This window comes from Phyllostomus discolor, chromosome 3 (genome assembly GCF_004126475.2).
Source record: "Phyllostomus discolor isolate MPI-MPIP mPhyDis1 chromosome 3, mPhyDis1.pri.v3, whole genome shotgun sequence".
Lineage (NCBI taxonomy): Eukaryota > Metazoa > Chordata > Mammalia > Chiroptera > Phyllostomidae > Phyllostomus > Phyllostomus discolor.
Window position 1 is genome coordinate 181,920,424 of NC_040905.2, and position 563,762 is coordinate 182,484,185.

Here is a 563,762-nt window from a genome sequence, read left to right on the forward strand (position 1 = left end):
GAAGAGTAGAAAGAGATAGAAAGCAAAAACAAATGCAAATACAAACAACAAGAAAACAAGTGTTATAGTATTAATATCAGACATGCCCGAATTTATAGAAAATCAGAAAACTAAACACAGGAGAAAACATTGTAATGATAAAGGCTGAGAGCCACATGAAGATCTGTCATAAATAATTATGCACAAAATGCTTAGCATCAGGATACACAAAGCAAAAACAATAAGAAATAAATGGAAAAATTGACAAATACAGAATAGTAGAAAATTTTGCTTTACCTCTCTGAGCCCATGACTGATCAGTAAACCATACAATAAATAAGAATATAGAGGACCTGATTTGTTAAATTAGTAAGTTAGATCAAATTAAAAGATATCAAGCTTCATACCTTGAAAACCTAGAATATACTCTTTGTAAGTAGCCATGGATTATTAGCAAATGACTACATACATATAAGGCCACACACACACACACACACACACACATAAAAATCTCAATCCAGTCCAAAAACAGATTGAGTACAGATAGCATTCTATAATCACAATGTACTAAAACTAGGAAGTAATAACAAAACCAGAAAATGAAAAGCAATAGGAAGGTTGAAAATTAAACAAAGAAAAACAAACAAAAAAATCCTTACAACTAAGTGGAATATTATTCAGCCTCAAAAAGGCAAGGAATTCTGAGGCAAGGAATGCTACAAGTGAATGAACTTTAATGAAGACACCATACTGAGTGAAATAAGCCAGTTACAAAAAGACAAGTACAAATACAATAGGATTCCATTTACACGAGATATCTAGGGCAGGCAAATTAATAGAGACAGAGAGTGGAATCATCATTTCCAGGGGCTGGGAAAAGTGGGAAACAGGGAGTTGTTGTTTGACAGGTGTAGAGTTTAGATTTGAGAGAAAACAATGTTCATCTTGTACACTGCACAGCAATGTGAATACGTGTCTACTAAACACTACCTAAGTGCATGTGTGCAGGTGGTTGAGATGAACCATTTGTGTGTTATTATTGTGATGAACCTCTGTGTTGTGTGTATTTTCATGCATGTCATATGTATTTTGAGAGGGTTTCTCTCAGTTGTCTCAAAGTGTAAAATATAATTTTTCTAAATGATTATTTCCAAGGAAATAATTTCCAAGCGTAAAAGACAAGTGGACAGGCACTGGCCTGGAACGGGTCTGCCCCAGGCCGGCCTGTAGTGTGTGGGTCCTCGGCTTTGTGTAGGAAAGACTTCACAACACGAGTCCAGGTGATTTGGGGAGTACATTTATTAAGGTTGGGGACAGTGAAACAAGGAAGAGACTCAGGGTAAAAGAAGTAATAGGAGAGAGCCTAGGCGGTGTTCCGCTTTGGCTCGCTAGAATATTTATGGGAAAGGAGTGAGCCAAGGTGGGGCTGCCTTCAGCTCACCAGGAAGTCAGAGAAAAGGGGGGTCCTGCAGACAGGATCAGAGGGTAAGCCTGGGTCTAACAGCCACTGGCCACTGCTCCCCTGGCAGCAAGTCTCCTTGGGACCCTTAGAGTTTAGGCGCAAATGAAAAGTTCACGCCCGAGAAGGGGCATGGGCATGCTCCAGAGGGAGCCCGCCCTGAGTCTTTGTCCTGAGGGCTTTTTATCCTTTTCTGTGGGTGAGAATCTCAAAGGAGGGTTTCAGCAGAATATTCATCAGTTTTCCAGGTGCATTTTTAACATGCTGATGCGTCAAAATGAGTGCATGGTGTGGCGGGGGTGGGGGCGGTGGTGGATTGGAAATATTCTTTGGTCTGCTAAACTGTTTTACTTTCATCTTGAGTCTATCTGGCTTTCATAGGGGTTCTGTTATCTGTTCCTGATTTCATCTCTCCTTGGGTTTAGTTGGCACAAATGACGTTAATTGGGTCTCTTCTCTATCTCCCAGACCAAGGAGATCTAAGCTATGTATTCTTTGGTTAGGGGGGAGAGGTATAAACCATTCATTCTCAAGTCTCCTCGGTTAGGGAAGACAAGTTCTTCTGAGTCACCATCTGACTGTCAGTTGCTCAAACTGTTTGACCTTGTTTAATTTTCTTGTCTCAGTTTCCCTGTTCCACTTGCCCAATAATTTTCATAGCTTCTTACTATCCTGCCTCTAGATGGGTGTGAGATTCAGTGGAATGATCACTTAGTAAGTTATGTCGTGTCTAAACAATGGGGTATACACCTGAAAGGAAATCAAAAGGAGTTTTTACTAGGTAATCTCTAAGGGTCTCAGTGCCAACTTACAGGAATCAACGCCCAATTTTGTCACTTCAAAGTGTCATAAATGCTTTAAAGCCGGGCTTCATTTGTGGAGCACAACATTTGGCACAGCTGCAATGCATCAGCTGCTCTAAGACCTAATGGATAAGATATGGACTTTGGGTTCAGCCCTCATAAATTTTATTCCTGATCCTGTTGCTTATCACCTGTGACCTGAAGCAAATTGCTTAAACTGAGTCTCACTTTCTTATCTATAAAATTCAAATAATACTAAAAACTATTTCACAACCTGTAATAATTCAGAGAGAAAGTCTAAACTAATAATAAGTGATCTATAAATTGTAGCTCTTTTTATAAAAAAAAAACAAAAAACCATGTGTAAGTAGGCGCATGCAGTTCAAATTCTTGATGTTCAGGTCAACTGTAATGGCATGTTTCCCAGAGCTGAAGAAAGGTGTAAGCTTTCAAACTGAGATGGCCCACTGAGAACCAAGAAGAATAAATGACAAGAAAGAAATACCTACACCTAGATTAATTATGATGAACTTCCAGAACACAGAATGTAAAGGAAATAGCATGCAATATTTTTCATCTCCTTACATTTATAAGTGCATTTTTCTAGGAAGAAGTTCGAAAACAAGTATTCAGTTCTTAAAAGAATGACCAAAAAGGAAGTCTAAGAACCCCTCTATGAAGACAACTTCTACAAACAGGGGGCCTGGTGGGAGGCGCCTCAAACCCATGTAAAGACAGAAGGACACAGGGAGAAGGCCATGTGAAGACATGCAGAGACTGGAGCAATGCATCCACAAGCCAAGGAATGCCACAGTTGCCAACTATCATGGGAAAATAGGAGAGAGGCAGGGGAGAGATTCTCCCTCAGAGTCCTCAGAGGGAACCCACCCCACCGACACTTGATCTCAGACTTCTGGCCTCCAGAACTTGAGAGAATAAGTCTCTGTCGTTTCAATCCACCTAGTTTGTGATACGCTGTTATGGCAAAATGAAGATATGAATACACTCCCCTAAGTGGAACTTTATTTTACATCAAGTATGAGTTTCTGGTTTTTAGCATGAGTCAGTGGGGCTCCCTGCTTAAGTGCTGCAGAGCCAGGATGAGGGCCAGGCATGGAAGCTGCCCCAAGTTGCAGGAGGCAGTCACACTGAGGTCCCTGTGAGTGCTGACCCTGGGAGTGGGCGCCTCCTCTAAGAACCAAGCCTGGGTGGCTCTGCTGCTATGTGTGGCAGCCGTCCTTCCTGAGCACTTCACCTAAATTCTTTGAGTGGTGCTTTGAAGCTGATTATAAGGTGTAGTTTCCAGCCACTTGAGCCCAGGACAAAGAAAACCTAGTGGACATCATCTCAGAACACTTTCACTTTACTTAAGGTGGAGTCTGAGGGGTAGCAGAATATGTCAGCCCAAAATATGACTGCAGGGGTTTAAGACAGGCCACCCCAAAATATGCAACTTCAGTATATTGATTATTTTGAGCTGAAGGCACTAGAAAAACAGCAAATGTAGGGAGAGGCTTTTCCTGAATTCTTTTTATTTGCCTAAAGACAGACCCTCCAGAAGGAACTCACTTGTCATAGATTCTCTTCCAGGGAGTTTTATTAGCTGGGGAAGATCGACTCATCACAGGAGAGACTGGAGATCACACTCAGACAAACTTTGCCACAGTCTCCTAACTATTCTTCTAAGGGCCCATTTATCTTTCCTAAAAATCATTTTTTCTCCCCTAAGTAACCTGTATCGCCCTCCCTTTTCCCTATTAAGATGGTATATAATCTTGAATTCTAAGCCACCTTCTCTGGGTATCTCCCATCTATACATGAGGTGCTAATAAACTTGTTTATTTTTCTCTTGTTAATTGTGTTTTAGAACAGAGATCTCAGTCAATAAATCAGAAGGATAGAGGGGAAATTCTCTTTTGTCCCCTAGAAGGCTTACAAACCTAAGTTCTCTCCTTCCCATTTGCCTCATTTCACTCCTATCTATCAATTAATCACTGCTCTATCTGAGGTGCTGGGGATTAAGGGTTGAATAAAACGCCAAAGTTGATGGTGGGAGACAGATTTGTTAAAAATAAAAAGAAAGCTTTGCTCAACTCCCACCCTCTTGGTAAGGCCGACCCTGAACACTCGGACCCCGATACAAGCACAGACCCAGGCTGTCTTGATGTTCCTTACGCTTCTCTGCATTGTTCCTCTGTAGCATTATTGTCTTCCAGCATTCTGTATCTCACTTAGGTCTTTTGTTTAATGTCTCCCTACTCACTGTGACCTTTTCATTTTTATGAAAACAGGGATCCTGTATCCCTAAGACCTTGTGCCTAATATGAGTTGATAATGAAGTGAATGAATTTATCAATTAATATATCTTTAGAAAGGCCTACTCACAAAGTTGGCCCTTGGCCAACATCTGGGAACTTGAATTTCAGGTGTGTTCCCTTGTGCCTGAACCTCACCAGCAGTGGTGATCGATGTGTTTAGATTGTGCAAACAGTGTGGTCTATGCTATCGGCTTGCTTTGCTGCCGGGAGTCTGAAATTTTGGTACAGGCTAAGCACAGGACACCTACAATCAATCCCCAATAAAAAATCTTGGGCTGTAGTCTCTAATGAGCTTTCCTGACGGACAACATTGTACATGGGTTGTCACAATCTGATGCTGGAAGAATCAAGTATGTTTTGTGTGACTCCACGGGGACAGGACTCGGAAGTTTTCTCCACACTTTGTCCCATGTGCCTTTTCCCTTTGCTAATTTTGCTTTGTATCCTTTTGCTGTAATAAATCTTAGCCATGAGTACAACTATTAAAAACTTAAACATTAAAATAAACAAAAAGAACCCTGGCTGATGTGGCTCAGTGGATTGAGCACTGGCCTACGAACCAAAAGGTCACTGGTTTGATTCCCAGTATAGGGCACATGCCAGGGTTGTGGGGCCCGGTCCCCAGTAGGAGGCACATGAGAGGCAACCACACATTGATGTTTCTCTCCCTCTCTTCCTCCCTCCCTTCCCCTCTCTTTAAAAATAAATAAATAAAGAGAAAGAAAAGAAAAAAATAATTACCATGAAGTATGACAAGTGCTGCAAGAGAGAGAATTTCAAGGGCCTATGAGAGCTCAGTAGATGGTACATCATCTGTACCAAAGAGATGGTGAATGAAGATTGTACCTATGCTGTCTCTTTAAGAATAAATAAGTGTTAGTTAGATGAGAAGAAGAAAAGAGGAGGGTGGAGGGGTAACAGACTAGATGAAAGGAAAAGAAAGAGTAAAGAATGATACCCAGGTAGCTTGGAAATGCGCAGTGTGGCCCCAGTGACTCAGAGGTCAAACCAGAAAAAGAACAGATATGAAGAAGAGATTGATCCAGTTGGACATACTGAATCTCATGTGCCTGTTCAATACAGGAAAAGATGACTGATACAGCACCTCCAAATTTCTAGGAACCCAAGTTCCAAGAGACATTAATATTCCAGGAAAAAAGGGAAAGGGAATCTGTTGAAAGTTGTACTAGCCCAGGTTCCCTAGAACACAGAGCCTAAGGCAAGGATTATGTGCTGATTCTTTTTATAGAGATGCAAACCCAAAGCTTCAAGGATGATATAGAAAGCAAGGAGGGATGGGAAACAATGGAAGATGCAGGGAGGGGCAGGTGGTTGGCCACTGAGCAAACAGTGGGGAATTTGAGAAACATTAGGTAGTGATTAAAGCCTAAAGAATGGAGGAGATTCTTTAAGAAGAGTCTATAGAATGATCCTAAGCCCTGGAATAAACCAATATTAAAGGACAAACATAAGAAAAAGATCCCTTAGGAGAGAAAAGGAAGAAACAGTCACAGAATTAGGACACTCAGAAACCATTTTTAGGTAGTTAAAGAAGAAAGGAATGTAGGTGAACAGAAGATACCATAGGACCGAGCTGTCAAAAATCCACCCTAGTCGTGGCTGGTGTGGGTCAGTGGATTGAGTGCCACCCTATGGATCAAAGGATTGCCAGTTCAATTCCCAGTTGGCGTACATGCCTGGGTTGCAGGCCAGGTCCCCAGTATGAGGCACGTGAGAGGCAACCACACATTGATGTTTCTCTACCTCTCCTTCTCCCTCCCTTACCTTCTCTTTAAAAATAAATAAATAAAATCTTTTTTAAAAAATCCACCCTAACCATCAGATATTACCCCGGAGCTTGTTAGGAATGAAGAATGTGGGGTCACACTCCATATTTACTGAATCAGAATCTACCCTTTAGCCTGATCTTCAGGCCCTCCATCTAAACATTAAAAGTCTGAGAAACTCAGGTATGCATACAACATTGCTGGAAGGGCTGGCAGAGTAGACCTAAAATGGAGCTTCCAGAGATCACTGTAAGCCCTCAGAATCGTCATGCCTTGTCCATCATGATCAGGAAAAAATCCACCACCACTACTGCTGCTGAATCAGGAAGCTGGTGACCATGAAAGTAGCCTGCCACGATCCACACCACAAAAACTGATGCCTCACTTATTGCCTCTCACCACTTAGTTCCACGTTCATGTCTCATGGAAGTTCATTGAATTGACAATTCCTAAATAACACTTGGAACGCCAGCTGCAAGGGAGTCTAGAAAGTGTGGCTTCCCAGTTGTAATGTACTAGAAGGAAGTGAAAAAGGATATTGTATGAACCAGTCTACATACCCACCTTTGGTGGTTTCATGGAAACTCTGAAGGTCTTGATAACTGTCTGCCAATATCTATTCTCTCCTTCATCCATGGTAATAGAAGTTTCAGCTGGGCATATGACTGCCCAGAATAGAGATGTTTAGCAACCTCTCTTTAGATGGATATGTCCATGTGACTAAGTTTGGACCATTAGTATAAAAGTGGAAATGTCACATAGCAGCTCCCAGGAATCTTTGAGAGATGGCAGGAGCATGACCTTTATATCCTTCTCTGTCTCTCCCTCCAACATGCTGCTTGGAGCATGAGATGCCACCACCTTGGACTACAAAGTTGAGGACTACACCCTGGGGATGGCAGGCAGAGCTAGAAGAAGCTGAGCCCTTGGGTACTACATAGGTCAGAGCCACCATTCTTGCTCTGATGACCTACTAGTGTGTACACAAAAGACGAGCCAACCATTGTTATCTTAGATCTTTCCCAGTAGATTCTAATCCTAGCCAATAGAGATTTCAAGGGTACTGGTTCCTAACATTTTCACAGATTGTTTGAAGAATCCAATGAATTTCCTAGAAAAATGCACATTTGTACAACATCTTGTGGAACAATTTCAGAGACTGCATGAAGACAGTCTGAGGACTCATGAATTCCTTCTAAAGAAGCCCTAGAGTTGATATTTATGAGAAGGATTCAAATCACCAGGTAAATGGCTCAGGGGAAAGGAAAAAACTGACAAGTGGCCCCTGGATTTGGCTCCAGACTTGATGCTGTTGGTAGGAGCAGTTTCAGTGGGTGAGGTCAGGCAGAAGCAAGACTGTAGAGTGCTGGGAGAATGGGAATGAAGAAAGTGGAGGCAGCAAGAGTTGTCACCAATTTGGAGCAGCATGGCACAGAAGACAGTGGTGGCCAGGAAACAGTGAAGGCCATGGTCTCCAGGGAAGGTTTTCCTGGCTTTCCTCTGCTTCTAGGACCAAACCAGCCAGAGTGGGAGTGATCTGGGATATCCAACGCCATTCAGTATTGCAGCCCATCTGGTGGGCTTGGCCTTCCCTGGCCCTGGGAGTGCTGGTGCTGTCTCAGAAATGAGGGGAGTGGGAGCCCGGGAATAGGAAGTGTCTCAGAAGAAATGAAGGTTGGAGGACGGTTTTGGCTCAGCCAGGTTAGATACTGCTAAGTCTTTTCTCCTTCAGACACTCCACACTAGGTTGCCTCTGGACACTGCCCTAACCCTCCCCACCTCTGAGATGGCTGCTTTAGCTGGGTCCCAGACCCAAAACCAGTGTGTCCTATAGCCTCAGCACATCTGTGAGGCTAACGTCACAACAGACTGCAGTTTGTCCTCTGGACAGGAAAGGGAACACTCTACATGTGTTGGACTTATCTTCTCATCAAGAAGCTTTCATGCTTTTCTGCAATCAGGCTTCCTAAAGGGCCTCCATGATTCTCTCCACCTGCACCTCCTCTACCCTGCTCTGCTACCCCAGGCTTATCCCTCCCTGGTCATCCTGAGTGCCTCCTTCTTATCGTCCCCTGAACACATTAGTCACTTACATCTTCTCTTTATTTAATGTTGATCATCCTTTTGAATGATAAACCACCTTCCCAATCAAAGATCTGTTGGGCAGGAAACCCTCCCCAGGTCCTGTGGTGCTGAAATTAGATTAAAGCTAGTCATAGGTAGGAAACTGGAGAAGGAAATGGCTCAGATTTCTGCCAAAGCCCAGGGGAACAGCTCAGTGGTGGGAGCCTATCCCAGAGGCACTGCCCTGAGGGGCTGACCCTTTGTGGGAACACAAAGTACCCATTTATCTCCTGTCTTGGAGGAAGTGAGGGTCCTCACTGAGGCCTGGCATTTGCCCATCTGCTGATCTGGGCCAAACTACTGTGTTAGTTTTCAGTGGTCTCTTAAAGCTCTCAGGTCTTCAGGGAAAAGTGAGGGTCCCACGTCAGAGCCAGAGTAGGGTTTGCTCTCACCTCTGTGGCTCCTACCTCCCAGGGCATGCTCCTGCTGCTGGATTATGGCAACCTTCAGAAAGGAGACGGGGCTTGCAGAGTGGAAATTGTCCAACAAAACTTGTAAACATCCCACCGGGACCCCTCCCACTTCCCATTCTCACTCCCCAGTGTTTGCAAACAAGGCTTAGCAGCCATAGAAAGCCTTTAGTATAGATAAGAACTGAGCCCAACAGACTCAAATACTGGTGGGCCTGGTTCCCTAGGGTGGTCTTATCCTCCTTCCTGACCAGCATTTCCTGGGTGAGGTAGAACAATTCAGCAAAAAGAGTAAGATTTACCTAGAATTTTAGCAGGGTGCCTAGAAAATAAAGGGGTTCTGGCCTCTGAAAAACCTGGGTCTCAATCCTATCCCTGCCACTGATCTACTATATGACTTTGGGTATATCCCTTAACTTCTCTGAGCTTCCACTTACTTTCTCAGCTGTAAAATACAGATTATAATTCTTTATATAAGGTTGTAAGAATCCAGTGAAATAATGTATGCATAGTTCCTGGCTTTTATTAATTACTAACCTGTTTGGAAATACAGTCTCTAAGTAATGTCTTATTTTCCATTTTCAGAAATTCTTTCCTCTCGGCTCTCAGCTTACCTTTCTCCTCTCTCATCCTTTCTTTCCCCAACACCTGGAAAGATTTCACAGGATCCTGCCAGTCAAATGTCCAAGATAAGTAGCATCACCTAAGAGCTTGTTAGAGAATGTCAGGCCCCACCCGAGACCCTCTGAGTCTGAATGTGTATTTTAATAACATCTCCCACAATTTTTCTCTGTGCATATAAAAGTTTGAGAAGCACTCGCATTAGGTCACCCCTTGTTTCTTTTACTTACAACATCAAATACCATTGGGTTTTAATAATTCACACCACTGCGAAAGTTGACATAATTGGGGCCATTTTAAAATTGAGCCAAGCTGCCCTTCCAGAACAACTGCCTTACATGTTCTGCTCCTTGAACCTTTGTTTGAACTGTTTGAACTGAGCCAGACCTTTGGGCTGGGCCAAACCAACATTGTCTTTCAAACAACTTTGTGAAGCTAACAGGAAAGCAGACATCCTGACAACAAAGACTGAAGATTATGGACTCTCTTTCTGAAGATAGAATCTGTAACCAGCTATGTATAGCTCAAGAGTAACGCAGCTTGTTAGCATCAATAGGAATTTCTTTCATCTATTTATGTAATTATTCCCTTCCTTTTCTCATAAAAACCCCTTGCCCTTACCTTGTAATCAAGATACTATTTGGGTGTCTGCCTGAATCGATGCTTCCAGAAATGCAATTCTTTGATACCCAAATAAATGCTTGTTGCCTCTCATTTTGGCTTTTTATTTCTAGGTGAGCACCACTTAACAGGAGTTTCCCTCCCGAGAACTGCATACTACATACTAAAAGCTACTTAACAGTGACACTTATGTAACAACAAGCCACAATATTAGTAAAATTAACAATAACACAATCTAATACATGTTCGGTATTTACAACATCCTTTTATACACAGTTTCGTCTGATTCTAGAATGCAGTCGTACACTGCATAATGACATTTCAGTCAACAGTGGATCACACACACAAAGGTGGTCCCATAAGATTATTGTGGAACTGAAACATGCCTGTGGCCTGACGATGTTGCAGCCACCATCACGTCATAGAGCAATGCATTGCTCGCATATTTGTGGTGGTCCTGGGGTAAATAAACCTATTGCACTGCCAGTCATATAAAAGCACAGCATATACAATTATGTACAGTACATAATACTTGATAACGATAATACATGACTGTTACTCATTTATGTATTTACTATTACATATTGTTATATAATTGCATACTTTATATCTGTATTTAAGAAAGATTGCTGTACAAATATGCTATGTTAAGCAGACAGCTGCCTCATGCTTTTCATATTTACTGTGTCTTTTGATTGCATCATTTTCTCCTGTGCTTGATTTAATCCCATGTTGTACAGTAACAGATTGGGTAGGCTTGGAGCCTAGGAGCAATAGGCTAGGTGTACAGTAGGCTACACCATCTGGATTTGTGTAAGTGTACTTTCTGATATTCTCACAATGATAAAAATGGCTAATAATGCATTACTCATAACACATGTTGCCTCACTGTCTTTGGAATTTTCATGCTTATGTGAATTCCTTGTGCACATATATTAAAACTTGCTTTTCTCCTGTTAATCTGTCTCTGTTAACTTGATTACTAACCCAGCCAGAACTTAGAAGGTGAGAAGAAAAGTGTTATTATTTTTAGCCCTCACAACAGCTTTCTCAAAACCCCACCCGCTCACTTCCACTGCCTTCTCATTAGCCATCCCCTTCTGCAAGGAAGGCAAGGAATGTGGTTTTATTAGCCAGGCACATTGCTGCCCCTCCACCCCCTCGTAGGAGTAAAGAAGGTGGGGATAACAGCTATTAGGATGAAAGCTAGCATTCTCTGCAGAAAGGGGCCTGAATGAAAGGGAAGAATCCACTACAACCACCTTCAGAGCAGCAGTAGGGAGCAGTATTTCTCCCTAGGTTGAGGAATATGGCCAGGGAGGGAGGCAGAAATTAAAAACCCCAAACTTCCTTACCTCCCTCACTCCATTTCCTGCCAGGGCTCTCATTAGCCAAACATAATAGGAAACCAGAGGGCAGGGGTATGGTTAGTCGGTCATGCTCCCAGGGCCAAAAGCAGGGTGGAGAAGGGAGGTAGACTGGAACTTGAGGGGCAAAAAAAAAGAGGGTGGGTGAGAGAGCAGCGCACCCTGTCAATCAAGGGAAGACTGGACTGTTGTTTTATTTTGAACTTAAGCAGGAGAGCTCACCACTGCAGAAAATCATAACTGAATGGCAATAGTATTGGTGGTATGTGAGCCAATTATGCAACACATCTGTATCAGTCTGTATTCCTAGTTGCATATTCACAGACAATCGAAGGCACAAGCATGTGATTGCTTCGTCATGTCTTCTAGTGGGAGTCTGTCCATTCATTTCCATATTGAAATGTATATAATATATAATAAGTATTATATATAATATATGTCTTATATAATACATATAATATACAATATATGTATATATGGATATAATATATAATGTAATAAATATAATAGATAAGTCTGTCCATAAAGTATCCAGCCATCTGCTGAACAATAGAGACATTTATTGAAGAAGATACAAGAAACAATGTACATAGGACAATGAAGCCTCAGTTCCCTTCAAAGTAGACATCTTGGCACCTCACACAGTTCTCCCAGTGTCTCTTCCACTGGTCAAAATGCTTTCCAAAATCCTTTATTAGAATCACCATCAGCTGCTCCGTCATATTTTCCTGAATCTCATTGATGGTCTAAAATCTCTTCCCTTTCAAAGGTGATTTTAGTTTTGGGAAAAGCCAAAAGTTGTGGAGCACCACATCTGGGCTGTAGAGGGGCTGAGTCACCTGGGTGATTTAATGTTTTGCCAAAAATCTCTGAATGAGACATGATGCATGAGTGGGCATGTTGTTGTGATGAGGCTGCCAATCACCAGTTGCCCACAGCTGCAGCCTTCTGAATCACCCAAATAATTTCTGCAGAAGAATGTTCAAACTTAATGCAGAATATGCTGCAGGTTCATTGCTGTATTCCCTCTGTCATTTTGAATGCAACTACCATACAGTACACATGCTCACTCAGTGGCATCTGCCACCCCCACTGACTAGTACAGTGAAGTCAGCAGTGTTCACACATGTGCATTCCAAGCCACTCTCCCTGGCTGCCAGGTTACATCCATGTTGTCAAACCATTCTCATTATATTAATGATGGCTGGGCTTTTTCAGGACAGAATATGTATTTATATATTTAAATGGAGAATGATTTATGAATTTACATGTTATCCTTGTGCAGGGGCCATGCTAGTCTCTCTGTATCATTCCAGTTTTAGTATACGTGCTGCCCAAGAGGGCGCAAAATATGTATTTTTGTACTATAAATTTATTTTATTTGCCCCTTCACATTATGGCATTTTATGGTCTAATATTATGGAACGGTGATGTAGTTTGGTTATATTGTCTATGAATGCTAAAGGTGGTGTTGAAAAGTATTTATTATAAGGGGCACTGGGTTACATAAATTTGAGAACTATAAAGTGGTTCCTAATGTCAGTACACTAAGTGCTCAATGAATGGTACCTATTGTTATTAAGGCTGCTATCACCCTTCATCACCTCTAGGCACAATTTAGTTGAAGACTCTGGAAACAGTGAGTGAACCATGAGATGGGAGGGGGCGTAGCCTAGGGCCGGTTGCCCGGGGGAGGTGGTGCTGAGTGCCCCGAGCCAGGCTTCGGAGAACCCAGGGCTCTGACACCGAAGTTCCTCCCCCGGAACGGGATGTCCTCAGAGGAAGAAACTTTCTCTGGAGCCCTGGAAGCCCCCCGCCCAGGCCCCGTAACCCCCTTGCTAGGTACACTCGCGTGGATTCCAGACAGCACACCAACAGCCAGGGATTTCCCCCAAAGAGGGGAGGGCTGGGCCAGACATGGCTCCAGGCTGCAAGCCAGACACGCCCCGCGGAGCCCACGTCAGCGGGTAGGCCGGAAGGGAGGGGTGGGGTTGATCTAAAAGCTTGGGCGGTTCTCTCTCAGGGGAAGGGAGGAGTTGAGATGAGGGAGGGGAAGGAGGGAGGAGGAAGGCCAGCGGGAATTGAACTCTCAGAAGTCTGACTCAGGGCAGTCAGGAAATGTAGGGAGGGGGAACCGAATACTGAGTTACCTCCCTGCGGGAAACTTGGCATTCAAACAAGGAACAGACTGATAAAGAGGGGAAGAGGGTGCGTGGCACTGCTTGAAAGAAGGTGGAGATTAAACAAAGAAGATATATGCATGATCCACGGATATGAACAATAGTGTGGGCATTGACAGTGGAAAGGGGGAAAATTGGGACAACTGTAATAGCATAAACAATTTTTTAAAAAGAACGAAAGACATTCGGCATTCAAGACCCTTGCCTACACCTTCATTCTCGCTTCAGGCCATTCCCTGCTATGCACGGGATCCTCCCACTTACATCCCTTCATAAATCGGGCTAATGCGGGCCTGTGTGTTTTGGGGTAGACGATTAATTCTCTGCCTGAATTGACTTTCCCTGGCTCATCTGGCTGCAGGCTTCCATGAAAACATCGCTTTCTTTTGAGGCATTCTCCAATTGAGACGTAATTTCTCTGGTCTATATGCTAAAAATCTATAGGTGTTTCAGGTAGACTAAAATGGTCATTTAACAATTTAGTACCATATTGTCAAATGTTAGTGTGCATCAGAACCCCCCGGAAAGCTTGTTAAAACGTGAATTGCCCTAGTCAGTGTGGCTCAGTTGGTTGGAGTGTTGACCTGTACACCAAAAAGTCACAGGTTTGATTCCTGGTCAGGGCACATACCCAGGTTATGGGTTCAGTCCCTGGTTGCGGCACATACGGGAGGCAACTAGTCAATGTTTCTCTGTCACATCGATGTTTCTCTCTCTCTCTTTGCCCCTCTCTAAAAGCAATGAAGAAATGTCCTTGGGTGAGGATAAAAAAATTTCTTTTAAACCCTTCAATTGCTGGGCTCCATTCTAATTCTGATTCTAATTCTGGTCAGGAGTATGGTCAAGAACATTCACTCCCGCCCTGGCTGGTGTGGCTCAGTGGACTGAGCACTGGTCTATGAACAGAAAGGTTGCAGGTTTGATGTCCAGTTGGAGCACATGTCTGGGTTGTGGGGCAGGTTCCCCAGTTGGGGGTTGGTGAGAGGCAACCAATCAATGTATCTCTTGCACATTGCTGTTTCTCTCCTTCTCTTCCCCATTCTCTAAAAATAAATAAATGAAGTGTTTTTTTTTAAAGAATTTTCACTGTCAACAAGTTGCCAGGTGTTCTTGATGCTACTGGTCCAAGTATCACACTTTGAGTGCCACTGGTTTAGTGCAAAAAACTACCATTCCTAGGTGTTCAGTGCTTATTTGTTAATTCATTCAATGAGTGTCCGCTGCATACCAGACATGGGTAAGTGTTGAGTTTGCAATATAAGCAAAGCAGGCATAGTGTGGTAGGCAGTAAGACAGGTATGAGGAGAACAAGAATGATGGGCCAGGTACAGAAGGTCACCAGGGCAGAAAGCCCAGGGTACCTAGCAACAGGCAGAACTGGGAAAGCAAGGACCTGGGCCCCAGGGTGACCTTTCCTCCCCTAGCATAAGCTGGTCATGTGGCTTAAACCCCTGACCTTTCACATTGCTGGTCATGTGGCTTGGACCCTCCCCTGAACTTGTCTTCTCTGTCAAATCGCTAGTCATGTGGTTTTAGACCCCCTTAGAGGAGGAAAAGGGGCTGGAGAATAGCCTCATGTAACTCCCACATAAGCCCTTGCATGACCACTCTCAAGCAGTCGGCCCTCAGAACAATGAAGTTCTGACCTGCATCAGATGATTTTAAGAACAAAGCCTCTGGTCTACTGACCACAGAGGCAGAGTTTTTGTCAAACGAGATGACATTTAGACCTCAGTTGTATTTCAGCTCCAAGCCCAGAAAAGCAGCAAAATCAGAGTGAGCAAACCATGGCTGGCTTCAGGAACAGATGCAAAAACTAATGACCCTCTCCCCTAGCACCAACCAATCAGTAGAAACAACCCTGAAAGGACACACTTGGAAAGCTGATGAATATTCTATTGAGATCCTTCCCCCTCCCCCCAGACCTTCTGGAGCATTTCTTCCCCCTTTCTCAGGTGTATATCTCTGCTCTCTTTCGCCTAAGCTCCATGGGTCCGACCAAGACTTGCAACCACGGAAGCCGTGGGCGGCTCTTGGGCTAACCCCCTGAATCTGTCTCCAAGGCCCCCTTTTTTCTGACTTTTCAGCAAGCTAATGCAGCACTGCCTTGGCTCACTTCTGTCACTATGACTTACTTCTCAGTGAGTCCACATCCCTGCATGGCTTGCTTCTTTCCTGTACCATTTCTAGACAGCCAAAGCAGAGGACTGCCTAAGCTCTCTCCTGTTGCTTCTTCTGCCCTAAGCCCTTGGTTTGTTTCACTGTCCCCAGCTTTACTGAATCTACTCTCAAAATCACCCGGACTCATGTTATGAAATCTTTCCTTCGCAAAGTCAAGAACCCGCCCACTGCAGGCCAGCTCGAGGCAGATCCATTCCGGCCCAGTCCCTTTTCAATGACAATAGGACCTGCCCTCATGGAGCTTCCAGTCAACCGGGATAGACAAATACTAAGCAAAGAAACATACTATTAAGTATAAAATAACAAATTGTGACAAATACTCTAAAGGAAAAGAAAAACAATGATAACAACCTATTTCAGATTGGGCAGTCAGGTGAAGCCTTTGGATAGAAGGGGCCATTTATACAGAAATATTTTATTTTATTTTATTTTTTAGGGTTTTTAAAATTTATTTATTTTTAGAGAAGGGGGAAGGGAGGCAAAAAGAGAGGGAGAGAAACATCAATGTGTGAGCTACATCGATCTGTTGCCTCTCTCATGCCCCTAACTGGGGACCTGGCCCACAACCCAGGCATGTGCCCTGACTGGGAATTAAACCAGTGACCCTTCAGTTCACAGACTGGCACACAATCTGCTGAGCCAGGGCTTTAGAAAAAATTAAGTATATTTTATTGATTATGCTATTACAATTGTCCCATTCTTCTTTCCTTACCTTTATCTCCCTCCACCCGGTACTCCTATTCCCTCCAGCATTCCCCCACCCTTGGTTCATGTCCATGGGTTGTACCTATAAGTTCTTTGGCTTCTCCATTTCCTGTACTATTTTTAACCTCCTCCTGTCTATTTTGTACTTACCAATTATGCTTCTTATTCCCTGTACCTTTCCCCCCATTCTCCCACCTCTCCTTCCCAGCTGATAACCCTCCATGAGATCTCCATTTCTGTGATTCTATTCTTGTTCTAGTGTTCTAGTTGTTTACTTAGTTTGTTTTTGGTTTTGGTTTTGTTTTTGGGGGGTTCGGTTGTTGATACTTGTGAACTTGTTGTCATTTTACTGTTCATAGTTTTTTTTTTAAGATTTTATGTATTTCTTTTTAGACACAGGGGAAGGGAAGGAGAAAAAGAGGGAGAGAAACGTCAATGTGTGGTTGCCTCTAGCATACCACCCACGGGGGACCTAGCCCACAACCCAGGCATGTGCCCTGACTGGGAAGCAAACCAGCTAGACTTTGGTTCACAGGCCCATGTTACCGTCCACCATTCATTTGATCCTCTTCTTTTTCTCGGATAAGTTCCTTTAACATTTTATATAATAAGGGTTTGGTGATAATGAACTAACTCTTTTAACTTGACCTTATCTGGGAAGCACTTTATCTGCCCTTCCATTGTAAATGATAGCTTTGCTGGATAGAGTAATCTTGGATGTAGGTCCTTGCCTTTCATGACTTTGAATACTTTCCAGCCCTTTCTTGCCTTCAAGATTTCTTTTGAGAAATCGGCTGACAGTGTTATGGGAAATCCTTTGTAGGTAACTCTCTCCTTTCTTCTTACTACTTTCAAGATTCTCTTATTTTTAAACTTGGATAACTTAATGATGATGTGTCTTGTGTGTTCCTCATTGGGTCCAACTTCTTTGGAACTCTTTGAGTTTCCTGGACTTCCTGGAAGCCTATTTCCTTTGCCGGATTGGGGAAGTTCTCCTTCATTATTTGTTCAAATAAGTTTTCAATTTCTTGCTCTTCCTCTTCTCCTTCTGGTACCCCTATGATTGGGATCTTGGAACATTTAAAGATGTCCTGGAGGTTCCTAAGCCTCTCCTCATTTTTTTGAATTCTTGTTTCTTCATTCTGTTCTGGCTGAATGTTCATTTCTTCCTTCGGGTCCACACCATTGATTTGAGTCCCGGTTTCCTTCCTGTCACTGCTGGTTCCCTGTACATTTTCCTTTATTTCACTTAGCATAGCCTTCATTTTTTCATCTAATTTGTGATCATATTCAACCAATTTTGTGAGCATCCTGATTACCAGTGTTTTGAACTGTGCATCTGATAGGCTGGCTATCTCTTCACTGCTTAGTTGTATTTTTTCTGGAGCTTTGATCTGTTCTCTCATTTGGGCCAATTTTTTTTGTCTTGACACACCTGTTACTTACTTAGTAAGGGGTGGAGCCTTAGGTGTTCACCAGGGCAGGGCAACCCACGTAGCTGTGTTGTGACACTATATGTGGGGGAGGGGTCCAAGAGGGAACAACGCCACTTGCTCTGCTCTCTGCCGGCTTTTAGTCACTTCCCCCATTTCCCCCAATCAAACTGGGCCCTTCTGGTGCTGATTCCCATGTGGGTTGGCTTGGGGAAGAATGTACATTCTAGGACCCTGTGGGTCTGTCCAGCGAACTCTCCCATGAGGCTGGGAGTTTCTCCTGCTGCTGCCTCAACCCCCACAGGTGTTTTTTAATCAGTGGTTTGAGGCTTCATTTCCCTGCTCTGGAGCTCTGGGTTGTGGGGTCTATCTCACTCCCCAATTGTTCCTCCCAGTTTATCTGCATGCGAATGTGGGACTGCCTGCTCGACCAGCCGCTGCCACCACCATGGCCTTGTCAGACAGCTGCAGCCTTGTGCGCCCTGCTCCACAATCCAGCACTGGGTCCCCCAGCCTCTGCCTTGCTGCGAGTCCTCCCCACGCCCCCATCTCCGCCCTTCTTACCAGTCTGAATGAATGTTTCTTCTTTAACTCCTTGGTTGTTGGACTTCCATACAGTTCAGCTTTCTGTCAGTTCTGGTGGTTTTTTGGTTTTTAAATTGTTGTTGTCCTTCTTTTGGTTGTGTGAGGAGGCACAGTGTGTCTATTGACACCTCCACCTTGGCTGGAAGTCCTCATTTTTTTTTTGGAAATAAGTTTTCCATTTCTTGCTCTTCCTCTTCTCCTTCTGGCACCCTTATAATTCAGATGCTAGTACATTTAAAGTCATCCCAGAGGTTCCTCAGCATCTCATTTTTTTTGAATTCTTGTTTCTTCTTTCTGTTCCAGTTGAATGCTTATTTCTTTCTTCTGCTCCAAATTGTTGATTTGAGTCCCAGTTTCCTTCCCTTACTGATGGTTCCCTGTATATTTTTCTTTATTTCACTTTACATAGCCTTCACTTCTTCCTCTATTTTGCATACATGCTCAGTCATTTCTCTGGGCATCCTGGTTACCAGTGTTTTGAACTCTGCATCTGATAGGTTATTTACCTCCTGGTCTCCTAATTCTTTTTCTGGAATTTTGATCTTTTTTTTCATTTGGGTCATATTTCTTTGTGTTGGCGCAGTTGTTATGTTGTAAGGGGCGGAGCCTGAGGTATTCAGCAGGGTGGGGTAACCCACTGTTACTGTGCTGAGGCACTGTATGTGGGGGGGGGCAGTGTCAGAGAGGGAACAATGTTGCTTGCTCAGCTCTCACCCCACTTTCAGTCATTTCTCCCACTTCCCACAAGCTAATTGCACCCTTCCAGGTGCTGCCCTGGTGCTGATTCCTGGGTGGGTGTGTACATCTAGGACCCTGTGGTTTCCTCCTACAGACTCTCCTGTGAGACTGTCAGTTTCTCCCACCACTGCAACCCCCACAGGTTTTTTTACAGCCAGAGGTTTTGAGACTTTATTACCCAGCACTGGAACCCTGGATTGTGTGGTCTGTCTTGTTCCCCAGTTGTTCCTCCTGGTTCATCTGCACTCAAATATGGGACCACCTGGTCTGCCAGCTGTTACCTTGCCACGTGTCCTCTTTGCCCCAGTTACCTGTCTCTACCTGCCCCTCCTACCAGTCTAGATGAATGTGTCTTCTTTAACTTGTTGGTTGTTCGACTTACATACAGTATGATTTTCTGGCAGTTCTGGTTGTCTTCTTTTTTTTTAATTGGTTGTTAACCTTCTTTTGGTTGTGTGAGGAAGTGAAGCATATCTACCTACACCTTCATCTTGGCTGGAAGTCTATACAAGCATATTTTAAACAAACTTCTATAAGGTGCACCTATTGTACTGTATTATTATGTGTTTTTTAAATTGTCCAGCTAACTACTAGTCCATGTGCTCCTTAAACACTAGAATCTTGTCTTCTCAATATGAAGCATGCCTTCAGCATGCTTCACAGAGTAGGGCCTTGGCAGGTAGTATAAGAATAGATGGGAAAAAAAAAGAATGCATGGAAAGATGGGAGAATCATTGCAAGAATGAACAAATAAATGAATGAAATGTCAGATGAATGTATGCATGTGTACATTGGTAGATGGAAGGATGATGTGGATGCATGGGTGACTGTCTCTGGCAGCAACACAGAGAACCAGGATTCATGGTGAGGCAAGAGTGGGAACTCATAGAAACTTAGCTGACTCCTTTATTATATTGCCAAGTCCTGCCCATCATTTAAGGTGATCATCCATGGCCCCTCCTCCCCAAAGCTCTCTTCATTACCATTGCTAAGCTCTACTTCCCACATGAATGAATTACTGTCACCTGCACTCCTACACATGCCATACTTAATTCAACACACACACTGCCTTATGCTTGCCAGCTACTAACCACATGTGTGCAAGTTCTACAGGGTAAGCCATGCTCTCTGTGCCAGTCTTAGAAAGGAAGTGTTGTGGGGGAAGGAAGAAGAGAAAGTTTTTCTCTACCCCTGAGCTAAAAAAGGCACAGAGCTCAGCCGGGGGGGGGGGGGGTGGTGGTGAGAAGATACCATGTGACTTCAAAATAGCACTTTAAATGACACATTTCCTCTAAATGTGTGTCTTAGGCTCCTAAGAGGAGCATAGTTTATTTAGAGACTCAATTCAAATAAAATAATAATAAGAAAAACACCCGGGGTCCCTCTAGGGTGTTTAAAAGTGGAGAATGATAAGAAAACTACATACAGACTAGTTCCTTCCTCTTGAAGACTCTCTACCCCAGGATGGAAGATCAACCAGCTTTGCATGCTTCAGACTGCCAGACCCTTGTTTCTGTCACCCTGAAGCTCTTACCCACCCAAGCCCAGTCCTCCTATGCCAAAGGAACTTGAATTCAAAAAGGAATTTCCAAAGGATTTGGAGGCAGGAAAAGAGTCCCTTTCTTCCAAAAAAGAGGGCAGAATGAAGAATCTAGGACACAAAATTCCCCAGAGATTGAAATAAAATACTTGTCAATAGTGAAGGACCTCAATAGATGACTCCTAAAAGAGGGTAAGAGATTACCAACTGTGGGCATTGTCTCAATCACCTACCAGCAGTGACCGTGGAACACTGTGGATGGCTCGTCAACACGCAAGAAAAAACATACACAGAGACAACCAGGTCCTGTGAGGGAATAGGAACAGAATGGCCACTCCTCATGTGGGGAGCACCTTGACCACCCTCTCTCCTGGAGGGCACCGCTTGGCCACCCTCTCTCTGGTGGAGAGAGCACCCTGTTCCCCCTCCGGAGAGGCTTTTTATTGGTTTTGTTTGCATAAGAATTCAGGTAAAGCACATTACTCATTGCTAGGAAGTAAGGATCAAACAATAGGTAACAAGGAAGTCTGAGGGCCTATTTTGAGTCAGGGTCAAAGAGCTGTAAAAAACTTTAAGGAACAAATTTACTTCTTCCTTGGACCCTTATTATTCAATTGAGAGCATTCTAAACAAAGCAGGTTTCACAGGACTTTATATATTCTTTCTTAGGCCTGATTACCCAGGGAACCCGCCCTTTTCAGCGCAGAGCTGCACCACCCTGTCATTGTTACAGGCTTAGGTGGAGCAAGGGAACTAAGGCAACCAAGAGATAAGGAGATTTTTCTCCCAGATGATGAGGACTTAGGCTATGTCAACCTAAGCTGAGGAGTGAGGGTCCATCACCCTCTTTTGCTGTAGCCCCCAAAGTCTTTTCTTGGGGGCCTCCCATGTGATCATGCCTGTCTTAGATTGTTCCCCCCTTTGGGGAATCTTACCCGTCATTGGCTAACTGACCAGGCATTGGGGTTCAGTTATGAATGAAGCAGCAGAAGCAGCGCTCCTGCCAGGGAAATAAGCATTTGTCTCCTTGCTGGCTTTCGGTCCAAGGCCACTCCCTCAGCCTTAACCTTGGTGGGGGTTACAGCTTCTGATACCAGGCAGGGCAGTTCCCAACAGGGCATGAATATCTATCCCCAGTAGTAGCTAAAGAAAGCAAGATTTCATATGTATGCACACACAGAGATTTTAAACTAATATGTATTTTAAAATATAATACTCCATATAAGTCAAGATGTCCTGAAATGGTCTCGAGTGGGACTATAATTAGTACAACATTTCTGAAATCATTACACAGTAGTCTCAAGTATCTTTAAGATGTTCATGCTCTTCCTGCCTCCAAAAGAGGAGGATATGATTTTGGCATCAATTTATTCCCATTTTTGATCATCTATCCTGAGGGAATCACTTGAAATACAAAAACAAAGCAACAACAGCAAAAGAACACTAATCACAAAGATGTTCATCCCTGTGTTATATGTCATAGTGACAGACTGGATATAGCCTAAAAATCCAGCAACTAGAGAATGATTATTCATTAGATATTTATAGAATACTATTTAACCATGCCTAATTATATGTTCTACAGAGTTCTTCCTTGGGGAATGTTCTGGCAGTGATGTTGTCAAGGGTACAGTCTACAGCTCCTTCAGGAGAGGACCCTGACTGAGTCCCTTGAGTCCAAAACCTGGTTCTCAGCTTCTCAGGAAATCTGGCTTTTCTTAGTGCACCTGGGAAGTCTTGGTGGCAGACTTCTCTCACAAGTTCCACCCAAGCCTAATGTAGCCATCAAAGACAATTTATTAGAACATGGTGGGTGGTATTCCTTTTCAAAGAGCAGACTGTGTACCCACTGCCCCAGGTCTTTTCCCCAGCTGGTTTTAGGGTAGATGGGAAGACAAATCAGAAAGCTGCTTGGTGAGCTGATTGTTTAAATAAAAGCAAATGGTAGTCTTGAGGAATACTTTTTCAAACCATGGTGAGGCTTGATGTGTCTGATCTATAGGAGACACAATTTTCTCTAGTGAGTAAAATGCTTGTTTCTCTCCTCTGAAGAGCAAAGGCTGCTTGGTGACCAGTTTGCTTTCTTGCACTTGCTTTTCCATGCTCACTGCTTCCCTTTGTATTAATGCAGTTCCATTCTTAGTACAGGTGACTGACCAATCCAGGAGTGGCACTAGACCAACCATCATCCCTTCTCTGGGCATATGGACTTAACACCATGCTAATATCAATCTATCGCCTCTGAGCTCCAAGGTGAACCTTCATTGTCTGCTCTGCAAAAATGTAGTGGACCATCTAAAAATTTTTCCTTTGCCAACTGTTAAACTTTTTCAGTGGAGGACACTGGAGAGACAATGTAGGAGGGGTTTTCCTTCCTAATTCTGGTGTACTCTGCTCAGCAGTCTCCTGTAGTGTGTGGAACCCAGCTGGGACTTTTCCAGTATTCATCTCCTGCAATGCAAGCAACTTTAGTTCCAGCTCCTGCAATGTATGGTGGCCAGCAGCTTCCCGTGGCATTCTTGCTATGGGGGGTGGCGGGGGAGGGTGGCAGTTATAGAAGAGTGACTCCAGTGAACACATCCCAAGCACCCTAGAGGGTGGATTTCCAGCAGATTCCACCAGTGCAGCACAATAAGGACTTCTCTACCTTCCAGTGAGCCACAGCCATACCCTCCTGACAAAGTCTGGTTTTCAGTCACAGGAGTAGGTGTCGTGAATGTTCTACCTAAGCCCTAGTGGGAGCAGCTGCTGCTTATAGTTGCTATCCCTCTATTCTTTAAAGTTGTTTTTACTTCTTATTAGCTGGCCAACTACCTCTGTCAAACAAACTCTAAGCTTTGACTGAAAATAAATGATAAAGATTTACTCAAGGATCTTTGGTTTGCAAACCAGAAACAAAACTAGGCAATACCCAGAGTGTTCCAAAGAAGATAAAAAACTGAGTTCTTGTAGTAAAAAGTTGTAGTAGGACTTCTGTCCAAGATGGAGGCGTAGGTAGACACACTGCGCCTCCTCGCACAACCAAAGGAAGGACAACACAAATTTAAAAACAAAAAACAACCAGAACTGACAGAAAATTGAACTGTATGGAAAATTGAACTGTATGGAAGTCTGACAACCAAAGAGTTAAAGAAGAAACATTCATCCAGACAGGTAGGAGGGGCAGAGACAGGCAGCTTGGTAGAGAGGACTCACAGCAAGGCAGTGGCTGGCAGACCCAGCGAGGCAGTGGATTAGGGACTGGACAGTCCCACATTCGCAGGCAGATAAACTGGGAGGAATATCTGGGGAGCAAGATAGACCTCACAAGCCAGGGTTCCAGTGCAGGGAAATAAAGCCTCAAACCTCTGACTGAAAACACCTGTGGGGGTTGGAACAGCAGTGGGAGAAACTCCCAGCCTCACAGGAGAGTTCATCGGAGAGACCCACAGGGTCTCAGAATGTACACAAACCCACACACCTGGGAGTCAGTACCAGGAAGACCCAATTTGATTGTGGGTAGCAGGGGAAGTGACTGAAAACCAGCAGAGAGTAGAGCAAGTGACATCGTTCCCTCTCAGACCCCTCCTCCCCACATACAGCATCACAACTTAGAGACGTGGGTTGCCTTGCCCTGGTGAACACCTAAGACTCCACCCCTTACTAAGTAACAGGCACACCCAGAGCCGCCCCCCCTCCAAAAAAAATGGTCCAAATAAAAGAACAGATCAAAGCTCCAGAAAAAATACAAATAAGCAATGAAGAGATAGCCAACCTATCAGATGCACAGTTCAAAACACTGGTAATCAGGATGTTCATAAAATTGGTTGAATATGATCACAAATTAGATGAAAAAATGAAGGCTATGCTAAGTGAAATAAAGGAAAATGTACAGGGAACCAGCAGTGACAGGAAGGAAACCGGGACTCAAATCAATGGTATGGACCCGAAGGAAGAACTGAACATTCAGCCAGAACAGAATGAAGAAACAAGAATTCAGAAAAATGAGGAGAGGCTTAGGAACCTCCAGGACATCTTTAAATGTTCCAAGATCCCAATCATAGGGGTACCAGAAGGAGAAGAGGAAGAGCAAGAAATTGAAAACTTATTTGAACAAATAATGAAGGAGAACTCTTCCAACCTGGCAAAGGAAATAGACTTCCAGGAAGTCCAGGAAACTCAAAGAGTTCCAAAGAAGTTGGACCCAATGAGGAACACACAAGACACATCATCATTAAGTTATCCAAGTTTAAAAATAAGAGAATCTTGAAAGTGGCAAGAGGAAAGGAGAGAGTTACCTACAAAGGAGTTCCCATAACACTGTCAGCCGATTTCTCAAAAGTAATCTTGCAGACAAGAAGGGGCTGGAAAGAAATATTGCAAGTCATGAAAGGCAAGGACCTACATCCAAGATTACTCTATCCAGCAAAGCTATCATTTAGAATGGAAGGGCAGAAAAAGTGCTTCCCAGACAAGGTCAAGTTAAAGGAGTTCATCATCACCAAGCTCTTATTACATGAAATGTTAAAGGGACTTATCTAAGAAAAAGAAGATAAAAAACAAGAACAGTAAAATGACAACAAACTCACAGTTATTAACAACCACACCTAAAACAAAAATAAAAACAAACTAAGCAAACAACTAGAACAGGAACAGAGTCAGAGAAATGGAGATCACAGGGAGGGTTATGAGCAGGGGAGTGGGAGAAGGAGAGAGGGGGAAAAGGTACAGAGAATAAATAGTATAAACGGTAGGTAGAAAATAGACAGGGGGAGGTTAGGAATAGTATAGGAAATGTAGAAGCCAAAGAACTTATATGTATGACCCATGGACATGTACTGAAGGCGGGGTGGGGGGGTGATGTGGGTGAGAGGGAGTGTGCAGGGTGGAGGGGAATAAAGGGGGGAAAATGGGACAACTGTAGTAGCATAATATGTTTTATTATTTCAATAATTATATATCAATATGTCATAATATATAATCATATATCAATATATAATATACATCAATAAAATATATATTTTTTTAAAGTTGTAGTAAAAAGGACATTCTTGAGGAGAATCAGTCCTGCATTCTTAGCTGCTGGATTAGCCCGAGATGGTAATGCTCTAGATAACAGCAGATGGTCTAGATAATGAATGTTGGGCTGTCTGGATACATGAACATTCTTTTCCCAGTTCTTCAGAGGTTATCAGACGGTTATCTGGTTTTTATATGCAGATATTAACATAAGATTGGAAAGTTCAGAAGTTTTAGCTCTTAGGCTAGTTCCAACAAGGAAAGAATCATTTCCTCATGCCTCAACCTGATTTTAGTAATTTAGCAGCTTGATAACAGAGACTTTCTTTTATTTCTTCACTCTGTTCCTCAGCTGCCAAGTACAAAAAGTAAGGCATGAACTTATCATTATTTTAATCTCAGTTATGTTGAATACGTACATATATATGAACAGAAAAGAAAGAGAACTTGTGAGGAATTCACCAAAATGTACAAAGACATTGTCTTCAGGTGGTCAGATTAGGGTGGTATTTATTTTTCACATATATTTTTTTCCAAATGAGTTTGAATTATTTTTGTAGCCAGAATTTTGGGGTTTTGTTTGTTTGTTTGTTTGTTTATGTAAAGAGAACACATACCCTGTGGTCTGACCACGTTACCAGGAGCAAACCAGACTGACCCTAGCAAGTCACAGCCAGGAATGCACCTCCAGATATGCCCGGTCTCAGTCAGTGTCAGGAACCTGTGCGAACAACTCTTCAAGTTAACTCGTTCTCCAGAAAAGGGTAGGAGGAGGTGAGGCAAGGACGCTTTTCATGGGGGCTTCCTGTAGAAGTGGTGTTGCGACAGGGATTCCCATTCTCTTGAGCACCTAATGTGGAGATACAGGGAGTGCTTAGTCTTTCGGTTAGAGGTAGGCTGGGCCACCTGTAGTGGGGTGCTGGGAAATGAGTTGAGTCAGCACTATTCCTGCCCTTGGGGAACAAATATGGGACTCTGGCACCAGTGACATGCACTGAGTGGTGCCCTTGGAGAGTGGAAAACACAGTAGGGCCAGCTTAACCACGACTGGATGGAGACATGTAGGTTGATGTCCCTCTTCCCACCCACGTGAGAGTGGTCCTGCCTTTTGGCCTTTGCTTGGGCCTTTACTGCCACTTAAAATGCTATCTCTCTTTCCCACCTCTGTCTACCTGATTCCTGCCAGAAGTACTACTTTTGGAGTATTTAGGTGGAATAGCAGGAAGTCTTCCCCTTGGTGAATGCAGGCACTGGGTGGTCACAGGTCTGGCCTCATCTCCCCTGGCCCTCTGGAGGGCACAGGCAGGCACCCACTGCTGGGGGGTGCATCGCACCCATTCTGGGGTCGGAGGCAAAAAAAGATAAGCTGAAAGGCAGTGTTGTTGTTTCCATATTTTGTTTTGTTTTGCTGTTGAAATTTTCTTTCTACTCTTTAGAGTTCTTTAGCTGAGACCCCTATAATGAAAGACAGATTACCTGGAAAAAAACAAGCAGAAGTTTTTTTTTGCTTGTATACTGCTTGTATACATGGGAAATACCCAGGGGAAAACAAGTAACTCCCTGAGGTGGCTTAGAATTCAGGAGTAAATACCATTTTAACAAGGACAGGGGAGGACGATGCAGGCCTCTTAGGGGATAGGACACGATTTTTAGGAGAGGATCAACGGGCCCTTAGAAGAGTAGATGGGATCTTCTGTGTGTGATGTCGACTTCTAGTCTTCTCTCCTGTGGTCAGAATTCATCTTCCCTGCTTGACAATACCTCTGGGGAGGGGGCCTATGACAAATGAGTTCCTTTTGGAGGATCTATCTTTAGACAAATGAGGACAGTTCAGAGAAAGCCTCTCCCTGCATTTGCTGTTTTCAGGTGCCTTCAGTTCAACATAGTCAATACATTAGACCCCCTTATCTGTGGGGGCACATTCCAAGGATGACTGAAACGGCGAATAGTACCAAACCCTGTATAGATACACTATGTTTTTTCCCTATACATAAATACTATGATAGAGTTCAATTTATAAATTAGGCACACTGAAAAAGTAACAATAACTAATAATAAAGCAGAACAATTAAAATGATATACTGTAACAAAACTTATGTGAATGTGGTTTCTCTCTCTCCCTCAAAATATCTCTTTGTACCGTACTCACTTTTTCACTTATTAAAGGAAGCACTTTACAGATTCTCTTCGACCTTTGACATCATGAACTACCAGCATCACTATCTTGTGCTTTGGGGCTATTATTAAGTAAAATAAAGGCTATTGAACACAAACACTGGTACCTTGACCGTTGATCTGATAGGCAGATCAAGAGGGCTACAAAGTAGCTAATAGGTGGGGAGCATATAGACTGGGGTTATGCTGGACACAGGGATGTCACACCCTGGTGGGGCAGAGTGGGACAGTGTGAGATTGCACATGTGATTCAAAATGGCACACAATTTAAAATTTATGAATTGTTTATTTCTGGAATTCTTCATTTAATATTTTCAGATGGTCATTGACCGTGAGTAACTGAAACCATGGAAGGCAAAACCGCAGAAAAGAGGGGACTACTGTATAAAAGCAGCATATCTGGGGGCAGCATGTTCTGCTACTCTTCATTGTGGCGATTGGTGTTGTGGCTTCCTCCCCCTAGTTCCCCACACCTGACCACACCCGTGGGAAGAGCCTTTCCCTGGGTCCTCATCAAGGCCCTCCCCCATGCCCGGCCTGCCTGCAGTCTCACTGTAGCCTGCAAAATTCACCTCACCAGTGCCCAGGGCATGCATGACCTGTTGGAACGGGAAGAGACTGCAAAGCTAGACCACCTGTTCAGCCTCTAGGTGCACTCACCCCAAATGTCTTTGCTTCCTGGTGGGTGTGGTTACAGTGAACCTTCCCTGTATACTCTTGCTTGACCATTGTTGAAGATCAAGAGAAAGGAGCTAATAGTTCTCCATACAGAGCCCGGGCTCCATGCCCTGTGGCTGGCCTGCTTGCCCGGTCAAAGCAGAAATGGAGTATCCTCCTTGCCTGATCCAGAGCGGAATATCCCTTTCCTCTCTAAACCCTGCAAATTCCCTTTTCCCCAGTCATACCCTACCCAGTTGTGCCAGACATCTAGCTGGGAAGGATCACAGGTCTGGCCTCATTACCTGTCCTTAACTCCTGATGACATACCTGCAGGCTTACCTGGTGAATCAGTCATTGCTAGGTGAGGACTCAGAGAGGAAAGAAGGCATTTGTTGACTCTGCATCTTCCCTTCCCACCTTTTCTGCCTGCTTTAGCCTGGAGGACACTAGGTCAGCCTTTGGCCAAGACACCACACAGAAATGCGTTTTGCTTCTGTTTACATTCTTGTCAGAATATATGCTCATTTTAAGACTGTGCTCAAATAGTAATGCACATAGACATCACCTTGGGGTCTTGTTAAAGCACAGGTTCCTACTTGGTAGTTCTAAGGTGGAGCCTGAGATTTTTCCTTTCTAACATGCTCCTGATATTGCAATGATGTCCAGGGCCCCAGTCTCATATTCTAGGCTTAGTGAAGTACTGCCTAATCTGTGAAGATGATCAGAACTCCAGGGTCCGAATTAATCACTGGGTTCCATGTTTCCTTAACACCTGACTGAGACCATGCCGTATCTGCTGATTCATTCATCCACCTGCTAGCTTAGGGGCTGCTGGGACAAATAATTTTTTAGCCCTAATTAATACCTAGCCTGATAGATGCTCCACATTTTTTTAAAAAGTCATGAATAAACATTTTAATGGTTTTTGAAGGCAATTTACAAAAGCTGCAGGTTGTCAATGGCTAAGACAACATTTCCCAAGCTGTGTCCCTTGGGATACTGGTCCTGGGGGGTGTTAACAGATATTTAGTAAATAATGCAGGGAGGGGTGGGAAGATTCTGTAATCACTTAATCTGGGAAATATTGGATTAAAAATAGACATCCAAAGAGTTTCTCGAAGGCTTTAATAAACGAATGGTCATTGCCAACGTCCAAGAGAGGAATCCAATAGGCAGCATGGCTCTCACTGATCTGATTACAGAGAACCTTCCTGAGAAGCATCCTACAGTGCTAGTACGCCAAGGAATATAAGGACAGCCATCACTCTGGGTGTTTATCCAAGGACTATAAATAAAAAATGAAGTCACAAAGGAGACCTAGAGGGAAAACAACTATCTGCTGAGGAGAGAATGTGAGAACTGAAAAGAGAGATCCCCTTTTCTGTTCCCCCTTCAGACCAAATCATCAGACTTTTAATATTTTATTAGCCACTGTGGGGCTAATAGATGTCCGGATTTCTCAGGGAGGAAACACAAGGTGAATTCTGACTCCCTCTCCTTCCTCTGCTGCACTCTAGTGCCTGAGAGAGGGAGGCCAGGGAACCTAGCTCCCTAGGGAGCTAGGGAACCCGGAGAATCACTTGGTGCTCAGTCTACTACCAGGAGGCTAAGATCTTGCAGCAAGATCTAAGATCAGGAAGGAAGAGCTTTATTCCAGCTAGAAAGCAAGGGGGTTGGGGTGTAGAGGGTATGAAAAAGACCACGAAATGCAAGTGCAAGTCTAGCTGAGATTAGTTGAAATAAACTGACAAAAAGAAAGGAAGAGTCTAAAGAAAGGCCCCAAGCAAATCTCAGAGTTCATTTACCTTAAAACAGTAGCTCTCATTCAGAAGCAATTTCCCCTCACTTATCTGCCAGCGATGCTTTTTTTTTTTAAGATTTTATTTATTTTTAGAGAGGGGGAAGTGAGGGGGAAGAGAGGGAGAGAAACATTGATGTGCAAAGGATACATCAATTGGTTGCCTCTTGCATGCCCTGGACTAGGGGGACCTGGCCCACAACCCAGGTATGTGCCCAGATAGGGAATCGAACCAGGGATCTTTCATTTCACAGGCCAGCGCTCAAGCCATTAAGCCACACCAGCCAGGGCTATTTCTTCTCATTTAAAACTTTCAGATATTGCTTTGATTCAGCTGTTTTAGCACAAAGAATTTGGGAGAAATTTATTAAGTAAAAGCATTTTTTAAAGTACAAATAAATAAATATGAGTAGAGGTGGGAAGGATCCCAATCCTGGCTATACAATTAGAGAAATTTTGCGCAGATCCACAGAGAGACATATGGAAAGGTGTTTTAGCCCTGGATGGTGTGGCTCAGTGGGTTGACTGCCAGCCTGCGAACCATGGGGTCACCAGTTCAATTACTAGTCAGGACATGTGCCTGGGTTGTGGGCCAGGCCCCCAGTAAGGGGTATGTAAGAGGCAACCACACATTGATGTTTCTCTCCCTCTTTTTCTCCCTCCCTTCCCCGTCTCTAAAAATAAATAAATAAATAAAACCTTTAGGGAAAAAAGGAGGTATTTTATCAACAGTTATTTGTGATGGTTGGAGAGCTAGACCCAATGAGGCATTTTCACTGGAATATTCCATGACAGTAATGAGCAATGAATGAGATATACACATAACAGTGTAAATAGATCTTTAAAACACAACACTGAACTGGGGGTAGAAGGAGAATAAGGAACAGAAAGGGACCTCCAGCATAATGCAATTGATTGAAATTAAAAATACATGCACACAAAACAAGGCCTCAAGCATTCAAGAACACTTAAGAATCTTAGTCATTGCAAACTCTACGGTCTCTTGGGCATTAGGCACTACTGCCACCTAGTGGTAGTAACTTAAAATTGAGGTGTTACTCAGTTTTTTAAAGGACATATAATCTGTTGTACATTTAGTTTCTCTTCAAGTCTCAGGTGCTTCGAGAGCCGAGGGCTTGGGTGCAGAGATGGCTAAGTCCGAGAACCACACCACACACAGCCAGTTCCGAAAATGGCACAGAAATGGCATAAAAACCCCAATCGCAAAGATATGAATTTCTTGAGTCAGTAGACCCCAAGTTCCTGAGGAACATGCACTTTGCCAAGAAGCACCACAAGAAGGGCCTGAAGAAAATGTAGGCCAACAATGCCAAGCCCATGAGTGCACGTGCTGAGGTTATCAAGGCCCTGGTCAAGTCCAAGGTTGTCAAGCCCAAGATCCCAAAGGGCAGCAGCCACAAGCTCAGTTGACTTGCTTACATTGCTCACCCAAAGCTCGGGAAGCCTGGTCAAGCCTGCATCACCAAGGGTCTCCAGATCTGCCACCCAAGGGCCAAGGCCAAGGCCAAACCAAGCCCCAGGCCGCAGATGCAATGCAGCTCAGGCCACAGCTCAGTGTCAGTCTCAGGCTCCCAGAAGTACCCAGGCCCCTGGGAAGGCTCTACAGTAGAGGCCTCTGTCTGCCAATGTGAGGACAGAAGGACTGGTGTGCCCCTGGGGCTGACGTCCTCCTGTGGTGTTTGTGCTGTGCAAATAAACCTGAGGCTGGGTCTGTCCATCAGAAAGAAAGAAAGACAGAGAGAGAGAGAGGGAGAGGGAGAAGGAGAGGGAGAGGGAGAGGGAGAGGGAGAGGGAGAGAAAGAAAGAAAGAAAGAAAGAAAGAAAGAAAGAAAGAAAGAAAGAAAGAAAGAAAGAAAGAAAGAAAGAAAGAAAGAAAGAAAGAGAAAGAAAGAAAGACGGAAGGAGAAAAGAAAGAAAAGAAAGAAAGAAGGCATTTAAAAGTTTAATGTAATGAATTTTGACAATTGTATGCATCAGTGTAATCATCACTCTGAACTATATGTAGAACATTTCCATCACCCCTGAAAGTTCCTTCCTTCCCTTTCTGGGAAAACCTCCCCAGTACCTAGAAGCAACCACTGATTTGCTTATATCACTAAAAATAAGCTTTGCCTGCTACAGAACTTCACATACACAGAATTGTACAGTGTGTACTCTTTGCGCTTGCCTTTTTTTGAAAATAACAATGTTTCTGAGATTCATCATGTGGCACATATCAATAATTAATGAGTTTTTATTGCTGAATGGCGTTCCATTCTGCAGACGTTTCACAGTTCATCTATCTGTTCACCAGGTGGTGGACATTTGGGTTACTTCCATTTTTGACTATTACAAATAAAGCATCTATGAATATTTATATTTAAGCTTTTGTATGGGCACATGTTTTTATTTATCTTGGGTGGGATTGCTGGGTAGATAAATAAGTAATTTTTTAAGAAACTGCCAAAACAACTTTCCAAAGCAATTGTATTATGCTACACATTTGCCAGCAGTGCATTTATATCAACCATGAAAGGTGAACAAATTCATTTTAAATATGCAAAAAGACTAGAACAGAATCTTGAAGGTACACAAATAACCAAAATGCACATGAAAAAAAAATGTCTAGCATCATTAGTTTTTAGGAAATTACAAACTTAAATCAAAATGAGGTATCACTTTACACTCGCTGAAACGTGAAGCAAAATGCTGAGTGAGGATGTGGAGGAACCAGAGGCTGTTGGCGGTCACACAGACGCATGTGCATGGTGATGAATGACAACAGCTCTCTCGGGCCACAGGTTCCGTTCCTGGACTAAACGAGGATTCAGCATATGATTTGCACAGTTCCACAGACCATTGTTGTTCAGATCTGGAAAACTAAGAAGTCAGAAGACAAACTGATGCTCTCCGTCAGTTGGGTGGGACCACTGATGGTGCCAAAAATGCACACTGGGGCAGGCCCTTGTAACTCTTCTTTACCTCATGCTATAAACTGAATTTGTGTCCCCGCCCCCCCTCCAAATTCATAGGTTGAAACCTAATCCCCCACATGATGGTATATGGAGGTGGGGCCTTTGATTATGTCTCGAGAATGGATTCCTCATGAATGGAATTAGTACCCTTATAAAAGAGACCCCAGAGAGCTCCCTTGGGCCTGTGAGGTCACAGCAAAGAGATGGACCATCTATGAACTAGGAAGTAGGCTTTCACCAGATACTGAATCTTGGACTTTCCAGCCTCCAGAACTATGAGAAATAAATGTTTTATTTTGTTTTGTTTTTAAAGATTTTATTTATTTTTAGAGAGGGGAAGGGAAGGAGAAAGAGTGGGAGAAAAACATCAATGTGTGGTTGCCTCTCAAGCTCCCCCTATTGAGGACCTGGCCCACAACGCAGGCATGAGCCCTGGTGGGGAATGGAACCAGCGACCCTTTGGTTTGCAGGCCAGTACTCAATCCACTGAGCCACACCAGCCAGGGCTGAGAAATAAATGTTTGTTGTTTATAATCCCTCCAGCCTATGGTATTTTTGTTATAGAAGCCTGAATGGACTAAGACACCTCAGTTTTGCATTCAGGAAGCAAAGCTTTCAGAAGGACATGTTAGCAGACTGCCACTTGACCCTTCTAAGGTGGACAAGAGTATCCTGAAGTCAAAACAAATTAAAGCTGGATGGTGGGTCCAGGAGGAATGTGGGCAGGTTTTTGTGGGCCCATGTGCTGCCAGGAGCCCCACAGAATGTAGGTCTCCTGTGGCCTTTGCCATCCAGCCCCCCTCCTCTTCTTGCTTCTCTTCTCTCTCTTCCTCCTTTCATAACAGCATTTATTAAGTTTTATCATGAACCAGACTTTTATTAGGTACTTTTTCTAGTACAACAACACTGCAAGGTAGACTGTATCAGTCCATTTCCCAGACGAGGAAATGGAGAATTCCAGGGTTGAGGAACTTGCTCAAGATTGTAGAGCTAGTAGATTAGTTTCCTATGGCTTCTGTAACAAATGACCACAAACTCAGAGGCTTAAAACAATGCAGATTTATTATCTTACAGTTCTGGAGGTCTGAAGGCTAAAAGCGGGCAGCAGGGCTGTGTTCCTTCTGGAGGCTCTGGGGGAGAATCTGTCCCTTGTACTTTTGCAGCGTCTAGAGGCTTCCTGCATTCCCTGCTTCACTCTGACCTTTGCTTCCGGTGGCACATCTCTCTCTCTGATTCTGGCTCTCCTGCCTCCCCTTACAATGACACTTGTGATTCCATTCAGCCCACCCTGATAATACACGATGATATAATATCCCCATCTCAAGACTCTAACTTAATCGTATCTGCAAAGTCCTTTTTGTCATGCCAGGTAACATATTCACAGGGTCTGAGGATTGAAAGGTGAATGTCTTTGGAGAGTGGCATTACCCTGCCTACCATAGCCAGTGAGTGGCCACGCCAGGATTCAAACGCAGTTCTGCCTTAGTTCTAAGTCAGTGCTCTTTCTCTAAACCACACTGACCCTTCCTTCAGTTTTACTTCTCTGTGGAGCAGCCCTGGATCCTTCACAGACAAAGCATCCCAGAGAGAAAGGGATAGCAGAAGACCCTAGAGCTGGACACACGAGGAGGAGGAGCTCCTGGTGAGTATCCAAGGACCCCTCTTCAAAGCTGGGAAGGAAGAGTGGGACAGGAGACTCCATGGTCAGGTCACGCTCACTCAGAGGAAGGGCAGCAAGGGGAGGGGTGGCCTGCAGGTCCAGGCAGGAAAAATTCACTGGAAACGGGGCAGCACAACCCCTGAGGCCTCAGCTGTCAATACACCAAAGCACAAAGCACTAGAAGCAGCTCATTTCTCTCTGCCTGTGCTTGGGCAAATCCCCAAAGGCTGCTGCGGCTCCGAGCCCTCTGGAGACAGGCCACCTGCCTCCAGTCTCAGCTGTGTAACCAGGATCCAGGTACTCACCACTCAGTACCTCAATTACCTCATCTATAAAACTTATTTCATAAAAATTAAATGACTTAGTATATGGAAAAGGCTTAGAACAGCGCCTGACACAGCACAAGTCTTATGTAAATATCGGGGAGCCAGTGCAGGTTGCAAGGGGGAGGGGCAGTCTTGTGGGTTCTCAGTATCTAAATTTAGCCTGGTGTGGCAGGTGGTTATTTCTGGGGAAATACCAACTGGGGTTACCGGGGCCCCGAATGCTGAACCCGGACATGCTGCAGAACATTTGGGGCGGTGCCTGCCACCCTCTGTCTGGACCCCTGGATTGATCAGCTTCTGAAACAGCCCTGTTTGCAGGGACCTCTGGACCTCAGTAAGGCTCAGCTGCAAGAAGGTTCCCTGTGCCTGTGCTCCACACCTGGCAATCTTGAGGACTTTCTTCCAGAAGACTCACTTGAAATTGTGTGTTCTTTCTGCCCATTCTGTTTCAATTTACTGGGCCAAGGATGAGCTGCTGGATGTATACATTGGAAACTGTAATCTCAGGTGGGCAGAAAAACCTGGTAAAATTATGAGATTTGAAGTCAGACAGATTGAAGGCCAGCTCTGCCACTTATAAGCCTTCAGACTTTGGACATGCCACTGAATCTTCCTGAACCTTAGTTTCTCATCTGTGAAATGGACATAATGATAGGGCCCACCTCATAGGGCTTTGGGAGTATTATTTAATACATGTAAAGTTTTTAGCATATGCTTGGAGTAGATAGTAGCAAACTCCCAACATATAACGACCATTGCTTCTGGCCTGCCTAAGTAGGCAAACTGCACAATTTTCCCATACCAGCCCCCAGTGACAGGGACTGACAAGTTTTCAGTCATATGCTGAGCTCTTCAGGGGAAGGAAAGGCCCTGTGGGAGGCTGGTGGTGTCTGCTCCATGATGGGCCTGGTCTGAGGAGGCCAGGAGTAGGGCAGGGTTAAAACGATATCTCAGCTCCTAGATCTGGGAGACTCCACAGGCAGCAAGAGAGTCAGAACAGGATACAAAGCCCCAGTGGACCTTTGAGTGTATCTGATGGCCCAAGAGTTTGGCCCTTGAGGATGGCGGAAATCTCTGGCATGGCAAAAGCAAAAATGAGTAGCTCCCTGCCACGTAGGGATGTTTCTCAGGCTTTGCAGGAGGTGTCACAGCTGGGGAGGGGGTGGAGATCAACTACTCTAAAGGATCCCTCCTCCACCAAACCAGTCCACAAGACCGTGACGACACCATAGCTGAAACTGAAAAAGTCGGTGTTCATTCTGCCTGACTCTACCAGAACCAAGTAACAGAGACAAAGATTGAATCTTTAGGGGCGCTATTTTCTGATGGCTGGAGATGTGAGAAGATGGCTGGTTATGTACCCTCAAAAACCACCTTAATATCTCATCTCATCTCAAGCAGACCTTTTTATAAGGAGAAGAAAGGGTAGGTAAGGGGTTTGGGGAACAGGTTAGTTGGATGAGAGCTGCAGTCCAGGGGAGATTTTCCTAGCACTTCTTTGTTGATCACCAATTCTTTATCTGCATCACAGGCATTCCTTTCTTGGAACACAACGGCTCAGAGGACATCTCCATGGCTTGCAGATGCCCTGGAGCACAAAGATTGAATTGCTTGCCCATCTCCTGGAGTCCTGCATCCCAGTTCTTGGAATAATAGCTTTCCACATTCATTAATCACTTAAGCCTATCAACTAAGGTTAAAATCTTTAACTCTTGAGTTCCCCTATCAGAGCCACCCGTGAGGAAGTGCTCTCTGTGTGCCAGAAGTTTGGTTACAGCACTTACGAAAAATTATCCCCTTAATTCTGTCAAGTAGTTATTGTTTGTTATCCTGCTTTATAAAAGAGGCAACTAGCCCTCAAAGAGATTTAGGATTGCCCAAGGTCACACAGCTGGTAAGTGGCAGAGCCTGGATAAAAACAGGGGCAGGCCTGCTCCAGAGCCCTGCTTTTTCTATCTTGCCAGAGTCTCTCTTTAGCCTTGCCCTTCCTCAGAGGGACCCCAAATCCCTGTAGGGCCTTGGAATTGTAGAGAGGAAGGGATAGAGAGGAAGGGCTGGACAGCATCATGAGGATGCTGCTGTGACCTTCCCAGTGAGGGTCCATCCAAGGACCCCTTCTTGGCTGGGAAGGAAGAGGCGGGCAGGATGGGCCCAGGCCACACCCCTCACAGAGGGAGGGCAGCAGGGGTCTGTGGGTAGTTTGCAGAGCTGGGCAAGAGGCAATCACCAGGGAGGGACAGATAGAGTCTGAGGCCTCACCTATCAACACTGAAGCATAGCAAATATTTATCAAGTGTCTTTGAGCCTAAGAACTGGACCCTCCCTCACTTATCTGGACCAACGCCCATGGGCTGCTGACAGCTCCTGTCTGGGAGTGAGCACAACTGTCTCCAGAAGGTGTGAACACCATGAAGGGCACACTGGACACAGAGAGGAGGGAATAATTTTGAGGACTCCCATGACCTTCATGGAAGCGTTTAGCCTTTGGGGTTCTTAGGTCCTACCTTTTGCCAGGCCACACAGTCACTAACTGCGTTATCCTGCTGCTTTCGCAAGAACAGGTGCATGTGACCCCAGCCTGGCCAGTCGTTGAAGATCAAGCCTCTGGCCCTATTGATGGGTCCAAGAGATGAGCACGTGACTTATCAGTCCAATCAGAATCTCCCCTTGGGTCTTCTGTACATTGAAGAGGGCTGTAGAGAAGCTCTCTCAGGTTTTTCTGTCCACAAAGTTGGGGTGATGCAAGCTTGCTGCAATCTGACTAAGCGTAGTAAGCCTGGCTGTAGCAGGAGATGATAGGAATACATCTGGGACTGACTACGACCTCAGGAGAGGGTGACAGCAGCCCCCAAAGAGACACACAGGGGTGGGAGTTTGGGAACAAAGCTCTGGATCCTGTGAGCATGTTGCATGCCCCGTGGAGGTTGCCGCTAAGGATGCTGGATACCTTACCTGCCACCACTCCAATTCAGTGGACACTACAGCATCAATTATGTATGACATGGACTGCATCCCCTGGAGATGAGCACACTGCACACAATCACCTGTGGTAGCCCTGCCACCGACGAGGAACTGAGAGGCTCAGAAGTGAAATGATGACCTGACCAAGTGTCACCAGAAAGGAACTGGGCCGGGAGTGGTTCAATGCCTTTGGCCCACCAGTAGTGTGTGGGTTCTTGACTGTGCAGGGAAGATTTCACAACATGAGTCCAGGTGATTCTGAGAGTATGTTTATAAAAGCTCTGGACAGTGAAGCAAAGGAAGGGTGTTAGGGTAGAAGAAGCAACAGGGGAAAGCCTAGGCAGAGTTGTTTTGGCTCCTTAGAAACATTGTAAGAACTGAGCCCAGGCAGGGCTGCTGTTAGCTCCCTGAAAAGTCAGAAAAAAAGGGGGCCTTGAAAATTAAACAAACAAAACAAAAACAAAAAAGGGGGGGCCTTGGAGACAGGTTCAGGGGGTTAGCCCAGGACGAGCCACTGCTGCCCACTGCTCTCCTGGTTGCAAGCCTCACGGGGACCCTTAAAGTTTAACATAGAGAAGAGCAAATCCAAGCCTGAGAGGGGAAAAGGTTGTAGGGATGCTCCAGAGAAAGCCAGCCCTAGGTCTTTTTCTTGAGCGTCCTTATCTGTTTTCTAAAGATGGGAATTTTAGGGAAGGTCTTAGGGGAGGATCTTAATAAAATATTCATCCGCTTTATGCTGATGTGCCAAATTGAGATTTATTCCCCTGATGTCATTTGTCCTTGGGTGTGGTTTGCACAAATGGCACAAACTGGATTTCTGTTACCTATCTCCCTGAGTAGGGTGATATTTACTCTCTGGGGGGGAGGAAAAGTGTAAATCATTTACTCTCAAGTGTCCTTGGTTAGGGAAGATAGGATTTTGAGGTTAACTAGGTGGCTGTAAACAGCTTGGCCGTTTAATGATCTGTCTTAGTTTCCTTAGTCCACTTGTTCCAGCTTGCTAATCTGTCTCCCGAGGTCCCACAGGCAGGGTCTCCAGGCTCCAGAGCCCAGAATCTGATGGCACCACGTTCTCCCCACTGACCCCTAAGGCACTGCCCAGGCCAGAGGGCGGCCAGCATTCTGCGCGCCAACTGGCCCACACGAGCCTGGGCACTGTTACTCTGAGCAGCACTCCCATACCCAGGCAACTTCATGGGTGGCTAATTGTCCCAGCCTAGGAAGCCCTGGGCTCCTGTGAGTGAATCCATCCTACAAGTGAGGGATTAGCATACAGGGAAGATTTTGTGCTTGCTATGCTTTGGGGGCCCAATTCTTTCTTGGGCCTAGTTCTTCAGATCTTCATTTAACTTTTTGTGCAGCTCTGGCAGCAGGACCTGTTAGTGCCCCACCCACGTCTCCCTGACATTCACCTTGCCTGTGCATACCTGCACTTCCAACCACAACCCTTGAAGTCCTTTGGCTGGCAGTTTTCTCTGGATACCCAGGGACACCAGAGAGGTGGGCCAGTAGTGCCAGGAGCTGAGGACCTCCCTCCAGCAGTTCTACGAGGGACTGATGGGAGTCGGTGGATGTATACCCTAGCTCCCTCACCCCTCAGTGGGGACAGCTGAGATGTGTCCCACACAGTTTCCCAGCCATCCCTGGTAGGACTGCAGACAGGCCTCCCATGATGGTAACCTCAGAAATGCACAGTATTGGTTCCTTCCCTTCCCTGACTTACTTATTCTCACTTCCCTACACTGCTTCCTGGGAGCACCTCCCAGAAAATTACTTGGAATCTAATGTATCAAAGACTGCTCCTGAATGAGTTCAACCTAAGGCAACCACAGACTCTTCTGGAAAATTCCTATTCTACTTAAATTGGCGAGACTCTGTTTCTGTTGCTGACAACCCATGAACTCTATCAGAGTTGGTAGTAGTCTGGCTGGTATCACACTGCACCTGGCCATAATGACCTATGGTCATTTTTCTAGACCATCAGAGCTCTGGGAAGGGAGAAAGAGTATCTCATGAGCCTTTGTTCTAAGTGCTTTCATATGTAAGCCCAGAGGACTTGAGCTCTGAGCTATGCCTATGAATGGAACTGCTTGGATGACACATGGCCCCAGAATACCAGATCTCTGGTGATCCCAGGTCACTCCTAGGGTGAAGAGTGGCCTAAGTATTCTTTCTAGGTAATGATGATCGAGCCAGGATTCCCTGCACCGGGATAGAAGTTAGGTTCTAAAGCTGATGTCTTTGAGCCCTACAGATAGACTTGGGATGGCTTTTGGACTGAAGCATCACATCTAGATCTTGAAGAAGATGCTGGATTCTTGGGGTTCCAATCAGATGGGCCAAAAACTAGAAAAACGTGGTCCTTGGAACAGAGTGCAGCCTGTGTTCTCATATGGACACAGCATACATAGACTAAGCAGTGACTGGACCTACCGGGCAGGCTGAAGCCCAGCCTGGTCCTCAAATCCAGCTGACTGAGAATCTGGAGTTGGGTGTCTTCCTGTCCTACAGTTGTATTCAGCACAAGATGTATTCACATAGTCAACACATGCGGGCCGGCTCCTTTGCAGAGTACTGGGGATATGTGGTGAATCAGATGTCCTCTCACTCTCTCCCTCTAAGGAAGTGTGGGAGATATTCACATAAGCAAGAAAAAGTCACAGAGCATTACAGGTGCAGATAGGATAGATGTCTGTACAGATGTGGGGCCCCAAATGGGGAGGGCTCAGGTCTTGGGAAAAGAACCCAAAGGAGGTGATAGAGGGGCATGCCAGGCAGAGGGTGCAGCACAAGCAAAGGCTGGGAGGCACAAAGGCCTGGTGGGTGGTTCTTTCTAATACAGTGAAGGGTTACATGGCCAGAGATGAAGTTAGAGAGGCCAGCAAAGGCAGAGTCATAGAGGAATGTGTCGCCATGCCAAGGAGTTTGGTTTTCATCCTTGAGTCAACAGAGATTGAATAGTTTTAATGGAATTGACCAATAATATAACAATTGAATAATATTAAGCAGAGGGATCATCAGTTATTTTTGCATTTCAGAGAGATTGTTCTGGAAGTGGAATGGAGGATGAATTTGAGGTGGTGAGACCTTAGACAGGGAGACAATAGGGGTAAGGGAGGAGAGAGCAATGTAGGAGGTGATGGACATGAAAGACGGGGAAGAGGTGAAATCAGTACGTCCTGAGTCCCTGAATGAAGAAGTATGGGAGAAGTTCAGGGTGATGCCCAGGGCATCTGGGTGATAGTGGTGCTGTCCACCCAGATCTGGGAACTGGGAGGTAGGGCATCTTTGGGTGGGTAAGTTGACTTTTGGACATATTGAGTAAGCATCTGTGAGTGTCCATAAACATCTCTATCACAATTCCTATCACTGCTCTAACCACAGCATTTTATAAATACCTGTTCAAGTGTCCATGTGTCCATGCCTCCTCCCCACCACTGTGAACTGCAAGCTCCTTGAGCACAGGGATCTGTCTCTTACTCGTCTCTATGGCCCCCAAGACCTGGCACACTGACTGGTACCCAACAGTAGGAGCTCAATAGTGTCCATTGAATAACAGAGTGGGTATCCCCGTGGAGGAATGACTTCAGTCTTTTCCATCCCTGAGTCCTCCTTGTAGTCAGATCCCAAACAAACAGATGCTATCAGATTAGAGGAGTACCCCTTCCTCTCATTGCCATCATGGGGCCCTGTAGCCTTGGACCAGGCAGAATAGGAAGTGTCCAGAACTGGGGCATGGAGTGGGGTGGCTGAGGAGCCCAGGACACCGCAGGCTGTGGAACTGGCTGTGCCTAGACCAGGCTTCCCCAGAGTGGGTGCCCACACCCAGGCTGCTCATAGCAGGCATATGGGCAGGTGGGGACACTTATGGCTAGACGAAGGGTGGAGCAGAATGTGGGTTGAGGGGCCAGGCATAGTCCAGGGGCAATCTGACCATGTCGTCTCTGCCATCTGGGAGACCCAGGCCTGCTTGAGCCAAAAAAGGCCACTGTTCCCTCCTCCTATCAGCAGGGCTTGTGACTCAGACCTAATGGATTCTGCATCATCCTTATCGAGGAGAAGCTGTATTTCTCAGAGGAGGTGGGCGCCAGTCCAAGTCTTAGCAGGCAGCATGAGGGCTACTGCGTGAGGCTGGGGAGTGTTGGCTTTGCCAGCTCATATGTCCCATCCTTCACTCTGACGTGGAGCCAGAGATGGAGGAATCACCTGCTCTCCTGCTCCAGCCCAGCTTTAGGGCGTCTCCATTCTTACTATATTGATCCTAGCACTCTGCCTACTTCTAGGAAGGACTGGGGAATCAAGGTACTTCCTCGGCATCACAATAGCTGTGCACGTCTCACGTCACACCCTCTTCCCCAAGACCTCACAGCTGCCCCGGGACTCGGGCTGGTGTTGGTGTGTAGCAGTGTGCCCACTTCTCAGGTGGGAGCACATGGGCAGGCCCAGAGAGGGAAATGATGCGCCCAGACCACCCAAGTTGGTGGCTGGGCTGGGACCTGAGCCTGAGCGGGCCCTCACCTCCTGCTACTCAATTCCTTGTTCACTCTAGTCTAGACATAATAGACTCTTTGATATTTGCTTCCTGAGCATGCCAGGCTTGTTCCTATCCCAGGGCCTTTGCACTTGCAGTTCTTCGGCTACGCAGACTCTTCCCCCAGGTTTCTATAGGACTTGCTCCTTCCTGCTCATGCGTCACTATCTAAAAGAGCCGCCTCCTCCCCTTTTGCCACATTCTCCACTTCTACCACTTAATTTCTCTTCTACACAATATATATGTGTTTATCTTATTTTTTCCTAAATATTTTTAAAGATTTTACTTGTTCATTTTTAGAGAGAGGAAGGGAGGGAGAAAGGAAGAGAATCATCGATGTGTGAGAGAGACACACCCCCAACAGGGGACCTGGCCTGCAACCCAGGCATGTGCCCTGACTGGGAATGGGACTGGTAACCTTTCAGTTCACAGGCTGACACTCAGTCCACTGAGCCACACTGGCCAGGGCTCATGTGTTTACTTTATATTTATTTGTCGTCTGTCACTAGAATGTAAGCTCCTTAAAGGCAGGGACCTATTCACAGCTGAATCCCTGGTGGCTAGAACAGTTCACAGAATAGAATAGACACAATAATATTTGTTGAAGCAATGAACGACCCCCTAGATCACCTCACTTGCTGTCAAGAACCCTCTCCCTGTATTTCTCCCCACCCCAGAGAAGCCAGAGCAGGGGGAAAATAGGGAGGGCCTGGCTCAGGCTAGAAGGAGGCAGCCTTGCCCCTTTGCCAGAGACACACCAGGCACTCTGACCCAGGCCTGCCAACTGGGGTCTGGCATGTATCAGGGGCCTCTCTTGGGCTCTCACAGCATCCCAGAAGCACGGAGTCTCAGGGAAGCCAACCTCTTGTATGAGGAAGGACTCTGTTCAGAGCCATCTAACAATGCAACTGGCAGGTAGGGAGCTCCTCATGGCTGGAGGATGAGTGACTTCCTGGTGGGGCTGAGAGAGGAAGACCTGAGTAAAAGACAGGAGACAGGACCTTGATGACCTTTAAAGTTCCCTTCTCTTTATCAGATAATGTTCTTGCTCTAGGACAGGAAATTATCATTAAATATTTGCTATGCCTGGCTACTAACGGGAAGACAGCTGCCACCTGCCTGCCTCTGAGGCATCTGATGGCCATGTAGGCTCCTGAGGGGCAGGAGGATCTCGAAGCTGAGTCATGAACCTCCGGCTGGGCTGGGCTGGGCTGGGATGGGCTGCAGACCTGGGGCCTCTATTGGTGTGCAGGGGTGACTGCCTGGCTGGCGGGGGTGGGGTACGCACTCCCAAAGGGGGTATTCTTGAATAAGAATCCTTTCCATTGACTCATTTAACTATTCTCACAACTTATTTGTAAGCTTGAGATCTTTCTAAATAAAAAGGTTTTATTTTATTGTTTTAATTATTGACTTTAGAAAGAGAGAAGTGGGGAGAGACAGAGGAAAAGGGAGAGAGAAACAAGAGAGACATCAATTTGTTGTTCTACTTATTCACGAATTCACTGGTTGATTCTTGGATGTGTCCTGATGACGATGACGGATTTAGCTCCCAACCTTGACACATTGGGATGATGCTCTAACCAAGTGAGCTACCCAACCACAGCTAATAAAAAGATTTAAAAAAAACACTGACATTTTTATTCAAATATTTTTGAGAGAAACACTGCTACTGTAGTTCTAAATTCTTCCCTGGGAAGCGTAATCTGCAAATGGAGCTGATAATCACTGATCTAAACGAATTAGAGAAATATACATGTAAATCTAATTTTGTTACTCTTTTTTTTAAAAGATTTTATTTATTTATTTTTAGAGAGGGAAGGGAGGGAGAAAGAGAAAGAGAGAGAGACACATCAATATGCGGTTGCTGGGGGTCATGGCCTGCAACCCAGGCATGTGCCCTGACTGGGAATTGAACCTGCAACACTTTGGTTCGCAGCCTGAGCTCAATCCACTGAGCTATGCCAGCCAGGGCTCTAATTTTGTTACTCTTTTAATAAATCAGAAATTCTTTGAAAGCAGACAACCAAATAGCTCATTCATATATATTACATAAATATGGTATAGTTTTAGATATTGATTTTTCTTCAAAAGAAAAATCTTCTTTTGCATTTAATCCATTAAAATGCAAATGGACAGTGTGTGCAAATCATGAGGGCATCTTCCTTATATTTTTTATGTTGCCCTGTCCCCCTCTATCAGTTGTGCCTTCCTCGTGATGAAAAAAGGGAGAAAAGCAAAAAGAAATAAAAGAAAACATTTGTTTACCTCTATACCTCATTTCATACTCTGCAAAATATTTTCGCATCTACAGTCACCACTCATCCTCCCAGCAGCACTACAAGGCAGACAGGGCCAGAATTTTCACCCCCATTTTCTACCTGGATACCCTGAGGCCCAGTTTAAAAAGTAGCTTTCCTGAGGTCACAAAATGGGTTGGGAGAGGCACAAGGAAAGGACTTCATCACTGCAGCCCCTTTCCTCTGTCTCCTGCCACCTTTCAGTTGCTGCTTTTTTTTTTTTCCTGTCTTTCTGATCTTCCTTTTCTCTCTTTCTCTCTGTCTTCTGACTTGGTTTCTGTTTTTCTGTTTCTACTTCAATTTCCCTCTCCCTCTTGCTCCAGCCCTCAGACTGGCATTAGCTTTGCCAATTGTTCAAACACCTCCTCACTTTGAAAATCTGCCAGCCCCGTAGTCCCACCCCATCACAGCACAGCATCTCTGCCCAGAGAAAGCTCTCTCCAGATGCAGGGTGCAGAGATTACCTCTGGGCGATGCTCCTGGCCTCGCCATCTGGTCCCAGATAAGATAAGGGTAGGGATCAGCACTATAAATAGGCCCCCATTCTCCCTCTGGCCCAGGCTGCAGCTAGCTGAGCCCAGGACAGCTCAGGAGCAGCATGGCCGTCCGTCTGTGTGTGGTTGCCCTGGCCTTGGCTGCCCTCCTCATTGTGGACAGGGGTGAGTTGGCAGAGCTAGCCTAGCATTCTGTGGCTTGGCATTGGTAGGTGAGCTGGGAGTAGGGGCAGAGGCTGGGCTTAGGGTACCCTGAGTCCTCAGTTTTCTGCATATGACTTCTTTCTTTACCCCTCCACCACGGGTGGGGAAAGCCCTGAACTAGGAGAAAGGAAATCTAGGTTCAATTCCTGACTCTGGCCAAGAATTGCAAAAATCCTTTCCCCTCTTGGGCCTACATTTCTCCAGCTGTAAAGTAGGAGGTTGTTCTAGTTCAAGGCTGCACTGAGCAAATACTGGGCTAGAGATCAAGGAGGCAGAAAGGAGCAGGCCTATCATCTCCAAGATGATAGGAGAGTCTGCTGGCTGCAGGGTGGTGGGTCCTGAAAGAAGCCTGGCCTAGGTCCTCTGAGCTTTCAACTACTCTGGCAGGCTAGTGCTGCGGGACTGACAGCACCCATGTGAGTGCATGGGAACCCTCTTCCTGGGGGCATTTGCCCTGGATTGAACACATGCAGCTGGCGTGGGGCCTCCTCAGGGCCTGGGTCACCTCAGCAGCCCCACACCTACTGAGTATAAGGCATTGCTCTGGGCCTTTAAGACAGATCGGTGAGCAAAACAAAGAATGGACTTCCATGATGGAGCTTAAATCCAGTGGGGTGATGGTGGGGGGAATAGACAATAAATAAGATAGGTGTAATATAGATTAAACAGTATGTTAGAAGGTGATACAAGCTAAGGGAAAAAACATGGAGCAGGGTGATGGAGACTGGGAGGGGGTTGTAATGGTAAATCAGCAGAGTTTTCCCTCAGAGGCTAATGTTTGAACCAAGTTTGAAGGAGGTGAGGGAGTGAGCCATGTGAATATTGGGAAGAAGAAGGTTCCAGGCAGAAGAAACAGGCAGTGCAAAGGCCATGAGGTAGCATGCCTGGAGTGCTTGAGGTCCAGCAAGGAAGCCAGTTGCTAGGGAGTGAGAGGCAGGGTTCAGCGTGATGGGAGGGGAGATAATAGAGGCAACCAGCAATTGCAGTGGGTACGGCCTTGAAGGCCAAAGTGAATTGGCTTTTCCTCTGAGTGAAATGGAGGCACTGAAGGGTTTTGAGTGAAGTTATATGGTAAAAGGATCGCTCTGGTTACTGCTAAGAACAGACTAAAGGGGGAAACAGAGAGACTACTTAAGACCCACCTGGACAAAGCTATGATGTTACAGGACAAGGCCTGGCAGGACATGAAGGCCATTGGCCTCATGGCTAGTCCCAATCCCATTTCCCAGCTGGGGACACAGACTCAGAGGCTGGGGCCTCAGAGAATGGGTCTGGGCCTCTGGCCCGGCACAGCCTGCTTACTCCCAGCCTGGCTTCCTTTCCCTGAGGACTTCTGCAGGGAACACTGAGGAGGCCTGCCCTGAAGACCCTTTCAGATTCCTGCCATGGCTGAGTGAGGAGGGGATACCTTGGGCAGAGGTCAAGGGCAGCCTGGGGGTAAATACAACTCCTTCCCACATCCTCCAGGAAGAAACTCTTAATCCCACAGGGTTCTGACGTCTTCCCCACAATGTACTCGGCATTGCCATGTGGGGGCATTGCCACAGGGAGGCGAAGACAAGGGAGCCCCAAGGAGCTCAGGCCCATAGGGTGGCAGGAGTGGCCCACTGGGACAGCACATGGTGGCATGGAAGAAGCTGATTTGGTCTGAATGTTTGTGCCCCCCACCCCAAATTCATATGCTGAAGTGCTAACCCCCAAGGTGATGGTATTAGAAGGTAGGTCCTGTGGTCGGAGCCCTCCTGAATAAGATTAGTACCCTTATAAAATAAGAGACTCCTGAGGGGTCCCTAGACTATTCCACCACTGAGAACGCAGTCAAAAGGCACGGGCTATAAACCAGGGAGAGGGCCCTTACCAGGCACCAAATCTGCTGGTGTCATGATCTTGAACTTCCTGCCTCCAGCACCGTGAGAAATGTTTGCTTTTTTATCGTTAATTAAAAAAAATTGTTAATGAGTGTATTTGAGCCAAACTGACAACATAGGCTGGGGAGCAAGGTCTCAAATACTCCCCAGTGTTTGTTTTTTACAAGCCACCTAGTGTGTGGTGTTTTTGCCAGAGCAACCCAAACAAAGTAAACAGACGCCTAAATTCAGGCCTGCTCAGGAAACCCTGGGGCACATGAGGGAAGGCTTCTTTGGAACGTGCATCTGAGCCTTGAAAAAAGGCTATGTCTGAGTCAATAGGAGGAGAAGGGGAATAAGGACATTTCGGGCAGAGGGAACAGCAGGAGCCAAAGTAGAGCCTGTCCCAGGACTGAGCAGGCTGAGAGGCATAGCTGGGGTGCAGGGACAGGGAGAGGGGGACTTCGAAGTGAGCCCGGGATGAAGCGTGGCAGCAGCTCCTGCAGTGCCCTAAGCATGAAACAAAGGAGCTTAGTGACCATGACAGGCAGCCATGGAAGGGCTTCATAGTTCTTAATGCATTTTTTGTCCCCTAACAGTTACCATGAAATGCACAATTTTTACTTCTCAATGAATTTTATTTAATGATTTGATTTCTTTCTTTTTTTTTTTCCTGAGTCCAACCACAAGAAGCTTGCTTTTCTGATAGTGGCTCTGAGGAAGGTCTGTGAGGTAGTGCCAGGCTTGTTCAAGAAGCAGAATCAAGAAAGACAGGTGCCTTTGAAGGGCATGTCTTCCTGTGAGATATGACTCCGTTCCTCACCCATCTCTGTCAGACTCACTCCCTCTGAGCTCCAGCGTGGGGACAGCAGCTTGAAAGGCACCAATGACGTAATGGGAGAAACTGAAGTGTCTGGCATCAAGGCAAGCAGAGGCCATTGTCCCTTCTCTGAACCCTCCCCCCACAGAACCACGGAGCTGGCAGGGGTAGGCTGGTACCACATCTGAGACTCTCAAGCCAGCTAACACAGCCTGTCCTGCCCTGGAGATTATTATTCAATGATTTTTGACACTGCATGTAACTGTGTAACCCAGACCCCTATCAATATACAGAAAATTTCTATCTGTCAAAAAAAAAAAGAGAGAAATTTCCACATCAGTCAATCCCCAACCCCACCCTATCCCCAGAGGCAACAACCACTGCTCTTTATTCTACCATAGATTATTCTAGAATGTCACAAAGTTTCCTTTACCCCTAGGCTGCTGTTGACCTTGGCCCAAGGTGCCCCATCCACACAGTATGTAGTCTTTTGTATCTGGCTTCTTTGGCTCAGCATAGTTTTGGGATTCAGCCATGTTGTTGCATTATCAGTTGTTTGCTCATTTTTATTGCTAAGTTGTATCCCACTGTATGTGTGTATCAGAGTTTATCTGTTCTCCTCTCGAAGGACATTTGATCATTTCTAGTTTTGGCAATTATAATCTGGAAGGGTCTTGGGGCAGTGCGGAGACAAGGCTAGATTTGCGTTTAGATGTCCCAAAGCAGGCTTGAAGAGCACACCACAGGTCACTTAGACTCAGCTCCCTCTCCCCTCTCCACCTTGGAAATCTCTTGTAAGAGCATTCCCAAGAGAAGGTGAAACCACAGTGCTCTGTACACCTCTAGTGATGGAGAACTCCCCACTTCGAGATGGCCCCCTTCACTGAGGCATACCTGTCATTGACAGAACATTCTGGAACCCAACCTGCCTCCCTGAAGCCTCCTGGTACGGATGGGCTCTGCCCTAGGAGGTTGAGAAGAGCTCATCTCTCCCTTGGCCTCAAGACAGTCCCTAGAAATTTGAGGAAGCATCCTGCCCTTCTCCAATTTACATAGACACCTTTCCTTCCACCTGTGGGGTTACGACATGGCTCCTTTCCCCTCATCCATCCATCATACTGGCCAGTCACAGCAACATTTGCTCAGGTCCTGTAAGCAATTCATCCAGAACTTGAGGGGCCATGGGGCACACCTGTGTGTGTGTGTATGAAAGAGCCAGGTTGGGGAGTGACAGACCCATGTGCAAATCCCAGCTCTGCACCTTAACAAAACTGTGTTACTTCACTCTGAACCTCCCTTATAGGTTAGTTGAGCTCCCCAGGAAACAGACTCAGATCTGCATGCAGTTTATGGGGGAGTATCCATGGGGGTAACACCCATGAGGGAAGAGGGAAGGTGACTGCAATGCAGTGCAACAGAGGCCTCCAGTGATCCTGCGGGGAACTTTGGAGCTGGGGAGGCCCTTCAGCATGGTCCTGAACAGAGATGAGGAGTACCTGGGTAGGGGATGTGATCTTGAGTGAGGAAGCTCCATTCCCTGAGGGCAATTCCTAGGGGGGGACTTCCTGTGAGTGACCAGTGCTCTTGGCAGCTGAGGAAATGGTTGCCTCAGCCCTGCGGGTGGGATCCTGGTGGCCGACCACAGCATCCACCGCCGGCCCCCTTCCTCCCCGTTGCATACTAGTGAGAGAGGTGTGAAGAGCAGTAAGATCATGTATTCTCCATGCTTGACACATGCAAACGAACTGTTATTTTTATTATTACATGGGGCACAATTCCACTGGAATTTGACTAAGGAACAGCTGGACTGTTCCTAATTCTGGACTTGCCATCTCTGTTCATGTAACCCAAGGTCACATCAGCTTTCTGGGAGCCCCATTGCCTGGTTACTTACTACCTTTCCTTGAAGAATTTGAGATTGGATAGTGGCTGGAACAGGTCCCCAAAAGAAGTGCATCTGAACAGGTCCTCTGATGCTTAGACCTGGGGCCTAGAGTCAATATCCCCTAATTCTTATTGTTTTGCCTTTCAGAAGTGCCAGTATCCGCAGAAGAGTTTGTCTTCTCCAGAATGGTAAGGCAGCTGCTTGCAGTTCTGGCCCTTCCTCTGCAGAGGGGCACCCTCCCATCCACACTGGAAAACTAGCGTTTTTTCTTTTACACCCCTGCTCAGATAACCCCCATGGCTCCTTGGTGACCAGGGTGGTCTCCTGAGCCTGTATGTTCCCCAGGTCAGCCCTTCCAGGCTGAGCAAGTCCAGCCCCTTTGACAAAGCCCCAAACCAGGCATCAAAGCCCTCGAGAGATCTGCCCCGATCTGATCTCCAAGGCCCCTGCCAGCAGTGAGATCCCTCTGCCCAGGCGCAGCAGGATCAGGTACACTCTCTGCTTTGTATGGTGCAGAACGACAGGCCGCAGGGTTCAGGCCAAAGAGGTGACCCTGGCACACTGAATGGCCCTGTGGGGATGCCAGCCTCCCCCAACCACACCCCATCATCCATCCCTTTGCTCTGATGCATAGACACCAAGTTGTCCTTGAACCCTGATCCCACCTTGGTCATGGGCCTGATGTTTCCAGTGATCCCAAGGCAGTGGTGTTGGCCTCCTTGAGACCCTCAACCCTCCCTTCACATAGATAATGAGAGGCTTCCCACCCAGCAGCCTTGGCATCTTCACTGTCACCCATAAGAATCCAGCCCCACTTGCTTAATGCCTGAAACCCTTTCAGACTGAGCCTCAGTGAAGTCCCAAGCCCTGTCTTTTTCTCCTGCCTTCTCACACCAGGGACCAGATAGGTCTTGCAGGCTAAGGTGAGCTCAGGAGCCCCAGGGGAGGAGGGGCCTCCTGGGAATGATGGGTGATTCTATCTCTTGGGGTCCACAAAGGAGCCAGCAGCAGAGGTTCCAGTGAGATCCCCTGAGAAGTATATGAACACATCCCCAGGATCTGGAGGGCACATCCTCACTCCACACACATAAATACAGGCACAGGTACACACTGATGTACACATAGCCACAGCCACACACGACTAAAGATGCACACACAAGCAATCATGCCAAGGGGCCCTGAGTGGTTGACTTCATGCTCACTGGATCCCCACTGGCGCCTTCTTGAATCTGGCTCCTCCTAGAGGCCCCTCCGGCTCCAAACAGAGCCCCTGGGTTCCTGCTCACTGCCTCTGAATCCCTGTGCCCTCCCTCCCGTCTGCTCTTTCACAGCCCATCTGTGATCATATGAAGGAATCTCCAAAATGTCCCCAGACACTCAACCTGGTCTGCGGCACTGACGGGATCACGTATGACAATGAATGCCAGCTTTGCTTAGTCCGGATGTAAGTTCACTCCCCACTTTCCCTGTGCTTGCTTGTGTGGGTCCCATCTCTGCGACCTACACATCTGAAAGGAACAAGACTTGACCCGCTTCCTCCTTCACACACACTTGACCTGAGTAGAATCCTCAGTATTTGCCCCTAAGAGAATGGGCACAAGTGTAGTTCACGCACATGGTTTTAAGCAGAAGGCTTAGCTTGTGGGGGGTTGGAAGTGAAGGCGGGAACCCTGGGTTCTTTTCCTTGTTCTGACCCAACTGACTAGGTGACCTCATTTGTTCATTTATTCATCCAGCCAACAATTATTTATTGAGCGCCTACTATGTGCTAGACACTAGGGATACATAATAAGCTCGACAGCATGACTGGCCTCCTGGGGTGTACAGTTGGTCTAAGGTGGGAGCCAAGGTGATGGGTAGCCACCTGCAGCCTAGCATGCTGCAGTATCAGATGGGCGTGCACAGGGTTTTATGGGTACAGGGCAAGGGCAGGGAACACTTCCCAGCTCTGAAGGAGGAGAATCAGCTAGGAAAATGAAGAAATAAGGGAAGGTAATTCCAAGTGGAAAAATGAGCTTGAAAAGTTCTAGAAGAGAAAGTTTGTATATGAGGAAATACAAGTCGCATATGCTGGAGTATAAAGTTTAAAGGATAATAGGGGGGAAGCAAGAAATGAGTGTGGAGAGGTAGGCAGGACAAAAACATGACCTTGATATGTCCGATCATCCTTTTGCTCTCATGTCTTCAGTAAAAAGACCCTTGAGCAGGCCAAAGCTAAGTGAGACCACGGAAGAGAAGAAAGCCTTTGGAAGCTACAATGCTCTAGACAGACATGCAGGAGAGCAGCAGGACAGGCCTAACTTAGAAAATGCTGGTTTTTGACTTGTGGGCTGGGGCAGTTGGTGGTGCCATATGTCAGGATGAGGGGGCGTAGCAGGTTGGTGGGATGGTGATGTCTGTGGACAGCTGAGCCTCTGGGACGTCCCAGTGGAGATGTGGCTGCAGTTTAGGACCGAAGTCTGGGCCAGTAATAGATTTGCAGCCATCAAATGCTGCAAACCCTAACAAGCTGAAATCTCCCAGGGGAGGGTGTGCAAGAGGGAAAAGCTGTAAAAAGATGTGCCCAGGTACCCCTGGGGTCTGCCTTGCACTGTACACTGAGTGGGTGGGGAGGGCTCAGCAGGGTGTTTGGATGGACTGTGCCAAGGTCCCTGAAGGGTACATTACAGTTCCTGAGGAGGTGGCCTCATTCCTGTCTCCTGTGATTCTAGAAAAACCAAACAGGACATCCAGATCATGAAGGATGGCAAATGCTGATCCCACAGGAACCTAAGCCATGAAGCTTCAGGCTGGAGAACAGTGGTGGGAGTGGAAAGGATGTGACATGAAATAAAAGATCCAGCCCAACCTGGTCAAGTGGGCCAGTATCTTTGGGGACTCTGGGGAGGTGGTTGTGGAGGCGGTATGATGGAACTGGCCCCATCCTCCTTACTCTGAATTAACATCCTCTCCATCGCTCCAGTGCTCAACTCTGTCACACATCCCCCTAGAGATCCCAGGTATGTTTTTCCTTTCTGAGGTCAGGGTTCTAAGAGGCCAGCCCCTGGCCTTAGGACTCTCTCTGCCCAGTGCTCTTGTGTGACTGAGGTCAAGAACCTAGGTGAGATCTGTACCTTCTGCCACTGCCAGGGTGCTTGGCCCAGCATCAGAAGCCTTTGTGAGGGTCCCACAACCCCTCATGGCTTTCTCTCTGGCTAACCCAGCACCGCAAATTCTCTCTCTCTCTCTCTCACACACACACACACACACACACAACCAAGGCTGATATCCAAGTAATGCACACAGTACAACAGAACTGCTCGTTAAAATACTGAAATAGGTGTGTAACAGTTGAAACAGGTGTTGTCCCAAGCCCTTGATGGCCCCCTCCTGCACCCTGCCCACCCACAGCAGGATGACTCCAGGCTCGGCTTTCTTTTGGTCAGTGTCCACTCCTACTGGCCGTTAAATATGCTGACATTAGACGCAGTCCCAGGCACACACAGCACACACGCACTCACACAACAGTCCATAGGAACACACAGCGTGCAGAAATCTGCCCACAGAGCCCTGGCCTACGGTATATGTCAAGTGCCCACTCTTTAGGTCAAAGCCTACAGAAGGAAACGCTTGATAATGGTGGTGGGGGAAGAGTGTGGAGGGACCTGGCCAGATGGGAGCATTTTCACACAGGAAAACGAATGCCAAGGTTTAAAAGGAAAAGTGGGGACAAGGAAGGCAGGAACCGACATTCCCTGAACCACAGAAATGGGAACCTAAGCAGGAACTGCTGCTGATAGATTCACAACTATTATAGGGACTGGGAGGTCATCTACAGGCCCTTCCATTGCTACTGACAACAGAATCTCATTTCCCACCTGCATATGAATAATGTAAGATTAATTTTGGCTGCCAGAGACTGAAAAGCTGAGATAACTGCAGCTTAAACAGAAGTTCACTTCTTTCACATAGACCTGTCTAGTAAGCCAATCCCATGCTCCTTCTATATTTACTCTGCCTTCCTCATCAGTTTCTACCTCAAGGTCCAAGGCAGCTGCTCCAAATCCAGCCATCATGTCTACATTCCAGCCCTCAGAAAGGAAGAAGGGCAAACTACTGCCTCTGGAAATGCTTCCCATAAGATGTACATATTAGTCCTGGCAGGGTGGCTCAGTTGGTTAGAGCATCATCTCATACACCAAAGGTCACAGGTTCAACCTCCAGTATGGGCGCATGTGGGAGGTAACCAATCAATGTTTCTCTCTCACATCGATGTCTCTCTTTCTCTCTCTCCTTTCTTCTCTAAAATCAATAAACATATCCTCGGGCGAGGATAAAAAAAAATGTAGTCTTCTCTTATCCATGCTAGTGCAAGGAGACTGGGAAATAGAGTTTTTAGCTGGTTGGCCATGTGCTAAGCTGAAAATCGGGTGTTCACTTATTGTAGGAAGAGTGGATATTTGTGACACCTAAGAGTCTCTGCTCCACATGGGACACCTGTCTTATGCTCAAGCAGCATAGCTCAGCCACGCTTCTCAGTGGCCATTCTCTCCAGGCTTCCACTCACACAATGAGGAATCACAGATTCTGCTTGAGCAATGTGGCACAGTGGAAAAAACACCTAATTCCCTACTTTACAAATGGGGAAACTGTGGCCCTGCCTCTAGGAAGCACCCTGAAATCTAAGTGTGGGCCCCTCAAGTCCCTATCTGTAACATGTAACTTAGCTGCTCCAGGCATAGCTGATTTGGCCAAAAGATTCTTCAGGATTTTTCAAACTGGGAACAAGAAAACAGAGCCAGTTCCTCCCTCGCAGTGAAGCTGTAAGATGTACAAAGTAGCGACTGCTGGCAGCTATGTTTCCTACTTCATAGAAGAAGCAGGACGGAGAGAATGATGCTGACATACAAAGAAAGATACAGAGTGATTCCAGGCAGTGTCTGAATTCCTGGAGCCCACTTGTCCTTGAACTTCCCAAAGTTACATGGGATAACTTGACATCTGGACAATAAATTTTCCATTTTGACAATGTCCTTGAAATTAAGTTTCTGGCTCTTTCAACAAAAAGAGGCGTAACTACTAGATGAAGAAGAGTTTCTCAGAGGAGGTAATCTTAAGTTATGCCTGAGGATAATCAGAAATTGTTGACTAAATAGTCCATGTGTGGAAGAAATCTTCCGGTTCTATGAGGCTGAAGAAAGTTTTGGGGATCACAGAGCTCCATGTACTCCCCTGCATTAGGGCTTATCCTGTCCCAGGAAAGTAGGCAACTGAGAAGGGACGTTCTCTTGCTGTTCAGAGGCAAAGCCACCCTGTGGATGGGTGAGCTGTGTGGCCAGGCCCCAGTTACCATCCTGCACATCTGCCAGGTACCCCACACCTTAGGGCCTCTTTTCTCAACCCTTAAAGAAAACAATGGTTGTTGCTGCTGTAACTTTCAGTGCTGACAGAGCTTCAGTGGCTGAGTGCAGCTGTGGGAATTTCACCGTTGGTGTGTGTGTTCAACGTTCATTCATTCATTCTCCAAATATTTATTGGGCATCTACTATAAAACCAGACAACGTGTTTGAAATACACTGTTAACAAGTCAGAGTAGCACCTTAACCCAAGGAACTTACAGTCAAGTATAAAAGGCAAATATTAAATCAAACAATCCCATAAATAAATCATCACAGACTATGATACATGCTGTGAAAGAAAAGTTACAGCAAGCTATGACAGGGGCCTTGATATGTTCTCAGTCCATGGAAAAGGCATTGAGTTCAGTTTTGAAAGATAAATAGGAGTTACCTAGTGGAAGGGTGGCGTGGAGATGTCCCAGCAGGGGAAGAGTGTACGTAAACACCCCAGGGCAGCAGAGGGTACAGAGCATATGAGGACCTGGGCAAAGACCAGAGTGGCCAACCCCAGGCAGCAAATAGGAGGGTGGCCCGAGATGAAATGGGAGAGGGCAGAGAATAAGGACTTTGGCTTTTATTTTCAGAGAAATGGGAAGCCATTGGAGGTTTTTAAGCAGGGGACCAACACGATAGGATTTGTACTTTAGAATCATTCACAATGCTCTGTGGGGAATGAACTGGAGAGGACCAGAGAGGAAGTGGAAAGACCAACGTGGGAGATAAGGAGGGCGAGGAAGAGAAAATGAGACAGAACATGCAACCCTGACGATGCGGAGGTGGCACAGGAGAGATGAAGATCATGGGCTCTGAATCAAACTGCCCGGCTTGGTGTCCTGGTTTTGCTAGTTGCTCTATGACTTCAGCCAATTACCTCAGCTCTCTCAGCTTGCTCACCTCTAACACCGGTTACTATCTGTCTACCTCCTGGAGGATTAAACAACTAATGCATCTAAAGTACTTAAAATAGTATCTGGCACACAGTAACTTTTCATTCAATGTTGTGACCCAAGGCGACACAGCTACTACATAAAAACAGCTAAGTACTGAATTGCTCTGATTGCAGCTGGTGCTGGGCTGGGCCAGGCCCTGAGCCTCATCCACTTGTCCACTGAGTCATCACCTTTTCCTAGTCCCACCCACACAGTCTTAAATTCCTGGGATTTCACTGATGCCCTCTCTGCCAAATACGGTTGGCTTCAGAGTTGTCTGTCAAGAGCCCATCTGTTTCCTGGGCACTGTATGAAAAAATGGGGTGATAGCAGCTGACCAGTTTAAGGGTTCTAGGATGCATGGCTACTCTCAATTTTATTAAAGTTATGACTAGAACCACAGGGGCTCTTGCCTCTCACACTTCATTAAAAAAAAAAATTTAAACACTCTTCTGCTTGCTGATGTGTATACAAACTGTTTTTTAAAAACAATGGGTGGAGGGGTGGAAAGGGCCACAAAATGGACAGGAACAGCCTTGAAGGAAATACAGATCTCAGGATGGTACAGGTAAGAGAAATGCCTTGGAAGGAACTCCTGAGAAGTTTATGGTTGTCTTCACCATCTGCCTGCTTTACTCATTCTGCTCCCCTCTCTGCCCTTCCTAAGCCATGATTCTGACCTGGTTTCACGCAGAGACTCCATCAGCACTGGGTTCTAACCTTCTACAGATTTGTTTGGGGACATCAAACACAAGGCTCTGACCCCAGGAATGGCCCCCTGAGACCTACTGGCTGTGGCTTTGCAGGGACACTGGGAGGTGAGGACAGGGTATGTGAACCAACGACCAAGCCAGCTCTTCTAGAATCAGGTCACGAGAGATACTTGGACTACTTTGTGCCAAACACCTGTTCCAAGCCATTCCTAACATTCCCAATGAGATACAACCCTCCCCCTCCCCGTGACTCTGATTCACATCTATGGGACTACAGGATCACAAGGGCAAAAAGGCCTCATGTATTTGAAGACCAAGGTAGCCTATAAAAACCCAAACTACCCCAGGACAAATGAGAGCACCCAAAGGTCAAAAAGACCTGGGAAGACTTGGGCCCTACCCAGACAAGGTGGGCTGGTGGCCAGCACAGCCACACAGAGACAGAATGGGAAAACAGACAAGAGCTCCACTTAGTACTGTAAAGACAATACTTGTTCTTTGAGAACAGGTGTAGGAGAAGGAAAACTGGCAACTGGCCAATTGTCCCCAGCAACCCTGGAGAAATCAGTTAACTTCTGTTCCAAACGGGGCAGAGCTGGTGGAACTGTCTTCAGGGTCAAACAGCCTCTCTCCGTCTCACCTCACTTGGCCAGGGCCAAGTTTGTGGACTGCAGCCGCTCCGTCTCCTGACAGATGTTCTGCTCCACTGTGTCACACTCAGCTAGGAACGCCTGAAAAATCCATGCATGACAGTGAGGTTCCACCCAGAGCCAGCCAACCCCAAGGCTCTGCTCAGCCATTCTGGGAAACCCACGGGTGACTGACTCATGCTGAAACAGGCTGTGCAGGGATGACCTAGGCTCCAAAGTAAGGATAGGGAGGAGGAGGGACGCATAGGACCAGGGTTTCTGACCATGCTCTAGGCCCATAACCCCCCAAAGGGCGGTGATAACAGGAAGCCTTGATGCTGCAACTGTACATTTCAGGGGGCTCTGTACATATGAATGTGTCCACCCCGTCTGCTCTTAGTGATCTCCCTTCCCAATTAGTTTAAATGTAAATATTCTGGGTTCATGCTGAATGCTGAGTAACAACTAAAAAAAAAAAACCGCACACACTTCTATACCCTTCTTTGAAGAAATAAACACAGACACCAACATTCTACCCTTTCTAATGCTCTACCACACAACTCACCTGAACCCTTTTCACCAAACCCTTCCTTTTCAGTCTACTGTCTTTGAAATTTTCTGGCAGAATCTATGGGAAAATAAGTTGACACATAAATAATTATCATTAAAAATGACATAAGAACACACCAGAAATACCCAGGGAACACCAAATACAATAGGTCATGGGTCACCAATGTGAATGAGACATGCATTCTCAGGAATCATTTCTCTGAGTCTATATCCTCCACCACCCACCCTTCCATGGCTCATGACCTTATAAAAGCTCCCTTTGTTCTGTGTCTGGGCCGCAGAAACTGATCTTTAACACAGACTTTGTTCTTCCACTCTTTCCTATGTGTGGATACTATATGTTGTGGCCATACCATGAGCTCATTGTGGCAGGAAAAGCACCTTCTGCATCTTCTTTACAACCTTCCTCACCCCCCCACCACCAAATCCCAAGCAGAGTAGCTCACCCTCAAGAATGAGGCATCAGCCCTGGCTGGTGTGGCTCAGTCGATTGAGCGCCGGCCTGCAAACCAAAGGGTCACCAGTTCGATGCCCAGTCAGGGCATATGCCTGGGTTGTGGGCCAGGTCCCCAGTAGGGGGCACATGAGAGGCAACCACACACTGATGTTTCTCTCCCTCTCTTTCCCTCTGTCTTTAAAAAAAAAAAAAAAGAATGAGGCATCAAGCTAGAAATATCATTATCGTCATCTGTAAAAGGGAACATGGCATCAATGATTCCCAACAGCCTCACAAGAACTGAGTCTGATTGAATTCTGTACAGGTAATGAGTTAAGTGGAATATCAGTAATGTGAGTATCAGAAAGTGAAGTGTATGTTTCTCCGACCAAGAGATCATGGACCATTTGGATCCCAGCTTCATAAGGATTAGGTGCGACTAGCATACATTAATAAAAATGACAAAAGTCCTGTGTTGGTGGGATGTGGGTGCCTAGAAATCAGCAACTGTCTTATCTTTCCGTGCATTCACCCCGGACCTACCCGTGTCTGGCACACACAGCAAGAGCTCGATATCCTCGGACAGTAAGGCTGGGTTACTGAAGGAGTGAAACTGACTAAAACATAGTCAAAGGGAACTAGTTTTTCTCAGGTGAATATTTACTTACTAGTGTGTCAATCTCCTCCAAGATCTTCATAAACTGCTCAATTGTGGCTTTTACTCTCTTATTGAGTTTGCAGAGAGCTTCAGCTTGCAAATCTGTGGCCAGAAAGCCCTGTGGAGAAATAACACACTCTTGCAAGGGTTCTTTGAGGCTAATGGAAAACTCCAAGCTGAGGCACTGATGGAGCAGCCACACTCCGAATCCACATTCCCCCCAACAGGCTGGGCTAGACCTCAGACCTACAACTTCATCTCTTGGAAAAACCAGGAAAACTGGCCCTAGGCCCCCCAAGCACTGTAATAGGCCTCTCTGTAATAACCTGCAAATGCCTCCTGAGCCCCGGCTCTGGTAAAGCCAGAGGAGTATACCTACATACAGGAGGCAGACACGGTAAGAGCACAGGGTTTAGAGTTTAATAGCCCTGGACTTGAATTCTGTTGCCATTTACTGGGTTGTGATCTTGAGTAAGTTACTTAACCTATCTGTGCCTCAGTGTTTTCATTTTGAAAATGAAGATTACGATACTCACACCCCATAGGGTTACTGTGAGGACCAAGGGGAATATATGCAGACCCTTAATATAATTCCTGACACAGACACGTGCTAATGAACGGCAGCACTTGCATTATTTTTATTAAATGGACTGGCTGTGTATTCACATTGCTTGGCCAAATGACCAGTTAGCTGGTGACAGCAGGGATCTCTGGGGGTGTTTATCAAAGCCGACAGTTACGGATGCAAATCTAACAACATGCAGTACACATTAGCCAGAAATTCCAACTCAAAGAATTTATTCTACCAAAAAAAATCAGAAATAGTCAAAAAAGATCTACGTCTAAGGATTTCAAAGCAGCATTACCCCAAATGGTAAAAGAACATTAAGTGATAAACAATAGAGGACTGGTTAGATAATAAACCGTGCTGCATTCACATGGGATGAAATGTTATGCAAGTTTTGAAAAGTTTGATTGTTTTTAATGAACAATTTACAAAGTGTGTATAACAGCACACCAATTTGTTTTAAAGACAGAAAAATAGATTCCAGGCTTTAGTAATGGCTGTCTTTGAGCTGGGGCACTACAGGTAATTTTTATTTTCCATATTAATGCCCATATATTTACTTAAACATTACATATAATCACTATGTATTACTTTTGTAATTAAAACACAAGCATACATCCATTAAAGTTATAAAATGAGGTAAAAAAACAAATGGTTTGGGACTGTTTCTAATCCTTATTGGTTTCAGTACTCCATCTCTAATATAAGAAACTGGCCCTGGCTGGTGTGGTTCAGTGGATTGAGCGCAGGCCTGGGAACCCAAGTCTTGCCACTTCAATTCCCTGTCAGGGCACATGCCTGGGTTGTGGGCCAGGTCCCCAGTAGAGGGCGCATGAGAGGCAACCACACATTGATGTTTCTCTCCCTCTCTCCTTCCCTTCCCCTCTCTAAAAATAAATAAATAAAAATTTTTTTAAAAGAAATTGAATTGGATGACCACCCCTCTAAGATCCAGTCAAGCTGGACCTTCTATGAATCAACAAAATGTTCTTTTCTTTGCTAAACATATTTATCAACCTAGACCAGCAATTTTCAACCTTTTTTAACCTCATGGCACACATAAATGAATCACTAAAATTCTGGCCCTGACTGGTATGGCTCAGTTGGTTGGGCATTGTCCCACAAAGCACAGAGCCACCAGTTCAATCCCTGGTCAGGACACATGCCTAGGTTTTGGGTTTGGTCCCTGGTCAGGCATGTGAGAGAAGCAACCAATCAACATTTCTCTCCCTCTTTCTTCCTCCCTTCCCTTCTGTTAAATTAATAAATTAAAAAAAATGAAAAATAAAATGAAATTTTGTAGTATACACCAAGAAATTTATTGCTAATCTGACCAAAAAAATAGGTGTAATTGTGATTCATTCACACCCGACAGCTATTGTTGTGTTGGCTATTGCCATTTTTTATTTGACAAGCTAAGGGAAAAGAGGTCAGTGCCCCTGACTAAATAGTCAGACATTGCATGTTTTAAAAATTCTTGTGGCACAATGGTTGAAAATTGCTGGACTAGACTGAGAGAAGTTATCTATTCTATTTCAGACAATACGTGACCCTAGCACAGCAGGTGCTCTCCCAGACGCACAAATGGATGCTGGCTGGGGTTTGAAAATAACAGTGATAACACTTACAAAGCACTTAGCATGTCTCAGGCTCAAACTACATTACTTAATCATCACAAAAGCCTAAAAGGGAGGAATCATCATTTTTCCTTTTTACAGAGGAGGAACTTGAGACAAAGGTAGAGTTGCCCACAGTGACAGAAAGGGTAGAGCCAGGATCTGAATCCAAGGAGTCTGACTATAGAGCCTACCCTTGTAACATACGTTTGTAACTCCACAAATTTCTTAGAGAAGCTAAACAGTCAAAGTCCACCAAGAGTTACCTGCTGGATTCCACTAAGCTCTTTATTCAACTCTTCCAGCTGGTTAGCTATCTTCTCCACAGACTTCTCCAAATCTTTCAACTTCTTTAGTTCAATTTCTTCCTCTGGACTATTCTAAAATGTTTAAGAATAAAACAAATAAACAAATAAAACAGAGCCCTGACCAGTGTGGCTCATTTGTTGGGCATCGTCCCACAAGGTGAAAGATTTCTGGTTGGATTCCTGGTCAGGGAATACATGCCTGGGTTGCGGGTTCAGTCCCCAGTTAGGGGCATGCAAGAGGCAATTGTTTAATGTTCCTCTCACATATCAATGTTTCTTTCCCCTCTCTTTCCTCTCCCCCTCCCCCTCTCTCTAAAAATAAATTTTAAAAATCTTTTTAAAAAACAGAATGTTTAAGAATAAAATGAAGCCACTAATCACCAAGAAGAGTATCCCCTGTCAGGAAAAAAAAAGTCTGGCCACAAAAGGGCTAAATCACTCACCAAAACAAAAGTCTTAACTCTGTTGCTTCTTGGAAAACAAGCGACAGGGTACATGTTAGGCATTCTATCTATGAAGACTAGACTAGAGAGAGGGTATCTACAAAGACTCCAGACTAGGGAGAAGGTATTAGGTAAGTATTCAGGTAAGGCCCTGACAACTTGGATTCAGAGAATGGAGCCAGGCTCAGCCTCAGCCTGGGGCTGATCATCAACAGCCAGTCTGATCCCTGGAGGGTGAGCAAATTACAGTGAACACCTGTGAAGAGTCCAGAATGGCTAGGTAGATGGAATTCTACTATTCCTTCATATAGAATTCCAAAATGTCATCCACCAACATGACAATGATGAATACTTTTAACAAGTGTTTCCTCTATGCCAAGCACTATCCTGAGCACTTTACCAGTGTTATTGTTTTAAGCCTTACCGAAACCCAATGAGGTGGATAGGTACTGTTTTGATAGTGAAATTGAGTTTATTATAACCTAAGGGCACATAGCCAAAAAGAAACAGAGTGGAGACTGGAGTCAGATTTGGCTCTACACACTCCAGGACAGCTCCAATCAGGGGTCCTACAGCTTCTTCAACCTCAGCCTTTGGGTTCTGCCATTGCCTATCACTCTTCTCCCTGACCCTTGAGCGAGAAATCTAGACTATTTTCCCTTCTCTCACCTAAATAATTGAGAGCCAGAGACAGCAACTTCCTGCTTTTATACTATCCCAAATTATTCACATTCTTTTTTGTGGCTAAATTCAGAGTGCCAGTCTCCTAGCAGTTCCAAGTCTGGACTAGATTTTCTTTGTCTCTACTTTGCTAATCTCACCCTCTTTCCACTCGGAGTCAGCCACCTCACTCCAAGTAAGGAAACTTCATGTGACCAACAATTCCATTGGGTCACAATGCAGGACTATCCAGGGCCCTCCCTCATCACCCACGAGGCTATTGTCCTCACCTGTCACCAACTGGCTCTTTTTTTCCTCTTAATTCTTTAGCCTACACCTTTCTTTCCAGCTAGAGGAAAGAACCTTTAGTCTGATCCTTTCTTTTCCTTGTGGGAGACTTTAGAAAAAAGGGTGGTTAAAGGGAGAGAGCCTAAAACTTGTATTTACTTTTTAAATCTACAGGTTTATTTTAACAAAATGTTCTCTTGCAAATCCCCTCCAAATGAGTAAGGCCTGTCTTAGGCACCTTTTAACCAGACTGAGCCTCTACCACCCACACAAAAGCTGTGTTACTGAGGCAACACAACTGTGCCTAATTTCACAGCAAGAGCCCATACCAACAGAAGCCAGAGGGCATAAGAACAACAAAACTGGTGACCCCATTGAACAAATGGAGGCTACATTTGTTTAGAGTGCTTCACCAATGCAGAATCTGGGTCCCCAATTTTGCCTTCTACTCAGAAATATGCATAAAAGACCTTGGTCATTTGATTTGGTTGTATTCTGGTGGAAAAAGCAATTTACCTTTTTCCCAATTAACATGATCCGGCAACCATTTTGTAGTCCAAGTGCAGACAAAGGTTTCTCCATTTCCTTCAGAGATTTTCCTGAAGAGAAGAAAGTTATGCCAAGTTGCAACAATTGTACAACACTGAAAACAGATTTCAGTAAGGAGACAGACAAGTGTTTTCACTAATGAGAAGACGATAATTTGGTATAACTTTAGAAGGGTCTTGACTCAGTAATTTCACTTCAGCTATTATCCTAAACAAGTAACAAAACATGTGCCTGCAAAATAACTGTTCTATAATAATTTTCTTTCCTTAAAAAAGATTTTTTTAACTTATTTTCAGAAAGGGAGGAAGGGAAGGGGAAAGAGAGAGAGAGAAACATCGATGTGTGAGAAAAACAAGAGAAATATCAATCTGTTGCTCCCTGTAGGCCACTAACTGGGCACCTGGCCTGCAATCCAGGCACATGGCCAGATAGGGAATTGAACTGGTGACCTTCTGGTTTGCAGACCAGTACTCAATCTACTGAGCCATACCAGCCGGTACAAACCCATAATTTTCAGTGTGACCTTATTCATAACCATAAGAAACTGGAAAGAGCCAAAAATTCAGGAGTAGAGAGCTGATAAACTATACTTCAGAACAACAGAAGACTTTGTAGGCATTAACATTCATTTTTTCAGCAAATTTCAAGGCCACAATAAATATTGATGACCCAGTGTTTCCTGGGAAAAAAGTTATAAAAACTGTATAATCAATATGATCCTATGTTTGTTATCTAAAAACAAATTAAAAAAAAAAAAAAAAACAGAAACCATTGTCCTGGCTGGTGTGGCTTAGTCAGTTCTAGCGTTGTCCTGTAACCAAAAGGTTACAGGTTTGATTCCCAGTCAGGGCACATACCTAGGTTGCAGGTTCAATCCCCAGTTGGGGTGCCAATCCCCAGTTCGGGCGAATATAGGAGACAACCAACTGATGCTTCTCTCTTGCATCGTTGTTTCTCTCTCAACCTCTCTCCCTTCCTCTCTCTAAAAGCACTGGAAAAAAAAAGTCCTCACATGAGGATAAAAAATAACAACAAAAGCCCACAAACCAGAACCTGTACTTCCACACGCCAGAATAAACAAACCAAAAAGCTGAATAGAAATACGCTGAAATGTTATGAGGGGCTTTATCCAGAACATTTTCTTTATGCTTTCTCTATTTTGAAATGTGCCCTTATAATTTTTAAATGAAATGTTTTTAAAATGAAAAACAAACAAAAAAAAACCCAAAACAAGGAGTTACACTGTGAAGTGTACATAAAAATGCTTTCCATCACTAAATACTTTATGATCAGCACTAAATGAGACAAATCTGGTCCCACCAGATACCAAAATAACGGGTTCCCATGGAATGGAAAGACAGAGCATGGGGGTATGGAGGGGACAGGTTCTGGCAGAAACTGGCATCACCCAGTGGGCCTGTCATATCCAGGCTCCTGGTAAGTTTGTTTATCCAGCACCCTCTATGTCAGCACTATGCAGAGCATTGGACACATAGCAGTATCTCTACCCATATAGAATTTGTTATTCTAACAAAAAAATCAGATATTGAGCAACTCTGAAAACAATTATTTTAATAGCAATTTCAGCACAGGTTATGCCAAAGTGGTAGGGAGTGCTATGTGAACATACAATGGGAAGAGGATATAACTCAGCCAGGGTAGACTGTCCAGGTGCTTCATCACAAATGGTAAGTTTCTGCCCTATGAAGTCTTCTATTGTTCTAATGTATAGTTTATCCACCCCCTATTCCTTAATTTTTGGCTCTTCCCAGTTTCTTACTATTGTGAATAAGATTGCACTGAAAATTACTGTGTTTGCCCTGACCAAGTTGGCTCAGTGGATTGAGCACTTGCCTGCAAACCGAAAAGTCACCAGTTTGATTCCCTTTCAAGGCACATGCCTGGTCTCAAGTTGGGGGTGGGTGAGAGACAATTGATTGATTGTGATTGATTGTCTCTCTCACACATTGATATTTCTCACCCTCTCTTTCTCCCTCCCTTCCCCTTTCTAAAAATAAATAAAATCTTAAGAAAAGACTGAATACCTTTTCCCTAAAATTAAGAACAAGACAAGGGTATCTGCTTTAACAACAACAACAAAAAAAAGGTTAAGATTCTGCCACCCTCATGTGGCTTCAATTCTAATACATGCCCAAATGTTTGGAAGTATCCAGTACACAGTAGGTCCTCAATAAATATTTGCTAAAGAAATAAATAAATAAACAGCAAACAAGAATTACTCCATTTTGAGAACTGAGAGTTACCATTCCTTTAGTCATAAGGGCTTAAAGCTTGAAGAGAAATGCCTACCCTTAAATATGAGTTTCTGAAAAAGTAGTGGGACCCCAGTGGCCTCTTCAACAACCAGGGCCAGGTCTTGGACAGTTGGTTCACTACAGCCTTGCTGCGGGGTAACATGTAGGTCATGCTTCTCATTGCCTGGGGAGAGAGAAAAGCATTTAATTAAGAAAACTCTTCCACATAAACCAATGTAGGCTGATACTTTATTATATTTAAGTACAGAGCCTCCAGCCCTCAAGGCCCAGTTCTTATGCAACCTACTCCAAACAGCCCCCCACCCCATCTGCCCAGCTTTCGTCTGCTGACCTGGTCAAGGATTTTTATTTCCTTTATTATAATTAACAATATTAGTGATATCAGCTAATTTTTAAGCACTTAACATGCACAAGAGGTTAACTAGGCTCATTTTATGCATTATCTTATTTAATCCTCAGAACCACCCTATGAAGTAGGTACTACCTATTATTGCCCATTTCACAGACAAGCAAACTGAGTTCAGTCAAGACCTGTCTGTGGAGACCCAACTGTGGAGTCATAACTTGACCTCAGATCTGATTCTAAAGTCCATACTTTTTATCACAAGCCACAGAGGCCTGAATGCCCTCTTTTCTGTACTGTACTGACCTTTGTATCCTTTGCCATAACAGGCAAAGGACTGTTTTTTCCCTCCAGGTCTCTCCCACTGGGCACATCTGGGTACATAGTTGGTGCTCAGTAAATAGGCAAATGAGTGAATAAACTCAAAACAGCAAAAAATTTCTTTTTGGAGCAGAGGTGCCAATTCTTTTCCAGGTATGTGGGCAGTAAGGAGGTAGCCTGTTTACCACGCATTAGGCAAAGCCGTGAGCCTGTTCAATGGGACAGGTGTTAACAACTGTAATTCACAGAGAACAAAACAGATGCCTACCAAGGAGACATCCCAAGGTCACTTAAAATTGCAGGATCCAAAATCTCCAGGTTCTGAGGTCCTGGGATTTCCCACGATTGGTCCTGAGGAAACCTAATGGGTTCAGCCCTCCGTTGAATTCATCATTTTGGTCTGTGTGAACTCCAACAGCAGGCAGAGCCAAAGGGTGCCCACGGTGCATGCTTGGACCCACGGCTCACTCAAACAGTGTACATACATGGGTGTATGACTCGATACCCACATAGGTGTCCGGACACACAGCAGTCATACGCATGGGCCAATACAAGCCTGACACAAAGACCCACAATAACTGTGCAGGCACAGGCTTACATACACAACCACGACTACGACGTGAAGTACGACATCGAAAAGCAAACAAATGACCTGAAACAAAATACTACGGCCACAGAGAAAGGTGTGCTGACAGAGACACACACAAAAACCCGTTCCACGGACACAAACAAGAACCCACACTTCCGGACGCCAGGACAAACACTTGGACGAGCGCTTCCACAGAACACGTGTCAAACCCCTAGACCCTGCCAGACTTTCGTGGCTCGGCACGAAACCAACCCGGACACCCGTGCTCACTGTGGGTGACGGTCACGCTGAGTCCATCTGCCGCCATTTCCTCACTCTGGGCCACCTCTTCGCTTAGGGCCACCTCTTTGCTCTCGGTCACCTCTTCGCTCCCGACCACCTCTTCGCCTGGGGCCACCTCTTCGCTTGGATCCACCTCTTCGCTTGGGGCCACCTCTTCGCTTGGGGCCACCTCTTCGCTTGGGGCCACCTCTTCGCTCTGGACCACCTCTTCGCTCCCGACTACCTCTTTGCTTCCAGCCACCTCTTCGCTCTGGGCCGAGTGAAGCCGCACTTTTTTCTTCACCCGCGGCCTGCGAGCGCCGGCGGCGGCGCCTCTGGTGGATCTGACATGCCCCCTGGCCGCGCTCCGGGCGGAGGGCCGCTGAAAGGGAGGCGGACCGCACTCGGCCGGGGGCACCGACTGACGCGACTCTCGGCCCTGCCGAGGGGCGCGCCGCCGGGGGCCCAGCCGCTCCCGGTCGCCTCTCGGTCTCCGCGCGCCACCGCGCTCCGCCAGACCCGCACTTGTTGCTCACCCAGCGGTGGGAGCTGAACACCGTTGCCTGCAAACCCAACGGGTGACTTCCCTGTCTCTCTCTGCTCCGGCCTACCGGCCACGCCCCTCGGAGCAAGGCTTCTACCCCGCCCAATACCGGGGAAGCCGCCCCTGGGTCCCACCCACTCAGATGAGGCCCCGCCTTGCTGGTTTGAAGCCACGCCCCCATATCGCCAAGCGTGGCCACACCCCACGCTGACTCTCTATCCACCACCTCCAACCTCCTGGAGCTCTCCTTCCCCGGAAGATCGAGCTGAAAACCCGGAGAAAGGATCGGGAAACTCCGATAGGCTCATTGCGTATGCGCACTGGGAGCCGGAAGTCAAGGCAGAGGCGGAGGTTCTCTACTTCCGTTTCTGGTTTTTGCTCCGGTGTTTGGGTTTTCTTCGCGGCCGGTCAAGATGAACCGAATCTTCGGAAAAGCGAAACCCAAGGCTCCGCCGCCCAGCCTGACTGACTGCATTGGCACGGTGCGCGCTTGACCACATATAACTAGGCTAGGAGCCTCTGAAACTCCTCACCCCACCTACCACCCCAGCTCCCGGCTCCTACTCCTCCACCCCATTTCTAGTTCTGGGCCCATTACACCTCGGCCCTTTTCACTCCACCTTCGTTCTACTACTCAGGTCATTCCTGACGCCACAAACCAGGGACCCCTCACCCATCACTGTCTTCCCTAACTGTCCCCCGACCCCTTCTGATGCCCACTGCCGCGCCCACTCGCTCTTTCTTTATCCCTTTAAACCAGCTAGCCATAGGCCCATATATTGTTTCCACCTTGTCCAGACAGACCCCTTACCCCTCTTTCATCCCTCTTCCTTCTCTCACTTTAGGACCCATAGCTTGATATCCTAGGCGAACAAATCTGTGTCCGGATCCTGAATCTCAGTAACAAAATTCACAACCCTGGTCCTCCACATAGCCAGGGTCCACTGGACACTAACTCGTTTCACATACCTCTTGGTTGTGTCCCCAGCCTGACTGGTTTCTGATTCTAGAAAAATTTCAGCTTAACCTAGTGAGTCTCAAATTATTTTTCTGCCCAAACGTACTTAAAGGAGATCCTGGAATATCAGAATCTGAGGGGTGGAGTAGAGTTTATAAAAGTCCCCCAGTGTTTCTGTGGGAATCCCACCTCACTTTGGGAACCACAGTTTTCCACCCTTCACGATGTGATCCTCTTCATTTTTCTTTCTCCATATTTTTTCCTTTCCTGCCCCTTATGTAAGTATATAGCTACAACTGCCTTTGATTTTTTTGCCCTCCAGGTGGACAGCAGAGCAGAATCCATTGACAAGAAGATTTCTCGACTAGATGCTGAACTAGTGAAGTACAAGGATCAGATCAAGAAGATGAGAGAAGGTCCTGCAAAGGTAAGTAGTCAGCAGCTGCTGTGACAGCCTGACTTCAGTAGCTGTGGAGTAGGGGCTGGTACAGAAGGCAGCATTAGCTGGTAAGGAGAAAACCTACATGAGGGTGTATCCTTCAGGGAAGGGAGTTTGCAGCCAGATATGAGAGGGAGACTGATTTTGACCTTTTGGAGAGAAGACACTGATCAAATGTTCAAAAGCATGTATATGGGAATTAGCATATTCTATTGAGAAAGTAGCAATCTGGAGAGAAGGGCTGGGCCATCTTCAGGAGTAATGAGTTGCCAGGCTGGTCATGTAGTGGATAGGTATAATAGACTGATCAAGGAGTGGCATACTGGGGGAAAAAAGTGCTGAGTTAGGCATCTGGAGACTAGTGTTCTATTTATTTATTTATAATTAATTAAAAACATTTTCTTAGAGAAAGGGGGAGAAAGAAAGAGACATCGATTTGTTGTTCCACTTATTTATACATTCATTAGTTGATATTTGTATGTACCCTGACCAGGGATTGAACCCACAACCTTGGCATTTGGGGGTGACACTCTAACCAACTGAACTACCCAGCTAGGGCCTAGAGACCAGGCCCTTAACACCTTCACTATCTACTAGCTATGCCTTGATAAAGTCACTTAATTTCTTATTTTCCTTTTCTGGTTGGGTAGAAACATAGAGTACTATATTAAAATGCATGGAGTGTGGATATGAAACTACCTTCTTTGCTTCCATCTTTATAACTTATTAACCATTTGAGCTAGGGAAGTTACTTAGCATCACTGAACCTCAGTTTTCCCATCTAAATGGGGATAATATCTGTATTATAGTGTGAGGATTAAATGAGGTAATTCATGAGACCTTTATAAAACTGTGTCTAGTACATAGTAACATTCAGTAAATATTTGGTATTATTTATTTACTTATTTATTTATTTCTTTATTTATTTAGAGAGGGAAGGGAGGGAGAAAGAGAGAGAGAAACATCAATGTGCGGTTGCTGGGGGCTGTGGCCTGCAACCCAGGCATGTGCCCTGACTGGGAATCGAACCTGCGATGCTTTGGTTTGCAGCCCGTGCTCAATCCACTGAGCTACACCAGCCAGGGCTGTTTGGTATTATTATTGTCTGTGAAGTAATATCTGCTTTTACTTCTTCAATGAAGGAGACAATAATTTATGGAGCAGTATAGAAAGGAAGGTGACAAGGCCACTCAGCCATCTTAGTTGATGACATGGAATGAAGAGTGACCAGAGGCAGGAAAGGTCCTCTAGACTTGAGATGAAAGCCTAAACCATGGGGGTTAGTCGTAAGAATGACATTAATCAATACGAAAGTGAGTTCTGAAAATCAGTAACAAGATGAGTGGTCACAAAGAGACAACAGAGAGAGGAAAGGTAAGAATGATACAAAGGTTCTCGACCTAGAAAAGTGAGAGATTGATGGGACTGTTGTTAGTAATTTCTAAGGAGAGGGAAGGTTGAGGAGTTTGTGCATATTGAGTTTGAGTGGATAGTAGGATGTCCAAGTTGGGAATCTCCTAAGGCAAATGGATATCAAAAATCAGCACTGTTGGAGCTGGGAGTGGAACTAATATGCTCCAGGAAAAAGGCAGGCAGTTCATACACTGAGATGTGGGATGCAAAGGCAGAGATGAGCTGAGGCTTAAAGACTGTGCTGGGGAGGTAAGGAACAATCCAGAAGCTACTATATCTGCTGCTTTGAAGAAGAGAGTATGTAGATACATACATTTTGGGATATGGGAGATTTCTTTCACCATATGTATGTTTTCTAATTCTTTTCATTGAAATCTGTTTTTCTCCTCAGAATATGGTCAAGCAGAAAGCCTTGCGGGTATTAAAGCAAAAACGGATGTAAGTTATAGGTATAATCTTTCTTTCACAGATTTGACCAAAAGAGAAATGATCTCCCATTTCTTCAGGTTTTATATCATTTCATAAACATTCTTCATTTAATTACAAATTTTGTTTACATACATAGTGAGATGGGTGTCCCCCCTCAACCCAACCCAACCCGTGTATTCAGCAACATTTGTTTAAACAGAACTTTTGCTATGTTAGTGATGTTTTGTACTTACGCTGTCCAGTTCAGTATCTCTTATCCATGGATGGCTATTGAGCACTTGAATTGTTCCTAGTATGACTAGAAATTGGAGCTTTACTTTTATTTAGTTTTAACAATTCAAGTTTAACCATATGGGCTGGTGGTTTCTGTATTGGACTGCCCAGATCTATAGGGTTTCGTTTTCCCATTATTTATTTTAATCAGAGTGTACCTTTTAAATTTGTCTGTAAAATTGGGAATCTTGAATATTTGTTCCCTCCCACCAGGAGATTTAAGGGTCCTTCATTTGTTTTAGGTGACCATATCCCAGTGTTTGAGCAGAAGCCAAATATTACGTTTGTTGCTTACCCTTGTGAGCTTCCAGCTGAAGGGACTTCTGCAGGCTGTAGAGGTCAGATGTAATCAACTACTAAGGAACCAGAAAGATTGTTAATACTATCTTTTTCCCTATTTATAAAGTGACTTTTAAAAGACCTCAGATGCCATCTTACTCCTAAATTAGACAAAATTGGAAAAAGAAATGGTAATGCCTCCTGTGGTGATAGTATGGTCAAACTTTTTTTTAATTTATTTTTATTTTTAGAGAGGGAAGGGAGGGAGAAAGAGAGAGAGAGAAACATCAATGTGCGGTTGCTGGGGGCCGTGGCCTGCAACCCAGGCATGTGCCCTGACTGGGAATCGAACCTTCGATGCTTTGGTTCGAAGCCCGAGTTCAATCCACTGAGCTACACCAGCCAGGCCATAGTGTAGTCAAACTCTTGCCTTCTTAATCGGTAGCATTGCAAGTTTTAAGTGTTTTTTTTGTTTTGTTTTGTTTTTTAATAAAAGAATACAGCCCTGACCAGCATGGCTCAGTTGGTTGAGCAAAGTAAAAGATCACCAGTTTGTTTCCTAGTCAGGGACATGCCTGGGTTGAGAGCCAGTCCCCAGTTGGGGCGTGTGCCAGAGGCAACCGATTGATGTTTCTTTCACACATTGATGTTTTTCTCCCTTTCTCCCTCCCTTCCCTTCTCTCAAAAATAAATAAAATCTTTAAAATAAATAAGTAAATACATGTTCATTGTGGAAACTTGGAAAATACATAAATATGAGTAGAAGGGAAAAATTATCTAGATTCTTACTATCAGGAATAACCACCTTTAAAATGATGATTTCTTACAGTGTCTTTTCTGTGCTTGAGCATCCATGATATATACGCACATGATTTTTAAGAGGAAAACAAATGGTGTGTGTACAGGTATCCTTTTGCACTTAACGTCATATCATGAGCATTTCTTTGCTCTTTTAAATATTCTTTGGAAACTATACTTTTTAATACTCCACCACCATTTGCCTGCACCATAATTGACCATTTTTCTCCTGGTTGGATAGTTAGATGGTTTTCAAATATTATGTAAAGAATATAATGACATTCCTGGCCTGGGTGGCTAAGATAGTTGGGGTGTCATCTCTGTTAACCAAAAGGTTGCCATCAGGGCAGGTACCTAGGTTGTGGGTTCAATCCTGGGTCTGGGCATGTGGAGGAGCAGTTGATACTGCTCTCACATTGATGCTTCTCTCTCTCCCTTCCTTTCTCTAAAAAGCAATGAAAAAATGTCCTTGGGTGAGGATAGAAAAAATAAAAGAATATTAATGATCTAAGTCTTTGAGGTAGTGTTATACTTTGATATAAAACTTTATTTTATTTTAAAAAACATTTTGAGTTCTAGACATTATATTAGGTCAGATTGATTACCCAATTATGGATACCTGATTAATAAAATATCTGTTCTCAAGGAGTTCAGTCTACTGGAAAATAGTTTCACTTCATATATGAAGAACCTTTGCCTCAGAATTTAGTATAGGAAATAATGTAAAACATTATAAAGACACAAACATTGAGACTTTGTAGCAATAAGTGTTATAATTTCAAATGGAAAATAGTGCTGTAACTGAAATACATACAAAAGAAAAAAAACTGAAGGGATACATCAAATGGTATTTGGTTAGAGCAGTGATTTTCTGCCAGTGTGCCACAGAATTTCTTTTATCCTCACCCAAGGACTTGCTTATTGATTTTAGCGAAAGGGGAAAGAAGGAAAGAAACATCAGTGTGAGAGAGAAACATCTATTGGTTGCCTCTCTTGCATGTCCTGACCAAGGACTGAACTTGCAGCCCAGGCATGTGCTCCGACCAGGAATGGAACCCCCGACCTTTTGGTTTACAGGATAATATTCCAGCCAGCCAAGGCAAGAATTTTTTAAAACATGCAATACCTGACTATTCAGTCAGGGGCACTGACCTCTTTTCCCTTAGATTGTCAAATTTAAAAAAATTACAACAGCCAACACAACAACAGCTGTCTGATAAGAATAAAATAAAATTGTACCTTTTTTTTTTGTCAGATCAGCAAAAATTGTATTTTTTGGTGTGCCGCAGAATTTTAGTCATTAGTTTATATGTGCCATGAGGCGAAAAAGTTGAAAATCATTGGCTTAGTGATTGTTTTGGCCAATTTTCCTGTATTTACTTTTAAACTTTTTTTTAAAAGAAAATTCTCTTATTTAGTATTAGAGATACTTTCTTCTTGAGTATCTCGGTCTGGCTCACATTTGCCATTCTCGATTCACTCTAAAAAGGTACGAGCAGCAGCGGGACAATCTCGCCCAACAGTCATTTAACATGGAGCAAGCCAATTACACCATCCAGTCACTGAAGGACACCAAGACCACGGTACTTGCATAGCACCTCTTCGCATGATTTTATTTTATTTTTGTACTCTTGTGCTCTTTCCCATGGTTTTTAAAAAGACAGTTTAACCAGCATGGCATCTTCAGACATTGTGTTTTCTCTTAACCTTTTTTTAGGTTGATGCTATGAAACTGGGAGTAAAGGAGATGAAGAAAGCATACAAGCAAGTGAAAATTGACCAGATCGAGGTGAGATGAATAAGGGTTTCTGCAAGAGTTCACTGGTTTCTCAAAGAATCCAAATGAATGTGTATGTGAGGGGAAGGGCAGAGAAGAGGAATGGAATCTTGGGCCCGCCATTTACTAATAAGTAACTTTGGGACAGGGTACCAGAGGTATTGCTTTCCATGTTGCAGGGTTCCTAATATCACATATGGTTGTTATGAAGATGGAATAAATGAGTTGGTGCATCTACACGCTCAATGCGTGGCACATAATTAGCACTGATAAATAAGCACCTGGTTTCCTGTTACTCCTAACTCATTGACTTTGGAGTCTGTTTAGAGTCAATTGTAAGTAGTGATGTTGCTGCCCATCTCCTAGGATTGTCGTGAGTGTTAAGTGAGCATATATATGTGGAGCACTTAAAACAGTTCCTGGTGTGAGGTTGGTTTCCTCTTCTAGTAATTCTCTAGATTTGTGATAATGTCATTAGGTCCTCGAAATTAGCATTTCTTTTGAGATTGCGTTTTGTCTGGGAGGTGAGCCCCAAGAGCCTGGCTCCTCTCACCTCTCATGTTACTGCCCAGGTGGCCAGCAGAGGTAGCAGGGGAGGGAGTGGTGACTGGCCAGAGTTGAAGAGACTTTCCTGAAAATACAGTGGTGCCCTTTATGTCTACCACTTGAGTAGAATGTCTCTGTATGAGTGTAGGGACTTGATTTTGTTCACTGTCGAATCCCCAGTGCCTTGAACGATGCCTGGCCACAGAAAGAATTTGATGGTTCATGAACAAATGAACGAGAGGCTAGTAAAGGACATAAAGTAGTTCCGTCCAATTCAAGAAGTGTTGGTTGAGTACTTACTACATACCCAACATTTCACTGTCTCTGCAGAGGTATTCTCTGGCAGTGCCGGTCTTTCAGTCTTTTGTAAGTGTGAGGAGTGACATTGTGAGAGTGAGGAGTGACGGCATTCTTCCCTCTTGCTGCTTTTGAGCATTCCTTCTTAGACTGCCTGTGGCCATCCAGCTAATTCTTCACCAGTCTCTGCTTCCAAGGAATTAAGCTTAGTGATATCTTCCAGAAGATTTACTGAGAAAAATGTTATATGTTTGTTTATCTTATTTGTATACTACTACTTGATAATCAAATATAATGAAATTGAATTTTATTTTTTGCTTTTAGGGTTCCTCATCTTTTAATTAGAGCTATGTAATAAAATAGAAAGTTTGGTTTTTCTGGGGGGTGGGTTTGTGTATGTCTCTCCATCTTTCATCTGTGGTTGTCTGTTTCCCTGCCTAATTATCCTTTACTTGTCCCGTAATAGGTTATGCCCACATGACAGGTGGAGAGCTTCTTTCTCTAACTCGTGTGTGTGTGTGTGTCTGTCTTTGGTTGGGTTATAGCCAGGGTTCGGCTGAAGTAACACCTGCCTCAGTGTGGTTGGTGTGGTAATAATATGTGTGCAATAATTTATAGTTTTAATTTGAACATTTCACCTAAAATGCCATATTGTGTGCTTGAGTGTGATATTGTTATGTTACAGAATTACAAGCTTATGATTTTGTAATAAAACAGGGGCATTATTTATGCCAGACCCTATACTTTGAATTTCATTTGTTTTCTTAAAATACTGTGAAATATTTTTATTGTTTTATAGCCCTAATTAAAAAAAAATTAGTTATTGACTTTTTGAGAGGGAGAGAGTAACATCGATTTGTTGTTTCACTTGTTTATGCATTCATTGGTTGATTCTTGTATGTGCCCTGACCAGGGATCAAATTCGCAACGTTGGCATATCAGCACCACTCTCTGATGAACCGAGCTGCCCAGCCAGGGCCTATATCTCTCATTTTTAAATTTTGCCTCTCTGTGTGGGTATGTGTATAGCTCTGTTTCTGTCTTTTTTATTTTTCAGTTTCTGCACATCAAATCTAATGCTTGCACTTATTTATATTTATTTTGTTTATCCAATACTGAGTCTATCAGTTCTTTGTGTGATGGCTTTTTCTGTGTCCATCCTAGAGTCTGTTGCTAGGAAGCCTATTCCTACATGATTTGGGGAGAATATCTTATCTTGGTGTGTAATAGCATAGTATTAACTTGACTTGATTAGTTTACATTATTTTCACTCTTAATTATTGTTTCAGCCAGTGCTTCTCTTCATAGCAAAATGTTACATATGTTCAATGTGGTAGTTTGACACTTGGAAATGCAGGAAAATGAGGTGTGTTGTTTTCTTAATGTTTTTTTTCTATTTTACTTTCCACCCTTTATTTGGAAAAATAAACCTCTGATTTGGGGCCAGCAAGGAGTTTTCAGATGTTTTGTATTGCTCTAGAAATTCTGAAGGGTAAATGATGCTGGTTTGGGCCTTCTACAATGTCAGCACTACCCCATTATATGGAATTTTCAGTGTGTGAGGAGTATATTGTTGTTCTGCACATCCTTAGCATAGTAGAAGGTATGTAGTATTAAGTGCTTAATGCTTGACATATATTATTGCAATAAATCTTTATGTAACCCTATGAGATGTGGCTGTTAATAATCCCATTTTACAGATGAAGAAACTAAGGCTTAGAGACATTACTTTTCATGGAGTAATGACAAAATTTTAGCTTAGATATGTTTGACTACTAACTGCCCTTTATTATGCTATACCAGTTCTCAGATTCTTCTCAGATATCAGGCCTATCCTGAATCCACTTTGTGTTTCCCCGACCATGGCAGGCCCAGTATAACTTTCTATACAACCCAGTTGTTTCTGCTACTGCCTCCTTTCTTACAAATGTAGGCAGTCCTTGGCTAACTCAAGAAGAGTCATTTGCTTATCTCAATTACCTCTTTTTCTCCATCAATTAGAAAAATGTTGATAATGTAACTGTTGTTTGATATAATGTTTCAGGTAAACTTTCTGTAATGACAGGGAGATAATGGACATCTATTCTTGCAGTGAGACTTTGGATTTCCATGAGGCACCTTAAATTCAAATACAAGATCACCAGTTTTGTCTTTCTTTAAGTTTATATTTTTACCACCAAAAACAGGAGGAGAATTACATAGGTCGGTGACATTTACAGTTCCTGTTAGGGAAATTCTTCAAACATGTGATTTTTAAATAATTCTTGAAGCTCACTTTCTTGTGCTTTTAATTAGAAGGGACATTTAGGAGTTTCTTGAACTTGTCCATTAGAGGATCCCCTGCTCAGCTATTGACTAAAAATAGTCAGTAGCTAAGGACTGGGGTAAAAGAGGGAACTAACAGTTGTTGAGAATTTACTATGTGTTCTGTATTTTTAAAAAGATTTTATTTATTTATTTTCAGAGAGAGAGGAAGGGAGGGAGGAAGAGAGGGAGAGAAACATCAATGTGAAAGAGAAACATCAGTTGGCTGCCTCTTGCACACCCCCAGCCAGGGACCCTGTCCTCAACCCAGGCATGTGCCCTGACTGGGCATTGAACAGGTGACCTTAGTTCACAGGCCGATACTCAATCCACTAAGCCACACCAGCCAAGGCTGCATTTTTTTTGTACATCATCTTTTTAAGAATTATTCCTTTCTGAGAATCGGAGGAGAGTAGGGGCAAAGGTAGAGAATGGTGGTAAGAAATGAATAAAAATTCTGTCATGTATTTTTATAGGATTTACAAGACCAGCTAGAGGATATGATGGAAGATGCGAATGAAATCCAAGAAGCACTGAGTCGTAGTTACGGCACCCCAGAGTTAGATGAAGATGACCTGGAAGCAGGTAAGTTACGGGAAAAGCAGTGCATATCTAGCTTTAGAGTCTGAAAGGAGCAGCTGCCTAGGACCCTTTCCCAAATAGTAGAGAAAATGCCTGTGGGGCTTCCTTGAGAGATAGTTCATGGTACAGTCTTTGGGAAGAAAGCGTGTGAGGCAGCCAAACTGAACTTACATATTCCACCAGCAATTCTGGGAGGGACAAGTTCTAAAGGAAGGTCCTCGCAGAGGCCTCTGCTGACCCAGTGCTTGGTGTCTAAACGCTGCCTTTCCCTGCTGTTTTCCTTTTGATTTTGTTCCCCATTTTGCCACTTGGAGTCCTCTCCTTCAGAACAGCAGTGCAGATCAAGAAACAGTAGTTGGCAAATACTTTCTGTGCATCTGCTATATGCCAGACACTGTTAGGTGCTGGGGATTCAGCATTGGAAAAAACAGATATAACCCCTTCATTCCTGAAGCTTCTTGAGCAGGGTAAAACTGCTTCTTTCAAGTAGTTAATTATAAGAGCACAAATGGCTGGAGAAGTATGGAGTACTATGAAGCACGTAGCTGGGGAATCTTAACATACAAGGTCTGTCTGGAAAAAGTCTAGCCATTGTTACTATAACAAGAATGGTTTGCGTGATATTTATGTAATCTGGCAGCCAAGGAGAGTGGACTGGAATGCACATGCGTGAACAATGGTGACTTCACTGTATTAGTCAGTGGGGGTGGTAGATGCCATTGAGTGAGTGTGTGTACTGTGTGGCTGTCACATTCAAAATGAGTGAGTAGAGCAATGAATCTACATCAGACTTTTGCATTAAGCTTGAACATTCCTCTGCGGAAACTATTCAGGTGATTCAGAAGGCTGCAGCTATGGGCAACAGGTGATTGGGCAACTTTTTACGACAACATACCCATTTATGCATCACGTCTCATGCAGAGTTTTTTGGCAAAACATCAAATCACACAAGTAACTTGGTCCCCCCTACAGCCCAGATTTGGCGTCCTGTGACTTCTAATTAAAATCACCTTTGAAAGGAAAGAGATTTCAGACCATCAATGAGATTTAGGAAAATATGATGGGGCAGCTGATGGCAACTGGGAGAACTGTGTGAGGTCCCAAGGTGCCTACTTTGAAGGCTACTGAGGCACCATTGTCCTATATAAAGTGTTTTTGTATCTTGTATCTTCTTCAATACATTTTTATTTTTCATTTTACATGACTGGATACATTCTGGACAGAATGTCAAATGTCCCAAATGTCATATTTGGGAGTGGGGGACAGGCATGGGACTTGAAGGATGAGTAGGAGTGAGTAAGAAAAAATGAGAAGGGTTGTTGGGTGGCCTCAGTGAGAGTTGTTTAGAAAATATTCATACAATCTGTTTAAGAGATGATGGTGTCTGAGACTAAAGCAGACACTAAAGGTTGTGAAAGCAGAAACAGAGATAAGTGAACAGATTGAAGACATTTGCCCTGGCCAGTGTAGCTCAGTTGGTTGATTGTCACCCTGTAAACTGAAAGATCACAGGTTCAATTCCAGGTCAGGGCACATGTCTGGGTTGTGGGTTTGTTCCCCAGTTGGGGTGTACAAGAGGCAACCAATCAGTGTTCCTCTCCCCGTCTCTCACCCTCCCTTTCCCTCTCTCTAAAATCAATAAGCATGTCCTAGGGTGAGGATTAAAAAAAAGATGAAGACATTTTAGGAGGTTGAGTGGACAGACTTAGTAATTGATTAGATATGGAGGGACAGGGAGGTATCAAGTATGTCTTGTCAGTTTCTGGCATGAGTAACTGGGTAGATGGCAGAACCACTACACTGGATTTTCTGTCACATGATAACCCTGTAACATTACTGTTGCTCCATTTCTCTATTTTCTGTTTTTGTCTAGAACCTCCCTCCCACTAATTTCTTAATTTTTTATTTCCCATCTGGAATTTCTCCTAATGAGCCTCTGCCTGCTATTGTCTTTCCTCCTGATCACGTTCTACTCATTTTACCATAGAATTTTTTTTTTAAAGCCTGACTTCGTGTAATGATCATCCTGTGTACCACAATTCCTACCTACTTTCATTGTCGTCTTTCAAGTTCATCAATAAATGAGAGAGAATTTTTTACATTCATTGTCAGGATTTTCTAATTTGAATTGGCCAACTGATAACTCCAGAGTCTTCTCATGAAGACTGGAGCCTTATAAATCCATAGGGAATGATCGTTTTGTTTGTTTGTTTTGATTTTGATTTTCCATAGATTTTTACCACATTAGTTCCCTTGAAAATTTCTTATAATGCTAATCTTTTATTTTGTTTTTTTTGTTTTATTTTGTTTTTTAACCTTTTATTTTGAAAATAGAAATTAATAATCCCTTGCCCTTTGTTTTTAAATGTTCATCTTATAAATAATTGGGCTTTCTTAACATGAGCTGCTAGTTTTTTTGTTTACATATTTTTGAAATGTTGACTATTTTGATTTCAGAGTTGGATGCACTGGGTGATGAGCTTCTGGCTGATGAAGACAGTTCTTACTTGGATGAAGCAGCATCTGCACCTGCAATTCCAGAAGGTGTTCCCACTGACACAAAGAATAAGGTGAAAGTTTTTTCTATTTATATTTTCTATGCAGATTATAAAGGTTTATGCTTGATCACCAGTCTAGGAACCCAAAAGGTGCTCTTAAGGTAGAACAAGGAAAGATTGTCTTAGTCATTATTTTGGGTACCCTTGAAAGCCCAGTTTTCCTACATCAGATTATGGACAGGCAGTATAAATAGCATCATGGATATGCAGGAATGTTTTTATACAATGATAGTTTGTATAATATTGCAAATTAACCTTATTGTGAACTTGTACTGCGTGCCAATTACAGGTTTTAGACATTTCCTGGGAAACCATTAGTAACACACGCAGGAACCGTGCTAGGCAGCAATATAAAAGGTTCTACTCTCCGGGCACACTGGTTAATTGTAGGGTGGATGTTATAAACTAAGGATTAACAATTTTAAGTATAAAACTTAATGTAGAAAGATTCTAATTCAATACAGTAAAAGAAGCAGGGTTTAAGTCTCTTCAGTTGACTGTAAGACCTTGGCAAACCACTTAGCTGCTTTGTACTTTTCTGTTTCTTGCATCTGTAAAATACAGGTATGATCTCATGTAATTGTTGTGTAGATCAGATTAGATCTTATATGTAAAAAGGGCTTTGGGAACTTAAAGCCTTGTTCAAAGCAACATGATTATTATTATTATAAGTAGATAAAGTTTTGCTGCATATGAAATTGTTTTCATTCCATCTTAGTTCCTGGTATAGTGTGTCATTTTTTTGTTGCTACTGGACATTTACAGTCTTGGTGTTTGCCTTATCTCCCAACATTCATTCACACTGAGTATGCATAATATAGTTGACAGAGTCCTTGAATGGGAGCCAGTCTCAGCTCTGCCTTTATTCACTATGTGACTTTGAGCAAATTAGCAATTCATGTCTTCTCTCTGAATCTCATCAGTGTTTTTTCACCTATAAAATGGGGGCTGCAAAAAGCGATAAGTGGGTAATTTCTCAGGTCCTTTATAGCTGATTTTTAAAAGATTTTATTTATTTATTTTTAGAGATGGGAAGGGGTGAGAGAAAGAGAGGGAGAGATCCATCAATGTGTGGTTGCTTCTCACTCACCCCATACTGGAGACCTGGTCCACAACTCAGGCATGTGCCCTAGACTGGGAATCGAACCACCAACCCTTTGGTTCATAGGCTGGCACTCAGTCCACTGAGCCACACCTGCCAGGGCTATAGCTGATTTCTATGAATGTTTATCCTCCCCTACTATACCCTTCCTGTCTACCCCACACCTCTGGCCATTTCAGGGTTCCAGGTGCAAAGACTGCATTTGCTCAGCACATGTGAAATAATTTTTATTAATAGTGGCATAGCCCACACTTTTAATTCCCTGGAGCATGTATGTTATGTCCACTTCTAGAAGGTCATAGGTTCCTGAGTTAAAGTGCTGTTGGGATACGATTTCTTAATTGATAGTGGTATGACTGCCTATAAGTTTGGGCACTGCTCCTTCAAGGATTTGGGAGGCTATAAAAGTTAGTTGTTCACTTTAGAGAGCAGAGTGAAAATGGAAATCTGTAGGCAAGGACTACCACTCCCAGCCTCATTTTCCCTTTCTAGATTTACACTAAAATTTCTCTTTCTCTCTTACTCTTCATTTACCCTGCAACGATCACCCCCTTTTGACCTCTTCTAGTTCTTTTCCAGGTTCATCACTTCCATCCTTATCTTTCATAAAAAATTTCATTCTCATCTTCTGAGTGGGATTTTGATTTTCATTGATTAAACACTTGGAGATGAGTTTTAACTGCTAAGTATGTGTAATCATTTTTTTTATCAGTTGAAAAATATTGGCACTAAACATTGCTCCCTTTTTACAGGATGGAGTCCTGGTGGATGAATTTGGATTGCCACAGATCCCTGCTTCATAGACTTGCATCATTCAAGTACATGGTGTAAAATAAATACTTATTCTGGGACTAGGAAATATTTATCTTTCCAAATTTGCCATAACAGGTTAAGGTGTCTTTCCTTTCTTTAAAGGAAAAGTTAATTACGTTGCTCTTTTTTTTTTTCTCATTAAGAGACTCAGTGTTTGGGGGATGCTTTCTTTGTACTAAATTTTTATTCCTTTTCTCTTATGAAAGACTAACTTACGTAAAAGTATTAGTAGGTATATATGATTTCATTACTTACTAATATTTTGAAATGGAATCAAGGAAATGGGACTTTTTAGATTTGGTGATAGTATAACTCCACAATCTCAATTTGACCTGATAAATTGACAAGGCAGATGAACTTACTAGAACTGTTTATATTATGATTCAAAATCATTTTCTATTGTGATACTATAGGTTGGCAAAGTGATGGTCTTTTTTGATGAGTTTTGTTGTGTCTAGTGAGTAATCATTACTGTGTCCAGTATGGGAATGGAATTATCACTATGTCATGAGTGGGTGTTTTAAGTCTGTGGTTCCCTCAGTATTACAGCCTGACTTGTAATCAGTACTGAATATTTCTTGATATTTAATGTATAAGACATTTATTTATATTCAATAAATATTTTTCAAAAGGATATATTTTAATAATATCACTTCAACCTAAAACCTCCACATCAAAAACCAAATTTAGTATAATGTTGATTCAGTCTAAAAACTCCACTAAAGAAAGAAATTTACCTGGTGGCATTGTGGCATAGGAGAAAGAAGGAGGAACAATCCAGGCTTCGGCCCTGAGTCTGTCATTTAATAACCACTAAGTAGTCTCCTTGCTTCTCTAAATTTCTGTTTCCTTATTGGTAAAATTGTGCAGGGGCTTCAGTCTTTTCTTGGGAGTACTACAACAAGTCCAAATTCCTGCCTGATTTTCAGGGTCTTTACATCCTCCTTTCCTCACTCAGCCTCACTGGTGCCTCACAATGGCACATACACCAGCCTTTCATGAGTCAGGTCAATCCAATAAACATTTATTGAACACCAGCTCTATAGAGCCTCTATATTAACCCAGGGGATATCAACGGCCAGCAGTTCCTCTCTTCAAAACTTCACTGTTTAGTTATAGGTGGGAGTGAAACACATGTAACCTTCTCCCACCCCTACTAACCTCACTCTCTCAAGAAGCCTTCCAGTGTGGAAGCGAACATTGTTATTCAACATTACCTTCTTGAAACCTTCCTTGACTTTCCTACAAGTTCTTACTCAGCCCTTTAAATATTTCTTCTATCGTAGTTCCAGTCTTGGGACTTTTTACCCTTCATGCTCTCCTTGAGATACCTCACACCCATGATTTTAACTACTACCAATGCAACAATGACTCAAAATAACTCAACAGCCTAGACCTCTTATTATTTTCAATTCTGGGCATTCCCAAGTAAATGCCCCACTATTACCTAAAATATAACATCTGTCAGCAAACGCTCCTTTATTTCTATCTTGCCAATGTTATCAGTGACCCATATATTGCCAGTTTTAATGGGTGATGTCCTCCAGCTAGACATCTTGAATGGATTGGACACTGTTAACCAGCAGTGGGGTTCTTGGGTTCCCCAAGATGGGAATCAAGAGGAAATCCCAGAGAAATTTCCATGTGGACTTGGTTAAGCTTATGTTCCAGCTCAGGGGAGGCACGCAGAGGAAAGGAAGTTCCTCTGAACTGGTTTGGGGGCTGGCTGTGCTTTCATAAGCTGAGGATAAAGCTGGTGGGCTTTTTGTAAAAGGCCTGACTTGAAGAATTTTCCATTTCAGGGTCAGGTGACTTATTTTCCCAGCCTTAGTGCCTGAACTCTGTTCATGCCTACACTGCAGGGGCAATGTGGTAAACTGCTCATTACCACCATTCTAGAAAGATCATAGAGCAGTCAAACCTTGGTCAAATGTTTGTGTGGGTCAGTAGTTTAAGCAGGCAGTTAGAGGGAAGATAAAATCAGCTACGCCGCTGTTTTTTGAGTAGGAGTGGTGACATTTTTGCAGTTAATTTACCTTGTGTTCCTTATGACCACCTGCTCTGGACTTGGCTTCCCAGCCACCCAGTATTTTCTATTCTTGGGTCCAGGTCCCTACGCTGTCTCAATCACTGTACTACAATATCCATTCTTCTGGCTCCCATGGTTCTCCTGTTCTCTGACTATTCCCTTTAAGACTCCTCTCTGAAATCTGCATCTCTCCAACCCTGTAATGTTATTCTTCCTCAGTTTTGTAACCATTATCCACTATGCTTCTCTCTGCTCACTTTTATTTAGTGATGTCAGCTATTTTCATGTCTTTTACCTATTGTCCTCTAAGTCGATACTTCTATCCCCGATCTTGTCCCAGAGTTTCAGAATCATAGTTACACCCAGCTGTTTGCCTAACACATATATGGATGTTCCAGAAGCCCACAACTATTCCACATTCAAATGGCCAAGACAACCATTACCTTTCCTTCAGACCTGAGTCTTCTGTTTTCCCTGTCTCAGCTAATGGAACCATTGTCCTCCACCATTCCAAACAGAAAGTGTGTGAGTTGTCTGATCCTACATTTAGCCTCACCCTACACATTCAATTAATCCTTAAGCCCTGCTTTTAATTCCTTAACGTTTCTCAACTCCAACCCCTCCTTTCCTCTTCTCATCTCTCCTTGACCTAGACCTCATTTACATAATCTTTTGGAATAAATTATTTGCTTTCTTTTCTTGCATGGTTTTACTTCCTTGTGTTTATTCATCACATGCAGCCATACTCACCTTTCTAAAATATCAGTCTGACCACGTTATTCAGCGGGACATAAAAAGCTCCCTATGACTTGGTCCCTGCCTATCAGTAATGGTTTATTGCTTAGTCTTTTCAGAACAATTCTCTTTTAAGAGAACTGGTGACCTCCCCCATTTTCACTGTGATTGTTGGAAAAATACCAATTAGAGTAGCCCTGCCCTTATTCTGAGCTGTGGGAGTGGGCTTGTGACTAGGCTGTGCCCATTGAAGTTTAACTCCCAAATTTTCTAACTGGAAACTAAGGGAAATGCTTCTTTCTTTAAAAAAAAAAAAAAAAAAAAAAAAAACCTGCCAGTACAGAACCTTAAGATATTGAGACTGGAGAGGAGCCAAGATAAGAGGCAGAATGAAAGAATCCTCATGGCACTTAGCACTGACTGCTAATCCTTGATATTCCCCAAGTGCTCCAAGTCTCTACATCTTTTCTTTTAATTCTGTGAGCTATTGGAGAATTCTGCCAGTAAATCCCCTTTTTTGCTTAAACTAGTTGGAGTTAGGTCCCTGTCGTTAGAGTCCTGAAAAATTTCTCTACAGCCTCTCTCCATGGCATGTCCCATTTCTCAATTTTATGCTCTAATAAAACATTGCCTCTAGTTCCCTCGCATCCATCATACAGTCACGATTCCTGGCCTGTGCTCATGTAGTTTCCCCTCCCTGGAACTTAACACCTTTGACATTCTGCTAATTCTTGCTATACTGAGAAAAGACCAAAAGCCAAGCTCTGGGCTGTCAATCCCAATGATATCAAGGAAAATAGGGAGGATGACTCCTGTGGTAGAGCGCCCCAAGCACCACATAACCTCTGATGATCACTCCTGTAGCTTCCACCAGACAGCATCTCCAGTCAGTGTCTCACCTGTAACCATTAGAGAGAAGCAGAATTGAGTGCAGGTAGGATCATTAGGTTGTCATGTATCAGCCCTGGGGGTTTAGCAAGGATAGAGGGGACTGGAATGATGCAATTAAAACAAGTTTGACATTTCTACCTCTATTATCCATATCCCTCAGCTTTCCTTTCATATTTTCTTACAGTTATATCACCTAGAAAACTGTGTATGTATGGGATCTACCCCCACACAGTGTGACTCTTGAATTTTTAAAAGCTCCCCAGGTAGTTCTTACATGTAGCCAAAGTTACATTCTGACAGGTGTGAGGTGATATCTCACTGTGGTTTTAATTTGCATTTCTTTTAATGATGATTAGTGGCATTGAGCATCTTTTTCTATGTCTATTGGCCATCTGTATGCTTTGGAGAAGTGCCTATTCAGGTCCTTTGCCCATTTTCTAGTGGGGGGTTTTTTGGTGTTGAGTTTTATAAGTTCTTTATAAATTTTGGATATTAACCCCTTATCAGATGTATTGGTGAATATATTCTCCCATTCCGTGGGTTGTCTTTTAATTTTGCTGACAGTCTCCTTTGCTGTGCAAAAACTCTTTAGTTTGATGTAGTCCCATTTGTTTATTTTTTCTTTTGTTTCCTGGATTGGCTTCTTTCACTTAGAAATGTGTGTCTAAGTTTCCTCCATGTGTGTTTCATGGTTTGATAGCTCATTTCTTTTTAGCACTGAATAATGCTTCATTGTCTGAGCTTCTTTTTAATGTAATTATTTACAGCTATAAATACCTATCTGAGCACTACTTTCATTGCTTGTCACAAAGTTTGGTATGTTGTGTGAAGTACTATTTGTATTAGGAAGGCAGGATAAATGCTTGGTTACTTCCACTTATTTTTCAAGTTTTGAAAATAATGAGTAGGTTCCCTAGTGTACCGGTAATAAATTATTGCCCTTCAGTTTCAAATTTACCCTTTTAGCCTACTCTTCAAAATGGATTTGGTCAGTTTATTTCTCCTTTGCCAGCTCGCAGGTATTAAGCTTTGTCAGTAGAGGGCACCAGAGAGATATCAAAGGAAAAAAGGGTTTTGCCTTCTGTTTCTAGTGTTCAGGTTAGGCCAGCTTCCGTGCCCTGAGCAGCTTCTCCAGTTTCTGGATCCTACAACACACATGGTTTCATCAGCAGCTGGCTTTTTCAGTGTGTGGTGGCCAGCAGCCAGAGACTTCTGACATTCCTCCTCAGGTGGTTTGTAGTAGAATGCCTCTTGTGAGACACCTGTAAATGACTTTCCCCAGCAACCTTCAAGGTAGATTTTTGGCAGTTTCTGCCATTGCAACACTACAGTGGCTTCCCTGACATCTAGTGAGCCACAGGCACATCCTCTCTAACAAGATCTTTATTGGACACTTTTCAGCCTTACAGGTAGTGGCTATTGCTAATCCTATATTCTTTTAGAATTATATTTTGATTCTTTACTAGCCAATCTTTATTACTCCAATCCCCTGTTATAATTAATAAGGCTTTTTTAAGTATATTTTATTGATTGTGCTATTACAGTTGTCCCATTTTTTTTCTCCACTTTATTCCCCTCCACCCTGCACTGCCCCTCCCACCAGCATCCTTCCCCCACTCCCTTAGTTCACGTCCATGGGTCTTATAAGGTCTTTGTCTTCTCCATTTCCTATATTATTCTTAACCTCCCCTTGTCTATTTTGTACCTACCATTTATGCTTCTTATTCCCTGTACTTTTTACCCCATTCTCCCCCTCCCCTTCCCCACTGATGACCATCCATGTAATCTCCATTTCTGTGATTCTGTTCCTGTTCTAGTTGATTGCTTAGTTTGTTTTCGTTTTTGGATTTTTTAGGTTCAGTTGTTGATAGTTGAGAGTTTGTTGTCATTTTACTGTTCACATTTTTGATCATCTTCTTTTTCTTAGATAAGCCCCTTTAGCATTTCATATAATAAGGGCTTGGATGATGAACTCCTTTAACTTGACTTTATCTGGAAAGTACTTTATCTGCCCTTCCATTCTAAATTATAGTTTTGCTGGAGAAAGTAATCTTGGATGTAGGTCCTTGCCCTTCATGACTTGGAATACTCTCCAGCCCCTTCTTCCCTGCAGTTTCTTTTTTGAAATCAGCTGACAGTCTTATGGGCAATCCTTTGTAGGTAACCTCTCCTTTTTTCTTGCTGCTTTTAGGATTCTCTCCTTATCTTAATCTTGGGTAATGTAATTATGATGTGCCTTGGTGTGTGCTTCCTTAGATCCAACTTCTGTGGGACTCTTTGAGCTTCCTGGACTTCCTGGAAGTCTCTTTCCTATGGCAGATTGGGAAAGTTCTCCTTCGTTATTTTTTTTAATAAGTTTTCAGTTTTGTACTCTTCCTCTTCTCCTTTTGGCACCCCCGTGATTCAGATGTTGGAATGTTTAAAGTTGTCCCAGAGATTCCTAAGCCTCTCCTCATTTTTTTGAATTTTTGTTTCTTCATTCTGTTCTGGTTGAATGTTCATTTCTTCCTTCTGCTCCAAATCATTGATTTGAGTCCCGATTTCCTTCCTTTCACTGTTGGCTCCCTGTATATTTTTCCTTATTTCACTTTGCATAGCCTTCACTTTTTCCTCTATTTTACAGCCATACTCAACCATTTCTGTGAGCATCCTGACTACCAGTGTTTTGTACTCTGCATCAGATAGGTTGTTTGTCTCATCGTTACTTAGTTCTATTTTTGGAGCTTTGAGCTGTTCTTTCATTTGGGCTATATTTCTTTCTCTCAGCACACTTTTGACATTGTAAGAGGCGGAGCCTTAGGTATTGGCCAGGGTGGGGTAACCCACATCACTATGTTGTGGTGTATGTGGGAGAGGGGTCAGAGGGAACAATGCTGCTTGCTCAGCTCTCTGCCAGCTTTCCATCACTTCCCCCACTACCCACAAGCAAATTGGGCCCTTCTGGTGATTGCCAGGTTAGTGGGTATGTGTACATTCTAGGATCCTGTGGGTCTCCAATGCACTCTCCTGTGAGTCTGGGAGTTTCTCCTGCCACAACAAACCTCCCCAGGTTTTTTTACAGCCAGACGTTTTGAGGCTTTTTTTTCTTGTGCTGGAACCCTGGGTTGTGTGGTCTGTCTTGCTCCCCAGTTGTTCCTCCCAGTTTATCCACACACAGATGTGGGACTGCCAGCCATGGCCTTGCTACACATCCTCTCCACCCCAGCTGCCCATCTCCACCCCTCCTACCAGTCTGGATAAATGTTTCTTCTTTAACTCCTTGGTTGTTGGACTTCCATACAGTTCAATTTTCTGGCAGTTCTGGTTGTTTTTTGTGTTTAAATTTGTTGTCCTTCTTTTGGTTGTGCAAGGAGGCAGAGTATATGTACCTATGCCTCCATCTTGGCCGGAAGTCTGTTTTCTCCATTAAGTATTTAAATAAATAAAACCTTCCCTGTTCATATTACTGTGTGGTTCCTCACTCCTGAATGGACCCGGACTTATATATCTGGTAATTTCTGAAGATGACAAGGTTAGTTTGATGAACTGGTCTGTTAAAATTAAGGATTTATGTTTTTTTAAAAAGGACAAAATAAATAAGACTTAATGGAAGATGAAAACTAAAATGTCTAAAACTGACAAGGTATTGCTATCTATAATATATAGAACAAACAAACCATCAGCAAGAAAAATTGTGCAAGCCCAATAAGCAAATGGGCAATGTATATGAACAAGCGATATAAAAACAGGAAACTCAAAAGGTCACTAAGAAATGTCAGACTCATTGGTAATCAGAAATACAAAATAACAATGACAGCACATCACAGCTGTTGTTTTGGGGAAAGTTTGGAAGCTGTATAGTGGTTATATCTTAAATATACCTTAGATCTTTCCTTTTCTCCCCACATTTACCACAAGGTCACCATCATATTCTGCATTAACATAACAAAAAATGTAACTGCTCTGCCCACTTCTAGTCTTGCTCCCCCACAATTCACTTTTCCCCTAGAAGCAAGAGAAATCCTTAAATGTAAGTGACATTCCACTTATTTGCTTAGAACCTTTCAATAACTTCCTGTTGGTCTTGGAATAAAATACATTATCACAATCTTCAGGTGACCTGTGTGATCTCCTTACCCACTTCTTCAATTTCATACTGTGTCACTCACCTTGCTCAGTTCTCCAGCAAATATTTTAATACCTTGAATATTTCAAGCTCTTAATTCTTTCATAACACCAGCATAATTTAAAATTATTAACTTGTAAATATAAATTACTTAGGTTTTTTCTTTAAAGACTTCATTTTTAAAGAGAGGTCCCCTACCAGAGACCTGGCCCACAACCCAGGCATGTACCCTTGACCAGGAATCAAACCAGCAAACTTAGTTCACAGAGGGTATGCTCAATCCACTGAGCCACTCCAGCCAGGGCTAAATTACTTCGTTTTTATCTCCCCTACTAGCTAATGCACTTTATGAGGGCAGGGCCCAGTTTTTTGTGTTTTTTTTTCACTATTTTCTTCCAGCACTTAAATACCTGAGACAGAGAATGCATGAAAATGTGTGTGAATAAATCTATTTTGCATTCTTGCGGAAGCCTGGACCAGTGAATTACTTTACAAATGTAGACGCCTCACACTTAAATGTGTTCTGTTTAGTAATGCAATAACAAAACAAACACTCCACCCATTTAGAATTTTATACTTTAAAAATTATCAGTGCCTCCAAACTTTCCCTCATGTTGTATCTGTTTTCTCATCTGTCCGTTCAAGTTCTTTAACATTTTTAATATGTGGTTTATCTTTTTTCTGGTTTGTAAGAGCTCTTTGGGTATTACCCTTTGTTTTGCAGCTAGTTTTTGCCGAGATTGCCTTTTGACTTTTTTTTAAACCCCAAGCCGGAACTGCTCTAGGCAAGTGTTCTCTCAGTTGACTGCAGAAGACCAAGTGAAACTGGTTAGGTGGCAGGCCAAAAGGAACGAGGAGTTTGTAAGCACAGTGAATCTTAAAAAACGAAAAAAATTATTACACAAGCTCCTGCCCGCCCCCTCAACGCTCGCGTTCCCAGCAACCTAGGGCTACTTGGGTCCTCCTTCTGCGCGGCTCCTGGCGCAACTCTCTGACGTCACGGGAGCGCAGTGTACTTGACTCAGGCGGCGCAAGCGCTGTGGCCGTCTACTTCGCGCGCTGATGAGAATATTCCTGCGGTGCCGGAAGCACAGGGCACGTGACCGGGTGACAGCGCTGGCGGGGCTGCAGGGCTTGCTTTAGGTGTTGCTGCGCTCACGGGATGGCGGAGGCGCCTCCTGTCTCAGGTACTGTTCTGGCCCGCGTGGGAGTGGGCTCCTTTCGAGTTGCGGAAGCTTGGTCAGTGACGCGTTCTAGGGCTTCGGCCATTCATATCGCGAGAGTGGCGCGTACTAGGGTTGGGATAGTGGCTCGGAAGGGCCAAGCCACGCGCGTGTCCTGACGGAGACATAGACTGTCTTTGGCTAGGTCGTGAAGCCCGGTAGTTGGGTTTATTCTGGCGCCCAGCGAGTCGATGTGGGTGTCCCGGCCCTCCCCGGGTCAGCTGCCTCAACTGATCTCCCACAAGCGGGCGTCGATGACTGTCAGGGTCTCGACGCGTAGTGGCCTTGCGCGCTGTGCTTAAGGTGTATTCTTGCGTCCTGGTGCAGCGACGCGAGCGCGAGTCGAACACCTGTGGTTTCCAATCCCTGCCTACCACGAACTCGCAGTGTGACCGAATCATTTTCTTCATCTGTCAATTGGGGACGATTAATTCCTTTGAAGGCTCCCGCCCTCTACTCTACCTATTCCATAATTGTTAGCTCACTAACTCTCCCGGCGTTGCCTTCCGTGTATAGAGACAGCCTTATTTTTGGTTGTTAATACAACATCCATTTCCCTTTCCTTCAGAGTGTATCTTAGATCTTCATTTTGCATACTTTTGGATAGCCACCGAAAAGGAACGTTTTACTTGCAGGCTTCAGTGCACACATACGTAAATATAAATATTGAAACGTTTCAGGAAGCAATGGTTTTCCTTACTATCTCAATACACTGTTTCTTTGGAAAAAATACTTTTTGCAATCCACCACACTGATTTGATTGAGGACCCACTTTATTTGAAAAAAGGCAGCAGTTTGCAGCATGAGAATTGCAAACAGTCATTGATTTGAGTGATCTGTTGCCTACCTGCTGTTTTGGTACTAAGAGTACCTATGTATTTATGTACTGGGTGACAGGCAAAATGTGTTTATTACTGTGGATCTCTGTCAGAAAGTTGGAAAACACACAGCATTGGGTACCCCAGTCCTGATTTAAGTATTAAGTCATTTGGCAGGTGGGAACCTTTTTAGGCTGGTGTTTTGTTATTTTCCACCCATTCTTTTTCCATATCTCTTAAATTGGATTCCTGGAGGGATAGCTCAGTTGGTTAGAGCACCGTCCCAGCACACAAAGGTTGTAGGTTCGATCCTCAGTCAGGGCACATAAGAGAAACAACCAGTGAATGCATAAATGGAACAAACTGATGTTTCTCTCTCCTTCCACTCTCTAACATCAATAAATAAAAAATGTAAAAAAATAAAGTGGATCCATTTATTGTCCTATCCTCAGGCTCACTTCTGGCCTATTTCTACACCTCTCTGTGTTGGAAGAAGAATTGGGTGGGACTAGTTGTGCGTCATAGTTTTGGCCAACAGTGTTGTGTCCCAGGTTACAACCTCCACCTCCCCATCTACTGAGACAAAGTCCACTAATCCAAAGATCACCCCACTCCTCTCATTTGTCTGAGTTTGCTTTTTGCCTTAGTTTCTATTCCATGTCCTTATTGCATCATGAACTCTAACCCACACCTATATCCACTCAAGGTTTAGTTTTCTTGCCTGCCTCTGTCCTCAAACAGCTGCTCAGCCCCAGGGACTATCTTTGTGTCCATGGGCAGACTCCAGTGCTAGCTTTGTTTCTGGACTTTATAATCTACAGTTTACTCTGCTCCACACACCTGTTGGACACCTGCCAGGCTTCCATGTAATCTTGGATGTAGGCTACCACTTGGTATGAGACATCCCATTTACTGAGTAACCTCCAGCCATTTAAAAAGGGGGGTGGGCTTCAGATCTTTGTGTCTCAGGTCTAGTTTCTTGATTTGTGTGCCCTTTTCCCCTTCCTCTTGTCTCTTAAGGGTCTTTCTGAGGGCTTTGCCTACTACCTCAGCTAGTGGAACATATACTGTGTATGAATAGGTGCTGCCCTGTGTAGAGTCTCTAGTTCTATCAATTCCTTACTGCCTAACATGAAATACCCTTTCCCCATCCTTAACCAGGCTATTTACTGACTTTTTTCTTGCCCCTCTCTCCAACTTTGCTTCTTAAGCAGGAAAGAACTGCACAATACCCACTTGGTCTAATCCATCCATTCCCACCTTTAATTTATCTGTTAGGTTTCCCGAACACCTTCTCTGCTACTTTCTGAATTTGTCTAATCTTACTATTTTGTAAGGCCCTTTACCCCATTCCCAGGGTTCCGCCTGTGTGAAAGCTTTCAGGACAAATCCTGGATTGAGGGAGAGGTTACCTTATGACCTTTATGATCTTGTTCACTTCTTTTATTTTTTTAATATTAGAAAGTCAGTTATTTTTTTAATCCTCACTGGAGGATATATTTATTGATTCCAGAGAGAGAGAAACAGAAAGAGAAACATCAGTGTGAGAAAAACATTGATTTGTTGCCTCCCATACGTGCCCCAACTGGGCACTGAACCTGCAGCCTAGGAATGTGCCATGACCAGGAATTAAACACATGACCTTTCAGTTTACCAGACAATGCTCCAGCCAACCGAGCCACACATCCAGAGCCTATTCAGTTCTTTAGTGTATGTTTCTGTGGTACCAGCTACCCAACCTCTGACAGTGGAGCGTAGTGGTAGTGTAAGAGTGTGGTCCCTAGAACCACATAGCCTGGGGTGAAATTCTGAATCTGCTTTAGAATGCCCCTGTGGCCTTGAGCACATTACTTACTCTTTCTGTGTCTTGTTTTCTGAACAGAAATGTAAGAATTAAATGAGTTAACACATGAAAAGTGCTTAAAATATTGCCTAGCACATGTTAAGTACCTAATAAAGTACCTAACAGGCTTATTATTAAACTTGAAACCCCCAGGCTCTGAACTGCACCCATCCATCAGTGGTTGGGTCTGTGTGTTGCACTTAGTCTGTAATCCTAACAACAATAATAAAGCATCATTTTAACCACCTTATCCATGTTACTAACTTGCTTTACTCTTCATAGCAACTCTTTGATGCAGGAATTATTACTATCTCCATTACATATAAGAAAACTGGAGTTAAATAACTGCATAAGGACACAATAAGTAATAGGCAGAGGCTTAAACATATGTCTTTTCGTGCCTATATCAATTCATAGTATATTCTATATACTACTTATGAGGATAGTTCTGACTTTGTCATTAACTAGTTTTGTATTTTTAGGCAAATCATTTAGTTCAGGAACTGAATTGCTTATATAAAGAAGCATCTTGCTAATTGGAATAAATGATTGGGTTGAAGGGGCATATGCTTAATTTTTGAAGCTCTGGGATTCTGGATTGTATTATAGAGGTTATGTATGGAAAACCTAAAATATTGGGTTGGCCAAAAAGTTAGTTTGGTTTTTTTTCCACAAGGTGGCTCTAATAGTGCTTAGTTGTCTTTAACTTCATTCAAAACAATTTTATTAGATTGTATTGTGACAGCTGTTATATCCACATGCGTTTAAAAAAAAAAACAACCAAATTGGTGAATTTTTGTGTAGCCATTATTATATTTAGGATGGAAGATAATATGCAACATTTTTGGCATATTATGCTTAATTATTTCAAGAAAGGTAAAAACACAACTGAAACACAAAAAAAGATTTGTGCAGTGTATGGAGAAGGTGCTGTGACTGATCAAATGTGTGAAAAGTGGTTTGTGAAGTTTCATGCTGGACTTGCTGGATGATGCTTCACAGTCAGATAGATTAGTTGAAGTTGATAGCGATCAAATTGAGACATTAATTGAAAACAATCAATGTTATATTACACTGGAGATAGCCAACATACTCAAAATATCCAAATCAGTAAAGTTACTGGGGAAAATGAAAAATGTGTCTTTTGGCCCTGGCTGGTGTGACTCAGTGGATTGTGTACCGGCCTGCAAACCAAAGGGTCACAGGTTCGATTCCCAGTCAGGGCATATGCCTGGATTGTGAGCCAAGTCCCCAGTAGGAGGCGTGCGAGAGACAGCCACACATTGATGTTTCTCTCCCTCTCTCTTTCCCTTCCCCTCTCTCTAAAAAAAATAAGTGAATAAAATCTTTATTTTAAAAAATATGTCTTTTATTTTATTGAAAAAACTAAATGAACTTTTTGGCCAACCTAATATATAGCTGGGGGAAAGAGATGGGAACTAATGTACTCATCATTTTAAGTATTACCTATAGGATTATCATCTTTTGTCTTGGATAAAGACACTAGGCTGAAAGCAATCAAGTGGTATTCCTAACTCATAAGTTGGAGGGCCAGACTTTAAAATGATTTTGGCTGCTTCCTAAGCTTGTTCACTTGATAATACACAATGCTACATTAGAATTCTGAAAGACCACATAGAACCTGCTGACTGATTTCTCAACTCTGAACTATTTGCTGACCTTAAATTTTCTGATAAAATTAATGTATGTATGAATAATGCCTGACAGCCCAGGTGAGCAGTTTTATTTGGCAACTTTCAGCGGTGGCTATTGGTGAGGCAGCTGTACATGGGATGATCAGTGTTCCGCAAGCACCTTAAACCCATCATCTTCATAGGAAACATAGGTCTTACTGAGAGCCTGTTTCATACAAAGTCCTTAGGAAAATAACTTTTAGATACGGCTTATAGTCATGGGCTTCATGGTTGACCAGTTAATTTCTTTATTGACATGTCTTTTTTGTTGTTGTTGTTCTAGGTACTTTTAAATTCAATACAGATGCTTCTGAGTTCATTCCTCAGGAGAGAAAAAATTCTGGTCTAAATTGTGGGAGTCAGAGAAGACTAGATTCTAATAGGATTGGTAGAAGAAATTACAGTTCACCACCTCCATGTCACCTTTCCAGGCAAGTCCCTTATGATGACATTTCTTCTATTCATCAGCACAGTTATTCTTCAGGAAGCAAGCCTAAGAGTCAACAGACTTCTTTCCAATGCTCTGCTTCTAATAAATCACTCAAGAGCCTTCAGAATCAACCTGGACAGAAATTGAGGAGTGAAAAGCAGCATATCAGAGTCAAGAGAGTACAAAGTCTAACTGACCAGACCCCAGATGCAGCTGGCTTAGAAAACGTGGCCAAATCAGAGAGTGGGACAAAGCCCAGAGAGTACAGCCCTGCTGACAGTGAGAAGGAAATTGTTGGTGCAGATCCGAGGGGAGCAAAACCCAAAAAAGCAACCCAATTTGTATACAACTATGGTAGAGGACCAAAAGTCAAGGGGAAACTCAAATGTGAGTGGGGTAACAGAATGACTCCCAAACCGGAGGATGCTGGACCTGAAAATTCTAAGCCTGTGGGCGTTATCCAACCTGACTCTTCGGATACATCCTTTAGAAAAGGAGCACTGGATGTGTCTGGGGCCAGGCGCAATGAGCAGAGAAGACATCCACAGAAAAGGCCTCCCTGGGAAGTGGAAGGGGCGAGGCCACGCCCAGGCAGGAATCCACCAAAACAGGAGGGCCAACGACATGCAAATGTAGGACCCAGAAACAACATGGCCCCTATTCCAAAGGATAATCTGAGTGAAAGACCAGCAAAATCTGCCTGTGACGATGGGAACTCGGCAGTCGTCAACAAGTCTTCCAGAAGGGTTAACCCAGAGAAAATTGCTGTAAGGAGGCAGGATTCTCAAGTAGCATCTTTCCACCGAGGCAAACAGAACCCCGTGCTAAAGAATGTGGAAACACACACAGGTAACTTACCTAGATGGATGAAAATGTTTTGTTTTTCTGATTTTAAGTTTTTGAATTGGTACTGTATTCACACAACTCAGAAGCCAGCAAGTATAAAAAGATACACAGTGAAAAGTTTCTGTCCTTGTTCATCATCTGCGTGGGTTCTGCCACCACCTTCTCCCCTCCCAGTAAATATGCATTTACTTAGTTTTCAGATCATAAGCAAATATAAATAAGGGATTTTTTTCCCTCAACAAATAAGGCATTTTGTAAGGTCTTTTAAAAATGCACATATGGGTGGTATAGATGTTTGGTAGCAAGATTTTTTTTGAATCGTGAAAGCACAAATAGGGGATGGTAACATCTCCCCTGCCTCTCCTGGTTCCAGCCTGCATCATCCTTTGCCTGCTCATCTCCAAGGGTTCCTGACTAATCTCACCACTTCCAGTTTCTCTCAGTTCATCTCTTACACCAGTACCAGAGAGCAACCTTTCTAAAAAACATTGAACTGTGTCACCCCACACTGCCACCCCTGCTTAATTTTGTTCGCTTTTTCTCATCACTTACAGATTCTGGTTTCTGCCCTACCAAAAGCCCCGTCTTCTCCTGCATCGGTCTCCATCACATTTTATTCCCTGGACTCTGTACCGTTTTGTCTTTCCATGCTGTTACATCTGTGGCTCCCTCTGTCTGGAATGTGTACCACTCAGCTCCCTGGTGAATTCCTACTCGTTTTTCAAAAGCTAGTTTAGTCACATTGCCAGGAAACCTTTTCTCACCTCTACAGGTGAGAATTAGTCTTTTCCCACCCTGTAATGTGTCTTTTCCTTACACATACTCTGACATGCTTCTATGACAGCAGTTACTGTGGAAACCATCATTTGTTTATGTGTCAGTGCCCTCCACTAATCTATAAGCTCCTTGAAAGCAGAGACTGTATCTTGGTTCTCATTTTTATATCCCTATTGCCTAACACAGCTCTTAGAATATAGTAGGTACTGAGTTCTGACTGTTAAAAGTTCTTCCCTACATTGAACTGAAAACTTCCTTCCTGACAATACTTTCTGGTTCAAGTCATGACCTCTGGAGCTACACTAGTCTCTCTCCTCATAGTTTCCCTCCCCCTTGTTGCAAATCAGCTTCTTATAATATTTGAAGATACTTCTCATTTTTGCTCTGAGGATATATTTCATCTAGGCTAAATAACTTCATTCTGTTAGCTCTTCCTCATAGACCTTCATATTCTGGTCTCCGTCCAGTTCAATGTGACATATAAGCTGATACATGAAGCTACCACCTGCCCACACCTGTTTTTACAGTGCCCTATAGTTCTTCTCATTCTTATTACTTACTTCACCAGGCAGTACTTCTTGGAAGCTCAACTTGAGTGTGAACCCAGGCAGTGTTATCCCAGAGTTGTTTCTGAAATCTTAAGGCTGGGTAACGGTTTCCTATTGCTCCATAATGAATTATCACACATGTAGTGGCTTAAAGTAACACAAATTTATCACGTCACAGTTACTGTGGATTAGGAGTCTGGATACAGGTTAGCTGAGTTCTCCACTCAGGGTCTCACAGGACTGAAAGTTGGTCAGGGATGCAATCTCATCTGAGGTGTAGGACCCTCATTCATGCTCACTGGTTGTTGGTAGAATGTAGATCCTTGTATGTGTAGGACTGAGGACCTCATTTTCTTGCTGGCTATTGCTTGGCGGTCGCTCTCAGCTCCTAGAGGCCACCTGCAATTCCCTGCCACACAGGCCCTCTTCCCAATTTAGTAGTTTGCTTCTTTATGGCCTATAGCACAGGTGGCAAACACAAGGCCCGCAGGTTGAATCTGGCCCTCCACCTTGTTTTATCTGGCCCGGCACCTTGCTTCTACCTGGCGGCAGCGCCAAACTCTCACTTAACTGTTAAGGAGTAGTTATATTTATACAGTCCTAAAAGTACATTCGGCCCTTTGAAGGCAACCATGGGACTGATGTGGCCCCCAGTGCAAATGAGTTTGACACCCCTGGCCTATAGGAAAGCACCTGCCATAGATTCAAACCTCTCTGATTTCTGTCTCTGAACTCTAGACTCCTTTAAAAGGGCTCACCCGATCGGACCAACCCAGTGTACTCAAGGGGAGGAGATTATACAGGACGGGTATACCCTGCGGTGGGAATCTTGGAGGCCATCTTAGAGTTCAAATCTCTCTTGGTCTCACGTCCCCACATATTCTTGAGAACACTTTATTCATATTTATTGAGTAAATTGAAGAGAGACCAGAAGGAAGTGCAGGAGTGTACCCTGTGGCTCTCTGGAGAAGAGCATTCTAGGCAGAGGGAGAAACAGGTTTAGGCTGGGGTGGGAGGGCGGCACTGTGAGCAGTGAATAGGAGGGTAGGAGAGGAGGGTAGGAGGGTAGCCTCTGTGAGGGTAGGAGAGGAGGTCAGACAAGTCACATGGGCTGGGTTATGTGAGGCTTTTAGATTTGGATCTGAGTAAGAAGATGAGAAACAGTTGGAAGGTTTTGGGGGAAAGGGGTGGCATGATCTTACTAACATTCTAAAATGAGCACTCAGCCTGCTGTGTGGAGAATAGGCTGTAAGGAAGCAAGGGGTCAAGTTAGGAGCTGTTGCAATAATTCAGGTAGTTGATAATGAAGACCTGGACTAGGGTAGTAGTGGTGGAAGAGGTAAGAAACCTTTTCTAAATCATTCTATCTTTGTTTCAGAATCCTTCCTTCATTTAACCTAATGCCACATCACCTTTTAGCTACATCACCTGCCATATCTTCTTATCATGTATTAGCCTCCAAATCCCCCAGCCCTCCTTAATGCATATAGCCTATAACCTTTCTCTTCCACAGTCGTTCTCACAGTGAATTCCAGACAAACAGGCATCAGCAACACCTGGCAACTTGTTAGAAAAGCGTATTCTTGGGCCTCACCTCAGATTTATTAAACAAATTCTGGGAGTAGGGTCCAGTTGTCTTATCTTTTGGCAAGCCTCCAGGTGACCCTAAGCCATGCTCATTTGATAACTGATTTACCATAAATCCTGCTGTTACTCTGGGTGACTTTAGTGATCAGATGCATTGTGCCATCTTCAAGTTGTTTGATCTTATTAACCACAGGACTTTCACCTTCATTCCATCTCCATACCCACTACCAGGGAAATAACCCTGGGGAATGTCCCTTCTCTGAAATCTTAAAGTCTTCTTTCCAACCATAAATTCCTATCTTTTTGGCTCCCTCAGTTTCTTCCACCCACTACTAATTTTGCCAGCCTCCTACCCATCTTCATTTCCTGTCTTGGCAGGCCTTACTGTAGGTCACTTGAAGTATTATCGTACTGCCAAACCATTTGGCAGAATCCCACCCCTGGTGCAATCTACCTTTCCTCCTCCAGATCTGGGCAGTGGAATGCTGTTCCAGGTAATCACGTAATAGTACAGATTTGGTGCTGCTGCTGCAATTCATTTGCCTTCTCATGGAAGCCTTCCTGATCACCTTGTGTAAAACATATTCCCTCACTATTAGCATTCCCTATCCTCCTTTCCTGGTTTATTTTTCTCCGTAGCACTTATCACTATTTGATGATGCTACATATATTCAATAATTTATTTGTTTATTGTTTACCTTCCCGTACTATATACTAAGCTTCATAGGGCAGAAAATTTTTGTCTGTTTGCTGTGTATCTTTAGTGTCTAAAGAGTGCCTGACACATAGTAAGTTTTTAGTAAGTATTTTTGAATAGTGGTCTCCACCCTCATTTGGCTTTCAGCACTGCCCATTTTCTCTTGCATGACCTTGGTCAGCTGTCCTTCCATTTTCATCTAAGACTACTCCAAACTTTCTTCTCTCTTAAACCTTTCTTTCTTTCTTTCTTTCTTTCTTTTTTTAAGATTTTACTTATTTACTTTTAGAGAAGGGGGAAGGAAGGGAGAAAGAGAGAGAAACATCAATGTGCAAAAGATACTTTGATCAGTTGTCTCTCACACATCCCCAGCTGGGCACCTGGCCCGCAACCCAGGCATGTGCCCTGACTGGGAATCAAACCGGTGACCTTTTGGTTCACAGGCCGGCACTCACTCAATCCACTGAGCCACACCAGCCAGGGCCACTCTTAAACCTTTTTAACATTCACCTTCCTTGGTCTCAGCAGACTTCTTGCCTCCCACCTCACTGAGAAAGGGGGGATCATCAGATACAATATTCTCAACTTTCTGTTCCCTTTATTCAAACTCAGAGACTACCTGTGCCCATTCTTCCTTTTCTTTCATTCTGAAATCTGTTTTTCTTTCCATTAGTCTTTTCACATTTATTCCAAGTTCTCAGGATGAACATCTTTCCAGGACTATCCTACGCTCTGCAAGAAAAACTTACTCTGTTACCTGATCTCCCAGTAGTGTTTCCTTTCTTTTCATTCCAGTCAAATCAAGAGTTGTTCGCTTTTTTCCCTTGTTCCTATTTTTATTCACTTCTCAGTCCTCTGCCATCATTACCATCTGACTCAGAGAGCTGCTGGTAAGGCCATGAGTGGCTTCCTGTTTGCCACATCCAGTGGGAAGATGTGTTTCAGTCCTTATTATCCTGGCCTTCCCTCTGAGTTTGAGGCAGAGCTGGAGTATTTTTTTTTTAAATGTAACTTCCTTGACTCATTTATTCCTTTATCCACTCATTCGACAAAAATTTATTGAGCACCTGGTATATGTTGGGAATGGGAAATACTCCAGTGAGCATGGCAGAGAAGACCCTGCTTCACAGAGCACACAGCCTTGGGGTGTTCGTAATTTTTTTGTCATTAAATTGGACAAAGTAACCTTAGGAAGCTAATATGACCAAAGGGTTAAAATGTGAGCTTTGAGTCATATTGCAGTGAGTTTTAATTTTGACTTTTTAATTTCTGGTAGCTTTGTGACCTTGGATAAGTGAGTTTTGGTGTCTTCATATATAAAAAGGGTACCCATATTACAGCCTTGTTAAAAGAATTACGTAGTATGTGTAAAGTGCTTTAACACAGCACTGGGCTGGGTGTATTTAAGGTTAGTTATTTTATTCTTATCTATTTGGACCTGAAAAGAAGTAAAATAACATTGTAAAATAAATGCTAAAAGGATGGACTCAAAAAATAAAATATAGTAGCCCTGGCTGGCGTAGCTCAGTGGATTGAGCACGGGCTGCAGACCAAAGCGTCGCAGGTTCAATTCCCAGTCAGGGTACATGCCTGGGTTGCAGGCCTTGACCCCCAGCAACCGCACATTGATGTTTCTCTCTCTCTTTTTCCTTCCCTTCCCTCTCAAAAAAATAAAATAAAGAAATAAAATCTTTTTTTAAAGATTTTAGATTCTAAATTATTTTTAGAGAGGGAAAGGGAGGGAAAAAGGGGGAGAGAAGCATTGATATAAGAGAGAAGCATTGATTGGTTGCCTCTCGCATGCCTCCTGATGGGGACCTGGCCTGCAGCCTAGGTCGGGGATGGAACCCAGCAGCCTTTTGGTTCATGGGCTGATGCTCATTCAACTGAGTCATACCAGCCAGGGCTAAATCTGGGAGGATTCTTAAGATGCTGTACACTGTTCTCTCTTACCAAGTGGTGAGCTTATGAAGCCAGGGACTACTTCTTCAGTCTAGTCTTACTGTGGAGCTTGTTGTGGTAGGCACTAAGCATATTTTTTTTTTAAGATTTGATTTATTTATTTTTAGAGAGATGGGAAGGAAGAGAGAGAGAAAAGGAGAGACACATTAATGCGTGGCTGCCTCTCAAGCGCCCCCCACTGGGGACCCGTCCCACAACCCAGGCACATGCCCTGACTGGGAATAGAACTGGTGACCCCCTGGTTCCCAGGCTGGTGCTCAATCCACTGAGCCATACCAGCCAGGGCTGAGCATATCTTTATTGAGTGAATCAACTAAAGACTTTCAGGGAAACTACTAGAACCATCTCACCACCTGGGTTGTTAGAACCTGTCCTGGCTTCAGTTTCTTGCAGCTGACCAATTCACAAGCCCCTCTCTACCCTGAATCCATGGATCTGGTAGATCCAGCCCTTCCCAGCTTAAGGAGGGCAAGGCAAGTCCCTACAGTGCTCTGCTCCTGTGGATGCTCAAGCTGTATGATGAGAAGCATTTGACTATTTTGGTCTGTTCCTGGGTAGCTTCTTAGGAATGTTTCCTCAGTTGTGGTAATTTCCACCTGAATGTCTCCTTCCTAAGTCCTCTACCTCAGCATACTCCTGCCTCTTCTCGGCCTCTGTGTCTGAACAAACACCTTACTCAGAATCAGACATCCTTTAAAACCTCTGTTTGGGTTCTTTCAAATGTCTTGCTTGTCCTTGGTTGACTACAGTATGGATTGGTTTTCTGTGTTTGAGTTTATCCGCTTTGTTTTTAAAACAGGTTCTCTAGTTGAACAACTAACTACAGAAAAATATGAGTGCATGGTGTGCTGTGAATTGGTTCGCGTCACAGCCCCGGTCTGGAGTTGTCAGAGCTGTTACCACGTGTTTCATTTGAACTGCATAAAGAAGTGGGCAAGGTCTCCGGCATCTCAAGCAGGTCAGTCATTTCTCTCTTCTGAGTAGTTATTCTCACCCATTTGATATGTTCAGCTTTTTAAATGCTATTTAATTCTTGAATATTCTATCTGCAGGGAAGATATGTTTTCTCAATCACATGTTTCAGATGGCCAGTATTAAGCTATAGATCTCAAACCAGCTAAACATAACAATATTAAAATATATTTAAGGTAAAATAAAATCAGTCATGTCTACTGAAAACAGTAGCTTTTATCTAAGTAGCAACTACAGAAAACATTTCTTGTATAGTTTGCTTTTGAAAATTTTTAGAAAGTTACTTGGGATGTTAAAAGTTATTTTGCCCTTAACAAATCTTCTCTGTAGTATTTTGTGGTCTTTTCTCAAAGGATACTAGTATTTACAGGTAATGCAAGCATTAATAATATACTTTCTGAACTATGTCTCTTCCAATTTAAGATATCTGGGTTTTCCTGCATATACTCAAATATTTTATCCTTTTTTTTTTCCCCAAGCCAAAATCCAGATAATGTTTACCTTGACATTAGAAGTACTGTATAGGCCCTGGCCAGATAGGGCAGTTGGTTGGAGTGTCATCCCAGTACACCAAGGTTGCAGGGTCGATCTCCAGTCACATACAAGAGGCAACTGGTGAATGCATAGATGAGTGGAGTAACAAATCAGTGTTTCTCTCAAAAATCGATTTTAAAAAATTAAAAATACTGTAATAGAACATTACCACTACAAAGTGAAATGATAATTATGGGGTGGGATGGAAGTGTTAGCTAACACTATTGTGATCATATTGCATTATGTAAGTGTCGTAACATGTCGTACACCTTAAACTCACATGATGTTATATGTTATTTATATCTCAGTTTTGAGAAGAACAAAATAGATACCCACTTGATTCATTGTATGTAAAGTCCTTATCAGTGTAAACCTAAATGTAGTATTTAAGCAAAGTGTTCGGTATTGCAAACTTTTTGTAAAGATTTTATTTATTTATTTTTAGAGAGGGGGAAGGGAGGGAGAAAGAGAGGGAGAGAAACATCACTGTGTGGTTGCCTCTCACATGCCTCCTACTGAGGACCTGGCCTGCAACACAGGCATGTGCCCTGACTGAGAATCGAACTAGCAACTCTTTGGTTCGCAGGCCTGCATTCAATCCACTGAGCTACACCAGCTAGGGCCTGTATTGTGAATTTGTTTCTTTAATATCTATATTCTTAATATGGAAATTACTACCACTGTGTGAATGTTATAGCTTTCTATAGGATTGATTTTTTTTTTTTAATTACATGTGTTTTTCAAAGGGAATTATTTTGGTTTTCTTTTCTTTTTTTTTTTTTTGGCAGATGGTCAGAGTGGTTGGAGGTGCCCTGCCTGTCAGAATGTTTCTGCTCATGTTCCTAATACCTACACTTGTTTCTGTGGTAAGTTTTTTTGCATACATTGGAGTTTTTCTACTTCATACGTTATACTTCAGTTCCCAGTTCAGGAGGAGTGGTCTGTCGGGCATGTTTTAGAAGTTACTAATAAGACTTCAAAGCTACAAGGGTCTGTAGGACATCATATGCATGTGGTCCATCACACAAGTAGAGTCACAGGCCTTTGTGCTCTTGGAAGGCTGTTCTGGAGAAGAGCCTTTACATCATGCCTTCCAGGCCTGTGCTACTTCCCAGCTGTGGTTCTGGTCTCCTTGGTCTTCGATTTTTGACTAGAGCTGATGAGATGGCAAAGGCAGGTATAGACTTGGGCTTCTTCTCACTTCTAGCTGTAACAGCTTAGATATCCCAGATTTCAGCAGCATAAGGAAAGAGTAGTATTAAAATATATTTTATTTTAACTGAAGAAATCAATCATTGATGTTTATAAGAGATTTTCTGTAGACCAGTGTTTCTAACTCTGTTCTTGTACCTTCCCTCTTTATGGAATACTGCTTCCTCTTTTTAAATATCTCAGTTCCCCTGTGTGTTAGGAAAAAACTTTCTGTGATCCAGATGCTCATTCCTGCTGCTAGCCTATTTTTTACATATCCTCCACCCACCACTTCCTTGCCTATCTTTTTTTTTTAAGATTTTATTTATTTATCTTTAGAGAGGGAAGGGAGGGAGGGAGAGAGAGAGAGGGAGAGAGAGAAACATCAATGTGCAGTTGCTGGGGGTTATGGCCTACAACCCAGGAATGTACCCTGGCTGGGAATCGAACCTGGGACACTTTGGTTCCCAGCCCCCGCTCAGTCCACTGAGCTACGCCAGCCAGGCCTTGCCTATCTTTTAACTGCTAACCTTTACCTTGTGGTTATTGATATTTCAAATTTTGTTTCTTAAGCATATCTCCCTTCTTGAACTATTGCATTTTTGCTTCTGTCCTTGTTACCTCACTGAAACTGTATCCTTTCATTGCTCTAAGTCATCAATGACCCCTGGGCTGATTTATAAGTTCTTTCTGGCAGCACAACAGCCCTTGACACTTTTGACTATGCCTTCTTGAAATGACTAGCTCTTCCTTTTTCTCTCTTCAAACTCTCCTTATTTTTCTAACTAATTGGTTCATATTTTTTCTTTCCTATTACCTAACTAGCAGCTTTTACTAAGGCAGTCATTAGCCATCTACTCTTTAACTTCTAGAGTCAGTCTGTTGGTGAATTTATTAACTATCTAGAGTGCTTTTCCCCTTCTATTCTTTAAATCTTCATCTACTGTATGATTCAAGATCTGACCCCAAATGTTCTCTTCCAGAGGAAGCTCCCTTTAAAATTTTTTTTTATTTATTGATTTTTAGAGACAGAGAGGGTGCGGGGGAGGGTAGGGAGAGAAAGAAACATCCATTTGTTCCACTTATTTTTACACTCATTGCTTGATTCTTGTATGTGCCCTGACCAGGCATCACATCCACAGCCTTGGCATGTTGGGCAATGCTCTAACCAACTGAGCTACCTGGCCAAGGTGAAAGCTTCCTTATTCTGTCCCACTCTGGTTACTCTTTTATTCAGAATCTGCTGGTCTTACATGTTTATTGCCAAAATCTGAGCTCTGTTAGATACTAAACTAGTATTGATTAAAGGAATGAATATTCTAGAATGTACTGCTAGAAAGGCAGCATTAAACTGGAAACAAAAGAGCAATGAAAAATTGGACAAATAGGACCAGTACCAAGGCTTGATTACCTTATTTTAAAGCCTTTTTTTTTAATCCTCACCCGAGGACATCCTTTCATTGCTCTAAGGAGAGAAATATCGATGTGAGAGAGGAGCATCAATTAGCTGCCTCCCACACGAACCTATACTAGGGATTATACACCCCCAGACTGGGGATCGAACGCACAGCCCAGTCATGTGCCCTCACCAGGAACCGGACCCACAACCCTTTGGTTACAGGATGACACTCCAACCAACTGAGCCACACCAGCCAGGGCTTAAAGGACTTTTAAATGTAAAGTACCACAATGGAATTAAAGTTCTTGTTAAAGCCTTCACTGATAAAATTAGACATGAGACCTATGAAGGTAGAAGAAAGTGGGGTGAAGGTCAAGATGATCTGAATAAGGTAAAATGCTATGGAAATGCACATAATGCCCTTATTTTACCTGATGACTTTACCCCACTCTTCTTCCAGAAGGCCATTAATGTAATGTACTTTACTGAGAACTTATGAATGTACCAGGCACTATGAAGAAACAAAGGAATTAAGGCTATTGACTTATTCAAGCTTACAATCTAAGAGTTAAGTCATAATTAATTTGATATTCTACTAGTAGTACAAAGTTACGGGGAATCTTTGGGGTGAGTTATGACTTCTAAACTAGGTAAAATCTTGGTGAGAGGGAAGATTTGTTGAAGAGAATAGCACAAGTAGAAGCTAAAAACCAAGAAGGCTCTGAATCTATTGGGAGAAGTGGTAGTCATCCCATTATGGAGCCCAGGATCTGTGAAGGTGGAGGAGTAGGAGATGGCTGGAAAGCTGGGGCTGACTTCTTGATGCCAGGCTTAGGTGTTGGGACCTTATTTGGCTGGCCGTGGGAAGCCACCGGGGGCGTCTGTGTGATTCTTTGGTAAGCTTAATCTCGTGGCAGTGGGTGGAGTATTTTTGGGACCTAAACAGTTTGGGGTCTTGCAGTAACCCAGGTGAAGAATAATAAAAGTCTACAATGGGTGTTAGAGTGGGACAGAAAGGGGGAAGTACAAGATCTCAAAGGTAAGCAGGAATTAATAGCAGTGACAGAGGGAGGAACCCAATGTGGTTCCAAAGTTTCATACTTTTGGAAATGGTGATACCAAGAACAAAAAAGGGCAGATCAGGAGAACCAGCTTTGGTGGGGATGGTGAGTTCGGTTTAGAGATGTTGAGTTGGAGTGTAAGACTCTCAGAGATGTTCGACAAGCAGTTGAGAGTATTGGGAGAGCAATCAGGACTTAGTGTTGATAGTCGTCACAGTTGAGAGTAGTGGGAAGCAGTGAAAAAAGGGTCTACTGCAGAACCCTGGGAGGAAAAAAAAACCAAAACATTATTTAGAGTCCGGTAAAAAAGGTGATGCCAAAAGGTGATGCCATTGAAAGATGGCTGGGTAAAATCAAGTCACTGTATTGGAGCAAGAAAGCAGAGACAAGGAAGCTTTCCCAGTAGTCTGGAGATGAGGTTCCAGCCAGGAGAGAAGCTAGAGCAGGAGCAGAGGAGGAGGTGAGGAGCGATACCATAGGTAGGACAAGGAACAAGATTTGGGGAGGAAGTAGAATATGGAAAGGAAAAGGGAGGGTGACTAGTTGTTGTGTGACTCTGAGAGTGGTGGTGTTGCTGGCAGAAATGGGGAACACTGAGGAGTGGGGGATATGAGGGAAGATGCTGACTTTGGCCATCGATGTAGGCAGTTTGAGGCGACTGAAACCCCAAGCACAGATGTTCAGCAGACAGTTGAACAAGGAGGACTGAAACAGGATTCAGGGCAATACAGAAAATTGGCCTTTAGGTGTATTAAATCTCAAAGCGTGAAAAAAATGGGGTTTTTAAAAAGATTTTATTTACTTATTTTTAGAGAAAGTGGAAGGGAGGGAGAAAGAGAGAGAGAAATATGACGTGAGAGAAACATCAATCAGATGCCTCTCGCACACCCTGAGCCAGGGACCTGGCCCTCAACCCAGACATGCACCCTGACCAGGACAACGTTTCGCTTTGCAGGATGACTCCCAGCCCACTGAGCCTCCCCAGTCATGGCATGAATAAGAGTTTTGAAAGAGACAGGCTAGAGGGAAAAGCAGAGCCCCAGGACTGGGGACAGACTGTCATTTAGGGTATAAATTGTCCAAGTAAAAATGAATTCCGCTAGGGCAAGGAAGAGTCCTGTGCTTCAGTTTTACTCTTCCTGCCTCTATGCTAAGTTGATGGAAGATGTGTACTAAAGATTTGCAGAGTGGCATTGATTATAAAAACAGAGCCCTTTCATGCCTGCTTTATAGCTTTAGAAGAGGTGATTCTTATATACAGGGGACTTATGTCCTTTCCACCTCTTACTGCTTCTTCCCCATTCCTCTCTTCCCTTATTCCCTCTTTCTGATCCTTACAGATGATACTCCCATATCAAATCATGGGCCTGTTTACAGGCTTATTTTGTATGATTTTTTGTTGGATTAAATGTGTCCATTAGTCAAACTGGCATTTTTATAAGTAAAAATGACTTTTTATATATATCTTTTCCAAGTAATTCATAATTCAAGGTTTATCATACTCAGTGAAGCTTTTATGAGTAGCATTACATTCAACTTGTTATTTTAGGATGTGGGATAATGTGTTTGTTGAACTGATGAAAACCACACTGATGTCTCATGCTGTCTAGCTATATTGTATTATTTCATTAAAGTCTGGGATGCATTTGAAGTTTGTACCATTGACTGTTTGATCTGTTACATTTTAGGCAAGGTAAAGAATCCTGAATGGAGCAGAAATGAAATTCCACATAGTTGCGGTGAAGTTTGTAGAAAGAAACAGCCTGGACAGGACTGCCCACATTCCTGTAACCTGTAAGTTGGAATGCTAGATCCCTGCGGGATTCCTGATAGATACACTTTGCTCATGGCTTTGAGTCCACATATCTGATTAGCATGTAACAGGACAGGATAAAAGGCAATGTGGTATCATTTACTGAGCCCTTACTCTGTAGGAGTTAACTCACCGAATCCTTAAAACAGCCCAGTGATGTATAGATATTTGTCATCTCCATTTTACATATGAGGCTCAGAAAGGCCAAATGTCTTGCCTGAGGTCACGGTGCTAGGACATGGTGGAGCTGGGCATTTCAAAGTCAGTGCTCCTCTCACTATATTACACTGTTGGCTTCTAAAACACAGTATCTCCCACTGATACCCAGATCCAACAGAGTATATAGGACTTCTGTCTGGGGAAAGGCAATTGTGTAGGGTCCTGTTGGGCAGTGTTTTTAGGATGTGAGTCCCTTCCCTGCAATAAGTAGTGAGTTTTAGAATGTATCCAGTCAGCTTCTACATAAGATAAATGCACACTAATAAACAGTCGACCAGTTACAAATAAATTTCTACAAACTTTGACCTCAGACCAAGGTTTACTTCCTGGGTTTGAGTCACATAACAGTTATGTGATTTTGGACAAGTTACTTAATTTCTCTGAGCCTGTAATATAATTATGATATGAGTGACTTACGGAGTTTTGATTATTAAATGAATTGGTATTCCTAAGAGGCTTGGTACAGAGCCTGGCATGTGGTAAGTGGTCAAAAAGATGGTAATTTTTGCTTTTATTACCCAAATCTAAGAGTAAAACACATGAGAGTGTTATCTTGCATTAAAAATACTTCTGCATGGAGCAGGAGTAAATGTTGGCCCAAAGCTCTTATGATCCAGATGTGGGGTGGTGCTGGGGAGTTGTCAGTGGGCTATCCACTGGATCCGACAGCATGGTTTGCCACCTGGGCAGTCGGCCCCTCCTCTTCCTTTGACTGCTTCCATGGGTCCTTCCTCCGAACGCAGGGACTCATCTATTTAAACTGTTCCTTCCCTCAGTTGTCATTTTAAGTACACTCAGTAATAAGAAAATAATCCTTTGCATGAACTGTTTCTCCAAAGCCTTCAGTAGAAATGAGCCCAGTTGGACCATCAGAGAACATCAGATGTGATGTAGATCAGGTGATCAGCACCATATCTGAAGGGAAAGGAGGCCTTAAAATTTGTGGGGGTTTTTTGTGCTCTGGAAATTCTACTCTTGATTTTGGGAAGTGAACTTTACTCCTTTGAGGACCCTAGAGATTGCCATACCCCAACCGCACCTTCCTTTTGAAAGAAAGCTTTGCATTTCTCTAATTTATACTTATCAGGACTGAAGCCATACTTGGCCCATTCATCTCTCTATTTTGGGTTGTTCTCATAGATTACACAATTCTCTAGAGCACTTGTTCTCGACCCTGGCTAGCCATTAGAATCTTTTAGGGAGCATTTTTAAACACCTGTGTCCAGTCCAGTCTCTACCTCAGAGCATTTGAATCAGAATTTCTGGGGGTGGGTCTGAGCATCTGCAGTTTTTAAAGCTGTCCAGGTGATTCTAAACTGTAGCCAGCATTGTGAACCACTGTGCTAAAGATTATAAAAACTTGAATTGAGTGCGTGCTTCATGGATATTTGAAATAACCTAGAGTCATCCACTCCTGACCAACAGTTTATCAGTCTAAAATTATTGAAATATGCAGCCATGAAAACGGTTTCACCTGAAAGGGTTGAGGCATATCATGTGAAATACAATTATTGAATAATGATACTTATCTGTACACACGCACACATGCTTAAACCTGTGTTTTCTGTGGGTTCTGTCAAAATGGGCCAGTCACATTGGAGGACTAGGCACTTGTTTCTTGGTTGTTTTCAGTATTTAAAGCTCATTTAAGAATTATCAAAACTAATTGAGAAGTCACATGGATTAAAAAATCCAAGCAGACTTTATATGCACACCTGGTTTTATATTTTTAAGTCCTCACCCAAGGATATGTTTATTGATTTGAGAGAGAGAGAGAAACATCTATGTGAGAAGCATCAGTTGGTTGCCTCCCATATGCACCCCAACCAGGGATTGAACCCACAACCTTTTGGTGTGCGGGACAATGCTCAAACTGAGCCATCCAGCCAGGACAGGCACACCTGGTTTTATACCAAATTCATTTCACCTACTTGATCAGTTAGACTTGGCTTGACTGACTTTTAATTCCCAAAGGACTGTGATTTACCATTATTCAGAAAGCTCCCAATCTCAAAAAATAAAAATAAAAAGCTACCATAGAAGTTCCCACAGTGTTTTAAGTAGTGGTATTTCTGAACAGGTATGTAATTTACCAGGGTGTCTGCTTTGAAGAGGGCAGTGTTTATTTGCATGTGTAATTTCCATTTTGTAATTTCCTTCTTTCTGTTCAGAGACCTAATTCTGACTGTAGCATGTTGCTAAGCCCAATCTTTCCATGAGTCCCTTTCACCTTTGTTCTCTCCCTGTTTTACCAGTGTGCCTCCCCTCATGTCAGCCTTCTTTTCCCTGTTCCCATCATGAGCCCATCGTTGGGTTATTATTTCACTAACTAATGAGAAAATGCCTTTACTTCTCATGGACACAGTAGATTGGAGCTCTGTTATTTTGCTCAGGTTCTAAAGGACTCCATTGGCCATCCTACCAGTCACCTGAGTGGCAAGCGGTTTTTATGCCTGCACACTGCACTAAGTGGGCCAAGGCCATATTTGGAGATGTCATCTCTGACTATCAGACCCAAATAAAACCAGTATTTTGACTTGGGCTTTACTTTTCTGGCTAAATATTCTAATATGATCATGCTGCCAATTCTTTCTATATAAAAACATTGTTATCTTTGTTTAAATAGTTTAATCAACTTTAGACAAACACTAAAGCATTCCAGTGTCAGTTCATTTGTTGCCATATTACAGTGGGAGTCAGTTGGGATAGGTTTGTTCATGTTTCATTTACAGATATGATTTATTCATCCAAGTTTTTCTTTTTTAGTCTCTGCCATCCCGGACCTTGTCCACCCTGTCCTGCTTTTATGACTAAAACATGTGAATGTGGACGGACCAGGTGAAGTTAAAATTGTACTCTAAAAAATTGTACTCTCTTATCCACATTGATGATTTATGTGTGAATTTCTAAAATAAAAGATTAGTAGGTAAATGTAAATAGTACTTTTCTGTAAATAGTAGTTTCTTACACTGTCTCAGTCCAGTTTTACAATCTTATAAGTGATTAAGAAGTTATATGCACAGTGAGATTACGTATTGAAAAACCAAGGTGACAGGGATTTTTTTTCTTAACCCTCTCCTGGGTGAAAGAACCAGGAATTGAACCAGGCCTTTATAGGTCCGGAAGACAGGAACCATTTACTTGTGGCTAGCACAGTATCTGGCATCTAGGAGGTTCTCAGTGAATGTTGTTGAATGGAATAATAAGTGACCCCAGAGTCTGCCCTCTTTTCATTATAATACAAGTTCTCCGGCATCATCAGTGCAAGGATCAGTGATAACTGTGAAGTGTCTCTGAGGCCCAATGAGACCATAGGATGACATGGGATCATGCAGATTTTCAGTAATATGCATTTGTTTAATGTTTACTGAACTTATGAGGGTGACAGTGTGGCCTGAGAGTCACATGCAATGGCTCTGGGTCAGAAAAGCCAGATCTCATCTGGGCCCTGCCACTAACTAGTTGTTGACCTCGGCACATTGTTTGGTCTCAATGAGCCTTGTTCTCTTATCATAAAGTAGAAGTGATAGTGTTTTCCTCAAGCGGTTGATGTTAGCCATGATGCTGAGCACTGGAGACTGAGCGTTGACCATCTTAAGTACATAACAGTGACTTTTTTTTCAATTGATTTTTTTCTTTTTTTAGAGAGGGAGAGAAACATTGATGTGTTATTTCACTTATTTATACATTTATTGTTTTTTTTTCCTATATGTGTCCTGACCAAGGATTGAACCTGCAACCTGGTTGGTGTATGGTGATGATGCTCTAACCAACTGAGCTATCTGGCCAGGGCACATAACAGTGGCTTTTTAAAACAAAATATGTAGTTGATGTAGGAGTAGGGGATAGAATAAAACTCTTCATGCAGGAGAGTAGACTCCAAGCTCGAAACCATTAACCTGGAAAGAGACCTGAAGACAATGTCAGAAAGCCCTGGCCTCTTTTCCTTCTCTAGCTGATAACTCAGCAGAATCAGGATGTTTATTAGAACAAAGCCAGAATGATTTCCCCATCCTGAATCAAAGTCATATACAGTATGTTCTTAAGTATTATAGCTGCGTAAATGCCAGAATGCCCGGTCCCTGGAGAATGCCATTGTGTTCATTCTAAGAATCTGCATTATAACTATACCTCCCCAACTTTCCTGTTGACATCTATAAGCTACTCTGGGAGCTCCAAGCCCTGTCCTCTCCTACATGCTGCTTCATAGGAACTCAGAGAAGAAATTGCATGTAACAGAAACTTAGGAATAGCCTTTAGTTCCTCACTGGCTGGAAGGTAGGGGATAGAGAAAGACAGAATGGGAAATAATAAAAGAAAAGGAGGAAAAAGAAGAAAATGGAGAAGGGGAGAGTAATTGAGGAAATAAGGATTAGAGAGGAAAACAAAGAAAAAGTGGGGGAAATGGGGCCAAGAGAAAAGTTTAATAGGTTTTGGAGGAGGGCTTGGGTTCTAGTACTAGTTTAGCTGTCAAATAGGAACTTAATGTCCAACATTAAACTAATGCTGTCTTTACATCTACTGTCTTCACAGGCACACAGTTCGCTGTGGTCAGGCTGTCTCAGTCCACTGTTCTAACCCATGTGAGAACGTTTTAAACTGTGGTCAGCACCACTGTGCTGAGCTGTGCCATGGGGGTCCGTGCCAGCCTTGCCGGATCATATTGAACCAAGGTAAGTGGTGAACACACCATCCAGTAAAATTAGTGTAATTTTCTGGAACCTTGTTCATAGTTGTCTTGATGACATCTCAAACCTGTGGTCATAAAGACTATTAGCTTTTGTACCTTGGGTAGAGAGAACTGGAGGTATATTAATGTTTAGATGGTTTTCATTATTTTATGTGCATAATACCAGTGTAGGTGATTGTTTTATATAATTTGGACAATATATTTTATTTATTTATTTGAAAGAGAAAGTGTGGGGGCGGGGGAAGAGCGAGGAAGGGAGAGAAAAACATTAATTGGTTGTTCCACTTATGCATTCATTGTTTGATGGTTGTATGTGTATATGCCCTGACCAGGGATTGAACCTGCAACCTTGGCATATTGGGACAAGGCTCTAAACAACTGTGCTACTTGGCCAGGGCTGGACAATAGATTTTAAAATGTCATTTAAAAGGAATTTCTTGGACAACTTTTAAAAAGTAACTACTTGAAAAGGATCCAGAAAGTTCAAAATAATCTTGAAAAAAAGTGCAAAATTAACAGTTAAACTACCTGATTTCACCCTGGCTGGTGTTGCTCAGTGGTTGAGTGCCAGCCTGTGAATCAAAGGGTTGCTGGTTTGATTCCCAGTCAGGGCACATGCCTGGGTTGCAGGCCAGGTCCCTGGTGGAGAGCGTGTGAGAGGCAACCACACATTGATGTTTCTCTCCCTCTCTGTCTCTCTCCCTTCCTCTCTCTAAAAAATAAATAAATAAAATATATTTTTAAATAAACTACCTGATTTCAAGACTTACAAAGATACAGTAATTATGACTGCAGTTTTTGATGTAAAGATAGACTACTAGGTCAATGGAGGAAAATAGAGTGCAGAAATAGACCCATATATGTACATTCTGTTGATTTTCAACCAGGGTGTTAAGATGATTCAATGGAAAAGGAAAATCTTTTTTACAGATGTTGCTAGAACAATGAACCTGAACCCCTATCTCACTCTGTACACAAAAATTAATTCTGTCGTTATATGGATCAGGGACTTAAATGTAAAATCCAGAATCATAAAACTTCCAGAAGAAACTATAAGAATATTTTCATGACTTTGGGTTTAGACAAAAATATTTTGGATGAAGCAACAAAAATACTAATCATAAAAGAAAAAAATAAATTGCTTTTATCAAACCTAAACATCTCTACTCATCAAAAGGCACCATTAAGGAAATACATAAATCACAGGTTGTATTTAAAGTATTCCTACAAATCAAAAAAAGATCAACAAGTTAAACAGTGAGCAAAAAACTTGAACAGATGCTTTACAAAAGAAATATATATAAATGGCCTTGGCTGGGTAGCTTGGTTGGAGCATCATCCTGATACACTAAGGTTGCAGGTTCAATCCCCAGTCAGGGTACATACAAGAAACAACCAATGGATGCATAAATAAGTGGAACAATAAATCAGTGTTTCTCCCTCTCTCTCACTCTATTTTTTTAAAATCAATTTATATATATATATATATATGCACATGGTTTATAAACACATGAAAGGTGCTTAACACTTTTCAACACTAGGGAAAGGTAATTTAAAACCACAATGAGTATAATAGTATAACCATTTTAGAAAACAGTCTTTGATTCCTTAAAAGGTTAAACATAGAATTACTGTGGAACCCAGCAATTTCATTCCTAAGCATATATACAAAAGCAATGAGATTATGTTTATGTCCACACAAACTGTGAATGGGTGTTTATAGCAGCATTATTCATAATAGTGAAAATGTGGAAATGATCCAATTGTCTATCAACTGTTGAATGGACAAACAAAGTACAGTGTGTCCATAAAATGGAACACAGATGCACCTCAACTTATGATGAAGTTACATCCCAATGACATCTTAGCCTAGCCTACCTTAAACGTGCACAAAACACTTACATTAGCCTACAGTTGGGCAGAATCTAACACAAAGCCTATTTTATAACAGCATTGAATATCTCATGTAGTTTACCGTGTATATTGATTTAACACCATAAAGTCAAAATTTGTAAGTTGAGTCATCGTAAGTCAGGACTGTTTGTATTCTTCAGCCAAGAAAAGCAATAAAATATTAATACCTGCTATGAAACATGTATTAATATGAAATGGATGAACCTCCAAAACATTATGCTAAGAGAGAAGGGAATCACAAAGGACCGCTTACGTGATTCCTTTGTTTTTATGACCACCTCTGATCTGCAGGGATCCTGGGCTACAATGTATAGATGCCCTATAGTGCTTTGTTTATTTTTTTAAGATGTTATTTATTTACTTTTTGAGAGAGGGCAAGGGAGGGAGAGAAACATTGATGTGAGAGAGAAACATCAATCAGTTACCTCTTATACTCACCCTGACAAGGGACCAAACCTGCAGTCCAGGCCCGTGCCCTGACTGGGGATCAAACTGGTGACCTTTCACTTGGCAGAACAACACCCAACCCACTTAGCCATACCAGTCAGGGCTATAGTGTTTTATTGTATTAAGTTTTACCTTAGTGTAATGCTGTTGATTTTTTTTTTAATTTTACTTCTTTTTAGAGAGAAGGCAACAGAGGGAGACAGAAAGGGAGAGAAACATCTATTGGTTGCCTCTGACACGCTCCCAACCAAGGACCTGGCCTAAAACCCAGTCATGTGCCCTGACTGGGTATCGAACCAGTGACCTTTTGGTTCACAGGCAGGTGCTCAGCCCATTAAGTCACACCAGCCAGGGCAAGATTTATGATGGCATTTATAATAAGAAATAGCCCTATGAACTGTTTTGTGGTGTGTTCTATAAGGGCTATAAGGATTTTATGTAAGGAATCATGCCTTCCTTATATTACTCAATGTTCTTTTTATGGGTTCTCATGGGAAAAACTCCTATCTGGTATTAATTCTAAGAATATTTTTCCTTAGAGGCTATAATCACTTTTTATCTCAAGAACCCTATATAACTGACCTAATGTTTGTCTTTATAGTATATTTTTTAAATTTTTATTTATTCATTCATTTTTAGAAAGGGAAAGGGAGGAAGAAAGGGGGAGAAACATCAGTGTGTGGTTGTCTCTCACATGACCCCTACTGGGGACCTGGCCAGCAACCCAGGCATGTGCCCTGACTGGGAATTGAACCTGGGAATCGAATGAATTTATTAGTTAATAAAATTGTATAGGTTCCAGGTGTGCAATTCTATAATACATGATCTATATATTGTATTGTGTTCACCACCCCAAGTCAAGTCTCCTTCCATCACCATTTACCCCCCCATAAAATGCCTTTTATTATGAATTATATAAAATCAAAACATCAAACATGTACTGCTTATAAGATCCACTAACATTATATTTTAAAATAACACTATATAACTAGTTTTTTAAAAATCTGAGTTAATATATCATTATCTTTACTAAGACCAAAAAATCCATATTGATACTTGATAGATTTTGATGTCTGAAAATCCCTGCATATCAGACAGCACCCAGTTAAAATATTAAAGAATATCATTCATCAAAGAAGATATTTTTTTCAATTCCCAAAACAAGTTTGAGGAGTTATGTTGGGTTTGAATGGAAGAAAAAGGCCCAGTCAAAATACAGAAGCAAAGTTTTCATTTGGTGGAAGCTGAAATCAGAGATCTGTGGCATATGGCTTTTCTCAACTTTTAAAAAGTTTGTCAAGCCAAACCCTCAGCACCTTCACTACTTTTGCTTTGATTTCCCCCTTCCCTTGCTTTTGCTTTGCCTTCAGCCCTTTTCTTCGCCTCTGGCTCATTCATATAGGGTACTGTCCGTGCTGGTCTAGAAGACTGCTCCTCTTAAAATCAGTCTCCTTTTTCATCTTTTAGCACATACTGGGTTTTCTCATCAGAATGTTTGTGAGCACCACGGTTGCTGTCTCTTGAACATCTTTCATTGAAACATCAGTATCTACTTTAAGAATACTTTTAAGTCTGCTAAGGTCCTTTGGGGCATTCTTCTCTCTCTTTTCAGCACCTATCTTTCTTTTTCACTTACTACGGAAGCGTTTAGCCATGTTTTCTCTGGGAAGGTTAAGAAACTCACAGTCCACACACTCCCAACAACCAGAAGTCCCCTTATATATTTTTATTTAATTGACATAATATTGGTTAACAGAACAACTATAAGTTCAGGCGTATACCATTATAATTTGATATCTGTATACGCTATAGTGTGTTTACCACCCGGAGTCTAGTTCCGTCCATCATCATACATTTTGACCCCCTTGACCCATTTTGTCCTCTCCCTACTTCCTCCCCCTCTGATAAACACCAGTCTGTTGTCTGTATCTGTTTGTTTTTGTTTTGTTTTTTGTCTTATTAAATTTCACATGAGTGAAATCAGATGTTTCAGCCTTTTCAATGTGACTTACTTCACTTAGCTTAATGTCCCCAAAGTCTATCCATGTTGTTGCAAATGGGAGAGATTTCATTTTTTTTAAGATTTTATTTATTTATTCTTAGAAGAGATGGGAGGGAGAGAAACATCAATGTGTGGGAGAAATATCAATTGGTTGCCCCTCACATGCACCCTGACTGGGGACCAAACCCACAACCCAGGCATGTGCCCGGATGGGTGATAGAACCAGTGACTCCAACCAACTGAGCCACACCAGTCGGGGCTCTTTTTTTTTTTTTTTTTTTTTTTTTTATGGCTGAGTAATATTCCATTGTATATATACACCATATCTTCTTGATCCATTTACCTGTCTATTGTTTCCGTGTCCTTGCTGTTGTCAATAATGCTGTAATGAACATAGAGGGTGCATTTATTTTTTTTAATTAGTGGGTTTTTTTTTTTAAATATTTTATTTATTTATTTTTAGGGAGGGAAGGGAGGGAGGGGGGGAGAGAGAGAGAGAGAGAGAGAGGGAGGGAGAGGGAGAGGGAGGGAGAGGGGGAGAGAGAGACATCAATGTGTGGTTGCTGGAGGTTGTGGCCTGCAACCCAGGAATGTACCCTGGCTGGGAATCGAACCTGGGACACTTTAGTTCCCAGCCTGCGCTCAATCCACTGAGCTACGCCAGCCAGGGGCTACGCCAGCCAGGGCTTTTAATTAGTGTTTTTATATTCAGATAAATAACCAGCAGTGGATAGATGGGTCATATGGTTGTTCTATTCTTAAGTTTTTGAGGCACCTCTATACTATTTTCTCTGGTGGCTGCACCAATTTATAATCCCACCAGCAGTGTATGTGGGTTCCCTTTTTGCCAATCCTCTTCAACATTTGTTATCTTTTTGAAAATAGCTATGGAATGTATTTTTTAAAACTCAAAGTTGTAGTATGTCTTTATTGATTTGAAGCTTTCCTCTTTCCATGTCTCAGTAGAAGTTTTTGGTCTGTTCAGTACAATATTTTATACCAGTGTCACACCAATAAATTCAATTTAAAATATACAATATTTATAAGCAGTGTTTCTAATGTTTTGTTAGAAACATTCTATTTTATTTTTTATTAAGTATGTGATTTTAAGATTTGGCATGATTATGTAATGTTATATTTATTCCAGTGTTGGTTTTCTGTGCAAGTAGATATCTGAGTATACTGAGGAAGAAGGAAAGTGCCATTAGATTTTCAGAATTTCAATTTAGTTTCTACTCTTCTGGTCTGCATTTATGTAGGGCTTGGTACATTTGCATTATCTGATTTTAATGAGATAAATTTTCATTATAAATTGAAAAGTAGTAAAGTGACAGAAGAATTAAGTTGGTGAAAATTCATATCAGACTTTGTTACATAATAATACATCAGAAACATAGCTCCTTAAACATAGCACATTTATTGCTGGCCCCAAGAAATAAAGGAATACGTTGTTTCTTGAACCCACAGGAAAATCTGTGTTAGACTTGGCTCTCAACCTAGCAAATAAAAGTCTCAAATTAAGCCCTGGCTGGTGTAGCTCAATGGATTGAACGCGGGCTGTGAACCAAAGTGTCGCAGGTTCGATTCCCAGTCAGGGCACATGCCTGGGTTGCAGGCCACGGCCTCCAGCAACTGCACATTGATGTTTCTCTCTCTCTCTCTTTCTCCCACCCTTCCCTCTCTAAAAAAATAAATAAATAATATCTTTTATAAAAAACTCTCAAATCATTTGAAACCTTTTACTCAGTGTGAATATTTGAATGCGATTACTTCAAATTGAACTCACAATCTTGGTTTTCAATCATGATCTTATAGACCAGATATTAGTCTCTTAATGTAGAGGGTTGCTTCACTTTAATGCTGTTTTCAGGGTATGCTTCAGAGGCACCGTGAGTTACTGACAGAGTTTAACAAGGACTTTTTTTTTCCTATGATGAAGCTCGTAAGTGGGACTTAGAGCTGCTATGTAAGCCATATTCATTTCTGCCTGAGGTCTGATCAGCACTAATGAATAGTATTTTGTGTTTTCCTGTAGATTGGAGTATTTAAGGACCTGAATAGGTTACTAATCTCTTGTTTTTGAAATTGTCCTTCAGTGTGCTACTGTGGCCGCACCTCCCGAGATGTGTTATGTGGAACAGACATAGGAAAGTCTGATGGATTTGGGGATTTTGGCTGTTTGAAGCTATGTGGCAAGTAAGGTTTATGTTCTTCTCAGTTAGAATAAAGCTGTATTTTATGCAACAATTGCTTAATAGTCTGTTGTTCTTTTTTTTAAACAGGGTTTTGAAATGTGGGAACCATGTATGTTCTCAAGTGTGCCACCCTCAGCCCTGCCAGCCATGCCCACGGCTCCCCCATCTGGTGCGCTATTGCCCTTGTGGGCAGACTCCTCTCAGCCAACTGCTAGACCTCGGAAGTAGTGGTCGGAAAACGTGCATGGATCCTGTCCCTGCATGTGGAAAAGTGTGCGGCAAGCCTCTGCCTTGTGGTTCCTTAGGTAACTAGTAGGCGTGTGAATGTAAATGCTTGGCAGCAATGATTACTTAAGCAAAATAGTTTTAAATTCTATTACACTACCAGAGGTTTTTCTAACTATTAGGATCAAATTTATATGGGCATATTTTCTTTCCTCCTGAGAATAATTTATGAAAACTCACATTTGCCCAAGTAATTTCTAGTTTGGGTGTTTTATTGCTAACTCAGGTCAGTTTGTGGTAAGATACTGCTCCATGGCGGATGGTGGGGGGAGTTTTTGTTTCTCTTAGTAGCCTACGCTAATATGAGTGCCATATACCCTTTTTACTGATCCAGGGTCCAGTTAAGTGCTTAAAAGCATTTTCATACAATAGGAACATCTTAACTAAAAGTCTAAGTACACTAAAACTTTAGCCATTTGGACCACTCAAGAAATGTCATTGTTTTATACCTACATTTCCCATCTAGCTGAGGATAATACCTCCTGAGCATAATTTTACGTAGACATTTTTCTAAAAATCTTTTTTTTTTAAGTTTTTTTTTAAAGATTTTATTTATTTGTTTTTAGAGAGGGAAGGGAGGGAGAAAGGGAGAGAGAGAGAAACATCAATGTGTGGTTGCTAGGCCTGCAACCCAGGCATGTACCCTGACTGGGAATCGAACCTGCAACACTTTGATTCTTAGCCCACGCTCAATCCACTGAGCTACGCCAGCCAGGGCTTAAAAACCTTTTTAAAAACAGAAGTGACTGAAGATAATTTCTTTCCCATTACCAACCCAGAGTCATCATTTTTCTGAACCTCAGTTATTGTATTATGCTGAATAGAGCAGACATACAGTGATGGCCTTGGGGACTGCTGAGGTTTCTCAGGTGGTTTCCCCATACTGGTGTGTAGTTTGAATTGTTTTATCTACTTGTTAAAGCTTCTGTTGTTTATTTTCTTGTCAATGCTTGTCCTACCTTTAGTGTCTCTCCCTTTCTTCTGACTTGTGGCTTCTGATTACTTGGATGTAGAAACCAGAAAATGCTTGTTGGAATCAGCTATAAAGCAGTAGTCTGAGTTTCTGACTGAGACTTTCTGAGGCCGTCCTTGGGAAATATATGCATACAGTTTTGTAATGACCTGGCAACTTCTCTCCTAAGTGAGTGATCCAAGGCTGTGTGCTTAGAAAAATGAAAGTGGGCAACGCAGTCTGAATAAAAGAGGAGTTCCTGTAACTAACTGTGGTAAAGCTAACGTCTAAGTTGGGATTGCACTTTTATCGAAAATAGAGAGTTCACATTTCTTCCAAGTACTAGCAGGAACCAATAGGAGCACCCTACCTAATTCTGTTTTTCAGTCTGACTTTAAAACCATGTACAAAAGAGAATTGCTCTCTTATATTTTAATACATGTTCCACACACATTAGGAAAATCAGTCATCTATTGGTTCTCCTTTTCTGCTGTGAAAATGTATGTTCAGATAAGCCCTGTGAAATGCAGATCAAATGACTTCTAAATCAAGAAGGATGATAAAAATCTTCCCTTTTCAGAAAGCACATGAATCAGTTTTGTAAGAATTTCATATATAATCACCAGAAATCCAACCCTGAGGCTAAGATATCTTGTTGGCAATGAAAGAAAGAGGAAATGTGAAATGGGCAATGCAAAGGGACTTGAGCAAAAGCAGGACAGTAATGATGAGTATGAACTGTGGTGGGGGTGAGATAAGATAAGGTCATGGGTTTTAATTGTGGAAGACTTTTAAGGAACTAGGCTGAGTTGGATTGAGAGGCTCAAAGGCAAGCCTATGGCTAGTGGTAACAGTGACTCAAGTTTATTTGGACCTGGCATATTTACATAAAGTTTTTTTAGGTCTTTTAATATCACTCCTAATAGGAAATTTGCATTCTAGACATACTGCTTTACTACAACAAACTAGGTGGAGTTCTGCTTTCAGGATGATAGCATGAGCACCTACTTGGACCCACTCCCCAGCAAAATAAGCAAAGCTGGTGAAACTGTTTTGTTTTTTTTTTTAAAGCAGCCATTTAAAGTCTCTGAAAATTGTCCTACAGACATACATAATTAAGAAACATTTACTGAAGAAAATCTACTAAAACTCAGGAGAGTCTATGTCATTGAGTTATGACCCACTTCTTCCTTTCCCTCCAACCCCAGCTCAGCTTAACAAAATCTCCATTAAGGATGTGTGTGCCCAAGAAGACAGGGCTTCCTCTGCCCTCAGCTCCTAGTCAAGGGTTTTTCACTAGGTGGAGCAGACTACCAGCATTTCTCATCCCCTCTAACTCTAAGTCAAAGAGGCTAAATTTCCGGTAAGCACAGCTGAGAGGTCCAAGGCTCTCTTCCTTTATGAGTCAGAGGCTCTACCCCAATCACAAGAGGTGAGAATACTGGCACCCCTGTCACCCTCACCCTGGCTCACTTGTAGGGCAGAGGTTTTACACTAGGAAAATTAAGCCAAGGAAATCGGAGGCTACTATCCAATCCAGAACCCAGAATAACAGCTGAGACCTCCCAGAGGGAGAGGCAGTCCATAAGAAAACAAGCTCCAGAGTATTCCCCAAAGGAACTGACTTTAATTTAAAATGGAGTGTGGGGGAAAGTTCAGGGTTAAGGCCCTTAAGAAAACAATAACATCTCTAAATGAAGAACAATAAGCTAAACTATAGGCCAACTAGTTCACCAGAAAGAACCAGGGGAAGAGATGGCTAAAAGGATCCTTCTTGGGGTCAGAACAAACCTCGCAGACTTACCTCAAAGACTACCCCTGCCCATATTTCCTTCGATCAAACTGAGCAATTTATGCTTCAAGGCATTGTTGAAAATAGGAAAGCAACCAGTCAGCAATTACTGTAGAGCTTCAGAATTGAGAGTAACACCAAATGAGGCAGACGGCTTAACAGAGAGATGGGGAAAGAGATAGCTCGAGAGAGCTCTGCTGAAACCATTGTCATGCCCAGGTGACTGCATACCTCAAGCTCTGCCATCCAAAGGGTGACACCAAAGGCTTCATACCACAGGGGAAATGGACTTCACTAAAGTAACCTAGATAAGTCACAAAACAAATAAGTAGACAACAACAAAAATGCTGTGGGGAGAGAGAGAGAAAGCAGTATCCAGAGTTGCTACAAACAATGCGTTACCAAAAATGCCTGGTTTCCAGCAAAAAAATTATGAAGTATGCAAAGAAACGGGGGTAAACACAGGCAACAGAAATTTTCTGTTTTCTGTGAGAGTGACCTATGTCAGATTTAACAAAAACTTCAAGGTAGCACGCTTAAAGAACTAAAGTAAACCATGCTTAAAGAGGTAAAGGAAGGTATAAAGACCTTGTCTCATCAAATCAAGTGTATCAATAGAGATAGAAATTATAAAAAAGAACCAAATGGAAAATCTGGAGTTGAAAAGTTCAATAATTAAGATGAAAAATTCATTGAAGGGGCTCAACAGTAGATTTGAGCTGGCAGAAAGAAGGATGAATAAATGTGAAGACACATTGGTAGAGATTATGTAATCCAGAGAACAGAGAGAGAATAGAATGAAGAAAAGTGAACGGTGCCTCAAAGAAATGGGGGACACCTTTAAGCACATAAACATATGTGTGATGAGAATACCAGGAGAGGAGAAAAGAGTAGAAAAATATTTAAAGGAATAGTGACTTGAAAACTTTCAAATTTATTAAAACAAAACAAAATATTAACCTGTCTATCCAAGAAGCCCAGCAAACTCAAAAAGGGTAAATTCAAAAAGCTCCGCACCTAGACAAATAGTAAACATGTTGAAAGCCCAAGATTAGGAGAAAATCTTTAAAGTAGCAAGAGAAAAATGACTCAAGGGAACCTGTATGAGATTAACAGCAGACTTCTCATCAGAAACGGTGGCTAATACTGCGTCACAGCCAGAAAGTGGTGGCATGACCTGTTCAAAGCGCTGAAAGAAAAAAACCTGCCAACCAAAAATCTTATATCCAGCAGAACTGTCTTTCAAAAATGAAAATAAGATTGGAAAATTTGGTGCTACTTTACAATGAATGATACTAAAGGAAGTTCTTTAGGCTGAAAGCAAGTAAACTCACATGTAAATTCAAATCCACATGAGAAAAGCAAAGAGTAAAGGTATTACATAATTATAAAGGATAGTATAAATGCATATTCTTTTCTCAACTGATTTTAAAATGCACTTGTATAAAATAATATGTTTATAATTAGATTGGCCCATAATATACAGAAATATATCTATAAGAACTGCAGAAGGGAGGTGAGTGGGATCGGTGTGGTATTGGAAGTGACACCAGAGGGTAACTCAGGTTCACAGAAACAACTAAACAAAACCAAAAATGGTAAATAAGAAGATGTAACAAACTATAAGTATATAATGTTCTCTTTTCTCAGCTTCATTAGTAGACCATAACATTATGTAAATTAGTAACTATTATAATATGTTATTGGGTTTGTAACATAGACATATATATGTCATGGATAACAATAATAGCACAGAAGAGAAAAGGGAATGTAGCTATTTGGAGTAAGGCTTTTGTATCTCAGTGGAATTAGGTTAGTTAATTTAATCTGAAGTCAATTCTGAAAAGGTGCGTACGATAAGCCCCTAGAGTAACCATTGAGAAAATAACTTTTAAAATGTAGTAAAAAATACCATTAAAGGAAAAAAAAGTTACACTTAATATTCACTTAATACAAAAGAAAGCACTAAAGGAAGATTAGATTTAATAAAGGCAAGAGACATGTAAAAAACTAAGTGAAATGGCACACAAATCCATTTATGAATTATAACAATGTGAATAGATTAAATAAAAAACAGATTGTCAAACCAAATTTAGAAAATAAAAAGCAAGATAGATCCAACTCTACGTTATCTTCAGGAAATAGATTTTAGAGTCAAAGATCCAATTAGGCTGGAGAGACTCTGGGTGATCCCGGAGGGGGCCTTGAAGCAGGACGTGTCCTAAACCTCGTTTATCAGAAAGAATGGCGGGCCACCTGTCAGTAGACGATCACAGAGCTTTAGTCAGAGAGATTATAGATCATGGCCTCTGATGATTTTTGATCCCCAGGTGGTTTTCAGTCAGGAGCATATCAGTAAAGGCATTTATGGCTACAATTTTAAGGACATCTAAGTCTAACCTGGAGACTTGCGGCCTAAGTGAGGAAAGGGGCAGACCTGTTCTTTTACTTAGGCAAAGCACCCTGCAGTCCAAGGCATATTCCAGTGACTGATGCTGGGTCCCATCCTTGCTGGGAAAGGCCCAGCCTGCTGGAAGAAGGGAAGATGTGGGGAAAGGCACTGATGATATCCTCCCCTCAAACTCTGATTCTGGGGTTGCAGGGAACAGAGGTAGAAGACCAATGTGGCTAGTGAATTTGGGAGTCTGAAATGAGCAGTTGCAGTTTTCATTCCTAGATCTTTTTATTTTTATTAAAGATTTCATTCATACCTGTGAAAAGCTCTGCCATGAAGGAGACTGTGGACCATGCTCTCGTACATCAGTTATTTCCTGCAGATGCTCTTTCAGAACAAAGGTAAATCCTCAAAAATGCTACAATTGTTGCCACCGATGCCTTTTAAATTGGTGATTAAAGAAGGGGAGGAATCAAAATAACCTCAGTTTTCTTACTGTCTGTCAGTCCTTGCCGATGTATAGTGACACCTGCTATGGTCCAGTTATAGGATAGGTATCTGGGGAGGAGAAGGGATCTGGCACTCAAGGCTCAGAGTCTAGTCATGGGTGTAAGGCAAGTATGCAGATAGCTCTAACAGATGCAAGTGTGATAATGCTAGATGCTAGAAGAGAAGAACAATAGCACTGTTGCAAAGAGTTAACTTTGCAGCAGTTAGAGGGAACTTCCCTCTAAAAAGTTAGAGGGGACATAGTCCTCAAGATTGCCCTCACTTCTGACACCCATTGCAAGAGTTTGGACAACTGCTGGATTAGATAGAATAGTCTACGTGACCTCCCTCACTTCCAGTACCAACTACAAGTTCAGTGGTGCCCAAGACAACACAACCCTCAAGGTTTGATAATTCACTAGAAGGACTCAGAATCCAGTGAAATCTGTTACACCCACACTTACAGTATATTACAGGGAAAGGATACAGATTAAAATCAGCCAAAGGAAAAAGCATGTAAGGCAGAGTTCAAGAAAGTACCAAATTGGGAAGCTTACAGTTGTCCTCTTCCCATGGAGTTGGAACAGCGTTACTTTTTCAGCATCAGTGTGTGACAGTACAATGGAGTATTGCCAACCAGGGATGTTCACCCAGTTTTTATTGGGGCTCCATTGTGTAGACATGATTGACTGCTGTCGTAGCTGATCTCAGTCTCTAGTCCTTCCTGAAGTCTGTTGATACTGTGTGACCCAAAGCCCCTACCCCAAATCACATCATTAGTCCTTCTGATATGGGCAGCCCCACCCTAAGACTGCCCAGTGTGGCCAGGCTATACCTTACATCATATTATTAGACTATATGACCCAAGTCCCTTGTGACCCAAGGCCCCAGACATACAACAACACTCCAGTCAGGCATGATACTCCAAGGGCTTAGATACTACCTCTCAAAAGCCAAAGACAAAAGATCTCTCTTTGTATAACATTGATTATTCACTATATGACTTATAAGTTGATAAATATAGTCAGGTTGTCTACTTTCTGCCCTGAGCAGTTTTGATTGCACTTTGTGTTTATAAAATGGATGTTTTATCATTTTGGAATTAGGTCATAGTGCCGGTTCCTATGTAGGTAACCAGGAGAGGCAGGAAGCCTTCCTGTGGAAGTATTTGGGTAATCAACTTGAACAATGTCAGTCTGTCTTGCTCTCTGACCTACTGCTAGTCATTTCCATGCATATCAGCACCTGTCCCAGCAGAGCAAAGGCCAACGGAGAAAGAATTCTGAGCAGTTGGTTTATTTCTTATATACAATGCAAGGTCTTGGTATCTGCTGACTTGCAAATGATTCTGAGGATATAATCCATAAATTGGGAGCTACACTAATAGTTAAGCTTCAGAATAAAAGAAAAAATGTAAAAGCACAGTTTACATGCAAAATTTGTATGAGCATTTTGGGGGTTTTTTGTTTTGTGTTTTCTGAAAGAAACCACAATACATGGGGCAGAAAGGTGTGTGAATGTCAGGTGCAGGGCCACTTTGTCCTTTGTACATACGAGCTTGAAGACTGATATGCTGAGATTTAGTAATCACAAATTAAATGATGTCCAGAGGTGCTCTTTGTGACGAAGAATCACGAGCAACGCTGGGACGTGTGAACTCGAAAGGGCTACTGTCACTTCGCTTTTCTCCCTAGCAGTCCCTTTCTTGCTCAGCTTTTTTGCTTCTCATTCACTCTCTGTCCTCACTCCCTCTAATAGTGGACCCCATGGCAGTGAGTGTATTCTTAAAAACCTATGAGTAAATGGAACTTTGGCAAATAAAAGTCTTATTATAAAATTGCTGTACAAGTTCACTGTCAACATGAATTCTATTAAACCCTTGAACAAAGTGAAAAACCTCTTTGAAATGCTGATAATCATCACGTCATTGTTTAGCCAGATTTTCATGAGTATAGATTTTTCATGAAATATCTTTTGTAATGAAATAGCTTTTCCATGGAAACAGGTTTTCTAGATAAATAAAACTTATGTCTTAAAGCTTCAAGGGCTGTTTTCTTTTAATCACTTTGGTGGGAGTCTTTGAGCAATGTATGGTACATCTTACTGCTTCTTTGTAAAGAATACTGTATTTAAGGTTTTATTGGTAATTCATATTTATTATAGAAATTAAGAGGAACTCTGTCTTTCCCTACAGTTGTAGGCACCACTCCAGCATGTCATTTCCTCTGTACAACCCAGCGTTTGCTTTAACTGGAAAACTCACTCAGGCAATTTCATGAGTCACCTTTGCTTTATATCTCGAGAGAGCACATGGGGAACTTTTGTATATCGTCAAACCCAGTCAACACATTAATTTATCTAAAACATCTCTTAGCCAAAAAGCTTCAATTTCTTAGACTTCATTTGTTATCAACTCTAGAAGCTGCCTCCTTTTTCTCAGGGTCATTTTCACAAAGAAAAAAGTTTCTATTCACTTTGCTGATTTCTGAGTACAATGCAATCTGTAAATGTCATCAAAGCCAAATACAAATGTAGTAGCTGGACAGCCAGCCAGGCTCACTCTGCCTGAAGGGACTGACTTGCTCCCCATGGACCAGCCTTACCACGTGTATTGTTCAGGATCAGGCCTCAGCAAAATTCCATGTGATAGACCTTTGGGGCTATTCACACATAATGGAAACCAAAGTAACAAAACTTTGAATGCCAGCGGTGGCACACTGTAATTCCACTTTGCTGTATAGTCCAGCTGGGTTGTCAGGGGTGCTCTTGAGTGTGTAGAGCTGTTTGCCCCTACATTAAATAGCACCAGATTGTTACATATTTTCAGTTTTTATATCTGCCCTTTTTTTTTTCTTTTTCTGTATGTAACCCTACCAGGCAGTTATTTCTCTTTGCTTTGCCTACCTTTAGCAGCCTTTCTTTCCATTCAGGTTTTATAATAGTCTATCATGCATTTGGAGGCCAGGCCACAAAGACTGTTACATTTGTATTTACATGAACAGTAAACCTGGAGCCCTGCTGTGAGTGAAGCATAACAATATAGAGACTGGGCTAACTTTGCTCCAGACAGATGAACTTGGTGAATAAATTGACTGCCAGAGAAGTAGAGCATGTTTGGGATATGCATGCTGCATTTAGCATTATACTATAGTTGTTCTGTTTCATTTATTCTTAAAGTGCTTACTGTTTCTTTTTCTTTTTCCATAGGAGCTTCCATGTACCAATCTCAAAAGTGAAGGTATGACTGGGAAGGGGCATGAGGCAACTTTCTGAGGTAAAGGTAGTGTTCTATGGGATTATGCACTTGTCAAAATCCAGCAAAGGAACACAACATTTGTGCATTTCATTGTATATAACTTTTATCTCATAAGAAAAGGAAGAATAATCGTGAATTGAATTCTAATTAATAAAGTACTGAAAAGTTCAGGGGAAGCATACTCATGCCTGCAGCTTACTTTAAAAAGCATAAAAAATGATAAATTGATATGTGGATAGAAAATAGATATGTGAAAAAATAACTGTGGTAGAATCTAGGTAGTGGACATATGAGTGTTCACTGTAAAATTGTTCTATTTTGTTTTTATGTTTGAAAATTTTCACAATAAAGTATTGGTGGGGGGGAAGTGAGGTAAATAGTATCTGAGGAAGCAGACTTTTTACACACAGACTCCAATGCTTGTTTCCTGTAAGCCTCGATAGGATGTTGGACCTGGAACAGGGGCTCAGCCAGCAGCCTTCGTCACCTTTCATATTGTTTCTTCCTTTGTCCTTGATCCTGATGTCCCATTCTGTTACGGCTCTGTTTCTGCTTTGCTGACCATCACATAGTCTTTTGTTTAGGCCGTCTTGAAACCTTTTTTGAAAAGTGATAGAAGATAAATGTATACCAAATAAAAGTTCTTACTCTGCTCAGGAAGAAAGCTAATTGTTTAAGATCTTTCTTAGGCTGCAGGCATTGGAAAACCCAAGGAAAAGTGACTTTAGCAATAAGGGACCTTACTGTCTCCCGTAACACACAGTATGGAGGTGGAACAAGTCCAAGGTTGGTTAGTTCTAAGCTTAGTAATTCCAAGATCCAGTTCAGCCTCTCTGTGACTTTTTTTGTTTTTCCCTCATGGGTATAAAGTTAGCTGCAACTCCGCACATTGAGTTCTCACCCAACAACATAGAAAAGAAAAGGAGATTCTTAAACTTCTCTTCCTTCTTAAGAGCAAGAAAGAATCCTAAAAGGCTCCCAATATACTGTGTAACACATGCTTCTGCCTAAACCCTTCACTAACAAGGGGAATGGTACTACTACGACAGGTAATCCCATACATCTTTTGAACTGAGCCCACACCCGGGTGCCCAGTTGCTGAACAAAATTAAGGATTTGCTAGCCTGAAGAAGGTGGTTAGTGGCTGTTTGGAAGCTAATGAGAAATACCTGCCTCAAAACCTCAGTCAAAATTTTGGTTATTAAAAACATAATTTGAAAAAATTATAACTTTAATGCACTGTTATTTATTTTTTAAAAGATTGTATTTATTTTTAGACAGAGGGGAAGGGAGGGAGAGAGGGGGAGAAACATAGACGTGCAAGAGAAATGTCAGTTGGCTCCCTCATACACGCCTGCAACTGGGGACCTGGCCTGCAATCCAGGCATGTGCCCAGCAACCCCTCCGTTTGTGGGACAACACCCGACCCACTGGGCCACACCAGTCAGAGCTGTTTTCTATTTGACAATCCGACAAGAGAAAAGTGGTATGTTATTTTAACATGTATTTTCACCATAACATTTTTACCACTTATTTACATTATTACATCTGTATTTAAGCCTGTAGTCAATCAGATATTTGTTGAATGAATGTTAATATCCTTTGCTTTGTTTTCCTTTTTAATTGCCCACAACAGATGCTACATTTATGTGTGACAAGCGGTGTAACAAGAAACGGTTGTGTGGACGGCATAAATGTAATGAGATATGCTGTGTGGTAAGTGGGCCTGTCATTAGGCACAATCAGATTGCCTCAGCTATCTGGAGCACAGCCCAGATTTAGAAGTTACTGGAAGGAGCCCCTTGAGCAGGAGTCAGAGAGCTGCCCAGATCAAGCTGATCTCGGTCTGGTTAAAAAGTCAGCGAGTGGCAACATGGAAGAAGAGAAAGAAGAAAGGCAGAGGCCTCAGGCCTCAGAGCCAAGACCACTAGATGAACATACAGTCCTCTGCAGGAGACCATGCACTGCCCCGACCTTAGCAGCTGGGGCTTTAGGTTTCATATATGCCTTCTTGTCAAGTTAGTTGGCAAATGAGTGTGGAATTTTTGAAAGGAGCAAGTTTTAGTTATCTGAAATATTCCCTTCTGTGGAACTGGAGGAAGCTCTTCCTGGCAGTCAGTACTGCAGTATCTCATTGTGCGTGTGTGTACAAATAACATAGCGCCAATAGTGAGATAGTGCGTATGTATACACATGCACATGTGTATATAAAAAATACATAATTGTTACTTTATTTCTTTTTTAATATATTTTATTGATTATGCTATTACAGTTGTCCCATTTCCCCCTTCACTCCCCTCCACCCTATACACCCTCTCCCACCCACATCCCCCACTTTAGTCATGTCCATGTGTCGTACTTATAAGTTCTTTAGCTTCTACATTTCCCATACTATTCTTACCCTCCCCCTGTCTATTTTCAACCTACAATCTATGCTACTTATTCTCTGTACCTTTTCCCCCTCTCTCCTCCTCCTACCCTCCTGCTGCTAACCTTCCATGTGATCTCCATTTCTGTGGTTCTGTTCCTGTTCTAGTTGTTTGCTTAGTTTCTTTTGGTTTTGCTTTAGGCGTGGTTGTTAATAATTGTGAGTTTGCTGTCCTTTTACTATACATGTTTTTTTTATCTTTTTTTCTTAGATAAGTCCCTTTAACATTTCATAAAATACGGGCTTGGTGATGATGAACTTTAACTTGACCTTATCTGAGAAGCACTTTATCTGTCTTTCCATTCTAAATGAAAGCTTTGCTGGATAGAGTAATCTGGGATATAGGTCCTTATCTTTAATGACTTGGAATACTTCTTTCCAGCCCCTTCTTGCCTGTAAGGTCTCTTTTGAGAAATCAGCTGACAGTCTGATGGGAACTCCTTTGTAGGTTACTGTCCCCTTATCTCCTGCTGCTTCTAGGATTCTCTTCTTCATTTTTACCTTGGCTAATGTAATTATGATGAGCCTTGGTGTGATTCTTCTTGGGTCCAACTTCTTTGGGGCTCTCTGAGCTTCCTGGATTTCCTGGAAATCTTTTTCCTTTGCCAGAATGGGGAAGTTCTCCTTTATTATTTGTTCAAATATGTGTTCAATCAGTTGCTTTTCCCCTTCCCATTCTGGTACCCCTATAATTCGGATGTTGGATCTTTTAAAGATGTCCTGGAGGTTCCTAAGTTTCTCCTCGTTTTTTGTGGGGTTTTTTTTTTTAAATCTTATTTCTCCATTCTTTCCTGCTTGGTTGTTGTTTTCTTCTTCCTTCTGGTTCACTGTATTGTTTTGAGTCCCAGTTTCCTTCTCATCACTATTGGTTCTCTGTGCATTTTCCTTCATCTCTTTTATGGTAACCTGCATTTGTTCATCTAATTTGCACCCAAAATCAACCAATTCTATGAGCTTCCTGATCACCAGTGTTTTGAACTGTGCATCTGATAGATTGGCTATCTCTCGGTCGCTTAAAATGATGAGTCCTGGGGCATTGATCTGTTCTTCTGTTTGAGACATGTCTCTCTCTCTCTCTCTTTTTTTTTTTTTTCAGTCTGGTCACTCCTGTTACGGTGAGGGGCAGAGCCTTAGGTGTTCACCAGGGCTGGGCACCCCAGTCGCTAGATTGTGACGTTGTGTGTGGGGGCAGGGGCGGGAGGGAACCACGGTGGTAGCTCCATTCTCCTGGGACCTCAGTCCCTTCTCTGGGATCCTGGGTTGCGCGCTCTGCCCTGGTCCATAATCGCCGCCTCACTGGGTCTGCCGGCTGCTGCTTGCGTACTCAGGGTCCACCCAGTGCAATCTTGCACGCCCCAGATGCCTTGCGTGCTCCCGGTTGCCTTATGCGCCCAGTTCTCCCTGTTCTCCACGCACCACGACCTGCACCCGGCTGCTCCTCTCCGCCCCTCCTACCAGTCTGGATGAACGGGTCTACTTCAACTTCTTGACTGCCCGACTTCCATTCAGATAAATTTTCTGACAGTTCTGGGTGTTATTCTGCCTCTAAATTGTTGTTGTTCTAATCTTGGTTGTGCGTGGAGGTACAGTGTGTCCACCTATGCCTCCATCTTGGCCGGAAGTCATAATTGTTACTTTTAAAATTTATTGACATGGTGAAGAGTGATGAAATTGCACAATATATCAAACTTATTTATAAACCAGTGTTCGAAGGCTTAAAGACTTCCTGTTGTTACTGAAAATTTCTAACAGCATAGCAGGTGAGACTGCTATAAGTCCCTGATGCCCAGTGTCCAACTTCAGTAGTGATTGACTCATGACCAACCTGTTTCATCCACCTCTCCACTGACTCTGCCTCCCATGATTGTTTTGAAGCTAATCTCAGACATCATTTCATCCATAAATGTGGAGAGCTTTTTGTTATTATTAATCTTGTTTATGGATAACAAAATAGAAATGATTCTGTAAACAAATATGAATCTCTTCCTAGGATAAGGAGCACAAGTGTCCTTTGATTTGTGGGAGGAAACTCCGCTGTGGCCTTCATAGATGTGAAGAACCTTGTCATCGTGGAAACTGCCAGACATGCTGGCAAGCCAGTGAGTGTCTTTACACTTTATTGTAAGAATATTCTAGAAATTTAGGCATGATGTTTTGAAAGGATGATATGCTTAGATTGGTATGAATTACTCTACTAACAAGCCTTAGTATTTCAGATATGTTGAGTTTTTCAAAAAAGTCATGCCTAGTGCTGTATTGTTCCTGAATGTGGGAAACTTGGGATATAGGCAATGATCCTAAGATGGAGCCTGGTTCATTAATAAATACCTCTTTTATCTGCCACTTAATTATTACCTCTTTTACCTGCCTCTTAAATATTATAGACCCAAGTTCTGTCCTCAGCAATTCTTCTTTCTCTGCATCAACTATGTTCAACCTTTTTCATCTCATGGCACACATAAACTAGTAAAATTCTGTAGCACATCAGAAAATATATTTTTTGCCAATATGACAAAAAAATAGGTATAATTTTGATTTACAAAAAATAATAATAGGAATTACCTACCCTTTTTGCTCCAAAGTGGCTTTTTAAAAATCAGGTGCTTATACTTGTATATAAGGATTTCTGGTACCAAAAGTAAACCAATCAGAAGCAAATTTATTTTGCAACATGACCAATAAAATGCAACTCTATTATATGACCTATATATTTATGGTTCAAGACATGTCATTCATACTGGATGGCTATTGTTATGTTGGCTGTTACTATTTTTTTATTTGACAGTCTCAGGGAAAAAAACAGTGAGCGCCCCTGAGTAAATAGTTAGGTGTTGCATGTTTTAAAAATTCAAGATTTTTTTCACTGCTTCATCAAGGACTTTCTTAAGTGAAACTGGCATTTTTTACTTACTGTGAGTGCTTGGCACTGAAAAATACAATGATTACAGTTTGATGCTGCTGCCTTGATTTGCATTATGGCCTGGGCAGTTGATTTACTTTTGTATCAGTAGTGCAAGTGTGAACATAGTGGAAAAAGTAAATAATATCAATATGATTATGAAAACAATTTAACCTTGTGGACTTCCTAAAAGGCTCCAGGGACCCCTAGGATCAACAGAGTGCACTTTCAGGACTGCTATGTTAAAAGATTGTCCTAAATCAGGGTTTTTACCAAAATGTCTTCTCTAGAATATTAAGCTTGCCTCCTTTCAAAAAGGAAGCTAAGTCAGTGCTTTGGAGTTCTGTAGAAAAAATATACATGGCACCCTGGCTGGGTGGCACAGATGGTTGAAGCACCACCTCATATACCAAAAGGTTGTGGGTTCAGTTCCCAGCAGGGCACATACCTAGGCTGTAGGTTCAATCCCTGGTCAGGGCATATACGAGAGACAACTATCGATGTTGCTCTGTCACATTGATATTTCTCTCCCTGCTCCCCCTGCCCTTCTTCCTCTCTCTCTAAAAATCAGTGACCATTTCCACAAGTAAGGATTAAAAAAAAATACATGGTCCCTTACCGTTGACCTAGCTATTTCACATATATTAGTTCATCCTCACGATAAGCTTGTTGAGTGGATAGATCAAAGTTCGGTACCCCCATTTGATGAAAAGAAAGCTCAGACTTGCCCACAGTCCCTGAACAAGTAAGTGGTAGGTCTAAGACTAGAAGCCTAAGTCTCCTAAGTCTCCTGACTGTTTGCAGGGCTCTTTCTACCACACTGTAGCCTTTGAAGTGTTTGCTGGAAAGTGGTGACTGAAAAAGAGCAGTGGGTTGCGGTGGTGGGAGGCAGTCCTGGAGGGCCCTGGGTTTCCTAACTCTGGTGCCGTAGTTGAGAACCATGGCTAAGGGCCTGGCCTCTACCGTGGCCCTCTGGAGAGCTGGCTCCCTTTAGGGTCTGAGGGTTAGGAGAGCTCTTGACAAAATGGGCTGCCTGTTAGAGCTGACCCAAGTGAGCTCTCATTTTGGTTTGGCTTATGAACGGTGCCTAATGAACTCAGGTATAGTTCTGGGCTTCATTTCAACATATTTCAAGTGCCATAGTTTTGAATGGCTTCAGTGGATCTCTGGGGTTTATATTCAAATATATATTTTTGTGTGTTTGTTAATTACCTGTAGCTCTCACAATCTCTCTGTCCATTTGCCTAACCAAAAGAGTTGAAAAAGAGCTGCACCTTTAGTGGAAGTCTCCTTGTTCTCTCAAAAAGAGATGGCCTGTAGGTCTTTTGTTTATAAAATACATATAAAATTATCTTGGGTTCATGGTCTTAGAGTTTGTTGTAGGTAAAAATGAAACACTTCATAACTATCTGCTCCTTTGTCATCAGCTCAAGTTCCACACAATACAAACTTAAAAAAAAAACAGTAGCCAATTCTCTAGAAATATAAGCCAAAAAAAAAGAAAATGTAAATGTGTAAAATATATGTCCTTATCCCAAACTCATGAAGGGTTATTTTGTTTTACCCGCTTCTCTGCCAGGTTTTGATGAATTAACCTGCCACTGTGGCGCATCAGTGATCTATCCTCCAGTTCCCTGTGGTACCAGGCCCCCTGAGTGTACCCAAACCTGCGCCAGAGTCCATGAATGTGACCATCCAGGTGGGTCCCATCCCCTTGCCTCCACACCTTACACTTGCTCACACCACGTCATTTAGAATGTTGCGCGATGGTCTTCACTGCTCTGAGGTCATCCTGGATGGCACCCCTTGCTCCCAGAGTTGCTCAGGGACTGCTTCTGTGATCGGGGCAACAGCTGGGAATCGCAGTGCCCTCCATCGCCTCATTCTGTGGATGTCAAACACACCTGAAAGGCCAGCCAGGAGAAGCCCTCTCTGGTGTTGTCTTTTAGGCATGTTCTTTCTTTTTTTGTGGCCTCCACTTTTGGTGCATATTTCAGAGTTGAGCATCTTTTTACAAAAATTGAAATAACTTGGGTTTTGTTGTTGTTGAAGCAATATGGCTTTTTTTTCTTTCTTTCTTTTTTTAAAGTATATTTTATTGATTATACTGTTACAGTTTTCCCAGTCTTTTTTCTCTCCTTTATCCCCCTTTACCTAATACCCCCATTCCCTCCAGCATTCCTCCCCCTTAGTTCATGTCCATGAGTTACACATATAAGTTCTTTGGCTTTTTCATTTCCTATACTTTTCTTAACCTCCCTCTGTCTATTTTCTACCTACTGATTTTGCTTCTTATTCCCTGTACCTTTTCCCCCATTCTCCCCACATCCTCGCTTCCCACTCCCTGCTGATAACCCTCCATGTGATCTCCATTTCTGTGATTCCGTTCCTTTTCTAGTTGTTTGCTTAGTTTGTTTTTGTTCTTTTTTAAGTTCAGTTGTTGATAGTTGTGAGTTGTCATTTTACTGTTCAGTTTTTATCTTTTTCTTAGATAAGTACCTTTAACATTTCTTATAATAAAGGCTTGGCGATGGTCAGCTCCTTTAACTTGACCTTATCTGGGAAACACTTTATCTGCCCTTCCATTCTAAATGAGAGCTTTGCTAGATAGAGTCATCTTGGATGTAGGTCCTTGCCTTTCATTACTTGGAATACTTCTTTCTATCCCCTTCTTGCCTGCAAAGTTTCTTTTGAGAAATCAGCTGACAGTCTTATGGGACCTCCTTTGTAGGTAAATTTCTCCTTTTCTCTTGCTGCTTTTAAGATTCTCTCCTTGTCTTTAATCTTTGTCATTTTAATTATGATACGTTTTGGTGTGTTCCTCTTTGGGTCCAACTTGTTTGGGATTCTTTGAGCTTCCTGGACTTCCTAGAAGTCTGTTTCCTTTGCCAGATTGGAGAAGTTTTCTTTCATTATTTTTTCAAGTAGGTTTTCCATTTCTTGCTCTTCCTCTTCTCCATCTGGCAGCCTTATGGTTTGGATGTCGGAACGTTTAAAGTTGTCCCAGAGATTCCTAAGCCTTTCCTCATTTTTTGAATTTTTGTTTCTTCTTTTTCCAGTTGGATGTTTATTTCTTCCTTTTGTTCCACATCATTGATTTGGGTCCCTGTTTCCTTCTCTTCACTGTTTCCCTGTATATTTTTGTTTATCTCACTTTGTATAGCCTTTACTTATTCCTTTATTTTGTGTTTGTACTCAGTCATTTCTCTGAGCATCCTGATTACCAGTGTTTCAAACTCTGCATCTAGTAGGTTGGCTATCTCCTTATTGCTTAGTTCTTTTTTTTTTTTTTTTTTTTTTTTTTGAGTTTTGACCTGTTCTTTCATTTGGGCTATATTTCTATGTCTCCGCACACCTGTTATGTTGTAAGAAGCAGAGCCTTAAGTATGTTCCAGGGCAGAGCAACCCACTTTGCTGCATTGTGGCTCTGTCTGTGGGGGAAGGGTCAAAGAGGGAACAATGCCACTTGCCCGGCTCAAGCCCTGCTTTCAAGATACTGGCACTTTCTTCTGCCACCACAACCCCCACAGGTTTTTACAGCCAGAAGATCTGAGGCTTTATTTCGCTTACGCTGGAGCCTTGGGTTGCGTGGTCTATCTCACTCCCCAGTTGTTCCTCCCAGTTTATTCACACACAAATACGGGACCACCCAGTTACCAGCCTGGCAGCTGCCCTCTCCACCCCTCCTACCAGTCTGGATGAATGTTTCTTCTTTAACTCCTTGGTTGTCAAACTTCCATACAGTTCGATTTTCTGTTAGTTCTGGTTGTTTTTCTGTTTTTTAATTGGTTGCTTCCTTCCTTTGGTTGTGTGAGGAGGCAAAGTATATCTAGCTACACCTCCATTTTGGCCAGAACTCCTATGTGTTTATTTTATAAAAAGAAATAAAAAAATAAAAGATAAAAGTCAAAGGATTGAAATATCATTTATATCATCTTTTAGTGATTTAACTTAGTTTGTATTTTGGGGGACCTTTTTTCATGGGCAAAATATATCTGCTTTTTTTTTCTTTCTAAAATAAAAGTGGGATTCTACTGAATTTACTCATTTTAACTCACATTTTTCTTTCTTCCTATAATTTAAGCCTCTCTCTTTATCAATGAATATTTATTATAAATAGCTTTTTCAATGGCAGTGGAGTGTTCTGGTTCATAGGTGGACCGTAACTTATTCAGTCGGTCTTACGTTACTGGACATTTAAGTTGTTTCCAGTTTTTCTCCAAGGGTCTGCTGCAGACACCAGGCCTATGCTACTTATTATCACCCATTTTTTCATATCTGTCCAGTCTAGTCACTGGCTTTACGAGGGTGTCCAGCCTGCAGGCCACATGCAGCCCAGGATGGCTGTGCATGCCACCCAACACAAAATTGTAAATTTACTTAAAACATTGAGATTTTTTGTGTGTGATTATGTGTCATAATGTATTTAATGTGTGGCCCAAAACAGTTCTTCTTCCACTGTGGCGCAGAGATGCCAAAAGGTTGGACACCCCTGCCCAGAACCATATCCGGCCCATCATTTCATTTACCAGGTCCCAGAGGCAAACCTGAAATTACTCGAGTCACCAGATTTGATACTTACAGAAGTGTGGCCATCTGATTCAGACTGACAAGTAGGCCACTAGCTCTCAATTTTTAAGTTAATAGAGTAAAACAGAGTGAAGTAAATTCTTTATGAAGTGAAAAGTTCCTTCCCTGGGGACCTTAGGATGGCCCTCCCAGCTTAGCCTGCAAGCCCCTGCCGTGGTGTTCACACTGGCATAAATTAAATTCCCAAACCAATATTCACCCACTCCCTCCTTTGCACCCTTTTGCAGATGTTACAGATGAAGTCCAAATCCTGCTGGTTAATGTCCATAGTATGGACTTAAAACCATTTGTGAGTTTTATTTTTTTAGCCTGTTTTGTTCAGCATTCATTTAACTTTTCTTGAGTATTTGTTGTATATCCAGCATGGTGTCAAGCCGTGAAGGGAGGTTTAGAGAAGGTGAATAAAGAGCCCATTATCTTGGGGTTTTTATGTTCTCCTTGAGAGGAAAAGGATGGCAATTAAGTACACCTGACACAACCAACCATTACATGAAGATGGACCGGATAACATGGCAGCAAGCCATCTGCGTAAGAACTGAGACATCGGGGAGTGTGAGAGAGCTCAGGGCAGGGTGTGGTCAGCTAAAGAAGGCTTTGTTGTAGGACATGAGTTGGGATGAACTACCTCATACTGGCAGCAAGGGAACTGAAAGGAGTCAGCGGAAGCATGTTAGATGGATGAGTAACAACGGTGTCTGAGCAGAAGTGAGCAGTTGCTGTATAAGGTAGGGCCAAAAGATGACTGAGTGGAGTGGACAGGCCATGGGGCTGTGCCGCAGGGAATGGGGCAGGGAAGCTGCCTCCTTCTCTGCTTCTGGGCACGGCATGTCTGTCTGCCTCAGCTGGGTTTCTTTTTCTCACTCATGCTTACCCTCAACACTTTGACATAAAGCCAGCCACTTTCTACTTTCCTAAGACCATTTTTAAAGTACTCTTAAGTTTAAAGTTCCCTGTCATATGCCATTATGACATGTATACTAGTTAATGTGGCTTTATTTGAACACTATTCCTAATTTTACCTTTCTCTTTCTACAGTATATCATTCTTGTCATAGCGAAGAGAAGTGTCCCCCTTGTACTTTCCTAACTCAGAAATGGTGCATGGGCAAACATGAGGTGAGTTTTCTCTCTTGTGTTCATTATTCCAGCCATGGATTTATTTTTATTGAATTATTTTGAGTTGTTAGTCTTACTGTTTCTCAAAGCTAGTACTCCCAAGAAGCACAGGTTTGCTGTTAACACTTTTTTTCTTTTTTTTAATTAAGGTATAGTTTACATAAAATAAAATTTACCTTTTTAGTGTACAGGTTTGAGTTTTGACAGTACCATTCATCCATTCATGTAACCACCATCACAATCAAAATGTAGAACAGTTCATTCACACCCCAAAAAACATTCATGTCCCTCTGAAGTTATTCTTCCCCACACTCTGGGCCCTGACAACCAGTGATCTGTTGTCTGCCCTATTAGTTTTGCCTTTTCCACAGTGTTACACAAATGAAATCATGCAATCAGTAGCATTTTGATTGCAAAAAGTAAAATTTAGCCAGTTGGCCTTGAGAACATGTATTGTTTTCTGAGACAACTTCTAGGTTAACCACCAAGGGGAGAGGTTACCATCCTGGGAAAAGTGTTACAGTGAGAGCATCCCAGGAGTGGGGGTGGGCTCTCCACCAGCAGCCGCTGTTTCTTCTCTGTACTTCCTGTCCTGACTGCTGGGCCCAAACACCTTCCTCCAGCCTCACCTGCACCTCCACATTGCCACTGTCATGAAGGACAGGCATCCTTGTTCTTAGTCTCTAAGCTGTATTTGAAACTGTTGACTATAGACTGTTTGAACACTTTAAAAGTTTATTTAAACTTGAATATTCATGGTAGAGTTTTGCTACCCAGAAGGAAATAGTCTTAACATTCTGGTGTGTGGATTACCAGTCATGTGTGATACATACTTTCCCCAACTCTGAAGATTTTACTGTTTTGTAACCTGCTCTTTTTATTTCATAACACCTTGGCCAGCATTTCTTGAAACACTTGACATTTATGACAACATACTTTCAGTATTCTTATCTTGATAGACATATTTTTTTTCACTTACTTCCTGTGAGTAGTTGTCAAGTCATGGTCCTTAGTATTTATTCTTTTATAAATGTTTTTTTAAGATTTCACTTATTTATTTTCAGAGGGGGCGGGGGAGAGAGAGAAGAGGGGGGGAGAAACATCAATGCACAAAAGAAACATCAGTTGGTTGCCTCTTGCACACCCCCAGCCAGGGACCTGGCCCCCAACCCAGGCATGTGCCCTGACTGGGAATCCAACCAGTGATCCTCCAGTCCACAGGCTGGCACTCAATCCACTGAGTCACACCAGCCAGGGTTTCTTTTATAAATCTTACTTCCTCTGAGAGTAACCACTCTTAAGACATTCATGTCTTATCTTTGTGTTGATGGCTTATTCAGACTTCATTCAACAAATATTTATTGCATGCCTACTATTGGCTAGGTAAAGGCTAGATTCAGGTGATTCAGAAATAACAAGATGATTGTATTCCCTGCCCTTGTGGAGTGTAAGTACAAAGTACTGATGGGGATACAAGGAGCCTCTTCCCAGGGAAGATATTTCTAGAGAAAGTAACATCCTAAAGGACAGTGAGAATATAGCCAACTCATGCGAGGAGGGGACAACAGAGAGTGCAGCATGTGCAAAAATTATCCCCAGCACTCTGGTAGTACAGTAGGTGTTCAGTGGTTGGGGACTACGCTCTACTAAAACACTGGTTTCAAAGCATTACAAGTGTGTAGCATCCTAGACATCCTGACTTCTTTTCAAAAGTAGAAGTTATGTGTCACTAGAGTCAAAATATATTCCTCATTTTGAGAGTTCTTGAAAGAATTTGAGTGATTATATAAAAGTAACCTTTGGTTCCACAGGAATAAAATTCCAGCATCTTTTTCCTGGAGTGAGGAACTCTGGAAGGAGGCAATTTCTTTTTTTTTTTTCTTTAATTCTTTTTGTTTTTTTTAAAGATTTTATTTATTTTTAGACAGGGGAACAGAAGTAGAAAGAGAGAGAGAGAAACATCAGTGTGTGGTTGCCTCTCATGTGGCCCCTATTGGGGACCTGGCCTGCAACCCAAACATGTGCCCTGACTGGGAATCGAACCTGCGACCCTTTGGTTCACAGCCTGTGCTTAATCCACTGAGCTACACCAGTCAGGCAGGAGGCAATTTCTAAGAAAAAATGAGTTTGGAGTTACATGGCCTATTGACTCTTAGTTTTTTATATAACAGAGCCATCTAAAGCTGTGGAGACCACGAGCTAGGAGATATGAGGGAAGTTGAGTATTTAATTACATAAAAGAGTGCTGCAAGCAGTTTCAAAACCATGGGCCCTCGGTGCCCCCACTCTAGGGGTCTGTCGACTCTGCCCTAGCTGTTTGCAAAGGATGGAAAACATTGTCTGAGGATTTAAGATTATCTTTATTTTTAGAGAGGGAAAGGGAGGGATAAAGAAAGGGAGAGAAACATTCATTGGTTGCCTCTTGCAGTGCCCCAGCTGGAGACTTGGTCCACAACCCAGGCACATGCCCTGACCCGGATTCTAACCAACAACCTTTTGGTTCTCAGGCTGGTGCTCAATCTACTGAGCCGCACCAGCCAGGGTGGTCATGGCATTTTTAAATACTGTGTTTTTTGGACCATAAGACTCACCTAGGTTTTAGAGGAGGAAGATGCGCAAAAAATTTTTTGAAGCAAAAAGTGTGGTAAAATACTTAATAACATAAATAACATAATATTTCACCAATGTAAATGTAAACAGAACTCAACAGCAGCATTAACAACCATTATTCCTCCCGAATTGGGGGACAGGTGCGTCTTATAGTCCAAAATACAGTGCTCATTAGTTGTGTGGTTTCAGCCGCTCATTACTCACCTTGGGAAGTTTATGTCCCAAGTCACACTTGGCTGTTACTATAAATTATTTGGGTCCTAACAAGCATTAAATAAGTTTCAGATTTGATTTATTTTCAAACTAATCTTTCAGACTTTGAAAGTCAACTTAATTTTTTTCAGATAAAAATAACTTTTAAAAAATGTTCTTTTTGGAAGTTTAGACGTGTTTAGATAGGAAGTTAACACTCACCCCAGATCCCACATGGAGATGAGAATCTGATTACTTCTGTCTCTCCTAGTTGCGCAGCAACATCCCGTGTCACCTGGTTGATATCTCCTGCGGATTGCCCTGCAATGCTGCACTACCGTGTGGAATGCACAAGTGTCAGAGACTCTGTCACAAAGGAGAGTGTCTTGATGAGGCCTGCAAGCAGCCCTGCACCACTCCCAGAGCTGACTGTGGCCACCCGTGTATGGCACCCTGCCACCTCAGCTCACCCTGCCCTGTGACTGCTTGCAAAGCCAACGTGCGTATTCCTGGCTCTAGGTGGGAGGTTGACTGTGGTTCTGGAGCTGCTGCTGAGTTCAGAACTGCCTGCAGCAACGCCTGGGCATGCATCCTAATCAGGGGTCTTTGGTTGCAGGGAACTGCAAGTTGACAAGAGCAAGGTAGAATAAATTAAATAGGTTCTGTCAGCCCAGCTTGAGATGGCCTTTTAAATGTATGAGCGTCTGTTTTGTGCAAGATGTTGTGCTGGGTGCTGGGGCTACACAATTTACAGACTTCAATTAGATGGGACAGATACTCATTAATTACTCAGATCATTATGGCTGTGGTGTCATGAAGGAGTATTTTACCCTTGTAGAGGGACCTACAAGAGCATGTGAGGAAGGGACTAACCTGGCTCCCTGAGGGCTTAAGTAAGGCCCCCTGAGGAGATGAAAGCAGCAGAATGAGGTAGAGTTGGTTAGGCCTTGGCTGGTCCTGGGTCAGAAGTGTACCTCTGGTTCAGTGGCAAAAACTCCACTCTAGGCCTGTCCTCTCGGGTGGGATTAAGGACTGGAGTAGTTCCCAGAAAGGGGCATGTCAGCTACTACGTAGTCAGTGTGCATATGTGGTTAACTTCATCCTGGAGGGCAGCCACTCTGTCTGTTCTCTGCCAAGGTTTGATTTGAGAGACGCTTTTAAAGTGAACGCTGCCTATTCATATGGTTTCCACGTGCTGAAAGTCGCTCCATGTCAATCTTATTTCAGATTGAGCTGCAGTGTGAATGTGGACGAAGAAAAGAACTCATGATTTGCTCTGAGGCATCCAGTACTTATCAAAGGTTAGTGCTACCTAACTGTTAACAATGGGTGGATCTAGGCAAAGGGTATACATGTATTTATTGTAGGATTCTTGCAACTTTTACAAAAGCTAGAAAGTTTTTAAAGATTTTTATTTATTTATTTTTAGAGAGGGGGAGGGAAAGAGAAAGCAAGGGAAAGAAACATCAATGTATGGTTGCCTCTCGTACGCCCCCTACTGGGGACCTGGCCTGCAACCCAGGCATGTGCCCTGACTGGGAATTGAACTGGTAACCTTTTGGTTCGCAGATTGGCACTCAATGCACTGAGCCATATCAACCAGGGTGAAAAGTTTTTAAAATAAATTTTCCTGAATTTAGTTTTTAAATGCAATGGTTAAAAACAATGGTACTGCTGGTTAAAAGCAGTGGTACTGCTTTATGTACCTTTCTTTTCTAAACTTTAATTCGTAAAGTAACCTCTTTTTTTTTTTAAGATTTTATTTATTTATCTTTAGAGAGGGAAGGGAGGGAGATAGAGAGAGAGAGAGAGAGAGAGAAACATCAATGTGCGGTTGCTGGGGGTTATGGCCTGCAACCCAGGCACGTACCCTGGCTGGGAATCGAACCTGGGACACTTTGGTTCCCAGCCCGCGCTCAATCCACTGAGCTACGCCAGCCAGGGCATAAAGTAACCTCTTTACTTCTCCTACTCCTTCTCTCTTCCCCTTTTGGTCTTGTTATACCATGAGATCACACAGAAGGTGTCCTGAAGTTGCATGAATTGCTTTGATGCCTTACCACTTGTGGTGGTGGCACAGCTAGGACCAAGTCCTGTGCTCCTCCCCTGGGGTGGGGTTTCTGACTGTCTTTGCAGCCTCCTAAAATTTTAGGACCTGTGTATTCGCACAAGAATCTGAGTACAGAGGTGGAGGTGTTAGGGATGGATGGTTGTATATATCTGATTGGATGCGAGATGTGCTATGGAGATACAACTTCAGGAGTATGCAGACATCAGAGTGTCTGTGTTTGAATACCCCAGAGTGGATGTTCAAGGAGATACTGAGGAGTGGATTACCTCTTCTGCCTAGAAGTGGAGCTGGCTGCCTAGAATGTAAATGAGGATATGTGACATAAACTTGTGAATGGTAATAGATGGGCTTCCAAAGCCACACAAATTGTTGAATGGTAGATCTACCTTGAGAGGAGTCTTCTGTGTGCCTAGTATGAAGAAGTTCTTGTGAAATTGCAATACCTTTTCTTCCTTTTTTTAAAAAAACACTTTAGGAGAGCTGCTATTTCCATGGCCTCTAAAATAACAGACATGCATCTTGGAGATTCAGTGGAGATCAGCAAGTTAATTACCAAAAAGGAAATTCACCAAGCCAGGTAACTTTTTAAATGTGTGATTATGCTTTCTTTCTCCTGTTAGGCTTAATTTCCAAAGGGGGGGAACATTTCATTTATTCCAATCTCCCACTGTAAATCCTTGTACACAGAGTAGGTATTTAACAGATATTTGATATTGAGTCACACCCAGTCCAATCCAATGAATCCTACTCAGGCTATAGCTGAAACTAGAGGAGACTTTTCTAGGCCTCATTCCAGCCAGTAGCCAGAGGAAGCGAGTTGTGGATGTGTCCAGCCCGACCCACTGGAAAACAAAGAAGCAGGGTGGTAGCTATGTCAACATGGGAAAGTGGGGCTGTTAGAAGGACACTGTGAGCATTTGAGGGGCTGAGCAGGCAGGGGACACTCTGAGGCCCTTCTGAGGATTCCTAGGTTTTGACAGCCCAGAGGCCTGTGCACCTTGGGAGGGACCTCATCCAGCCATCCTCTGGCCTACAGGCTGCTCTGTTTTCAGGTTGACTATCCAAGAACTTATTGCTGGATAGAAACTGTGAGACCCGTGCCCTGACTTTATTTTCATTTGCTTCTCAAGGCTGGAGTGTGATGAGGAGTGTTCAGCCTTGGAAAGGAAAAAGTAAGTAGTGTCAGCTGCTGTTTATCTAACTGTCCTTGAGCTCTGTGAAGCCAGTGGAAGGGAGCCACCCTTTACACAGTCACTTGGCATCTGCTTTGGTCTTTTGTTGCTATTGGAGAGCACGAGAAATTTGATCACCAAGAACTGAAGTGCCTGAGGATAAACCACTTAACATGATTCAACATATTTCTGAAACATGAGCTTATGTGGTTTGGGCATGGCGTAAACATCACCTGCCACAGCATACTTATTCATGACTAAGACTTCCTGATTCCACTGGAGATAAGAGGCTTAAAGTTTTTTAATGAACTTTTATGTTGAAGTGTGACATACACATACATCAGAAGTAAACCGATCAGTGAGTCATCACAAAGTAAATACAGTGTTGTTATAAGCAGCACCAGGTCAAGGAATGGAAAATTACCAGAACCCTCTCTTGTACTCCACAAAGGTGTAACCTCTATCCTGACTTCTCACACTTTAGATTAGTATTGCCTGTTTTTGAACTTTCTATAAGTGATGAAACATAGTTTGTATTAGTTTTGCCTGGCTGCTTTCCTTACCTTTGTGACGCTCATTCCTGCTGTGGCATGTAGCAGCACTTTGTTTGTCTTCATTCCCACGTATTTTAGTGTATTAATGTATCATAATCTGTTTCTCTTTTCTATGATTAATAGACATTAATTAATCTGGGCTATTACAAATAATGCTCTGTAAGAACATTCTTATACTTGCTTTGCTGTATTCATATATATGTATTCATTTCCATTGGATATAAACTTAGGAGTAGAATTGCTTATTAATAGGATATGCATGTGTTCAGCTTTAGTCAGTTCTACAAACCGTGTCACCATGGACAAAATGGTTTACCAGATTCCACTCTCACCAGAAGGGCCATCATTCTCACTGCTCTGCATTTTTGTTAGCACTTGGAATCATCAGTCTTTTTTGTTTTAATCCATTCTCACAGATGTTATTGAGCTTTTGACTTATATTTACCTGATGACCAGTGAAGTTGAGCACCTTTTTGTATGTTTAATGGCCATTTGGGTATCATCTTTTGTGAAGTGCCTGTTTAATCTTTTGCATATTTTTAAATTGTGTTGTCTGTTTTTTTATATTGATTAGTAGGAGTTCTTTATATATTTTGGATGTGAGTCCTTTGTTGGTTTTAAATACTGTATTTTCTCATACTTGGTGCCTTTAACCTTTCACTCTCTTCATCATGTCTTGATAAACAGAAGTTTCTGATTTTAAAGTAGTCTAGGTTATCAGTCTTTTCCTTAGTGAGTAGAGCCTTTCATGTCCTGTTTAAGAGATATTTGTCTGTCTGAGGTCATGATGTCATTCTACATTATTGTCTAGAAGCTAAATTATTTTGCCTTTCACATTTAGATCTACAGTTGACCTGGACTGATTTTTTTTTTTTTTTTTGAGTATAGGATAAGGCGGTTTGTGATTCAGTGTTTTTCCATATAAATAAATACTCATCTGACCAGTACCATTTATCAAGATGTCCTTTGTTCAGTACTTTGTAGTGCCACCTATGTGTGAGTCTGTTTCTGAGCTCATTCTGTTCCATTGTGCTAATTTCACACCATAATAATTCTGGTGCAATTATAACAAGTCTGTTTTTTTAGAGAGAGGGGAAGGGAGGGAGAAAGAGAGGGAGGGAAACATTGATGTGTGAGAGCTACATCCATCAATTGCCTCTCACACACACCCAACTGGGTACCTAGCCTGCAACTCAGGCATGTGTCCTCACTAGGAGTCAAACTGGCAACCTTTCAGTTTGCAGACCGGCACTCCATCCACTGAGCCACACCAGCCAGGGCCAATTATAACAAGTCTGAATATCTACTAAGTACATCTCTTCAAACATGGCTCTTCAAGACTGTCTTAGCTATTCTTGGCCTTTTGCACTTCCACTTAAATTTTAGAATTAGCTCATCGATATCTACCCCCAAAAAAACCTGCTGGGATTCTTATTGAGATGATATTTAATTTATAGATCACTTTGAAGTATAGTTAATGTTTGTTGCTCTGGATTTACAACCTTACTAAATTACTTCTTCCTTTTTTTCTTTTTTTTGAACTTTGGGGTTTATTATGATTGAGGGACAGCCTTTATTCATTGATTTGGCTCACATATCACCTGTGAGGTGAATAGCTTACATTAGATACTAAGGCTGATATCATCAGTTGTGAGCCCAGTCTTCTTGGGGACTCTGTGCATGCCACCGTGGTGGTTGGGTCCCCAGAGCTCTGCTTTTGCTTTGTCTTTGTAAGTCACTGAGGTATAAGTGTATGGGCCCAGGGACAACAGAAAATCAGCTCCCAGCCAGGCTCCCGCATGCACCTCAGCATCAGGTATGGTACTCACATCCAGAGCTTCTTGACATGGGGGGCCACATCGTGCCTGTGACATTGTGGAAGGACAGCTCGCTGACAGGGCCCAAGTCCAGTGGACCCAGGGGCTGCTGGGTCACTGGAGGAGGGTTAGGGTGGTACAGCAGGAGCTCTGGGGAGTCTCCACGGCTGGGGGTGTGCAGTCCAGGTGATCCATAGATTTACTTATTTCTAATAGTTTATAACTTTTAGATTTTGCATGTATACAATCATGTCCTCTTCTAGTAATACTAGTTTTATTACAATGATTATACTTTTATTTCTTTCCAATTTTTAACTTTTTTTCTTACCTTATTGCACTGGCTAGGGCCTCCAGTAAAATGTTGGATGGAAAGCGGTGATGATAGATATTCCTGACTTATCCCCAATTTCATAGGAAAAATTTTAAATATTTTACCAGTAAATATGTTTGCTTTATACTTCTTACCAGGTTAAGCAGCATTTATTCAATGACTAGCAGTCTTTCTGGTTCCAACAAAGATTGATTAAAAAGGATAGCCCTGTAAAAATGCTAATAATTGGAGCATTTAGGTGAAGGGTATATAGGAATTTATTATAATATTCTTACAATTTGCCTTTGAAAATTTTTCAAGATGAAAAGTTAAACAGAAACAAATGCAGGCAGAGTATAGTCCTATTTTATGTTGAAGTTGAACTTTCAACAGTTAACAGTATCTCTTTAAATGGCTGTGTGTGTAGAAGGTAATTTGATGGTTCATAGCATTGCCCAGATTTCCCTTGGTTTTTCCCCTGTAGTAACTTTGTAATAACTCTTGTTCAAAACACTTGCCCTTTAAGAACCATCAGTCACAGTGTTCTCAGCTGCAAAATGTGAACTAAGAGTCCTGAGTATTCAGAAATGCTGTAGTAAAAACAGAGAAGGGCTCCGAAAACATGGAAACGACCTTTATGTAGTTTGAAAGACAATATCATATAGTAGGTAGAGCCTCAGAGCTCTGGAGTCAGATTGCCTGGATTTGAAGTCTTGCTTCACAAATCACATAGCTGTGTGAGCTTAGTCAAGTCACATATCCTCTCTAAGCTTGGGTTTTCTTTAAAAATTGTGAGGCCTGGCCAAGCAACTCAGTTTACAGCATTGTCCCAATGTGCCAAGGTTGCGGGTTCAACTCAGTCAGGGCACATACACGAAGCAACCAATAAATGCATGAATAAGTGGAACAACAAATCAATGTTTCTCATTCCCTCCCACCCTCCTTCCCATCTTATCGCCTCTCCCCGCCTCTCCCCTCGATATTAAAAAAAAAAAGCTATAGAAATGGTGACAATAATAGTACCTACCTCCCAGAGTTGTGAGAATTAAAATATTAAAACTAAGGATGAAACAGAAAGCTCTTGGCACAAGCCTGGCACACAGTAGGTGCTCAGTACCTGTCACTTATTGATTAAAACTGGCTCTCTCTTTCTGAAAGCCTTTTGAATTTCTCCTCAGTCTTTGAGCAATGACATAATGACTCTCACTGTATACTCTTTCTTAAATACCCACTGACCTAAGAGGAAAGAAAGTGCAAGTTTAAAAGAAAAATGGCATCTGAAGTTGCAAATACATATTTCATTGTAGATGAAAAACTGGCAGGCCAGATTTTCCCACAGATGTGTTTTATTGATGTTTAAATTTGAATTAATCACTGACTAATGGAAAAATCTCCCCCTAGGAATTCTCTTGACAATTTGAAAATTAAGCTCTTCTTGAAAAATTGGAAAGTCTAGCAGTAGTAACCAGATTGTTATGTGCATTAAACTTGCAAGAGACCCCTGTCCCAGTGCAAATGAAAATTGTACCAAGTGCCAAGCCAAATTTTATCTATCTTTAAAAAAAGAAACTTCAGACATTAACTGGGTTTGGGCGCAGTGCTGTGAAACTCATACCCTGTCGGTCTGAACGCAGACGGGCAGCGGTGGCAGCCATTCGGACTGTGACCAAGGGTCTGGGGCACATGCCATTTAACTAGCTAATCCCACACCCGGAAACATTTTCTGGAGAAATAATCTTAAAAGCTTTTTGCTCAAAGGTATTAATTGTGTCACATATAAAACTAGAAACTAGAGAATTGTTAAAGAAACTTAAATGAGGAATGTTTAAGTAAATTGTGATATATACATAATTAGAGGATTATGCAGCCATTAAAACAGTATGTGTGAAAATCAAATAGTGATATGAGAAGTGCTAATCATATAATGACAGGGGAGGAGAGGATGCAAAGTTTTATGTGCACTGATTACAGTGTATTTATAGGGGAAAAAATCAGAAAGGAAATGTCCTAAAATGTACTGCTTAATGTTGTTAATGAAACTCTTTATTTTCCAGACTTTCTATAATATGATATAATTGTTATTTATTTATATTTTTAATTCTTACTTGGGGATATGTTTATTGATTTGAGAGAGTCATCGATGTGAGAGAGAAACACTGATCTGTCGCCTCCCACACACACCACCACCAGGGATCAGACCCAAAACCTAGGTGTACACCCCGACTGAAAAACGAACCCACAACCCTTTTCGTGTCCAGGACAACACTCCAACCAGCTGAGGAACCCAGCCAAGGCATGATACTAATTTTAATATTTATAGGTCTACTTTATGTATCTGATGTTCAGGTGAAGCCTCAGAGAATGTCATTCCTCATTGACCATTTCCAGTGCTCTCAGTCCCCCAGCCTGCTCTACACCAAAAAATCCAAGTCCTCAGTGTCAGCCTGTGGCTTGCTCGGACTCATATAGACCTGTCTTGTTTATTTTCTTGTATAAAGACAATACCGTATCTTGTCCCAAGTTGTTATTCTTTCCTTAATAATCGGAGTACTGAATCAGGTTTACTAAAATGAGATCATTAACTATAAATAACTTAGGACATGCCCTGGCTCGGTGGTTCAGTTGGTTGGAGTGTCATCCCATACACCAAAAGGTTATCAGTTCAATTCCCGGTCAGGGCACATACCTCAGTTGTAGTTTCAGGCCCCAGTTGGGGTGCATATGGAAAGCAACCGATCTATGTTTTTCTCTCTCTCTCTAATCAATAAACATATCCTTGAGTGAAGATTAAAAAAAAAAGGAGAACTTAGGACATGATGAGCTGTCTGTTATTATAAGATAGTTTCCCCCCTGACTTTTCCTTTTATTTACATGCCTCTCTCTTACTTTTAGGCGGTTAGCAGAGGCCTTTCATATCAGTGATGACTCTGATCCTTTCAATGTACGCTCTTCAGCGTCAAAATTCAGTGACAGTTTGAAAGAAGATGCCAGGTGTGTAACTTATTAGCTACTTTCCTAATTGTAGCTTACACGCATGTTTAGTCTTTTAAGATGTAACTGATATGTACTCTATGAGTGACCCAGTTGAAGTGTTTACATCTATTACAAGAAATTACATGATGTTTAATAAAAAATCCTTCTCTCAGTTTCGCAGAACTGTTCCCCTGAAGAAGTGAACTTGGGGGAGGGGAGGAAAGGGCCCCTATGGCAGGAGTGGGGGCCTCCCTGGGGCTGGACTAGCCTAAATTCTCTGGCCGAATCCCACCTCTGTCCACCCAGGTCTCAGTCACATGGGTCCTCACTTGGGCAGTAACAGCCCTTATTGTCCACCTGTCTCCTGGCCCTCCAGTGGCTACTTCTTCCATCCTGTCCTTTCTCATTTTTGTTTTCTCTTTCTTTGTTCAGGTGTAGTCAGTATTCTGTTACCTGACAGTTCCTGACCTCTGCAGCTTTCCTGCCCACGTTGTCCACTGTCTGTACTTCACAGGCAGGGAGGGTGGACAGAAGGGATTTTCAAAGAGCAGGAACACATGAAGTTAACTGTAGTGATTTCTCATTTCAGGAAGGACTTAAAGTTTGTCAGTGACGTTGAGAAGGAAATGGAAGCCCTTGTGGAAGCCGTGAACAAGGTTGAAGTCAAAACATCCAATTGGACATGTCTCTAAGGCCAGCTTAATAAAACATCAATTCCCAGAACACTGTTGGTATAGAGTAGTTGTAGGAAAAAGTCCTTTTTGAGGATCCTTGCATTTCCCAAAGCCTAGCCTAAATAACATCCACAGAAGCCCTATCCTGGTTTAGGAAAGATATGTGTAGTCAAATTACATGTAAATAAACATCCTAGCTCAGTGCCTGAGAATGAGTGAAGAAACTCAGAGGAGGGGTTTCAGTAGTGATAGCGGAATGGATGTGTGAAATAAATAATTAGGAGACTTGCCAGGACCTCAGGTCTCTGAAGGGCTGTTGTATAACAGGACACGCTGCCCTTGGGTAGAGTTTAAAAGGTCGATGACTAGACCTGAAGAGCAATGGCAGAGACAAGAGAGTGGGGCCCCTGCCTCAGGGGCAGCTGGCACAGTTGAGGAGTAGCTTTAAGCAGAAAACGCCTCATAGTCAGAAGCAGCCAGCCGCGCAGTGGCTCCCTCTTCATTCAGCGGGGCCTCTGAGTGAGGGTGAGATGCTGCTTCAGCGTCATGCATAATGAAGGCTTTCCTTCCCGCCATCTGTCTTGCCCCCTTCCCTTCCTCCCTTTGTTCCCACTTCCCAGCAGGACACTAACACAAAGGAACAAACGGAATCATTGTTTCTCTCCTCATTAGGAAACCTGAGCAAATGTGTTTTTCTGCCTGTGCGTCTGTATCTGCAGATTCATGTTTAGTGCAGAACCTGCTTTTATAGGAAGTGAGGTTTTCTTGTTTCATAAGTCTTAAATTTAGTCATTTTTTGGGACTCTCACTCACCCCCCACTTGCAGGCCCCTCAGGAGGAACCACTCACTGTCCGTGTCAGTCTTAGGTCATTTACCCTTTGTCCCTAACCCCAGCCAGCTGCTTCTGCATGGCTCACAGGCAGGTGAAGTGCTGTTCACTGTAGGCCTCTAATATCAGTCACCTCTTACTGACCCAGGCTGTTGTGGTTGGGGGAAGGACCTTTGTAAGCATATGCTCTTTTCAAGGTGATTTTATCATTCTCTTTTCCCTTAATACAGGGAAAGAATAGTAAGAAGAGCCACTTCTTCCCTCCCATGAACAGAGACCACCGCCGGATCATCCACGACCTGGCCCAAGTGTACGGCCTGGAGAGCGTGAGCTATGACAGTGAACCAAAGCGCAACGTCGTGGTCACTGCAGTCAGGTGGGTTGATCTCGCCATCGTAGGAGGGACTGCGCAGTGGTGCAGACTGGACCCGGGAAGCAGCATCTGTCAATATTCACTTTCCCTACTTCCTCTGCTGGAAGAATAGTTGGAAAATCGGCTTCCGGGACAGCCACTCTGAGATGAGTGAAAGGTCCACACCAGGTTGCACAGCCTCTCATCTGCCCAGATTCACCTCAGGCACAGGAGGCAGCATTCCTGGGCTGAGGGAACAGACCCTGAGGGCCTGGGTTGGGTGCCTGCCCATTGCGCCTGTCCCTTTTGCCCTTCTGTCCTGGCATGATGGAAACAGAAAGAATGCTGGACTGTGACTCAAGGCATCCCCCGTAAACAGCGTTTGCCTTCAGAGGAAACTGGGACAGTAACTTGAGAGACAGGAGGGGCAGGGAGGACCTAGGATCACCATCAGAACCTGAGAGAATAGCAAGAACTTCTGAACGAAGAAAACACGTGTGTGAGAGAAAGCAGGTAACAGGCCCAGCAGAGGTGGGTGAAAGGGGCGGGGGCTAAAGGAAGGTGACCGTGCCCGAGCAGAGGCAGGTCATGTCAAGAGAGTGAGTGCTCAGTAGCAGCTTAGCGCTGAAGTCACAGACGGATTTCCAGCTGTCTGCCTGTGTCCACAACAATTCTCTCTTTTCCGTGTTTCGTGTTCTGACTTTTATCAGGGGGAAGTCCGTTTGTCCTCCTACCACGCTGACAGGGGTACTTGAAAAGGAAATGCAGTCACGGCCTCCACCACCTATTCCTCATCACAGACAACAGTCAGACAAGTAAGGATTCTTCAGCTGCTTTCCAAAGGGCCCTGTCTGTTCAGCGCAGCCGGCAGGGCTGAACTGTTGGGCTGCACCAGCCATTGGTGGCCTTCTCCGGCCAGCCTTGGGGTATCGTGCTCAAATATATAAGGTTTGACTGGGTGTCAGACATATTTGTCATGATAGTGGGGTCCCAGTTTGATGCTTGTTGTACCCACTCACTTCCCCTCGGGGGAGAGCAGTCCCTGGACATAGTTTCCGTGGTGTCGATGGAGTCCCTGGGGGTGGGTTCAGCCGGTCACACCAGCTGATTTAGGAGCCTCGTGTGGTTCACAACAGTTACTCTGGATGAAAGTGGGATTGGAGGGGGAGTTGGCAGTAAAGAGGGGGACCTTCATGTTTTGCTGTACCTCCATACGATTTGAGTCATTCTCACAACAAACACATGTATTCATGATTTAAAGAGAAGAGAAAACCACATTGGCAAGCAGCAGCACGTCTGCCAGGTGTTCTCTCAGGCAGGGGCAGGGAAGGAGCATCGTCCCTCCTCCCCCACCTCTCCCTTGCCAGGAGGGAAGCTGGCTGCCCTACTGTGGGGAAGCAGCACTGCTGAAATTCACTCTGAAACCGCAGGGCCCCTGCTCCTGTTGTGGCCCTCCATGCGGAAGGCCTGACAGTTCCTCCTACACAAAACCTCTGGGAGGACAGGTAGGGCAGTTTACAGGGTCACCATGAAGGTCATGGCAATTGGTGTTCCCCTGGGACTAGATAGAGAAACTCAGTGTTGCCCATGGGACACAGCTCCAGCAGGAGCATCGAGGGCCATTTAGCTCCACAGTGTCAGCCCTGATCATCCCTGGGAAGCAGGCAGCCTGGACTCCAATCAGCTCAGGTTGCCTGTCTACATGGACCAGTGGTCTGGGAAACGGGTGGAGTGTCAGTACCGCCTGGACATAACCATGTGTAGTCTGTTTATGCCATGCTGTCTTTTTTCCCCTTTGCTTGCTTTATTTTTGTATGAAGCTGTATTGTGGAAAATTTTTGGAGTAAAGAAAATAGTATTAATATAGTGAACCCCTGTGTGCCCATCATCAAATTTCAACAGTTCTGAGCTTATGCAGACCCCACTACCTTATCAAAGCTTCATAAATGATGAGTCAGCCGATCCTGAACTTTCTGAAGACCTGAATCTGTTTACCACAGAAAGAAAAGATGGATCGTTCTTTCTTTGCTTTTCAGGAATCCTGGGAGCAATAACTTACAGAAAATAACCAAGGAGCCGGTAATTGACTACTTCGATGTCCAGGACTGAGAAGCTCACGACGCACTTAGATGAAAGAATGATTAGGTGGGGTGGAGACTCGTTTGCCAGCAGATAAATCATGCTTGATCCCAACTTCCTGGTGGACTCACAGCCTCACATGCTGTCTCATGTCCATATGTCCAAAGCATGAGCGTGTCAGAAGTCCCGTCCTCTAGCCCCTCTCTGTACGGAGCATCTCTGTGCGGCCAGGTGTTGACTGCACGGTCTCTGGTAACTCAGTCGTGTGTTTGCATAGGCTCCTCACGCTTTCCCTGCGATCGCTCGGAGGCTCAGGGGAACATTGGACTTGGTCTAGACAAAACCAGAATTTTAGCCTGAAACTGGCTTTATGGCACTTGGTCATGGCCTCAGCTATCCCCGCTATCCATCCTCCTCCTGAAAATGCCTGCCACATCAGATGCACCTCCCTCTCTTAATGCAGACTGATCATAGTCTTTGGAAAGGCACAAACTTCTCAGCCTGAAATACCAAACGTTGAATTGGTACATCATATCTGGAATCACACGTGTTGTGTTGAACCTACTGTCTTACCTGAGTCTTTTGCCAAAAACTTTCATAGACCTGTCTAGCTGAACTTACTTTAGTGGTTCTCAGTACCATTAGTTCTAGACTTAGCAGAGGGGTTGGGTGGCTTTACAGAATTCCATTTTCTGGAGTCCATGGAGCACCTCATGCCACATCACTGAGCCTGTCGGATGACGTCGCTTCAGCCACCCGCCATGGTGGGAGAGGACATAGCGTGAGCTCCACATGCCAGGTTTACACTGTGGCCTCTAGGTATGACCAGTGTAGCCCCAACACCTTCTCTCTGGTTGAGAAAGTCTCAGGTAAACTCACCTTCCCTGTGTTGCTTTCTCCCAGGCCTGCAGCAGCCATGCAGGCTCTCCCTATCTCTGAGCGCTGGGCTTATTTCAGCAACCCACTGGAGGCTTCAGGTTTCTTTGAGGCAGGTGCATCACCAGTTAAATTAGTTTGGCCCTCTGCATTGGCACCCCTCCAGCACGAGGGCCAAACTTCTAGCAACTTCCTTCTGCTCCACAACAAGCCACAAGCCCCAGAGTAACAGGAGATTCGAGAAATGACTTCACAAAACCCACACTTAATTTTCATAGAGCAGGGCCACCCTTTGGTCCTGGCCAAGACAATCTGCCTTGAAAGGCATCAGGTGCGGCAGTGGACTAGACACTGGAGGGAACAGATGAACTACAAAGCCTCCTTATCTGGGCCCATTCAGCACAGGGGCAGTGGCTGAGAAGCCCACACGCATCTGTTACATCTTTCAGTCGGTGGTTGAGTGGGTGAACTGTGCACTGAGAGCACCTCGGAGTCAGGAAACCTGACTTCAGGTTCCAGCTCTGCCACATAACAACTTGCCACTTGGTGGAATGGAGGTTATCACACTGCCTCGCCAGGGTGGTGGTAAGGGTTAAATGAGATAACACGTAGGGGTGCCTGATCTATCATAGGTGTTGAAGTTTATAAAAATTATACTTGATATCTGGAAAATACGCGAGCAGCTTCTTTATCCATAATACTAGCCAAGTAAAAGGTTAGAATGCTGAGCAGTCTTCAGGTGAATGCTTGTGTGCTTCCTTAGCACCAGCCTTGCACTAGGGCTGAGCAGTGGGGAGCAGATGTGGCCTGCTTTGTAGTTACTGACCCAGTAGGGGCCACATCCCTGAATATATATAATGGAATTGGTTGGTCTGGCACAAAGAGGTGATTAGTCCTGTTAAAAGCTGAAGAGGCGTACAAGGACTGGGTTAGCTGGTGCTTGGGAAAGGGCAACAGAAGGGAGCATTTGAGCTGAGTCTGGAGACGGCAGGCTGCTATAGGGAGGCGAGAGGCATGACACGGGGAGGTACAGGGCGTGAGATAGGCCCGGGGTGTGGTTTGTGGTAGGCATGAGGAAGGAAGGGATCTTCAGAGGGGACAGACAGCTGGAAGGACAAGTGATAAAGCTGGAGAGGTAGGTCAGTTTGAGAGCCACGGGGAGCCGCCAAAGGATCCTAAGCCGAGCGTGGCTGGCCTGGATTTATGATGTAGAGCAGGAGCCAGCAAACTTCATTGCAAAGAGCCAGGTAGTGTTTCAGGCTTTGCGAATCTCTTGCAGCAACCAACTGCCAATGTGTTGTGGAAGCAGCCGCAGACAATACACCCAATTGAGTGAGCACGACTCTGTTCTAATAACAATTTTATAGACACTGAATTCAGAGTTTCATGTAATTTTTACGTCACAAAATACCATTTTTGCTTTGCCAAACCTTTTAAAAATGTGAAAACTGTTCTTAGCTTGTGGGTTGTACAAAACAGCAGCAGGCTGTGTGTAGCCGTGGAGAGGTTTCCCAGGGACTGGGGGACTACCAGGTAGGAGGCCCAGCCAAGAGCTGGGAGTGACCCAAGGGAGAAGATGAGGGTAGTGGGAGTTGGTGCTGCAAAGAGGGAAGAGGTTTCCCTCTTTTCAGGAAATCAGGAGGCTAGGATGCCAGGGACCAGCAGAGAGCTAGCCACCCCCTCATCACCAAAGGGACTTCAAATAGTCCTCAGCAAAAGGAAGCTGCTTCTCATCCTCCAGAGAGCAGTGGCCTTGGACAAGGCTCTGTGTGAATATGGACTAAAGGGGAGATACCCTTACCCCTCCACCCCATACATGGAGGGAGCCGGTGGGCACCAGGACTCCAGTTTGTTGCTCCCCGAGTATCAGGCAGCATCTTCACTCCACACCGCAGCCCCACGCTTTTCAGCAGGAGTTTGTGGGGCCAGAGCTTTCCAGGGACCCAATTATCTCTGGAATTACCTCTGGCAGGGCTGGCTCAACAGTGGTTCCAGCCCGGCGTGTGGAGGAGGGCTGTGTGCAGGACTGGAAATGAAAGCAGCCCTCCAGATTGCCAGTCAGTGTGAAGCGGCTCTGGATGGTGTCCTGGACAGGCCTGGGACAGGTGTGTGTGGGGCGGGGGACGCACTCAAACGGAAGGTGTTGAGATTTAGGTGTGAGGAGGCCTTCCCACATACTGCCTGAAAGCCTGGAGACCTGTTCTTGAAGGAGGACCTACCGCCCTGCCACCTTCCAAAACAGGAGTACGCAGGCTGGAGCTTCACCTCAGACCTGCCCTCAGCACAAATATCTTTCATGGCTGTTCAAGCTCACAATTCCCAGGGGCGTTGCCTAAGCCAGTCCAACTCCAGTCTACTGAGGCCCAGACAAGGAACAAGGGTCCATGCAGTCACACTCGTGTGCCATGCAGAGACTGGCAGCCAGGCCTTGGGTTCCCAACCTAGAGCTGCCCTAGGTCCAGAGAGGCCTGCATCCTTGGGATAAGGTGCACTGTCTTCCCCAAACAGAACTGCTTGAGTGTCCTGATCGCTGGCTTCATGCTGCACACACAGCCTCCTGGGACCTGGGCACAGAGAGCCCAGCTGACCTAGGATGCCCAGTGCTGCCTCAGCTCTTTCTGTGGCTGTGCAGTTTGCCTCCAGTGTCTGGGCATTGCTCTCCCATCTGTTAATGGGTAATAGTGTCTGCTCGTGTGCTGCCCTGAGCCGCTGTGGGGTAGCACAGTCAGGCCTCTGGAGCCTGTCCCAGAACTCGTGGGGAGGTTGTTCACTTAGGGGGAAGGGACAGCTTCCTCAGAGTTGCTCTGATAGGGGCTGGGGCTCTCAGTCACCACCCCCATACTCCACCCTCACCCACCCTGAGCTTGCCACGTGAGTAGAGGAGTCAGAAGTCCCCATGTTTCCCAAGTATCTCTTCTGAGCTCTTAGAGCCTGCCACGCACTGTGCTCATCTTTCACTCCTCAAAGCCCCATGAAGCAGTTGTTATTACCCCCAGCTTCACTAATCCCCACACTTTTCAGCAGGAGTGTGTGGGGCCAGAGCTTTCCAGAGACCCAAGTTCTCTGTTGGTTGGTGGTTGGAGGCTAGGTCCCTAACCAAGATCACTCAGCAACTGGGGATCTGATACTCCTACTTGGTCTCACTCAAACCCTGTGTTCTATCCACTACACAGAGCAGCAGCAGCTCACAGAGCTCACACTGGAGTCCCTGGGATGCATGGCCCACAACAAGGTCAGGATAAGTAGGAAAGTTCATACTCAACCAATGCGGAGAACACCAGCAGCCCCCAAAGATGAGTGGCCACGAGGGGGCAGTATGTATCCTCAAACAGGAAGCCTAGGGGTGGGGCTGGGGAGTGTATACTTGGCGTCAGGAAAGCTCTTTAAAACTTTTTGGAAGTGTTTTTGACCATTATCTTTTAAATATATCTATCACCTTTTCATTTTTTTAAACACTTTCTCTGCTAGTTGACACAGTGTAAGCAAGGGGGCAGGAGGGGCAGGAAGGAGCAAAAACCATTCAGGTATCTGAAGGAAGAACAGCCAGGCGGAGGGAACAGCCATGGCAAAGGCTCAAGGGAGGAAACCTTCCACACACCTTGAAGGAGAAGCAGAGCCATCAGGCTGCAGGAGAAAGGGGAAGGGAGAGAGTAGCAGGCTGCTGGAAGGCTTAAGGCAGAGGAGTGCATGTGAAGTGGTAGCTCATTTTTTGAAAGGATCACTCGCAGCTGTAGAGCTGATTCAGAGCAAGGGGAGAGGCTGGGAGACCAGCCAGAAAACCATTGCTAGAATCCAAGAGAGGCGGCAGTGACTCAAACCCGGGGTGGTGAGAAGCGGTTGGATTCCAGATACGGTTTGCAGGTAACACCTATAGGATTTGCTGATAGCTGCAATGTGGGGCATGAGAGAGAGAGGAGTCAGGGATGACTTCAGAGTTTGGGGTCTGAGCAATGGGAAGATGAATTGCATTCACTGAGACAGGAAAGAGTGTGGGAAGAGCAGGCTTGGTGGGGGGGAGGGGGGAAATCTGTCCAGGTGGTTTTTACACGGGAGTCTAAAGTCTGGAAACAGAATTGGGATAGAAATCTAGTCTGGGGAGCTGTTGGAATAGAGTGGTGTTTGGTGGCTGGCGAGATCGTGTTGGGCTGCGGGTGCTGGAAGAGAAAAGGTCCAAGGACGGTGTCCTGGGCCCTCCATCATCTGGAGGGCAGGGAGCTGAGGACAGGCCAGGAGTCCGAGCTTCCCCAGCCAGCGCCTCCGCAGCCCCGGGGCTGAAGCTGCAGGGAGTCTTGTGGGGCGGGGTCTCTGGGTTTTTCCTCCAGGTGTCCTAGGAGAGTGTGAGCGTCTCTGACCCGCCCTGAGCCACCTGAACATCCTGAAGCCCCAGAATATTCAGACTCCAGGGCCAGGGCAGATGATGGAACTTGGCTGCCTCCTCCCCTTTAACTCTCTCTCAAACATGGGTGCTCCATAGGGCTCCGTCATCTCTCCCTGAGCCACTTCATCCATCTGCAAGACTTCAGATGCCACCCTGGGCTTAAAAGCTCTCTCTAGCCCAGGCCCATGTCTCCCTGAGTATCCCATAAGTACCTACGATTCAGCATGTCCAACCTCCAAACTGTTCCCTGGTGGGTCCACACCTGTCCAGTCTCCCCAATCCTAGCACTGGGGCCCCCTCAGCTCATCTTCCCTCTAATGCCCTTTAACCTGGGGCCAGAAGCCAGGACACAGATAGGGGAATGTGGGGCCAGGGGAGGGCAGAAACATATTCTTGCTGGCCTTGGCGGGGCTGTCCTAGGGACCTGTCGTGACTCCCATCTGAGGAATCCTCCTTATCGGTCAGCAGGGTGTGGTTGGGTCCCTGGAGGACTCAAACGTGCAACCCTAGGTTTATTGGCGTCATCTGTGTGCCAGCGTGGACCTGGCTGTGAGCTGTGAGTCTCCTCTCTCAGCCTCTGACCCCACCTCTGAGCCTCCAGCCCCTTCCTTCCTTCCTCCCTTCCTTCCTTTTTGTCTTCCTGCCTCCCTTCCTTCCTGCAGTGAGACCTGCCTCTCCCCCACAGAGACCTCCCTCACCCTCTGCCCCAAGCCTTGCTCTCACCTCTCCCCATGCCTGGTCTCAGTTCACCCTACCCTTCTGCTGTCCGACCTCACCTTCTCCCACTCTCCTCTCCCTTCCATTCCAGCACCGCCCCACCCCGTGTTCCCACGGCCTGGCTGCTTTCCCCCCAGGCACCCACATGGCTCACTCCCTCACCCTCTTCAGGTCTTTACTCAAAGTCACCTTCTCAGTGAGGCCTCTGTCTTCACACCCCACACACTTACTATCCCTCTTACTATCCCTGCTTTTCCTCCTTAGCATACATCACTGACATACCACATGTTTTGCCCAGAATGTCGGCTCCATGAGAACAAGGCCTTTCGTGTATCTTCTTTGTGCCTGTATCCTCGGCACTAGAATGGTGTCTGGCGTGTTGTCGGCTTTCGACCAGCGTCTGCGAAGGGAATGGAAGGGGTCTGCGCTCTGCGCTCTGCGTGCAGACATGCTCTGTGACCAGGGTCAATGCTGGTGTAGCCTGCTGGATGTTATGGGCAGTGGGCCTAGTGCAGGTCTGTGGCAGCGCAGTGGCCTGCAGGCAGGGTTCTGGAGGGACCCGCTGGCTGCCTGGGCACCAAGGCCACCTCCCAGACACATGAGGATGGCAGAGGATGAAGCAGTCAGTGAGGACAGAGGGGCACAGCCCTGGAGCCCATACCTGCCTCTCCCACCTGTGACTGACACCTGTGGCCACGCTGTTCTGAAACACCAGGAATTAGAAAGGACGTCCTCGCCCTTTTCGTGTTCACAGAGCCACTGGGGTTGAGAAAGACGACGAGACGGGCTTGTCCAGGGTGACAGAAGAAAGCAGCTGGCCGGGACCTCCAGCTGTGGGCCCTTCCCTGGTCACTCCCAGGCCTGGTTCCCTGGCCAAGCTCCCCCCACCACGGGATCCAGGCGTGCTCAAACCTCTCCCCTTTTTCCCCGGACCCCTGTGATCTCAGCAGGCTTCGACCCTCCATCTTCCCACCCCCTATGCTCATGCCACATCTATTTCTTCTTCATCTTTTTAAATATATGATACCTGCAAGTATATATCACAGTTATATGTTATAAAGCACAATCATATAGCAAGCCCATAAATTTTTCCCCAACTCCAAAACCAGAAAATTATGAACAGTTTGCACCAGCCCTGTGCCCCTCCCCCTGTCACCTCCCGTTTCTGTAACCCTACGTCCCTGGAAGAGTCCTCTTTTTTTAAACAGGTGATCGTGTTCGTATGATCACTTCTACAGATACTAATAAGGTTTATAAATCATAAATACAGTGGTAGCAGTTCACACATTTGATACGCTCTCACACAAGGATTCAGTAAACAACAATAAATACGATTTACCCTTTTCAAAACAAAAGAAAAAAGGACTTTTTCGAGAGTACATTTATTAAAGCCGGGGACGGGAGCAGCAACAGCAGGGACGCTGGGCAGGGCCGCTTTGGCTCTTTGGAAACATTAGGAAACAGGAGTGGGCGGAGGCGGCGCTGCTGCCCGCTCCCTGGGAGTCAGAGAACAGGGGGCCTTGGGCACAGGCTCAGGGGTGAGCCCGGGGCGAGCTGCTGCCGCCTGCTGCTCCCCTGGCTGCAAGTCTCAAGTCTCCTGGGATCACTGTGGAGGATGAGGGGAAGAGAAAGGGTTCCTGGGAGGGAGAGTATACTCTTACTTATTTATTTTTACATAGTTTTATCACATCTGTTTGCCCAAAGAATATATTACCTTTTTGCTTGTTTGTCAACAGCGTACCTGGTGTCATACTGTATACAGTCTCCTGCGTTGCTTTTTATGCCTCCAGCCTTTCTCTGTGTTGTGGCAGGTAGCTGCGGTGCCTCACTGAACTGCGATGTAAGCCTTTATTCCCATGTTGCTAGACACTTGGGTCATTTCCAGTGCCCCCTGACCATCCACTCTGTGCCCCTTCCTCCTCCAAATCTCTTGGGGTGCCTACTGCACACCTCAGAGCCACCTCCCAGCTGTGCTCCCAGGGCCCTGCTCGCTGACCCCCCCTTACACTGTCCCACGGCCCCCACTCGAGCCACAGAGCCACAGCTTTTCCGTCTCTGCCTCCAGCTCTTCCCGGAACTGCAGACTCTACGGACAGCGTGATTGTTTCTTGAGCACTTATCTGCACCGAGCACTGTTCTCAGCAACATACGTGTTTTATTGCATTGAATAGTCACAGCAACACAAATGGTGGGAAACTTTACAAATGAGAAAAATGAAGCCCAGAGAGGTTGAGGAACTTGCCCAGGACCACACACCTGTTGCCCTCCACGTCCGACAGACAAGTCAAGCTCAATATGCCCGCAGTACAACTTATCATCTCCCTTTCCAAACCAATTCCTCTCCCAAGCCCTGCTCTCGGTGGGCAGGGACACCTCCAACGTCCCAGGCCCAAGCCAGAAACTGGAGGTCAGGCCTGACTCCTGCCATGTTGCCACCTACTCCTTCATTCAATCCCGCCCAGGGCCTGCAGGGTTTGCCCGCCAGGGCTGACCTATTCAGTGCCCTGCTGCTCCTGCAGGATTATTGCCTCCCACCACACTGCCTCGCAGGCTCCAGTCCCCTCCTCTCCCACCAGCCTGCACGCAGAAGCTCAGGCGGGCTCTCTAAATCTCCTCTCACCGTGTGCCCACCTCCAGAAGAACGCCCGCCTCTGCCTCCTGTCCCCTCAAACTGCTCTAACTGTAAAGTGCAGCGCCCGGCCCCAGGAAGTATACCCCGTGGCCCCAACTCTTCTCTGTCTCCTCTTGGCCTTGGCTCCAAGGTGTGAGCCCCACAGCCTCCATGCGGCCCCTCTCCACCGCTTCGGTTCTCCTCCTGTCTCTTTAAACTGCGCTCCTCCAAGGCTCATCCACTGCAGCAACTCCTCTGCCCAGACAAGGCCGGCACACAGGAGGTGCTCAATAATTGCTAAAAGGATAAATGCAAAAGCAGTGACAGCTACCCTCTGAGGTAGCTGCCTTCTGAGGTGATGCTGCCTTCTGAGTCCCAGAAAGCAGGATGATTCCTGCCTGGCCCCAGAGCCAGGGGATCCTGGCTGCCCGCCCTCCACCTGGCCTCTGAGCTCTGTGAGGCCATTTCCTGGCTGTACGCCTTTTAGAAGGATTTCCCTCTGCATCTTCCTTTCTAACTCTGGAATTTCTCAGTGTGGAAGAGCTCCAGCACCAGGAAGGAGGAGGAGAGTCTAACCCCTTACATACTTTCAGTCTGTCTACATCTAACGTGGTCAAGGGTGGGGGCGATTTTTGCTCCCAAGTGAGACAAAATTGACTCTTGGAAGGGGAAATGAAAAAGATCTTACTATTTTTGTATAAGGCACAAATACACATAAAATACATATACAGATATACAGTATATCTGTGGTATTAAAATATTACGTGATTAAGAAAAAAACATCTAAAAGTCTTCCAGGGTGGTGCAATAATGAGGAGGAAAAAAACCCAAACACTTTTACCTACACGCTTGGACCTGGGACCTGGTCTAGCCTAGTGCAAAGACTGGCCAGAACTGAGGGAGAGTCTCAAGTCCTATCTCAGGGCAGCTGAGGGTATGCCCAGAGCTGACCCGCCACCAGCTAGCTGTTGTCCTTTCCCCAAACCATCCCTTTCCTACCCTGTGCCTAGAAGTCCACTGTTCTGTGCCTGGCATCTTTTTAATCTCCTGTTCCTCCTGTTGGCCCTTCTCCATGCTCCCTAAGGGGGCACCCCAGCTCCCAGGACGGGAGGGAGTTGGAGGCCTCTTGGCTTCATGCTCCAGCTTTGGGCTGTAGCACTCCTGGAAGAATCCAGGAGGGAAGCCCACCCATAGGAGGCACCCAGGAAGCAAGGGTGCCACTGTGAGAGAAGGCTTTTTTTATTGGGGTGGAGATGGAGTCACAAAAAAACCTTACTTAGAATTGTTGTATTCGGATGGAGTCACTTAAGGGTGGGATGGACCGGACTGAAGGTCTGTTGGGGGGAGACACAGAGACAGAGGTGAGGGGAGACACAGAGCCAGAGTTGTGGGACGCGATCTCTGTTTGGCGAGGCACGGCCTTGGGCAACACAGGTATTCTGTGGTCTTCACTCCCCATGTGGTTCTCCAATATCTGGGGCTCCCGTGGAACGTTGCAGCCAATCAAGACCAAGTAGATGATGCCACCTAGGTAAGCACCCAGGATCGGTGCCACCAGTGGCACCCACCACCAGTTCCTGGCTCTGCAGACAAAAGGCAGAAACCTGGTAAGGGGGCTGGTGTCCAGGATGGAACCTGCATCCACCTTGTGCCCGGACAAGGAGTAAGACCTGAGACTAGTAAGTGAGCTGCACCCTGGCCCTGGAGTGCCCCCTGAGGCTGGGGCCCTGTCAGCTTCATCCTGATTCAGGGGCAGGGGCAGATCTGGGGCAGGGTTTACCTTCAGTCCAGGAGCAGGATCCGTGCTGGTCACAGGGAAGGTTGGGACCCACTCCTGCCTCCCCAGGCCACCTAGCAGCTCCAAAGGACTCTCCGGTGAGGCTCCTCCCATCACCCCTCCCTCTGCATGCAGGGAACTCACAGAAAATCTAACGGAATGGGCTGGGCAGGACAGGGCAGTACCTAAAGACCTGTGTGCCCCAGCCGGCAAGAAAGGTGAAGAAACGGGGAGGCAGGTCCCGGGATGGGTTGATGGCATATCCTGAGTTCATGCCCAGGGATATTCCAATGACGACAATAAGGATGCCGATCACCAGGGCCTCTGTCCCTTGCAGTGCTGGGTTGTTCCCATTGTCCGTGATGGCAAAGAGACACAGCTGGAGCATCCCCGTAACTACCACCTGGGGAACAGACACCATGGCAGCCACCCAGGGCCCCTAGCAATGCCACAGGGTCTTGGCAGTGCCCCCAGTCCAAACCCACCGGCAGAGATGTGTCCTGGTACAGTTCCCACCAGAGTTCTTTTCCTCTCTATGGGGAGGGGCTACCTGCTGGTCCCTTCCTGAGATGGGGAGGGCAAAAGGAGGGTCATCCACCCTGAACCACTGACCTCATCCAGGAAGCCACCCCATAATGTCATGTAGTCAGGAAGATACGTGGCAAAGATGTTAGCAGTGGCAATCGGGCCAGTCACTGTCAGATGTCCACCTGAGTAGTCGATGATGGCGCCTGGGGAGGCACAGGGTGAGTGTCAGCCTGCCCCTCGCTCAGCCTCACTGAAGCCCCAGAAATACAGTTGTAAGGTGGAAGGATGGGGAACAGCTCCAGGGCTCTGCTGTCCCAGGCACTTCCACGGGCCAGGACACTGAGATCGGGTCCTCCTCTGAGGAGGAGGCTGAGGCCAGAAGCGGACAGCCCAGGGAGGACACTCACTGTAGAAGAGGCAGTAGATGGTGGCAGCAGCCAGGAAGGAGCCTATGAACTGACCCAGGACATACACAGGAAACTTCTTCCAGGCCATGCGGCCTAGTGCACAGCTGGCGAAGGTCACAGCCGCATTCATGTGGGCCCCTGCGGGGAGGGCGAGCATGTCACGAGAGTGAGAGCAGAAACCAACAGTGACAAATAATATTGACAGCAGCAACAATAATAATGAAGCAAGCATTTATGCCCTGCATTCTCCTTTATTCCTCACAAGGACCCACTGAGGCAGGCAGGGACCGCCGTCCCCAGCATCCCATTAAGGAAAGTGAGGAGTAGAGAAGTCAAACAGCTCAAGTTGACCCAATTAGTAAAAATGGTGGATGAAGGAGGCTCATGAAGAGTCTGGGCAAGACAGAGGAAAGGGGTCTAGGGTGCTCTCCCTCCGGGCGGCCAGGGAGGGTGAGGTGCTGGCCGAGCGGGAGAAGGGGCTGGCTGGAGGCGGGTGGGAGGAACCTGCAGGGGGTTCCCGGCCTTGCCGGTCAGGCAGGGTGCAGGCTCACTCACCAGAGACTTTCCCTGCCACGTGCACTCCCATGGTGACTCCGAAGCCAAAACCCAAGTTGACACCGAGGTAGCTCCCAAGTTTTTCTCCTAGAACCATATGGGCCACGGAGCCAAGGCCAAACACCTGCGAGGGAGGGCCTCTGAGGGACTGCCTGCCCAGAGCCCCAGCCTCAGCGGAGGGCTCAGAGCTCAGTTCGAGCTCCTCACCCTCACGCCCTGGGCCTCCCCAAATTGCCCTCGGAGACCCTCTGCCATCCCTCTTCCCCCGCAGACTTTCTTCCTCGTGACCCTCCCCCTTGCCCCTGTCAAGGCCTCTAAGACCTGACCGGTGAGAGCTGGGTGGGGGTTGCAAAAGGAGCCAGGGTGGGGCAGTGGAGTCCGGGGCTCTTACAAACACATCCAGGCCCCTGGACCCCGAGTCCACCTGAAGTGCAGGGGAGGGGTCAGGGCTTCAAGGAGGGTATGGCTGGGGTGGATGGGACCCCTCAGAGCACAGAACCCCTCACACTGAAGCCTAATCTGAAGGAAGTTTCCTCAGGGGATCTCCAGACTCTATGCCACGGCCCCCATCCACAGCCCCCACCCCCACACTCATCAGCCCTGGAAGCCAGAGGGGTTCTAAGGCTCTCGCCCTCAGCAACATTCTCATGGCCCTCAGGTGTCATTCTAGCCCCTGTCCATCCCTAACTGCTGGGTCTCCTCAGGTGACACCCTTCACAGGGAGATTAGAGGCCTGAAGCTGGGCCCTCACCCAACCCCCTGCAGCCACCCACCTGAATCCATAGCAGCCTATCCCTTCCGCTCTGGTGCCTGCACCCAGCCTCTCCCTCCCTCTGCAGGGGCCTCCCTCTTGCCTGTATCTTCCATGTTCCCCTGGGTCCCACAGACTCAGATCTCTTCCTTCTTGAAAGTAAAGCTTGCCACCTCAGCCCAGCCTCCCTGTCCACCTGCGGAGTCTGGGACGCCCCTCCACGTCAGCCAGGCTCCAGGAAAAAACTCACTTATCGGTTCCTTGATCCCTTCCCTTGCTCTCCTTCGTCAGCCTGGCTTCTGCTTCCACGTCTCACCAACAAAGCTCTCTCCGAGGGCTCACTCTTCTGGTTTCCCAAAGGTCCCTTCACACATCGTCTTACTTGACTTTGCTGACTCTGACCCTCTTAACCACTCTGTGCTCCTGGGAAGTCCCTCCTCTGGGCCTCCACGGCATCTCCCTCTCCTGGTTTTCCTCTTAACTCCTAGCCTCTCCCTCTCTACAGTGCCTTCCCACATCTTTTCCCTCATCTGCCTCATAAACGTGGATGATCCCAGGGCTCCATCCCTGGCCCCGTTCACATCTCACCCCAGCCACTCTTCTTGGGTCTTCTCACCAGGTCTACGGCTTCAGACAAGTCTACTGCACTGAAATTCCCCAAACCTCCACCTGGGAGCCAGGACCCTATTTCCAGAACCCACTGGAAGTCTGGGTGTTCCACAGGCATCTCAGGCTCGATACTGAAAGCTCACCATCTCAGAAAATGTGATCCTCATCCTATGTTCCCATCCCCATCGGCCAAAGCAGAAACTGGGATGTCTCAAATGAGAGCTCTCTCTCTCTCCCTCGGCCCCACACCCAATCAGTTCTGCTTACATTCTGCCCAGATCTTACTCTGTCTCCTCCTTGCAGCAAGAGTCACCTTTCTGACACAGAGATCTGATCGTGTCTACCCCTATTCCAGCCTTTGTTGGCTCCCCTTCATTTCTAGGATCAAGTCCAAATTCAGAAGGCTACCATTCAAGACCCGGGGTAATTTCTGCCTCTCAGTTTCATATCTGCTCCAGTGTTCTCTATATTCAGCAGTAATATTACTTCTGAATAATAACAACAATTTATGGAGAACTTACTGTGTGGTGGGCACTGGTAAAAGTTATATCTGTCACTTCCTTTAACCCCCCCCACCAACATATGCATCAGGTATTCGTAATCTCCCCACTGGACAGATGCGCAATCCAAGGCTTAAAGCAGTGGAGTGGCTGGTTCAAAGTACACGGCACATGGTAAGCCGGGATTGGAGTCCAGGCAGTCAGCTGTGCCAGGCAGCCTCAGACCAAACAGCCACACTGCCTGCTGCATGCCTTGTTTTCTCACGCATCTGTGTTTTCCCTGGCTGGAATACCTGATCCTAGATCCTGAAAATGTGACACTCTACTTTAAGGCCACGCTCAGAGGGCACCTCCTTTGAAAAGTCCATGTGTTTTGGACATGTCGCCTCTGAGGGGCCTCTAGGTCTCCAGACTGCTGGAAATCAGAGTCTAGATTTGTATCATCCAATATGATGGCCACTAGTCACATGTGGCTACTATGTACTTGGAATGTGGCTAGTTCTAATTAAGATCTGCGCTTTTTTTTTTTTTTACCCTCACCTGAGGACATGCCCACTGATTTTTTAGAGAAAGGAGAAGGGAGGGAAAGAAACGTCTATTGGCTACCTCTTGAATGCACCCTGACAGGAGACCTAACCTGCAACCTAGGCATGTGTCCTGACCAGGAACCAAACCCACAACCTTTCAGTTTACAGGACAATGCTCTAACCAACTGAGCCACACCAGGCAGGACAAAGTCTGCTCTAAGAGTAAGGACAAACCGGATTTCAAAAACTTAGTAGGGCTGGGTAGCTCAGTGGGTTAGAGTGTCATCCCAGTCTGCCAAGGGTATGGGTTCAATCCCCAATCAGAGCACATAAAAGAATCAACCAATGAATCATTACTAAGTGGAACAACTAATTGATATTTCTCTCTCTCTTTCTAAAGTAAATCAATTCAAAAAGACTTAGTAGGAAAAGGAAAATGTAGAATCTTATTAATAATTAAATATTTATTGCATGTTGAACTGGTAATATTTGGGCAATGTGGGTTAAATATGACAATTATTAAAATTAACTTCATTTATCACTTTTTACCTTTTTAATGTGGCTACTAGAACATTTTAAATTATGTACGTAGCTCATAGTGTTTTTCCCTTGGACAGTTCTTATCTGGAGGTTTTGAAAAAGAAACCCTGGAGAATTGTGACATGAGGGCCACCTCTCAAGCCGTCATGGAGGGGGAAAGCAGGTGAGAGGCCGCAGGGGAAACGGCGCTGAGGACTGAACCCAGAGCCGCAACTCAGCCCTCAAGGGCAGGTGTCAGAAACCCCAGCTGGAGCGGGTGTCGAAACGAGAGAAGAACAAAGAGAGAATGTGTCCTGGACACCAGGGGGAAGCGGAGTTTCCCAAGGAGGATGAAATCAGTCGTGTGCAGCCTTTGGGTTTAAGGCATGAAGGCCTAGAAAGCATCCCTTAGGATGCGACCATCCAGCGGTCACTGGTAATGTGGCGAGCACTGTGTCATCAGGTCATGGGGGCAGGATCGGGTCCTAGAGACTGAGCGGTGAGGAGGCAGTGAGGAAGAGTCGAAGGGTTCCCCTGTAGACCTCCCTTTGTGAGCCCGCCTGAGAAGGGAGGGAGTGAGATTGTGAAAAATGAAGGGGCTCATGGGATGAAGGAAGGGATGTTTTGTTCTGCGTTATGCGGTTTTAAGTAGAGAGACTTTGGTAAGCTAAGAGTGAGAGAATGTCCTCGCCAGGTGGCTCAGGTGGCTGGAGCATTGTCCCGTGCACCAAAGGGTTGCATGATCCTCAGGCAGGGCACATACCTAGATGGTGGGTTCAATCCCCGGTCTGGATGCACTGGGGAGGCAACCAATTAATGTTTTTTCTTTCTTTCTTTCTTTCTTTCTTTCTTTCTTTCTTTCTTTCTTTCTTTCTCTTTCTTTCTCTGTCTCTTTCTCTTTCTCTATTTCTCTTTCTCTTTCCCTCCCTCCCCACCTCCTTCCCTTCCTCTCTCTTTAAAATTAATAAACAGCACTGACTGGCACTGGGTTGAGCATCATCCTGCAAAGCAAGAAGTCACTGGTTCAATTCCCAGTCAGAGCACATGCCTGGGTTATGGGCCAGGTCACTGGTTGGGGGCATGCATCTCTCACATCAATGTTTCCCTCCCTCTCTTTCTCCCTCCCTTCCCCTCTCTCTAAAAATAAATAAATAAAATATTTGAAATAAATAAATTAAATAAATAAATAAATAAATAAATAAAACATATCCCTAGGTGAGGATTAGAAAAAAAAACGATTGGGAGAGGGAGAAGCTGGAGAGAGAGAAAAGGATAGAGCAAAGTACCCCAGTAGAGTGAGGGGTGGGACGGGCACAGGGGTGCAGGGCCCTCCAGGACAGAGGGAGGGGCCCTGCCCTGATTTGTGCACGCACAGGTAAGTGTGTTCTGGTGGTGAAAGGGCCCGGTGGGTAAGGAGCCAGACAGCCAGACACAGGAAGCCCACCTGCTGGTTTTCTCTGTCCAGCTGGCAAGGAAGCCATCTGCTAATTAAAGGACAGGCAGAGTACAGCGCAGCTCTGGGGAAGTCTGAGGAAAGTGAAACAGCCCAGGAGAGTAGGGCAGAGGGAGTGAGCAGGGCCCACTGGGTTCCTCAAGAGCCCCAGGACGGGTTCAGAGAGTCCCAGAGGCGGGCCAGCTTAGGGTCAAGGGTAGGATGAGGCAAGAGAGGACAGAAACAGATGGGGTGTGGGAGTGGGGAGAGAGGCCAGGATAGGCTGACAGGTTTGGGGGGTGTACGGGGGTACAGGGAGTGGAGCCACCATGGAGGATCTGAAGAACAAGGGTCCTTATTTCCAAGTAGGAGCTCAGAACCACTTGCTAAAAATAATGAATGAGTGAATAAATCCCACATGATCTCCTGTGGCGTGGTTGCCAACTGGCAGCTCAGAGGCCTAATGCATCCAGCACACATGTTTTGTTTGGATAACTTAGGTGTGTTTATTTATTTTGTTTTTAGAGAGAGGGGGAGGGAAGGATAAAGTGAGGAAGAGAAACATCAATGTGCAAGAGACACATCGATCAGTTGCTCTCACATGCCCTGGCCCAGAATCCAGGGATGTGCCCTGACTGGGAATTGAACTGATAACCTTTCGGTTTACAGGCTGGTGCTCAGTCCACTGAGCCACAACAACCAGAGCTGGATAACTCAGTTTTGACGATCAGTTTCACCTTCCTTTGAGAAATCAGAAGCCCAGGTAATGCTGGCCTGAATCCCGGCCTGCATGGCAACAGTGGGAATAGTGGCAGCTGCGTCCTTGCCCAGGCTGGCAGTGTCAACCACGGGCCTCACCACTCTGCACTGCTCTCTCTGGCCTCTGGAGCGTGCGAGTTTACAGCCCCTGCCCTATCGTTTGGTTCATGTCTACAGCTGATTTTTCAGAGTCCTGATGGCCCAGCCCCTCCCCTTCCTGGTCAGTAAATGTGGCCCAGCCTGTCTGAGTCCCTCCAACAGCCACAAGGCCAGCCCCAGGGACAATACCCCAGAGCTGCAGAGTGGAATTGAGTAGAATAGTCCATTTCCCTCATCCTGGCTGCAGTAAAAGGAGCCCAAGGTCACACTTGCTTTTCTACATAAACCTTCACCCCGATGACTCACTGAGTGTCCTTCCTAATCAACTTGGCACAGGCCCAGCAACTAAAAATACCAATACAATGTCCTATATGAGCTTAAACCTACCAAAGTTCTTTTACATGTGTACATGTGTTACTTTTTTTTTAAGAGAGAAAGGAAAGAGGAGAGAGAAAAATGCTGATTTGTTGTTCCACCTGTCCATGCACTCATTGGTTGCTTCTTGTATGTGCCCTGACCAGGGATCAAACCCACAAACCTTGTGTATCAGGACAATACTCTAACCAGCTGAGCTGTCTGGCCAGTACCATGTGTTACTTCTTTTTAATTCTCACAGCAAATCTGAATGGCAAATGTTTGTGCTTCCACTCTACAGGTGGGAAAACCACATCCAGAGTGAGGTCTTAGATGACCTATGGCCTGAAAGTGAGGGCATTGCCTCAGCTGGGGGACAGTTAACAAGCCAGGGAGCTAGAAGTCCTGCCTGAGCTAAGCTAAGGGACAAAGCATAGAAATTATGGGTCAAGACTGTGATGTTAGACTGCACTGGATTTAATCTTAACTTAAAATGTGACCTTGGGCAACTAACAGTCTCATAGAGACTCAGTTTCCCCATCTGAGAAATGGGAATAATAATGGACACTCATGGGACTGTTGTGAGGGTTTGGGAAGATGCTGCATGTCATGGGCTTGGTTTAGCATCGGCGCCTGGTATGCAGTAGGTGCTCAATAATAATCTTGATAAAATGAAGAGAAACGCAGACACAGGCAGGCATCAATGTATGTGGGTGGTACCTGTTTTCCCTAAGAGCTGTCGAAGGAGGCACCCTCCTGCCTCCTCGGTTCCAAGGTTTAACAGCCCTCACAGGGCAGGAATGTAATAAATGAATTACTTTGCCCTGGATTAAGACACGGCAGAATCGAGTGCTGTCTTCGTAGCTCAGGAGCAAAGCAGGAGGGTGAGTAGTGGGGGTGGGGGAAAGGGTGGGAGGCAGGGAGGGGAGGGCAGCTGAGAGCCCTTGTCCTAATGACCAGAGACCAACACATGTGTCCTGCTTGTGAACTGGGTGTCGGCCTCTTGGCCTTCTTCACACAAGCCTGCCAGCTTGATGCTAGTTCACTAATGAGGAAGCTAAACTTCCAGCTGAGATACTTATGGAAGATCACACAGGTAGGTGACAGCAGAGCCAGCATTCAAAGCCAGGTTCAAAGCCCATGCAGGCCCCATTTAACACGCTTTATAACTGAGAAGATAGGCTCTGAGCCACGGAGAGATCTGCCCTGCACCAGCTGGGGACTCAGAGGCAGGATCAGGATAAGAACCCACATATCCAGAGTCCCTTGGGCTCTGTATGTCTCATCATCTCCTATCCTGTGGTTCAACACACACACAACCAGCCACACTCATACTCACACTCTCACACAACCACACACACTGCCTCTCTCCCCCACTTCCTCTGGCATGCTCCTGACTGCCTTTACTTCTTTTCCCAGAGGCTGCTCTTTTCCTTCAGGGACCTGGATCCTCCATAAGGAGCAAACAAGCATGGTACAGCTTAGGGCCCAAGGCCGGCTGGGGAAGGTGGCTGGGCTGAAGCTGTTGAAGAGAGGGAGTTCCTAAGAAACCACCTCCTGCTTGCAATCTTCTCTCCCATCGTCCACTAAAGAGCCCTTGCCAAGTCCCCAGTGGCTTTCATTTTGTCAATCCCTACGGACCCTTGTCACTTCTCACCTTTTCTGGCTGGCTGCAGCCTCCCAGGTCATTGCTAACCACTCCCTCCTGTGAATCCCCCCCTCCCACTTCTGTAACCTGGTGTCCGCCCACCTCCCTGGCCAACACTTCTCAGGCCACTTTGTGTGCCTCTCTTTGCCCTCCAAGGCTCTGTTCTCAACTGATTCTTTCCCTATACACTCTCACTGAACAGCTTTGAGACCCACCATCCATATTCTGGTGAACTCTATACTTCCAGCCCAAGCCACTCTCATGAGCTTGAGACCTGCGTATCAAACCACCTCCTGGATTTCTTCCCTGGCGCCACACCCGATCACATCCAAACTGACATTACCTCTCGCCCTGCTCTGGACCCTGGGCTCAGAATGGCCCCCTTGGCACTTACCCCACATCTGTGGCTTATAAAATCTTTATTCCATCTTCTACACTTGCCTCAGACATGTGGTTTCTTCTCCATCTCTGGACCATTTGCCACCCTCTATCCTAGGTTTTTGCGAGTCTCTTAACTTGTTCCCCTCCCCCTGGCCTTGCCCATTCTGCTGAGACTCCACACAACAGCCAGAATTTCCTTCTAAAATCCAAGTCTGACCACATCATTCCCCTGCGTGTAAACTTTCAGCGTCTCAGGACTGGTTCTCAAAACCTAACACTAAACCTTCCCTCCGACCTCTTGCCTCTTGGTTTCCCATCTCTCTTGGTTTCCAGCCACGCCTCCTGACACCCGCTCCCAACCCATAATTTTGTTCTTCCCCCATATTGTAAGCCCTTTATGTCCCAGAAAGACTTGGTGAGACAGAGCTCTCTCCTTACTTTCCTATGCTTTACCCTCAGCCTCCCAGCTCAGAGACTGGGGCATGAACAACGGGACCCAGGGAGCCAGCATGGGGAGGGGGTCATGGGTTGACCTTACTGAGCCTCACCCTTTTGAAGTCCTGGCACTCACACCCCTTCCTCAGAGCCCCCCCCACCCTGTGCCACCCACTCACCATCATGACGTACGTGCTCATGAGCTCAGCCAGGAACTCTCGCACCATCTCCCTCTGCAGTACTTTCTGCACCTTCATCACCATGGGCGGCGGCATCATCTTGGAGCTGCGGGAGTACCTGAAGCAGCAGCCGCAGCCCACGGGCAGCCGTGAGACTCAAGTGCACTCGCTACCCATCAGGCCCTTCAACTCATGGCTGAGTTAATGTATAACCCAGCAGCCTCTCTACACACACCTTCTGTTGCCCAGGGCTACTGGGACAGCTGAGACCAGAGACAACTGAGTGTCACAGGGATGTGGAGAGGGACTGGGGCCAGATAGCCAGGTCGTGCCCCTTCTTCCTTCTGGTGGGGACTAGGCAGCTGGGAAGGGCACATCAACAAGACCACTTTGCAGAGCGGGCATCTGGGGATCTGATGAATGCCATCTGGGGTGCCAGTGAGCCTTGGGGGAGAAGCAAACGGGCCAGAGCAGGCAGGGAGGGGGAGCCCAGCTGTCTATCTGTCTATCTATCCGTCTGTCTGTCTGCCTGCCTACCTGCGGGAACCAGATCTCTGAGGACACAGACAAGACATCAGGCAGGCCCTGACAACCCGCGAGGCGCTCTGGAAACAGCACAGGGTGGGGCAAAGTCTGCTCCCAGGCTCTGGAAACAGCACTGAGGCCTGAAATGTGCACCAAGTTCTGCCAGAGATAAAGAGGTCTGTCTGCCAAGTGCACCAGGCTCTGTAACCAGGTCGACACAAACAGATGTTTATGACTGAGCGAGTGAGTGAATAAATAAATGAGTGAATGAACAAATGAGAGAGAAGGAGAGAGGAGAGGAGGGACTGGATCTTACTCCCTGGTGTATTCCCGGTGCGTGGCGCAGTGCCAGACACAGAGTGGGCGTTCAATACATATTCTAGGATGAATGAACACTGGGGAGTTCATCTGTCTTACTTTCCACTAGATCCCCAGCACCTTCTACACATTAGGTAGATGCTTGATAAATATTTATTTAACAAACTCATGATTGGATGGAGAGAGGAAAAGGTGTTATAGGTTCCATCATCTGCTGAGGGGTGAGGTGGGATAGAGCTTGAGTTTGGAGGAGTCGGGGTGTGGAGGCTAAAGAGGAGGAGTGGGAGAGATGCCGGTAACTCTAAGTGTGGCCTTTAGTGCTTCTGAAGACGGGTGATCCTCCCTGTTGACAGCCTGAGGCCGACACCAGGCACCCACTACCCCCTCCCGCTTGGGATAAAACCCCACCCCCCACCCTGCCCCAGGTTTCCTAATTTCCCCAGCCTCACAGCAGCAGAAAGTAAACAGAAGGAGTGAGAAATGTAAACCAGCCCTGGTTAAAACGCCTTTCACTTTTCGGGCTGAGCCTCCGTGTTCTGGCTCACCCACCCCAGTCCTTGCTGTGTCCTTACCCCGGGAAACGAGCCCAGGGCTGCGCATGCGCAGGATGTAGAGTTGCCTGCGCGATCCCTTCGCCCCCATTCAACTCCAGCTCCCATGCGTCACCATGTAGGGTCCCCTCGCCCTCGTGGCTGACCTCCTCAGCCCCAGAGAAGAGCCTCTGAGCAGCCTGAGGCAGGCGGGAACCCAACAAGAGTCCTGGGAAGGTGCCACAGAGGCAGAGGAGAGGTGCACAGAGCAGGAAGTCAAGGACACGAGGAGAGTCTGGAATCCTGGCCCCCTCCTCCTCACCACGCAGCAGGCAGGACACAGTAACCTCAAATAACCACAAACCAGCCACTGAACCAAGATCTGTTCAATTCCTACTACGCCTCCTATGTGTGGCATGATCCCTGCTCTCAGTAAGAAAAATAATTAAGCCACTACTATAAAGTGTGAGGAGTGTTGCCGCAGTGAGATGTGAGCACTGTGAGATTGCAGGGAGGAAGCCAATGACCTAGAGGAGAGGGTAGGAGGCTTTCCCAGAAGATGGAAAATTTAGGTCAAGAATAGAAGGCTGGCCGGTGAAGGAGCATCAGGGGAGGCGGGGCACGTTCTGGGCACTGGAGTGGCATGGGCAAAGGCTGGCAGCTGAGACAGTGGGCGATGTGTCAAGGAGTTCTGCAAGGAGGGGCTGGCTGGGGAGAGGAGTGAAAGTAGCGTGAGGATGGCAGAGAGGAACACAGGGCCAGATGGCAAAAGGCCTCATGGCCCATGCTAGGGAATTTGAACTTGACCCATAGAGCCATGGGGCCAGGCAGAGGATTTAAGCAGGAGGACTGCCTTCTCTACGGAGGCTGGGGTGAGGGAGCAGGTGGGGGGCCATGGTGAGCCATCGGGACGCTGCTGCCACAGACAGGCTGAGAGGCGATGGCAGCCTGCGCCAAGGTGCTGTGAAGATGGCTAGGAGACAGCCACGGTGACAGGCCTTGGTATTGGTTAGAGAGGAGAATGGAGAGGGACGAGGCAGTGGCAGCCCCGGCCTCTGTCCAGAGCAGCGGAATGGCAGGTGAGGCCCAGGAGAGAAGCGGCAGGCCTAGGCAGGGGAATGAGGAGTCCTCTTCTGGGTGCATAGAGTTTGGGGAGCCCACTAAGCATGTAGGTGGAAATAACCTGTAAAGAGGAAGCAGGTCACATGGTCTCATTTAGAGCTACACACTTGGAGGTCACCAGGTCACAGATGGTCACTTGACCCATGGGCATATATGAGATAGCTCAAGGAGAGGGCAGAGAATGAGAAAACGACATCTAAGAAAACTGACCTACAAAGAAATGAAAAATCAACCAAATAATTACCTAAGTAGTAGGTAATTATTTGCTCACCAAAGCACTAAATAGCTGACAACTCACCTACCCATCCTTCGGCTAATTAATCAGTCTGGCAACTTAACCAGCCAACTGACTCTCCTATTAACTCATTCATTTAATTATGTAATCAGCCAACCAACAGTGAACTATCCAACTCACCCCAAGCCAACCACTGAACCTGCTAACCAACAATTATTCATTCAACAGATATTTATTGAGCATCTACTAATGAGTCAGGCCCCAGAGATACAAAGTAAAATCTCAGGCTCCACCCTTGGAATGCTCTGCCTAGTGGGTGAGGTGGGCAATGGCGGCCCCATCGGGGGTGAGGAGCCCCAGCCAGGAGGTGCGGCCTGAAGAGCCTTCGGAAGAATGGGCATGATCGGAGGAAGAAGAGGTGGTTCATACACACAAGGGAGCACTTACTCAGCCACAAGAAAAGATGAAATATTGCCATTTGTGACAACGCGGATGAATCTTAAGACTATCATGGTAAGTGAAATAAGTCAGACAGAAAAAGAACCGTACGATTTCACTCATACGTGGGAAATAAAACTAAAGGCAACAGAGGAGCAAACACGGAAAACTAACAAAAACTCAGAGGCACAGACAACAGTGTGGTGGTTACCGGGGGGGGGGGGGGGGGGGGGAGTAGAGGGAGTGAAGGGTAAAGAGGGTCAGATATGTGGTGATGGAAGATCTGACTTTGGGCGGTGGGCACACAGGGCACGAGACAGGTCATGTATCACTGAAATGTACACTTGACACCTAAATAATCTTATTCACCAGGGTCACCTCAATACATTTAATGTTTAAAAAAATAGGCAGAGAATGGCCTAACGTGGCTGTGGGGGAATAGGATGGTGGTAGGAAGAAGGGTGAGAGTGAGCAGGTTTTACATACTTGAGGGAACTGGAGACTAGACGTGCGGCATGGAGGAGACGCAAGTGTCAAAGACAAAGTCTTGGTGTCTGGCTTGAGCAACAGAGGAGAAGGGGGCCTTAGGCTGAGCTAGGACCACAGAAGAGGAGCGGGCTCGCGGGGAGTGGAGGAGGCTGTTTTCAACTGGGACTGAGTTGCTGGTGGGACACCAGTGGGTCTTTGGAAACAGGGTCTGAGAGCCCCGGAGGGTCCTGGGCTGCAGACAGCAGTGTCATCAGCACAGAGGGGGAACCGCCCGTTCTCTCCACCCAGGAGCAGGCACACACACACACATCCCTGCTCATGGGCAGCTGACAGGCAGCGGTGAAATGTAATGAGCAAGTACATTTGCGTGTTAGACAGTAGTGTGTCCTACAGGGAAAGACAGAGCAAGGAAAAGGAATGGGGTGTGGACTTTACATAGGGTGGCCTCATGGAGAATGTGGCGCTTGAGCAAAGAGATGAAGGAGGTGAGGGAGTGAGCCCTGTGATTAACTGCGGGAAGAGTGTTTCAGGGAGAAGGAACAGTCCCTGAAGGACTCTGAGCATGTTTGGAGGTAAGGAAGGGGGTCAGTATGATGGGTGGGGAGAGTGGGGAGAGTGGGGGTTGGGGTAGGGGGAGGTCAGAGAGGGAACTAGGTAGGTAGGGGCTCAGCCATAGCAAGGATGTTGGCTTTTGTTTCACCCCAAAGAAACCTGAGCCTGAGAGGACGAGAGGGAGTGAGTTCAGTTCGGTTGAGCGCCACCTCCACAGGGGGAGTTGGAACCCACTGACCAGCCGCTTGACCCTTAACCTGATCTTTCTGGGCCTCCCCTCACCCCAGGGCCCAGCCTGTGCTTGACTATGGGTGCCGGTGGGAGAGGCCCTTCTGGGCCCCTTGAGCTACTGAGGGCACCAACTGACATGAGGGAGAGGCTGAGGTGGGGCAGGGAGGGCACTGGGGGGGCTGGGTGGGAGATGGGAGGCTGGCGTAGGGGAAGGAGTGGGTGCTTACCGCTTCTTTCTGTCTGCTTGAGTCATATTCTGTCCGAGATATTTAGATGCTGTGGAACCAGAGAGAGGTCACTAGGGCTGGGGAGCACAGAATCCGGCCCCACATTCTCATCAGACCTCAGGTTGCAGGCGCAGAAGCCACAGGGCCAGCTGCTGCCAGTTCCAACCCCTCGACCCAGCCAACCTGGCAGGGAGTAGAGGTGGGCTGGATGTGCTTCAGCCAATGGGATGGGGCCCTAGAGTCCCACCCCCTCTACCCATACTGGCTTTAGGACCCCTGACCTCTGGACCAGGCCCTTCAGAGCTCCTTCTGACCTTCCCATATCTGCAACCCCACTTTGGACAGTGGAGATGCCCACGGACTCCCCTCAGTGGCTCCTCCCTCAGATATGCCACTATTACTGCCTTTAGTCTAACCTCAAGCTCTCTTGCTGCTGACTTAAACTGTGACTTTCTAGGACCTCTTCCTTGCACACACATGCGTGCATACACACACACACACACACACACACACACACACAAGGATGAGGTCTTAAAAATTCATTTAGTCCATACCTCCACTTCAGAGCAAAGTTTCTTTCTCACTGTTCCTGGAAATTCCCTGTATTCCCACTTTCCTTGCAAGTGGTTTCCCCATCCTGTCTGTCCCCGTTGTTCTCCTGTGCTACACCAGAACAATTTCCTTCAGTTGCAGCACAGGTCACAACCCGAGCCCTGACTGCAGAAACCGTTGCGCCCCAGCCCCAGCCTCTCAAGGGAGGACTCCGGGGGGAGGGACCACTCCTCAAAGCCAGCAATCAAATCATCTTTCTGATCTGCATCCCTTCTGCTTCAGCCCAGCTGGTCTCCACTCTCCCCTGGTCCACACCCCGCCCCACCTGCTGACAGCCCAGTGCGACATATCCTCCCAATCTTGGCTCCACCGCTGATCCTCCGACATTCAATTTACAGGTAAGGAAACCGAAGCCCAGAGAGTGTCATGCAGCAGCTCAGGACTAAACCAGAATAGACACTCAGGCTTTCACCTCCCAGCTGGGGGTCCTTCCCCAGACAGTCCCATGGTCACGTCCCCAAACAGCCCCCAGGGAGTGGCATCCCAAGGCCGTTGGCCCACCCATGCCTAGAGCCAGACTCACTCTGCTGAAGTGTCTTATGCTTCTCAGTGTCCACCGTGGGAGCTTCTCAGTTACAGCCAGTCTCTGTCTCGTTTCTCCATGACTGTCCCAGGCTCTGGCTGCTCCCTGAGCTGGGGCTGTGCTGTCCTTGTGTCCCCGGTCTAGGACCCGCCTCTCAGGCCTCCTTGGGGTGGCTCCGAGTGCTGCTTTGCTCTGCTCTGCTCCTCCAGGGGAGAGGTCAGTGGAGCAGGGGTTTGGCCCGCGTCACTTGAGCCAAGTCCAGATGAACTGCCCAAAATAGCATCCTTTCTCCTGCCAGCGGCGCCACGGAAACCAGGTTCTGAGACAACGCTTGTGTGGTCAGAGGTGGTGTTCCGGGTGGGCACTCGGCCTCATGGTCCCAGAGGAAGGGCCTATCCTCCAAGCCAAGGGTCCAGCCCAGAGCCAGAGGAAGCCCTCCCAGGCCGCAGACCCATGGGAGGCTCCAAAGGCTCCCGAGTGTCTGGCTGTGGGGAGAACGGCCCAGAATGTGGACTAGAAAGTTCTAGAGATCAACAGCCAGGTGGAAGAGTTGGGGAGGAGAACCTGGGTCGGTTCTCAGGGAGCCCCCGTGCTGAAAGAGCAAGGGGAGATTCAGGCCCTGGACTTCCCCCGTCTGAGGGAAAGGAGGACACAGAGCCATGTTTGCAAGGAAACCCCAGTCTGAGAGGGGAGGTGGAAAGCCAAGCCTGGACCTCCGGGGGTCCCTAGTCTGGGTTATGGGAGGAGAAGCCTGGGTCTCATTCTCTGGGAGCCCCCATCTGAGCAGGGGAGGGGCAAATGTAGGCTCTGTCCTTGAAACCCCTTCCTTTGGGAACGGCAAGTGAGGCCCCTGGGGCAGAACCAAAGCCCACCAGAATTTGGGGCTCCGCCCCAGGGCTGCAGGAGCTCCGTGACTGCGGTGGGGTCAGGAGCAAGCCCAGGGTCCCGCTGCCTTCTGAGAGGACTCCTGGAGCTGGGGCATGGCAGGGCCCCAAGCAGGAGGAATGTGGGATTTCAGTGGGTGACCCGGTAGTGAAACAGAACAATGGTTGTTGGTCTGCAGGCTGTGAGGAGACACACCACAGGGAGTGGACGATGGTGGCAGTAAGTCCAGGGAGTTTCTGAGGCCAGGCAGCCCCCTCCTGTGGGAAGGCTGTGTAAGAGTTGTTTGCCCGAAGCCAGCTCTGGTAATAGAACTGTCCTCTAGAGGGTGCCAGTAGACCAGGCCAGGTCTGGAACACGGCTTGCCCAGGTCCCCACCCCAACTTGCCCTGCAGGTCACTCTTCAGGGAGAGGCAGGGGTCAGTGCAATCGGAGGGCTTCCAAGTCAGAAGTCGTCCCTAAGGAATGAACTCTCCCACTGCCCTCCATGCTGAGGCTACACCCCTCACCTCTGCGGCCTCAAGTGGCTTCAGGATGGGAAGTCCTTCCTTCAGGACAGGAGGATGTACCCCAGGCATGGGGGCACATGTCTTATTCCTTTCTTGTGTGTGCTGTTGAGATGAGGGTGGGGTAAGGGTCACAAGTGCAGCTGAGGCCTCGGCTGGTGTGGTTCAGTGGTTCAATTCCCAGTCAGGACACATGCCTGGGGTGCAGGCTGGGTCCCAATTTGCAGGCATGCGAGAGGCAACCAATCAATGCTTCTCTCACACGATGATGTTTCTTTCCCTCTCTTTCTCCTCCCTTTCCCTCTGTCTCTGAAAATAAATAAATAAAATCTTTGAACAAATAAAAGTGGATCTGGGTCTAGAATGAAGTCAGAGTCAAGCAAAGCTGGATAGGGCTGGGGTCAGGTTGGTGAGGGAGGGGACCGAGACCCATGCTGGAGTCAGAGGTTAAGCTCATTTACTAGGCTGGGCGCTGGGGACCAGAGGTGGAGAAGACACTGTCCTATTTGTCTCTTGGGGGAGAGAGAGAGATAAATGGCAAATGACTTAGGATACATCGTGATAAGGTGAAGGGAATATAGGCAGTAGCTTAGCCAGCCAACCTGAAGGGGGGCAAGAATCTTCCAGAAGAGATGACATGGGAGCTGAGTCCACCCCGGTGACAGGGAGGGTGAGATGGGGGGGTGACGATCTGCAGCCCAGTGGGATTCTGAGAAAACTGAATGTCTTCTGGAAAAGGTGAGTGGCTTGCAGAGGGAGGGATGGAGAAGTGGGCAGGGGCAGACCATGAGGGACATGAGATCAGACTTTATCCCAGGGGCCTGAGGAGCCACTGAAGAGTTCTAAGCAAAGAGAAGGACAAAGGAGCCAACCTGAGGTCCTCGAGGCCCTTGAACACCCAGCATACAGAGGCACAGTTGGGCCCGAGCTTGCGAGAGGGACCCGGCTGGAGAAAGAGAAGAGAACAGAACATATCATCACCACCTAGGCATTCACCGGGGGAGATGATGGGACTGCCAGAAGGCATGAGGTAGTGGAGCAAGGGACAGGGGCGGGATTCTGGGGACGAGAGGGTGACTGAGAAGGAGCAGGCAAGGAGGAGATGGAAACCCACGCCCTGGGCTGCCAGCAGGCTAACAGGAGCTCAGGGGGTCGGAGGCCCCAGAGTCGGGTGCGACCGGGGGCCAGCCTGATGAGCTGGTGGGATAGAGAGGGTGGCCACAGCATTGCAGAAGTGGTGGCTGAGGAGGCAGGAAGTTCAATTGTGGAGAGAAGAGAGGCAGCTAAAGGGGCCATGAGTTTGGGCATTTGGGTCATGGTTGGGTCTACACAGAGCCTGGGGTGACCTCTGGGGCCAATGGGTATTGTGGAGGGCTGAGAGGGGACACTTGGGGTCCTACCTTCACAGGGAAGATTCTGAGTAGGGCCGCCAGATAAAATGCAAGACACTTTTCCTGGCTGGTGGGGCTCAGTGGATTGAGTGCCAGTCTATAAACTGAAAGGTCACCGGTTCAAAACCCAGTCAGGTCACACGCCTGGATTGTGGGCCAGGTCCCCAATTGAGGATGTGTATCTCTTGCACATAGATGTTTCCCTCCCTCTCTTTCTCCTTCCCTTTCCCTTGCTCTATATATAAATAAATGAATAAATATCTTTAGAAAAAAATGCAAGATGCTCAGCGAAAATTGAATTTTAGAGAAACTGTATTTGCAATATTTGGGACATACTTATGCTAAAACATTATACATTGTTTCTCTGAAACTCAAATTTAACTGGGTGTCCTAGCTGTGAGCTACAGTGAAGTCCCTTCTACATGCTTTGCACACTGACCTGGGTTTAAGTCCTAGCTGAGCATCAAATTCACGGCACAACTTTGGCTCCATCCCTGCCTCTGGGTCTCTGTTTCCTCATCTGTGTAATGGGGTTGGCAGATACGTGGTTCTCCCACCTAGCCACTTTGGCATCCAGACAGGCCCCAAGAAAATGTTTATGAAGACAGCAACAGACCATTAAGTCAAAACTAATTTGGTTGACCCTGGCTGGTGTGGCTCAGTGGATTGAGCACCGGCCTGCGAACCAAAGGGTTGCTGGTTCAATTCCCAGTCAGGGCACAAGGCTGGGATGCAGGCCAAGCCCCCCCATAGGGGACACCTGAGAAGCAACCACACGGTGACATTTCTCTCCCTCTCTCCTTCCCTTCCCCTTTCTCTAAAAGATGGAAGGAGACTTCACTTGGGGTGGTGAGCACACAATACAATGAAGAGATGATGTGTTGTAGAACTGTACACCTGAAAACGATATAATTTTATTAACCAGTGTCACCCCAATGAATTCAATTGAAAAACTAAATTGGTTGAAAATGAACTGGTAATAGTAGTATGCTACAGGGCACTTTTTACAAACTCTGATATTTCTTTAGGCATTTAGTCCCTCTTTCAGAAATTTTTCAATTTTCTTATTCTAATTTTGCCTGCAATTCACTGCTTTTACTAGCAAAAGGTTGGAAATAACCCCGTGCTCATCAATCTCCCATTTCTTACTCATGACACTAAAAATCTTACAACACAAACTGGCAAACAGTGACCTCAAGTGCTCAACCTAACTGAAAATTTGAATATTTATGAACACACAGTCAAGCAAGTCAAGCAGATATAATTGTCTATCATTGGAGTGGAAAATTTTTAAAAACAAAACAAAATTTAAAATCTCAGATCCTTTTATTACCTATAATACAAACAAACCGAAAGAACCTTAAAACACGTGACAACTCCTGCTAACGGTTTGGCAAGTGTCCTTCTAACCCTTTTTCAGGAGCACACGTATAAACATCCCCGCCCCACCACTTCGTCGACAATACGTAGAATGAAACTTACATCAGGGTTTTGTGCTGCACTTTCTTCATTCAAACATTTATTCCAAAGAACTTTGCATGCCCAAAGGCCCACGTGCACATCACACCTGTGACTGTACACACAGAACTTTAAATGTATCCAGCTCTTCCCTATTATAAACAGCATGGGGCAGACACAGCTTGCTGAAGCCCGGTAAGGAGTTAGCACACAAATAGAGATTTTCAAAAAAATAGGTAAAAATATTAGGTAAAAAAATGAGGTGAAAATACCCAAAGATGCTAAAAATTTTCTGAACTTCCCCAAAATGCCCCTCAAAGGGCTGATGTGTAAAAAGCTAATCATTTTAGTTAATTATTTGTTTCCACCAACATGCCACTTGATGAACTTCCTCATCATGTCAACTGCTTTCAATCAACTTACCCCAGACTCGGGGTTTTCCAGAGCCTCTTGAGCCCCGGAACCCTTGTGTAACTGAGGAATCCACAGTCTCAATCGGCAGGAAAGGAGCCCTGGTCTCCGAAATCGCCTGAAGTTCATGAGATTCTCATTCTGCTCAAAACAAAGAAGACACTTAAGCCTCACCCAGGTAAGTGTCCCCTTTCAAACTCATTTTTCAGGGAGGAAATTGAGATTCAGAACGAGATAGCAACTTTGCCCAAGATCACCCAGAACCAGAACACCCAGTCAGGGCCCTGCCCTGCCCTAGCAGGCCGGGGTCCTCCCAGGCAGAACTGGGGGTTCAGGGGCTGGTCTGGGGCAGGACTGAGGGGAAACAGCACAGACAGGACCCAGGGTGACCTTTAACCCTGACCCTCTGCAATAACCAGCCCCCAGCCCCGGTTCTTACCCTCCCTTCTCAGAGACATGCCTGGGCCTCCAGGACAGAGTGAACAGAGACTAGAGCAGACAGGGTCAGAAGGCAGAGTCACTTGCCAAGGGCAAGCACCCTGTAAGTAAAAGAACCAGAATTCAAACCCAGTCCTGCTCCACTCAGAAGCTCCTGTCAGATTGCCTAATTTGGCATCAGAAACCAGGCAGAGAGCTCAGCCCTGTTACTTTCTAGGATGAGCTGGAGATTTCAGGGAAGGCTTTCTGGAGGAGGGGGTCTCATCAACAAAGTTGGGAGATGACACTGAAGGAATTTGCATGTATAAAAAGAATTTGCTTCTTTGTGTATGTGTGAACAAGCGTGTGAATGGGCAGGTGTATGTGTGCATGTGCATATCTCTGGTCTTACATGTGAAAATTGCTCTATATTTGCTTTCTCTCTCTGTGTGTGTCTCTGTGTCTCTGTCTCTGTCTCTCTCTCTCTCTCTCTCTCTCTCTCACACACACACACACACACACACACAGAGTCCTGCACACATGACTATGAGCCCATTCCACTGGGTTAATATTTTCCTGCCTGCGTCAGCACAGTCCCAGTCAGTGGGCAGCTCACTGCAGGAACGTGCCCTATCTGATCTGGCCAGGTGCTATGGGCCTGGAACAGGGGGCTTGAGGTGGGCACAAAGCCCATCTCAGCCACCCCAGGGCAAGCTACTCTTTCTACCCTCTCCTGCTCAGCCTGAGAAAGTGGGCAGGCCCAGTGGCTTAGCATCCCAGTGTGATGTGACTGCCCTATCTCCCCACTTACACTGAGGTCTCCCCAAGTCAGGCAGTCTCCCTTCTTCCCTACCAATGGGCCAGGCCAGTGACTCTCTGCCTTACCTCCTTACTCCCCTATTCTTGTCCAAAACCCAAGGCCTGTCCAAACACAGGCGTTCCACTGAGGACAAACAGGGAGTAGAGACCTAGAGGAAACAATCATAGGTTATCTCCCTTCGGCAGAAAAGCATGCCATCCTGTGAGATTTTATTTACAGCTTTTCAAGAACACAGTGATTACACCAAGGGCTTGAGCAGAGAGCTCTGTGTGGGCAGGGAGCAGGGCACCTACGGGCATTGCATCTCAGCCAGGAAGGCTCGGTGGAACACTGGAACCCTGAGCAGGGTGTAGTCTTGCAGGTTCCTGGGCCCCTCCCAGCGTCAGTGGAGGGTCCTCCCACGCTCTCACCGGTCCCCGGGGTGCAGGCTGGGCCAGACTGGGCTAGGCAGGCAGGCACAGTCTCTTCTGCTCTGGGCACAGTCCAGGATCCAGGGTGAGTCAAACCCAGATGTCCTGGCTCCTAGCCCAGGGAGAGGATGCCCTAATGCATCTGTGTAGAGGAGGTGAGGATGCAGACTGGAGGGAGAACTGTGCCCCGCAGTGGGGTTGTTCCCCACAGTGAAGGCTCAGTGGCTTCCTGCCCGCTCAGGCTCCATCTCTGAGCAGGCCCCTCTCCACCACCCCAGGGCCTCTTCTGACTTTCATAGCCCTCGCCTCTTTTGCCTTGGGGGCGCCCTCCTCCTTAAAAAGATGAAATAAAGAGCATATTTTATACCCTGGCCAGGTAGCGCAGCTAGTGAGAGTGTCACCCCAACAGGCCAGGGTTGCAGGTGGGTGCTATCCTGGTTAGAGCACATACAAGTACCGACCAGTGAATGCATGAGTGGGGCAACTCACTGGTGACTCTCTCTCTTTCAAATCAATAAATGAACATTGTTTTAAATGATATTTTACAACTGTGCTAAGATAAAGATGAATATGTTAATGTTGTCTATTAAAACATTTTTTCGACCTACAAGTTCATTTTTTTTCTTAATGTAAAACAAAGCATTTTTGTGGGCCTTTGAAAAGAACATCTGCACAGGCGCTGTGCCCGGAGAAGTTGGCCCCTCACATCTCTGCCCTTTCCGGCCACACGAGAGCTGCCGTCTCCCCAGTGCTGTTGCCAGCCCAGACCTCGGCCCACTGCTCCGGGACAAATGGCCCGACATCCCTCTCCCGCCCTCCCTCCCGTCTGTCTGACTTAGGACTGTCTGCCCGCACCTGCTCCAGTCCAGCTGTATTAAACTGCTCCCAAACTGTCCACTCTAGTTTTTTTCTTTTTTATGAATAATTTTAAAACAAATCCCAGCCATTATGTCATTTCACTTCTACGTTCTACGATATTCATCTCTAAACTGAACCTTTTCTTACATGATCGCAATGCCACACCTGACAAAATGAACAATTCCATGGAATTATCAAGTACCCACAATGGTTTTGAAATGTCTTTTTTCATTAGTTTGTTAGTTTGAGCCAGGATCCAAACAAAATCACACATTACTAGGGTTAAGTGCTCTTTTTATTTCTTCACCCGATGACACACTTGTTGGTTTTAAAGAGAAGAGAAAGGAGGGAGAGAACGAGGGAGAGAAACATCAAGAAAACATGCCTCTTCTATGCACCCTGACCGGGACCAAACCCAAAAACCTAGGCATGTGTCCTGACCAGGAATCGAACCCATGACCTTTCGGTTTATAGGACAACACTTCAACCAACTGAGCCACACCAGCCAGGGCTGGTTAAGTGCTCTCTCAAACATGAGCAGTTCCCCTTTCACCCTGTTATTTGTTCATGTCACTGACTTGTGGAACAAATATGGTTCTATAGAAAGGCCATTTTCTAGATTGGCCTGTTTGCTTCCTTGTGGTGTCATTTAACTTTTTCTCTATCTCCTGTATTTCTCAGAATGTACAGGAAGTTAGCTCTAATGGTGTGATTTTATTTAGGTTCAGTTTGCAGGGCAGAGGGAGTCCTTCATGAATGATGCTGTGTGCCTGCTCTGGCACCCCACTCAGAGGCACAGAATGGCTGGTCGCTCCCTGCTCAGCGGTGCAGGCCGGTCAGTGGCTGCGGAGTGCGGCAGCCTGACCCTTCCACTGTCAAGTTTCCCTGTCAGCCATTCACCTTCCAGTTTCATCCTTTGATTTTTGCCGTAATCGATTCCAAAATCCTTCCACACTAAAGCATTTTAAAGAAGCTCTGGACAGCAAGTTCTTCACCCACAGAAAAGAAAGGTCTAATAATAATGGAGTCTCTGGCACCCGATTAATCAGAGCAGAGAGGGGAGTCAGGATCAGAGAGACTTCGCAAGAACATTGGAAGGGTGAAATGGTGGCAGAAGGAGCAATGGGAAACCCAGGGACCTGCTGGCCAGGCACCTGAGTCTGGGTCTGGTTCGCAGTTTGGCTGTTAAGAGTGGGGAGGTGGGGCTCCCCCACCCAGGTGGTGAGCTGTGGTTCATAGCTCACGCTTTATAGCCAGGCAATCTGAGCTTGAATCCAGTTCAGCCTCTTAATTGGCTTGGATAACTTTGAGCAAGGTATTTAACTGGGTGTCTTCATCTGTATGACAGAGATACTAATCCTCACCTCTCAGGGTTGTTGGGAGAATAGATCGAGTTGGTGAGAGGTGTGGCAAGTGCCTGCTGGAGAGTCAACACTCTGTGGTAGAGAGGATGCCTGTTTGAGGAAGGGGGCCCTGCGCCTAACCCCTCCGGCCCTGCCTGACCCCGGGGCCAGGCAGAAGGGCTGCAGGTGGAGTATTACTGTGCTCATTCCACAGGCAGCAAGACCACAGCCCACGGACTTCCACCCAGATCTCAAGCTGCTCCAGGTGGGTGCATCTGGTTTCCCAGGCTCCAGACTGGCCACTCAGCTCACTGACCTTGACTCCCTGGCGCCTGCTGGGTCTGGGGGTGAGCACAGACCTACAATCACCAGCTCAGTCAACAACCTCACCCAGGGGCTAGGAGACTCAGTCAGGGCAAGGCCTTTGGCAGGCAGCCTCCCAGTGATGACCTGGCCTGTGGAGCATATTGTGCACAGCAGATATACAATAGGTGTGTGCTGAGAGAACCGAGCTTCCCCTGCCCTGAGTGGGAGAGAGCTACATTGTCAGGTCGGGTGACCATGCCTGTGGGTGTGACGGAGTAGGGGGTTTGGCATTTGTGGCTCAGAGACCCCGTAGACCAGACACTCTGAGCCCCAGAGCGAACAGCCTGGGCAGGGCAGAGAGCCAGGAGCTCCTCACTCCTGCTCTTGTTCCAGCCTATTCGCTCGCACCCTGACTGCTCCCACCCACAGTCCCGGCCCTCAGTTAGCCTCTCACTTGCGTCCTGCAGCAGCTAAGGCAACCTAGACTAGGGCTTCAGTGGGGTGGGGGGTCAAAATGCTCCCCCTCTCAACCACATGCTTTTTAACAGCACCGGTAAGACTCGGCACTAGCGCCCCCTGTTGTTGGCCTAACTTGACTGCTTTGGCCATGGGTCCCATCCTTCTCCTCGCCAGAGATGGCAGGATCATCCTTAGCCCCAGGGTCCTGCTCAGAGGGGAGACACCAGCCCAGCCCACACACCTTCACTGCGGCTTCCAAGTTTTCTTTTTCACATCACTTACGCTGCCTCCTTTCTTGTTTTGTTGACTTTGGTGCTGTCTGTTTGCTTTGGCTAAGCCTACAGCCCCAGGATGAAACCTTGGAACTGGGGGAAGTGTGAGCCTGAGAGACAGCAAGCTGGGGGTGTGGGTGCGGAGTGGGGACCTGGTGGGTGGGGAGGCGTGAGAGGCTGAGAGAGCTGTAAGGTGGTTCCCACCCTCAGTCTGGGGGATGCTGCTGCTCACCCCCAGCAGGCCAGCAATGTTAGAAGGCGGTGGGGGTGGGTGGACAGACTTTCCCAGCCTCACCTCGGGCTTGTCTTGGCCTGTAACTTTAATTTGTTTTGAAGCTTAGCCCCAGAATTCTAATGCCTCACTTCTCTAGGAGATTTGGATACTCTTTGGAGTCCAGAAGGCAAGTTCTTGGAGATTCTTATCTGCTTTCCACCCCTAATCTTTCCACTGAACAACCCAGGGAATGCCTCCATTCCACACGTGAGGCCCCCAAGACCAAGTCTTCGTGGCTTTCCAAAAACCTCCGTGAAAATCTGTCACCAACAGCCTTGTGAGGGGGCCCCATGGGGATTATTGCCCCTCCACATTTCACAGTGGGAAAACTGAGCCCCAGAAAGAGTAAAGGAACATCTCCGAAGTCACTAAGTGAGATGTTGGAGTAGAACCCAGGTTTTCTGGCTCCTCGCCCAGGTTCTTTGCCCCACTTCAAGCATCTCTCAGATCCTGGAGCATGATGGGAAGGCGGCAGCAGGGCGCCGGAGCTGTGGTAGGGGCCAGAACACCCAGGTGTGGGTATGTACGCACACGGCCTGCCAGTGCACAGAATGCACACAGAGCAGGGGTGCAGGCAACCTGGGGCTGGTATGCTTCTCTTGTATAGACCAGACACCACCTGGACCCTATGTCCTTCCACCCTGAGAGAGAATAAGAGACAGCTCTGGCTCCATGCCTGTCTGCCACACTCCTGACCCACTTGTGTGGCCTGTGGAGTGTGCATGCCCTCTCAGGGTTAGGATGAGGGAGCTGCCCTGGCCTGCAGCCAGGGGCTTAAAGGATAAGCCTGGAGAAACCGCTCCTGTCACCATGGACTTAGAGCACCCGGCTCTGCTAGCTGGTCCAGCCAAGCCCTCCTTGAAGAGGATGAGCTGTCATCAGGAGCCTTCTCACCTGCCTGCCACCTAGGCCTCCTTCTCTAATGGCTCAGCAGGCTCCAAAGCTGCATCCTTCTTTCAGGGAGACACCAGCACCCACACACAAGTGCTCTGGGAAGGGCTGTGTGTCCACCCGTACCCCTCCACCTCACACCACGTGCACCCTCCATACCTGTGGCCCACATCTTTGCACGGCCCACATGGCCTATGCGCATGGGGACTTCCTGTCCTGTATGCACAGTCTGACATGGGCACACACACAGACTCAGGAATGTAACACAGCGCGTGACCCGTATAGACGAACACATAGGAGCTCCATTCCGTACACCTGCCTGCTCCTTCCTGAACCAGGGCCATGTAAGGGTGAAGGGTGAGTCACCTGCTAAACCGTGGGATCTGCTGAGCCAGCTGGATGGGAAGCCCCAGGCTGACAAATACGGCCTCAGGGGACCAACACCCCGAGTGGAGCCCGCCCTGCCACCAGCCTCCAGCACCCCCAACCCTCTACTTTCACCGTGTTACCTCCTGCCCACACCCTCAGCCAGGACTCATGACAGAAAGGCACCTCTGTTCCTTTCAAATTCATATGCGTGATTATATTCATATCCAGGTATCTGCAGCAGAGCTGTCATCTGTCACTGTACCTTGAGGGCCACCATCAAACTTTTGCTATAAATACAGATGCCCTAGGGGAAAACTAGGATGGTAGCAGAATCCATCCTCTCCTCATCCCTGTCCAAACCCCAGGCCTCCCAGCTATGCCTTCTCTAGGCAAGCCCTTCTTGTCAATGACAACTGACTCCTCTAAGCCCTCTGAGCTTACATACACTGAAGTCAAGAGCCCCATTCTGGGCCCAAACAGGTTTTGTCCCCTCTTGCCCTCTCCCACCTGCATATTCCTGCTCAGGATTTTGTCCTCAAGACTGGGACCTCCCTGAAGACAGAAAGACAGTCTTCAAACATAGACAGAGAAATGGGAGACCAAAGTGCTCAGGTGACAGTGTTATCCAGCAGGTGAGGGAAGCTGGTAAAACCCACCTACCCTGGCTTCTCCTGCCCTTTTATCACCAAGTCAAGTCCCGCTGGGTCTGAAGAATGCCCTCAAACTTCTGCTATATTTGAGTCATATCTGTCTGTACATGCATTATAGTTAAGAAACTTCACACCAAATCTCATTATCTTTCTAGTCTGAAATTATAACATATATTTTTAAGAGTGTGGCTTCTGATGCCAGACTCTTGGGTTCAAATCCCAGCTCCACTGCTTACATATTATTTAATTTCTTTGTACCTCAGTTTACTCATCTGTAAGAAGGAGATAAGAGTATCTATCTACTGCATGAAGTTGCTGTGAATAAAATGAGCTAATAAGACACGTGGAGGGCTTAGGAGTGGGCTCGGCCTATAGTAAGTGCTCTTAAGAGTTTGCTATTGCTCTCCTTCCCTCCACCAATTCAGTATCTTATAATCTGTTGCTAACAATCTAGTCTCTACACAACTGTCAGCGTGATCTTCCAAACGTAAATCTGACTGGGTCTCTCCAGTACTCAGAATCCTTCTGTGGCTCCGAACGGCCCTCAGGATGTCGTCTGGCTTCCTGACCCTGCTCACAATGCTGTCACGTCTGTCCCAGTGCTCCAGCCTCAACACCTCCCCTCTCGTTTTGCCTTCAACACCTGGACTCCCCTCAACCCTCTCTGCCTAGAACTGTCTGTGCCATGGTGTGCTGGTAAATGCTTAACAACTAGGTCTCTGGGAAAAAATGTATGCCTCTATATGCATACATACGTTGTAAATTTTACTGATATAGCCCTAGCAAAGTAGCTCAGCTTGTTAGAGCATCATCCTGATATACCAAGGTTGCAGGTCTGATCCCCGGTCAGGGCACATACAGGAATCAACTAATGAATGTATAAATAAGTAGAACAACAAGTCAATATTTCTCTATGTTTCTCTCTCTCCCTCTCTCTCTCTCTCTCTCTCTGTCTCTCTCCTTCCCTTCCTCTTTCTCCCTAAAATAAATAAATACATACATATATAAACAAACAAACAGTTCTCATTCACAGGCTGAATTTGGCCCACAGGCTATATAGTTTGTCAACATCTGTTCCAATGCAATCAATTAAAATAATAAACTAAGCCCTGACTTGTAGTGTTAGTCCATTTCAATGATGTAAATACTGCCACATGGCCAATTTCAAACTATCAATGTGATGTCGCTGAACAAGGAGTTGGGAAACAATGAGTAACAGCACACCATTACATAGTTTCTCCACCTTAGAGATTCAATAGGTGTAAGTAATTTCAAAAGCATAGGTAACAATAAAATGTAATAACAATTAGGAAGCGATGAGTTTGATTATGCATTCCCTTTTTAAACAATAATTTATGTAATTATACATTTCTATAATTTAATTTTCAATAGTGGCTGTGTTTAACAAGCAGTTTACAAAATTTTCAAAAACTTAACCATTAATTCTTGTGAGCCTGTGGGGTGGCTCCAAAACCTTTGCCACCTCCCACGGCCTCCCTGGCCAAGGCCAGCTGGCCCTTACAGACTCGGAGTAGGCACTACCTCCGCCCTGTCCTTCCCTTCTCTGGGTTTCCACAGCTGTTTGGGCTTGTCTCTTTCACAGCCAGTACGGATTAGGCTGTCACACTTGTTTTCTTGCCTATTGTCCCTCAGGGAGAAAATACAAGGACCAACAATCTTGTTTACGTCTGCATCCTCCCTAATCCACCTTCACCTGCTCCTCCCACATCCCTTAGAATATGCCTGGCAGATGGAAGCCACTCCAGAAATATTTGAGGGAGGAAATAGGGAAGATTTATGGGGGGTCCTTGGGGCAAAGAGACAGGATTAAGGAAATGAGACTCTGATAAGAGGTGCTTAAACCAGGGGCTCAAAATGTCCGGGAAGGCAGGGTCAGAATGTTTCCCAGTTGTCATGGGGGCCTTTGGGTAGGGATGTCTGATCAGCTTACTTGCATCCTAAAGCACCACTCTGCCCCCAACAGCTAGGTCCAGGCTCCCCATTCTTCACCCCACTCAGCCCAATTTCAGCTGTGTTTTCTCTTAGCTCCCCAGGACTTCAACAGGAACTTACAAGGGAGACTTCCTGGTCTTCAGTGACCAGGTCAGGGAACACTTTGTCTTTGGTAGACAAGGACCAAAGAGATTCTCCCCATTTCACAGAGGAACAACTGAGGTCCCAGGGTGGGAATTGACTGACCCAGCCTTCATATCCCAGAGCTGTCTCCTTAGTTACAAACTCCCCAAAACTCTGATGATGGGGTGCTGTAGGCTACCTTGTTCTCAGGTCTCACTATTTCCCCTTCCTTCTAATAGTACTGTTTTCGGGGGGTGGGGGTGGGCTGGGTGGCATGGATTTTTCTTTCCCTCCGGGGAAGCAGCCCAAATGAAGAGACACCTCATTCTCCCTGTCCTTCATCACCTGCCCCTTCAGGTAGTCTAACCTGAATCCCTCCTGCTTTCATGACACTGCCTTTCCTCCCCAGAAAGGGACCTTGGCTCTCACCCAAAAACTGACCTCATCAAGGGGCTGTTCTCCACCCTCCAGTGCCTCCTCAGCTCCACAGGAGAGACAGGACCCAGCCCAACCCAGCATCTGTCACCAAGCAAGGATAGCCGGCTTGCTGGAGCCACCTCTCCCATCACTGACCTTTGCCTGGGATCCGCCTTCGTCTACCCAGTCTCCAAAACACATACACGCCCCATCCTGGGGCCCAGACTCCACTGTCCACCTGTCCAGACTTGCCTTCTGACACACCCAACCCTACCAGTCCCCTGTGGTAGAATGTCACATTCGGGTCAGAGAAAAGAGCAGGAAGAGGAAGCCTGAGGGGGCAACTTTCCGTCATGCCTGAAACTGATAGCCTTTCCCCAGCTTGGGAAATTCCATGAAGAACCCCAGGTTCTAAGTCAGCAAACACCCCAGTTTAAGGAGTGGCCAAGGTGAGATCCCTAGAGGGACTTGAGGGTATGGGCCCTGAGAGCTGGCCCAGTGGCTCAGGGTAAGTTAGAGCCAGGTCTGGCTCCTATGCATAGGCTCCCATCCTGAGTAGGGTGGCTTCCTTGCTGCAGACAGCCACCAGCAAGAAGAGTCAGAGGTTCCCCAGGGAAGCTGGAGGTGCCAGAGGGGTCACAGGTAGGTCCTGTCTCTGGCAGAGGATACCCTTACCTGGAAGGACAAAGCCAGCCCCATTCCATATTGTGGCACCACATGCCTAGCAGGCCTATGACCTTGTTAAACTTGACTGCCATTTCACTCTTCTGAGCTTATATCCCCGGGACCGGAAATTACTGGAAGCAAGAACAGAACTAACTGCTCCCTACAGCCACAGGCAGAAGATAGCACTGGAACAAACTGCAGCCTCACATTAGGATGCCCCAGCTGCCCAGAGGCCACACAACAGCAATGCCCCCTTTCTTAATCCAGTTATCATCCAATACAAGCTCAAAGCTCCCACCTCTCAGTGCAGGCACGTCTCTCCACACTAAGCCCCTCTCCTTTCTTGGAGAGTAAATAAAAACCTTACTCTGGATACTTTCTTCTCTTTGTATATTCTTTCACAGCCCATGTCACCAACCACCCTAACGTGTTGGTGACCCATGCCGGGACATTCTCTATTTCTCCCTCTCCTCCAACCTCCTGAGACTTGCTACCAGGGGAGCAGTGGGCAGCGGAAGCTCTACCTGAGCTGACCGCAGCCCCACCCCACCCCCAACCCTGTCTCTGTGAGGTCTGTAGAGAGGATAGATCTAATCCTACTCCATCTCCGGACTCCTCAGGCAGCCTCCTCCCCACCCACCTCCAAGGACAGCGATCTTGGTAAGTCTCTCTGAATCTCGGGATGAAAAACTTCCCATCAAAAGTGATAGTTTATCTCCTTCTCTCGTCATAAACCCCGGTACTGGGTCTATCACTTTTCGCAGGGGTTTTGGTGGGGAGGGATGCCTCCAAATGTCTCCCTGCTGGTTCAGTCTGCTCTCAGGGCCCAGGGAGCCTGGCTGGTTCAATCTGCCCTTGGACTCGAGCACGCTCAGCTCTGGCCACAGACTTCTAGTCCGTTTGAGTTGGGGATGCCCTCCTCAAACCTTCCCCCACCCCTCGGTTGTTCTCATCCCTGAGATAGCCTTCCCTTTTCTCTTTTTCATAGTTCTCACCATGGGCAATACTCAATCAACTCCACCCAAGACTGCCCATTGGGTTGTCTACTTAAGAACTTCAAGGCTCTGGGACTTACCACGACCTCAAGCCCAAGCTTTTGATTTTCTTTTGCAACACAGCCTGGCCTCAGTACAAAGAGCGTGACCAGGAAGTCTGGCCCAGGAACAGATCTCTTAACTATAATATTATCCTCCAACTCGACCTTTACTGTCTCCGTCTCAATCCCTTCCTTAGGTTTAGTTCTCGAGAGGAGGAGACAAAATTTTAACCTTCAGCGAGGATTCCAGGCTTCCTTCTCCAAACTAGGCCTCTTCGATGAAATTTGCCTCACTCTACCACCCCCATATTTGTCTTCAGCTGAGCGGCACTCCAGTCCCTTAAAGCCACGCTCTTTAATCAGTATTACCCAGCAGGGGCGACGTTCTTCCTCACCTGCCCAGCCCCAGTCCTGCGTTCGACTCCTGTTTGCAATTAAGTTTGGCCCCACTGTGCCCACCTTAAGTAAAAACAAGGATACAAAGAGGGAAAAAAATCTTACCTCGCCTCCCCCCCAACATCACTCCACTCCCCCCACCCCCCCTACCCCAGACTGTAAAACACTCTGTATTCTCTTCCTGGAGACCTGGGAGCTGCTAAATCCTGGGGGAAATTAGGCCTGCATCTCAACACAAAGGGGAAAAGTGGCATTTTAAACTCAAGCCCTGCCCTGGCTGGTGTGGCTCAGTGGACTGGGTGCCAGCCTGTGAACCAAAAGGTAGGTGGTTCCACTCCTGGTCAGGGCACAGGTCCCTGGCTGGGGGGACTGTGAAAGGCAGCTGATCGGTGTTTCTCTCCTTCTCTTTCTCCCTCTCTGCCCTTCTCTCTAAAAATATATCAAATCTTTAAATTCAAGCCCCTTTCCCTGATAAAACTGAAGTCCTTCTAGGAAAAGCTTGCTTTTCTTTCCCTACATTTGTGAAGTGCAAACTCCTGGTCTTCTTCAAGGACTCTTGTCTAGGGCATCTTTTAAAATACAAATTTTGGCCCTAGCTGGCGTAGCTCAATGGATTGAGTGCGGCCTGCGAACCAAAGTGTAGCAGGTTCGATTCCCAGTCAGGGTACATGCCTGGGTTGCAGGCCATGACCCCCAGCAACCACACATTGATGTTTCTCTCTCTCTCTCTCCTTCCCTTCCCTCTCTAAAAATAAATAAATAAAATCTCTAAAAAATATATTAAAAAATACAAATTTTGGAGAGAAAATTTTTATCAAACAGAGGAAAACCTTAGCTGTCTCTGAGAAGATATTCCTTTGTGAATCAGCAAATTCTGATAAAAGTTATTGAATGTCTAGGTATTTTGATATAAAACATGAAATATTGAAACATAGACCGCTAGACCTGCTTTTGGCTTTTTACTACAAAGAGGCTGGGGAGTGGATCTGGAGCTGTAGATAAATGCCTTGTGCGTTGTTGGGGGCGTGTTTCTTGAAAGTGAGAGTGAGCTTTTATAATAGAGCGCACAGGCATGGAGATGCAGTTTTAAAGGACAGGGATTGAAAGCAAATTATTCTAAAGATGGTTCTTTCTAAAGGGATAAGAAAGTCTGTGAAAGTTGCAGAAAGGTTTGTGAAGGTTGTCAAAGTTTGTAACTTGTGAAGAAAGAAACCTCGGCTTCAGCGCCCCTTCCTCCACCCAGTCTCTCTCCAGTGACGGTGACGTTCTTTGATGACCTTGGTGGCACCCGAGTTGTCTTCATTACACTTTCTGTTGCCCTCCTCAGTGCGGGGAAGCAATCCTGTCAGCTGTGGAATACATCCTACGTCCGTATGCATTTTGTCCATGCTGAGATAGAAGGTAAGGCTGCCTCTGGACTGGGAGTCACCCCACACGACCATCCCCAGGTGACACGTGGAACAAGGGCAGTGAATCAGGAACTGATCACCCCTGATGTTCCAGGGGACCTATTCCTTCCCTTTGTTTGGTGTTCTGGTCATTGGTAAGGCCACCCTCAGGGCACAGGGTAAACACATCTATCTCTTTGTATTTCTCTGCTGGTGTGGAGCATATGCCTTCTGTTGCCAGGTTTCTGACCTTGGGGGGCGGGGCCGACGCAGCTCCGCCCAGGCTCTTCCCCCGCTGCTGGACGCCTTGAAGCCCAGCTAGTTTCTGCCGCTCATTAACAGTCCTTACAGCTTTCGTGAGGGTCTCAAGGGGTCTTCTTGCTCGGTATTTAGGACCTTCCATCCCCCTCCCAGTCTTAAAAGTTGTCAAAAGCACATAAGAAAAATCTTATACTTTCTCTATAAAAATCAGTAATTCCAATTATGCGTATGGTCTTTACGTGTTCAGTCTTCATGTGTGTGATCTTTACGTGATATGTGTTTGTGTGTTACATGTGGTGCGTTTTCTGCCTCCAGTTGGCATGACTAGGGTGTAATATTCTATTGGCCTAAAGATATTAAGTACTTATATAAATTAAGCAGGCTCCTATGTTCTAGACAAAATATTTGATATTAAAACTGGCTTTAAGTTTGATTAATGTCTTTTAGAGTTATTATCCAAAATATGTTATTTTACAAAAAGTTTATGTCATAATCTTTTGGTTGAATATGACAACCTTTCCAAAGCTCAAATTGTAAAAACTGAGAAATGACTTTGAGTTATTCCAATGGGCCCCTGGAATACCTCAAGTATTTGTTCTCGTCTCACAACAAAAGTTTTTGAACTAAATATGCCAATTTAATATACTCGAAATTACATTGGAAGCTTTGCCGAACAGAGTAATAACAACTCTTTTATTTGTATACATGTATTTTTATCAAAATGGATTTTCTAGAAATTTCCGCCTGCCCTAGGGAAGAACTTGCAAAGATTTGAAATCAAGTTCAAACAGGAAGCTCTAAGATGTAGCAGGTGTCCTGTCAGTGATGCAGGACAAGCCAACGGTGACGGTTGCCTGTGGGGACATGGAGCAGTGGTGCCCTGGGTGTTCGTAACCCGCACACGGGGACTCGTGAGTTGTTTCCAGACCTCAGTGCACACTTCTGGTAAGTCCTGTACAGCGTTTTAAAACCTTGCATACTGTTAGGTCTTTATTGTCCTTTTTATGTCATTCCATGGTAATTATTACTTATCAATAAATTATTATCTTGAAATATTATGTTTTACAAAGAAGCAAAGTTCTTTCTCAATTACAGTTTAATCGAATCTACAACCATGTCATTTTAAATTTGGTCCCTTATAGACAGTCACTGTTTTACTCTGATGCATTTGCATGAAAAAGACTCTGACTTTACTTTTTATATTTTTAAATATATTTTATTGATTATGCTATTACAGTTGTCCCATTTTCCCCCCAAGACCCTGACTGTAAATTACAGGTGTGCAAGTAGGTCATATCTTTAAAGAAAGTGAACATTTATAGAACCCTTAGAATAACTGAATTCATAGAAATACTGGCATATAATTATGACAAACAATATTGTTTATATGTGATTAAGTAAACTAAAGAGAATTGTTATGACTTTGTTCAAAATATTGCTTATTTTAAATCATTTTTGCCCTGGCTGGCATGGCTCAGGGGATTGAGCACGGGCTGTGAACCAAAGCATCGCAGGTTCGATTCCTAGTCGGGGCGCATGCCTGGGTTGCAGGCCACGGCCCCCAGCAACCGCACATTGATGTTTCTCTCTCTCTCTCTTTCTTCTTCCCTTCCCTCTCTAAAAATAAATGAATAAAATCTTTCAAAAAAGTCATTAAAAATCATTTTTTCCAGATATAAGGAAATGTTTTTCCCTAGAACAATTTGTAAATTATACCCTCATAAGCAATGTTGAAATATTTATATTTCTCTCCCTGCTTAATCCCTCCAAAATTCAGCAACTCTTAATGAGTAAGTATTATTTTCATGGCAATATGTCTGTTTGCACAAACACAGTAAGAATCTGCTCTCTTCATAATAGCACCAGTATCCAAAATGGTTTCATTAACCAAGCCTTTGTCTGGAAAGTCATGATGAAAGAGTCATGCCTGGACCCTGGATGTCCCCAGAAAGCCTTGAGGAATTAAGATTGACTTTCAAAGCCAATAGGAGCCCCTTGGAGAAATGGCCAGGTACCTTGCTTGGTCATGTGGTTCGTGGCAGTCTTTCCAGGTAAGGAGCGAAGATTGCTTTCCTAAAAGATGGCTAGAAGAACCTATGGCACTTTGGAAGCCTTGAGGACTTGAGTGAAACAAATGGTACAGGGTGAAGCCAGATGGTAACTGTGTGGTTTGGCTTCTTTGCCCTGAGGGGCTGACTAAAGCTCAGTCTGCAGGTTCCTTACACAATTCCAGCAAATCGGATTTAAAAGAGCCTATATGGTCAATTACTACTCTTGTTGTGTTCATGCAAATAATCAGGCCAAATTGAATGAGGGTAATCTTAGGGAGAGAAATTGTGTTTCAGTGGAAATCACAATGTCCAATTGTCACCCACAAACTGATTGAATCCTCATTTTTCTAAGTTTCCTTCCAAGCTAATGTTTCATTTTTTTCTTTCGTCCTTTGACTTGGAATTATTAAGAGCTACTGATGCAGTGCCAGCCATACAGAATTCACCTACTACTCTGCCTCTCCCTCTTTGGGATTTTAAGTTCAATATCTATCTTGGTTTTCCTGGCTAATTCCCTTCATAGGACCTATAGCAGCCTTTTTAAAAATTCTCGTTTTTAGGCCATGTCTCCTCAAATATCTGATATCCTTCAACAGAGCATCCAGGCTTGGGAGATTAAATGGCTTCCAGGCTCAGCTCTTTCTTCTCAAGCTGTCCAATTCCATCCTCTTCTCCTTAAGGACCCACACCCAGACCCACAGGCAGGGACAGCTCTACATCCCTAGCCCACCTGAAGTAGTTACAGAAGAAGAGAACTTTGTCCCTACCCCTCCAAACCAGAACTTGGCCAGGTCATTAAGAATAAATCCATTTTAAAACCAGAGATGGAAACGAAAGGACAAAACCAGCCCCATTTGCTATTGTGGCACCACTTGCCTAGCAGGCCTGTGACCTTGTTAAACATGACTGCCATTTCACTCTTCTGAGCTTGTCCCCAGGACCGGAAATTACTGGAAGCAAGAACAGAACTAAGGCTCCCCACAGGCAGAAGATAACATTGGAACAAAGTGTAGCCTCCTGGTACCATGCCCCAACTTCTCAGGGGCCACACAACAGCACCCCCCACACTCTTTCTTAATCCAATTATAATCCAATAAAAGCTCAAAGCCCCCACCCCTCAATGCTAGTGTATCTCTCCACACTAAGCCCCTCTCCTCTCTTGGAGAGTGAATAAAAACTTTATTCTCTACACTTTCTTCTCTTTGTGAATTCTTTCACAGCCTGTCACTGACCACCCTATCATTACCCTGCAGAATTCTGAGAGGCTGGACATCTTTGAAATCACTCCCAGCTCAATGCCAAAGAGAGGAAAACAGACAAGCTCACAGAGTAACTGGGGTTCCTCACCAGTGGCATACTAAATGGGGGTGGGGGTGGGAACAGTCCTCCCTTGGGACAAGCAGTAGGGCGTACATTACTGACAGAGAACTTAAAAACAAAACTAAAAGTCAGACTGCTTCTCGTTGTCACCATCAGCCGCAATTCTAAACAATGTCAATAATAAAATAGTCCCAGATGAACCACACCCTCTGCCCTCCCACAGAGCTGTTCCTAACTACACACATTCACCCTCAAATTGTGATGATCAAATCCACATTATTTCTTAGATCATAAGACAGTTTCAGAGACAGAAAATAACTGTGCAGGATGGTCTAAAATTAAAAGTTTCTAACTAAAAGCTAGTAGTGGTGGGTGGGTAGGCTTGTCTGAGGCCATATCTTCCCTGACAAAGATCAACCTTTAACTGAGCCTGTCTATTGGCTTTTTGCATCTGTGAAAAGGATGTCAGGATAATTTCTTTTTTCCAGACCCTTCAGGGCACAATCACTACACCAGAGCACAGACAACAAAAACCCTCTTGGTTATTATTATCATGTTAATGTTAACTGCTAACTCTCCTATACCCGGTAATGTAAAGGAATTATTTGTCTATCCAGTTTACTTCTTATCCAATCCAGGATTTCCCTACTTTGCTTTCCCCCACCTCCCTAATCTATCACCACTGGATTTCATGTAACCTCCTGTGTCTTCCCCTTTGATTAAAATGTATAAGATAAGTGGTTGCCCTCGCTGGTATGGCTCAGGGGATTGAGCATTGACCTGTGAACCGAATGGCCACTGGTTCGATTCCTGGTCAGGGCACATGCTGGGTTGCAGGCCAGGTCCCCAGTTTGGGACATGCAGGAGGCAACCAGTCAGTTTCTCTCACACATCAATGTTTCCCTCTCTTTATCTCTCTCTCAAATAAGTGTTATGTATCTTATGAGAGTTATGAGAGTTTATTGGGGAGAATGCCAGGGAATTCTAAAAAAGGAAATAATAGTTTATTGAATAAACAGAGACTTAAGGTGTAGGCTGGCCTGAGTAAAGCCAGCACAGGGGTGACGTGAAACACCCCTGGCTGAAGCAGAGAGCAAAGTTGGGGAGCATGGCAATTCCAGGTCGGGGAGCCCAGAGGATGCCAGAGGCTGGAGGGGCAGGGGCGAAGGCTCAGAGGTGGGCACAGGCTGTGGGTGTCTACACCGGAGGGGAACTCCCATTTCAAGACCTAGGTGAGGCACTGAAGATGAGGAAGATGTCGATGACAGGGCCAGGGAGGAGGCCGAGGTGGGCAGTGCTGGTGAACTAACAGGGGCTGTGGGAAGATGGTGACAGCTCAGAGGACCTAAAGGTGATGGAAACTAGGACAGGTGGTGACAGTCAAGGTGACAGGAGGGTGGAACTAGGAACTAGGCAGTGACAGGGTTGGGGTATAGGCAGTTGAAAGCAGGATTGGTTCAGACAGCAACAGCTTTGGGCTTGGGGCTGAGATGGCAGCAGAAGTGATGGGAACTGGGTTAGGAGACATATGGTTAAGAAAGGGGCAGTGGTCGTGATGCAGGGATGACGGTGAGGGTGACAAATGGGTCGGAGATGAGTGATGACCATGGAAGTGATTTAGGGTGACAGGAGGTGTGGGTGGTGATGATGCGCTGGTGGCAAACTAGAAACACCCACCCTGCCCCCTCTCTGTGTTTCAACATCAGAATGGTTTCCTAGGCCGCAGGTCCCATGACTCACGTCCAGGCATCTGTCGGGCCCCAGATAAGATCTCCAGGCGCAGCCATAGCCAGGAGGGCTGGCCGGGTGCCCTTCCTGGCTGTGCCCAGGACCATCAAGGGACCTAGACATGGAGCCTTATTGTCATCTCTGCCTTCTCCTCCTGGGTCCACATCTACTCCAACATCTGCTCAGTCCACCGAGAACCACTAACCTCTCCTTGGAGAATACAGCTTTTGCCACAACTGTCCCAACCAGGGCTCTGTCTATTCCAACATCCTCTTCCACAACTGGCACCATTAGACATTTCTGAGCCTTCTAATGCTCCACCATAACCCCTTCCTGGGAGGAGAGAAAAAGGACAGTGAGCTTCAAGGCAGGTGGGGGATGGGGTGGGGTCCTGAATACTGTCATCCAGTCATCCCACAAACATTTGCGACACATGAGGGGCTGGCTTGTACAACCTGACCTATGTTTCCCTGCCTCCCTGAAGCTCAGACTGGGAGACAGACGTGTAAATGGCCGTCACCATTGGTAGAGAGTTCTATTCCCTTGTAACCTTGTGATGGGGTGGGGGTTGGGGGCAGCAAACTGCTGTTTAAAACCTGAAGAGAGCGGGTCCCGTTGAAGGAAATCTCAGGATTAGTGCTAGTGATTTTTTGCCATTTGCTCAGCTGAATACTTTACACAGTAATTTATAGTGAGCAATCAAGAGGGAGAAAGGGAGGTGAGGCAATGAGAAGGGAAAGAAACGCAGTGAGGTGGCAGAAGCGAGGGTGCCGTGGATGAAAAAGGGGTTTTATGGAAAGTCACCTCACGGGGCAATCTGATCATCAGTTCCTGACTGGGTTGGTCATGGTGGGTAGTCACACCCCCGGAGGCCTATAACTTTTTTTTAATAATTAAGAATTTATCAGTTAAAACAATGTTTATAATTTCTTTGGTGAGAGGTTTACCTTCACCTTAAACAAGCCCTGTCCATTGTTTCTGTGCATCTGTGTTAACACGTCTTTGCAACATCCCCTTTCAGGTCCTCACCCTCAAGAGAGCATACCATTTTTTTTTTTAATTTTTATTTATTGATTTTAGAGAAAGATGGGAAAGGATACAGAGAGAAAGATTGATTTTGTTGTTCCGCTTATATATGCATTCACCGATTGATTCTTGTATGTGTCCTGACCAGGATTGAACCCACAACTGTGGTGTATCCAGACGATGCTCTACCCAACTGAGCTACCCCGCCAGGGAAAGACAATCTTAACTAGCCTGTAATCTGATCTCTCCTTGCTTTTTCCCACCTTCTGTACTATTCTTCTTAATCAAAAATGTATAATAGAAATTGGGAACTCTTCTGGGAAGCATTTATCTCAGTCTGTTGAGATCTTGCTTCCAGGCACATTCACTGTTTGACTCAAATACATTTTTAGAAAAACTCTCTACAGGTTTGGGCACTCTTATGACAGTGCTAAATAAGATAAAGGCACTGCCCTAGCTGGGTAGCTCAGCTGGTTAGAGCATCATCCCATTATGCCATGGTTGCCGGTTCAATCCTGGTCAGGGCACAGGAATCAACCAATGACAAATAACTTCGTCTCTCTCTTAAATCAATTTTTAAAAAGATAAAAATAGCCTTGGCTGGTGTGGCTCAGTGGATTGAGCATCAGCCTAGAAACCAAAAGGTCACTGGTTCCATTCCTGGTAAGGGCGCATGCCTGTGTTTCAGGCTAGGTCCCCAATTGGGGGAATGTGAGAGGCAACCAATGGATGTTCCTCTCCCCCTCTTTCTCTTTCCCTTCCCCTCTCTCTAAAAATAAATAAAATATTTAAAAAATAAAAATAAAAAAATAAAGATGCCAGTGAGAAATTGCCACTGTGGAGAAGCCAAAATGATTTCCAAAAACAGGGACATCTAATATTCAACTTGAGTGTGTTGGTTGGTCTTGTGCAAACAAACTTTCTACATCTCCCCAAGTCTTCAGCACAGAGTTCGTTACTAACATGAAGACCTGCTATAAGGAGCCTGTGGGCTCTTGCTTCCCAGCATATGTTGTCAGTTTGGCTTAAATAAACACTATTAAACATTAAAGGAAAAAGAAAGACCTGCTATGAAAAAGGGATTTCTTTCCCTTTTCCTTCCTTCCTTCCTTTCTTCCTTCCTTCCTTCCTTCCTTCCTTCCATCCATTATCTGAATTTAAGACTGTTAGGAATCCCAGAATAAAATCACAGAGTGCTGGAGCTGGAGGGAAGTTAGGAGTCAGACCATCTCACACAACACCCCTGTGGTCCTGAGGGAGAAACTGAGGCAGAGCAGTGTTGGAACCTGCTCTGGGTCTGAGCAACCTCGAGCTCTTGACATCCAGGCTTCTCGCACTTCTCCGACCTGTTCACTGTGCATCTGGTCCCCGCCCAAGGTGGGGCCTGGCCCCCAGCCGGCTCCTCTGCGCCTCCCTCACTTGGTGATGAATGGGCTCACAGGGGCCACCAAGCAAGAGCCCTGGGAGGCCTTGGTTTCCTAGGTCCTTCCTGACCAAGGTCCTGCCTGACCTGGCCCCACCCACCTTTCCGGTCTCATCTGGAACCCTGAGCTCCAGCTTTTCCAGGGCACCTAGCTCCCGCCAACAGGCCTTTGCACAAACTGTTACCTCGACCTGGAGCAGCCCACCTGGCTAGCTCCTTCTTATCCTTCAGGTGTCAATAACGAGGAGGGGCCCTGCCTTTTCATTTTCCCCAGTCCCGTAGAGGTGTTCTGTTCTGGTAAAATGTCCCAGTTCCCACTTTCCTTTGGCTCTTTGTATTTGTAGTTTACCCCACTAATTAGGCTTCAAGTTCCATGAAAACTGGAACCATTCGGTAGGCTCTGGTTTCCCCTTTCCTAACAGCCCCCAGCTTCCATTTGAGAATCCATTTTGTTCAGATGGAGCTGACATCTTTCTTGGGGCCCAAGATGGAACATGTGACTCAGGCTAATCCAATCAGGTCAGACTATTCTAGTGACTCAGAGCTGGGCATGTGATCAAGCTGGTCCAATCACAGTGCACCTCTGTGTTTTTGCTGAACAAAAATGCTCCCACTTCTCTGCCAGACATGAACAAGAAGCATGTAGCCTAGAGCTACTGCCAGGTTTCTTAGAAACACAAGAGGATCCAGGCTTAAGATGCAGCTGACACCATGGAAGAAAGGAGAAACCAAAAGGACATCAATGCTGGATCAAGCCTCACCTGAAGTTTTCCTCTGATTTTTTAGTTATGTGAGCCAATGAATCACCATCATTGCCCAAGCCTCTATGAGTCAGATTTCCTTTCTTTTTTTTTTTTTTTTTTGCATCCAGATGCTCCCTACTTAATATTGTATATATTTTGCTTATTATAGTATTTCCAGTACCTACCACAACCTGGCATTAAATAAATCCTCAGTAAATATTTATGAAATAATAAACAAACAAACGAATGAATTAAATGCAAGCCCTCTGGCAGAAAGACCAGAGGAACTATCTTGTACATAAGACCCTTCCAGGAGCCCTTCTGCAAAGTTTCGGCTGCTCTCATTGATCCTGCATTCCTCAGGGATCCCTGCAGGTCCCTCTCTTTCCTAGCTAGGGCCCACATCCTTGCTCGAACGGCCCAGAGCTGAGTTATTTTCTGTTCCTCCCCTGGCAGCTGGGGCCTCTGTGGCTCTGACTGGATATCTCTGGGCTTAGAAGCTACTGCCTTGTCCAGTAGCTTCACACAAGTCACCAGCATTTGAGACTCAGCTTCCTGCTCCATAGAATGTCAGAGAGGATGTGGACCCCTCGACTTCAGAGGGTGTGGTGGCCCTGAACTTCTAGTTGCCCAGGATTCTCACCTTGTGTGAGACAGACGGCATACCGGTTGGAAATGGGGAGTATTATTCAATTCTGCTGTCCTCTCATTCAGCAGGAATTGGACAGCACCTACCATGTGCCCTGCCAGATACTGGACTCTCCGTCACACACTTTAAACCTCCTGCTTCCTGACCTCTTACTCTAAAATCGGGGTCATGACCTCAAAACCTAAGGCTTCTCAGCCCCACAACCTGACTCCTGTGGCCTCCATTTCTTTATCCCCTATCTCTGCTTCTTCTCTCCCACACACTTCCAGGCTCTCAGGGTTATTGCACAGATGTGTGGCTTCTAGCAACCAGTGAGTAAGAGTATAGTAAGAATGTATTCAAGTGTGAGTGCTGAATAAGTATGTATTCAGTGTGAGTGCACTGAGAGTGTTGATGTGTGCTTAAGTGTGCATAACTGCAAGAGTGCACATCAGGGTAAGGACATGGAGTGCAGCTGTGTGTGTCAGAGTGGGAATGTGGAAGTGCGGGAGTGCACATGAGTGTATCTGTGCTTGAGTGTCGAGTGTGTGGAGGAGTGTGAGATGCTGTCAGAGTATAAGTGTGCCTGTATGAGTGTGGAGCAAGTGAGTGTGTATGGGTGTGTCACTGAGTGTGGGTGCACATGTACACATGTCCTTCTGCCACAGCAGACACACTCTTATGTGTATGTGGGCACACACACACCTCCAAGGGTTGAAGGTGACCAAACTGTACACCATGAATCTGATAAAAGGAAGACTCTGTCCACAGGTTACAGTTAGTCTCCACTCTCCACCCCTGACAGGGAACTGGGTGTGATCTCCCAGCTAAAGGTTACCTCTAATAGGAAAGAGCTCCCTTGGACGTGAGGGCGATCTGGCTGCGACATCTGTCACCCCACTGATGATGACACTGATGATCGGCTGATCTGGCTGGCTGGGCAGGTGTCCCTTTCCTCCCTCACCGATCCACATGCGTCCCTCCCGAAGCTGTGTGCTCGGTCACAGAGCTTAAGAAAGGATGACCTTCCCAACTAGAGGAGAGGACCGGTCTTCGTTCAAGCGTATATGAGTAGCTGCGCTCCCCTGCTAGACCCTCCAAACCAGCTCTCAAGGAAAGAGCTCCCTCAGACTGAGCCTGAAGTCTGCCTTTCTCCTGAGGCCAGGCCACCTTCTCCCCACCTTCAACATATTTCCGGCCAGGCCCTGTCAGTGACCCTGAGCGGACAGGCAAAGAATGAGGGTGGTGGGCAGGACATTCCAGGTGCCTCCTCAGCTATGGGGGGCGTCTCCATGGAGATGGGTGGTGGACCATGTCCAGATGATTATCAGGGCTCCCAGAGTCCGCCCTCCCCTGGCCCAGCCTCCCCCAGCCAGGCCTCCTTGGCTCTGAGTGCAGGAAGGGAGCCTGGCAAAAGCTCATCACTCTCCACAGGGGCTTTGGAGGAGCTGGTCAAGGGGCCTGAATCTGGTGTAAGGCTTCATTCCCAGAGAGCTCTGGAGATGGGAAGAGGAAACACCCACCCCTTCCCCATACTGCATCCCATCTCTCTCTAACCTGAAGGTATGACCAAGACAGTCTGAGGAGGGGACCCCGAGTCAGGTTAGTTTTCAGCCTGCTCATAACCTCACCTCACTGGCAACCTTGCTGTTCCATAAGACCTCCATTAGTTCTTCCCTCACCCAAGCCTCCTAGGTTTGGGCCAATACGCAGGGATGAAACAGAGGAACATAGACCCTCTTCCTACTCCCAAAGGTGCTGGATCTCCCTGTGGGTTGGTGAGAGCAGGAAAAGGCCTCCACAGTCATCATCATGATCTTGATTATTGCCCCATTCTTGAGCTGAAGGGGAATGGCAGTGAGACCTGAGGATGTTTCCTGAAAAGACAGGGAAGCAGAATGAGCACAGATTCAAATGGTGCTTTGGCTTGCACCCTCCCTGGGAATGACTCTCCCCTGATTCCATGTATACATATACAGCCCTCTAAACCTCTAGTTTGTTACCGTGACCACTCTCAACCTACCCTGGGAGCTCAAAAGGAATATTATCTAATGGTAATATTATTTTCTGTATTCAATAGCACTTACTATTACACCTGGCATTGTTCTGTACATATGTCCTCATTTAATCCTCACTTATGCAACCTAATGAGGCGAGTACTAGCACTCTCCCCATGTTACAGATGAAGACACTACGGCAGAGAAGTAAACTCTGTAAAGTCCAGCAGGACCAGTATGTCCTGGGAGGGCTTCACTGAAAAGAGCTTGTGAAGGGACTATTTACAGGGGTGGTGGCAGGGTCATGGGAGCCAACAAGGGACAGTCTGGTGACTAACAGCAGGCAGCCACTTCCCCCTCAGCCGGAGGAGACCAGAGGAGAGAGCAGTGTTATTGGAACACAGTGGAAGCCCCGGAACAGGCTAAATACCCTGACTTTCCTGCCCCCCAACCACTCCCACTCTCCCTGCCCTCTGATTTCTTAGCTGTGCCTCCCACTTGCCAAACCCAACCAGAAGCCAGAGACCCGGGTGATCCAGCCCATAGATATTAGGCTCCTGGGGTGCAGAGCAGGCTGGAGATCGGATCTGGGGGAGAGGGAGGCTCTGCATGCCTAGGGTCCCGTGGCTGGGAAGGGCTGGTTTGGGACGAAGGTGATCTAGACCCAAAGACCTGCTTCCTGAGACGTTGCAAAGTGCTGTCTGGGAAAGGGGTGGAGGGGAGCCAGGTTGAAGACAGGAAACTGGATTCTAGCACAAGCTCTGCGGCACTGCTCTTTGACCCTGAAGGAGACTCTGGGCCTCAGTTTCCCCCTTACACAAAGAGGAGGTAGGTGCTACTCTGGGACAGACAAGGTACCCAGACTAGACACAGCCTGTGTTACCACTGCCACCTTCCCCCTTACCTCAAACGAGCCTGGCACCAAAGACCAAAGCACCAGCGTGGATACTCAGAGGCCTTGAGTTGGCCAGCCCAGGTACTGGGCAGAGACACCCACTCCTCTGTCCCCTTAGGACTCAGAGGTGTTCTAGGTGAACCCCTTCCGTCTCCCTGGGGGCCCCAGCGCCTCAGTGTCTTTTCCCTTTGTGCTGCCACATTCCCTGGCCCAAAACTCAGAACTCCACCCTAGGAGAGGCTCCCTCCTGCCAGTGAGGAAGTGCGGGGCCCTACCTAGGCCAGCACCTTCACAGACCCTTCCTTGGGGGATCAACGGCATCTCTGACAGCTGCCATCTCTGTTCTGGTGGAGTGTTCTCTCCTCTCCCCTTCCCACCCCACCCAGTTCTACTCCACCCATGCTTCCCTCCCTAAACCTGGGGGGCCCCACCCAGGTTTTCAGACAAACAAAATCAAGGAGAGAGAGTTAGCAAGAAGGAGGGAGCTCATTACGGGAACTAAGAAAGAGGCATGCCCTGGAGTAAGACGAGCGGGACTGGGCTGGCTGGAGAGTCACTCCTAGGTACGCACAAGATGGGCTCCACGGTGCACAGGAAGTTCTCTTGTAAGTACACAGAGAAAGACCCAGCCCGGCACAGAGAGTGAGGCAGCGACAGACAGAGACGTGGTGGGCCAGACGAACAGACCCACAGAGACATAACCAAACATCCTGAGAGAAAGACAGGCACACTCAGGAACACTGGAGATTACACACTTGTACGTGTGCATACACAGAGGCAGGCGCACAAGGAAACAGGAACCAAGCTCAGGTTTCAGGGAGATTCGTTTCAATCCAAACAGGTCAGAACTTTAAGAAAACATGGGCTCCACCAAAGCCGGCTCAGCTCAGGAAGAAGGGGCAACAACAAGGCAGGGGACCTGCCTACCCTTCCCCAGGGTGATTCTCCCTCCAAGTCCACCCTGGGAAATGGTGGACTAAAGGAGATAAAGAGATTTCTTTCTAGAACTTGCTATCAGCCAGAACAGCTAATAAACGGCATAGCCTGGACGTGCATGAGGAGGTGGGGAGTTTTCCTCCTCCCCCAGCACATGCTGCAGTTGGCCCGGGTCCCTAGCAGCCCCTGCCCGGCCGTACTGCTCCTCGCCAGGCCTCCCCCTTTCTCACGCCAGCTGACCCTCCATTCAGCATGTGCCCTAGGCTGTGTGCTCCTCTGCCCTCCACACCTGTGTGTGTGGCCCCCTCTTCTGTCTCCCTTCAATCTTACCCCAAAGGCCTCCTCTAGTCAGGGCACAGCAAGCCATCACCCCCACTCTTCTCCACCCCCTGCCCCACCCCCTCAGGAAATTCAGAACCCGTGAAAGGAATCTGACAAGGAAGAGGATGTTGAATTCAATGACCTTTAAAAAAAACAACTTTCAGCATCTCTCCACCGCCACCTCCCTTCCCCAGCTCTGCAGGAAAAACCATGAGGTGAGGTGACATTTATTGACTATTTACCATCCTCTGTGGAAAGGACTCAGCTTGGGTCTTTGTGCTAAGTCCTTTTCATGAATTCTCTTCCATTACTTCTTCCTCTCAATATCTCCCAACACACAGATGAGGAAACTGAGGCTCAGGGAAAGAAAACGACCATCCCCAGATCACACAGCTAGAGAGAGGCCACGCTGGGCCTGGAATTCAGGTTTGAATACTTTCCTTAATCACTGCACCAGAGGACCCCCCCCACCACCCCCTGAGCTGACTGGTCAAAGTCAATGGCAGGATTTAAGAGGAAACGATGACAGAAGGACAGGGGGTATGCTGGGGAGGACAGCGGGACGGGACACTAAATGTGAGACCACTGTGGCTAGAATGAAACTCTGAAGACACATGCATTCCCCTCCCAAGGTTTGCCCTTCCTCCCCCAGGGCCTGGGAAAGAGGCACTCCCTCTGGCATGCTTCCCTCCCACATGCCATACACTCCCTCCAGTGTATGGAGCTGGGGGCAAAGAGGGGGTGGAGACCAGAGATGGAACTTCCTTCTCCCACCCCCACCCCCCAGAGTCTTAACTGGGTGACCTTGCATTTGCCACCCACCCGCTCTGGGCTATGGTCTCCTCATCTGTGAGATGGCTGGGGAGCAAGAGCTGCTTTAGCCTCTAAAACCCGCAGTTCTCCTGACAGACCCAGGGTTCCTCTGGCTCCGTGGGGTTAACTTTGCAGGAGGGCTAGGGTTGGCCTTCTCATCTTCCCTTTTTATTTTCACCTTCCCTTTTATTCATAGTGAAACTTGAGGAGGATTGGGTAAGGAAGCGAAGGTGAGAAAGGGCATGTGAACACCTGACAGAGCTTCCAGGGCTCAGACGCGCTGGGCCTTTGCCTCCCTGGGCAGTCAGGGTGCCAGAGAGAGTCAGCCCAACCCCAGCCTTATGGGCTCAGATGTAAGACGTGGCACAGAGCTGGAGACAGAGACGAACGCAGCTGCGGTCTCTGGGCTCAGGCAACTGACTACAGAAGATGGTGGAAGAGTGAGGAAGAGCAGGGACGGCTTCCTGGGAGAGGAGGAGGAGAGCAGATCAGGAGACTTGTAGTGACTGGACTCGTTGGAGCAACGGTCCGAGGGCAGGAAGGCACAGGAGCACACAGAGTAGACTGGGGCGGGTGCAGCACTGTGAGGGGATGAGTAGATAAGGGACAGGAGCCAGGTCCTGGAGGCCTGAATGCAGCATGGGAGATATGGGATTGTCTCCAGACCCTGAAAAAAGCAGTGGAAAGAGCCCACTTTCAGCAGGGGTTTCCAGAAAGATCCCTCTGGTTGCTGAATAGACACTGAGACAGGCCTGGAGGCAGGGAAGCTGCTAAAGGGCTGTGCCGGCCAAGCTTTGGGTGGAGTCTGATGGAGCCTGAACAGCTCCAAGCTGCAGGAGACAACACAGGTTCCCAGTCTGGCTGGAATCCACCGGCAAAAGGGGCCTCACTATTTCTTGGGTGGTAGTCCTCCCGGTAGGGCAGCTCTGCCAGGAGAAAGTTCTTCCCTGGGCCAGGCTCAGGCCTGTCTCCCGGCATGGTGGGAGAGGGCAAGGATCGGGAAGACGATGCCGTTCCCTGTGCCCGGGCCCCCAGGAGGATGGAAGCTTGAGGGAGAGTGTGGGACCACTGAGTTCAAGCTGAGAGGGGGAGGCCTCCTGCCCCCAGGGTGCCCTGATCAAGTTGAACCCCCATCGGGGCACCCTGGGTGTGGCCAGACACCCCGAAGCTCCTTGACTGGCCCCAGGAAAACAGCAGAACAAGCAGAGAAATATTGACACCATTGGCAGTTTTACTCACACATTTTATTGGGTTTTTTTATAAAAGGTAAAAGTACATGTGTTTAGTGGAGGATTCAAAGAGTGAAGACCCTATTTAGAGTAGTCTCCAACTCCAGTCCCCAAAACTGTAACATCCGCTACATTTTTGTACAACAATAGCAAACATGAAAACTAAGACCTGGACTTCACTCCCCTCCCCCCCTCTTCATGCCTACATTATGACAGAAACATGTTATTCGGCTCCTATTTATACATGGCCAGAGTCCACACCTGGGCTCTGGCCCCCTCCCCCCAGCCGTACCCATATTCCCGTGGTATCTTCCCCAAAGCCTCCCCTAACCCCCTGCTTAGAAAACAGGGTAGACACACACGTCGTCAGAAACACAGGTATCTGGACCCTTCCCCACCGGGAGCCCCTGAAACTTGAAGGCCCCTGGCACTTGCCTCACTCACAGATGAACGCCTCGCCATCCCCCTTCCTTTAGACACCACCCCCCTGCCCATGACTAAAATCCTTTCCACATGGTCCCTTGTCCTGAACGTCTGGGAAAACACACATGCACACACTCTCACAAACACACACACTCGCACACCCACTGCCCATTTCCTCCCGTTTGGGAGACAAAGGGTTATATTGGCCCTACTCCCCGTCCCATCACATTTTAAGGGCAGTGGCCCAAAGTCCTGTTTGGACAGAGTCCGGTGGGAAATCCTAGAGGGGCTGTCCAGTGGGGTGGTGGCAGCCAAGGAGCTGCTGAGCCTGGCAAGGGATCATGAAGGGGCCTTTTAGGGAGCAGCCCCCTGCACAGTCAGTAGATGCTCCAGGAGGAGGGGCGGGGGGGGGGGGGCTCCTGCCCACTCACACCTGCTCCTTGTGCTTCATGTGGGCCAGCTTCACATTCTCCTCCTCAGTGGAAGGTGGACGCTGCTCCAGGTGGCAGCCGATCATGATCTGGTACACGACGACTCCCGCGATGGAGCCCAGGAGTGGGGAGACGATGGGCACCCACCACCAGTGGCGGCCCGTCCTGGGGGACAGAATATGTAGTTAGGGGTGGTTGGAACAAGCAGAAAGAAGGCAAGCAGGGCTGGCTAGGTGTCGGTGGCACTCACGTGAACACTTCTGAGCCCCAGCCAGCAATGGCGGTGAAGAGGCGGGGGCCGAAGTCCCGGGCAGGGTTGACAGCGTAGCCGGAGTTGAAGCCCATGGAGGTGCCGATGACCAGAACCACCAGGCCCACGGTGAAGGCCTCCAGGCCACGGGGCACGGGGTTGTTGTAGGGGTCCACGATGGCCAGCACACACACGATGAGGGAGGCCGTGCCGATGAACTGGCAAGCAGGGAGAACAGGGTGAGGGGTAGCCCGTGCCCCACCCTCTGGTCCCTCCTTTGGGACTCTTGTTGCCCTCCAGCATTCTGCTCTCCAGGACAGTGGTGCTAGAATTCGTTCAGGGATAAGGATCTCCTGGGGGACTGGTTAAATATAAAAGTTGTGGCCATTCTGACTCTGAAATAGGTGTCCCACATATCAAGAAACTCCGTTTTAGATAAGGAGTCCTGTCCCCCAGCCTGCCCATCAGCACCCACGACAGCCTGCTTCCCTCCCTGCGTTCCCCTCACATGTCCACAGCCCATACCTGGTCGAAGAAGCCATTGATCATGTCCAAGTGTCCAGAGGGATAGGTGGCAAAGATGCCAGCTGTGCCATTGGGGCCGGAGACTTCAAGCTCGTTGCCAGCAAAGGCCCAGATTGCATCTGGTGACAAATTAAACCCCAAGTGGGTGAGGACAAAGGCCTGGGCCCAGTTTCCTCTCTCGGGTTGGCCCACCCGCCCAGGATTATATGGGTAAGTAGAATTACTGCTGTTCTACTTAGGAGTCTGAGGTGGTGGAGTGGGTGGGGTAAGGGCCTGAGACGCTAATGTTGCCCGACTCGTTTATTTCCCCTCATGCCCTGCGCCTGGGGCCTGCCAGTGCATGAGTCATGAGCCCAGGGCTTGGGCAGGCCCCAGCAGTCTGTCATTGAAGGGCCTGGTGCAGGTCTCAAGTAGAAGGAGGGGCTAGTGGAGGAGGGTTATGCTTACCATAGTACAGTCCAAAAACAATCCCAGCACCCAGGAAGGCTCCCAGGGTCTGAGCCAGGGAGTAGATGGGCAGCTTGATCCAGGGCTCTCTCGCCAGGAAACACATGGCAAAGGTCACAGCAGGGTTCAAGTGGGCCCCTATGCGGACGGGAGATGGGACCTGTTAGCCAAAGCCTGCCATGGTGGGTCGGCCAGGATTCCATACCACCTTCATATTCCCCACCTCTGGCCGGGGGAGCAGGGGTGCAGGGAAGGGTTTCATGTACCAGGCGGCAGTTAGACGGCATAACAGGACAACTCTGCTAATCTCTGATTCCAAGGTGAGAGTGAAAGGTTCCAGGTATCAGGTTCCTTCTCCACTCTCCTCTTCCAGGAGCTCAGAGCTCAGGCCATGGCTATATGCCCTGTCCTTGGGAATGTCCCCCACCCCATCCCCCAGGGGAACCCCTTGTGAGAATGCTGTTGAGGGGTGATGATTAAGGGTGGGATGAGGCCTTACCAGAGACCTGGCCAGCAATGAGGATGCCCAGGGTGACGGCAAAGCCAAACGCCAGGTTGATGGTAAGGAAACCACCATGGGTGCCCCGGCTGAGCACAACCTGGGCCACGGAGCCACAGCCAAACATCTGTGTCAGGAAACAGAACAAGGCAGGGAGGGTGAGGCCCAGCCAAGACCCAGCAACTCTCACTCCAGAGGGAAAGGTGAGGCCAGCAACCTCTGCCTGCCTCCATCAGGAGGACAAAGTGCATCCTGGAACTCAGCTGAAACCTTCCTGTTGCAATTGCACCCTGAGAAGCAGATGTGCCCTCCCAGCCCCAATATCCCAACCCTAACGTAACAGGTCCCCATGTCTGCAGCTGGGACCCCAATAGATATCTGAACCAACGTCACTGATTTTCCTTGAATCTCAACAGGAGTCAGGGAGAGGGGAACAGCGTTCACCTTAGCAGTTTCTCCCCCAGCCCTTCAGGTCCAGCCCACAGAGGTAAGAAGGCTCTCACTCATTCCCCCCTTGTAGTTGCCTCCTTTTTTGCCCCAAAGAAAAACTAGATGGTTGTGGCAGTGATGAGGGACGGGGCGCAAAGAAATGGGGAGGAGACCAGAAGTTAGGTTGAATCTACTTCTCCTGAATCTGGAATGTCAAAGCCCATGGCCCTGTCCCTGCTCTTCTCAGAGCCCCTGTCAGAGCCCTCGCCCTCCTTGACCTGTCCCCGTCCCAGAGCCTCCTCTCTCTCCACTGACCCCGACCTCTCTGTCCTTAGGGGTCCAGGGTCCGGGGTTTGTACTCAGAATTGGAGATCCTAAAGGCATTGGTGAGTGGCTCTTCTCACTGGCCCTGGTCTGGGCCCCAGGGCAGTGGAAGATGGGAGATTAGTTCTAAGCTTTCTGCCAGGGATGGGGGGCACTTGACAGGATTAAGATCCCTGATGTCCTGCAAGGACAGATTGCACTGTGTGTCTATTCCCCTTGTTCAAATGTAAAAATGCTTCCTATCAGCTGTAAAGAGCTGTTGTCCTGAGCCCTGGAGTGTCCCCCAAAGTTGCTCCAGCCCTTACTCCAGTCTCCTCTTCCACCTTCCCACAATTAAAAGTTTTATATCTACCCAGCAGGCAATTTCCAAGAACCACGCTAGGGCCCCCGTCCATTCTGACAGGTCAGTGTCCTGTTGTCTTGCTATTAGGCATTTTCATTATCCTTTCTCAGAAAGACCAAGATAATGGGAAAGCCAGCAGCAGTGATGGAGGACAAAGGCGTACAGGAAACGTGAGAGGGAAGATCAGAGATTGTAACTATATAGGGGGTGGGGGAGGGGCACGCACGTGTGGGACCTGGGAACCCTGCCGGGTTTGGCAAGTCCTGGTCTCAGTTCCTTGCCTCTCTGAGCCCCAAACCTGGCTCCATCCCAGGAGGTCTTGGAGTGAGAAGCTGTCAGAGCCAGTTCCACCACCTTGGGGCTAATCTTCCTCTTCCTTACCCTTCCGTCTCCCCCATGCCCCTCCCTTACTAGGTACCCTGGAGAAAGGGGCTCCTCTTACCCACAAGCCAGCCCCACTGCTACCACTGCAGGGTCTAGGTCTCCAACCCACAGAAATCTGCAGGCAAGTCCTCACCCATCACTTGGGTCTCCCAGCCTGGCCCTTCCTCTTCAGGCTGCCCTTGAGATTCTGCTTCTCACTGACACCCAATGCCTCATACTCATCTGAGTCTGAAACTTTCCTTACTGGAGCAGCTCCCTGCTAGGCCTGCCTGCTCCTTTGTGGGGGAGGTGAACTGAGGCTTGGGAGGGGGCAGGGAGGGCCTTCTGTGAATGTGTTTCCCCTGTGCTGGCTGCTCTCCAATGGGGGACTGGATTGTAAATCAGATAAGAGAGTGGGGGATACTAGGCTATGGGGCAGGAGGATGATAAGCACCTGCCCCACTCCCTTTGGCACAGGGGAAAGAAGGGATGGGGGTCACTGGTAGGGCCATCCATCTTGTGAGGGGCCACGGATAAAGTGCCCCCTGGTTTCCTTCTCCCCTTCCTATTTCCAGGCGAATCTCAGCCCTTCTCTTACCGCAGTGCCTGCTCCACCACCACCACTCATTGGAGGTGGGCCACCCCAGCCCTGTTTGCCTCCAGTTAAGCTTCCGAGTCCACAGGGGGCTGGCAGGTCTGCATTATCTAGGGTCAGGGCTGGGGCGGGAATGGAATAATGCAACCCACCCACTAGAATGCAGCAACCAAACCCAGAAGTAACCAAGAAGAAAACAAGTGTGACCACAAAGTGGCTGAAAATCAGAGTAACTAAGACAGGAAATGGGGAGCCTGTAACTGGGGTGTGTGTCTGCCACATCCAAGAAGAGCAAACAGAGTCACGCAGGAGCGAAACTGATGTGACCAGGGAGTAACCAGGACTGGGGAGTGACCCAGGCAGAAGTGTTCCGCTCAGAGAAGCCTAGAGTCACTCAGAGTGCTTCTGCGCAGAAGCCCACAGCATCTGCCTGGGTAACTGACGAGGTCTGGGAGCCGCTCAGCAGGAGGGGCGCCACTTTAGTAGACCACTTCCTCTGTGTCTGGAGCCCAGCAGCCTTCCTGGCCTCCTATCTTCATGATCCTCCTTTCCTCTCGCGCTGCTCTTTGCACCCTCTGCCCCAACCCACGGCAAACTGTCCTCCTGTCACGGGAACTTTTGGACTTTCTGAGCCTTAATTATTCATTAGGGGCCAGAAATCAGAAGCCAAATAATCTAAAAGGGTTCCATTTGCTTCTGCCTCCCCCCAACCCCCGCTGCTTCCTGGGCTGGGACTCTGAGAACTTGGGGAGCAATGGGAGCCTTGAGAAGGGGATGGGGGTCCCACACTGCACGGGTGACCTCAGCTCCAGCCTGTGGGCTGCGTCACTAGTGGGGGGAGGTTTCAGGATCAAAGCTGTCACTGGGGAGTAACAGCCGTCACAGATGGGGTAAAAGCTGGGGGGAAGAGCACTCTGCAAGGGGTCAGGGTGGGGATCAGAGTTGGGAGAGTGGTAGGGCTGTCTTGAAAAGCAACAGCTCTCCAGCGAACGGAAGGATTGGGGAGTGTGGGGGGCGGAGACATAGGGGCTTCTCTGGGTCCCCCGACTCACCACGAGGATGAGAGTTCCCAGGCACTCCGCCAGAGCCTGGCGAAGCAGCCGGTAGCGGATGTGGACCAGCTCCCCGCAGCGGGACACCAGCGCCTTCTGTCGATCCATGTCGGGGGCAGGTAGCGGTCGGGTCCGGCGGGGCAAGACAGCGGAGCGCGGAGGGGGGTGGCGGGCGCAGCTGCAGAGTCCGGGAGCGCGGCCCGCGCCCTTTATGGGAGAGGTAGGCACTGGGCCCGCCCGCTGCCCCGCCCACTCAGCCCTGGGCCGCGCCCACGGGAGTGGGTCGCCACACCACACCTTGCCTGAGGATGTTGGTGGGGACTCTGGGTTGAGGGGAGCTAACGAGGAAGGTGGGGAAACAAGGGATATGAGGTGCCTTAGGAGTAGGATTGACCCTGGGGAGCACATAAGGGAGGATGTGTCTTGGAGGCTGAGAGCCAGTGGTGGGGCACAGCCAGGTGCAGGACACGGCTGGGGAGAATGCAGCTACCAGAAAGACCTCCTTGGCCCATGACCGTGAGCCTTCCTATCGTCCCCATTACGTTAAGGGTGAGAGGAGACATGTCAGAAAAGAAAAAGAACCTGGCCCTAGGTCTGCAGGGTGACTGGACCCAGCTTGTCCTCAGCAGGAGGCTCCAGGGCAGAGGCTGTGGGTCCCTAAGAAGAAGAGACCCTCTCAAAGACCAGGCTCAGCTGGGCACACAGAGCACATGCTGAGTTCCAGCCAGAGTTCATGGGCCGATGCTCCTTGTGCTGTGAGTACGTCATGTGTTGCCTGTTTGGACGAGCTCTGTCCACAGTTGTGTCCACACAGGACATTTGTCTTTTGTGCCTGATCACACTTGCTGGGCATTTCTCATGGCTGTGCACATCCTGTCAGATGTGGCTGGGTTAACTGAGACTGTCACACGTGTACCTGAATGCATTTTGCACATGGCTCCAGAGGCTGAACTGAAGTTGTTCTGACATGCCACGTGCCACATGCCACATGCTTGCCAGCAGAGTAAGTCCCAGCTGTTTTTAACCCTCTCCTCTCCCACTCTGGCTGAATCCCCAGCCAAGGGAGAGTCTGTCCCTTTAAGAGATTAAACTGGCTAAACTGGTGGAGTGTCAGCCCCATCTGAGGGGAGTCTTGGGGCAACCCTGCTCCCTATGCTGCATTCAATAATAGGGAATCTGATGTTTGGTAGCCTGGGCCCAACTCCCACAGGACTAGGAGCAAATACGCCCTTTCCTCTATCCCTGCTGTGGCATTACCAGGGAGACCAAGGAAACCACATTTTCCAGATGGACTTGATCCAGGTGGGCTACAGGCTCTGGGGACTTGTCCCTTGAGGAATGGTTTCAGAAATAAAGGCTCCAAAGGTGACTCAAGCTTAAAGAGATGTGGCTTAGAGATACATATCAGGTAGATTCATACCCATGCACCCATGTGTACAAACACACACATACCCTGAGACTGACGGTCACACTGCCTGTGGACACTGAGCTCTGCTCACGTGCTCACAGGGTCCCATTCACATGGGAGCCTGGCCACAGCGTCACACACATATGGAGCCCACATACATCTATCATGGCCCTTGGCCCATAACGATGCACCCCACCCTCCAGGAGCACCCGCTGTGAATCAGGGAGCCATCACTGAGCACCTGCCTACAGCCCCACTGCCAGCGAGTGACTCACTCACTCAGAACAGAACCCTAGACTCCTGATGCCAGAGCCCATAGGGGAATGGGGGATCATGCTGCCCTCTCTTGTCCCTGCCCCATGGGGTATTTCTCAGCCTCTTACTGCCTCCGGTGGGACTGCAAAGGCAGTATGGGGCAGGAACAAACAAGAGACTCCTCAGCACTGAAAGAAAGTGGGGAACCTCAGCTTACAGCACCCCATTTTGGGCCTGTTGGCCTGGCCTGGGACACAGAGCAAAGGAGAAAAACAGGAGTGGCTCTGCCACTGGTAGGCGCATGCACGGCCCCTGCAGAGTTGGTGCTCAGCTGGCATAGGTGTTCATGTGTGCCTCACAGGGTGGGGGAGGCAGGTCACTTACACAACCGTGGGCTTGTATATCTTGTTCACATTAAGCAGCATTAATACACATGTGCGCCTACATGTACTCACACATGTGTGCATACACACGTGTGTGTTTGCCTACCTATAACCTGGGGCTATAGCCCACCACAGAGAATCTTTGCGGCCCCCTCTAATGAATGCAGCTCCATGCCAAGGCACACGGTTTGACAAGTGGAACAAGAGCTGGTTCTCAGTGCTCTACGGCCCCAAATCAGCACTCAGCCTTCAGGACTGTGACCCGTATGATCTCGCCAAACCCATTTCTATTTGTAACTAGTGGTTACACACATGTTCATGTATGTGCACATGTGTGCACATTGGGGTGTGTCAGGATTGGAGCTGAGAAGGTACAGGTACATCCTTCGTCTTTTTCTTTACCCTCATTCTAGGAGGACATGCTATTTTAGAGCAAAGGGAAGAAGGGGAGAGAGAGAGAAATATCAGTCAGCTGCCTCCCATACGTGCCCTAACTGGAATTGAACCCACAACCCACTCTTGTGCCCTGATGGAAAATCAGTTTGTGGGACAGTGCCCAACCAACTGAGCCACACTGGCCAGGGCATGATTCATTTTTTGTAATGGGCCAAAGAGGACCCTGCCTGGATGGTGCAATGCCTTGCAAGGAAGGGTTCCTTATTCCTGTCAGTTCTGTTTCAGTCATTTGGGATTGAGAGGGGTCAGGGCCTGAGGATACCTGTCTAGAAATGCCAGGCTAGCAGGAGTTCAGGGGAGCGGAAGCAGGACTTCATTGCAGGACTGGACGCTGGAGGCATCATTCTCAAGGCAGTCGGTGGGAATAGCGCCCCCTGGCAGAAGAGGCAGAAGGAAGCATGGCTTCACAGAGAGCAGAATGAGTTTGGTGAGGTCCTGACTCTGAGTCATGCAGTTTATACCTAGAGCCTTCTGGGCTGTCTCTTGTGCTTTGGGAAGGAAAGACCGGGCCCAGTGCAGGCTGGAACCCCGCTCTGGGAGGAGGCTCCATCTTCTCCCAGGGCATCTTGAGCAAGGTCTGTGTCTCACTTGGGCGGGAGGGCTGGGCTTAGAAAGGGGCCTTGACGGCCCATCCACCCGTGGGAGGCTGTGACTCCTTGAGATCAGAGCTGGGGGAGTGGGTTTCCAGTGAAGGGAAGGGCTGAAGACACAAGCCCCAGCCTGCTGAACCAGAGGGGTTGGCTGCGGCCCTGTAGGGGGTGAGGGGATGACACACCCTTCATGTCCTTCCCCCAAACTCTTTTCCCCTGAATGGGAGCAGCCTGAAGAGCAGCAGAGGAGATTTGGGCTTTACTGTCAGCAAGTGGGGTGAAGAGGAGTGCAGACATAGAAAATGAGTGATGCTACAATTCCCCCGGTCTTCCCGAATCCCCTTATCTCTCCAGAACATTGGGGCAGGGTGGGGGAGAAGCAAACCAAAACAGACATAAATGTTTTCAATTTTAGAAAAGTATTTCCTGCCCTGGCAGGGTAACTCAGTTGGCTAGAGCATCGTCCAGATCCACCAAGGTTGTAGATTCAGTGAATAAATAAATGGAACAACAAATCAATGTTTCTCTAAAAATAAATAAATAAATAAATAAGTGCCCTAGCAGGGGTGACTCAGTGGGTTGAACGCCACCCTGCAAACCAAAATGTCACTGGCTTGATTCCTGGTCAAGGCATATGCCCGGGTTGTGGGCCAGGTCCCCAGTTGGGGACGTTTGAGAAGCTACCGATCCATGTTTTCCTCACACATCAACGTTTCTCTCCCTCTCTTTCTCCCTCCCTCCCCTTCTCTCTAAAAATAAATAAACAAAACCTTTAAAAAAATGTACTTCCTCCCATATGCAAAGCAATCCCCAGAAGTGGGTATATTTTTCCCCTTTCACAAATGACAAAACTGAAATTCAGAGAGCGGTGACTTGCCACCGTCTCACTGGGCCGGTGAATGCTGAGCTGGTATTCAAACCCCGTGGAAATGGGGAGAAGAGGGGAAGCAGGCAGAGAGGCCAGGGAGCCACAGGCCTGGCCAGAGGCACAGGAGAGCAGGGAGCCGGGGCACGAGAACCCTCAGAGTCCCCCCATGCTCCATCTCCCTCTCTAGAGTGGGCCCCGCTCTCAGGCACTGCTGGACACCATCTCTGCCTCTGGGCCTTGAGAGTTGGTGGGGGGTAGGGGGTGGGGTTGGCTCTAGACTGGCAAGGGGAGTGGAGTACAGAGATGAATCACCCTATTATGAGCGTCCCCAGACTGGGGGGTGGGTGAGCATCTCCTCCTACTGTGCCAACAGACACCCCCTGTCTCCAGACAGACGGGCAAGATGGCAGGGAACCTGTGAACATACACTACCCCTCAGGCACCTCCAGCCAGATGAGCAGCTGGACCTTGAGAAAATCTACCCTTTGACCCATATCCTGGGGACTCTGGGTCCACCTTCCAGTGCCCCTGCTGCTCCTGGCACCCTCTGAGGACAGCAGAGGGTCACAGAGAAGAAGCAGAGGGGTGGGACAGAGGCCTAGACCTCTTGCTGAGGAAGGGCCCAAAGTCACAGTGGCAGACTGATGGGGCAGAGCCCTCTGGCAGAACCACACTCTCAGTTCCAAGTCTGTCTTGGCCACCGACCAGCAGGTGAACTGGACAGCTCTCTTCCCCTACCCCTGAGAGTCTCAGTATCTTCATCAGCCATCTGGAGGTTTCAGTTGGAGTCCTCCCCCAGCCCCAGTCCTGGGGCCTCTGTAACAATCAAACTAGATTGTGGATGTTTCAGGCTTTGAAAACTGTGTTACACAGTCAACACAGACGGAAAGGTTCATTCCAAAAGCCGTCTCCTTAATCAGAGCCACATTTCCTCACGTGGGAATAGCTGTGTGCATTCTTGACTGCATATTTGTATGTATCCAGGAAGGTCGGTGTGTACCTGTGGGCAGCCATGGGGTCCGCACATGTATGTGTGTATCCCTGAGGGCCTGTGTGTGCATGTGTGTGTCCTTATCTGGGACTGGCTGTGGATCTGTGTCCAGTGTCTATAAAAGCCATAGATAAAAGATGGGGATCTGTTAAGGAGTCTGGAGGCACACTGGGAGGAGGGGAGTTAGTGACGTGAGGCTGACATAGACCAGGCTATCTCTGCAAACAGGCCTAGGGTGCCTGGAGGGCTCTGGCTCACACCTCAGGATCAGATTCCTGGAACCCTTGGAGCCTCTGGTCTTTCTGATTTCCCATCTTCCTCCTCACTATCAGGAAAGCTCCTGGAACCAGGATGGGGTTGCTTCAGAGGATGAGGAGTCAGGACCAGAGGTTAGAAGAAAGAAGGAAAGCTCACAGTGTTCACATGGGGCCTGAACCAAGGCCCATCATTTGCCTAGTCTCTGAAATCAGGAAGGGCATGGAGCATCCTTTGGGCTGAGGCACTCAGAGGGCTTTCTGGAGGAGGAAACATTTGGGGATTTTGTGGAGAGTCTTGCAGGTGAGAGACTGCTGGGCCAGGCCCTGGATAGAATGGGTGCTGGCCTGATACTTGATGAGGGCAGCCATAGTGAGGCCAGGGAGAGACACAGGTGGCACAGGAAGGACCTTAGGTTCTATACTAAGGGCCTGGACCTTACTGGGGGTGGGGGGCATTTGGGCAGAGATATTTAAGCTGTGCTTCTTTAAGCCCCAAGGGCTCTGAGGAAGCTCTCACAGGGACTTCTGCAGTTGGGGATGGCGAGAGGGAAGCCAAGGAGGCTGAGCCCTGTCTGCCTCTCTCCTTCAACCATAGCATCTTAGCCACTTTATACCAAGGTTCCGAACAAGATAACAATTGATAAATGTTTCACTGCTAAGAACAGTGGCTTATGGGAGACCTGAGGGCTTTAAGCAGGGGGCTGACATGGTCTCCATTTGCATTTAGAAGGATTCCTCCAGATGCTGAGTGAAGGATGGGTTAGAAGGGGAGACACTGAGGCCAGAAAGCCCAGAAGGAGGCCACAGTGGAAAGAGGCCAGATGCAGGGCCATGGCTGCAGGGAGGGACGAAGGTTAGGATTTGGGATTTCGTAGGCAGAGTGGGCAGGGCAGGTAGGCAAGAAGCTGAAATTGGAGGTGGGCAGAATTGACAGGAACCTGAAGCTGAAGTGAGGCCCAGAAAAACTGCTCCCAGAGAAGCCTGTGGTGTGGAGGCCTTGGGGGTGGGGAGACAGGTGGGGGAAGGACTCTGCGTCTGGCATTCCAGGAAGGTGTTGGGTGTGCATGAGCCCCAGCATACTCTCCCCACATCTCAGCCCAGCCTAGGTGCTAATTACAGGGCAGCCACTAGCTGCCTGCCCTAGGGGAGAAGACTCACAGAGAAGGATCTAGAGGAGAGGACAGGCTGCAGTAGGAGATCCCTCAGCCAAACTTCCGGAATGACTTCCCGAGAGCCTCTAGATCTGGGGTCAGTGGGAAGTGGGCTCCAGCGAAACCCCATTGATCGGGAGATAAAGATGAGGGTGTTGTGGAGGGAGATTGGGAAAAGCCAGGACGTCATGTCTGACTATCGTTTTCATCCAAACCGTTGGTCATCAAGTGGAACAGGGGTTGGATCTCCATGTTGTTTTACTACCTCAAATAAGGGCCCAACCTTGGCATCATCCATCGTTAGGAGATCTCATCCCTGTGCTGTGGAGGTTTCCAGTCCAGGAGAATAGAGAAGAACTGGGTTCTTCTTTTGAGAAGCTCCCAACCCCAGGCAAACAGAGGAGATTTGGGCTTGAACTGAGGTGGAACAGAGTGCTCACACTCCCATCCCCTACCCTTACACTTGACCCTACTTCTCTGGGTCTTGCTGATAACAGCTTCATTCAACTGCCTTGGGCAGAGGGAGTGGGGCAAAGCTGGCAGGCAGCCCAGAACAGGGGAGAGGGCCAGGCTTTTCACTCCTCCCCGCCCCATTGTTCAGGCCTCTCTAGTCCTTTATTCTTCCCCACCCCAGTCCTTGGCTCCTTGAAAGCCCAAGTTCAGCAGCAAGGCCTGGAGCCAGGACACTTAGATTCTCTGTTGCTCCACTCCCTACTCCCTGTGTGATTCTGGACAAGTTCATACACCTCTCTGGGCCCCAAGCAAACCAGAAAATTATCCTCCCCTTTCACCTTCCCGTAACTGAAGTGGGAGAGGGAAGTGTCTCCCTCTGGGTTTTGAACATGCTGGTCCCCCTTAGTTCCCTGGGGCAATCTAAGGTGCTCCTTCTCTTCCTCCACAGTAGGGGGAGGGGCAGGCTGGCCTCGTCTGAGAAGGGTAGGGGTGATTCACGTGCCTCTCCCCGTTATGGCTCACCTGGATTAATCTCTGACTCACAGAACAACTGGTTGTTGGAGGGGTTACGTATATATTTATGGGGGGGGGGAGGTGGAACAAGCCCAAATCTGACAGTAGGTCAGGGACCAAGCAGCCCTCAGGACTTTGTTGAATGTCACCTACTGCAAGGACCCCCAAGGTTTGGGGTCTTGCTCTTTTTCTCCAAAGGAGCTGGGCAGAGAAAGAAAAGGTCTTTAGCTAAAAGGATTCTGGTTTAGAGAAGGGTATTGGATACCATGGATGGAAGGGAGAACGCTTTGAGAATTCACTAAATGCAACTACATACTGAGGCTTAGTTCTGACAGAACTGGGAAAACGGAAAGCCCAAGAATGGGAAGGCTTTATTTAAAGCTGCAGAAAGGAAACCAGAGCCCTCCTACCTGAGAGTTTTTCCTCCTGACTTGCTCTTCAGTAACAGATTTCTCCCTTTACGGCAACCAAGAACTGGAGACAAAAACTGTGCACACAGCCTAGTGCACACAGATGTGTGCATGCCCTCCCTACATGCACACAGCAGACGAATCATGCCCCTAGTCCACGCACATCTACCTGCCAATGTAAATGCAGGGACTCAGAGGCAGACACATCCACAGGGATGCGTAGTCTACATCACCCTGCACAACCTTGCTCATACTGGAGCTCCTTCTGGGCTTCTCGCCTTCCCTTCTCCTGAAATTCTAGCTCCTCACGCCCCCATCTCCTTCCTGAAAGCCACCTTAGACCACACCAGCCTCTTCACCTACTTCCCAGAGAAAATATGAGGAAAACAGGTTAAGAGCACAATGTGAGGGACTGAAATTGGAGCCTGGGCTTCCCGCTCTCCCCCACCCCACCCCACCCCACTCCCTAAGCTGAAGCGGGGAGTAGAAAAAGGAATAGTGCAGCTCCTGGGGCTTCTGAGTTCCCCGCTCTCTTCCACTGCCAGCGAGGGCCCCTGACAAAGCCATCCTCATACGTATTTTAAAGGTGGGGAGGCTGCACCCAGCAAAGGAAAGTGACTTGCCCAGGACCACATGGGGAGGTAGCAGGGCCAGGGCTTATTTCCGGAGTGGGATTAGTGTCTGTACTTCTTGAAGCCACCTGTTACACAGCCTTGCCTTGGGACGGATTCCGTCCCCTGCTGTCACTGGGATATCCAAAGCTGGGTTCATGAAAGGGCCAGAAGGTACAGGCCTGAAGCTTTTGCAGAAAATAAAGGTGGGCTGCTGATTTCTGGAGTTCATAAATGAACAGCACAGGGGGAGATGTAGACCCCCATTTACAAAGCTAATCAATGGGCTCACCATGTTAATTGCAGCCATAGGCCCAGCTGTCCCATGACAGGGACAGGCAGGGACTGGCACAGGTTCACAAAGGCTAACAGACTTGGGATGAGATTGGAGGCCAGAGTTCCCGTAAGTGGCTTATTGAGGAGGAAGCCTCATAGCCAGGCATCAAAGCCCCTCCGAAGATGGACCCCTGCCCGCCACTGGACCTGTTCCCCCATTCAGAAAATTAGTGTAATTAGAAGTATGTCCTTCATAGGACTGGTATGACTGTATGATCAAATTCCCATAAATAAGATCTGTAAAATAATAGGACTCAGCAGTTTTTGGGCACTCAATGTCAACTTTTCGTTCTCTCTCAGGCTGTCTTTTATCATTACCACCCCATGCACCCTCGGCAGAGATCACAAACTGATTCTCTTTTCCTTGAAGTCCTTTGGTGGCCTTCTGGCCTTCCACCTGCCTGGATGCGGTGCCCCTTCTGCACACACATTCCCTCCCTGAGCGCAGCACGCTGTGCTGGATGCCACGGATCTTATGTTCAAACGTGTTCCCTGCCCCCAAAGAGCTGACATACAGGAGACAAGTTAAAACCCTGTGAAAAAGGCAGACAAGCCAAGAAATGGGGAAATTAAGTGATTTAATTTTAAACCAGAATTTAAGACAACAGCAAAGTTCATGATGTGGTTCAGGACTGCAAAGTGAACTGAACAGAGAGTATCTGCTCTAGTTTTTCTGAGGGAAAGAGCCTCTCAGACTGGGGGAGTGAGACGGGTTTAAAGAGAAGGCACTTAAAAAAATTATTTTTAAAAGAGTGGGAAGGGAGGAAGAAAGAAAAGAAACATCAATGTGGCATTGCCTACTGCATGCCCCCAACTGGGGGACCTGTGCCCTGACTGGGAATTGAACAGGTGACCCTTTGGTTCACAGGCAGGCACTCAATCCACTGAGTCACAGTAATCAGGGCAGGGGAAGGCACTTTTGATCTGAGTCAAGAAAAACGGGAGGACTAGGGGCGAGTGAAGGGAGACAGGGAGGGGGTGTGGATCAGGCTGACAGGAAGTGGCATCCTCCTCCCCCAGGGCACTGGAGCTCCTGGAGCAGGACTTGTCTAGCTCACTCCTGCACCTCCCCTGCAGCACATTGAGGGTGGTGAGTGACGTGAATGGGCAGACGCACAGAAGTGGAGGGAGCCAGACACTGAGAGGCCAGGGCAGCCCTCTGTGCTTTGACATCTCTCCTGGACTGGGGAGCCACCCCCGCCCATCCCTTCATCCACTTAGCCTCTTCCTGTCCTCTGTGCTTTTCCATGTCCCCACCCTGGAAAGCAGCAGAACCAACACAGGAGGGCATTATACACCTTCAATGCAATCTACCAGCTCCCCTCCACTGCTCAGTGCTCGTACTCTGTGACCCTCAGGAAGTGCCACATCTTTTCTGGGACCCATTTAAAGACGGACAACACACAGAAGAACATGCTGAGGTGCAGACACATATCCCGACAATGAAAAGGGGACAAAGCCCCAGCCATGGGCACATGCCCTCCTCTCCAGACTTCTGGGAACAGCCTAGAAAGGAAAAAAAAAGAAGGAACCCAGGCCAGAGCGGACATGTAGATCGATCTCCTAGGTTTGTTCAGTTCCCTCTCTGAGCTGGCTCCCACACATCTTCTGGGAGTTCAGCCAGGTCCAGGGGACTCCACAAGACATCATGGCCCCTGCCCCGATGCTGGGGCATTAGACAGAAAACTGGGGCAGGACTTCTGCTGCGGACGATTCAGTGTTCAGGCCAGCAAGCTCTCCACTGGAGGGTCCATATGCAATGAGGGTGGAGGTCCCACTGCTGACACCCCTCTGCTGACAGAGATGCAAGTCCTATTGTCCATCTACAGCTTGCTCCCGAGACCGGATATCATACATTCCACTTCTCAGTTCGGGCCTCCACCGCCCGTACCAGGCCTTCGCCCAGGATGGCAAAGTCCTCTAGGATTGCTTCTACATTGGGTACCATCGCCAGCTCCCCACCTTGAGACACCACCATGCGCCCCTTTGTGTTGGAGGCCTAGGGGAATCAGAGAAACGAAGTGTCACAAAGGTACACCCAGAGACACCAAGACACACACACTTCACACCCAACACAAGGTCACTCATGGAGCAGGCAACACACAGACGTGCATGCCCACATGGAGCCACATGTACACACTCAGCAACGGAGGGCTGTCACCAGCCAGCACACCTTGAAGGGGTGGGGCTGGAAGCTGGTGGGCTTCCAGAGGACCCCAATCACCTCTCCACCATGCTGGTCATAGAAGAAAAGGGCCAGGTCCCCGAAGGCCTCCTGGGAAAGGGTAGGATAGAGATAAGATTACAGGACAGAGTCACTTCCATGGCCCCAGCTCCACTTGGAAATACCCTCCCCAGGGTCAGTTAGTCCTTCAGGACCTACCCTGAGCTGCGCCAGATAGAGCTGAGGAGGATCAAAGCCCAGCACGGGCATCAGGGACGAGGGCCCTGGCTCACTGAGCAGGCCACGGCAGAAGGAGGCAGCCGGCGAGTCCACAGCCTGGCGGTGCCGGGGGATGTGACGGGGAGACAGGTGGATCAGCACGTCGTACATGTCCAAGGGTGGCCGGAACACTGTCTGAGGAAGGACAAGGAGGGTCAACAGTGCCCGCATGGACTAGGGAGCTAACCACAAACCCCTCTACAGGCCCATCTTGATTCCTCCCTTTCCCTTTGTGTGACCACCCATTATGGGCCTGAATGCTCATTTGAAGGCAGAAACACCAAGACCCAGCTGGTGCTAGACTGGGTCCAGCACTGGGTCTAGCTCCTCGTGCTGGGTCCAGCACGAGGAGCTAGAAGCAGGGGGCCTGGATGGAGCAGCGGCCCGGGTTCTCTTCCAGACTCTGCCACCACTGCCAGTTACCCTGGACAGCCTCAATGCCTTCTCTGGGCTGTTTCACCATGTAAGGGAACTGGGCATCCTCTGAGGGCTCCTAGAGCTCAGGACTCCCATGGTTCAAAGGCAGAATCCCCAGAGCCCTGGGAGTCAGTCTTGGTCTGTAGCTTACCCTGATATCTCCAGGCCCCCGGGGATCCAGTAGTTGCTTCTCTAGGACAGGTAGGGCCTTGGCTGCCAGGACCACAAGCTGCTGTAGGATCTGGGGGTACATATTTATCAAATAAGTCTGACCTGACCACAGGTATCTCTTAGCTCAGGCCGGGCCTGCTTTTTCTTGAGGGAGAAAACCACACATTTGGGAGCAGAGATGGAACTGAACCTGGGGTGAGGGTCCATCCTGTGTCCATATAGAGCTTTTGCGATCCTGAGGGGTAACAATGACCATGACGGGGAGCTGTGTCCGAGCTGCCAGGAAGCCACTGCGGATCTCTACCTGCTCCTCCGCTGTGGACAAGAAGGAAGCAGGAACCCTGCCTCAGCTTGCCCCTCTCCCCAAGATACCTTCTGCCGCCCCAGGTCCTCCGACTGTGCACCCAGCAGCTGTCCATTGCAAGGATTTTTCCAATGCCCCTCCCCCAGGTGACAAAAGCAATGAAAGGGACACCAACTTTGCCTCAACTCATAAGGGCGTTGCAACTCCCAGCCTCAGTCCTGAGGCACAATTTTCCACTGCCTGGCAACCATCTGGTTTTGGCCCTGTACAAGCTGACGCCTGCCCCTGGCCCCCTCCCACCCTGTGCTCCCACACACCTGGGGAATTAGAAAGCTGACACCTTCCTCTCTGCTGAGACCAGGAGCTCCTCATATGACAACCAGAAAACATCAATCCTACCCCACCCTCAAAAGGTCTGGGTACCTATTCTCATCTAGACCCTTCTGTGCTCCTCACTATGAGACTTCTCACCTGGGGTTCAGAGTGCCCCTTCCCTTCTCCTCTCCCCTCACAGCCTTCCAGGTAGCCTGCTTACCACCCCCCAGTCCATTCTGTTTCTGGTCAGCATGTGGGCAAACCACATCTCTACAGTCTCAGAGTTCCTTAAAGGCTGGATCTGGGCCTCTCCCTTCTACTAATTCTCCACTCCAAGGAAGTCAGGGTCAGGTGCAGCTATCTGGGATGGGGAAGGCACAGAGAAAACCTAACAGATTCACAGGGAAAACCCCTGCCTGCCATACTCTGCAATCCACCAAGTCCTGCTACTTACCAGTGAGCTCATTGTTGAGGTTGACAATAAGGGGATTGTTCTTCCAATCAAAAGTTGATACCAGGAAAAGGAACCGAAGGAAGCCCACCTGGGGGGAGCTGAGGGAAGGAGTGAGCAAGGTGGAGTCCAGCCACATATCCCTAGGCTTCCTGAACAATCTAGAAAGTCTAGACCCCTTGGCCTGGATTGGGGGTGTATCTTAGAACCCTTTCTGTCACTTGCTGCAGCCACCCTCTCCCATTTTGGACTGCAGGTACAGCAAGAGGGACGAAAGCTGGCCCCAGGGGGAACTTCCTGGATAGGAAAAAGGTGGAGGGAATCACCTGGGAGGAGTGAAGGGCTCAGGGTGCAGGAAAAGGGCAGCGGCCACCAGGTCCAGGCTCTCATTGGTGAACTCCTCACCCAGAAGCTGGGCACGTACCCACCGCTTGGCTAGCCGAGCCACACCTGAGAAGGCTGGGTGCTGCTGTTGGAGTCTGAGGGGAAAAGAGGGCGTAGCAATGAGACTCGGGCACTCAGGACTCAAGAACAGCATTTCAGCTTAGTGCCACTATTTTATTCAAACTTTATCTAACCCTGGGCTCTGTGCTAACACATTACACGTATCAACTCACGTTTTCCTAACTAATGACCCAAGAGATTGGTCCTAGCATTATTCTCACTTTACAGATAAGAAAAATAGGTCCAGTGGAGAATCCTGCCCAAAGGGACTTAGCCAGTGAAATGGCAAGGCCAAGTTTCTAAAACTTGCCTCACACCAGAACTCATACCCCTATTATACCATCTAGCCTCCCAGAGAGACAGGGGACCAGGAGAACCACATGGGAGCAGAAAAGGGTCTGCAGACAGAAGAGCCTTCGGAGGAAGCCATACCCATGCAGGGCACTGGTGAGCAGGGGCAACTGTTTTGTGTCCTTCTCAAGGCGGAGGGATGCGGGTGTGTCCCTCAATGAGATCATCCCCTCAGGACTCCGAATCTCCTTCAGGATCTGGGGCTCCCGTTGGTAGGCCACACAAATACGGAACACAAACCCATCCTGTTGGAAAAGGGTGTGGGATAGGACGTACATGCCAGTGTGGGGCACCCTGACACTCCCCTCGCCCCACCCGGGGGTATCCCTACCCTGCACCAGCCTAACCTTGAGGACATCAGTGTGTGTGGCTGTGGCCCGGCACTGCAGCCCATGCTGTTGTGTCAGCAGCTCTGACAGGCGCAGCTGGAAGGCAGCTCGAACCCGCTGTATGGCCTCAGCATCCTGTGGCCACTGACCGCTGCCCTCCAGGTGACATACCACTGGGAAGAAGAGTGAAAGGTCTCAGACTGCGGCTTGGGGTGGGAACAGTCCCTCTCGTTCCCTCTCAAGAGCCCCCTCACCGGTCATGGGCTCCACATAGGCCGGACAGGGCTTGTCGGGCCGGGGTAACAGTGAGGCCCGCTCTCGAAGGCGCTCATGAAAGGAGTAGGCTGGCCAGACTGGCGTTGGCGGGAACACCTACAGAATAAAGAGGGCTGAAGAAGAAGCCTGGCATTGGGAGGGGGTGCAGGACTTGGAAGGGAGAATAGCTTAGTGGGACGTGAAGCAGAGGTGGGGATCACCAAACAGAAAGGACTCCTTGCCCTCTTGCAGCTCACCTCAGTGTAGCGCAGCACTGGGTGAGCTCCTTGCACAGCAGACACAGTCAATGGGAGCCCTTCCAGCCCCCACAGCAAGCGGCTGAGTTCATCGTAGCAGCGCACTGCAGCTGCCAGGCTCTCCTCACCTGTGCTGAAGGTCTTTGAGAAAGAAACCGGTCAGGAGGCCAGGACCCTGCAGAACCCCACCAAGTGCCACCACCAGGGAATCTGCAATGGCTAGGGCTACTGCGGTACCAGCGCCCCCTCTGCTGGACATTCCAGGAAGTGCAGCCTGGCTGAGGCGGTAAGGGCTTTCTCGCCCTCAACCAATTCAGCCACAGGCTCCTCTACGATCCTTATCCTTGACTGTAGCCCAAAACCAGGGTCCTCACCTCTTTCAAGCCTTGGATCAGTGCATCCAGTTGGCCCCCCATATAGTGGACACAGGTATCTGGGATGTCAGCATGGCTGGAAGGGGGGCATAGACACAGTGTACACACTGGGGGTTAGGAGTTAGCTGCTGGATGTGAACTGCTCACCCCAAAGGCCTGGGCCAGACCTCCTGAAAGGCTCCCAGCCCATCCTGGCATTCAGATGCTAATACTTACAGTGCCAAGAGGTGGGTGACCACCTGTTGGGGAATAAGACGCTTCTGGGACATAGATACTGCCTCCCAGACCACAGCTTCCCGAATGGCTCCGTCTTGGAAACGCCGAAGCTCTGAGCGAGATCCCCAGAACTGGCGGAAGTCTGCAGCCTGAAGAGAGGAAAGGAGTGATTGGAGAGATCAACAAAGGAAGGCTCTGTCACAAATCTCTCTGGTGGGCCTCAATCCAGAAGGTGTGAGAACAATCCACCCCACTCCTTCCAATGCACATGCTGGGCTTCCCCAGACAGGGCCAAATCACCCCTCAGAGCCCAGGGCTCCTCACCTCGGGCTGGTCGGCCTCTGGACCCAGCTCAAGAACACTGGTCAGCCCCTCAGGTCGGAGGAGCAATCCCAGCGTCAGGGTCCCAGAGTCTCTGTGCTTCGGTGGATCCTGGCTGATGTCCCACTGCAGAGTGCAGAAAGGCTGAGCTTAACCCAAAAGTCCTCCAGCTTAGTCTGGAAGCCCACTTTCTAATTAGACAGATGGTGACTGTTTTGTACGTCACGAGACACTGAATCCAACCCCCTTTTGACCCACAAACTCTCTGACCCACTCCATCTCACCTCTGAGACTGGGGGCCGAGAGTGGGCCAGCAGGTGCAGCCGGGATCTCAGGCCCTGCTCCAGGAGAGTGGTTAGTGGACCCAAAGCAGCTGAAACATAGTCCCCACCATGGTCCTGCAGCTCCGGCCATAGCTTCAGCCGGTGACATGCTGCCTGCAGACGACTCAGTGGACAGATACTGGGGGTGGGGAATAAAGGGACAGAGGGAGAATCAGGTACTGCTGGCCTCAAGTGTTACCTCTACCCACCCCCCACAACGAGGGAACTATGAGCACCTGCCTGAGAACCTCTGCCCCTCACTGTCGCCCTAGGGAAACAGGACCAGCTGACATCCTCTATCACCCCTGAACTTACTGCAGGATGTGGTCAAAAGCCCGGATCATGGGTTTGGGAGTCATCAACAGCAGCTGGAATCCGTCATCAGCTTTGCTGTCCAGCAACATCATAGAGAGCCGTGCCTCGTGCTGCACCTGGAGCCACAGGGACTCAGATGTGGGACTGCCACCAATGCACCCCTCCCCTCATTGACCTGAGGGCTCAGACCAAGAGTCATGCCTAACCTAAGTTCCTTGGAGAGGAGTTTCTGAGGTTCTGGTGCTAGCAGAAGACAGAGAGGCTGGCATGGGACACCTGGGAAACCTAGGAGTGGGAAACCATTGGTACCTGGTGATAAGTGGAGGCAGTGACATCAGCACAGAGGTTGAGACGGCCTGAGGAATCCAGGAAGACAACAGCGAAGGCCTGGTGGAAGTCAGCCAGGGCCGGCTGGGAGGGGTAGAGAGAAGCCAGTCAGGTTGGGGCCTCACCTCCAGGTCTCCTTGCCCAGACTCAGCCCTGTCAGACTCACCAAGAAGGGATCTGAGCTGAAACATAAACTGATCCCGTTGACTGTCAGATCTGTGGTGGCTGAAGTGAACCAGAGAAGATGGGTGTCAGAAAGTATTCCCCTCTCTGGGGACCCAGACTAATGACACCCTCCAATTGCAACTGTCTCTGGGACTCAGCTTGCTCCTGTCAGATGGCGAAAAACCAAATTATCTCTGACAACATGAGAGGATTTCCAGGATGAGTGGAATCCTTGGCCTTTTCGAGACTAGCCATCTCACCCAGAAACTGCAGGACACTTCGCAGAACCTGGTAGCCGCTCATGGTGGTATGGATCTTGCGTGTGGACACGAGGAAGGCAACCAGCATGGAGACAAGGAATCCACTAAACCCTCCCAGGCCCTGAAAGAAACATGGAGGGAGAGGCCCAAGTTCAGAACCAGCCCACTACTCGGTGAGAAGGGAAGTCGGGCCTCTCCCAACTCACCTTATCCAGTTCTCGCTGCCGTAGCCAGACCTTCAGCAGTGCCACACCATCCCTCAACCCCGAGGCTGAGCCCAACACAGTCGATAGCAACTGCATGTGGGATTCAAGGGCTATGTCCTGTAGAATCCATGTGTTATAGTGGGGGGTGGGAGGCTCTGGACTGCCTGTGGGAGGAAGGGAAAAGCCTTAAGAAAAGTTCCCATGATACCCCTCCTTCCAGCTCCACCTTGACACCAGTGCCTGCTCACCGTCCCCTGGAGGACTCTGCCCTCGATACCAGGCGGAGCGCACATTGTTCTTGGAGGGCAGCAGGCGGCATGGACGGAAGAAGTCAGATGGAGGGCACGGATGGAGACGGACGGTGACCAAGTGCTCATCCTTCCCTGGGAGGGGACAGAGGGTGCTGAAACCCTGCAGCCCCTGGAGCCAGGGGCCCTTGCATCACCCTTTACCTACTTGAGGGGCCCACACAGTCCCACTTCCTCTTTTGAGGTCCCTATACTTTCCTCTTAAAACGTGAGGCCCAAACCTCTCGCCTTGGACTTAAGGGCCCTGTGCCTCCCCCACAGATTTGTCACCCCACACTGCGCCCTCAGCCCAGTGTGTGCCTCCCACCGTTAGGCCGCAGCAGCAGCAGTGGTTTCAGGTGGCAGCCATTGGTATAGGAGAAGCGAACACTGCCAAAAAGGGGGTCTTGGGCCAGGTGGTGAGCCAAGTGGGCCAAGTAGAGGGCTCGTTTGCGGAAGTAGCGCTGGTTCAGTCCATCCTTGTCCTGTAGGATCTCCTGGAGAGGGTTAGGAAAAGAGAGAAGTAGCCAGGGACTTAAGTATGTACCGCTGGAGAGCTTGGAAGCCCAGATGAAGCCAAAGGATTCTCTGCTGGCCAGAGTGCCTGAGCCAGGGCTGGCAACCCCACACTCAGTTCACAAAGGTTTAAAGGGGCAGCAGCTGGACCAAGGGCTTATCTAAGTAGCCCTCTAAAGATGATTGCAGTGGTGTATTCTTTTGATTTAGAATTCAGATTTCAATCCACTGACAAGTGGTGGTGGTGGGGGAGAAAGGGACCCTGGGATTTGTAGGTGGTACAGTGGCAGGCCTCTCCATCCCCTGAACTCTGGGCCTCACCCTAGGCATGGTCAGTGCTACGTCCACATTGATGTCCGGCCGGATGCAGGTGCCCAGAAGGTAGCTGCCTACAACAGTGACCTGGGCGGGGGGCAGGAAGCGGAAACAGCCCTTCACAGTATATGGCACTTGGTGGAGAGGGACTTGAACCCCAGCCGGGAGCCAGGCCTGGTCAGTCAGCTGTGGAGACAGAGACATATTGATCTGATTGCCTTCTGAACATGTCTTCTGGATATTTAGTACACTGCTCAAATACAATGTCAGCATATTGGAAACCAAACTTCTGATCACCTTGTAAACATTTCTTTCCTATTAAGGCAGCTCCATACTAGTTGCTCAAGCCAAAAAACATTTAAGTCACCTTACTCACCTATTAAAAACACCCATTTCACTTTCAAAAGGCATCGAGACATGACCACTTTTCTACTTCTCTACCCTAGTCTGAGCCACCGTTTCACTGCATAAGAAGCTCCTACCTAGTTTCCCTGATTTCACCTTTGTCCCAACCTGAATGGACTTCAACTTTTTAAAAAGTGTTTCCATTTATTTACTCTTAGAGAGAGGGGAAGGGAGAGAAACATCAACTGATTGCTGCACATCCCCAACTGGGGGCCTGGCCCACAAACCAGGCATGTGCCCTGACTGGGAATTGACCCACGGACCTTTTGGTTCACAGGCTGATGCTTAATCCACTGAGCCAGGGCCCAAATGAACTTTTTAAAACTGAAGTCAGATCACACCACTGCTCTACAAACCCCACCCCTTACAGTAGTCTCCCATTTCATGCAGAGCAACAGCCTAAGTTTTGTTTTGGTGCACAAGGTCCTGCATGAAATGCCCCTTCCTCCATTACCTTTCTGAACTCATCTCCTTCTACCTTTCCCTCTTTCGTTCCAAGGAACACACCAGACATACTTCTACCCTTGAGCCTTTGTGTTGGCTGTTTCTCCTTCCAGGAATGCTCCTCTTCCCTTAAATATCTATATGGCTAACTCACTTCCTTCAATCCTTCTCACAAATGTCACTTCAATAAGGCCTACCTTTACCACCCTACTTAAAGTTGCAAATTGCCCTGGCCAGATGCTCAGTTGGTTACAGAGTTGACCAGATACACCAAGGTTACAGGTTCAATGCTTGACCAGAGCACATACAAGAAACAGCCAGTGAATGCCTAAATAAGTGGAACAACAAATTGCTGTTTCTTCCTCTCTCTCCCTTCCCCTCTCTTTAAAATCAATAATAAAATATATGCACATATATATAAAACTGCAAACCACTCCCATCCTGATATTCCCATAATCCCCTTACCTTGTAGTACTTTTTCTTTTTCCATCATGCTTACTACCTTCTAGCATTGCCATAGAGTTTGCTTGTCACAACTATGATCTATTGTCCATAACCCCAACACTAGAACATAGACTGCTTTCTTCACTGAGGTAGCCTAAGAACACAACTACTGCAAGGCACATACAGGTTTGCTAAATGAATAAACACATGGTTGACCACACACCCAGCTGAGCCTCCTGGCTATGAGAATAAGTTCCTTAGCACCCTAACCCCTCCAGAGAATAGCAAGGCCCCTGTTTTAGATCCCCCTACTAAGGACCCCTTCTGGGCCTTCCACTTCCCTGTACCACAGGTCTTACCTCTGTTTCAGGGGTTGAGGGCACTCTCATGATCCGCTGGTTGACATCCCGCAGGAAAGCATCAATCCGCTCCTTCTTCTTTTCTGACAGCCTCACTTCCTTCAGTAGCTCCTCTACCTGTAAGAAGGGGTCGGGGAGAGTCCTTCAGTCTTGGGATCTCAGGTCTGTCCCTCTAACCTAAGCCCCACCCACACAACAGTACCTGTAAACGAAGCAAGCTGGAATGGAAAAGGCTCTCAGTCTCCCTAAGGCGATTCAGCTCCTCACTGGTAGGTTCCTTATACAGTTCTACCCGGCTAAGCTTCACCGGCTGCAGGAGGCCCTCCACTGAAGACCCAGCCACGGTATGCTTCTTTGAAGATTCCTTCTTTCCCTCTTTGACTGTGCCTTCCAGAGATGGCTCCATCATCTGTGGCCAGAAAGAAGAAAAAGCCATGTTAGGTGAGAAATGTTCAGCATCCACTGCCTGTGCCACCATGATAGGATGTGGGGACAAGATTTACCTGCTTCTGGTCCCTCTTTTAAATGGGAGTCAAGTTGTGTAAAACTCCGGATAATCACTACTTGGGAGAACATTACTGAGTCTAGAACGAAAACTCCTTGAATTGAGAGCTCCCTGTGTACCTGACAGCACTAGCATGGAGCACTGTTGGGAGCGGGCAGGGGCAGTAACTGACTGGGCCCTGCCTAAGCAATGCGTGAGAGGCCCTTGTATTTCCAGGTACCATGCACCAGGGTGCTTCCACTTCTGGAAATGCCATTTCCATTCTTCCTCTATTCAAATCCTGCCAGGTCCCGCCTTCCCTAGCAAGCCCTGACAATAGACTATATATATTGATGCTCAACTAGTGATGGAAAGAGCTTGAATCTACTGGCTCTGGAGAACAAACTCAGTATGTCATCCAATCCTCACAATAATCCTGGAAGACAGCGAATACTTGAAGTAAGTCCCCTGAGCTCGAGGTTCCACAGTTGGTATGCCTACACTGTGAGCAGATTCCAAACCCTGGTCTTCGGAATCCCAAATCTTCACCACAGCTCTGGACCCCGCCCCCATACACAGACACACACCCGGGTCACGCCACCACGTGCCCCAGGCTCTAGGCATTGGGCGAATGGACCCTCCAGAGGGTACCGCCCTCGTGTTCCTTGCTGGCAAGCGCTCAGGCTTCGCTACCTCCCACACGCTCAGCATCCCTTCCTTCCAGACGGCTCACCCACCTCCGGATCCCCAGTATCTCCGCAAAGCTGTGCTCCGGCGGGCGCTGGCCCCATCCCTCCAGATCGTCTCACTCCCGTACTTCGGATTTAAAGCCAACAGCACTTCCTCCCACCGCGACAGAACAGCCGAAGGCCTTCCGCAGAGACTGAAACCCCCAGCAGACCTTCTGCACACTCCAAGTCTACTGCTGCGGTAACTTCAAAAGATCTTGTTAAAGAAGCTCCAGAGCGGGCCATCAGGCCTCGTGCCTCAGATCCCGCCCCGCTCCACAGCCATTGGGCTAGTGCGTCAACCAATTGCACACCATTGGTTTCCGTCACTCTCCGGGACCGCCCGTTCTGTGGGAGGAGCCAAAAGGGTTTGAGTTACGGTCTCTTTGCGACACAAGACCGGAACTTGCCGGTAGCCTGGCGACCTCTTCCCTTTTCTCACTTCCTCCGCTTGGATCAAAAGGGCTAGGGGCGGAGCTAATTTCGGCCCTTCGCGAAGAATGTTTGTTGACTCCAGCGATTCGTCTCCTTTTTCCCACATGACGGCAATTAACCAGTCTTGTTAGCTTTATATCCAAAATGTATCTTGAATTTATTCATGCTTCGCTGTCTTTACTGTCAATTTTAGTCCCTGTTACAGCATTCTGTCCCTAGATTATTGTAATAGCTTTTCTCCAGTTAATTAAATTTTCGAAATCTACTTAAATGTTGCAATAGTAATAATAATGAATGACCATATAATCATAGTCCAATTATAAAATTCAGGAAACTTAATCTTGATTGAATACTATTATATAAAGTCAATATTCAAGTTTTGCCAATTATCTTACTAATATCCTTCGCATAGTAACATTTTATGTCCTAATGCAAGATCATGCATTAATTTAGTCATATTTTTTGTCTTTTCTGGATCTGGAATATTTCCTGAACTTTTCCTTTTGGCCTATTATGACAACTTTTTTTTTATTAAAGATTTTATTTATTTATTTTTAGAGAGGGAAGGGAGGGAGAACAGAGAGAGAGAGAAACATCAATGTGCGGTTGCTGGGGGTCGTGGCCTGCAACCCAGGCATGTGTCCTGACTGGGAATCGAACCTGCAATGCTTTGGTTCGCAGCCCGCGCTCAATCCACTGAGCTACGCCAGCCAGGGCCAACTTTTTAAAGAATATAGAACAGTTTCATTTAGTAGCTTTCCCTTTAAAATATTTTATTGAAGTACAATATACATAAAATTTACATAAGGGTTCATCTCCTATAAGAAGTCAACTACCCTGGCAACTGAGCCAATAAAAAATTGTCTTCTCCCTGAGCTCTCACTTTTCTCCAATGGACTTTTGTTCAAAACAATCCCTCCCAAGTTACTCCATTTTCTCCATAAAATAATGTTTCTCTCCTTTGTTTGTGAGACTTGCCTGTAGCTTTTGCTACAACTACTTGTCCTGAATTGTAATTCTTTGCTGTTCCCAAATAAACCTATTTTTGCTGGTAAAAAAAAAAACCCTGAATTTTTAAAGATTTTTAAAAGATTTTAATTATTTATTTTCAGAGATAGGGGAAGGGAAAGAGAAAGAGAGGGAGAAAATATCGATGTGCCAGAGAAACACCATTTGCTTGCCTCTCAAGTGGAGACCTTTTGGTTCCCAGGCTGGCACTTAATCCGCTAAGCCACACCAGCTGGGGGCAAAACCAACTTTTCTTTTTAAGGTCAACATTCCCAATTGTTCCATTAGAATGAAATAAAAGTTTCTACAAGGCCATGATCAATATGGTCTCTCACTCACTACCCCATCATTTTTCTTGATAACTCTACCCCTTGCTTGCTTAGCTGTAGCAACATCAGCCTTCTTTCAGTTCCTTGGTTGTAGCACGCTCTTTCCCACATCAGAAATTTGAGTCAAACTGTTTCTCTGCCTGGAATGCTTTTTCTTAACTTTTTCTCCTTTTCACCCTTCAGCTTTCAGAATAAATATCATCTCTCTTTTTAAAAGATTTTATTTATTTTTATTTTTAGAGAGGGAATGGAGGGAGGGAGAGAGAAAGAGAGAGAGAGAGAGAGAGAAACATCAATGTGCGGTTGCTGGGGGGTTATGGTCTGCAACCCAGGCATGTACCCTGACTGGGAATCGAACCTGCTCCCCTTTGGTTCTCAGCCCACGCTCAATCCACTGAGCTATACCAGCCAGGGCAATATCATCTCTTTAGTTAGGCGTTCACTGACCACCCAGTCTAAAATAGGTTTTCCCTTATCTCTTCACCCCAATTATGTCCTTTTTAGAACTTTTTAAAAACAATTTTTGACCGTCAATTATCTGTCTCTTTGCCCTTGACTTTAAATCCATGAAAACAAGTGTGAGGTCTACATGCGCCCAGTGTCTAGGACACTTGGAATATTCAGTAAATGTCTACTGAATGAGTGAATGAATGTGACCACTGTCTACCTTCTAGCCTTGTCTCTTACCATTGTCTCCAAATTTTATGCCCAGTCATATTCAATTACTTGAAGTTTCCTGCTCTATTTTGCTTTCTTGTCCTGAAGCTTTGAACTTCTAGAAGACAAAACACCGCCCCGCCACCAAAGAATTTGCTTCCTTCTTTGCTCAGAATGTTGATTGTTTTCCCCCAGCTTTATTGATATATACTTGACAGATAGCATTAAGTTTAAAGTGTGCAATATGATGATGTTACACGTGTATATTGCAAAACAATTACCTCAATAAGTTAACACATTTAACACATCCTTCACCTCACATAATAACCGTTTGTTGCAGTGGTGGTGGTAATGGTGAGAACGTTTAAGATCTACTCTCTTAGCAATTTTCAAGCATACAATGCACTGTTGTTAACTACTGTCATCATGCTGTATGCACATTAGAGCCCCAGAATTCATTCCTCTTACAACTGGGCTTCTGTACCCTTTAACTAAGATCATCTCATTTCCCCCAGTTCCCAGTCCCTGGCAATTACCGGTGTACCCTGTTTCCATGAGTTTGGCTTTTTCAGACTCCACACATAAGTGAGATCATAGAGTATTTGTGTTTGTCTTTCTCTGATTTATTTCACTTAGCATAATGCCCTTAATGTTCATCCATGTTGTCACATATGGCAGGATTTCCTTTTTCTTTATGGGTGAAGAATGCTCTGATTGATAAGGAAGGTTTCCTAGAGAAGATGGGGGTTGTGCTAAGTCTTGAAGCATGATTTGAGTTTGAATCGACTGAGAGGAGGAAGCAGCACTGTTCAAGTGTGAAGAAGACCAAAGAGCACCAACCACTCATCCCACATTGGATGGCACTTAAGAAATGTCAAGTCCCATGCTCAGTGTCAACAATAAATGAGACATGGCGATCACAACACAAAAACTAGAATAATACTCTTGTTCTCACATTTTGCAGGCTGGTCCCTCTGGTCACTTAAATGTAACCTCACAGAGGTTCATTCTGTCCCTGCCCTGGCTTCATTTCAAATTGCATCCATCTGAAAATTTTCAGTCTTGGCTTCCTCAACCATCTTCATTAGTATTCACCAACATTTGCAACAACAGTGTCTACCAATTACTTGTTTTTGTCTGTTTCTGTCTCACCCACTAGAATATAAGCACCATGAGGGCAGGACCCAATCATTTCTGTCTCACTACTGTATCCTTGGAATTTAGCACAAGGTCTGTGACACAGCACACACTCAGTAAATAGCTGTTGAGTAAATGAATGGTCCTTTCTTTGAGTACCTTAAAGGCTGAGAGAAAGATGTAAACAAATAATTGCAATCTAGTATTGGGGTAATGATATGCACAGATTGTTGTGGGCACATTAGACTGGGAATATTACAGGATGGTGGTTAGGAGCCAGTCACACTAAAGTGGGATGGCTAAGGTTCAACTACAGGTTCTGCCCTTTATTCACTGGGTGACATTGGGTGACTCTCTCACCTCTCTAACCCTTACATGCAGTTAAATAGATATTCTAGTAATGACTGTGTTGTGGATTTTTGTGAGAACTAAATGGGATATTGTATATAAAGAGCCTGTCACGTACTGCTGCACAGCAAATGTTAACTATTACTAGCAAAGGAAGATTGTGGTTTCTTAAGAGCACTATTCAAGACTTACATGTGTTAAGATATACAGAGTGAAAAATTGTTAGCCCCTTGGGGTCAGAATTAACTTTTTTAAAACAAATACCTCTACCTCTTATCTTTCTTACCAAGATTTCCATATCTTTTCTCTTTGCAAGAAAGGTAGTTGATTCTTCAGTAGAGCCCTGGTTGTAGAGTACCAGATGCCACAGAAACTGAGGGTAAAGAGCCTGTTTTCTTTACCACTAGAGGGCACCAATCAGTTAAGTCACTGCCTATTTGTCACTATGAAACAATATGAGAAAAGTCTAGGAAGCTGTGTCTGCCACTCATTCTGTTGATAAATCTTTTGAATTCCTACTCTTTGTCAAACGTAGAGCTTGTATGTGGTTATGAACAAAACCTTTCAACTTTATAGGCTTTATAATCTTGAGCACCTACTATGTGTCTCAGAGATCCTTATTAGACATGGAGGTGGAGGGTGGGAGTTCAATGTGTGATTTGTTGTTAATGATTGTCTTCCTGCTCCTGGTTGTTAGCCAGTGAGGACAATTACTTAGTGTCTATTTTGTGTTAGACAGTGTGATGGTTGCTGAGGATCCAGGGATGGGTAAGACATTTTAGGCACTCTCCCTCTCCAGAGCACGACTGTGCCTTTTTTGTCCCCTTCAACTCCACCCCCCGCCAAGTACATTACCTTTACCTTTCTCTCTTACTCCTAAGCCACAGCCTTCTTTTGCCTCTATAACTTGTTTCCTTAGTCCCTTTTTTCTATGGCATACTTCTACCTTTGTGACTTTCTAAGTAAACTTTTGCTTATAGTTTGAAAAAAAAAAAAGACAGTTTCAAACTACTAATAAACAATGTCTTTCCTGCTAAGATTAAAGACATGAGGCACATTCTGTGCAATTTTAGTTTCTGACCTGAGAATGAAGAACCTTAATTATATAACTCATTAACACACTGAGTCTCCCAGACAGGTGTACGTTTGTTAGCTTACAGCCATGGCCACTGTAGACGTTAGTATGAGTTTGTGAGTTAATATGAGCTCAGGAGCAGCTTCTGGTCTGGGGGCCAGGTGTGTGTACCAGTAGATTACTAAAGACCTACCGTCTTCTGGGTCAGGGTGGGGCTGTGATGAGTTTATGTGGGTGTAATGCTTTGAAGATGAACTTTCTGCCTATTTGTCTACTCATAGTCTTGCTATTAAAGATGTCAACATCATCTCCCACGTTTCCAGGTCAACAATCTTGTTTCTAAATTGAGAGGTGGAGGAGAGGAAGCCAGAACCAATCATACATCATCATTTTGGAAGGAGAAGCTGCATGGACTCAAACACTCCCCCTCCTCTGAAATAAGCTCTAATTCCAGTGGAGTTTGGCCTCAAGAACTAGAGAGCAGAGTTGGGAGCTAGGAAACAACTCTTTAAAATACTGAGATCTTGCACTGGCTGAGTAGCTTAGTTGGTTAAGCATCATCCTGATATGCCAATCTTGTTGTGGGTTTGATCCCCAGTCAGGACACATAAAAGAATCAACCAATAAATGCATAAATAAATGGAACAACAAATGTTTCTCTCCATGTCTCCCTTCCTCTCTTTCTCTAAAAATTAATTTTAAAAATACTGAGATGTCATCTCTGAGAAAAAAAGAACAACAAAAAAAAGGGGGCTCCAATGGTGTGGATTGTGCACAGTGACTTCCTTCTGAAGAGTACAATTTTGAAAGGAGGTAAAAAGAGAAACTTTAGCTGTGGTCAATGTAGCTCAGTTGGTTGGAGCATTGTCCTGTGACTGGAAGGTTGAGGGGTTTGATTCCTGGGCAGCACACAAAACCAGGTTGCAGTTTCCATCCCTGGTTGCAGTGTGTACAAGAATGCAACCAATCGATGTTTCTGTCTCACATCGATGTTTTTTTTCCCCACCCTTTCTGTCATTAAAAAAAAAAGAGTAACTTTACATTGGAGAAAACTGACACTACCTCAGCTAGGTGATTGATGTCAATATCAACTCTGATAAGTCATGTCCATATTATATGCCCTTGATATGCTGTGATGAAAATGTTATTTTACCTCTGTGCTCTCCCCCACCCAAACCCCACAATGCAAGTTTAACCATGAGGAGAACATTACATATCCTAACTGAGGGACACTGTACAATTTAATTGTCTAGTACTCAAAACTGTCAAGGTCATCAAAAACAAGTAAAGCCTTAGAAACTGTCACAGTCAATAGAAATCTAACAAAACATGAAAAGTAGATATAGTGTGGTGTATAGTTGTATAATGGGATTCTGAAACAGAAAAAGGACATTAGGCAAAAACTAAGAATATGTGAATAAAGACTTTGGTTAATCATAATAAATATTGGTTTACTAACTGTAAAACATGGACTATGCTAATGTAAGATGTTAATAATAGGGGAGATTGGGTGCCTATGGAAAAATATGGGAACTCTCTGTACTATCGTTTCAATTTTTCTATAATCTAAAACTGTTGTTAAAAATAATCTATTAAATGTTGGAGAGGGTTGTATCCAGAACACAGGTATGCCTTTAAATTTTTTTTATTTTTTTAAAGATTGTATTATTTATTTTTAGACAGAGGGGAAGAGAGGGAGAAAAACATTAATGTGTGGTTGCCTTTCACACATACCCTACTGGAGATCTGATCTGGCCCACAACCCAGGCATATGCTCTGACTGGGAATCAAACTGGCAAACCTTTGGTTTACAGGCCAGCACTCAACCCACTGTGCCACACCAGCCAGGGCTATTTTTTTCTTTCTTTAAATTTCCCATTTATGGATCATTTACCATTTACTAGTCATTGTGCTAAATCTTGTATATAAATTATTTCATTTAATCTTTACAATTGCTTATGTTAGGTTTAATTCACTCTCTTTTACAAGAGGCTGATGAAAAAGGAAGAGGTAATGTAAATGGTGGATTCCAGGGCTGGAATCAAGGATCTTTCTGAACCCCCAATTCTGTGTGGTACTCTCACAATATCCTGGCTTTTCAAGGAAACATTATCTTGCCTTCTTAAGAGAAAAGGTATTCTACAAAAATCACGAGGATTGAAGACTGTTTCCACATCTCATTTCAGTTATGATTATCTCAAAATTTCCTCAGTTCCAGGTTAGACCTTCAAGTTCTAGGGGGTCAAAGTTCAATCTGAAGTACTGTGTTGTACTTCATTTTACAAATGGGTAAACTGAATGATACCCAACAGCACTTGCTCCAAATCACACAGAGAACCAGAAACCCAGATTCAGTCAGTTTTATTATTTGTCTATTTCCCACAGCTTCTTCTCTGTAGTTAAGAAAGGAAGTAGAAGCTGGCCTATCTGCCTTCCCCATGTCTAGGGGGAAACTGGCCCCACTCACCACCCCCTCCACCCAAGTGGGTGACACACTGTGTGAGGGCTGATCCTGCAAAGGAGATGTTAGGACACTTGTTCCCACCAACAAGGCCCACATTCTCCGTATATCCTTGTGAAGCACTTACTGAGTGCACGGATTCAAGGCTGTGTGTCACTTCGAGAGGCCTGCAGAGGACCAGGTCTCCTGGGAGGATGCCTAAGGAGGCCAGTGGATAGAGATATGGGGAGGAAAGTGCTGATGACTCTAAAACCAGAGGTTACTTTCCTGCGCGCCTAGCGAAGGAACCAGGGTGTCGAGCGGCACAACTATCATTCTCAGGCCAAGGGCATTCCCTGAGGACACCCTCAGACCCCACGGTGGCTCGGCTCTTTCAGGGCGGGGCACAAACGCCGGCGTCACAAAGCGCCGCCACAACGCGGAGCTGAGGGGAGGAGGTGGGAAGTGGGAGGAAGAGGAGGGCGAAGAGGAGGGAGGAGGGGGGAGGGGCGCGCGCACGCGCGTCGGGCCGCCAGTCGCCGAGAGCCGCCCCCCTCCCGGCGCGCGCCCCTCCTCCCTCTATCCCTCCCTCCCTTCCTCCCTCCCTCCCTCCTTCTCCTCGGCTCCGTCGCTCCCGCGGCGCGAGGCGCTCTCTTCTCCTCCGTCGCCGCCACTGCCGCCGCCGCCGCGAGACCCCTGCGCGCCGCGCTACTCCCGCCCTTCGGCCCCACGCTTCCTCCGCCCCGGTGGTCCCTGAGAAGAACGAGAGGGCGAGCGAGCGCGGCACTCCCGGGCCGGCCGGTCTCCTCCCCTCACCATCGCCGGTCCTCCGCCGCCTTTCTCCGCTTCCACCTTTTCTCCCCCCCCCCCCCCAAGTTGAGGCCCCCCTGGGGGGGGAGGACTGAGACCAGGAGCGAATTCCCCTAACTCCCTCTACCTCAGCCCTTCCCCCCTTATCTGGCCCGAGTGTGAGGAGAAGGGCCCGGCCCGCGTCGTGTGTGAGGACACGGGCCGGCCCACGGGCCGTCTTGGGCCTTGTCTGGCCCGCTGGGTGTGTGAAGACTGGGCCCCGGTGCGGCCCGGCTCGAGGGCGAGCCGAGGGGAGGGGCCTGGTCCGGCTCCGCCGGTGCGTGAGGACTGGGGCCCCGGCCCGGCGCCGCCGCCGCCACCGCGATGGCCCAGCAGCAGATGACCAGCTCGCAGAAAGCCCTCATGCTGGAGCTGAAATCCCTGCAGGAGGAACCGGTGGAAGGCTTCCGGATCACCCTGGTGGATGAGTCCGACCTCTACAACTGGGAAGTTGCCATCTTCGGACCCCCCAACACCCTCTACGAGGGCGGCTACTTCAAGGTACCCCCAAGCCCTCCCAGAAAAGGTTTCCTTCTCGGCGGCCTCCGCTCCCCGCCGCTTTCGGCTGTTTTCGGGGCTAAGGGTGTGAATGTGAGCGCGGGCGAGCGGAGGGGGCTCCTCACCTCAGCAGCCCCCTCCCCCCACCCGTGGAGGCAGGAAGGCCTTGCTCACCCAGGGCCTTTTCTTTGTCCTGGGGGCGGGGGTGGGAGGCCAGACTGCACCGGGAAATAGGAAAGCCTCTGTGGCTAGGGTAGTGACGACCCGGGGAGGAGGAGGGCTGTCTTTGTTTTGTTGCCTCAACTGAGGCTGTAAGGGAAGAAAGGTGGTCAGTCTTTTCTCCTCTCGTCCTCACATCAGAACCATCCTTGCGCCGGTTGGAACTGCCCCAGAGGGCAGAGTGACCTGCACTTATTGGATTGGACCTTTCTTTTTGGGGGTGGGGGTGGGGGAGGGGTATTAGTCTGTCATTGCAGAGGCTGCCTGGTGACCTGACATTTTGACGATTTGATGGGCTTCTGTGGAGTGGTAGTTCCAACTTTGCATTCCAGTGGGCGGTAGTGAAGGATAGGAAGAAGCCCAGGAGTGTTAACAAGGGTACCTGCATTTTTCTCTCCTTTATCCACTTGAAGGAACTTTAATTTAGAAACCCGTTCTGTCCTCATTCTCTATTTACTTCTGTGGTGTTTCAAAATGCCCTTTGTCCTCACCCTGCCACCAACTTTACAGGCTTTTTTTTGTTTGTTTTTTTGTTTTTGTTCCTACATGTAGAAATATTCACAGAGGGTGGAACTTGTTATGTAGGGAGATTGATTGTTTCCCACTTAAATGAGACGAAATTAAAACCTTTTGCTCAGGTGGTTCACTCTAGCAAATGGGTGGTCTCACGGATTAAAAGTGTATGAGGTGAAATGGTTTCACGGAGGACTGGCTTCGTAAACAGTGACCATACACATCGTTTCCATTGTTTTTCATGTCTTTAGAACGTTCTTGAATCTGGTGGGTTTTTAACAAAATTATATTAAAGTTATCCATGGTAGATAACTTGGTAACATTGAAGTTGTTTTTTATTTTGTTATATTTTAAACTATTTTTGAAGAGATGAATCACAGTCTGAAGGTTGAACTTTACTTTTTGAAGTTGGTTTCTTAAAAACATTTATTTCGATTGATTTTAGAGAGGGAGGGAGAGAGAGAAACATCGATTTGTTGTTCCACTTATTTATGCATTCATTGGTTGCTTCTTGTATATGCCCTGACCTGGGATGGAACCTGCCACCTTGGCATATCAGGACGCTCTAACCAACTCAGCTAACCTGCCAGGGCTGAAGGTTGAAGGTTTGAAATGGTTGGTACAGACACCAAGGGAAATGAGTGCTTAGGAATCCATTTAATTTTTCTATTTCCAAAATTAAGTAAAATAGAGGGGTGAGTCAATCGTACTTTGTTTTGAAGGGAGGTGGTGCTATCTTGGCAAAAGTTCGAAATGAGTAAGTATCTTAAGTCATGTATTATAGTTACATGTATTTATAGGGCTACCCAATTTTGTTTTTTACACCTTAAAGGTAGAAGACTCTCAGGCTTGAAATTGGGTCAACATTGTAGAAAATGTGAAGAATTAATTGATAGGGGAATGTTTAATATTCATGCCTATGATAGTCACTGACTACCTAATAAAAACAAACAAGTTTTTAAGATATTATGTAAGAGCAGTACCCTTACCAGTAGTATACATTATCATTGTGGTCACCATAAACTATACTTTTTCAGATGCAGATATTTAAAATCACTAAGTAAACATACAAGTTATTAGGTGAGGAATAGTCTCTCGTTAAGTATAAATTTTCATTTATAGATACTGGAAAAATTAGTTGCACAAAATGGAATTTACGTGATAATTTCTAGCAGAGCGTCATTTAGCAAATTTACTGGCCAAAATTTAGTGGAACAAAATTTAATTTCTAAAAAACTATTGCTTTCCAAAAACTATCATTAATAGTCAAGGTAAATGGGTGCTAGTTAGAATAATCATACTTCAGTGGAGTTTGTTTAAAAAAACTCTATATTCCAAATTACAATATTTTTGCTTAAGTAACTGTGAAAGGAATGTGAGAGCCCTCTTAGTTTGGAGTACATAACATGTAAAAAGGATTCCCTGTATCATACATTGACCGAAAATCCTTTTTAATTTTAGTCCAATTTAACAAGAATGGTTTAATCTCCAGCTTTGTTGTGTTAGATTTTTTTAAATGTCTTATTGTTTATGCTATTACAGTTGTTCCAATTTTTCCCCTTTGCCCCCCCAGCCCCAGCCTGTTCCTGAGATTTCTTTATTTTCGAGCATTTTAACTTTAGTTGTGATGTATAAAAATGCATGAAAATTCTTAAGCAGGTTTTTATATTTTAGTCTTGTGTGAGAATTTTGTTTAATTTCATTTTCTTCCATTTTTCCCCTTATTGTATGGCCTTTTGTCCCAAAATCCTTCATTGGAAACAGGCAAATTTATGGTCATGAGCAGTTAACACGAGTGATAATTATTAAACTATTGTTTTTTATTTCACTGCTTTTGTCTTAAATCAAGGCCTTTAGTGTGTTCCACTACAGCTGCAGTTAAAAGTTGGCAGAGAACTTTCCCTACTACTATTCTCCCTTCAAATTATAGTTCTTCAACATTTAGTATAACTTCTTTTCAAGTTAAACTGTTTCTCTATTTTGCATAATAGTTCCTGAATGCAGTAGACTGTCAGTTATTCTTTTTTCTTCTTCTTCCAATTACAATTCTTATTTTGCCCTGACTGGTTGTTGCTTCGTGGGTTGGGCACTGTTATACAAACCAAAAGGTTGCCTGTTCGATTCCGAGTCAGAGTCAGGGCACATGCCCAGGTTGTGGGCCAGGGCCTTGTTGGGGGCATGTGAGAGGTAACCTATTATGTTTCTCTTGCATATTGATGTTTTTCTCCCTCTTTCCCTTCTTTCCTCTCTTTCTAAAAAATGAATAAATTTTAAAAATTACTTTTTATTTTTTAAAGATTTTTAATTTATTTTTAGAGAGGGGGAGGGGTGGGAGAAGGAGAGGGAAAGAAACATGGGCCAGTTTCCTCTCACATGCAACCCACCCATGTGCCCTGACCTGGGATCAAACTCATGACCTTTTGGTTCAAAGGCTGATGCTCAATCCACAGAGCCATACCAGCCAGGGTCAGATTTTTTCATTTATTGATTTTATAGAAAGAGAGAGAGAGAGAAGCATTGATTTGTTGTTCCTCTTATGCATTCATTGGTTGATTCTTGTATGTGCCCTAACCAGGGATCTAACTGCAACCTTGGCATATCAAGAGAGACTATACTCTAACCAACAGAACTACCTGGTAAGGGCCCTGTCACTCATTCTTTAAATTTCTTAAGGTAACTCCTTTCACTTTTACAAATCAGTAGGCTTCTAACTGATCTTTTTCACTATGAAGTAGTTGGCTACAGTCTGTTTTAACCATGGCATCTGTTGTGCTAGAGACTTGTGAGACCTGTGTTTCACAATTTTTTGGGTTCATCCTGCTTTTACTTATTTTTTTAATATCTATAATCAATATGATTCTTAGCTTGGGGGTGGGTATGGACGTACAGAAGGCAAAGGTAGTAACTTGTGTTGGCTTTTTTGGCTTATTATAAATTCTTTTGTGGCCTTGCTATTTTTTTTTTGTCCAGTTTCTAGTTCTCCTTGACTTACCAAGTGAATTTCTTTGCCGCTTTGAATTTTTCCTCTAAGGTCAGTGGTTACAAAACACAAAGTAGGAGAAGATGGTTTAGAGCACTGAGAATACCAAAACTGCTCTTGTTATGGAGCAAGTTGGAATTTTATTATGTTACTGGAAAAAAAATGATGACTTTTAATAAGTTCACCACAGTCCTTTAAAAGGACTGTCCACCAGGGTGGGTGTGGCTCAGTTGGTTGGCCACTGTCCCTCAAACCTAAAGTTCACAGGTTCAATTCAGATCGGCCCCCCAGGGTGCATGTGGAAGGCAGTCAAGTGGTGTTTCTCTCTCATATGGATGTTTCTTGCCTCTCCTTCTTCCTCCTTTCCCCTCTCTTTAAAATCAAGTAAAATTATTAAGTAAAATAAAAATTAAAAAAAATACTAAAATTTCTGATAATGATCTTAGTGTGGCCGTGAACTTCCTTGGAGCTCCTGCATTAATCATCTAAAAGCATGATAGTGAGTCTAGAGGTCCAAAAGTGAGTGCCTCTTTCATAATGTGCATAACATAAACATTGAAATGATATGTAAAGCTTAAAGTATAGCAGTGAACTTTTTGTAGTTGATTTCATTCAATAATCTGATTAAGGATATAAAATATAGGCGTGTTCCATTCTTTAGTAAACTCCAAACTGGTAAATTAGAAAGTATTTGTTATATACTCAAAAGTTTTTCTTAATTGGAGTTTCTTTGTCAGACTTATACTAAAGGAACTTCAATAATTTTTTTATGAATGTACGTGCTACCTACTGCACTAATGAGGCACCGTTATAACAGTTTTTTTTTTAAATAAAGGGTTGCATTATTTTCATTTATTCTAAAAGAAATGAAACTTTTCTGCACCCTCCCCAAAGAATAAGAACTCTTGAAGTTAACTTTTGGCCTAGTAATGGCCTTCGGATTATAGAATATTCTATTTTATGACTGTAATTCTTAATATGTAGTTGAAATAATTATTTTAAGAAGGTGATTGTTAGTCTTTTTGGTATGTGGATCGTTTTTGAGAAATTGATGAATTTTCTCCGGAAAAAACAGACACACAAACTAGTTTCTGTACATATTCAGAGAGTTAATTGACAAGCTAAGGATCCCCCTTTTTTTTTTTTTTTTTTTTTTTTTATTTCAATCATTGTTCAAGTACAGTTTTCTCCCCCCTACTCCCGTTCCAGCCCCTCCACCCAACCCTCCCCCCTTCCTTGATCCCCCTTTTTTTTTTTAAATGGAACTCTTTTTTTTTTTTTTTTAAGATTTTATTTATTTATTTTTAGAGAGGGAAGGGAGGGAGATAGAGAGAGAGAAACATCAATGTGCAGTTGCTGGGGGTTATGGCCTGCAACCCAGGCATGTACCCTCGCTGGGAATTGAACCTGCGACACTTTGGTTTGCAGCCCGAGCTCAGTCCACTGAGCTATGCCAGCCAGGAAGGATCCCTTTTAGGAGATTTTTATAGGCAACTAAAAAAAAAAAACTTTAAAATTATAAAAGTAATACTATTTAAAACAACAATTGTATGATGAGTCAGTTAAAAATTTCTTACTTAAAATTTTTTCCTCAATCACTTCGAGAATACCTCTTAGGGCTTTTAGCTATAACCTTTTCTGGAAGTTGAACCTGTTCTGAGTGAACTAAAGTGAATTAACGCAACACTGTAAATTGAAACACAGTTAATGTCCAGTGATTTTGGGCACTAAATGTAATTTTAGTGTTCCCCCCTCCCCCGCCGTGGCAAATATGGCACCTTAGTGCTTTATAGAGTGTACTTTTACAATATTGATTCCGAAATGCATATTTACCTAGTTTTTAATTTCTCTGAAATTGTGATGTGTCTTAGAAACCATGAAGTCTTACATTAGTTTGGTGGTACTTGTGACCTAGTTGTGAGAGAACCTTGCAAACCTCACATCTTTTTTTTTTTTTTTCCCAAATTCTTACCCAAGGATATGTTTATTGAATTTAGAGAGAGGGGAAGGAAGGAAGGGTGATAAGGGAGAGAAGAGGGGGTGGGGAGAGAGAGAAAGAGAGAAACAGTGATCTGTTGCTTCCTTCATGTGCCTGCACCTGGGATGGAACTTGCAACCTTGTGGTGCATGGGAGGACACTCCAACCAACTGAGCTACCTGGCCAAGGTGCACTGAAATCTTCTGATAATTTTTTTAAATGCTAGCTAGCATCAGTGTCTTAAATTTGATATAAGAATTCTTTTTTTAAAGACTTTATGTATGTATTGTCCCTGGCTGGTGTAGCTCAGTGGACTGAGCTCGGGCTGGGAACCAAAGTGTCCCAGGTTCGATTCCCAGCCCGGGTACATTCCTGGGTTGCAGGCCAGAACCCCCAGCAACCATACATTGATGTTTCTCTGTCTCTTTCTCTCTATCTTCCTCCCTTCCCTCTCTAAAAATAAATAAAATCTTAAAAAAAAGACTTTATGTATTTATATTTTAGAGAGACAGGAAGGGACAGAGAGAGAGGGAGAGAAACATGGATATGGGAGGAATATCCATCAGCTGTCTCTCCCACACGTCCAAATGGGGACCTAGCCCTCTACCCAGTCATGTGTGCTGAGGGGGATTCAGACAGGCAAACCTTCAGTTTGTAGGCCAACACTCAATCCACTGAGCCACACCAGCCAAGGCTTTTTTCTTTTTTTAATAAGAGAAAGTTTATTTAGAAAGTCACAGAGGTAGAAAAAGTGAGTTGTAGAGGGTAGGGGCTCAAGAAACAAGTTACAGAGGCAAAAGAAGGGGGGCCCTTGGGGCTTAGGAGAGAGATGTAAAGGTAATAACGCCTGGGGGCAGGGCGGGGGTGGGGAAGGAGGGGGACAGAAAAGACATGGGCATGCTCTTTAGAAGGAGGACTCCAATAAGGATTATTCTTGAATAAAGGATTTGGACCTTAATATTTTCTTTGCAGCATGTTGATTCCTGTTTCAGAGACTTGTATTAGTAAACAGTATTTATTGAGCACTCATCAAATAGGCAAAACACTATAGGAAGAGTTTACTACCTTATACATAGTAAGGAAAGGTATAAGAATATTGATAAACTGAACCCTGGCTGGCGTAGCTCAGTGGGTTGAGCGCCAGCTGTGAACCAAAGTGTCGCAGGTTCGATTCCCAGTCAGGGTACATGCCTGGGTGGCAGGCCATGACCCCCAGCAACCACACATTGATGTTTCTCTCTCTCTCTTTCTCTCTCCCTCCCTTCCCTCTCCAAAAATAAATAAATAAAATCTTTAAAAAATATATTGATAAACTTAGCGCTTTTATAAATGATCTTCATAAAAATCTTTGTGCTGACTTTAAAACTATAAATGTGAGGTATAGCTATTATTGATACAATTGTAAATTGTAATTAAAATCAAAGCTTTTAAGTTTTAAGGCCTGTTAGAGCATTTGTCAACATTAACACTATTATGATAAAATGTTCTGTTCCATCTTTGCAACTTATTAGTTGCCATAGTCTAAGGTTCTAGTAGAGGAATCTGTTGGAGACAGGTAAAATAAGGAGGTCATCTGAGCAAATGGTCCATCTCTGCCAATATTGTTATAGGAAAATAACAATGAGGAAGAGTTATAAATTCAGAGATTAGGATTACAGAACTCCATCTTCCTGAAAGATGTTTAAAAGGTTCAATTCTTTTATGTTCCTGAACTCTTTTGAACTGTTCTTTGTTTTACATAGATGTCTAAGTAAGATTGAACCTCTTTGAATGTGTCCTGTCATTATTTTATTTCAGCTTTATTCAGAGACAAATTGTTATTCAGAGTTTATGCTTAACGTACCTTTAAATAAATTGATTCTGAAGCAAATGGAATGGTAGATACTGAGTTGAAGGAGATTATTTTAGTTCAGATTGCCAAGGTTTGATATTAGGTAAATGTTCTATATGAGAATTAGAAAATTCAGATTTTGGAGTATGTACTTAAGATAGAAAGTAAATAGTCCACTTTACTTATTTTTGAATAGTCCACTTTAACACTTTTACTTCATTTTTTTAAAAAAGATTTTATTTATTTATTTTTAGAGAGAAGGAAAGGGAGGGAGGAAGAGAGGGAGACAAATATTGATGTGAAAGAGAATCATTGATTTGTTGCCTGTATGTGCCTTGATCAGGGACCAAACCTACAACCTAGACATACGTGCCCTGATGGGAAGTTGAACCAGCGACCTTTGCTTTGCAGTGCCATAACCAGTGTGTCATACCATATGAGTCACACTGGTCAGGGCTCATTTGTTTTAGTAACAAATATAAAAATGTGCTGTTACGTAAGTAATAAATTTAATTACTACTGTGAACCTGTTGGTAAGGTAAGTAGAATGAGCACTTAAAACATGCTAAAACTTTGAATACTATATCTAATTGCAGATATACACAATAATCTTTAGTACAGCAATGTAGGTATTAGCAGCTAACATTTATTGAGTACTTATTATGTGCCACACACTTGACACAGAATATCCCATATAATTGTCCTGTGAGGTATGGTCACTAACATCTTTTGATACGTTCTGTGAGTTTCAGGGAAATGACATAATGAAACCAATTTTATCATAGGCCAACTGATAAAAACAATGTTAAGTTTCTGTGGCATTTCATCAATGTTATAACAAAGCAATGTTGAATGAAATTAACTTATTTGAGGATGTACATTTTGGTCAGCAATGAACTTACATATATAGTGGTAATCCCATAAGATTGTAATGGACCTGAAAAATTCCTATTGTTGAGTAATGTCATAGTACAATGCATAATTTACATGTTTGTGGTGCTATTGTGAACCTATACTGCCAGTTGTATAAAAGTATAGCACATGCAATTATGTACAGTATGTAATAAGTTGATAATAAGCAACTGTTCATTGGTTTATGTATTATACTATTTCATGTTATTTATAGTGTATTCTTTTACTTATAAAAAAAGTTTACTGTAAGACACTATGTCGTGTTATACATGCAGCAGCCTCAAAGTCTTAGGTTTACCACATCTCTTGATTGCATCATTTTACTTGTGTTTGATTTAATCTCATGCTGTTTTGTTCATCATGGTCCCTAAGCCTACAAAATCATTGCTAATGTTACTCTTAAGAAGCCATGCTGAGTCATTGACCTGGAAATGAAATTAGAGTGATTAAGAACTAGGAAGGTAGAAAATCACTGATGGTTATTGTTCACCAGTCAGGCATGCCCCATTTCACCATAGCTATGATCTTGAAGAACATGAACAAAGTGACAGAATGTGTTACAGGAGCTGCTTCATTGAAGGCAATAAGACTAACAAAAATTCGAGACAGGCCCTATATTAGACATGGAGAAACTTCTAAGGACGTAGATTGAAAATCAGACACAGAAGTATGTATCCCTCTCAGCATTATGATGATCATGGTCAAAGCAAAAAGTTTGTTTACAGTGTTGAAGGAAAAGGCTGGACCCAACTGTGATGTCGAATTTATTGCTAGTTCTGGGTGGTTTAAATGATTCAAGTGTTGTTATTCATTACATAATGAAAAGTGAGTGGTGAATCTGAGAGTGCTGATGTGACAGTGGCTGAAGATTTATTGTGAACATTAGATGTATTGATTGTGGAGGAAAATTACTAAATCAAAGCAAATACTCAATATGGATGAAACCTCCCTATTCCGAGAACAGATACCTGAAAGAACTTTTCATCTGCTAAGGAGGCCAAGTCATTGCCAGATTTCAAGGCTTTTAAGGACAGAACACTTAGGAGCAATGTTGCAGGCTACAAATTGTGATATATATGGCACAGTGAGAACTCCAGGACCTTCAAGCATATCAGTAAGCACACGCTGCCAACGTACTACAGGAACAGTAAGAAGTCATAGATGGCCAAGCTCCTCTTCCAAAACAACCTCCTGGATTGCTGTGCCAGTGAAATGAAAAAGTACTGTTTGGAGAAATATAGTATGAGGCCTATCCAGAAAGTATTCAGCCATGTAATATGAAAAACAGGGACATTTGTTGAAGAAGATACAAGAAACATTGTACATAGGACAAGGCTGCTTCAGTCCTCTTCAAAGAAGGCACTTTGGGACCTCACTCAGTTCTCCTAACCACCATTAGCTGCCCTGACATATTTTCCTGAATCTTATCAACGATCTGAAGTCTCTTCTTTTTCAAAAGTGATTTTAGTTTTGGGAAAAGTTGGAAGTCTCAGGGTGCCAAATCTGGGCTCTAGGGGGACTGAGTCACCTGGGTGATTGGATGTTTTGCCAAAACACTCCTCATGAGACGTGCTGTGTGAGTAGATGCATTGTTGTGATGAAGCTCCCAATCACCAGTTGCCCATAGCTGTGGTCTTCTGAATCATCCAAATAGTTTCTGCAGGGGAATGTTCAAGCTTAATACAAAATTGGATACAGATTTTGTTGCTGTAATTGCTCAGTCATTTTGAATGTGACAGTCACACAGTACACATGCTCACCCGGTGGCATCTTCTGCCCTCACTGACTAGTACATTGTTCACCCATTTGCATTCTAGTCCACTCTTCTTGGCTGCCAGATTATGTTGATATTGCGCAAACTGTTCTCATAGTTGGGCTTTTTTGGACAGACCTCATATACCTTTTAAGATGTTGCTTATTGTTGATAATGTCCCTGAACATCCTCTTTATTGGTGATCTTCATCCCAATATCAATGTGATAGATCTCCCTCCAAATACTACTTCTTTGATCCAAACAATTACAGCAGCTTTTAAGGCCTAGTGCCCAATGAGGATCTTTGCCCAGGCTATTGTAAGTGAGGAAAACACATATAATTTTGAAAGGATTACAACATCTATGACTGCATCAGGAAACCGTGCTTGGGCTTGGGGTGATGTCACCAAGGAGTGTATGAATGGCATTTAGAAGAAGATACTCTAGAGGTTCATCTGTGACTTAAGAGGATTTGCCAAGCATGAGGAGGTTGCAAAAATCAACATGACTGTGGTTGAGATGGCAAGTAACTTTAACTTGGGTGTGGATGAGGATGACATTGAGGAGCTCCTTGAGATAGTTCCTGAGGAGTTGACTAATGAACAGTTGTTGGAACAAGAACACACAGCTGAAGAAGAGGCAAGAGAAAGGGATACTGTAGGAGAGAGAAGAAAAAGAAGGACCCCCAAGAAAATTCACAGTGAAGAGTTTAGCAAAAGCTTTTACAGACATCAATAAGCTCCTGAAAAAGTGAGCCCTGGTTGGTGTGGTTCAGCAGACTGAGCACCAGCCTGCAAACCAAAGGGTTGCTGGTTTGATTCCCAGTCAGAGCACATGCCTGGGTTGTGGGCCAGGTCCTCTGTTGGGGCACATGAGAGGCAACTACACATTGATGTTTCTCTACCTCTTTTTCTCCCACCCATCCCTTCTGTCTAAAAAATAAAATCTTTAAAAAAAAGAAGTTTGAGGCATGGACCTCAACACTGGAAGGTTTTCATTAGTAGAGAGAAATGTTCATGGTACATTATTCACTTATTAACAAATCTATGATAAAAACAATCAAGCAAAACACCATGGACATATATCTGAAAAGAGTGACACCTTAAGAAGAGCCTGAGGCAGGTCATTCAGGAGGTTTTATATAAGACAGCATTGTTATAAGGGGTGACAGCTCCATGTGTGTATTGCTTTTGAAGACTTTCCAGTAGGACAATTTGTGGAGGTGAAAGGCAGTGATGTTGATGTTCCTGACCCTGTGTAGGCCTATGCTAATGTGTGTACTTGTGTCTTAGTATTTAAAAAAAAATTTTTTTTTAATCTTCAGCTGAGGACATCTTTTTCTTTTTAAAGATTTTATTTATTTTTAGAGAGAGGGGAAGAGAGGGAGAAAGAGGCAGAGAAACATTGACTAGTTGCCTCTTGCACACCCCCAACTGTGGACCTGTCCTGCAACCCAGGAGCATGCCCTGCCTGGGAATTGAACCAGTGACCTCTCAGTTTGCAGGCTGGCACTCAATCCACTGAGCTACACAAGCCAGGGCAAAGACTTTTTTTTTCCATTAATTTTTAGAGAGAGAAGAAGGGGGAGAGAGAATCATTGATTAGTTGCCTCCTATACATGCCTGGACCAGGGATCATAAGCACCTGGCCCAGGGGTTGAACCTGCAACCTAGGTGTGTGCCCTGAGCAAGGAATTGAATCTGCAGCCTTTTGGTTATGGAATGATACCAACAGAGCCATACTGGATAGGGCTGTGTCTTCATTCTTTAACAAAGAAAATTAAAAGGTAAAAAAAATAAAAAACAGAAAAAGCCTATAGAGTGAGGATGTAAAGAAAGGAAATATTTTTGCATAGCTGTACAATGTGTTTGTGTTTCAAGCTAAGTGTTAGTCCAGAAGAGTCAAAAAGTTTTAAAAAACTAAGCTCATGAAGTAAAAACTTACAATACGCTAGGATTAATTTTTTTGAAGAAGAAATTTATAAAGTAAGTTTAGTGTAGCCTAAGTATACATACAGTGTTTATAAGGTCTACAGTAGTGTAATTTCCTCAGCCTTTCCATAAACTCATCACTCTCTCACTGATGCACCCAAAGCAACTTCCAGTCCTTAAAATAGACTTGTAGAGACACTATACAGTCTAGATTTCTGTAAAGCCACTCTGATGTTCGCACATGATAAAATTACCTGGTGACTTTGTTAAGCAACACATGACTGTATAGGGAAACTGAGTCACAGTTCATTTAATTTGCCCAGGGGTTCTCAGCTGGAAAGTTGTAATACCAGACTGCTGGAATTTGGAGCCTGTGTTATCTATTACAGAGATTTTTTTTTTTACCCCTTAGAATGATTAGAGATATAAAAGTGGAGCCTTAAGAAAATCAAATTAGTGAAGCAGTTTACAAGGAACTATTTTAAATTGTACTTAAATTTAAAGGTCACAAAAGTAATTATCTTCTCTTCCATATTATGGGGAGAGATTGTTATGACTTCAGTTTATATCTTTTACATTCACTGGAAAAATTGGAATTTTTTTGTTCTTGGACTACTTAAATTAGAGAATGATAAATCATATTGTAGAAGGATTTTTTAAATTGGCAAATTGATAACTTTAATAGCAACTTTCTCATTAGTTTAAGTGGGAGAGTGGGATGGTGCTAGTGTTGAGAAATGCAAGTCTAGGAAAAAGTCTTGGAATTAGAAATGAAGATAAAACACCTCTGAAGTGACAGGGGTGGGTGGATGGGAAGATGATAGAAGGAGTTATACATTTTAATACAATGTTGGTTTATGCTTTTAAAATAATAATGCCTTAATATTTTTTCAAGTGTATTTAAGCACCATAGGAAACTTAGGCAGTTTACATCTTTTGTGGTGCATTCAGATGATTCTGTTAAGAGGTATTCTCTTTACCTCTATTAAGGCATCTTTAGATCAGTGCCATAGTTACATCTATTCTCTATTTAGATTTCCAAATTTTTTTTTTTGCACCCCCACCCCTAGATTTCCAAATTTTATAATTCTTTAGTTACCTGGTTTGCTATGCTATATATTTGCTGTACAGTCGGCTATTTTTATTTTTAAAAAATTTTAAAAGTGTTTTATTTATTTTTAGAGAGGGGAAGGAAGGGAGAGAAACATCAGTGTGTGGTGCCTCTTGTGTGTCCCCTCCTGGGGACCTGGCCCACAACCCAGGCATGTGCCCTGACTGGGAATCAAACTGGCAACCCTTTGTTTTGCAAGCTGGCACTCAGTCCTCTGCGCCACACCAACCAGTGCTCAGCTGATTTTTAATTTGAGAGATAAGTCCCAGAAAATAATTCAAATTGTGAGGTTCACTTAGTGTACATAGTAATTCAGATTGTAAAAATTGAATGATTACTACTGTCATGTTGGAAGTAACCATAGCCCCATTTATCAGATAATATTAAAAATTGGTAAAGTTACAAAAAGATGTACAATATATGGTAGTCCTTTATAGAAACAGAATGACTAGAAGCTTAGAAAACATTTTTAAGTTTACTTATAACCATACCTGATACACTGTGTAATAAAGCAAAAGAAAAAATTGGTTATTCAAAAGAATATCCTTCATATGATTTGAAGGTACCACTCAGATTATTTACCTTTGCCACCAAGTTGAATCTGAGAATCACTTTTGGATGTTAAACAGAACGTACATTACAGAAGAAAAGATTCACCACAAATAGGGACATTAAGAAGTTGTGCAATAGGCTCTGAAGACAATTCTCAAAAAAAAAATCCTAAATTTTTGTGAGCAGTGGCAGTGTAGCACTGCTGGAGTGGGTAGATAGACACCCTTCCAAGGTGTTTGTTTTAAAGGGGGCAAAGTTGATTTGAGTTCTTCTAGTAGGGTTTATTTTTTTTTTAATTTACTTTTAAAGATTTCATTTATTCTTTAGGGAAGGGAGGGAGAAAGACATGATATACCAGAGAAACACTGATGGGTTGCCTCCTACACTCTCTCACCTGGGGACCTGACCCACAACCCAGGCATGTGCTGTGACTGGGAATCGAACCAGTGACCTTTTGGGTCAATGGCCAGTGCTCAGTCCACTAAGGTACACCAGCCAGGGCTGGGAGTAGGGTTTCTTAAAAAAACAAACAGACACTTAAATTACTTAAACAGGCCCGTCTTGGTCTTATCACTTAATTAATCTTTCCTCCGTTGGCAAAACAGGGAAATAGTGATATATTTCAGCCATTAAGGACTAACCCTTGTGGAAAAAAACATCAGTGCCGATGTTTTTTAAAAAGTACAGCCCCAGTTGGGCAGCTCAGTTTAGAGCATCTTCTGGATATGCCAAGTTTACTTGTTCAATCCCCAATCAGGGCACATACAAAAATCAACCAATGAATGCATAAATAAGTAGAAGAATAAATTGACGTCTGTCTTTGTCTCTGTCTCCCTTTCTGTCTGCATCTCCCTCTCTTTCCCCAACTGCCCCTACCCTGCTTGCCTCTTTAAAATCAATTTTTTAAAAAAGTATAGGGTAGTGGGCTGGGCAGAGGAGAGAAAACGGGGGAAAATTTGGACAACTGTAATAGAACAACAATAAAATATTTAATAAAAATAATGTAATGACTATGTCCTTAGATCCTACCCTGAATTCTTTGGAATTTGTTAACACATTTCAAAATTTAAATAAGAATGGTAGAAAATTTTGTTAAAAAGGACAGAAAAATCATACTGAAGATACGGAAATTCTGTAGACTTTAAATAGATTTAAGTAAGGCCCTAGCTTGGTAGCTCAGTAGGTTAGAGCGTTGTCTCTATATACCAAACCCTCAACCAAGGTTGAGGGTTTGATCCCCGGTCAAGGCACATACAAGAATCAACCAGTGAATGCATAAATAAGTGGAACAAATCAATGTTTCTCTCTCTCCCTCTCCTTCCCTCTCTCCACCTCTCTCCCTCTCCTTTTGTCTCTCTCTCTCTTTCTCTCATATCAATCAATAAATTAAAGGTTTAAGGAGTCTTGTATTAAAAGGGCTTTAACATGGAGAGAACAATTCCTGAGTTTTGAATTGTTTAGTTTCAGCCTTCTTTATTGATTTGTTTTTAGAGAGAAACAGAGAGAAACAGTGATTGTTGTTCTGCCCATCTGTGCATTCCTTGGTTGATTCTTATGTGTGCTCTGACTGGGGATGGAACCGGCAACCTTGGCTTATTGCGATGACCCTCTAACCAACCGAGTATCCAGCCAGTGCCATCTGTCTAACTTTTTTCTTTTACTTTTCTTAAAAAAGATTTTACTTATCACCTTTAAAGAGAGGGGAAGGGAGGGGGAGAAATATCAATGTGTGGTTGCCTGTAGCATATCCCCAACAAGGGACCTGGCCTGCAACCCAGAGACATGTGCCCTGACTGGGAATCAAACCGGTGACACTTAGGTTCGCAGGTTGGCACGCAATCCACTTAGCCACACCAGCCAGAACTAACTTTTTCTTGTTATTTTTTATTAGTAAATTACGAAGTTAGTTATATGCAGAGGTGTTTCTTAAATTAAAAAGTGGTAGTAAGTAATAAAACTGGAAAAGTTAGTCAAAGATTTGTAAACATTATAGTAAGACAATTATATGTAGCTTTAAAAAGTTTTTTCTGTTGCAGTGAAACCTAGTTGTGTGTGAGTATAAACTCTTAAAATTATGAGTTCTTTAAGAAATTTACTTACCTTTGTGCCCTGGCTGGTGTGGCTCAGTGGATTGAGCACTAGCCTGTGAACCGAAAGGTCACTGGTTCAATCCCCAGTCAGGGCACATAGCTGGGTTGCAGGCTAGGTGCCCAGTTGGGGGCATGTGAAAGGCAATGGTTAATTGGTTAATCGATGTATCTCTCATACATTGATGTTTCTCTTCCTCCCTTTTTCCCTTCCTTCCCCTCTCTCTAAAAGTAAGTAAATATAACTTTTTAAAAAAGAAATTTACATACCTTTGAATTTCCTTAGCATTTGGCATAAAACCTAAAAGAATAATACTTAATATTTTTTGCAGGGGTGGGCAGTTATATTCTTTTAGAATGGCAGGCCCCCTCCCTCCAAATTCTGCATGCAATTTTACAGTATTATTGGTATCTGAATTTTTTCCGTAGGCCTTAGGTGAGTCGACCCTTAGTCTGTAACATAGTGGTGGACTAGTGGCTAAATATTTGGACTTCTCAGTTCCCTCCAATTTTAGGGGGTAGTGGAGGGAGAAATTATATTTCATTTGAGTTTTTCTACCAGTGTCATTTTATCTGTAATTGCCAGGTTACGCCAATTACATTTAATGTTCTTGGTAGCTGAAGGTTTAGGTAAAAATTAATTAAGGTTAAATCTTTGGTATATAGTAATATATAGCAAATTAGGATCTCTTTATAAGGGCTCCTCTTGTCATCTAAATATAAAATTTATTTAGAGGTGTTAAGAATCTTGGGAGCAGCAATAATAAATAGCAGTAATGAATTAGCAAAATTTGCTAGCTATAGCAACTATGCCTTCTGTAGTCCCATGAATATGAAGTCTGCTTAACCTTATTTGGAAAATCTAATGAATAAAACAAAACAATTAAGCTCAGTTTTTTATTTGTTCTTTTAAAGATTTTATTTATATATTTCTAGAGAGTGAGGAAGGGAGGGAGAAAGAGAGGGAAAGGAACATCAGTGTGTGGTTGCCTTTCACGTGTGCGCCGCCCCCCCCCCCCCCACCTGGGGGAACCTGGCATGCATCCCAGGCATGTGCCCTGACTTGGAATTGAATCAGCGACCCATTGGTTCACAGGCTGGCCCTCAGTCCACTGAGCCACATAAGCCAGAGCCAAGCCCAGTTTTTTAAAAAAGTTTATTCTTTTTTTTAAGTGATTTTATTTATTTATTTTTAGAGAGAGGGCAAGGGAGGGACCAACAATAGAGAGAAACATCAGTGTGAAAGATGCATGAGAGATGTTGATCAGTTGCCTCTCACACACCCCCAACTGGGGACCTGGCCCGCTATCCAGGCATTTGCTTCTGACTGGGAATTGAACCCACGATGTTTTGGTTCGCAGGCTGACATTCAGTCCACTGAGCCACACCAGCCAGGACAAGCCCAATTTTTTTAAATGTTACTTTTTAGAATATCAAAAGACATTAGATCTTTTAAAAGCAGGCTAGAAGTACATTTTAGAAGTGCAGACTTTTGTTTTAGAATTTTTATAAATTGATTTAAGCCTAAACTGACATGATATGTTGCAGAGCAAGATCTTAAATGTTCCCCAGAAGTGCAGAATTTCATAGAAAGCAGATGATTTTGATACATTAACAGAGTCAGCATAATTAAAAAACTACATTTTGTAGCTGTACTTTGGATAATCTACATGCATGCATTTCATTAATAATTTTGGTGTTTAGCCAAATACATACATATATGAGGTCTGTTCAAAAGGTATCCAGCCATGTAATATGAAAAATAGAGACATTTGTTGAATACCATAAAAGATGCAAGAAAGAGCCCCCTAGCTGGTGTGGCTCAGTGGATTGAGCACAGGCCTGCCAACCAAATTGTTGCTGGTTCGATTCCCAGTCAGGGCACATGCTTGGGTGCGGGCCAGGTTTTCAGTGTGGGGCGTGGGAGAGGCAACCACACGTTGATGTTTCTCTCCCTCTGTTTCTCTTTCTCTTCTCTCTCTAAAAATAAATACATAAAATCTAAAAAATAAATAAATAAAACTTAAATTTAAAAAAAGATGCAAGAAACATTGTATTTAGGGCAATGATGCCTCAGTCCCCTTGAGAGTAGGCAGCTAGGGACCTCATAGTTCTCCAATTGCCATTAACTGCCTTGTATTTTTCTGAATCTCATCAATGGTCTGAAATCTTTTCCCTTTCAAAAGTGATTTTTCTTTTGGGAAAAGCCAGAAGTCACAGAGTGCCAAGTCTGGGCTGTAGGGGGGCCGAGTCACCTGGGTGATTTGATGTTTCACCAAAAAAACACACATGTGATGCACGAGTGGGCACATTGTGATGGAGCTTGCTATTCACCAGTTGCCCATAGCTGTGGCCTTCTGAATCATACTAATAGTTTCTGCAGAGGAATGTTCAAGCTTAATGCAAAATTTGGTGCAGATTTGTTGCTCTTCTTGCTCAGTCACTTTGAATGCCATGGCTACATAATACATGTGTTGACTCAACAGTGTCTACCACCCTCACTGACTAGTACAGTGAAGTTGTCATTGTTCATGCATGCGCATTCCAGTCCACTGTCCTTGGCTGGCAGATCACATCTATGTCATGCAAGCCTTTTTCATTACATTAACAAGGGCTGGACTTTTTCTGGACAGACTTTGTATTGCCACCCAAGTATAAAGTCTCCTTAATATATGATTAACTACATCTTGCCCTTCTGTTATTGTGTGTACCTTGAATGAATCGACTTTTACTAAGGTAGAGCAGGGAGGGAATTTTTAAAATATGTTGTTTCTTTTTTTCCCTCCAAGATTTTTAATTAATTATTTTTAGAGAGAGAAAGAGAGGGGGGGGAGCAAGAGAGAGAATCTTCAATGTGTGGTTGCTAGGGGCCGTGGCCTGCAACCCAGGCATGTGCCCTGACTGGGAATTGAACCTGCGATGCTTTGGTTCGCAGCCTGCGCTCAATCCACTGAGCTACGCCAGCCAGGGCAAGTCTTGAGTTTTTGCCTGCCTATTAGACACTTCCACCAAAGATTTAAACACTAAACTGGACTCTACTTCTCCCTGTTAGCCTCTTCCATGTTTATGCTCCTGGTTTATTGCAAGTGTCTACCCAGTCACATAAGCCTAGAAGCTGGAAATCAGTTCAGATGATTTCTGCTTTCTGTTTCCACATATCCAATTATTTTTAGCACCTCTTGTCTCTGGTATTTAGCCCCTCCTCTTCATTCCTACTGCCTCCATGTAAGTTCACACTCAGTTGTCACTCTCTTGGACTGTGACAGTAGCTTCTTTACTCTGTTTTATTCCCTTTCAGTCTCCGGTGCCACCAGAGTAACCTTTCTAAAGTGCTAATCTGAAAGTTTATATTTCACAAAATTAAAAATTCTTTGGCATACAAGGCCCGTTATAATCTGGTTCTTGCATGATAGGTAATCTTTGATAAGGCTGTTGGCAAATGCTGTTTTCTGTCTGGAGTGCTCTTTTCACCTTTTCTCCCTTCTTCAGTCCAGTGAATTCTAGCTTATTTTAAGACCGAATTTACTGAATTACCTCTTGAGAACTTCTTGAGTTCTTTCCCTCTTCCCCCAATTAGGTTATTTTAGAGTAAACCCTGGACATCATATTCTCTCTTTTTTTAAAGATTTTATTTATTTTTTAGAGAGGAAAGGGAGGAAGAAAGAGAGAGAGAGAGAGAGAAACATCAGTGTGCGGTTGCTGGGGGTCATGGCCTGCAACCCAGGCACGTGCCCTGACTGGGAATCGAACCTGCGACACTTTGGTTCGTAGCTGGTGCTCACTCCACTGAGCTACACCAGTCAGGGGACATCATATTCTTTCATCCCTAAATGAAGCCTCTAAAAGATAAAGGACTTTTAAAACACATAATCATATTAGTCTTGCACTTGCTAAATAATAATTCCTTAATATTATCTAATATCCAGTCAGATCCACCCAGTTGTCTCATATGTGTGTGTATATATATACATATATGAGGCATATATATAATTATAAAAGTACACACACACACACACACACACTTTTAAGTTAGTTTGAATCAGGATCCAAAATAAGGTTCACAATTCCATTTAGTTCATGTACCTCCTAAGACTCTTAATCAATAGATTTCCCTTTCTCCCCCTTAAATCCTCACCCAAGAATATGTTTATTGATTTCAGAAAAAGAAAGACAGAGAGACACATTGATGTATGATATGAATGTTGGTCAGTTGTCTCCTGCACACACCCAAAATGTAGATTCAGCCTGCAACCTAGATATGTGCCCTAACTGGGGATAGAACCTGCAGCCTTGGTATATTGGGACAGTGCTTTAACATACTGATCTACCCGGCCAAGGTCTTTTAAAAGTTCCTGAAACTATGAAGAAAAAAGTCACTTGTGATGATAACTATTCAGAAATAATTTCTAAAATCTTTTTTCTTCTCAAATTGCTATATTTTATCTAAAATATTACATATTGTATATTCATTAAAAAAATAAACAAACTTATCTTTGCCCTGGTTGGTGTGGCTCAGTGGATTGAGTGCTGGCCTGTGAACCAAAATGTCGCTGGTCTCATTGTCAGTCAGGGCACATGCTGGTGCTGTGGGCCAGGTCCCCAGTTGGGGGTGTGCAAGAGGCTAAAATTTCAGATATCCCATGCAGCAATATTTTCACCAGTATTTCTCCTAGGGCAAAGGATATAAAGGAAAGAATAAACAAATGGGACTACATCAAATTAAAAAGCTGCTTCATGGCTACAGAAAAAAAAACAGCAAAATGAAAAGGGAACAAACCATTTAGGGAAACATATTTGCCAGTGATACTTCGAACAAGGGTTTGGTCTCCAAAATATATAAAGAAAACTCATACGACTCAACACCAGGAAGACAATCCAATTAAAAAATGGGAAAGTACTGTTGAGGATGTAATGGCTGTAATGAAATGGCTGCCATTTCTCCAGAGACTGTTGGTAGGAATGCAGACTGGTGCAGCCACTGTGGAAAGCCATATGCAGATAACTCAAAAAATTAAAAATGGATCTGACTTTTGACCCAGCAGTCCCACTTCTGGGAGTATAGCCAAAGGAACCCAAAACACTAATTTGAAAGAACATAAGCACCCCTACATTCATTGCAGCATTATTTACAATTGCCAAGATATGGAAGCAGCCCAAGTGTTCATCAGTAGATGAGTGTCTAAACCAACTATGGGACATTGACACAATGCAGTTCTACTTGGCCATAAATAAAATTTCACCTTTTGCAACAGTATGGATGGACATGGAGAACATTACATTAAATGAAATAAGCCAGTTGGAGAAAGACAAATAAATACCATATGTTTTCACTCATATGTGGGATCTAATGAGAAAACTGAACTAACAGAAAAAAACAAAGACAGACTCGTAGATGGAGAACAGATGACAGTGAATGAGGCAGGGAGGTTTGGGGGTAGAGAGATTGTACAAAAAGGAAAAAGGATTCATGGACATGGACAACAGTGTGGTGATTGCTGGGGAGATATAAGGGGACCTAAATGGTAATGGAAAAAATTATTATTTTTTAAAAAGAAAAAAATGGTCAAAGGACCTGAACAGACACTTCTCCAAGGAGGACATACAGAGGTCCCCAAAACATATGAAAGAATGCTCAACGTCATTAGCTGTCCCAAGAGTGCAAATTTGCAAATTAAAACCACAATGAGATACCACCTCACACGGGTCAGAATGGCCATCACTAACACGTCAACAAACAGGAAGTGCTGGCGTGGCTGTGTAAAAAGGGAACCCTAGTGTACTGTTGGTAGGAATGCAGAGTGGTGCAGCCATTGTGGTAAACAGTATGGGATTTCCTCAAAAAACTAAAAATGGAACTGTCTTTTGATCCCACTGCTGGGATTATACCCCAAGAATCCTGAAACACCAATTCAAAAGAACCTATGCACCTCAATGTTCTTAGCAGTGCTATTTACAATAGCCAAGTGCTGGAAACAGCCTACGTGTCCATCAGTGAATGAGTAGATCAAAAAACTGTGGTACATTTATACAATGGAATACTATACAGCAGAAAGAACTCCTGCCTTTCATGGCCGCATGGAGTGAAATAAGCCAATGGTAAAAGACAAACATCATATGATCTCACCTGTAAGTGGGAGCTAATGAAAACAAACAAATGAGCAAAATGGAAGCAAAGGCATGGAAACAAGAAACAGACTGACCGTGGCTAGAGGGGAGGGTGGAGTGGGGTAACAGGTGGGGAAGAAGGGGAAAGGTCCAGTCAAGGAACACGTATAAAGGACCCATGGATTTGGACAACAGGGTGGGGATTGACTGGGAGTGGGGAGGGATGCAGGTGGGTATGGTAGGGGAGAGTAATGGTGTGTGTGGGGGATTGGAACAACTGTAATAGAACAACAATAAAAATGGATGTTTAGATGGTATATAAGCACATGCAAAGATGCTCATCATTAATCATTAGGGAAATGCAAATTAAAACCACAATAAGCATACTATTTACATACTTTTAGAATGCCTAAAATATTGTACTGATTGGTAAGGATGAGGAGTAACTGGAACTTTCATACTTCTGGTGAGAATGCAGACTCTGGAAAAGTCTGGCAGTTTATTACAAAGTTAAATATACAATTACCATATATTCCAACAATCACACTTCTTAAGAATTTTTTATAGAACAATATAAATTTGTGTAAATAGTAAGTTTACATAAAAATATAAATGCAAATATTTATCACAGCACTATTTTTAATTACCCAAGCTGGAAAAAACCCAAATGTCCTTTGGTGGGTAAATGTGTAAGCAAGCTGATAAATTTATATTATGGAATGCTATTCAGCAATAAAAAGGAAGCAACTGTTGATACATGAGTAACATAGATGAGTATCAAAGGCATTATGGCAGTCTCATAAGATTACATCCTGAATAAGTCCATTTAGATGACATTCTGAAAAAGACAACTGTAGGCATACAGAACAGATCAGTAGTTGCTAGTGGTTAGGGTTGGAGGGAGGGTTTGACTACAAAAGGGCAGTGTGAAAGAATTCTTTGGGGGTGTTGGAATTGTTTTGTATTCTATTTATGGTGGTGGTTACTAGGATCTATGTACATGCTGAAACTTTTTATAAAAGAGTACACCAAGAAGTGAATATTGTACTGTATAAATTTTAAAAGTAAGCAATTGCAGATTTAATCATGAAGTTTTGTTTTGAAAAATAAGGTAAAGTAAAATTTTTTTTAAAGAAAATGTTCTTGTAAAAAATGCATACTTTGTTATATTTTCTGGGTACTTATGTAGATACACCTATTTCTGAGATTGAATGAGCTAAATAAGCAAAAAGCAATTCAGGGACTTTTGTCAGTCAGGGACTTTTAAAAGAGGCTATTGTAAGGGTCTATATCCATTTAACCATATGTCCTGTGCTTATCTCCGTAACTGCTCTCTACCAAGATCAACATTAAGAATATCATGAAAAGTTACAATTTTATTTTATCCTTGCTTTTTTAATTAAAAGGAAAAGATGTCTGCAATCTTAGTTTTTTTTTTTAATCCTTACCTGAAGAGAAGGGAGAGAGAGGGAGAGAGAAACATTGATCCAGCTGCCTCTTGTACACCACCCCCCAAAACCTCCCCACCTTCATTGGGAGACCAACCCAACCCGCAACCTAGACATGTGCTTTGACCAGATGACACTCCAACCAACTGAGCCACCTGGCCCGGGCACTTCTTGGGTTTTTATGGGTTATGATTTTAGAGTCTACAAGCAACTGTATAGACTGTAGCTTGAAGGGTGCCACTTTTCATACTTACTTTTCAGTGGAGTTAGAGAACAGGCGTGTTACGTATTTTAGCGATCTTTGAGTTTTATTGTGATAATCCTCATTTTAATATTAATTAACAGAGAGGTAGCATAATATAGTGGTTAAAAATACGGAGTCAGTGCCTTCACTGGTGTGGCTCAGTGGATTGAATACTGGCTTTGCTAGTTTGGTTCTCGGTCAGGGCACATGCCTGGGTTGCAGGCTGGGTCTCCACCTGGGGACCTGTGAGAGGCAACCAGTTGTTCCTCTTGCACATTAATATTTCTCTCCCTCCCTTCCCCTCTTTCTAAAAATTAATTAATTAATTTAAAAAGTCAGCTATGTTCTAGTTCATGCTCTACAGCTGTGATCTTTGACAAATGATTTAACCTTAGTTTTTTTTGATCAGAGATATGACATCTACCTTTGTCAGGGATAATGTGAGGACTAAATATGTTAGTACATGTGAAAGTACTTACTTAGACTATGCCTGTTTTGTAAAAAGCATTTAGTAAATTTTAGTTGCTATTAGTGTTAGCAGCACTGTTTTGAGTGGTATTTTTATTTAAGTAATATACTTGCAAAGTAAAAAATAATATGGAATATTAGGTAAAAAGTTTTATATACCAATTCCTCCCATGTTCCTGGTCTTACTTCCTAGAGGTTTTTTAAAAAAACTAACTTTAAAAAATAATTTTTTAAGTTATGTTAAAATAATATAAAATTTCCCATTTTAGCCATATAGTTCAGTACTTAATGCTATTGATTTTTGTAGTACTTTAAGATTTTATTTATTTATTTTTAGAGAGAGGGAAAAGGAGGGAGAAGGGGAAGATGAGAAACATTAGTGTGTGTGATTGGTTGCTTCCTGCATGCCCCCAACTGGGGACCTGGCCTACAACTCAGGCATGTGCCTGGACTATGAACCTAACAAGTGACCTTTTGGATATCATACTGGCACTCAATCCACTGAGCCACACCAGCGAGAGCTAATTTTTTATTGTAACAGTAAGCTGTACTGATTTTAAGTGTGTGATCTGAATAGTTTTGACAAAAGTATACCTCTCACTTAGCCCTACCATAGTCAGATTGTAGAACATTTCCACCATTTCAGAAAGTTCAGTTCCCATTTCTGGAAATATCCATTTCCAGTCATTTTCTTTCACACCATCCCAGGCAACAACAGCTGTTTTGGGTCACCTATCACCATAGCTCTAGATTTGCTTGTTCCAGAGGTTCATATAAATGAAATCATATGGTATGTATTCTTGGGTTTGGCTTCTGTTGCTCAACATAATGTTTTTGAGATTCACATGTTACAAGTATAGTGTTCCTTTTGATGAGTCATACCCCATTGTATCATTATATCTTCATTTTTTACCTGTTGATAAACATTTGGATTGCTTCCAATCTTTGGCTACTCAGAATAAAGTGGTTGTGAACATTTTTTCTACCAACCCTCACCTGAGGTGAGGATTTTAGAGGCGGGGAGGAGAGAAGGAGAGAGAAAGATCTATGTGAGAGAGAAACATTGATTGATTGCTTCCTGTATGTGCCCTGACTGGGAACTGAACCCACAACCTTTTTGTGTATGGGATGATGATGATCCAACCAACTGAGCCACCATTGAACATTAGAGAACATTAGAGAGGGGGTAAGGGAAGGACCAAAAGAAAAGAGAAACATCGATAGGTTGCCTCTCCTGTGCCCCCAACAGGGGACCTGGCCTGCATCCCAGGCATGTGCCCTGACTGGAATTGAACCAACAACCTTTTGGTTAGCAGGCCGGTTGGTGCTCAGTCCACTGGGCCACATCAGCCAGGGCTGCATGTCTTTTTCTATACAAACAACTGTAAACCTACTTTTGCCCACCCCTGTATATATCTATGAAGTTTACTTTCCCCTTATAGACCTTTTACTTCAAGTTACCTGTTTTTGAAGAGCATGTATTACTGATTGAAGGTTCATGTGCCTGATGCTTCAAAATAGACTAGTATTCGAATAAATGTCATACTTTGCAGTAAGGAAAGATTTATTGATTAAGAGGGCACCAGCTCTAAACGATGGGGTGGGTGAGGGCTCATAGCTTTCGCAAATCCATCCTAAGAGAGTTAAGAATTCGGGCCTCTTTTATGTCTAGGGAAGGGAGGAGAGGTGGGGCAAGAGGTGCGTGACTCCTTCTGATCTGAATAGGTCTTGAGGCTTTGGCAAATCCTTGCCAAAAGCTCAATCCTCAAGCAGAATTCCTCCAATAATTATTATATCTATAGTAGGAGCTATGCCTGAAGGCCATGGGAGAAAAGCGGGTTGTTAAAAGATAGAGAGACCTTTCCATTCTGTTACATGTATTTCATGGTAGATACTTGCTGTAGATGTCTGGTAATCTGTGGTTATCTACTTAATAGTTTTTTTAAAAATTGAGGTAACATAGCCCTGGCTGGTGTAGCTCAGTGGATTGAGCGTGGGCTTCGAACCAAAGTGTCGCAGGTTCGATTCCCAGTCAGGGTACACGCCTGGGTGGTAGGCCATGACCCCCAGCAACGGCACATTGATGTTTCTCTCTCTACCTCCCTCCCTTCCTTCTCTAAAAATAAATAAAACCTTTAAAAAAAATTTGAGGTAACATACATTAAATTTCATATAACTTAAATATATATAGTTAATGAATTTTTGCTAAATAGTCCCTCATATATGTTTACTTCCCCGAATGAGAGAACATTTTTAGTGCCCCAGGAGGCATCATTGTGCCATTTCCAAGTCAGTACCCTCACTCCCCTATAACCACTAATTATTCTGATGACTTAAGCCACTGCAATTTAGATTTGCCTATTGGCAGCATTATGAGAGTGAAATTGTTTCATTTTTTTCTTCTCTATTTGTTTATTATGCATGCTTATACTGTTTTGTGGTTACCCTGGGTCACAGTTTTTCAACCTTAACATTATTGAATTTTGGGGCCAAATTTTTGTGTGTGTGTGTGAGGTGGTGGGAGCTGTCTTGTGTGTTGTATATAGGATGTTTAGCAGCATCCCTGGCTCACTACCCTCTAGATAAATAGTAACCTTCCCTCCCCTAGTTGTGACAACCAAAAATATTTCCAAACATTGCCAAATGACCCCTGGGGGGCAAAAATCTCCCTTTGTTAAGAACCACTGTCCTAGGTATTTCAATCTTCATTCCTAATTTACTACACTTTAAGTTACTGTTTTTCAAAAAATGCAAGAGTCATATAACAACTCAGGCTCTTCTTGCCCTTTGTGCTGTTGATGCTATTTATTTTAGTTCTACATGTCTTCTCAATCTCAAAGGCAGTAGTATTGTTTTCTATGATTATTTTATTTAGTCTTTGTATTGTAAAATAGGAGAGTATCTCCCCCCCCCCCCACACACACTCACTCACTCTTAAAAAAGGCTAACATCCTTGAAAGCACACCACCCAGGTCAAGAAATACAACTTTTCTCCTTTTTTTTCTTAAGATTTTATATATTTATTTTAGAGAGGGCAAGGGAGGAAGAAAGAGGGGGAGAGAAACATCAATATGTGGTTGCCTCTCATGTGCCCATAGCTGGGGACAGGCCTGTGCCCTCCTGACTGGGAATGGAGCCAGCAACCCTTTGGTTCAGAGGCCAGCACTCATTTCACTGAGCCACACCAGCCAGGGCAGAAATAAAACTTTAAAGTCATCCCAGAATTCCTCCACATGTCCTATTTGATTATAATTCCCTCCCTCTCCACTCCCAAATAACCACTGTTTCAACTCTTACCATAATCATTCCTTATTTACAGTTTTATTACTAAGTGTGCATTACTAGACACTATAGTATTAATCATTTTTAAAATTTTGGCATCTTTTAAGTTCCTTTTAATACACAGTTTACCCCTTCGTTCCTTTTACTTTTCCATAGAGTTTTTCTGTTGAAGAACCCTGGCCAAAGTTTGAAATCTACTGATTGCACAATCATGTTGCAGTTCAGCACTCTGCTTCATCCTTTGTATGTATTGCAAATAGGTGGCTGGATTCAGAGACTTGGTCAGACACTGGTTCAATCCCTTTTGCATTGCTATGGGCAGTGTTATATTCTTCCATCAGGTAGTACATTATTGGTTTTCTCTCTTCTTATGATATTAGCAGTTGGACTCAATGCAGATCTATTAATTTATTGGTATTGCAAAATAGTGAAATTCTATTATTTCTTCTTTATTAGTTGGAATACTTTTAAAGAAGATGCTTCTACTTGTCTGTTTAGTTATCCAGAGGTATAGTTCATATAGAAAAGATAGGATACAGGCTTCTTTTCCTTATCATTTCAAGACAGCAAATTAGTTCCCTGTTATCCTTTAAGAGAACCATAAAAATTACCATTATAAATTCAGGGATTCGAACATATTTGATGAGTGTTTTTTATCAATGGCATTCAGTAATATTAATTGATGCTCAGATTGTCCTATCTTTGGCCAGTTAGCACTTCCTTAAGTTGGCTCCTGAATAACTTGAATTACTCCATGTAGTCTTTGTAACATCTTGTTATTTGGTATGACCAAGTGTTCCAGGTTTATCTTTTATATATCCTGTTCTAGATTCCTAACCAGCTAGTTTTTTTCAAGGAGCCCTGGTTTTAGTGGGAAATGGTATTTGAGAATGTAATCTGAGCATTGGGGATGCTCACTGCTGTGAGTTTTCATTGTGTCTAGGACAGAGTTAGCAGTGCTAGATATCTGAGATTTTTCTTTCTTTTTTGTAAAAAGTCATATAGCTTTGAGGCTTATAGGCTTAGCTTTTAGGCTTTGTGAGCCAAAAGTCAAAGTCAGATATATACTTACTTATATAATGAGAAAAAAATAATTCCTACAATTCATTGACAAAATTGAGTATGATTTTTTTTTGTAATGCAAGTCTAATAATGAAGGATGGAATTAATTTGGGGGAGTTAGATAATGCTTCACCTAATTGGAATTTGCAGTTACTGTTTATTATCATTAAAATTGTTGTGAATGTTTATCTAGTAATGTTGATCTCTAATGAGATGTCCTCTTTGAAATGTCTTTTTGACCAGATTGGTACTGCCAAATACAGACATTAGTTTATAAGTCATGTGATTGATTTTAACTGGGATATTCATTTCTTGGAAAGAAGGCATTCATAAAATTCTGTTAGATTCTTTTGATAATTGTTATTGGCATGTCATTATAGTGCAGATTAATCGTTTTCAATTGAATGTTAGGTGGGAGCTCCTAAATTGCACAGTTAACTGGATTTTAAAATACTATGTAAATTTCTGTGGTACTTGGCTCAAGTTTTGAGAAACACTGCTGAAACTGTCCTTTGAGCTGAGAAAATATTTATTGCAAATTTGTGTGGGAATGGAGACTTCACTTTTTTAAACTTTTAATTAAACAGGAAATATATAAAGCAGTCTCACATTACCTATGATTCCAACAGCTTTAGTTATAAATATTACAGACCTTATTGCAGTATGTTTCACATATTAGTGTTTTCCTGCTAATTTTACTTTAAATTCATTAAGAAACACTATCAAGTTTGTAGCAAAAGCTAATTTCCAAAGTCATTCAATGTTCTATAATAATGGTTGAGGCTTGTTTTTTTGCCTCAGAAAAAGTTTGAGTTCATTCCTGAGCTCAAAAAAATAGCAATAAAATATGAACTACCAGGCCACTGAACTGCTGTGTGGTGGGGCAAGTCAGGTTATTCAGCTTCTGTTTTGGAACTGATGATGGTTAAATTGTGAAAGTGAATGAAATTTATCTTTTGGCAGTACTGGTCAATAAGCTGTAATGGATTCACATATTTTCCACAGAGTACCTGTTGATGAATAGGACAATGAATAACCATAGGCTTGAAACCTTATTATATGTTTTCACGTTTTGTTAATTTGTTTAACTGAGACTATTTCTGTTCCACACATTTTTACCAGCATCACTTGTAATGTTTCTAAGCAGATTTACACTTTAGGTTGTACTAAATTCATGGTTTTCTCATGAATAGAGAATAGTTTGAAACTATTCCTTTTTTTTTCCTGAATAGAGAATAGAGAATGGTTTTCTCATGAACAGAGAATAGTTTGAAACTATTCTTTTTTCCTATGCCTTTATTATTTTTCTTTATTTTTATTATTGACACTATTACAGACCTCCCCCTACCCTTCCCCTTTGCCCACCTCTACCCAGTCCCCACCCTCCTTCCCTTGGTGGGGACTATTGTCTGTATCTATACGTTATGCATATTATATTTTTTGACTGATCCCTTCATCTCCTTTTATTCAGTCCTCCCCTTCCCACTCCCTGAAAATATTCTTTTCTGTAGCTTTCACAGAGACTTTTATAAAGGCTAACACTTTAGTCACTTTAAACTCTTTGGACTGACTGCTCCACTAAACAACTGAGTAATAATACTTAACATCTGTTGACTCATCTAGAGCCAAGGAAACCCACTAGAAATTATTTGCCTTGTTTTTTTAATTGACTATTGATGTTGCTCCTAATATCCTCAACTTGCTTGAACAACTGTTCTTTCCGAAAGGCTTAAAATCTTGTTTATTTTCTGTACACATTTCTTTGACTGCTGTAATCAAGCATGATTTAATTAACTCGCCATCAGTAAATGTCTGCCTCTGCCAGGCTGACAAATGAGCCACTAAACATTTAGTTTGGTTGAGCTTTCCTTCTCCCCTCCCCTCCCCTTTCTTCCTTTCTTTCTGTCTTTGTTTCATATAAGAAATTTTGCTGTGTTGAGATTCAGTTTAAAATTTTGTAATTTTTCTATTCCTTTCTTCTGAGTTGGGGACTGTTGAGTGGAATTTTTCTATTCCTTTTAGTCCTGAGTTGGGGACTGATGAGTGGAATTTGGCAATGTCCATGTGTAGTGTATTTTTTTAAGCACAGTTATAGTGTATTGCATAAGATAATGCTTTCCCATCTAATTTGATGGAAAAGCACACTCCACCATTCCTTAACAAGTATGGCATTTGAAGCTCACTTTTCTTGCTTTGACATGATGGATTATTCACTCAAAAATAAAATAAAAATGTCACAATGCAGCACTGTTTGTGATACTCAAAATGCTGTCAGATATAACTGTAGCACTGCAGTGTGTACTGCACCATGACACAGTACTGTGAAATGATGAGGGCACAGAGATAATTTCTGTTGCATCTACAGACAATCATAAATAAATCAGTGTGATTGTGTTTCTATAAAACTTTGTTTTGTGGACACTGAAATCTGAATTTTATAGTATATATTTTTAAAAAGATTTTTATTTTTAGAGAGAGGGTAAAAGAGGGAGAGAGAGAGGGAGAGAAACATCAGTGAGTTGCCTCTCGCACATCCCCAGAAGGCGACCTGGCCTGCAATCCAGGCATGTGCCCTGACCAGGAAGCAAACCCATGACTTTCTGGTTCATAGGAAGACACCCAACCCACGGAGCCACACCAGTCAGGACTATAGTATGTATTTTTATGTGTCACAAATATTCTTTTGTATTTAATTACATATTTCCCTTTTTAGTGTTTTTCATTTCTTTCTACAGTGGTATTTTTACTGGAGATAGTTTTCTTCAGCCTGAAGACCTTCTTTCAGTAAATTTTGTAGTGCATAAGTCTGCTGGGAAAAGCCTCTCTCAGCTTTTGTTTGCCTGAAAACACCTTTATTTTTTGAAATTTTTTTCTTTTCTTTCTTTGGCTGCATGTAGAATTCTAGGTTGTGTTTTTTTTTTCTTTTAGCACTCTAAAGTTAACATTTCCTTGTTTTCTGGCTTCCTTATTTTATTCCACCCCCCTAGCTTAATTAAGATATAATTGACATATAACCTTGTATAAGTTTAAGGTATACACTGTGATAATTTGGTGCATGTATATATTGCAAAATGATTATCACTGTAAGGTTATTTAACACATTCTTTACCTTGAATAGTTACCATTTTTGCTGTTGTGGTGGGAGCATTAGAACATTTTAAGATTTACTCTTACTCCTTTTATAATAAGAAGTTTGTATCCTTTTACCAACACCGCTTCATTCTCCATCCTCTTGTAGCACCCCCTTCCCTATCTGTATTCTGATTCTGAGTTCAGCTTTTTTAGATCCCACACGTAAATGATGTCATACACTATTTGTATTTCTCTGACTGACTTATTTCACTTAGCTTAATGCCCTGAATATTAATCCTCTGTATATATATTGGCTTCCTTAATTTTTTTCTTTTTTAGAAGATTTTATTTATTTATTAAGATTTTATTTGTTTTTAGAGAGAAGGGAAGGAAAGAGGGAGTGAAACATTTATGTGTGGTTGCCTCTTGAGCGTCCCCTCCTGGGGACCCGGCCCACAACCCAGGCATATGCCCTGACTGGGAATTGAATTGGCTGCCCTTTGGTTTGCAGGCCAGCACTCAATCCACTGAGCCACACCAGCCAGGGCTATTTATTTATTTTTAGAGAGAGGGAAAGGGAGGAAGAAAGGTAGAGAAACAGATAAATTAGTTGCTAGTCGCATGAACCCTGACCATGGACTGAACCTGCAGCTCCAGGACATGTGCCCTGACATGGAATCAAATCAGCAACCTTTCAGTTGGCAGGATGCCCAACAAACCAAGCCACACTGGTCAGAGCTCCTTAATTTTTTTTAACAAGTCAGTCATCAAGACTTTAATTGATACTTTACAGTAATGTCTTCTTTCTTTGGGTTACTTTTAAGATTATCTCTTTGCTTTTAACAGTTTGTGGTGTGCCTGGGCATAGCATTCTTTCCATTTATCCTGTTTCTGGTTCACTGAGCTTCTTAAATATGTATAGGTATTTTTTCATCAGTTTTGGGAAATTCTTGTTCATTATCTCTTCAATTACTGTTTCTGCCCTGTTCTCTCTGTGTCTTCCATTTACATGCATATTAGACCTTTTATAACTCTCTTTTATCTCCTACACTCATGTCTGTCCTGTCTTTTTCCCCCCTGTGCTTCAGTTTGGATGTTTTCTATTAACCTGAATTTGAGTTCACCAGTCCCGTTTGTTGCTTCCCCAAATCTGTTAAATCTACCCATTGAGTTCCAAATTCTAGATACTATATTTAAGGTTTAGATTTTAATATTTTAAAATATAGTTAAAATTGTTAGTTAACATTTATTTTAAAATTCATTCTGCTTATCTTTTCCTTTTTTTCTTTTAACATACTAATTGTCATTTTAAAGTCATTGTTTGCTGATTCCATAACTGAGTCATCTGTGTATTTGTTTTTATACTGTTTTTCTTATCTTGATTATTAGTCATTCTGTCTGCTTATCAGTTTTTTATTATATGCCAGACATTGCACATAAAAAAATCATGGAGAGGCTGGGAGGTATCTTTCTCCAAAGATATTTCCCTTGTTCCTTTGTTAAGTAGAAAGGATGTGGGGCTATTTTCTTCAAGCCAGTCAAGAATTTAAGCTGGGGCTTGGGTTGCAGGGGTGTCCAACCATTCCAGAGTGTCTCTGGGCCACACTGGAAGAAGAGTTGTCTTGGACCACACATTAAATCATTGCAACATGTAATCACAAAAAAAGCTCATAATATTTTAAGTAAATTTACAATTTTGTGTTCAGCCGAGTTTGTAGTTATCCTGGGCCACAGGTTGGACACCCCTGATTACAGTTTTATTAAGACTGAATCCATCTGTAGTTGCCTTTGTGCTTTTGTTGTGTCTTTCTCTGGCCTTTTTTAAAAAATGTGTTTAATTTTTTTTATTATAACTTTTTTATTCTTACCTGAGAACATGCTTATTGATGTTAGGGAGAGGGGAGGGGAGGGGGAGAGACAGAGAAACATTGATGCGAGAGAGAAACATCCATTGAGAGAATAGCATTGATAGGTTTCCTCTCATACACGGCCAACCAGGGACTGCACCCGCCACCCAGGTGTGTGTCCTGACTGGGAACTCAACCCGTGATCTTTGGGTTTACATGATGACAGTTTAGCTAATGGAGCCATATGGGCCAGGGCCCCTGTCTGAAGTTTTGATTGTGAGAGGTGAATGTATGTCTCCTGAGGTTTGAACAGCTACAGGAAATTGACTTCTGCCCTTCAGAGATTTTAAGGTTACGTTTTTACCCCTGGACACCATGCAGCTATAAAATCTGAAGGGAGATTGTGTTTTAGTGCTAGCAGATTTGTGTTGGGGTAAATTGGCAGTGTGTTTTAAGCACTATTTGTTCTTCGTTCGAGTCCAGTGTGACCACCAAAAATTGGGCTGATTTCTTTCTCTTAGTAGAGTCCCTCTCTCTGTGCCTTGTCTGATTTTTCAGTCTACTCTCAAAGTTGGTGTTTTCATCCCAAACCCACTCCCTACCTCTCCAGAAAGAGAAAATGAAGAAAATGACCATCAGTTTCTGGCTCACCAAAGAAGGGCTCTTCTCTTTCTGAAATTTTAGTTCAAATAGTTCTTGTTATTTTCATAGGTTTCTATAGTTTTGTTTTTTTTTTAAATAGGATCTTTTCAATTCTCCCTCCCTCGCATTATTATGGTGGGTGTATTAGTTTCCTGTGACCTATTATATCCTCCTTGGAAGCAGAACTGTCTTCTACTTAATAATATCTGAGTAGTGAACAAGCAGTTGATGAAATTCTGAGTTGCATGGGTGGAGTTTGGCACCTTCTGATTTCTTTATAGGGTGATATGGTTGGCATTTTCCTAATGGAACCTCTCAGTGTTTCCATCTTTAGGCCTTTCTCTTGGACCTGTGAGTTTCCCAGTGAAGATTCCTAGAGTTTTTATCTGGGGTGAAAGGGACTGTCAGTATATTTTGTGAGCCACCAGGGGAGGAGAATCAGGGTTGTCAACCATTAGCTTTATTAACTTTTCCTAATCCCCCTGTTTGCAGAATGGAGTTCCTGCCCTAAATTGAGCCTGATCGGATGTTGACCAGTTTAAAGATTGTTCTTCACTTTCTCCAGAGAAAAGTGTCCATTTACTGGCATGTGTAAAAGTCAAGGAAGGAGTCTGAGAGTCCGACTGCTTTGTAAATAAACTTTCAGGCAGGCTTTCTCCTCTTAGCTGTCTTCCCCCATTTCCAGAACTATTTGATGCTCCTAGTTCTCCAGATTTGGGGGATATTATTTGTGTAAATTATGTTAGTTTTCTGCTTTTCCCACTACCAGTTTGAAATTTGGCTTTCTCTGATCAGTTAATTTCTTTTCCATCTGCATTTTACTGTCCACAGTTTAATTGCTATTGTCTCTGTCCTTGTGAGTATATGCTATTTAAGAAAAAGTCCCTGTATTTGAATTTTTAGTGGGTTTTGTGACTGAGCAAAAATAGAGTTGTATCTGTTCAGCCTACAGTACAAAACTCGTAAGATATAAAAGGATACATATAACAAAAAGTCTGAATATTGATTTGAAATGTCATTTCCATTTATCATAATTGAAATTCTCTTGTTTACATAGATCTATTTCTGTTGCTTGCTTCATTAACCTCAACCTAGTTTTACTCATTTAGTCTTAGAATATATTTTTAATGTCTGTCAGGGTTATTTCCCTCTTATTACTTCAGTTTTTCCTTGGCTGTTCCTTAGTTTTTTTGTGTGAACCTTTGAATCAAAGGTTTCCCCAAAATCCTTTTTAGTATTTTTTGTCATTGATTTAAATTTATATATTAATTTGGGGGATGTTCACATCTTGACAATGTTAAAATCTTTCTGTGACCTTTCATTAAAATTTTTTAAAATTAGGGTCAACATACACTATTATATTGGTTTCAGGTATACCAGTGATTAGACATTTATATAACTTAGGAAGTTGACTTCCCCATAAGTCCAGTACCCATATGATAGCATGCAGTTATTATAATATTACTGACTGTATTCTCTGTGCTGAACTTTACATCCCTGTGACTTTTTACAAAGGGCAATTTGTGCATCTTAATTCCTTCTCCTCCCTTTTCACCCTTTCTTTCAATCCCCCTTCTATCTGACAGCCATCAATTTGTTCTCTGTAACTATTAGTTTAGATCTGTTTTATTTGTTCATTTTTTTGTTAGTTTTTTAGATTCTACATATAAGTGTAATTAAGGTATTTGTCTCCCTCTGACTTATTTCACATAGCACAATACTTTTCTAGGTCCATCCAAGTGACAAGATTTTATTTTTTTTAATGGCTGAGTAATATTTCATTGTTTATGATCCACATTATCTTTATCCATTCATCTATCAGTGTACACTTAGGTTGCTTACATATCTTGGCTATTGTAAATAATGCTGCAGTGAACATAGGGGTGCATGTTTTTCTGAATTAGTGTTTTGGATTTTTTCGGATAAATACCCAGAAGTGTAATCAATCATTGGGTCATATGGTAGTTCTGTTTTTACATTTTTGAGGAACTTCCATATTGTTTTCCATTGTGACTGGATCAATTTACAATCCCACCAACAGAGCAGGAGGGTTGCCTTTTCTTCCCATCCTCGCCAAAACTGGCGAGTTTGTTTGTTTGTTTGTTGACAAAAGCATTTGTGAGCATTTAATGAACTCCTTGTGTGGCTTCAAGCTACCAGGACATAGCCCCCTCCCACCCCCCACCCCCAAACACTCTTAATCTTCTCTTCAGCTTTTTTCTGAAGAATTTGGCCTTAACAACAACAGACTGCTTGGGGAACTTTCCCTTCCCCAGAACTTTGTAGTAGTAGATTGATTGTATCACATTAATGATAAGAGCAGCTCCAGTCTTGTTTTGGGCAGCATTTACCTGTGTCTGCTCACTGACCAAGGTCCACAGTTTATCAAGGTTGACAGTTGGACAGAAGCTCTATTGCCTCTTTAAATGGTAATGCTTCATACCAACTTTCCCAAAGTAACCTGTGTAATATTTATTGAAGTTGATCCTGTAATAATGCAAGCCATCAGCATTACCTCAGTCTCCTGGGTGCTCCTTGTACTTGCTGATATGGCTGTGGCTCACATGGCCCTGAAGTTCCCAAGTGTTCCTCAGTATGGATGGCCTTGTAGGTAGCTGAGACGCAAAAGCAGCTTGTTGATTTATTGATGATAGCCAATCTGATAGGTGTAAGGTAATATCTCATTTTGATTTAATCTGCACTTTTCTGATAATTAGTGATGTCGAGCATCTTTTCATACATCTATTGGCCGTCTATATGTCCTCTTTGGAGAAAAAATTTTGGGGGTTCTCTGCCCATTTTTTAGATTAGATTGTTTTGGGGGGTGGATTTCTTATATATGTATTTTGGACATTAACCTGAAACATCTTTGGAGAATATTTTCTCCCATTTGGTAGGTTGTCTTTTTGTTTTGTTGATGGTTTTCCTCGCTGTGCAAAAACTTTTTAGTTTGGTGTGGTCCCATTTGTTTATTTTTTATTTTGTTTCCCTTCCCTAAGGAGAAATATATTAAAAAATATTGATAAAAATGAGGTCGAACAGTTTACTGCCTATATTTTCTTAATGAGTTTTATGGTTTTAAGTCTAAACATTTTAAGTTTTTAATTAATTTTTAGTTTATTTCTCTATATGGTGTAAGAAAGTGGTCTAATTTCATTTTATGCCCGTATCTGTGCAGTTTTCCCAATAACATTTATTGAAGAGACTGTCATTACTCCGCTGTATATTCTTGCCTCCTTTGTCATGTATTAATTGACCTTATAGGTATGGGTTTATTTATGAGCTCTCTATTGTGTTCTGTTGATCTATGTGTTGTTTTGATGCCAGTACCATGCTGTTTTGATTGCTATGGCCTTGTAGTTTAGTTTGATATCAGGTAGTATTCCTCCAACTTTGACTTCTTTGTCAGGATTGCTGTGGCTGTTTGAAGTCTTCTGTGGTTCCATATAACTTTTTAAAATATTTGTTGTAGTTTCGTTAAATACATCATTGATAGATATCTTGATAGGAATTGCATTGAATCTATAGATTGCTTTGATAGTATGGACATTTTAATGATGTTAATTCTTCCTTTCCATGAACATGATATATATTTCCACTTATTTGTATTTTCAAGTTCTTTCTTCAGAGTCTTATAATTTTCTGAGTACAATTCTTACATCCTTAAATTTATTCCTAGCCATTTTATTTTGATGCAGTTGTAAATGGGATTGTTTTCTTAGTCTCCTTTTTTGATAGTTCATTATTGGTGTATAAAAATATAGCTGATTTCTGGATATTCATATCCTGCTACTCCCAGAATTCATTTATTCTCATAGTTTTTTGGTGGAATCTGTAGGGTTCTCTATATACATTATGATGTCATCTGCAAATAATGACAGTTTTACTTTTTCCTTTCCAATTTGGATGCCTTTTATTTCTTCTTTTTGTCTGATTGTTGTGGCCAGGACTTCTAGTACTGTGGTGAAATAAGAGTGGTGAAAGCAGACATCCCTGTCTTGTCCCTGATCTTAAGGGAAATGCTTCAAATTTTTGCCCATTGAGTATGATGTTGGCTGTGGGTTTGTCATATATGGCCTTAATTATGTTGAGGTATGTTGCCTCTAGTCCCACTTTGCTGAGAGTTTTATCATGAATGGGTGTTGGATTTTATCAATTGTTTTTTTTGTTTGTTTGTTTGTTTGCATCTGTTTATGATCATGTGATTTTCATTGTGTTTATGTGATATATCCATTAATTGATTTCTAGACATTGAACCAGCCTTGCATTCTGGGAATAAATCTCCTTTAATCAAGGTGTGTGATCTTTTTAATGTATTGTTGAATTAAGTTAATATTTTTTCCTTAAATCCAGAAGGCTATTTATTTATTTATTTATTTATTTTTGTTCTTACCTGATGACATTTTTTCATTGCTTTTTAGAGAGAGAGAGAAACATCAATGTGAGAAGCATTAATTGGTTGCTTCCCTATGTGCCCAGTTCAGGAATGTGCCTGGATTGAGGACTAAACTGCAATCTAATCATGTGCTCTGGTTAGGAGTTGAACCTTGTTTGGTACACGGGATGACACTTTATCCAACTGAGACACCCGGCCAGGGCTACAATTATTTTTTTGTAGTATCTCTGTATGGTTTTGGTATCAGGGTAGTGCTGGCCTCATAAATTGAGTTTGGTAGCCTTCACTCCTCTTCAGTTTTTTGGAGTAGTTTGAGAAGGATAGGTATTAATTCTTCTTTGAATATTTCATAAAATACACCTGTGAAGCCCTCTCATCCAAGGATTTTGTTTGTTGGGAGTGTTTTGATTACTGATTTGATTTTGTTAGTAGTTAATGGCCTATGACATTGCATTTATATAAGTCCTTTGTGTTTTTTTGTGTCTGTTCCAGATATCTTATTTTGTTTTCCCTTTTTGTAAATGGTATTTTTAAAAATTTTAAAAGGATTTTATTTATTTATTTTTTTGAGGGAGGGTAAGGGAAGGAGAGAGAGAGAGGGAGAGAAATATCAATGCATGAGAGAAACATTGATTGGTTGCCACTTTTATGCCCCCAACCGGGGACCTGGCCAGCATTCCAGGCATGTGCCCTGACTGGGAATCAAATCAGTGACCTTTTGGTTTGCTGGGACAACCCCAATCAACTGAGTCACACCAGTGAGGGTGGGTTTTTAAATTTTTAAATTTTACTTATTTTATTTCATTGAATTTATTGGCCTGGCACTAGGTGACAAAATTATACATATTTCATGTGCACAATTTTATAGCGCATCATCTGTGCACTATATTTATTGTGTGTTCACCACCCCAAGTCAAATCTTCTTCCATCACCATTTATTTCTTCTATACTGTCTTCTACCTCCCCCTGTAAATGGTATTTTGTAAAAGACATTTTCTGAGAGCAGTTTGAGGTTTACAGCAAAATTGAGAGGAAAGTACAGGTTTTCACACACACCAGCGTGCCCACACATGCATAGCCTCACCTGTTATTAACATTCCCCACTAGAGTGGTACATTTGTTACACAACTGATAAACCTACATTGATACATAACAGTGGTATAGTATGTAGTTTACATTAAAGTGCACTCTTGGTGTTGTACATTCACAAATGTATATATTGCCATGCACCCATCAGAGTATCATACAGAGTGTTTTCACAGCTCTAAAAGTCCTCTGTGCTCTACCTATTAATTCCTCTACTCCCCCAACCACTGGTATTCTGTCTCCACAATTTTGTCTTTTTCAGAACATCATTTAATTGGAATCATAAGTATGTAGCCTTTTTTTGAACTTTCATTTATTTTTTTCAGATTGACTTTTACTTAGTAATATGCACTTAAAATTCTTCATGTCTTTTAGTGGCTTGAGAGCTCATTTAAATTTTTGCACTAAATAATACCGTATTGCCTGAATGTACCACAGTTTGGTTACCCATTTATCTGTTGAAGGGCATCTTGGTTACATCCAGGTTTTGGTAATTATGAATAAGGCTGCTATAAACATTCATGTACAGGTTTTTATGTGGATATAAGTTTTCAGATACCAAGGAGCACAATTGCTAGATTGTGTGATAAGAGTATGTTTAATTTTGTAGGAGACTGCCAGCTTGTTTTTCAAAGTGGTTGTACCATTTTACATTCCACCAGCAATGAATGAAATCTCTAGTTGTTTCACATCCTCACCAGCATTTGGTGGTGTCAGCACATCAGCACATTGGATTTTAAATATTCTAATAAACATGTAGTGGAATGTCATTGTTTTAACTTGCAATTCTGATGATGATTAATGTTGAGAATCTTCATTTGCTTCTTTGCCATCTGTATATCCTAGTGAGATGTTGTACATGTAAGTTCTTTGGCTTCTCCATTGCCTATGTTATTCTTAACCTCCTTCTGTCTATTTTGTACCTACCATTCGTGCTTCTTATTTCCTGTATCTTTTCCCCCATTCTCCCCTTTCCCCTGTATCTTTTCCCCCATTCTCCCCTTTCCCCTCTCATAACCCTCCATGTGGTTTCCATTTCTGTGATTCTGTTCCAGTTCTAATTGTTTGCTTAGTTTTGTTTTTTATTTTTATTTATTTATTTTTTTAAAGATTTTATTTATTTTTAGAGAGAGGGGAAGGGAAGGAGAAAGACAGGGAGAAAAATATCAATGTGTGGTTGCCTCTTGCATGTCCCCTACTGGAGACTTGGCCTGCAACCCAGGCATGTGCCTTGATTGGGAATTGAACTGTAATCCCTTTGGTTCGAAGCCCATGCTCAGTCCACTGAACTATACCAGCCAGGGCTGTTTTGTTGTTGTTGTTTAGATTCAGTTGTTGATAGTTGTGAGTTTGTTGTCATTTTACTGTTCATATTTTTTAATCTTTTCTGCCTCTCTAACATTTCATATAGTAAGGGCTTGGTGATGATGAATTCCTTTAACATTACTTTATCTGCCCTTCCATTCTAAATGATAGTTTTGCTGGGTAGAGTCATCTTGGATGTAGGTCCTTGTCTTTCATCATTTTGAATACTTCTTTTCAGCTCCTTCTTGCCTTCAAAGTTTCTGTTGAGAAATCAGCTGATAGTCTTATGGGAACACCTTTGTAGGTAACTGTCTCCTTTTCTCTTGCTGCTTTTAAGATTCCTTATCTTTAATCTTGGGTAATGTAATTATTATGAGCCTTGGTGTGTACTTCCTTGGGTCCAACTTGTTTGGGGCTCTCTGAGCTTCTCGGACTTCCTAGAAGTCTGTTTCCTCTGTCAGATTGGGGAAGTTCTTTATTATTTTTTTCAAATAAGTTTTCAATTTCTAGCTCTTCCTCTTTTCCTTCTGGCACCCCTATGATTCAGATGTTGGAATGTTTAAAGTTGTCGTGGAGGTTCCTGAGCCTCTCCTCATTTTTTTGAATTCTTGTTTATTCATTCTGTTCTGGTTGAGTGTTTATTTCTTCCTTTTGCTCCAAATCGTTGATTTGATTCCCAGTGCTTCCTTTCACTGTTGGTTCCCTGTATATTTTTCTTTATTTCACGTTTTAGATTTGTTGTTGTCCTTCTTTTGGTTGTGTGAGGAGGTAAAGTGCATCTACCTATGCCTCCATCTTGGCCAGGTTCCTTGATTCTATTATGGATAAATCTTACCAGATGGGTCTTTTGAAAATATTTACCCCCACTTTGTGGTTTGTTGTCTTATCCTCTAGGCATTGTCTTCCACAGAACATGTTTTTAAATTTAATGAAGGCTAAGTTATCAGTTCTGTTTTGTATGTGTGCCTTTGGCATGGTAAATAGAAAGTGGCTAAATCCAAGGTTATTTAGATTTTTTCCTATGTTGTGTTCTAGATGTTTCATGGTTTTATGTTTTACATCAGTTTTGTGATCAGTGTTGAGTTACTTGTTAGTGAAGTATGTAAGGTCTGTCTAGATACTTTTTTTTACACAGGATAACATACTTAATTGCAGCATTCTTTTTTCTTTTGGTATTATTAAAGAGTAATTACCCTCATCCTTTTTTATTAATTATTAATTTTGCACATTTGTGTATTTCTACATAATTTATTGTTGCTATTGAAATAGGATATTTTCTTCCATTTTCTAAATGGATATTTGTTTGTGGGAGTCTTATTGAATTTATTGTGTTAATTTGTACCAGCACTCAACTGGGTTCTATTGCCATTTGGAATAATTTTCCAGTTGATTTTTTTTTAAAGATTTTATTTATTTAGTTTTAGAGAAAGGGGGAGGGAAGAAGAGAGGAGGAGAAACATCAAATGTGTGGTTGCCTCTGGTGCCCCCTATCCAGGGATCTGGCCTGCAACCCAGGCATGTGCCCCTGACTGAGAATCAGACCAGTGACCCTTTGGTGTGCCAACCAGCCCTCATTCCACTGAGCCATTCCAGTTAGGGCATCCAGTTGATTGTTTCTAGGTTTCCAAGTGAACCATTTAAGTAGATAGTCATGATATCTTATTTCTTTTTTTCTTTTCCTTTCTTTCCTCCTCCTCGCCTCTCCTCCTTTCCTCTTTTTCCTTTTATTTTTCTTTGTCCTATTTAATTATACTGGCTGCTATATGCAGAAAATATTAAGTAACTATTATGTTAAAGCATATCATTATCTTTTCCTGACTTTACTGAGATTTACTGAGATTGTGGCACCTATTAAAAATTATGTTGGGCCTTGGCTGGTGTGGCTTAGTTGATTGGAGCATCGTTCCGTGGACCAAAAGATCGCAGGTTTGATTCCTGGTCAGGGCACTTACCCAGGTCGCAGGTTCCATCCCCATTTGGGGTGTGTACAAGCAGGCAGTGATCAATATTCCTCTCTCACATTGATATTTCTTTCTCTCTCCACTCCTCTGTCTCTAAAAGCAATGAAAAAAATGTCCTTAGGTGAAGATTAAAAAATAATAATTTAAAAGTTATGTTGAGTTTAAGTTAGATATATTGTTTACCTTTTTGAAGTATCTGGCTTTTTAAAAAAATTGTTTTAAAAATCAAGAATGGATACTGAAATCTGTTATATGCCTTTTCCCCATCTATGGATATGATCATATTTTTTTTCCTGATTCTATTAATCATTAAACTATTTGCAAATATTGTGACCTGATAGTGTACGTTACTATTTAGTAGTATACAGTTGTTATTTAGAACCACTTATGGGAAGTGGAGGTAGTTCTAGAGTTTCCTATTTAGTTGAAATAAGACTGCCTGGAACTGAGCCAGCCTCACACGTGTAGAAAACAGTTCAATATAATGGGCCAGGCATGTTTCAGGTCAAGAGGAGTCTAATCTCAGATGAGAAAATTTCTAACTCAACAGAGAATTACTAAGATAATGATAGATACTGTTTATCGAGCAATTAACAAATGCCCTGCTTGTGCTAAGTAAGGGTCCAGCAGAAGTAATGCCTCCTTGAATATGGTTGGTAGGGTATGTGAATGTCTGGGAGAGCAAGACAGCAATTTGAACACTTCACCTAAAATGTCATATGGTGTGCTTGAGTGTGATTTTGTTATGTTACAAAAGATTATAATCATAAGATTATATTCTTATGATTTTGTAATAAAAAAGGAATGTTATTTGTGCTTGACTACATATATATACACACACATATGTATATACACATATATATATATACATATATATGTAATATCCAGACTCATCTAGTTGCTAGTTGTGTGACATTGTGCAAGTTTCTAAAACCCTTTTTATTCACTTTCCTCACTTGTAGTGTGGATTTGATGATAGTACCTACTGCATAGGGTTGTTTTAAGAATTAAATTGGTTAATATATTTAAAGAATTTAGAACAGTACCTGGCACATAGTAAGCACTTGATCATCAAAGAGGTGCTGCCATCATCAAAGAGGTGCGTGACATTCATCATGAAGTATCACTGAATGACTTTTTTTATATGTGGCAAAACTATGGCTCACACAGAGTTAGAATCCAAGGTTACACAAATTAATTTGCATTCCTAACTCTAAAGTGTATTAATTCTGTCTGCCTTAACTATATTTTCCCCTGGCTCCCAAAGCAGGATACTTGGATGTTCAGACAGGGAGGTTTGTCAGGAAGTTGTCTGGTAAAAGGATTAGATGGAGACCCCCTGAGATGGAGTTTGGAACAGAGTACAGCCTTCAGGGAGACAATGGCCACGACAAGCAGAAACTCAGTATACTTTTAGAACAAGAATTTCAGAATTAGAGTTGGGGCTCACATTGGCATTTGGGCTGGAGGGAGAGTCCAGTAATTAGACCATTTAGGATTCAACTGAGTCTGAGGAGATTAAGGGCTATAAATAGTAATTAAGTCAGAATTGTTCATGAGAGTAGGGATGCACTGATTTTGTGGGCATTCAAAGTGGCACTAGCTCCAAGGAAGATTACTGTGGAAAGTGGTAACTAGGCTGTCATTAGTTACTTCATTCTCAAGCCACCTGTATTTATTCTTCATCTCATGATACAAGACCAGCTGTGCCCTGATATCAGCTGCATTCATGAGCTACTGAACTCATGGTTAAATGTCCTTTGCAATAACAAGTTTCATCTGTTTCCTGATGGCTGATGATATATAACCGACTTGCCTATATGGATTCTTGACTTTTGGCTTACTCTTTACCTCTCAAAATTTGCCTGGCCTTCCAAATCCTGCCAATCTAGACTCCTTGCTGCTTTCACATTACTAACTTGATACTTCTTTCATTTTAAGTTAAACTGTTTAATTTATAAAAACAATTCAGCTATATCCTTTTTAAAGTCAAACACTATAAAGTTTATAAAAAGACTAGTCCCTTACCATTTCCTCACTGCCCAGAAGCAACCTCTTTCAGCTCTCTAGAAATGGAAAGTCTTTAGTTAGCTTTCTCCCTCCTATGGTTACCTCTAGCACAAAGTCATGCCTGAGGTGGGCCCTACTCCAGATTTAGTCACACATGCCAATAGTTATTTAAACAATTTTTTGTTTTTTCTAGCATTGGATTAATAATCATACATATGAATTCACTGCGCTTTATCATTATTTTGCTCATTCCACATCTTTTCTTGTTTGTTTGTTGGTTGGTATGTATATATGTATCCGTTTCTTTTTTTCTTTTCTCATTTAAAAAACTTTTAAAATTATTTGGCCCTGGCTGGCATAGCTCAGTGGATTGAGCGTGGGCTGCAAACCAAGGTATCGAAGGTTCGATTCCCAGTCAGGGCACAAGCCTGGGTTGCAGGCCACGGCCCCCAGCAACCACACTTTGATGTTTTTCTCTCACTCTCTTTCTCCCTCCCTTCTCTAAAAATAAATAGTAAATAAATAAAATCTTTAAAAAAATTTTTTAAATTATTTGAAGGGGAGAAACATCAATTTTTAAAATATTTTTAAAAGATTTTATTTATTTTTTTAGAGAGAGGGGAAAGGAAGGGAGAAAGAGAGAGAGAACATCAATGTATGGTTGCTTTTATGTGCCTCCAACTGGGGACCTGGCCTGTAAACCACACATGTGCCCTGACTGGGAATCCAACTGGTGACCCCTTTGTTTGCAGGCTGGCATTCAGTCCACTGAGCCACACCAGCCAGGGTAATTTTTTTTTTTCAGATTTTATTTATTTATTTTTTAGAGAGGGAAGGGAGGGAGAAAGAGAGAGAGAGAGAGGGAGAGAGGGAGAAACATCAATGTGCAGTTGCTGGGGGCTGTGGCCTGCAACCCAGGCATGTGCCCTGACTGGGAATTGAACCTGCGATGCTTTGGTTTGCAGCCCGTGCTCAATCCACTGAGCTACGCCAGCCAGGGCTAATATTTTTAATTCCACTTATTTATGCATTCATTGGTTGATTCTTGTATGTACTCTCACCAGGTCAAACCTGCAACCTTGGTGTATAGGGACAATACTCTAACCAACGACACTCTGCCCGGTCAGGGCTGTGAACCCATTTCTTTTTATTCCCGTTCTTTCTTCTTTTCCCCTTCAATAACTTAGGCCAGAGATTTTCAACCTTTTATCTTATGGCACATATAAACTAATTACTAAACATCTGTGGCACACCAGAAATGTATTTTGTGTTGATCTGATAAAAAAAAATAGGTAAAATTTTGATTAATTCACACTGGACAGCTATTGTTATATTGGCTGTTGTCATTTTTTAATTTGATAATCTAAGGGAAAAGAGGTCAGTGCTGTGTCTAAATAGTCATGTATTGCATGTTTTAAAAATTCTTGCTGCGTACCCATCGAAAATTGCTGCCTTAGGCAATCATTCTAATATATTTATGAATATCCTTTGGCAGCCACTCTTTAAAAAATGATTGAAAAAATTTTTTTAAAAATTGCAAACTTAAAGAAAAGCTCAAAGGAACTGTTTTCCTGAACCATTTGAGAGTAAGTTGCCAGTCTCTGGTGTCTTACTATTCCTCCAAATATTTTGGTTTATCTCCTACAAACAAAGTTATTCTACATAATCACACTATAGCTATCAACAATCAGGATGTTAATATTGAGACATTAGTACCATCTAATTTTCAAGCCCCATTCTATTTTGCCAGTAGTCTTAATATTGTTTTTGTAGCAAAAGGATCTAGTTCAGAATCATGTGTTGGTTTTAATTGTCCTGTCTCTGTATTCTCTTTCAGACTCTATGTAATCATTCCTTTGTCTTTTCTAGACTTTCAAGTCCTTGATGAGGTTTCAAGCCCTTGATAGTTTTTGATGGTTACAGGAGACTTATTTTGCAGAATGTCCCTTAATTTTTAAGTCAATATAATTTCCTCATGTTTATTTTAGGTGGCACATGATTTTGATTTGTCTCACTACTGGTGTCCATTTTGGTGACTTAGGAATGTCTTCCAGGCTTTTAAGAAGTTACTCTTCCCCTTTGTAATAAGTATTTTGTGGCGAACTATTTTGTTAATTGCTACTCAACTTTTTGATTTTTTAAAAATTTCTCTTAGAAGAAGGGAGGGAGGAAGGGAGAGACAAGAGACAGAGACCAAGACAGACAGACATTGATTTGTTGTTCCACTTATTTATGCCTTCATTGGTTGTTTCTTGTGCATGCCCCGACCTGGGATCAAACCCACAGCCTTGATCTATCTGTATGATGCTCTAACTGACTGAGCTACCTGGCCAGAGCATCACCTTTTCAAATTTATTTATTTATGTCTATATGGATTCATAGTTTTCTATTTTATTGAATGGATAATGTATGAAATACACATTTTATATGCATGCATATTACATCACCATAAATGACATTATTTAATTTTAACATATAGCAACACATTAAAGTATTAAAATATGATCTAAATCTAGAGGGTCATATTCTAGAATGTTTGGAATAATTATCTTGGTGGTGGTGAGTAAACCTCCACCATAATGAGGTAAGTGGAGTTAAAAAATCTAATCATACAAAATATGAGCCCAGTGTTATTTCTAGTTGGCCTGGAGCTGCTTGATCCAAATCTGACCAGGTTCTGGCTGAGGTTTGGTGCCATCTGGTGGCATTTGTCCACTTCAGTATAAATACATATAAATGGGGAACAAATTTGGCTGCTTAGGACTCCAGGCTTTGGCAGCAATTTTAGTCAGATTCTTTGACGCAATCCTGGGAGATTGGGCCAGTTGGATATTAGAAATGAGAAGCTCCATTCTCTACCTACTTGCTTTCTAAGACAGGCTTCATCTTTGCCTCTGTCAGGGCAGGGTTGAAGGGTGAATAGGTACATTTACTATACTTCTTGCAGTTTTTATTTTCTCTTTAAAAACTATTTTCTGATCTCTTTCAAATTATATGTATGAAATGTTAATAAAATCTTAATGAAAACTTGAAGTTAATTGTAATGTAGAAGAAGTTAAGGGAAATAGTATTAGGTAGGTGATTTATATAGGAACTGTTTTCTAGGACTACATAAAAGTTTTCAAGTGATTTAAGACCTACTGTTAAGACTCTGGATATGTAAAAGATTCTCTCTTTCAAAGCAAATATATTTGTCTTTAACTTTTCTATTTTAATTCTGTGTCTCTGCCCCTCCTGCCAGTCTCAGTGTGGCTCCTTCTTTATATCCTTAGTTGTAGGACTTTCATTCAGCCAGATTTCAGGTGGTTCTGAATGATGGTTGTTTTGTAGTTAAGTTGTAATTTTGATGTGGTTATGGGAACAGGTGAGTACTGTGTTTATCTATGCTGCCATCATATACCACATTTTCTTTATCCATTAACCTTTTGATAGACACTGGAGTTGTTATATTTTGGCTGTTGTGTGTACATAGTTTTAAAAATAAAAAAATTCTTCTAGTCTTAGGATGTTAAAGAGAAATTAGTATCTTTTACTTATTCCCTCCCACATTTCCTTTCTCTAGTTTTACTTTCTGGTTCAGTTTTCACCTTCAGATTATTAAGTATTATTACTTAATGATTTTTAAATTTTTAACTTAAGAAATTTTTTTAATGTATTTTTCAAAAGGTGGGAAGGGAGGGAGAAAGGGAGAGAAACTTCAATGTGTTAGAGACACATTGATCGGTTGCCTTTCACGTGGCCCCAACTGGGGATCTGGCCTGTATCCCAGGCAGTGACCTGACTAGGAATGGAATGGGTTCACAGGAGGCCTTTAATCCACTGAGCCACACAAGCCAGAGCTTAACTTTTACTTTTTTTTTTTTTTTTTTTTTACTTACAATCAGGGCATTTAAGAGTAACCTTGTACCACTCCCTTTTATCACCACTTTCGCTTCTTCTACCTTCTCTGGTATAGTCATAGCATATCTAGTATTTACCTTATTTTGAATACATACACACACACATTGACGACCATCCTCAGTTGTGTAGTAATTTGATCACATTTCCTTTCTTGGAAAATCTTTTGTTTTTCTTGGAGTTAATAATTTTCTTATTTTCCTGTTTTACTGGTTTCCTTTTTCACTTTTATTTATGATTCCAGATTCTGTAACTGGATTGTAAAACTCCCATGAATACTGTTGTCCATATGGTCAGGTAGATGAGTTTTCTCAATTTCAGTTTAGCTGTTTTATCATTTCCTATAATTAATATACTTGGAGGCTTCTTTCAGTCTGGAAACTTGAACCCTTCTGTTCTTGGATTTTTTTTTTTAAAGATTTTATTTATTTATTTTTAGAGAGGGAAGGGAGGGAGGGAGAGAGAGAGGGGGGGGAGGGAGAGAGAGAGAGGGAGAGAGAGAGAAACATCAATGTGTGGTTGCTAGGGGCCATAGCCTACAACCTAGGCATGTGCCCTGACTGGGAATCGAACCTGCGATGCCTGGTTCGTAGCCTGCACTCAATCCACTGAGCTATGCCAGCCAGGGCTGTTCTTGGAAATTTTATTAAATTCTTATATTTTTTTTTCTTGGGAACTCCTGTTATTTGGATAGTAAGTTAGATTGATTCTCATTTGCATATTCTCATATTTTCTACATTTTGGTCTTTTATTCTACTCCACTGAGATAATTTTCTCAAGTTTAACTTCCACAATTTTTAGATGTGTGGTTTAAATTTTGGTTATCATTTAAAAACTTTATTATAAAAATGTAAACATGAACAAAAGTGGAGAGAATCTTAAAATGAACTTTGATGTACCTGTCACCCAGTTTAGTGATTAACATTTTTTTTTTTTCACTTCTCTCCAGTTTCTTAAAGCAGATTTAGAATCATGCCGTTTTACCCATAAGTATTTCAGTATGCTTCTCTAGCTGCGGTTATGTTATTAATTGGAAGGTTTTGTTTTTCTCTTGAGTTTTTATTACTTACTGTTATTATTCTGTAAAACATCTGATAATATTGATTATAGTTTTGTTTTTGTTCTTTGCATTTGTCTCTTCTCTTTATTTGCTTTTTACTTTTTCTTTTCCTTCTAATTTCTTCTTTCATTTTAGAGGTTTTCCCCAAATTTCCGATTTTCTTTGGCCCTTGGCTGATGCTTAAGAGTGAGTCTCTGAGAAACTGCAGGTGGGAAACTGTGAGTGCACATTGTTGATTAGTGGGTTTCAACAAGTTTAGGTGACAAATTAGGGCATAGTCCTTTCTATCGGGAACCCCCAAGTATTTATAAGCCTTTTTAGTAAGCAGTTTCTCTGGAAAAGAATCCTCCAGTCTTCTACTTGACAGATACAAAGGCTTGTAGCTGGATTGAGGATATGGGAGAGACAAATTCGTGGTCTTTCTATTCAGACTCTTACTTAATCTTCTTGTTTTCATTCTCTCCATATATTTTATTGATTTTAGAGAGTTAGAGAGATATCGATTTGTTGTGGCCTGACCAGGGATTGAACCTGCAACCTTGGCATATCGGGATGGCACTCTGACCAACTGGGCTACCTGGTTGTCAGCTAGAGGTTCTCTTGTTTAAGTTTCCCAGAGTATAAAAAACTTTCTTCTGCAATATGGGAGTAGTCACCTGACTGAAGGGCTGGAGGGAGGGATCTGGGTGTTTAATTGTTTTTAAATTTGTACATTTTCATTCTTTTATTTTCAGCCCTACCTCACATCTTAACTTTCAGAAGTACCAACTATTCAGATCCTAATAAGCCTTTGACTAATTGTTGAAAGGCACATTGTTTTACTTATGTTAGTAATCAGTACTTTGAGAATTTTTTGTTCAGAATTACTCCTTAATATGGGCTAAAAGCTCTAAGGGAATATATATATTTTTAAACCGTGGAATTACACACTTTAAGATTTGTTTATTTTTAGGGAGAGGAGAAGGGAGGGAGGAAGAGAGGGAGAGAAATATCAATCAGTTGTCCTGACTGGGGACCAGACCTGCGACATGGGCATGTGCTCTGACTGGGAGTTGAACTGACAACCTTTCAGTTTGTAGGATGATGTCCAACCAACTGAGCCACACCAGTCAAGGTGGGAATATCTTTTTTGATTTCTTACATATAAGATAGGAAGTCTTGGCTCATATTCTGTTTTATAGTGCTATAAGACTCATAATAACTTAGTTAGGCACTGAATCTATACATTTAGAAATTTTTCAAACTCAGAAAAATTACATATAGGAAAAGCTATCCTATCCATTCTTGTAGATAAAATATAAATTGATTTTCACATATCTCCCTGTAGCACATCACTGCGCAATGTTAATAACAGTTTTGATGTAGTGTCCTGAAGTATCTTCAGAATCCTCTCAGGAAGACTAAATTAGATTTAGAAAGTTGTCTTGCAGTTATCATAGGAACATACTCCTTACTCTGCTATAAAGTGTCTTCTTACTGTTAACATTCTAAATTAAAGAAAATAAATATGAAGTTATCAGGGGGACTGCTGAAGGCAGTAATTATATTTTGTTAAGCTTAAATTTTTGGAAATTGATGATTTATAATATGGTATAAATGTTACATTTCTATTTATAATCATTGTTAAACTATTGCATTTCACTCTAGGACTGTGCCATATAATCTGTTTTCTTTACATTTCAGTTAACAGAAGAGTTCATTTTAATATCTTTTTAAAATATACTGTGAATTATGGTTCCTGTATGTGGGATAAATAATGCAAATACTTTGAAAACCATGTAGTCTTTTATAAATTCTTAGTTTGGAAATGTTAATTACTTCATCCACATTAATAGTAATTGCTCATCATTCCTCTTTGTGTATTTTATTACTTGGTAGGTTAGTATTTGCCATAGCTGACACACTTGGATATTCATGAAAACCAAGGTGAACTAGGAAGGACAGTTTATATTTAAATTTATTTAGGCTTATTGCCCAGGTTTACTTTAGAACCCCTGACCTGATAGTTTTAACCCTTAAGAGAATATGTTTGTTTTAACATGGAAGGTTGTATTTTCAAAGTGTCCACAAAAATTATTTATGTAAATTTATTGAAATGAATGCAAAAATCTTAAGACTGGAATGAACTCTTAGATACTATTTTTCATCTTTATTTTGAAAAACTAACTAGAACTAGAATTTTTTAATAGACAAAGGTAAAATTTTACATACATATTTTTTAAAAGATTTTATTTATTTTCAGAGAGAGAGCAAAACATCAATTACCTCTCACATGCCCCCAACTAGGGACCTGGCCAGTAAGCCAGGCATGTGTCCTGACTGGAATCAGCGACCTTTTGCTTCGCAGGCTGGCGCGCAGTCTACTGAGTCACAACAGCCAGGGCTTGTATATATTTTTGTGTGACAAAACACTTCAGGCCTTATTTAAGTTTGTTTTATTTTCCAGATGGTTTTGGGCTCAGTAAAAAAAACACTTGGTTATTTAAATGTAAGTTCAATTGTTAGCATATAATCCTTGTGGGGGTTCAAGCTATTTTATTTTAATATAATTGCATTTCAGCAATGCACATCTTCTGAATAATTTTGCAGAAGAAGATACTCTTGATTGAGAATAGTGCTTTACTGACAGGCCAAACATCGTTACATAAGCTTACTCTTTTTCTCCTGACATCTTAGCCTTTAGTATTAGTTTGTATTTTATTACCTCTTCCCTTCCTTCTGATGCCTAGTGGCTTCCTTCAATCATTTTCTATCAGTTATTAGGTTGTAAACAGCACCTTTTTGACTGAGGATGTAACAACTTACCATGGTGACATGGCATAATATTCCATAGCAGTATGGCCTACCATTTTTTGGCTAAGTTAAATCATTGCTGTCAGTACCTTTTCTAAATGAGTCCTCTCTATGTCACATTTGCTCACTTTAAAATTCATGTGTGTTTAAAATCAGAATTTTCACAGTTCCATGGTTGTGTAACATAAAATTTCCATTTTTGACTCATTTGGCATGTCTGACACATGCTTTTTTTCTTTCTGGTGGTGGTGGTGTGGTAAGAAAGAATGTGAGTTGACTCATTTTTTTTAAGAGAATGGGAGAAAGTATCACTTTTTAAAAAGATTTTATTTACCTTTTTTTTTTTTTTTTTTTTTTTTAAGAGAGAGAGGGGCAGGGAGAGAAATGTTAATGTGTGGTTGCCTCTTATGCACCCCCTACTGGGGACTTGGTCTGCAACCCAGGCATGTAATGTGACTGGGAATCAAACTCATGACCTTTTAGTTTGCACACTTGGTGCTCAATCCACTGAGGCACACCAACCAGGGCAGATTTTTTCAATTGAAAAAGAACAAACCCTGGTCACATACCTCGGTTGCAGGCCAGGTCCCCAGTAGGGGGCGCTGGAGAGGAAACCACACATTGATGTTTCTCTACCTCTTTCTCCCTCCCTTCCTCTCTCTAAAAATAGATAAAATCTTTAAAAAAAACCCCAACAAGCTATTCTTTAATAATTGCATAATGCAAGACAACATCTTACTGAGTCTTTTGCAGTTTTAATGAAGATCTATTTTCTGTACTTAAGAAATTTTTTATTTTGCCCTGGCTGGCATAGCTCAGTGGATTGAGCTCGGGCTGCGAACCAAAGTGTCACAGGTTCGATTCCCAGTCAGGGTACATGCCTGGGTTGCGGGCCACGACCCCCAGCAACCGCACATTGATGTTTCTCTCTCTCTCTCTTTCTCCCTCCCTTCCCTCTCTAAAAATAAATAAATAAAGTCTTTAAAAAATAATGAATTGTCTTTCAGAAAAGTTCATGTAATGTATGTTATTTAAAAAAAAAGAAATTTTTTATTTTGAAAAAGACATATTTATTTTAAGCTTTATTATTATTTGACAGAATAAAATATGGATTAGTGAAGAAAGGGTTTTTAAATCTTTTCAGCCTGCTGTTCTGAAAACGACTGTTACTGGAGATAACATTTATTGATCTGCTTTCATCGTTGGTAATAAAACTTCATTGCATGTCATTTGATATAATAAACAGAGCCAAGAATTAGAGATTGTTTCTTTTTCTCTTTTACCATTTACACTATCAAAATTTAGATGCCCACCTCCCCCTTCTTATCTAAGTTAATTTAACTCCTCTGAGTTGTCTTGCATGCCTCTTACCAAATATCTGGTTTACTTATATGTCAGCCTTCCTGCTCAAGGACATGCATCTTTCTTTGGTGTTTAATTAGACAGGAGTACAGAAGATAATATATAGGCAGATTGCTATTAAATTTCTTATTTTGTTTGTTTTGATAAACTTGATGCTTGGTTGAATTATATGCTATGTATCCTCCTTTCTTACTGGTGTACACAAAAGATATTACCCTACATTTTTTAAAAATCTGGTACCTCATTTTGTGTACAAGAGTGGTTTTCTTATATAAGCTTCTCAAAGTCCTAGGAAGTCCATGAGTAAGCAGCTAAGTAGTAGAGTATAGTTTTCCTTTTTGGCTTGTTCATGTCCTTTGCCTGTTTACTATAGATAGGTTTGTCATCATGCCTTAGAAGCACTCTTTAACAACTTCCTTTCAGAAGTCAAAGTTTTCCCAGTTTGTGGCTCTTGCCTTTAACTATATTATGAAATATTTTTACTATATTATATATAATTGTTTATTTTTCATATTAATAAATTCATTAATAATTTTCTCCAGGATTTTTAACTTTTAGTGTCATGCCTAGAGAAAGTACGTGATATAATTAAAGTTTTTTATGAAAAAATTTAGAAAGACTATAATAATACTTATTTTTATCTTGTCTACTGAACTTTTAGAATTGGTTATACATAATCATTTTTAACTTTTATGTACACGCCCAAAACTGGGTAGTAATTTTATCTGCCACCATTCGTAAATGTAAACATATGAGGTGCTAAAGATACCTTGTTATAATAAGGGCAGAAAGAGCTGAGAGGAAAAATTTCTTAGCACTGAAAGCGCACAAGCTTTTTAGCTTTGAGTTCATCAAGAACCCCTAGGATGTCTTATCCTGGGGCAAGGTTCTCATCATCCTTAGGTTAGTCATAACACATCATTCATGGATTACTTGTGGCACATGGTTACAAATAGGAACTCTGAGAGGCCAAAATACTACATAATTGTTATTAACAAACCTATTTTTTAAAATTGTTGTTGCAGTATTACATGTAAATGATTTGAAAAGTCTAACAATTCTATAAGACATAATCACATGCACTGTCCCCTTCCTACCCATGAACTCTTCTAAAAGACAGCCACTTTGAAACTTTTCAACCTTGTGTTTTGGTATTTCCCCCTATATTACTAAAGATTTTTATTGCTGTATTTTAAATTTATTTTTTAGTTACTAGTTTTTGAATTTTTACAATGGGAAGTAAGGATTTCTTCCAGTATGGTAACACTGCATTCTACAAACACACTTATTAGCTCTCTTATGCTTCTGATAGTTTAGTTATAAGTTTGGTTTAGATAAATTTTCAGTGTTGTAATATGACTATGTAAATAATCTCAGTTGAGCCATGTCCTCTACCTTTTCTTCCCTGTGCATTGTTTGTTTTGGGTGGAGTTGATTGATCTCCCCACCCCATTTATTGTACTTAGTTCTCTAAAGTACTTATCAGTAATTTATCTCTGAACTCTACCAGAAGTATAAATCTCACTTGGAAATGTTAAAATACACAAGGTTATCTCATTTCAACGTGTTAATTAAAATATGACATTTTAAATTTTATCAAATATACATGAATACAGAAAAAGTATGTATGTCATAGGTATACAGCTTAATGAATTTTCACAAACTGGGGCATCCATATATCTTGATATAGTATCCAGATCAAGAAAAATAACATTACTAGTATTGTAAGAGCCCTTTCTTGTGTTCCCTTCCAGAACTGTCTTCCTACTCCATGGAATAATTCTAATTTCTAACAACAGTTTTAGAAACTGTTGCCTGTTCTTGAATTTCATTATATATGGATTCTTACAGCATGAATCTATTTCGTGTCTGGCTTCTTTCAAAGTTCTATTTATGTGATTTATCCATTTTATTATATGTAGTTTTAGATCACTTATTCTCATTGCTAATAATAGTATTCTATTAAATGACTGTTTCACTTTACCTACTTTCCCTGTTGATGGCTGTTTTGGTAACTTTAGATTTTGTCTGTATATGCAATATATTGTTACCATTAGCCTCCTGGTTTATGTATTTTGATGAAAATAAAATCCTATTTGGTACATACAGAAATGGAATTTCTGAGTCATAGGGTATATGTACATACAGCTATAGTAATACCAACAAATGGTTTTCTAAAGTGGTTTACCTTCCCACATGCACTATATAAGAGTTACTATACTTTTGCATCATTGCGAGTCTTTTTCAGTGTAGGTGTTACGTTTTAAGTTTATATTTCCCTAATGACTAATGAAGTTGAATACCTGTCTTTATTTTTGTATTAATTTTTTGCATTTGGATATTCTCCTTTATGAAGTGTAAGTTCAAGTCTTTGCCCATTTTTTCATTTTGTCTTTTTCTTATTAATCTTCATGAGTTCTTTCTGTACTGTGCATACAAATCATTTGGTGGATATATGTTTTGTTAATATATCCCCCCCTGCTCTGCCATGGCTTGCTCTTTCCCTGTCTTAATGACTTCTTTTGATGAACCAGAAATTCTTCTTTTTAAAGAAGCCAAATTTATATGTGTTTTCTTTTGTAGTTAGTACCTTTTGTGTCCTAATGAAGAATTTTTGTTTACTTCAGTATCACAAAGGTATTTGTATATGTGTGAGATAAAATGTAGGTCAGTGTACAGTTCAGTGGCATTAGTGCATTCACATTGTTTTTAACACTCACCACTATCTGTTTCCAAACTTCAAAATGGTTTTGTTAGCTTGTGTTGTGACAGCTGTAATATCAATGTGTGTTAAAACAAACTTACCAAAACTGGTGAATTTTTGTGTAGCCATTTTGATATTGAAGATGGAAGAAAATAAGCAACACTTTTGGCATTTATACCTTTTCATTTCAAGAAAGGTAAAAATGCAACTCAATTGCATAAAAAGATTTGTGCAGTGTGTGGAGAAGATCCTGTGACTGATCAAACATCAAAAGTGGTTTGAGAAGTTTCATGTTGTAGATTTCTCTCTAGATGACACTCCACAGTCAGGTAGACCAGTAGAAATTGATAGTGATCAAATCGAGATATAAATTGAGAACAATCAACATTTCCTCACCAACATTTATTTTGTCTTGTTTTGATAATAGCTATCCTAATGGGTATAAAGTGGTAGGTATTTCTTTGTGATTTTGATTTAGATTTTTCTAATGACTGTTGATGTTGAGCATCTTTTCATATCCTGATTGGACATTTGTATATTTTCTTTGGAGAAATGTCTTCAAGTCCTTTGTCTAGTTTTTAATTTTATTGTCGTTGTTGAATTGTAGTTCAGTATATATTCTGTATATTAAACCCTTATCAGATGTATGAATTGCAAATATTTTCTCCCAGTCCATGGCTTGCCTTCCTACTCTGTTGATAGTATCATTCGATGCATAAACATTTAAAATTTTGCTATTGTCCAGTTTTGTTGTTGTTGATGTGCTTTTTGATAGCATATCCTAGAAATCATTGCCAAACCCCATGCCATGAAGCGTTCCTCCTGGTTTCTTCTATGAGTTTTATAATTTTAGGCCTTAACTTAATTTTTAATTTAATTTTTTAACTTAATTTAAAATTAATGATTTAATTTTTTGACCCATTTTGAGTTAATATTTATATATGGTGTAAGCTAAGGGTCCAACTTCATTGTTTTCCATGTTTTCCCATCATTGTTTCTTGAAAAGACTCTTTGCTTCTCCATTGAATAGTCTTTGACACTCTTGTCAAAATCATTTGGTCATACACATGAGGGTTTATTTCTGGGTTCTCTATTCTTTTCCATTAAGTATATGATGAGGTCTATCCAGAAAGTATCCAACTGTGTAATAGGAAAAATAAAGACATTTATTGAAGAAGATACAAGGTATAAGAAACAATGTACACAGGACAATGACACCTCAGTCCCCTTCAAAGTAGGCACCTTGGGAGCTCTCACAGTTCTCCCAGTTGCTATCAGCTGCCCTGTTGTATTTTCCTGAATCTCATCAACAGCTTGAAATCCCTTCCTTTTCAAAGGTGATTTTAGCTTTGGGAAAAGCCAGAAGTCACAGAGCATCAAATCTGGGCTGCAGGGGGGCTGAATCATTTGGGTGATTTGATGTTTCGAAAAAAAACTCAGCGCAAGACATGATGCATGAGTGGGCATATTGTCATGATGCAGCTGCCAATCACTAGTTGCCCGTAGCCACATCCTTCTACATCATCTGAATAGCTTCCAGAGAGGAATATTCAAGCTTAATGCAAAATTTGATGCATATTTGTTGCTCTGCTTGCTCAGTCATTTTGAATGTGACGGCCCACACAGTACACATGCTCATTCAACAGTGTATATTGTCCCCACTGACTATTCAGTGATGCCATCATTGCTCACACATTCACATTCTAGTCCATTCTCCTTGGCTACCGGGTAACATTGATGTTGTGTAAACTGTTCTCATTATATTAGCAATGGCTGGAATTTTTCCCGACAGACCTTGTGTATATATCTGTCTTTATGCTGGTATCACATTATTTTAATTGCAGTAGCTTTATGTAGTTAAGTTTTGATGTCAGGAAGTATGAGACCTCCAGTTTTGTTCTTTTTCAGGATTGTTTTGGCTACTTGGAGTTCCTTGAGATTTCGTATGAATTTTACGATGGATTTTTCTATTTCTGCAAACATTATAATTGGGATTTTGATAGGGATTTCATTGAATCTATAGATCACTTTGGGTAATATTGACATCTTAAAAATATTGTCTTCCAACCCATGAGCCATGGGATGTCTCTTCATTTATTTGTTGTTGTCTTTTATTTCTTTCAACAATGTTTTATAGTTTTCAGTGTACAAGTCTTTTACCTCCTTTGTTAAGAATATTCCTAAGTATTTTATTCGGATGCCATTCTTTGCTATACTGATGCTTTCTGATGTCTTTGTAAACAGAATTCTTTTATTGCTTTTCTTTATGGATTAATTGCTATTATATAGACATGCAACCTGTTTTGGGCAACTGATTTTTGGATGTTTTGTATTCTACAGTTTTGCTGAATTTGTTTATTCTAACAGTTTCTGTTCTATGTAGAATCTTTAAGGTATTCTACTTTAAGATCATGTCTGGAAAAAGAGATGATTTTCTACCTTTCAAATTTGGATGCCTTTTATTCCTTCCAGCAATGAAGATACTTTTTCATGTTTTATTCTAGAAACTATAGTTTTAGTTTGGCACTTAGGTTTGTGATTCATTTGTAAATGAAGTGCTGTGGGTCAAGGCTAATTTTTCAATGTGGATATCTAGTAACTGCGCCAGTACCATTTATTGACAAGACTGTTCGTTCTCCCACTGGATTGCACTGTTGTCTTTGTTGTAAACTAGCTGGCTCTGTATGTGATTTTTCTGGACACACTTCTGTTCCATTTGTCTGTTTTTGTAGCCTTATATGAAGAACACTATTAACTATAGCCTGTGGTAAGTCTTGAAATCTAGTAGTGTATGCTCACAACTTTATGTTCTTTTTCAGGTTGTTTTTGGCTGTTCTATGTACTATGCATTTTCCATATAAATTTTAGTATCAGCTTATCAATTTCCATAGAAAACCTACTGGGGTTTTTATTGAATTGTATTCAATAGAGATCAAGGGGGACAGTGTACATCTTAATAATATTGCGACTTTTAGTCATAAAAGTCATTGCGACTTTTAATAAGACAGTCTACGGATGTGTTCATCTTTCTGCTTATTTAGGTCTTTTTAATTTTTCTCATTTGTGCTTTATAGTTTTTAGTATAGAGATCACACATGTCTTCCTGTAGACTTATTCCTAGGTAATATTTTTTCCAGTTTTACTGAGATACAATTGTACTACTTTAAGGTGTACAACATAATAATTAGATATGTATACAGTGAAATGATTACCACAGTAAGTTTAGTTAACATAATTGAATGAAAGTATTTCTAAAGGTAGGGTTGGAAGTTTAAAATAATTTTCCTCAGAATTTTGAAGACATTGTCTTGTTTCCAGTGCTGCCGTTGAGAAGTTTCTTGTGATTTTTTTTTCCCTCCGTGGACTCTCCCCCATCCCCCTTCCAGCTTTATTGAGATATAATTGACACATAACATTGTGTAAGTACTCTGGAATTGTATAGGCTCTTTCCTTTGTCCCATGTTCTGAAATTTCACAATGATACGCCTTGGTGCAGGTTTTTTGCCCCCCTCTTATCATGTTAGGCATTAATAGATACTGTCTACTTGTGTCCTTTACTTTTAGAATTTTTTTCTTAAATAATGTATTGTTTTGTCTTTTAAAAATTCCTGTTATGTGAATGTTGATCTTCCTAGACTGCTCTTTTAATTATTTGTTTTCCTCATTTTTCACATTTTTTTCCTTATTCTATTTTCTGGGACCTATCTTCAGTTCTGTTTTACTGCCCATATACATATATATGTGTGTGTATGCATTTCCTCTTTGCTGTCATAGTTTTAATTTTTCAAAAGCCACAATTTTTTGTTTTTTGAATGTCCCTTCCTCCCTTTTTGGCTTCTTTATTTTATGGGTCCTGTATCTTAAAGTTCTGAGACTGTCATATTTTTTTGAGGTTTTATTTTGCTTAAAGGTGTTCTAGGATTTTTTTTCTCTTGTTTTTGTTTGTTTTTTGCCTCTAGGCTTCCCTTAAATGTCTGAAGATCTATCCACTTACATTTAAGGGTGAAGTACTAAAAAGCAGATTGAAAATTCAGCTCTTAGATGTTACTTACTGTATGGTGATCTGGTTGGGCTGGGCTGATTAGGGTATCTTCATTTGTTACATCTTTCTTAAGTTTTTTTCTTTTAAACCACTGCATTAAGGTATATATATATATATATATATATAGTTGACTTTTACTTCCTGTGGGGGATAGTCAGCTACTTCAGCAAATAATCCTTTTTTCTCTATCTGCTGTGTATAGTCCAAATTGCCAGCCTTCTGAGACCCATGTGGAAAAAAGAAGTGCAGGATCTTACCGTTCAGTGGTGAGATTTTCCCTGTTTTCAGTTTGATTTTCTCACACTTAATTCTATTCAGTTTAACCATGGCCAAGAGTGAACCTCCAGTCTTCTGTTAGCATGGGGAGAGGTTCTAGGGATCTCACTATACTTTATGTAGACCTTGGGCCAGTCTTCCTATTTCAGCACCACCTATACTTGGTGCCTCTAGTTTCTGAGCTTTTCCGTGGTTCTGTGGAAGGAGAGAAGCCTACTCCTTTGCTTGTGATCACCAACCTGGGCTGAGTCTTCTAAATTAGTTACTTCTTATTGTTCTGGTTTCCAGCTTCCAAAGTGTTGTTGTTTTTTTCCCCACTGGTCCTTCTAGGTTTATGATTTTAAAAAATAAAAATGTCTTTAAAAAGCAGCAGTAAATAAATACACATGGTGAGACATATTTAACTGAAAGTCCAAATGTTGTTTCTGCTGTTCTATTTAACATTAACTTAGCTGATGATGCATTGGGTTCCTCTAGCATTCTGACAGGGCGGCGGGGGGAAATAAAAGGTTTTACTTTCCAAGCAGCAAGAAACTTCTTTTTTTTTTTTTCTTTTTTTTTTTTAGAGTGGGAAGGGAGAGAGAAAGAAACATCAATGTGTGGTTGCTGGGGGTTATGGCCTGCAACCCAGGCATGTGCCCTGACTGGGAATCGAAATTGTGATGCCTGGTTCACAGCCCGCGCTCAATCCACTGAGCTATGCCAGCCAGGGTGAAACATTTTTTATTACTATATTTTTAAAAGTACAGACAACTACTATCAGTATCTAGTTACTTCTCCTTAAATGTGTGAAATTTACTAACTAGAGTCCAGTAAGGGCAACAGAGATTTCCTGTTCTTTATATTTCATTTTAACTTTAGGATAATTATGTTCAGTATTACAGTAATTCTAAATTAAACTTTTTAGATTGGGACCTTTAATCAATAAAGACTTGTAATTTCTTAACTTTAAAGCCTGTGGCACATATTATAGTATCACTAGGTATAGCTGCTCACTTTATTTTTCATATACTGTTAATGAACTGTTTAAAAGTTTATACTAGTGGTTGACAGACTTTTGAAACTTTTCAGTACGTTAATAACAAACATGTTTTGATTGCTTTTGCTGTCATGTTGGGCATGTTATTCTATATCAGATGTGAGCTGATGACATAGCCGAAAAAAAACTCAGCAGTGGGAATGTCCTCATTTCACACTAACTCTAGGCACTATTCCAAATGCAACAGTAAACACTCTACGTTTGCTGTCAGCTGAGCCATTACCAAGGATAGTTGTGTTTAGGACTGAGAAACTTTTTCTTAACCTGTTTTAATAGTATGCTAATAACCAGGTAGCAGGAACAATTGGAATATATTTCACTCTTCATATTGTATATTGTCATGGATGATATTCCATATGAAAATAAATAATGGGATAACAAAATTACTTTAATACTGCAAATTGTGTCTCAGGCCAGTGTATATACTTCATTTATGTATATTATTGTTTTCTGAATCACTTTTTTAATTTTACAGTAAACTGCCTATCTTACAGGGGTTTTGAGAAGTATGTCATTTAGGACTTGGTGGATTGTTTACAGCCATGGTGGGTTGGTATCAGCCGTGGAAGCATGGGTACTTGGATGAGAAAGTTACTGATTTGTTAATTTTTCAAGTACGTTTGTTGAAGTGAGTGTGTTCCCAGTTGGCTGGCTCTCAGAAGTAAGGGGCTGTCACTGATAGGTTGGCTTGCAGAAACAGTCACTGAGATAAGTTGTTTGAGTGGGTTTAAAATTGGTTATTGTTTCATAGCTGTAGAACTGTCAGGTATTGATTAAGTAATTTTATGCTGGTTTTGGTGGCTCTTTGTTACTGTGGCTTCAGAACAGTTTGGTCTTTAGTATATGAACTCCTTTTTATTCTTGGGAAGATCAAAAAAAGAAATAAAAAAGAATTGTTTAGATCTTCACCATTGTTGATTCTTCAAGATGAGGTTTGATCTTTTTATCTTGAAAATGAAATCTGATTTTCAGTTCATATTTTTATAAGGTTCTCCATTCCTTCATGTAAAGGGAAAGTCATGTATATGAAATAATATGTTTAAATACTAATAAGGTTCTGAAAAATAATAGTGATAAAACTGCATAATCTCAGGGAAGCACTGTAGCAGCATATTCTCCTAGATTTTAACTTCAGATAAATTTTTTAGGATTATAAATTCTATTGAAGGAGTTCTTATGACAGCTCATAAGGTACCTCCTAATGTCACTGTTTTCAGTTGTAATATAAACATAACTGAGTCATTATACTTTTTTTTTTTTAAGAGAAAGAGAAAGGGAGGGAAACATCAGTTGGTTGTCTCTTGCATGTGTCCCAACTGGGTTCTGAACCTGCAACCCTAGGCATGAGCCCTGATGTGAAATTGAACTGGGGACCTTTCACTTTGCAGGACAATGTCCAACCAACTGAGTCACACCAGTCAGGGCTAGAGATGTTACTTTTAAAAATTATGTGGAGTCCTGGCTGGTGTGGCTCAGTGGATTGAGTACCAGCCTGTGAACCAAAGGGTCATTGGTTTGATTCTCAGTCAGGGCACATGCTTGGGTTGTGATCCAGGTCCCAGTAAAGGGGTGCATGAGAGGAAACCACACATTGATGTTTCTCTTCCTCTCTTTCTTCCTCCCTTCCCCTCTGTCTAAAAATAAAATAAATAAAATCTTTTAAAAAGAACTGGTAAGGCTCTTAGCAAATGGGTTTCAGAGAATTCAAGTTCCTCAGGTTGGTAAGAATCTCTCCAGTTGTCTTTTCAAAAGCTGGTAAGTAGTGTTATAATCTAAAGACAGGTAAGCAAAAGAGATACAACAAAGTGAAAATGAGCAGTCTAAAAAGGGGCTCTTTATAAAAGGCTTCATCACATGACCCTTGCCTATTTAATTTTTAAACAAAATTCATATTTTTATGCATTTTACATACATTAGTTCATTTAATCCTCACACCAACTTGTTTAATAGGTACTATAAGTCTCATTTTACTGATGAGGAAACTGAGACACAAGTTAAATAACTTACCTAAAATAATGGCTAGTGTGTAGTAGTTAGGATTCAAACTCAGGCAGTCTAGTTTTTTAAGCAGATGTTTTTAACTACTACTGTTCCATGCTGTCTTTCTTATTGGTGCATATATATTCTTCATACATTTTTATGTAACTGTATACCTAATTACTCTGCAAAGATTTCTTTTAATATATTTAGTAGTCTGTAAAGACATTTTTGGGACCTAAAGATTTTACTGCATGGATGGTACTAAATTTTATTGATTATTCCTGTTTCTAGAAAGGATAATCTAATTTCCACAGTAGAAATGTGATAGAGGAGATTACATTTCCAATGACCAAATTTCCAACTTTTTGTGGAAATTTTCACAATCCTATTTTATTCAGATAATACATCATGTAACTTGGTAATAATTAGTCAAGTTTTCTGAAGTGTATGCCAGTTCTGGAGGTGAGACTGAGTAAGTGGAAAAGATAGGAAAGCTGTTATAACATATCTCTGTTTTATCCTATTCAACCCTTTTATAGTGCTGTACAGTCATTTTTGTAAAATATACATCTTGTCATTATTTCTTAAACTAAATATTTTTTGTATAGCTTTGGTAGCACCTATATGAGGTTTTAATCTACTTTCATCCAGTTTTACTTCCTGTAGTTACCAGCAAACATCTTACTAGCCATACGTTACTACTGCTGTCACTCTCTGTACCTGGTGCCTTTATGATATTTCCTCAGCTTTTATTCATCCAGAGAACTCAGACAACACCTATCCACAGTACCAATGTTCAACACACCTTGTATGTTGAACAAGTGAAGTCTTCTCCTGTTTTTGCCCAGCTGACTAAATAATTTTTCTGTACATATAATAAATTATTTTTGTGATTGTAAGAGGAAGAGGGGAGTGATTTTTTTTATTTTAATATAGGTCCTCAATACCCTGCCTGGGTCTTGGGAAATGCTTAATAAGATCTTGAGTGAATAATAGCAAAATGGACTTACTTATTTAAAACTAAACTTGTAAGAAGTGATTTTGGATTTTTTCCTCAAGATCGTTTATGTTTATCTTGTATTGTTTCTTGGTCATTTGGAAACCAGGACATTATTTGTTATTTAATGACTTCTTGGTTGTAGTTTGTGAATACCCTGAGTATTATTTATTTGAGCCCCAATGAATGTTTGGGAATTTTCTTGACCTTTGAGTCTTAGGAATCTTCAATTACAGAAAATGTTTAGGGTAGATAATAGAAATGGAACTGTTTAAGGAGAATAGAAACAGAACCTAGAGTGATTAAAAAATCTCATATTGTTCAGTTTCCTTACAACAAAGATATATTCACTTACAGTATTTGTGAAATAAAAAAGTTACTCCACTCCCATATACACCTTTTAAGTTTGTTGAGAGACTATTCTGTAAAGTAAGCAGTTGCAAACATCTGTATTTGTTCTTTCCAGTACAAGGAATGCATGCCTATGTTTACTTAGTCACATTTTGCCCATTCATGTGCTGAGCTGTGGGATCAAAACAAATGGAAAATAAAAAGAATATGGTGTAAAGAAGGGACAGGAAGGGGCACCTAGATTTCTGTATTTGCTACTTGAATTCTATTAATGTAAGAATTTTAATTCTCATTTATTATTATCATTGCTTCCAGTAAATTTAAAGATTAAGATCAAATTCACCCCTGGCTGGCATAGCTCAGTGGATTGAGTGTGGGCTGCGAACCAAAGTGTCGCAGGTTCGATTCCCAGTCAGGGCACATGCCTGGGTTGCGGGCCACGGCCCCCAGCAACCGCACATTGATGTTTCTCTCTCTCCCTCTCCCTCTCCCTCTCTTTCTCCCTCCCTTCCCTCTCTAAAAAAGTAAATAAATAAAATAAAATCTCTAAAAAAAAGATCAAATTCAGTATTTCTATAGCACTAAACACAAATGATATAACTTGTCCTATTATATAGGGAAACCATTGGATAAAAGAGATTTGGGTGAAATGTGATTGGTAATTGGTTCTTTGGTCTTTTAATTAACCTCACAATATTGACTCCACATTTTAAGCACTTGAAATTTTTGGACCCTAGCATTTTTGGAAGGCTTAACTGTATTTTTAAGTGCCCCAGGTTGGTCTACTAATTTAAAAACAAATAATAAATTTTACTGTATAATGTTTCCTAGGATTCTGTTTATGTAAATATAGCTTAGTAGTCATGTCACTTATGAGATTGGTTACCGGGGGAGAGTGCCCACATTCACATTACTTCTATTGCAGTATCTTGATATAATTGTTATATTTTACTGTTAATGTTGTTAATCGTTTACTATACCTAATTGTACCTATTTTAGAAAGTGTAAAATCAGTTACCATTTTAGTATGTGATTCGGCCTTAAATTTCTGTTGTAAACCTGACTTGGTCATGATTTATTATCCTTTTTATTAATATATTATTGGATTCTGTTTGTAAATAGTTTGTTGAGGATTTTCTTTTAAAGATTTATTTATTTATTTTTAGAGTGAGAGGAATGGAGGGACAAAGGGAGGGAGAGAAATGTCTTGTGAGAAATAGTTGCCTCTTGTACGCCCCCAACTGGCCTGTAACCCAGGCATGTGCCCAGACTGGGACTTGAACTTGCGGACCTTTTGGTTCGCAGGCTGGCACTTAATCAATCCACTGAACCACACCAGCCAGGGCTGTTGAGGATTTTTATGTCTGTTTATAAGAGGTATTGTTCTGTGGTTTAATTTTTTGTAATGTCTTTTTCTGGTTTTTATATCAGGGTGTTGCTGGCATCATAGAATGAATGGGAAAGTATTTCCTCTTATTACATTTTCTAGAAGAGTTTGTTTAGAATTGATGTTACTGCCTCCTTGAATATTTGGTAGAATTTGCCATTTAAGTTTCCATCTGGCTCAGGGATTGTTTTTGTGTAAAGGCTTTAAAATACAAAATCAGTTTCTTTGATAAATATACAGGATCTGGTGCAAATAATGCCCCCTTTTTATTACAAAATCATAAGCATGTAATTCTGTAACACAACAATATCACATTCAAGCACTCCATATGCCGTTTTAGGTGAAATGTTCAAATTAAAACTATAAATTATTACACCCATATTATTATCCTACCAACCACATTCAAGCAGGTGTTACCTCTACTGGACCCTGTATTTTCATCTTAAGTAGCTTTGGTTCTTTGTGTTTTCAAGTAATTTCATAGAAATTTATTGAATTTTATGAATACAAAGTTATTTATAATATTCTGTTGTCATTCTTTTAATATTGAGATTTGGCTTCTGGTTTTACTAATTTCTTTCTATAGTTTCCCCATATTTCAATTTCATTAATCTCTGCTTTTACTTAATTTCTGTTTTTTCTGCTTGATTTTGGTTTAATTTCTTATTTTCTAATTTTCTTAAGCAGAAGTCTACACCACTAAATTAAGACCTTTTATCTTTTATTATAGAAAGAGTTACTTAGTACTAAAATTTTCTCAGTACTGCTTTAGGTGTATGTTAACAATTTTCATGAGTCATTTTTTTCATGTTCAGTTGCAAATATTTTCTAATTAACTTTGTGGCTTTATCTTTAAACCATCAGTTACTTATTCTGTTAATTTCCAAATATTTTGGGATGTCCAATTAACTTGATCGATTTCTAGTTTAATTCAGTTGTGTTCAGAGGACATGCTCTGTATGATTTCACTTCTTTTAAATTTGTTGATATGTATTATGTCCCAGAATATGGTCTATCTTGGTGCATGTTCTATATTTCCAGGAAAAGGATATGTATGCTGCTGTTTTTGAGTTGTATATTGTCTTTTATATTCTTAGTGATTTTCTGTTTACTTCTACTTTAGATTATTGAGAAAAAAGTTGTGGTGTATGTGGATTTTTCTCTTTTTCTTTTCAGTGATACAATTTTATAGTTATTCTGTACTCAAAGCTCTGTTAGATGCATATTGTACATATTTAGAATTATGTTTTCTGTGTGAATTGACTCCCTTACTATTATGAAATGACCCTCTTTTTATCCCTGATAATATTCCTTAGTCTAAAATATACTTTCTGATATTCATGTAGTCACTCTAGCTTTCTTTCTTTTCCCTTCCCCACTAGTTTTTTTTTTAATTATTTTATTGTTGTTTAATTATAGTTGTCTGCATTTTCCCCTCACAGTGCCCCCCTACCCCAGCCAAACCCACCTCCCTCCCTTGCTTCCACCTTCCTTCTTGGTTTCGTCCATGTGCCCTTTATAGAAGTTCTGAAACCCCCTCCCCCATCATCCCCTCCCCCCTCCCCTCAGGCTGTTGTTAGATTGCCCTTAATTTCAATGTCTCTGGTTATATTTCGTTTGCTTTTTTTTCTTTTGTTGATTATGTTCCAGTTAAAGGTGAGATCATACGGTATTTGTCACTCACTAAATACTTGGCTTATTTCACTTAGCATAATGTGCTCCAATTCCATCCATACTGTTGCAAAGGGTAGGAGTTCTTTTCTCTCTGTTGCGTAGTATTCCATTGTGTAAATGTACCATTGTTTTTTGATCCACTCATTTACTGATGGGCACTTAGGTTGCTTCCAGAACTTGGTTATTGTAAATTGTGTTGCTATAAACATTGGGGTGCATAGGTTCTGTTGGATTGGTGTTTCTGGGCTCTTAGGATATAATCCCAGCAGTGGAATTGCCGGGTCAAAAGGCAGTTCTATTTTTAGTTTTCTGAGGAAATTCCATATTGTTTTCTACAGTGGCTGCACCCTTCCCCACTAGTTTTTATATTAGCTTCCTTTAAAAAAAAAAAAAAAAAGAGCTCTAATTCACATCTTAAAATTCATCCTTTCAAGGTGTACAATTTGATGGCTTTTAGTGTATTCACAAGATTGTACAACCATCACTGCCATCTAATTTCAGTGTATTTCATCACCTCTCCAAAGAAATTCCATACCCCCCTTCAGCAGTCATGCTCCATTCCTCCTACGACCCCAGTATCTTTGTATACCATACTGTCTCCTTAGACTTCTTCAGTATTGGATGGTTCCTCCTTTTTTCCCCATGACCTTTATCATTTTGAAGAGAACTGGTCAGGTATTTTGTAGACTGTCCCTCCATTTGGGTTTGCCTAATGTTTTTCTTATCATTAGCCTGGAGTTACGTGTTTTGGGATAAGAACACGACACGGATGAGCTGTTTTTCTCACTAGATCATGTCAGGGGAATCATGATTTTAACATGATTTAGCACTGGTGATGTTAACCGTGGTCACTTGGTTAAGGTGGTGCTGCCAGTTTCCTCCACCAGTTACTAGTTCTTCCTTTCCATACTTTATTCTTAGGAATTGAATTGTTAAATGCAGGCTACACTCAAGGCAAAGGAAATTAAATGGGATCTATGTTGGGAGTACTGCTCTATGGAAGATTTCTCTTCCCAGTATTTTTTCATTCAGCAATTTATACCAATGTGTACTCATTTATATTTTATACTTAAGTTTATCATCCAGTACTCTGAATGATTTTAGTTTTGGCCATAAGGAACCCTTTCATGTTGGCTCCTGACATGCCTGCATCTTTTTCTTTAGCATTTCCTTATTCTTTGAGACATTCTAAGATGCTCCAGGCTCATTTTGTATTTTTTCTGTCCTGGTTCTAGAATCAAGTATTTTTCCCACAAGCCTTGTTCCTGTTATTAGAATGAATAATATTTAGAAACCAAAATCTGAGGAACTGATGTGCTTATTGCTACTGGGTGTAACTGCTTTTGGGCCATAGCTTTTAAAAAATAGACTTATTGTGATTTTAATTCATATATACGATTCATTCATTTAGAATACACAGTTCCTTGGTTTATAGTATTTATAAATTTGTTCAACCATCACCACAATCAATTTTCAAACATTTCCTGTCAAAGGACCCAGATCTTTCAACATCACCTCTATTTCTTCGCAGTGTTACCCCTCAGCCCCTGCCCAAGGCATATACTAAACTATTCTGGACATTTCATAAATATGTTTTTTTTGTGTGTGTGTGTGACGCTTTTCTTGCATAGCTGATGTTTTGAGGTTCATCCATATGTGGCACGTGTCAGTTCTCTTCCATTGCTAATGTTTTAGTGTACGAATATATACAGCATTTTGTTTAACCATTTTTCAGTTGATGGACATTCAGGGTGTCTACATTTTGGTTGTTATACTGCCATGAATATTTGTGTACAAGTTCTTAAGTGGATATAATGTTTTTAATTTGTCTTGAGTATACACCTACTTGGTAGTGGACCTGGTGGGACACATGGTGACTATTCTTTCAAGAAACTGCTGGACTAGTCCTGGCTGGGTGGCTCAGTTGGTTAAAGTGTTGTTCTGTGCACCAAAAGGTTGCAGGTTGGGTCCCTTGTTGGTGTGTGTATTGAAGGCAGCTGATCAGTGTTTCTCACATCAAAGTTTCTGTCTCACTCTTCCTCCTTCCCCCTTCTCTCTATCTCCCCCCCCCTTTCCCTTTTTCTCTCTCTCTAAAATCAAAAATATCCTTGAATGAGAACAGAGTCTTATGGCTATTTCAAAAGATATAACTTCATTAGTTTTGCATGTGAATATTCAGTTGTCTCAAAACAATCTGCTGAAAAGGATTTTTCAATTTGTATAAAATTGTCCTTACACTAGTACCAAACTGTCTTGATCACTGTAGTTTTGTAGTATGTTTTAAAATTGAAAAGTGTGAGTTTTTTAGATTGCTGTGGTCCCATGAATTAGTATTTAGTACCAGTCTTTTCATTTCTGGAGAGAAGACAACTGGGATTTCCGTAGATCTCTTTTCTCCTCATCCCTCTCCCAGGCTTTGTGTATTTGTCTGGGCAAGCCTTTAATACTTGGCTAGGTGGTTGCAAGTTGTACCTTAGCTTCCATTTCCTTATTGTGCAGATCTTCAAGTTCAGCTTTCTGATTACTTCTCATGACTTTCCTGAGTATGTGCATATAGTTTGGGCATATGCACAGCCCCACATTGACCTTGTCTTCTAGATTCTTAGGAATTTGTCAGAGCTTCTCAAAGCTTTTATGGGCTTCTCATATCCCAGTTTTTCCTATTAAATTTTTTGGTTAGTCTATTGTTTGATAGATTCTTCTAGGGAATCACCAGGAAGGCCAAGGAATGACAGCTTTTTGGGAGTAAGGCTTTGAAGAAGTTCCAGTTCATTCTGTGGCTGTTGGTCTTTACTTCAAGTGTATGCTGTTAGTAAGCCTACCATGGCTCTGGAGAGCAGGGCAGGGAGTAGGACAAGTTAAAACACCACGAAGTTCACTGTTCTAATTGAGGTTCAGCTGTTTTTCTTAATAGATACTCCCTGAATTGCTGCAAGCCTTTGGTTATTTTCTAGATTCTAAAGAAGTTGATTCTCACAATTTTTGTCAATTTTCTCAATGTTTTTATTGAAGAAAGAATTTTTAAGGGTTCTGTCACTGCCATTTTCATTAATGTCTTTAGCTTATTTACTCTTAGCTTGTCCTTTCATCCTCTTCTTCACTCCCTTTTACTGGTATTGTCAGATGAGGCTTTTTCTGGATTTTATTATATTTGAAATATGATATATCGCCAAGTGTTACAGAACCTCACCTGTGCTGTTCTGGAACAGCTGTGGGGTTCAAGTGCCTGCTGCCAAGAAGCATGACTCCCAATGCAATAGTTTGGTGAAAAGAGGAAAGGGGTTGTTTATTTAAAGGCTATACAGATTTAAAATAATGGCGGATTTCTGCCATTAAGTCCCACTCCCTTTAAAACACCCAAAAACAAATAGTTCTGCCCCTGCTTTGCTAAACCAGGCCAGTTTCAGAATATGCCAGTCAGAGGTACTGTCTTTTAGAAAAGCAGAAATCCACGGCTCAGCATTCCTGGTCACAGTTCAGCATTCCAGGTGTCTTCTGCTAATCTGTGTTTGGTTAGGCAGGTTCCTCAGCGGGTCTCTTTTCTTTCTTTAGCTCTTAATCCAAAAAGTACATGGGATCTCCTACTCCAAACCACATAGCATATCCTTACACACCAGACCTCATGGTGAATGGTTGGAGCAGGGCAGGGGGGCCTCTTTACCATTTCAAACCAAATGGTTGCTGCTGCTCCTTCTTACTACACCAGGCCACATGGCAGAGTCTTGACTCCCAGCCAGCATGGCTCGTACCTTACACACCAGCTCTTATGGCAGGGCAGACCACTTTACTACAAACTGCATAGCTGCTTGCTGCTTTTCTCTCTCAGACCTCATGGCTGAATTCTCCTGCTTCCTGGCTCCTTCCTCATGGCTGCATCTCCGCTCTCAGCCCGCCCTTATTTTTAAATGCTGACCTGGAACTTCCCACGGGTCCTCATATCCAGCCCTTCCCACAATGTGCTACTTTTGCCCAGTCCCCCATATCTTTCACTTTCTTTTGGCTCCCATTGTTTTTTTCTTTTTTTAATTGGCTGCCATCTTTAGTAGGGCAGGAGTATCCCCTGGCATGGTTGTCTCCGCCTCCCTGCCTCTTGCACAGACACTGTATCAGCTCCCAGTTATGTTACCCTAGGCAGAGCACAGCTATTAACCTGCCTTTTGTTATGCAAAGTATCTTGTATCATCCATTTCCACTTCCTCCAATCCAGGTTTGTGGGAAATTCTGCTATTTTCTGGGATCCTGTTTTGCATGCTGTTACACAAGGACATTTAATGTATCAGTATTAGCAATAGCAAAAGGTGAAAAAACTCCAAGTGCCTCAAAATAAGGAATGATTTATCTATATATCCATATGATTCAATATTATGCATATACTAACAGTCATACATTTGAATTTATTTTATGACATACAAAAACATTTATGATAGGTAGAAAAACAGTATAAAATACAATATATTCAAATCTTTGAAAATAAGTTTTGCAAAGAAATAAGCATATGTATGTATCAAGAAACTACTGGAAGGAGCTATTTAAAAATGGTAGCATTTGTTATCTGGGTGGTGGTTAAATTATGTGAGTGAAGAAAATACTGCCCTGGTCAGTGTGTCTCATTGGTTGGAGCATAGTCCTGTAATCAAAAGGTTGCTGGTTCAATTCCTGGTCAGGGTACATGTCTAGGTTGTGGATTTGATTCCCATTTGATTCCCAGATTTGATTCTCCTGCCCCCATATGCAGGAGGCAGCCCGTTGATGTTTCTTTTTCTTTCTATCTCTCTTTCCCCCCACTTCCCCTCGCTCCCCCCCTGCCTCCCTTCCCCTCTTGGGATGAGAATAAAATAAACCTTTAAAAAAACTTTGTTCTATATTACTTACCATAATGTTATATTAATTATTTTAATTAATGTGACATACCATTACTGTTTTCACTCATGTGAGCTCAATTAAAAATTATGTAGCTATTGAGTTTTGTTGATTCAACACAAACTCTTAGAAATATTTGAAGAGATGATGTAATAAAAGCCCTGGCATTAGGGTGACAAAATATATATGAGCTATTTTAATCCCCAGACTCTACTCTATACAAAGGAATTTTGTTGCATTGAGGTATAATAGGATAATTATTAGGCAAATGAATAACCTGTAATCTCATTTATTAGCATTTTGTGTTTTTCTTTTCAGGCGCATATTAAATTTCCTATTGACTACCCATATTCACCACCTACCTTCAGATTCTTGACCAAAATGTGGCACCCCAACATTTATGAGGTAAGAGACATCATAAATTTCTCTGAAGATTTGTTTTTTAGTTATAGTTTTTAAAAATTGCCTTTATAATTCAGTATGCTGTGGTAGTTAATGCTGTAGCCACAAAGGACTAATTATGGTTTCCCACTTTTAGTTAATAATAATGTCTAGTTTAATTGTTCAAAATTAAGGGTAGTTTTATAATACCAATGTATAGTTTAGTTAATTTAAGATTGAGGCTTTAGGCCTTTGCTGCTCATTGCTAAGATATAATGCATATGTGTTAATAACATTTGCATTTTTAAAATTTAGTCGATAAAGTCATACCAATTTATTTGTGTACCTGTCCTCTAGCTTCACAGCAAGGGTCACCTGTTGCTATGAACAGAGATTCAGCTTTTTGGGGGGATTTATCCTACTATATTTGGACTGCCCTCCTTTCAGGAGCTGCTGCAGAGCAGTTGAGAGCCCCTTTTGGAATAAATCCAAGGTGAGGTTCTTTCACTGGACAAGACCCACATGCCTGGGGAAATCATTTCTAGTTTTGTGGGTGAAATTTACCTAGCTTTATGTTAATCGGTATGGATGCTAAAATGATGCATTATGTTTCTCAGAATAATATTTCAGGGCCCACTAAATATCCCTTGAGTATACTCTTTTACCATTCTGTAAATTTTTTCATTGCAATAGAGCTCTGAAGTGGTGTCATTTTATTGAGCTATGACCTGAGCATTAAATTTGCTTTAAAAATTTTTAAATTTAATCTTTATTGTATTTTTATTTTTAGGGGGGGGGGAAGAGAGGGAGAGAAACATCAATGTATAAGAGAACTGTCTATCAGTTGCCTCTTGCCTGCCTCCAACGGAGGACCTGGCCTGCAACCCAGGCATGTGCCGTGACTGGAAATTGAACCAGCAACCTTTCAGTTTGTGTGATGATGCCCAACACACTGAGCCACACCACTCAGGGCTAAATTTGTTTTTTAAAAGTTATAGTCTTAGTCATATAGTGCCTTTTTTGGCTTGCTGGGTATTGGGAAGCACTTTTCCTCCAGATTGTATAGACTTTAAAATGCTTGTGGGCGAGAAATGGAGAACTCACTTTATTTAGGGTCCTTAATTTGGATCTCAGTCTGTATAAATTAGTGTGCTGGAACAGCTTTATTGTTTTTCACAACCTGCTTTTTCTGTAAGGTGTTATCTTCATTCTTCTTCAGGACAAACTGGTGCCCAAGAGGTGATATATAGTTACATTTTTAGAGATAAAGCTCCTAAAATACTATCTTCTTTAGTATCTTCAGTATTTGACATAACCACAATACAAATAATAGTGAATACCTTATATTATTCTGTATAAAAGAATTATCCTGTTGTAGAAGAGAGATTATAGAAATAATTCAGTATTTCATAAGTTTAAACTGCATTCAGCACACACAAATATTTTTGTGCTCCTGCCCATTTAATAATCAAAATTTCTTGCCTTCAAAACCATGTAGTATATATGGATTTTAGATAGCAAGAGAGAATTGAGAAGACTGAAGCTTTTATCTTGCTATAGAGAACTAATTCACCTTAGAGCCATATACTCACTTATTTCCATCTGTTTTCTAACTCTCAAACTCCTTTCAAAAAAGAAACAAATGAACCAGAATAAAGGATTCAGAGTTCTGAAAAAGGGAAGTATGTAGGTAGATAAACTCCCCTTTTCACTGTTTTTTACTACTTAGGTGTGGGCTATTCTGTGTCATAAGAGTTAGCATTGGGTCATTATTTTTAAAATAGTTTTCATATTTATAATAAAAGTTTTAACAATAAAATCATGCATGTCTTATAAATATTCTATTGTTTTCTGTACCTTAAATGTTTTATTTTAAAATAAGTGATAAGTCATAGTTAAGAATTAAATTTGATGTAGTCCTTTTGATTCAAAGGACTACAGAAATTCTCATAAACTCTCTCATAGGAGACTTTTCTCACATTGTTTGATATACCTTGGGTATATTTTGGAAATGTTAATTAAAGTTGAATTTTTTGAGGTCCCATGTCAGTATTTGTGATTCTTAGAGATTATGGGGGCTCATGGGCCTTGGCCAAAAAGATATTCTTGGAAGTTGCATTCTACTCACCTGCCTATGCTAGAAACACAGTGGATTTTGATGTCCAGTTGCTATAATCACCAAAATGTTTACTGCAGAGTTATTTATACCTGAGTATACAAGGGGGAAACAATGACAGTAACAACAAAACAAAAATTAAAAAGCAGATGCATACTCAAATTCCAAAATACAGGAATTGATAAAGAGTTTTTGGTATATTAAGTCAGTGAGCACTAAAAATAAATATTACGGACTATTATTGGTTAAACATAGAGTTTAATATATCAAGTTTTAAAAATTACAAGAGCTTTGGCTAGTTTTAAATACATCCATAGGCACACTACTACAGCCCCCCAAATTAAAACTACTGTCTTATATGAGCGAATTCAATTATTTTAACATTTCCTTTATCATTGCTGTGTTTGTGAAATTTATGAATATTGGAGAGCAAACAGAATTTAATATGAACTTTTCATCAATGATTGTGCTGCACAATCTACTCCTTTCTGTTTTTTTGTAATATGTTGAGTGAACTGAAAAAATATTTTCCTGGTTATGTGTTGTGTGCTCAGAAGTAGACAACCAACTAGAACCCCACTGGCTTCACAAACCATGTTAATGCATGAAGTTTTCACGCACATTGTTCTTCACTGTGAACATGACAGCTCTGGCAACTCAGTCTCACTGCTCTTTGATAGTTATTTACAAAAAAAATAATATACATTAAAAAAATTTACAGTACACTACTTTTCATAGTAGTTTTTTAAACATTTATTTTAAATATGTTTTACTGATTATGCTATTACAGTTGTCCCATTTCCCCCTCTTTATTCTCCTCCACCCTACACATCCCCTGCCACCCCCATTCACCCCCTTTAGTTTATGTCCGTGGGTCATACATATACGTTCTTTGGCTTCCACATTTCCTATACTATTCTTAACCTCCTCCTATTTTCCACCTACCATTTATGCTACGTAATCTCTGTACCTTTTCCCCCTCTGTCCCCCTCCCACTCCCCTGCTGATAACCCTCTGTGTGATTTCCATTTCTGTGGTTCCCTTCCTCTTAGTTGTTTGCTTAGTTTGTTTTTATTTTTGTTTTAGGTTCAGTTGTTAGTAACTGTGAGTTTGTTGTCATTTTATGGTTCGTATTTTTTATCTTTTTTTTTTTAGATAAGTCCCTTTAACATTTCATATAATAAGGGCTTGGTGATGGTGAACAACTTCAACTTGACATTATCTGGAAAGCACTTTATCTGCCCTTCCATTCTAAATGATAGCTTTGCTGGATAGAGTCATCTTGGATATAGGTACTTGCTTTTCTCATGACTTCAAATACTTCTTTCCAACCCCTTCTTTGCCTGTAAGGTCTCTTTTGAGAAATTAGCTGACAGCTTTATGGGCACTCCTTTGTAGGTAACTGTCTCCTTTTCTCTTGCTGTTTTGAAGATTCTCTCCTCTTTAATCTTGGATAACATAATTATGATGTACCTTGGTGTATTCCTCCTTGGGTCCAACTTCTTTGGGACTCTCAGAGCTTCCTGGACTTCCTGGAAGTCTATTTCCTTTGCCAGATTGGAGAAGTTCTCCTTCATTATGTTTTCAAATAAGTTTTCAATTTCTTGCTCTTCCTCTTCTCCTTCTGGCACCCCTATGATTTGGATATTGGAATGTTTAAAGATGTCCTGGAGGTTCCTAAGCCTCTTCTCATTTTTTTGAATTCTTGTTTCTTCATTCTGTTCTGGTTGAATGTTTCTTTCTTCCTCTGGTCTACACTGTTGATTTTGAGTCCCAGTTTCCTTCCCGTCACTGTTGGTTCCCTGTACATTTTCCTTCATTTCACGTAGCATAGCCTTCATATTTTCCTCTAATTTGCAACCATACTCAACCAAGTCTGTGAGCAGCCTGATTACCAGTGTTTTGAACTGTGCATCTGATGGGTTGGCTGTCTCTTTGTTGCTTAGTTGTATTTTTTCTGGAGCTTCAATTTGTTCTTTCATTTGGTCCTTTTTTTTTTTTTTTTTGGTCTTGTGGTGCCTGTTAGGTAGCAAGGGGCGAGAAAACCCAAGTTGCTGTTTTGTGACACTCTCCGTGGGTGAGGGGTTGGAGAGGGAACAGGGCCACTTGCTCTGATCTCTGCCGGTTTTCAGTTACTTCCCCCGCTTCCCACAATCAAATTGGGCCTTTCTGGTGCTGATTTCCTAGTAGGCTGGCTTATGTACATTTTAGGGCCCTGTGGTTCTCTCCAATGAACTCTTCTATGAGGCTGGGAATTTCTCCCACTGCTGCCTCGACCACCACAGGTGTTTTCAGTCAGAAGCTTTGAGTCTTGATTTCCTTGTGCTGGACCCCTGGGTTGCTCTGCTTATCTCATTCCCTGGCTGTTCTTCCTGGTTTTATCTGCTCTTGAATGTGGGACCACCCAGTCTGCCAGCCACCACCTCACCAGGTCCGCCAGTCACTGCTTTGCCAGGAGTCCTGTCCACCCGGCTGCCCGTCTCTGTCCCTCCTACTAGTCTGGATGATTGTTTCTTCTTTAACTCCTTGGTTGTCAGACTTCCATACAGTTTGATTTTCTGTCTGTTCTGGTTGTTTTCTATTTTTAAGTTTGTTGTACTCCTTTTGATTGTGCAAGGAGGCACAGTGTGTCTACCTATGCCTCCATCTTGGCCAGAAGTCTAATTAACCTTCAGATACCTGTCTTTTTCTGCCATTTCTCTCATGCTATCCACCTATATGGTCTTTCTTTACTCCATGTACCTCATTATGTTTACAGGGGGTATATTTTGATAGGAAGTATATTTGAATCATTGAAATAACAAGATGTTTTATAATAAGGATTTATTCCCTTATTTGATAGCAATAAAATTTTTTTCAGATAGTAAAACAAATGGGTAGCTTAGTTGGTACTGCTTTGATCATCCAACATATTATATCTCTTTCTCTTTGATTATTGTTATTCTCTTCTTTGTTTAGTGGAATTAGCTCATAGAGCTCCTGTGTGGTATTTTTTTTGATTTCTCAGAGAATTTATTTTAATGGTTATTCTCCCCAGGAATCAAATAATGAAGCCACAGAAATCACATTAGAATTGATTATAAAGTTTTAGTATTGCATTCTCTGATTTTGCAAGCCTAGCACAAACTGCTTAACTTCATTATTTTTAATTCATTTCAAAAGAATTTTAGTTTTTCTTTTTAAAAAAATTTATTGGTGTGACACTGGTTATCAAAGTTTTACAGGTTTCAGGTGCACAGTTCTACAACACATCGTCTGTACGCTGTACTGTGTGTTCACCACCCCAAGTCAAGTCTCCGTCCATCACCATTTATCCCCCCATACCATCCCCCACCTCCTTCCACCCTCTTCCTCCTGGCAGTCTTGACACTGTTGTCCTGTCCATGAGTTCTTTCTCTTTTTGTTTCTTTTTTTTGCTCATAAATTTTAAATACAAAATTTTTAAGCCTAAAACATTTAGAGTAGTTTTTTTATTAAAATGCTTTGATTTCACTGTCTAGGAGTTTTAAAAAGCATATTAAAAATATTAAGTTTAAACCCACTTCTTTTAAAAAATTACTTTGAAATAATTTTAGACTTAAAAAGTTTCCAAAACAGTACAGAAAGTTTATATATATATATATATATATATATATATATATTTTTTTTTTTTTTTTTTTTTTTTACTCAGATTCCTCTAATGTTAATATGTTATAAACAACCATGGTGTGTTTACCAAAACTATTAAGTAAACTACAGGCTTTATTTAGAACAAAGTGTGTAATTGAAAACTTAAAACATATATTACTTGTCCTTAGCTGCTCTTTATTCTTCTAGGTGAGACAAAGTCTATTTTTGTATTGTGTTGTTAAAGAACTAGAAACAAGGTACTTCAACTCTGTAATGATTTTTATTTTTTAAACTTCACTTGAGGGTATGTTTCTTAATGAGAGACACATTGATTGGGTGGGTGGCAGGGGGCGGAGGGGAGAAACATTGATCAGTTGCCTCCTGTATGCCCCTGACTGGGGCCCCAGCTTGCAGCAGAGGTAAGTGTCCTGAGTGGAGATTGAACCCATAACCTTTTGGTGTACAAGACAATGTTCCAACTAACAGAGCCACTCGGCCAGGGCATGAACTCTGTAATCTTTCTTTTTCTAAGATTTTATTTACTTATTTTTAGAGAGGGGAAGGAAGAGAGGGGGAGAGGAAGAGAAACATCAATGTGTGGTTGCTTCTCATGTGCATCATACCAGGGACTTGGCCTACAACCCAGGCATGTGCCCTGACTGGGAATTGAACCGTCGATCCTTTGCTTTGCAGCCCGTGCTCATTCCACTGAGCTACACCAGCCAAGGCAAAATATTTTATCTTTTTGAACCAGGAACTGTTCCAGGTGCCTTTTGCAGTCTTTCAGGGAATAGAATTTTTTTTCCATTAGGAGAATTTTGTAAACACTAAAATAAATGGAAATTTGAAGGTGCAGTGTCTGGTAAATATGGCGGATAAATCAGAAATTCCCAGCCAAGCTGTAACAGTTTTTGCTTGGTCATCAAAAAACATGTGGTCTTGTGTTGTCCTGATAGAAGGTTATGCATTTTGTTGACTAATTCCAGATGATTTTCTTTGAATGTTCCTTTTAGTTGGTCTAATTGGGAGCAGCACTTGAAGGAATTAATTGTTTGGTTTTTAGGAAGGAGCTCTTAATAGAGAACTCCTTTCCAGTCCCATCATTTAACACAATACCTTCTTTGGGTGAAGATCGGCATTTGGGTGGTTGGTGGTGGTGAAGTTCACTTGCTCCAGGATCTCTTCTGTTGCACATTATTGTAAAGTATCCATTCTTCATCACCCATCACAGTGTTTTAAGAATGAAATGTTTTCCTTATGTTTAAGTAGAAAATCACATACAGAAATACAGTCAAGAAGGTTTTTTTCCACTTAAACTGTGTGGAACCCAAATATCGAAGCAAGTAACATAACCAAGCTGGTGCAAATGATTTTCATTGCTTGATTTGGATATTTTGAGTGTGTCAGCTATCTCCCATATGATGTAACATTGTTTTTTCTCAGTGTCTCAAATTTGATTGCTATCAACTTCAATTGGTCTACCTAACTATGGAGCATCGTGCAGAGAGAAATTTCTAGCACAAAACCGAGCAAACCACTCTTGATGTGTTCAGTCAGTTACAGCACCTTCTCCATACACTGCACAAATCTTATTTTGCATTTCAGTTGCAGTTTTAACCTTTCTTGAAATGATAAAACATAATATACCAAAAATGTGTATTTTCTTCCATCTTTAATATTAAAATTGGTACACAAAATTCACCAATTTTGATTTTTTTATGCACACTGATATGACAGGTATCACAATACAATCTAAGAAGATACTTTCAAATGAAATTAAAGGCCACTAGGCACTAGTAAAGCCATCTTATAGGAAAAAAATGAATGAATCTTTTGGCCAGCCCAATAATTTGTGCCAAGCAGGATTTAATGTATATTTTTCTGATTATGTTCATGGATTTGCAGGTCTTCTGCATTCTAAATTTAAGATATGGGTAAGAAGTTTCTCTAGGCAGTGATGTGCTCAAATTTGGCTGCATATCAGAATCATGTGGTGATGTTAAAAATAATACTGGAGATTTCAGTGTAATTGGATTTGGATGGGGCCATGGTAAAATAGGCTTCATTTTACATTATAGAACTGCCTTTATGGAGACCTAGAACTTTCCCATTATTATAATCATCATCATCTTTTTCCCCCCTCCTCTACCTCCTCCTTCTCTTCCTCATTTCTCCCCACCCTCCTTTTTTAGATCCTCACCCAAGGACATGTTTTATTGTTTTTTAGGAGGGAGGGAGGAGAGAGAAACATGGATCAGTTTCTCATTGATCAGTTGGAGCCTCCTGCTTGTGCCCTGACAGGACTAAACTCGCATCCTGTTGGTACATGGGCTGATGGTCCAAGTAACTGAGCCAGGGGCCAGAGTTCCTCCTCCTCCTTTTGAAAATAATTTATTGATGTGAAATTCACATACATAAACCACTTATTTTTTTTTAAGATTTTATTTATTTTTAGACAGAGGGGAAGGGAGGGAAAAAGGGAGAGAAACATCAATGTGTGGTTGCCTCTCCAGCGCCCCTTACTAAGGGACCTGGCCTGCAACCCAGGCATGTCCCTGGCTGGGAATTAAACCAATGACCTTTTGGTTCGCAGGCCATCGCTCAATCCTGAGCTATACCAGCCAGGGCTAAAGTAAACCATTTAATGTGAAGCCATGTCGGTTGCATTTACTATCCTCCCATTGTTGTACAACTACTACCTCTATATGTACAGCATTTCCATCACTCCAGTGTAAAACACCTTACCCAATAAGCAATTTCTCTCTATTTCCATTTTTCCTTAGACTCTGACAACCACCAGTTATTGTTCTCTCTGTATTATCTATCTGGATATTTCATATAAATGGAATTACATAAATGATACTTGTGACCTTTTGTGTATGGTTTTCACTTAGCATGTTTTGGAGGTTCACCCATGTTGTAGCATATATCAGCACTTCATTCCTCTTTATTGCCAAATAATATTCCATTGTGTATGTATCACTGTTTATTCGTTTGTCTATTGATAGGCTTTTGGGTGTATAATTAGTGCTGCTGTGACCGTATGTATGTGTACATGTGTATTTATTTAAGTACCTTTTTCACTTCTTTTGGTTATATACCTAGGGGTGAAATTGTGGGGACAAATAGTAATTCTTTGTTTTGTTTTTTAAAGAACTGCCAAACTGTCATACAGACAGTTTGTCAGTTCCCCCCAATAATATATGAGGGTTTCAGTTTCTTCACATGCTTATGGATACACCCTTATTTTCCCTGCCTCCCTCCCCCTCTCTTTCTCTCCCTCTTTCCTTCCTTCCTTCCTGGCTATCCTAAGGGAAGGCAAATTGATACCTCGTTTTTATTTGCATTTCCCTTAATTACTAATGATGTTGAACATTCTTGTGCTTATTGCCACTTATATGTCTTCTTCAGAGAAATGTCTGTTAAAGTCCTTTGTCCGTTTTTTAATTGGCTAGTTTGTCTTTTTGTCTTTGACTTCTAGGAGTTCCTTATATATTATGGATAGTAAATCCTTATTAGATATATGACTTGCAAATATTTCCTCACATATTTTTAGGTTTTTCACTTTATTGATAATGTCCTTGGCATAAAAGTTTTTCATCAAAATGAAAACTTTTTTGTTTGTTGCTCATACTTTTGGTGTCTCATCTAATCTGTTAACAAATCCAGAGTCATGAAGATTTACCCGTTTTGTTAAAAAGAGTTTTATGATTTTTACTCTTAGATCTTTGTTCCATTTGAGTTAATTTTGTATGTGGTGTTCAGTAGGAGCCCAACTTATTTCCCCATTGAATGGACTTAGTATCCTTGTCAAAAATTATTGACTATAGCTGTATAGGTGAATTTATGGTCTGTATGTCTCCCATTGTGCCAGTTTTAAATTGTCTTAATGACTGTAGCTTTGTGGTAAGTTTTGAAATCAGGAAATGGGAGTCCTTTCACTTTCTTATTCTGTTTCAAGTTGTTTTAACTATGGTGGGTCCCTTAAATTTCCATATACATTTTAGGATCAGTGTGTCAGTTTCTACAAAAAGGTATTATGTTGAATCTGTAGGATCAAATTGGGGAATGTTTTCTTTCATCTTAACATGAAATCTTCCTACCCATGAACACAGGATGTTCTTTTATTTATTTAGGTCTTCTTTAATTTCTTTGAGCTATGTTTTGTAGTTTTCTGTGTGCAAGTCCTTAACCTTCCTTTAGTTGTAAATGGAATTGTTTTCTTAATATCCTTTTTAGGGTGTGCATTGCTGGTGTATAGAAATAAAACAGACTTTTGAGTATTGACCTTGTACCCTGCAACTTTGCTGAATTTGCTTTATTAGCTCTACTTGTTTATTAGTAGCTTTCTTGTGGATTTTTGGAGTTTTTTGTCACTTGCAAATGAAAATAGTTTTATTTCTCCCTTTCCAATTTGTTTGCCTTTTATTTTTTATTCAAACTAGGTTCTTTGCCACTTGGGTAGGTAGACTAATGGTTCCTCAGAGATGTCCACTCCTACTTCCTAGAATTATTATATATTAGGTTACATATTAAAGGGGAATCAAGGTTGCTGATCAGCTGACCTTAAAATAAAGAAATTATTCTGAATTATCTAGGTGGGCCCAGCATAAACATAAATGAGAATAAGAGGAGATGTGACTTTGAAAGAAAGTCCCATAGAAATACGGTGCTTGTTTTGAGGATGAGAGAAAGAGGGCCAAGACCAAAGGAATGTGGGTGGCCTTTAGAAACTAGGAGGGACAAGGAAAGGGATTCTTAATGCCCCCAGGAAGGAGTGCATTGCTGAAGGCACATTGACTTTAGCTCTGTGAGAGCAGTGTCAGGCTTTGACTTACAAAACTAAAGAATAATAAATTTGAGTTGTTTCAGGCCGCTGAATGTGCAGTAATTCATTACAGTAGCAGTACAAAGCAAATACAACCACCCAACTATATTTTATCCTATCTTTTCTGATGTTGGTTTATTTCTCCAGGCAAACTCATGTCCAAATTTCCTTCGGGTTGTTTAAAATTATACTAATTATTAAGGGCCCATGTCACAGTTCCTCAGCCATTAAGGCTTTTATTCTTCCATACCCACCTCTTAGGTGTCTGCTGTCCAGATACACCTAGTTTCTCTCCTGGTTTCTGTCATGCATTTTCACTTTTCTCATGACATCTAACAATAATAGAGGTTGGTTTTTGTTTTTGTTTTTATTTTTTATAGAGGGAGAGGAATGGAGGGAGAGAAGCACTGATGTGAGAGAGAAACATGGATCAGGGCCTCACACATGTGCCCCAACCGGGACGAGCCTACAACCCAGGCATGTGCCCCAGCCTAGAAATGAACCGACCCTTGGCTTTGTGGGATGACACCCAACCAGCTGAGCCATACCAGTCAGGGCTAATAACAGTAATAGAGTTTTAGAATGCATTATTTGGTATTGATTTTCTTTTTTTTTTTCAAAGTTCTGTTATCAATATGGTCGTGTATTTGTGTATATCTAAATCTAGGTTGTAAATATAAGAATTTTACACATTATATAGTTACACGTCTACTTTTTTGGCTGGTGTGTGGCTCAGTGGATTGAGCTCCAGCCTACGAACCATAAGGTTGCCACTTTGATTTCCTGCAGGGTACACACATGGGTTGTGCAGTCAGGATACGCAGGAGAGGCAGCCAATCGGTGTTTCTCTCTTATATCAGTGTTTCTCTCCCTCTTTTTCCCTTCCTTCTCCTTTCTCTAAAAATAAATAAGTACAATTTTTTGAATCTTTCATTTTACAGACCAAGAGATAGGTGACTGTCTAACAGTCTGTTCTGTTGAACAGCAGTCTATTTTTGCATATGGTAAGCAATCCAGGTGTTTGACTTAAATTAAATGCACCTGTGGATTAGGTCCTATAATTTAAGTTTACAAACCAGCCCTGGCTAGTTTGGACTCAATTGATTGGAGCGTTGTCCCGTAAACCCAAAAGTTTGCAGGCTTGATCACTGGTCAGGGCACATGTTTGGGTTGCAGGTTCAGTCCCTGGTTAGGGCACATAACAGCGGCAACTGGTTGATATTTCTTTCTTGAGTTGATGTTTCTCTCTCTACTCCCTCCTTTCTCCTCTCTCTGAAATCAATAAGCGTGTCCTTGGGTGAGGATGAAGAAATGTACAAACCAAAAAATTAAAACCGTAGTGGTGAGTTCTTCTATCACATATACCGAAGGAGTTATAATTAAGTTGTTGGGAGGTGTATTTTCAGTTTATATAAACTGCACTCATTAAAACCAGTGATGGATAGTAAAGGTGATTATAGCATCTCTATGCAGATTTTAAGCAAGGACAGATTTTTTTGTTTCTTTTTATGCACTTTACGTACAGTTTGTATCTGACAATAGAGATATTAAGTTGATTCCCAAGGCTCTTGAAACTTGATTTATCAAGTTTGTCTGTTTCTGACTATTTAGAAGGATAGTGTTACAGACTTACAATGTTTCTTTTTTAACTAAGAAATATATATTGGAGATTGGTCAGTTAATATTTATAATATAAAAAATGTTCAATTCTTTAACATTGATTCCAAATGTGAAAAGAAAGCAGAATTATTTGCTTTTCTAATGATAAGAAAACAAGTTTTGTAGGAAAAGAAATTCCAGTCCCTTTTTAAATCATATTTTTTGAGTACTGAATGTGGTTTGTGTCTTGTAGAATGGAGATGTATGCATTTCAATTCTTCATCCGCCTGTGGATGACCCACAGAGTGGTGAACTGCCCTCCGAAAGGTGGAATCCTACTCAAAATGTCAGGTAAGGGGTTAATAAGAAATAATCTGGTTTTTGAGTGGTTCTTAAGAGTGGATATTATTTTTTAGCAAGTACAAAAGAATCCTTTTTATATTTGGTTATTTTGTCTTCTGTTAGAGCTTTAAGTAGCATGTGTGCATCGTTTTGAAGTTTTATTTATGGAACAGTAATGCATATGTTACTCGTTTCTCAGTGTTCACTTTGGGAGGAATTTTCTAGTCTGAGTCCTTCCTCTTACATTGTCTGAAGTTACATTTGACTTGGATCTCATGACTTCCATGTTTGGATTGCTTGCTTTATTTTATGATTCTTACTACTTTTTACAGAAAAGACTTACTCTTTACAAACTGAAAATCGACTTTACATGCTTCTTTTAAAACAAGCTTCCATTATTCATTGTTTTTTCTTTGTTTTATGTATATAAATATGGTGTTTCTTATGATTTGGAAGACTTGTGTATTTCTTGTAATTGTCTTTGGTTATATAATAGTTGAAATTTTTTGTTTGATAGCCTTATATTATTTATCCTTTAATATTTTTCTACAATAAAATGAGTAATAGATATTCTTTAATTACTTGAGATAGTAAGGCCTAGGTAAGTTTACTTCTGTATTGAATTATTTTAGTAATATACAATTGATTAAAAGCAATATAAGTTTATTATACTTTTGATACTTTTACTTTTTACATTTAATAGTTATTAGAAATGAATTTTTAATCAGATCAGTAGACATTTTCAGTTAGTTCATGTATCCATGAATAATTATTATATTGCTAGAATGAGGCAGAATACAGCTTTGATTTTATATAAATGAATAATATGCCTTATATATACTAAGTATATATTAGATGCAATTAGTAGGAAACCTTATTTCTATATGATAATGGAATAAATAGAGCAGTCAAACCAAGTCCTTTTAATTCCTCTGAGTTATCTGGCAAAAATCACATTGATCTGTTGTCAGTCTTTTTTAAAAAATAAATTTTGTTGAGATACAATTTCCATACCGTACAATTGCCTCTTTTTAAGTGTATGAGTCACAGGTGTTTAATATACTCAAAATGTTGTCCAAACATTACCACAGTTAATTTTAGAAGATTTTTATCATCCCTAAGAAACTCAGACCTGTTAGCATTTGTACTCCATTATCCTTCAACCCCATCCCACACTTCCACCGAGGAAACCGCCAGTCTGTTTCCTGTCTCTGTGGATTTACCTGTTCTGGACATTTCCTATGAATGGAATCTTAAAATATGTAGTATTTTATGTCTTGCTTCCTGAACTTAGCTTAATGTTTCAATGTATCATGTATCATACTTCATTCCTTTTTACGGCTGAATAATATTCGATTGAAGGCTTATACTACAATTTGTTTATCCATTAATTAGTTGATGGACATTTGGGATATTTCTTTTGCAATTATGAATAATGCCTCAAAGAACAAAGTTTTGACATGTATGCGTGTATTTGTTTTCTTGGATATATACCTGGGAATGAACTTGCTGGGTTGTATGGTAACTCAGTGTTTTAACTTTCTGAGGAACTGCCAACATGGGTTTCTTTTTTGGCTGCACTAAGTAGTACATTCCCACCGAGCAGTGTGTGAGAATGCCAGTTTCTTCAGGGTTTCATGAGCACATATTGTCTGTGCTTTTTAAATTATAGTCATTCTAATGGGTGGATATGGTATCTCACTGTGGTTTTGTTCATTACTGTTTCTTTGTTATTATTATTACCATTTTTTACATCAATTAAAATCTTAGAACAGTTTTAGATATTCAGAAACATTGTGAAGAAAGTATAGTATATATCCATATACCCTGAAACTGCCAATTTTCTTTATTAACATCTAACATTAGTATGGTTCCATTTATTATAATTAGTAAACCAATATTGATACATTATTTTTTTAAATTTATTTTTAAAGATTTTTATTTATTTATTTTTAGAGAGGGAAGGAAGGGAGAAAGAGAGAGAGAGAGAAACATCAATGTGCGGTTGCTGGGGGTCATGGCCTGCAACCCAGGCATGTGCCCTGACTGGGAATCGAACCTGCAATGCTTTGGTTTGCAGCCCACGCTCAATCCACTGAGCTACGCCAGCCAGGGCCCAATATTGATACATTATTTTAACTGAAGACCATACTTTCACATTTCCTTAGTTTTTACCTATTATCATTTTTCTGTTCCAGAATCCCATGAAAGATGCATTGTATTTAATAGGCATATCTCCTTGGGCAACTGTGACAGTTTCTTAGACTTTCCTTGTTTTGGATTAATTACCTTGACAATTTTGAGGAGTACTGATCAAGTATTTTGTAGAATGTCCCCCAACTTGTATTTTTCTATTGCTTTTCTGATTATTAGATTTGGGTAATGAGTGGAGGGGAGGAAAACCACAGAGGTAAAGAACAGTTGATGGACCCTTGAACAATATGGTTTTAGCTGCAAGGGCCCAGTAATAGTGGATTTTTAAAAAAATAAATATATACATTTGGCTCTTTGTACCCCTGGGTTTTGCGCCCACAGATTCAAGCAACCACAGCTCAAAAAAACAATATTTTAGGGAATTTGCAGATTGGAGGGTCAACTATATGCATTCATTGTTCTACACCATTTTGTATAAGGGATTTGAGCATCCACAGATTTGCATATATGCAGGTGCAGAGAGGGTGTCCTGGAATCAGTCTTCCTCAAGGGATACACAGTTTAAGTTCTAGGAGTGTCAAAAGTTATGTGCAGATTTTGACTGCATGGGGATCGGTGTGCCTCTAGCCTGTGTTCAAGGGTCAGCTGTACATTTTCATAATATCATTTCAAGGGTACATATATTGTCAATGTGATTTATCACTGTTGGTACTAATATTTGATACCTGGTTGAAATTCTGTGTTTAGGGTTTCTCCTCTCTGAGTTATTCTCCCCTCACCCCCCTCCATCTGTGCTCTTTGGGAGGAAGTCAGTGGTATAGCTCACACTTTAAGGAGTGGGAAATTACATCTTTTAGAGACTGGGATATCTGTATAAATTATTTCAGATTCTTCTCCACAGAAGATTGGTCTATTTTCCCCTATTTATTTATTGACTAATTTTGTTGATTTTTCTTTTTTAAATAAGAGCTCTCCATTTTTAAAAATATATTTTTTAAAGATTTTATTTATTTTTAGAGAGGGAAGGGAAGGAGAAAGAGAGAGAGAGAGAAACATCAATGTGCGGTTGCTGGGGGCCATGGCCTGCAACCCAGGCATGTGCCCTGACTGGGAATCAAACCTGCGATGCTTTGGTTCGCAGCCCGCACTCAGTCCACTGAGCTATGCCAGCCAGGGTTTGTTGATCATTTTTAATGATCTGAAAGCTAGTAACTTGATTAGGATCTTCACTTTTGTCAAAAGCAAAGAATTGAAAGCTTTCTGGCTTGCACCAGGATTTCTTATCCAGTTCTTACCAAGTTATTTCTTTCGCACTTTCTGGGATGTATACAAAAGGGTCTATCTGTTCGAGACATATCAAATAAATTATTGATTATGCTCATATATTTAGGTACCTTGTTTAATCCGATATACTTAGGAAATGTTGAAAATTGATATACAGGGCAGGGCAAAAGTAAGTTTATAGTTGTGAGTGCTGTTTATTCTTATATTACTTATTACTATATTATTTCTCATATGAACAACTATAAACCTACTTTTGCCCATACCTGTATTATAATGAGACCTTCATTCCTACCACGTGTTCTCAGGGATCTGTCAGTCAGCAGCAGCTTCAGCATCGCTTAGCAGGAACTGTTAAATTTGTTAGTTGCTCTACCAGCATAAAGAAAAACTTTTTGTAATATGTGACCCATTAAGCTACCACATTTTCTTAGTCATAACAGACTTCTTTGCCACAATGTCCTCTTTAAATTCTTCTCCCATCTTGAAAACATGTAAAGAGGACTGAGTTTTAACTGGGTCATCTTCTGGTGGTACTGGTTCATCATTTGAAATAGTGTAAATGAAAGATTAAAAGAACTCAGGTCAACTAGGAGGGTCAGGCACTGAGCTTCACTTCTGTATACATCAATTTCAATCAAATTATGCTAGGCCTGTAAAACCTAAGAATCTCAGTCACTTACCATCTTTCTCTTTCTGAATCTCCATCTAGGTATGTGAATGTGTATATTTTTAAGAATCAAGTAAATTTAGGTTTTTTTTAAAGAAGTACTTTTTCTTTTAACATTCTTTTTTAAAGATTTTATTTATTTATTTTTAGAGAGGGGAAGGGGGGGAGATATCAATGTGCGGTTGCTGGGGGCCATTGGCCTGCAACCCAGGTATGTGCCCTGACTGGGAATTGAACCTGTGATGCCTGGTTCACAGCCCTGTGCTCAATCCACTGAGCCATGGCAGCCAGGGCAAATTTAGGCTCTTAAGAGTAAACCCTTTCTACTTCACACACTGCTTAGAGAAGGTATATGTATACACTAGAGGGAAAATGCCCACTTTTAATTCTGCAAAATTCTAAACTTTTCCTTCTTAGTTTCCAGGCAGCCCCATAAGCCTCATGTTACTTTGTTGTGTGTGCTGGGGCAGGCCCATCTCACTGACTACTCTGTATGTACAAAGGGGCAAATACAGTGTTGCCCATTTTGTCGTAGGTCTCTAATTCTGATTTCCTAGCTCCCTTAAATGCTTAAGTTTTGTTTTTAAACATGTCTTAACTCTGAAGAACTTTACAACTTACTGGTTTGCTGTTTGCGTGTGCGTGTGGTTAGTTGGCCTTCATTTTCTTTGGGTGTTTTTATTGTTTACAAACTAAATTTTTATTCAAGATAAGATAGTTGTATCATCTCTGTCAAAGAAACAACAGCAGAAGGTCTGAAACAGGAACCCGAAGACTGTGTAGAGTGCTTTTGCCTGTCCCTTTGTCTGTGCTTCCAGTCCACTCAAAACTTTTCTGCTCCCTGGAAACCCCTACCGTAGTTCCTGGCATGGCTTAAAGCAGGGGGAGGAAGGAGCTCATTTATTTCTGGGAGTGTCTCTAACTCCGTGAATGATGGTGGTGCTTATGGGAATTGTGCAGTAAGTTGAAAAGACTTGAGAACTCTTAAGTTTTCATCCCAAATTCTTAGTGGTTTAGGTCTGTTCTGTATCGTAACACATTAAACACTTGCACCGCTGGATTTGGACAACGAAGCCTGACCCTCTGTACCCACATTTAGAGTGTGGCAGTGGTGCTTTTCGCTATGGGAACTGAGATCATGGGGATGGGCCCTCAGAGTCCATTTTGCTAATCCAAGAAATTAATATCCAGGTGCCACAAGACTGTCTAAATGGACAAATGCATCTCTCTGTTACTAAAAAGCAGAGCTTCATGGGGAGCTGTGGATTTATATGGACAGAATGAAACTAAGAAAGAGTATATGTTGTTTCCTTGATCCCTTCCCCTTTGTCCATCATCTGCAGGAAACCAGTCCCTTTAATGGGCTTGAGTAACCTCTTCATTGATAGTTTCATCATTTGTTTGGTCTTTCCCTTTTCACCTATTGTTAACCCTCTCCACCTTCTGCTATTTTTTCTTCTGGTGGGTAAAAAGTGAATAAATATTTTGAAACACTTAATGAAAGTAACAAAAAATGGCAACAAAAAGCATATTTTGTACATTCTGGCAGTATTGTCTTAGCAGTTTAGTTTTTCCATTCTCTGAAAACAGGATAAATAATACTTACCTTGCAGAGTTTACCATGCTATAGGTGTAATGCCTGTGTTAAATTATTTTGGTATAAGTGATAGACATTTTAAACTATGTACGACATTTTCTCCAAAACTTTTCCAGTCATGGTACTTACCAAAAATGAATAGTAATCTGTACATCATAGTGTAGTAAATTGAAGATGCTTTTGTGGACAGAAGTTGTTTCAGAGGCTCAAGTTATCTCAAATCCAACCCACCTCATTGATGAGGGAATGAATACGGATATCAACTTGTAACCTATCCACAACATTCTGGTTGGGAAATTTTGAGTAGGATATTGCTTTTGAATTGCATTAGTAATCTTGGAGGAAAAAATCTCAATTCTGTTTTGCTCTGTATTGGCCTTGTTATTAGGCAGGCTTTCACCACTTGGTGACCAAGACGGCCACCTGCTCTGTGCTTCTCACACTCAAACAAGAATAAAAGTTCCTTCTGCTATTAAGTTAGAAAAATGGTGGTTCCCACCAAAGATCTGATTGCCCTAGCTTGGGTCACATGCATATATCCCCAAACCAGTCGTCATGACAAGGTGGATGGAATCACTAGCTGGTATGTCTTCTGTTGCCGGTTTAAGTAGGTTGTGTGTATGAAGGTGTGGCATTGTGGTAGGGGAAGATTAACCCCACCCGAACCAGTGGAACTGAATCTCCACCCCGTGCGCCCCCCCCCCCCCCCCCCCGCCCCCAAGTCTGCTTTCCAGATGAAGGGAAGAAGTGAAAATGTACTGGGTTTAACTATTGTCACAATCCACTGTAGTAACTGATACTTCTGAAAGCATCATGGATTTTAATTTAGGAGTACGTGGAGGTAGGAGTGAGCTCTTTTTTGGTAGAAGTAATTTACTATTTTAAAAATATATATTTTCCAATATAGTATTTTAATAATATACACAAGCTGTAAGAAAAATCAACTGGGTGAACTTGTGGGGGAAATTCCCTAATTAAATTGACATAGTTCATCTAGACCTGTGGCTATTTAAACATTAGTGTTAAATATTCAGTTCCTCGGTTGCACAAGCTACCTTTCAAAGAGCTCAGTGGCCACATGTAGCTAGTGGTTACCATATTGGATAACACAGATGATACATTTCCACCATCACAGAAAGGTGGAAGTATATACAGAGCTGAACTAGACCATTACAGCTATTTTTTTCTGTTTATACCGTACTTTCTTCTTATCCTGCTTCTTCCTAACAGGTTTTGTATGTTTTCTTCTGAAGCAGCCTTTATGGAATTTTCTACCTGTGTTTTTCTCTTGCTTCTTAGGCTGTTATGTCAATCCATTTCCCATTGGCTGTGATGAGTTTGAATCTTTCAAATGTAATTATTGGAGAAATCCAGAAGGATCTTGGCAAGAAGGGCAAGGAGTTATTTCAAACCTAATAGAAAAGTTGTGTGTGTGTGTGTGTGTGTGAGAGAGAGAGAGAGAGAGATGGATTTTAACTACAAATTTTTTAAAGTGCCTTTGTCATAATTTTGTATACTCACATAACAAACTCTTCACCCTATTTAGGAAAGGGTTTCATGAAATCAAATATCACTTGCTTGGTTCTCCCTTTATTTTTTACTTGGAGCCAGGAGTACAAAGCTTTTTTGCAATAACATAATCTATAAGCTCTCACCAATGAGAAAAGCTTGTTTTTTCCTCCCATTTTTCTCCTTATGTTCATGCACATAGCTTTTCCGGGGCGGGGGGGGGGGGGTGTCTGAATAATTTGGAGTGTATTGTGCTCTTTTGGTTATTTTAATCTAACTGAAACTTTATTACTCGTTTTTATCTGTGGATGAGAATATATCTCCCATGGGGGAGATATGTATCTATATCTAAGTCATTTGTTATTATACATCCAGCATCTCACTTGGTGCGTCTGGCACCTAGGAAGTGCTTAAACACAATTTTTGTTTTAATTAAAAAAATGTTTATTGATTTGAGAGAGCAACATCACTGTGAGAGAGAAACATAAATTGGCTGCCTCCCATATGTGCCCTATCCAGGGATGGAACCTGCACCCTAGGTATGTGCCCTGATTGGTCATCAAACCCCCAACCTTTTGGTATATGGGACAGTGCTCCAGCAACAGAGCTACACTGGCCAGGACAGTTCTTGGTAAAAACTTCTGAATAAAGATTTCTGTTACTGAGACTAGTTTTTCCCACACTGTTCTGTTTAACTCTGTTTTCCCTTAAAAAAATGGAAAAGAAATATATTTGTATGTAATAACTGTGTTTTTAGATCGCCTAAGCAGCCATGATCAGAATTGGGTGTATGGAGTAGCATCCTTTTTACCTTATCCTGTGAAAGAATTCCCTTGATAAATATTTTTTTTTTTGCTTTTTCCTATTGCACTCAACTTACGATTTTTAAACTGTTATTTGAAAATCCTCCAGATCTCTGCTTTTTGCGTATTGGAACATGTAGCCAGTTGAGACAGTGCCTTCTGCAGTTTTATGCCCAGCAACGTGATCTCATGCTAGACTCACATGTTTCCTCTGCTTTTTGTCTCTTGATTAGCCTTGCCTGCTGAGTATTGAAAACAAAATTTTATGATACTGTATTTCCATTTCCCTAAGGTCTCAAATGGTGTAGTCTTAAATTTAAAAGAATACTTCGAATCCTGTGAATGAGTATTTGTAGCTGACCCTTTTTTCCTGTTTCTAGGACTATACTGTTAAGTGTAATCTCATTGCTTAATGAGCCCAACACCTTCTCCCCAGCCAATGTGGATGCTTCAGTTATGTTCAGGAAATGGAGGGACAGTAAAGGAAAAGACAAAGAATATGCTGAAATCATTAGGTAAGGTGCTTTGTTTTGGGTTTGATTAGTAACTTCAAGTCTTTATATACTTAGAACCAAAGGGTTTAAATTGAACTTCATTGTCTACTCCATTTCTCTCAGTTAGATTTGTTGTTTGGGAGGAGATCTGTGCTTGAGCCTAATGAGTGTGTGGCTTTTGAGACACATACTGCACACACTGCAAGATAATGTTGCAGTAAATCTGATTTCCTGGGAACCAGAACTAGGTTCTGAGCAGCCAGTCAAGTTTTCAGACTCTCCCTCGTAATCCTTTTAGGGATGATTATACTGTTCTGGACTTTCAACATGTCCACTAAGTATAGCAGGCACCCAAGGTATTCCAGATATTCCAGGTATTTTTGTTTCCAAAATTTTTATTAATGAAGCCCTATTGTTTATTGGCCCTTTTGACCATAATAGCAAAGTATCTTCTGGGTATCATTACTCTGCCCTAGAATAAGAATCTGGAGACTTGGGATCTACTCCTGTGCCACCCTTCATGTGACCTTTTTATCAGTTAATTTTTGGGGTCTTTAGTTTTTCTAGTTTTTCTGTGTAAAAGGAAATAAAAGTAGAAGGTAAGGTTCTTGATATATCCTGAGTAGGACAAAGTTTTCATAACAGTACCCAAGAATTGGCACTTCAATTGTAGTAAATTCCATTCCCCTGAATACAATGCAATTTTATATACCCTTAAAATAGAGTTCCAAGGACAGTTCCGGCACATTATGTGCATAGGTTAGTAAGCACCAGAATTTATACAATAGGGTCCCTGTCTATAAATTTAGTCAGCATGATACAAATGAGGAAGATAAGACAGTAAAACTAGACAGTGGTAAGTAGGATAATGGGAAGGAGTGATGAGAGATGGCTGCTTTAAATTGGGTTGTCGGAACAAGCCTCCGGTCAGGTGATACTTGTGACAAGAAGAATAACAAACAGAAACATTCAATGAAATGCTTGTCATCTGATAGCTCAATAATGTAGATTAGCAGTTCTGTTTGGTGCCCACTGGAAACACCTTTAGAACCACCCCCTCCCTAGTCCATAGTCATTTGATGAGGTTACAGGGATAGAATCTAGACACCTGTTTCATTATCAGACACCAAGGTGACTGGTATAGACCAAAGACTGAAGATAATTAGTATAGATAGTGAAGACCTGCAGAGGAGCAGGAGTGGACTAAAGAAGATTCAAGATGAGAATGCTTGCTTCATAAAACAGGATTGGAGCCTGATATTCAAGGAAAGGTAGGATTTAGTGAGTGAATAATGCCTAAGTATTCCTGAGATGTTTGTATTCTCTGTGTTTCTTTATTTCATTTAATTCACATTTATCATGCACCAGCCTGTGGCATGTACTCTACTAACTCATTAAGCTGTACCGTCTTCATTCCTGGGGACCTTACACTTAGCAAATAGGTGACCGTAGGAGTGCAACTGTAGAAGCTTAAGGTAACAGTGGAAAGAATATATAAGCTATGGAATTCTTCAGTCAGGTCTTAAAAAAAATCAAAGTGAGATGACTAGGAGAAAAAAAAACTGAGATCCACTTTTTCAAAAGGTCAGTAGTGTCTTTCAGGATTGACACCTGACAGTCTGAGATCAGCTTTGGTGTAGTAGACTCTCACATGCTTTCAGGCAGGTAAGTTTAGAAATCGGGCCATAAGAAATCTTGATTATCTAGAAATGCTAATTTTAAATCCATCTTCAGGACATACTTACATAAACTATCCTCCTCCCTTCAGGAAACAGGTTTCAGCCACTAAAGCCGAAGCAGAAAAGGATGGAGTGAAAGTCCCCACCACCCTGGCGGAATACTGCATCAAAACTAAAGTGCCTTCCAATGACAACAGCTCAGATTTGCTTTATGACTTGTATGATGACGACATTGATGATGAAGATGAGGAGGAGGAAGATGCCGACTGTTACGACGATGATGATTCTGGGAACGAGGAGTCGTGACGTGCTCCTTCGAGAAGCCCCTGTACTGCCCTGCCATCTCAGGCCAAAGGGAGGGGAGCAATGGGGACCTAGCAGTGGCCCCTCGGCAAAAACCTATCACAGGGGGTGGGGAAAACAAACACGGCTCCTGCTGACTCCCCTTACGGATCTCAGTTTGCTCCTTTTTATGGACCTCTTAATGGAGAGAAGGTAATCCTCCACAGAATGTCTGAATTCTTGCATTCTTTACCCTTCCATCACTGTATTGATTCTTTTTTTTCCCCCCCTTCAAACCCAAACCCCTGCCTCACTTCGTCTCCACAAAGTGTTCACAGCAAAACATGTTTGGTCTGTTTTTAGATTCTTGAAGAATTAAATAGTCTTTCATCAAGATGTTTAATATGATTAAAGCTGGGAACCCATTGGGAGTTCACAAGTGCTGCATATGCTGGGTAGCAAAAGAAAATGGAAAAAAAAAAAGCCTGTAAAACTCCCACAAAACAAACTTTAGAAAAAATTGCCAAGGTTTAGCTGCTCCATTTACATTAGTGTGTGTGCATTTGTTCAGCCCCATGGTGGTGAATTTTATTTCTTTCTTGTTTTAAAGTCTGGGGTATGGTGGGCATCAGGGACTCTGTGTGAAGACTGATGAAATGTGTTCCTAAGGGCACAGAGCTCCTTCAGCTTCCAGGAAATCATCCTAACACAGAGGCCTCAGCTACTCTGAGGATAGAAATCAGATTTTGGTTTTTGAAATCGATTGGGATCTAAAGCTTGAAATAAATATTCATACTTTGCATAGAACTGAGCACTTGATTGCTATTTATTTAAAAGGCAGAGTTCCTCCCCCACCCCCAAGGAGTGGGGAAAGAGTGGGTATGTGTGTGTGTGTGTGTGTGTGTGTGTGTGTGGTTTTAGTGATGGCAACAAAGAGTTAAAAATCACTATGCTAATTTTGGTTGATGCTGCTGGGGGCGGGGGAGAGTAAAAACTACTGGTAACCACTGTTGGGAGAGAAAACATGTTTTATATATTTAAAAGGGCCTTTCCCTCAAAGATACACTCTCACCATGAGGATTTCTTTAAGTAGCCAGTTTTAATGACTCTATTAATACTAGGTGCATGTGTTAAGATTTTGGTTTCCATTGAGCTAGTGATAACTGTGGATATATGTGAGACATGCGTGACCGGTTACCTTTCCTCATTGGATGTGATCTGGACTTTGCTCACCTTTCAATATACTCTGGCTGTGGAGCGCAAGCAGAAGTTGTGCATGGAGCTTGCCATGGGCTTGTTTTGACATTTCTGGCAGGGCCAAGGGAGTTGGCAGTGGGCAGTGTCTGGGTGATGTTAGAGCTTCCTGCCATGCAATTGCTGCAGCTTTGATTTTCCCGATCTCAATCATGTGTTTGTCAATCAATTCTGAGATCCATCAGCCTTCACCAACCAGGGACTTCAGAACTTGACGGTGATTTTTGTTTCTTATGGGAGTTGGCCAGTTTGCCAGTTCATTACAAGAGCGGTGTTCTTTCAGTGGGGAAAATCGTTACAATGTAAAATCACAGGTTTTGGAAGGAAAAGACAGCAAAGACTATAATCCTACTGCAGATCCCTGTGCACTAGTGTCAGCTCCTTTTCTTCAGATCTTTAGTTCAGAAAGAACAAAAGGGTTGATGAGGGACAGGGTAGGATGGATCCTAGGACAGAGTAGGTGATGCTTACCTCCTTAGCTCCTCCTTCCTTTCTGATCTCAGGGTTTTCATTAGCTTTTCAAACTCCTCAAACGTTGGCTAATTCCTAGCAACTCTCTGGCCTCTGAAGTTTGGTCTAATATTGAGAATATTTAACATGCCTAGATTCAAATGGAGCAGTATTGAGCCTGATCCCCATAAGGCCAGGGCTACTTGCACCCTTGAATTTAGTGACTCCAGTCAGATTCAGAAAACAGCAATTCTCTATGGCAAAATAGACTGCAGACTTGGCTAAGGATCATCCTTCTTAGGAGACTTCCCACGCTTCTAAAGTAATGCTTCCAAACAACCAGCAAACCTCCTGGAGCCCAGTCCCTCATAATGCTGATTATCCCCTACCCCCTACCCACCACACACACGTTTACAGCTGGTAGCTTAATCTTCCTCTATCAGAGCCCTAAAATTAAGCTTGTCCTTTACTGCTAAAGCATTTCTTTCCCAGGGCAGGCCAGGCATCTTGGCGTTTATAGGAGGTGCTATGCTGCTCAGCCCTGTCCCATTAGGCCCTGTTGGCCTGTTGCATGTTGACTCAGGGAGCCAGAGAGCCAGGTGGAGGCTGTACCTCTCAGCCCTTTGGGGTGTCACTGTTTAGGTCTGGGTTTGTCTCTGATACGAGTACAATCAGAAAAGACTGGGGTATGTTGATTTGCTAGCAGGTAGACATTCTTTCTAATAGCTCACACAGACTTGTAAAACCCAGATGCTGGTTCCAGAGAGCTGTCTTGGGCACACATCCTGTGGCAAAAGAAAACGTGAGCTTGTAACTTTCTTTTTAGGAGTTGAGGTCTCAGGCTAGAAACTTGTGCTCATTTGGTATAACAAGCTCAAGTCCTGCATTTTTTAGATTTCTTTTGATTCTAAAAGAAAGCCTCTCTGGGTGCTCATCAGGTCTGTGTTTTTTGAGGTTGAGTGGAGAAAATACAGTATCATGATTCCGTTGTTGCTTCTCAGTCTTCCCCTTTCTATTTCACATCATTCCAGAGTTCTTTGCTAAGCCAGACGGGTGTGGGGGGTTTTTGTCGGGTTTTTTTCTCCTTTTCCTTTCCTGATAGTATCTTCTTTCCTCTTCCCTGGTAATTATTTGCCTGTTTATTTGCTACTTCCTTATTTTGGGGACACTTATAATAAGAGATTGAAGGGGGAAATGTGTAGTTTCTCTACCGAAAATTATCTCTCCACCCCCCTCCCATCCTGATTTTAAGAAAAGTTTACGTTTACAAAAAGATTCAGATGCAATTTTCAACTCTTCTGAAACCAGCAGGTCACACCTGACTTTAATAGTTTTCTTAGCTGAAATTATAGGTGTTTTTTTCAGTTTAATTTATGAGAAAAGAATATCTGATGCATTTTGTGTTGAACTTCCCCTTTAGTGGTTCATTTTGTCTTTCTCTGCCCATCTGTCTACTAATAAAATGTGAAATAAAATATACCTGTATTGCTACTTCCCCATGGGATGACCCTCTTTTTTTTCCCTTTGTTAAAATTAAAGGTGGTCTCAGTATTTCTGCTGTTCCCTTGCAGATTATGCCCAGGACTCAGCTGATAAACAACAAAAACCAACTCTGGCTGACCTGCCTTTTATGACATTCGGTTCAGCTCACCTTGCAGAATATTCCCAATCCTTACCTAGCTTTAAGAAAGGTTATTGAAGACACAGCCATTTGTTAACCGTAATTCTGAAATAGGGCACAACCTGCCAGCACAAGTAGGTCAGTGGAAGGGATGGAGAGGTGTTCCACTGCCCTCCTTAGAAGGGCATTTGTTTTCACTGTCACTTACCTTGCGAACTTCCTGCTGATAACAGCAAGGATTAAACAGGAGATCACAGTTTAATAAAAGTTCCCATTTAGTTTCAGTTGTGGACACTTACCTGTTATTTTTAAAAGCCAGGATCCCAAACTGTGGATTAACAGCAGCGTGTGTCCAGTATGATGAAATGACCATTGATTTTTAGAGGTGAAGGCAGAAAAGGTAGAGAGTGGCCCTGGGCTGGTTTTTGGCATATTGATTTGACCAATACTTGACTTGAAGCAATACTCATTTTATTTGCTTATTTAGCCTAGTCAGCACCTGTAAGTCTGAGTTGCTAGCCAGATTGTAGCACAACTGTGCCTCAGACAACTGGTGAAAGCCGCCTCCTGCCGGACTCACAGGAATTGTTTATGGCCCTGGCTCCTCTCTGCCTGGTGGCTTGGAAGCAAGAGGGAGGACTGGACTAGTTGGGGGTGGGGTGGGGTCAGAATCCTGGTCCCAGGTGAACGGTTTCGTGTGATTATCTGGAGCAGATACTTAGCCCAGGATCCGCTTACCTACTTCATACCCCCCTGGCTCCTTAGTCACCTGTTCCACCACAGACTTTACTGTCAAACAACATTGAATGGTTGATGAAAACAAAGGTTTAGCTGTTCAAACTTACTCTCTCACAGGCCTAGAACCATGTCAGTAATTATTACTTTTGGTCTTTGGGAAAGAAATTACCCTGCCCTGGCATTCTTGTTGATGGAGTCTGCAAAGTTAACTTCGATAAACACTCCCCGTGCCCTGTCAGGAGCTTTTGCTATCCTTCCAGCTGTATCAGTTACCCTCCACTCCCTGGATGCTGACTGGGGCCAAGGCAAGAGAAGGGCCGAGCAAAGAAAGGAATACCAATTTAAGCCTTCACAACCTGTTGTCAGGAAGACTGTGACCACGTGAGCTCTTCTTCAGCCCTGTGGAGTCCAAGAGTCCCTGGAACCATAATGAAGACAGCCTTGACCCTGGGCTGTCCTTTAGTCACACCACACAGAGACTGTGCATGCTCTCAGAACTTTATTAGGTGGACTTTGGGCAAAAGAGAAAACCCCTGAAGCAGTTGTCCACCTGGTTCAGGACAACTGGAATTAGAGGAGCCTTTGCATGGAGACGTGCTCTCGTGGAGCATATCTTTGATTTTTTTAAAAGGGGAGCTGACTGGCTGAACATCTCTGAGCACAAAATCAGATTATTACTATAAAATGGTCAGCCAGAGGAAGGCAAGTCTTTGGGGACAAGACTAGACCAGAAGCAGATGCCCCTGCTCTGTGTGCCACTTCGATGTTGAGCAGGGGGATGTGCCTGCTGTTCCCAGATCAAGATTTGGCAGGAGGGAAACATGACGGATGACAAAAGGACCAGTTTCTCCGTAAGAGGGATAAAATAATTACACGGGGAAAAAACTCAAATAATGGTTTACAAGGGCACGAGTTAAGTCGTGATTCTTCATTGGTACCTGACCCCATTACCCAACCACCTTAATCTATCCCCTCCAGACACCGCCCCTAGCAGCCTCCTGGCAGAGGGGCTATGTGGAAGGCTTGAAGGCAGAAGGGGGGAGGGGGCTTATTTTGCTACAGTGAAAAGGGGCTTCAATGGAGAGCAGCACCTGCAACCCTCCCACTCCCCCAAGGTTTCTGTCACATTTACAAATACATACATAAATACATTACATACAAGCGAGTCTGGGAGGGAGGCTCCCCACAGAGGCTCGGCTGACACAGTTACACGTCTCAGGAATTCTAGGAAAGGGTGCTGGGCTCCCAGAAATGGGCTCCATGTGTTCTCTTCCGCCCAGGGCAAGCCCTCCCCCAGCCCACCCACTCTTCAGGGTTCAGTTTGTCCAGTATGGAGAGTTGCCGTAGGCAGGTTTGGAGGCTTGCGACTTGGGCTGCAGGGAGCTGGGCTGGCTGCGCTGACCCGAGCCACTCTGAGGAGGAGAGAAGGCTGTCAACTGTCAAGGCTGGAGCAGAACCCCGAACCCAGGGCACAGTGGCTGCTGCCATCACTGAGCTCACCTGGGCATCCTGGGGAAGGTGGTGGTGTAACAGCTGTGAGTGAGGCTGCTGGTGGGCGGGCAGGATGTGCAAGAATGGTGGGGGTGCATAACCAGGAGCTGCTCCAGGGGCCAGAGGCCCAGTGGAACCCAAGGCTGAGGGCAGGCTGAACGGTGGAGGGGTCCCTGCATGAAATCCCTGCTTGTCAAAAGTCTGTAGGGCAGAGAGACAATGGTGAGGACCAGCCTGGGTTACACCTCCCAACAACCAGTACACCCACCTGTTCCTCCTTCACCTGAGTCGTCTTGTAGACAGAACCAGTCATATCAGGTAGGCCAGTGGTACTTGAAGACACGGACACTCCTAGGAGAAAAAGCAGTTGTTCCCACAGCAGTTGATCCCAGCTCCAGCCACCCCACCTCCAGGGGCACTCTGGGGTAACCTTGCCTGAGAAGGAGCCAGGGAGGAGATAACTACTCTGAGCCTCAATCCTGGAAAGGAGGGGCAGACGCTACCTTTGCCAGGCCCAGAACCTGCAGACTTGTTTTGTGCCTGTGATGATCCACCATAGCCACCCTTGGTGTAGTCTCCCGCTGCTGTCCCCTGGGTCAGGTCATCATAACCTAGCATAGCAGGGTACAAGAGGCATGTGTGAGCTAGGCAAGCTTGTCCTACCCACATCTCCGTGCTGAGAGCACCCCTTACCTGTGCTGTAGCTGTGCTGGCCATAACCACCGGCCTGCTGAAAAGGGGTGGTAGGGGTGCTGAGGTTCACACCATGCTGCTTGGCTGAGGCTGGAGGGACCTGGTGGGCCAAGCAGGAGAGGCTTAAGAGGAGATCAGGTACCCCTGGCTTAGTGTGAGGCAGCAGGTGGCACAATCTCAAGGGGCCAGTGTTTATGAGTGATTCAACACATGCTGGATATAAAAATACATAGAGAAGCAACCTTCACCCCCATCCCAAACATTCCTGAAGGCCAGGTGAAACTCCCAGTGGGGTCATGCTCCCGTCTCTCTGCTTCTCCCCACAGCTGAAATTACAGCTCTCACAGATACTCACAAACATGGTGGGCCCATACTGGAAGGCACTGGGCACGCCTGTGTAGTAGGGGAGGCCAGTGTAGCTGTAGCCATGTGGCAGTGCAGGATTCAGAAAGGGCTGTTGGGGGGTGTGGTGGGCCTGGGATTGGCTCTGCTGTGCCTGAGCCAGTGTGGTAGGGGGCGCAGGGGATGCAGAGTCACCTCGGCCAAACTTCGTGACATCACCTAGGAAAAGAGGAACACTGATTCCAGTCACTTCCTTATCCAACCAGGAAAAAAAGCCAGATTACTTCCTGCAAACCAGAATAGGTCTGGCTGTAGACGCAACACTGGGGAGCTAGCAGGCCTCTCTCAGCCTTGGTTTCCAGACGCCTGGGATTAGCTACAGGCCAGTCTGATGCACAACCCCGCTCCACCCCCGTTTCCTGAACGAAGACTAACCTGAATATGGGTTATTAGTGAGACTCCCATCACGGCTGGCAAGGGCTGTGGGTGTAGCAAAGGGAATTCCGTAGTAATCCTAGGAGAGACCAGGGAGGCTCCATAAGCAGAACAGCCTTGCCCCACTTCCTGGACAGCGGGGCCCGGCAGGCAGCATAGGTACATGTGATGCCGCACTCCTGGGAAAAGCTAGGCCCCAGGGATGTCACGTGCACATTCACAAAGTAAATGGTGCTCGTTGGAGTGGTACAAGGTGGCAGCCACAAAGCACACAGCATGCAGACACCCTGACCAACTATCAGCCTTCCACAGGCAGAGCCACGGGAGGTCCAATCGAACACCCATTTGACGCTGCAGGTGGATGCTGGTGAATGCCAGTGGCAGAACCAACTCAGCTGGCATTTCCTACGTGAGATTCTAAAAAGCAGCTATGAAAGTTGACAGTAGAAACCAGAAAGTAGTCAGCAGGAGATGAGGTGCCTAAAGGGTTTAATGGGTCAGGGCAGCAATGCCCTGCACAAGTACAGGCAGGACCCCAGGTTAAGGTGCTGAACTGGTCTCTCATCACCCACTCTGCCCTGGCAACACTGACACCCCATAGGAGCGAGGGGAGGTATGGGCACCAAGAGGGCAAAACACAGCGGAGCTCTGTGGAAAAGGGGAGGCCCGCCCCGACCCTTACTACCCAGGACTTTGCAGCCCCAAACATCCCGCACCCTAGCCTGAGCCAAAAGAAGGTCCTTCTGCTTTCGTAGTGGGCAACAGTGCCTGATCAGAACCATCTTGGCTAGGAATGGCACCTACACTCCTCTTCAGTCTCATTTTCCAGAAAACTTGCAGCATCCTCAGCCCAGGACCCCAGGAGGAGGCAGGGCTAGGAAAACACAGAGCTGGTCGGAACACAACTGGGAACAGGCCTGGAGAACGCCCGGGACGGGGAGCTCTTTCATAGAAGAAAAGAAAACCCAAAGGTGGGAACAAAAGGGTGCCACAGGCTAAGGAATGACGAAGGGGAAAGTGAAAGCACTGTATCTCAAAAGGTAGGCTCAGCAGTGATTTCTTCTAAGGCACAAACAATAAAAGAAATACAAGGCAGATGACTCCTAGGGCTGGGATTCCAATGAGCCACTACTTGGGGGTCTGACTAGGACCCACATGCAGTGGCACTTGGGGCCACCTTTTGCATCCCATCCCTAATGCCCAGGGGCTCCTGGGCCAGATGGTTGTGAGCAGGAGTCCAGGGTCACTTCCAGCTTCCCCACAGACATCCCCTCGTGCTTTCAACATCCTTTCACTGGGGATGTGGGCAATGGCTAGAGTCCAGCAGACCCCTGGGCAGCAGTGTAATGGGCTGCTGGTTTGTGCATGGGACCCAGCTACCAGCCCCGCCTTTTAGATATACTTCAGCAGATGGAGGATGTTCTACTGTGAGCCAAGCGCTTCGGCCACTGGGAACAGGAGATGAAGGTAATACCTGCAGCTCCCTGAGCTCTCTGTGGCTAGTGGGGATGGGTGGGGGTGGGGAGTGGAGAGCATCACCAATGAGGAGGACAAACACCTCACTGGGGAAAAAACAGCTTCCCTGGGTAACAGAGAAGACCACATCCACCAGACAGGACACTAGTATCCAAACAGCTTTTTCTTCCCAACAATGTGGCAGAGAGAGGCCCTGGGCTGCTGAAAATTATCCGGTGTCTGGGAAACCAGAGCTGGAGAGCAGCGGTGATGCAGGAGCCTGCAGGCTGTCAGAGCAGGGAGCATGCTCTCCTCCGCTGCACCTGTTCAGCTGGTCGTCCCAGGCAGGGCCCAGTGCCTCACCCTTGCAGCAAGGGTCAGAACACAGAGGCAGCCCTGGCCTCAGAATGTGGCTGCAGCAACCAGGGAGACGCTGGGGCTAGCACTCTTGCAAACAGTGACGGCAGGCCAGACCCAGAAGGGCCCTTAAAGACTGTCAGCTCTAGCCACGCACTCAGCTGGGGACAGAAGAGAAGGTGCCATCACAAGCTTTACCAGTGCCCACTTCAGAAGCTGAAGACACTGAGTGGCACTGTGAAGAAAACTAACAACCCCAGGGGCAGGCAAACACCACGAGTCTTGTGTCATACAGATCTTCTTCTCCTTTTTCTTTTAAGGGGAAGATGAGAGAAGAGAACGACCCACAGTTAGTACAGGGGCTGTCTACTGGGGCCCCAGGTCCCAGGGGTCTACATGTTCCCCAGGGATGAGCACAGGACACTCATATATATGCCCCAGCTACAGACGTGCCGGCACAACTAACAAAAGGAAGCAGCTCCCTCAGCCTGAGGCAGAGTGTCCGGAGGGCCAGGCAGGGCGGCAATCCAGGCAAAGGGAGGAAGAACCTGTGAAAGAGCCTCGATCCCTGCACCGCCACGGCCATACCCCACTCACCACTGGCAGCCTCGACTGCAGCATCTGGAGCTCGTCATAGCCATAGATCTGTGTGAGGACCAAAAAGGGTGTTAGGGACCATGTATTACCCCTGGAACGCCCAGACCAATGTGGGGGCTAAACAGGATGGGAGGATAGGACACACTCAGGAGGGGGAACCTGGATGAGCTGCTCCGAGAAGATACCCTACACCTTGACGGAGCCTGGATGGGGGAGAAATACTAGGGGTACAACTGGCAGACATGGAAGGGCTCCGGGAAGGAGTGGCAGCAACCCACGGCCTCCTTTACCAGGTTCTGCCAAGTGCCAGCTCCCAAGGGCGGGGGGAGCTGAGGCTGGCCGGGAGCTCCCCCGTGCACTCACCGGGTAGGCAGGAAGCAGTCCTCCGGGGCCCACGAGGTACTGGTTGTGCAGCAGGGGAGGCACCCCCTGGGGCAGGTTGGGGGGTGCTTTGCCTAAGAAAAGTCAAGAAAAGTAAAGTGGCTGCCACAAACAGTAAGATTCCTCAGCTACTATGGGGCTGGGAGTGTTGAGCTCATGTCATAGTCCTGCCCTAACTGAGGCCACAGCCAAGAAGCCGGCGGCGGAGAGATACAGAGGGCCGTGCCTGTCCTGCCTTTGGGCTGTTCCCACACAGGGACGGAAACACTGCCGCCACCCTGCCACTCCTGAAGGTCACACTGCCCTGGACAAACCTCAACATAAAGAACCCGACCCCTCCTCAGAACAGGAGGAATGCTGGGCGGGCACTGCCAGGAGAGGGACAAAGCATGTCAAAGGTGGGTTTTAGCAGTTTCTACCCAACTACAGTTTGCCTGGCTCACACAGACTGCCCCGGTGTGGCTGACAGGCAGTTACATAAAAGACCAGAAGCCAGTGACATCTGCTCCCTGGCCCCTCTGTGTCACCATGTCATTGCAGCTCTAGGGATGAGTGAGAACAGAGAAGACTGGGGAGCTAGCTAGAGGCACAAAGGCTGCCAGGAATCCTGCCCAGGGGAGCCCATCCAAAAGACCCATTTCACCCATCCCCACCCACACCACAGGTGGAAGGACTGGGCCTCGAGAGGTCAGTGGAACAAAGAGGACAAGTGACCACGGCGGGCCAGAGGATGACTATGATCCTCTGAGGTGCATGGCATCCTGACAACCTCCGGGCATCCTCCCTGGGAAGCCAAGTGTGCACCTTTGAGGGGCTGGGGGGAGGTGGGAAAGGCCTCTGGGGCACACACCTGAGGTCACCAAGGGCGTGGCTCTGGTACCGCTGGGGGTGCTCGAGGTGGCCCCGCCCAGGCAGAGGCTATTCCCCGGGTTCACGCTGCTGAGCCCTGAGGACGCGGCACTCGAGGCGGAGGTCGCTGCTGTTGAGAAGGCGGCTGAGGACTGGAGGGGAGGAGTGCTCTCCACACTGGCGTGCTGGCGAAATAAAAAAGCCAGGACACATGGATCCGGGGGAAAGCATGAGAGGCTGGAGAACCTGGCCTGGCATCTGGGCCTGCAGTGTTGAGATTCTGACCTGAGGGGCTCTGTGCCCATGGCTTGTATGACCGCACACCAGCCTCCGTAGCCCCTCACACGGCAGTTAGGTGAGGCCATCGGAACACAACTTTTAAGTATCAGGACTACTAAAGCTGAGCTTTATAATCAAAACCGTACTAAAAATTCTTATAGTTGCTCGTGCTCTGGTACATGCACAGGGAATTGAAACCCCAAGTAAATCGTAAATGAACACAGACCGTCTGAGTATGAGGCGAGAACCCACTTCACAGAAAGCAAGTAGTCTCAGGAGAGATGAAAGAGACACCACAGGCAGCCCAGCCCCAGTCAGAGCCTTCTGGGGATGTCCTTCTGTCAGGCTACTCTGATCTGGAAGTCACAGGTGGCTGAGAGGCCTTTGCTCCAGAACCTGATGCCACTTTGCAGGCCACCAGGGCCTACCTGGAAGGGCACGGCCTGCCCCAATGCCTACTCAGTATGATCCACCCAGAAAGGATGGGTGAAACCAGAAGAAAGCTCTGCACAGTCTGTGTTCCAGGAATCCTGCCTAGCTGCTCGGCTTTGGCTGGTAATAATGTGGAAGAGATGTACCCAGTGGGGCAAAGCAAGGCCCAAAGAGGGAGGGAAAGGTTCTAGAAGACTGAGACCAGACTCCAAACCAGAACGTGTGCAGAACAAAGAATCCCAGAAACTCCTGAAGGAGAAGCCAGAGAAAAGGAAGCCTCGGGAGGAATGGGACCCCCTCGTGCTCTGCTTCCCATCGCACAGATCGCTCTGCAGGTCTTGCCTCAAAGGCTGCCCAACCCGGTGGCCTAAGGGCCCTAGCATCCAGAACTGGTTCTGTAAGATAAAGACAGGGAAAGTCATGGTCTCCTGGGACTCCCCAGGACTCCTCTCCTTCAGCCTAGACAGACAGAACCAGGGTGAGAAGAACCCAAGGAGCAGGGCAAGGGCTGTGCCAGAGGGCCCCACGGAGCAGGGCAAACCAGGCCAGAAGGCTCCATGGTCATCTGCGTGGGTCCAGGCTTCCTGCCAAGAGCAGCTTCCTAGAGAACCAGTTCCTGGTTTGCTGAAAGGAACACAAGCGGTATCCAGCAAACCTCTCCTACATCCAGCTGACCCTGACGGGGCTTTTCTCTCTGCGCCCCACACCCCAGACCTTCGAGGGCAACACGTTGCCGCAGTAACAGGCCTCCGTCTCGTTTAAAGGGCTCGCTCAGTGCGTCCGGTGGGGCTGCGCAGCCAGAGCCTCGGGAGTGGCCCTGAGGGCAGAGCCGCACCAAACCGCCCACGAGGACACGCAGATCAGGAGGAAACAAGACTGCCCTCGTAGCCTTCAGGTGGGGAAGGCCTGGCTTACACAATGTGACTAGGAAAGAGGGACTGACATATCTGACTATATAAAAATCAAAAATATTTATAAAACGACAAGTGTAGGGAAAAAAGGTGTGCTCTACATTCGAGGCCTCTACATTTGAGGACTACTCACCAGACCCCCGAATGCAGAATGCCTAGAAACAGACACCACGGACCTGACAAATAAATGAACAATATAAATTGCTCACGAAAAGGAAAAATAATGGCTTTCCGACATTGGGGGGGGGGGGGGGGCAGAGAGGAGGTCAACCTCATTCAGTCAAACATTATACTGCCAGGTCATTTTTCTATTAACACAATGGAAAAACAGAAACATTCAATAATTCAATAATACCTCCCTGCTCGGGGACCCTTCCACTCCAAACCAGGAGAGAGACATTTTGTTCTTTTTTCCAGGCACCTTTTTTCCCACCAATCTTTATGTTCAAGTCTCCTAGCATTTAGTTAAGTATCATCCCACTACCCTGCCGCATCTCCACCTCACAACCAGTCCTGCTCCGACCCAGCACAATCCAGACGGACTCCCACCACCGAAACCACGCTCTCAGGACTGGTTTCTGAGAAGCCACACTTCAACAACCTCCCTCTAGGGCCACTCTCTGGCACACCTGGACTTCCAGTGGGCACCCACCTGTGCTTCCATTCTCACCTCTCCACATTCCTACTTTGTTTGTTCCTCACTACCACCCTTCCTAAAGCCTCTGCCTTTGATTTGGGGGAAATGGCCTGAGATGGCCAAAGCGAACAGTGAACAGAACACCTACTGCCACAACTAGGACATGACCACAAACTGGAACGTAGCTACGCCGACAAGGGTAAGAACCAGGCCGTCAGTCTCAGAGAGCTACGCGTGTGCACACGGTGATATTCTGACATTGGGCTGCACAAACCAACAGAGGGTTAGCCAGGAAAAATGGCCTTGACTGAAGCTGACTTTTAGTGGAGCCCAAACTGAAGTTAGCAATGAGCCCACTTTCTTCTAAAAGCTTGCAAATAGTTCAACATAACATTTCCCAGAAAATAAGTCACCCCCGCTAGGCAGAAAGGTCTCCTATAACGAACAGAAAGTTCAGTGAATTCTTGGGACTAAATTCACCACCCATCACATATCAGGTCTGGGGAAGTAACTCCTCCACAGAGGCATGAACTTTGAAAGCAAATGTCTTCCACGGTGCTCCAACACATACTTAGGTTGAGACATCATAGCCAAACAACTCCAGAATATCTCAGACATTTAAAATCCACAAACTGAAGGCCCATATGCAGGTGACTAAGCTCCAAGCTCGCTGAGCAGGGCGGTGGAGGGGAGCCGAGAGGATACTTACTGTGTGGGACGTGCTCGAGGAGAGTGCTGCGTGTGCAGAGGAGAGGCTGCTCTGATGGCTGGGGAGTGAACTGGAAGACAAAACAGAGCATCACACATGTCCACCAGGGTCACCCCACAGGAATGGAGCCCCCCTGTGTCTGGGTGAGCAGGATATAAGCTGGCCCCGTCCCTTCAGCGGAAGCTTCAGCTTCACACCCATCACCTGGAAACCCAGTCCAGGGCATCTGGTGGTTAGAATGATCTAAAGGATCACCCGCCACAAGGCTCTGGAACATCCTGTCCCGGGAAACCTCCAGGCCAGCTTCAGTCAGCTGTAACCACCTGCTCTTTATACTGGAAAAAGAACAGGACTGCACTAAGAGCACTCAGGAGCAGAGACCCCATTACATCTGTGTGTCGGAAGGAAGTTCCTACGTTCTATCGCACATGCCAGATTCAGAGCCAAGTGCCATCAAATCCAGAATTCGATTCAAATGCTTTTGCTCCTGGCTTAAAGCGAGAAAGAGGTGAGCTCTCCTTAGAAGACACAGGGCGATGCCCTGACTGGTGTGGCTCAGTTGGTTGAGCCTCATCCTGCAAAGTGAAAGGTCATCAGTTTGATTCCCGGACAGGGCACATGCCTGGGTTGCACGCCGGTCCCCAGATGGGGGCGTGCCAGAAGCAACAGATTGATGTTTCTATCTCTAATATCGATGTTTCTCTCCCTTTCTCCCCTCTTCCTCTCTCTTCAAAAATAAATCAATAAAATATTGATTAGGTAGGGTGGGGGAGACACAAGGTGAGAGCCAGGTGAAATCCATTCTCCTACACCCTGTTGTAGCAACCCGATCTGTGAAGCCATGACAAGTGCGAGTCGCAGACCTGCTCGGAAATCCAAGGGCACTCTCAGTCTGCATCAGGGACAGGAGCCCAGAGATGGGAGGAGGAGAGGCTCAGCTAGTGGCACCCTCCTGGGGGTCGAAAAAGAGCAGCAGCAACCCCCTGGCTCCACCCTATATTCCCAAGGGGCCGAGTGCTCTGTGATAGCAGAGGCGCGCGCTATAAGCAGGCAGTTTTCATCTCCGGTGCTTTGGTGACTCCCCCCAGCCCAAACCTACTGTAGAGCATTATTGCAAAGGCCAGCATGCCGTGCTAGGGGCAACAAGTAGGTTTAGCTCACGGAAAGAGCCTTCTGTGAGGGCTCCAGGACTTCACCCCAGTGTGCCTCTCACTCTGGGCCCATATTTTCCTCATACCTGCTAAGCTGGGAGAGGGGGCTGCTGGACAGGTCACCAGGCTGGGACAAGGAGGGCAAAGTGGCAGTGTGCTGAGGTGCAGAGGGTAGAAGCGTATTGCAGGAGGTGGTGCTGGGCAGGGAGCCCACAGATGGGAGAGCGGAGGGAGGGTCTGTTGTCTTTGGAGCTGGAACGGATGAAGCAGCTGAAAGAAACAGATCTGTTTAATTCCAGATCCAACCACGAGTGTCTGAAATGAGCTCAATGTCTATGACATGTCAGGCTCAGTTGAGACATATACAAAGTTACATCCCCCACAAAAAATGCCCAACCGTGTCTCCAGTCTTCTGTCAGACACAACTACCAGAAGGACACACGATGGTAAAATGCACAGGACCCAAGCAGAGCAGGAAGTGACATATTTATCATCATAAACTGTCCTGTGATGGGGACATACTTCTCCCAACTGAAGGAAGCTGGTCAACCCTGAAGCCACACCCAGAAAGAGGCTCTGAGCTTGATATACGTAATTATAAAGTGAGGCAAAATTTCCTTAAAAAGTACAACAGGCAGCAGTGAAAATCTGTCCACCCAAGGCCTAGGTCTTTGCTTCTATCAAATAGGTATCAAACCAAGCTGACCGTGTGAAAGCTCAAAGCCAATTTAGGGCAGGTGGGTGGGGGCGGAGAGCCCATGGTCCACACACCGCGGAGATCCAAATGCCTAAAATCTGCAGAGAGAGCCCACGGCTGCTGCCCAACACCTCTTCTCACAGGCAGAGAGCACTTCCTCCACTTGTGCTTGAAGACTCTAACCTGAGAGGACACCAGGCTTTCAGAAGACCAGGAGTGCACCCATCCTAACTGCAGAAAAGACTCAGTTTTAGTGCTGTCCACACATACAAGTCGGATATGTGCTTGGAAACAAAGCATCACTGTCTTTTCCAGTCAGGAAGGAGGAGGACTTGACCCTCCTGCAGCACGCCCTGGAAGCCAGGAGAAAACACCAGCTTCTAAAGGGAAGGACAGTCTGAAAACTAACACAGGCAGCGACAGTCCCAGCACACGGTGCGGTCAGTTCTTTCCTGAGGCGGGCTCACTACTGACATCCTATCCCACATACGACACCTGTTCTTACAGAAACCAGATGAACGCACCACCCTGACCTAAAGCTCAGATGCCAGAAGTCCAAGCCTTCGATCACGCTGACGACAGGTCCACAAAAAGCTGCCTGAAGAACAAGCGTGTGTGTGAGTGGGAGAGAGACAGGAAGTGGGAGAAGAGAGTGTGGGAGATAAAACCTACCTAACATGCATGCTATATTTTCCAGACATTTCATATCTTACTATCTCATTTAAATGTCTCCAACCAATCTAGGACACCTCTATGCACTCTCAACCCCATATCTGCACAAAAGACACTTGCTGCCTTGGCTTCTGAAATAAGAACTTCTCTGACATTCAAGGTTCTCAGAGCTTATCGGTGCTTCTCCAAACAGCAGCCGGGCAATACCAAGGCTCTGGGCAAACCATACATGTCATTTCAGTTCCTACTGAGGCCCAGTCCAGGCCTGATAAAATTCTATGCCTGTGTTCCAAAAAATAACTGTAAATAAGGAGAGTCTTTCTGGCTTCCATACTCAATACCCACTTGCCTTACTGAATGGTCAATGAAAATCACCATAAACAATCACAGATAGGCTAGCCAAGAACAAAAAGGAAAAGGAAAAAGAAACACCTAACAGGGATTCACCTGCACCATATCCAGTGATTACTTAGCTGTACTGGAACTGGCAGGGGTGGGGGTGGAGAATCCCCTCATTTTCTCCCAAGTCTACAGTGAGCAACATTTCCTCTCGCTTCCTACCAACCATCGGGCAGAATCTGCAGGCAACGAACATGTCTTTCTGAGCCAGCACACCAGTGTCTGCTTCAGGAGTCTTGTACATTATTCGGGTGGGGGTCCTCTGACCATCTTAGAACCTGTGTCTCTGAACAAAGCATCTTTTAAATCAATGCTCCACTCTAGGTGCAGTCTGACTAAGGCAGAATAATATGAGATTACTTCATTTCTGATAATACCACCAGCTACGAACTGGTCCCAAGGGAATCTATAGCTGAACTTCTAACCCCCACCAAAGAAAGGATGCCAACAATGGATGAGAAGTAGCTGTCAGAAAAAAATTCAAAAGGACTATTTTTGTAGAATTAGACGTTAACCTACTGTGTTCCCCATCAAGTCAGCGATGCCCATTTTCGCTTGGTTTCCACCACCCATGACAAAACTAGGTAGCCTGTACACTTACTGTCTATCGTCTGCTGACTTCGACCACCACCATGTCCATTCTGTAAGAAAGAGAAAATAAGGTAAACCCAGAAAATCAAAAAAACTCAGACGACTTTCTTTTGGGGTATAGGCACAAACACACGAATCATCATCAAGGCCTGTTTTATTTTGTCTTTTTATACAATGAGGGGCATTAGGACAAATTGTTAATAAATCCCAAGGAGCTGACAATTTTGAAAATCATACTGGGAATTTAGAGAAGTTAACAAGGATATGACATTAAGACCCAAATCACGGAAAACAGTCCTAAAATTAAGCATTATGAAGAACTTTGGAACTCTCATTATATTGAAATCACCAGAAAGAAGCCTTTTTGTCTCATGTATACTCTTGCCTCCTGAGTATCAATCATGCAACAAAGAAAAAGTTTCCAAATTACAAAACGAAGATAGCTTTCAAACAAGGAATGATTTTTTATGTTAACAGCAAAGGGTTCTAAGAGGAAAAGAGATGTTACTTTGAAAATGGCTTTTCTGAACTGAGTAGGGGAAGAGTGGGTTAGGACAGTGTGGTAGTCCCAAAAAAAGAAGAACATGAAAACAACTGGTTTGAGTTTTAACCGTAAGGCATTTCATTAGAGCCAGCTCACATGGGGAACTTCTGCTTCCGCAGATCAAGCAGGGGAGACAGGGTGTGGAGGGATCGCTAATGGAGTCCACGAGCTTCAGACACGGCCCCCAGGGGCAGCAAGAGGCTAACAGAAATGCCCTCCTTACAAATGTCTAAACCACTAAAGAAAAAGACAAACCTTACAGCTGTTACCTCTACATTAACCCAAATCCAGTACAATTTCTGTTCATGAAATGTTGTTTACAACACACTTTATTTTTTAAACAGTTTGAAATTATTTACAAGAAATGTAAACAATAAAATAATTGCAAGGAAAAAACCCCATCAGTTTAAAAGGTTAGAGTTGGGGAAAGAGAAACATAATGATGGGCAGAGAGCAACCAAAGCTCTATGCTTCTGCCACTCTCCCAACTAAGACCACTGCTCAGGAAACACAGACACGCGGCGGAGAGCATGCACATCCTCAACAGCGCAAACCCTGGCACACGAAGAAGCCTTCTCAAAGTTACACCAGACCAAAACGATAGAAAAGGGGAATGGGAAACAGCCGTCATCAGACCTGAGGAATATTTCATTCCACCTTGAAAATTATATTTAAAACACAAACAACAGACAACCCAACACAACACAGGGTTGGGGGGGTCACATTATTGTGTTGGGGAAATGCGGGGCAGCAGAACGGTGTTAGTCCAAGTAAAGTATCAAATGGTCAGGAAAACCAGAGAACTGTAGGGGTTTGAGTTTAGCTAGCCAAGCCAAGAATGAGTGAACAGTGGTATGTGTAAGCAAAAGGAGAGGTAAAGTCAGAGCTGGGGTTGAGGTATTGTGGAGGTAAAGATTTAAGCTTGGATAGTATGTAGTCTCACATGTTTAGAAACTGTACAGACCAGCACTGCCCAAGGGGATGCTCTGCAGTAATAGAAATATTCTGGCTTCTGGCCAAGATGGAAGTGTAGGTAGATACGTGTCACTCCTCATACACAAAAAAGAAGGATAACAACCAATATGCAAACAGGAAACAACCAGAACTGCCAGAAAATCAAACTGTATGGAAGTCCAACAACCAAGAAGTTAAAGAAAAGAAACATTCCCTCCTCGTGCTGGTAAGAGGGATGGAGATGGGCAGCTGGGGCTGCAATGTGGCGGCTGGCAGACAGGGTGGGTGAAGCAGCAGCTTGCAGACCAGGTGGTCCCACACTGGCATCAGCTGGGAAGAACAACTGGGGAGTGAGACAGACTGTACAACCCAGGGTTCCAGTGCAGGAAACAAAGCCTCAAAACCTCTGGCTGTAAAAACCTGTGGGTTGTGGTGGCAGGAGGACCTCCCAGTCCCATAAGAGAGTCTACTGGAGGGGGCCACAGGATCCTAGAATGTACACTAGCACACCCACCCGGGAATCAGCACCTGAATGGGCACAATCCACTTGTGGGAAGTGAAGGTAGTGACTGAAAACGGGTAAGAACCAAGCAAGCTACACTGTTCCCTCTCTGACCCCTCCCCCACAATGCAATGAAGCAGGTTGCCCTGACCTGGTGAATACCTAAGGCTCTGCCCCTCAGAATGAAACAGGTGTGCCTAGACAAAGAAATATGGCCCAAATGAAAGAACAGATCAAAATTCCAGAAAAAGGACTAAGCAATGAGGAGACAGCCAAGCTGTAAGATGAAGAGTTCAAAACACTGGTAATCAGGATGCTCAAAGAAATAAATGAGTACAGACACAAAATAAAGGAAGGAGTAAAGGCTATACAAAGTGAAATAAAGGAAAACATACAGGGAACTGACAGTGAAGAGAAGGAAACTGGGACTCAAATCAATGATTTGGAGCAGAAGGAAGAAATAAACATTCAACTGAAACAGAATGAAGAAACAAGAATGCAAAAAAATGGAGAGGCCTCAGAACCTCTGGGACAATTTTAAATTCCAATGCCGACTCATAAAGGTGTCAGAAGAAGAAGAGGAAGAGCAAGAAATTGAAAACTTATCTGAAAACATAATGAAGGAGAACTTCCCCCATCTGGCAAAGGAAATAAATATGCAAGTTCAGGAAGCTCAGAGAGTCCCAAGAAGTTGGACCTAAGGAAGCACACACCAAGGCACATCATAATTATATTACCCAAGATTAAAGATAAGGAGAGAATCTTCAAAACAGCAAGAGAAGAGGAGACATTTACCTACAAAGGAGTGCCCATAAGACAATTAGCTGATTTCTCAAAAGAAACCCTGCAGGCAAGAAGGGGGTGGAAAGAAGTATTCAAAGTCATGAAAGGCAAGGACCTACATCCACGATTGCTCTATCCAGCAAAGCTCTCATTTAGAATGGAAGGGCAGATAAAGTGCTTCCCAGATAAGGTCAAGTTAAAGGAGTTCATCATTACTAAGCCCGTATATGAAATGTTAAAGGGGCTCATCTAAGAGAAGATCAAAACTATGAATACTAAAATGACAACTCACAAACATCAACATGTGATCCTAAAACAAAAAAGCAAACTAAGCAAACAACTAGAACAGAAACAGAACCACAGAAATGAAGATCACATGGAGGGCTATCAGCAGGGGAGTGGAAGGGGGAGAGAGGGGGGAAAGGTACAGAGAATAAGTAGCATAGATGGTAGGTAGAAAATAGACAGGGGGAGGGTAAAAATAGTATAGGAAATGTAGAAACTGAAGAACTCATATGTATGACCCATGGACATGAACTAAGGGGCAGGGAGAATGCTGAAGGTACTAAAGGGAGGTAGGGTGCAGGGCAGAGGGGGATAAAGCTGAGGAAAAAAAAAACGGGACAACTGTAATAGCATAATCGATAAAATATACTTAAAATATACCATATGTGCACATTCCTATATTCTAGCCACTAACCATATATGTGGATACTGGGCATTTAAAATATGGTTAGCCCTGGCCGAGTGGCTCAGATGGTTGTAGAATGTGCCTGTGACAACAGTAATAGGTTGTGGGTTTGATCCCCAGTCAGGGCATGTATGGGAGGTATCCAATCGATGTTCCTCTCTCACATTGCCTTCTCGCTCTTTCCCTTCCTTTTTCTCTAAAGCCAATAAACATATCCTCAGGTGAGGATTAAACAGAGTGTCCAAGGAATTGAACTTTTGTTTGTTTAATTTAAATAAACTACTACATGTGGCTAGCGGTTACCAGATTGGAAAGCACAGGAATAAACTTTATGTTAAAGATGACAGGTCAAAAATACGTGGCTTTTAAATAGACGTGGACAAAATGAATATTCCAAGGGCGCCCTTCTCTTCCCACTAAGTCTGTCAGTTGTGACACTGACAGACAGGCAAAGGCCCTATAGGGAAGAGATTAGAAACAGTCCCTGGAGAATCAAAACAAGCTCAACGGAAAAGGCCCAAAGGGGCTGACGGGGGAGTTCACCTACAGAAGCGGCCTCCCCATGCTTCCCGCAGGAGCGCTCAGTCAGTCGCATCCCAGCCCACCCCAAGCCGGAGCCCTTAGTCAACCTTTCAGTTCAAGTAGGCAGCCTGAAATCACAGGATATTTGAGGAATATATGTAACATAAAAGATAAAAAACAAATAAAAGTTAGTTTAAAAAATATATTTTAAGTAGAGATGTATAAATATCTCCACATGGGGCGTGAACCCACGTGGCTCGGTTGGGCATCATCCTACAAAGCAAAAGGTCTCCAGCTGGACTGCCAGTCAGGGCACAGGCCTGGGTTGCAGGTTCGTTCCCTAGTCAGGGCACGTACGAGAGGCAACTGATCCATGTTTCTCTCTCACATTGATATTTCTTTCCCTCTCTCCCTTTTCTTCCCCCTTCTCTAAAAATAAATAGAGGGGAGGAAGGGGGGGAGGGAGGGGGGAGAGGAAGAGGGGGCAAAGACCCTAAATTTCTGCTAGGCCAATTCATCTATTTTAATATTTTTATGTTATCATCTGTTTTTTTAATCCTCACCGGAAGACATCTTTATTGATTTTAGAGAGAGAGGAAGGTGAGAGGAGAGCAGGGAGAGAGCGTGCACACCACCAATCGCGTGCCTTCCACACATACCCTGATGGGGATCAAACTTGTAGTCTTTTGGTGCATGGAACAACGCTCCAATCAACTGAGCCACTTGGCCAGGGTTGTTTTTTTTTTTTTAAGATTTTGTTTACTTACTTTTTAGAGAGAGATGGAGGGAGAAAGAGAGGGAGAGGAACATCAACTGGTTGCCTTCCATACGCACCTCGACTGGGACCAAACCTGCAACCCAGGCACATGCCCTCCCTGACCAGGAATTAAACCAGCAACCTTTCACTTTATGAAATGATGCCCAACCAACTGAGCCACACCAGTCAGGTCCCAGCCAGGGCTATTATTTTCCACTTTTTAAAGTGGCTCTCACCAATAAAGCTTGAATATCTTTGCTTTACAAAGAACTAAAATATTTCAGATAAGATTATAGACCCCTCTTACCTCATCCAAACCACTGCTTATACCACATTTCTGGGTCCATTTACCCACACTCCTGTGTGTGAGGTGCTTGAACAGCAAATTTCAAATGAGATGCCTACTGTTACCAAATTCAACAAACTACAAGGATGCTACTCAAATGGTTAGACAACTTATAAAAATGGTTACAACTTGTAGAGTCAATTGAAAAGCTTAATTTCCCAAACTACACCCTGAGCTCCAAACAGGACAAGAAAAGACCTGAAAGACCACTTACTGTGACAGTTCCTGGAGCTGACTCCGATGAACTCACAGAGCTTTGGTATGCAACCCTGTTATGCACAGAACTCGGGTCATAGGAGGAAGACGTTGTTACTGGACTAGTGGAGCTCAGGGATGAGCTGGTCAGACTGGAGGAGGTAATGACTGAAGTTGTATAGGTAGAGTTCTGTACTGCACTGGTCATTGGTAGAGAGGTATTCAAAGAATCACTGCAAAGAATAAAAGGTATGAGACATAAATTTGTGTCAATTTCCATGGCTTCATGACATAGAACTATTTTGTCACTTTGTCATACTCTAAATTAAATAAATGTGTATACAACCACAAGTTTATACTACTGCATTCTTTAAAGTTATTAACAATGCAATGAAGATTCAAAACAATCCCCAGTCCAACTCCACCCTCCAAAAAAGACCAACCTAATTTAATTAACATAAGGGGTGAGCTTTAAGATTTAAGGAATCCAGATGCCTTGAAACCAACTTTAGAAAGGGAACCCAAGCAAATATCAGGTTTGGGCTTTGGAAAGTGGGAAGATTAACTAATGTAATAAAATCTAAAATCTGGGCTTCTCTATTTATAAAATATTCCACTGAAGGAAAGTAAGTGTTGGCAAGATGTGAAAAACTGCACCCCTCAGAGATCACGCCTTGAAATATAAAACACAGCAGCCACTAGGGGAAATGCTTGATGCTTCCTCAAATGGTTAAATGTAAGTTACCATATAACCCAGCAATTCCTAGTTATATACCCAAAGAACCAAAAGAATTCAAAACCTATAACTGAATGTTCTTAGCAACATGATTAATCCTAACCAAAACGAGAGAATCTGCATGTCAGTCAACGATGAATGAATGAATGTGGTATGTGTGCACAACAAAGTATTACTGGTAAACAAAGTGCATACACGCTACAACACAGATGAATCTTGACGACACTATGCTAAGCAAAATAAGTCAGTGGCAAACAACCATAAATTCCATGATTCTAGGTATAGGAAACATCCAGAATAGGCAGACCCAGAGACAGATTACTGGTTGCCAGGGGATGAGGGGAGGGGGAGTTGGGCACAGGGTTGCTTTTTAGGATGATGAAAGGAAAGTTTCCAGGTTAGGTACTGGTGAGGGCTGCACAAACCCACTACTATAAGGTGTACTGTCTGTCTCCACCAGGTGATTTCATAAGTTCTATTCACCTTGCAAACAAAAGACTTACGTCAGTCAAAACCACAGAAGTGGGGAGTTATATACCTTAAAGACTTCGAATATAAGCTGATGGGAATCTGGTTACTGTTTTCACTGCTTGCAGCTGATCCAAATTCAGAGAGAGAAGACTCTGATCCAAATTCCAAGGCGCCAAACTGAACATTCAATCCTGTGACATCTGCTGAGCCAGGCATTTCCACCGCAGACGCTGGGGTCTGTAAAGCAAAGCCACCATGTCAGGAAGAGAAGTCATGGATGCCAAGTCCTGAAGGCCTACACCAGAGCCAAGGGAGTGCTGGGCTCCTAGGGCACACCTGGCAAGTCTGAGGAACAAGGAAAGAAAGGCAAAAAGGAAGGAAAAGGAATCGCATTTTAAAAAAAAAGAGTTAGAAGGGAAAACAGCAAAGAAAACCCAATATTTAGCAGAATGGTCTGTATGACCAACTGCTTCCTTAGAGTGGTAAGGGGGAGAGGGGCTGTGGTTGTGGATGAGTTGGAGGAGAAGAACTCCTTAAAGCATTATCTGGCCAAAGACCCACTCATCCTCCACCCATGGGACACAGCCTCACACACACAGGACCATCACATTCTGTGAGCCAGACCCTCTCATTTCAGTCAGTCTCTTTCTATTCCCTCTAATATTAGCCCAGTCACTCAGAAACAGCCAATTCCCCATAAAGCAGTAAGCTAATATGTTTGAAAAATAGTATGTATATCCAGTTTCTCGGACTTGCTAACATAACACTTAAGCTAAACGTTAAAATAACACATTTTGCTGTATATAATGTGCTCCTGTGTATAATCCACACCTGTGTTTTGTGCACATTATACACAAGATTATTATACCCTTGGTATGCAATAATTATACCCATGTATAATACTCATCCTCTTTTTCCCTCTAAAAATTTGGGCAAAAAAGTGCACATTATGTACAGCAAAATATGGTACATCCACCTTGGGACTGTGACTTCACAATAGAAAACCCACCTTAGAAGCTGGAGGTATCCGACGCTTAGTGAGTTTGATGTGTTTAGGCTGAGACTGGTGGGCAGACACAGCGATGTTTTCAACAGTCAGGCTGGGAAGCTGCAAGAGTTTGTTCACAGTGGAGGTGCTGTCTCTGGGTGCTGACTCTCGGAGTTTCACCTGGGGAGGGAAGGACTCCAACCCAGGAGGAGGACCAGTGACTGTCTGAGTCTGGTGCTGCTGTCGCTGGCTCAACTGGCTAAGAACTGGGGATGGTTCAGGCTGAGATTTAAAGTCTAGGAAATATGTAAAGAGGGGGTAAAAGAAAAAGAGAAGAAGCAACAATTAATTATTTGACACATGGGCTTACACCACCCTCTTCCACCATCACTGGCAGTAAAGAGTTACAGTCATCACTAGTTTCTGCCAGCCATCTTCTAGCTGAATCCCATCAGTGTTCTCTGGAAAGGCGTGCACGCTCAAGCGTGCGTAAGGAATGTGCAGGGATAGTCAAAAGTAGGTTTACAGATGAGTACACAAAAGACAATTTGTTCTATTGTTATTATTGGATTATGTATTTGTATTACAACTGTGACCCCATTTTTAATTACATTTTATTGACTATGCTATTACAGTTGTTAATTTTTTCCCCTTTGTCCCCTTCCACCCAGCACCCCTCACTCCCTCAGGCAATCCCCATACCATTGTTCATGTCCATGGATCCCGCATGCAGGTTCTTTGGCTACTCCATTTCTTATATTGTACTTTACATCCCCATGGCTATTCTGTAACTATTTGTACTTCTTAATTCCTTCACCTCTTCCTTCATTCTCCCACATCCCCCTCCCATCAAGCAACCACCAAAATGCTCTCTGTATCCATGATTCTGTCTCAGTTCTTCCTGTTTGCTTAGTTTGCTTTTTAGCATCAGTTGACAAGTATGTATTTATTGCCATTTTATTGTTCATAGCTTTGATCTTCTTTTTCTTAAATAAGTCCTTTTAACGTTTCATATAATAATGGTTTGGTGATGAACTCCTTTAGTTTTTTCTTGTCTAGGAAGCTCTTTCTCTCCCTTTAATTCTAAATGCTCTCTATGCTTTGTAGACCAATCTTGGCTGTAGGTCCCTGCTTTTCAAGACATGAATATTTCTTGACAATCCCTTCTAGCCTGTAAAGTTTCTTCTGAGAAATCAGCTGACAGTTTTATGGGAACTCCCCTCTAAGCAACTACTTTTCTGTTCTTGCTTTTAAGACTCTCTCTTTATCTTTAACCTTTGGCCTTTTAATAATGATGTGCCTTGGACTGGGCCTCTCTGCATCCATCATAATTGGGACTCTCTGTGTTTGTTAAGACTTGCACGTCTATTTCCTTCACCAAATTCTTTCACTATTTTTTTCAGATAGATTTCCAATTTCTTGCTCTTTCTCTTCTCCTTCTGGCACCCCTATGATGGAAATGTTGGAACACCTACAGTTGTCCCAGAGGCTCTTTATACTATCTTCATTTTTTTTGGATTATTTTTTCTGCTTGTTGTTCTGCCTGGTAGTTTTTTGCTTCCTTATGTTCCAAATCATTGATTGGATTCTTAGTTTCATCCACTCCACTGTTGCTTCCCTGTAAATTGTTCTTTATTACAATTAGTGTATCCTTTGTTTCTGACAAGGTCATTTTAATGCTGCTGAGGTCCTCACTAAGTTCCTTGAGCATCCTTATAAACAGTGTTTCTGAACTCTGCATCTGATAGATTGCTTATCTCCATTTTGTTTAGTTTCTTTTCTGGAGTTTTGATCTGTTCTTTCATTTGGGCCACGTTTCTTTGTCTCCTCATTTTGGCAGCCTCCTTGTGTTTGTTTCTATGTGTTAGGTAGAGCTGCTTTTGACTCCGTATCTTGGTAGTGTGGCCTAATGAAGTAGATGTCCTATAGGGTCCAGTGTCACAGCCTCCTCTATCCTCAAGCTGGGTAATGAGGTGCACCCTTTGTGTGGGCTGAGTGCACCCTCTTCTTGTGGTTGAACCTTGGTGGCTGTTGGCAGATCAGTGGGAGGAATTTCACCAGGCCAGTCAGCTGCAAGGCCTGGCTGTGACTACTGATCACCAACCTCCATCCTCTGTGGAGGATCAGCTATACAAGGGGCAGGGTGGTGATGCTCCCATGTGGTCTGTAGCTGTCCACTGGATGCACTGGCCCTGGATGCATGGATTTCCCGGGTGGTACAGGCCAAGGTCAGCCCCCAACTGTGTTCTCCCCAGGGCCACTCTGCATGAGCTATAAAGCAGTCTGAGATGGCTACTACTTGTGCTGGGCTTGAAGATTCCCAGATGAAGCCAAAGTATGAATCTAGGTTGGCTGTTGCTAGTGCCAGAACTGGGACTACTTCGCAAGAGGTATGGGGGCTAGGTGCTTCCTTAGTCTGGCAATTGCTTGCTTGATAGGATTCAGGAAGCTGTGAGACATGAGACAAGACCAGCCTTCATATGGAAAAGTCATGGTTAACAGTTTGGTTGGGCCCATAAGGTGGGTGGGACAGAGTCTTGGGGATCTCAAGGGCAGGGCAAACAGTGTTAACTAGGCTGATGGAGTCTCAGATATGACACTGGCCTGCTGCCTCTGTGGCTCCTTGGGGTGAAGGCTCAGAAAATGGACAATGGCCTCTGCCCACCTTTCTATCTAGAAGAAAGCTGTTCTCTAGCTCCCACTTTGATGTCAGACACTTTAGTTCCTCCCTTTATACCACCAGTACCATTCAAGCTGCTATCGTGGTGCTGGAGCTGAGAGAAAACCTGAATAATTCCGTGTAGGGGGGTTCTTTACAGGGAACTGCTTGGGACTCAGCAGTTTTTTCTAGTGACTCAATCCCCAATGGTTTTTACAGCCAGAAGTTATGGGGACTTATCTTCCTGGCACAGAAACCCTGGGACTGGGGTCCTGGTGTATGACTAGGATTTCCTGCTCCTGAGATATCCCTCGCAGACTTTTATTCACCACAGGTAGATGTGGGACCAGCCTGTTCCATGCCTCCACCCCTCCTACTAGTCTGGATGGATGTGGTTCCTTTAATTCCACAGTTGTCAGACTTCCACTGAATGTGATATCTGACAGTTCTGAGTGATGATGGTTCTATATTTTCATTGTAATTTTGATGTGGTTGTGTGAGGAGGTGAGCAATGTTCACCTATGCTGCCATCTTGACCAGAAGTCTCTAAACCTAATTTCGACTAGTTTGTGGGTAAGGTTACCATGGAATGGGTATATGCATCTGGCCTTTAGCTAACAGAGAATAGTATTTTGTTGCTTTATGGATTTACTACTAAACTTCTGAAAATTATTTTACTAATTTTTTCCACTAAGTAACATATGTAGTATAATAAAATTCAAACGGTAAAAAAATGTATATGATGATTACCAATCACCCTTCCACCCTGTTCCCAGATTCACTCCACAGAGGCAGGCAGTGGATTCACTTTCTTGAATATCTTCAGAGACAGTATTTCAATACACAAAATATATAGACAAAGACACACCACTTCCTGTCTATCTATCTATCTTGCTTCCTCACAAACCATTCATGTTTCAGAGAATGTTTCATATTAATGGAATAAAGAGCTACCAATATTTCATTTTTATGGCCACACAGTAATCCAGTGTACATAGGTATCACATTCTAAAACTAGAACTATATAATGGACTTTTAGGTCTATTAATAGCAATATCTTGCTGTGGAAAACAATGTTGCAATAACTATATTTAAGACATTTTGCTCAAGTGCAAGTATACCTACAAGAAATCAGTTGCTGGACAGGTTCAAAAAATGGCTATATTTTAAACTATAACAAACACTTTAAAAGTCCTATCCATAGAGAGAACACATGCTTTTTTACATACCAAACTTTCGTCCTTCTTAGTTTGACAGGTGAAAAATAGTATAAAAGATTCTAAACAAAATGATCTAAGTTAAGCATCATTGATATAGTTAAGTGTTCTTGGCCTACGAACTTGCTATGTCCATACCTCTTCAACCATTTTTAACTTGTTTTTGGTCTCCTTGAATTTTAGTTATTCTTTATATTAAGGAAGTTATGATCACTTTATCTGTGATATGATTTTCAAATATTTTTTTCAAAATTTGTCTCTCCTGCCCTGGCTGGCATAGCTCAGTGGATTGAGCGTGGGCTGTGTACCAAAGTATCGCAGGTTCGATTCCCAGTCAGGGCACATGCCTGGGTTGCAGGCCATGACCCCCAGCAGCCCCACATTGATGTTTCTCTCTCTCTCTCCCCCCATTCCCTCTCTAAAAATAAGTAAATAACATCTTAAAAAAAAAAAGATTAAAAAAATTGTCTCTCCTTTGTCTGTGGTGTTTCCTGTCATATTTAGAAAAGTCCACCTCACACAGATTCTATCAAAATCTTACTCTGTTTTTCTCTACTACTGTTCTAGATTCACTCTTTATGTTTAAATATTTGACCCAGTGGCACTATGGTGTAGAGTGGATGTCAGGGATCCAACTTCACCTTTCAGCCAGATAGCCAACAGCAATAAACACCTTTTCACCACTGATTTGAAATGTTACCTCTATCCATCTTTTTCTGCAAAAGGCCAGGGAGTAAATTATTTTAGGCTTTAAAAGCTATCTGTTAGCAACTATTCAAATCTGCCTTTGTAGACTGAATGTAGTCATAGACAATATGTAAATGGCTGTGGCTGTGTTCAATAAAACTGTCTTTACAAAAACAGGTAGCAGATTGAGCTGAAGGTTTACCAACCTATGACTTAGTGTATTTCCATGCTAGATGAATTTATTTTGGGATTTAATATTATAGGCACCTACAAAAAAAGACAGCCTTTTAAAAAGAACATATAAATGGCATCCTTAAATATAAAACTTCATTATCACTCAGTAAGTATGGTGGAAAAAATTAACATAGGAGGTCTTTAGCTGCCAAGAAATGTTGCCTTATGCCCTGGCCGGTGTGGCTTACTTAGGTGGTTGGGCAGGTTGCAGGTTCCGTTCCCAGTCAGGGCACATGCCTGGGTTACGGGTTCAGGACCCAGATGGGGGCATGCAAAAGGCAGCCGATCGACGTTTCTCTCTCACATGCATGATTCTCTCCCTCTGTTTCTCCCTCCCTTCCCCTCTCTCTAGAATCAATAAAAGAAAAAAAAAACTTAAAAAGAAAAAAGTAACGCTAGCTTGCAAGATTAGCCCTTGGCTAGTGTCTGAGAACACAGAATTTTTGTATGTGCTAGGGAAAGAGTGCCAACTCTAACCACTAAAGGTGACTCCATGCCTTGAATACTTGTACAACATGGTTTACACTGAACACTTGCTTTACCCTCTAGGAATCTGGAGTTTTGGTGTGTACTAGGCAGAGAGTGCCCAAATAACCAACCCCATGAAAAAACCTTGGGCACTGAGTCTCTAGTGAATTTCCTTGGTAGGCATCACTTCAAACCTGGGAACAGTCTCAGGTACTTCCACAACAGTAAGCCATTTCATTCAGCAGAGAAATGTGCTTCCATGTCACTTGATATGCCCTGAACATGAACCAATCCACACAACCAACTCTATGTTTAATGTAACCCCCTGCTATTCCTTAATACAGTGTGATGTGTGTTGGTGGAAAATGGCAGTTTAAAGATTTTTTAAAAATCCTCACTGAGGACATGTTTATTGATTTTAGCGAGAGAAGAAGGGGGAAGAGGGCAAGAGAGAGACGAACACTGATGTGAAAGAGAAATATTGATCAGTTGCCTCCCATAAGTGCCCCGACAAGAAATCGGACCAACAACCTAGGTATGTGCCCTGACCATGGATCAAACTCACAACCTTTTGTTACAGGATGACACCCCAACCACCTGAGCCACTTGGACAAGGCAGGAAATGGTAGTTTAATGTCACAAAACTTATGTAAGTAGAATTTAGAAAACCTCCAACTTACACGTGTTGCCTTTAATGTACAAACCACAGGTGGTAAGGCTGAACCAAAGCATAGTGGATACATGTAAATGTTAGAATGAGAAAGCAATGTCGTCGGTGTGATTTAAAATGTTTTCCATAGTCCACCTTCTGCCACCACCTTTTTCTAATACAGCTCAGAAAATTCTGTGTTTCCTTATACTTACATGTCTTTAACATGCTTTTGCACATCTCTCCAAGGTAGGACCTACTACTACTAGTAACAAATAAATGCAGGTATATTTATTTATACAATACAAATCTGACTGATTTAATTCAGAAACTTTGTGAAATTCTACTAAAAAAAAAAAACCTCTCTGGAAAAATTCCACATCAGTGTTCACAAGTCAACAGCCTCTGCTGATGTTTAGGTTGTGAACAACCACAGAAACTGTACACTTACCAAAATGGCTAAGGACTGAGGACTGGGTAGCTGAGGGCTTGAGGTCCCAAGAAGAAGTGGTTGTGGGAGGGCTCGTACTGTTCTGCTGTGAACTTTGGGTGGTGGTAAACTGGCCCAAACTTGGAGGTTTCAATTGGTCCAAAATCTGGGAGCTGGTGACGTTTGCCAGTTTTGAAGATGTAAGCTCTCCAAATCCTGAACCCAGGACGGATGACTTTAAAGGGAAAGAAAACAGAAATCCTAAACAATACAGAATTTCTAACCCAAGCTTTAAAACATGCCAAGTATTTTCACAAGAATTTTAAACACTATGATCCAGAAAATGTGAATTAGTAAGACTTATATGAATAAATACAAGATGAAAATATTACTATGCAATAAGATCTGACTAAAGAAATCCAGCAAGACTTCCTGATTTTGATATGAAGTTAATGGAAAAGGAAACATATTCCCTAGATTTTAAGAATTAGGTATTTTTAAAAAGTGATGTCACAGATTCACAAACAAAATACTACTTTTTTTTTGACTTTTTTTTTTATTTCAATCATTGTTCAAGTACAGTTTTCTCCCCCCTACTCCCGTTCCAGCCCCTCCACCCAACCCTCCCCCCTTCCCCCCATTACCCCCCACCCCTGGTTTTTGTCCATGTGTCCTCCAAATTTGTTCCTGTAATCCCTACCCATTCCCCCCTGAAATTCCCTCTTCTCTCCCCTCTGGCCACTGTCAGACTATCCCCTATTTCAGTGTCTTTGGTTATATTTTGCTAGTTTTTTGTTTTGTTTTGTTCTGTTGTTTAGATTCCTGTTAAAGGTGATATCATGTGGTATTTGTCTTTCACTGCCTGGCTTGTTTCACTTAGCATAATGCTTTCCAGCTCCATCCATGCTGTTGCAAAGGGTATGAGCTCCTTCTTTCTTTCTGCTGCACAAAATACTACTTTTTAAACTAAGGAGGAATGTCATGAATTAAACAGCAAACACAAGCTTATAAAACAAAAATAGTGTGTTCTTTTTTTTAATGCATGGAACAGTAATCATCTTTAATGATTAGACTAGGTTTGGTCACAAAAAGATCAGCCATGAGGTCTGCAAGATTAAATGCAGGTCACAGCACTTACTTAAAAAGTCAGTATTCCAAGATCTGACACAGGAGGTATTTATATACTGAGCAAATACCCTGAACACTGCTGTGTTTATTTCAAGTTGTTCAGATGCCTAATACAAAATACATTCCACAAGCAAGCACACAAGAGACAACGTGATGTTTCCCCTGCCTGTCCTGTCACGTCAGATGTGAAGACCTCAGGAAAACTAAAGCCTATGACTAGTGAACATAATGGTAGATGCACTGCTTTTTTACACTATCAAAATCATTCAGTTTCTGAAGAGACAAGTACTTTGTCAAAAATAACTTTCAAAACCACCTAAAACAGAAGGTCAAAAACAGAAATGATTTGCACTCCCTCGAGAGGCCAGATCTAGGAAGCTGAAATAACTATTTGTTATCAATATCCAAGGGCACAGGGAGTCCTAGTTGTTGTCCAAAGGAAATCCAAATCCTCCAATGTAGGGAAACTTTAGGTTGTGAGCAGTTATTACACATTGATCATGGAATCTGCTCCTATTAGAACAGTTGTGCTCACATTACTTATCATATTCCAAATTCTTGGCTCATGCTACCCATTACACTTCTCTTTCATTGCCACAAATCTGCTAAAACCAAGCTCAAGCCCACTTGTACAATGAAAGCTTCTCGAATGATGCCTTTACTCTTCATCTTTCCCTACCTAATCTCTATCCTGTATCAGCTAGTTTTATAAAACGCACTTTCTGTGTGCCGTACAACACAATGAAATCCCCGCCTCAATGAAGCGCCAGCAAAGGATCTCTTAATCCCACCTATACATTTCAATCGACTTTAAAAATGTGTGTATTGGTACACGTGTGTGCATGCACTCACATAAACACACCACACACAGTGCCCAATTTCCAAGCCCAAAAACTGTCTGGCATTATTTCACTGTTACCATTATTACTGTTGTTATTTACTGAAGTTCCCCATTGATTGTACAAGCATGGTAGGGTTGAGAACTACTGCTCTAAAAAGCACACAAAAAATTCTTACCAGTTTCTCAAGGTGTTGCTTATGAAACAACACACCTGAAGGTCACTGTAAACAAACAAAAAAACCTCAGGTCCTATCTGCCCTCGGCTAAGCCTGGCTAAGATTCCAGCAGGTCAGCAAGGACAGGACTTCAGTACACCAGGAGCAGATGGAAAGGCAGAGGAGCAAAGGGCACGGTGCCTCAATCAAAACTGAGTGCTAGGTGCTATTAGGCCTTTCAAAGCAGAGAGGGCATTAGGGCTTGGACTCTCCGTCCCACTTTAAGCACTGACACCCTCTCATGGACAATCTTCAATAACACTAAAAATGCCAAGTCTATTCCGCCTTGGCTGGTGAGGCTCGGTGGTTTGAGCACCAGCCTTCGAACCAAAGGGTCTCCGGTTTGATTCCTAGTCAGGGCACATGCCTGGGTTGCAGGCCAGGTCCCCAGTGGGGGGCACATGAGAGGCAACCACACATTGATGTTTCTCTCCCTCTCTTTCTCCCTTCCTTCCCTTCTCTCTAAAAATAAATAAGTAAAATGTTGTTTAAAAAATGCCAAGTATATTCCAAGCCAGATATACTTGACATAACATGCCTGTAGAATAGAATATAGCAATGAAAAGTGTGCATATTGCATTCTACATTTTATTAGGGTACAGCAAATGGCTCTGAGTCAGGTAAAGGGAAAAGACTGCATCATATTCATGAGAAATTCTGTTTCTCCACTATAGATTTCAGGTAAAACACAGCAAAAATGAATCAAAATAATTATCATTAGTAAAAGCTGTGGATCTATGTGTATGGTCCTTCTAACCTTCCTTCTGCCAACTCATCACTGTCTACAGTTGGACAGGGAAGGCACTTCCCTTCCCCATTCTGCAGCTACGTTCTTCTACATTCTATGCTTGCAGAGCTTCTACTTCCATCAGCCTAGCCTCACACCCGTCACTAAAAATTTCTTAACTTCTTTCTAATGGGAGCTTCACTCTCACGGGGAGTCGAGAGTCATATATGCAGCAGCAGATGACACTGTTTCAATGAAAGCACATCCAAATTATAAGGGTCCTCGCTACATAGCATGGCCTTTAAGAAAAGTGCACTAAGTTTAGGGAATAACAAAGTAAATAAAAATACAAAAAAAAAAAGTAAGCACCTAGGCAGACTTGGAAAGAATGGTTTCTAAATGATTTTAGCAAGACAATATGGACAAACATTTACATTTAAGTAAATTGGAAAGTAAAAATTTTAACATCTTAAGTATAGACACTGGCCTTTAAACAAAATCCATGAAAAAATCATTAGTAAGAATGCCTGAATGATTATGACTGAAAAGATTTCAACTTTAAGAAGAAGTATTTTTATCTTTGTCCAGAAAACTCAGAGTAGTTGAATTCCACATGGAATCATCAGATATGTGCTTGGAAATGAACACATCATTGTTTTCTGGACTGAGATGTGCTGTAGAAATTTTCTGTATTTAGAAAATAGTTATTAAGACACGTGTCATCCTAGCATACAGTTACTCATGGCACATTCCTTGAAATTCCACGGTGAAATGAGAGTGAGTTACCAGGCTCTGAGGAGAATAGGAGTTGACAGCAGTGGAACTGCCAGTCCCTGGCGCCATCTGATTGTTGTGCTGAGAATTTGTGAAGACAAGGGCTTGGCCAAAGCCCTGCTGTTGGGAGGTTTCAAAGGAGCTGACTTCTGAGACTTGATTGGAAGGAACGGGCTTCTGGAGCAAGGCTACCAGATCAATGCTAAGCAGACAAAAAGCAAATGAGGAACAAGTCATAAATAAATCTTACCAACAAATGAATTTGAGAAGTGAATCAATATAAAGTAAATTCATGCCAAAAATTACTTAAGTAAGGAAAACCTTTGGAAACTGGAGTTTAGGGGAAGCCAAAAGGAGTGCATCAATCACACACACACACAAAGCATATGAAGCCACAGAGATTGAGGCAGGGCACTGCAGAGAAGAAAAATGAAAAGGTGCACTGTGATATTTCCACAGAAATGAAACAGTGACAACTAATTTGAAAAGCTAGATCAATTGAGTAAACTTAAGTTTCTAAAGTTTGGCTTGCTTCCTTTAGGATATTTTACTTCTTTTAGTACTTGGAACCAGTGTCTCAAACTTTCCTAAAGCAGAATGAATCCATATTGTGGGGGAATGAGGATGACAGATAGTAGACCATTCAAGGAATTTCATATTTATCATAAATGTCCCTGTAAGTTCTGCACGCTATACAATAACATATTTAAGTTCATATAAATCTCATATATATTTCTCCCTTAAATCTTCAGAGTGCACAATACACTAACAAACACTCTGTTAAATACAACTCTTGTGATGCCCTAGAAACAGATATTCCAATTTGAGAACCTTGGCCTAAAAACCTGAAAGCATGAGGAAGAAATGATCTCCAGATATATATACTACCTGACATGTGAGTGAGCTACTAACTCTTCTCCACAGGACCTACAAGGTGTACAGAATTACCTAACATGATAATTTGCTCCATTAAAATCTTTCAAAGGCCAGTTTCCAGTCGGTCTCCTGACTGTAACTTTCACAATGCAAGTAATGCAGATTCTAAAAGGTAAAATAATTCAAGACACACTCCTAATACAGAGCAAAATTCCTGGACCTGAGTTCCTCTACCTATGCACTACTTCTCTGACTTTCCCATGACCAGGCTGTAGCCCCAGACTAGTATTTTGGATCCAAGATAATGTTCTGGCTTATGGGATACTTCAGGAATACAAACTCTGCTTAATTATATTATATATGACTCATCCCAAAACAGTTGTATTACAACAAGAACAGAGCAAGTTCTATTTCAAAAGACTGATGAGATATATGCATAAAAAATGCTACAACAATGTCTTCTGAAAAATAATCATGAAAAGAGTCCACTTCATATTTTTTAAAAGATGAAAAGAATACTACCAAATTCACTGAGTAATTAATTCAATCAAGAAGTTATATCCATTCAACAAGAAATTCTTAGCAATTCACAAAACAACATATTGCAAGATATACGTTTAATCATTTTTATTTCCCTGCAACAAAATCTTATAATCATATCATTCAGCATGAGATCGAGCATGTTAGATTCAAAATTGTCTTCAATTCTCAGGTGTGAGACATATCAGGGTTTTCATCCTTCTGGGTCACTGCACTTTCAAAGTACAATGAAAAGCTTTTAGAGTTATTGTAAAAACTAGGATGTGATTTAGTTCTGTACAAATTCTACCAACATCTCTATTACCCACAAGGTTCCTTCTTTTTCTGTAATCTATGAGACAACTGGATTAAAACTAGTAGAACCCATAAAAAATGAGAAGTTTGTACCAGCCTGAGAAGATCTAAATTAATAGTATTATATGAGGAAACCAAAACAAAGTTTGTCTTAGGTTCATCTGTCAAAAAACAAATTTACGAAAGTAAAAAATTATTATTACATAGGTTTAACACAATCTCCCTCTCAGGCGGTAGCAAAACACAAATATTCTAATTCATCAGTAGATACAACCTATTAGGAAATGATGGAGGCTCTGTCAGCTTACTATAGGTTTGGGATAAAACAAAGTCTAAGAAAGTAAGGAAAAAAAAAAACCCAGAGAGATTCAAGAAAAGGTAAAAATAATCAAGAGACCTAAGAACCAGAACAATTTTCCTGAGGCAAAATATTTCAACTGTAACAAACAAAAGACAGCAAAAGGTATTTATTTACCTTTGTCCAGGTGTGACATGATTCTCTGGTGGAACAGATGAGGCAGTAAATACTTTTGTTTCAGAAAGCTGTATGAAAGGGATACAAAAAAATCTATTAATCTTATTTTATATAACATAAAACCAAAAACGTATCAAGTCCTTAAACATTTTTAGTCACCAGTACTCGTATTACAGTTCACCCCAAAAGATGGTCAGTCCAAAGGAAAGAAAATACACAGGTGATCATGACACGAGACTGTGTTCACTGAAAATAATTTTAGATTGGTAAGCCAGCACACAGTGGGACTTCAGGGAACACAGAGAAGCAAAGTCACACCAGGTTCAAGTCCCAGTCTATTAGACCTTATAGAAAATGAGAATACCAATAAAACCACTGCCATGAATGCCAAAAAGGACTATGGAGATTTGAAAAGGCAAAATAATCTATGCTTTCGTTCCTCAGACAGATGGCTTAAGTATTTCTTTTATTAGTAATCTCTAAGTAAAAGGTTTCCTGTTTTTTTAAAATGATTTTATAGTGGTATGAAACATAAAACAAACAGCAAAAATTCAACCTGAAATGTTAAATGAGTTTTGTCGCATGTACTCCCACGAACCCATCGCCAAATCAAGACAGTGAACACACCTGTTTCTACCCAAAAAGTGTGCTGCGATCCCGGAGTAATCAATCCCTCCCACCACTCACCTTCACCCCCCAGGCAACAACCAATCTGCTTTCTGTCACTACAGATTAGGCTGTATTTTCTGGAATTTGAAGCGGATTTTTAAAATTCATTCTTTTTTGGCTTCTTTCACTCAAAATAATCACTCCAAGACTCATGCATGTTGTTTTAATGCACTTTTAAGGCACACAGCATAAAATTTTTTGAAACTTCAATAAACAGTATTGAAAGGTAGGTTCTTTTAAACATTTTCAGAGTAGGGCATGGGCTTTAAAAGCTAGTAAATGTTGATCTAATAAGATAATAAACTAATGATAATGCTATTCAAAGACTGTTATAACTGTTTTTTAATAATCAATATGTTTTTGTGATTATGCTATTACAGTTGTCCTGATTTTCCCTTTGCCACCCCCTACCCAGCACCAGGCAATCCCCCCACTTTTATTCATGACCATGGGTCCCAGGTGTAAGTTCTTTAGCTACTCTGTTTCCTACACTGCACTTTACAGCCCCATGACTATTCTGTAACTACCTATTTGTACTTCTTCATCCCCTCACCTCTTCACCCATTCTCCACCTCTCCCTTCTCATCTGGCAACCTACCAGTAACTTCTTTTCTCTTGGCTTTTAAAAGTCTCTTATCTTTAACTTTGGCCTTTTAATAATGATGTGCCTTGGACTGGGCCTCGCTGCATCCATCATAATTGGGACTCTCTGTGCTTGTTAAGACTTGCATGTCTATTTCCTTCACCAAATTAGGGAAGTTTTCTTTCACTATTTTTTTCAGGTAGATTTCCAATTTCTTGCTCTTTCTCTTCTCCTTCTGGCACCCCTATGATGGAAATGTTGGAACACCTACAGTTGTCCCAGAGGCTCTTTGTACTATCCTCACTTTTTGGATTATTTTTTCTGCTTGTTGTTCTGCCTGGTAGTTTTTTGCTTCCTTATGTTCCAAATCATTGATTGGATTCTTAGTTTCATCCACTCCACTGTTGCTTCCCTGTAAATTGTTCTTTATTACAATTAGTGTATTCTTCGTTTCTGACTGGGTCATTTTAATGCTGCTGAGGTCCTCACTAAGTTCCTTGAGCATCCTTATAAACAGTGTTTCTAAACTCTGCATCTGATAGATTGCTTATCTCCATTTTGTTAGGTTCTTTTTCTGGAGTTTTGATCTGTTCTTTCATTTGGGCCACGTTTCTTTGTCTCCTCATTTTGGCAGCCTCCTTGTGTTTGTTTCTATATATTAGGTAGCGTTGCTTTTGACTCCGTATCTTGGTAGTGTGGCCTAATGAAGTAGGTGTCCTGTAGGGTCCAGTGTCACAGCCTCCCCTATCACCCAAGCTCAGTAATGAGGTGCACCCTTTGTGTGGGCTGAGTGCACCCTCTTCTTGTGGTTGAACCTTGGTGGCTGTTGGCAGATCAGTGGGAGGAATTTCCCCAGGCCAGTCAGCTGCAGGGCCTGGCTGTGACTACTGACCACCAACCTCCATCCTCTGTGGAGGATCAGCTGTACAAGGGGCAGGGTGGTGATGCTCCCATGTGGTCTGTAGCTGTCCACTGGATGCATTGGCCCTTGGGTTTCCTGGGTGGCGCAGGCCAAGGTCAGCCCTCACCTGTGTTTTTCCCAGGGTACCCTGCATGAGCTACCCTACAAAGCAGTCTGAGATGGCTGCTACTTGTGCTGGGCTTGGAGAGTCCCAGGTGAAGATAAGCTGTGACTCTAATCTGGCTGCCACTAGGGCTCCCTGAAGCCAGCTGTTACTTGTTTGATAGGATTTAGGACCTAAGACCAGCTATTCTGATGGGAAAGTAGCTTGGGTGGGCTCCTAAACTATATGGGCTCCTAAATTGTGTAGGGTAGAGTCTCTGTCAATCTCCAAAGTGAGTCACACCGTGTTAGCCAGGTTGATTGTGTCTCAGATACGGGACCAGCCTATGAGCTTTTTGTGCGGAGGCAAACGAATAATGGCCTTGGCTCGTCCCAATGCCAAGTCCTCCTGATACTTCAGTCCTTCCTTGTACACCACTGGTGACCTTCCAGCTGCCACCCCAGTGCTGCAGCTCAGGAGGAGCAAGACTGAGTAGGTCATTCCATGTGTGGGTTCCCCAAGAGAAACTGCTTAGGGCTCCAGCAGCCTCTTCCACTAACTCAATCCCCACTGGTTTTCACAGCCAGAAGTTGTGGGGACTTATCTTCCCTGCACTGGAATCCTGGGCTGGGGGTCCTGGTGTGGGTCTGGGACTCCTTGCTGCCAAGATATTCCTCTCAAATTTTTATCCACGTGGATATGAGACCGGCCGATTCTGCATCTGCACCCCTCCTAGCAGTCTGGATGGATGTAGTTTCTTCAATTCTGTAGCCACCAGGCTTCCATTCAACCATCACTCTCACGTTCATGAGTGATGGTTGTTCTGTATTGTAGTTTTAATTTTGATGTGGTTGTGTGAAAAGGTGAGCCATGTCTGCCTACATTACCATTTGACCAGAAGCTGACTGTTTTAATTCTTATCATTTCTAAATGTCTCAAAACTCTGATGTGCTATATAAAATCAGATTTCCTCAGACACTAATATTCAGGCAGAGCCAGGAGATGGTAAAAAGTGCTAATTGATTAGTATTTCAACAAGAAGGGCTTAATGATGAATCTGTTTGAAGGTAGTAACCCTAAGAGTCCCAAGTAATCCATTTTTGCCTTAAAGAATCTTAAAATCTAAATAGAGTTAAGACAGAGAAGCAAAAAAAGAGTAATTCTTTTCTTTTTCAATGAAAAGTAATGAAGGAGTAGATCTAAATTCTTCAAAAATATTAAGTTTGAGCTAAATAAGAACCACAGAAATCAATGACATCTATCTAACCCTGGTACAATACAGAAAATGAATTGTTTCCTTCTTACCTTTTTAAAAAATATCCTCACCCAAGGACATTTTTTTCATTGCTGAGAGAGAAACATCTATTGGCTGCCTTCTCATATAAACCCCAATGAGGGACTGAACCCATAACCTAGGCAGGTACTCTAACTGGGAATCAAACCTGTGACCTTCTGATCCACAGAACGACACCTGAACCAACTGAGCCACACCAGCCAGGGCTTCTTTGCTTTTTTAAAGAAGAGGGATGGAGAGGGAAAAATGAACAGTTATCATTCTAAGCTCTAGAAGGAATTGAGGATTTGCATTTTAGATTACTCTCCTTTCAGTCACCATAATTTTGTATCATCTCAGAAAACTTTCAGATTGTTTAAAGTACTGAGAAACGAAAATGGCCTAATTCTCTATGCTAATTCTTTCCAGTAACTATAAATTTCATTATGATAAAATGTAACTAGGCAGCATGGGGTCTGGCTGCTTGTCCCCATGAATACGTAAAACACAAAGATTTGTGGGGAAGTAGGTTTTTAATATAGGGTGCCCAAACTGAGGGGGCTGGAGCATTCCTGCTCCAAGCCAACCAAACCAACCTCTCTGCAAAACACAGAGAACCAGCCGCCCTCAGGAAGACTGAAGTCCAAATCCATATCCAGAAGTTACCCTTGTTTATCTGGAGACCAAGGTTGTTAGTCAACTGGGTCTCCATCTCTATAGCTCCAAGCTCGCTCTCCCTCTGGCCAGAGTCATTATCGCCTCATAGCAGCTCTCTCTCTCAGGGTCTGGGGTGCACACTCAGATTACTCCACACAATCATGCAGGGGAAGCTCCATCTGCAAGGAACTTCCCAGCTCATGCCTCTGTGTGCTGCTCTCAGGGTGAGAGAATGAAAGCAGTCCAGGACCCGTATACCGTCCTGTACTGGGTCACAGTGTCCCAAGGGCTGATGCCTGCCACGGCAAGCATCCCAGTGTGGCACCCTGCCTCCAGGAGCTGACTTCCAACCATGTGAGCCAAAATCCTGAGCAATCCTGGCATTTGCCACTCCCACCTACACAGGGCAAAGCAAGAGTGAGGCTTCTGTCTGCTTTTAGTTTAAAAGTCCTCTCCCAAAATCCCATGTGTGCCAGAAGGCAGTGGGAGTGTCCACCTTTTCAAACAATGAGGACTAATGTCAGCTATTTCCCTTTTCCCCTCATCCAGCAACCATGTTGCATAAGGGGGCAGAAGTCTTGAATCATGCATGGTCTGTACAAGCTCCCTTCTGCTGAGTCACAAGCCGCTTGTCTGCCTCGGGCAATCTCCCTCCTCCAGCAACCCCTCTGCTTTTAATCTTCAATTCCACCTTGAGGTTTTCTCCCCACACCTTGCCCTCTCTCACTGTTCTGGTCTGATCACTCTATTACAAAAAATGTGCTCTATACAGCAGAATATTTCTGTATGTATGTATATCTGAACTGCTTGTTAGCTCAACTGCCTGTTTCTGATCCATAGAATAACCCTGTGAATTAGGCAGGCCAACTACTATACTACTACTCATTATATTGATAAAAACAGGAGGCTTGAAGAAAAGAAAGAAAACTGAAGGCTGAGATAGGAAAGATGCCTCATCTAATGTCAAAACGTCAGGTAGATCTGAATACATTCCTTTTTGCCTTCTAATCTTATACTGATTTTCTAACTGGCCTATGACCCAGACAACAGCAATGGAATATAGAGCCTAGAACACTTTTTGCTCCCAACAAACTCACAGCAAAATTTCTAGTAACACAAAGCATTTAAAAGGAGAATGGCTTTGTTTGAAATCAGCCCTCTGGCACGCTGGCTGGGTAGTTCAGTTGGTTAGAGGAACATCCCAATACGCCAAGGTTGCAGGTTTGATCCCTGGTCAGAGCACATAAATCAACCAATGAATGCATAAGTGCAACAACAAACTGATGTCTGTCTGACTCTCTCCCTTCCTCTCTTTCTAAAATCAATTCAAAAAACCAAAAAAGAAAGAAGCCCTCTGACTTTGTCTTATCACTGACATCACAAAGTATGGGCCTGAGTCATAACTTGTGTGGCTCAGTAGGTTGGACATTGTCTTGCAAACCAAAAGGTCCCCGATTTGATTCCCACTGAGGGCTCATATGTGGGATTACAGGCCAGGCCCCCGACTAGGGGCATGCAAGAGGCAACCAACTGATGCTTCTTTCACCCATCGTTATTTCTGTCCATCTCTTTCTCCCTCCACTGAATCAAATAAGCACTCTTACAGATAACAGAGAACCTGGTGACATTATATCCTAAGGACTTATGGTTAGATGTGGAAGAAATGAAAGTATGGGCACAAGCCCTGCCTGGTGTGACTCAGTGGGTTAGGCATTGTCCCGCAAACAGAAAGGTTGCTGGTTCATTCCCCAGCCAAGGCACATGCCTGTACTGCAGGCCAGCTCCCTGGTTGGGGGTGTGCAAGAGGCAACCAATCAATGCTTATCTTCCTATCTTTTCCCCTCTCTCTAAAAATAAAATCTTTAAAAGAAAAAAAAAGAAAGTATATCCTAAGGCTTCTAAATTCCAATCAAATGAGCATATCTAGCCTCCTCCTTCCTCATGCCTACCAAGCTCACTCCCTAAGAAGCCAAATACGACAATACTGCTAAAAAACAAAAAAAGGAAAGAAAGCGTAAGAGGTTTCATGTTGAATAAAATCACTGTTTAAATACTTTTGCATACAAAATGGGACAAGGGAAAAATCATCTAAAAAACCAAACGAACAAAAAACAACAAAATGAAAAAATAACCCAAAATCTCTAAGTCTGAATCAATTTATGTCACTTTGAAGTTCAGGACTTACAACCCCTTTATGTTCTCCCTCCCAATGTGTGCTGTAATTCTCTATCATGTACACATATCTGTTCTGGCCCTTGGGAGTCAAACAAAAATGGTATAAAATATGATACAGGGCTTGGTCATCAGTTCAGTTACCTTGTCTTTTTTGAGTTAAATACTTTTTATCAAAGAGTATCTTACACAGAACCCAGAACTTAGAGATCAACAGTACCCAAAGCTAATGCAGTATACTCAAAAATGGCTGTGGAATAAATGAATACCCAAAACAGAGCCAGTCTATTTGAAAGGGGAAGAATTAGCCCTAAAACCAGAATGACTTATTCAGATTAATTTCAACTATGACCCAAACATAGACTTTCCCCATTAATGACAGTATTATTAAAGAATAATTAATAGTTCACAGGCCAGGGCAAGAACATCAGTTCATTATCAGGTCAAACAAAACAGAGAGAGACTAAAAAATGATTTTGGTTCTATTTAGCACCTGGTTAATTTTTAAGGAGAGACTTTAAAACCAAGTTTCTTAAAAATCTCAAAAAACCAACTTCCTTCCATATGCCAAAAAAAAACACCAAAAAACAAACAAACAAACAAACATGGTAATCACAGATGGCTGAAAAGAAGCCATTAACAACAGCCAGCCATAGATATACCAGACTCGCATCAAAATACACACACCCCTACCAGAAACCAGAAGACACATGGGTCTGATCTGGTAAACACTTACATCTTCAGTCCAATCTTCTGTTGTCCACTCTTCCACAGAATTCTTCCAGGCCCCTGTTGACAACAATCACAGCTTACAGCACAAAGTCAAATACTGTTTTATTCTAAATGATTCTCTATCGTGTACTGCACAAGATATATCCTGGGTCTCACTAGCAATTTAGTCTACAATCCAAGAACTACAGGACGCTTAATCTACTCTCAATAAAATCCATCATGTTTCAAATGCAACTTAGCTAGATACTATCCATGTAAACTCAAAACAATGTCTAAAATTGATTCTACTTCAGTGTAGACGATATCCAGGCAATTCTGCCATGAGTAAGAAAGTATAGGCACAAGTTCTGACTGGTGTGACTCAGTGGGTTGGGCATCAGCCTGCAAACCGAAAGGTCACCAGTTCAATTCCCAGTGAAGGCACATGCATGGGTTGCATGACAGGTCCCCAGATGGGGCACTCGAGAGGCAACTGATCGATGTTTCTCTTCCTCTCTCTCCCTCCCTTCTCCTCTCTCTAAATATCTTTTTAAAAAAAAAGTATGGGCAGAACACAAATATACATGTTAAACAATGAGATCATTCCTTATATATAAAGTTAAAGTACAGAACAAAATTCAATGAAGGCAGGTCTACCGTGAACCCTTTCACATGGAACACCAAATTATCACGAGGAGGGGAGGGGAGGGGAGGGGAGGGGTGGGGGGTGGGGGGGCGCCCCCCCAAAACAGAATTAATTTATAAAAATTTGTGTATTTATTCTTGTATGTTTAAACATCAGTCACCTTCAAAGTACTCTCCATTTGATGCACTATTCCTATTGAGACTTTCTTCCTACTGCTTGAAACAGTTTTTGAACTCGTTGATCTTGATGCCTTTTAGTGCTTCTGCCATTTTGTTTTACCTCTTTCACATCCAAAAAACATTTCCCTTTAAGGACTCTTTTCATCCGGGGAAACAAAAAATCCCTCAGGGCAAGACTGGGTGAATAGGAAGGGTGGGGCACCGGAAGATGCTGTTTTTAGTCAAAAACTGCTGAGGACTCAGCACAGTGTAGACAGGTGCGCTTTTTAAATTGCCCATCATGAAATGGGCAAACACAACGAGAGCGCGGACTCTCACAACAATGCCAGCTGGTGGTAATTGATATGGATGGGCCCTAGAACACTCACCTAGCAGGAGAAGCCTATACTACAAGGGGCCCACCCTCCAGAAAATAATTTGGGTTTTTTTTTTGGGGGGGGGGGCTGTATTTCCATAAGCCTCCTTTACATAAGTATTGGCTCCACTGTATGGTTTCCTAATTGGTCTCCAGCGAAGCTGAACATTAGTCCTGCTCACATGAAGTCTGGTGCTGTAACTCCTGAAGAGTAGATACAGAGGATATGCTCAAACAGCACTGAAAAGAATAATCACCTATACAACAAGTAAGTGATTTAAAGAAAAGTATTGATATTTAAAAATGCTGACTTTTGTATTTAAGAGATCCTGTATAAGTTTAGGCCCACTATTTTAAAGCATACATGCAAACACGCAACCAGAGAAAATGGTTTCAAAATAAAATACACCAAATTATTTACTGTAAGCACCCTCTACATGTGGAACTGTGAGTGTTTTCAGTTCCCTCAATGGGAAGAAATGAGTTGAGCATCTGACCTTCAATGAGGTTTGTGTGTGAAAAGAAGAGAAGAGAAGGAGGAGTATATTCCTGAGGAAAAAAGGCAGGTGACCAGTTCTAATTTCCTGGGAATCAGGTCAGTAACCCAATAACAAACCACCTCCTAAGAAACCTGATGGTATTACCCCAGAAGAGAGTCCTTTTTAGAATGCTTTCAACAGGATGTCCCTAATTTTGGATTGGTTATGGCAAACAAATATAGAATCTATGGATTTATGGAACATGGCTCCTGTTAAAATATCACCTAAGATGTAGGTACAAAAGGGAGATGTTTCAAACCTGAAAACATGATCCCTGAATGAGAAACCTAGACACATCAGTTTGAGACTTCTATTATCGTGGATCTCAGGGCAAATACATTAAAGAAAGGAAGAATGTAGACAGATAAATGCCCCGTTCTTTTGTGGTTTTGGATTACATGTATCCTTTCACCCTTGAACAATGAATACAAGTGGACTCGAGCAGTTCAAACTCAGGTCATTCAACAGTCAAGTGAATTTTCGAACCACAGTTGGGAATCTGCATATGTGGAGGGTGGTTGGCAACCCTAACCCTTGTGCTGTTCAAAGGTCACCTGTAACAACCCCGGGTGGGTAGCTCAGTTGGTTAGAGCATTGTCCTCATACACCAAGGTTGTAGGTTTGATCCCTGGTCACAGCACATAGAAGAATTCAACCAATGAATGCACAAATAAGTGGTACAACAAATCGATGTTTCTTTCTCTCTTTTTAAAAAAATTTTTACATATTTTTTTAATGAGTTCGTTTAAGCCAAACTGATGACAACTGCTAGGAAGCAAAACCTCAGTGGATTGAGGAAACGCTCCCCTCCCTTTCTCTCTTCCAAAAAAAGGAGGGGGTTCAACTGCAATAGTTAAGACTAAATAAATATTTCAATCTGATCCTCTGTATTCACTCACTCATCATATCTTTAAATGGCTTCCATAATTTCTCCAAAAATGTCATAAAAATTATAACATCTCTTTGAAGAAAGATATTTCCTCACACAAAAAGAGAAAGAATTAATAGCGAAAAAACACAAGGTGAAGTTAGTCCCTGTTGGAAACGAGTCCTGAAACCTTGACTCTAGGACCCTGCACAGGCCTCTCAGCACACCCTGCACCAAGCTACATGCATCTAAGGTAAACCATTCACCTGCCCTTCACTCTTACCTTCTTTCTACAATGTAGCTTTCTTTCAAGAACTAATAGGTACTATCCAATTTTTTGACGTATTTCCTTTCAGACTTTTCACCAAGTACATGTATAGTTTTAAAAGCTCCCAACTGGACTAATTTCAAAGATAGTCAGTACACAATGTTCCTGGTATCACCTACATCCAACTTATACTATGCTTGTGTTGTCAAATTCATCATAGAAGACAGCACCATAATTTAAAGACTGACAAATTCTAGAAAAAGCTGAAGTTTGACCTAAGGAGTTTTAGAAACATTCTAATGAGGAAATTGGAAACAACTTTTGGTCAAGATGGAGGCATAGGTAGACAAGCTTTGCCTCCTTTTACAAGCACAAAAAGAATTACAACTAAATCTCAAAACAAGTAACACTCAGAACTGTCAGAAAATCGAACTATATGGAAATCCAACAACCAAGGATTTAAAGGAGCCACAATCATCCAGACGAGTAGGAGAGGTGGAGACGAGGATATGGGGCAGAGAGGCAAGGAGACACAGTGTGGCGCAGAGAGGTGGCAACGGCAGAACAGGCACAGGTGGTCCACATTCACGTGTGGTGGATAAAAATCAGGAGGGATACCTTGGGAGCGAGTGATCCCAGCCCCAGGTCAGACTGCACAGTCCAGGGTTCCAGCGCCGGGAAGATAAATCCCCGTAACTTCTGGCTGTAAAAACAAGCGGGGGGTTGGGGCAATGGAAGAAACTGCCAGATTTTCAAGAAACTTCACTTAGAGGGCTCGCACAGTCTTAAAACATAGGCAAACCCATCAACTCTTAGATTCAACACCAGGGCAACAGCTGGAAGGGCACCAGTCACATACAGAGAGTGAGTGAGTGAGTGAAGTTACTGGAAACAGAGTGCCGGGCAAATCCACAGAAGCCTAGTAGAGGCACAGGCCCCTCTCTGAGCCCTCCCCAACACAGAGAGCCAAAAAAGGTGAAGCCAGTTGCCCCACCCTGGCGATTACCCAAGGCTCTGCCCCACACAATTTACAGGTGTCTTTTACAAGGAGTCAAAGCAGCTCTACCTAATACACAGAAACAAACAGAGGAAGGCTGCCAAACTGAGGAGACAAATGAAAGAATGAAACAAAACCCCAGAAAAAGAATTAAACGAAATGGAGATAGCCAACCTATCAGATGGAGACTTCAAAACACTGGTGATCAGGATGCTCAAAGAACTCATTCAGTTCGGCAACTCATTCAGTATGGCAACATAAAGGAAGGTTATACTAAGTTAAATACAGAAAAATCTACAGGGAACCAACAGTGAAGGTAAGCAAACTGGGATTCAAATCAACAATTTGTAACGTAAGGAAGAAATAAACATTCATCCAGAACAGAAAGAAGAAACAAATTCAAAATAATGAGGAGAGAATGTCTCTGGGACATCTCCAAATATGCCAGCGTCCAAATCATAGGGATGCCAGAAGGAAAGAGGGAAAGCAAGAAATTGAAAACGTACTTGAAAAAAATAATGAAAGAAAACTTCCCTAATTTGGTGAAGGAAATAGACATACAAGTCCAGAAAGCACAGAGAGTCCCATACAAGTTGGATCCAAAGAGAGACACACAAAGACATATCATAATTAAAATGCCAAAGATTGAAGATAAAGAGAGAATCTGAAAAGCAGCAACAGAAAAGCAGTGAATTACCTACAAAGGAGTTCCCAAAAGACTATCAGCTGATTTCTCAAAAGGAACTTTGCAGGCAAGAAGTATTCAAAGTGATGAAAAGCAACGACCTACATACAACCAAGATTACTCTATCCAGCAAAGCTATCGTTTAGAATGGAAAGACAGATGAAGTGCTTCCCAGACAAGGTAAAGCTAAAGGAATTCAACATCATGAAGCCATTATTACATGAAATGTTAAAGGACTTAAGAAAAAATCAAAACTATGAATATCACACAGTCAACAAATTCACAACTATCAACACCTGAATCTAAAACAATGAAGAGACTAAGCAAACAACCAGAACAGGAATAGAATCCTAGGTATAGAGGTCATTTGGAGTGTTATCAGCTGGGATAGTAAGGAGAATGGGGGGAAAGGTGCAGAAATTAAAAAGCATAATTGGTAAGTAAAAATATACAAAGGGGTGTTAAAAAACACTATAGGAAATGGAGAAGCCAAAGAACTTAGGTAGATGACCCCTATGGACACCAAAGAACCAGAACTAAGGGGGGGGGGGGGGCAGTTTGCTGGAGGGAAGTGGGGTAGAGGGCAGAGAGAGGCAAAGGGAAAAACTGGGACACCTGTAATAACACAATCCATAAAATATACTTAAAGAAAAGAAAGAAAAAAACAGAAACTGAAAACAATTTCAAAGCCTCAAAAATCATTCCTAAAGCATTTACTTTTGAGGCATCTAAAATTATAATAGAAAGAAATCGTTCATGGTTGAATTTTCTTAAGGCCTCCTTTGTCATCAATCATCAACCAACCAATACTGGATTGAAAGCTGACAAGTTAAGCATGATGCTAGTTCCCAAAGTCATAACTCACAGGAAAGACAATTAAAAATTTTGTGAGTGATAAAGGTAGTATATTACTGAATGATAAATTACATGAAGCTGATTAATGCACTGGAAAATGGAGTACAACATAGACATTAATGAGAGCTGGAATGGTAACAGAAAGCTTATGGGGTTAGATGAAGCACAGCAAACAACCTGAAGGCTGGAAAATGTCTGAACATAATGACATATAAAGAAGAGATATTCTAGAGGAGAAAAACAATCAGGCATTACAAAAACTTATATATAAAATATTAAAAACATCCTAATGATTAAAACATAATTTCCTTTTTTCTAAAAAAGTTTTAAATTTTAGTAAAATAAAACTTACTATCTTAATCATTTCTAAAGTGTATTGAAAATTAAAATATGCAGAATAGGTCAGAATCCAGTAGATGTACAAGTGGGCAGAAGACAACATATGTACATAACTATAAGCGATAGTACAACATGGTAAAGCGCTATGGCAGGCCACAGCAGGGAAAACCAGATGCCAGAAGCCAGGACCAAGTTGTTGCAGTAACCCACGAAGACTATAAAAAACATCAGACCTCAGATATAAAGGAACACAGAGTGCAGTCCTATCCTACATTGGAATATTAAAATTTGGTACTAAGGGCTTGGTTTTCATCACAGGCCTGTAGACCCATGCCTCAGACATATATGAAAATGCCAATAACATTAATTTTCATGTTAATAAATTTGAGATGTTTTATGTCCAATTTAACTTGATGTTGGTCCTCTCTCAAAAGCACATATGTAGACTTCAGCCAAGACAGAAGCGTAGATATATACACTTTGCTTCCTCACACAAACAAAAGGACAACAAATTTAAAAACAAAAAAAGAACCAGAACTGCCAGAAAACTGAATTGAATGAAAGTCCAACAACCAAGGAGTTAAAGAAGAAACATTCATCCACACTGGTAGAAAATACAAAGACAGGCAGACAGAGCAAAGAGGTCGCACAGCAAGGCAGTGGCTGGCAACAGGGCAGGAAAGGCGGAGGCTGGCCGACTGGGCAGTGACGTATTCGTGTGCAGATAAACCTAAAGAACAACTGGGCAGCAAGACAGACTGCATAACCCAGGGTTCCAGTGCAGGAAATAAAGCCTGAAAACGGCTGGCTGTAAAAACCTGTGAGGGTTGTGGCAGCGGGAGAAACTCCCAGTTTCACAGAAGAGTTAGTTAGAGGGGCCGATGGGATCCTACAATGTACACAAGCCCACCCACACATGAATCCGCACCAGAAGGGCCTAATTCACTAGGGAGTAGCAGGGAAAATGACTGAAAACAGGGCACAACTTGAGCAAGTGGCATTATTCCCTCTCTGACCCCTCCCCCACATACAGCATCACAAGGGCAGCGAAATGGGTTGTGCCACCCAGGGCAATGCCTAAGGCTCTGCCCCTTAAAACATAACAGGTGTGCCAAGACAAAGAACTATGGCCCAAATGAAAGAACAGATCAAAGCTCCAGAAAAAGGACCTGGCTGGTGCAGCTAAGTGGATTCAGTGCCAGCCTGCGAAGCCAGGGGTTGCTGGTTCAATTCCAAATCTAGGGCACATGCCTGGATTGCTGGCTGGGACCCTGGTGAAAGTTGCATGAGAGGCAACCAGACACTGATGTTTCCCTCCTTCTTTTTCTCTCTCTCTCCTCCTCTCTAAAAATAAAAAATAAAATCTTTAAAAAAGAAATCTCCAGAAAAAAAACTAAATGACGAAGAGATAGCCAACCTATGTATGACATGCAGAGTTCAAAACACTGGTAATCAGGATACTCACAGAAATGACTGAGTATGGACACAAAATAAAGGGAGAGGTGAAAGCTATACAAAGTGAAATAGAAAAAGATATACAAGGGACCAACAGTGAAGTGAAGGAAACCGAGACTCAAAATCAATGATTTGGAACAGAAGGAAGAAATAAACATTCAACCAGAAAAGAATGAAGAAACACGAATTCAAAAAAATAAGCTTAGGAACCTCCGGGACAACTTTAAATGTTCCAACATCTGAATCATAGGAGTGCCAGAGAGAGAAAAGAAAGAGCAAGAAACTGAAAACTTATTTGAAAAAATAATGAAGGAAACCCTCCCCAATCTGACAAAGGAAATAAACATGTAAGTCCAGGAAGCTCAGAGAGTCCTAAACAAGTTGGACCCAAGGAGGAACACACCAAGACACATCATAATTACATTAGCTAAGGTTAAAATGAAGGGGAGAATCCTAGAAGCAGCAAGAGATAAGGAGGCAGTCACAAAGGAGTTCCCATTCGATTGTCAGCTGATTTCTCAAAAGAGACCTTGCAGGCAAGAAGGGGCTGGAAAGAAGTATTCCAAGTCATGAAAGGCAAGGACCTACATCCAAGATGACTCTATCCAGGAAAGCTATCATTTAGGATGAAAGGGCAAATAAAGTGCTTCCCAGATAACGTATAGTTAAAGGAGTTCATCACCAAGCTCTTATTATGTGAAATGTTAAAGGGACTTAGCAAAGAAAAAGAGGAAGATCAAAAACTATAAATAGTAAAATGACAACAAACTCACAACTATCAACAACTGAATCTAACAAACAAAAACAAATAAGCAAACAACTAGAACAGGAACAGAATCACAGAAATGGAGATCACATGGAGGGTTCTCAGCAGGGAGGCAGAAGGGGAAAAATGGGGGAGAAGGTATAGCAAATAAGAAGCATAATTGGTAAGTACAAAATAGAAGGAGGTTAAGAATAGCATAGAAAATGGAGAAGCCAAAGATCTGATATGTACAACCCATGGACAGGAACTAAGGTGGGGGGGGGGGTGGGGATGCTGGAGGGACAGAAGCTACAGGGTAGAGGGAAATAAATTGGAGGAAAAAAATGGGACAACTGCTATAGCATAATCAATGCAACATACTTTTTAAAAAAGCACACACAAGGCAGCCATGTATGAGAAAGGAAAACAACGACACAAAAATCTGTGGTGCCTTGGAAGTCAATCTGAAGAACACTTCCATAATCAAAAGCTGACAATTATTTTACCAAGTCATTGTAAAAATATAGATTATACACATTTATTTGATGGGTTTTATTAGTTAACCTTGATAAAAATGGAAGATATTATAAGCATTTTATAAAATTTTTAAGGAAAATTTAAAAATAAACCATTCATACCTTTCCTGAGCTATATTTTGAACATTTGATGCCAGTTATGTAGAGCAATATAAAATGGAAGTTTTTAACGTATCAAAACAATTATGATATTCATCAGAAGAGAAATTGGTCAGCAAATAAAGAGATGCATCAGACCTCAGCATATACTGTGTTCCAGTGAGAGGGAAACACTGTAATTCATACTGTGGCAGGCCACTGTGACTCAAGTATGAATCTTATTAGCCAGATGGACCTTGAACATTCAATTTGCATCCAGTATCCTAGATTCACCAAGCTCCCTTCCCACTTGTCAAAGAGAGCATTCCAAACTATTAAACAGGTATACTGCTTTTAGTAAATTTATAAGTAAGTATTCTGACTATCCTTCAGTCTTTCTATTTTGATTAGTGTCAGTGTGACTCTAAGGAATTGATTTGATTATTATGCTGTCAATAGTCATGTTTCTGAACCTGTTAAGACTGAGGGGCTGGACTCAACTCTGTGTTATCAGCAAGACAATAGCATTCTGTGAGGTGTCCAGAGAAATACCACCACCCCATTAGGTGAACAGACATCCTTTAATTGTATTCTGCATCAAACACAATATGCTTATCCAAATGTTTTTCAGTAAGAAAGCTGCTATTAAATGAAAATGAGGGAAAGGAGCATGAAATGAAAGTGGAAACAGAAAACAGGAGAAAGAAAAAGAGGCAGAATAAGAAAAAAGGAAAATAGCAGTTGATCAACTAATTCAACATTATTTCAACTCTTGATTTAAAATTCAGTGATTATGCCCTGGCTGGTGTAGCTCAGTGGATTGAGCGCAGGCTGTGAACCAAAGGGTCACTGGTTTGATTCCCAGTAGGGCACATCCCTGGGTTTCAGGCCAGGCCCCAGTGGGGGCCACCTAAGAGGCAACCGCACATTGATGTTTCTCTCCCTCTCTTCTCCCCCACTTCCCCTATCTCTCTAAAAAAAAAAAAAAAATAGAATAAAATTTGGTGATTATGAATAAAGCTGCTATAAACATCACATGCAGGTTTTTGTGTGTTTTCTTTCCTCTTCAATAAAAACCTACTATTGGGATTTTCAGATTGCATGTTAAATGTATGCTTTCCCGTGAGAAATTTATGAGTTCAAATTACTTTGCCATCTTCACTCACACTTGGTACTGTCAGTTTTCTCTTAAAGCTATTTTAATGGATGGATAGCAGTAACCTATTGTGATTTTACTTTGTACTTCCCCAATGACCAGTGAACATGAGAGTGTTTTTGTAGGTTTATTTGCCGTTCAAATATCTTTCTTTGTGAAACATGTGTTCAAATCTTTCACTCATCTTTATTCAGAAATAGATTCAAAAGAAGTTACCTTTCACCCAGTATCATGGATAATTACATCTCACATAATTATAGTACAACATAATAGACACACATAGCATTTATGCCAAATTTTTGGTTAAGTTCTATGGCATTTTTTATTATGATAAAATACACATTACACAAAATATACTATGTTAACCCTCTCAATTTATTTACTTATTTTCAATATTTTATTTCTTTTTAGATAGAAGAGAAGGGAGGGAGAAAAAGAGAGAGAAACGGTGGTCAGTTGCCTCTTGTACTCAACAGGTCCAAGGACTGGACTTGCAACCCAAGTATATTCCCTGACTAGAATCAAACCAGAGACCTTTCGCTTTGTGGGGTGACGCCCAACCAAATGAATGAGCCACAGGTCAGGGCCATGTTAATCCTTTTGAAATGTAGAATTCACTGAGATTAAGAACATTTGCAAAGTACTTAATATACTACAACCCATTTCTACAAAATATATTTTTCTATTTTTTTTTTGTTCATTTTTAATTGCTCATTTGTTTTTTAGAGGGGGGTTGTTTGCTTTCTTATTAATGAGTTGTGAGACTTCTTTATATATTCTGTACATATTTTAAAAGTTTTTATACAGGTTCGATCCCCAGTCAGAGTACATGCCTGGGTTGCAGGCCATGACCCCCAGCAACCACATATTGATGTTTCTCTCTCTCTCTATCTCCCTCCCTTCCCTCTCTGAAAATAAATAAAATCTTTTTTAAAAAAGTTTTTATAAACACCTCTTTAAAAGGGTAATTATTGTATATAAAACAAGTCACAATAAACCTCACTTTATAAAACAGTGGGGACAATTTTGATGTGGTGGACTACCGTGGATTAATAAATCCAAAGAATGTCCTAGCTGGTGTGGCTCAATGGATTGAATGCCAGCCTGAAAACCAAAGGGTCACTGGTTCAATTCCACATCAGAGCACATGCCTAGGCTCCAGGCCAGGTCCCCGGTAGGGGTCACATGAGAGGCAACCACACATTGATGTTTCTCTCCCCCTCTTCCTCCCTTCCCTCTCTCTAAAACAAAAATAAAATCTTAAAAAAAAAAAATAAGTCCAAAGAGCAAGTCAGTAAAAACTAAGCTTCAAAAACAGTATATGCAAATACATAAAATGTTATATCCTTGCACTTATTTTATTGAATCTTGATTTTATATTTTAGTATGAGTTTATATATTTTATGTTTTCACAGTCTTACCATCTGGCATATCATTAGACTTCTTCATAGACATTTGGAGTTTTTTTTAATGTAGTAAGCTATTTTTTAAAGATTTTATTTATTTATTTTTAGACAGAGGGAAAGTGAGGGAGAAAGAGAGGGAAAGAAACAGCAATGTGCGGTTGCCTCTCTCGTGCCCCCTACTGGGGAACCTGGCCCTCCACCCAGGCATGTGCCCTGACTGGGAATCGAACCAGCAACTCCCTGGTTCTCAGGCCAGTGCTCAATCCACTGAGTCATACTGTCCAGGGAGACATTTGGTGTTTCTTTGAGGCTACCAATTTTTTTTCCATCTTCTCTCTGTTAATGGTTTGCAGAAATATGTTTATTGAACTTCTATGTAGTACCTTTTAAAACTCACTTTAATTTTAATAATTTATCTATAGATTTTTTTATATCATCAACAATGACAGGGGTTTTTTCCCTTCCTTTTTACCTCTCTGAGTTTTCTTTATTCCTTACTGTAATGGCTAAAACCTCTGGTAGAGTAGTAATAGAAAGAGTGAGAGTAAGCCCTTTTATCTTGTTCCAGGAGAAAAACATTCAACACATCACCATTAACTGTAATGTTTACAGTAAGTTTTATAGATGGCCTTTATTTGATTAAGGAAGTTTCCTTGTAGTCAAGATTCACCTGGCTTTCTAAAAAAATCAGAATGGCCCTGGCCTGTTGGCTAAGTTGGTTAGACAATCATCTCATACACCAAACCACTGCAAGTTTGATCCCCAGTTGGGGCGTATACAGTAAGCAACCAATCTATGTTTCTCTCTCACATCAATGTTTCACTCACTCTCTCCCTTCCTCTCTCTCTAAAATCAATAAATTTATTCTCAGGTAAGTATTAAAACAAAAACAAGATGGATATTGGTTTTGTTGAAAACTCTCCTTATTGAAAAGTTGTGAATTTTCTCCTTTAATCTGTTAAAGGAATGCATAAAACTCATTTTTGTTGAGATATAACTTATGCAGCATAAAATCCATCCTTTTAAAGTATTCAATTGAGTAGTTTTTAGTATATTCACAAGTTGTGCAACCATTACGATGATCTATTCCAGAATATTTTCATCATTTCAAAAAGTAATCTTGCCCTGGCTGGTGTGGCTCAGGGGACTATGTGCTGGCCTGTGAACCAAAGGGTCACCAGTTTGATTCCCAGTCAGGGCATATGCCTGGGCTGCAGGCCAGGTCCCTGGTAGGAGGTGTGTGAGAGGCAATCACACATTGATGTTTCTCTCTCTAGAATTCTTGCTCCCTTCCTTCCTCGCTCTAAAAAATAAATAAATAAAATCTTAAAGAAAACAAAGTTATCTTGAACATATTAGTAGTCAGTACCTATTTTTCCCAAAGGTTCTAAGCTCTTGGCAATTACCAATCTACTTTCTGTCTTTATGTAATTGCCTACTCTGGACATTTCACGTAAATGAAGTCATACAATATAAAATATATGGTTCTTTACTACTGGCTTCCTTCACTCAGAATAATGTTTTCAAGGTTCATTCACACTGCAGCATGTATCAGTACTTCGTTCATTTTTTATGGCAGAATGAATATTCCATTGTATGGATATATAGACATTTTACTTATCCACTGAAAAGACATTTGGTTTCCACTTTTTAGCTGTTATTAGTTATGCTTCTATAGAGAACATTTCTGTGAATCTAGTCTTCTATTATCCTGAATAAATATCTAGGAGTTGACTGTTCTTTAAATGTTAAACAAATTTGAATATCAGGTATAAATTTAACATGGCTAGGATGTGTATTGTCCTTTTTCTATCTTCATGAATTGTTTTCTAGCATTTTTTAAAAGATTTTATTTATTTATTTTTAGAGAGGGAAGGGAGGGACATAGAGAGAGAGAAACATCAATGTGCGTTTGCTGGGGGTCATGGCCTGCGACCCAGGCATGTACCCTGACTGGGAATTGAACCTGCGACGCTTTGGTTGTTTTCTAGCATTTTGGCTTAAGACTTTACATCTGTGTTGAAAGTGAGACTAATTTCAAATGTTAGCACAAAATGTATTGACATAAAGTATCTGTCTACGATCTTTTAATATCTATAATAACATAATTAATATCAATATTCTTTTTCTTATTCCTCCGACCAATTATGTATGCTGCTTCTCCTTCCCTTCATTAGTCTAACAATGTTTATGAATTTACCTAGTCTTTTCAAACTATCATTTATAACCGTTGTTAATCATCTCTACATAATCTTTGGTTTCTAGTTCATTGATTGTGTTTCTGCGATATACTGTCTTATTTCTTTTTACCAGAGTTGATATTATATAGAAGTATCAAATTATTTCTTAATGAATTATGAGTTATTATCATGAACAAATCTTCCAAAGACCTCTATTAAATAAACATGTCCAATTAACAATTATCTACCCATGAATTTCAGAAAATAAATAATCCAAAAACAGCAGGAAACAGAAAAACCTACAAAAGTAATTGCTGTCTTAAACCCATCTATCATCTACCACTTTATCTGGCCAAATTTTAGTGTCCACTATTAACAATGCTAAGTACTTTCCATAAGAAGTGTTTTCCTAAGAAATTCTATAAATCCCTGACACACTGATGGGGGTAACTAGATTTATCAGAGGAATCACTTCGTCAGTTATATAAATGTCTAACCACTATGTTGTACATGTGAAACTAATATACTATTGAATGTTGACTGTAACAAAAAATAAATTTTAATAAAATAAAAAAACCCTGACATACTGAGATTTGAGTGTGGATTTATGCCGATTTACACAGACTGATTACAACCGCTTCCTCAGAGTGCAGAAAGGAAAAAAAACCAAATACCTTCTCATCAATGAGATTTGTAAATGAGAGACTTTGCAGGTGTAAGAACAAGCTAACAGTAGTCTCAAAGGCAGGACAGCAGGCTGTTTTTCATTATTCTCCATCAGCAGACTTTGATGTCATCTTTGTATGCATGTTAACTCGAACATTTAAAACACACCTCTGATGAGAACAGGCACTTACCACTTCCCTCATCTGCACCATTCTGAGCAGCTTCCCAAACTACTGGCTTTGTCCCACACCCATCTACAGATGGAGAATCTGAACAATCTGCAGGATTAAATGTCCTGGGGTTTGAAATAAAGAATAAAGGCAAATGAAGGAATCACCAAAATCACAAAATTAACTGTACATCATCTTCCCAAAGCAAGCCCTGTCCCTTCTAAGAGCCACTATAAGAAACCTCACCTTTATTCTCCTATTTAATTATAGTTAAATGCTTCTGGTTATTTGGATACAGATCTTCCAAAAAGCAGAATTGTCTAGGGACCTTCCATGAACTCTTGCACAATAAGATACCCTCATTTCCCTAAACTGCTGTCCTCTGCATCCTAAAACAGGTGTGGATACATAATCACTGCAGACAGCACGAGGGCTCTATGGAAAGCCACCCTAAATCCAGACTTAAATTGCAATTAGTCTTTTCTTTTGAAGTCAAAATCCAAGTTTGGCTTTGAACCTTTTACAACAGTTGTGTCTGAGCCTTTTTTTAAAAAATTGAAACAATAGATATAAATGTTTTGAACAAGAAACAAAAATGTGTTGTTGTCCGATACCTCTTCTTTGGCTCATTAAAATCCTAAATTCCCCTGCCGCAGAGGTCTAACTAGAGCCAAATTACGTACTACCTCTGAAATTTTCACAACAGACTTTTCTTTCCAGCTTAATTAAGATATCATTAGCTTTTTTTTTTAATCACAAATAATGTTTTTGATAAACAGTAAAATCCACAAAACAGTTTAAAATTACTAGGCTGGGCATAAATTTTTAAAAGTTTGCTCCCAGTGTTTCCACTCCTCCTTTATCTACAGGGAGCTCTGGCAAAAAACAGATGGCAGGAGGTACCACCTAAGGGGGAGGGACCCATACCAGTGCTGTCCTAAGGATATGGAGAGACAAAGGGCTTTTCCCAGAACCAATTCCCTTCCTTTCTTGACTATAATCTACACATGGCTTGTGGAAAATGCTTGAAAACTTTTTTCTAAATATCTAGGGGAAGCTAATGTTTTAGGCGCACCAAAAAGGAAAAGAACAGTAGGAGATAATGAGACTGATTATACCACTTACTTAATAACAATATGGTCACCATTCACCATTACAATCCAAGGAAAAAACTATCACTTTGACATAAATAAACATTGCATTTATTTCCCACTCAAAGACTATTGCTGGATTTCCCAACATGACTCTTACGCAGTGGTTTTCAGCTGGGGTGACTGTGCACCTCCCTCCCAGGAAACATGTGGCAATGTCTGGAGACATTTCTGATTGTCACAACTTGAGAAGAGGTGCTACCAGTATCTAGCAGAGAAAGGCCAGGGCTGTTGCTAAACATCCTACAATGAAAAGGACACCACACCACCTCAACAAACTATTATCCAATCCAAAATGTCAACAGAATCAAGGCTAAAAACTCTGGTCTGAGTAAGGCCCACTGCAATACAATTTCATTTGCACTATTTTACCTTTTTACTACTTTCTCTTCTTAAGTATAGAAAATATCTGACTCACCAGAATAAAGTTGGTACAGAAAAGAAAAAGTAAAACCTTAGAGTAACAACTAGGGAAGGCAGTAGCTACAAAAACAGGATGACTAAACTTACCCCATGCCTTGGGTTGAGAATCTTCCTGCCCCTCTCCCTCTGCCACGTCCAAATCCTTTAAAAAAATTATAGTGTAAAATAATACTTGTGTCCTACACAACTACAATTTGACCAACTTGATATATTGTCACTGTTCCTAATAGCACCGTCATTCCCTCCAATACACCCAATCTGTTGGTCCCTACTGACACAACTACCTATACAGCTACTGATTTAAAAGGACAGAAAAAAGTTTGTCTGCTTGTATACTATTTGTCACATGTAGCAGCTTAACATAGGCAGATTACATTAAAATATATTCTGGCTCTGACTACCAGTCAAGATGGAGGCCTAAGTAAAAACAGCTCACCTACTTGCACAACCACAGCAAAAATTACAACTAAACTACAAAATAAGTATCACACAGAATCGTAAAAAAAATCAAGCTGTATGGAAGTCTGACAACCAAGGCAGTAAAGAAGTCACACTCATTCAAACAGGTAGGAGGGGTGGAGATGTGGAATAGACAGTCCCATACCCATGTGTGGTAGATAAAAATTAGGAGGGGTATGTCAGGAGTGAGGGGTCCTAGCCCCACACCAGACCACACAGCCCAGGGTTCCAGTGCCAGGAAGATAAATCCCCATAACTTCTGGCTGTAAAATAGTGTGGGGGTTGGGGCAACAGAAAAAGCTGTGGGATTCTCAGGCTCTCCTCTTTAAAGGGCCCACAACAGACTAGGACTTTCTCAGACTCACTCCCTGTGGGATGCAGCACCAGGCAGCAGCTTGAAGGGCACCAGAGCATACAGGGAGAAACTGAGTGGTCTGCATGAGGCAAGTGCTAAGGAACAGCTTCCTTCCAGACAAAACTCCAGAGTCCAGGCAGCGGCCATTGAGCCTCCTCTGAGCCTTCCACAACACAGCCACAGAGCTGCCCCACCATATCCGAGACTCTATCACCCTAGTTCACAGGGGTTGCCCTGCCCTGGCAATTACGTAAGGCTCTGCACCATCCAACCTGACGTGCAGTCTTTTCTACATTAGGCCACGCTACTAAGATCAGGAGTCAAAGCAGCTCTACCTAATACATAGAAATAAACACAGGGAGGCTCCTTAATTACCTCCAAATTGAGGAGACAAAGAAACATGGCCCAAATGAAAGAACAGAACAAAACTCTAGAAAATGAACGAAATGAAATGGAGATATACTATTTGATGCAGAGTTCAAAACACTGTTTATCAGGATGCTCAAGGAACTCATTGGGTACTTCAACAGCATAAAAAAGACCCGGGAAGAAATAAAGGTTACACTAGGTGAAATAAAGAAAAATGTATAGGGAATTAACAGTGGAATGGATGAAGATGAGAATTAAAATAATGATTTGGAACACAAGGAAGAAAAAATCAATTCAGGGCTGGAGGGAAGGAATGTGGCAGGCAGAAAACTTGGAAAGAAAAGAGCCGTGATCCCTTCCACCGAGAACATGCTTTCTTCTAAGGAACAGCAGCTGTGTGGATGCGGGTAGAATTTTTATACTAGGATGAGTTATTCCAGCATTTTTACCTGCACGTTCTGAGTCAGTCAGGCGCATCAGTCCTTTCAGCAGAATCTGCCTTAGGCAATTTAACCTTTAGTGGCTCAGGTGCACCAAGACAAAAACAAAAACAAAAACAGGCCCAAATGAGCCCTGGCTGGCATAGCTCAGTGGATTGATGTTTCTCTCTCTCTCCCTCTCTCTCTCTCTCTCTCTCTCTCTCTCCCTCTCTCCCTCTCTCTGTCTCCCTCTCTTCCCTCTCTAAAAATAAATAAATAAAATCTTAAAAAAAAAAAAAAAAAGAATGGACTCTCTTGATTCCCTCACCAAAGCTTTAAAAACAAAAACCAAACAAACAAACAAACAAACCAACCAACCCCAGGCCCAAATGAAAGAACAGATCAAAGCTCCATAAAAAATACAACTAAGCAACAAAGAGATAGCCAACCTATCAGATGCACAGTTCAAAACACTGGTAATCAGGATGCTCACAGAATTGGCTGAACATGATTGCAAATTAGATGAAAATATGAGGGCTATGCTGAGTGAAATAATGGAAAATGTACAGGGAACCAACAGTGATGAGAAGGAAACTGGGACCCAAATCAACAGCGTGAACCAGAAGGAAGAAAGAAACATTCAACCAGAAAGGAATGAAGAAACACGAATTCAAAAAAAATGAGGAAGGCTTAGGAACCTCCAGGACATCTTTAAGCGTTCCAACATCCAAATCATACGGGTACCAGAAGGAGAAAAGGAAAAGCAATAAATCGAAAACTTATTTAAAAACATAATGAAGGAGAACTTTCCAAATCTGGCAAAAGAAAGAGACTTCCAGGAAGTCCAGGAAGCTCAGAGTCCCAAAGAAGTTGGATCCAAGGAAGCACCAAGGCACATCATAATTATATTACCCAAGATTAAAGAGGAGAGAATCTTCAAAACAGCAAGAGAAGAGGAGACAGTTACCTACAAAGGAGTTCCCATAAGACTGTCAGCTGACTTCTCAAAAGAGACCTTACAGGCAAAGAAGGGGCTGGAAAGAAGTATTCTAAGTCACGAAAGGCAAGGACCAACATCCAAGATGACTCTATCCAGCAAAGCCATCATTTAGAATGGGAGGCCAGATAAAGTGCTTCTCAGATAAGGTCAAGTTAAAGGAGTTCATCATCATCAAGCACTTTATATGAAATGTTAAATAGATTTATCTAAGAAAAAGAAGATAAAAAATATGAACCATAAAACAACAACAAACTCATGAACAACCACACCTAAAACAAAAACAAAAACAAACTAAGAAAAACAACTAGAACAGGAACAGAATCGCAGAAATGGAGATAGCATGGAGGGTTATCAGCAGGGGAGGGGGAGAGAGAGGGAAAGGGTACAGAGTATAAATAGCATAAATGGTAGGTAGAAAATAGACCGGGGGAAGTTAACAATACTATAGGAAATGTAGAGCCAAAGAACTTATATGTATGATCCATGGACATGAACTAAAGGGGCAAGGAATATGGGTGGGAGGGGGTGTGCAAGGCAGAGGGAAATAAAGGAGGGGAAATGGGACAACTATAATACAACTATAATAGCATAATCAATATAATATATTACTAAAAAATTTAATCAGAACAGCAAGAAGAAAAAAGATTTAAAAAAAAACAGAAACAAGGAGAGGCTAAGGAGTCTCTGGGATAACTTCAAGCATTACAACACTCACATCACAGGGGTGCCAGAAGAAGAGACAGAGCAAGAAATTGAAAATGTGTATGAAAAAATAATGAAAGAAAACTTCCCTAATTTGGTGAAGGGAATAGATATACAAATCTAGGAAGTACAGAGTCCCAATAAGACAGATATAAAGAGGACCACAGCCAAGACACATCAAAATTAAAATGCCAAAAGACTAAAGATAAAGAGAGAATCTTAAAAGCAGCGCAAAAAAAAAAAAAAAGGCAGTTAGTTACCTACAGGGGAGTTCCCATAAGAATGTCAGCTATGTTCTCAAAAGAGACTTTGCAGGCTAGAAAGGATTGGTAAAACATACTCAGAGTCATGAAAAACAGGGACCTACAGCCAAGATTGCTCTACCCAGCAAAGCTATAATTTAGAATCGAAGGGCAGATAAAGAGCTTCCCAGACAAGAAAAAATTAAAAGAGTTCATCAGCACCAAACCATTATATGAAATGTTAAAGGGAATTATTTAAGAAAAAGATGAAGCCCTGGAAGGTGTGGCTCAGTGGATTGAGTGCCTGCCTGCCAGCCAAAGGTTTGCTGGTTCAATTCCCAGTCAGGGCACATGCCTGGGCTGCAGGCCAGGTCCCCGGTAGGGGTCACATGAGAGGCAACCACACATTGATGTTTTTCTCCTACTCTTTCTCCCTCCCTTACCCTCTCTAAAATAAATAAATAAAATCTTTAAAAAAGGATCAAAATTATGAACAAAAAAATAGCAAAACATACATATCTACCAACAATTGAATCCAAAAAACAAACTAAGCAAACAAGAAGAACAGAGACAGAATCATGGATAAGGAGAGAGTTTTGATGGTTGCCAGATGGGAGGGGCTGTGGGAGAACAGGTGAAGAAGTGAGGGGATTAAAGAGTACAATAGGCAATTACAGAATAGCCATGTGGATGTAAAGGGGATGTAAAGTAGGGCATAGGAAAGGGAGTAGTCAAAGACTTATATGCGTGATCTATGAAAATGACCAATGGTGGGGAGGTGCCTGAGGGAGTGAGGGGTGGAGGGGGACAAAGAGGGAATTATTGGGGCAACTGTAATAGCATTAAAATATGTTTTAAAACATAAAAATAAAAACTATTCTGGCTCTTTTAAAACCAGCTAGTACAAACAACATGACATTGTAAGCCTCTTCTATAAAATAAAATGAGAACCAGAAAGAGAAAACTGCTAAGCTGGTAGTACTATACTATTAAATACCATTTTTAATACTAGGACTTTAACCAATAACCCATGTCCCAGCGACAAAGCAGCTGGCAAGAATAGAAAACTTTATTCAACAACTCTTCAGTCTTTCTTGATCAGAATCCTAAACTGTGGATTAAAGACTTAACCTGAAACTATATAACTCTTAAGAACAAAATATAGAGCAAAAGCTTCAAAGCACTGAGTTAATGATTTCTTGGATATGACACGAAAGGCATAGGCAAGGAAGAAAAAGACATCGGATTTGTGCATCGAAATTCACTCTTCTTTCCAACTTGGGCCTGGCATAATGGCTCCCACAAAGATGGGCCGTTGTGCCATCAATGAAATAGTGACCAGTGAATACACCATGAACATTCACAAGCACACCCATCGAGTAGGTTTCAAGAAGCCTGCCCCCAGGGTACTAAACCTAAACAATTTGCCATGAAGGAGATGGGAACTCCAGATGTCCTGCATTGGCACCAGGCTGGGACAAAGCTGTCTGAGCCAAAGGAATAAGGAATGTCACATATTGTATCCCGGTGTGCTAGTCCAAAAACTGTAATGAGGATGAAGATTCACCAAACAAGCTCTATACCTTGGTCACCTACGTCCCTGTCACTACTTTCAAAAAACTACAGTTAACATGGATAAAAACTAACTGCTGATTGTCGAATAAATTTATAAAATTGAAAAGAAAAAAAAAAGACACAATCAACAAAAACAGATGACAAACATCAACAGAGTACAAAAGCAACCTATGGAACACTGGCACACCACATATCCGACAAAGGAGTAATATGGACAGAACTTGCGCTACGCAACAAAATGAACCACCCAATTAAAAAATGGGCTAAGAACTTGAGTGTTTCTCCAGAGAATATATACAAATGGTTAAAAAGCACACAAAAAGGTTCTCAACATCACTAATCATTAGGGAAACCTGATATCTATTAAGATGGCTACTCTTAAAACGAAGATAGAACATAACAATAACTACCAAATATGTAGAGAAACTGAAACCCTTGTGCACCGTTTGGTAGGAATGTAAAATGGTGCCGTCACTACGGAAAACAGTATGGCAGTTCCTCCCAAAATTAAAAACAGAATTACCATATGATCCTGCAATCCCACTCAAAAGAATATGAAAATAGGGTCTTATCAAAAAACGAGTGCTGGCTTATTGTGGAGAAAGGGGAACACTTTTGCACTATTGGGAGGAATGCAGACTGGTGCAGCCACTGTGGAAAGCAGTATGAAGATACCTCAAAAAATTAAAAGTGGACCTGGCTTTTGACCCAGCAATCCCACTTCTGGGAATGTATCCAAAGGAAGTAATTCAAAACAGTAATTCGAAAGAATATGAGCACCCCTATGTTCACAGTAGCGTTATTTACAATTGCCAAGATATGGAAGCAGCCCAAGTGCCCATCAATAGATGAGGGGATAAAACAACTATGGGACATTTACACAGTGGAATTCTACTTGGCTGTAAGAAAGAAGAAAATTTTATACTTTGTGGCAGTGTGGATGGACTTGGAGAACAATAAGGCAGTCAGAGAAAGATAAATATCATATTATTTCACTCATATGTGGAATGTAATAAACAAACTGAACTAGCAAGCAAAACAGACAGACCCATAGATGAAGAACAGATGACAGCTAGTGGGGTGTCGGAGAGGTTAGAGGATGGAGGGATTGAGCAAAATGAAAAAGGACTCATGGACATGGACAACAGTGTGGTGACTGCTGAGGGCAGGGATATAAGGGGACTATATGGCAATGGAAAAAATATAATAAAGATAAAAAATAAGAAGAAAGAAAGGAAGTAGGGTCTTAAGTTATTTGAACACTAATATCAGCCTTATTCACAATAGCTAAAAGGCAGAAGCAACCCAAGGCCTATTAGTAGATAAGTGGATAAGTAGATAAATGGATAGATGTGGTATATGCATTAAGTAAAATGTTATTCAGCCTTAAAAGGAAGGAAAGTCTGATGCATCTACAACATGGATGAAGCCTGAGGACACTGTGCTAAGAGAAACAGTCCAGTAACAAAAGGACCAGTATTTTGATTTCACTTATATGAGGTACATAAAAATTGCCAAATTCGGAGAAGAGTGCTTCCCAGGAGATATGTTAGCTATGCTAGCTATGCTAACATAACTAAAATGTGTATTAATCATGTTTAGTTAACTTCTTCAACGGTTCAAGTTAAACTATTAAAAATATGGTCTTCACAAAATCCACCTTATTCCCAGAGATGGAGGAACAGAGGGAAATGTCCTAAAAAGTGGAAGACTCCTAGCAATGTATAACAACAGCTACTGTCTGTTGTAGCACTGTCAAAAGGCAAAGTTAGAAAAACCAACCCTGTCGCATATCCATACAATGAAATGTTACTTGGCCATTAAAAGAAATGAAGTACTGATACATTCTAAAACAGTGATGAACCTTTCAAACATTAAGATAGGTGAAAGAAGCCAGTTACAAAAACGAACACTGTAAGATTCTATTTACATGGTATGTCCAGAAGAGGCAAATTTATACAGATAGAAAGTAGATTAATGCTTGTTTAGTGCTGCAGCAGGGGATGAGGAGGGTAAAGGAATTGGGAATTTATAAAGGGTACCGTTTCTTTTGCAAGTGATAAAAATATTCTTAAATTGATTATGGCGATGGTTGCATAAAATCAGTCATTGAATTATACAGTTTAAATGGGTGAATTGTATGGTACATAAATTATATCTCAAGAATATTTTCTTTTTTGCTATAATGAACCGTTACCAAGAAAGAAAGCAAAAGGAAAACACAACTACTCTTGGCAAGTGGGTTCATGTGCACCCATAACAACAGAATGGCATCCATGTGACAAACTGCACTAACAGTGGTTAAATATTAGTATCAGCAAAATTTTAAAAAGGGATTCTGCTAAGAAACCATTAAATGATACCTAAATATGTGAGCCAGAAAGCAAGATATGCATAAAGGGGAAAGGATTTTATTAAAGAAATACATATTCTAAGATGAATAATTAAAAAATCCTGCAAATCCCCTGAAAAAAGTCAGTATCAATTACACGGATATGGTTAATATTTGCATTCAAGTATTAACCACAAACAAGCCAAATGTCTTAGATTTTTAAAAAATTGAACCCCAATTTTAGCAAGGTAACAAAATTGTTCTTTCCTATTCCTCTGGCTAGTGATGTTACCGGTAAGTTTGTTTTGTACGCGCAAACAGCTATTTTTACCTAACAGCTCAAAATAAAGACTCGGGGTCTTTTAATAGAGAAAAACCAGATTTAAAAAGATCATCTTAAAAAATAAACCAATGTAATGATAAACGCTATACCTTTTCTCCTAGCAGTTTCTCTAGGGATTCTGCACTACATCTATAGTAAATGACTGCTCAAGTTTTCAATTGTTTGTACTGAGAACCAGAATAGAAAAGGTGTGCATTTCCCTTGAAAAAAGCCAAAACTCAGGGCAATTAACCAACTCCAGACAACTCCCCTCCGGTGCCACACAGTAACAGCCAAGCCAGTAGGGAGAGTGATCCTCATCGAGGAAGACAGAGAGCAATCTACTTCCTTTATCTCCAGAAGACTGTAAAGAGGGCTTTAATAATAGCCAAATGCACCATAAAGCACATGTACTTTAATTTAATTCATCATTGCACACTCTGACTCATTACTAGTTCTAAAGTTCTTTGTATGAACAGAGGTTCCCAAATAAGTCAAAGCTGGCTCAGTGATAAAAAATGGTTGCTATGAGTTGTCCCCATACCCAGAGATCTGTTCCGCCCACCTCAAAGCAGAGCATCTCTGGGGCTTCTGTAACTGCGAGACTTGGGAGTCAGGCAAATTGTAACTCTCTGTCCCTAAGTCAGGGTTATTATATTCTCATAAAGGTAGGAATGCACCTTCCCCAGCCCTAAAGCAGCATAAATTGGACAAATGACAACAGCAAAATACCCCTGGAATTCAGTGAGGAAGAAAGCTTAGAATCCACCCTTATATTCTATATATGTTAGCTTTTTCCTTAGCAAGAAAGTATGATTATAAATCTGTCAAAATAATTACTTCAGGAAAAAATATTAATACTAGTGAATGAAAGTCTGATGAAAAAAGGATATTTACAAAGTCGCTGAGTACTCTCCCTCCCCCAAAATACTTATAAAAGGGAGGGGGTTGTAACTTTACAAAAGAGAAACTTGGCAGAAACCACCTTCCTTAAATAAAAGCTAACATCACTAGTGACGGGATAAACCTGTATCATGTTACAGCTATGGTCACTTTGTGGTACTCCTGCCAAAAACAGCTAAGATGAATGCCATAGGGAAACTTCTCAGATTGGTACTAAAGGATATTCTACAAAAGTCCATATGCTTTAAAGGCATCAAGGCCATGAAAGACATAAACACTTTTCCAGAGTAATGAAATGTTCTGAAGAACAATTTCAATCTAGAACAGACAGAGAAACTAAATACAATGTGTGTTTCCGGATTAGATCCTGGACGGGAATATTTTCTTTTATTGCTATAAAAACATTAGCAAGATAAATGAAAATTTCTGAATAAGGCCTCTAGATTGCCTCAAGAGTAATTTTCTGACTCTATCATTTTAAGGTAGCCTACAAGAGAATCTCTTTTCTTCTTAGGAAACACACACTGGCATTATGTCTGGAATTTATACTCAACGGTTTTAGAAAAAACAATATGTACAGACAGAGAGAAAATGATAAAGCAAATGTTGTAAATGTTGAAATTTGGGTGATCTAGATGAGTATTATACAAAATTGTATTTATTTCAAAATAAGGTGTTAAAACCACACCTTGAGTGCTTCTTAGTATATTTCATATTCCAATAAGTAGTTTATGCTGTAAAAAAAACTCAATTGTTCACGTTTGTACTAGTTGTGCCTTTCCACACAGAATGTTCCTACCCAGATTTTTACATGGTTTTCTTCCTCCTCAGCTTAAATCCCACCTCCTCAGAGACCACCCCAGGCCACTCAAACTAAAGGAGACCCTATTGACAGTTGTTAAGACAACTATGGATAGTTAATCACATCACCAATCATTTTCTTAAGAAAATAGAGAAGTGCTTTTCTTTGTCTCTCCTCCTTCCCCACCCAGGATATAAAGGATCATGTCATATTCACAGCAGTATCTTCTATAATTAATAGGTACCTAAATATTATATATTTAATATTAATATGTGACTCTAATTTCATAAATATGAATTTTTTACAAGATCATTTATTTTTATTTTTAGAGAGAGGGGGAGGGAAGGAGAAAGAGAAGGAGAGAAACATCAATGTGTGGTTGTCTTTCATCCATCCCCCTACTGGGGACCTGGTCCACAACATAGGCATGTGCCCTGACTGGGAATCAAACTGGCAACACTTTGGTTTGCAGGCCAGCAATCAATCCCCTGAGCCACACCAGCCAGGACTCATAAATATGAAATTTTCACATGGATTAAACTCATATTTAGAAGTGCAATAGTTATCGCTATTTAATTATAAGAAACAGCCTAGCTGTTCAGCAATTAATTTTGAATACCGCATTTCGTCAAATATTCTTTTGTACCAGGACCCAAAAAGGCACTGCAGAGGACTCAAAACTTAAGACTAGAATATTAACACATAGCTGGTGCTAGATAATTACTTTTCAATTGTATTATACAGACCACATTCATGCATTAGTTTTCAAGGTAGATAAATTGTGTTGTTTAATATAAAACAATGGAGTAAGCAAAGGAGTGAAAAAGGCTAAAAGGTAACTATTGTTGCCTTTTCTACCACATTATGTTTCTTCCATCCAAAAAGAACGCCCCCCCTGCAACCTCAGGAAGTATTCACTGCCTTACCTGACTCAATCTCACTAAAAGACAAGAGAAAAGCAATACATATGCTGCCAAAAAATGCATCAATAAAAAAGATAAAGATATTTATAGGAATAAAAATGTAAGGGAATGACTTAACTGTATCTTCTCACTTATTTAGACAATTTAAAAATAACTATCATGTAATCTAACCTTTAAGGTGAGAGTGTCATTTCTAATACATAAACACATTCTGGTATAGCACAGAAATTCAGATAGCCCATATGGAAAGTATTGTAATAATCTCTCTCTCAATAAAGCACATTCAACACAAAGTTAAATAAAATAGCCAATAAAAATGAGCCACTCTAGAGAGTACAATGAGGATAAATGGTGATGGATGGAGACTTGACTTGGGGTGGTGAACACACAACACAGTGAACAGAGGGTGTGTTGTAGAACTGTGCACCTGAAACCCGTGTGATTTTGTTAACCAGTGTCACACCAATAAATTCAATAAAAAGGAGAAACAAATGAACCACTTTAAATTTTGTATTATTTGGGAGCTCCTAAATATACCAAGACAAAAAGTAAACAGAGTTTACTTCAGAAAAAATAGACACCCAGAAATATAGATATATAAACGATGGAAGAAGATATGATAGGTAATAAAGGCCTATGTCATATAAAGCCTGAAAGTCTACAATACCCTAAGGGAAGAAGTGTTAAAATTATTTTTTAGCCCTGGCTGGCGTAGCTCAGTGGATTGAGTGCGGGCTGCGAACCAAAGTGTCGCAGGTTCGATTCCCAGTCAGGGTACATGCCTGGGTTGCAGGCCATGACCCCCAGCAACTGCACATTGATGTTTCTCTCTCTCTCTCTCCCTCTCTCTCTCCCTCTCTCCCTCTCCCTCTCTCTCTCTCTCCCCCTCCCTCCCTTCCTTCCCTCTCTAAAAATAAATAAATAAAATCTTTAAAAAAATTTTTTAGAAAGGCTCCTGTGCCCCAAGAGTATATGAATACTTTATAAAAAAATTATTTTTTAAAATACACTGATATGGACTAGAAAGAACAGCACCTATGCACTATTCTCTATAAAATAGTTAATTCCTCTCTGCTTACCTCTTTCCCGCTTTTCAGAATAATGGTTCAAAGAACAATTTTAATTCCTGCTTCCCCTGTATCATGAAACAAATGGCCAATCCACTCCTTCCAATGGATTTTTACTACCCTGGAGTTGTGTTTCAGAAAAGTCCTAGGAAAGCTAAGCAGGACTGCCAACAGCCAGGAGCCTTTCTTTTCACCATGGACAATCCATCAAACGGCCTGCTAACAAACATATCTACCTGATATCTAGCATTTCAGCCTTAACCCAATTCCTTGGCCAAATTCTCAACTTCAATTCCAATACCCAAACATCTTATAAAGGATATACTCTATAGGAATAATTTTCCAAGTGGTTGAGCTTGAATCTGGCTCCTTCCCACTCTTGTATAAGCTTATCTAGAGGGGCCAATTGATCCAGCAAAGAATAAAGACAAAAAACAATTTGGTCTCGACAGCTGGTTTTATATCAAGCTATTGTTCAAGATTTTGACTAGAAAAATTAAGTTCCCATTTTTCACCAACTGAGCGCAAATGATCCATATCTTTTGATTCTTTGCATGTTGCTCCTGTTCACTGTTAGTTTACTAATGGGAAAATTAAATGAACCACTACCACAGAGTCCAGAAAAAAACATGAAGTAAAACAAAGACTTCGTCTTTGACATTTATGACTTTTCAAAAATTTTATGGTGATTTTACTTAGTCTGTTAAGTTTTCCTTCTTTTAGTTTTATTTGCCTAAATAAAAGCAAAGTAAACATATCAACTGTATCTCAAGTTATTGGCACTCATCAACCCAACTCCCATTTATATTCAGGTTCTGCAACTCACTGGCTACCCAGCAGGATGGGTTTTTATACCAATAAATCTGTCCCATTTGTAACAAGAGTCAGTCTTTCATCAGCTTTTAATTTTTAAATATGTTCCTAAGCAACCAATACAAGTACTGTCACTCAATCCTTACTCTCAAAGGGACAAACTGAGAGGTGCAGTAGTGGAATTCACCCATGATAAGACCCTTTCTCTAAGAAACCCATTAAGGCCAGAAGGATCTCAAGGATCAAATACCCTGGAAAAGAAAAACCTTTCCCTCATAAGACACCCCAGTTCTTACGTATTCCTGAAATCTTAAAACAAAGAAATTCCACAGCAATTTCTTCTAGCTAGAATAGAGTGCTAAGGATCAATTAGGCACATAACATTGGTATTATACTGTGAGTGCCCTGACTTAAGAGGCACAGTAAAACTTAGTCACCAATAACAACCATTCTATTCTTTTTGTTACCTTCTGTTTTCTTTCTCTTCCAAGGTGGGCACTTCGAGGTCTAAAGCCTAAAAGCCAAAGAGTATAGATACCATCCATCTTCCTTACTGTCTTCCTATCCTTAGTGTGACAATGGTAAATTTGGAATTTTCTTTATAAAAACATGTTCCTAAATACACACAATAGTAAGCAGCTTCAGCTCCTGGAACACAGAATTATACTTAGTTTTTACTGATTAGTACATGACATATGACAAAGAACTTTACGCAGAACACTCCAAATCTCATGGATTTTCAACATGGTCTTCAACTAACCTCAAGATTAAGTTATTATAATTCAGGAACACTTCTAGTTAAGCAGTGAATACTTAATACCAGCTACATGACACAATTTGATAGCCAAGTACCTCTGAATAGTCAACATTTATAAAGTTCCAAAGGTTTTCACACCAACTACCAAGCTTAGTATTCAAAAAGCAAAGACCAGAACACTGAAGACAGCCCAGCACAACTGCCACTCTTCTTCAAAGAGTCGTCGTTTTCTCACAAAACACCCAACTCACAAGATTCCTTTCCACAAACTTCATTTATGGAAAAATTGTTACAAGTGTCATACTGATTCTTGGTCCTCTAAGCAAACAGCAAACATTCAGGGGAAGGTAGAGAAAAACTAGGCATATAAGGGAACTTGATTTTATTTCATTTCAAAAGTATGTACTACAGTACATATTTTTGATGCTATTAAACACACTCCCATATTATGATATGTGTGATTTTTTGAGTAATAGGGATTATCACATCTTAACACACATTATAAAAAAAATTATTGGTTAGCATATTAAATCCATGCTATTTCTAAATATTTTTAAGCCAACACCATGTACATAAGGCAAAAGTTGAGGGAGAAGAGCATGACTTACTGAAATTTTATCAACTCTAAAAATGTTAGCAGGTTTGATCACAAATGTAGATTAGCATTATGAGAGACAGCCAATATGAAGCCAGCAACAGGAGCGCACAATGAAAGAATAAATGCAATGGACCTAAAAAACTGTTTTTAAAGTACACACTTTAATCCATTAATTTGAGAGAGAGAAGGGAGAGAGGGGTCGTTCCACTTATTTATGTTCACTGGTTGTTTCTTGTATATGCCTTGACCAGGGATCAACCACAACCTTGGCATTTCAGGATGATGCTCTAACCAACTGAGCTACCTGGTCAGGGCCTGAAGTACGTGCTTTTAAAAGCATGTACTTGTTTTTTAAATACACTTTAAAATTTTTCTACTACCCAAGAGATCAAAATTAACTAGAAAGAGATCAACTGTTTTAAGGCTAATTCAACAAACTACAAGACTAAATTAGGACATTAAATAACTGCCAATCCAACTTGTGGGAAGGAACATGTTATGTAAAAAAAGAACATTTATTCTTTTGATTACGAAAGTGATGTAAACTATTACTCTTGAACCAGTATTCACTTACTATCAAACTGGACTTTACTAATATTCACTGAGCAAAAAAATTGTGGTTTTGTGCATACTGGGTACTATATACATATTTTCCCCCTCTCTTGTCCCATACTGGCTTTGGATTACTGAGTGATTTAAAGAAATCTCCAGACACAAACTAATACCCTACAATAGCCTGTTTAAATATATTTAAATATAGGTATTGTCAGTAAAAATTGTATCTCTGTAAGTTTATTTATATGTAGGGGAGGGTGGGCAGATTTTTTTTTAAGTCTAACTGGGTTTATAAAGAGTCAATCTGAGTTCCTTACTCATCACTTTACAGCCTTTCTTAAAAGTAAACACGCTTAAATTAGGGACCTTAATGCAAGCCCATGTCATCCCTAATTACGATTTTACTTGGTTTTGCTCCTATCAATCTAGTCTCTCATAAACTATTCAATAGTCCCCAACGACTTTGTTTCAGGACTACCCACTAGTTAAGTCCTTCCAGTTTTCATAACAGAAAGCTATTTACCTGCACCTCTAATATTAAGAAGTTTGTCATCCTTGAGAAAGGAAGGTGGCAACAAGGCAGACAACCACCTACTACCCACTCTGACTCCCTGAAGAACCCTGGTTCCAGAATAAGATAGAACTATTGGGCTGGCCAAAAAGTTCATTCGGTTTCCCTGCAAGTTGTCCTAGTAGTGCTTAGTTGTTTTTAACTCCATTCAAAACAGTTTTGTTAAATTATATTGGGGCAGTGCCTTGGCTGGCATAGCTCAGTGGATTGAGTGCAGGCTACGAACCAAAGTGTCACAGGTTCGATTCCCAGTCAGGATACATGCCTGGGTTGCAGGCTAGGACCCCCAGTAACCATACATTGATGTTTCTCTCTCTCTTTTTTCCTCCCTTCCCTCTCTAAAAATAAGTAAAATCTTTAAAAAAATTATATTGGCACAGCTATCATGTCAGTGCACATTTAAAAACATCAAAACTGGTGAATTTTTAATCCTGAATTTTACATTCAGGGGCCACTTTAATCCTGAAGATGGAAGAAAATAACACATCTTCAGTATATTATGTTTTATTATTTCAAGAAAGGTAAAAACAACTCAAATGCAAAACAAAAAGGGTTTGTGTAGTTCATGGAGAAGGTGCTATGACAGATCAAACCTGTCAAATGTGGTTTGCAAAGTTTCATGCTATAGATTTCTCGCTGGATGCTGCTCCAAGGTCAGGTAGACCAGTTGAAGTTGATAGCAATCAAGTCAAGACATTAATTGAGAACAATCTCAATGTTCTACCATGGGGAAGATAGCCGACATACTCAAAATATCCAAATCAATAAAGTTATTGGTGAAAATGAAAAATGTGTCTTTTACTTTATGGAAAAAGCTAAACAGACTTTTTGGCCAATCCAATAGTTCAAACCTGAGTAAATAATCTGGTCCCCTCTGTAATCTGTAAAATGAGAATAACAACAACAATCCTCAATGGGTTTTTACTGACAAATTAAAAGAAAATCCATGTAAATTACCAGCAAAATGCCTACCACACAACCAAACACTCATAGTAAATGTTATCTGTCTATTATTTGTTCCATTATGGCCAACTCACAGAGAGAAAAACATTCCAGAATTAGGTAATTCTAACACTTTAGGTAAATACCACAAAAACCATGTTACCAAAGATAAAGTGATAGCCGGCCTAGCTACAGCCCTCAACATCTGAGAGACAAAGTAAGGTCCAACAATTCCTCTGGCAAACTATTCTTGTCACAAAGAAAATTGCAATGTGGAATTATGTATGTTGTAGTACTGTAATCTTTAAAAAAAATAAAAAATAAAAAACTAGATATGGCCCTAACCAGTATAGCTCACTTGGTGGGGTGTCATTACACAAAGCAGAAGGTCGTCAATTCAATTCCCAGTCAGGGCACATGCCTGGGTTGCACGCCGGGTCCCCGGTGGGGGGCATGCAAGAGGCAACCACACACTGATGTTTCTCTCCCTCTCTTTCTCTTTCCTTTCCCCTCTCTCTAAACATGAATTTTAAAAAAAATATTTTAAAAATAAAAGAATTGCAATTACACTAATTCTAAAACCACCAATACATAAACTCATTAAAAAAAAAATAAAAGGAAGACATAAAAGTACCTTCTGGTGCAATGCAACATATTGTACAATACTCAACAAATACCACCTACGCTTACCTAAAAAACTGAGGATAAATGACAGTAAATATGAGGGCTAGAAAAATAAGCTAAATGACACCACAAGAAACAAAAACACAAATGCAGAATGTAAAACATGAAATACTGTAGAACAAATCACATGGTTCTGACAACAAATCAATGTAGACAGAAAAAAGTGGAGATAAAAAGACGGGGAAGAACTACTCCAGATTAAAGAGAATCAAAATATGTAATGTACAGATCTTGTCTGGATCCTGATTCAAAGAAATTAATTATGAAAAGACATTTTATAAATAATCAGGGAAATTATGTATGGTTTGAGTATAACAAAAATTTACTCTGATTTTTTTTAGATATGAAAATAGAATTATGGTTACATATGAAACTGTCTACATTTTTCATAGTAATTAAGGATAAGTGACCCCAAAAAATATATTCAATACTTTCAAATGTTTCTGCAGAGAAAAGAAGAAAGGAATAACAGCGACAAAGTAAATACGGCTAAAATCCTTAAGCATTGTTGAATAAGAGTGAGGGGACATGGAGATCACTTAACTATTCTCTCCATTTGTCTGTTTAAAATTGGGCATAATAAAGAAAAGGCAAGAAAGTAGAATTATAATTAAAATCTATTTGATAATTCTAATCTTATTTTGACCACGCTTGGCAAATTAGTACAAGGGGAACATCAATTGGTTGCTTCCTGAACACCCCCAAATGAGGACCTGGCTCTCAACCCAGGCATATGCCTGGACAGGGAATTGAACCAGTGACCTTTAGGTTCTCAGGCCAGCGCTCAATTCATTGAATCAATTCAGTCCCAGCTAATTTATCCTTTTCTTATCTCTGGAAATCATTTGCCTTTGGCCCCCAGAGTGGAAGTTTAGTAAAGTATTGTAGGATGAGTGATCAGCAAAGGGAATTGATGGTCTAGTACAACCTACATTATTGCTACACTTAGTATTTCTGACAAATTCTGCCACTATAAAATGCTCATTTGGAGAAGAGTCACAACCATTATTCAATTTAACCATTGAATAATGGATAAAATATAATGTCAGTCAATTCAGGTAACTCCTCCACTGAATGAAAACAGGGTCTACACATTATTACATGTGTAATCCTGTACATTACTTGTAATCCTGAGAAAATTCAGTCACAACTTTAAGATATACAAAACTATACTGCTTTTTTAAAATGAAGATTAAAATTTTATTTATTTATTTTTAGAAAGAGAGGAAGGGTGGGAAAAGAGGGAGAGAAACACTGATGTGAGAAAGAAACATCAACCAGTTGCCTCTCATACATGCCCCAACCAGGGACTAAACCTACAACCCAAGCATGTACCCCAACCAGAAACAGAATGGGCAACTTTTCTTTTGATCAGCAGTACAACGCCCAACCAACTGAGCCACCCTGGTCAGGGCTGAAACTACATTCTTAAAGTGGCTTAGTGACATCTCAAATTAATAAATGTTAAGAAATGATCACTAACAGGAAATGGTTAAGGGGAAGGGATAATCAATGGGCAAACAACTTTAAAACCAGTGGGTAAAACACTTTTTTTCCCCTCAAAATTTTTAAAAAACTGATTTAGGGGGAGAGGGGAGAGATAAAGAGAGAAATGTCAATTTGTTGTTCTACATATTTATGCATTCATTGACTGATTCTTCTAAGTGCCTGGCTGGGGATTGAACCCACAACAATGGCATATCAGGATGACACTCCAGGCAACTGAACCACCTGACCAGTGCCAAAATACATTTCTTCTTTTTTTCCTTTTTTAAAAATTTTATTTATTTTTAGATAAAGGGGAAGTGTGGGAGAAAGAGAAGGAGAGAAACATCAATGTGTGAAACATCTATCCTTGCCTCTCATACGTGCCCCAACCAGAACTCCAGGCTACAACCCAGGCATACACCCTCACCAGGAATCAAACTGGTAACCTTTAGCTTTGCAGGATGACACTCAACCAACTGAGCCACACCAGTCGGGGCTAAAATACATTTCTTCAAGTCCAACATAGGGGAATTAATAATGACATTTGGTCAGAACTTCAAATTTTAAATTATTCATATAAAGGGTCTTCATCACTCATTTGAAAATAACCAACTGTTTCCTCAAAATTACATAATCCAATTACATACACTTCATATAGACATCAGTAAACAAATCAAAAGATTTCAGAAGATGAACCATTCTTTCAAAATACACTGCCATGTCTTAGTCAGTGCCTCGTATAGCGAACAGCCTGCCTCCTTTTTCTGGTCACAAGCATCCCCTTCCCCCTTATTGTCTTACCTCTACTACGGGCTCGCTTGCCACGGTCTGAAGGCTTGTCTCCTTGACTGCAATCAATTCCATTCTCTTCGCCTCTAACTAAGAAATTAAAAAGCACCTCTTATACGTAATCATACCAGATAGCTATTAAAGGCAAGAACAATAGTCTTTTGTTGAAAGGCTAAAATTTAACTAAAGGGTTCAAAAAGAGGAGAAAGCAAAACCAAACAAAAATGGCTCGAAAACTGAGTGGTAACACATTTCCTTACTAATTCATAGGTGAAAATTCTAAAAAGAAATTTAAATGACATACCACTTTTTCTTTTTTCTATTTGGACTTGCCCTCCCCTAAAGTAAGATTTGCTTCAAAAAGCCACTTTCGTTATTCAACTATGCAATACACAACACATTTGCTCACTGGTTAGGTGTAAGTTCTGCAAAGGCATACAACACCACCACCACCACCAAGGAAATATTAAATTATTGTAGAAATTAGTGTTAGAGACAGGTTTTTACTGGATACTGTCCAGAAGATGCCAACATAGTCTTTTCTTCTCCTCGTATCTGTAACAGCATTAATGATTCTAGATAACACAGACATTTTATGAGGGACATTGGCACAGCTTGTTCCTTTCATCTCTTTCAGGGACTAACTCCTATGAATTGTAAGTGAGGCCTTTCTTGGTGACTATTCCACTTAAATTCACCACACCCCCTCCCTGCAATCCTCATCTCTCTGCCTTTGTTTTTCACCACAGTATAATTTCTACATAACATCATTAAAATATATTAATATGAAATGTTACTTTTCAACTTTATTGTTACATCTCACTCTACCTCCATTAAAAGGTAGGTTTTAGGAGGACAAAGATTTCTATATTATTCATTGCTATATGCCTATAAGAGTACTGATTACACAGTAGGTACATAATAAATATCCGTGGAATAACCTAGCAAGTCTCCAAGGTAACATGTTAAATATTTACATTTTACTCATTCATAATTTAGATACTTTGGTATGTCTATACAGCAGGTTGTTGCTTTCAGTTAATGATGTCAAAACCTGAGTCGAATGTTAAGTACAAAGAAAATCTTCCCTATTCAGCAACTTTCCACTTAATTTAACCTTTGCCTATACCATGAGTATCCACAAGTGGGGAAGAATACACAGCTTCATCTATCAGTTAATGAAAATTCTCTTTTAAAATTAGAGGATGCACTTCATTCACAACAGCAGGCAGTCTTAATACACAAGACTACCTACCTACAGCACAGGTCAGCGCTGATATGAAATTGCATCAGTTACTAGGTTAACTAAGTTCATTAGAGCCCAAGTGTTAACTGTAATAACAAATGATACATTGAGGAAGTGGATTTGCAGGCATTTGTTGGCCTACTCTTTCAGAATTTCAATGTGTATAAAAATTTTCATCATAAAAACTTGAGGGGGAAGGTCCATACTTACATTCTCTCCCACGGTTGCCACCTCTTCCTTTGCGGTTGTTGTTTCCACGCCCACGACTCGCTTCTCTCTCACTCCTCTTCTCTCTATTCTCTTTGTTTTCTGAACTTTCTTTTCCAAAATTCTTCTTCTTCCCCCCTACAGTCTCCCATGAAGTCTACCAAAGATAAGAGTTGTTATTCCGAGTTGTCACTCAAAGCGCCTACAATTATCAAGAGTGTGTGCACGTTATATCTTCTAAACCTAATTTCCCATGCCTTGCAGCTTGCTTGCCTACCATTTTAATTCTTTTCATATACTTCTACTTTCCAATGATAAAGACAGCAAACCTCTTGCTAAGCTTCTTTGCCATACAGAGCACAAAAGATTACAGTGAGTAGCTGAGTTGACAATGTAACTACACGTTGTCCCACCAGAAAGACTTTTCCTAGGCTGATGAGAATAAAGTAAATGTCATTTCCCCAAGTTCCCACTCTGCCAACCTCACCTCAGTAGCAGGACTTAAACCTATTAAAAACATAGATGCTTCAAGATTAAAAAGTTACACAGTATGATGCCCTAAAATCTCAGAAAATACAACTTTCCCTATTCAGTTATCCAAAGTAACCATCAAAAAAACTTTAACAGTAAACAAATAAAATTTAGGGTTAAAGTTAAGTACCCAAAATTTAAAACTCAAAGACCTGTTCTTATGAAGTTAAATTATTTATATAACCTCTCTTCTCCACCTCTCCTGGAATGGTGATACCAAACCAAATCATACCATATACAGGTTGGGGCAAAAGAAGATTTATAGTTGTGAAAACACAAAACACAGAGTTTATTCTTATAATATTATTTATTAATTATTATATTATCTTCCATATGAACAACTGTGAACCTACTTTAAAAACTGCTAAGAAAAAAACAAGACACTAAGTTTTTATCAGTGTAACTATGTTCTTGTGAATGTAAGTATTAAAATATCAATCACAGTGTGTTACTGGCAATTGCAAAGCTGAACAATTTGTTTCCACTTACTTTCCTATAATTTACCTTACATAACTATTTTAGGTTTTAAAAAAACCCGCAGAAAATTACTAACATTGTATATCCAAATAAACATAAGCACTGGAAATTAAACTAAAATTAGAAATATAGCTGAATTATTTCTATAACAGTGGGAGCTAGATTTAAAACATTTTTAAAATAAAAAAAATTTTGTTATCTATAACTCTATGATGATCTCATACATTTAATTACATATAAAATGATGGGATGTTAAAAAATACAAATTAAACCAAATTTTCCACCTCTAAGGTTTGATAAAGATTTTAAAAATTAACACCCAATAGTTAGAGCAGAATAATCAGGTATTTTAGTTCTAGTTAAACATGCATCTATTCTAACCTTCCTGGAAGTCTACTGTGCACAGTATCCAAATTTCAATTAGTTCTCAGCTCTTGACCTAGCAATTCCATGTCTAGGCCTTTATTCGGAGGAAATAACCTGACAATTGTGTACAGACAATGATGAGAAGAATGAAAGAAGGGAGGGGACAGGAATTCCCCAAATATCTTGCTCAGAAGCTATCTACTCTAGAATATCCACACAGGGAGTCGTACGTGGCCATTTTAAGAGTCATCCAGGTGTACAAAGAAAGAGATCCATGATATAAGTGATGCAAGCTTTTAGCAAATAGTATATAAAATAGAATTACATTTTTTAGTTCAAATAAAAGCTTGTATACATGTTAAAGAAAGTTAGAAATAGTTATCTAAGTAAAGATATTTAATTGGATTTAAGCTTTTATCTCTCTGCATTGTTTTTAATTAAAGAAAACAATAAAGTGTATTTATTCCAACAAAAGATTCCAGTATACAAACTCAATTTATTATCTTCACTAATATAAATAAACAAGACAACTATGTAGGATAGAATCTTGTCGTCTTAGGTTAACAAAGAGGTACTAGAATATTTAAACACAGTAGAGTTGGCACAAGGTACATATATGTACAATTTAAAATATCTTTAAACTGCCAGACTCAATCATTATAAAGGGATAGACTTTCTATGCAAAACATCTGAAAGAGAGAAGCATCATACTCCATTTCATTGAGCAAAGGATACCCTGAAGCAAATCTTGGTTTCTGGATTCTACATAATCTAACAAGAACTTTGTAGGGAAAGCAGGAAAGGAACCTTTATGGGGCAACTGGTTTTATACCACAGTAAATGCTAAAGAGAATACTGCACATTTGCATAAGAGTCTACAAGCATGCACACAGGCTTTCAAAGTGAAACAATTACAAAACATTTTCAACAGAACTTCTGTCAATCTTTGACATCTGTATACTTGGCTACTTATACAATAGGAGGGCAGAAGAAACTCTGATAGCAATGGTTTTCCCAAACAACACATTTAGTAATTAGAAAAACAGCTTTCCAGGCCAGATCATTCAGAATCACTCTCCTACCCCTTCATAATTGCCAGGAACTACATGTGTTGTTGTAACAACAACAACAAAGTACATTAATGCAAGGAATTGATACTTCAGAACTATTTTGTCACTCAAACAAGCAGCATTGTGATGACACAGAAAGTTCGGCACTTATGATCATATTCAATGTTTTCCTTTGTGACAGCAACTATACATGAGAAAGACAAACTCATCTTTAAAATATCATAGAGAATTCCACTTGATGTTTTTGCAAAGTAATAATTTTGCTTCAAGAGACCTTGGCACAAAGTATAAGCTAGCCAACAGGACAAGATTTGCTGCTGGTTGCCATGCTGCAGACAACAACCAGGTAACAGATATGCAAGTAATATGGAAGTCAAGATGCACCACAGATTAATTGTAAACAAAACAGGGTCTCTCAAAGACTTTCCCTATGCTTCTGCGTTTCCCCTAAATCCTCTTAACTCCAATCAAGCATACATCTTTTATGCCTGGATTTAAGCACTAATTTACTATTTTTTGATCTTTGAAGAAAACAAGCCTGATCTGGCTACCACTGTGTTTTTAGGTTCAAGAGTTAACACGAGTCCTGGCTGGTGTGACTCAGTGCACTGAGCACCAGCCTGCAAACAATGAGGTTGCCAGTCCAATTCCCAGTCGGGGCATATGCCTGGGGTTGCAGGCCAGGTCCCCAGTTGGGGGCAACTGAAAGGCAACAGATCCATGTATCTCTAGCACACTGAAGTTTCTCTCTATCACTTTCTTCCTCCCTTCCCCTCTCTCTAAAAGTAAATAAATATTTTCTTAAAAAGCTAACAAAAGGAACATTATTTATTTAACATTCAGCCAGAACCACCTTCTTTGAGTTCAGTCCCAATGAGAAGTTAAAACTCAATAAACCACAAAGAGAGAACTCAACTTTTAAGACTTAAAAATTCACCTGACTACCACATAAAGAACGAAATCTACTGGAGGTAAAGAAAAGGCAACAGAAAGGAGTATCCCATCCTACTTTGACCACAAAAAGAGAAAATGCACCCTCCAATTAATAATTTAGAGATATTTCATTTGTCCACAATGATTTTTTTATAAAGAGGGAAGTTAAGCCCTTCAGTTCATTTTGAAAATAACAAGAGAGCCATTCTACACTGAATTCATTAGCAATGAGGCAAACACATTCCCCATATTTTATAAAATCCAGTAAACACAAGACTCTCAGCAAACAAAAGCTAATCCAAATTTTATTCCATCACTTCACATGATATATTTTCCCAACAAACTGACATATTTGGTAGTTTATCATGTGGACCAGTGTTACCTGGCATGGAATTTTACCCACAGATACTGCAAATATTTTCCCAAGTATCTAATTATTTAATAATAAAATTCATTCTCCTTGTTTTGAATTAAACAAAAAGATACTCATTCTACATTTGAACTTGTCATGGAAGTTCATTTTTATACAACTAATGCCAGTTTTGACCCTAAAAATAGGAACCTGATTAAGCCTGAACACTGACAAGGAAGGCACTTCTTGATGTGTTCATCTTTGTACCCTTTTTTAGTTAAATCGTTATTTGTTTTAATCCTCAATTTAAAAATACAAATGAAATACTGTGCAATCTCCACGTAGAAATCAAAAGATTAGGGCTGACAACCGCCTGGTGTGGCTTTAGTTGCATCCTTCCTAAGTCAAGAGATGAGCTCAAGTGTGCCTACACATTTCTTCAAACTTTACTAAGCTTAAAAAAAAAAACCCAAAAATCAAACAAAAATAAAAAAACCACCACCAACTTTTCCCCTTTTATATATCTGTCAAACTGTCATGAAAATGTGTCTATAGAATATTCACACATAAGCAAATAGATATACCAGCAAATCCTGGTTTTCTGTTAGTCTAGAGATATAAGGAGTAGTAAGAGGTGACGACTGAGATGAAGAAACATGAGCAGTGGAGCCAAGAGAAGATTTTTTCAGGTGGTGAAAATGTCCACAGGCCCAGAGAATTTTGGAAACTGTGTAAGGCTGGAGTAGATGACCAAGTTCTCTTTCAAGTCTTCAGATTCTATGACTTCATGAAAAAACCATATATAACAAAAACAGTCATTTTAGGTTAGTGTTCTTTCTGGATCTTAAAACAAATATGGAATGGCACCCATAATCCCCTCCACCCCCACCCCCAAGGTGAAATTTAAAATGCAATATGGAACTGGAAATAAATCTTAGCACTGCAAATCAATTAATATTACTTCATAGTCTTACCGTGTCTGAATTCCCTTCCAGCAATGTGTTGATAGCCTTGTTCACATCTCCGTTACAGTCGTGTAGGGCCACTATACACTCATCCTGATTTTTTCCTGTCACTTCCATAAGCTATTAAAAGTATAAAAAATGGTTAGAAGGACCCCAAAACAACATTTGATATTAATTTTAAGATTCTTCTACACAAAGACAGAAGTTATTCAATCCTTCCACATGAAGATAGCCTCTTCAACACTCTTGAGCTTTTACCTGTTTTGGGTTTTTTTTCCCATTTCTTGTTTTTCTGTGGCCATCCCATGTCTTTTCACCAATATTGGCAGAGTGGAACTACAAATCAACCCTCCTCCAAGCTGACTGGTATCAATCAGGTTATTAATCAGCAGCACACACATATGCATATACCAACATCCTCAGAATACTCTGGATCAGCTATTGACTACTAAAACTTAGATTCATGGCCTGGATTCCCAAAATTCTAAACTATGCAAATATTAAGTGGAATGGACTCCGTGTTTCCCAAAGACCAGGTGTATGAGACCACCATTAACAGAACATCCAGTCCAACTGTTCTGCATAGGGACAAAGTTTCCCACAAAAACTTTTACTACTCGGATTATAACACAAGTAAAAAGTTAACACCTGAGGTATCACAAAGAATTCTGAGGCTATCACAAAACTCACTCCTAGACATAGTATGTTCTCGAGCAGATTCCACAGGGTGCTATGTTTGAAGTAACTGAAGAAATCCCTTTGGTGCATTCTCTTTACCAAGAGAGATTAAGCTACTTATTTTCAGAGAACAAACAGATTAGACACAATACAGGTTTCTCCATTAAGAGTTAACAAAAGTAGCCCTGGCTGGCGTAGCTCAGTGGATTGAGCTCGGGCTGTGAACCAAAGTGTCGCTGGTTCAATTCCCATTCAGGGCACATGCCTGGGTTGCAGGCCATGCCCCCCAGCAACTGCACACTGATGTTTCTCTCTCTCTCTTTCTCCCTCCCTTCCCTCTCTAAAAATAAATAAATAAAATCTAAAAAAAAAAGTTAACAAAAGTATGATTGTTGTATGTTAACTATGTTTAACTATTTTATTATGTACTAGCTGCAGTTCAAAACAGTTTGACCCCAACATTTGAACTGATTTCTCTGTGGTGAAAAAACTAATCAACAGCAGAGCCCATCTGGAATCCAGGTCTCCTGAACTCATAAACACAGCTCTGTGTACTGCACCATTCTGTCTCTCTCATTTTCTCCCTGTATTACACAGCGAAAGTGCTACATGCCCTCAGAGCTTCCCAGTACTTCAGTCTTTGGGTATCTACTAATAATGTCAGACTTTTATCAATGATCTGGCCTAATCCAATACTTGTCATATGCAATTGTTAGAAGGAACGATAAGTATAAAAATCCCCCCAGTGACTGGGTAAGAGACAGGACTAAAATTAGCACTTAAAATCCTAAATTCCTGAACCAAGGTTTTCTTTTGTATTTGCTATGATACTCAGATAAAATACAATATAATATATAGTATGTATGTTGCAAACTGTACATAAATCTCATTCCAAAGAACAAGTTCTACAATTTTTAATAAATCCTTTTTGTATCCTTTCAAAAATATTATCACTAGTCCTGGCTGATATGACTTAGTGAATTGAGTGCCGGCCTGCAAACCAAAAGGTGGCCAGTTCAATTCCCAGTCAGGGCACAGGCCTGGGTTGCAGGCCAGGTCCCCAGTTAGGGGTGTGCAAGAAGCAACCAGTCAATGTTTCTCTCCCTTTCTTTCTCCCTCCCTTCCCCTCTCTCTAAAAATAAATAACTAAAATCTTAAAAATATATATATTATTGCTAGTCTGATGACAGAAACTCTAAGTAAGAACAAAGAGTTTACTCAGTGAAGAGCTATGAAGAATTCCCTATGCAGTTTTCACTCTAAGGAACAACTATTGGTAGATCCCTACCAAGGTTTGGACTGAGGTAAGATTTATAAAAGCTTGGCTTCTAAAATCTTGAAGGAAAAAAGAAGTCTTATCAGGAAAAAAAGTATATATGAAATTAAGATTATGCTATCAAAAAGTCCTCTTATTAAAGTTCTAAATGCAGACATCACCCTGAAATTTACCTTTATACTTTTCCAACATGTATGGAATTACCAAAACATTTGAAAGGGTAATTTAGTTCTTCTTTAACATCAAACAAAATTTTCTGAGAACTTGCCAAAAACTAAATATACTTTCTCCTTATAGGTATAGATGTCAATGTGCTTTCACAAAAATCTAGCTCAGTGTTACATTTAACAGTAGTATATCAAAGATTCTACTGCCAAGAGGGTGAACATATTCAATTTCTTCATTCTAGCCACCAATATAGGTATCTAATCACAACTTCAAAATACAATTAGTTGAGATTAAGCAAGCAGTGTACTTTAAAATCTCAAGTAGAATTATATTTTTATAACATAATAAAAACAGATTACAAAAGTGATAACCTCCTCTGCCAGAAACATACCTGTTTAACTTTAGCTTCAAATTCTGAATCATTTTTATCAAAGATCACTTGAGCAAGGCGCATCTGTTCAGCTGTTGCCTAGAAAGTACAAACAACTGTTTAAGATTTGAGTACCAAAAATATAAGTTAATGCCAAAATCTGATGCAAACAGACAAATGCTCTCAAGCACTCGAGCACTACAACAGAAATGATTAACTAAAAAAACAAAAGGATTCTGAATTAAGATTTCTCAATAGAACCTATCTATACCCATGAAGTAAGTAAGTATCAAATTAAATAATGTAAAGGTCCTATTTGTTTGGCCAAATGACCTGAAGTTCTTGTTCACCTTCACTGACTCATTCAAATTTTCCCTCCCCTGGGAAGACAGGAATAATCAGGACAAGAGAAAATGGAAGACTAGAAAACAGTGAAAGCAACTGTCAGGATACAGGTTCAGAACCAGCCTTGTCCAGAAAGCAAAAAAACGCAACTGTCAACTCTAAAAAGATATCATAGTCAGTTCTGAAAAGACTATAATATATAAAATTTATTTTTAATGTTACTTTCTTAATCTCAATAAAAATTGTTTTAACAAAAATTTTTAAAAAGAAACCTTCAAACACAAAATTAGTCACCTCTTCAGAAAATGTTCTCCAGTTTGATTGCTTGTCAGTGCATATACCTAGGTTGTGGGTCTGGTACCTACCTAGTCCAGACATAACCAGATCGATGTTTCTCTCTTGCATCGGTTTCCCTCCCTCCCTTCCCCTTTCTCTAAAAAAATCAATAAGCATGTCCTCAGGTGAGGATTAAAAAAAAATCCTCAATTCTTGAGATTTCATTTTGTAGTATCTTGAGCAATAATAAATTAGGTATAAAAAGTTATTCTTTTATGCAGTGAGTTAATGGTAATATACTCCTTTGGTTTCTTCGCTTTGACAAAGGTGTCATGATTATGACAACAGGGAAACTAGATGAGGGGAATACGGGAACTCTCTGTTCTATCTCCGTGCAACTTTGTGATAAATCTAAAATTACTGTAATATAGGTTATTGTTTTTTCAAAAGTTAACCTTGTTAGCTAAAACCTATTCTAACTCCCAAGGTGCATGTTCAAAAAGTTAAACAGTTCAAGTTACTGAAGGATACCCACAACAGCTAATAATGAATAACTTATTTTCTCTGCTTTAATATATATACATTTCAAAAATCTCTAGTCCATGTGGGTGGTTGATTATAAAAGATCCAGCTAGCTTTGTCCTGTTTTTCCTTCAATCTAATGGCGAATCTTTTTACCCCAACCTATGCCTGCCTGTTGTGACCTCCACTGAACTGCTACAGTGCTACACCACTACAACCGAAACATGTCTGTTCAGAAACTGAGTATCCAAACATATGGCCAATTTTACCTCAGTGCTACTCAATGTATATAAGGACCTTACATATACTCTCACTACACCTACCTGCACTTTAGATAATCATTTCCCTGACCCATAACCAACTGAGAAGTCCCAGTGCTGCAGCCAAAAGGACCAAACGCATGAAATAACTGAAAAAGGAAAAATCAAAGGACAAGATGAGCTCTGGAAAAATGACCCTTCCTCATTATACATTTGGGTAATGATAAAGGCCACCTTCTATGAATGAAAGTAAACTATTGGTGCCCCTGGTGCTGAAAGCCTACATGATTAATTTTTAGCCATTTTCCTAATAATAATATCTTCCTCTCTCTGAGTCTCAAATCAAAATTGAAAAATGTTATTTATATTCATTCAGCTTTGCTCCATTCCAAGTACAGTAATACTCACCGATTCCCACAACTAAATTTCCATGAATTAAAAAATTGTCATACACTCCACAGGAAAATTACAGTGACACATAACCATCTAGTATCAAAACTATTTATTTGGCACATATATGAGGTCTGTCCAAAAAAAGTCCAGGTATTGTTAACATAATGAAAACAGTCTGCACGACATCGATGTAACCTGGCAGCCCAGGAGACTGGACTGGAATGGGCATGTGTGAACAATGATGACTTCACTGTACCAGTGTGTGGGGGCGGCAGATGCCATTGAGTGAGCTTGTGTACTTTGTGGTCAGCACATTCAAAACAACTGAGCAAGTAGAGCAATGAATCTGCATCGAATTTTACATTAAGCCTGAACATTCCCCCATGGAAACTATTTTGAGGATTCAGAAGGCCACAGCTAGTAGCAACTGGTGACTGGCGGCTTCATCACAACAACACGCCCATTCAGGTATCATGTCTTGTGCAGAGTTTGTGGCAAGACATCAAATCACCCAGGGGACTCTGCCCCCCTACAGTCCAGATTTGGCACCCTGCCAATTTCTGGCTTTTCCCAAAAGTAAAATCACCTTTGAAGGGGAAGAGATTTCAGACCATCCCTGAGATTCACAAAAATACAACAGGGCACCTAATAGCGACTGGGAGAACTGTGTGAGATCCCAAGGTGACTAATTTGAAGTGGACTGAGATGTCCTTGTCCTATGTACGATGTTTCTTGTATCTTTAATCTTCTTCAATAAATTTCTCTATTTTTCACATTATATAGTTGGATACCTTCTGGACAGACATCATGCATTTTTTCTGACATAAAAAACAATACTAAACAGAATACTTTGTAGGGAAACACACACACGCACAATTTATTTTATCTAGAGCATAATGTTTATTGGTTACCCAACAATCCACTAGTGAGGTCCTGCATTTTGACTATGTGCAAATTTTCCATTACTACCTAAACACTACAGAGATCGAATTTATACCTAATTTATATGTACATCCATAATATGGATGCATAGTATAGTGTATATATATATATACACTATATACTATAAACACTATAGAGATCCACTTTAAATCTAATTTGTTTTTTTAAATTATATTGACTGTTCTATTACAGTTGTCCTAATTTTTCCCCCTCCACCCAGCACACCCCACTCCCTCAGGCAATCCACACACCATTGTTCATGTACATAGGTCATACGAATTATTTCTTTGGCTACTCCATTTCCTATACTGTACTTTACATCCCCATGGCTATTCTGTAACTACTCATTTACACTTCTTAATCCCCTCACCATTCCCCCACAGCCCCTGCCCATCTGGCAAACATTAAAATGTTGCTCCTATCCATGATTCCGTCTTTGTTCTTGATTGCTTACTTTCTTTTTTAGATTCAATTGTTGATAGATATGTATTTATTGCTGTTATTGTTCACAGTTTTCATCTTCTTTTTCTTAAGTATGTCCCTTTAACATTTTATATAATAATGGCTTGGTGATGATGAACTCCTTTAGTTTTTTCTTGTCTGGGAAGCTCTTTATCAACCCTTTGATTCTAAATGGTATCCTTGCTGAGTAGAGTAATCTTGGCTGTTAAATCCGTTTTTTGTGACTTGAATATTTCTTGCCACCTCTTCTAGCCTGCAAAGTTTCTTTTGAGAAATCCAATGACAGCCTAATGGAACTCCCCTATAGGTAACTAACTTCCTTTCTCTTGTTGCTTTTAAGATTCTCTCTTTATTGCTTTCAAGATTCTCTCCTCATCTTTAAACTTTGGCATGTGAATTATGATGTGACTTGGAGTGGGCTTTTTTGCATCCATCTTGTTTGGGACTCTCTGTGCTTCCTGGACTTGCATGCCTATTTTCTTCACCAAATTTGGTAAGTTTCTTTCATTATCTTTTCACATAGATTTCCAATTTCTTGCTATTTCTTTCTCTTTCTGGCACCCCTATGATGCAAATGTTGGAACACTTCAAGTTGTCCCAGAGGCTGCTTTACACTATCCTCGTTTTTTTGATACTTTTTCTTCTTGTTTTGGTCAATTTTTACTTTCTTAATTCCAAATCATTGATTTGATTCTCAACTTCACTCTATTATTGTTTCCCTGTAAATTGCCCTTATTTCAATTAGTGTACCCTTTATTTCTTTTTTTAATTTAACTTTATTTTTAAAGTATTTTTATTATGTTATTATAGTTTTCCCAATTTTCCCCCCTTTATCCCCCTTCCACCCTGTCCCCCAACCCTCCATCATTCCCTCCCTTAGTTCATGTCCATGGGTTATACATATAAGTTCTTTGAGTCCTGTTTCCTATACCATTTTTTATCTCTCCCCATCTATTTTATGCCTACTAATTATGCTTCTTCTTCCCTGTCCCCCTCAATCCTCCCTTCTCCCTCCCCATTGAACTCCCTCTGTGTGATGTCCCCATTTCTTTAATTCTGTTCCTGTTCTGGTTGTTTGCTTAGTTTTTGTTTTCACTGGTTTTCTTTTTCTTTTTTTTTTTTAGGTTCATTTCTTGATAGTTGTAAGTTTGTTGTCATTTTATTGTTCACATTTTTCATCTTTTTCTTAGATAGGTCCCTTTAAGTTTCACATAATAAGGGCTTGGTGATGATGAACTCCTTTAACTTGACCTTATCCTTTGTTTCTGACTGAATGTTTTTGTTATTGAGTTACTAAGTTCCTTGAGCATCGTCATAACCAGTGTTTTGAACTCTGCATCTAATAGATTGCTTATTTCCATTTTGCTTAGTTCTTTTTCTGGAGTTTGATCTGTTTTTTCACTTGGGCCATGTTTCTTTGCCTCTTCATTTTGGCAGCCTCCCTGTGTTTGTTTCTATGTATTAGGTAGAGCTATTATGACTCCCTGTCTTGGTAGCATGGCCTAATCTAGTAGGTATACTGTACGGTCCATTGGCACAGCCTCCCCTATCACCTAAGCTGGGTACTCAAGGTGCACCCTCCGTGTGGGCTGAGTATACCCTCCTCTTGTAGTTGGGCCTTGGTTGCTGCTGGCAGATCAATGGGAGAAATTTCCCCAGGCCAGTCAGCTGTAAGGACTGGCTGTGACTACTGACCACCAACCTCCACCTTCTGTTGAAGGATCAGGTATGCAGGGGCAGTGAGACTAAGGAAGTTTATGTGTGGGTTCTTTAAGGGAAACTGCTTGGGACTCTAAAAGTTTCTTCCATTGACTCAATCCCCACTGGTTTTGGTAGCCAGAAGTTATGGGGATTTATCTTCCTGGCACAGGAACCCTGGGCTTGGTGGCCTTGCATGGGGCTGGGACTCTACACTTCTGAGATATCCCTCCTGAATTTTGCCCACCATACATGGATGTGGGACCAGCCTGTTCCACGTCTCTACCCCTCCCTACCAGTCTGGATAGATGTGGTTTAATTCCACAGTTGTCAGACTTCCATTCAACTTGATTTCTGAAGGTTCTGAGTGATGGTTGTTCTATATTTTAGTTGTAATTTTGATGTGCTTATGCAAGGAGGCAAGCATTGTTTACTTATGCCACCTTCTTGACCTGAAATGCCCCCTACTTTGTATATATATCCATGATATATGGATATTTATTTCCAAAAGATATAGGTTTCTTAGAATAAATGCAAAAATATAAGGTAAATGTCTCAAAAATGTTAAAAAAATTTCATACCATCTGCTCAAAAATACTCTATACAACATCTACAAAGATTTATATTCCATCAGTTTTAAAGAGTCTGCTTCCTCATAAACTTTTCCAACTTTAAAAAATGCCAGTTTAATCAATGCTCCCTACTCAGCTTAAATTTTTATTTCTTAGATCACTAGTAAAGGTGAACTTTATTCTAGTAAGTAATTTATCATCTTTGCAGACTTTATTTGACACTATGCTCTGTCTACAATGTCTGAGACTGAAAGCAGCTCAGGTGAGGGCAGTCAGGACCACGTCCTGACAGGTGCATGCAGCAGAAAGTTTAACCCTACAATGGCCCATAGAGGGGTGCTGGAATAAGGATAAACTTTTAAAAATATACTTACTAATATGCAATGATAAAAGACTAAGAAGAGCTAGACATCTTCATTTTGCAACCAACAGAGTAAAGATTAGTTCAGAAAAAATAATCAATGAATTCTAATCTTAAGGGGGAAAGTTTTATGAGAAGGCTATTTGCACATGGTCTCAAAGTATTTCCACAAAAATTGCTTTCTAGTTGCTGGACAAAACGCAGTAAAAGTAAATGAGAGGAAATGGGCAAAACCTGGACTGAGAGATCAAAATCACCACCCTCAGTGAGGAGCCCATAGACACCATGTGACTCCATGTGGCACTCTGAGAAATACTCAGGTCAGTCATGTACAAGTCCAATCACAAGTCTGTAACCTGAATATAATCATGAGGGAACATTAGCCAAACTAAAATCGAAGAATATTTTATGCAATAAATGGCCTATATGTCTTCAAAATCGCCAATACCATGGAAGGTTAAGAAAGGCTGAAAATTGTTCCAGATTAATGGAGACTAAAGAGATGTCACACAAATGGGATGTGTGATGATTCTGTAATGGAAAGGGGGAAACACACTATAAAGAACATTACTAGAGTAGTTGTCATTATTGGAATAAGTAACAATTTCACATCACCACAAATAGAATATGAACCACAGATAACATTATAGCAATGCTAAAAATTTAATGGTGCAACTGTGTCTGTATAAAGAACATTCTTCTTTTTTTAATCCTCACCCAAGCATATGTTTTACTGATTTTAGAGAGAAAATGCAGGTGGTGGGGGGTGGAGAGAGAGAATGAGAAACATCAATATGAAAAAGAAACACTCATCAGTTGCCTCCTGTACTCACCCTGACTGGGGACTGAACCTACCACCTAGGTGTATGCCCTGATTGGGATCAAGTCCCTAACCTTTTGGTGGATGGGACAACACTTCAATCAACTGAACCACACAGCTAAGGCAAGAACATTCTTGTTCTTAGGAAATACATACAAAATGTATTTCATAAACTCAAATGGCTCAGAACAAAAAAATGCCATGTATGTATATATACAGATATGAAAATACAGAAAAAAAGAATATGATACAGCAAAAAGTAGCACTATGTTAAAAATCTGATAAAGGATATATTAAAAGTTCTCTAAACCAGGGGTCCCCAACATCCAGGCTGCAGACCAATATTGGTCCAGGTCTGTTAGAAACCAGGCTACACAGTAGGAGTTGAGTTTCAATGTAATGAGCTTAAATCATCCAGAATCCATCTCCCAAACCCCGAGTTCGTGGAAAAATTGTCTTCCACAAAACTGGTCCCTAGTGCCAAAAAGATTAGTGACTGCTGCTCAAAACTACTGTTACAACTTTATAGCAAAACCAAAATCCCTTGTACAATAATATACTACAAAACTAGGTGATGAGGTACCCTTCACAAACCTCAAAATAGAAGCAAGAAAAACCACTGCCCTGGCCTGTGTGGCTTGATTGTGCCTCGTCCCACGAACTGAAAAGGTCGAGGGTTTGATTCCTGGTCAAGGCACATGCCTGGGTTGTGAGTTTGGTCCCCAGTCGAAGCACATGAAAGAGGCAAACGAATGATGTTTCTCTCACATGGATGATTCTCTCCCTCCCTTCCCCTCTCTCTAAAATCAATTAACAAAAAAATAAAAGAAAGAAAAGAAAAACCACCAACACATACAAGATTTATCAGGTATCAATTTACCCACGCAAAGTAAGCAGAAGTAAGCACTGGGTGTCTGACTAATCTAAGAACGGAAAAACCACAAGTAATTAAGAGGTATTCACCAAAAAGTGGGTCATTTGAGAACAGCAGATGACACTGTAGGGTTTTAACAACTCGAATAGTAACCTAAGTACCAGGACTGCAGAAAGGTTTCAAAAGGGGCAGTTACCACGACAAACTCTTCAAACTAACCAGCTAAGGCATCAAGAGAAGCTACTAGGGACATAATCATAATTGAGCCACATACACAGAAAAGAAAACAAAAGATCTACCTAGAGAACAAAGTAAAACGGCTATCTTCTGTTTCAAAATGTACTAAAAGATACTGAGGGTGAAAAAATGATACAAGACATAAGAGAATAACACATGTTTAAGTTTTTCTAATTCAGAAGTAAAAATGAAGACTATACTAGAAGAAACACAAAATTAAACTTTCAACAGTTAATAACTCAAGAAAAATATGAAAGGTGAAAGGAGAAAATATTTAAAGTAAGTAAAAAGAAATTTTAAAGAAAGAAATTAAAAGGAGAAAAGGGAGATAAAGAAGTGTTAAAATTTTTTAAATATTTATTTTGCGAGAGAGGAAGGGAGGGGGAGAGAGAGAAACATCTATCAGTTGCCTCTTGTATGCGCACCAATGAGCACCAAACCACCTCGCAGGCATGCTCCCCAACTAGGAATTGAACTGGTGCCCTTTCACTTTGCAGGTTGACGCCCAACCAACTAAGCCACACTGGTAAGGGCAGGAAGCATTAAATATTGAACAATGGCAAAAGCCAACCCAACCTAAACCTGTGGATAATACAAATCTCTTAAGGGAAAAAAAGAAAGGGAACAACAGCACAAATGCTTAAAACTAAAATTCAAGGAAAATGTCTGAAAAGGAAATAAAATAAAATAGTGTTAACTATGTAAAAGAAATCACATCATATGCTTGAGAATATCAACCTATAACAACTCACACTGCACATTTCCTAGTAAAAGATTGATTCAAGAGTGAAATTATTTGTTGGGTATTAGGCAGAACTGGCAAAAGAGTTATATGGGAAAGAAATTTTTATATAAAAAGTATCAATAAACTTGTCAAAAGTTTTGTGAAAAAAATAAACATTTAAGATCCTTAAGTAAAGAAAATATGAAGCTAGAAACTATTGCCAACAAAACTACTTTACACTCAAGTATAAAGGACATTAATTGTTCCCAGCACCAAAGTCCACAGGAAATATTATTCCTATGAGCCTTTTCCTAAGGAATCAACCAAAATGACTAGACTTGAGACACTGACATAAGTATTAATGGTGACTATTAAGCATATACTTATTGTCAAAATAAAACCATAAACATCTCAACAGGAGAAAGTCAGGACTTCCGGCAAGATGGAGGCATAGGTGGACGCACCGTATCTCCACGCACAACCAAGATTAGAACAACAACAATTTAGAGGCAGAATAACACCCAGAACTGACAGGGAATTTATCTGAATGGAAGTCCGACAGCCAAGAAGTTGAAGTAGACCCATTCATCCAGACTGGTAGGAGAGGCTGAGAGGAGCAGCCAGGCGTGGGTCCTGGTGCGTGGAGAACAGGAAGAGCTGAGCACAGAAGGCATCTGGGAGCACGTAAGGCATCTGGGGCATGCAAGATCGCAGCGGGTGGACCCTGAGTATGCAAGCGGCAGCTGGCGGACCTAGTGAGGCGGCGATTGTGGACTGGGGCAGAGCGCGCAACCCAGGATCCCAGAGAAGGGACTGAGGTCCCAGGAGAACGGAGCTACCACCATTGTTCCCTCCCGCCCCTGCCCCCACATACAACGTCACAATCTAGAAACTGGGGTGCCCAGCCCTGGTGAACACCTAAGGCTCCACCCCTTACCGTAACAGGAGCCAGACCAAAAAAAAAAAGAGAGAGAGAGAGAGGCATATCTCAAACAGAAGAACAGATCAATGCCCCAGGACTCATCATTTTAAGCGACCAAGAGATTGCCAATCTATCAGATGCATAGTTCAAAACACTGGTGATCAGGAAGCTCACAGAATTGGTTGATTTTGGGTGCAAATTAGATGAAAAAATGCAGGTTACCATAAAAGAGATGAAGGAAAATACAAGGAGAACCAATAGAGATGGGAAGGAAACTGGGACTCAAAACAATAGAACGGACCAGAAGGAAGAAAAAAACAACCAAACAGGAAAGAATGAAGAAATAAGAATTCAAAAAAACAAGGAGAAGCTTGGAACCTCCAGGACATTTTTAAACATTCCAACATCCGAATTATAGGGGTACCAAAAGGGGAAGGGGAAAAGCAACAGATTGAACACATATTTGAACAAATAATAAAGGAGAACTTCCCCACTCTGGCAAAGGAAATAGACTTCCAGGAAGTCCAGGAAGCTCAGAGAGCCCCAAAGAAGTTGGACCCAAGAAGAAACACACCAAGGCACATCAAAATTACATGAGCCAAGGTAAAAATGAAGGAGAGAATCCTAGAAGCAGCAAGAGATAAGGGGACAGTAACCTACAAAGGAGTTCCCATCAGACTGTCAGCTGATCTCTCAAAAGAGACCTTACAGGCAAGAAGGGGCTGGAAAGAAGTATTCCAAGTCATGAAAGACAAGGACCTATACCCCAGATTACTCTATCCAGCAAAGCTATCATTTAGAATGGAAGGGCAGATAAAGTGCTTCCCAGATAAGGTCAAGTTAAAGGAGTTCATCATCACCAAGCCCTTATTTTAGGAAATGTTCAAGGGACTTATCTAAGAAAAGAAGATAAAGAAAAAATATGTATAGTAAAAGGACAGCAAACTCACAATTAATAACAACCACACCTAAAACAAAACCAAAAGAAACTAAGCAAACAACTAGAACAGGAACAGAACCACAGAAATGGAGATCACATGAAGGGTTAGCAACAGGGGAGTGGGAGGAGAGAGGGAAAAGGTACAGAGAATAAGTAGCAGAGATTGTAGGTTGAAAATAGATAGGGGGGTGGTAAGAATAGTATGGGAAATGTAGAAGCTAAAGAACTTATGAGTACGACACATGGACATGAGCTAAAGGGGGGATATGGGTGGGTGGGAGAGGGTGTACAGGGAGGAGGGGAGTGAAGGGGGAAAATGGGACAACTGTAATAGCATAATCAATAAAATATATTTTAAAAAAACAAACAGGAGAAAGTCAGTATACAATGCATACATGAACAAAGTATACAGACATAGTACTAATTGAAAAGGAGGGTCTGGGGAATCTCTGTAACTTCCAGATGGCCTGACGGCTGAGTCAGGTGTCATGAGTACCAAAGCTGTATCCTAAAGCAGGAGGTGAACCTATTTGGCTGCCACATCATAATTTTTCACCCGAAGGCCACTTCTATCAAGTAAAATATGCTTTTAAGGCTCTTAAGGTGGCTCTCATAGGGAAAACGATGCACAAAGAAGCACAGAACAAATTACTGAACTCCAACAGGGTGACTAATTTATTCTAGATAACCAAAAACAGTGGCTATGTAGTGGAATAATGGAATGACAGTTAGCAATGGTTCCCAAGTACAGGGAAACATTATGAGAGAGCAAGCCGTAAAAGCAGGTATGCCATGGCAATCCCTGGTATGTAAAAGGACTGTCGACACTTCCCACATCCACATACAAAGTACCTCTTGGTTGTTGAATATTTTCCCTCAATATTAATAAAGACCAAGGCCCTTGGTATACAAGTGTTATTATCCTGCATGCCACTGTTAACTGATTTAAAAGCTAAATCAACTGAACCAAGCAGCCTCCTTGAAATAAGTGTGTGCCCAAAGTATCCAATTAGACATTTTCCTATCAACTGACTTCAAGGTAAAATTGAAAATCTTAAATCCAGAAAATTCTTACAGAAACAGAAATCAATACACACCTTGCTGCTCCAGCAGAGAACTTAAAACATTTATATTTAGTGTGTCAAATTCTGATGCCAATGACCAAGATATTTTACAAAAACAAACCAACATTTACTAAGGCATCTGGAATGAAAAAGGAGCCTCTCCTACATCTTTTTACAAAGTTAAAGGCTGTGCTCACAAGAAATCAAAGTTAGAATGGGGAAAGCACGATGTGGTGCTACATATATAAAGTGGGATAAAGCAAATGAGTGATTTTGGGATATTCTAATTTTACCATCTCCAGTTATCAGGAAATCAGTCTCAGTGTGGAGGTGATAAACATGTGAAATAACAGTAGTCCTGAATTTGAATTATCAGCATTCATTCATTTGTTCATAGTTTTGTCCTCTGAGGAGACCTATGAACAATTACCAACCCAGTAATAATAAACATCATTAGTTAGCATAACATTTCCCATGAAAAGATGCCCGAGTTCCTTAGAGCAATGGCTGGCTCCACACGCAATGCAGGAAGTATACAAGGTAAGTCTGCAATACCCTGCCATACCAGTTTATGCAGAAACTCTCAAAGATTTATCAGGACCAAATCAAAAAGCACTCAGAAGCCATTACTTGGGAATCACAGGGATGTCATATACAGTACAAGGAATAGTCAATAATTTTATAATTATGCACAGTACTGAACTTACTGTGGTGATCACTTTGCAAAGGATAAAACTGTTTAGTTACTATGTTGTACACCTGAAACTAATATTATTCTACATCAACTATAATTTTTAAAGTTAAAAAAAAAAACAACACTCAGGAGCCAACTTGAAAACACTTGTACTGGCCAAAAATGGAATAATCTGAACTTCAAAAGGACAATAACTAGAAATAACTGAGACATCAAATTTAAATTCATAAATTCAAAATTATTTTTAAAAATACTAACTGTTCACCTTTGGAAAATGAGAAGTAACTATTTTTAAAACTGATAAATACGCTCTTCAAATGTGTGATAGTCATGAAAAACAAGTAAAAATTGAAAAACTTTGACAGATAAAGAGAGACTAAGGAGACAAGTAATTAGAATGGATCCTGGAACAGAAAAGGGGCCTTGGTTCAAACACCAGTGAAATCCAAATAACGTCTATAATTTAGTTAATAATACTGTACCAATGTTATTATCTTAGTCTTAACAAATGGTTATGTAAGACAGAAGTTGGCAAACCAGAATCTGGAATCTGATTTTGTACAGTGTGCCAGCTAAGAAAGGTTTTAACATTTTTTAAGTGTTGTTAAACACCAACAAGAAAGAATATAACCAGAGATGACGCGTGGCCTGCAGAGCATAAAATAAGTGCTACATGACCCTTAATAGAAAGTTTGCCAACACTTGACGTGAAATGATAACATTAAGGGAAACTAGGAAAGTCAAATAAATCTCTCTGTATCATTTGCCAACATTTTGGCAAATCCTAAAATTATTCCAAAAAAGTTTCCTAAAGAAGGAAATAATGACATAAAGAACAGATAAAATAACAGAAAAAAAAATCAAAGAAACCAAAACTTGGCCCTTGGGGGAGGGTATAGTCAACAAAACCGACAGTTGACAAAACTTTAGCTAGAACATCCAGGAAAACTCAACTACTGAGAAGACTCAAGTTATTAAAATTAGGAATGAAAAAAAATAAAATTAGGAATGAAGAAAATGTAGACAACTGTGAACCAAATGATCAACAATAAAATAATTTAAATAAAAATAAATAAAATAAATTTTTAAAAAATTAGGAGTGAAACAGGACTGCCACAACTTATTTTAGAGGAATAAAAAGAATAATAAGAGAATACCATGAACAAATGCATGCCACCAAATTAGGTAACTTAGACAAAAATCAACAAAGACACAAACTACTGAAGTTGACTCAAGGAAAATTGAAATTCTATAACAAATAGTTGGAATCGTGATCAAAAAACTCATGTGATGAAAAGACCAGGTCCAGCCCTGGCTGGCGTAGCTCAGTGGATTGAGTGCGGACCGGGAACCAAAGTGTCCCAGGTTCGATTCCCAGCCAGGGTACATTCCTGGGTTGCAGGCCATAACCCCCAGCAACCGCACATCGATGTTTCTCTCTATCTCTCTACCTCTATCTCTATCTCCCTCCCGTCCCTCTCTAAAAATAAATAAATAAAATCTTAAAAAAAAAAAAAAAAAAAAAAAAGACCAGGTCCAGATGGCTTCACTGTTAAATTCTACCAAACAATGAAAGAATTAACACCAATTACCAATTCTTTACAAACTTATCCAAAAAACAGAGAAGGGAACAATTCCTAACTCATCCTATCAAATTATTACACTGATACCAAACACAAAGACATCACAGGAAAAGACAAGCACAGGAAAATATTTCATCAATATAGGTGAAATATCCTGCCCTGGCTGGTGTGGCTCAGTGGAGTGAGCATAGGCCTGCAAACTTAAAAGGTCACTGGTTCAATTCCTAGTCAGGGCACATGCCTGGGTTGCGGGCTAGGATCCCAGTTAGGGGTATCTGAGGGACAACCACACATTGTTGTTTCTCTCCCTCTTTTTCCCTGCCTTCCCCTCTCTCTAGAAATAAGTAAAATCTTAAAAGAAATACTCCAAGCCCGGGGGGCAGTGGAGACAGGGAGCTCAATTGGTTAGAGCAGGGGTCTCCAACCCCCAGGTCCATGGACTGGTGTCAGCAGCGAGTTAGGAACTGGGCCTAGGAGGGAAGCTCGCCTGAGCTCCACCCCTCGCTTCCACAAAACCAGTCCCTGGGATCAAAAAGGATGGGGACTGCTTTGGTTTTAGCACCAATCCACTTTGCCAAGTTTGTGGGTTCTATTACCAGTCAGGACACAAATAAGAATCAATCAATGAATACATCAATAAGTAGAACAATGAACCAATGTCTCTCTCTCTCTCTGCCCCCCTTCTCTCTCTCCTCCCTCTCCCCTCTCTAAAAGTCAATAAATTTTTTTAAATTATTAAAAGAAAATCCTCCTCAGAATCCTAGCCAATTAGCAACATACAAAATGATTTCTACACCATGACCAAGTGAGGTTTATCCCAGATATACAAGGTTAACATCTCCAAATCAAACAATATAATATACCATATAAAGTAGAACAGATAAAAACCACATGATCATTTAAAGAAACATAGAAAAACCATGTGATAAAGCCCAACATCCTTTCATGATAAAAACACTCAAAAAATTAGAAATAGAAGGGGATTTTCCCAACCTAATAAAAGAAACTACAAAAATCCCACTGGTTGGTGTGGCTCAGTGGATTAAACGCCAGTCTGTGAACCAAAAGGTCAGCTGTTTGATTCCCAGTCAGGGTACATGCCTGAGTTGCAGGCCAGGTCCCCAGTTGGGGGCAAGAAAGAGGCAACCACACATCGATGTTTCTCTCCCTCTCTTTCTCCCTTCCTTCCCCTCTCTCTAAAAACAAAATCTTAAAAAAACAAAAAAAACACTCACAGCTAATGTCATACTTAATGGTAAAAGATGACTGAAAGCTTTACCCCTAAGACCAAGAACAAAAAAAAGGATAACTGTTCCTGCCTTCCATACTGGAGGGTCTAATTAAAGCAATTAGATAAAGTCCTTAAGCAGTTAGGCAAGGGAAGTAGAATACATGCATAATCTAATTTTTGTGGCTTTAAAACAGAAAATATCCAAATATACACTCCTTTGCAATACGCATGCAAACTTGAGAAAAATATATTACAAGTGTATACAGAGTTGGGCCAACAGCAATATGGAAAACAACCATCTTGATATTATTTACCCTTGAAGTATTATCTTTCTAAGAGATAAGAAGTTCCTATTATAGAAATTACTAAATCACAAAGTAGAGCTTCTATTTTACTACTGGGAAGGGTCACAGAGATAAGTGATCCTCTAAGTTCAAGTGTGTACTGTGTCCCCAAGTACCTTACTCATGCTTTTATGCTGGATGTCGCTGGCACAGGCCTCTTAACTACCAGATGTGTAATGTCCAGTGTGTTGATCATGCTGCATCCCAGGGAAGGAAGAAAACTATTTTACCAGTCCAAGAATACAGCAAAGAGGGTCTAGGCCGGTGTGGCTGTCACTAGAATGAAGGGACATAAACGGAGATGATATTTATGTGTCCTTTTGTACTTGAAAGACTGAGGAAAGTGACCACAACATGTGCAAACTGGGAGAACACAGTCTACATTACAGTATGGGAAACCTGCAAGAGTCTGAACTAAAAAGAAGTACACAGAAATGAGAGCTGGGGGTAAGGTGAGAGCAGTACAGAAAGACAATCACCAGAATCCTAAAGCAGGCAGGATGTCTGCACCAAGAAAAAAAAAATCAACAGGCAGAACTTTCTGGGATGAGGATGATGTTCTGTATCCTGACAGGGGACTAGATTACACAAATATATGCAATCAACAAAAAATGATCTCATACACTTAAAATATATCTGTATGTGACTTTCATCTTAAAGAAAGAAACCTAAACAAATATTAAACTCCATGCTATGTATGCTAAAGTGTTTAGGATAGAGTATATTGATGTCTTTAACTTATTCTGAAATGCATCAAAAATAAGATGGCATATGGATCGCTCTAGTCAGATGTGATAAAGCAAATACAGCAAAAAAGTAACTGTGAAGTACATGGGTGCCCACTGTACCTCTCAACTTTTCTTTGTATTTCAACATTCTCATAATAAAATGTTAGAGGAAAAAGTTTCAAGAGATCAGAAGAAGCCTTAGGCAAGGTCAAAAAGAAAATGCAAAGGGAAAGGAGGAGAAAGAAACAGATGTTCAGGAGCTAAAATAAAAAGACAAAAGGGGAAAAATTCAAGAAAGTGAATCGCAGACCAGTTGTGAACATACTCATTCACTGTATGTATGATGTGCACTAGAAGAATGTTCCTGCTTCAAGACATTTCAGACAGAAAATTCAGCACACAGCTGTGGTATCTTTCTGATAAAGGGTGTAGGATCAATTTAAAGTAATGGAGCAGGCCCTGGCTAGTGTGGCTCAGTGAATTGAGCACTGGCCTGTGAACCAAGGGGTTGCCTGTTGGATTCCTGAATCAGTGCACATGCCTGGGTTGCAGGCCAGGTCCCCAGTAGGGAGAGTACAAGAGGCAACCACACACTGATGTTTCTCTCTTTCTCTCTCTAAAAATAAATAAATAAAATCTTTTTTAAAAAAGTAATGGAGCAGGGAGGTAAACAGCTGCAAATAATAGCACTAAAGGGGGCAACATTTAAACTTGAAAACTGCCCAAGAACTGCCTGTGCTTCCTAAATATGCACGAGTCACAAAAACAAAGCTTCTCCTGACTCTATTATAATATAAAATATTAACAAAAAAACCTCAAGTTCACATTTTCACTAAAGATTGTAAGCAGAGTACTTACTAATAATAACATTTTGCTATAGGTCAACACTCTGGGGCTTCTACATATTTCTGTATTTTTATTTTGATACACTTTCACCCACACATTTGTAACTGTAAAGTCACTATTCATTACTGTATGTAAGATAAATATCAATTACTAATTTATTGAGACTTTTTAAAACAGAATTTATTTAATTTTAGAGAGAGGGGAAAGGAGAGAGAAAGAGAGAGGGAAACATTGACATGTGAGAGCTACATCAATCAGCTGCCTCTTGCATACCCCCAACCGGCAACTAAGGCAAGTGCACTGACTGGGAATCGAACCACTGACCTTACGGTTCGAAAGCCAGGGTTTGCAAGCCAGGAATCAATTCACTGAGCCACATAGCCAGGACCATACCTAGCTTCTTAAGCTTTAGTGCTATAACTCAAATATTCTTTGCATTTCTCTTCAATGATATTATATATGTTTTATTCCTGAAAGGGTATAGACCATCTACATATAACTTCTGAAAGCACAGCTGATGCACTTAACAGCTGTTTAACAAGTAGTTTTGCAGCACTAGCATAGCAAATTAATGAAATACAAAACATTTTAAATTAGAACTTTAAATATTTTTACTTTTGCCAACTATCCTAATCAAGAAGAAAATTAAGTATTAGCTAAACAAAGCACCAGACATAAATTAGAGCATGGTGGGAAAGTTGCCAGGCTGAGTTCTAGGAACTGAGGTCTGCACAACTTGTGAAATCAGAAGAATAAACAGAATCAATTGGTAATTCAAAGTTAAAGGAGGTTAATGCACTCTTCCCTATAACAAACATTAATGGCATCTACTACACTACTGTCAAAGTTGGAAAAAAAACTCTTGGCAAGAAAAGCAGCATTACTAGTCTCTTCCTCTGGATCTCTCTTTCATTCACTTGGCTTATACTGAGCTAAGATACTTTCCTAAAAAAGGACATGTTGATAGCTTTTTATGGTAAACCCACAAGTTTTTTGTTTGTCACCCAGAAAGTATAGAAAATATGATAAAGTAGGATTATTTTAAGTTATCCTTATGCTTATCACCTAAAGATAAACAACATTAACATAGTCTACTAGTCTTTTTCCTTAAGAGTTGTGCTATATTCTAAGTATTATTTTGCAGCCTTTCTCAGTTGATCAGACACCTGGTATTTCCCACCATAATTTCAAATACTGTCATAGTCACTTTATATCTTATGTGAAATATACAAGAATAATGGTTACCACTTCTTTATCACACCTTATGCAAGTTCTAATTCCTTAGAACAACTTTCTACAAAGAATACGCCATTCTAAATGTTTAAAAACTAAAGTATTTCTCTTTCCACATGATACTAGAGAAATACCACTTTATAAAATTCATCAATCACCACCAGTATATAGGACAAACCTAGGTTCTGTTCATTAAGATATGATGCATTAAAAACAGATCATTACTTCTTGCATGTGCCCTGACCCAGTATCAAATTTGCAACCTTGGTGTATGGGGACCACGCTCTAACTATTAAGATACCTGGCCAGGGCAAAAGCCTCCCCTTTAAGGCTTTTTCTTAGGATATATTTCCCAGAATGGGATTAATGTATAAATAAACATGAACAATTTCACTAACACATAATACTGTTTTGAGAAATTCTCACATTCTTTTATAAAAAAAGAAGAAAAATTAATAACCTAAGGGTCTAGGAATCCTTCTCACAACTCAATTGACAGTTGTTTCCTCTAATTAGATAAAATGAGCCATCCCCCAAAGGCCCATGGAAAAACTCTCAATGACAACCGTTAAGAGGAAGGGAGTCCTCCCTCCTCCAGTCCAGACACTGGATTCTCTGGAAATCAGCGTAAGGACTTTACTTGGGTAGGAGAGACACAGCTTACATTCCCAACATTTCATTTGGCCCTCCTTCAAAAGACCACACATTTAAACCTTAGTGATCTGATGAACAAAAAAAAAAAGCTTTAATTTATATTTCTTTGATTAGCAGGGTTGCACCTATGATTACTCATAACTTGTATTTCTTCTTTGATAAGAGGCCATTCATCAACCATTCTCTTAAGCATTTATCTATAAAGGGAGGGCCTAGTCAAAAAAATCCAAGTTTTTCCAACAGACAGTCTTTCTTGATCAGTTATGAATAAATACCTATCAAGGTAGGTATATTTAGGAACAAGCACTATATAACAGAGATGTATGTCTGTTGATAGCAGCAAAATACAAGGCTAACCTTGTATTTAAAAATATAATGCAACTATTAAATACAACCCACTTCCTGTGTCCCCTAATATCAATAGGGCACTTGGGTATATATCACTGCAATTAGCTATCAAAGTACAGTCAAATCATCAATATGAAATTATAATGGACTGCAAAGGTTTCTTTACTCACTCCATACTGCCTCTGAAAAAATGTTCACCAATCCAATGAATAACATACATAAAATGCCCAATTTCATACCATGTACTGTGCTTAGCATTTTACATGGATTGTCACACATCATTTAAAATAGTAATATAAATAAACTGAGGAGGGACTACTTAATACTAATTATTTTATATAAATGAATCCTGTTAATTAAGACATTCTAAGATTAAAGCACTCTTTCCAGGTAACAATACTTGAAAGAAAAGTTTTGGAAGTCTCTTATAATTCAGATATATCTCTACTTCAGAGTAGTATTTCGCTGTATACTTTGGATTTTCATATTACATTCCAGGGACACAGATTCATACTGTAATAAAGAAAAAAAGATGGCCCAGACACTAACAGGTAGCAAGAAAAAGCTCAGGATTAAATAATTAAGGAACAACATTCAACCGTCCCTGAATCAATATTTCCTCTTTCCTATTATATACTATCTACATTTTAAAAATAAGATTTAAAATTCTAAGGCTTCCTACAAAGGAGAACACTACAGCATTATGAACTTCCTAAATTTCCATAACTCTAAATAGGGCAAACTTACCTGTACTACTTGTTTCTGTAGTTGTGTTGCCTGTGTTGCTGAAATCTGTGTTTTTTCCCGAGCACCTCGGGAACGGTCATTGCTCACCGAAGTCATCATACACAGTATATACAAAATAACGTATGTACAATATAGAAAATCTGCAAGAAAGCAGGCATGGTGAGTAAAACTTGCAAACCACAGTAAAAACCAAGTATAAAATATAGGGATAAGGAGTAAACATGAGATATATCAAATGTGCTCTAGAACACAAATTCAAGAAAACAACCCTTTAGGATTTTAGATTTTCCTGGCACCTCTTACGCCAATTTTACTAACACAATCTAAAAGTCTAAAGTTTACAAGCACAGCAATTCTAAACAAAAATCTCAAATATGATTAATTTTAACCAGCAATTATTTTATCACTATACAGGGTGGGGCAAAAGTAGGTCTACACTTGTTCGTATGGAAAATAATACAATAATTAATAAATACAAAAGTAAACTGTTTCACATACAACTGTAAACCTACTTTTGTCCCACCCTGGACATAGTTACTACTACATGTAGTTTAATCTACTCTTCCCATTTGCAATTGGTATTTGAACCCAAAGACAAAAATTGCATCCAACCAAGATTTTACCTGGCAACAATCCAATTCAAAATGTGATATCCAGGAACAAGCTATACCTAAGGGCAAAAGTCACTTATAAAAAGTAAATCTTCCAAGGAGACAAAACAATTGGCATATATTTTTCAACAAATATTTACTGAATAGCTACTTAAGTGTCAAGCATATAACTAAATATAATATGCCATCAAAACATGATTATAACAATGAAATACCACTTCACACTCATTAAAGTGACCATTATAATAAAAAGAAATTAAAAATAGAAAATAAGAATTTTAGCGAGGATGCAGAGAACTGGAACCCCAGTATACTGCTGGTAGGAATGTAAAATGGTGCAGCCACAATGGAAAATATGGCAGTTACTCAAAATAAATTTCTTTAAATAGAATTACCTATGATTCAGTAATCCCACTTCTAGTACTCCCAAAAACTGAAAGCAAGATCTTGAAGAAATATTTGTATGACCATAGTCATAGCATCATTATTCACAATAGCTAAAAAGTGGAAGCCACCCAAGTTTCTCTCAATAATGAATGGATAAGCAAATGTGGTATGTACATACAATGAGCTATTTGTTATGCTGTCTTAAAAAGGATGGGAATTCTGACACCGTGCTACAGCATGGATGAACCTTGAGGACATTATTCTAGATGAAATAAGCCAATCAAAGGGGACAATTATTGTATGACTACTTATATAAGTTATCTAGAATAGTCAAATTCATAGTTAAGTTGAATGGTGGTTACCAGGAATGAGGAGTAAGGGAGAATGGAGAGTTACTGTTCAATGATTTCATGTTATGTATATTTTACTATAATTTAAAAAAACAATGCAGCAACAGCTTAGTTTAATTTCCAAACTAGAACTCTACACTCAGCAAAGCAATGTAATGAAGAAACAAATTTAGTTCACACATGCAATATCTCAAACTCAAGAAACTCCTGGAAAAACAAAAACAAAGAGCAAACCAAGAAGCAGCTGTTGACAATTAACACCATGAATTAGCTACCAATCTATTCACAACATACTACCATACTGTCCTCCTCTGGTAAAGAAGGCAAAAAACTAAACACTCAATTCCTCAGCCTCCCTTTTAACTTGGAATAGCCATGGGCCACTTTTCTCAAAAACTATCTATATACTCATAGCACCTTTAGACACAGTCCCCCAAAAGTGGAAATAAGCCTAAGGTCCTTCAAAGAGTCAGTAATATGTAGCATAGCCATACAACTGAAAATTATTCAGCAATAAAAAGAAATCCTGGGCTGCGAACAAAAGGGTCGCCGGTTACATTCCCAGTCAGAGCACACGCCTGGGTTGCAGGCCAGGTCCCCAGTAGGGAGTGCATGAGAGGCAACCACACATTGATGTTTCTCTCCCTTTCTCCCTCCCTTCCCCCCTCTAAAAATAAATAAATAAAATCTTAAATTAAAAAAAAAGAAATCAACTACTGATGTATACAACATGGATGAATTTCAAATACATTATCCTTAGTAAAAAAAAAAGTCAGACTCAAAAGGCTGTGTACTGTATGATTCAATTTATGACATGCTGGAACAGACAGAATGTCATATAGGGATGGAAAACAGATCAGTGGATAACAAGAGGATCCAACACAGGAGAGGACGCTCCCACAAATTACAGCTGAAAAAAGATCAAGAAGAGAGCTAAGCAGCAGGCCTTAGGAGAGGTGTCAAACTCATTTTCACTGGGGGCCACATCAGCCTCAAAGGGCCTTCAAATGGCTGAATATAATATTAGGACTGTGTAAATGCAACTACTCCTTAATAGTTAAGCAAAAGCTAGGTGCTGCCACTGGGTAGAATAAGGTGCCGGGGCAGATAAAACAAGGTGGAGGGCCGGATTCAGCCGGCGGGCCTTATGTTTGCCACTTGTGCCTTAGAGCAAATTAATCTAATCAGAGCAGGAGGACAAGAGAGGGCTAGCAAAAAGATGCCTCCAAGAAAATGGTTTTGATCATCCTAAGAAGTTAAATTGTACATATGTAATAAAGTATAGATGTTAATCAATGATAGCTACATAGAAATCTAAGCAACTATGAAAAAACAACTATTAAGTCTAAAAAAGGCAACATAGCTCAATTGTAACATTTACAGGGTTATAATACTGATCTAACCAAAAATTATTATATAATACTGGGAGAATAGAAGAGAAGTTATAAACACAAACTGAGAAACAAGGGAAGGAGAGGGAAAACATCCATAGCAGAAGAAATACTCAAGAGTTTCTTGAAAGTAACGGCCTCTGGAGAATGAGGTCCAGGACTGAGAGCAGGGTAGGGGACTGCTGTGGACATACAGAACTTTTTGGAAAACAATGTTTTATTCAAATGTACTATGTACTGAGCACCAAGATGATTATTTTATATACATGATTTTCTGTCATCCTCAACAATACTCTATAGAACTTGGCATAATCTCCACTTTATTTTGTTTTATTTTATTTATTTTTAGAGAGGGAAGGGAGGGAGAGAGAGAGAAAGAGAGAAACATCAATGTGCAGTTGCTGGGGGTCATGGCCTGCAACCCAGGCATGTACCCTGACTGGGAATCGAACCTGCGACACTTTGGTTCGCAGCCTGCACTCAATCCACTGAGCTACGCCAGCCAGGGCTATAACCTCCACTTTAGGAATCAGATGTTCTACACAAATCAATGAGATGTAAAATAAGAGAGTAAGTCCTAACTGCTTCTTTCCTGAGATACAGAGCCTACAAACCTAACTCGGTACTAAATTATAAAATAACTGTTGCCTTCATAATCCTAAACTAGCAAAACAGAGGCCAGAGGCATGCTGAAAGAGATGAAACTCTTAATTATAAAAACAAGCCACAGAGCATCCAGCTATAGACAATGCAGTCTCCAAAGCAGAAGACCCGTGGCTAAAGACACTACAATTTACAGCCGCCTTCTGAAGCATTATCTATCTCCCTAACTTTTCCTGTTGGTCACATAAACTCAAAAAAATTAAATAACAATTTTGAACAACATAAATATTTAAAATAATACGGAAGTTAAAACTTTTATATTTTCAAGAATTTTAAATCACTGCATGATTCAAATGTCTGTTGGAACTCTGTAATGAGGTCACCAGTGACCACTGCCAATATCGTTTCAGTACAATGGTGAGGAAAAAAGCCAACACAAGGGAGGAAGAGAGATGGCAAACAAAACAACTGTACTTGCAAGAGGTACTATGCAAAGCATCAAAGTAAAATCTTCCAAGGATGAGGCACACTGAGCAAATTTACGCTGTAAGCCCCATGAGGACTGTATCATCCCTGTCACCTGTGTTCTTCCAGGGCTTCATATGGGATGTGTGCTTAATTCTCTCAATAAAAGAGGCCTTGAAGCTAAAGAGGGGATAACTGAGAGGCAACAAATTAAGACAGCAATAATGGACAATGATTCACTTGGACTAGAGAAGGGATTCCTCTCCATAGTCCAGCAAAATGAAGAAATGGACAGGTCTGGCAGCAGCTAAATTTGTAAATCTACAGATTAGAAGAAACAGGCAATGGAGTTTGTTGTATCTATCGTTACTTTTTTAGTAAAATATACAAAAATATCTGCAGAAAGCCCTGGCTGGTGTAGCTCAGTGAATAGACTCTGACTGTGTCTATCCTAGACTCTGAGGAAACTGAAAGCAGAAACCTTGAATAGCCAGTGGCACTAATCCACATGTTACCATGAAAGCAACTGGAACGTCAGAAATTCAAGAGGACAACTTAACTGAATACTCAAGTGAGAAGAGGGTTAAGATAAATAGATCCCTGCTGAAATAGCCTACAAAACAAAAAAGATTTGAATTTTTAACTTGAAAGAGTCCATTTATATAAGGCACAACTGACATGGCCAAGCAAAGAGCTGCTCACTCACCAAGGCCTTTCCCATAAGCTTTAAGCTTCAATACATATTTGAAAACATCCCTTCCTAAAAGACTGCTCTCCAGTTTATTGCAATCCTGACTGCTGGATTTGTATTTTGCAACCTCACTAGAGGTTAAAATAAGACTATGAAATAATGCCTTTCATTAAAGATGTTTTGTTCTAATATGGTGACTTTTACCTTTTAATTCATTAAGTACTTAGGCAATTTGATGAAAAGTATGGGCTCTTTCCTCAGAAAAATACAAATCCACACAAAATTCTACCTGAGATCTCATGAGGTTTACATATCCCGTATCTCTCTCCCCCAAAGCCTGTCCATGAGAGACCACACTCCATTCCCTAAATGCCCATGAGTGCCCAGGTTAAACGCCCTGCTCTAAGAATTTAGTAGAACTCTAAAATATACTAAAACCTTAAAGGTATCCCTGGTCAGGTAAAATTAAAAATATAACTTCTAATTTGGTCATAAAACAAAATCTTAGAATTCAAACTTTTTAAAATGGGATCCCTGCTCCCCTAAAATCAAATGGCATATGCTTTTCTCCCAAAGGAACAATTAGGGAAAACACACTTTTGTGACCCTCGATAAATTTACACTAGTCTTGGTATTTAATCAACATACTAGCTATGTATTCTAAACAAAATGTTTCTCATCAAGATCTGCTGAGATGTTACAAACCCATTCAACTATGTTAATGTTAAAGGCCTGCTGTTTTAGATGAACATAATTAGTGGGAAAACCTATATATCCTTCCTTCAGAACTACATTTTTAAGAGCATAAAGTGGATACAGATTAACCCTCTATGACCTAAAAATATCTGTTTGAATCAACTGGCCTAAATATGGCACATGAAATAATGTACTTTATACCAAAAAATTTTTAATGCTGAGGCTACTATACTGAAAATTAAAATGGAATTTAACACTGTCTACCAATTACAAGATGATTCAAATGATGAGACATCCAGGAAAGAAGCTTACTACACTGTGCTAACTGTTTCAACCCATCTCCTTGAGGCTGCATCATACCCTTCCTCTTAGGAAACCCAAGAAGCTCTTCACCAAGGTCCTCTGTTTAAAGAGCTACATTTCTCTCTGCTGACAAGACCTAAAATGGGGAAAGTGTTATGCATAAAACCAGTATTTTTCAAAGCAGAGTCAAAAACCTACTAAGATTTTGGCTTTGGCTATGTTAGTGCTCCAAGACCTACTTTCAAGGCATCTGAACTGGCAGGAACTCTGCATTCCCAGAAAACAAAGGCTTCCAAACAAAGGGCGGGATAGGTGTTGGAAAAGAGCAAAACAGAAATCCAGTTCCAATGACTAAATATGAAATGTTACATGATGTTAAAGAAAAAGGTGAGAGGAAGAGAGGCAATATATGGCAAGCTAAAAATTTTAATTTAGAATGGCTATAAGATTTCAGGCTACAGGGGACATGTGAAAAGTTTTAACAATCCATTTTAGTAACAAATCATTTTTATAAGCTGTAAAGCAAGAACACCCACTTGTAAACAATTTCTTTAATATTCTTTTGGTCAAAAAGAGAAACATTTCTTTTTTTTAAGATTTTATTTATTTATTTTTAGAGAGGGAAGGGAGGGAGAAAGAGAGAGAGAAACATCAATGTGAGGTTGCTGGGGGTCATGGCCTGCAACCCAGGCATGTACCCTGACTGGGAATCGAACCTACGGCACTTTGGTTCGCAGCCCACACCGAATCCACTGAGCTACGCCAGCCAGGGTGAGAAAAATGTCTTAATCATATTTCTCAAGATCTTTTTCTTATAAATAAATAATAAGCAAGCATGCACTTCTGTATCTATGATTATCCCTACCCAGATAACCACTATGGACCTAAATTCTTTTTTTTCTTTTAATCCTCACTTGAGGATATGTCTATTGATTTTAGAAAGAAGGGAGGGAGAGAGAAACATAGATCCTTCCTACACACCTTGACCAGGATGAAAACTGCAACTAGGTATGTACCCTGACAGGGACTCAAACCCGCAACCTTTTGGTGCACAGAACAACATTCCAATTAACTGACCCACCCAGCCAGGGCATCACTAGGGCCCTAAGTTATTATTTCCTCAGTTTTGCACTCCACCACCATCCCGACAGTTCTGCATCCAAAGCCCCTGGCAGAAGTTAAAGATTCTTGGTCTACAAGGGGTACTTCCCAACAAAAACCACAAAACACAAATGATAACTCTGGATTGATCCTGCTTTTGTATGATTCAGAGGAAGAAGGAACATTAGTTAAAATAAAAGGCAATGCCACCACACTCCACTTCCCACTGAGAGACATTACTGTAGAAGCATCTCAGCCAAAAAGAAAAAACAAAGGGCACTGATAAAACTCAACATTCACTCAAACTAAAACCCTTTTTTAAAAAAAAAATCTTTATGGGCACTTTATTTACTTTTTCAATATAATCCAAATATTGTCTTCAACAACTTTCTACCAAAGAACACCATAAAGCAATGAAAATAGATAATGACCACATACGTGTTGGAAGAAACTCAGGAACATATGTCAAGGCAAATTTAAAAAGAAAACACAGATTTGGAGAATATATACACTATGGTTACATTAACTTACTATTCAAGAAATATATAAAATTAACAATATATTACTTATGAAAGTAGGTGTTAAAACTATAAAGAAACACAAAGAAAGGATGAGCACAAGGAAAAGATGAAAACAAATCTAGTTAAAGGCTAATTTTGCCTAATTAATGGGTTGGGATTGGGAAGTAGCACCCTAGGAACTTCAAACATATCTTTTTCTTAACCAGGTGATGGTACTTGGATATTCTTTGTTTCGTTTACATTTTATAATTATCAAACTATTATACACATTTGTCATATTATAAAATCTGAAATCAGAATACATATTATAATCAATACCTAAGATTAAGTATTCTGCCTATATATTCAACATTTAATAAAAATTAATAGTGTATATTTGAAAAATATTACCTTAAAAAAGAGCAATCTGTCCTGATAAAATACTCAAACATGCAAAATTAATATGCAAAGTTTCAGAACCATTTTAACTTTTGGCATAGAAATACAGAAGCATAAAGGCAAATAATTCAAATAGGAGAAATCACACTAACAAACCTTTAGGTTTCTATCAAAGTCCATTTAAAATATTCCAAACAGACTAGAGACTTCTAAGATTATATTTCCAAGTACTTTTCATACACTAACTTTCCTTTAATTTTACAACACCTATATGCAATTCATATTTTAGCTTATCTATTTTTTTTTTAGATTTTGTTTATTTTTAGGGAGAGAGGGAGAGAAACATCAATGTGTGGTTGCCTTTCATGCACCCCATACTGGGGACCTGGCCCCCAAACCAGGCATGTGTCCTGATGTGGCAACAAACTGGCAACCCTTTGGTTCACAGGCCCGAGCTCAATCCACTGAACTACACCAGCCAGGGCTAGCTTATTTATCTATTCTATCTTCTATATTTAACTTGCCTTCCTAACTTTAATAACAAGGCCAGAAACTCATTATACATTTTTGTTCCCTTAACTACTCAGTAGCTGCCAATGTAAAAGATGTTTGATAAATTTGTTTAAATGACATGCTCTCGAAACTGGTAACTTTTATTTATTTTTTTTATTTTATTATTATTTGTATATGTGAGGATGGAGTCAGGTCAAAAACCTAGAGGCAGTTTATGTTGTGTAATCAATTTGACTAGAGCAGAGGGTGTCTCTAGGAGAAGAGATGGGACAGTAATGGGTGGGTGGTTGTGGTAAGTAAGTAAGTAAATAAATAAATAAATAAATAAAGTTCCTGGAGTGTCACTGGAAAGGGGCCAAGCCTGGAGCAGGTCTGCCTCAGGCTGTGGGTTTGATTCCCAGTCAGGGTATATGCCCGGGCTGTAGGTTTGATCTGGTTGGGGCACACACTGGGAGGTCTACCAAGTGATGTATATCTCTCCCCCCACCCTTTCTCTCTCTAAAATGCCATGAAAAAATGTCCTTGGATGAGGATAAAATAAATATTTTTAAAAAGAAAGAAGTGAGCCAAGGCAAGGCAGGGCTACTTTTAGCTCACTGAAAAGTCTAGGACAGAAGCAACAGGAGAGAGCCTAGGGATTGCTGCTTTGGCACTGTAGAAACATATAGAAAAGAAGTGAGCCATGGTGGGGCTGCTGTTAGCTCTCTGAAAGGTTAAAGAAAAGGAAGCCTTGGAAACAGGTTCAGGAGGTATGCCCAGGACAAGCTGCCACTGCCATTGCTCCCCTAAATGCAAGTCTTGTGGGAACCCTTAAGAATGTAGAAGAGAGCCCTGGCTGGCGTAGCTCAGTGGATTGAGCGCGGGCTGGGAACCAAAGTGTCCCAGGTTCGATTCCCAGCCAGGGTACATTCCTGGGTTGCAGGCCAGAACCCCCAGCAACCGCACATTGATGTGTCTCTCTCTCTCTCTCTCTCTCTCTCTCTCCCTCCCTTCCCCCTCTAAAAATAAATAAATAAAATCTTTAAAAAAAAAAAAAAAAAAAGAATGTAGAAGAGAAAAGTAAAGACGCATGCCTGACAGGGAAGAAAGGTGTGCTCCAGAGAGAGCCCACGAAGCTGGTAACTTTTAGAAATTAAGAATGACCTAAAGGAAAAAGAAACAAACTAGGAAAAAAAAATAGAAGAAAAGAAAATAGGAAAAAAAAACAAAAACAAAAAAAATTTAAAAAGAAAATTAAAAAACAACAAAAGAAAACAAAACAAAAAGAATGACCTAAGAAAGACCAAATCATAGCAGAGTCAATGATTCCAAAAGAACAATAAATGGAATTCTGTTTTCCAGAACAATCAGTTATGGAGGCCTCAAAGCTAGCATTTACATGATGTGTAACAATATTCCGTATTTACATATCTTAATAAATTCCAGGTTGATAAAATGACATTACACTAGCATTTCTAGATATCTTTTGGGCCTGTATATCTTAAAATACAGGAGACAACTCTGGTTGGTGTGGTTCAGTGATTGAGCACCAGCTTGCGAACCAAAAATTCGCAGGTTCGATTCAAAGGCACATGCCTGGGTTGCAAGCTAGGTCCCCGGTTAGGGGAGTGTGTGAGAGTCAACCAGTTGATGTATCTTGATATATCTCTCACACATCGATGTTTCTCCCTCTCTTTCTCCCGCCCTTAAAAATAACTAAATAAATAAAATCTTAAAAATTTTTAAATACAAGCCCTGGCTGGCATAGCTCAGTGGATTGAGCGCAGGCTGCGAACCGAAGTGTTGCAGGTTTGATTCCCAGCCAGGGTACATTCCTGGGTTGCAGGCCATAACCCCCAACAACCACACACTGATGTTTCTCTCTCTCTTTCTCTCTCTTTCCCTCTCTCTCTCCCCCCTCCCTCCCTTCTCTAAAAATAAATAAAAATTTTAAAAAATAGTTAAAAAAAATCTTTTTAATACAGGAGACTAACCATAATTCAACATATCAATCCTAGCATCACAAGGAAAACTATGTCCCCTGCCTATTTTAGCTAGAAAAGTCTGACAAGTTTTTTCTACATTATCTGTCCTAATATTGTCTCAATAGGTCCTCTGTTAACTGGAATGCTAGATATAGGCCACAGGCATATTACTGCACTACCTTTTACATATACAATAATAGCAAATAACCAATTAGCCAGAATTATCTCAAATGTCCAATATGGTTTAAAATTTTTTACTGTATTTTACTCGTACTGCCTCTCAGTACGAGTTCATATTTCACATCATTTTTTAAGTTTAACAATTCTGAGATTTTGTTGGTTTGAGTTGTGTTTTGGTTGCATTAAATAGAAGAATGTTCATTGTTTTGTCATTTAGAACTTTGAGTTTAGGGGTCTCAGTTATAACAAATACACATGAACAAACACATTTTTTTAAACTGTGAAGCATCAAATTAAAACATATTAGCATTTCTGAAGTAAAGGGATTGCTTGATTATTTCTAAAATCATCTCAAGCACTAATGTTCTATAATTCAATCTATAGTATCTAAAATTAAGCATCCAATCAAAATCTGCCTGGCTAAGTGATGTGAATGAACCTAGACAGTACTGTGCTATGTGAAACACCAGACAAATAAAGACAAATACCATGATTTCACTTATATGTGGAATCTGAAGAACAAAATAAAAAACAGAAATAGAATCACAGATTCGCAGAACAAAATGATGGTTGCCAAACGGAAGGGGTGCTCGGAGGCTGGGTAAAAAGGGGGAAGGACTAAAAAGTACAAATTGGTAGTTACAAGAGACACAGGGATGTAAAGCACAGCACAAGGAATGTACTCAATACCACTGTGATAACTATATATGGTGCCAGGTGGGTACCAATGGGGGGATCACTTCATAAAATATGTAAATGTCTACCCACTATGCTGTACACGTGAAATTATACAAAATAATACTGAATGCCAACTATAATTGAAATTTTAAGTTTGCTATAAAAGTTTGCCTTATTACACTGGCAGCAGCCTCATGCATCTCATGTCCCGTTTACATCATCCTCTGTTGCGCTTGGTTTAACCTCATGTTGCTTTATAAACTGAATGTAGCCTAAGTGTACAGTGTTTGAAGTCTACAGTAGTGTCCAGTAATGTCCTAAGCCTTCATATTTACTCACCATTCACTCACTGACTCTCCCAGAGCAACTACAAGTTGCTTCATTCATGGTAAGTGCCCTATATACAGGTGTAGCATTTTTTAAATCTTTTATACCATATTTTTCTGTACCTGTGATACGCTTAGATACACAAATACTTACCACTGTGTTACAAATGCCTACAGTATTCAATATAATAACAAGTGGTACAGGCTTGCAGACGAGGCTATACCATCTAGATTTATCTAAGTGCAATCAATGATGTTCTCACAATGATAAAATTGCCTATCACTGCATTTCTCAGGATGGCATATGACTGTACTTAGAGATTTCCAAACAGGTCTTTTTTTTTTTTAATTAAATTATATAACCGTTTTCTCATTTATCTTTTAAACTGTTTATTCCTCACTGGCCCCATTTATGAAAATAAACTAGGCACATTAAATGTAACACAATGAAAATTTCTTACAGTAGGAGTGCCATCTAGTGATGAAAATCTGCAGGTACAGAAAATAAGCTAAGTTGAGTGCGTGCCAAGACTGTTTTTTTAAGTTAAATTTATTGAGGTGACATTGATAAATAAAATTATATAGACTTCAAGTGTACAATTCTATGATACATCATCTGTATATTGTATTGTATGCCCACCACCCAAAGTCAAATAAAATTGAGTTTTTTTTGATTTACAAAAGACTTTTAGTTTGTGTAGCCTTGCTATTCCAACTAAATATTTTGATATAAAATGTACCTGAATCCTCACTTATCAGAACTATGAACTCTTTTTGTATCAAACTATTAAAATTTTACTTATTTACTCAGTATGAATATTGGCTTTCTATCTCCATTCCAATCATCAATCCACATTTGATAATGAACAGGTCATTAGGCTATAAATAATGGCCCCAGTTCTATGGCTCCAGACAACTGCTTTGTGAAACATGAAAAGTACATTGCTTACTTTAAGTTTAAATATTGCTTATTGGGAACAATCAGTTTTCTCTTTTAATTAAGGTTTATTGCTTTGTGTTATATATTCATAAACTATTACTACAACAGGCCACTGGCATAAACATTGCAAATGCAATCCTTGCAAAACAATTTTTGAAAAAAATAATGATGACCCCAGAACATGCTTCTAAAGATGCTTGTTAAACAAATTCAGAGTAGCTTATTTTCTCTCAATATGGTTCTCCATACTAATACTGAAATGTCAGAATAGCTGAATTTCTGTTCATAAAGTCTTAATGCTTAAGATATTTAGCAAAAATCTTTCAGAGATAAGACTAAAGTACAAGCACAGAAAATAAAGTGTTACCAAAATGCTCTGAAAAAACAGTTCAGAAAACATATTAACAGGATGTATGGTTCAGACAATATTTTAAATTTTTTATTTATTTTTCGTTTTTTATTGTTGTTTAAGTGCATTTAACTCCATTATTTATTTATTTTTAGAGAGAGGGGAAGGGAGGGAGAGAGGGAGAAAAACATCAATGAGTGGTTGCCTGTCACATGCCCCATCCTGGGGACCTGGTCCACAACTCTGGCGCGTGCCCTTACTGGGAATTGAACCAGAAACCCTTGGTTCACAGGCTGGCACTCAATCCATTGAGCCACACAAGCTAGGGCTGGTTCTGACAAATTTTTTATATAAATTTTATATAAAACTTCTAGAGACTGTGAATTTATAAATCAAGAAAAGAGCATATGTTACCAAAATAATTATCAACACCCTTAAAAACTGTTGCCACCAAAGAACTGTGAAAATGAAAGTGGCATGAAATCTAGACTATAAAAATCAACACCTTTAACTAACATACCATCATACGGGAAAATTCTATGCCCTCTTTTCTGGAAACAGTTACATGTAGTAAATAGGAATGCTTCTGCAATAAGCACCTAGCTGCCAGACCATAGGAATTCAGTTTACACTTGTTTTCCATGCCTTCTATCACTCTCCACCCCTGAGAGTTCCACTACCCTGGAACAGGTTCCAAGAGAATTCTTAGAATAGAAACAGACAAGAGCAAGAGATTCTAAAAATAACTCAGTAGAAATTCAAACATTTATACCGCAGGATCTTGAGCTAAAGGAAGCCACCAGGTTATTCCAACCAAATTTTAAAACCCAACCCACATTTCCCTCACCTCATTCAAAATAAATTAAAAAGATATGACAGATTTTGACACAGGTTAAGACTTGCTACTACCTCTTTTAACATTTTTTTTTAATTTTCGTAAATTTACTTGAGTCAAACTGACAACCCATTCAAATTAACATATAAAGCTTCCTACATTATTTAAAGTACAAAAGTGGCCTAAATTAGTTATAACATAAAAGTAAACCAGCAGAACCCTGACTGGTGTGGCTCAGTGTATTGAATGCTGGCCTGCAAACCAAAACGTTTCTGGTTCGATTCCCAGTCAAAGCACATGCCTGGGTTGCAGGCCAAGTACCCAGTTGGGGGCGCATAAAAGGCAACTACACACTGATGTCTCCCTCTTTTTCTCTCTCTCCCTTCCCCTCTTTCTAAAAAGAAAAAAATAAAATCTTTTTTTTTTAAAGTAAACCAGCAGGAAAAAAACAACCTGATTAAACTACGATGACTTTCTCTGTAGAGGAACATTTTTAGAAAATGTTTTATCAACTGCTACTTTTTCCAAGGACTTTTTAAAAGATAAAATGCCTCAGTGACCTGGCCAGTGTGCCTTAGTTGGTTGGAGCATCATCCTGTAACCAAAAGGTTGCAGGTTCCATTTCCAAGAAGGGCACATACCTAGGTTGTGGGTTTGATTCCCAAGTCCTGGTGCATACAATCCCCTGCTATTCACTCAATACTGAAGCCAATGGTGCTTGGACTATCTGGCAAACCAGGCAGGTAGTCTTATTCACTCACTCCCAAAAGGCTAAATCCAGTTAAGTAATAACAACAACACACACATATTGTTTACTATGTGCCAAACACCAATGAAGAGCTTTATAGTACACATACTATTAAGTTATTAACCTTCCCAACAACACTCTGAGATACATACTAGTATTATTCCCATTTTACAAACAGGAAAATAAATAAGACATACAGATTCATAGCTAGTAAGTGATAAAGCCAAGACTCGAATCCAGGCCATCTGCCTCTTTACCCACTATGCTATGCTACAAGGCACACTGTTCAATTATAGATATACAACAGACTCCAACTCAGCTTCCTCTTCTGTAATACCACACAACTACCAGCCTTGACCAGGTAGTTCAGTTGGTCAGAGCATCATCCCAATATGCCAAGGATGTGGGTTTGATCCCCAATCGGGGCACATACAAGAAGCAACAAGTAAATGCATAATTAAGTGGAAAAACAAACTGGTTTCTCTCTCTCTGTCTTTCTCTCTCTCTCTCCGCCTTTCTCTCCTTCTAAAAAAATCAATAAATAAAAATTTTAAAAAAGAAGCCCTGGCTGGTATGGTTCAGTGGATTGAATGCCGGCCTGAGAACCAAATGGCTGCTGGTTCGATTCCCAGTCAGCACACATGCCCGGGTTGTGGGGTGCACAAGAGACAACCACACATTGATGTTTCTCTCCCTCCCTTCCTCTCTCTCTAAAAAACAAATAAAATAATTAAAATTTTAAAAAGAAACAAAAAGCCACATAACTACTGTTGGCACCACTCACACAGTTTGTATCTGATGCAAAAGGTCTGGCTCTGAGTCAGAATCTCACCTAGCGTAAGAGACTTTCAGATACCTACCCACAGGTACTCCCTTTGGCTCTACATTTTTGTACCAGTTGTGTTTTATTATTTTTATTTAACTTCCAATCTGTGTTCTTGCTTTTTCTAATAAGAAAATACCCATAAGTTATACACCTAAAACTAATATAATATTGTACATCAACTGTAATTAAGAAATTAAAAAATATTTTATAAGAAAATACCCATGCCTTGGCTGGTACAGCTCAGTGGACTGAGCACTGGACTGCAAACCAAAAGGTCTTCCATTTGATTCCCACTCAGGGAATATGCCTGGGTTGCAGGCCAGGTTCCCAGTTCCGGGTGTGTGAGAAGCAACTGATTTTACTCAACTGTTTGTGCCCTATATGCCAGGAGCTGACCAAGCTGATACTTTTATTCTCCACAGCTGCTGAGAGCAGGGTCACGACTCAAGCAGCTGGTGGACAAGGCTGACAAGGGAACCACAATGTTGTCCACTATTCTGTGAATATAATCTGCCAACGGAAAAATAAGTGCTGGTGAACTCTTCAACATTACAAAACATCAAAAATTATTTGGTATATTCACATGTCTTTTTCAGGTTAACTAAAGTCAATAAAGAAAAAAGTATCTAATTGTTTATGGTGGTTTCCAGACATGTCCCACTCCAACCATAATTTCTTGAATCTAAACCCCGTCTTCACCCAGAATCCTATCTTAGCAGCTACCTTATGTTTCTTTGCCTTCCTATCCCTTGAAAAATCCCTCATTATTTATGACCAGCCTTACCCCTTCTTCTAACAGCACCATTTCTTAATAAATAAAATTTAAAAACCTACACTATTGGGTACAAAAAGTCTGTTTAGTTTTTTTCATAAAATAAGATACATTTTTCATTTTTACCAATAACTTGATTGACTTGGATATCTTGAGTATGTCAACTATCTCCTGCCATTGGATTCTAGTGGGTAGAGGCCAGGGGTGCTGCTAAACATCTTCCAACACATAAGACAGCCCCACAGCAAAGAATTATTTCACCAAAATGTCAATAGTACCTAGGAACTTCGCAAACCACTTCTGATATGTTTGATCAGTCACAGCACCTTCTCCATATACTGCACAAATCTTTTTTTGTGTTTACCTTTCTTGAAATAATAAAACATAATATACCGAAAATGCTGTGTATTTTCTTCCATCTTCAATATTAAAATGGCTACGCAAAACTTCATCAATTTTGATAAGTTTTTAAATGCATACTGATATGACAACTGTCACAATACAATCTAACAAAATTATTTCGAATGGCCCTGGCTGGTGTGGCTCAGTGGACTGAATGACAGCCTGCAAACCAAAGGGTCTCTCTCCGGTTCAATCCCGAGTCTAGAGCACGTGCCTGGGTTGCAAGCCAGGTTCCTAGTAGGGGAATACAGTAGGGGCACACAGGAGGTAACCACACATTGATGTTTCTCTCCCTCGCTCTTCTTCCCTTCTACTCTCTAAAAGTAAATAAATAAACTCTTTTAAAAAGTGAAAGTATTCTATTCTTTTTTTTAAAGATTTTATTTATCCATTTCTAGACAGAGGACATGAGAGGGAGAGGGAGAGAAATGCATAGTGCGCCCCCCACTGGGGGACCTGGCCTGCAATGCAAGCATGCGCCCTAACTGGGAACTGAACCAGTGACCCCTTGGTTCATAGGCCTATGTTCAATCCACTGAGCCACACCAGCCAGAGGAGTATTCTATTCTTTTAAAAAAACTGTTTCATGCCCTGGCTGGCGTAGCTCAGTGGATTGAACTCGGGCTGGGAACCAAAGTGTCCCAGGTTCAATTCCCAGCCAGGGTACATTCCTGGGTTGCAGGCCAGAACCCCCAGCAACCGCACATTGATGTTTCTCCCTCTCTCTCTCCCTCCCTTCCCTCTCTAAAAATAAATAAAATCTTTAAAAAAAAATTAAAAAAAAACTGTTTCAAATGAAGTTAAAGACAACTAAGCACAACTAGAGCCATTGTATGGAAAAAAGTAATACTTTTTGGCCAACCCAATATATCAGGTTATTTTCTTTTTTCTCACCTTCAAATGAACCATCTGGTCCTCAAATGTTATAATACACAAATATTTCACAATTGACTTATAAAGGCTCAATGCAGCTCTTATTACACTATTCCAAGACAGCTGTATCATGTCTAGCTATTACTCTAAGCCAAAAATAGAAATACTAATTTTTTAAACGTACTCAGACCCAGACCTGACTGGTTGATTGAGTGTCACCCTGCCAGGTGAAAGGTCGCTGGTTTAATCCCTGGTCAAGGCACACGCCTGGGTTGCCTCTGCGTGTGCATATACAGGAAGCAACCAATGGATGTTTCATGTTTCTCTCATACATCGATGTTTTTCTCTCTGTCCATCCCCCTCTCGCAAAGAATAAATTAAATCTTAAAAAAAGAAAAGTACTCAGACCCATAGTTTTTCATTACAGTTCTTAAACTGTCCTCATGAGTCCAGGATAAAAATCTTGAATAGTTTAAGTATATTTGTTTTTTCTAATGACATACTTATTACTGTTTTATTCATGCCAAAAGTAACTTTTATTTTTATTAGTTTTTTTAATCCTCACCTGAGGATATGTTCACTGATTTTAAAGACAGAGGAAGGGAGAGGGAAATGGAGAAGAGGGGGGGAGAGGGAGAAACAGAGAAAGAAACATAGATGTCAGAGAAAAACACAGCAGCTGCCTCCCGTGCATGCACCCCAAATGGGGGTGGAACCCACAACCTAGGTATGTGCCCTGACCAGGAATCAAACCTGCTACCTTTTAGTGTACAGAATGATGCTCCAACCAACTAAGCCACTTAGCCAGGGCCAAAAAGCAGCTTTTTAAAAAATGTCAATTGCCCTGGCTGGGTAGCTTAGTTAGTTAGAGCATCATCCCCATCTGCCAAGGATGCAAATGGAAGAATAAATAAATGACAGAACAAACATGCTTCTCTTTCCTCTTCTTCCTCTCACTCTAAATAAATGAATAATCTTTTTAAATAATAAATGTCAGTTTTACCTGAGAATGTATCAAAACATAGTCATGTAAATCCATTTAATGTTGACATATCTATCACTTACACACCAGGCTCATTTTCATTCAATTACCAAATACAAAATTCCTTAGTAAGTAAATCTCCTACCACTACTATTGAGAAAATATCTCATATCCTTTTCCTTCTCACAACTATTCTCCATATACAAGTTAACCTCAAAAACAAAGGCTTATATGGGGGAGGGAGGCGGGGAGGGCTGGGGTGGTAGAAGAGGCAGGTGGGGGGGAGGCAGAAAACAGTACTTGAAAAACAATAAAAAACAAAGGCTTATAAATATTACCTTTAAAGCACTCTTGGAAACTGCTTGTTCTATCTTGTAAGCAATGATCACTTAAGCTGTATTTCTCAAAAGGAATACACGTATTTCCTCTATTTCCTCATTAAACATCCCCTTAACTTTTAGTCTGGTTTCCTTCACTCTATCACCCCAACAATAGGAAAAATGCTACTCCCTGTCACCGACAGCCTCCTCCCAATCTAGGAGAATGGCAAATCACCTAAATCTGTCTTCCATTCTCATTCTTTTGTCCATCTCTGGCATTCACTACATTTCATCACGTTCCTCACCTGGCTCCTCAGACACACCATCCTTGTTCTCTGTTCTCAAATCCTCAACAGCATCACATCCTTCTACCCCTGAAACATCAAACTGTTAAATTGTAGAGCACATTCTCCTTTCCTATAGAAATTTTGCTATTGGCATCAGTAATTGCCTCCAATTTCAAAGCAAAAGCTAAAGACTTTGTGTCTTTCCAGATATTCAGCCTACTAGGTACCTATATCTATAATGAAATTCATTCAAAATCAGCTCATTTGAAAACTTCCAAAATTTTCCAAGAGACTGATATTTGTCAAGTGTTCCAGAGTTCAAAAACCTTTAAGCCCTTCTTTTAATGCTAACATTTCTTCCCACACATTAAGTCATAAAGGATTTAAGGCTTTTTAAATTTATGTCATCCTTTACATTCTCTGCCATCAATTTAGTAGAGGTATCTGAATACTGTACCTAAAAGCCTCCTTCTTGTCTTCTAGGAGGAAATTAGGTAGCCCTGTCAGGTACTAGCTTTGATGCCAATCTGTCACATATACGAGGAGAGGACTCAAAACAAACTGGAATTACCTTCTGGAGGGTGGGCCCCTTGTTGCACAGCATTCCCCAGCTAGGTGAGTATTCTAGGAACCCATCTGTATCAGCATGCCAGCTAATGGTGTGAGAGGCTGCATTCAGCTTCAGAAATTTTTTTTGAAGACTTTCAGTGCATTTGCCCACTTCACAATGGGTGATTTACAAGCACAATTGCCCACACCAAGCTGAGTGTTCAGCAGTTTTTAACCAAAAAACAGCACAATCCCTGTGCCCCGCCCTCCCCGCACCCAAACTCTCCCCAGCACCGTTTTTTTGTTTCCCCAATTAAAAAAGTCCTCAAAGAAAAACATTTTGCTGATGTGGAAGATGTGAAATTAAAAAAGACATCAAAATTGATGAGTTCAACAACTGCTGTGAGTAATGGAAAAAACATCAAGATAGGTGTATTGCATCAAATGGAGAGTACTTTGAAGTTGACTTACGTTTACATATGTTAAGAATACACAATTTTTTTATCAATTCCAGGGTTTTGGCAGTTCCCTCTTGTACAACCCAGCAGTTACAAGGCACCTTTATCAACTACTGTATCAATAATTGCCTCTAGTTCACTGAAACTTCATGCCCTATTTACCTGTCTGAACTATGTAAATAGTGAAACTGAGGACTGTTCTTCTTCTAGAATACTGCTAAAATCTATCAACTTTTGATATCAAATTATATCAATCTACCAAATCTAGCAAAAGTGAAATCCAACCAAACCTCTGACTAAACCCCAGTATGTAAGATACTGTATTTTGCTGTGTATAATGTGTGCTGTTTTTGACCCAAACTTTCAGAAAAAAATCTTTCATTTTAACTTTTTTAATTCAATGTTTTATTTATTTATAATCAAATACTAGTTTTTTTGTGTTATAAAGGAATTTTAGCATTTATTTTTGAACATATTCTGGTACAAGAAATTTTATGTAATAATTGCAAAACACAAAAACGATATATCTGGCATTGCCCATGTACAATGCACATCCTTAATTTTCCCTCAGAAATTTGGGCAAAAAAAAGTATGCATTACACACGGCAAAATATGATAGACAAAAACTATCTGAATTATATAAAAAGGGCTAGTGGAACCAGGCACAGAAGTTCAAGGACCCCACCTCATACCCATTCCTCATCCCCCACCCAGTGCAAAATCCCAGCATTATATATCACAAATGTAGACATTGTTTGAGTTATCAGCTAGCACTTGGCTGTATTCCCAGGCAGCAGTATCTCAGATAGGTAAAGAAGTACCATACTGTGGTTATGAATTTTAAAGTCACATAGACCTGGCTTCCCTAAATTAATAGATTAGGTAATCCTCATCAATACTTGACTCTTTCCCAAAACTGTAAAGAGCACCAAACAAGATAATGTACCTCAACTGCTTTGTCCAGATCCTAATAGCAACCATAAATGGTAGCAACTCTAAAACTAATGTACACTGACCACTTTTTTTCTGCTGATACTGTTCATTTCGACATATTACCTATTAATTCAACCCATTTAAATAACTTTACTGAGATATAATCAATACCATAAAGTTCATCCTTTTAAAGTGCACAATTCAGTGATGTTTAGTATTTATCAAGCTGTACACCTATGGCCAACTATAACGCCAGTAAAATCCTTTGTAACACTGGTCATCTTTTTGCCCCACAGATGGCTAGGCTATCAGAACATATAAATTAGTTTATGGTCGCCCTGGCTGGCGTAGCTCAGTGGATTGAGTGCGGGCTGCGAACCAAGGCGTCGCGGGTTCGATTCCCGGTCAGGGCACGTGCCTGGGTTGCAGGCCATGACCCCCAGCAACCGCACATTGATGTTTCTCCCTCTCTCTCTCTCTCCCTCCCTCCCTTCCCTCTCTAAAAAAATAAATAAATAAAATCTTAAAAAAAAAAATTAGTTTATGGTATGCTAGCTATATACCATTACAGCTAGGATCTTTCAGTAAAATGAGATAAGCATTAGAACGATTAAATAGCTCAAATTGTCTTTGTGTAAAAAAAAAAAAAAAAAAAAGCCCAGACCAATGTGGCTCAGTTGTCATTCCACAAAGCAAAAAGTCACAGGTTTCAATTCCCTGGTCAGGGAACATGCCTGGGTTGCAGGTTCAGTCCCTGGTCAGAGGTAACCAATTGACATTTCTCTCTCCCATCAATGTTTCTCTCCCTCTCTTTCTCCCTTCCCTTCCCCTCTCTCTAAAACTAAAGAAATAAATCTTTTTTAAAAATGCAAACACTTCTGTGATAATAAAATAGCAAATGGCCTATTTTAACTAACAAGGATTTTGTTCCTTAACTACCACCTAGATTTTTCTGTAAATACAAAGGTGCTTTTTCCACCATTGCCTCAACACTCCCGATCACAAGAAATTTTTTAAAAATAAAAAAATGAGACCTTGATTGGAGGAAAAAAATTGAGACGTTCAATAAGTTTGTATAAAAAGTTGACCCAAAGAAAATGTTTAATGTGCTGTGGCCAGGTAGCTCAATTGGTTGGAGCATCGTCCCAAATGCCAAAAAGCTGCCAGTTTGATTCCCAGTCATTATCACAGGTTGCAGGCTAAATCCCAGGTCAAGCACATGCAGGAAGCAACTAATATATTTCTCTCTCGCATCAATCTGCTCAATCTGTCTCTCTCCCTCTCCCTTTCTCTCTCTCTCTCTCTCTCTCTCACCCTTCCTCTCTCTCTACAATCAATAAAAATATTCAGTGTCGCAAGTTCGATTCCCAGTCAGGGTACATGCCTGGGTTGCAGGCCATAGCCCCCAGCAACCGCACATTAATGCCTCTGCCTGCCTCTCTCCCCCCACCCTCTCTCCCCCCTCCCTCCCTCCCTTCCCTCTCTAAAAATAAATTTAAAAACCTAAAAAAAAAAAAATTGAAAAAAAAATATTCTCAGTCTGTCAAACAAACCTGAGAAAATCATCATTTAAGAAATGAAGACCTGGCTGGTATGGCCCAGTGGACTGAGTGCCAGACTATGAACCAAAATGTTGCCAGCTGATTCCCAGTCAGGTACATGGCTGAGTTACAGGCCTGGTCCCCAGCTGGGAGCATGTGAGAAGCAACAGATCCATGTTTTTCTCCCTCCCTTTCCATCTCTCTAAAAATTAATAAATAAAATCTTTTTTAAAAAGAAATGGGTTATCACTCGGTACCATGCTTCAGTGATAATATATAAATAGGGTAAATCAGAAACTCTGATTGCCTAGCTGGTGTAGCTCAGTGGATTGAGTCCAGGCTGCGAACCAAAGCATCGCAGGTTCAATTCCCAGTCAGGGCACATGCCTGTGTTGTGGGCCAGCACCCATTAGGGGCATATGAGAGGCAAATGATTAATGTTTTTCTCACACATGGATGGTTCTCTCTCCCCCTTTCTCCCACCCTTCACCTCTCTCTAAAAACATAAAATTAATTAATTAAAACATTCCAACAGTATTGGCAAAAATTAAAAATTAAAGCAATACCAAATGTTGGCAAGGATGTGAAACTTTTTAACTATTCAGTCTTGAAAATTAAGTTCCAATGGCCAAGGTATCCTCTATATGTATGAATTAAACTTCCTCCCTAGACTACTAGAATGATACCAGTTATGTAATACTCTCAAGAGAACTGAGAAAATAGTCACTCAATTATCTGTGTTCCAATGAGGAGCCTAATTAAGAATGATTGTACAACACAACGGAAAACATTTGGGATTACCTAGTAAAGTTATACATATCCCACACATAGCCCAAAATTCTACTCCCAATTACATATAGAATCTTGAGAAATCTGTTTTAGTGGAAGAGAGGGCATGCGAATGTTCACAAGCAGACAACTATAATTTGTAATCACCAAAAAAAAAAACCCCCAAAAACCTGTAAATGAGACAAATATCTATCACAATAGAAGAGGATGTGGCATATCCTTACAATGAACTACCCTACTACTGAAAGTGAATGACAGCTGTAAGAATCAATCATGGATAAATCTAAAACATTTAAGAATGAAAAAGTATCAGAAGAATCATAAAATTCCATGTAGATCATAACTGAAAACTATATATTGTTGCCCTGGCCAGGTGGCTCAGCTGGTTGGAGCATCATCCCTTACACCAAAAGGTTGCAGCTTTGATCCCCAATTTGGGTGCACAGGGGAGGCAACCGATCAATGTTTCTCTCTCACATCGATGTCTGCCTGTCTCTCTAAAAAAATTAAAAATTAAAAAATCGATTAATATATTCAGGTGAGGATTTAAAAAGTAATACTAAACTACACATTGTGCCATGACTGGTGTGGCTTAGTGGGTTGGGCATTGTCTCACACACCAAAAGGTTGCCAGTTCAATACTCGCTCAGGGAACATGTCTGTGTTATGGTTCAGGTCTCAGGTTGGGGGTGGCCAGGGGGTGGCCAGGGGATGCGAGTGGCAACTGATCTGTTTCTGTTGCACATTGATGTTTCTCTCCCTCCTTCTCCACATTCTCCCTCTTCCCGGCTCTCTAAATAAATGAATAAATAAAACTATATATTGTTTACGGATATACACATATATGAAGTAAAAATTATTCTAAAAAATAATAAACCGAAAATGTAGAGGAATGGTTACCTCTAGGAAAGGCAGAAAGGAACACCTTGAGAGATGGCATATACAGGGCTTTTAGACAGCTGTAATGTTCTACTTCTTGGTCATTTTATTTGTTTTTGAAAACTGCACATGTGTTTTTATACCTCATAAACCTTTTCTCTAACATTTTAAAAAGTATATACATTATATTTTTTTTAAAAAAAGAGCAAGGATACAATAAAATGTTAAACCATAAAGTCATTTTCACCTTCTTTTTGTTTTTTCAAATTTTCCTCATGTATTTTGTTAGGCAAAATAGTACCAGCCAACCTGACCCAAAAACTTACACTAAATTGAAAATTTAATTATTTAATTTGAGAAAAGGAGGGGGGATTGGACTTGGTTTGGAAAATTATTTAATGTTAGGCTTATCAATCAATCCTAAAGCTGATCACTTTTTTCCTAAACTATCTTAGTTAAACTTGTCTATTTTTTAAGCCCACTTATTCTTGTTTAATGATTTTACAATGCCAAGCACTGGTATCAAATGAAAAATCTCACCCTCCACAGAACACACATTCTGGCCAAGTACTTCAGCTGGTCAGAGCATGATCCAGATTCACTAAGGTTGCAGGTTCAATCCCCGGTCCGGGGCACATATAAGAATCAACCAAAGAATACATAAATAAGTAGAACAACAAATCGATGTTTCTCCCCCTCTCTCTCTAAAAAACCAATAAATATATCCATGGATGAGGATTAAAAAAATAATTTAAAAATAAAATTAATTCCAACTGGGCTCCAACTCAATTTAGCTCTTAACTCCAGCACGAAAATGAGTTATCTGAAAATTGAAACTCACTCTACTACTCATGCTATGTCAGCCAGAAATTCACAGATCTGGTCTTCAAAACCTATGCAAAGACACTTCAAAACTAAAATAATTTACCTTAACTTCTTTAACAATTACAGGACAGCCCTGGCCAGGGGGCTCAGTTGGTTAGAGCATGATCCCCATATGCCAAGGTTGCAAATTCAATCCCTGGTCAGGGCACATACAAACATCAACCAAGGAATGCATCAATGAGTGGAACAACAAACTGATGTTTCTCTCTCTTCTCTCTCCCTTCTTCTCTCTCTGAAATCAAGTTAGAAAGTACAGGATATGTAGGATCAATGAGAAAAAAAAACTGTCAAAAAAACTGAAAAAAAAAAAAAAGCATATGCAGTTTGCATTATAACTAATCAAAACTGATTAATTTGGTTCTTGGACTCAAAAAAGAAACAAAGATTCTATTCTTAAATACTTATTAGCTAGCTGGACCAAAACGATTTCAAAACCTACTACAGATTTACATGGTGGTATTTCCTTATAAATCTTCCCTCTTTTTGCCTCCCTTCAAGTTACAGTTCTACTCTCTTTATTTTTTTGGGGGGGGGGTAGAAAAGAAAAAAACCAGCTGCTTCCAAGATACACCACCTCATCAGTTAACACCACAGGTGCTATAACACTCAACTTTTAAAGGACATTCAATTTACTCAAATTAACAACTAAAAACTATTTGCTGACCTACAGGTTACCTCACAAAGAGAAATAAGATGGATTTTTAAGAGCAGAGGAACACCAGTCTGTGAATTCACACAGACTGCTTCTTTTGAGCAGATATTAATCCTTCATAATACACTTACACCAAACAGAAGTCTGTAACAACAACAAAAAAAATCTTGCCCTGGCTGGCATGGCTCAGTGGATTGAGCGCCGAACTGCAAGGCAAAAGGGTAGAAGGTTGATTCCCAGTCAGGGCACATGCCTGGGTTGCGGGCAAGGTCCCCAGTAGGGGGCAGGTGAGAGGCAAACCACACATTGAAGTTTCTCTCCCTCCCTCTTTCTCTAAAATAAATAAAATCTTTTTAAAAATCTTAGAGTAAGTCATTTAAAAAAAAAAGACTACAGAATCAACACGTCAAGACTAACCCTTACACAGTGAAAGCTTCAGCTAAGACCAGTTCTAATATTCAAGACTGGTTTACACTTTCCACTTGTAGTATATAAAGGTGTAGGGATATTAACCAATTCCCATCGATACACATTGCATATTGAACTACACCTCTTCTTCATGTTCTCCTATTTCTTCTCAAAAAATAAGTCACTCAGGCTAATACCATGAGACACTGTAGTGAGCACTGCACAGGCTGCACCACTTAGTTACCAGGAAAGGGAAGCAGAGGTGTTATTGTTGTTCCAGCCTTGTTCTAAAGTCAGGTCCATGTGACTACTGCTGGTCCAGCCCATATTTAAAGAGAGGCCAGAGCAACAGGAAATAGGCAGGAGAGGCAATTACCACAAGCTTTTTTCCCATGGCCTCATTCCCATGCCACCATTTACAGCCACATTTCAATCATAATGCAAATCTCTCTTCTCTGAATTGTTTAATTATTGAGGATCAGAGGAAACAAAAAAGCAAAAAGGGGAAATCAGAGCTGTGGGGAACAAGCTGGACAGCAGTAGAGAGAAATCTCACTACACATGTGAACTAGCCATAAGGAAAAATCAGGAGGAACTCACTGGAGGCATGCAGAAGAGCAGTGTGGAAAGTAAATCATTTCTGCCTAATGATAGATAAGGGAAGCCTTCACACAAATGGGAGGATAGCCCTAGCCAAGGAGGTGCCCTGGCAAGATGGTAATAAGCTATGTTGGTGTACTGTAAGACCCTATCATGCAGTGGGGGTCCTACCTTTTGGCATCTCTGGGCCACATCATGAGTTGTCTTGGGCCACACATTAAATACACTGCAACATGTAATCACAAAAATCTTGTAATGTTTTAAGTATATTTACAATTTGTGTTGGGCCAGATTCATAGCCACCCTGAGCCACAAGCAGCCCGCAGGCCACAAGTTGGACACCCCCAAGAGTGGAATTTATTTCTTTTCCTAAGACATAGGTACCATCCCAATCTAGGCACCTAATTCCTACGATAAAGGAGCTCTTAGGTATTATGTCCATCTTGCGACCACCTTTTAAAAAACACTAAAAAGGATGCATATTTCATGGCAAAAAGTGAGGAACGCACTACTTGCATTTATCTTGGTTTAAAAAGTACTATGATAACAGAAAAGAAGCCCTGGTTGGTGTAGCTCAGTGGATTGAGCACTGGCCTTGCAAACCAAAGGGTCGCCAGTTCGATTTCCAGTCAGGGCACATGTCTGGGTTGCAAGCCAGATCCCCAGCAAGGGGCGTGCGAGAGGCAACCACACATTGATGTTTCTCTCCCTCTCTTTCCCCTTCCCTTCCCCTCTCTCTAAAAGTAAATAAATAAATAAATAAATAACTGTGTTCACTTAAAATGTTATATGCCCTTCAAATAAAAGATGATCTTTGGATACGTTCTGGAGACCTTAAAAGGGTCTCAATTATTAGGACACAGGTGCTGAGTACAGTTAAGCCTAAATACTGGCAGACCATATACCTTGGATGTAAGTACAAACATAATCCAACTGAGGTGGTAGAAAACTACAGCATTAGGTCAAACAGGAAATAACAGGAATGATGGGATCAACTCCTAGAGCGAACAAGGATAAGGGACCACAGTAGTGGCATTTCAGAAGCCTGAGCAATTAATTAGATTGATAACCCAGGGGAAAAGGTGGGACAACCAAGTGAGAAAGTGATTCAGACACAAAACAAAAAAGATGTAAAACACTAAGGAAAGAGTGACATTTTCAAATGTATTATAACAGAAAGCGCTTTAGTTTACAAAGTGCCAACAGGAACCAGTATTAAGAAAACTGAATCCCAAAAGTCTGACACCAAAGCCTTCCAGAACAAAAAGGAGAAGTAGAGTTGAACTATGCCTGCGAGTAAGCCGGGAAAGGCTGGAGAGCGAAGAAGTTGGTCGGTCTCTAAGAGGTTCAGTCCCAGGACTAGTGTGCGACACGCGTGAAAACGGAAAGGTGGTCGGGATGAGAAGCGTCAGCGTAGTGCGGGAGCTCCAGAGGACAGTCAAAAAGGGACCGAGGTGGGAGAGAAAGAAAAAAAAAAACCCACTCCCTCCAGGGCAGAAAACCGGAGGGGAGGGCCGGGGAGGGGAAGGCCCCCCCTGGGGCTGGGTGGGGCCGGACCGACTAGGACCCGGGTAGGCAGGAAAAAGCAAGTGGCAACGGGCCGGGGAGAGGAAGGAGGACGCCCGGGCCTGGGCATAGTGAAGACACATGAAGCCAGCGAAGGAAGCTCGGCCCGGTCCTCACGGGTGGGCGCTGGGGGAGGAAAAAGGGGGTTAGAGGGAAAACAGCTGAAAGCAACGCTAGAAAGCGCACTCCGCAGCACTGAGAGCCCTGGAACTAGGGAGGAAAGAGAGAGGGTGCCAATTACCAAGGCTGTTCTCGCTGCACTCGGCACCCGCCGCCGCCGCCGCCACCGCTGCCGCTCGTTACCTGCCAATGTGCCTCTTACAAAGCGGCGGCGGCGGCCGAGGCGGCCCGTCCAGTCACGTGATCTTACGTCACGGGCGAAGGAGGAGCCAACGCGTCTCTGGTGCGCGGCTCCTTAGTCCGCCTAAGGGACTTATCACTTCCTCTACCCACCCCCAACACGAACCGGGAAGGCCCAAAGCGTCGAGGCTCGGGGAGGCGCGGAAATGGAGCAAATAAGGAAGATTTTACGGAATTTCTCGCACCCGAGGTTATCAGGGGCGAACTATCCACAGAATCCAGGATGCTCAATACTGCACTCGTTGTCGCGCTGTGATGACCTCACAAGGCTTGCCAACTCTCTTCCTGCTTGAGTCACGTGACGTGGTCCAACCACTGAAGTTAACAAACGTTGCGCGGGGGCTATGACTTCTATCTTGCTGCACAGGTTCCCAACAGCGCATCCCTTCCCTAGAAGCTTTATAGGTGGCGCGTCTAAGACTTAGTGCCTAGGGAAGGCCAAAAGGGTAAGCGGATAGGGCTAGAATCTGAGACTAATACCATTGGGTGCCTCCTGCCAGGTGGCTGAGCATGGTCCTTGCTGTGAGAAGTAGTCCCGGCGGGAGGGTTTCCACACCCACAGTCGCGCGCCGGGTTCCTTGCGCGGGAAAACGGCAACGGCTAGCCATGGTGCCGCCGGCACCAAGCGGGCTTCAAAAGGAACCTCTACAGTACCAGAGGGTTTCGCGGCTTGTCTTATTGTGGGATCGAATTCTGCATTCCCAAGCCTCTGTTGCTGAAAAGGTTAACATTTATTGAACGCCTATTCGATGTCAGCCGTTTATACAACTTTTTATTAAATCATGTAATCAACCCTTTGAGAAAAGGACTGTCTCCGTTTTATGCATGAAAAGAGGGTTAAAGGGGTTCCGTTTCCCGCCTCGTACCCAAACCAGATTTTCTCTTTCCAAAAAGATCTGATCTGTGTTAACATACGGAATTATGTTTAAAAAGGAGATGATGATTTACAGTTGTAGTGCAGTGTTTTAGAGTTTAAAGTATTTTCTCATTTATTGGCCTATTTGATCTTCAAAGACAGTATCCCATGCTGGCTAGATACATGGACTTTGGAGTTCAGCAGGCCTTACCTCTCAATTCCAGCTTTCCTTTGTGGTAGCAATGATTCACCTGGTGGTTAAAATTAAAGGAGATTATGTAAAGTACCTGCTTCAGACATAGTAAATCCTCAGCAAATATTGGTAATTATTTTCATACCCTGTGTGTGCCCTTTTATAACAGGGTGCAGCCAAGAGGGGGGCCCAAATACGGATTTGGAATGGGGTCCAAAACTCAAAGTGTCCAGGAGATTTTAGGATGTCCTCACCCCACCCTCCCCCAGGTGTGGGTTGGGGGAAGGGACAAATGGAGCAGGGCCATTGAGAGCTGTTTCCAATAGCAACAGCCTTGCAGCTAACCTCTGGCGAGGTCATTTAACATATCTATAGCCTTTGACTGGTTACCTAGATATGTTAAATAGGTGTGACCATGCTCTAAGACAGGGGAATGGAAGTAACTTCCCCACCAAGACATGACTGGGGGGCAGGTCCCCAGAGTTACAGCGCCTGCATGGGAGCTTGGAAGGTGATTGGCTCCATGACATGGGGCCACACCTGCCCAGACTCATGATGGCAGCCCACTAAAGCTGGAAGGCTATGAGTTCTGGCATTTGAGGCCGAGTGTGGGAGGAGTCGGAAATGGGGCTGCAGAGGAAGACTGGCGCGGGCATTTAAACCCAGACTCGGCAGCCATTGTGGGGAGAACCGCGTGTCTTTAGCAAAGTGGAGACTCCCGCAGCCCTGCAAGAGAGAATCGCCCCAAGGCTTTAGCAGAGAACTGCCACTTGGCTTTGGCAGAGTGGCGACCCCGCTCCTTGCAGCCATTGTGCAGGGAGAAAAGCACACGGTTTGGGCTGAGTAGGGACTCCTGTGGCCCTGGGACAGAGGACCACGTGCCTTTCCCAGAGTGGGGACCCCTGCAGCTTTAGAAGGGGGAACCACCACCTGGTTTTAGCAGAGATCCCGGCGACACAGCTGAGGGTGCCAGGAACCCAGGTAGGTCTCCCAGTCAAGCAGAGTACTGACTGGGAATAACCAGAGGACTGCCTGAGCCATGGACTTCTATTTCCTTTCCTGAGATATGGTACCCTGGGCTGGGCAAAGGGGGAAGGAAGTACTGTGTGGGTGTTTTAAGGGACTTCAGGGTTTTTTATGACATTAGGTCACTACTTTAAGTTTGTATAGCATTAAATAAACATTTCCTTTCCTTTTCATGAATCTCTGCCATTGAGAGACATCTTTCCTATAGAGGGTGGACATAATGGACCTGGGGTTTTCTTTCAGTAATAATATATCGTCCCAGGCCCCCCTTGTTGTTCTGTAATACTTTGGACATAACAGGTATAAGTAAGATGGGTAGGGAATTAACATACTGATCTTTGTGCAAGGCACTATACTAATTACAGATTAACTTGCTAGTTACTATTAGACTAGTTGTAGGTTCAATTGCGGGATTACAGCCCTGCTCAATTGGGGGAGGCCTTTGTTATTCATCTGAATTGATCAAAGAATGCTCAGACTGTGCCTTTAACAGATAGAATTTATGACTATTCGTGTACAGATGTATCTTATCTCTCCCCTTTTGACAGTGAGCTAGGATTGAGTCTGCTCAGTAGTCTTCATTGTATTCCTGCTTTACAGAAGTGTGTGGGAGAGTAAAAGATAACAACTGCCCCTGAGAGGCAAAAACTTAATGGAAAGAGCACAAGAAAACAATTCTGAAAGCGTATATACAAACCTGATTACATGTTGTTGCTGTTCCTTAGGAATAGGAAAGATGATTTATGATTCAGGACCCTGGTCAAAGGGACTATAATCAACCTAATCTGCACTGTTTTAATTTTTTACATGGAAGAGGTACTGGTGTTTGGGGTGTTTTGTTTTGTTTTTATTTATTAGGGTGACATTGGCTTAAAAAATTATATAGTTTTCTTTGGGGGGGAGATAAACATGGATCCATTGCCTCTTCTATGCACCCCCACCCAATAAAAAAAGCCAAACTCAGGCAAGGGCCCCAACCCATAATGGAACTGACAGCCCCTCCCTTTGCTGGAAGATGCACAGCTAACTGAGCCACACCTGTCAGGGCCCTTTACCCTCCTTCCACCTACCTCCAACCCAGCTTTCCCTCTGGCAATCACCATACTGTTGTCTGTGTCAATGAGTTGTTATTGTTGCTGTAGTTGCTGTTTTTCTTAATCTTCTGGCTGGTGTGGCTCAGTGGATTGAGTGCTGGCCTGTGAACCAAAGGGTGACCAGTTCGACTCCCAGTCAGGGAACATGCCTGGGTTGTGAGCTGGGTCCCCAGTGGTGGGGTGCATGAGAGGCACCCACACGTTTATGTTTCCTTTTCTCTCCTTTCCTTCCCCTTTCTCTAAAAAAAATTAAATAGAATCTTTTAAAAATATATTTTTAAAAAATGATAAGGATTTGGCTTTGGGCAATGGGCATACAATGCAATATGCAGATTCATGTATCATACAGTGTATACCTGAAACCTATATGACCCTATGAACCAAAGCCACCCCAATAAACTTAATAAAATACAGAATTTAGCCCTGGATAGTGTGGCTCAGTGAGTTGACTGCCGGCCTAAAAACCAAAAGGTTGCCAGTTCAATTCCCAGTGAAGGCACATGCCTGAGTTGCGCGCCAGGACCCCAACTGGGGACGTGTTAGAGGCAACTATTGGGTTGGACAGGATATGAAAAGGTTAACTCCCACGGCAGGTGCCAAACAAAGAAAACTGCAAGCTAAGCAACCGCCAAAATCTTCTGGCAACAAGTGGCTAAGTAGTCAATCATTCTCAGTCTGCCATGGAGACCACAGTGCCCAATCCACCTAAGACGCGACAAGCCTTACCCCACCCAGGTGTATAGAAAATCTTCCCGCTCTACCCTGGGTGCAACCTCTCTGGCCCCCAGTACTCTGGACCAGAGAACCTCACCTGAAAGCGCAGCCCCAATAAAATCCTGTTTTTGCCCTCTTTGTGGCTGATTTGATTTTCTTCCTCAGCGGAAAAATCTTACATTTTGGTGCCAAAACCCAAGAGGAGTTGTTGTCCACGGGGGCCGCTCCTCCCCATCTCCCCGAGGAAAGCCTCTGTGGCTGCTCCACCAGTCCGGACAGCCAGGGTAAGTGTCCCTCTTCCCTTCTTCCCTGACTCAATTCTGACTCTGGGTCCCGTCTGGAAATCGCAGCTGCATCGGGGTAACCTGATCTGTGGAGAGACTGCTCTCCACTTCTCTGGGTAACGGCCAGTGGAGACATCCCGGGCACCGAACCCCAGCCTGCCTGAAAGGTTGGTGGATTAATCGATCTGCAGGACACCAATTTTCAATCCCCAATCTCCGTGGGGCCAGGGAATATGGGAGGACAGGAGTCCAAAATAAACCCCAAGACACCCTTAGGGTGTCTCCTGAAAAAATTGCCCATAATTGACCCAGGTCTAAAACGAAAACGGTTAATCTTCCTGTCCGCCACGGTCTGGCCATTATATCCTTTAGATAACCGTAAGACCTGGCCTCCTGATGGGACTTTTGATTTCGCTACCCTTACTGATCTAGAAAATTTATGCAAACGAACTGGCAAATGGTCTGAGGTCCCCTATATTCAGGGTTTCTGGGCGCTGCGCTGCACTCCTGTCCATGCTCCACAACCCAGGTCCTCTTGGCCAGGAGCACCCCTGAACCTTCATGCTCCTCTAAACCTTCTGCTCCCAACCTCTCTTCCTTTACTAACCCACCCAAAGACCTCTCCTCTCCATCTCCATACCACGCCCCTCCTCCCGAACCCCTTGCCCCCGCATCACCGCCCACGGGAGCTCTCCCTCCCTAGGATGCCTTATCGTCTCTAGTCAGCGCACGCACACACTCCCGTTCGGCCCCGGCACTCCCTCCTCTGCCCACTCGGGGAAGTCGCAGGGGTGAAAGAAGTCGTCCTGGGTTCAGGTACCTTTTTCTCTATCAGACCTCTCCTCTATCAAAAAGCGTTTAGGTTCCTTTTCCACCAACCCTACAGGTTTCATCAAAGAATTTCAGTATTTGGTCCAGGCCTATGACCTTACATGGCATGACTTACACATATTCTCACATCTACCCTAACCCCAGATGAGCGTGACTGTGTCTGAACGGCAGCTAGAGCACACCCCGATCAGGTTCATGCTACCAACCCCCTCATGCTGGTTGGGGCAGGTGCAGTCCCCCAAGCAAACCCGGGTGGGATTATCAGGACAGGCAGGCAGACGCTGCTGTGACCAAATGGTTGAGTGCCTGTTAGCAGGAATGCAACAGTCGGCTCAGAAGGCAGTTAACTCTGACAAACTCAGGGAAATTACCCAAGGCCCGGAAGAAAACCCAGCCCTGTTCCTTAACCACCTCACTGAAGCTACGGTTCTCCATACTCGCTTAGATCCTACATCCAATGCAGGGGCCACTGTGCTGGCCACCCATTTTATCTCTCAGTCAGCCCCAGACATCCAAAAACAAACAAACAAAAACTAAAAAAGGCAGAGGACGGTTCTCAAACCCCCATCCGAGATCTGGTAGACATGGCATTTAAAGTTTTTAACAACCGGGACGAAAAGGCTGAGGCTGCTCGCCAAGCGTGCCTGCAGCAGAAGGTAGCCCTGCAGACCCAGGCTATAGTAGCAGCCCTGAGGCCGGCTGAAGACCCAGGACGTCACAACCCAGGGGCCAAGTCAAAGTCCAGGCCGCCAGGAGCCTGCTTCAAATGTGGTAAGGAAGGACACTGGGCCCGCCAATGTCCAAACCCTCAACTGCCCACCAAACTGGGCTCTGACTGCTGGCAGCTCAGCCATTGGAGAGGTGCCTGTCCCCTTAAAAGCTCATTCCTGACACTTCCACATGGGGGACCAGCCGGCCAAGGTGAGGGCTCCTCTCCGGCCTTAGAGCTCCTTGGCTTCATGGACGACTGACACGGCCCGGACTTGAAGACCCCCATCACCCTCACCAAGCCCAGGGTAACGCTACAGGTAGCGGGTAAGTCCATCTCATTCATAGTGGGCACAGGGGCTACCTATTCTGTCTTGCCATCACATTCTGGTCCCCTTACCCCTTCCCAGATCTCGGTCATGGGGGTCATGATGGAACTCCATCACCCCCCCTTTGTACCTTTCCTTTAAACTGCAGCCCTGATAATGTCCCCTTCACACACTCCTTCTTAGTTATACCCTCCTGCCCCATTCTACTCCTAGGAAGAGACATCTTGTAGCTCCTAAGGGCTTCCTTACAGATCACAGCCAGCCTAAACCCCTCCTCTCACCTTCTCCTTCCTTTGCTCGAAGACCCTACCGCATTAACCCAACCTCCAATCTCACCCACCCTAGTCAACCCTCAGGTGTGGGACGCCTCCAAGCCTGTTGTGGCCTCTCACCACACCCCAGTCACCGTCACGCTGAAAAACCCCACCATCTTTCCTTCTAGACCCCAGTTGCCAATCTCTGAAACTCATCGTAGAGGTCTCAAACCTATCTTCTCCAGCCTTATGGGGCAGGGACTGTTAATTCTGGCCAACTCCCCATGTAACACCCCCATTCTTCCAGTTCGGAAACCCTCAGGAGTGTACTGGTTAGTCCAAGACCTAAGGCTCATTAATGAAGCAGTAGTCCCTATCCACCCGGTGGTCCCTAACCCCTACACTCTCCTCTCCCGCATCCCGCCTACTGCCACCCACTTCTCTGTTCTGGACCTCAAAGACACCTTCTTTACTAACCCCCTCCACCAGGATTCATATTTTCTTTTTGCCTTTACCTGTACTGACCCGACACCAACCTCTCACAACAACTGACATGGACAGTCCTTCCCCAGGGCTTTAGAGACAGCCCCCATCTCTTTGAGCAGGCTCTTGCCCGGGATCTTGCCGCCTGCAACTTAGGCTCAAGCACTGTCCTCCAGTATGTAGATGACCTCCTCCTATGCAGTCCCTCATTACCAGAGTCTCAACAACACACAGCCCTCCTTCTTAACTTTTTAGCAGTCAAAGGATTTCGGGTTTCCCCCACCAAGGCTCAGATTTCCACACAGACCATCACCTACTTAGGTCTCTCCATAACCCCTACCACACGGAGTCTCACTGCAGACTGCACTTGCCTCCTCCATGAGCTCCAACCCCCTACCAATGGAGATCAGATTCTGTCCTTCTTGGGATTAGTGGGGTTCTTCAGGCACTGGGTTCCCAGCTTTGCCCTCTTGTCCAAGCCCCTGTACGACACTGCGAAAGAAACTCCTATGGGACCCCTTCTCCCAAGCTGGTAAAGAAAGCCTTCACCACGTTACACAACACACTCCTGCAGGCCCCCTCTCTAAGCCTTCCCAAGCCCACCTGTCCATTTCACCTTTTCACCGACGAACGCCAAGGCATAGCAATTGGTGTCCTGGCCCAACCTGTTGGCCCCTCCTACTGTCCAGTTGCTTACCTCTCCAAGCAGCTGGATCCAACCTTACAGGGGTGGCAGCCATGTCTCCGTGCCCTGGGTAGTGCTGCAGAGTTAGGCAAGGAGGACCTCAAGCTGACTCTCTGCCAGCCAGCGGTCATTTTCTCGCCCCACCACCTTCCTGATCTGCTCTCACACCGGGCTTTCTCACTACTGAGCCCTTCACGCCTCCAAGAGCTGCACCTTCTGTTTATAGAGAGTACCTCTTTATTCCTTCACCTCTCCCCTCGGCTCAACCTGGTCACCCTCTTACCAGCGCCTACCATCAATCCTGAACCCACTCACTCTTTTTTTTTTTTTTTTTTTTTTTAAGTTTTTTATTTACTTATTTTTAGAGAGAGAAGGGAGGGAGGAAGAGAGAGAGAGAGAGAGAGAGAGAGAGACATCAATGTGTGGTTGCTGGGGGTTATGGCCTGCAACCCAGGAATGTACCCTGGCTGGGAATCGAACCTGCAACACTTCGGTTCACAGCCTGCGCTCAATCCACTGAGCTATGCCAGCCAGGGCCCCAGAACCCACTCACTCTTGTCCCGAAGTTTTTGACTTTCTCGGGCAGCCCCTAGACGGGGTGTCTGACGGGGTCCACTCCCCAATGCTGACCTCACTCTGTTCATCGATGGCAGTTCTGTGGTGGGGGCCGACGGAAGGTGGAGGGCAGCCTACGTGGTGGTCACCCTTGCTTCCACTCTAGAAGCACAACCACTGCCTGAGGGCACCACCACACAAAAAGCAGAGCTCATCGCTCTCACCCAAGCTCTCTCTCTGGTAAAAAAAAAAAAAAGCAAATAACCATCTACACAGACTCCTAACATGCCTTTCTCATTGTTCACAGTCACTCTACTCTCTGGAAGGAACATGGGTTTCTCACATCTAAAGACTCTCCCATCATTAATGCATCTCTAATCTCTGAACTCCTCCAAGCTTTAAAGTTACCTGCAGAAGTAGCTGTTGTTCACTGCAAGGGGCATCAAACCTCACGAGACCCCGTCTCCCAGGGCAATGCCCGGGCTGATGCCGCAGCACGAAAACTGACCACTGGAGCTTCTCCCTCCCCCATACTCTTCCTGTCCACCCCAGTACCTCCTTCCTATACTCCTCAGGAATACTCTTCCCTGTAAGCCCAGGGTGGCTGCATTGGCAGCGGAGGTTGGATCTTCCTCAGTGGAAAATTGCCATTCCCCAGCAGCAGGCTGTTCCCCTCCTCTCAGAAATCCCCAAGGTCACTGCACATTAGCCCCAAGGCTCTGTTCAAGTTCCTAGGTCCCCTTTTCTCCTTCCCAAATCTTCTCCAGTCCATCAAGCAGGTGCATGCTGAATGCTCGGTCTGCTCTAAAACGTCAACCCAGGGAGGCCTTAAACCCCGGTTTCCAACTCACCAGATGAGAGGACATCTCCCTGGCCAGGACTGGCAAATCAATTTCACTCGCATGCCTCCACACAAGAAATACCATTATCTCTTAACGTTTGTTGATACCTTTTCAGGCTGGATAGGAGCCTACCCTACCACTTGGGAAACAGCTGACACAGTTGCTGCTCTCCTCATCGAGCACATTGTCCCGCGCTTTGGGTTGCCTGCCTCCATCCAGTCAGACAACGGCCCTGCCTGCGTCTCCCAGGTTGTACAACAAGTTTCCACCTCGCTGGGCATCACCTGGAAGCTTCACATCCCATACCATCCTCAGTCATCAGGGAAAGTTGAACACGCCAATGGGATTCTCAAGTCACACCTAACCAAAAGTACCTTAGAAACAACAAACTCTTGGCCTACACTCCTCCCATTAGTCCTAGCTAGAATCAGAGCTGCCCCCAGGGAGCTGTCAGGATTGAGCCTGTTTGAACTGCTCTACGGTAGGCCTTTTCTAATCAACAATAATTTACCTGTTTCTCCTCCACCTCCGGCCTCCTACCTGCCCTAACTTTCCCTCCTAAGACATCTCCTTAGAGAACATGCTGACCGAACCTTCCCGCCAGTAGGAGGACCACAAGAAGCAGACCACACAATTCCTCTCCAACCAGGGGACCAGGTATTGCTCAGGGACCTGAAGACCGGACCACTCCTGCCTAAGTGGACAGGACCCCATACAGTAATACTCACCACCCCTACAGCAGCCAAGCTTTTAGGCCTTCCCCCTTGGGTTCATGTCTCCTGCCTTAAACTAGCCCGGGCTAGCAGCGAGTGGTCGGACAAAATCCTGGGAGACACCAGGATCCGTTTTGCCCAGAGCCCAGCTTCCCACCATGACTCCCTTTTGGGCCACTCTTCTCCTCCTTCCTCTCCTTAACCAGATGATACTAGCCAGTCCACGGCCTAAACTGGAAAAGGCCCTTGATTCCTCAGTTACCTCACTGGCCTCTCTGCAGAGACAGGAGCGGTGCTGCTTCTACCTAAACCACAGCGACGTAGTGCAAAAAAACATCAACAAATTACGAAATATACAGGACAGACTCCGCCGGGAAAATTCCCAAACCATATTGTCCTCGTGGTGGAAAAACCTTTCCACCTGGTTGGCCCCGATTCTGGGGCCCCTTCTGATCATAGGCATACTACTAATGCTTGGTCCCTGTTTTTTAAAGTTTTTACAGGCACGAATTCAAGAAGGCTCCCGGGTAGCGTTCAGTCAAATGCTCCTTCACCCCTATCCTCCTATCCCAACTGAACCACCGACCTCTGAGCCCCAATCCCCTTGACGCCCCCCAGGTCAGCAGGAAGTAGGCGGAAGGAAACATCACCCCATATCACATCAAAGAGGTAGGAATGTTGGTTTGGACAGGATATGAAACGTTAACACCCACGGCAGGCGCCAAAGAAAACTGCAAGCTAAGCAATTGCCAAAATCCTCCTGGCAACAAGTGCCTAAGTGGTTGGCCATTCTCAGTCTGCCATGGAGACTACAGCGCCCAATCTGCCTAAGACACGACAAGCCTTACCCCACCCAGACGTATAAAAAAATCTTCCCGCTCTACCCTGGGCACGACTTCTCTGGCCCCCCTTACTCTGGACCAGGAACCTCGCCTGGAAGTGCAGCCTCAATAAAATCCTGTTTTTGCCCCCTTATGTGACTGATTTGATTTTCTTCCTCAGTGGAAAAATCTTACACCAACCAACCTATCTATGTATCTCTCACACATTGATGTTTCTCTCCCTTTCTTCCTCTCTTCCCCCCTCTCTAAAAATAAAATTTAAAAAAAAAGAATAATAAGGAACTATTATTACCAGGAATAACTTTATTTAGAAACATCAGTACTTGTATATCCCTAGTCAGTAGTTAAGGCTTGGGTTCAAGAGAAATCCAGGAAGGCTTAGATCCTAGAACAAGGGTCAGCAAAGCACAACTCAATTTGTGAGCAAAATCCAACCTGCCTCCTGTTTTTCTGGAGTCCACTAGCTAACAATGGTTCTTACATTTTTTTTAGCGGCTAAAAGTCAAAAGAACATTTCATGATACACAAAACATAAAATTCAATTTTTAGTGTATGTTAAGTTCTATTGGAAGTCACCATGCTTATTTTTACGTAATATCTATGGCTGCTTTCACGATACAATAGCAAAATTGCTGTGTGTTTTTTTCAGACCACGTGGCCCAGAAGGCCTAAAATATCGACATTCTGGCCTTTTACACAGAAATTTGCCAACCCCACCCTGACCAGTGTGGCTCATTTGTTTGGGTATTGCCCCCACAAAGTGAGAGGTTACTCATTCAATTCCTGGTTCAGTGCACATTCAAGAGGCAAACAATGTTTCTCTCACAATATTTCTCTGCCTCCTTCCCTTCCACTCTCTCTAAAAATAAATAAAATCCTTTAAAAGAAAAGTTTGCCAACCCCTATTCTAGATGTATCTAAGTATGAATTTAGGTAAGATACTTAATCTCATTTTGCTTAGCTATCTCATCTGCAAAATGGGGATAGTATTAACTATATCAGAATTGTCTGGAGGATTAAGAGTTCAGTTACAATGTTGAGTTTGGAGTTTTTGATTTTATCCTTTTTGAGAATTCTGAAATTTCTAGATAAATGAACAAAGCATACCAACAATTCCTGAAAGAGGGAAGATAGCTAATCAACAAACATAGAAATAAGTTTTGCCTCATTTATAATTTTTAAATTATAACAGTATGCAGTTTTGCCTATCAAATTAATAAAGAATGAAAATAATGATGTTACCCAATGATAATCACTGTTTAGTAAAAGAAGCACATTCTTATTTGGCTATTACAAATATAAATTGGCATAAACCTTTTGGAAAATGAAATGTCATTATATAATAAAACCCTTGATCCAAAGCAATTCTAGTGCCCTAAGGAAAAAATTTTAAATAATGGAAAAATTGTTATGCAGAAGAGAGCATTCTCAGCTTTATTTATAAAAGCAAAAAAAGGAAGTGTCTTACATATCTGACTATGGAGGAATTGTTAGGTAAATTGTGACATTCTTACTAGATCCAATATTATGCAGCATTTATAAATAATAGTCACAAAGAATATTTCCCATGCCAGAACATGGGAAAATACTTGCTTTATACTGTTAGGTGTAAAAAGCCAATACCAAACCGCTGAATGAACATAACTAAGAATACTATGTCTAGGAAAGAAAGGTTATAAAAATATGCCAAAAGAATATTAATGTGGGCCATGTTTATACCATAGGATTAAAGCTAACATTTTCCAATTTTCACTCCTATTTTCAAATTACCTTTAATACTCAGGTCTTTTGTGATTTAAAAAATGTTTAAATAAAGCATTTAGACGGGGGAAAAAAATATTTAGACCTGGGATACTGAAAGCTGTATGCTTTAAGAGAGGAATCTAAGATATACGAATATAACTTTTCAGTAAAGACTGAATTTCTAGGATGGTGTTATGGGCTGATTTATGTTCCCCTCAAATGCTTACAGTTTTTAGAAATTGATTGATTCAGACAGACATTTGTTTCACTTATTTATGCATTCATTGGTTAATCTTGGTAGGTGTCCTGACTGGATCAAACACACAATGTATTCGATCCAACTGAGCTACCTAGACAGGGCAAGAAATTAGATTTTTAAAACATTTCACTCCTCTGTTCAGAAATCAACACTGTACTTTGAAAATAATGCTGCCTACTTTTCTCAAAACCCTCTATCATCTGGTTCATCATACCTGTCCAACTTTATTTCTCTCTCCACTCATTGGAGCCCCTCCATTTCTGCATCACAAGGCCTTAGTGACTTGGTACTCTCACTATCCCCCACAAATATCTACCTTCCCACAACACAGGTTTCACACCCCCCTCCCCAGGCCCACCTTTCCAGGGAATCTCAGCCCTTCCCAGTCTCACAGTTATTGAAGAGTTATTAACTCTTCAAATGTGTGGGTCTTGCTATTCAAACAGACTATAAATTCGCAGGAAATCATGATCTCGTACTTGTTCTAAATCCCCTCTTGATCTGCCTCTCATGATACACAGAGAAGAGACTCTCTAAATGCTTGTGATTTAAAAAGAAAGGAAGAAAAATTAACATTTATTGAGGACATGTGAAATGCCAGGCCCAGTGCAAAATGTTTTATACAAATTACTTTTCCACAGCAACTCTGAAGTATCATCATCATCATCATCATCATGTCTCAGAAAGTTAATTCCAAATCGTACTGCTACCAAATTTCAAAGTCAGGATTCAAACCCATGTCCCCCTGACTCCATACATAGTGTTTATTTTCTTTGGCATTATTAGTATTTTTGCTTGTCTCTCCTGCACTACACTATAAGCTTCTTGACGTGGAACTATGTCTTTTCATGTCTGTATTTCTAATACAGGATTTTGCTCATAGTAAGCCTACTTATTAAATATTTTTAAAATGAAAATTGGCCCTGGCTGGTGTGGCTCAGTGGACTGAGCACCGGCCTGTGAACTGAAGTATTGCCAGTTCAATTTCCAGTCATGGTGGTTAGGGCACATGCCTGGGTTGTGAGCCAGTTCCCCAGTTAGGGGCATATGAGAGGCAACTGATCAATGTTTCTCTCCATTTCTCTCTCTAAAAACAAATAAATAAAATTTTTAAATAAATAAACAAAATGAAAACCAATGCCTTCAGTAGTTATCTTAGAAAAGTCTCTGTTTTACATTTGCTTTCAAGGGGGATGTAGAAACTAATATATACCCACCTGCATATCAAAAATAGAACTTGGCAAATTCTAGACATAGAAGGAATAGTGTGTGACTTTGACCTGCAGTTTATTGTATGCCCATTATGTGCCCAGTTCTGTTCTCTGTTCTGGGTGTTGTGAACAGTAAAAAAAAAAAAAAAAAAATTCACAGACATAGTGCTTCACTGTAGTAGGTGATAAGTAAATGGCCACTGAAAAATGGAAGAGAGACAGACTAGGGGAAAATGGGTGGCCAGATATTTCAGGCAGGCAGGAATGCCAGACAGAAGAAATTGTATGAACAGTAAATGCAGCATAGGCTAAAAGACCAGTCTGGCTGAAAGGAGTTCTTTGGGGATAAAATTATAGAGGTAACATCTGATTGTATAGTGTCTTGACTGCTAGGCTAAGGAATTTATTTCTTCCTGTTACTAATCCCTGCTAAAATGCTCTTTCCGGAGGCATTGGAATGTCAATAGAAGCAGAATGTCTCTAGAAGCAGCAAAGCCTCCTTAGAGACCCTGACAAATTAAGCTGTCATGGTGCAGTGACAGGTGAAGGGGTGGATATTTTAGATGAGGAAGCTACCCTCTCAGATCTGCTGATAGGGTGCCATTTCTGCCATTTGAGGATGGGCCAGCTGTGATCACTAAAGAAAGAATATTTTCACTGAGTGCTCACATATCAATCTTAAGTTACTGAATAACTATAAGTACCACTTTTCTGTTGAGTCCCAAGAATGGATATACATGGTTGTTGCCAGGAGGAATCCACTCTGATGAGGATGAGCACAGTTCCCAGCCTGCCTGAGGAAAACAATGCCTCTCCTATAGCACACTATGGAGGGAAGGAGAGGGCATAACAACCTATCAGCCCAGACCATCTCTGACATTTCCCCAGCCAAACAATAATCTCCCAGCAGTTTGGGCCCTGTTCCAGGCTAAAGATAGTATGCTATGGCCTTTTGCATGGACAGAATGACTACACCTGTTGGCTTCTTAAAGCTCAAATGCCTTTGGTTGAAAGCGTTGTGCCTTTCGTCACAATGCTTCTTGACATTTCTCTTACCAGGTTCTGCTCAAGGGAAGAATTGTGAAATAGGTCATGGATTTGCGAAATGACTTGTGAGCTCATCTTCAGCTTCCTGGCAGGCAAGGAAACAGTTTTATTACTATTATTATTTGGAGGCAGGGTGGAGAGAGAAGCATCTATTGTTCCGTTTATTCACTTACTGGTTGCTTCTTATATGTGTCCTAACCAGGGATCAAACCCACAACCTTATCTTTATTTTTTAAAGATTTTATTTATTTTCAGAGAGAGGGAAAAGGATAAAGAAGGAGAGAATCATCAGTGTGAGAGAAACATCAATCAGTTGCCTTTTGCATGCCCCCAACTGGGGACCAGGCCCACAACCTAGGTATGGGCCCTGACAGAGAGTTGAGCCTATGACTTTTTGGTTCTCAGGCTGGCACTCAACCCACTGAGCCACACCAGCCATCCTTATTTTAAAGATTTTATTTATTTATTTATTTATTTATTTATATTTTATTTATTTACTTTGGGGAATGGGAAGGGAGGGAGAAAGAAAGGGAGAGACATCAATGTGTGGTTTGCTCTCGTGTGCCCCCAACTGGGGACCTGGCCCACAACCCAGGCATGTACGCTGACTGGGAATCGAACTTGCGACACTTTGGTTCGCAGCCTGCGCTCAATCCACTGAGCTACGCCAGCCAAGTGCTAAATATTTTTTTTTAATCAAAAGGCAAAAAATACATATCTAAAAAATGAACTAAGCAAACAAGAAGAGCAGAGACAAAATCATGGATATGCAGAACATTTTCATGGTTGCCAGATGGCAGGAGGGTGGGGGAGAACAGATGAAAAGGTGAGGGGATTAAGAAGTACAAATAGGTACTTACAGAATAGCCATGGAGATACAAAGCACAGTAAAGGTAATGGACTAGCTAAAGAACTTATATGCATGACCTACGGACATGAGCAATGGTGGGGAGATTGCCTGAGGGAGTGGAGGATGCTGGGTAGAAGGGGGCAAAGGGGGAAAAATAAGGATAACTGTAATAGCATAATCAATAAAATGTATATACTTTTAAATGTTAATAATGTAAATTATCCTTAAAAGTGTGCCATGGATGTAGCTCTTACATTGTGAACACTACAAAAATTATATATTTTTTCAGCATTCAGAGGCTGTTACTCAATTTAGAAAGGAGGTTGCTCACTTCACTGATGAATGAGTGAAGTTCTTACATTTTTGCCTTATATGTTTGATCCCTGTTTCCTGGCACAGAACTCCTAAAAACCTTGTAATTTCCTAAATGATAGACATGCTTTTTGTTATTATAACAAGTCCTTCCTTTCCCACCTGAGTTTATGCTAATGAGATGAGGTTGGGTGGGGGGTACCTAGTATCTCAAGTTAGGGCTTGTCACCAGAAGACCCAGTGATTAGAGAGTCAGAACTCTGCCCCACCCACCAACCTCAGGAAGATTTGATGAGCTTCTGAGTTGGTAAATGCACCCATCTGCCAGGAAGGTGGCACACCCCAGTTTCACTCCTACACTCCAGGTCCTTCTGGACCTCATCCTGTGTACCTTTTCGTTTCAATGTTTGTCTGTATCCTTTATAAAAACCCTTTTTAAAAAATAACGTCCTTGCCCTGGCTGGTGGGCTCAGTGGGTTGAGCACTGGACTGTGTGAACCAAAAGATTCCCAGTCAGGGCATATGCCTGGGTTGCAGACCATGTCCCCAGTTGGGGAATGCAAGAGGAACGGATCGATGTTCATCTCCTTCACTTTCTCCCTCCCTTCTCTTGTCTCTGAAAAGTAAATAAAATCTTTCAAAAATAATAATATCCTTAATAATAAACTGGTAAACATAAGTGAATGTTTGACTGAGCTGTTCTAACAATGATCAAACCCGAGGAGGGGGTCATGGGAACTTCTGATTTACAACCTGTCAGTCGGGAGCAGCAGTGACAACCAGGACTTGCAATTGGCAGCTGAAGAGTGGGCAGTCTTAACTGAGCCCTTAGCCTGTGGGATCTGACACTACCTCCAGGCAGATATGTCAGAATAAATTGTAGGACACCCAGTCTTCATCCACCTGAGATTTTGAGAATTGCCTGGTGGTGTTGGAAAACACTATCTATCAGTGAAAATATCAACCAACATTTATGTTGGAACTGTGTTTGGTAGTCAGTTGCAAAGATAGAATAGCTATGGATACAAGAGTTTGGCAAATAGCAGAAGTACTCAGAATATGGAGTTTATAATGAGTATCTTTTGTTAATTATTTGTAAACTGTGTTTTGCACATCCTTTATGTCAGTCATTTCATAAAATTATATTTGTATATACATGTATATGCACTCATACTTTTCAGAGAGCTGGTTTTTGAACATTTTGTCAGCTCACTTCGCTGGGAGAAACAGACAATAAACAGACATAATAAAATGCAAGGTCTTAAGGGCTAGGAAGAAATAATAAAGCAGAGTCTGGGGGCAGAGTGTCAGGGGAATGTGCTATTTTGGGTGGACAGTCAGGAAAGTTGTCTATAATAAGATAACTGAGCAGAGACCTTAATGAACTAAGGGAATGAGTCATGTAAAGTGTCTCATGTAGGAGAACCAGCAAAGATGTGTTTGTATGTTCAGGGAAGAGCAAGGAAGCTGTTTTGGCTGGAGCCTGGTAAGCCAGAAGGGAGGGGTAGATTGAGATCCAAAGGGTAGAGATGACCGTGCAGCCTAATGATAGACATTGAGGTCTATTCTACTCTGAGAGACGGTAAGCATTGCAGTTTCACACACAGTTGTGTCATAATCTGAATTTACATTCTTAAGAGATCACTCAGGCTCCTGCATGAACAGACTGTAGTGAGCATGTGAATGTGAGGAAGCTGGAGACCATCTGGGAGGTGAGAGAGGACGTGGCTTGGACCAAGGAGGCAGCAGTGACGTTGATGAGAAACAGTTAGATTTTGGATATATTTTGAAGCCTATGTGACAGGAAATGCTGATAGATTGGATTTGGGGTATAAGAGAAAAAGATGAGTCAAGGATGACTTAAAGGTTTTTGGCCTGAGCAATTGGAAGATTGAAATACCATTTACTGAAAGAAATCATCAGAAAGTGGTTGGGGAAGGGCGGGTGGGGAGCCATGGTGGAAATGTACTGGTTAGAGACTTGAATGAACTTTCTGGGGTGATGGAAATATGTCTTATTTTGAGTGGTGGTTGCTGGGTGTATACTGTCAAAACTCAATGAAGTGAATATTTAATATATCTGCATTTTATTTTATATAAATTATATCTAAACACACACACACAGCACCACCACTACCACCCCCACCAGAGATGACCATTGATTGATAGGGAGAAGACAAGAAAAAGGTATGGGACTGGGAATAGGATCCATCTGGAAGCTGTGAGATCCAAGGCTGTTTCCAGGGTAATCCCCCATCTCTCTCGTGGGGTCTTGGCATCTCCTTTCCTGTGTCTTTGCATCTTCATCACTCTTAAGCCTTGACAATCAGCAAAAACAAGCCCTGATTCTTAGCATTTTCTAATTTGTAACATAAATATTCCCACCGTACCCTCCTTTAAGCTACGGTGTTTATCAAGCTACAGTGCAATCCTGGAAGTGGTAGAGGGAAGTAGTGGAAAATACAGACTCCAGTGCAGGCAAGTTTCTTTACCTCTCTGGGCCTCTTTCCTCATCTGTAAAATAAAATGATAATGCTAATGTTTCCTCCATAGGGTCACTATGAAGATTAAATGAGTTAATATGTGGAAAGCACTTAAGAGCAGAGCCCAGCATTATATATCTTGCATTGTGTGACCTTGGGCACCTTTTTATCTCTGGATATTGGTTCCTGTATTTGTAAAACAAAAAGATCTTATTATAACCTTCAAAGTCCTTCCAGATCTAGAAGTCTGAGGGCCATCTGTGATTTCAGTTAAAGAGAAATCTTAGCCTCCTTTTCTGTTTTTTTTTGTGTGTGCTTTCCCTAAAATCATAGGTACAAGGTACTTGAGTGGTGCAAGAGACAGCCAGGCAGATTCTGCCCAAAGTAGATTCAGTCCAAAGTAGAAAGTTAAATTACTTGTTAGCTTTGGTCTCAGCCTGGGAAAACTTTTCCGCAGCCAAAAGCTTCCAGCTTCAGGGACTCTCTCCCTCTAACTGACAGCTCCAGGTGCCAGTCGGTTCTGCCTGTCATTTGGATCCCTGCCAGGCACCTTTGGGAACTTTCTGATTCTTCCCTGCTCTGTAGGTCCTGAGGGAAATGGCCTTTTTCCTCTTCTTTGTTTTAATGGGGAGACACAAATAAAAAGAAGAAAAATGCAGAGAGGTTAGACTGATAGGAACAGATTGAGAAAAAAAAACACAAGGAGAAAGAGCTTTTTCCTACATTTTCTAACAAGAAAAGATAAATAAAAACAGCCGAAGACAAAATGAAAGCTGATGCCTCTGGAGAATGTCTTGGAAAGAACCACGTTTAAAATAAATACACATGAAGCACAGATGGAGGTATTTCTTGCCTTTTTCCCTAACATCCCTTTTTTTTATATTGATTTTTATTTTTATTTTATAAAAGATTTTATTAATTTTTAGAAAGGGGGGAAGGGAGAAAGAGAGGGAGAAAAACATGTTTGGCTGCTTCTCGCATGCCCCCCCACTGAGGACCTGGCCCACAACCCAGGCATGTGCCCTGAACTGGGAATCAAACCGGCAACCTTTCAGTTCACACAGGCTGGCACTCAGTCCACTGAGCCACACAAGTCAGGGCTTATGCTGATTTTTAGAGAGAGAAACAGCAATATGTTCCACTTACTTACTCATTCATTGGTTGATTCTTACATATGCCCTGACCCAGGATCAAACCCTCAACCTTGGTGTATTGAGACAATGTTCTAACTAACTGACTACCTGGCCAGGGCCTTGTAGAAGCTATGTATACTTAGAACCAAAGATTCCAAGAGCTGAAAGTGACCTCAGAGCACCCCTCCCCTCCCTACAGTATTTGGCATATGAGGAAACCAAGCCTCGGAGAGGCTAGGTAAGTTGTCAAGGTCTGACAGAGGAAGGTTAGGTGTTGATTCACATACCTCAGTGGTACCTGTGCTATCTTTCAGGGTCCCAGTAAGAAATGGATGGATAATTGAGGAGAGTTTAATAAAGAAAGGGCAAGAAGAAAGAGATGTTCCAAAACCCCAGGGCAGTAACAGTGGGAAAACTTGATTACTACTGGGCCTGAGGGGACAGCAGGGAGCAGAGAGTATATGGAAAGAGCCACCTGAGAGGGTTCTGCAGAGACCCTACTTTTAAGAAGATGGGGTGTGTGATGCCAATAAACAATCTCACGTCCTTCTCCTCCCTCCTTCTAGTCCCCATTGGCTAAACTTAATCAGAAGCCAGAGGATAAGGAAGCCTGTTGATAAGAGACCAGAAGGAGTGAGCAGGGAGGAAGGCAGATTTGGAGAACTGAAATTTCAAACAATGCTGTTTACATCCTATAATTTGGCCCTAAAGTGTGCAACACAGTGAGCCACCAGGAACATAAGATTTAACAGGAATCCAGAAAGTTGCAAGTTAGGGCACTGAACTTCAAACTGGCTGCCTGTCATGTAACAAACCCAGTAAGCAGAGACAGGGATTGAATCTCTATGGGCGCTTTATTCAGATGGCCAGCAATCTGAAAAGATGGTGGGTTCCCATCCTAACAAACCATCTTACATTTTCTTTCCAAGACAGAGTCTTTATACTAGAGAACAAAGTATAGTGAGGGGTTTTGAAATAAAGGGAAAATTAAATTTAAAGAACTGCAGTATTCTCACCCTGGGCAGTTAGTTGTTCCCAGGGGTGGGTGGTTGTCTGTCTCTCCCTGGAACACAAAGACCCGGATGCCTCCTCTTGCCCCCAGGCAGTAACCTCTAGCAGTGCTCCAGGAGGTCTGCTGGCTCTCCCAGGAGTTAGGATGGGCCTTATCTCTAGTTTCTGAAACAAAAGCTTTAACAAATGCATTCCTTAGTAGGCTTATAACTGTTTACCTTAAACTAAAAGTTTCCAACTCTTGCTTCCCCTATCAAACCCCTATGGAACTCTCCTATCTTGAGTTCCATATGCTGATGGAAGCAGAAGACTGGATGGGTGAGTGGAAGTTTCTAGGGGTTGCTCTGCTCCTCAGCCCAACACTGACTCCACACAGATCTGGTGGAGAGTCAGACAATGACTTAGGCTCTGCCTTCAAGAGACTGAGTCTAGTCCACAGAGAGTGAGGCCTGACCGTAGGTGATTGTCCCTGGAGACCTGCACAAAGTTGATGAGCAGGGAAGACTTCTCCAAGGGGCAACTTACTGGAGAATTGAAAGTGAGAGTCACTATAGGAGAGTCAGAGAGGGGCTGGGGTCTCTGCACTAGGATCTGTGCAGAGATAGTTTGGTGGCAGCTCAGGGAAACCTGGAGACCCTTTTACTCCCTCAGAGTTACCTCTCCAGGAATCTCCTGACTTCACAGTTCCCTTTGGCTGCATTTCGTTCTCCTCCCGCATTCCTCCACCTCCCTTCCCTGCAGGCAAAAGAGTCTGAGGTGGAGTCAAGCTTCTCAGAAGCTAGTTAAACCAGTTCCTGGACTTGCCCTGCTGAAGAATAGCCCCAACAGAAACAACTACTACTGTCCCCACAGCCAGCTGCAGATGGTGCAGATTGAGACTTGGAGAGGAGAAAGATCTCAGGGAAAACACAAATCAGTACCTGATTCCAAACACAGAAGGGCCCAAAATGGCCCTGTAAATGCTGGGGTCTTGCCTGCAGTTAAATCTAATGCCCATCACCCCCAACTCTGGTCAGCAGTGGCCACTTCTGCCTGAGAGGGCATCTCCTACAAGTACCAACACCTCTTTCCTTGAGTCCTTGCTCCAATTTTACCAGTTCAGCTCTTAGCAGAGTTCTTAGTGTTCCTTGAGAAGCTGCCTCCCAGCATCTTAGGGAGCTTCTCTCCAGGATCACTCAGGTCCCCTGATTCCTCATTTCCGGGGGAAAGGCCACACATGATTTCTTCCTCCCATGTGGGCAGCCTGGCTAAGCTTCTCACCTCTCCATAGTTAAAAGGAAAGGCAGCAACTAGGAGGCATAAAAAGGCTCCAGGTTCCTGTGTGGGTAAAAGCTTGGCTGGATGCTTGAGGACTTGGAGGTTTTTGTCAGGATTAATAGTCACGATTATTTGGACTGACTTTAAGTGAGGGAGATCTTCCATCTCCCTGGGACTGTGAAATCCCAACAGATGGCTCAGCCTGTTGAGCCCTAAGAATGCTTTACAGCTATGCTCTATTTCGAAGCACTTTCACATCCCTTATTGCAGAAGTCCATGGTCATCCCAGAGATAGACAAACAGCCTACAGTCAAACAGCTGATTAATGATTAGAGAGGACCGAACTAGAAACATCAGATCCAGTGCTCTTTTTCAAAGTTGCCGCCTGCCTAACTCCTCCAACCAATGTTTAGTTTATTGAATTTGGAGATCCAATGGCAATATCCTGTTTATTCCTTGCACGACAAATCTTCTGGCTTTAAACAGCACATACACACACTTTTGAAAAGTTATGTGCATATATATATATACACACAGTCTGGCACAAATAACACGTTTTTATTACAAAACCTTTTATTACAAAATCATTGGCATGTAATTCTCTAACATAACAATATCACACTCAAGCATAGCACATGACATTTTAGGTGAAATGTTCAAATTAAAACTATAAATTATTACACCCATATTATTCCCCTACCAAGCACATTCAAGCAGGTGTTATTTCTCCCTGTATATTTGTAAGTCCTGTTGGGATCATGTGCATATATTTTTGTAAAGGAGATCTGCACATAAATATACAGGCAAGCTTGGTTCAAGGACTGCTACTCTGGAAAGTTCACTATAGAAAAAAAAAAAAAACAACACCTCCTTCAAGACTGAGCTTATAGCTCAGTCTCGTGCCCCCCTCCCCCCTTAAAAAACATGTTTCAAGCATATCTTGGATCACACTTCTAATGGAGTTTAAGTAGGGGTGGTACTTCCAGAGCTTGAGAATTAAGTTCTGGCTCCCCCTACTGGGTGTAGGATGGATACATTGGCCCAAAGGAATTTACTCAGTCACCCCAGAAGACAGTGGGGCTCTGGCAACAATTCTGTACCTGCCAATGCTTGGAAAGACCCTGGAAAGCAGGGCTTTCTGAGGAGGGGTGTGATCATGGGAGATGTTCTAGAAGAGTTAGGGAGGGCCTGAGCTACACCTCGAATGATTTTGTCAGGAGGACTTTGTTATGAGTGTTACAGGGTGCAGCCAAGAGGGGGGCCCCAAATGGGCATTTGAAATGGGGTCCAGAACTTAAGGTGTCCAGGAGATTTTGGGATGTCTCCATCCCCCACCCTAGGGTGTGGGTTGGGGGAAGGGACAAATGGAGCAGGGCCATTGAGAGCTGTTTTGCATAGCAACAGCCTTGCAGCTAACCTCTGGGTTGGTCATTTAACATATCTATAGCCTTTGGCTGGTTGCATAGATATGTTAAGTAACTGTGATCAACTCTAAGACAGGGGAATGGAAGTAACTTCCCCACCCAGATGTAACTGGGGGGGGGGGAGGCGCAGGTCCCCTGAGTTACAGTGCCTGCGTGGGAGCTCAGAGAGGATTGGCTCCATGACATGGGGCCACACCTGCCCAGACTCATGATGGCAGCCCAGTAAAGCTGGAAGGATACGAGTTCTGGCTGTGAAGCCGAGTGTGGGAGGAGTCGGAAATGGGGCTGCAGAGGAAGATTGGCCGCAGAGATTTAAAAACCCAGATTTGGCGGCCATTGAAGAGGAGAACCATGCTGCTTTAGGAGGAGAACCATGCTGCTTTAGAAGGGAGAACTATGCTGCTTTAGGAGGAGAGCCATGCGTAGCCCTGAGGAGGAGAGCCATGCGCAGCCCTGAGAAGAGCCATGTGCAGCCATTGGAGGAGAACCACGCGGACTTGATGGAGTGGAGACTCCCGCATCCCAGAGAGAGGGAACCACGCGGCAGCCCTGGAGAAGAGAACCACGTGGCCTGGCAGAATGGGGACCCCCACAGCTTTAGAAGGGGGAACCACCACCTGGTTTTAGCTGAGATCCCGGTGACTCAGCGGAGGGTGCTGGGAACCCAGGGAGGTCTCCCAGTCGAGAGGGAGTACTAACTGGGAACAACCAGAGGACTGCCTGAGCCATGGACTTCTATTTCCTTTCCTGAGATACGGTACTCTGGACTGGACAAAGGGGGAAGGAAAGAAGGAATGTGTGTTTGTGGGTGTTTTAAGGGACTTTGGGATTTTGGTAAAGACATTAGGTCACTACTTTAAGTTAGTACAACATTAAATAAACATTTCCTTTCCTTTTCACGAATCTCTGGCATTGAGAGACGTCTTTCCTCTGGCGGCGGACATAACGGACCCGGGGCCTTCTTTCAATAATAGTATATCATCCCAGGCCCCCCTTGTTGTGTTCTGTAACATGAGCAATTTCTTTTTTGGATGAAAGCGATTTGACAAGGAGAGAGTACTGTGACTTCAGAAGATTGGATGAGCTGGCTGGCCCATGCTTAGGTTTATGCAAAAGGATAGGGAAGTGAGGAATTTTTGTTGTAGGCTTTTTTAAAAAAATTATTTATCTTTAGAGAGGGGAAGGGAGAGAGGGAAACATCAATGTGTAGTTGCCTCTCAAGCGCGCCCTACTGGGGATCTGGCCAATAACCCATGTGCCCTGACTGGGAATCAAACAGGTAGCCTTTCAGTTTGCAGGCCTGCACTCAAACCACTGAACCATACCAGCCAGGGCTAACCAATTTCTTATTAATAGACAAGATACTTCCATTAGAATTTTTTGAAGGTTTTATTTTGTTTTTAGACAGAGAGGAAAGGAGGGAGAGGATCATTAATGTGTAGTTGCCTCTCACATGCCCCCCACTGGGGACCTGGCCTACAACCCAGGCATGTGCTCTGACTAGGAGTTGAACCAATGACCCTTTGGTTTCCAGGCCGGCGCTCAATCCACTGAACCACACCAGACAGGGTTTGTTTTTTTGTTTTTGTTTTTGTTTTTTTATTTTATAGAGAAGAAGGGAGAGAGAAACATTGATTTGTTGTTCCACTTATTTATGCACTCATTGATTTTTAAAAAATTATTTATTTTAGAGAGAAAGAGAAAAAAGGAGAGGGAAAAAAATCAACCCATGGCCCCACTGATGGATACATTCACTGGTTGACTCTTGTATGTGCCCCTACCAGGGATCAAATCAGCAATCTTGGCGCATAGGGACGATGCTCTAACTAACTGAACTATTCCCTGCCAGGGTTATACTTTGAGGGTTTTTTTTTTTCTAATTAATGCTATGACAACTGTCCATATACATCTATCTTTGCATGCTTGCCTAGAATATTTCCTAAAATTCCCAGAAGTGAAACTCCTGGGTCAATGGATATAATCAATATTTTTCAACATAATAAACACCATTTTGATAGGCTAAGGGTTCCTAATAGAAACCACAGCCACCAGTTAAATAAGCCACTAGCCCTGGCTGGTGTGGCTTAGTGGACTTGAATGCTGGCCTGTGAACCTAAAGGTAACTGGTTTGATTCCCAGTCAGGACACAAGCCCGGGTTGCGAGCCACATCCCCAGTTGGGGACATGCAAGGGACAGCCCATTGGTGTTTCTCTCACACATCAATGTTTCCCTCCCTCCATCCTTTCCTTCCCCTCTCTCTAAAAGTAAATAAAGTCTTAAAAAAGAAAAAGTCGATGCTGACTTTATTGTTGATGCATGTGTCCTTTGCCCTTGATTTATACATTTCTCAGGCCTTAGCCAGAACTCCTGTTATTTCCTGCTATCAAGGGGAACAGCAGATAGCTAGCTGTACATGTTATTGGCTAATAAATTCAGGATGGAAAAGCATCCTGAGACTCTATAATCTGATTTGTAAAAAGATGATCTAGAATGAAAGTTTAAAAAGTGTTGAGATAATTTGTGAAAGGAAAGCAACCACAGGTGAGCAGTTTGGGGGATTACTGCCTTGGTCCAGAAGGAACAGGTTTTCCCACACAGAATTAATTCAAATGCAGTTCTGAGCTTTAATTTTTGCTTTTACAAGTCTTAGCCCTACTATGTGAGCATAGTTCACCTTTGTGTTATCATAAAAGAACACTTTTCTTAAATCTCAAGTATGACTTTATAAAAATTGGTATCCAAAAATTCCTCAGATTACTCCTGTATTAGTTTACTAGGGCTGCCAAAACAAATTACCACAAACTTGGTTTTTAAACGGCAGAAACTCTTGCCCTGGCTGGTGTGGCTCAGTTGGTTGGATTGTTGTCTTATAACAGAAGGGTTGTGGGTTTGATTCCCAGTCAGGTCATATTATACCTAGGTTGCAGGTTTGATCCCTGATCAGGGCACAATGCTGCTCTCTCACATCAATGTTTCTCTTCCTAAAAGCAATGAAAAAAAATAAACAAAACAAAACCCCACAAAAAAACCTGTCCTCAAATGAGGATTTAAATACAACAGAAATTCTGTTTTGGAGGCCAGAAGTCCAAAATTAAGGTGTCATAAGGGCCACTGTGCTCCTCCCTAAGAGTCTGAGAATCTTTCCTTGCCTCTTCTAGCTTCTGTTGGCTCATGTCACCCCTTGGCTTAAGGCGAATCACTGCAACCTCTGCTTGTATCTTCACATCGTCTTCTCTGTGTCTCTGTATGACCTTGTCTGTCTCCTAAGGACACTCTCATTGGAACTAGGGCCTACCTTAACCCAGTATGATCTCATCTCAGTCCTTACCTTATATCCATCTGCAGATACCCTATTTCCAAATAACATCATATTTTGAGGTTCCAGATGGACACGAACTTTTGGGGGACACTATTCAACCCACTACAATCCCCAGTTTTATTGGAGGCCATTAGGAAAATAAGACCTACCAAAAATTTAGCAAACCTGCTAGAATATTCACCTGGGTGGATGACAAACTGCTTGAGGAAAGGATTCATTTTTTAAAAAAATTTTTCTTAGGTTTCCCTGTATCAGCATAGTTGTGGATGTTAAGGATCCAGGCAATCATCTGATCTGAACTCCACTCCTCATTGTGTAAGATGCAAAAACTGATGTCTAGAGAAGAGAAAACTCGTCCCGAGCCATATGGTCATAAGTAGCAGCAGTAGAACTAGAATTGAACTGATATCCTCCCCTTTAGTCCATACTTTGAATAGCTGGCACTGGGGTAGGGGGTAGAAGTGACATGTATCCCCTTTCAGGGAATAGTGATAATATCTTTAATCAGGTAATATAACATTACCCTAAAAGAAAAAAAGATATAATGGTGGAACCTTAAGCACGGTGGTTGGGACAATAATTTTAACAGAAGACCCAAGAATGGCACAGGGGTGGGGGTGGGGGCGGTGAAGATGACGGATGTTTCTCAAGTCAGCAATACATTGCAGGGCCCAAATCAGCAGAACTCAGGCCATGTTGCCCACCATGCTATCTTCTGCAATCTGCAAATGGCCTTGGCCCTGGAGAACAAAGCTTCATTCTCTGTCCAGGTTGCCACTAGCTAAGAAAAAAATAGTTATGAATGAAGGAAGTTTTTTTTTCTTTTTGAGGTTTATTAATTACAGAGAGATATAGGGAAACATTGATTTGTTGTTCCACATATTTTATATTCATTGATTGATTCTTGTATGCATCCTGACCAGGGTTCAAACCCACAATCTCAGTATATAGGGGCGATGCTCCAACCAACTAAGCTACCCAGCCAGGGCTGAAGTTTATTTTCTTTAAGGTAGTTTGATCATATGTTTTCTTCCTGTCCATAGAATTAGGGATGTTAATTACAGTTCTGAATACTGCTCAACAAATGTAGTAAACATGTGACTCTGTGCTCAGTTAATGAGTATTATTAACCTTTCAAAATCTTTTAAAACCATTTTTAGTAAGATTTTATTTACTTGTTTTTTAGAGAGGAAGAGAAACATCAATGTGTGGTTGCCTCTCACACGCCTCCTACTGGGGACCTGGCCCAGCATGTCCTAGACTGGGAATTGAACTGGCAACCTTTGTTTCAGTCTAGCACTCAGTCCAGTGAGCTACAACAGCCAAGGCAGAAACCCAAATTTTGTCTTCACAGCAGTTCCAGAATTAGAAGCCCGTGTTTCTACCCTCCTAAAGCTTCCAGCCAGCTTAACACACTAGCATGAAATACATCTAAAAGCACGTAATAGAGTGATCATTCCTCTTTCTCTTCTCCAAACGCCCCCCCCCCCCCCACCAATATTGTTGTTTCCCAAATACCAGTCAACTGGAGAAAAAAAAAAAAAAAAAAGGAACGTTTGGGCCCTAGGTCCTTACAAGATTAACCCCCAATGCTAAGCAGAGTCTGGACATTCTGACTTGCTATTTCTGGGTACCTGTTTGAGGAACTTTTTGAGTTGCAGCTAGATCAGAGGGGCCTCGACTGGGAGTTTTGACCTTTATTAGAAACATGGAGGGCCACATCAATACTAATCAGCTCTTGGAGTGGCCAGCACAGGGAACCTGAACAAAAATGAGGTTCCAAAGGCTCTGTAAAAGGGCCCGAAGGATGACGGGAGGAGCCAAGTAGGCCATATGGAATGAGGCATGTGGCCCAAGGGAGAACAAGGAAATTCTTTCATGGCCTGGGAATAGGGACCACTGGCAGGAAAGGGGAGGACCCCATAAAATCCACAAAGCCCTTCTGTAATACATACTTTGCTGGAAAGTCCGGCTGGAAAATGGGAGGAAGGCCAAAATTCCAGAGGCCAGAGGACCAGGCCAGCCCACCCCACACACCGGCACCTTTTTCTGATCATGTTCCATGAACATATATCCCATAGTAACCAAAAGCCTGAGGTTGTGAAGAATGCCTTTGTTTTAACCTGTATTTCCTCAAAATAATTTGACCATAGAACATTTTGCAACTACAGACTGGTCCGTAGACTGGGAATTCTAAAAACCTCATTTTGGCAAAGGCTAATTCCATTCCCTTCCCAAACAGATCCTTCTCTAGGTAGCTCTCTCAATTGCTTCAATTTATTTACCTCCCCCTTCCTGTTTTGCAGCCTTTAATCACATAGGTAGGTGCCTGTGTGACTCATGTTTGGAATTAATCTCTTAAAGTCAGGTGCAAAAGGCAGCTGTATCCAGCTTGCCGTGGAAAGGAGCAAGTGCCATGTGCCAGAGAAATAGGTACTGCCTTGCCTTGCTCTGTGGCCCCGCCCTGATGGGTCTTCCAGATATAGCTGTGGGGAGGGTTGAATGATTTAGCAGTTTGCCTTTTTCTCAGCTACAGTCCTAAACAGGTTCTGGGAAGAGCATCATTCACAATGCTCACTGTGTCCTCTTACAAAGGAGAGCTATGCTTGCAACCTCAAAAAAATGATCTCTGCCCTGGCCACGTGTCATCCTGTACACCAAAGGGTTGCCAGGTTCGATTCCCAGTCAGGGAACATACCTAGGATTCGGGTTGATTCCTGGTTGGGATGCCTATGGGTGGCAAGCAATTGATGTTTCTCTTTGGGGGGGGGGGGGGGGGGCCCTGCTCCCAGAGCACTGTGTACCTACTTTTCAGTCATTCTCAGGACACCCTGACTGAAGCAGACAGGGCTTATCACCAATCCTGGTTTACCTAAGAGGAGCTGGTCACGTTGCTCAAATCCATGGTAATCCAGAGCAAGGACTGGCACCCTCCTTCATCTTCAACCTATATATATTTTTTTCAAGTACCACAGTGCTTCCAGTGGGCATATCTACCCTCAGCTGGATCCCAGAGTAACTTTATCTTGGGCCAGAGATCGGGACCAAGACCAGGCAGGTATTAGTGTTTGCACTTCACCTGCCTTTAAAATTTTTTTTTAAAGATTTAAAAAAAAGGAAAAGATTTTATTTATTTATTTTTAGGAGGAAGGGAGGGAGGAAGAGAGGGAGAGAAACATTGATTAGTTGTCTCTCGCACATCCCCAACTGGGGACCTGGCCAGCAACTCAGGCATGTGCCCTGACTGGGAATGGAACTGGCGACCCTTTGGTTCACAGGCTGGCACTCAATCTACTGAGCCACACCAGCCAGGGCACACTTCACCTGCCTTTAACCTTGAAGGAACACTTGTGTTTCCCTTCTGCTCTAAGCAATCCTAGCACCCCAACTAGTTACTTAGGGCCTTTTCCCTCTGCCTCTTGGTTATACATACTCACTCAAACCACTTTGCACTGGAATAATGTTTATTTTTTTACTTGGCAAAATGTCAAGTGCTACATTTTTGAAAAGAAAACTCAAACGCACTACCCATCACAGAAGAGGGTCAGGCAACAGTACAAAACAAAACATCCTACTTAATTTTTTTTTAAATATACAAATTGGTTTAAAATGACAGGAGTTCTGTGAGAACTAAGAAATCTACAGCCTGTAGTTTAATAGAAAAAAAAATTAAGACAAAAGATCTACAGCATCCAGCATTTTGCTTAATTCCCTGTATAGCACCTATTTCTCTATGTTAGAAGACGAGAATTGTAGAACCTGTGGTGTCTGCATTGTGCCACCAAGATAGGGTGACTTGCTGACTTCCCTTCCCACCAGCCCCCATCATCAAGACACTCTTTTCAATCTTCTCACACCGGAAGAGAGGGATGTCTAGGAGAGCAATTTACAACCTGGAGTGCAGGAATACATACGACTTTTCCTTTCCTCAGAATGGGCTGTTGACAGAAGCAGAGTTATGTGCTTCTAATGAAGGAAGAATTTGTTGGTGGAAACAGCTGTTATCTGCAACATGATGCATAAAAAGCAAGGAATAACTGGACATCATGGTTAGTCAGTGCCTGCAAGTTTAAAAACCTCAGAATAGACAGTTCAAGGGAAGAACAAATTACTAATCACACCAATGCTTTTAACATGCACAGTGCTGGTGGCTGTAGGCCACCACATCATCATCCCAGGGCTGAGCCAACAGAGTGTGAGGGGAGGCTTCAACCCCAGCCCCACTGTATTAAGAAAACAAACATCCACACGTGAAGCACACACTATACACAGATAAAGCACCTACTCTCCCCACCCTCCTGGACTGAATCCAATTTAGAAATCAAAAGCAAAACCCACTGCAGAGACTAGAAGAAAGGCAAAGGAGAAGTTTCTCCCCAAAGCCAAGGGGACTGAGAATGTTAATCTTAGCTTACTTGAAGCCCCCAGCTCCAGGCCCGAGATAGCAGATCAGGTCTTGTTTGAGGGGAGGGCAAGGAAGGTTGGGGTGGGGATCCCCTTTACCAAGTTCTACCCAAGCCTTCTGCAGCCTCCAGAGCTGTATTTGGATGGAGACTGATGTTTTAGGGGAGTGGCCACTGGCTCAGTGGACGGGAAGTTGAAGTGGAAGTGACACATAAAGAGAAGTGTTCTCACCTGGGGGATACACAGATGGAAGACAGGTAGGGGATGGATCACTTTGGAATCCTGGCACAAGAGTCCCCAGGAAATCTATAACCTAATTCAAAAGGTTTTCCTGGTGATTTTTCTTTCTGGTTTTACTTTCCATAATCAGTATTATTAGACTTTAAAAAACGAGATAAAGACTAGTCCCAAAGCTGGACTCTGTGTACAAAGTTGTTTCTTTTATAAATATTTTAATTACAAGTAATCCTTACTCCAGGTAATTTCAGTAACGCACAGTACTTACAGGTACACAAGTTCACACACGCACACACACACACATGCACACAAAGCCCCCAAACTTTCACAGAAAGTCTGACAGCAACCACATAATTGTAAAGGAGCCCTACCTCTCAAGAGTGAAGTAAGGGTGAGAATGACTATGTCAGCCTAAAGAAATCAGAGAGAGAGGAAAGTGTGTGTCACTTGAAAAAAAAATACAAATAGGAATTAGATGTTTGGTTGAGAATCCAAAAAGAAAAAATATAGTAAAATTCTGATTACCAAAAGGGAAAAAAGGTAAAAAACAAACAAACAAAACCTTCAGATTTCTACATAGAACTTCTTTCTGTCAAGAGCCTAAACCATAGGCAAACTCTGGTGTTCCCACTGAAATATGAGGGCCTCACACAATTGCAAAAAAAATCAAAAGAAAAACAAGGAAACGGAGGATGGAAGTTAGTGTAAATCTCTGCATTTTGGGAGTGAGTTAGTTGTCATTAACTCCAGAGCCCGGCATAGTTTCCATGGAGCCCTGAAGGGAGAGGACCCCCTGCTACGAAGAGTTTTGTTCCAGATGAGTCATAGCAGTGGGTGTAAACAGCATTGGGGAAGAAATCAATGTCCGAAAAGTAATTCCTCCAGGTTTCATCATGATTCTGTGGAGAGAGAGAGAGAGAGATTCTTTCAGCACCTCAAGGCCATGGGGCAGGAAAGGGGAAGGAAGGGACAGGAATACTTTCTGGTCTTTTTAAGTTAAGAGGGTCCTGTACCTATAACCTGACGTCAGCAGATTGATGCTAATGTGAATAGGGGGCTCATTTTTAAAAAAATTAATTTTAGAGAGAAAACAGAGAGAAACAATGATTTTTTGTTCCACTTATTTATACATTCATTGGTTGCTTCCTGTATGTGCCCTGACTGACCCTGGCATATTAGGCAACCTTGGCATATTAGGATGATGCTCTAACCAAGAGAGCTACCCGGCCAGGGCCAGGATCCTCACTTTTCCAACTAAATACGGGGGAGGAACTAAGCAGGCTGAGGAATTACTATACAAACCAAAGGTCTTCTCAGGACAGCTGGAACCAAACTCTTTAATAATTCACTGGCTGCTTCAGCAGAAGGTTCCTTCTACTTCCTCCTCTATTATCCCCTGGGGGGAAACCCTGGGTTAACTAGTGTGTCTTACTGGGTCTGTTTTCCCACGGATATGCTGACACAGAAGCAAAATCAAGTGAAAAGTGTCTTTGGTCCAAGGAGTGCCTCTCACAAGTGAAAAAGTACATGGGTAGTGGTATGTCAGTGGGAGTGGGAGGGAATACAGCAAAGACGATTTTTCTACCACTGTCCAGTAAGCATGCTGGACAGGGGCTTACTCACCAGCCAGCCTTTGCCAGTAGTTAGTTTGAGATTTTCCCCTGCTAGTCTGGGCTTGGACCCATAACAAGCCGAGAGCCTCTCTTCCAGGAATCTCTGAGATCGGATGTCATAGAACAGCAGGGAGCCCTGCCCTGTGCCCACAGTAATGATGTGCTCATAGAAGCTCACTGACCGGATCCCTGACAGAGAAAAGTAAAGGGCAATGAGCAGGGGGGGCATGCATTTGATAGCCTGCCAGCCTGAATTTCTCTACCACGTTCACATGGTAGCCCCGTGTACCTTTCCCATAGCAGGCATATTTCAAACAAAAGCCAGAGACCTGATGACTGACATACTGCCATCCATATACCTAATGGGAACCTCCCCATAAACCTCAAAAGCCAGATACCTGTGATGCTCAAGATGGTTTTGGCCTAAGACCATAAGTGAGCCCTGAACCTCCTTGCCTCCCCTAGGCTCACTCTGCAGTCACTATTCGTAACTCTAAACTGTTCTCCATTATGTTTCCAACCTATATTTAAACTGAGGGTGATAGGCATATTTACAAATCATTACATTAATACACACTTCCTTGTATTTGACCTAAAACTACTAGTGAGGAACTGCAAGAGGTCTTCATCTGGTATTGTGTTATGAGGGTGGCAAACAGCCTAGAACTGAAGGACCCAAAGAAGTACTCTTTCTCACAGTGTGAATTTAAAACAAGTCACCCAACCACTCTGGGTCACAGGGAAAATGCATCTGTGTATCAAATAAGTATATGGGATATGAAGATGTCTCTCGGCACATAAAAGCTGCGGAATAACATTTGTGGCATCAGTATTTTCTTATGAGGTATAAAACCTACTCCTGTAACACTGACCAAAACCTCTCAAAACTGTACATAGCAGGCATCATTCCAGCAACGCCTATTTATTCTTTCCCTTACTACTCCCGTTATACACATTATTCTCTCTGTTCTGAAATGTGAGCATCTTAACTATAACTGAAAACAAACCCAAAACACGGGGACTCTTACCACTGCCTCGCTCCCTGGAGCAAACAGACTTGATGTTGTATGATGGCTGCCGTGGATCCAAGAAGGAGACATGAGCTTGGGAGCCCACAGCATACACTGACCATTCACTACCATAGGCCAGGCACACATTCTCACGGCAATATGGCAGTTTGGTGGAAAGGAGCTGAAAACACAGAGAAAAGAGATGCATCCGTAGCATTACAGAGAGGACAGAGCAGGGCATTGTTCTTAGACACCTACTTCTGGGTTTTCCCTCGTATACAAGGACACAAAGTCAGAGGAAAAAAAACCAGTCCCAAGTAAGGAAATAACATACTGCCCCACAACTAGGTATGTAAGAGAAAGAGAGGGTGACTGTAATTAAGATATAGACTATATAGGCTGGTTAGGGGAAAAGGTCAAGCTGGAATTAAATAATCAGAAGCAGAGAGAAAAACCAAAACCTGCAGGCTGTTTCCCAGGATAACCGCAGGGCACAACCAAGCCCCCACTCTGTTTTCTCTGCCAGGAAGAGCCACCACCCTTCTCACTGCTCTTCAAAGGGACTCAATTCCGGCTACCCTCAGCCTAACTCCCCAGTTGTGTGGGGCTGTACGTTACAGAAAGCACACTCATGGGACTGTTTCAACCCCATGTAACCCCAACTAGTCTTAACCCTGGATCCTTTCCATTCTGCCAAAAATCTGCGGGTGCCTTCTGCGGGTAAGGTACCGAGCAAGAGGGGTTCAAAGGCTATTGTGACGTAAAAAATAATTCCCAGGGCTCTGATAACTCTCGACAGTTTATCACAGAAGTGACAAGTAGCAAAGGCCTCTAGGATGAGAAGAGGACAAATGATCCACAGGTAGGCTTCATTTTATGCAAAAGTTGCTTGTAAATATTGTAAGTTAAATCCATATTCTCATTACATGATTATTTTAGAGATGATTAATCTTAGTTTAGTTGATCTTCACTTGCCAGTGGTTCCTAACATTTAGGTTTTCCTGCACTCACAACATGCCAGAGTCAAAAATCCATAAGCAAATGCTTAAATGTATTGTGGATTGGGGGACAGCTTGTTAAAGGAGCCTCTCAGCAAGCCCTTGCAATGGGAAAGAAGTGCCCCTCTGATCTCTTTTAAAGCCTTTTTTTTTTTAAATTTTGAGAGTACATTTATTAAAGCTGGGGACAATGTAACAAGGAAGGGCTTAGCATAGAAGCAGCAACAGGAGCGAGCCTAAGCAGGGCTGCTTTGGCTGTCTAGAAACGTTATGGGAAAAGAGTGAGCCAAGGCAGGGCCGCTCTTAGCTTACTGGGAAGCCAGAGAAAAGGGGGCCTTGGAGACAGGCTCAGGGGTTTAGCCCAGGATGTGCTACTACTGCTCATTGCTCCCTGGGACTCTTAAGAGTTTAGGAGAAAGAAAACTCACTCGAAAAGGAGATTTTGAGTGGGCATGCCCCAAGGAGGGTACACCTCTTTTAAAGACTTGGGTTTTTTTTTGCCCTGGTTGGGCTGGTTCAGTGCACTGAGTGCCAGCTGGCAAACCAAAGGGTTGCTGGTTCAATTAATTCCCTATCAGGACACTTCTGGATTGCAGGCCAGGTCCCCACTAGGGGGCACACAAGAGACAACCACACATTGATGTTTCTCTCCCTCTCTTCCCCTCTCTAAAAGTAAATAAAATCTTGTAAAAAAGTTAAAGATGAAAAAAAAAAGACCTCAGTTTTTAAAAAGATTTATTTTTAGAGAGAGGGAAAAGGAGGAAGAGAGGGAGAGAAACACCCATGTGCGCGAGAAACATTTATCAGTTGCCTCTTGAACACCTCTACCTGGAGACCTGGCCTGCAACCCAGGCATGTGCCCTGACCAGGAATCAAACTGGTGACCTTTCAGTTTGCAGGCTGGCACTCAATTCACTGAGCCACACCAGCCAGGGCAAGACTTTTTTTTTAAAAAAGTGTTTATTTATTGATGTTGAGAGAGAAAGATTCGTTGTTCCGTTCATTTATGCATTCATCGGTTGCTTTTTGTATATAACCTGAGGATTAAACTCAGAATCATGGCATATAGGGACGATGCTCTAGCCAACTTAGCTACCTGGCCACAGTTAAAAACTTTTTTAAAAAAGATTTTATTTATTTTTTTTTAGAGAGGCGGGGAAGGGAGGGAGAGAAACATCAGTGTACAAGAGAAACCTCAATCAGCTGGCTCTTGCACACTCCCAACTGGACCTGGCCCACAACTCAGGCATGTGCCCTGACTGGGAATGGAAATCAGTCCGCAGACCAGCATACAATCTACTGAGCCACCCCAGCCAGGACAGAGCTAAAGACTTTTAAGAGAGGCATGCCAGACTCAGGATTTCATGCACCATGAAATCACATGTCCAGACCCTTGCAGCACTGACACTTTAGACAAAAAGGAAAAAGCTCAGGGACAATTAAAGATTTTAACCATAAGGTGAATTTTTAAGTGAAACTACTAAGTCATGTTTATCACACCTTAGACAGTGTATTTTCAGCCTTCCAGAGATGAAAGTAGCCATCCAGAGATACTGCTCCCAATTCCTACAAGAGCAATGAAAAACAGGTTATATTCCAATCTGTAGCAACTAATACACAACGGTAAGCAGGAGAAAACCTTGAAGTTCGGGTCTTCCTATTCTTCATTCATATCCCATGATGATTCCTGCAACGGTGCCAGGGAGTATCATCTCATTATCAATCCTATAGAATGCAACTAGACAGCTTATTAAAGAAGCTTATTGCTTCTTGGGAGAATCCAAGAAGTCAATCCAGTTTCTAGCAACGACATGGTCCCAAAAGCTCTTACTATGCAATCAGTCCTATGACATCCTCAGTGATGGAACAAAGCACACACATGAAGGATGTTTTGTAAGTCTCAGTACAAGAGCTTCTATAAGTGGAGGGTCTAAGTTAGGAGAGATAAATCACCCCTAAGACATAAATATCAAAGGAAGATAAAAGGCTAAGGGAATTACCCTTCAAATTGTGGCCTAATTCAGATTTTGGAAGAAGCCTTTTTCATCTGCCTTTTTCATCTTCTGGCTCTAGGTCTCCCTCTCAACACTAAACACCCCAGTTGCAGGAGATCTAACTCAATGATTAGATAAGATCTGGTGGCAGTGTGGCAAAGAGACAGTGAAAAACAAAAATAAACTGAATACCAAAGACAAAATAAGTGATTGTTTTCAGAGTCATATATGAAAATAACACCCAAAATAGAGCTCCTGCAAAGGCATATGCAAATGAGAGACAGTCAAATCAGAGTGGCCCTGGGGACACTCTGAAAGGCTGGCCCACAAATATGGACCATCCAGAGAAATAAGGCAGAGCTCAATACAAAGGGTGGGTTTTTTAATTTGTTATAATTTATCACCAACATTCCTTAGTCTTTGAGAGGTGCTCTGGGGGCTCAGAACCATGCTACACAGCAAGCAATGACTTAGGGGAAAAGGGAAGTGCCTCTACTAAGACATAAGCCAAGAAGTTGGAACAAGACTAATAGGCTTCAGGGAACCTTTGGCAAGCTCGTACCTTGTTCTTGTTGTTGAAGGCCAGAGCACGGACCTTGCAGTTGTCAGGGTTTGTGTCTTCCTTGGGGATGTCCTTTAAGGCCTTGTGAGTGATGTGGGCATACACAGGGACCTGTGACACATTGTGCCTTGAATCACTTCTGCTCAACACATCGTCTGTCACCTCCCAAAGTCCCATGGAACCATCACGTGAGCCTGCAGGTCAAGGAGACCACAAATGTCAGACACCCAACTCTCCACAGGACAGTCCCACAGAAGCCAAAAATAGGCTTTTTCAGTCTAGTTTTTTGTGCATCATCCTCGTATGTGCTAAAGTTTGGTCAGGTTGCCCACCCAAAAACAAAGAGATGTACACGTTTTAATAGCTAGACCAAGGGGATGATTCAACTAAGGTGTAGTAGTTAAAATATAACCTTTAAACCCTGGCCACATGGCTGTTGGTTGGAGCATCATCCTGTACACCGAAAGTTTGCAGGTTCAACACCCGGTTAGGGCACACACCTAGGTGGTAGGTTTGATCCCCAGTAAGGATGCATACACGAGGCAACTGATCTTTGTTTCTCTCTCTTTCCCTGTCTCTGTTTCTAAAATCAATAAAAAATGTATTCTCCAGTAAGAAAAAAAATATATATCCTTTATTTATTTATTTACTTATTTACTTTTAGAGAGAGGGTAAGGAAGGGAGAAAGAGAGGGAGAGAAACATCAATGTATAAGAGCTACGTCGGTCAGCTGCCCTCAGCCAGGGACCTGGCCTGCAACCCAGGCATATGCTCTGACTAGAACTGAACCAGAGACCTTTTGGTTCTCAGGCCAGTGTTCAATCCACTGAGCCACACCAGTCAGGGCTATGTATATCTTTAAGCATAACATGATTTTTTACAGAAGAGTTTGATAAAGCTCAGTAATTTTCCAAGCCAAATGCTTAGGTCACTTGGGCATGCACACACAGGTGACTTCTACGGGGCAGCAGGGTTTGTGAATCTCCACTTTACATCGGTTGGTATTTAACCTTTTCTGAGTCTCATAGCCCTTCAAGAAACTTAGGAATCTCTCCAGAAAAATACACAAAAATACCACATTATACATTTACTTTCGAGGAGATTCATGTGTTTCTTGAAGGCTTTCCATGGACCCAGAGGGATCACAAATCTTCTATTAAGAATGACTATTCTATATAATGCTTAAGAAGATAGTTTTCCTTAGAAAACAATAATGAAGCACTTAAAACACTAAGAACATTTTCCTTTAAATTGAGCCCTACATACATTGCTGGTGGTAACTGAGTACAACCAAGAAATCTGTAGCAAGACGCAGAAGCCTGTGTTCCCATCTAGGAATAATGCTCGGTCCTAAGACCCATATACAAAGATGTTTATTCAGAACAATCTATATTTCCAACAACATAGCTATGGTATAGTTATAAAACAGAATATCAAGCATCACTAAAAATATCATGGTTTTAAAATTCCTTTCCAGTAAAGTTATTTGCCAACTCTCCTTTGAAACCAGGTGCCCTTTCTGCATTTAAATCTCCTGAATGCTTTGTAGTAAGAATTATCTAACATGGCAGAACATATCCAAATATGTTTGCATCATGAGGATTGTGGGCAGGGATTCAAAGCAGAGGGTTCACCATGTATGAAATCTAGAAAAGGCCAGGGCACAGCTGGAGAACTACACAGGGTTTATTGTGAAGATTTAAAAAATAAAACTGCACTAGTTTTTCTGAAAAACTTTAAGTATCCTGAAATGTTGAATTTTATAATTTGTATATTTATATTCTATTTTATTATACTTGATATGTGATACATTTATCCATATGTTCATCCCTCTATATGACCCCATTTTAACCAACTTAAAAATATGTACTAAAAAAAAGGCTAGGAAGATGTATTTCAAAATGTTAACAGTGATTAACATCTCTGGGTAGAGAAAATGTGGGTAATTCCTATTTCCTTTTTTTCTTTATCTGTATTTTTAAAATTTCTAGTCCTGGCTGAGTGGCTCAGTTGGTCAGAGCATCATCCCGTACACCAAAAGGTGGCGGGTTCAAATCCCAGCCAGGGCACATACCTGGGTTATAGATTTGATTCCCAGTTGGGGTGCATATAGGAATCTCTCTGTCCCCCCTCTAAAATCAATAAATATATCCTCATGTGAGGATTAAAAAAAATTCTTATGTGTATTATTTTCACAGTAAGAAGAAATTAAAGAACTTGGTAGCAACATGAAGATTAAATCTGAGGAGACAAAACTAAAACAAAGGAAATATACAAGGTATGTCCAGAAAGGATCATCCAGCCATGCAATATGAAAAAGATACTTATTGAAGAAGATTCAAGATAAAAGGAACACTCTACACAGGACAATGATGCCTCAGTCCCCTTCAAAGCAGGCACCTTCCCAATCAAAACACACAGTTAACATGGTCTTTGTATTGCTGTGACATTGCCATGCCTTCTTCAGGCATGGGAAACCATGCAACTTCCATTGGGAAGACTGGGCCTTTATTTCCAGGGAATAGCTGTAGACCCACAATTCATCTCCAGTTATGACCTTCTTGAGGAAATCTGGTTTATTGGTAGCAGTCTGAATCAAGTCATTACCAACTGCAGCACAATGTGCTTTCTGCTCTGGCAGCAGAAGCCATAGAACAAAGTTTGTCACAACACATTTCATGCCAAAAACCTGTGTCAAAACCTTGGACAGTTTTTGGAACCCCCAGATCAGCTTCTAGTTCCCACAATGTCAGTCACCGATCTTTGTTGATTGCAGCCCACACAGAGCTCAACATTCTCAGGTGTTCTGCTTGTTTTGGGCCTTCCAGAAGGTGGATCACTTTCAACAGATTCTCAACCATCTTTGAAATATTTGTGCCCCTTTTATTTACACTGCACTCACTGCATCACCCCCAAAAGCCTTCTAAATCATCTAAATAGTTTCCGTGGAGGAATGTTCAAACTTACTGCAAAATTTGATGCAAATTCATTGCTCTACTTGCTCAGTCATTTTGAACGCAATAGCCACGCTCAACAGCATCTACCACCCCCACCCCCCCAAAATAGTACAGTAAAGTCACCACTCTTCATGCATGTACATCCCAGTCCCCTCTCCTTGGCTGCCAGGTTATGTCCATGTTGTGCAAACTGTTTTCATGATGTTAACAATGGCTGAACTTTTTCTAGACAGACCTCATAGAAGGATACTTCAAGTAACTCTAGAGATGTACGAGCACTCAAATGGAGAAGATAAAAAAAGAAATTGATGGATACAGAGATACTTTAGAAAATAGTTATCAACATGGCTTGGTACTCTAAGGAAACTAAAGAGCCTAAGATGAGTCTTAGTTCTCTAGCTGTGCTGCTGGGTAAGGAGGAAGCACTCACTAATATTATGTCAATATGGTGGAGGGAAGCTTTGAAAGGGTGATGATGAGATTAAATATACAGATTTTGAGGCGCAATGTTCAGAGGCTGATGCTCATTATCAAGTCTGAACATCAGCACTGGTTTATAAGTATTGAGCATTTTCAATATGGTAGCCACTATGCATTATCTCATTTAACCTTCTCAGTGACCCACTAAAGTATACATTATCATTATCCATGTTACAAATGAGGAAATCCAAGTCTCTCAAAAAGCTTAAGTAACTTGCTCAAAATTTAGACCTAATAAGTGGAAGGACCAGGATTCAAATTCAGGTCTCTAATATCAGAGGCAGGGTTCTTAAAACCTCCTGTTTTTGTTCAGGAAATGTATACCTGGGAGTTATCAGCTTGAAAACATAGGACACTGGCAGGGTATCTGAAAGAAGAGATGGGAGGATCCCAAATAAAGACAAATCCTGGCTTCCAACAACCAAATTTAGTGCAGGTTACTGACATGTAGTCTCTACAGAGATGACATTACAGCTTCTGCCCTCTCATTGCTTGGGGAGAAAAATAAAAGGGAATCAAAACTTCTCAACCACTGCTGAGTACATATGTGTTCATTCCTGGCTCCTCTCTACTGCCTTGCAAAGAATCCAAAGAGCCCTGGCTGGTGTGGCTCAGTGATTTGAGCATCAGCCTGCAAACCAAGGGGTCATTGGTTTGATTCCCAGTCAGGGCATGTGCCTGGGTTATGGGCCAGGTGCCTAGCTGGGGGGCTTGTGAGGGGCCACCAACTGATGTTTCTTTCCCACCTTCTCTTTCTCCCTTCCTTCACCTCTCTCTAAAAATAAATAAAATCTTAAAAAAAAAATCCAAAGGGGAAATATTTATGTTCCCCTAGCTTTAACAGTTCTAAGCATAGGCTTTGAAATCAGACCTGGATTCAGATCCTGACTCCACCTCTCACAATCTGTGTGGCTATGGCAACTTACAGTAATAGCCTCCGAGAATCTAAATTTCCTCATTTGTGAAATAGGCTGATAATGCAAACCCTCTGGTACTGTTCAGGGGATTATAGAAGATAACATATGTGAAGTACTTTAGCAATAAAATTATTTTTATTTGGGAATCTGGAATGGGGGGGTTATATTTTTATATATGAGTGCCCGGTAAAAATGGTTTGCACTCTGAGCCTACCTCCTAGGCTACTGTGGGTATTGAGGAAGTATGTGTATGTTTCTAGGTTATCTTCTCTATACTCATTTCCATATATTTTTGACTATTCTACCACTGGGGGAAAATAATGTATAGTTTTTATCAATAAGAAACTTAATGTTATATACTTAGTTGTAGAGAAAATGATAATTTCTCCTAATACTTTATAAAACAATCAACTTTTCCAAAACATGTAAACAACCATTATTTAAATGAAGCCCACAAAGATGTTAGGCTAATATGCCATCACACATGCTTTTTTTTTTTTTTTTAACAAAGCAGAGTATGAATAATAAATGAGGCATGCCAGTACCTCCATTTTCTAGATCAGGAATACAGAGGGGAAATGCCTTATCCAAGGTCACATGGTAAATCAGAGAAAGAGCCAATATTAGAAACAAGATCTCCTGACTCCTGGTTGTCTTGTTTACTGGGCTATTTTCATTCACACTACCATCCCTTTTGAATTTCTAGCTTCTCCCCCTCCCGGCCACACCAAAACTCCCCACACAAAGGCAATTTTACCAGACACAGCCATAGTGTCATTGATCCAAGCAATAGAAAAGATCCAGTCCTTGTGCCCATCCTTGGAGGTGAAGGAATGACAGATATAGAGGAAAAAAAAAAAAAAAGGAAATTAGTAAAATAAGGATTACAATGCACACTTTTGAAAAGCATACAAGTCCAGGTGAAACTATCTTTGTAAAAATTACAACTCCAATCTCTGGCTATTTCAACCCACAGGGCATGATCCCACAATCTTTAACTTCTGTCTTAAGGAGTACGAAACTAGAGTGAAACTAGCATTCCTATGGAAAATAAGCATGTCTGGTAGACACACATCACTGGACTTCTATCTCTGGATGTCTTATTTGGGGCTTCTACATACAATCACCCACCTCTAATCCCTCCAGCCTTGTCATACACTCTTTCCCTTACTTCCTAGAATAACAGCTATACTGACCTCTTTGCTGTTCTTTCTGGCTGGAACTTCTTCCAGACATCAACATGGTTTACACCCTCATTTCCTTTGAGTCTCCCTGCTTAAATGTCATTCTTATCAGTGGGGCTATCATCTGAAATAGCATTCTCCACACACTTTCTATTGCTGTAGCCTGCCATTACTCTTCTCCTGGGCACTTATCAACTCTGACACACTGCTGGTATTTATTGGTTTACATGACTTATATGTTGCCTCCCTTCACTGGAGTGCAGGCTTCAAGAGGACAGAGGCTTTATCTGTTTTATCCACTGCTGAGCTCCAAGTGTATAAAATAATGCCTGGCCACAGAAGGCTCAATAGTTAATGAATGATTTAATAAACTTTGCTTTCTGACTATGGGCAGTAGGAGAAACTGTACTCAAACACTAATCCGCTTCTGCTGGCACTTGAGGTATGCTGCTTGCCCCTTCATCAAACAAATACTCTCTGTCAATATACCTGATACTCCCTATGGGGAGTCCAGTCCCCATTTCTGAAATCTCCACCCCTACGCCTCAGCCCCATACCCCCAGAGTCAGCAGAAATCTAGAGGAAACTATCCCTTCCCAGAGGGCTTGTGGGAGGAGGGTCCATGTGACCTATCCAGCTCTACTGAAAAAACAAGGCTATCTCTAACTTCAATTATTGGGGAAACTTACATCTCCTACACACACAGGATCTAGAGTAGGCAGCCGGTAGATGGCAAGACTGTTGGGGTTGTCTCCTCCAGTGGCTAACAGTGTTCTAGAAGGATTCAGCTCAATGGCATGGATACCACAGCCCTGCTGGGTTATACCTCCAGGGTCCCGGTCCTTCAGAATGGGAATCTTGGTAATCTGGCTTGTCTGGACATCCACTACAAAGAGCTGTAAGAGAAAAGGAACATGAGCGAAATACCTTCTCCTTAATGCGGCTGACCCTGAGTACAAACATCCATTCACTTCATTATCTATCAAACATTTAATTAATGCTTACTACATGCTAGATACTGGGAATTATTAAAGGCATAGGCAGGGCTACTAGTCAAATGAAACATGAAAATAAGAAAATATAACAGATATTAGTATAATATGCTACATGAACACAGATTAGGAAGCAGTCAATTTTGCTTAGGATCCAAAGACAGCTTCAAAGATAACTTGCATTAGACTATGGACCTAAATAAATTGACTAAAGGTTTTCTGCCAGTTTGGGCATATTTTAGGTATCAAATCCTTATCTATACATGCACAGACACTTACAAACAAAACACAATTCCCAGAACACATCGCAACCACTATTAAACATACCTATAAATGTTATTACGTTTGCTGGAGTGACCTGAGACATATGACAAGGTAAGAGTTAATATCTCACTGCTTATCTCTACCCACAGACACCATTCTGTTCTATGCCTCCATGCCTTTGCTCATGCTGCTGCTTCTGCCTGAAATGCTCTTCTCCACTTCTTTACCAATCTAACCCCTTTCACTCTCCAAGATTCAACTCAGAGAAATGTTTTACAGAAAAGGTCAGTCTTAGAGTAAGAACATTTCAGAGTCTACTATTCAACACTTTTATGTGATTTAATGATTCACTCCTTCATTCAGCACCAACTAGGGATGAGAGTATGAATAAGAGAGAAATAATCTCTGCCCTCATATACCTTCTAGTCCAGGAAGCTGATATAAAATCATACCAGCAATTTTGTGGCAAAGACAAATCATGTCAAAGCTTTGTATAAAGTAACCCACTGCTTGCACAGATTTATGAAAGGAAAAACTAGATAGGCCTTAAACTTAAAATATAAAAAGGAGCCCTGGGCCCTGGCTGGTGTGCCTCAGTAAATTGAGTGCTGGCCTGTGAAACAAAGGGTCACTAGTTCAATTCCCAGTTGGGGCACATGCCTGGGTTGCAGGCCAGGTCCCCAGTAGGGGATGCTCCTGAGGTGACCGGTGACCACACACTGATGTTTCGCTCCCTCTTTGTCTCTCCCTTCCCCTCTCTCTAAAAATAAAATCTTAAAAAAAAAAAAAAGGCCTGGGCTGTATGGCTCAGGTGGTTGGAACATCATCCTGTAAACCAAAGAGTTGTGGGTTTGATTCCTGGTCAGGGCACATGCCTCGGTTGCTGGTTTGGTCCCCGGTAGGGGCCCAAATGAGAGGGAATTGGTCAATGTTTCTCACATCAGTATTTCTCTCCCTATCTCTCCTTTCCCCTCTCTCTAAAATCAATAAGCATATCCTCAGGTGAAAATGAAAAAAAAAATATGAATGAAGAAAAGCAGGAGAAGCTGGAACAAGAATACCAGGCAGAGAGGACTGAGGAAAAATTATACAAAGGAGATGGGGGCGGGGGACAACCACCCCCATTCTGTAATATAAATCCTTAAAGCAAACTCCCTGCCTAACTTGTACCATTGCTGATATGTGTACCACAGGCATTTTAAACTAAATGGGTCCAAAAGGAAGCATCTTCCACCTCCCCAAATTGCTCATTTCATCTTATGCCACAATCTACCTAGTCACCTAAGCCTGGAATTTATCCTAGACTTCCCTTTCTCCTTCATTCCATCACCGGACCCAGACCTGCCAAGTCTGTCTCCAAAGTATTCTTACAGTTGGCTCCTCCTCTCCATCCTCGTTCACTACCTCTCCTTTGGACAACTGCAAATATTTTTGGTGCTTCCAGACAAGCCCACCATCAAAACTCTTTGCCACACTATAATGAGTCCTCTTCATAAAAATGGGGATCCTCCTATGTCACCTAAAAAAAATGTCCAACGGTTCCCCTTTATCTAAGTCCAAGCTCCTTAGCATGGCACCAAGATTCCTGTCAATCTCGCCCTGGCCGGGTGGCTCAGTTGAGTTGGAGCATCGTCCCATACACCAAAAAAGGTTGAGGGTCCGATTCCCAGTCAGGGCACATACCTAGGTTGCAGGTTCCATTCTCAGTTGGTGCCCATACAGGAGGCAACTGATCAATGCTTCTCTTACATGGATGTTTCCCCCTCTTTTTTCTCTCTCTTTTCCTTGCTCTCTAAAAAAAATCAATAAGGATATCCTCAAGTGAAATTAAAAAAAAAAAAATTCTCCTCAATCTTACCTTTCCCTATCTCTTTAACTTCACATTCTGCCAAGGACCTTATGCTCTAGAAATAGCTGTTTATTAATTATTATTCAAACAAAAAATCTTCAATGAAATATATGCTCTGTTTCATGCTCACACTGTTCACAATGCCAGAAATGCTTTTTCCTACTCTTTTCTCAACCTGGCCAACACGTATTCACCTGTCATGATTCAGGTCAGACATGTCCTCTTTGAGTATTCCCTAAATGTCCAGGCTCATTAACTTCCTTTCTTGTAGGCTCCCAGGATAGCCTTCTACCTACAGCTTAGACCATATCATGTTGACTTGAAATCTGCCTCTCTTCCCTATTAAGCTAATAAGGCCCTCCCAATTCTAAAAGCAGATGATTTATCTACCATATTTTGCTGTGTATAATGGGCACATTATTTTACCAAATTTTTGAGGGAAAAATAAAGGTGCCCATTATACATGGGTAGTGCTAATTCTGTATCTATATAAATTTTTTAATTCTTTTATTTATGCATAGGCATTAAAAGTATAACTCCATAGAAAGCAGTAAACGATATCTGTATGCAAAATAATACCCTGGAATATGATAACCAGTTTTGTTTCTAAATATAATAAAAACTGAATTAAAAAATTAAAACAGAAGATCCCCCCGCCGAAAGTCTGGGCCAAAAATGTGGGTGCACGTTATATATAGCAAAATACAGTATTTGGTTCTTTAATCCTGCCCTGACAATGCAAAGCTACATAATAAGCACATGCAGTAGTCACCTTTCAGGAAGTCTGCCCAGTGATGTTAGGGAGCCCTCGCATCCCTGCACTAAGTGTGGGGCCCTGTAGCTATGATCTCCGGATCACAGCACTGTCCAGGGTGGCCCCCTGGCTCAGGGAGAACCAGTCAAGGCTAGATTAGACTATGTCATTCAAATTCTTTCAGAAATGTGGAGCTAGCTGGTGGCAGTAGACTGTGTGGGTGGCCATTTTCTACCAAAGCCATTCCATGGAAAAAAGAAAACAGAAGAGAGGAAGTATGGTCACCCTCAGTTCCTTAGTGGTTTTCTAATTCCTAGTTGTTTCCTTCTGAGATACAGGGATACTTCCTGCTCTTGAGGCTTGTGAACTAGACCTTCCAAAAAAAAAAAAAAGTTTCTTACCCTTTAAATAACTTCTAACAAATGTTTAATGAAGCAAAATTAATTGTCCCCTTACACCTTTGTGTTGTGTGGGACAACGCATCTATAATATATTAGCTGCTAGATCAGCTAGATCCCAGTTTGGGAATTACAATAACCTGGGAGGGAGTTTGTACCAAGCTTATGCACTTGCTCTCTCTTTTTCTAATCTTAGGCCCTGGCATAGATCTAAATTAGAATATGGATTTTCCGAAGATCTCCTTATCTGCTGAAGTTTGAGAAGCAATGATGTGAAGAGAATTGGCTTTGTACACTGAGAGCAATGAATTTGATAAGACACAAGAGTAAAGTGACCTATAACCTGCAAAGATCTGAGTTTCTCTTGTGGAATTTGAGGGCTGGCTAAAACTTTTAAGAATTATTTTAGTCAATTCCTTTGCCATTCTCTCCACTTTTGCCATCCAGAAAAGGTTTCATCTATTAATGTCTAAGAGACTATAAAGCCCAACCTCTGCAGTTTTGGAGCTGGAGAAGATCTAGCTTTGAATTCCAAACTGGTTACCTGTTAGCTACGTGATCTTAGGCAAGTCACTTAACCTTTCTGAATCTTGTGATCTATAAAACTTGACTGATATTATTTATCCCATAGGGTTACTGAGAGATAAAATAAAATATAAGGTGCCTAGCACAGGGCTCAGCACAGAATAGGTGCTTAACAAGTGATAGCTAATAGTCTACTATTCTCACGTTTGTTTAGTTTTGCATGGTATAAGAAAAGCTTCTACACTGGATGAAAAATATTTGATAGAAGGGCGACAGAAAAATTGGTAATAGTTGCGTCTGCAGAGGGCCTAGGAAACCAAGAGTTTACATCCAACCTCACCTTAACCTTGCATAGGAATGACAAAGCACCATGTAAAGGATAGAGCCCTTTTCTTTCTTTCTTTTTTTTTTTTTAAGATTTTATTTATTTACTTTTAGAGAGGGAAGGGAGGGAGAAAGAGAGAGAGAGAGAGAGAAACATCAATGTGCAGTTGCTGGGGGTCATGGCCCACAACCCAGGCATGTACCCTGACTGGGAATCGAACCTGCAACACTTTGGTTTGCAGCACGCGCTCAATCCACTGAGCTACACCAGCCAGGGCCCGCCCTTTTCTTTCTTCAAAGGAAGGGGCAGTGATATGGAGGAGATGCCACAGAGTATCTCCCCAAGCTCTCTAACAAGGGGCCAAGGCTTCATGCAGCTCCTGTAACACTTCCTAGAATGGGGCTATTCCACATTAACCTACTGGGATCCCTGCAAGAACCTTGCTGAATGTCAAGGTAAACTTAAGGCTCAATGGCTCCCTGCAGTTTACATTCCAGAACAGAGGTGGGGATGGGCGGAAGAAAGCAAAGCCCTTACAATGAGGAAGACTAGGAAGTACATCTCTGCATGCATGAATATGTATGAAGACACATGCAAATGTGCGTACACAGAAAGATCAAGGTGGCTTAATAACATGGAAGGGCTCACAAAGTTTCTAAAACTCAAGAGTGTTTTAGATGGAGCCTAATGGAGAAAGGAAAGCAAACCCACATAGGTCACACAGACATCAAGATAAACTATATCGAGTCAGACAGTAAAAATCAAGTGGGCAGCCTAAGTTTACTGAAAGTTGGGGAAAGAAAATACAACTGAAATCAAAAGGACTCCATTTCCTATTCCAAACCCCGAAGATAGGGAAGAGCAAAGCAGAGAGCAAAGACCAAGAACACAACAGAAAATGGCCAGACAATACATATCAAAAATTTTTAAATGTGTAAACTCTTAAACTTCCATTTTAGGAATTTATGCTAAGGAAATAATAACAGGTGAACAGTTTTAATTACAGTCAGTAATTTTAAACTAGTGAAACACCACAGGAGATTAGGTAATGCTTTAGTCTTACTTCCTGAGCATTATAGCAACTACTTAAGGACAATATGGTTGTGTATTTACTTGCTAAAAAACAAAGATCTCTCTGTAAGTGCTAGTTTTGAGCTCCAAAAAACTTGTGTGACCAAGAAGGGAAACTCCTTTAGCTGTATATCTTATCACTGTATTTTCAAGCCCCTACTTCCCCAGAGAAGAAGTGCAATACAAAACTGTGTTCAATTTTTATCAGTAAACAAGACAAGAAATTAATGGTAACTGGTCAGGGCCACTTTCACCATTGCTTTAGGCTAAGAAAAACTGAGGTTTATCTAGCTGAAGTAACCTTTTTTAAAAATGAAAGTTCATTGATAATACTTTATCAACAATAACAGAAATAAAAAATGCAAGAAAGATCATTCAGAATCCTCTCTCTTTTCAAATGTTTTCATTTGTCAAGTTTCTGTTTAGTACTTGATCATATGCATGTATGATTATTATGCACTATAATCAGCAGAGATAAATGTGTGGTCGCCTCTTGCGTGCCTCACAGAGGGGACCTGGCCTGCAACTCAGACATGTGCCCTGACTGGGAATTGAACCAGCGACCTTTTGCTTCACAGGCCCGTGTTCAATTCACTGAGCTACACCAGCCAGGTCTAGAATTTTATCTCATTACATTCAATATATCAAATTCTGTGCATGTTATTAGTCTTCACAATTATGTTAATATCTGTATATCATGTACATTTGATTTATCATAAATTAACTCAAGTATTTGATTTTTAGCACTTACAAATAGCTTTCAATAATTATCTTGTTAAAAAAGATTTTTCCCTTTGGATAAATTCCTAGTCTGAAAATATCGAGTCAAAAGGTATAATATTTTTAGGCTCTCCATTCAACAAATAATACATACTAGGCTTTTGAAGCATAATGCCAAATTACTCTCAAAAGTGCTTTAGTGACAATATATATATTGTTCCACCATGTTGTTCATTAGAACTGGTTTTTACTTTATGTTTAATTTGTACGGTTGGGTCTGCAGAGGGAAAATACAGCAAAGTATTTGGCTTTTTTCTATATTTCTTTTATAGTGAAATTAAATATAATTTTCTATAATTTACAAATGGTACTTCCTCTTTTAAAAAAATTCTTAATTTATGATTTTTAGAGAAAGAGAACAAAACACTGACTTACTGTTCCACTTATTCATGCCTTCACTGGTTGACCCCTGTATGTGCTCCAACTGGGGATTGAACCTGCAACCCTGGGGCATCTGGATGACATTCCAACCAACTGAGCTATTCAGCTGGGGCATAAATTGTACTTCCTCTTATAGCAATGATATCTAAATACATTATTTTTAAATGTCTAAGCTATTTGGGATGTGAATAACAAACAGAAAGCAGTCATTTATAGGGTAAAGGAATAATGCTCTCTTCTTAAGTGTACCCGAATTTGGCCAGAAATACACCTAGAATCTAGAAACATCAAACCATCGCCACATTTCCTCCTTCTCCTTCACCACCACCATTAATTGTATCAACAATTTACTAAGCACATGTTCTAGGCACTGTGCTAACATCTCACTAATTCTCCTCATGACTTTGCTCCTCTCTCCATTTATTTTAAAGGTGAGAGAAGGTTTAGAATATATCTGGCTTATGCAAGGGCGTAAAACTAGTAAGAAATGAGACCCAGACTCAACCTATGAATACAAATATACAATACAAAACGACGATCAAATCTTAATAAAATTTGTTGGTGTAAGCCCAGTTATTTCTATTCATTCATTCATTCATTTAGAGGGGAAGAGTAGAAGGACTGAGAGAAAACACCTATGTGTGAGGGAAGCATCTATTAGTTGCCTTTCACACCCTCCCAACTGGGCACCTGGCCTGCAACCCAGGCATGTGCCCTGAACAGAAATTGAACCAACAACCTTTCCATTTATGGGATGACACCCAACACAGTGAGCCACACCAGTGAGGGCAGCGCATATTTCTGATACATGTTTACATATTACTTTTCTAGAAAAGAGACCAAAAACTTACAAACTAAAGGCCTAAGCCAAGATCTGACCTAAAAAAAAAAGGGCAAATCTTTTGCTTTGTTATTGAGACTAGGAACAGGCAAATTAAAAAAAAAAATCATTTGTCAAACCTTCTTCAAAGTTCAGAAATAAGATTTAATTATACCCTACTGGCTACCAAATGGATATTTACTAAAATGCCTACAAAGAAATGCTTCCAGGTTTATCAAATCTGATATGCCAACCTGTATCTTGAGTGTTATTTAGAAAATACAAGGATTCAAACAACTGGTCTATATTTAACAAGGTGGCAAAATTACAGCTCTATAGCATAAAGTCTAAGCCAATGATTCATATAAAATAGCCTGGGAGCTTGTTTAAAAAGCCAATTCCACACTGGCTGGTGTGGCCCAGTGGACTGAGTGTTGGCTTGTGAACCGAAAAGCAGCCGGTTCAATTCCCAGTCAGGGCACATGCCTGGGTTGTGAGCCAGTCCCCAGATGGGGCAAGTGAGAAGCAACCAATCGATGTATCTCTCACACAATGATGTTTCTCTCCCTCTCTTTCTCTCTCCCTTCCTCTTGCTCTAAAAATAACAACAACAACAAAAAAAGCCAATTCCTAGGTTTCACTGAAGGAAATCCTGAATCAGCATGGAGTGGGGACCAGGAAACTGCATTTTAAACACATACCACAAGTGACTGTTATGCAAGTGGTTCCCAGGTCACGCTTGGAAAACAAAGGCCTACATGACCAGAAATCAAACATGTATCAATTTAAAAAAAGGTAGACTGGCAAAAGAAGCCATGCTTAGCTCATGGAATTTTTTAATTCCTTTGGCATTATGGCAGCCATTCAAATGATTAGGCCTGGAGGTGGGGAAGACAGGTGTCTACAGGAAGGTTTCCAAGGAAAGCAGGAACCAACTAACTAGACTCTTACTAACTTTCCCCAGGTAGTTGGCCTGCCTGGCACCTGCAGCAAAGCTCTGCTTTCTGCAACCCACGCTTCCTTATCCTCCAAAGCTACAGGGCTGCAGGAATAGGTCCTAAATTCACCAGGGCCATGCTGCCAAGCATGTGACTCAACTCTCCAAATGAGAAAGGTGATTAACAAGATTATTCATTATTAAAGACTAGACATGAACCAAAGAAAAAAGAAAAAAAAATTACCCAAGGGAGATTTAGTTAGCCTTGCCACCCAACTCCTCAGCAACTGAGCCAGTCTCTTTCTCTGTAGTTGTGCTCTGCATCAGCCAAATGGGTCTATTTAGAGTTCCTCAATATTCTCATGTTCCTGACTTTGCTATGGAATGGACACCCCTGTTTCCTTTCCATCAGTTGAAGCCCCTTCCTCCTCTAGGAAATCATCTCTAGACACCCTAACCTTAGTAATGACTTCCTCCTATAGGAGCACTCCTGGTTGGAACTACTAATGAGGTATCTACATTGTAACAAACTTTGCATGTAGTTATGTATCATGTCCCATCTAAGCTAAGCAAAGGTCAGGACTCAAGAATTATACAAGGTGTGGTTGTATGCTTTTTAAAGGAAAAAATGGTACCTCAGATTGATGGGACATTAATCAGGAATGAAGATTTCCACCCTTCCCCTAATATAGTATTTTATATTAAGAGAATTTTAATATAGTATAAAGTAGAAAGTGTACAAGAATATTTAAGATATTCTTGGAACTTCAAAGATATTTCATAGTTGCTCAGTACTGTCTACTCACTGAGTAGTCCTCTGACTTTGGGGGTATTTCAGTGAAAAAATTTGAGGAGTACTTCATAAACTATAAAGAATTCTGATAAAGAAAAATTGGGGCCCAAACTTAATTTGGCACCTATCATTATAAAATCTCAGATATATCACTTTTTTCCTTTGTGTCTGTTTCCTCAACTATAAAATAAGAAATGGAGGTCAGTGGTTAGGATTCCAGTATCTTTACAGTTCCTCGCAGCTCTGTCTGGGATTTGTGTGTGTGCATGTTTTTGTTTTTGTTTTTTTTGTGGGGCAGGCCCCACACAAGGTAATGTCTTGCTATACACAGAAGATTTAGTTAATGTTCAATAAATGTTTATGGATTTAATAAAGGTGAACACAAACTACAAAGTTGTCCCACTACATTCCAGCCAATGAAATGTAGAAACATTACTCCAATTCCTTTCACATTTAATAAATGTCCTGATGAGAACACCCCCACCTAATGTGTGAGAGGGACTGGTGACCTCCACAGATACAAAGACAAATAAGGTCATTCAAGTAGAATCAGCAGCCAGATTAAGAAGCCAAAGGTTGTAGCCCAACCATAATCCTGGATTGAACCCAGTTGCCAATTCTGATTCAGTTTCTCACTTTTATCTCCTAGACCAAGAAACAAACACATGAATAGTCCCCTACTTAAGGGTCAGGCAGAAAAGCCGTACTCCTATCACCAGGAAAAACTCGTATTTGTCTCTAATCTTGAACCATTTGTCTAACTCTCATCTTGAACCAGACCTAGCCATTGCTCTCATTCCAATGGAAAAAATGTCCATGTCAGCTGGAGAAGAAGACAAGACCTCTTACTCTGACTGTAATGTCCATCAAGGATACAGCTGGGAAAAAAACCTTGAGCACAGGAGTCAATGTTCCTCCTCTGTTCACTCTCCAATGTTCTAAGCTTCAAAAAGACTAAACCTGAAACAGACTCAGATCATGTAAGAGAAAAACTGCCCACTTCAACCTCTGCATGGTTGTCAACTGGGGGCATTAATGTTTGAAAGTGCATGCATGGTGCCTATGTGTACATGTGCCTGTGCCTGACTGTCACAATAACAGAGGGTGCAGGTGAGGGAATGGGGGTATTGCTGGCATCCACAAAGCAGAAGCCAGGAATGTGAAATACCCAACAATATGAAGTGAAGTTCCAGACAAGGAAGAAACCACCAAAATACCACCATTCTTGTTGAGAAAAGCTGCCATAAGTAAGTTCTTGAATCCCTCCATATGACTATTGCTCAGTCCTTAATATCCTTATAACTAATTTCCTCACATACAGAGAGTGACCTAAAGTCTGTAACACCCTACAAGAAACAGGATTTCTGGGGCTCACGCCTGTCCCAGTCCAAGCAAGGCCTTCCCAGGATGAAGACAAGTCAGAAAGGAGCAGCCAACACTAGCACATTCACATATGAGAGGCATAAACTTGCTCCTACTGCTGCTTTTCCTTAAAGCCTTATCACATCAATTAACTTTGTGTAGAACATTAGAATTTATGAAGCATTTCCACAATGATTTTCAATCTAGAAACACTTTGGCACACGCGCCCCAGCAGAATGAATTTGCCAACATAACAATTCTATCACTTCCACAGCTAAAAATTTTCCTCTTGAAAGAATAAAATATTCTGAAAATAAGATAAAGACCAACTCTGGGATAAATCTGAACATTTCTTATTAGACAGAGGAGAACTACACGCCATTTAAAAAATGGCTAAATAGCAGGTTACTATCCTAATTACAAATCATAGAAAGATCATATAGATAAGCATACTGTTAACCTGAGCGGCACATCTGGCAGAGCCCAGGGAATTCTGCAAGCATTTTATGGAATTTTCTAAGAGGCTGTAATCCCTTTGGGAAAATAAAATAGTAAAACAAGGGGGAATGAATAAAAAATTTGGTCAGACCAAAGCTCCCATACTTCACTGTGTTTTGATTCCTTGTGTCTCAAATTGAGTTTCATATTCTGCTTTTATGATTTCAGGAATCTGAACATGTAAACTCAGGGATACATTATAGCTATTCTCTCAACCCTGGTATCTTCCATTCTAGCCCACCCCCAAAATTAGGCTCCTCAAATTTGCTTGGCAGCAAATTGCAGCCTAAACTCATTTGCATCACTAAGATCCACCCAGTCTATTTGTAAAGTCAGCAGTATACCTCCGGGAGGTGGTGAGAAAGAGAAAAACAGCCCTGACATCCAGCCTGGTACTATCAGCTCACCCCATTGGTGTCTTGGTGAAAATAATTTCACAAGAAATTTTCCTATGAGGTCCTGGCTAGAGCTCAGTTGTTAGAGGGAGGTCCTGATACGCCAAAGTTGCAAATTTGATCCCTGGTCAGGACACATACAAGAATCAACCAATGAGTACATAAATAAGTGGAACAACAAATGCATGTTTCTCTTTCTCCCTCTAAAATCAACAAATTAAAAAAATTTTTTTAAGATTTTATTTATTTATTTTTAGAGAGGATAAGGGAGAGGGAAAGAAAGGGAGAGAAACTTCGATGTGTGGCTGCCTCTCACTCACCCTCAACTGGGGATCTGGCCCACAACCCAGGTATGTGCCCTGACTGGGAATCAGGCTGGCACTCAATCCACTGAGCCACACCAGCCAGGACCAGTAAATAAAAATTTATTTTAAAAAATAAATAAATTTTCATACTACACTGTCCATGCCAGGGACATGGACAGTGTAGTGACTGCAGTGGGAAGAGGATATAAGGGAACTACATGGTAATGGGAAAAAATACAATAAAGTAAGTAAAAAAAAAATCTTCCTGTGAAATTCTCATTTCCTAAAGTGTTCCCCCAAATCTATCTTTGTAAAACCTTTCCAACATTCTCTTATGAGAGGTCCCATGGTTCCCTATGGTGTAGGTTCTCCATAGTGGCAATAAGCAACTGCATCTAAGTCTCTGGTAGTCTTTGGCTAGAGGGCATCAGTAAATGGTAAATAAAATTCATGTCTAAAATTAAACACCTCAAACTTACATACATTGTTACTCTGTCTATCAACATCCTTATGGTCAAACCATCCCCCTCACAGAATATCCACCCTTTTGAATTGGTTTTGGTACTCCCCTGATTTTCCTCTGACTTCCTAGCTCCCCCTGTATGTAGCAGTTCTCCCTGCCCCATAAACACAGGTGTTTTCCGAGGTTCTGTTCTTAGCCCCTCTTTCAATATCAATGGTTCTTAGTCATTTTTGGCTCATAGTATTTCCTTTGAAAATCTAGCAAGAACTGTGGACTGCTTTCCAGACCACCTTTCCCGTACTGTGCCCAGAAAATACATACATAATGAAAAGTTTGCAATTTTAGGGAAGGATTATGAAACTCTTACCTTCTCTCCCAGGTCCCAAACCACTAACTTCAATCTTTACCCATCTCCCAAACTTCAACTAAATGAAAGCACAAAACTAAATTCATTTTCTCTTCAAATCTGCTCAATTCTCACCCTGCCGTCTTCCCAGTTAACCAAGTTGAAGACAATCAATATCAGTTCTGACTTACTGTTCTGAGTCAATTAAATATGAGCATGTCATTATCTACAGATTGTATCTCTAAGATGTCACACCTGGCCCCTCTTTACCCTCCCCCCATTACTGCCCTGGTTTTGCTGCTCATTACCTCTCATCCATACCACAGCACTAGTATCATACAACTTCTCTCCCTAAAAACATTACTCCAATGATGTCACTGTTGCTTAAAAAACAATGTCCTTGGGCCTCTCCATTCCCCACAGGGTAAAATCTTAGCTTGACATTCAAGGGCTTCCACAATTTGATCCTAATGGACATTTTCAACCTTAATTTCACAAGTCTCTTCTAGACACACAAAGCTCTTGTCACACCAGATTCTCAACATTCCTTAAAGCACTCTCCCTCCTGGGAGCACACCCACACCCTTCCCTTCCCCTTCTTCCTCCCCACAGGTGTGCATCACCTCAACTCTAAGGGACCCCATGAGACTTGCAACCAGGGATGCAATGGGCAGCTTGTCCTGGGCTAACCCCCTGAACCTATCTTGAAGGCCCCCCTTTTCTCTTCTCAGTGAACCAAAACAGCCCTGCCTAGGCTCATTTCTTTCCTAAAACATTTCCAGAGAGCCAAAGCACCCCCTACACACTCTTGTTTTCTTCTATCCTAAGCCCTTGTTTTACTATCTTCAGCTTTAATAAATGTACTCTTATAAAAAGTCCTCATAAATGGTTGACACTTTCTCCCCTAAATATACAGACTTCCAGTTTTGCTTCAGAAGAAAAAAAAATCTATCAATGCTAGACCCAAATTGCTACATGACAACAGCTGGCTGGAGCCAAGAATTCCTCCTCTGGTTCTTTGCAGTGTCCACTACTTCTCACCGTTTTGTGCCTGACAAACTTCTCTTATTCAGTTTAGCTTTTCTGGCTTTGTATACAATCTAGTTTGTAACCCTAAACCAGGAAAATATACCTACCCATCCTGGTTCTCAGATCCATGTTCTAATTAAGGTTATACTACCTTTTTTTCTTTAAATACTTTAGTAAAAACATGACCGTACTAATGTTATTAAAGACTAAAACATAGGCCAGTCATCTATGTTGTTATTCCTGTGCTTACTGGCCTTCCAGTTTAAGTGTCAGCCCACAGCACAGGGCAATTCCCACCCCAGGAAATAAGCTACAGCAAAGTTTACAAAATGTCTCTGCAGCTTTTATCACAAAGGATGATCCATTAACTCAACAGAGATGTCAGTATTAGAGCCCCAAGCCAGTTTACTTGGAAATGACCTGGCTATTTAGCATTTGGGGTTTGTTGTTGTTGTTATTGTTGTTTTTTTAAGATTTTATTTATTTATTTTTAGAGAGGAGAGGAGGAAGAGAGGAAGAGAAACATTGATCAGCCACCTCCCACACGTGCCCCGACCAGGAACTGAACCTGTGACCCTTTACCCTGAAGTATAAAGCCCAACTTAACTTACTCTGGAGACTCCAACATGAACTTCTCCTCCCTAAAATTGTTTAAATAATTTTTCTTTCTTTCAAACTGAGGTAAGTCCCAGGGTATGCCAAGAGCATTGGAAAAGACTTTGGATTCACTATCACTAGTGCTATTTTTAAGTAAGATATCGCACACTTAAATTATTCCCAAAATGTCCACAACCACCTTCTCAGCACTCGATATTAACACTCCCATTTTATTTATTTACTTATTGCCTCCCCCCCCCCAGCAACGCCCACCAGAGACCTGACCCACAACCCAGGCATGTGTCCTGACTAGGAATCGAACTGGGAACCCTTTGGCTCACAGGCTGACACTCAATCCACTGAGCCACACCAGCCAGGGCATGGCTCCCATTTTAGAGATAGGAAAACAAAGGCACAGCTAAGGGGATCATTTGCTAAATATCACAAAGTTCAGAGAAGAACAGTGTTCTTGAGATCCTGCTTTGCTTCTGGAAGCTAAGCAAAAAAATAAATAAAAACAAACAAAATAAAAGCATTAACTATAAAAAGAAAATAGGCCACTGCCTAAGGTCATGAGGACAAAGACAGACAGAAAGGGGTAGGTATTAACAATAGGTTAAATTATTACTTAATATTATTCTCACCTTCAAAATAGTAAGTGCCAGAAGCGGGAGACTATGATGATTACTTCAATTTACAATTCAGCAACATTTGTTGAGCAAAACACTGTAATGGTATGTGTGGGAAGTGGAATGAACTCCTCCAAATAAGGCTCTTTCTACTCCAAGTGACAATGATGACAGTTCTCTTAAACTGGGAGTGGCAGCCTCAGAGACTAGAAGAATGAAGTTTTGTAAAGGTTCGCCACCACTACTTAGTTTTGTAAGGTTTCTACTATGACAAAAAGCCTTCAACAGAAGAGGAAATGAAAGCTTGGCCCCAACCACCATGGTATTATTTCCTTCCTTAAAACTCATGTTTGGCTCTGACCACTGTGACTCCATTGGGCATCATCCTGCATAGCAAAAAGCTGCCAGTTCAATTCTGTCAGGGCACGTGCATGTGCGTGGGTTGCAGGTTCAGTCCTTGGATGGGGCATATATGAGAGGCAACCAATTGATGTTTCTCTTCCTCTTTCCCCCTCCCTTCCCTTCTCTCTCTCTAAAAATAAATAATATCTAACCCCCTCCACACAACACCAACTCACATTTAAATCATTGCCCGTGTCCTTTATATTCATACACTTCTTCTAGTACTTAAGACTTTCTTGATCTACAGCAACCATCTCTTTTGATCCAAGGTATGTTTCTGTCCAGGGTAAATTTACCCAGCCATTACGACATTACTTTTCTATTCACATAGAGTGAGGTGAAAATGGAGAGCAAGTGGGCCTCATCTACTTTTTTCCAACACTTCATTCAGGATCATCTCCCACCTCCAGGCTTTGCCTCTTTCCATTTGCTCTTCCTCTGACATCATGCTGTTTGTACCCTTCTGTTCCCATTATGTCCATCATATCCAATAATAGGTTGATTTATTTTATCCATGCCTATAATTGTGCTGGTTATATAGCTTACTGATAAATTTTCCCCTCCATTCACTAATTGTCCTCTAAGTCATTCTATGTAAAAATACTCCCCTACTTAATTTTTCTCTTTTCTCGATCCTTTTCAAGGATGCTACTTTGTAAAGAGCAAACAGTTACATCCTGAAAAATACCCTGGACACATAGTCCCTGCCCATTCTTATCAAAAATACGTACATCTTTAAATTCTATTCCCTAAAAGTGAATGTATGTCAAGTACCATTTTAAATACTTCTGCATATGCCTTTAAGTTAGCGGCTAACATCTAGGTTTTCACTAATCATGTATTCCGAATAATGCTCAGTCTTTCCTCTCAGCTCTTTTTCTTGCATCTTTCCTTTGAGGCCCCTGACTCGAAAAGCAACACAGAAAAAAAAATGAAGCCAAAAAACTCTAGAAGCAGTGGCACATCCATATGGCAAGAGGCCTACAAAAACACACTTCTCAAAAGATTTATCTGAAATGTAGAAGTGGAAAAAGGAGCAGAAAAAGAGAGGAAGAACTCACTAAGAGACAGAAGAAAATAGAAAGGAGAGTAAAGCAATCTCCTCCCAAGAGAAACTGATGGGGAAAACGAGCAGTGGGAGGTTCTACAGCATGTGGAGCCATATATCCAGGGCCTAGGATAAAGTGCACATCCCCCCAGACACTTACCGTGTTGCATTTTGTGCCACACACCACCTGCCTATGATTCAGCCACTGAGATGCAAACACTTTATTAAGGGTCCCAAGGTGAAACTCTTTCTCCTTCAGGAGACTGGGAAGTTGCTGTGCTGCATAACCATGCAACACACGAGAGTAGCTGGTTTCATTCTGTAGCCTGACTTCTCGGTTCTTCAGGTAGTACACTAAGGATCTCTTCACTGGGGGGAGTCTTTTCCTTTTGTGAAGGGAGTGATCCCAGCCAAACTGTGGAAAGCAATATTAGAAATCAGGGCTTTGGCTACCTTCCTTCCTTCAGAACAAGGGATCCTATTGTATTAGAGAAATCACCAAGAGCTCTTCCTACAGGATTTACATGCAAAAGAAATACAAGAACAGGAATCTCAACCCAGACAGTCCAGTTTAACTCTTCCAACACTGAAAAGATGCTGCTCCATAGTCAAACCTACCTATGAGAAAGAAGGAATGAAAAGACAAGGGAATAGAAGCAGAGAGGAGGGCAAAAAGTTTACTAGGCCTTTTAAGATTTGAAGAGAGAGTCCATAAAGTTATCCTTGATAGGGAAGGGAATGAGGAGCTGAATGATTACTATACTGACCTGGGCTACATCTCTACCTAGTCCCCTTCTCCCTCTCAGCCTATATTCCCCGCAGAGCATGAATTATGCAGCCCAAGGAGTCAGATTTAGGGTCCCAGGTCTTCCAGGGTGCACGATCAATGGCCGCCCCCATGTCACAAGGCCCGCGCTCCAGGCAGTTGCAGAATTCGAAAATCAAATACCAACGAAGTGGGAAGCACGGGAAATCAGAGTCCGGGTACGTGTCCAACAAAGTCTTCCCCTCCAAAGAGGGCGATATAGGGATTATACTTAGGAACTGGTTGTTCTAGGGGTCCAAGTTGCCAGCTCAGGGCCTGGGTATCCAAGCGAGACTCCTTATTAGAAACGAAATCATCCCTGCTTCTCTGGGCCCTTGTAAGGGGGCTTCATTCTCTCTTTCCTTATCTTCTGGGAGATTTTGTTCCCAATTCCCCTGAACCTCCTTCCTCCAAAGCCCAGATTCTGGTTTCTACTCAGGCCCCATTCCCGGCTGCATGCCTTCCGCAGAACATGACCCATTTTCAAGTTCCCCTTTAGCTCCTTATCCCGGCTTATCTGCTCCCCAGTGAACTCTTGATAGTCCAGCCCTCACTGTATAGGCCGGACTCCGGTCTCCGCCGCCCCCTCCCCGACTACAGACCTCAGATCCCCGTTGCGGTTCCCTGATCTGCGATTCCTATTCCCCACTGTGTGCCTCCGCCTTTTCACTCGAGTTCCAGCCTTTCAGCCCTCACCTGCGGGCCCTGAGCGTCACTCCCAGCTCCCGGCGAAGCTGGCGCTTTCCGCTTCCTGCTAACTGCTTTCCGGGCCATAGTGGGCAGCGCCGCCGCGGCCCCGCAGCCACATGGGGCGGGGGAAGCGAGGGGGAGAAAGACGGGGGGTCATATACTGGGCCCCGGGGCCGCGCACCTTACTGTGCCCGGCCCGGAAAATGGCCCGGACGCGGGGGGTCAGTAGAAAGAGGGGAGGCAGGCAGAAGGAAAGGAGGAAAGGGGGACCGAGGGTGGGAAAGGGGAAGGGGATGGGAAAGGAAAGCAGGAACGAAAAGCTTCCCGACGACCAAGTGTGGAAAGGACGGCGAGCACCTAGAACCAAAACACCCCCTCCTCCTCCCCGCCCCGTCACCCTTGCGCAGCCGCACTTCGCAGCAAGTCGCTAAGAAGACGCCGCCGGGACTAGAGGGGCGGGGTTTAGAGCTCAATGGGGAGTTAAGGTATGTTGCCTAGCGGCAGTCTGCCTATTTCTAACCGTAGTCTAGTGGCCGCAGGAGGTAGGCGACCTGAGGCTAAAGGAATTCGGGTTCCAGCCGTCAAACTTTGGACCCCTCGCCCGCCTGTCCTCAGGTACCCGGAAGTGAGGACAGCTAACCTCTCTCCGGGAAGGACTTCCTGGCCTTTACCCGGCATCCACCACTGGTTATCTCCCTGCAGGCGCCTAACGCGCCCCGAACCTGTGGCACTGCAGAGCCGGGGCGCCAAAGGCTGAACTTTGTAGGAAGAGACAAAACCTTCTCCCCTCAGCCCCGCTAGGTGGAGTCCGGCCCCAAATCCACGCCGGCGTGGTCGCACTTTCCGTTTGCGGAGAACCTGCCCTGGCCTGAGCAACCAACCTGGGCCGAACGCCAGGGCTCTGGCCACCTTCTCCCCGCCCCTGGAGAGCCCTGAGGCTCCAGTCTCCACTCAGTCTCCTCCCTCCCTCCCCTGGCCTACTCCCTAGCCTAACCCTCTCTTCAGCCCTAACAGGAAACAGCCCCTCAGTTACCTTTTTTGCTGCGACCTCACTTCGCTTTAGATTCCCATGGCCTGAAGGCCACACTATCTTTTTTGTTTCATAAAATAGGTTTCACCCCGTAATTTACGTTTCTTGTATCTCCCGTTCAGTCCTAAATCGAGGAATAGGGGACTGCCACTGCCTGCCTCTACTTCGGGGCCCGGTTGTATCTCCATCAGGGCAGATTGGGTGAAATTCTGAACCATACAGAAGAAAGTGGCCATTGGCTTTTCACTCCAGTTAAGGTTGGTATTAACTACCAACCATGGGGGTTTCTTGAAAATCACCATTGCCTCCACTGTCAAGAGATCCTATAGGAATTTGAGTGCCAGCCTCTACATTTTTTCAGGCAAAACAAACAAAAAAACACCCTACAAGGAGGTAGAAATGCTTTCTTATGGCTGACCAGACTCAGGCTGCAGTGCCCAGTTACCTGCTGGTCCCTTCAGGCTTCAGGCCTCATACCTCCAGGGAGCTCTGTTGGCCCATTTGAAGTTCTGTTTCCAAGGAGATATGGGTTTGTTTACCGAGCTGAACCAGAGACCCACATTGAGACAGGATCCTCCCCCATCACAGGTCAGCACTGCCACTAACCACTAATGCCACCTTGGAAAAGGCAGCCCCATCTTACTTGGTCAGGCCTATTCCTTCAGAGACATGCACACAGTGAATGAGTCAGAAGTGACTCATTATCCTTTTCTGAGCCTGTTGTTCCAGTTCTGTCTTGCCTCACAATGCCCTGGATGACCCAGTAGTCCATTGAACAAGAGTCTGGAATTCCTTTAAGAATCTCAAAGTCATGTTGGGCTGTGCTTGGATTCTGGTCTCCTCTACCCATATCAGAGGCTGCAGACTCATCCTCAACTTCCTCTTGACACCCCAAGAACTATCTCTAAGTGCACCTCACAGCAGAGCTCACCATTTCTGTGGAGATAAAGTGCAGATTCATTTGGAAGTTTAAAAGTTCACAGTTGCTTTTAAATATTTTATTTATTTTTAGAGAGAGGAAGGGAAAGAGAAAGAAAGTGAGAAACATCGATGTGAAAGAGAAACATTGATTGGTTGCCTCTTGTATGTGCCCCTACCAGGGACTGAACCCCCAACCCAGGCATGTGCCCATACCAGGAATCGAACCATCAACCTTTCACTTTGCAGGATAACGCCCAACCACCTGAGCCATATCGATCAGGGTTACAATTTGTTTTAAAAGACTGAAATTTTGATGTCTCTTGCCATGTCTGTAAATTGGGAACAATCATAGTGATACTTTGCCCTGACTCAGAACAAATTGGTAATACATTTTGAGAGCTTTGTGCTGTCAGTATACAACTTTAAGTTATGCAAGTATCCAGATTAAAAGCATTTTATCATTAATTAATAATAATAATAATAATAATAAAGGACTGGTAATACCAAATATTAGGGAGGAGGTAGAATGACTGGAACTTGTATTTATTGTTAGTGGGCATGTAAATTGGCACAATTTGGAAAAGATCTGTGGCACTACCTACTAAAACTAAATGTGTACCTTTTTGTCCAGCAGTCCTACTTCTGGTGATAAGCTCAACAGAAATGGGTGTTTATAGCCACCACAAAGCACTTATAAGAATATTTAAAGCAGTTTTATTTATAATAGTCCTATATTGGAAATAGTTCAAATGTTAACCAATAGTAGAAAAAGTAAATTGGTGTTCCCATGACCTCCTCATCAGTTTCAATAATTTGCTATAATGGCTCACAAAACTCAGGGAAATATTCTACTTATCATTACTGCTTGGTTATAAAGGATACAAGTGAATAGCCAGGTTGAGATACATAGGGTGAATCCAGAGGGTCCTGAGAACAGACTTTCTGTCCCATTGGAGTTTAGCATGTACCACCTTCTTGGCACATAGATACATCCACCAATTCTGAAGCTTGCCATACTGCATAGTTTGGGGTTTATATGGAGGTTCCGTTATACAGCCACAATTGATTAAATCATTAGCCACTGGTAATTAATTCAATCCCCAGTTTTTCTCCACTTCCCAGAGGTTGGGTGCTGAGGCTGAAAGTTCCAACCCTCAAATCACATGGGTGGTTCCTCTGGCAACCCATTTGGAAGCTATTAGGGGCCTACATCGAGTCACTTCATTAATATGAATTCAGTTTTGTTGAAAGGGATGTATTATAAATAACAAAAGACGCTCCTGTCAGCATTATCACTAAGGAAATTACAAGAGTTTTAGGAGCTCTTGTGCCAGGAATCAGGGACAAAGACCAAATATATATATGTTTCTTATTGTATCACAGTATTACAGTAATAGAAGTCAAAATAGTCATTACCTTGGTGGTTAGTGAGAGGCAAAGCCGGGGAGGCTTCTGGTGTGCTGGGAATACATTTTATTGAGTTTAGACAGAGAGAAGAAGGGGAGAGAAGAGAGATTGAATTGTTGTTCCACTTGTTTATGCATTCATTGGTTGCATTTTGTATATGCCCTGACCAGGGATGGAACCTGCAACCTTGGTGTACCAGGATGACATTCTAACCAACTGAGCTACCCAGCCAGGGTTGAAATTTCTATATCTTGATCTTTGTGGTGATTATACTAGTGTACAGATACGTAAAACTTCATCAAGCTATACATTTAAGATTTGTACAGTTTATGTAAGAATACTTAAGTTCAGTCATGGCCACTTAATGACAGATATGTTCTGAGAAATGCATCACTAGGTGATTTTATAGTTTTGTGAATGTAATAGTTATACTTACACAAACCTAGATGGTATAGCCTACTACATTCCTAGGTCATATTGAATTGCCTATTGCTCCTAGTGAAAAACCTGTACAGCATATTAAAGTACTACATACTGTAAGCAATTGCAACAAATGATATTTGTGTATCTAAACTAATCATATAAAAGGTATAGTATTGGGTTGGCCAAAACATTAGTTCCTTTTTTGTGTGTAAGATGGTTGTAGTAGCACTTAGTTGTCTTTAACATCATTTGAAACAATTTTGTTAAATTGTATTGTGATGGCTGTCATATCAGCATGCATTTAAAAAACTTAACCAAAATTGATGAGTTTTTGTGTAGACATTTTAATATTGAAGATGGGAGAAAAACTAAATGGACTTTTTGGCCAACCCCCCCAAAATGGTATAAAAAATTAAAAAATGGTACACTTATATACAGTGCTTGCAGGACTGGAAGTTGCTCTGGATGAGTCAGTGAGTGAATGTAAAGGCCTAGGACATTATTGTAGAATTTATAAACACTGTACACTTAGGCTATACTCAATTTATTTAACATTTTTTCTTTTGCCCCGATTGGGGTGGCTTAGTTCGTTGGATGTCATCCTGCAAAGCAAAAGGTTGCTGGTTCAATTCCCAGTCAGGGCACATGCCTAGGTTGTGGATTCAGTCCCTGGTCAGGGCACATATGAGAAGCAACTGATTGATGTTTCTGTCCCTCTCTTTCTCCCTCCCTTCCCCTCTCCCTAAAAATAATAATAGTAATAATTAAAATAGTAAAATAAAACATTTTCTTTCTTCAATTATAAAATAAACTTAGGTTTTTAAAAAAGATTTTATTTATTTATTTTTAGAGAGGAAAGGGAGGGAGATAGAGAAACATCAATGTGCGGTTGCTGGGGGTTATGGCCTCCAACCCAGGCATGTGCCCTGGCTGGGAATTGAACCTGCGACACTTTGGTTCACAGCCCGCACTCAATCCACTGAGCTACGCCAGCCAGGGCAAAATAAACTTAGTTTTATTATAAATTTTTAACTTTATAAACTTTTCAAGTTTTTAACTTTTCCATTTTCTTGTCATAACACTTAGCACAAATATATTGTACAGCTATACAAAAGTATTTTTATATATCCTTATTCTATGTTTTTCCCTATTTAAACATTTTAATGTTATTTTTTTACTTTTTAAAGTCTTTTGTTAAAAACTAAGACACAAAACACACATTAGCCGAGGCCTACACAGGATCAGGAGCATCAACATCACTGTCTCCCACCTCCACAGCTTGTCCCACTAGAAGGCCTTCAGGGGCAATGACACCCGCGGGGCTGTCATCTCCTATGGTAACAATGCTGACTTCTGGAACACCTCCTGAAGGACCTGGCTCAGGCTCTGCTTGAGGAGTGTCACTCTTCTCAGGAATATGTCCCTGTGGGTTTGCCTGGTTTGTTTCTTTCTCCATCACCGATTTGTATGTAAGCAGATAACATAGCATAAACATTCTTATGAATGAAAACCTTGCTGTGTTGGAGTCCATATTTTCAATTTTTTAAGGAGCTTTATAAGGTATGCAAAAGTTTTTACTAAATGCTCTACTGTGAATTTTCTTGGGGGTTCTTCTTTTCTTCTCCCGCGATTTCCTTTCTGCTTATTTATTCTTCAGCTATGTGTTCCTGTTCCGGTTCCAACAACTCCTCATTAGTCAATTCCTCAGGGACCACCTCTAGGAACTCCTCACTAGAGGAGTTGTTTTCCATGTCAACAGCCTTTCCATTTCCAACAGCCTTGTTGGTTTTTGCAACCTCCTCATGCTTCACATATCCTTTGAAATCACAGATGAACCTCTTGAGTGACTTCTTCCAGATGTCATTCACACACTTGTTGGCGACACCACCCCAAACACAAACAAGGTTCTTTTTTTTTTTACTTTTATTAGTATTTATTTTATGCTGAATTTACTCCTGGGCCATAAGCTTTTGTTTCTTCAGTTTCTTCTGGGATATCTTTTTCTTCTGTGCAACCTCCTCTTCTAGTTCAGGAACAGTCTGCTCTTTTTCAGTAAGGATCATCTCAATGTGGCACAGAGAGCTCATGTATGGGTTAATCCCCCCATGAGCTCTGTAAGTTCTACCTTGCATCTTGGGAGCTTTGTTCACCTGAAGTATATGACCAGAGAATCTATATCTAAATCCTTGGGTTCAGCATTACTCTCTGCATTTTTAAGCACATGTGGCAAAAACTCAGCACTCTTTTTGGGCCACCGACCCTGTGTCCAGCCCCACTGTTTGGCCTGGGCACACCTACCAACTCCACCACTGTATCGATAGAATGGGACACATTGCTTCTTTAAAGTGACATCTTTCAGATACTTGGTGGCTTTTCAAATACACATACCCTTGATGGCCTGGGCATTTTCACAAGTGTTCTTAAAAGTAAACATGAAGATTTGAACCTCTTGGTTTGCATGATTTTGTGGGGTTTTCTGGGTCAAGTGAATAGCAAACCATCTTCAGAGATCACCTGTGGTCACTTTTGGGAAGAGGAAATGTCTCAAGCAAAGTTCTTGATGCAGTCATAGATGTTGTTATCCTCCCAGAATTGCATCAGTGTCTTCCTCAGTTTCAGCAATAGCCCAGACAAAAGTTCTCCTCAGGGGGGAGGCTTTAAAAGCTGCTTTAACTCCTTTACCCATTGATTGGATCAAAGAGTGGAATTTGGAGGGAAAACCACCACTTTGATTCTGAGGTAAAGATCACCAATAAAAGGAGAATGTCCAAAAGCATTACCAACGATATGCAAAATCTTGAAAGGTATGTTATTTTCCAAATAGTACATCTCTGTTTCACGGGCACAGCAATTCAGAAGAGCGTCTTAGAAGAGAAGCTTGGTCATCCATGACTCCTTACTGTTCCTGTAGTATACTGGCAGCGTGTGCTTACTGATAATACGCTTGAAGGCCCTGGGGTTCTCACTGTGCCAGGTCACAAAGAGTTTCAATTTGTAGCCTGCAACACTGCCCCCAAGCAAGACTGTTGTCCTGTCCTTAGAAGCCTTGAAACCTGGCTTGGACTTGGCCTCCTTAATAGATGAAAGTCCTTTCAGAATCTGTCTCCAGCATATGGAGGCTTCATCCATACTGAATATTTGTTCTGGCAAGTAATTTTCCTCCACAATCAGCACATCTAGAGTTTCCAAAAATTCTTCAGCTGCCTTCATATCAGAACTCTTAGACTCACCAGTCACTTTTTCATTACCTAATGGATAACAATGTTTTTATTATAAATTTTTTAAATTTTTATTTATTGATTTGAGAGAGAAATATTGACTTGTTGTTCCACTTATTTATACATTCATTAGTTTATTCACATATGTGCCCTGACTTGTGATAGAACCTGAAACTTTGGTGTATCAGAATGACACTCTAGCCAACTGAGCTACCAGAGTTTACCTTAATTTCCTTTTTTTAAAATGTAGGCTGGACTTAGTGATTGACTTCTAATGGATAGAGTATGGGAAGAGAAAAATAGTAACCTTTAGAGTAGAGAAACCTAGCAGATACACTTTAACCAACTGATCAAGGTTAACTTCAATAGTATTAATTCGCATTGATATTAATACTTCCTGATGTGATGTGATGAGGAGGGTCCTTAATCTCTATAGAATTCTTCCCTAAAATTTATATCTCTAGTATAATAGTGAGAAAATATCAGGAAAACCTAAACTGAGGGAATTCTACAACATACTTGCCCAATACTCTTCAAAAGTGTCAAGGTTATAAGAGACAAAGAAAGACTGAGAAACTGTCACAGACTGAAGCAAGTCTAAGGAAACTTGACATCAGGAAGTAATATGGTATCATGGACTGGATTCTGAACATAAAAAAAGACATTAGTGGAAAAATTGGAGAAATCTGAATAAAATTTAATAGCATTGTATCAAATAGTTTCTTGTTTTGATAAATATACCATGGTTATATAATTAGGACAAGTGGGGTAAAGAATATACTTTCTATACTATTTTGTAACTTCTGTAAATCTAAATTTATTTAAAAATTGTTATAGCATTGTCTCAGTACACCAAGGTTGCAGGTTTGATCCCCAGTCATGGCACATAAAAGAACCAACCAATGAATGCATAAATAGGTGGAACAACGAATTGATCTCTCTCTTTCCCTTTCTCCCCCTTCCTCTCTTTCTCTAAAAGAATTATTTCAAAATGGAAAGTTAAAAAATAAAAGTAAATGAATCAATCAGGAATCCTGAGATGGATTTCCTACTGGAAAAGTATAGTTATTGGGGAGGAAAAATCTCAATTAACAAGATACACTGTCTTAAATGGACACAAAGAGAATTAATGAATTAGAAGATGATTCTAAGAAAGTCACCCAGAGAATAACACAAAGAGATAAAGTATAGTAAAAAGGCATGGAAGACAGGAATGGCATCAGTGAAAATGGCAGTGTATGAGGCCCGTGCCTCCTCAGAAACACTGAAAAAACCTGGCAAAAACAGTTTCAACCTTACCAGAACTCTGGGAGCTAGTCAAAAGTTTACAGCAACCAAGTGAATGTTTAACCAGGAGAAAGGTCACTGAAACAAATAGGAAATTTTTGTGTTGTTTTTACTTACCCTTGTTCCACTGTCTTCACTTGGTCAAAGCAATCTTAAAGATGGCCACCTATCCTGAAAGAATATATGCACCTCTATGTTCACTGATGCATTATTTACAAATAGCCAAGATATGGAAGCAACCCAAGCACCCATAAATAGATGAGTGTATAAAAAACCTGTGGTACATATACACAGTGAAATACTACTTGGCCATAAAAAATAATGAAGTTTTATCTTTTGCAACAGCATGGATGGATCTAGAGAGTATTATACTTAACAAAATGAATTAGACAGAGAAAGACAAATACCAAATTATTTCACTTATATGTGGAACCTAAAAAAGAAAATAAACAAAGTAGAAACAGACTCATAGATAACGGAGAACAGACTGACAGTTGTCAGAGGGGATAGGGGTTGGGGCCTGGGTAGAAAAGGTGAAGGGATTAAGAAGTACAAATTAGTGGTTACAGAATAGTCATAGAGATGCAGCTTACAACATAAGGAATATAGCCAATAATATCATGAAAACTATGTATGAGGCCAGGTGGGTACTTGAAACATTGAGGGGACTACTCTGTAAAGTACATAATTTTTTTTATCTTTTTAAAAAAGCTGTATTTATTGATTGGTTTTAGAGAGAGGAAGAGAGAAAGAGAGAGAGAGAAACATTGGATTTGTTGTTCCACTTATTTATGCATTCATTGGTTGATTCTTGTATGTGCTCTGACTGGGGATTGAACATACAACCGTGGTATATTGGGATGATGCTCTAACCAACTAAGCTACTCAGCCAGGGCTAACATAAGTAATTTTCTTTCTTTTTTTTTAAGATTTTATTTATTTACTTTTAGAGAGGGAAGGGAGGGAGAAAGAAAGACAGAGAGAAACATCAATGTGCGGTTGCTGGGGGTCATGGCCTGCAACCTAGGCATGTGCCCTGACTGGGAATCAAACCTGCGACACTTTGCAGCCCGCACTCAATCCACTGAGCTATGCCAGCCAGGGCTTCTTTTTTATTTTTTAATTTTAAAAAAGATTTTATTTATGTATTTTTAGAGAGAGGGGAGGGAAGGGAGAAAGAGAGGAAGAGGAACCTCAATGTGTGGTTGCCTCTCACACACCCCCAACTGGAGACCTGGCTCACAACCCAGGCATGTGCCCTGACTGAGAATCGAACCAGTGACCCTTTAGTTCACAGGCTGGTGCTCAATCCACTTGGCCACACCAGCCAGGACTAAAGTAATTAATTTTCTAACTACTAGGATGTACATCTGAAACTAACACAGAATACTATTGAATGTAAACTATAATAGAAAAATAAATAAAAATAAAATAAATACTGCCTTAAAAATAAAGTAAACAGTCTCATATGCTAAAAAGAAAAAGAAAAAAGAGGGCAACCCATGTTTTCAGTGTGGATACCTGCTTCTGGAAGACCTTGTTCCAAAGGAATAGAGTTTCTCTTTTTGACATGACTGGAGTTTTTCTTAAGAACTGATGCAAAGGGCTTCCCTTTTTTTCACCTAACTTGGAACCCTATCAGGGCAGAGGGACTATATAAGAGGGCTTTTCCTAAAAACATTGAAAGACAAATGAACAAATTGCTCTTCTCTAGGCAAAACAAAACAAAACATCGCAGCAAACAATAGATGCACCAAAAGCCTGAGAGGAAATTCTAGAAAGTGAGATTTTTGGGGGGAATAAAGGCTTTGAAAGGTTTTTGTGTATACCAGATAGTCTAGAAAGCTGCATACATGGGAAAGGAAGGACACATACTTAGAGAACTAAGACCATAAGCTTTCACCTTTGGCTGATGTTTAGGCTCAGAGCACAAGTGAAGTAGAGGTCAAGGTAGAGTTGTAAACAGCTTTACTAAGTATGGAAGGAGTGATCCGACATAGATCAGGGCAAAGACCTGGAGTTTTGTTTTATTTTTTTCTTTTCTGATGCTTTTCTTCCTTCCTTCCTTCCTTCCTTCCTTCCTTCCTTCCTTCCTTCCTTCCTTCCTTCCTTCCTTCCCACCCTCCAGGTGTTTAAGAATGTCTCTGTTAAACTATAATTTAAAAATGTAGGTATGTAGGAGAAGTCCATTTAGGGGTTTATAATTTTCCAACATTATAGTCGTATTTCCAACTTACCCTCAAAAGTTCAGAAAACAGAAGAATGTTCACTAAATCAGCAATTATTTTTGGGGCCCTACTATGTGATAGGTGTGGTAGACAGCAGAGATCTGACTTGGACTTTATTCCTGCCCTGAAGGAATTTGTAGGCTAGTAACCCACTAACTAAAATACCAGTCTAAGGGCCATAAGAATTTGGAAAAAGGGCCTGGCTGGATAGCTTGGTTAGAGCATCATCCTGATATGCCAAGGTCATGAGTTCTATCTCCAGTTAGGGCACATACAAGATCAACCAATAAATGCATAAATGAGTGCAACAACAAATCAATATTTCTCTCTCTCAAGTCCATTTTTTTAAAAAAAAGTGTTCAAAGGACCATGGAGGTTAACCGCTTCCTTAACCAAGGAAGAGGTTAAGGAATAGCTTCTCTTTCTTTCTTTCTTTCTTTCTTTCTTTCTTTCTTTCTTTCTTTCTTTCTTTCTTTCTTTGAATGGCCTCTTAAAAAAGATCACAGAAGCTAATTTTTGATGGATGCAGAGTTTCAAGGGAGAATGGGTAGAAGCTGACTTTAATTGGAAGGGTGAAGGAGAGTGATTGCAATATACCCATCTGTCCGGAATCAAGTAATGAATTCTCCTAGGTTTAGCCAGGTGCTTGTCAGTCGGTTATAGTACATTTTCAACCTCTTTTGCAGCTATGTATGACAATGTGACTATATTCTGGCTATCCAAAGGAAAGTGAGTAGAAATGTTGTTGGCAATTCTCAGGTCACACCTTTTATAGGAAGCAGCTTGGCTTTCTCTTCCTCTTTGCAGTGTAGTAATAGTGAGTCAACTTTGACTCTGTGGCTGGAGTGTAATATCATGAGTGGAGTGACAAGTTGGACAGAACTGAATTCTAGGGAACAAAGCCCTGACCAGTCCTGCATGGTCTATCAGTTCAGACTTTTACCTGGAAGAGAAACAGAACTACTTTGATTAAGCCACTGATACTTTTGTCACTGTCTAGTCAATATCCTAACTAATAAAAGCAGTATAATAAGAGAAGAAAGGCAATAAGAATGAAACCTATGTAGAAAGCCAAATTCTGTCTTCTCTTTTTTCCTTCCCCACTTCTCTTCTAATCCATCATTCATTTTCTGTAGTTATGTGTATGTGTACCTATGCACACACTTCTCCATATCTCACTGGTTCCAGATTTTTAGCTCCAGATATGTTAACAAACTTGCATCTTTTGTGTTTTTCCTGCTTAATCCAGACACCAGTGAAATAGCCCTAAGGAGGGAAACCATGTCTTCCCTCAGAGGCTCTCCCCAGATCACAGTGAGGCAGTAGGCATCTGGCCAAGCAGTGGACAGGCACATGCCTTTGGTCACTGTGGGCAGAGGGTATTGTTTCCTGTGTACAATAGGATTTGTAGGGAATAGAGGAGCGGTATTGTTCCTAGGCAGCCTTCTCTCTTTCCGTAAAAGGGCATTTCGAGGAAGTCTTCAATGTGGCAATCACAAATGCCTTATGTTCCCCCCTTTCATCAAAACTTCTAATTTCTTGCCCTGACTGATGTGGCTCAGTGGGTTGAGCCTTGTTCCACAAACCTAAAAGTAACCAGTTTGATTCCTGGTCAGGGCACACGCCTGGATTGCAGGCCAGGTCCCTGGTTGAGGGTGTGCGAGAGGCAACTGATCAATGCTTCTCTTCCTCTCTTTCTCCCTCCCTTCCCCTTTCTCCAAAAATAAACAAAAAAATCTTTAAAAAAACAAACTTCTAATTTCTCTACATTACCTTACAGGGTATTGTAATATTGTTTTGGTCTTTCTAGTATCCATGCATTTGGTAACAGAACCTAATTTTACTATTAATTATAACTCATGTGGTTAGACCTGAAGCTCTCCCAGCCATTTGACTAGGGTTGAATCGTAATATAGTTTGTAATCTAGTCCTAGTGAAAACTGGAAGTATTAGAAAAAAAAAGGCTTTCAAAATACTGGGGTTACTATGTTAGGAGAATGTAAGGCTGGAGCTGCTGATATCAATTTGCCATACCATGGAGCGAGCCTATCTAAGAATAAAATCAACACTGAGGAAAACAGAACCAAGAGATAGAAGTCTCTGTCTGGGAACCTCATACTCTATTCTATTTTATAACCCTTTGTGCTTCTTAAAAACTCTATCATAGCACTGTTCTGCTGGAACCTTTCAAAAACCCTGAGAAACAGACAGTACTATCCTCATTCTCCAGAGGAGGAATTTGAGACTCAGAGAGGTAAAGCAACTTACAAAAGCCATGTAGCAAATTACTGGCAGAGGCAGAATGAAAACCATATCAATTATTACCCAATCCAACAGTTTTTCCCTTACATTACACTGTTAGGGACATTTTACCCTCTGCAGTGGGGAGATCAATACAAAGCCCCATCACACTCTAGGAAGTCATTCTAGGCACAGGTGGCTCTGGTAAGTCATTTATCCCTCTGTTGCTTTGTAAAGCCACTCTCCTTGGTCAGAGCCAAGGGGTATCTCTTACACCTGATCTTGCACAGCTGTTGCTATGAGTGTACAGTCAGTGCTAGTGACAAACGGTTCTCTCACCCTTCACAACTACTTAAGGATGGGGTCAAAAATCAAGCAATAATTACTATTCCATGCTCCCAGGTCAAGTTTTAACATTACTGAGTATGTTAATAGTGGAGTTTTTCTACTGTTAATGGGAATTCAGCTGAAATAATCAGCAAGAACCCATAGGAGAAAAATTTCTGGCAGCAGCCAATAGATCATATTTCAGTAAATTCTCCTTAATATGTGAGAGAGATGGGAGGGGGTAGGGACCAGAGACAGAGGCAAAGTATGAAACCTGATTCAGGAAATTGTAAAAGAGGGAGATGAGCAACCCTAGTGTATCTGGGAAGGAATGTCAAGATGTAGCACTTTGCCCAAGCAAGGACCTTTCATATCTTCCATGTCATTCCCTCCCTTTCTTTCCTCTCCTCTCCTCTTCTCTTCTCTTCTTTTCTCTTCTTTTCTTTTCTTCCCTTTTCTTTCTTTCTTTCCTCCTTTCTTTCTTTCTTTCTTTCTTTCTTTCTTTCTTTCTTTCTTTCTTTCTTTCTTTCTTTCTTTCTTTCTTTCTTTCTTCTTTTTTTTTTTCAGTCTGGCCGTACAGGGATTAAAAGTGCTGAGGATTTTTCTAATTACTTGGAAGTAATGGGGGAACTCAGAGTTGGAAAATTTTTAGTTTTAAGTTATAGTTAATTAAGCTATTAGTGATTTAGTCAGATAAAAAGCTATTGTTTCAGGAACTGAAGGTATGACTCACCTTGACTCCAGGAGATCACAGCAATATTCACACTTCTGTGCACCCAGGAGGACTGCAAGCAGTCAAGGTGGCATTTGAGCCATGTGTTCCAGGAAGAGAGGTCTGCTGTCCAGACACAGATAAAGAACCACCCAGTCAGCAGATGAAAAAATTGCTAGGAAATAATTGCTGAATGCAGCTTTTTATCTGATTAACCCCTTTTCTCCCCTGGATTCCAAAACCCTTACCTACACTTTTTTTTCTCCTTATAAAAAAACATTGGCTTGAAATGAAAATGTAAGACGGTGGTCTCTTAGGGTACAATAACTTGCTAACCTTCTCTCAAATCTCTGGCCATCTGAATAAAGCATTCATGAAGATTCAATCCTTGACTCCACTTATTGGTTCTGGTAGTGACAGGCAGCACAGATGCTGGCTTTTCTGGTTTCAGAAGACCACCTGTGCCTCACTTTGACTCATGAGTCCCTGTTCTGATGAAGGAACCACGTGCTAATCTGGCTAGTTCTCCCTTTCTCTAGCCTTCCACTTCCCATCCCTTACCACGTGGCTAATGGGATAATTTTTGTCAGAGAGTAGGGCTGGGACATGGAGGTCTAGGCAGAACTCCTCTCTTCCCAACTGTTCCCTGATACCCTGGGGACTGGCAAACATCAGAGTACCATTTGACATCAGCCCACTCTTGACCACCAATCAATATCCAAGTACTGCATCTGGGTGGAAATCTACTTTAGCTGAAGGAGTATTTTCCCTCCTTCGTGATGACATTTGCATCTTTATCTCCTTTTTGCAGACCTGACTTAAGCTGAAGCCTGAGTCATCAGGGTGAACATGGGAATCTTTTTTTCTATACTTAAATGCAGGTTAATGACATGCTAGAACAATTTTAGTAATCATATTATATTGATCTGGTTAAAATAATGTATTCCCTATAATGAAATATCATGAACAAAATTGGATTTTCCAGATTCCATTTTTTTCTGCCACTGAGCAGCAATTTTTCTTGAACTTTATTTCATCATTCCTTCCTACTGTCCCAAGAATATGGGGAAGAAATAAAATAGAGCTAAACATGAACCAAGAGGAGTAGAAAATGAAGAAAGTTGCCAGTTTTTCTTATCAACATCTTTTTAAAAACATTTTTATTTACTTACTTTTAGAGAGAGGGGAAGGGAGAGAGAGAGGGAGAGAAACATTAATGTGCAAGAGATATTGGTTGCCTCTTGAACACCCCCAACTGGGGACCTGGCCTGCAACCCAGACATGCTCAATCCAGGCATGCTGAAGTAAAATAAAATAAAATAAATATTAAATAAATCTAAGATAATAACTGTTATAATTTGGTACCGTTTAGATTTTGCATCTATTTTTTTTTGTCTGTTTGAGCTCATAGGGCTAACTCTATTAAAATGCACCGACCTATACTGTTCCTTAAACACTTTTTTTCCTTCCATTAGTTTTAATGTATTTAAATATGGAGTCTCAGCAAAAATTATTTTGTCCAGCCTCCTTCCCTCACATTAAAAGTCTTGAACACTGCCCTGACCAGTGTGGCTCAGTTGGTTGACCCATTGACCCACAAAGTGTGTCAAGGTGCATGCCTGGGTTGTGGGTTTGTCCCTGGTCGGGATGCGCAGGAGAGGCAACCAATCAATGTTTCTTTCTCACATCAATGTTTCTCTCCCTCTCTTCCCTCTCTAAAAATAAATAAAAATCTCTTCAAAAGTCTTCAACACTAACATGGTTTCTAACAGCTCAAGGCTGCATTCCTAGGATAATGCCACCTAACTCGCTTTAAAGCACTTGCCTGAGAGAGCTCAAGGCTGCCAAAAGAATCTATTATTTGTTCTATTGAACACCTGACAATAGGCCCCTAACTACCATTTCCTAGAGGATTTACTAAAAAGGGCTTACAATTTTGAATCTTTCTTCTGTCCCTTTGAGATTGACCCATATCTCTTATAATTCCAAAGTGTCTTTCTCAAGGACCTGAAAGCGATTTCTTAGAAACGTAATCATCAGCAAGGATAGGGCTTCCTCTTTCAGTCTCTGTGGAAAGATAGAATCCTAACTTAGATCATTGCCAGCTAAAAGGCAGAGTTGGCTTAATTGGCATTTACTCTGACCAAACCTTTTGTAATTTTTCAATTCCCGGACTCTGCTCAGGCCCCCTTCTTCCCCCTGCTTACTCACTCCCTCATTCTCTCTTTAATATGCTCCATCACCTCTGTATCAATCAAAGCTAAGTATGGTTCATCTTGGACTCTCTTCTTTATTGCAGTAATATATTACCAATTAAAATGTGTCTTTACCACTTTAACTAGTGTCCAGCTTTGTTTATCTTTGACATGTTCTTTCACCAGTCTTACAGAGTTTCACCCTATTCACATGTGGCTTAGTACTCGGCCTCAGACTCAATAGGACCCCTATGCATATTTCTGGTTCTTTTTTTCCCATGTAGCTCTGTCTTCTCTGGCATTCTGCTTTGCAGCTGTCTCAGTCTCCTCAGAGTTGCTCTCTGCTTCCTCAACTCAACAAAACTGCTGTGTTCTGCTAGGGTTCCCCTGAGCTGAAGTATGGAAAGTGACTCTAGGTAGAAATCCAAAGTGTTGTTGATCTTATCTTTTTTTTTCTTTCAGCGTTCATAGTTCTACACGGCCCATTACTCCAATATCTGAAAACAGTTGTTTCATATATTTTATCCAGTCTTCTAATTGTTTATCATCAGAAGGCAAGTCCAGTAACATTTATTCCACTTATGGAAACTTATAATCTCTTTTTTGATTATCTTTAATTCATCCATTTAATTGCATTGGAGTGAAAAAAAGGGAAAAACATATCACAAAACTTAAATGACAAATGATATTTCTAATACATTTAACAGACAATTAATGCATAGAATATATGACAGCTCTTACAAATACATGAGAAAAAAGGAAACAACCCAGTAGTAAAATGGGCAGGAATAATAGCAAGCAATTCACAAATTGTTCATAAATACAAGAGTGGGGGCAGAAGAACTTTCCTCTCCCTTTAAAGTTTTTTTTCAGCTGGCTAATAATGAAATCAACATGAGACAGGTTAAAATAACCAAATTTAATAGCATACCTTCTTACAGGAGCCCCACACACATGAGAGGTTCAAAGACAGAAAGAGAGAAAAATGAGTTGTATATGACATTTGAGTTAGAATGAGGTAAGAAGCCTTGGGTCTTCAGAAGGGAGAAAAAGTCATTGCAGGATGATAAGAAGAGCAAGATGTTCAGTAAGTTTACTAGTTTTGCCCTGCCATGTAGATAGATTTATAAAAAAGATAGTTCTGGGCCTGACTGGTGTGGCTCAGTTGGTTGGGTTTCGTCCCACAAAGTGAAAGGTCGCTGGTTTGATTCCTGGTCAGAGCACATGCCTGGTTTGCAGGTTCGTGGGGTGGTCATGGCATTTGTATGGGAGGCAACTGATTCATGTTGATGTTTCTCTCCTCTCTTCTCCTTCCTCCCTCCCCTCCCCCCTCTCTCTAAAATAAATAAGTAAAATCTTTAAAAAACAAAAAGGTTATTCTGGTTATAACTCTTATACCAAATTTTTATTGTTGTTCAAGTACAATTGTCTCCATTTTCACCAACATTTTAAATTACCAATCTTTTCAGTTTTGTGAGAAGAATGATAAGTGGTCTTTAATTGGAGTTTAATTTGCATTTCCTTGTGTTGTACATTTCTTTGTAGGGGTGTACATTTCTTAAATTGGACAAGGCCCTCAATTTAAATTCTTCAAGGGAATGATAAAGTTTCTCTGGAGCCCACAGGGACTTGATTACCTTCAGCTCCAAATAATTCACACGCAAAAGTGGTACATTTTCTTTGGCACATTTTGGGGAGGGATGTTCTTTTTTTATTTTTTAAAAGACTTTATTTATTTTCAGAGAGGGGAAGGGAGGAAGAGGGGGAGAGAAACATCAATCAGTTGACCCTGGCACACCCCCAGCCGGAACCTGGTCCTCAACCCACGTATGTGCCCTGACCGGGAACTGAATCAGGATCTTTTTGGTCTGTGGGACAATACCCAACCTACTGAGCCACACCAGTCAGGGCTGGGGAAGGCCTGCTCTGAACCCCTACAAAGAAATGTACAACACAAGGAAATGCAAATTAACTCCAATTAAAGACCACTTATCATTTTCTCACAAAATTGAAAAGATTGGTATTTAAAATGTTGGTGAAAATGGAGACAATTGTACTTGAACAACAATAAAAAATAAAATGTTGTTAAGAGTACAGCCAAAGAGATACCTCTGTACACTTTGGGTTCCCATGTTAAATTGATTCAATCGCTTTGATAGGCAATTTGGGGGAAACAGAGAAGCCTCAGTGCGTGGGAACCTGTGCTGTTGGACTATGCTGCTGAACTCCTGAAAGCCTCCATTACTGCCACTATGGCTACTTCATGTGTCCACTGTTCCTGCTCTGGGGTGGTCAGTGACAGAGGCTTACTGTTATCAATTGGCCGAGTCATTTTCTTGGTTGTGCAATGCTTCTTCTGTAGTGGAGTCTCAGATATGCATTAACATATTGTGAACTGAACTGCGTCCCCCTGCCCCACAAATTCATATGTTTGAGGCCCTCACTCACAGTACCACAGAATGTGACTGTATTTGGAAATAGACCTTTAAAAGAGGTGAGTACGTTTACAGTGAGGTTGTTAGGGTAGACCCTGACCTAATGTTGTAAGGAGAGGAAATTTGGAAACACAGAGACACCAGAGATGTGCACACACAGAGGAGAAACCGTGCGAGGACCTGCCAGGAAGCAGCCTCTCCAAGCCAATGCAAGAGGCCTCAGAAGGAACCACAACTGCAGACACCTGATCTTTACTCACCTACCAAACCTAACTCCTCTGTTATCTGGGTCCTAAAGGCACATATGACAGCAGATATAAGCTGAATGAGAGACGCCAGTGTAACAGCAGTGAATGACTTGGAGGTCTTGCCAACCTGTTCATGCAGCGTATTTGTATTATCTGGCCCTATCTGGGCCTAAACTTGAATGTACCGTATCCATCTTGTGGCAGATTGCTTCTGGGCCCCACGTGACTTTAAGATTTGATGGGTCTTACAAAACCAAGCACATGATGGGTCGTTTTGTCAGTGTGTTTGATGTTTTATGGTCAGGCACTCCATCTCTACCATGGCCTAGGGCAGTTTGTCAAAAGAGGAATAGTTACATGCTGAATCAAATGCAAACATGATAGGGACCACTATCCTGACACCCTTTAAATATTTAAGAGTATCACTCATCGCCACCATTTCCCATAAGAGGTAATGTTTTTATTGCTATTTTGCCTGGTTTAAGAGGATGTTTCAGAGGCTTCTATTTGGCCTTTCTGTTATTATAGCTCTTATTTTACAGGT

At 42.5% G+C, this 563,762-nt stretch overlaps 10 protein-coding genes, 2 long non-coding RNA genes, 3 other non-coding genes and 4 pseudogenes across 35 annotated transcripts; 7 read left to right on the top strand and 12 right to left on the bottom strand.

Annotated features, from left to right (window-relative positions):
- Positions 1–12,729: 12,729 nt before the first annotated feature.
- LOC114513977 lies at positions 12,730–12,833 on the bottom strand. Its single transcript, XR_003685893.1, has one exon. It is a non-coding gene; the product is annotated as a U6 spliceosomal RNA (small nuclear RNA).
- Positions 12,834–31,578: 18,745 nt separating this feature from the next.
- LOC114512753 lies at positions 31,579–32,188 on the top strand (annotated as a pseudogene).
- Positions 32,189–45,715: 13,527 nt separating this feature from the next.
- On the top strand, positions 45,716–54,513 carry SPINK4 (serine peptidase inhibitor Kazal type 4). Its single transcript, XM_028529168.2, has 4 exons — positions 45,716–45,894; positions 50,633–50,673; positions 51,817–51,929; positions 53,197–54,513. The coding sequence occupies exons 1-4, from the start codon at positions 45,834–45,836 to the stop codon at positions 53,240–53,242; spliced, it is 261 nt and encodes an 86-aa protein (XP_028384969.1). The 5' UTR covers positions 45,716–45,833; the 3' UTR covers positions 53,243–54,513.
- A 1,466-nt stretch (positions 54,514–55,979) lies between these two features.
- BAG1 (BAG cochaperone 1) lies at positions 55,980–68,551 on the bottom strand. Of its 6 annotated transcripts, none has more exons than XM_036021824.1 (8): positions 68,211–68,342; positions 68,030–68,138; positions 66,541–66,669; positions 64,198–64,280; positions 62,249–62,362; positions 59,809–59,916; positions 58,700–58,762; positions 55,980–58,236 (listed from the first exon to the last, which is right to left on the bottom strand). In XM_036021824.1, the coding sequence occupies exons 2-8, from the start codon at positions 68,064–68,066 to the stop codon at positions 58,147–58,149; spliced, it is 624 nt and encodes a 207-aa protein (XP_035877717.1). In that variant the 5' UTR covers positions 68,067–68,138; positions 68,211–68,342; the 3' UTR covers positions 55,980–58,146. The 6 variants fall into 6 exon arrangements, with proteins under 6 accessions (XP_035877717.1, XP_035877716.1, XP_035877715.1 ...); XM_036021823.1 differs by having other exon boundaries at positions 68,012–68,138; XM_036021822.1 differs by having other exon boundaries at positions 68,012–68,138; positions 68,193–68,324.
- Positions 68,552–68,731: 180 nt separating this feature from the next.
- Positions 68,732–83,766, top strand: CHMP5 (charged multivesicular body protein 5). The gene is made up of 8 exons (XM_028525139.2): positions 68,732–69,046; positions 69,845–69,949; positions 71,766–71,812; positions 74,643–74,736; positions 74,871–74,942; positions 78,554–78,662; positions 81,117–81,229; positions 83,072–83,766. The coding sequence occupies exons 1-8, from the start codon at positions 68,978–68,980 to the stop codon at positions 83,120–83,122; spliced, it is 660 nt and encodes a 219-aa protein (XP_028380940.1). The 5' UTR covers positions 68,732–68,977; the 3' UTR covers positions 83,123–83,766.
- Positions 83,767–91,954: 8,188 nt separating this feature from the next.
- Positions 91,955–159,840, top strand: NFX1 (nuclear transcription factor, X-box binding 1). Of its 2 annotated transcripts, XM_028510205.2 has the most exons (24): positions 91,955–92,079; positions 96,754–97,749; positions 104,117–104,275; positions 105,612–105,689; positions 110,163–110,268; positions 113,273–113,344; positions 115,040–115,179; positions 121,656–121,755; positions 121,842–122,059; positions 127,482–127,579; positions 130,875–130,905; positions 132,560–132,639; positions 135,342–135,450; positions 137,830–137,949; positions 141,876–141,955; positions 145,029–145,256; positions 145,985–146,058; positions 147,304–147,405; positions 147,959–148,000; positions 153,574–153,672; positions 154,244–154,310; positions 155,389–155,534; positions 156,221–156,325; positions 157,547–159,840. In XM_028510205.2, the coding sequence occupies exons 1-24, from the start codon at positions 92,055–92,057 to the stop codon at positions 157,617–157,619; spliced, it is 3,348 nt and encodes a 1,115-aa protein (XP_028366006.1). In that variant the 5' UTR covers positions 91,955–92,054; the 3' UTR covers positions 157,620–159,840. The 2 variants fall into 2 exon arrangements, with proteins under 2 accessions (XP_028366006.1, XP_035877720.1); XM_036021827.1 differs by lacking the exons at positions 156,221–156,325; positions 157,547–159,840 and having other exon boundaries at positions 154,244–154,347; positions 155,389–155,497.
- On the bottom strand, positions 118,681–119,533 carry LOC114504078 (annotated as a pseudogene).
- Positions 159,841–167,392: 7,552 nt separating the features above from the next.
- On the bottom strand, positions 167,393–183,747 carry AQP7 (aquaporin 7). Of its 5 annotated transcripts, none has more exons than XM_028526166.2 (8): positions 183,434–183,747; positions 182,299–182,347; positions 177,632–177,749; positions 169,439–169,562; positions 168,884–169,021; positions 168,561–168,679; positions 168,134–168,351; positions 167,393–167,754 (listed from the first exon to the last, which is right to left on the bottom strand). In XM_028526166.2, exons 2-8 carry the CDS (start codon positions 182,322–182,324, stop codon positions 167,448–167,450), a joined length of 1,050 nt encoding a protein of 349 aa, XP_028381967.1. In that variant the 5' UTR covers positions 182,325–182,347; positions 183,434–183,747; the 3' UTR covers positions 167,393–167,447. The 5 variants fall into 5 exon arrangements, with proteins under 5 accessions (XP_028381967.1, XP_035877722.1, XP_035877723.1 ...); XM_036021828.1 differs by having other exon boundaries at positions 167,448–167,754; positions 182,299–182,481; positions 183,434–183,613; XM_036021832.1 differs by lacking the exon at positions 167,393–167,754 and adding an exon at positions 167,833–167,872 and having other exon boundaries at positions 182,299–182,481; positions 183,434–183,610.
- LOC118499721 lies at positions 182,820–193,089 on the top strand. The gene is made up of 3 exons (XR_004902240.1): positions 182,820–183,248; positions 188,115–188,259; positions 192,144–193,089. It is a non-coding gene; the product is annotated as an uncharacterized LOC118499721 (long non-coding RNA).
- Positions 193,090–216,507: 23,418 nt separating this feature from the next.
- Positions 216,508–222,373, bottom strand: AQP3 (aquaporin 3 (Gill blood group)). Its single transcript, XM_028515424.2, has 6 exons — positions 222,182–222,373; positions 219,076–219,202; positions 218,577–218,714; positions 218,130–218,248; positions 217,605–217,822; positions 216,508–217,519 (listed from the first exon to the last, which is right to left on the bottom strand). The coding sequence occupies exons 1-6, from the start codon at positions 222,287–222,289 to the stop codon at positions 217,351–217,353; spliced, it is 879 nt and encodes a 292-aa protein (XP_028371225.1). The 5' UTR covers positions 222,290–222,373; the 3' UTR covers positions 216,508–217,350.
- A 9,051-nt stretch (positions 222,374–231,424) lies between these two features.
- NOL6 (nucleolar protein 6) lies at positions 231,425–243,408 on the bottom strand. The gene is made up of 26 exons (XM_028514251.2): positions 243,099–243,408; positions 242,080–242,286; positions 241,878–241,994; positions 240,232–240,411; positions 239,723–239,891; positions 239,356–239,490; positions 239,108–239,271; positions 238,902–239,022; positions 238,643–238,701; positions 238,459–238,560; positions 238,150–238,265; positions 237,796–237,973; positions 237,515–237,637; positions 237,191–237,339; positions 236,975–237,050; positions 236,601–236,741; positions 236,343–236,460; positions 236,107–236,261; positions 235,841–236,004; positions 235,291–235,443; positions 234,968–235,065; positions 234,085–234,209; positions 233,875–233,964; positions 233,247–233,441; positions 233,037–233,138; positions 231,425–232,862 (listed from the first exon to the last, which is right to left on the bottom strand). Exons 1-26 carry the CDS (start codon positions 243,150–243,152, stop codon positions 232,713–232,715), a joined length of 3,441 nt encoding a protein of 1,146 aa, XP_028370052.1. The 5' UTR covers positions 243,153–243,408; the 3' UTR covers positions 231,425–232,712.
- Positions 243,409–251,086: 7,678 nt separating this feature from the next.
- Positions 251,087–349,988, top strand: UBE2R2 (ubiquitin conjugating enzyme E2 R2). Of its 2 annotated transcripts, XM_028511742.2 has the most exons (5): positions 251,101–251,868; positions 325,401–325,487; positions 337,869–337,966; positions 346,352–346,486; positions 348,234–349,988. In XM_028511742.2, the coding sequence occupies exons 1-5, from the start codon at positions 251,692–251,694 to the stop codon at positions 348,448–348,450; spliced, it is 714 nt and encodes a 237-aa protein (XP_028367543.1). In that variant the 5' UTR covers positions 251,101–251,691; the 3' UTR covers positions 348,451–349,988. The 2 variants fall into 2 exon arrangements, with proteins under 2 accessions (XP_035877731.1, XP_028367543.1); XM_036021838.1 differs by lacking the exon at positions 346,352–346,486 and having other exon boundaries at positions 251,087–251,868.
- Positions 287,989–291,395, bottom strand: LOC114504036 (annotated as a pseudogene).
- Positions 349,989–351,214: 1,226 nt separating the features above from the next.
- Positions 351,215–483,274, bottom strand: UBAP2 (ubiquitin associated protein 2). 7 transcript variants are annotated; one of them, XM_036021836.1, is made up of 28 exons: positions 455,163–455,258; positions 436,809–436,894; positions 435,364–435,441; positions 432,860–432,970; positions 428,160–428,313; positions 426,716–426,793; positions 408,124–408,178; positions 406,484–406,587; positions 392,365–392,417; positions 385,271–385,338; positions 383,098–383,287; positions 379,422–379,635; positions 373,078–373,352; positions 372,136–372,305; positions 370,881–371,094; positions 365,578–365,617; positions 363,295–363,478; positions 362,058–362,127; positions 359,091–359,274; positions 358,223–358,314; positions 357,860–357,907; positions 355,451–355,529; positions 355,029–355,234; positions 354,674–354,773; positions 354,484–354,591; positions 354,264–354,331; positions 353,990–354,181; positions 351,215–353,901 (listed from the first exon to the last, which is right to left on the bottom strand). In XM_036021836.1, the coding sequence occupies exons 3-28, from the start codon at positions 435,424–435,426 to the stop codon at positions 353,806–353,808; spliced, it is 3,216 nt and encodes a 1,071-aa protein (XP_035877729.1). In that variant the 5' UTR covers positions 435,427–435,441; positions 436,809–436,894; positions 455,163–455,258; the 3' UTR covers positions 351,215–353,805. The 7 variants fall into 7 exon arrangements, with proteins under 7 accessions (XP_035877729.1, XP_035877730.1, XP_028363957.1 ...); XM_028508156.2 differs by lacking the exon at positions 436,809–436,894 and adding an exon at positions 483,156–483,257 and having other exon boundaries at positions 351,227–353,901; positions 455,163–455,302; XM_028508174.2 differs by lacking the exons at positions 406,484–406,587; positions 408,124–408,178 and adding an exon at positions 483,156–483,258 and having other exon boundaries at positions 351,227–353,901; positions 455,163–455,302.
- LOC114514681 lies at positions 364,139–364,220 on the bottom strand. The gene has a single exon (XR_003686100.1). It is a non-coding gene; the product is annotated as a small nucleolar RNA SNORD121A (small nucleolar RNA).
- On the bottom strand, positions 382,894–382,976 carry LOC114514676. The gene has a single exon (XR_003686099.1). It is a non-coding gene; the product is annotated as a small nucleolar RNA SNORD121A (small nucleolar RNA).
- Positions 483,275–505,578: 22,304 nt separating the features above from the next.
- LOC118499722 lies at positions 505,579–519,280 on the top strand. Its single transcript, XR_004902241.1, has 3 exons — positions 505,579–505,707; positions 517,364–517,370; positions 519,271–519,280. It is a non-coding gene; the product is annotated as an uncharacterized LOC118499722 (long non-coding RNA).
- On the bottom strand, positions 513,179–545,127 carry DCAF12 (DDB1 and CUL4 associated factor 12). 4 transcript variants are annotated; one of them, XM_036021839.1, is made up of 10 exons: positions 544,553–545,126; positions 543,212–543,466; positions 526,778–526,984; positions 525,662–525,722; positions 525,450–525,458; positions 520,551–520,744; positions 519,495–519,560; positions 517,015–517,177; positions 515,997–516,175; positions 513,179–515,272 (listed from the first exon to the last, which is right to left on the bottom strand). In XM_036021839.1, the coding sequence occupies exons 1-10, from the start codon at positions 544,628–544,630 to the stop codon at positions 515,114–515,116; spliced, it is 1,371 nt and encodes a 456-aa protein (XP_035877732.1). In that variant the 5' UTR covers positions 544,631–545,126; the 3' UTR covers positions 513,179–515,113. The 4 variants fall into 4 exon arrangements, with proteins under 4 accessions (XP_035877732.1, XP_035877733.1, XP_028363125.1 ...); XM_036021840.1 differs by lacking the exon at positions 543,212–543,466 and having other exon boundaries at positions 544,553–545,127; XM_028507324.2 differs by lacking the exon at positions 525,450–525,458 and having other exon boundaries at positions 544,553–545,121.
- Positions 545,128–550,247: 5,120 nt separating this feature from the next.
- Positions 550,248–551,563, bottom strand: LOC114508221 (annotated as a pseudogene).
- Positions 551,564–563,762: the final 12,199 nt, after the last annotated feature.

What these genes read in the sequence shown, in the direction of transcription:
- SPINK4 (XM_028529168.2), top strand. Translation starts at nt 45,834, where the DNA reads ATGGCCGTCCGTCTGTGTGTGGTTGCCCTGGCCTTGGCTGCCCTCCTC. An exon ending in CCTCCTCATTGTGGACAGGG is followed by an intron (nt 45,895 to 50,632) that starts GTGAGTTGGCAG and finishes TTTGCCTTTCAG; the next exon opens with AAGTGCCAGTATCCGCAGAA. An exon ending in AGTTTGTCTTCTCCAGAATG is followed by an intron (nt 50,674 to 51,816) that starts GTAAGGCAGCTG and finishes GCTCTTTCACAG; the next exon opens with CCCATCTGTGATCATATGAA.
- BAG1 (XM_036021825.1), bottom strand. Translation starts at nt 68,066, where the DNA reads ATGGCGGCAGATGGACTCAGCGTGACCGTCACCCACAGTGAGCACGGG. An exon ending in TCATGTTAATTGGGAAAAAG is followed by an intron (nt 62,363 to 64,197) that starts GTAAATTGCTTT and finishes TAAACATTTTAG; the next exon opens with AATAGTCCAGAGGAAGAAAT. An exon ending in AGCTTAGTGGAATCCAGCAG is followed by an intron (nt 59,917 to 62,248) that starts GTAACTCTTGGT and finishes ATTTCTCCACAG; the next exon opens with GGCTTTCTGGCCACAGATTT.
- CHMP5 (XM_028525139.2), top strand. Translation starts at nt 68,978, where the DNA reads ATGAACCGAATCTTCGGAAAAGCGAAACCCAAGGCTCCGCCGCCCAGC. An exon ending in TGAAGGACACCAAGACCACG is followed by an intron (nt 74,737 to 74,870) that starts GTACTTGCATAG and finishes ACCTTTTTTTAG; the next exon opens with GTTGATGCTATGAAACTGGG. An exon ending in CCACTGACACAAAGAATAAG is followed by an intron (nt 81,230 to 83,071) that starts GTGAAAGTTTTT and finishes CCCTTTTTACAG; the next exon opens with GATGGAGTCCTGGTGGATGA.
- NFX1 (XM_028510205.2), top strand. Translation starts at nt 92,055, where the DNA reads ATGGCGGAGGCGCCTCCTGTCTCAG. An exon ending in AGTTTGAAAGAAGATGCCAG is followed by an intron (nt 153,673 to 154,243) that starts GTGTGTAACTTA and finishes TTCTCATTTCAG; the next exon opens with GAAGGACTTAAAGTTTGTCA. An exon ending in CACAGACAACAGTCAGACAA is followed by an intron (nt 156,326 to 157,546) that starts GTAAGGATTCTT and finishes TTTGCTTTTCAG; the next exon opens with GAATCCTGGGAGCAATAACT.
- AQP7 (XM_028526166.2), bottom strand. Translation starts at nt 182,324, where the DNA reads ATGACTCAAGCAGACAGAAAGAAGCG. An exon ending in CGTGGCAGGGAAAGTCTCTG is followed by an intron (nt 169,022 to 169,438) that starts GTGAGTGAGCCT and finishes CCCTCCCCGCAG; the next exon opens with GGGCCCACATGAATGCGGCT. An exon ending in TGGGGCACACAGGTCTTTAG is followed by an intron (nt 167,755 to 168,133) that starts GTACTGCCCTGT and finishes TTTTGTCTGCAG; the next exon opens with AGCCAGGAACTGGTGGTGGG.
- AQP3 (XM_028515424.2), bottom strand. Translation starts at nt 222,289, where the DNA reads ATGGATCGACAGAAGGCGCTGGTGTCCCGCTGCGGGGAGCTGGTCCAC. An exon ending in TGGGAACTCTCATCCTCGTG is followed by an intron (nt 219,203 to 222,181) that starts GTGAGTCGGGGG and finishes TTCCTGACACAG; the next exon opens with ATGTTTGGCTGTGGCTCCGT. An exon ending in CATTGCTGGCCAGGTCTCTG is followed by an intron (nt 218,715 to 219,075) that starts GTAAGGCCTCAT and finishes CCGTCCGCATAG; the next exon opens with GGGCCCACTTGAACCCTGCT.
- NOL6 (XM_028514251.2), bottom strand. Translation starts at nt 243,152, where the DNA reads ATGGGGCCAGCGCCCGCCGGAGCACAGCTTTGCGGAGATACTGGGGAT. An exon ending in GAGATACTGGGGATCCGGAG is followed by an intron (nt 242,287 to 243,098) that starts GTGGGTGAGCCG and finishes TTCTGGCCACAG; the next exon opens with ATGATGGAGCCATCTCTGGA. An exon ending in TCAGCTCAGATCCCTTCTTG is followed by an intron (nt 238,561 to 238,642) that starts GTGAGTCTGACA and finishes TACCCCTCCCAG; the next exon opens with CCGGCCCTGGCTGACTTCCA.
- UBE2R2 (XM_028511742.2), top strand. Translation starts at nt 251,692, where the DNA reads ATGGCCCAGCAGCAGATGACCAGCTCGCAGAAAGCCCTCATGCTGGAG. An exon ending in ACGAGGGCGGCTACTTCAAG is followed by an intron (nt 251,869 to 325,400) that starts GTACCCCCAAGC and finishes TTTTCTTTTCAG; the next exon opens with GCGCATATTAAATTTCCTAT. An exon ending in GAATATGCTGAAATCATTAG is followed by an intron (nt 346,487 to 348,233) that starts GTAAGGTGCTTT and finishes TCCTCCCTTCAG; the next exon opens with GAAACAGGTTTCAGCCACTA.
- UBAP2 (XM_028508156.2), bottom strand. Translation starts at nt 455,261, where the DNA reads ATGATGACTTCGGTGAGCAATGACCGTTCCCGAGGTGCTCGGGAAAAA. An exon ending in CAGAAGATTGGACTGAAGAT is followed by an intron (nt 385,339 to 392,364) that starts GTAAGTGTTTAC and finishes CCTTTCATACAG; the next exon opens with CTTTCTGAAACAAAAGTATT. An exon ending in CCAGCACAGCTACAGCACAG is followed by an intron (nt 354,592 to 354,673) that starts GTAAGGGGTGCT and finishes CTGCTATGCTAG; the next exon opens with GTTATGATGACCTGACCCAG.
- DCAF12 (XM_036021839.1), bottom strand. Translation starts at nt 544,630, where the DNA reads ATGGCCCGGAAAGCAGTTAGCAGGAAGCGGAAAGCGCCAGCTTCGCCG. An exon ending in GTGACGCTCAGGGCCCGCAG is followed by an intron (nt 543,467 to 544,552) that starts GTGAGGGCTGAA and finishes TGCTTTCCACAG; the next exon opens with TTTGGCTGGGATCACTCCCT. An exon ending in CTCCAGGGAGCGAGGCAGTG is followed by an intron (nt 516,176 to 517,014) that starts GTAAGAGTCCCC and finishes TTTCTCTGTCAG; the next exon opens with GGATCCGGTCAGTGAGCTTC.